Below are 568531 nucleotides of genomic sequence, written 5' to 3'. Positions count from 1 at the left end.
GGGGCAGCGGGGACGGGAGGAGGGACAGTGGGCAGCCTGGAGCGGTGAGGGGCGGGAGGGGTTCCCAAGTGGGTCCTGGAAGCAGCCGCCTGTCCCAGAAGCCTTTGGGGCCGCCCAGATCTGTGTGCTGGGAGTCAGGCCAGCTAACCCCCCAGGCAAGGAGGGACGACAGGTCCTGAACCCAGAGTGGGCCCGGGACAGGGGGAGCCAGTGGGGGAGAGGGGCTCTCCCCCTGTTCTGTGTCCTTCCCGGAGGCAGGGCCTTCCTCCCAAAGAACAGTTAGGGCTTGTAAGTCGCACAATACAACCTTTTGTGGAACCGGAGTGAATGCTTTCTTCGGCAGGAGTCCTGGGGAGTTGCTTGGGGGGTCGGGGAGTCATGGGCAGGGGGGGTAGTCGCCTGTCAGGTCCTCCCTGCAAGGGGGTGGGCAGGGGAGGGAAGGAAGAAGACAGCTCTGTAGGCGGAGGCCCCCCCCCCATGCCGGCCACCCTTGGGGGGCTCTCCCTCCCGTAGTGCCCTCCGTGCACAGCAGGGGGCGCAGCCCTGCAGGACGGGGCCCCGCGCAAGTGGACAGCAGGCCCTCCCCCCCCCCCCCCCCCCCCGTGATGCTGGGCGTGAGGGGTGGCGGGAGCCAGCCCCAGAGCGTGGGGTGCACTCCCGCCGAGGCCACGCCAGGAACTTCTGAGGACCGTCCTCGTGCTGACACATTTGAGGACGGGATCCGCCTTCCACGTTCTTTGCCTTTGGCGCATCCGCACGCCGGAACGCGGAACCGATTCCGGCCGTACCGCTCGGCTCTAGAGCCAGACGGAGCCGGGCGTGCGGTGCCCGCCTCGCTGGACGGCTGTGAGGACTCGGGTGACAAGAAGTGACCGCGCGCACCACCTAGAAAGAGGCGGAACCCCCGCTCCGGGGAGCTGGCCGGGTGCCCACGAAGCATTGAGCATACTGGACGAGGCCTGTGCACAGTAGCCAAGATGCAGAAAGAACTCGTGTCCGTCAACAGGTGGGTGGATAGATGTGGGCGGTGGGCACACAGTGAAATGTCGTACAGCCCTAAAAATGATGGGGCCCTGACCTGTCACCACACGGGTGAACCTTGAGCACCCGATGCCGAAAGCCACCAGTCCCAAAAGCACACAAACCGTACGATTGCACGTGTATGAAACGTCTAGAATTTGCAAATCCGTAGAGAAAGCGTAGAGGTTCCCCGGGGGCTGAGAGCAGGGTTGGGGGGGAGGGGACTGGGAGTTCTTGCTGGATAGGTACAGGGTTTCTGTTTGAGGTCATGGAAAAGCCTGGAAGTAGACGGCAGCACTGGCTGCACACCATTGTGACAGTCATTAATGCTCCCGAACTGTCGCTTGAAAATGGTTAAGTTGGTAGGCCCCCGGGTGGCTCAGTTAGTTATGTGTCCGACTTCGGCTCAGGTCATGATCTCGCGGTCCGTGGGTTCGAGCCCCGCGTCGGGCCCTGTGCCGACAGCTCAGAGCCCGGAGCCTGCTTCAGATTCTGTGTCTCCCTCTCTCTCTGCCCCTCCCCCACTCCTGCTCTCTCAAAAATAAACAAGCATTTTTTTTTAAATTGAAAAAAAAAAAGATCCACATCTGTATTTTTGCAGAGTGTGAACTTTTCCTTACAGGCCCTTCCCGACAGCTGTGCTGTTCTGGGGCGGAAGCCACGCCACAGGCCGCCCCCCGGGGTTGGTAGGGCGCTAGGGGGGCCGCAGCACCTCCCTGCTCCCCTAGGCCAGCTTTCCGTTCTTTCCACGGGGTCACCTTGCAGCTCCAGGAACAACGGGGGAGGGGGGAGGAGGGGAGGGGTGTGGCCAGGCACCTGCCTGCCTCACCTCCCTTTAACCCAGCCCCCTGCTCCCTGCACCCACCTTGGCCTGCAGAGTCTGCTCACCCTCTCAGAGCCTCCCAGCGGATCCTGGAATGTCCTGAGAACGTGGTGGGGGGGCAGACTAAGAAAAGCATGAAAGGGGACACTGGGAGGCAGGACAGCCCAGGGGTTTGGCACAAGGGCTATGAGTCCCGCACTAACCCGCACGCCCGGCTGCGAGGGATCTGCGTCTTAGCTCGGAGGGGGCTGCCAGGCCATCTCATCTCAGGAGGACCCTCCCCTGGGTCGCTGTCCGCTCCCTGTCTGCTCCCCGGGGTCAGCACATGTGTATTTATTTGTCCCGGGTTTCTCGCTGGCCTTCCCCCCTCCCTGGACAGCCAGCTCCAGGATAAGGATGAGATTCTGTGTTACTCACCGGCGAGGCTGATGACCCGGGAGGTTGCGGAGGAGGTGGGGCCCAGCGTCTACAGAGCCACGGAAAGACACAGCCCTGGAAGCATTAAAGTGCAGGTGGGACTCAGCGATGTCTACAGCGGTCGGCCAGGGGGACGCCTGGGTGGCTCAGTGGTTGAGAGTCCGGCCTCGGCTCGGGTCGTGATGGCACATTTGTGAGTTCGAGCCCCGCACTGGACTCCGTGCTGACGGTGGAGAGCCTGCTTGCGATTCTCTCTCTCTCCCTCTCTCTCTCTGCCCCTCTCCCACTCATGCTCTCTCTCTCCCAAAATAAATGGATGAACTTTATATAGATCAAAAAGAGTACACTTGTCTTAAACTAAAATAATAAAGTGGTGCCCACGGAGCTCACCTGTCTGCACGTGGCTCCGGGAGCCCAAGGGTCAGAACCTTTCCTCCCGGCATCCCCACACCCAGGGCCTCCCGGACACCTGGGCCCGAGGACCACTTCCGTGGAGGCGGGCACGGCAGCGGCCGCAGGAGACGAGAGCCAAGCAGCTGGAAGGCTGGGTGCACTTTGACCCACTTCCTGTGCAGCCACACGGGAGGGACTGGAGACACAGAAACCCAGTCCTTGATGTCCTTGAAAGACGCCCTCCAGGTTTCTTCTTTCTTTCCTCCGGCTGAAGGCCGCCACGACAGGCAGGGCCAAGGGGTCTGGGCTCCGTGTGCGGAACAGAACTGCGAGGTGGGGGTCTTACCTGCCCCCAGGCTCCTCACCAGACCTCAGGGTCAGCAGTTTAACAGGTTGTCTCTGGGAATGATCTCTGAGGGACAGAGCCCATAAATAAATAAACATTTTTTAAAAATGTAAAAGGATCGTTTTACTTATTATTTTTTTTAATGCTTATTTATTTTTGAGAGAGAGAGACAGAGTGAGAGCAGGGGAGAGACAGAGAGAGAGAGGGAGACACAGAATCTGAAACAGCCCAAAGCGGGGCTCGAACTCACTAACCACGAGATCATGACCTGAGCCGAAGTCGGATGCAGAACTGACTGAGCCCCCCAGGCGCCCCGAGGAAAGACTCTTCTCACAGGATGGTGCAGTGCAGACATGTGGCCTCTCGTGATTTGCCTGCCCTTCCAGGGAAGACTCTACTGAATTGTCAACCCCATACTTTGAAATGAAACTGGGATTTCCACCGATAAGGAGTGTTTTCCTTAAGGAGACCTTCCAAGTCTCCGAAGGAGCCTAAGGGAACTTGTTCTCCTGACCAGCCTGATGCCCGATGTGAAAGCCAAGTATGTCTCCTTCTGCACACGCCCCCAGCCCCTCCTCTGTCTGCTGCCCGGAACTTCCTGGAGCTCAGCTTGGGGAGTTCTCTCTCCTGGAATGTTTGAACTGGGGGGAAAAAAAATCCTAGGATGTTAAGAGAAGATTCTAGAAGTGGGGCTATTTCAGGGGGCAGGATCTGAGACCGGGGTTCAGAGCCCTCCGTCACCCCAGAAAATTCCCTTCCCCCACACCACCTTTCCCTCCCCCGTAAAGCCCACCTGTTTTTCCCCCGTGCCCTCCCCAATTATATCAGATTTTTAACATCACTGTACGAACGACACGTAGCATCAATGAGTTTGCCGTGCTCACTCTGCAGGGGCCGTATGGGGTTCTCTGGTGGGATTCTTCCACCGCCTCAGGACAGGTGACCCTGTTCAGAGTCCCAGCTCTGATGGGCAAACGACTTCGCCTCCCGAGCCTCCGCCAAATGGGGCCACAGTGCTATTGGCCTCAAGGAGGCACTTGGCCTGGGCCATTAGTCTTAGTATCCAGAAGGACACGATGACCCCTTCCCTGGCCGTTCGGTACCCTTGCCCAGGACCACAACGCCTGTGCCAGGTGGTCACCTATGTGAACGTCTTCTCCTGGCCGGCAGGGAGCTGCGTCCCTCTGTTGTACCTCTTATTATTTATTCTTTTGCATCTGGCGTAAGTCTTTTATAACTGGGCTTGTTAAATTCTGCATTACGCTTTCTGTGCAATAAAATACGCGAGGTGGGATTCTGTGCAGCAAAAAGCATTCTTCTCTCTCTGCAGCTGTGAAGTCTGCTCTGTCGGGTCAATTTCTGGGAGTTTCAGACCCGATGGCTTATCTAGTCATGTCTGTGCGACGAGACGAGCCTGGGGTCCTCCTGCTCCACCTCCCTCCTCCCCTCTTCTGCACCCCTCTGTTTTTTAAATCTAGGTTTTCATTGTCATTCAGGTACAGTGAGGACCACAGATCTGCGGCTCGCAGAGCCCGAGAGGAGGAGGCCACACGGGAAAGCCACACGGGGGTCGGTCAGGAGGCAGAGGGAGACGGGGCTGGGGGCAGGAACCATCACTGTGGTTTCGAGGGAAGGAAGAGGCAGGCGGAATGAACAAGCTGGGGCTTGGCTAGTTTGGATAATTTCAAGGCCTCTGTCCCGGCTGTCTGGGACCTGCCCTGGGCTGATCAGGGCAAGGGACCGTGGTCCTGAGGGTGAGACCCCAGTAAGACAGGTGGGAGAGAGGGCTCTGCGTGGGCTCCTTTGAAAGTCACCCTCTCAGGCTGGTTATTTGCTGTCTCTAGGAATCGCTCACCCTGGGAGGGGCTGTCCCTCCAGGGTCAGCAAGGCCCCTATTGCCAGAGCGTCAGAAATACAGAAAATAGGGACGCCTGGGTGGCTCAGTCGGTTGAGCGTCCGACTTCGGCTCAAGTCATGATCTCATGATTTGTGCTTTCAAACCCCACATCGGGCTCTGTGCCGACAGCTTGAAGCCTGAATCTTGCTTCGGATTCTGAGTCTCCCTCTCTCTCTGTCCCTCCCCTGCTCACGCTCTCTCTCCCTCTCTGAAAAAAAAATAAATAAATAAACCTTCAAAAAAAAATTTTTTTATAAGAAAAAGAAATGCAGAAAATCAGAGACACAGTTGACATACACTTGGACCAACAAAACAGAAACTTTGGGAGCCTCTATTCCCCACACACAATTCAGAGCAAGCCACCCCTCAGCCACTTGTGCAAATTCAATACAATCCCATGTGGGATGATGCTCAGCACACGGCAAAGCACTGCCCATTGCTCCTTGCTCTTGGGGAAGCCACTCACACACTCACGCACACACGCACAAGCACACGCATGTACGCACGCACGAGCACATGCCAAACACGCATGCCCATACACACGCACTCACACGCGCACGTGCACACGCGCACACACATGAACACACGCACATGCGAGCACATGCACACACGCACAAGCACATGCATGCGCGCGCACATGCATGCACGAGCACGCACGCGCACGCAGAACATCCCGGGAGACTCCTCCATCTCTGAGTCCACAGTGAGACCCAGTGTCGTGCGAGAGACCCAGAGACTCCGCGACAAAAAGCTGGACCGTGGAGCAGAAATCTTCCTCCCCGGGGTAAGAGTAAATTACGGCCTTTGACGCAAATGCGTTTTGAGTTTCAAGACGCTTCGCTACTTACCGGATGCGCCCGAGCCGCATTCCGGGGCCCGCGTCGAACAAATCGCGGCTGGGCCGGCTTCCCAGAGCGGAGCCCCTCGAGGGCTCCGGGTGGCGACTGGACCTGGCACGCGGGGGCCCCTCGGGAAACACCTGTCGGGGAATCTGCGATCTGGACGTGAACAGGGGTTGGAAGGCAGCTGGCCTCTCGGGCTGCGCGCGGTCGGGAGAGGCCGTGGGCAGGCGCGTCTCCTCAACTCTGCTCACGGCCACACGGGGAAGAGCCACCTATCGGGACACGGTTCTCTGACCGCAGCCACGCGCTGCTTCTGCTCCCAAGGGGCCCAGCCGTCCTCTCGTCACCCAGGAGCCAAGTCCCGGGCCTCAGGCTACTGGAGGGGAAGCCAAAGCCCAGCCTCAAGCAGCCCACCCCGAGGGCACACACACACACACACACACACACACACACACACAGGTGTAGCCGCCACCGGGACCAACACGGAGAAGGGAGGCCAAAAGAACACGGGGTGGGTGGTGGTCACGGGTTCAACTGTGTCCCCCCCCAGGCCCACGTGGCACCTCAGAGCACGGCCTTACTCGGAGGCGGCGTCATTGCAGACGTGATGAGTTCAGATGAGGTCACGCTGGACTAGGGTGGCCCCTGATCCAGCGTGACCGGTGTCCTTGGGGAAAAGGGGCCATGTGGACACACCTAGCGAGGTCACCATGTGACACAGCCACAAGCTGAGGGGCCACCAGAAGTCAGGGGAGAGGCCCCGGGACACACGCCTGCCCGGCCCCTGCGGGGGAATGTGGCGTTGCCCACGGCGTGATCTCAGACTCCAGCCCCCGGCACCGCGACGCAACAAATCGTGTGAACCCCCCACCGCCCCCCATCCCCGGTCTGCGGGACCTTCACCCAGCAGGCCCGGGAACCCGAGCCCAAGACAGTGGTCAAGACGGGGCGGGGGTGGGGGAGACACCAAAGGCACGTCCTTGGGTCAGCCCTGAGCTCTGCTGACATGCCCCGCGGCTCCCAGACTGTGGCCCTGCCCGGGTCTAGCCATGGACTCGATCCACGTGTGTTACATTTCCCTTCAAAGGCCAAGCCAGCTGCCCAGAGACCCGGTTCCTCCTCGCCCTGGCATCCCACACCCCTCCAGGGATCGCCCAGCGCCAGCTGGCTGGAGTCATGAATGAGCCAACCCAACGGCCCCAGAGGCCCACCCGCCAGCCTGTCACCCTTCACCTCGAGTCCCTGCCAGACAGAGCTGCTAAGACGTCACCTCGAGGCGCATGGATCTAAATTCTCCCGTGACAGACATCCTAGGGGCGGCTAAGAACAAAAACTCCGGTTCCAGCTTCTGTTCCTTCCTTCTGACTCCCATCCCTGCCGATCCCTTAACCCCAGATGCGGCCACAGACAGCAGGGGGAGGGGGGCGAGTGGAACCCAGTGAATGTGCATTTGAATCCATTATGGTACATTTTTTGGTGATGAAAAACGTCACCTTTCAGATGCAGGGACACGAGGCCGGCCCCAGGGGGCATGTAATGGGATCAGGAGTTCTTTCTGAAATCCTCTGGGGACCGTGGCTGGGCCCCCAGCCACGTGTTGCTCCAGGAACCCGACGGGGACCGGCACCATCACGCACCCCTCCCCCTCCCCCTCCTCCTCCTCGAACCAACGGCTCAGGAGTTCTGCCCTTGAACCTTCACAGCAGCGCTTGCATTGTCCCTCCTTTGGGACATCCATTTGTTTCCTTTGGCCCCATAGTGGCAAGCCGATGCCTGGGTCACCGCACGAACCATCGGGCCGGTCTCCCCGCCTCGGGGTTCACCCTTCATTCCAGGTCCTGACACACGCACTCAGAAGCTCCCCAAGTCTTTTTGTTTATCCGCCAGGGGGGCTGAGCTCCTCGCAAACAAGGACAACATAATCGTAGATTCAGCGTTCTGCACAAAGCCTGGCCCGGCACCCCACACGGGGCAAGGTGACAAGCCGTTCCCCGACCTGGGCTGGTGGAGCCCAGTGCTGCATGTCTCCGCTGGAGGGTACCTTCGGGGTTGGCATCCCAGCTCTGCCCCTGTGAGCCACGGGAGCTCGGACAAAGTTGCTTAACCTGTCTCTGCCTCAGTCTTTTTGTCTGCAAAATGGTCAAAACCCCACGGAGTCATATGAAGGGTATACAACAAAATATGACGTGAACTCTGTGTAAATAAAAGGAAGAATGAATGAGTGAATGAATGAATGAATGAATGAATGCTGGTTTTAAAGAGAGGCCTGCCTGGCAAGCTGATTTCTCAGACCAGTTATGCTCAAAAAATATTCGCACACAGGTGAAACCAAATTCCTGTGTAGGGTCCCAGCCACGCAGTACTGGTGACCCAGACGCAGAGCTGGGACGTCCTCGGCCGGGCACATTCAGGTGCTTATGCTGGTTGTTTCTCTCTCTCTCCTTTTTTTTTTTTTTCACATTTATTTAGTTATTTTGAGAGAGAGAGGGCACACAAGTGAGGGAGGAACAGAGAGAGAGGGAGACAGAGGATCCCAGGCAGGCTCCACACTGTCAGCACAGAGCCCGACGCGCAGCTCGAACCCACGAACCGTGAGATCACGACCTGAGCCAAAATCAAGAGTCAGACGCTCAACCGACGGAGCCACCCGGGTGCCCCTGAGCTAGCCGTCTTCAGACACCATTTCACTTGGGAAAAGAATTGCAGACAAGTCGATGTGCGTCACAACACGGAATATCTTTGGAAGTTGCCGCCAGGGTCTGGCCCGAGTGCGTCTCTCAGGGCAAGGAGGCACCCTTTGCACCATAGCCCTTTTGCGCGTCACCAAATGGGCGCGCCGTGGGAGTCAGGGCTCTCCGGAGAAACAGCACCCACAGGATTTGCAGAGACACACGGGAGGAGATTTATCGTGAGAGACTGACTCACACGGGCAGGGAAGCAGAGAAGGCCCGTGATCTACCACGTACAAGCCGAACACCCTGGAAAGAGTGATTCCAGAGCCAACCGGAGGCCGGAGAGGCCAGTGTCCGGGGACCGAAGGTGGAGGCCCCAGCCCAAGCCGAGAGGGCAGGTTCGTCCCTCCTGTGCCGGTTTGTTCCATCCAGGCCCCCGAGGATGGGACAGTGTCCGCCCGCATCCCTGGGGACGTGGGGCCACCCTCTTCACTCTAACCGCTAGAGGCTGATCTCTTCTGGAAACACCTTTGCAGAACGCATCCGGAAATCACGTTTTCCCAGGTCTCCGGACGTCCCAGTCAGGCTGATAGAAAATCAACCATCACGCCCAGGGATTTCTCACAACAATCCTGCAATCCTGCAGGGTGGGTTAACTATATTTAGAAAGCGGGGGAGGCTTTAGGGGGTAGAGTATCTTGATTTCTCTCAGGTCGAGATCCCAGGGTCAGGGGATCGAGCCCCAGGTCGGGCTCCACACTGAGTGTGGAGACAGCTAGAGATTCTCTCCCTCTTCCCAGCTCTCTCTCAAAATAAAATTAAAAAAAAAAAAAAAAAAAATCCGGCAAGGTAGGTTTCGTGATCCTCGCCTTACAGGTAATAAGCCTGAAGCTTAGAGAAGCTACAACACACACAGTGGCCTACCTGGGAGCGTAACAGAAATGGAACAGCACATTTTTAATTTTTAACATTTATTCACTATTGAGAGACAGAGACCGAGCGCGAGCAGGGGAGGGGCAGAGAGAGAGGGAGACGCAGAATCTGAAACAGGCTCCAGGCTGTCAGCACAGAGCCCGAGGCGGGGCCCGAACTCACAAACCACGAGATCACGACCTGAGCTGAAGTCGAATGCTTAACCGACCGAGCCACCCAGGCGCCCCGAGACTGAGCAAATTTAAAGACTTAATCAGCTTTATTCCACAGATTCAATTCATGAATTGGGAAGCAGGTGACCTAGCAGGTAGGGAGGAGCTTTGAGGATCTGAGCAAAACGGAAGGATTTTATAGGATTTCATGGGCAGAAACAGAGCAGGCGGACAAGGAGGATATTAGCAAAAGAAAGGAAAGGATTGTTTCAGGCAAGGTCACCTCCCTTTCGGGTGCAGGGTCGGAGAATGGTGGGGGCGGGGTTGGGGGGAGTCTATCAAGCAGATGAGCTCACTAGCGTGACCAGGAAATTCTAGACCTTTGGTTTCAAGCCCCAGGCCTGGGAGAGGCTGAAACCGCAGTCAGATTAGGTAAGAAGTGTTGGCGGGCCAGAGTGAAGGTACTCCATTTTGGGCCTGTTGTTGCCTTAGAAAGAAAGAAAAGAAGAAAGAGAGAAAGAGAAAGAAAGAAAGAAAGAAAGAAAGAAAGAAAGAAAGAAAGGGGGAGGTAGGAAGGAGGGAAGGAAGGGAAGGAGGAGAAGGAAGGAAGGGAGGAAGGAAGGAAGAAAGAAAGAATGAAGGAAAAAAGGAAGAAAGAAAGAAAGGAAGGAAGGATGAAAGAAGAAGGAAGAAAGGAGGAAAGAAGGAAGGAAGGAAGGAAGGAGGAAAGAAAGAAGGGAAGGAGGAAGAAAGGGAGGAGGAAAGAAAGAGGAAGGAAGAGAAAGGAAAGAAGGAAGGAGGAATAAAGAAAGAAAGAAAAAAAAGAAAGAAAGAAGGGGGGAGGTAGGAAGGAGGGAAGGAAGGGAAGGAGGAGAAGGAAGGAAGGGAGGAAGGAAGGAAGAAAGAATGAAGGAAAAGAAGAAAGAAAGGAAGGAAGGATGAAAGAAGAAGGAAGGAAGGAGGAAAGAAGGAAGGAAGGAAGAAGGAAAGAAAGAAGGGAAGGAGGAAGGAAGGGAGGAGGAAAGAAAGAAAGGAAGGAAGAGAAAGGAAAGAAGGAAGGAGGAATAAAGAAAGAAAGAAAAAAAGAAAGAAAGGAGGGAGGGAGGGAGGAGGAAGAAAAAGAATCCCTTTTTATTGGCCGTTATTCAAATGCACATCCTCTCCAGAAGGAACAATTTATGGCAAAATCTTCCGGACTTTTTTCAACGCATTTGTCTCTATTAAGTGTTATATAATGTAGGATGCATTTTTGGAAACAATGCCTGCAGGGGAGGGAAAAAATATTTTCCTCTGCCCACCCTAGGTTCCGCGGTCGGGGCCCTGTGAACGGACCGGCCAAAGGCAGATTAGAGGCAGAAAATCAAACAGAAGCGTATTAACGTGCACACTACACGCGCACAAAAATGGGAGCGTACAAGGTCGAGTGCCCCAGCACGGTGGTCAGAATTTGGACCTAAACATACCATCTTATAATAACCATAACAATAACCTAGGCTAAAACCAAGGGGAAGGGGATTTGGCTTCAGGGTGTTAGACCCGTTGTGGGACGGGGGTGACAAGAAAAGAATGGCAACCGTGGGTTCCTTACTCAGACGGAAGTCCCAGCCGCCTCTAGTGATTAGCGTGGAGGGTCCTCCGCTTCCGTACCAGAGAGGGAGACGCTTTACAAATGGAAATTACCTTTAAAATGTAAATTTCCTTTACAAAAAAACCCCAAAACCCTTGTGCCTGGTTTTTAGAGCTTTTGCTGAATCTGCTGGTTTTCAATGGCTCTTAGCTCAAAGCAACCCAAAGGCCAAAGAGGCCTATTGTGGGGTGGGGAGTGCTGGTGCCCCAAACCCACTTCTCCCCTGCACCCGCCTCGGAACTGCCCCCCCACCCCGGTCGCTCCTGGAGGAGCCAGGTACAGAAGTTGACCCTAGGTATTTATCTCGCCATCCCGGGTGTAGAGCCCCCAGAATTCTGTAGGGTGGCGGAGGGAGGGCTGTGGCGGGCTGGACCCCATCAAGGCACGGACTGCCTTAGAGTCCCGGGGCAAAGGCAATCCCATCAAAGGTTAATGTTTGTCTCTTTCTCAGCCGCAAACGTACCTCTCCCCGAACAGCCAGCCCTCATTCCAAGCAGAAATATCTGAACCACACCTGGAGAGGTAGGGGTGTGTGTGTGTGTGTGTGTGTGTGTGTGTGTGTGTGTGTGTGTTAAAAAGATTCAACGGGGGGCGCCTGGGTGGCTCAGTCGGTTAAGCATCCGACTCTTGATTTTGGTTCAGATCAGGATCTCCCGGTTCACGGGATCTGCGCTGAGAGCCAGGAGCCTGCTTGGGATTCTCTCTCTCCCCCTTTCTCTGTACCCACCCCCCACCCCCCCACCGCTGGCGCATGCGTGGTACTCTCTCTCTCAAAAAGAGATAAATACAAATAAATTTATTTATTTTTATGCTTATTTATTTTTGAGAGAGAGAGAAAGCGAGAACAGGGGAGGACAGAGAGAGAGGGAGACACAGAATCGGAAGCAGGCTCCAGGCTCTGAGCTGTCAGCACAGAGCCCGACACGGGGGGGGGGGGGGGGGGGGGCTCGAACCCATGAACCATGAGATCATGACCTGAGCCGAAGTCGGACCCTCAATCGACTGAGCTACCCAGGCGTCCCGATAAATAAAAATAAATTAAAAGAAGAAGAAGATAATCAGGTGTGTGGAGACATACACATGTGCAAGGACGTGTATCACAGCTGGATTAAGAAATAGCGAAGATAGAATAAATGTGGACGCCCAGCGATAGAGGAATTCTCAAGCAGGTGACAGCCATATGGCGGGCACTGTGCAGTTATCAAAAAAGCAGACTGGTCTTTGCCTGGGGATGGAGGGCGAGTGACCCAACCCACCCGGGGCCTCGCCAAGCGATAAGAAATTGACAAGAGGCCAGACGGGTCCCGGGCAAGGCTCTGTTGGGGCTTATGCTCCGGCAAGGGGTGCGGGGCACACAGAGCAAAGAATTCTCAGGCTGACTCCCCACGGACTGTTTTAAAGAAACCGGCGAGGAAAAGAGTGCCGTGGAAGCATGTGGGGGGGATTCGTTACCAACCCGCACGCTCAGAGGTCATGCTGCCTCTGTGGGGCATCTACTGAGCAGGTTAAAGCTCCACCCCCTGAGCGTGATTTCTAGTATTATAACCACAGGGAGGAGCGCCTGCGTGGCTCAGTCGTTAGGAGTCCGACTTCGGCTCCGGTCGTGATCTCGCGGTTTGTGAGTTCGAGCCCCGCATCTGGCTCTGCGCTAACAGCACGGGGCCCGCTTGCGATTCTCTCTCTCCCCTCACTCTGCCCCTCCCCACCTTTCTCCCAATGGATACAAAAAACATTTTACAAAATGTTAAAAACAAACAAAACAGGGCACCCGGGTGGCTCAGTCGGTTAAGTGCCTGACTTTGGCTCAGTTCGTGATCTCACTGTTCGTGGGTTCAAGCCCCGCATCAGGCTCTGTGCGGACAGCTCAGAGCCTGGAGCCTGCTTTGGATTCTGTGTCTCCCTCTGTCTCTGTCCTTTGCCTGCTCATACTGTCTCTCTCTGCCTCTCAAAAAATAAATGAATGCTAAAACATTAAAAAAGCAACAACAAAAAAACACATTTAATGTTGTCATTAAACCATGCTTCGAAAATCCTGAATTCGGCAGCAAATAGCATTGAAATAACAAAGTGAGGGGAGTCAGGGGGGAGGGGGAAATTTTGCAGAGCCTTTGCGGAGAACAATTTGGCGATGCGCTGAAAAATACGAATTGCCGTGAACCTTTCTAGGTGTTCTCTTACCGAGGAAATAGCTGTCAGGATCTTACGTGCAGCAGTCCAGTGCCATTAAACCCAAAATAAAATTCCATTTCGCAGTTCCCTAGGAGGCCCTCCGTGACCTGGCCACCTCCGAGAACCATCTCTACATTCTTGGACTCTCACCACCCGCAGCCACCCTCGTCTTGTTCTTAGAAACTGCCGAGCTCTTTCCCACTCTCAGGCCCCTATGTTTGCAGATCTCTTCACCTGCGACGCAGGCTTGCTCTCTCCGCCTACCACTCGGGTCCCCGTGCAAATGTCACCTCCTGGCACTGGGCTTCCTGACCACCTGCTCAGAATCCCTCCCCACAGAGGTGCCAGGACGCAGCATGCTTCCGGAAAAAAAAGAGAGAGGCTGATGTATATTTCCCCTCATTTGCCAGACTGAAATCCAAATAATCCAAGTTGGGAGGTAAAATTTGAAAGCATAGAAGTACTAGAAGAGAATATAGGAAAATCTCTCTATAATCCTAGAGCGGGGACAGTTTTCTCTGAGTTAATATTCAGAAGCTAGACAAGAAAGTGGACTTGACTACAGAAAACACTCCTCATAAGAAAATCCAGGTCAACTGGGGCGCCTGGGTGGCGTAGTCGGTTGGGCGTCCGACTTCAGCCAGGTCACGATCTCGCGGTCCGGGAGTTCGAGCCCCGCGTCGGGCTCTGGGCTGATGGCTCAGAGCCTGGAGCCTGTTTCCGATTCTGTGTCTCCCTCTCTCTCTGCCCCTCCCCCGTTCATGCTCTGTCTCTCTCTGTCCCAAAAATAAATAAACGTGTTGGAAAAAAAAAAATTTAAAAAAAAAAAAAAGAAAATCCTGGTCAACAAACCGGTCGGCCATCAGAGATACGCAAATCAAAACCGTAATGAGATACTCCTTCATACCCAAGGATGGTGTCGAAAAGCAAAAATCAACCGAGTAAACTTGAAGATCTGAGTGGCTTTATTTAATGATCCATGAACTGGGCAGCATCGTACCCAGTAAATACAAAGGAGCTCTGAGAACCTGTGCAAAATGGAAGGCTTTTACAGGCAGAAGGGGGGGGGGGAGAAGTTTCTAGCAAAGAGTGGACTGCTTCAGGCAAGGTTACCTTCCCTTGGGGGAAGGCAGGGGGCGATTAAGCATCCCCCCACCCCCACCCCAGTATTGATCAGGACATTCCAGACTGATCGGTTTTTAAAATCCCACTTCTGGGAAGGCTGAAACTGTAGTTAGGCGTTAAGCCTCCATTTGCTGACGTGGGCTTGGCACAGGTGACCCCCTTTGGGGGCCTATCATTCCTTTTTTAACAGTGGCTACAAGCAAAGCTGCAGGTGATAGCAAGTGTTGGTGAGGATGTGGCTAAAGGGGACCCTCCTGTACTGCTGCTGGGAATATAAGATGGCCCTCGGCCAAAACGTGGAAAGAAGCCAAGTGTCGCTCAATAGATGAACGGAGAGACAAAATGTAGTCTGTCTATACCACGGGACATTGTTCCATCCTAAAAAAGGAATTAAGTACGCACAGATTACAACATGGATGAACCTCCAAAGCATTATGTTAAATGGAAGCAGCCAGACAATAAAGGCCACATATCGGGGCGCCTGGGTGGCTCAGTCGGTGAAGCGTCCAACTTCGGCTCAGGTCACGATCTCGCCGTCCGTGAGTTCGAGCCCCGCGTCGGGCTCTGTGCTGACAGCTCGGAGCCTGGAGCCTGCTTCAGATTCTGTGTCTCCCTCTCTCTCTGTCTCTCGCCCTCTCATGTTCTGTCTCTCTCTCTCCGAAATAAACATTAAAAAAAAATGTTTAATGGTCACATATTGTATGATCCCATTTGTATGAAACGTCCAGAACGGCAAATCCACACATACCAAAAGGACATTAGTAGCTGCTGAGGCCTAGAAATGTTGGAGGTCAGTGACAAAAGTGACTACTGATGGCCAAAGCGTCCTTCAGGGGATAATGCAATTTTTCTGAAATTGATTGTGGTGATTGCTGCACAGTTCTGTAACTATACTAAAAACCATTGAAATATACACTTTAGATGGATGAATTGTATCATACAGAGTTTTATTTTGATAATGCTCATGATAAAAAAAAAAAAAAAACACACTGGTTGGGGTGCCTGGGTGGCTCAGCCGGTTAAGCGTCTGACTCTTGATTTGCACTCAGGTCATGATCTCAGGGGTTCGTGGGATCAAGCCCCGCCTCAGGCTCCACGCTGACAGCACAGAGCCTGCGTGAGATTCTCTCCCTCCTCTCTCTGCCCCTCCCCACCTCTCAAAATAAATAAATAAACTTAAAAAAAAAAAAAAAGACATGCTGGTTAAAAAAGTTACTGTTCAGTTCAATCTATGAAAAGGTCCACAAGCTAGTAGAAAAATGGGCAAAGTATCTGAGCAGTACCCTGAAAAGTAATCGCCCCCAAGTTTGTGAAAAGATAGCCGGCCTTACTCATAATGAAAAAACGCAAACTCAGACCGCACTAAGACATCGGGAATCACTTCTCAGACTGGGGAAAATCCAACACTTTGGCACACACTTTTGGTGAGACCAGGAGAAACCCTGCTCTCGTCCCTAGCTGGGGGGAGGGCAAACCGGGACAAGTCCAAGGAGGGTATATGAAGGTTAATTTTATTTGTCACCTTGACCAGGCCAAGGGGGGGCCCAGATATTTGGTCAAACATGATTCTGGGTGTGTGTGTGTGTGTGAGGATGCTTCTAGATGAGATTAACATGTGAATCAGCGGATTAAGTAAAGCAAATTGCCCTCCCTAATGTGGGTGGGCCTCATCCAATCAGTTGAAGGCTTGAATAGCCCAAAAGGATGCATTTCTCCTGAACGAGAAGGCACTAACTGCCTAAGAAAGAACTAACTGCCTTGGAATTGGCATTGATTTTCCCCGTGCCTTCAGGCTCAAAGAGAACCATTGGCTCTTCCCAGGTCTTGAGCCTGCTGGCCTTCACACTCCGGAACTGTCCCCTCCGCCCTCCTGGGTTTCCAGCTTGCCTACTGCAGACTGTAGCACTTGTCGGTCTCCATAACTGCAGGTGCAAATTCCTTACAAAAAATCACTGTATTATATTAAGGTATATGTATAATATCCTATAGCTTGTGTTTCTCTGGAGAACCCTAACTAATACAGGGTTTAGTTGGTTTAGTAGCCACTGGGTGGCTCAGCTGGTCGAGCGTCTGACTTCAGCTCAGGTCATGATCTCACAGTTCATCGGTTGGAGCCCCGTGTGGGACTCTGTGCTGACAGCTCAGAGCCCAGAGCCTGCTTCGGATTCTGCGTCTCCCTCTTTCTCTGTCCCTCCCCTGCTCGCTCGCTCTCTCTCTCTCTCAAAAATAAATAAACATTAGAAAAAAAAATTTTTTTAAGTACAGAGGGCCATTCAGTAATATCTATCGACAGCGTTCACACACGTGGCCTTGACCCAACTATCACAATTCTGAGAATCTAACCTGTGGATAGACTTGTCCGTGGAAGAAACGACCGTTGTACGGTTATTCATTGTGGCGATGTCTCTAAAGCAAAAGACAGGAGACATCAAATGTCACAAGGCACAAAAAAATCACGGTAAAATAAAGTATACGACGGAACACTGTGTACCCTCAAACAATATATGAAGTTCAAGGAAGCTCTCTATGCAATTACGGGAAAATAACAACAAGACACTTTTTTTTTTTTTAATGTAAGTCCTAGCAAGCTTCCTTTTACACGAGAGAGAGAGAGAAAGAAGGGAGGTATATTCGGGTTTCTTTGCTGTTGTCATGATAATTTCTGTGTTAAGTTGACTCATTTAGTTTGAGAGAGAGAGAGAGCGAGCACACGCAGGGGAGGGGCAGAGAGGGAGAGGGTCCCCAGCAGGATCCACACGGTCAGCACAGAGCCTGATGCGGGGCTGGCACCATGAGATCGTGACCTGGGCTGAAATCAGGACTCAGATGCTTCACCCACTGCGCCACCCAGGCCTCTTGCATTTTTATTTAAATTCCAGTCAGTTAACTGTCTCCCCGCGCGCACTTGGCACTGGGGTCCTGGATCTGTAATCGCACGCCTCGGCCCCCGAGGGTTCGAGGGGTCGCGCTAGAGGTTTCCACCAGCCCACAAGCAACAGCGTGGCAGCCGTCCCCGCCCGCCGCTCGCGGCACCACCTGGGTTCCACTGCCAGTGACATAACCGATCAAGTGCACTGTATCCTGGGGAAGCCAGAACTCACCACCCCGGTCTCCCGGCGGCCGACCCAGGTCACTGGTGGGCCAGCTGCTTTTCCAGAAGTCCACTCTCCCGTTCACGGCTACGGCGTTGGAGACCCCAGGAGGCGCTAGGCTCATCAGAAACCCTCCCCCTGCCCTCCTCGCCCCTCCCCGTAGACCAGGCAGGTTTCAGCAGGCAATCCTTCCGGACACCCTGTACCCGTGTGCCTTACACCGAGTGGAAAATAAACTCCGAGCGGCCAGGAAAATAAATAAAGAAATTTCAGGGGCGCCCGGCGGGGGGGCTCAGTCAGCGGAGCGTCCGACTTCGGCTCAGGTCACGATCTCGCGGTCCGTGAGTTCGAGCCCCGCATCGGGCTCTGGGCTGATGGCTCAGAGCCCGGAGCCTGTTTCCGATTCCGTGTCTCCCTCTCTCTCTGCCCCTCCCCCGTTCATGCTCTGTCTGTCTCTGTCCCAAAAATAAAAAACGTTGAAAAAAAAAATTAAAAAAAAAAAAAAAATAAATAAATAAATAAATTTCAGTTAGGTAACACACAATGTGATGTTAGTTTCAGGTGGACAATATAGTGATTCAACACTTCCACACACCACCCCCTCGTCGTCACAAGTGCCCTCCTTAATTCCTGTCACCTGTTTAACCCATCCCCGTAACCCCCCCCCCGGTTGGAATAGTATTTTTTATATTCTTTGAGTAAAAAGCCAGGCGCACAATTGCTTGATCGTAGGGTAGTTCTTTTTGCGGAACCACCGTACCGTTTTCCAGAGCGGCCGCACCCGTTGGCATTCCCACCAACGGCGCAAGAGGGTTCCCGTTTCTCCACATCCCTGCCAACGTCTGTTGTTTCTTGTGTCGTTGAGTTTAGCCATGCTGACAGGTGGGAGCTGATGGCTCACCGTCGTTTTGATTTGCATCTCCCTGATAAGTGCGAGACCTGCTGGATTTGCTTGCTTATTCCCCCTTGGATTTTTATAAGGAAATACTAGAATCGTAACAAAAGAAGCATAAACGTGGTTACCTGTATGTCAGAGGAGACAGGGGTGGGGGTACGACTTTTCTCCAGATAGTTAAAACAATTTTTTCTTAATGTTTATTTATTTTTGAGAGAGAGACAGACAGAGCATGAGCAGGAGAGGGGCAGAGAGAGAGAGGGAGACACAGAATCCGAAGCAGGCTCCAAGTTCCGAGCTGTCAGCACAGAGCCTGACGCGGGGCTGGAACCCATGAACAGTGAAATCATGACCTGAGCTGAAGTCAGACGCTTAACCGACTGAGCCATTCAGGGCGCCCGTCTAGATATTTTTTTAAAATATTGATTTGCTATTTGAACCATATTAGTGATTCGAACATACTCGCTGTTCAAGAAATACAATATCCCCTCCTCACGTACGTGCGTTGTGCTTCTAGAGAGTGAGCCCCAAGAGGGTGGCATCTCTTCGGTCCGTTATTGTACTTCCCCAGCCTGGAAGAGGTGGGGCACACAGCAGGTGCTTAAGAAACATGCTTGGGATGAATGGTTGGTTAGAGTGAGACAAACTAACAACAACAGAGAATGCTCGAAATGAATAAAGGTGCACTCAAACTGTGGAACATCAAAGCAGCGAAGGAGGTAGGTCCAGACCAACTGATTTCCAAAACCTACTGTTAAGGGGGGGGGGGGGGGAGGGGTGGAAAGCAAGTTCCAGAACTGTATATACAACCCAATCTGATCTGCCTAAAAGAGATCTCTAAAATAAAACTGTCCATTTCTAGAGAGAGAGATATAAGGTTGGTGTCAGAAGTGAAAAGGTCTGGAAGAAGACACAGCTAACAATTTCGGTTACTTCCAGAGAGGGGAGTGGAATAGAGGGGGGTGGGGTGGGGGGGTGGTAGGTGACCAGGGGGCTTCTGTGCAGTTTCCATGTATTCCCAAGACAATCCATCTACTGGGGAGAATGAATAACGTTACACCGGGAAAAACAGAACAGAAACGTTTCTATGGCCCCACGACTTCCATTTTGTAAACAGGCACGAAGGGACGGTGGAAAGATCCATAGAAAGCAGCACAAAAGGGAGAAAGGAAATGCCGCCGCCGAGCGTGAGGCAACTTTGTGAAGCTTTTCATTTGACCCTTCAGGGTTTCCCGTGTTTCCACCAGGAACGCACCGTGTAATTTGAAAACGTACAGAGGGACCTGGGCAGCCAGCTGGCGGTCCCGCCCCGGGGGCGCTGCGAGCAGCTCTGCACCTGGGGTCCCGGCGCTCGGGGTGTCGTCGGGCAGGGGCGGCCCCCGCGGCCGAGGCCGATCTCGTTCTCCCCCGCCCCAGCTAACTCCCACGGCCCCCTCCTCCCACCGAGCGCAAAGGAGCGGCCCTGCGAGACCCTGGGACGCAAACGAGGCTGTGGGTGGGCCGGGAGGGGACCGGCAACGAGCAGGGAGGGAGTGCAGAGGAAGAGGGGCGGGGAGGGGAGGGCGCCCCTCCCCGCACCCTTCCCTCCCCGCACCCTTCCCGCCGCCAGGACCTCCGGCTGTGCGGGGTGCCAGGGACCTTGGCCGCGCCCTTGGCCCGGGCCCCTCCCGGGCCACCCGGGCCGGCAGGGGAGGGCGCTGCAGCACAGATAAGGCTCACCGAGCTTCCTGCACGAAAAGCACAAATTCTAGGGAGCGACGCAACTGGGCGTCTGAAGACGAAGCTGCCTCCTGCCACGGCCGGCCGCCTCCGGCCTGCGGTTCCCGCCCCATCTCCCTCCACGCCTGTCATTTCCGCGTCCCCACCCCACCCCACCCCTCCCCCGAATTTTCCGGCCCTGCTCTCCTCCCGGCAAAAGCCAGTGATCTCAAGGAAATAATTAGCTTATCTGGCGGCCCATTAGCGTCCAGCCAATTTCCCTCTTTTCCATTCCACAAAAGTTCTGGCCGGTTGACTGAGCCGGGGCCTCAGGAATGGGACTCGACTGCAGTTCCGGATCTGGAGTGGGCGCAGGGAGGCGCCTCATGTCTTAGAAAGGGTAGAGTGTCCTGGAACCGGGCCCTGCAGGAGGACCCAGAAGAAGGGGTTATTAGTCTCTTCCGGGGAAATGTGGGGAGGCTTCTTGGAGCAGGTGGTATCTGAGTTGGACTTTCAAGGCCAAGTGGATATTTTCCAGAGACCTAGGAGGGTATTTCAGGGTCAAGGTCAAGAGTGGGAGCCGGGGCGCGGCACCTCTCGCCTCTGGGCAATCTATAGAGACAGAACGTAAAATGGTGCTTGCCAGGGCCAGCAGGTGAGGCAGGAGCTCTGCTATTGGGATCGAGGCTTCTTTTTTTTTTTTTTTTTTTTTTTTTTTTAATTTTTTTTTTTCAACGTTTTTATTTATTTTTGGGACAGAGAGAGACAGAGCATGAACGGGGGAGGGGCAGAGAGAGAGGGGGAGACACAGAATCGGAAACAGGCTCCAGGCTCTGAGCCATCAGCCCAGAGCCTGACGCGGGGCTCGAACTCCGGGACCGCGAGATCGTGACCTGGCTGAAGTCGGACGCTTAACCGACTGCGCCACCCAGGCGCCCCGGGATCGAGGCTTCTTTTAGGAGAGTGTGTGGGAAATGTTCTGGAATTACACAGTAGCGACATATGTTGTGTATATATTGAAAACCACTGAATTGTACACTTTAAAAGGATGAGTGTTCTAGTATATGTGAGTCATATCTCAGGTTTGCAGAGCCCCGCATGGATGGGTGAAGGTGGCACCCCCCCCCGCCCCCCCCGCCGTCCATCTTGCGACAGAGAGCAGTGAGCTCCGGGCCTCGAAGGGGGGCAGGGCCGCAGCCGAGCTGGCACTCAGATGCCCTCTGAGCACTTCCCCTGCAGAGTCAGGACGAGGTCTGATTTATCCCATCTCGCCTTCTGGCATCTAGCCCACGGCTGCGCAGACACATGAGGTGAGTGGGGGAGGGCACCCCGGGCGGGGGGAACATTCGGAACAGATGCCCAGAGGCAGCAAGTGGGGTGAGCACAGAATTCCTTGAGGTTTGCAGGAACCAGCTGGGTGGCCTTCAGGTGCAGATTTAGGAAGGCCTTCCAGGCAGGCCCAGCTTCATGGGTGGGCCACCTCTGCAGTCACAAAAGCCAGTAATCAGAAAAGCCCTGCGGTTGGTTTCAATGCTCACTTGTCACCATCTTGAAATGATTAATAATTGTTGAACAAGAGTCTCTGCATTTCCTTTTTTGCCTTGGAGCTGACAAATTATGCAACTAGGTCTGCCTGAGACCACGGGGTGCATCAAAGGTGTTGTGACGCAGAAGGTGACCTTAGGCACACCATGAAGTAGGACAGGCAGGAGTGAAGTTTAGAGTCTCTTGAAGAAGACTGTGTGATGGGTTGAGGACCTGGAAAGGAAGGGCCACGTGGGAGGGGCATGAGGGAACTAAGCCTTCAAGGCCACTCACCCACCTGCCCACCCACCTATCCACATGCTCACCTACCCATCCACCCATCCACCCATCCATCCATCCACCCATCCATCCACCCATCCAACCATCCATCCACCCATCCATCCACCCATCCACCCATCCATCTACCCATTCATCCACCCATTCATCCATCCATCCAACCATCCATCCACTCACCCATCCACATGCCCAACTACCCATCCATCCATCCACCTACCTGTCCGTCCATCCATCCATCCATCCATCCATCCATCCACCCATCCATCTACCCATCCATCCACCCATCCACATGCCCATCCATCCATCCATCCATCCATCCATCCATCCATCTATCCACCCACCTGTCTGTCCATCCATCCACCATCCATCCATCGCATCCATCCACCCATCTACCCATCCATCTACCCATCCATCCATCCATCCATCCACCCATCCACATGCCCATCCATCCATCCATCCATCTATCCACCCACCTGTCTGTCCATCCATCCACCATCCATCCATCCATCCACCCATCTACCCATCCATCCACCCATTCATCCATCCATCCACCCATCCATCCATCCACCATCCACCCATCCATCCATCCATTCATCCATCCATCCATCCACCCATCTACCCATCCATCCACCCATTCATCCATCCATCCACCCATCCATCCAACCATCCATCCATCCACCCATCCACATGCTTACCTACCCATCCATTCATCCATCCACCCACCTGTCCCTCCATCCATCCACCATCCATCCATCCATCCATCCATCCACTTACCCACCCATCGACTCAGTCATCAGTTAATCATCCAGCTAACATTTCCAAGGCCCCTATGATGGGTGAGGTGCTGGTTACAAGAATTTGCACCCTTAGGAACTTATGGTTTGTTGAAAATATAAGCTAGCCTTACCTGCCCCACACTAGGCTGTGCACACTGGGTCCAGCTCCCTGTTTTGTTTTTCCCCTGTGCCCTTTCTTTTCACACGAAAGAGTATTTGCTGCTTGCCTGCCTGTCCTACCAGAACGTGGGGCTCCTGAGGACAGGGCTTGGTCTAAAGGTTCTGTCACTGCCGAGTGCTAGTACCTAGAACAATCCTGGCGCATTGGAGGTGCTCAGTCCATGTTTGCCCAGTGAATGAAGGAATGAACAAATGAATGAATATGGGTCAGATCAGAGCTGGATTCAGCTCTTTTGAAAGCCCTCCTTGCTGAAAGGATTAAGGAGACTTCCTCTTACGTAATTACAGAGATAGATACTTAACTGAAGTAAGTGTAAGAAAACACATCAAAGCCCTCATTCTTCCTTCAAGGACTATCTGCTGCTTTCTGTGACACAGAAAATATAACACGTGTGCGCACACACACACACACACACACATTCTTCTCTTTGTGGCCCTGCTTCGCTGGCATCTAGAGCTAGGCCTCTCCTCCTGGTGGGTAACTCAGCCCCAGGAAGCCAGTGACTTCATCCTTTCACTTGGGGAGGCCTTGGAACTTGGGGGGGGGGGAGGAGCAGGATTGGGGTGCTAGCGTGGCAAGGGGGGAGCTCACAGGGGACCGTGGCCGGTGACAGAGCCGTATCTCGGTTGGGAGAGGTGGATGGAAATGAGCCGGCGGGGGGGGGGGGGGGGGGGACGCATCTGAGAACAGGTCCCGGGGGAGGAGAGAACCTGGAGCTGGGGTGACTCACAGGTTACTGGAGGAGAAGGCTCCCAGGAGGGGAGGAAGAGGCCCGCCGTGAAACGCAGCAGAGGGTTCCGACAGGGTGGGACCTAGGGAAGGGGGCCAACACGATTTGCCAAGTGGCCTGTGCTGGTCCAGGGGGCTGGTGGGTCACCGTGGTGGCTGGTGAACTTGGAGAGGACCCCCGCTGGAGGTGGAGGAGGCCGTGCTGGATGAGCTGGGGCAGGGTGGAAGGAACCTCCGAGGACCTCACATTCTATAGTCCCTCCCTTGTTCGCTTGTGGCCCGATGCACAGTGGGTGTTCAATAGACGCTCAAACGTTCTCCCACCCCCGGGAGGAAGCTCCACTGAGGAGCTCTGTTTAAATGAGGAGGGCCCTCTAGGGACCGGAGGGGGCTAGCTCTCGGGGCCGAAAATCCGGGGTGGGGGTACTCGAACCCCAGCGGGGTTTCAGAGAATGGAAAGCAGATGTGCAAATTCTGTCTTGAACCCAGAATCTTGAAGTGTTTCCTGCTCGCACTGAAGACCGGAGGAAGGTGTCGTCAGGCTGGGCAGAAGCACTGGTTTTCTCAGCCCTTGATATTTCCAGTTATCATTCTTGGGGAAAAAGAAAGCAGGTGAATAGATTTGAAACGTGAAGATAACAGCACGTGTGAGTGGAAAGGCGCCACACAAATGTGGGTCTTGTACAAACGGTCCGGTGGTTTGCCGGGTGGCCTCTGGTGGTCCGGGGGGGGGGGCCTGTGGGTGTGGGTGCCCCCACCCCTTTCCCATCAAGGTGTCCCCTGGCCTCACACAACGGCAGAAATCCAGGAGGAAACTGTGGGCCAATAGAGGTCTGAGCGTCTGTCTCCAGGTCTCTGCCCCGCGAGAGATTTAACCTCTGGGGGCCTGTGGAGTGAGCCCCTTTACAACGAGAGGCCCCAGGGTCCCAGGAACGTTCAGGGCCCCTCCTCTCTCGCCCTTCATACCCTGAGATGCTCTGAACCGAATGTCAGCCCTCCAAAAGGCATCTGGTTCTCACGCACAGTCATGTGTATCAGATAGGATTTTCAGTAAGTTAAAAACACGACTCTCAAATACAAAGTGTGCGAGTTCAAAGATTTCCGTTTATCAGTGAGGGGCCCAGCTGGATGGCAAAGCAGTTCAAAAGACGAGGATTCTTGGGGCGCCTGGGTGGCTCGGTCCATTAAGTGTCCGACTTCGGCTCAGGTCATGATCTCGCGGTTCATGAGTTCGAGCCCCGCGTCGGGCTCTGTGCTGACAGCTGGGAGCCTGGAGCCTGCTTTGGATTCTGTGTCTCCCTCTCTCTCTGCCCCTTCCCCTGCTGGTGTTCTGTCTCTCAAAAAAAAAAAAAAAAAGAACATTCTAGAGGTTGAGTCCAGAAGCTCTGATAGAGGAGAGACCTGGATCATGAAGGCTAGGGAGCGGGTTAAATTCCATGAAATGATAGAAAGTGTACGTACTGGTGTCTGTGCCTGGTCCCTGAAACCCTTGTAAACTCCTAAGAGATAAAAACACTAGGACCATCTGTTGAAGCAACCCTGGGCAGCCTCCTGGATGGGGCTGGTCAGTAGAAAGACCGGGCCACTGTTATCAGCTTGGAATTTTGGGGTGTCTGGGTGTCTCAGTCAGCTAAGCATCCGACTCTTGGTTCCAGCTCAGGTCATGATCTCACGGTTTGTGAGTTCGAGCCCCACGTAGGGCTCTGGGCTGACAGCTCAGAGCCTGGAGCCTACTTTGCATTCTTTCTCTCTCTCTGTCTCTCTCTCTCTCTCTCTGTCTCTCTGCCCTTCCCCTGCTCATGCTCTCTCACTCTCTCTCTCTCAAAAATAGTAAACATTAAAAAAATTGTTTTTAAGAAGTAAAGTTTTCTGGTGAGGAATAAAGAGGACACACAGGGAAGGGACACACAGCAGGAATAACCGGGCTTTCCCTACACGGGAAGGCAGGACAAAAATCTGAGTTTTTCCTAAATAGGAGCAAGTCTCGATAACATCCTACAGGGCAATGAAACCTTAACTTGGGGGAATACTTTTTTTTTTCCTACCACCAGAAACCCTCTGCATTTCCGTTGTATAAGAATCTACCAGTCGGGGCGCCTGGGTGGCTCAGTTGGTTGAGCGGCCGACTTCGACTCAGGTCACGATCTCGCGGTCCGTGAGTTCAAGCCCCGCGTCGGGCTCTGTGCTGACAGCTCAGAGCCTGGAGCCTGTTTCAGATTCTGTGTTGCCCTCTCTCTGACCCTCCCCTGTTCATGCTCTGTCTCTCCCTGTCTCAAAAATAAATAAAAATGTTAAAAAAAAAAATCTACCAGTCAACACGTGACTTCGCATAGTCTGGGGCCGGGTCAATATCTATTTCCCCAGAGAGGACGAGAAATCCTTGGATGGGCCTGTTAGACAGTGAGCCCGTGAAAGAACGTTCAAACATTCTTTTTCCTTGTTTCCAAATTTCAGATGATTTTTTTTTTCTTAATCCGTCGGAGTCAGGAGTTTGTAAATGGACTCTGGAAGGTCCGAGACTGAAATTATTTACGACTGTTTGTGTGGGTGCATTTTTCTGGGGAAAAGGTTGTGGTTGCCATCAGATTTACATTAGTGGCCCTCCCCACAAAGCATAAAAACCGAGGGGGCGCCTGGGTGGCTCAGTCGGTTGAGCTTCCGACTTTGGCTCAGGTCACGATCTCGCGGTCCGCGGGTTCGAGCCCCGCGTCGGGCTCTGGGCTGACAGCTCGGAGCCTGGAGCCTGCTTCCTATGCTGTGTCTCCCTCTCTCTCTGCCCCTCCCCCGTTCATGCTCTGTCTCTCTCTGTCTCAAAAATAAATAAACTTTAAAAAAAAATTAAAAAAAAAAGAAAACAAAAACTGAGCTCAGCGTGCTAGCTTCCCACCTCCTTCTCCCAACAAAGGGGAGGAATTTGCTTCTTGACGCGGAAGTCCTCTGTCAATGCTCTCAACTGGATGTTCAGGCACCTGCTAACAGGTGTTACAACAGGGTCACCTCTTCCCCATCTTTGCGGTCCCAGTGCCCAGGCTGGCCTGGCGTCAGCTGGGAGCGAGTCAAGCTACCGACTTCAAGGAAACCCACTGAGCTGCTGCCACCTGCTTTGTGCCCAGCACGCGGCTCTGGCCTTTCCAAAAAGCTCAGGGCCTGGCCCCGGCATGCATTCTCCCAGCAGGCTGGGCTAGCGGGGACCTTGGAGATAACTGGCATGTGACGTCGTAATGGTGGCCCTTGAACTCTTCTGACCTTTTTAAAGTTTATTTACTTATTTTGAGAGAGAGACAGAGTGCAAGCTTGTGCTCTTGAGCCCGGGAGGGGCAGAGAGAGACGGAGACAGAGAGAGCCCCACGCAGTCAGTCCCGGTGCTGTCATCAGGTCTTGGACTTTGGGACAAGCATGTGTTCAAAGAGGTCTGGCTGGCAATCGTGTCTGCGTTTCTGATTCATAAACAAGGAAGTAAGTTATTCATTCATTATGTTTTACTGTTTATAAACAAAAGCTTTTGAGATACGGGCTCCAAAGAGGGAACGCAACAATCCTAGCTGACGCTTAAATGGCACCTGCCGTGTCCTGGGAATGTTGAAGCACATCCTGTCAGTTACTCGTGTCATTTTCATGAAGCCTCCCCGAGGCAGCTTCTATTACTTGCCCCATTTTACAGATGAGGAAACTGAGAGGTTAAGATCATTCAGCTGGCAAGTGGCGGAGTCAGGATTTGAACCCAGGCTCTCTGGTTCTGGACTTCACACCCCTAAGCAACTAGAATTCCTGCTTCTCCAAATAAAAAACGGCGGCAGTGGGAGGGGCACCTGTGTGGCTCAGTCGGTGGAGCATCTGACTTCGGCCTGAGTCATGATCTCCCGGTTTGTGAGTTCGAACCCTGCCTCGGGCTCTCTGCTGTCAGCGCAGAGCTCGCTTTGGATACTCTGTCCACCCCCCTACTCGTGCGCGCACGTGCGCTCTCTCTCGAAAATAAATAAATGTTAAAACAAAACAAAACAAAAAAAAAAACAAAAAAACAGTGGTGGGAAGGCTTTTCATTAGTGCCCTGGGCCCAGGTCCTCATTTGGGTAGGTGGGGAAACTGAGGCCCAGATAGGGGAGGGGATGTCCCCAGAGCCAGCCAGCGGCAGACCCAGGCTGGCGGCCAGCTGTGCCCACTCCCCGGCCACTGCTCCTTGGCTTTACCGTGAGGCTTTCCCAGGAAGGCAGACCCCTGCCCGCCTGCCTTGTGCCCTCACCTGACCCATCAGGGGGCTGGGTACTTGGAGACGCAGAGGGGACAGAGTGGAGTCCCTGCCGTGGAGGGGAGGGGACAGCAGCGGCCCAGGGAGGAGTGGGGAGGAAGGAGGAACGATGGGGTGCCACTTTGCCACTCCTGCCCACACCTCCCGGGCTCTGGACACCGTCCCCACTGCTCTCCCTGCTGCTCCCCTGCACCAGCACGGGGTTGACGTCCCGCCTCTCCTCCTCTCCCCTCTAAGGCTGCTGTCTCCCCAGGTGATCCCAGGGGCTCAAATTTGTCAGTTCCTTTATTTCATGACCTCCCGGATGGCTTTGCTCTCGCCACCGAGGATCAATGCCCCACTTACCTCTAAATCTGTGTAAATTTGTAATTAGAAAAATCTTTTTATGTTTTATTTTCTATTTGAGAGAGAAAGAGAGAGAGAGAGAGATTGAGAGCGTGAGCAGGGGAGGGGCAGAGAGACAGAGACAGAATCCGAAGCAGGCTCCGAGCTGTCGGCGCAGAGCCCGACGCGGGGCTCGAACTCACAAACCCGAGATCACGACCTGAGCTGAAGTCGGACACTCAACCGACTGAGCCACCCAGGTGCCCCAGTAACTTTTAATTTTTAACATCGAGGCCTCACGCGCAGGTAAGGAAGGAGCGTGAAGTGCGTAATCTTAGGCGTATAGAGTCACGGAAGTCACATTACCCTGCCGCCCCCCCCCACCCCCGGGGTCTCCTTTACAGCCGATACCCATCACTGCAGTTAATATGCACCACTGGTTATAGAAATCATACAGTCAACAAATACTCTGTGTGTTCATTTGGCTTTCTTTCCCTTAACAGGAGATCTGTAAGGTTCACCCCTTGTGTGTGCCATCAGCAGTTCATTGTTTTTTTCTGGCTGCTTATTATTCCCCTATCCAGAGAAACCACAATGTATTTATCCATTCTGTGCTGATGGGCACGTGGGTCGTTTCCAGAATTTTGTCAACCTGAGGGGATCTTCCGTAAACATTCCCGTAACCGGGGGTCTGTGCATGGATGTGTGTTCTCATTTCTTCTTCTCGGTAGATGCTCAGAAGGCAGGATTCCTGGGTCACAGGGCAAGCCTATTCATTTAAGAAACCGCTTCTGTGACGGGGCGCCTGGGGGGCTCAGTCGGTTAAGCCTCCGACTTCGGCTCAGGTCATGATCTCGCGGTCCGTGAGTTCGAGCCCCGCGATGGGCTCTGTGCTGACTGCTCAGAGCCTGGAGCCTGTTTCAGATTCTGTGTCTCCCTCTCTCTCTGACCCTCCCCCGTTCATGCTCTGTCTCTCTGTGTCTCAAAAATAAATAAACGTTAAAAAAATAATAATAATAAAAGAAACCACTTCTGTGGTTGGGATGAGTTGCTTTCACTGGCACGTGGTCGAGCTGCCTTTGTTCATTTCCTTGCATGTGTATTACCTCATTTTGTCCTCCCGGAACCCGCCGGGGAGGTGATGCTGGCTGGAGCAAATATTATTGCCACCTGACGTGGAACTGTCGCTATTTGCTCACCACCTACAACAACAGCTCAAGGTTCAAGTTCAGAGGGGGCTCAACGCTCCGGAGAGAAGAGAGGAGCACAGAACTCTGAGATTACAAAATTTTTTTCCTGTGGGAAGTGAGAGCTGAGTTCCAGAAAATCTCACACGCATTTGGATCAGAACCAGCCTCGTTTCTTGCTGGCAGGAGAGTGGGACTCAGCTGTGCTCTTAGCGGCCTAAGAGAGCCTTACAAGTTTTGTATTTCAATTGTTCTGTTCTTTTAGGTTGGACAACAGTACTGTGGGTATTTCGTGTGTGTGTGTGTGTGGGGAGGTGTCTGTTTCTTAAAAAGGACCTTTATCTTTTAGAGATCTGTACTCAAGAACTTGTGGGCAAAACAGTATTTCTGGATTTGCTTTAAAGAAATCCAGAGGCAGGGGCAGGGGCATAGACAAGTCAGGCCCTCGCTTGACAATTGTTGAACCTGAGTTTTGGTTACCCAGGACTTTATTATACTGTTCTCATTAAGTTTTGTATGCTTGAATTTTTCCATAAAAAGATATTTTTAGAGTAAAACAAAGGGGGGGGGTTCTCAGTGATAATAAAAACATTACATACATTTTTTTTAAAAAAGGTTTCCTTATAGCCACGATAGGCAGCTGCTATAGAAGGTTTCATTCGACCTGGGAAAGAATTGAAAAAACAAAAAACAAACAAACCAGAGCTTGAGAAAGATTACTTTAGTTTCTGAGGCCAACTCTGGGATATTTTTGGCCCAAAGGGAATACAGGATCCGACAGGCCTAGAGCTCCCCAGGGGCCTAGTTCTTGGGCTCTTTATTAACAGTGGTTGCCTCACCAGCCCGGGGAGCGCACCGGAGGGGAATGAGGCCTCCACACTCTGGCTGGAACTGGTAGTGGTGTGAGTTTCATTATTGGGGCCAAGAGCCCCGGCGCCCCAAGGACCTCGGTCCTGTCCTGCCTTGCCCTGACCCGCTTCCCCCCGCCCAGGTGGCACCGAGGAGGCTTGCAGGGAGGGGTGCCCTGTCAAGGCCGCAGAGCCCTGGGAACACACAGGGCTCGGGGCTAATCCCAGGGGGGCGTCCACGACAGCGCTGGGGTGAGGAAGAAAGTGACCTTGGGCGGGGACCTGCAGAGGGCTGGCTAGGATTCCAGGGAAAGGAGGGAAGGGCATTTGAGGTGAGGGTGACAGTCCGAGGCACAAACCAGGAAGGTCTAGGTGCCAGATAGGAGAGCGGAGAATGATGGAGCGGCCCAGGCAGGCGCAGTGCAACTGGGCATTGAGCAGGCGTGCCCCGGGGCCCAGCTCACCTGCCCTCTTGCGCCGGGAAATCTGGAGCTGGGGGCCCGAGTGGTGGTGGGGGTGTGTGTGTGGGGGGGAGGTGAGGGCCTGGGATCGCTCTCGGTCCAGACGGGAACCTGCAGTGGCCGGAAATCTCCAACTTCCCACTTCAAAGAAATGCAAATTAAAATAAGGAGAGTTGTCTACGCCCTCTCCTTTAGGATTGGCAAAGATGAAAAGAACGGGTAATGACAGCACTGGCGATCTCCTGGAGCCGCGGCTCCTCTCCCACGCGTGGGTGGACGTAGACGTTAGTCAGCTTTTTTGAGGGCAGCTCATCAAGTGGCACCCAAATGTCACCCAAATGTCGCAGGTGCCTGTCCTTTGACCCGGTTGCCGCACTTCTAGGCATCTGCAGAGAGAAAGCGGAGCTCAAAGAGGCACGCTGACGGTCGGCGCGGCCTAATTTGTACCTGCGACGTGAAAAGGGGGCATACGTGCCCGTGGGGCGGGTTAAATACGCAGAAGAGAAGGGCATTTCTGTGTCTCCACGGGGAGCTCTGTCCAAATGAAAACCAGAGTGTTAAAAACAGCGGATCCCGTGACTTTCTTGAAAGCAGTCTGGAGAGTGCGCACCAACGGTTAACTGTGGTGGTGGCAGAGGGATGGGGGGCGGGAACAAGAGAGAACTTTCGTTTTCTCTTCTAAGCCGTTCAGGGGTAGCGACCAAATAATACAGACCCAGATGGAGGCAAGCATGGGGTTTTCATAAAAGAAGTGATTGACCTTAAGCAGAGCTGGGTCTCTGTCCTAAAACGGGTACATGTATGGAGCACCTGCTGTATCCGGGACCCCCGGCTAGGGCCTGGGAAATTTTCAGGCGAAGATAGGGAAGGGGCAGGGGTGGGGGTGGCAGGGCGAGTAGGGAGGGAAGCTCTGCCCGCACTTCCCTGAGTGCCCCGCGGCAGTTGCCAGCGGCCTAGACTCCTGGGATCGGCCGGTGACTGCACTCTCGACGCCTCTCCTGAGCTCAGTGACCCACACAGGGGTCTCTCGGTCACTCTGTCCCCACCTCCAGCCATGTCTTTCCTGGGACCAACAGTGCTTTAGGCGCCTGAATAATTAATTTACCAAACCTTACCAAAGCCCCCGTGGGAGGTATTTTTCTCCCACTTAGATAAGGAGGAGGCTCAGAAAGGTCACCGGAATTGGCATTAGCGTTTTGGCTCGGCGAGCCGCTCTGCCTCGGGATCGCATCAGCTGGGGATAAGGTCCCATTGGGGACGTGGGCTCTGGAGTCAGACCCGGGCCCAACGCCGCATCCACGTTCTTAGCTGTGTGATCGCGTGCAAGTAGTGATCCCTTCTGCAGCCCAGGCGGGGATCAGCTATTTATAGGGGTGCTTTGAGGATTATACGGGCAATGGCTGTAAAGGGCTAGCATGAGCCAGGCACCACGCTAAACGCTCTCATGGGCCTGGGCCAAATGAGTTGGCCCGTTTTTCGGATGAGAAAACAGAGTCGCCAGGGTGAGGAATGTCGCCCTGGGCCCCCGGCTGGCAGAGGCTCAGGCGGCGGGCCTCGGTGCAGCCTCGGTTTCCTCACCTGACGCGTCCCCCTAGGCGACCCGCCGATGCCCCGCCCCGTCCAGGTCCCGCCCCCGACCCGCCGAGCGCCGGGAGTCTCAGCCCCGCCCGCACCGAAGCCCCGCGAGCGGCAGCCAATCGGCGGCTGCCGGCGTCGGGTGCACTCGGCCTCGCCCGCGGCCCTCCCGCCCCCGGCTCTCGCTCGCCGCTCGCTCAGTCCGCCGCCGCCTTCGCCGCTGCCGCCTTCGCCGCCGCCGCCGCCGCCGCCGCCGCCGCCGCCGCCGCGCCTCCGCTTGCCGACTCGGTAAGGCTGGGCCGAGGCTGGGCGCGCGGGGACGATGGGCGAGCGGGCGCGGGCTCGCGGGCTGCGGCCGGCGCCAGGGTGGGGCGCGCGGGGACTGCCAGGGTCCGGACTCCGGAGGGCGGGGGGTGCGGGGGCCGCCTGCCGAGCCGCAGCGCCGAGGGGAACCTCCGGCATCGCCCCGCCAGGACGGCGGGGTTCGTGGGGAGCCTGAAACGGGAGCGGGTCGGGGACTCCCCACCTCCCGCGGTGGATTGGGTCTGGGGTCCGCCTAGGGGTGTGTCTGCGCGCGGGCCTCCTGTGCCGGTCCGGTGCGGCAGCGGGAAGGATGCTCAGCCCTTCGGACTTGGGCAGGATGCGCCAAGCTCGGGACCAGTAGGGGTACTGGCCTCTTTCTTCGCCCTTCTCGCTCTCACTTCCCAGGAGTGGATTGGGTCTGGGGGTACGCCCGAGGGTCGATCGGCCCGCCGGGAGGTACAGTGCGGGAGCTGGAGGGATGCTTGGTTCTCTGGACTTGGCAGGATGCCTCCGGCCTGGGGCCGCTAGAGCCCCTTTCCTCTCATCCCACCCCACTCTTCGGAATGGATTGGGTCTGGGGGTCCGTCGGAGGGTCGGTGAGGCTGCAGGAGGGGTGCTCGGCCTTCTGGACTTGGCTGGGCGCCGCCAACCCCCTCTCGATCCCGCCGCATCCCTTCGCCCTCCGGGGGTGGATTGGGCCTAGGGGGCCGTCCAGGGGTCGCAGTGGGAGCTAGAGGGACGCTCGGCCTTCGGGACCCCGTGGGGCGCAGTCCACCCAGCCTCCTGCGGCCGCCCCCGCATTGCAGCCGTCGGGACACGCCCTTGACGCGGGACTCCCCGCACGGTCGGAGCACCCGTCGTGAGCGAGATCGGGGCGCCCGGCCGGGGTGCCCGCTCGCGAGCGCCGCCCATCCCCCGGTGCGGGGCAGGTGGGCGCCGTGAATCTGCCCAAGGTCGCGGCGGGTTCCCAGCCCGGCAGCGGCCCGGCGGGGGGGGTGGAGGAGGGGCGTCACGTGACCAGGCCTGGGCGCTCAGGCCCTTCCTGCCGGGACGGCGCGGTCCGGGTGGCGGAGCTACCCGGGGTCCCGGGCCGGGATGGAGGCAGCTCTAAACCTCAGCCCCCTCGGCGAGTCAACGACCAGTTCCTTTCATTTTGTTCGGAAAGGCCGTGGGTCAGCGTCTTTATAATGTAAATTGATGGTTGGCTTTCGTTCAAGCCGACCTGACTTTTTTTTTTAACACCAAGAGTTAAAACTCCGGAGTAATCAACCCGATTCAGTAGGGAACAGACGTCGTTTTCCCAACTCAGGACAGGCTTTCGGTTCCTCTGTGCTCCTTGTGTAGTTCAAATACTCGCTGGCAGATTTTTGTGGGAGACCGGTAACTTTGTAAGGTACCGGACAAAATCCGTTTACTCTTTTGAAACGTGTATTTTGTTACACCATTTTCTTGCATAGGCGTCGGGTTTCTGGTCATTCCAGATATTCAAGCATGCTTATTTCCTTCTGAACCCCAAACCAAGTGATTAAAAAATGGCCGAACTCACTGGTCTTTAATTTATGCCAGCGAGCATCTCCCCCCCCCCCCCCCCGCCTTTTCCAAAGTATGTAGGGCGACGCGCGGGGAGTGTGGCGTAAATATGAGGACATAATGCTGATGATCGTGCTGATCGCAGAGGCGAGGCAGCGTCTGGTTGTAAGTCGTCTGGGGCCATCGTGTCTGATGTGAACTGTGTGCAGCACTCGGGGGTTGGGGTGGTGCTGCCTCTGCGCCCGGGGGCTCCTTTTCGCATACAAACGACCGGCTTCCTTCCGGTGAAACATTTCTAGACCCGACCTTGTACACTGAACTCCCATCTGTTGAAATCAAACAGAGAAAAGGGAGCGCACATACTTTGTATCACAGTGGCAGAAATTGGCATGGTGCACAGGCCGAAATAACCTTTCGAGTTTGCACTGAAAACAAGTGGCCTAAGCCAGGGGCGAAGGGAAGAAACCTGGCGTCCCTGCTGCTGCCGCCCTTGGCCTGTCCCCAGACCAGTGGGAACCTAGTGGGCAAGCGTGGGCCCCCGGGGAGTCTTGGGGCCCGGGCCTGCGCTTATGCAACCCTGGTCCCGCGTGCCCATTCATAGAAACACTGTTACTTTTTCCCCGGGGCTTCGCAGCAAGCCCCTTCCGGACGCGCTTCGGGCGCGCCGGGACGCGATGCTGCAGTTTGGGTGTGGGGTGGCATAGGGCGCCCTGAGCCCTCAGCTGTCCCCAGGGCTGGCCACGCGGGGCTCGGCCTTCCCACGGAGAGGCGCTTCGTGTCGCCGGGGGAGGACGGTGGCAGCGCCGGCGACGCGAGCCGGCTCGCTCCGGAAGGTCTCCCCGAGCCGGGCGGGTGGAACAGGATCTGAGCGCCCCGGGCGCGCCAGGCCGGGGGCGGGGCTCGTGGTAACCTTTCCCCTACTTTTCGCAGCCGTCACGTGACGCGCGCCGTGGGGGCGGGGCGGGGCGCGCCGGCCGCAGTTGCCTGCGGTGCCCTCCGGGACGCGTTCCAGCTGAGCAATTAGAGACGCAGCCTGGGCTCCCAGGGCGGCGGGGAAGGTGGGAGGCGGAAACGCGCGCCCGCTCTGGCCCGGAGCTGCTTCTGCACTTTGATCGGGTGCGGTTTTTCCTTTGTGGGAGAGGACGTTGAGTCACTCCGCGTGGTTATCGCTGGCGGGCCAGAGTTGGGTTGCTGGGGGGGGAGCCTGAACTTCGATTCCCGGAGGATTTAGAATAAAAGAAAACCGGCACGTTTCGAGTGTGTTTCAGAGATTCTCTGGGGCCCGCTTTAATGAGGCCTCTGTTCTCTTCGAATGGCTTGAGCCTCTCCCGAGCTTGGCCTGCGAGGATTTTTCTGTTTGACACGGTGCAAAATGAAGGGGGTGCACATGGGAACGTTAACGCGGGATTGGCCTCGGCACTCGGGGCCCCTCTCCAGAAGCCACCAGCCTAACAGTCTCTGATGCCTGTAGAAATAGTGTAGGCTGCACGGGGCGTGTTGTTGTTCCATCTGTTAATTAACACAAGTAAAGAGTACTTTATGTTTGTTGATTTATGACATTCTGTTGCTTTTTGTGAAGTTCACCTTCTACCCCGTGCAAATACTGGGTGGACGTTGGGTTCCCAGCAGACCCTGGGCTTGAAGCCAGCTGACCTTTGTGGTGAGGTGATCCAGAGCCTCAGTTCTCTAGAATGTCCACCTGTAATTTTGCATGGGTTGTTTTTCTGCTCAGAATGTTGTTGGAAGTTAATAATTGAAAGAAATTTTGCCACTGCACGAGTCCTGCCTCTTTGGGGGTACGTAGGGTATTCGCCACTGTGGAGGGCCGGGGGATAGGGCCGGGGGGATAGGGTGGCTGCTGCTCTGCCTTCTAGAAATTATCAGCTAATTGTTGGACACCAGGTTCTTGAGGTTAAAAGGAAAGGACTCCTCCATACTCCCGATGTGGTGGTTCACCGACCCATCCCAGGAACCTGAGTGTCATCCTAAAACTTTTTTTTTTTTTTAAGTTTATTTATTTGAGAAAGAGGGTGGGGTGGGGACAGAGAAGAGGGGAGAGAGGGAGAGAATCCCAAGCAGGCTTGGCACTGCCTGAGCTGAAGTCAGATGCTTTTTTCTTTTATGTTAATTTATTTTTTGAGAGAGAGAGAGAGATACAGAGTCTGAGTGGGGGTGGGGCAGAGAGAGAGGGAGACACAGAATCCAAAGCAGCTCCAGGCTCCAAACTGTCAGCACAGAGCCTGACATGGGGCTCAGACTCAGGAACCACGAGATCATGACCTGAGCCAAAGTCGGACGCTCACCGACTGAGCCACCCAGGCGCCCCAATACATGTTTATATTAAAAGCAAACACAAGATGACTATGGCTTTCAGACATTGTCGTGTGCTATAACTCAAATTTTACGTTTTATGGAAGACTTCCTCATTTATGAGATAATGCATTGATCACTAATTTTCCTACATGTCAGCATCTCTAGTGTGGCTCAGTTGGTTGAGCTCCGACATCGGCTCAGGGCGTGATCTCACGGTTCGTGGGTTCGAGCCCCGCGTCGGGCCCCGTGCCGACAGCTCAGAGCCTGGAGCCTGCTTCGGATTCTGTGTCTTCCTCTCTCTCTCTGCCCCTCTCCTGCTCACACTCTGTCAACGTCTCAAAAAATAAACATTAAAAAAAAAAAAAAGATTTAGGGTGAAGAGTTTAGGTTTCTTTCTACTTTCTCAAGCCCCCCCTGTTGTACAGCGGCAGGTACAACAAGGGACACTAGAAATGAGCCCAGCAGTGCTGTGGCAAGCTAAATGTCAAAGTCAGATGATTGGGGGGGGGTATCCGATGCCAGCACGGGGTGGGGGGAGCGGATAGAGTGAGGGGAGGGGGTCTACTGGCAAGGAGGCGGCGAGGCGGCAAATCCACACGGAAGCCCATGTTCCTGGAGCCTGGGACTCCAGTTGGGAGTCTGGCACACTCCAGTATGTTCCTGCATTGAAAGCCTGATGTGTTGGGCCCATCACTTGATGTGACGGCTGGATATTCTCATACTTTATAGGCCAGGCAAAGGGTCTTGTGGTGAGGCTGTGACATCCGCTCGAGCCTTTTCTCTCTTCCACACCTGCACACACGGCCCGGTAAGTGTCAGAGCTGGAGTTTGGACCCAGACCCGTGTTCTCCGAAGCTTGTGCTCTCTCCCTGCGGCGTGCAGCTGCTTCTCGGACCGCAGTGCAGGCAGAGGGCCCATGTCCGTGCCCACTGGGCGTGTTTCCGGGTGTCCATTTCCGCATCCGTAAAGTGGTGCCCCGGACACCTGTTGTTCTTTGTCACCAGGGAGGGTCCCCGGGTGTGACCCTGGTCTTGAGGGTATAAGTGGGCGCGGGTTCTGGCAAATAATCCCGTGGCTGCAGGCAGGGATTACGGGCATGACGGTGCTCCCCGGTCCCTGAATTGGAACTTGTGATTTCCCAAGCTCAGTTACACTTCTGGGTGAAGTCCCCCCTGCCGGTGGTTTTGGGAACGCTTGTGGGAACAGCGTGGGATGAGCAGAGGTCCGGGGGTCTCTTTTGGGGGGACGCAAGCTTCTTCGGCAGCGGCATTGCTGACGGTGTGGCTGGGGGGCAGGTCCTCGTGGGCGTGCGCCCGGAGAAAATACCTGAACGGCGGCGCAGATAACTGCCAAGACATTCTGTATTTTCTTTACAAAAATGTGACCCCCAGTGACCTTTCCCCAATTCTTTTGCGCAGGTCATGTTTCTCTGCGGTTCGTCTGATTGGCCATTACTTCCCGGAGGGGGGCCACGCTAGGTGTAAATTTGCATTTGGTTTATTTTATTTTTTGTTTTTCGCTTTTTGCATTTGGTTTATTTTGTTATTTAAAAAATTTTTTTTTAACATTTATTTATTTATTTTTTTCGAGACAGAGAGAGACAGAGCACGAACGGGGGAGGGTCAGAGAGAGAGAGGGAGACACAGAATCGGAAACAGGCCCCAGGCTCCGAGCTATCGGCACAGAGCCCGACGCGGGGCTCGAACCCACGGACCGTGAGATCAGGACCTGAGCCGAAGTCGGATGCTCAACCGACTGAGCCACCCAGGCGCCCCACATTTGGTTTATTTTTTACAGCACCCCCCTAGGTCACTAGGCAGAAGCTGTTGTTTTCCCAGAGACTTAAAGGTGTAACGATTCAGAATTCCCTCTATAACCCGCCTCGTCTTGGCGTATTTACTCCATAAATGTGAATGGCGTATTACGATATACTTGACTGCAATAAGTTAACTGTATGGCCAGTTAATTAATGAAAATATTAAATGCCCAGTGGTGGATTCAAGAGACCCCACCTCCTTAGTGACCGTTCCTGCCCGTTTCTTGCACACGAAGCCCTCCCAGAAACACAAAGTGAGTTTTGCATCTCACGTTCTTGCTTCTAAGGTGCCTCCATCAGGTTAGGGAAATAATCTGTATTTATCTGCATATGCACTTATCAAGAAAACACAAGAGCACAATCACGGAGAGTCACGTCTGCGAGTGAGTATGACACGGCGCACGACGGGCAGAAAGCTGTGTGCCCACACACGGGTGGACGGGTACTCCCTTTTCCGTACTGTTACTGCTAATTTTTGCCTGCGCCTAACTCCTCGCCCTAATCGTGACCGTAGTAGCGGGAATAGGAAATACTGACGGAGCAAGAAGGAATCTGAGCAACCTCACGAACCTTTTTGGGGCGCCTGGCGGGCTCAGTCAGTGGAACACGGGACGCTTGATCTCGGGGTTGTAAGTTCGAGCCCCATGTTAGGTGTAGAGATTACTAAGAAAAGAAAAGAGAAAAGAAAAGGTATGAACCTTGCCACACATGCAGGTCTGGATTTCCCTTGGCTGATGCCCTTCCAGAACCTTCTGGTACCTTCCTTGAAGTGCCGTGGGTAGCAGCACTGAGGCCGGCCCGGGTGCCATCTCTGTAGTCCTGCTTGGCAGGAACATGGCCTCCCGTGTTGTGTCCATCCTGGAGGCAGAACCAGCTTTGTGTGGCCAAGCAGAACCGTCCCGGACACTGGTCGCTGGGCCCCAGAGGGATACGCGGCGCCGCTCTGGCCTCTGTCGAAGACGATGCTGTAGATGGTGCCTGCGGTGTCTCCCCTCGAGAGTTTTTCCAGGGGTGGTGGCCCGAGTGTCCTCCGGCCCCAGCTTCCTCCCTGATGAGGGAAACGGGCTGTGCCCCCAGAGTCACTGCCCGCTGTTGATGCTGTGCTGGGCCGTAGAAGACAGGGCCCGCTCCCGCGTGCGAGTAGATTGTGCAACTGTAGCGGGGAGACGGGTGCCTGAGAACGATTTTAGAGTTGGCCCTGGTCGTGTTTGTAGTTGCTGTGGTTTTATTGCTGACTGCAGTCACATCATTCTGGCTACAGTCACGTCATTTTGGCTACAGCGGAGCGATCTAATTTCGCACCTGTGTCGTAGCTGTAGCGATCTCGCGTGGCGCTTTGAATGGAGTGTCTCCTTCACCTGGCAGGTAAGCACGTGGGTTGGGGGGTCGGACGTGGGTCTGATCCCCCAGCTCCGCTCTTTGCTGGCCGTGACCTTGGGCAGGTGTGTGTGCCTCGACGCCCGAGCGTTGGTCTTCTCCCTGGTAAATTCGTGCCATTCCGTGGGTTCTGGCGGGAATTATTTTTTTTTCCTTTTTATTTATTTATTAAAAAAAATTTTTTTTTTAACGTTTATTTATTTTTGAGACAGAGAGAGAGCATGAACAGGGGAGGGTCAGAGAAAGAGGGAGACACAGAATCTGAAACAGGCTCCAGGCTCTGAGCTGTCAGCACAGAGCCCGACGTGGGGCTCGAACCCACGGACCGCGAGATCGTGACCTGAGCCGAAGTCGGAGGCTTAACCGACCGAGCCACCCAGGCGCCCCGGCTCTGGCGGGAATTAAATGGGCAGTTTGGGTGAAAAGGGCATCACATTGTCCAGCATAAGCCAAACAGGTTGGTAGAAGGAGTATTTTGTATTTTCGTTGCTAGAAGCACAAACATGAGTCTGCATCTCCTATCTGTCTTAGCTAGTTAGCTACCTACCTACCTACCTTCCTACCTTCCCTCCTACCTCCCTATCTGGGTTCAAGGCTCTGTTGGAAGAGCTCTGACAGCACAGAATTATATATTTTGGTTGGAAGTCCCATGTCACATGGCAGGTCCGATGGTTTGTTTATTACGGAGGTGATTTCCATGTCTGAATTTCCCCCCCCACCCCTCACCCCTGTTTTGGAATCCAACTAAGCACTTGGCATCGGGCTGACCTTTCACCTCCTTTCCTCAGCGGCTGCCCGTCCCAGGACCTCTGGGGCTGGGGTGGCACCGTGGCCGGCCTTCTGGAGGGGAAGGGGACCCGGCTTCGGGATGGCTAGTGTTAACGATTGGCGGGCCGCTGACCTCTGCGGTTATGGAGAAAAGGAATTGATTGAGGAGAAGGAAGACAAAGGCAGGGACACGTGAAACACGGGAGTACAGACCAGTTTATTGGCCAGAGATCAGTGAGTGGCATTGGGCAAAGTTGGCGAAATTAAAGTAATCTGACCGACATTGAACGAGCTGTTGCGACATCATCCCTCCCCGCCCCGCTCCAACTTCTTCACTTGGCGTTGGGAGAACTGTCTGTGGTCCTCGCTGGACTCACAGTTGAACAAGGACTCGTGTCCCGGAGACGTTCACCGCTTCCGTTGGGAGATTAAATGAAAGACGCACGAGTGAGAGTCATCAGCCAGTCAGTGCGGGTAGAATCACCAAATGGAACCGGTGGGACGTTGTTCTCTGGGAATGTGGACTCAAAGGCAACCTTGCGGGAGGGGAGCTTTAAGCTGGGTGTGCCGAGCCGGAAGATGGGAGCAGAGCAGAAGGCATCCCAGCTGTGAGTTGGGGTTAGCAGGGCCCGCCCCCACCCCCGTCATGGTCGGGGTGGCCGGGGTGCTGGCCCAAGCGGAGGGGCCTGGGGGAGTGAGCTTGGGACGCTGTAGGAGCAGCCACCTAATAGGCCCGTGATGGGAATTTATAAAAATTGGGATAAATAGGTCGTCGCTCTCAACCAGAGCGCCTTACTCTGGACCTTGGTGTTTTTCCGAGAGCGGATTAGCGTAAGGTGCTTAAGTCTCTGGCACCGTCCTTGGAAGCACCTCTCCCCTCTGGTGGCCTTCATGATTTCTAAAGTAGCACCGCTACGTGGTTCCCACGCTCAGCCTGGGGGCGCGGCGCCCGGGTGTGTCCCAGGCGAGGAGGTTTGTGCAAAGCTCACCAGCGGATGGGGTCCGGGCGGGCGCTCTCCGCGCCTGGTGCAGCCAGGGAGGATTTCTGCGGTGCCAGGGAAAATAAACGGGTCCGTGGCGCCCCACAGCACCCCAGACCACGGAGACACGTGTCTTCAGCACGTTGGATAAATTTCGCTGCCTGAAGCTGTTGACTTCCAGTTTACTGCCGAGCTGGTCTGGCAGGTGCACAGCGAGAGGTGGCCTGGCATCGAGAATACTCCCCGAGGGGCCTCCCCGTTACTCGGTCGCACCATCTGGGGCAGGGGCGGCCAGTCTGTGTTCCCAGAACGTGATTCCCCTGTCACCCTGTTCCCTCCTGTTTAGACCTTTTTTTGAAGTTTACTTATTTATTTTGAGACAGAGAGAACGGGGAGGGGGCAAAGAGAGAGGGAATCATCCCAAGCAGGCTCCGCACTGTCCGCGAAGAGCCCGATGTGGGGCTTGAACTCCTAAATTTTGAGGTCGTGACTTGAGTCGAAATCAAGAGTTGGAGGCTTTACCCACGAAGCCATCCAGGTACCCCTTTCCTGTTCAGATTTCTTGTTCTGTTTATTTATTTATTTTTTATTTAATATTTTTTTAATTAACTTTTTTTTTTTTTTGAGACAGAGAGAGACAGAGCATGAACAGGGGAGGGGCAGAGAGAGAGGGAGACACAGAATCTGAAACACGCTCCAGGCTCTGAGCTGTCAGCACAGATCCCGACGCGGGGCTTGAACTCACGGACCGCGAGATCGTGACCTGAGCCGAAGTTGGACGCTTAGCCGACTGAGCCACTCAGGCGCCCCTCTTGTTCTGTTTAAAAGTTTAAAAAAAATTTTTTTAACGTTTATTTATTTATGAGAGACACAGAGACAGACAGAGACCGAGCATGAGCAGGGGAGGGGCAGAGAGAGTGGGAGACACAGAATCCGAAGCAGACTCCAGGCTCTGAGCTGTCGGCACAGAGCCCCACGCAGGGCTTGAACCCACAAACCACGAGATCATGGCCTGAGCTGAAGTCGGACGCTTAACGGACTGGGCCACCCAGGCACCCCCGGGTTTCTTGTCCTAAGGCCTCTGGTAGTTGCTCAGTGATGATTTGAGAGAACAAACGACTGACAGAAAGGGGAGTTAAGCTCTCTTTTCATCCGTCTGTGTTTTCTTTGCAGCCTATCTCCCTGCCCCTGCCCCCCCCTCCGCCCACCCCGGTCTTTCCTGCTTTTCTTTTCTCTAGCTGGCTGAGAATTCGGGGAGCAGGTGCCGTCCTGCCGAGCAGGTGGATCCCAGGGGTCATGCCGAGTAAGCCCATAAGCTCTGTCCCCGGGGAGGTCACCTCTCTCCACCCAGGTAGAGAGGTGCTCAGGCGGGGATGGTATGGGGCAGTGGTGGGAGGACAGCATGTCTTTGCAAATTAGCAGGGTGTGGTGCTTGTGCGCGTCAAGGGGTGAGGCACAGAGCCTGGTAGGCAGTGGTGGGCTTCTAGGAGGGGAAACGGTGGTGAGGTAGCAGTTAAAGCCCCAGGCAGGGCCCTGTGCGGGGCTAACTCCTGGGGTGCAGAGGGGCTGGAAGAGGAACCAGGGACCCCCCAGCTCAGAATCCTGCCAGGGGTGAGGGGCGGTAGCAGATAAGAGTCTACATGCCCGGTCACCTTATCCGGGAGGAAGAGGATGGTGAGTGAGGCCAGCGCTCAGACTGTTTAGTTGTGTCTCTCAGCTGGGGCATAGCAGAGCCCCCCTCCCCAACCCCCAACAGCACCAGGAGGCGGCGGGGGGGGGGGTGCTGCCTGCTCACAAGGCCCTCGGGGGCCCCCTTCGTGCTGAGGCCCTTCACCGCCGCTATCCTGGAAGGTTGAAGGGTTGCAGAGAAAAGCTGTCCAGTTAAGCGGCCTGGCTCCAGACGCAGGCCCGGCCTGCCAGCTGGCCCAGGGCCCTTCCTCTTACAGGGTGTTGGGGTTCCCAGCCGTGCTGAGAGAATGACAGGAGTCACCAGGAGGGGACTCCAGGGAGGCTGACCCAGGAGCGGAGAGTGGGAGACCGGGCAGGGTCAAGTTGATACGGCAGAAAACTAATATCCCAGGAAGGGGGCTCATAGGTATTGTTCTGTACTTGTCCGTGTTTGCATCATCTCCCGATTTAAAACGTTCGGGGCAGAAAACGACCTTGCTGTGTAGTACAGTCAAGTTCGCCGGGCCTCCTGTGGGGTCCTCCTAATTCCTGATTGTCCCTGAATTGATGAATGGCTCGCCTCCTTCCGTCTGGGATGGGGGGGTCTCTCTTCTCCCCCAGCCTCCGGTGCGGTCAGCCTTTGGGAAGTACTGGGAGCTGCGTCCTCCTCAGTTATTCTGGCCCTTTCTGGGGGAGACTCGGAGGTGAGGGAGGCAGGGCAGGCAGGCAGGCTTTGCCCACACCCACCTGGGTGATTGGTGAGGGCGTGCCCTGCGTCGTGCAGGTCGTGCCAGGGCGCGTTAGGTCAGGGGGGTGCAGTGATCCGACAGGTAGCCTCGCTCGTCCTTTGTTGTTGTTGTCATTCGAGGTGTCGTTGGGTGGGTCTAGCTTGTTCCCCGGTTACGGACACTGGAATGCAAGGGCCGGCTTGTGGGCGGGCAGAAACCCTGTGAACGGGCCCCTCCTGATTTGACTTTGACTCTGTGCATGGGTGGTGGGGCCTGGCCGTGGCTCTGTGGGTGCTGGCTTCCGGCTCACGTGGCCGGCGGGCGAGATGTGCCCAGGAGGCGGGCGCTGACGGCCACTCGAAGGGTCTAGGGAGCTTTGAAAGTTGGTCTCCGAGTGTGAGATTGCACTGAGCTGCAGCGGACAGGTGTTTTATTTCAGTCAACACATTTTCAGAAGTGATAAGGGAGGATCACACACCGACGGAAGAAGAGGGACGGGCACAGCAGACCCCTGTGTGACCACTGCCCGACTTCAGTTCCCACACGTGGCCCCCACGGTTCATAATTCTGTCCGTCCATGCCCTCTACCCCCAAGATTTTGAAGCAGACCCTAAACTTGACAGAAGACAAACTTGTACTGATAAATATTTCCGTATGTATTACTAAAGTATAGCAGCTCTTTAAAAAACAACAACAACAACAACAACAATATCCTATGATGCCTAAAAATATTTAACGGCAGTTTCCAGATGCCGCGAGCTGACAGTTGTTCGAAGGAGTGGGTTCTCAGCCAGTGGGACACTGGAATTCTGTATTTGAGGAGAGGTTTAGGGGCATAAATGTTGAATAGATAACACTTCCGTTTCTTGAGGCAGTGTTTTTCTTTCTTTCTTTCTTTTTTTTAATAACAGCTTTATTGTGGTTTAACTTACCCCACAGTCTGCACGCCCGTCCAAAGCGAACACTCCAGCGATTATGAGTCTCTTTACGGATACGTGCAGCCATTAGCACAGTTAACATTGGAACGTGTTCATCGCCCGAGAAAGAAGCCGTCCTCCCTTTAGCTATCTACCCCACTCAGTCCTCCTTCTGCCCCCAACCCTAGGTGAGAGAGAGGGAGAGGCAGAGAGAAAGGGGGACAGAGGATCCGACGTGGACTGTGCTCTGACAGCCCAGAGCCCGACGCGGGGCTCGAACTCACCAACCGTGAGATCACGACCTGAGCTGAAGTCGGACGCTTAACCCACTGAGCCACCCAGGCGCCTCTCATAAGTGTTTTTGTTTTTATTTTTATTTATTTATTTATTTTTTAATTTTTTCATTCTTTTTTAAATTTATTTTTGAGACAGAGAGAGACAGAGCATGAGCAGGGGAGGGGGAGAGAGAGGGGGAGACACAGAATCGGAAGCGGGCTCCAGGCTCTGAGCTGTCAGCACAGAGCCCCACGCGGGGCTCAAACTCACGGAGTGTGAGATCGTGACCTGAGCCGCAGTCAGATGCTTAACCCACTGAGCCACCCAGGTGCCCCTCATAAGTGTTTTTAAACATGAGGCTGTGATGCCAGGATTGGTGGAATGTTCGCTTACTAGATGTGCACAGGGAGTTTTCAGTTTTCAAGCCTTTGTCGTCCGGTTCACTTGGTCCACTAATGACCGCTACGGCTCGAAGAGGGACTTCTGCTCAGGGCGGTGTCCGGGCGACTGCAAAACTAGAGAGCCAAATTGTCCGTTCTGCGGTGCACTTAGGACTCTACATCTGGCTTTTAGTTCAAAGCAATCAAAACAAGCGAATCCTGACTTAAATTCAGTGTTCTGACCAGGCCGTTGACTCCTGGAAAGGACCGCAGAGACTCCCTATCTCGCCTGCCTCTCCCTGGCGGAGGTTAGATTCCTGAGCAAACACCGGGACCCATACCTTTGGATAGAATGGTCTACAGACACGATGTTTATGTTCCGTCTGCATTAATAATCCCTCAGGTCTGGGTGAAGCTCTTGAAAGATCTTATAAACCATCGAGAGGGTAGCCAGTCCGTTAACCTTGCTTGCCACACTTCACGTTCTGCAGAATTCTCTCCGTAACGCCTGCCGCCTGCCACGTGTGTAGCCTGAAATCTTCATGGGGAGGGGCTAAGGGTTAACCGTGAGGCCCCTGGACAATCCTAGAGACCCTTGGATAGCTTTTGGAGGGAGAGGATTCAGAGCGGTTTGGATGCCCCCGTCAACATCCCGAATAACCTGCAGCAGGCATTTGCCTGGAGAGCTCGCAGCTCTCAGACTTGGGGTCTGGGCCTGCACAGCCGGCCAGGCGAGGGAGCCTGGCTCCGTGCCCATGAAATAACACGTCGATAACCTTGAACGCTTGGCAGACCAGGTCAGAGCCTCAGGTGCTACGTGGTGACACTTCCCAGGTGTGCCCGTCCCAGCCTGTCCCTCTACCCCCGGCATCCCCACCTGGACGCCCCTCCCACTCCCAACCTGTCCTGCCCACGCGGGCACTCTCCTGTGTCCGCGAGTGGCTCCCGTGAGCGGATGGGCCAGAAGCCCCCGGGGGCCTCTGGAGGCTTTCTGGAGCGGGTCCTCCTCCGGTCCCCCACTGGTGCCCCTGTCTTCTGGAAGACTGCTTCCCCCTCTTACTGTCATGCTTCCCGGCCCCACCCACAGTCTTTACGTCAGCCAGAGCGGACTTCTAGAGAACAGAAACAGTGACTTAAAGCCCTTGGAATGTTTTTCCTTCGTTCTTAGCATAAAACCCCTCTGCCTCCCATGGCTGCCTCTGGGCATTCCTCTCCAAAGTTAGCTGCCTGCCCTTGACCTCAGCCACCCTGCCCTTGACCTGCCCTTGACCTCTACCTAGAGGCTTGTTTTCCTTTAGGCTTGAGAGGCTTGCCCTCTGGGCTTCCTGTGTCACCCGGGAGGTCCCCTCTTTTGGCCTCTGTGTCCGAGTTGGGGCGGGGACCTTCTGCCAAGGTCTCCATCCTCCCTGTGGCTGGCACACCGGAGGCCGTCGACAAACTCTGGCGGAAGGAGCGCCCGAATGAAAGCTGCGTGCCTTTTGGGGCCTCTCCTGGGGCTCTTTGTTCCAATCAGCTGAAGACTAAGCTAGTTTGGGCTTTTGTAACTGGGCATCTTTGAAAGCGCGGTACCTGTTGATTTCCGCAGGTCCTACGCCCGCACTCTGTCGGCTCAAACAGATAAAAGCGAGAGGAACCGTTGGCGGTGAGAAAGCTCAGTGTCGGGTTTTTGCCCCGGTCCTCGGTGACTTTGCCCCTCTGTTAGCTGCCCTTTCCTCGCGGGGTGCTCGGGCAGAGTGTCGGAAGAGAAGGTGGCCGAGGGGCCGGCTGTGCGGGAGGGAGGCCGGGAGGGCATCAGGAGTGGCCAGGGAAGAAGACGGGCCAGGAGGAAGGGAGCCAGAGACCCGGCCCGGAGCCATTGACGGAAAAGGTGCGTTCATCTGTGGGCGCTCGTCAGTGTTCCAGCCTTCGGGTTGCTGACCCAGGTTGGTTTCAGTCACAGCCTCCGAGGAGGAGGAGGAGGAGGAGGGCCTGGCTCCGACATGCATAAGCACCCACTCCCGAGGACTCCGTGCGCCTGGATTTCGTGGCGTCTTTGTGGCGACCGGGATGGTCTCTCAAGTCAGCAGCCACAGGCACACCCGAGTCCCGGTGCCCCGGCCTGAAGATGAGGGGTTCAGGGCCATCACGGACTCCTGTGGACCCTCTGGGTTTCTTCTGTGCCAGCCTCCAGGCGGCATTTGCAGGTTGCCGAACAGCCACCGGCTTCCTGAGTCAGCGGGGTGTGGCCTGGGCTGCTGGCCTGGAGGGTTGGTGCCGTGGGATGGCCCGGGGGCGGGGGCCAGGGGGTGGGGGTTTCTGGGTGGGAGGGGGCTCCCCTCCTGGACTCTGCTGATCCCCGCCCCCAGGCCTCCGAGCAGAGGGTGCGGTGGGCTGTGTAGTGCCCGACAGGCAGGGGAGGGGTCGGCACGGAATCCCAGGATCGGATCTCTTAAGGGACCGTTAAGTTTGTCAAATGGCTAGGAAACCTGCAAATTCAGAACGAATCCCAGGGCCGTGGAAGGGGTTTTCTAACATCCGGTGAAAGGCTGGTGTGTTACGCTCTCCCCTCCTCCTCCTAGGGCGTTACTGAAGATGGCGGAAGCCCACCAAGCCGTGGCCTTCCAGTTCACGGTCACCCCAGATGGGATCGACCTGCGGCTGAGCCACGAAGCCCTGAAGCAGATCTACCTGTCTGGACTTCATTCCTGGAAAAAGAAGTTCATCAGATTCAAGGTTAGCAGATACCTGTTGAGATCTGTAAGGCGCTCACGTTAGCATCTGAGAAAACGCCTCCAGCTGCTGGTGAGAAAGCATTTCAGAGCGGTGATTGCCGCGTAATTGATACTTCTTCTGTCCTTGTGAAACACACTCATTGGCTTCCTGAAGTTCTGGAAGGCAGGCAGGGGAACCGGCGCCCCTAGGCAGGTGAGTTGGGGTTCAGAGAGCCTGCTCAGAGAAGCAGAGGAAAAGACCAGCATCCGTGTCTCCTGCTTGGAGCCCAGAACTCCTTACGCCTTGTAGAAAAAGGATTGTTTCCCAGCTGTGTGGATTGCAGTGAATTTACCTGACGGCTACCTTGCTGATAAAATTAGCCAAACGTTGGGGCGCCTGGGTGGCTCAGTCGGTTAAGTGTCTGGCTTCAGCTCAGGTCATGATCTCACGGTTTTGGGTTCAAGCCCCGCGTCGGGCTCTGTGCTGACAGCTCAGAGCCTGGAGCCTGCTTTGGATTCTGTTTCCCTCTCTCTCTCTCTGCCCTCCCCCCATGCTGTTTCTCTGTCTCAAAAATAAATAAACGTAAAAAGAAATTAGCCAAACGTTGAAATAGGTGCACGTAAATTCAAATATAGCTAGCTTCAAATGCTCTCAATCCTGTTTACCTGAAAGAGTGGACACGTATTCACCATTTTTAATTAACCATGGGTCTTATTTCCCCTTTGTTTGTAAATTCAATTTATTTCCAAAATCATGGAAGGAATAAAATACACATATGGAAAAAATTCAGACGAGAGAATTGTCCGGTTCCTCCCCGCCCCCACCGGCAATGAGGGAAACGGATAACTGTGTTCATTTTCCAGTTTCCTTTTCAGAGGGTGTGGCTCAGAGAAGGGCTGTTGAGAAGGTGCCAGGAGCCAAAGTAGGTGAGAGCAGTGACCTCAGAGAAGGTGGACAGGTCCCTGGGAACCGGCCTTGCTGGACAGGTGCCTGGGGCACAGCCAGAGGGCTCCAGGTCACAGGCCAGCCCCAGAGGCACCTGTGGTGGGGGAGGGCGCCACCTACAGGGAGAAGCGCGTTTTGCCACCCGACCTTGTCCAGAGCAACCCCTTTTTACCTTCAAATCCAAGAAAAGAGAAAGTTGGGTGCAGAGCTGTGGCCATCAATCGCTGCAACCCAGTGCAAGTGTTCTCTGGTCTTCAAGACCTTGTAGGACAGCTGAACAGTGCATAGCTGTGCCTAACCGAGGGGTTTGCAGAGGAGCACAGGGCTCGGAGCAAGAGGGGAGGCAGGGGGATGGCGGGTGAGCGGGAGACCTTCTGTCTAGACCCTTCCTGCCTCCGTTTTATTTATTTATTAAAAAATTTTTTTTTACTGTTTATTCATGTTTTGATAGAGACAGAGCATGAGCAGGGGAGGGGCAGAGAGAGAGGGAGACACAGAATCTGAAGCAGGCTCCAGGCTGTGAGCTGTCAGCACAGAGCCTGATGGGCAGGACTTGAACTCACGGACCGTGAGCTCATGACCTGAGCGGAAGTTGGACGCTCAACAACTGAGCCACCCAGGCGCCCCCTGCCTCCCATTTTAATATAACGTAATATCTGTGTTTATTTGTCTTAAAAACATTTGCTTCAGAGAACACCAAAAAGGACCCCCCGCTTTGTTTAAAATCTCTTTCCTTTACGCCTCTCAACAGCGGGGGATTGGGTGGGAATAGCATGTAGGGATGCAGCTGTCTTCTAAAAATTCAGGTAGGCTTTGAGAGCTTTTAAACCCATTGTCTTGGTCAAAGCAATCTCTTATTAAGATGGCTTTATTAAGAATTTCTTTGAGGGGGCGCCTGGGTGGCTCAGTCGGTTGGGCGTCCGACTTCAGCTCAGGTCACGATCTCGCGGTCCGCGAGTTCGAGCCCCGCGTCGGGCTCTGGGCTGATGGCTCGGAGCCTGGAGCCCGCTTCCGATTCTGTGTCTCCCTCTCTCTCTGCCCCTCCCCCGTTCATGCTCTGTCTCTCTCTGTCTCAAAAATAATAAATAAACGTTAAAAAAAAAAACAGAATTTCTTTGAGTTAGAAGTTTTGAAACAAACACGTAAATAAAGAGAATAAGGAGCTACACTGCTCACCTGGTTTCCAAAATTTTGTTTCATTTCTGCCGGGCCCTCACACCTGCCACTTTTTGTGGTTTTTTGCTACTTTTAGTGGTGGGGGTGTTGGCTGAAGGATGGTTCAACAGATTCTCAACATGGAGTGAGGTGTCTTGGAAATACTTGGGGGTTGAGTGGTCTTTTGATTCACGAGCAGCAGGAGGGGTGGTTTGGGAGCTGGGGTCTTGGGGCATCCCAGGTGTAGCGGGTTGGGGACAGGACTTTATGGTTGGCTCAGTGACATCCTTGAATTTTTTTTTTTTTTACATTTATTTATTTTTGAGAAACAGAGTGAGACAAAGCGTGAGCAGGGGAGGGGCAGAGAGAGGGAGACACAGAATCCGAAGCGGGCTCCAGGCTCCGAGCTGTCAGCGCAGAGCCCGACGCGGGGCTCGAACCCACAAGCCGCGAGATCATGACCTGAGCCGAAGTCAGACGCTCCACCGACTGAGCCACCCAGGCGCCCCAATGACGTCCTTAACTCGGTGTCATGAGTCAGTCTGGATGGACATGGGGGGAATCGGTGTTAAGCTAGTGGCTCAGGGGATTCTCATGTCTCGGGGTCACTCTCAGCGAATCTGCTCCAGGGAGGGGATTGGCTCAGAAGCAGAGGAAGCGAAGGGGCTGGAGGCCCTGGGGAAGATTTCCAGTAGTGACAGTGTGGTCACTTAGCCACGATGTGCTGCAAACGCCTCCTTCCCAGTGTCCGTCATCCCACTACCCTCACTACCAGGGGCCATGGATTTTGTGGGCGGGACGTGCTCACGGTGCATGCTCTGTTTCCAGAATGGCATCATCACCGGCGTGTACCCGGCCAGCCCCTCCAGTTGGCTCATCGTGGTGGTGGGTGTGATGTCAACCATGTACGCGAAGATCGACCCCTCGCTGGGAATAATCGCGAAAATCAATCGGACCCTTGATACTAGGTAAGTACTCTTTCCAGATCGCAAACCCTCTAGGAAGTTAGCGATTCTCGTTAGTGATTTTTGTCGCTGGTATGTATTCTTTTATTATTAAAAAAAATTTTTTAATGTGTATATATTTGGGGGGGGAGGGGCAGAGAGAGAGGGAGGCCCGGAATCTGAAGCAGGCTCCAGGCTCGAGCTGTCAGCACAGAGCCCGACGCAGGGCTCGAACCCACGAATCACCAGATCATCCCCTGAGCTCAAGTCAGAAGCTCAACCGACTGAGCCACCCAGGCGCCCCTATTTTCTGGTTGGAAAGCATCCTAGTACCTTCCAGCTGCCGTGGCTGTTCCGTGCCAGACCTCCAATCCTATTTCTCTGTTGTTTGTTTGCACTGACAAACCTTTTAAGTCTCTTACTAGAGCGGTAACGGTCCCCAGAGGCCTCGTCCCATAGCTGGGCTTTGTTTTTCGGGCCAGAGGGCACGTGTGGACGGTGGGAACCCCAGTGACGGACGAGAGGGCAGCCCAGGCGTGTCCTCACGTTTCCCGGGCCGTCCCTGTCGTGTCGGGGGCTGGCCTCAGCCGAGCAGATGAACTCTGGGCCTTTTGAGAAAGCAGCCCGGAGCCTGCTTTCAATTCTGTGTCTCCCTCTCTCTCTGCTCCTCCCCCGCTCACACTCTCTCTCTCAAAAATAAATAAACATTAAAAGAAAAAAATTTAAAAGCTTGGCCTTGGGTCGCCTTGAGCAGGTGCCCTTTGCCCTTGATCCCTTCTTGTTGAAAGCCCAGAGTCCAGCTGAGTCGCTCCCGGCCTCCACGCGGCCTCAGGAATGCCGGCTGGGGCCTTTACAAGCGTCTGCAGGGCCTAGAATAAAAATGCCATCATTTCAGGGGAAGCGTGCCTGGGCTGAACGCCTGCCAGATCCCCTGCGCTGCCTTGGGGGCCCGGGAGGCCAAGGCGGGGACCCCAACATTCCTGATGCCCTGGGCAAACCTTGCTCCTCCTGTCCTGGCGATCCTGGGGAGTCACAGGCCGACCCCTGCAGACGGCTGGCCTCACCCTGGGTCATACTGTTTCTCCGTACGTTTCAGACTGCTGTGGATTTAACACAGATTTTTAATTTACTCTCCAGTGTGGACTCTTAACACTGGATTATATTTAGAAGTCTTGGCTATTTACAGCCCTTTATAATCTGGGTCTTTATACGATTTGTTTCTTTGCTCCCTCTAAACCAATTGCGGTGAACTGGGCCGTCCCTGGCCCAGATTTAGAAAGAACAGATTAAGAGCCAGCGTCTTCCAGGCTCGAGGGTCATTCTGGAACCATCTTCCTGGAGAGCATCTCCGACGGTCCCGGGTGACTGTTTTCATAAGCATAGACGTACTGGCTGTGTGGGGTGTGCTCTGTGTTTGGCCCCTGCAGCTTCAGAAGGAATGTGTTCTTTAAAAGAAAGCTTTTTTGGGGGGCACCTGGGTGGCTCAGTCAGTTAAGTCTCTGACTTCGGCTCAGGTCATGATCTCAAGGTTCATGAGTTCGAGCCCCACGTTGGGCTCTGTGCTGACAGTGCAGAGCCCGCTTCAGATCCTCTGTCTCCCTCTCTCTATGCCCCTTTCCCTTGTGGGCTTTCTCTCAAAAATAAATAAAAAAACAAAAATAAAAGAAGGCTTTTTTTTTTTTTTTTTTTTTTTGCTAATGCTTGTCATCCAAGTATCCATATGTATATTATATTAAAAATCCTGAATGTGTCATCTCTTTGTTAACGTTATGATACTCTCCAATTTTTGTGGACCTAATAGGTATGTGTCTTTTCCTTCAGTGATGTAGGACTTCGGAATCCAAAGCGTAGATGATCTGAGAGATAGGTTCTTAAATGCCTAGATCTAAGCTGGTTTACAGATTACACTATCCGAAAAGAAAGTGTAGAGATAAAGCAGAGGCTATAGTTAAACTTGGACACAAGATTTCTTTTTTTAAGTTTATTTATTTTGAGAGAGAGAGAGAGACAGACAGACAGAGCACCTGAGTGGGGGAGGGGCAGAGGCGGGGAGAGAGGGAGAGAGAGAGAATCCCAAGCAGGGACCATGCTATCAGTGCAGAACCCCACATGGGGCTCGATCTCACGAATGGTAGGATCATGACCTGAGCTGAAACCAAGTGTCAGACACAACCTCCTGAGCCACCCGGGCACCCCAAGCTTGAACACAGGATTTGATGGCTTATAGAAAGACACAAATTTTGGAGCAAAAGTATTTTACCTTCAAGATAATTAGTTTCAATGTCACTTAAGCACGATAAGGTGTTAACTTGGCGGTTTTTCAATAGTGGAAGTACCTTTACCTTCTGTATATTGGTTGTGTTAATAATTTGAAGCACACTTGAATCATTTAAAAAAACGAGATACAACTGACGTATAATGTCATGTTAGTTTCAGGTGTATAACATCATTTGGTAGGTGCATATACCTTTAAGTGATTACCACCAGCCTAATTAATATTCATCTCCCCATATAGGTACAAATTTTTTTTTCTTACGGAGAGAGCTTTTAAGATCTACTCTTCTAGCAATTTTTTTGAAAAGTGTGTACTTATTTTGGGAGAGCAAGTGTGCATGCAAGCAGGGGAGGGGCAGAGAGAGAGAGAGAGAGACCTCACTGGCAGCGCAGAGCCCGACATGGGGATCAAACTCACGAACCGTGAGATCGGATGCTTAACTGACCGAGCCACCCAGGCTAGCGTCCTCCCTTTGGTTCGGGGTCCAGAGTGTCACTGGTGTCGAGGGGAGGCTGCTCTGGCTGGCAGTGCGTAACGCATTCTCGGCTTGTCTCGTCTCCCTAGCGGCTACATGTCCAGCCAGACGAAGAACGTGGTCAGCGGCCTCCTGTTCGGCACGGGGCTGTGGGTGGCCCTCATCATCACCATGCGCTACTCCCTCAAGGTGCTGCTGTCCTACCACGGCTGGATGTTTGCGCAGCACGGCAAGATGAGCCGCGCCACCAAGATCTGGATGGTAACGGAGCCTCCCTTCGCCCTCAGTGCCGGACTCGTGTGGATTTTTTTATTTTCTTTATTTTTGAGAGAGAGAGAGCGACAGAGCATGAACAGGGGAGGGGCAGAGAGAGAGGGAGACACAGCATGGGAAGCAGGCTCCAGGCTCTGAGCTGTCAGCACAGAGCCCGACATGGGGCTCGAACTCCCGAACCGTGAGATGGTGACCTGAGCCGAAGTTGGACGCTTAACCGTCCGAGCCGCCCAGGCGCCCCTGGTATTGGTTTTTCCTTTTTTTTTTTTTTTTTTAAGTGCTTTTATGGGGCACAGTTTGACGTACAAAAGGCCGTAGCTGTTTAGCAGTGTGTCTGCGGGGACGTGTGCACCTGCAACCCCATGATCAGTCTCCGGGCCATAGACTTAGCTCCTTGCAAAGTTTCCTCACGCCCTGCCCCATTTTCCTCCGTGGAAAGAGCCCGTGAATGAGATCCACCTTCTCAGCAAGGGTTTAGGCCCACAGTGCGGCGATGTCGGGGACAGGGCCAGTGCCCCGGCCGGGCAGCCGCCGCCCCGTTCGCCGCGGTATCGGTCCTTCTGCGGCTGGCTCGCCTCACCTGGCACGGAGTCAGGTGCGGGTGCCTTGTACTTCCAAAGGAGGATCCCCGTGGACCTCTCCCCTCCATGCTTGGCTGGTTGACCTGGGAGTTGGCCTCTCCTTGCTGCCGGGGGCATTGCTTCCCCGTGACTCACACGTGTGGCCAAAGAGTAAAGAGTCTGGGAGTCCTGAACATGGTGTATTAGCGTGTGCTAGGCTCGCCATCCATCAAAGTAAAGTGACATCCGTCTGCAGCTTTCAAAGCTCTTCTGACTGAGTGGTTCCCCTAGCCGACCGGTCTGACCAGGTCTCCCCGGTTCACCCTTCTCCCCGAGGGGGTTTTGCCTGCTCTCCTGGGCCCGTAGTCTGAGCGTCCCCTCGTCTGCCGTGCGTGTGGACGTTTGTCCGACTTCACCGGTGACGGCTGAGCTCCACCTCCCGGGGCCCACCCGCACCCACACGCTTCGCTCTCCTCCAGACCGACTTCCTGTGCCCACGTGGCTGTGAGATTTCAGTTTTCCAGAGAAGCAGAATTTAACACCCACGAGAGAGTCAGAGACGGCACCCACACTTCACAGAATAAAGCTAAACGGTGTTCCCACGATGGCATTCTGGTCACGTCCGGTTGAGTCCCAGCCGCCACCCCCCCCCCCCCCGAGCCCTAGAAATGCCTTTGAGGTCTGGTCCACAGGAGATGACCAGTTACGACACCAAGGTTAGATCATTCCAGATGAAAGCGAGGGCCGATAGGCAGATAGGTGCGTGCTGTCCATTGGGCTTGGCGGTGGCTGAGGGGGGGCCGCACCGCTGCTCCTGGGGTTGGCTCGAACCCAGGCTTCTCGGTCCAGCCCCTCATCACCGTTGCCAGAGTTTTGAGCCAGTCCCTAACCCGAGGGCCTCGCAGAACCAGCTGACTGACACGGGGCCCGCATGCAGCGGTGCAGACAGCAGAATCTGGGCGCCCAAGAAAGGGTTCTGTCCCGGGCCCCTCGTGGCATGTGTCAGACTTGGGCTTTCATCAGCCTGGGTTTCGTTTGGGCTTCCCTGCTTGTTTGTTTCCCCAGGGCGGAAAACAGACCAGAGGGGACACAGGCCACCGCAGAACATCCGCAACCAGTCGGCAAGTCGTCTGCGCTTGAGAACCGGTTTCACATCTTTAACGCGGTCTCACGTTTTAAAACGTACCTTTTTTGTTTTTAAGGGCATGGTCAAGATCTTTTCGGGCCGCAAGCCCATGTTGTACAGCTTCCAGACGTCTCTGCCACGCCTGCCGGTCCCTGCGGTCCAGGATACTGTGAACAGGGTAAGCGTGGCTTCAGCTCGCTGTGACGCCCGCTCCGAGGTGCAGGTGTCCTGGGATTCCGCTTTGTGACCGGGTTAATTTACCATCGTTGGGTCACGGACTTGTCTGGCTGTTGTGGGAGATCTTTTCCTTTCTGATATATCAGCGTGTGTTATGTGTTTTACTTTTTTTTTTTTTTAATTTTTTAAATGTTTATTTGTTTTTGGGAGAGAGAGACAGAGCATGAGCAGGACGGGGGTGGAGAGAGGGAGACACAGAATGCGAAGCAGGCTCCAGGCTCCGAGCTGTCGGCACAGAGCCCGACGCGGGGCTCGAACTCATAAACCTTGAGATCGTGACCTGGGCCGAAGTCAGATGCTCAAACGACTGAGCCACCCGGTTGCCCCCGTATTAGGTGTCTTTTAAAAGGTATCACCCTTGTTAGAGAAACGGCTTCACAACGTTTTTCTTAGATAGCTTCGTTGAGCCGTAATTCACATGCTGTACAGATCCGTCCCAAGTATCTAGTCCGACGGTCTGTTACGTGATTAGCGTTTTACGTTGTGATAAAAATGTATATGGAACGTAAACGTGACCGTTGTAATCACTTTGAAGTGTGCAGTTGTGTGGCATCGAGTACATTCTCTTAGCACAGCCTCCACCACAGTCTAGTTCCAGAACTTTCCGTCAGCAAAGCCCCGTGCCTGTGAGCATCATAACCCGTTTTACGCCCCAGCCCCCTGGCTCCCACTAGGCTGTCTCTAGGTTTGCCTGTCCTGGAAGTTTCCTGTAAGTGGAATCCTGCAATATGTCCTGTGCGCCCGGCTCTTAGACCGTTGAGATTTATGTGTCCCTCAGTCTGTCATTCCTGTTGATGACTGGATGCTATCCACCTGTATGGTCGGACCGCACTGTATTCATCCATGCATCTGTCGATGGACATTTGAGTTTTTTCCACCTTTTGGTTGTCGTGAATGGTTTTCGTTTTCGATCAGGCACCTGCTTGCGGTTCTCTCGGGCGCGAGCCTGGCACTGGGATCACGGGATGAGGGAGGATTTCTTGTTTAACTTGTCAAGGAACAGCCGTGCTGGTTTCCACGGCGCCTGCGTTCCCACCGCAACCAGTTTTTGCCTGTCCTGTGGCCCCACTTTAAAAACGTCTTGGCTTTTGGGGCCCCTGGGTGGCTCCGTCGGTTGAGCGTCCGACTTCGGCTCAGGTCATGATCTCGCAGTTCGTGGGTTCGAGCCCCGCGTCGGGCTCTGTGCCCACAGCTCGGAGCCTGGAGCCTGCTTCCGATTCTGGGTCTCCCTCTCTCTCTGCCCCTCCCCTGCCCATGCTCTGTCTCTCTGTCTCAAAAATAAATAAAAACATTTAAAAACATGTCTTGGGTTTTGAATCCAGGCTTAGTCATTTAGTTTCTGTTGGCTTTTTCGAGTCCCCCCTCCTCTCTGCTCTCGTGTGCCCTCCCCTGAGGACGGGCCTAGCGACACCTGTGGTTCTGGTGACTGGCCTCGAGCTCATTCTAAGTGTTGTTTTCAGTTTCGCGAATGCACATCTCACTTTGAATAAACTCGAACAGCCGGTTGGTTTCAGCAATGGGGCCCCACCTTTAAACATTCAGGGAGATTTCTAGAGATTTCATTGCTGCCTCAAAGCTGTTTTCACAGCAGCTAATGTTGGCACAGTGAAACGTTTCCCGGTAAACCGAGGGCTTTACTTTCTTGTTTGTTTGTGATGTTTATTTTTGAGAGAGAGAGCGGGAGCGGGTAAGGGGCAGGGAGAGAGGGGGAGAGAGCATCCAAAGCAGGCTCTGTGCTGTCAGCAACGAGCCCATCACGGGGCTTGAACCCATGAACTGCCAGATCGTGACCTTGGGTGAAGTCGGATGCTCAACTGAGCCCCCCAAGCTCCCTTCTTTTTTTGTTTTTGTTTTCCATGATTGTTTTCATTCTTTTTTTGTTCTTTTAAAGTTGGTTTCCTTATTTAGGAGTCGGGGAGGAGCAGAGAGAGGAGAGGCAGAGAATCCCAAGCAGGCTCCACACTGTCAGCGAAGGGCCCGACGCGGGGCTCGAACTCACAGACCATGAGATTATGACCTGAGCCAAAGTCAGACGCTTAACCGACTGAGCCGCCCAGGCGCCCCAAGATTTTCTTTGCTTTTAATTTTTTTAATGTTTAGTTTTGAGAGAGAGAGAGAGAGAGAGCGAGAGAGCATGGGTGGGGGAGGAGCAGAGAGAGAGGGAGACACAGAATCCGAAGCAGGCTCCAGGCTCAGAGCCGTCAGCACGGAGCCCCACGCGGGTTCCAACCCAAGAACCGCGAGATCATGACCTGAGCCGAAGTCGGACGCTCAACCGACTGAGCCTCCCAGGCGCCCCGCGAGATTTTATTTTTAATCTCTACACCCAGCGCAGGGCTCGAACTCCTGACCCCGAGATCAAGAGCCACGCGCTGTACTGACTGAGTCCGCCAGGCGCCCCGCTTGGGGAAGATTTTTGAACCTTTGAAATCTGTTTACGGTTTTTTGTGAGGCACGGATGAGGGGCCCGTGCATTTTAACTTGGCTTATGTGCTTTTCGTCAACCCCAGTATCTGGAATCGGTGAAGCCGCTCATGAAGGAATCGGACTTTAAACGCATGACGGTTCTCGCGCAAGATTTTGCCGTCGGTCTCGGACCCAAACTGCAGTGGTATCTCAAGTTAAAGTCCTGGTGGGCTACAAACTACGTAAGTGCTCCCACACACCGTCGTTCTCGGGGCCGAGTGTTTCGTGTGCAAACACGGGTCCGTGCCACGAGGCCGGGCTCCCCCGTGTGTGGCCGCAAGAGGGGGCCGCCTGGCGGGTGACCCGAGATGGGATGTGGAGGAGACATTAACTGTGACCGGACAGACCCGATGATGAGGCCGCAAGTCGGGGCTGGGGGGCTGGGGGGCAGTGGCAGGGGTGGGGGGTCGCGCTGTGTTTTGATGAGGCCCCGTCTATGAGGGTGTGGAACTCGCACACCCACCCGGGCTCCTGTGTGCACCGATGCGTGTGCACGCACACACGCACCTCAACACGAAGCAGTGTGGCAGGAGTCCCCCAGAGCAGTCCTTGCCCCCGCCCCGGGCCCCGCCAGTCTGTGTCACTCCTGCTAAGCTCACCAGCGGTCTGTCCCGTGTGCACCCGACAGGTGAGCGACTGGTGGGAGGAATACATCTACCTGCGGGGCCGGGGGCCACTGATGGTGAACAGCAACTATTATGCCATGGTGAGTGGCCGGGGAGCGCCTGTCCCCGCTCCCGCTGGCCCAGGGCTTCCGTCCGCGGCCCCGGGGACCTGCCCTCCGCGCCCAAAAGCTGCGTGCGCGTCTCTGTGTTTGCCCCGAGCCACCGCGGAGAAATGAGGACAGCAGAAATGCTCTCGGGCCCGTGCCCTCTCCCTGTTGCCACCCCTGGGCGCCGGGTCGTGCCACAGCAGCCTGAGGGCCCGTGTCCCTGCCCAGCTGCCGCGCTTAGTGACCTGGTGGGCCGGGCGCACAGCTTCCTCCCTCGCTGCCCTAAGGCGCCAGGAGACCGAGCCCCGTGTGTCATTTCAGGGTCTCTTGGGGTTTTTTACCCTGTCTTCCGCGACATTGATGGCTTGGGAGGGCACACGCCATTCTTTTGTGAGAAGCCCCTGAAAACGGGGGGTTTTGGGAACTGGCATTTAATACCTGTAATAACTAGCCAACCTCATTCTTTGTCTCTTGCTTTGTCCTTCCCTTCCTTTCATTTTCCCGTGAAACATGAAAGAAAACCAGCAAAGCGTAGGAAGCGGGGTTTCGGTTTGTTTTCTATCAGAGCAGGTGTGATTTAACACGTAGGGAAGGATTTCCGCGGTGCAGAAACGCCCTCCTGTGCAGTTACGTCAGCTTGTCTCCTCCTACGAATGTTCTCTGTGCCGTGTGCACCTTTCCAGGACTTGCTGTACGTCTTACCGACGCAGATCCAGGCGGCGAGAGCCGGCAACGCCATCCACGCCATCCTGCTGTACCGACGGAGACTAGACAGGGAGGAGATCAAGCCGGTACGCAAGCAAACTGCTCTTTAAGAGTTTCGCTTTTTATGTTTATTTATCTACTTTGAGAGAGAGCGCGTGCACGTGTGGGGGAGGGACAGAGAGAATCAGCACAGAGCCCGTCAGCACAGAGCCCGACGCGGGGCTCGATCTCACGAAGCGTGAGATCATGACCTGAGCTGAAATCGAGAGTCGGAGGCTTAACAGACTGAGCCACCCGGGCGCCCCTAAAAAATTCTTTTTAAGCGGCTTTGTTGACGTGGTGCACATACGTGAGGCATGCAGTTTGATAGGTTCTGATGAATTTATATAATGTACGCCTGAAACCGTCACCACAGTCAAGACCGTGAACACAGCCGTCACCCCCAGACGTTCCCCTGGGGGCCTTGTGCTCTCGCTGAGCCTCTCCGTCACCTGCCAGGTAACCGCCACCTGCCTCCTGTTATTCTAGATTGTTTGCATTTTCCAAAGCTTTGTGCAGGTGGAATCCTACAGTGGACACTCTCTCTGTCTGTCTCTCTGTCTCTCTCTCTCTCGTCTTTCACTCTGTGTAATTATTTCGAGATTTAACTCTCCGTGCGTATCCTAAACGGATATCCGTTCGTTGTACTTTAGTCCCATAATCAGCCCTGGAAGAAGCCCTTGCTTACTTGTGCAGGAAAATGGTTAAGCTGGTAAATTATTCAAGAGGGACGAGATGTTCCTTCCTTCTTCATGCCCTGCAGGGAAGGGAGCCCAATGCAGGGGCTTAAACTCAAAACCCTGAGATGAAGACCTGAGCCGAGAGCGAGGGTTGGACACTTAACTGGGCCATGCAGGCGCCCCATCGTGTCATGTCCTTTCATCCTTCCCTTCCCTTGCCTTCCCCATCCCTTCCCTTCCCTTCCCTTGCCTTCCCCACTCCCCTTTCCCTTCCCCTCCCCTTCCCTGCCCTTCCCCTCCCCTTCCCCTTCCCTCCCCTTCCCTCCCCTCCTCTTCCCTTCCCCTCCCCTCCCCTCCCCTCCCCTTTCCCTTCCCCTCCCTTCCCCTTTCCCTTTCCTTCCCTTTCCTTTCCCTTCCCTTCCCCTTCCCTTCCCTTCCCTTCCCCTTCCCCTTCCCCTTCCCCTTCCCCTTCCCTTCCCCTTCCCCTTCCCCTTCCCCTTCCCCTTCCCCTTCCCTTTCCCTTTCCATTTCCCTTCCCTTTCCATTTCCCTTCCCTTTCCCTTCCCTGCCCTTCCCCTCCCCTTCCCCTTCCCTTCCCCTTCCCTCCCCTTCCCTCCCCTCCTCTTCCCTTCCCCTCCCCTCCCCTCCCCTCCCCTCCCCTCCCCTCCCCTTTCCCTTCCCCTCCCCTTTCCCTTTCCTTCCCTTTCCTTTCCCTTCCCTTCCCTTTCCCTTCCCTTCCCTTCCCTTCCCTTCCCTTCCCTTCCCTTCCCTTCCTTTCCCTTTCCCTTTCCCTTTCCCTTCCTTTCCCTTCCCTTTCCCTTCCTCCCCCTCCCCTCCCCTCCCCCTCCCCTTCCCCTCCCCCTCCCCCTCCCCTCCCCTCCCCTCTTCTCCCCTCCCCTCCCCTTTCCTTCCCCTTCCCCTTGAGAGAGACAGATAGAGCACAAGTAGGGGAGGGGCAGAGAGAGGAGGACAGAGAATCCCAAGCAGGCTCCACACTGTCGGCACAGAGTCCGATGCGGGGCTTGAACTCACAAAGCATGAATCCTGACCTGAGTCAAAGTAGGACACTCGACTGTCCGAGCCACCCAGGCATTTCTTTCTTAAATACGCCTTTGGTTGAAAGTGTCAGTTTTATAAATGACCGATCAGAACGTGTTACTTGGGAAGGAAGATGCCGGAAGCCCTGGCACAGTTCAAGCTTTGCTTTGCGGTGAAGGTCGGCGTCCCAGAGGAAGGCTGCTCTTTGCAGAGTTTGCAAGGGATTAAGTCAAACGCCCTGTGCACTTGGAAAGCAAATCCAGCATTTCAAAATTTTTTTTTCAGTTTTTTTTTTAATGTTTATTTATTTTTGGGAGAGAGGGAGTGTGTGAGCAGGGGAGGGGCAGAGAGAGAGGGAGACACAATCAGAAGCAGGCTCTGAGCTGTCAGCACAGAGCCCGGTGCGGGACTTGAACCCATGAACCGTGAGATCATGACCCGAGGTGAAATCAGATGCTTAACTGCTGAATCGACTGAGCCACCCAGGCGCCCCTAAAGATTTTCTTTTTTTATTCTTTTGTGTAATCTCTACCCCCAGCGTGGGACTCGAACTTACAACCCCGAGATCAAGAGTCGCACGGCCTTCCCACTGAGCCTGCCCGGTGCCCCACAAATTCAGCATTTAATTTGCTCCCCCCACCCCCCCCCCCCATGGAATTGTTATTTGTTTGAAACATACTTTTTTTTTTTTTTTTAAATTTTTTTTTCAACATTTATTTATTTTTGGGACAGAGAGAGACAGAGCATGAACAGGGGAGGGGCAGAGAGAGAGGGAGACACAGAATTGGAAACAGGCTCCAGGCTCCGAGCTATCAGCCCAGAGCCCGACGCGGGGCTCGAACTCACGGACCGCGAGATCGTGACCTGGCTGAAGTCGGACGCTTAACTGACTGCGCCACCCAGGCGCCCCTGTTTGAAACATACTTTTGTTGCAGATCCTGCTGCTGGGATCCACAGTCCCACTCTGTTCCGCTCAGTGGGAGCGGATGTTCAATACTTCGCGGATCCCGGGAGAGGAGACGGGTGAGTGGGGCTCCTTCCGGAAGCAGCACTTTCGCTCCCCACGGAGGCGGCGGAATGACAGTGCGGTGATTCGTGCCCACCCCTCCTGAGGTTGTGAGAATGCAGGCTCGGGAACATTCCTTCCGTTGACCGGACGTGTGGCTTGTCTTCAGACTTGAGTTTGTCCTGGGCTGAAGGCCGTCTTACGGGGAGTCTGCTCCAGATCCGGGCGGGAGTGCCCTCTTTTCCCTCTGGCTCCCGCAGGGGCGGTCTGCTCTGGCCCACGGGTGATGCACGCGGGCTTGTGCCCACCGGGGGCGACCTGAGCCGGGACGGCTGACCCCCCTCCCCCGCCCTCCCCGAGCGTAGGGCGGCCACATCACCCGCCCAAGCCGGGGCACCCTCGAGAATGAAAGGAACACGTGGCATCACCGGGGACTGTCCCGGGCCGGCCCGGCCACAGCTCAGGCTGTGCTGCCACTGAGCCTCCGGGTGGCCGTGCCGGGAGGAAATAACCTGCCACTCTCACCTGACGAACCAGACCCTGTCTAGACCTCATGGCGGCCACCCTGACGAACCCATTGCTGCCCTTGAAGCTGGTCGTATATAGAGTCCCAAGCTGATCGGCTTTGGCGCGGGGGGAGAGGGGGTGTTGTGGCAGCCGGGTGCTTCCAGACTGTGAGCCCTGGGCGGTAACTTGTCCCCTGGTGCTGGGCACGGGGGTCCTTGGACGCAGAAGCTGCCCTCTGGGTGGGCTTCCGTCTGGACTCTGCTTTCTGGGACCCGGGATTCAGGAGCTTTCTGAAAAGTCACTCGAGCAGCGTACCTGCTGTTCCCCCGGCGTGGGGCGTCCTGGCTAAAAAGTCAGCCCCTGTCTCTCTCACGCTCTGGACTCGGGTGGCCCGTGGCCAGACTGCTGCGAAAAGTGGCCGGGCCAGCAAAAAGCAGTTTTGGAACAGTTGCCCCTAATAGTGTTTGTAAAAGTGATTTTAGTGAAGCGTCCTACGGTTTTGCCCCCTCCTGTCCGCGGTTTCGCGTTCCGCGGTCTCGGCTCTCCGCGGCCAGCCGCCGTGCGGGAAGCACATGGTCCTCTAGAACATCAGCCTCACCCTGTGTCACACCTTTGTCCCTCGCCTCACGTCCTTTTACCACGTGGGCGTTTTACCACATCACATCATGACACGAAGAAGGGTGAGGACAGGGTATTTTGAGAGAGAGAAACGACGTTCACGTAACCTTCCCTGGCATGTACTACGTTTGTCCCGTTTTAAATTTTTTTTTTTTTTTCAACGTTTATTTATTTTTGGGACAGAGAGAGACAGAGCATGAACGGGGGAGGGGCAGAGAGAGAGGGAGACACAGAATCGGAAACAGGCTCCAGGCTCTGAGCCATCAGCCCAGAGCCCGACGCGGGGCTCGAACTCACGGACCGTGAGATCGTGACCTGGCTGAAGTCGGACGCTTAACCGACTGCGCCACCCAGGCGCCCCTGTCCCGTTTTATTATTAGTTATTGTTAACCTCCTGCGTCTAGTTGATAAATCAGACTTTATCGTAGGATCGTAGGTATGTAAAACAGAAAAGCCAGCAGTGTGTTCCGAATTAAGTACACTCTGGCTTCGGGCACCCACTCGGCAGGGTGGGTGGTCTTGGAACATACCCCTCTTGGATCAGGGGTGGGGGGCTGCTGTACTTTTCTCCGCCGGGGTTTTGGGCCTCATCTGGCAGAGTTATTCCTAAGCCTTTTATCGTTTTTGTTGTTTTAAGTGTATATTTTGGGCTGTTGGTTACGGAGTATGTGAGTTTCTAGAGTCGTGGTCACAAGTCACAGACAGCGTGGCTTAAGGACACATTCACTGCCTTCTGGTCCTGGAGGCCGGAAGCTGGAGGTGCAGGCACGGGCAGGGCCCGGTCCTCCCGAGTCCTCTCTACTTGTGTGTGGTCCCTCTGTGCGTGTCTGTGTCCTGTTCTTTTCCTATAAGTATCCTAGTCATACGGGGCTAAGGTTCATCTTACTCACCATGTTTTAACATAATTACCTCTTTAACGTCTGTATTTTTGAGAGAGAGAGAGAGAGAGAGAGAGAGAGCACAAGTGGGGGAAAGGCAGAGAGAGGGGGAGACGCAGAATCCGAAGCAGGCTCCAGGCTCCGGGCCGTCAGCCCAGAGCCCGACGCGGGGCTCGAACCCACAGACCGCGAGATCGTGACCTGAGCCGAAGTCGGACGCTCAGCCGACGGAGCCCCCCGGGCGCCCCTTCTTATTTCTGACTTTGAAGTAAAGGCTGCACGTTTGCTGGAGTTTTCTGGTAGAAACCCTTCAGCAGTCTTAAGTCACTGGCCCGGGATGGTACGTCCCTTGAGTGACTGAGCAGAGCTGCTGAGCCAGAGCGGAACCCGTGCGATCCCAGAGCTCTCCAGTCTGATGCCACGCGGACTCTGGAGACTCTTGAGAACTGGACGGACGAGCCGAGCTGGGGGGACGCGGGACGAGGGGTTGGTGCCGCGGGCAAGCGGGGGGTGCCTCTCTCCTGTCCCGTAACCTCACGCCTCTGGATTTTGTGTCTCGCCCCGCGTCCCGCCGCAGACACCATCCAGCACATAAGGGACAGCAAGCACATCGTCGTGTTCCACAAAGGCCGTTACTTCAAGGTCTGGCTCTATCATGACGGCCGGCTGCTGAAGCCCCGGGAAATCGAGCAGCAGATGCAGAGGATTTTGGACGACCCCTCGGAGCCCCAGCCCGGGGAGGCCAAGCTGGCGGCCCTCACCGCGGGAGAAAGGTGCGCGGTGTCTGTGACCCCGGTGGTGCCTGGGGGCTGCGGGGACCCCTCGTGGTTCTCCCTCTTCCCCGGGGGCTCAGCCGGAGGACAGGTGCCTGTGGGCGACCTGCGGCTGGCGGTGGGGGCGGGGCCAGAGCCCGGCGTCCCCGTCCCCGCTGGTGGGTCACCGAGGCCGCGTGTGCGCGCGGGTGGGCCTGCGTCCGCACGGGGACCGGGGCCCCCGACAGAGAGGAGTCAGCCTGTTTTGTGCGGCCGCGGGCGTATTTAATTTAGGACACAGGACAAGTTTAAACCAAGGCCTCCGCGTCAGGGATAAATTTCCTGCCACGTCTTAAAGATCGCTCAGAGGCTTCTGTTTACTTAAGGAATTAGCTCGGAAACAGAGCTGAGTGTCTCTCAGCCTCGGCTGTGTACACGTTGGGCTGGAGAAATCTGTGTCCTGGTGGGGACGTTGGCCCGTGCGTGGGGATGTTAAGCGGCATCCTCCCCCCGCCCCCCGCAACTCCCCCCTCCCCCGACACCAGCAGCAACCACTTAGTGGCAATGAACACAACTGCCCAGACTTTGCTCGCTGTCACCAGGGGGCAGTATTGTCCCCGGTTGACCAGCACCGGCTTCCGGCGGTGGGGCAGCTGCGAGGGCAGCAAGGTGGTGAGTGACCCTTCTCAGAGAAGAGGAAGATGCCCGGGCACGAGCACGCGGAGGGTGGCAGCGGGCCCGACAAGTGGCAGGGGCGTCCAGGGAGCGCACTGCACAATCCGTGTAGGGAGCTGCAGAGGGGGTCGGGGACGCCGGAACACAAGGCGGAGAGGGTTCTGTGTGCCTGACTGCGTTTGGGCTTGACTCTGCTGTTGAAGGGGCCACCAGGCACCCCGAGCACGTTTGCGAGATTCTTCTGGCCCAGGGGCTCCTGCAGGCAAGGGGGTCCTCCGGCAGGGACGGCCGGAACGGCAGCCTGAGCAGCAGGGGAGGCTCGGTCCCAGAAGCCCCGGGAGTGTTGGGTCATCGCTGGGTTCGACGGGGCTGCGAGGAACGGCGGTGGACGGTCCGTCCTGGGGAACGAGCTCCCGTCCCACGTGCCCGTGAGCGTCAGTGCGCGGGATGGCGGGCGGGCGCGGTGCAGCCACGGAGCGGGCCTTCCTGGGGTCCCCCACCCCCCGCGGGGCTCAGCGGGCACCCGGCCCCGAGCTCCCCCATCTCACCTCCCGGAGCCCCCGGTGTAGACGCCGAGCGTGTCTGACGGCCTGTCACCTTCCTGCCCCCTCGCACTGCACCAGGTGCAGAGTAGATGTCCTTGTCACCGTTGTCCCCTGGCAGACACTGACGAGAGCCGTCCGGGCCGGGGAGAGAGAAGAGGGCGGGAGACAGACCAGGTGACCCTGACCTGGAAGGGTGGGTGGGGCGGCAGACCTGAGGGGGCGCTGAGTGAGGGGCCCAGGAGCAGTCCAAGCAGCCACGGCTGGGGCGCCTCTCAGGAAGTGGGTGTCGCATCGGCTGCTTGTAGCTCCCGTGAGGCGCGTGGGGAAGAAGAGTCCCTTCACTTGCACTCCCGGGGGCGCCTCTTGTCCCGGGGGTGTCCTGGGGTCGTTCGCAGCACGGACTTGGGCGGGACTTGGGTTTGAAGCTCTCCCCGCCACAAAGTAGCTGTGACCAAGTCTCTGTGCCTCAGTTTCTCCCTCTGAAAAATGGGGACGGTCGCGTTGACCAGGGAGCTAGGACAGGGACGAGGTGGCGGTCACACACTTGCGGTGACTTCCTCGCCAGAACTGCTCCAGGATGGGGACCCTGGTGCGGGCGCGAGGGGCGCTTTCTCGGGGTCACTGCCCCGAGGTGGCGGAGCTCACGGGCCAGCCTGCGTTCTTGTCGCACATGCGGCAGTTTGCGAACGGAGGTGCGTGCCGAACTCCTGCCCGCAAACGGCACGGCCACCCGCGGGCAGTCGTACGCGCAAAATCCTAAGTGTGCGAGTCCCCTTCGATTCCTAGCAAACTGGGAAAAACGCTGTCGTTTTGAACGTCACGGGTAAGGAGAGGTCCCTGCATTGCCGCGGGCTTACCTCCGTTGAACTCTGATTTCAGAGTCCCCTGGGCCAAGTGTCGCCAGGCCTATTTTGGCCGCGGGAAAAATAAGCAGTCTCTCGACGCCGTGGAAAAGGCCGCGTTCTTCGTGACGCTGGACGAAACCGAGCAGGGGTACAGGCAGCAAGACCCGGATGCGTCGATGGACTCCTATGCCAAGTCCCTCCTCCACGGCAGGTGTTATGACAGGTACTGCACCTCCCCTCCCTCCTGAGGGACCGTAGCTCGCCTGCGAGCTTGGAAGGGACGTCACATGTCACCGCACCTGCCTCCGGTATCTCCGCTCTTGAGGAACAAGGGCTCACGTAAAACAACTCTTAAGGGGCGCCCGGGGGGGGCTCAGTCATTAAGCATCCGACATTAGGTTTCGGCTCAGGTCAGGATCTCGCGGTTCGTGAGTTCGAGCCCCACGTCAGGCTCTTCGCTGATGGCGCGGAGCCTGCTTGGGATTCTGTCTCTCCCTCTCTCTCTGCCCCTCCCCCTCTCATTCTTCCCCCCCCCCAAAATAAAGAAATAAACTTAAAGCACAACTCTTGACTTTCTTCTTTCCATACACACACACACACACACACACACACACACAGCTTAAGCGGCAGACTTGAGATCCTAACCCCTTCTGCGCGTGACCACCCGTCATGGTAGTGGTGACAGGCGTGGCTCCTGGTGTCTGGGACCAGGCAGGGGAAGGAGGTGGACGGGGCTGACCTGTTGCTCACTGATCGTCACCGTCCCGGAGCCTCCTGTCCCTTGTCTGTGAAGCAAGGTCCTGCCTGCCCTGCCCCCGGGGACAAGGTCCGGCCCAGGGCGGGGGTGTGCGGGCACGTGGCCTCCTGTCGCTTTGGCAATTGCCTTGTGGGCTGGTTCACGTTAGAATAACACATTCTATTCTGCCGGTCTCCAGCGCACAAATGCTTACGTCTGTGTCTGATACACAGAAGTGACTGGCCTCAGAGTCCAACGTGCACTCTTATCATCAGTCCACAGAGGTTCAGGAGCAGCTTGTCGAGGGGCGGGGGCCCAGGAGCCCACCCAGAATACAACGTGTAATTTTTGTTTCCCACAGGTGGTTCGATAAGTCTTTCACGTTCATCGTCTTCAAAAACGGGAAGGTGGGCATGAACGCGGAACATTCCTGGGCCGACGCGCCCATCATCGGGCACCTGTGGGAGGTGAGCCTTTGCAGCTCCGGCTGGGATGTGGGAGTTGTTGCAAATCCAGACCCCAGACTAGGTTCTATCGTGTGGTTTTCGTCTGATGATACGATGCTTCGTGACACGTGTGGGCACTGGAAGTCACCAGTAGCCCAACAAAAGCCCTTCGTGTCTTCGCCTCCTACAACTCACGCTCCTTAGGTAGAAACACATTTAATGGGGCACCTGGGTGGCTCAGCCTTGGTTTCGGCTCAGGTCACGATCTCGCGGTTCGTGGGTTCGAGCCCCGTGTCGGGCTCTGCACTGACAGCTCAGAGCCTGGAGCCTCCTTCAGACTCTGTGTCTCCCTCTCTCTCTCTCTCTGCCCCTCCCCTGCTCACACACTCTCTCTCTCTCAAAAATGAAGAAAACATTAGAAAAAAAATAATAAAATGTGGTGTTGGGTTGGCCCTGCCAGTTTTTTTAATTTTTAAAAATTCATTTCTCCCTGAACTGTTTGAACTGTTTTCAGTGTTGGCGTGAATCACCGAAGGGAGGTTTTGCTTTCTTTTTTTTTTTTTTTATGACTTTTTTTTTTTTAAGTTTATTTATTTATTTTGAGAGAGAGAGAGCACAAGCAGGGGAGGGGCAGAGAGAGAGAGAGAGAGAGAGAGAGAAGGAGAGACAGAATGCCAACCAAGCTCTGTGCCATTAGCACAGAGCCCAATGCGGGGCTCAAACCTGTGAACTGTGAGATTGTGACCTGAGCCTCGATCAAGAGTCCGTCGCTTAACCGCCTGAGCGCCTCCCAGTGCCCCCAAGGAAGGTTTTGCTTACTTAAGTCATCCATCACAGTTCTTGTTTAAAGAAATTGCTGAATTCCAGGGTTGTCAACAGTGGCCTTGATTCAGAAATTCTGTATTACTTGGGTCTGATAACGCTCAAGGTAACTTTTTTTTTTTTCAATTTTCTTTTTTTTAATGTTTATTTTTGAGAGAGACAGAGACCGCGTGAGCAGGGGAGGGGCAGAGAGAAAGGGAGACAGAATCCGGAGCAGGCTCCAGGCTCCGAGCTGTCAGCACAGAGCCCGACGCGGGGCTCGAACTCACAAACTGTGAGATCGCGACCTGAGCCAAAGTCGGACGCTTCACCGACTGAGCCTCCCAGCCGCCCCGATGGAAGTGCTGGCGTTTAACTGTTACCGTCATCTGACAGAATGGCCTGTGGGTCCAGGGACTGGACGGGGGCCCCAGGGGCTCCCCGCGTGGATGGGATCTGACCTACTCTCTTGTCCTTGAGGCCCAGGCCAAATTAGAACGAGAGCTAGCCTAACTGTGCCAAGCCAGTTAAGAAAAAATCAGGTCAGAGTTGTATCCATTTTGCTGTCCGTTGTATTTCTGAAATTTCAGCATGTTGGACACTCTGGGGGCTCCGATGCAGAGCGGCTCAGACGCTCGGCGGGTGTTTTTTATCTGTTTCTTTATGTTTTGCCTCCCCCGCTGGGGAGCTCACTGAGTGCTGGGATTCCTCTTTAAAGAAATGTCTTCGTTATTGTTGATGGAGATATAATTCGCGTCCTATGAAATTTACCTCCTTAAGGTACACAACTCCCTGGGTTTTGTGTTTTACAAAGTAGTTGTCCGGCCATCACCATTACCTAATTTTAGCATATTTTCATTCCCCCCCCACCCCATCCCTGGCAACCACAAATCTACTTTCTGTCTCTGTCACTTTGCCTGTTCTGGGCATTTCATAGAAACGGACTCCTACAACGTGTGGTCTTTTTTGTTGTTGTTGTTAAGGTTTTATTTTATGATTATTTTTTTTAATTTTTTTTTTTTTTTTTTTTTACATTTACAACCAAGTTAGTTAGCATCTACTGCAATAATGATTTCAGGAGTAGAGCCCAGTGATTCATCCCCTACGTATGACACCCAGTGCTCATCCCAACAAGTGTCCTCCTTACTGACCCTCCCCCATTTAGCCCATCCCCCACCCAACATCCCTCGAGCAACCCTCAGTTTGTTCTCTGTGTTTGAGAGTCTCTGATGTTTTGTGCCCCTCCCTGTTTTTATATTATTTTTGTTTCCCTTCCCTGATGTTCATCTGTTTTGTCTCTTAAAGTCCTCATATGAGCGAAGTCATATGATATTTGTCTTTGACTAATTTCACTTAGCATAATACCCAACGTAGTTGCAAATGGCAAGATTTCATTCTGTTTGATTGCCGAGTAATATTCCATTTTGTGTGTGTGTGTGTGTGTGTGTGTGTGTGTGTGTGTGTGTGTATCCCACATCTTCTTTACCCATTCATCCATCGATGGACATTCGGGCTCTTTCCATACTTTGGCCGTTGTCGATAGTGCTGCTATAAACATTGAGGTGCAAGTGTCCCTTTGAAACAGCACACCTGTATCCCGTGGATAAATGCCTAGTCGTGCGATTGCTGGGTCGTAGGGTAGTTCTGTTTTTAGTTTTTTGAGGAACCTCCATACTGTTTTCCAGAGTGGCTTATGATTATTATTTTTTTAGGTAGGCTCCAACGTAGGGCTTGAACTCATGACCCTGAGATCGAGACCTGAGCTGAGATCAAGAGTCGGACGCTCACCTAGCTGAGCCACCCCGGTGCCCCATAAAGATTTTATTTTTAGGTAATCTCTACACCCAACCTGGGGCTTGAACTCCTGACTGTGTTCCTGACCAGCCCACAGGGTCCGTTTTTCTCCCCGCTCCTGGAGTGGAGATAGGAACGGTCACATTAGGTGGCTGTGCCGAGGGTGTGAAGTCCGCACACCCCAGGAGTGACTCTTGTTAACGTGTCAATCGTATCTCTGTAGAGAACAAGGATCCGTCTCCATCGGATGTCGTTTCAAATACGTCTTACGTAACACCGTCGGCCACGATAATCTTCTCTCGCTTGACATGTGTATCTTTTCGTTTGCGACAGTACGTCCTGGCCACTGACTCCTTTCAGCTGGGTTATGCCGAGGACGGGCACTGCAAGGGCAACCCCAACCCGAACATTCCGTACCCCACCCGGCTGCAGTGGGACATCCCGGAGGAAGTGAGTCCGAACGATCCGTCACCCGGGGTGGGGGACGAGCTTCAGCTCTCAAGCCGCACTGTCTACGCGCACTTGGTGGGTGTGCGCCAGCCCAGCTGAAGACCACGGACACTGAACCTTGTCCGTGCGGGCGTCTCCGGGGGGCCGTGGGGCTGCCCCAGCTCCTGCTGTCTCAGGGGCCCCGCTAGGTAGTTCTTCCGCTTGAGGTTTCGGCGGAGATGGTTGGCGACGTTTCCAGCTCGGACCTCGCTGGACGTCACAGTGAAAAAGTGGGAAACTGAGTCCCTTTCTCCAGGGTTGAAGGACTCCAGATCACGCCCTTATAATTTTTGTCTCTTCAAGATTCTCAGGTGCAGTCCACTCGCTGGAAGGAAGCGTTTGGGGGGAAGGGATTTTAGGGGTGGGAATAGCACATTCCAGTTCCTCTAGTCCGAGCAGGAGTTCCCGGGCCTCAAGAAATAACTGTCGAAGTAGAAAACACCACATCTGGTGCTGTACCCCAAGCATCTGTGTCCCCGGGGCTGGGGTGTGCTCCCCAGAGAAAGGTAGCCTTTGCCGAAACGTGTCAGCTGACCGAGTCGGTCGGCATTTATTTAAAACGTGTCCGTAGATTTCACTTTTTAGAGCCTTTTTAGTTTCACAGCAGACGTGAGCGGAAAGTCCGTTGAGATCCCTCCTGTCCCCCTTCCCCGACCCCACACGCACGCAGCCTCCCTCACTACCCACGTCCCCGCCAGGGCCGTGCGTCCGTCACAGCCCGTGAACCTGCACCCACGTGTCACCGTCACCCGGAGCCCAGCGTCGCCGTGGGGGTTGACTCTCAGTGGTGAACGCATCACTGATGAGCCGGGTGCGTGGTGACCTGTGTCCACCAGCACAGCATCCCAAGAGTCGTGTCGCTGCCCAGAGACCTGTTCATCCTTCCCCGCCCCCCCTCCAGCCCCCGGCGACCGCTGATCTTGGCCCGGTCTCCACATCTTGCCTTGTCCACGATGTCCTGTTTGTGGAATCCTGTCGTACGTGGCCTTTTCAGGCTGGCTTCTTTTGCTTGGTAACACGCATTTACGGTTCTTCCGTGTGATTCCGTGGCCCGGTCGCTCATTTCTATCGTGTGGTTGTACCACAGTCCGTTTCTTGCTTTAAACTGGTCCCTCGGTCGCCGCGATGGGTTTCACAAAACAAAACTCGGGCTGTTCGAAATGGCCTTTGGGGTCCCGCTCAGACCAGGAAGCCCCCGTCTCCTACCGGCGTCCCTCCTGCCAGGGCCACCCCGCCACTGGTCGGCGAGCGGGGTGCCGTGTTGCCAACAAACCACAGCTGCTGGGTAACACTTTGGAAAGAGCCGAGAGGAAAACGGGGTGTGTTCTCGGGCACCAACCCTGTGGCTTCGGGGTACGTCGGTAACCCCTCCGCCCTCCCGCATTAACTAAAACCTCTCCTTTCCCTCAAGTGTCAGGAGGTGATCGAGACTTCCCTGAGCTGCGCGAGCCTTCTGGCCAACGACGTGGATTTCCATTCTTTCCCGTTCCACACCTTCGGCAAAGGATTCATCAAAAAGTGCCGGACGAGCCCGGACGCCTTTGTGCAGCTCGCGCTCCAGCTGGCGCATTACAAGGTACGAGCCTGGGGTTTTGTCGCGAGCCCTGTGGGGTCCTGGACGCAAACGTGCCCAGGGCCGTCTGCCCCGTGGGTGGGGAAGGCCAGACACCTGTCCCGGGGGGGCAGCCGCTGGCGCGGAACACAGCCTGCTGGGTCTTGCCCGCGCGTCCTAGTCCGGGGTCTCTGCCACCGACGGGATGGGACGCCTGGTGAGCGGAGCCCCCTCTCGGGTGGTAAACTCAGGGAAAGAAACGGATGCGGGACGGCGAGGGGTAATGTTGACCGCGGATAAACTAGAACACACAGGCCAAAACTGTACTTAAAATCGACTTTCCTGTAGTTCTTTTAACGTTGATTTATCTTTGAGAGAGAGACAGAGATGGAGCGTGAGTGGGGCAGGGACACAGAGAGAGGGGGACACAGAGAGAGGGAGACACAGAATCCGAAGCAGGCTGCAGGCCCTGAGCTGTCAGCCCAGAGCCCGACGCGGGGCTCGAACCCACGAACCGCGAGATCGTGACCTGAACCGAAGTCGGACGCTTCACCGACGGAGCCACCCAGGCGCCCCGACTCTACCGTAGTCCTTAACAGAGATGGTCACATCTTGAGGCTTTCTTTCACCCAAAGCAGTGGGACAGAAGCACAGCCATAGGGGAGCTGAGCTCTCTGTCGGATGGAGTAAGTGACCGAAAGATATGATAACTGGATCTTAGGATTAATGAGCTTGATTTCTTTTTTATTTTTTTTATTTTATTTTTTTTTTTTAAATTTTTTTTTTTTTTTCAACGTTTATTTTCCATTTTTTGGGACAGAGAGAGACAGAGCATGAACGGGGGAGGGCAGAGAGAGAGGGAGACACAGAATCGGAAACAGGCTCCAGGCTCCGAGCCATCAGCCCAGAGCCTGACGCGGGGCTCGAACTCCCAGACCGCGAGATCGTGACCTGGCTGAAGTCGGACGCTCAACCGACTGCGCCACCCAGGCGCCCCTTGATTTCTTTTTTAAATTGATGAACACACATCGTCCATAAATACGCAGTGTCAGGGCTTTAAAATACAGGGCTTTCCAATACAGAGGTTTTCCTAAGGGAACACTCGGTTCCACAGTAACCCATTTGAACACAACTGGATGAAATGTTTTCGGCAGCGACAGAAATTAGTAAAGCTGACCCAAGATAAGGCACGAAGCTGGAAGGAGGTCAGTCCCCAAGGAAAGTCAGAGGTGGGTGGGACGCCTGGGTGGCTCAGTCGGTTCAGTGTCCAACTTTGGCTCAGGTCATGATCTCCCGGCTTGTGAGTTCGAGCCCTGCCTCCGGCCGTCTGCTGTCAGCACAGAGCCCTCTTCGGATCCCCTGCCCCCTCCTCTCTCTGCCCCTCCCCTGTGCTCGCTCACTCTCTCAAAAGTAAACCAACATCTAAGAAAGTCAGAAGTTGGAGAGCTGCCTGAAACGTGACTGTGCTTAGAAGCAGCTGCGGGGCCATGACAAGCATAAGTTCTAGGGGCTTCGGAAAGGGAGGAGCTGCCTGGTTGGTTCCTGGGCGGGACCCTTTCCATCAGCGCGTCACACATGAGCAGGTGAGCTGGCTTGCCTGACATCGCGGCGCACAGTGGCGTGGCTGAACGTGGACCCAGGCAGGCTGGTTCTGAAACCCATGCCTGAACGGGATGGATGCAAAAAAGACCAACGTTGCTCGTGAATACAAATGCAAAGAAAAAAAAAAACCCTAAATAAAATAGTAGCAAATACAATCTACCAGTATAGGAAAAGTACAGTCACCAGCAGCAGCTTATGGTCCCAGCAACGAGGGGACGGATCGGTCTTAGCAAATCCGGTAATAGATTAAATCGCATTATTCGATCAGGGGAGGAACCAGACGGTCCCCTCGACAGATACTAAAAAGACATCAAACACTGTCCATTCCTGACGACAGCTCTAAATGATAATAGGGACTGTTTCCTTAACGTGATCAATACTGTCGCGTATCAGTAGCCAGCATATGGCTTTAAAGGTGAAGAGGTGAGGGGCGCCTGGGTGGCGCAGTCGGTTAAGCGTCCGACTTCAGCCAGGTCACGATCTCGCGGTCCGTGAGTTCGAGCCCCGCGTCGGGCTCTGGGCTGATGGCTCAGAGCCTGGAGCCTGCTTCCGATTCTGTGTCTCCCTCTCTCTCTGCCCCTCCCCTGTTCATGCTCTGCCTCTCTCTGTCCCAAAAATAAATAAATAAACGTTGAAAAAAAAAATTTTTAAAAAAAAAGGTGAAGAGGTGAGTGAGTCACCCCCTTAAAATAAGGGTGAGCTGCAGCCGGCAGCTTCGCTGTCCTCGAACTCCTTTCCGTAAGTGCAGTCAGTGCAGCTGACGGGATACTTGGGCAGGGGGACCGTCCAACATCCTCTCGGGAAGAGCGAGCAGAAAAGCTTTTACGATTAAGACGAACGCTCAGAGCGGAGCCTGCTGTGGAGTCTACAAAGCCCAGTATCTTCCTTGTCGAGCCGTGACGGCCAAGCAGAAAATAGAGCAGGCGGGCAGAACGGGAGCAGAGACAAGAGTCTGGGATCCGGGCGTGTGTTCATAAAGCAGGGGGGACGTTGCGGGGAGGAACGGCCCAGAGCCACGGAGAAGATAGAGACGGTCTCCGAAAGGGAGACAAGGCTGTGGTTTGGGATAGAGAAGCTTGACCTCATAGAGGCAAATGTTCCCGGTTCACACTCCTAGTGTGAACACAGTCTGAGGTCCGAAGATGATTTGGGGAAGCTTCGAGTTCGTCTAGAAGAGCTGACGTTTGAGACTCACCGGGGACGATCTGAAAAGGGTACACGTAATGAGGCGGACGCTCGTTCTCTCGAAGTCTACGATGTAGAAGTTGGAAGAGCGCGGTAATTATCACGGTGCCATACTGCTTCCGGATAGTGCCACGCAGTTCTCTATGGCAAAGGTGGGATTTAACATCGGTGGGCGGGGATGAATTAATTAGGGAATGGAGTTGGGGAGATTGGCTGGAGGGTTCCATTTGGGAAGAAAAGACAGAGCCCGGTAGGAAAACAGAGTCAGAGCAGAAGTGGGTGGTTCACGAGAACGGAAAGCTGCAAACGGTCAGTGGATGTACGTGGACAGTCTAATCTTGCCGGGAATCCAGAAAGTGCAGTGTAAGGAAGACTGAATCTTTGTGCCATTTGCAAAGGTCTCCCTTGAGTTCCGTGTTTGTGCAGGGCAATTTAGAAAGGGGCGTTCGTGCACAGCAGTTGGGCTCATAAAGCTGGAAACACGTGTCGTGAACGCGTGACCACTTCCCCGGCAAATTGTGCCTTGCGAATTGTATCCTTCAAGGACAGGCTCACAAAGGTCAGTTTGAGCACACCCCTCGGTAAAAACTGGAATCAATCTGAAAGCTTATCAGTGTGAAACCTGTTAGATTACGGTATTCTCGTACCGTGGACTGTCACGTGACTGTCGAGTGATGTCTAGCATAATCTGTGAAAATGCACGGCTATGGGGCACCTGGGTGGCTCAGTTGGTTAAGTGTCCGACTCTTGACTTCAGCTCAGGTCGTGAGCTCACAGTTCGTGAGATCGAGCCGCACATTGGGCTCTGTGCTGATAGCTCGGAACCTGTTTGGGATTCTTTGTGTCTCCCTCCCTCTCTCTCGGTTCCTCTCCTGCTCTCTCTCTTTCAGGAAGGAAGGAAGGAGGGAAGGAAGGAAGGAAGGAAGGAAGGAAGGAGGGAGGGAAGGAAGGAGGGGAAGAAAAAGAAAGAAAGAAAGAAAGAAAGAAAGAAAGAAAGAAAGAAAGAAAGAAAGAGAAAGAAAGAAAAGAAAGGGAAAAGAACAAATATGTGGTTGTAAAACACCATGTGAAAGTTTGAAGGCTGATAATTTATTACAGTGATCTTCAGACTTTGGCCCACAGGCCACATCCAGTCCGTGACTTGTTTTCGCTTGGCCCTTGGGCTAAGAATGGTGTTGATTTTTAATAATTGGAAAAACAAAACAGAAGGATAACACGACATGTAAATATCAATCGGAATTTCAGGGTTCACAGGGAACATGTTATTAGCACAGTCACTCCTAATCTGGATGTCCTGTCCACAGGTGTTTTGAGCTGCAGAGGGACAGCCGGGCCACTTGGCCCACAAACACGTGATGTTTGCTCCCTGCGCGGCACAGAAAACGCTTCCCAGCTCTGGCTTTATTGCATGCAGAGCCTAGAAGGGATGGATGGAAGACACTGGCAGGCGGTGCTGGGAAGGTTGATCTCTATTTTCTTCTATTGTGCCGTGTTCGCGTTTTCTGGGCGTGTAAAGTTACTTTTTCAAAGCGAGAGATGACTTGTTTTCGGTACTTACATCTGTTCTTTGCCCTCCGGCTGGAAGTTGCCAGGATTTCATTCTCCACCCTCCCACCCATGTCTGTTTTTCACACCGCACTCAACCTATTAAGGACGGTCCGCGTATTAAGATGACCTATTAAAAATGCTAGGCAGCCCTTTCCTTTCAGAAGTTCGCACGTGCGTGCTCGCTCACGAAGCGGTTGCTGTGTTAGGGACGAGCCTCTTCTTAGAGACCCTCCTCCGCTCAGCTCTGAGCCGCAGACCTCGCCGTGGCTGCGTGTGACTCCAGATGTCCCGCGTGTCCTGGGGTTCTGCTCCAGGCTCTGAACCTTCTCTGCGCCCTGGACCCCGTAGGCAGTTCAGGAAAGCCTGGGGGAATCCCCTCTCAGAATAACTTCTATAAAGCGTTGTAAGAAATACTCAGGGGGCGCCTGGGGGGCTCAGTCGGTTAAGCGTCCGACTTCGGCTCAGGTCACGATCTCGCGGTTCGGGAGTTCGAGCCCCGCGTCGGGCTCTGTGCTGACAGCTCAGAGCCTGGAGCCTGCTTTGGATTCTGTCTCCCTCTCTCTGCCCCTCCCCCGCTAGCCCTCTGTCCCTCTCTCTGAAAAACAAATAAACATTAAAAAAAATTTTCTTTTTTAAAAGGCAATACTCAGGGTTACGAAGGTAATCTGTTAATTAAAACGCACGTCAATATTAAACGTAAACTTGCGGTGCAGTAAATATAACTGAGCACTCGATTTTGAGCAGCAAGTCCAAAGCTAGTGTAGTTTTTTTTTTTAATTTTTTTTTTTTTAACGTTTATTTATTTTTGGGACAGAGAGAGACAGAGCATGAACGGGGGAGGGGCAGAGAGAGAGGGAGACACAGAATCGGAAGCAGGCTCCAGGCTCTGAGCCATCAGCCCAGAGCCCGACGCGGGGCTCGAACTCACGGACCGCGAGATCGTGACCTGAGCCGAAGTCGGACGCTTAACCAACTGCGCCACCCAGGCGCCCCCAAAGCTAGTGTAGTTTTGAAGTAGTGATAAGCATAGATAATATTTTGGCGTATCGGCAGCAACCATAATTTGTTGCGCAAACAGCTATGATTTTCTCTTCCAAGTCACGGGCTGTTCATAATGAGTGTGGTTGGTCGGCTGTGCTTCTAAATGCCGTATTTCAGTTTGAGGTTGGCAGGAACTAAAATGTATCTATTTTTCCCTTCCGAGTGACCACGTTCCCAAGGTTAGTAACCATTGGTCTGGTCCCTGTCTGCCCTTCCAGCCTTCTCTATTGACTCATTCAGCCTCATTCACTCAGCTTTGGCCACGCTGGTCTTTTTGCTGCCTGGGAGTATGTCAAGCTCGTCCCTACCTCAGGGCCTTTTCACTTGCTTTCCGCTGGTAATTGCTGTTTCCCAGACAGAGGCGTGGTTGGTTAGGTCTCTGCCCAAGTGCCCCCGTCTCCTATTTAAAACAGCCGCCACCCCGTGGCCCGTCTGTCACCCTGCGTTATTTCTGTTCGGTGCACCTGTCACCGTGTTACATTATATATATCACCCGTTTCTCCCGCTAGAACGCTTGCCCCTTGAGGGCAGGGACACAACCCGTCTCGTGCCAGGAACGCGGCAGCCGCAAGGAAGAAGCATCCGCAAACGAGTCATGACTGATTGAATGAACACACAGGGCAGCGGTCCTGTCTTTAGTCTGTGGCTGTTTGCCTCCTGCTTTGGGGTCCTGTTTATTTTTCATTTAGACGCTAGAGGTGAAAAATCCCCCCGAGTGCCACCACCAGCCTGAACACTGAGCCCGGGGCAGCCGTCCCAGGGTGTGACAGGTTTGTGCTCCTGCCCCGTGCATGTCAGTGTCTTCACAGACTTCTGGTCCTGCTCGTTAGAAACTGGAGGCGTCCGCGGGGGGCGAGCGGCCGCTGTCCCGGGGGTGGCAGGTTGAGTGGGGCTCCCGGCGTAACCCGGCTGGAGACCCCGAGCGCACTAATGCTCGATGCGTTTGCCGAGACGTTTAGGGGGTCGTTGAAAAAACTGTGGGTACCTTGCATGGCCGTGCTGAGCACTCACGATTGAGGTTTGATGTTGGAAAGTGGGCCTCACAGAAGTCGTTGCCTCGTGGAGCCCAAGCTAACTTGTGTTAAATGACTAAAATGCCACATTTACACTCTTTGCCCGGATCTCCTTCTCTTCCTTCCCTCCTCCCTGCCCGCGGCTGGATCACGTGCCCCTTGGCGCCCCTTGGAACCCGCGGCTGGCAGCGAGTTCGCTGAAAGCCGTGTTTGCTAAGATCACCCGGACCCCGTTTGCTTGTTAGTCTTCTCTGTACCCCACATACACCAGCACGGGGGGCAGCGTGGAAGCCTTCCGCGTGGGCAAGTGCCAGCCACCGAAGGTGGATCGTCACAGGCCTCCTGGCCTGTGTTCCCCACCCCGTGGCCTGCTCGCCTCGTCTCTTCGCAGGCAGGACTGGGGGAGGGACAGAGCCCCGAAGGCCGCTCACAGGCACGGCCCGCGCTCCGGGAGGCTCAGCCTGGACTCTGGCTCTGGGTTTGTGTGACATTGTCAGCTGGTCGCAGGGCCCCCTCCGTCACGTCGGGGTCACCCGGGCCCGAGCGCCCGGCGCTGTTGTCCGCTCAGGAATAATTTGGGTCCACAAAGTGCCGTTGGCCGCTTTCCCGTCCATATTGGGAATCGGCGCGTCCTCGAGCTGGCCTGGCGGCCACGGGCACTTTGCAGGCGATTTCCTCCCACGGCGCATGCACTCCTCGGACCCCGTCCTTGTGCACCACCTGCCGCTTCCCCCTGGAGCCCCGGCCGAGCCATCAGCTGTCCCTCCCAGGGTCTCCGCCTCTGCCACCCCAGCCCCCTCGCGGTCCCCGACGACAGCGTTCCTGGACCCCATGGGGCCTCTGCCCGTCTTGCCCTCCCCGTCCCCTCCCCTGGGCTTGGTCTCCCCGGCCTGTTGCCGTCCTCCCCGATCTCGTCCCGTGGCCCCAGGCACAGCAGAACCACCCCCGGCTCCGGCCGGCTCTCCGCCCGCTGGGCCCCGCACCCAAGAGGCTGGTGTGGCCGGAGATGAACCCCAGAGTGCTAGCTGCTTCCCTTCACAGCGCTGAGTGGCTGACTCTGGCGGACCCCCGGGCAGCCACTCTCTGTTTCGCACCTCCTCTCTCTGGCTCTCAGCGCCTCCCTCCCCTGTCGGCAGGCCAGCCTTCTTCATGGTTCACTAGAAAAATGAGAGCATCCCAGTGAGACCTCAAGACCACGGCCACCCCCCTCTGCTTCGTCTCCCCTCCCGCCCGGCCACCTGCCCTCCTTCTGGAGGACATCACTCCTCACCTGTCCCTTCTCAATGGGGTCATCGCCACCGTCATGCAGACATGGTGGAATGTTCCCTGCCAACACCTCGTGTCTTTTAATAACTTGCCCGAACATCTCCTTGCCCCGTGTTCCTCCCATAAATGTGTCCGCATTTGGGGTGGTGGGGGGGGGGGTGCGTGAAGCTCAGGAAATCGCGCCATGGCATCGGTTGCACCCGGAAACGGAACCTGGGCTACCCAGAAACTGACCTCCCCCGCCCCCAGCCCTTTGCAAAGCTAACGACGTCTCCGTCTGCCTGCCGCACAGCCCCGTGTGAATGAAGACTGACGTTGACTAAAAGCTAAAGCTGACCGTCACCTTGTCCCTTCTTGTGCATCAGAGTCCGTCCGCCTGCCCTGCCTCGTATGAAAGTCCTCTTCCTTTCCCAGGACATGGGCAAGTTTTGCCTCACGTACGAGGCCTCCATGACCCGGCTCTTCCGAGAGGGGAGGACGGAGACCGTGCGTTCCTGCACCACGGAGTCGTGCAACTTTGTGCTCGCCATGGTGGACCCCACCCAGACGGTAAGGTGGCGTCGGGCTGGGGACACTTCGGGGCTGACCCGCGAGCCTCTGCAGGGGGAGCCGTGTTCAGCTTCTCCCCTGCCCTCCTTTCAGGGGAACCGGGCGTGGTCGGGACGCGCACAGAGAGGTTAACGTTTGTGTCCCTTCCGTAACGTCTTACAGCTTGGACTCCCTGAGTCTAAGTTAGACGTGCACCCGGCACGGGCAGGCCTGGGAGTGGGTGCGGCAGGACAGAACAAGGGGCTGGGTGCGGATGCGCGGACCGGGCCACGGGAGCCTTCCGCTCGGGGTTACGGGAGCCCGCTGCCCACGCCGAAGCTCCCCGCCCGGGCCCGGGGCTCCGGTTGTCCGTACGCTGCCTTTGAGAATCTGGCAGTGGCCTGGGAACTGTTAGGGCAGTTCGTTTTCGTAGCCGAGGATCGGAGACTCCGGTGAATTCCATAGGCTGCTGGGCCACACAACCGGGACGTGGCCGAGGCCAGATCTGTGCCCAGAGCGCAGGCGTGCACTGCTGGTGGCCCGGGAGACATTGGCCGGGGCCCTTGCTCCGCCCTCGCCCTGCCCACTCCGCTCCGCCCTACTCTGCCCTGCCTGCCCTGTCTGCTGTGCCCTACTGTACTCTGCTCCGCTCTACCCTACTCTGCCCTGCCCTGCCCTGCCCTACCCTACCCTGTCTGCTCTGCCCTGCCTGCCCTGTCCTACTGTACTCGGCTCTGCTCTGCCCTACTCTGCTCTGTCCTGCTCTGACCTGCCCTACCCTGTCTGCTCTGCCCTACTCTGCCCTGCCTGCCCTGTCCTACTCTACTCTGCTCCGCTCTGCCCTACTCTGCCCTGTCCTACTCTACTCTGTTCCGCTCTCCCCTACTCTGCCCTGTCCTGCTCTGCCCTGCCCTACCCTACCCTACCCTGTCTGCTCTGCTCTGCCTGCCCTGTCCTACTCTACTCTGCTCCGCTCTCCCCTACTCTGCCCTGCCCTGCTCTGCCCTGCCCTACCCTACCCTACCCTGTCTGCTCTGCCCTGCCTGCCCTGTCCTACTCTATTCTGCTCCGCTCTGCCCTACTCTGCCCTGCCTGCCCTGTCCTACTCTACTCTGCTCTGCTCTGCCCTACTCTGCTCTGACCTGCTTGCCCTGTTCAGCCCTACACGGCCCTGCCCCGCCCCGCTCTGCTCTGGTGAAACTGTTCCCGAGAACAAAGGCTTCTGATTCTTTGGAAGGACATCAGTAGGCACGAGCAAGGTGACGCTGGGCTGGCTACACACAGGACCACCATGCCTCTCCTGTCGTGCGCCCCCCGCGGTTTCTGACCCGCCCTTTCAGTGGCACAAGGTGGGGCTTCTGCCCCGGCACGCCCCTCCCGAGACCCCCGTTTCTCGGGCCATCGGACCCTTGGAGGGAAGGGCCGTTGCTTGCGTCCCAGAGCCGACTTAGACCCCCCCTCACAACTCGCATCTCCCCACCCCTCCTCGCTTAGGTTGAGCAGAGGCTCAAGTTGTTCAAGGTCGCCTCCGAGAAGCACCAGCACCTGTACCGCCTGGCGATGACTGGCTCCGGGATCGACCGTCACCTCTTCTGTCTCTACGTGGTGTCCAAGTACCTGGCCGTGGATTCCCCCTTCTTGAAGGAGGTGAGTGTGGCTGCCAGCGGCCGCTCGGCCAGGCATGTCGACTACACCCAGACTAAGTCGGTGCAGCCTTGCAAGTGGGACGGGGCCTCACAAACGGGCGTTCGAGCTGAACGGTCATCACAGTGTCAGATCCGAGCTGTGCTTTCAGTGCCGTGTCCCTTCGGTCCCCGGGAATACTTGGTGTCACATTTAACCCTCCTGACCCCCCCCAGACGCCAGTGACCTCGAGCACGGAGCATGGAGTGATGAGCTCTTATATGTATCACCCTCGTTTGTAATGGAGTTTAATTTTGAGCTATAAAATTTAATTGTTAACGATGCCGTGTTTAACAGGCAACTCGAAGACTTCCTGCGAATTTGCTTCCGGGCAGCACAGCCCCCTTTCCGAATCTTAGTTAATGTATCCGCCCCCTTTTCTGCTGGTGCTGCCCATCCCCCAACCATCCGGGTGCCCTCATCTGCCCCAGGCCTTCTCTGCGCACATACTGCCCCCAGACAGCCGGGCCTTCAGGGCCGCAGACCTGTGGCGTCCGTGACCACCCAGACACCGAGCAAGCCTTTTCCTGTCTCCAGTGGGGCTTCCTGTCTCAGGGACAGAAGAGGACGGTACAGGGAGAAGTGTCATGGGAGAGACGCCTGGGTGTTAAGCATCTGACTTTGGCTCAGGTCATGATCTCACGGTTCATGGGTTCGAGCCCCGCACCGGGTTCTGTGCTGACAGCGTGGAGCCTGGGGCCTCCTTCAGATTCTGTGCCTCCCCCTTTCTCTGCCCCTCCCCCGCTTGTGCTCTGTCTCTCTCTTTCTCTCAAAAATAAATAAACGTTAAAAACATTTCTTAAAAAAGCGCCATGAGAGAATCTCCTTGTCCTCAACAGGTCTTATCGGAGCCTTGGAGATTATCAACCAGCCAGACCCCTCAGCAGCAGGTAGAGCTGTTCGATTTGGAGAAGAATCCAGAGTACGTGTCCAGCGGAGGGGGCTTTGGACCGGTAAGTGACTGAGCGTGACGTACACAGAGCTGCAGGTCAGGGACAGGACGCGCCCTCCCGTCCGCCTCTGCTTCAGGTCTTCCGGAACGTTCCACGCGCCCCTCCTTGCCTTGTCGGGCACCGCTGTAGAGGAATTCTGCAGATTGTTAATGCAGGTGTTAATTCCAGTCTTGTATGGAGAAATGTTAGTCCCGTTTTCACATCATCTTTCTCGAGGTTCAGCTGAAACTTGCCTTGCTCTGTAGGTTGCGGACGATGGGTATGGGGTGTCCTACATCCTCGTGGGCGAGAACCTCATCAACTTCCACATATCTTCCAAATACTCCTGCCCTGAGACTGTAAGTATGAAACAGGGCCCCCTTTTCTAAAGACGGGGTGTTTTTACGGCCTTCTTTTTAATTTGACAGAAGTGTTTTTCCTCACTTTGATGGAAAAGACCAGTTCAACTGTATACTTTTACTTGCCTTGGACTTTGTTTCAAATAAATGAATTTCAAGATTCTCTTAACCTAAGTTTTTCAGTTTATTTAATTTGAGAGAGAGAGAGAGAGAGAGAGAGAGAGAATCCCAAGCAGGCTCTGTGCTAATAGTGTGGAGCCCGATGCGGAGCTTGAACCCACGAACCATGGGATCACGACCTGAACCAAAACAAGAGTGGGATGCATAACGAGCTGAGCCACCCAGGCGCTCCTCTCTCAACCTAATTAACTGAAGAGATTAAAAAAAATTTTTTTAATGTTTATTTTTGAGAGAGACAGAGCGTGAGCGGGGGCGGGGCAGAGAGCGAGGGAGACACAGAATCCGCAGTGGGCTCCGGGCTCTGAACCGTCAGCACAGAGCCAGACGTGGGGCTCGAACTCACAAACTGTGAGGTCGTGACCTGAGCCGAAGTTGGACGCTTAACCGACTGAGCCACGCTGGGGCCCCCTATCCTTGTCTCTATGCTTCCTTTCCACGTGGAAAGCAACGCCTGAAAGCAATGCCAAGTGCCCTGTTAGCAGAGAGGACTGGAATTCCTTTATTTATCGTGTTTTATGTAATGTGTTGCCATGAGGGGAGGCCTTCCAGCAAAAGCGCACCCGCACACGCACACGGCCGGTTATCTCCGTGAACCCTCAGCATGTCTCCAGGACGCGTGACGTAGTGATGAAGCCGTAAAGTCAGAGCTTCGAGAACTGGCAAAGAGGAATGTTTGCAAGGGGCCGTTTGTAAGTGGCTCACGGTATGGGGATTTACGCGTCGTAACGTGTGTTTTCCCGGTTTTTGTTTTTGAACACCAGGACTCGCATCGCTTTGGGAAGCACCTGAAACAGGCCATGACTGACATCATCGGTTTGTTTGGGTTCAGCTCCAACTCCAGAAAGTAATCCCACGAGAGCCACCGTGAAGGAAAACGAGCTCTGCTGATAAAAACCAAATGAAAAGTAGCTGTTGCTCCTGATTATAGTTCGGGGTGAAAAATCGCTCAAGAAACCCAGAAGTTTTCCTTCCCGCCCGGGGTTTGGTGGTGTTGTTTCCTAGAACAGCCTTCTTCACCCTGTGAAGTATAATCCCACTACTTCCTGGCAGGTCCTGACTTTGGGAATGTTTGATAAGGTGCCCGCCCCCCCCCACCCCGAAAGTTTTTGCAGCCACACTGCGTTTATATATGGGATAAAAATCTGGTTGAGCTAGTTAAGGGACTAGTGGGGTTGTGACTTCACCCATGGGAAATGACAGTGGCACGTTTCCTCGGTGGGGACCGAATATCTGGTCCTTAACGGGCATTTACTTTTTATCGGAGCTTTTTTTTGTGCAGAGAGAGAAGCGTTCCAGGCAGAGATGTTAGACTGTTCGTAGTTGACGCGTGTATAATGCACTAATGGAAGCCTTGTGCTTTGGGAACCAGTTTTGTGTCCCTGTGGGTAGTAACTCTGTCCTCGTCTGGCTTGGTAGTCTGTGTGTGCCTCTCCGTGTCTGAAGCGAGTTAGCATCCCGTATTCTGTAGTTTTTACTGACCGTGCAAGTCTTCAAACCCAGTGCCTTAAAAACGCGAGGCCCTAATGAAAGGGAGACCGTAGGAAAGATGTGCTCTGCAAACCTTCAGGTGGAATGGTGAGCGTCTTACTCCTTTCTCGTTTATGGAGCGGATAACCCTGTAAATAAGCGTTTCCTGTGGCTTCCCTACCCCTAGAAAGACCAGTTTCCTTGGGAGGGCAGCTGGCCTAGAGCCCTCTCTTCGGCCCGCCTTCCTTGCATCATTAAGCGACAAAAGAAAGAGTGTGCGTGTGTCAGAAACGGGGAGCGAGGGAGATCATGACCGTGTCTGCCGTAGTCACTGAAGAATAAAAAGGTACAGGACGTGCCTCGGGATTACTGCTTCCCCGGGCTGACGGCAAGGAGGGCGTGACGTTGACCGCTGACGAAGGAAAAAACGCTCAAGAAACGGGAAGAGTGACCTCAGAAGGGTCAGGACAGCGCAGCACCTGGAGGCCCCGGGCGTGCTTTCTAACCCCACCTGGGGAGGGAGGACCCCTCTCCTTTCCAGCCGAGATGCGGGGAGATGGGAACAGGAGGCCACGCCATCTCGGTGACCCGCCACGAGTCACCGGTGACAGGTGCTAAGTTTAACGTAGCCTATCCTTCGGGTGGGGAGTGCCTTTATGGAGAGAGTCTGATTGACCAAAAAGCGATTATGCACTGAATCGTCTTCCGTATTTAATGTAACACTTAAGGATCATGGAATGAAATAACCCACTGCCTCTGGGCGGTAGTGACAGGCTCAGCTGTCCCGTTTTTAAACTGTGTATTTATTTTTCTGACCACTTTGCTCCGGTCGGGCTTGCTTCTGTAAAGAGTTGTGCACTCCAGTGATAACAACGGCCAGGCTGAACTGTTGGAGGAGACAGGGCGCTTGCTTGCAGAGCACATTTATTTATGTATATGTTTTCATGCAAAATTCCCACCTAAATGGGCCAAAGATTTTTTTTTTTTTTGCTCTTAAAAGCAAGAAGAAATGAAAACAGGCAAAAAAAAAAAAAAAAAAAACTAAGATGAAAACCAACAACTATAACAAACCCTCGTGTTCATCTGTGGTTCACAGTCAAGGAGGTGGGGGGTGGGGACTAACGCAGTCTGCCCCGGGTGGGCACGGCTTCCAATCAAGGGGGCATCGGCGACTGTCAGAGCCACCTAAATCCTGCACTATTGACCTGACAAGTCTGCATTCCCTTCGCGTTCGCATGTGAATTTGAATGTTGACCCGTAGCACTTAATACCTATTTGGGCTTGTCTCTCAGGTTTAAATATTTCCAGTGTAATTACCTGTCGTTAACCAGTGCAGTTATCAATGCAATTTTATATTTACTGAAAGAAAGAAGAGTGGGTTTTTATTGTACATGTTGCAAGGAGGAGGGAAGAGTATTGATGTATTTAATTTAACGTGGAATAAGCCATAGTCTTTTCTTAAAGGAGCTGTGGTTTGAATTTGTTACCTTGGGCTGTCCGTTGCATGTAAATACAATATGCTCTTTTGGATGTAAATCTTAGAAATGCAGGATGAATGTTATCATTAATAAAACATTAATCCCAGTCTTTGTTTCTGGCTCTTCCCTTATGTTGATAAGGAGGCTAGGAGTCAGGGACGAAGGAAGTCAGGCCCTGGAGACAGAGGTGAGGGGTTTGTGCCCATGGCCTGGCTTGGGCAGAGTGCACATCACGAGATTCACGGGCCTTGCTGCGAAAGGAAGCTGCTGTGGGCCGTGGGTTTCTATTCTTCATCCCTTTGTGCGTTCCCTTCCCGCCCCCACGCCTGGAACAGTGTCCTTCGTATAGTAGGTGCTCAACAAATATCTGTTCGGTGAACGCACGAATTCGTTTTCTCAGTAGTCTTTATTGAGTGCCTATTGCGTGCCAAGCTCTGCTCGGTAGAGCGGGGGCCCCACCAGGTTCTGGCGGTGGTGGAGATTGGATCCAATGGGGGGAGGAGAGAACCAAGACAGCCGTTCAAAGGATCCTTGGTGTCCCAAGGCAGACGAGAGGGTCATGAGTAGGGGGACGTAGCTGGCTCAACCAGGAGGTGGAGTTGGGCCCGGGCCTGAGGAACAAGATGGCTCTGGCTTTGGCTGACCCAGCTGGGCCGGCATTACATCTAGGAGTGTTCCAGAGCTCCTGGGTCTTTGAGTCTGGCTGGCTTGTGACTCACACAGGTGGCTGCGCACGCCTGATGATCAGAGCGGCTCGATGCGAATGTCTGTCACGAGAGAGTGAAGGGCAGGGCCTCACGGGCTGATGTGCTTGGTCACAGGCTCTTGGAGCTCTTCGCTGCTGTTCGCTTCGGCTGCCTTCCAGATCCCCACAGTTCGGGAAGCCCCACTGCGTTCTCAGCCCTGCCCCGAACTCCGCTGAACTTCCTCGTGATGTGATTATTTCAGCCATAAAATGAGAGTAAGCTCATCGACACATGCCCGTGTAAGTGAGGCCCTGGACAGGGCTGGAAAGATACACAGCCGACTTCAGCATCCCCTTTGGGGACTGGCACGGTGCTTAAGGAAACTTCAGCCCCATTTGTAATGTTTAAATATTTCAGTAGGAGAGATTATGTATTATTCACTTAAGGAAAAAAAATCTACCTTAATTTTGATCCGAACAAGTCAGACTGGCCTGAGGGCCTCAGTTTCTCCCTGTGAGCCTGGCGCTGAGGACCCCGGGAGCTTCCCCGGCCCTCACCCCGCCCCCCGCCCCGCCTCCGACCTCCCACCCCGCAGCAGCCGGCCCCGCCCCCTCCTGACGCCCCCGCAGCTCGGCTCCGCCCCCGCAGTGGCCCCGCCCACCGCTGCCCCGCCCCGTTCCCAGTCCCAACCGCCAACGGCCACGGGCACGTGAGGGGCCCGCCCGCCCCGCCCCGCATCCTGGATCCGCGCTCCCGCAGCCCCCGCGGCCCCAGGTGCGTCCCCCTGAAGAGGCCTGAGCCCGCGCCCCCTCCGACAACTGAAACGTCAGCCGACATCGATATCCCCGCGGTCCCCGGGCCCGGCCTAGGGGTCTGCAGGAGGGGAGAGGGACCGTGGGTCCCCTAGTCAGGGCCTCGGAGACCGCGGGGCCCCTCCCGGGTCAGCCCCACGGGGACGGGGGTACCTCTCTCGGGCCAGGCCCTCAGGGACGGGGGTACCTCTCCTGGGTCAGCCCCTCGGGGACGGGGGGACCTCTCTCGGGCCAGGCCCTCGGGGACGGGGGTACCTCTCCCGGGTCAGCCCCTCGGGGACGGGGGGGACCTCTCTAGGGTCAGCCCCTCGGGGATGGAGGGACCTCTCCCTGGTCAGGCCCTCAGGGAGAGGGGGATCTCTCTCGGGTCAGCCCCTCGGGGACGGGGGGGGGGGGGGGAGGGGACCTCTCTAGGGTCAGCCCCTCGGGGATGGAGGGACCTCTCCCTGGTTAGGCCCTTGGGGACAGGGGGATCTCTCTCGGGTCAGGCCCTCGGGAACGGGGGGACCTCTCTCGGGTCAGCCCCTCGGGGATGGAGGGACCTCTCCCTGGTCAGGCCCTCGGGGAGAGGGGGATCTCTCTCGGGTCAGCCCCTCAGGGATGGTGGTACCTCTCCTGGGTCAGCGCCTTGGGGACTGGGGTACCTCTCCCGGGTCAGCCCCTCGGGGACGGGGGTACCTGTCGGGTCAGACCCTTGGGGACGGGTGGGACCCCTCCCCAGTCAGCCCCTCGGGGATGGAGGGACCTCTTCCTGGTCAGGCCCTCGGGGACGGGGGGGGGGTACCTCTCGGGTCAGCCCCTTGGGGACAGAGGGACCCCTCCCCGGTCAGGCCCTCAGGGACAGGGGGGAGGAGGGACCTCTCTCGAGTCAGCCCCTTGGGGACCTTTCTCGGGTCAGGCCCTTAGGGATGGGGGGACCTCTCCCGGGTCAGGCCCTGGGTGGGGGATGGAGGGACCCCCGGGGTCAGGGCGGGGCCGCACCCCCCTCACCTGGCCATGTGTGTGCAGGTGCTTGGCTCCCGGCCGGATTGCGCGCGGCGAGGGGTGCAGGGCGACGCCCGGCCCGAGGTCCCCTCAGCAGACATGGAGGAGGCCCCTCTGCTTGGCGGGATGTCCAGTCCCGAGGAGATGGTGACAGACCTTTTCAGCGCAGACAGTCCGTTTGTTTCCGAAAACCTCACCCTGAGAGCCCCGGTGGTGGTGAAGCACGAGGAGGGCGAGTTCCACATGTTTAAAGACGCGTACCTGAGCCCCGCGGACCCCACGGAGCCCCTCCTGCACGCGTTCAGCCCCCCGCTGCAGGCGGACTGTGAGACCCAGGGCAGAGCGGAGCTGGAGGGGGGCGACCACGCCCAGGAGATGCTGGCGGAGTACCCCGGCCTCCCCGACCTCAGCCCTCTGGAAGACGCCGTCCTGCCCGTGGCCCCGCAGCCCCAGGCCTACAACGTCCACTTCCTGTCCTCCCTGCTGGCCCCGCACAGGAGTCCCGCCGTCCTGCCCCTGGGCGCCTGGGCCAGGGAAGGAGCCGCCCACCCCGGTGTCCGGGTGATTCCAGTAAGACCCATGTGGGAAAAAGGCTCGGGACCTCTGTCACCCTGTCCCAGACAGAGTGACACTGGCCGTCCCAAGACCCCCCCCCCCCCAAGCCTTTCGTAGCATCCCCGGTTGGATTCACGCCTTCCAACTGAGCGCCCCACTCTGGAAGCCGGGTGGCGGCTCCCCAGCGAGCCATTCTACCTGGAGGAGAATCGGGTCCTGGGGCCCTGGTTCCAAGGTGGGCTCACGCTGCAGAGAGCACAGGGCAGCAGAGGGAAGGAGCCAGGAAGCGCGTCGTCCTGGGCCCTGTTGCTGTCACTGGCTTTAGGAAAGGGGCCCCTGTTGACGTTAGTGTTAATAGTGCCTGTGAAAAGTGCAGTGTGGTTGAGTTTTCATGGAGTCGTGGAATCAAAATGTGAGAGCTGCTTTCTGCTGCTAAGGGGCTGTTCCTCGGGCACATGTAACACGAATCCCAGTTTACGTAAACTCCCGCTAATTGTCAGCCGACCGCCCCCTTTTAGAACCACTGGTGATTTCTGCTTTGTTCTCGCCGAAAGGAAACAAGTCAGTTTTTAAAGGCAACGAAGGATCCCGAGGAAATGTGTGCTGCCCCCTAAAGGGACATAGTTTGGAAAGTCACTGTGTTCTCGGCAAATTTTAGGAAGAATCCTCATGGTTTTGGAATACCGAAATCTGATGGCAATTTCTTTAACCACTGAGTCTTTTTTTTTAAATGTTTTTATTTTATTTATTTTTTTATTCTTGAGTGAGAGACAGAGTGTGAGTGGGGAAAGGGCAGAGAGAGAGAGGGAGACACTGAATCGGAAGCAGGCTCCAGGCTCCGAGCTGTCGGCACAGAGCCCTAAGTGGGGCTCGAACTCACGGACCGCGAGATCATGACCTGAGCCGAGGTCGGACGTGTAACCGACTGAGCCGCCCGGGCTCCCCATGAGTCTTTTTGGTTTTTAAATTGCATTGATTTTCAGTGGTACCCCTGGCATTTCGCCCCCTCTCTGGTGGTGGTGCCCCGTGCCACTGAATGGGCAGCTGTTACCGCGCGTGGCTTGGAGACACGGTTGGCAGTTCCCCCTGACCTCAGTGTTTCTTGTTAGTGATCGTCCTGCCACGCAGTCAGGAGAGCACTACTGTGTAATTGTAAGTTTGGCTGTAAATGCGTTCTCAACATTACTGAAGCATCAGTGGGGATTGCGGGCGTCTCGAGAAAAAACAAAACAAAGTAGTCAACTGAAACATTAAATACAACCTGATGAGCACGCTCTAAGAACGGGGAGAAAGGGGCAGCCTTTGAGGCCATTTTGAGGGAGGTCCCACAGGGCTGTCAGCTCCTTTACAGGGTGGGGGGCCGTCCAGCAGCTCCAGGGGCACCCCAGCCAGCCGGGAAGTCCTTACGACGTGTGTTTGAAACAGCATGAGCGCCACCTCGAAATCACAGCTCCACACCCGGGGTACCTCAGTTGAGGGCAGATGGTCTCAGTCCTCCAGGTCCTTACTCCCCAGCGACGCTGGTCAGATGGCTCATCGCACCCCCCCCCACCCCCTCACCCCTTGCCCCCCATAGGGAGAATGACAGTGAGGGGCAGAAGGAAAGGGAAGGGCTCTCTTTACTTTAAAAAACGTAACTTCCACAGAGAATTTTCCGTATTATGCCGCCATGAACCCCTGTGTCCACGGTGTGATCTCTAGAATAAAAATTGCTTTTTTTAGGTGGAAATAAAGGAAGCCGGTGGCGCAGTTGTAAGTAACAACCCAGAGGAGGCAACTTTTCAGAACGCTCTTGGCCCCGAACCCTGTCACACGTTTGAGTCATCCCAGGAAGCAGAGGAGGCCGCCAGCTGCTCTCTCAAGAAAGACTCTAACCCAATGGTAACGATGCCAAAGAAATGTGTCTAACGGGATCTTAAACGTTTGACTCCGAGCGTCGCCGAGTCAACAGGAGTCGTTGATTTCATCCTGTTTACTTGTCGACCCCGCCTTTTTGGCTGTCTCGTGTCGCGGAAGAGGGACGTAATTAGGACCTTGCTAGGGCTCCGTTCGTCTCCAAGATCCTCCTTGCCCGGGTCGTAGCAGACCAAAGGTCGGGGCGTTGCCGTGTTGCCAAGGAGGGTAACCGCAAGTCCCCTCGGCCAGTGCAGACCCGGGGGGGGGGCCCAGGGACCGAGGAGCCTGCAGAGCTCTGTGGTTGGGCGGGCGGTGCTGAGGTTCCGGGGTGGCTGGTTCCCTTCCTGCCTGCCCCCACGTTCCTAATAATGCCAAGTAATACTCGCGTGACTGTGGTTTATGCGCTGGTGTTACTTTGTATTTCCATTTGATCCTCCTGTCACCTCTGGAGGGGAGACGTAATTTTTATCTACGTCTCACGGTTCAGAAAACAGAGATGCTACACGGTGTGCTTGCCAGTGGTACATCTGGGACTCCAGGTCTCCGTGTGGTGAGGCCTCCGGAGGAGAGGGGAGCCCGAGGATCGGGGCCCGCCTGTTCCTCGAGCAAAGAGTCCAAGGAACCAGAGACAGAGATTGCCTTCTCCGTGGTGGCTCTTTATTCTGAGAAAGGAGGCCTAAGCTCTAAGGCACAGGCTTGAACTAGGAAACACTTGGAGATGAGCTCATCACAGACTCGGGCTTAGCGGGGCCCACACTAGCCCCTGCGTCTCTGTGGTTTTACTCAGGCCCACGCGTTCTGACAGCAGAGCTTTCCCAGGATGCCTGGACCAGGCGAGCAGGATGAGAACCTTCCAGCGCTGCCTGACGACCAAGTAGCCTGGGCACGCTCCTGGGGGGGACACGGCAGAGCCCGGGAGAGCCCGCTCTGGACGTTTCCCCCAGTTTTGTGCACCCGTGTGTGTGTGTGTGTGTGTGTGTGTGTGTGTGTGGCTAGGGCTCTATCCTCTGAATACAAATAAAATTCCAACCAAACATGAATACTGGCCTCTTAGCCCACGTCAGGGTGATCTAAGGGTTTGACCCAGCAATCAGCATTTGCAAGGCTCTACGTGCGTTATTCTGGCAACCTCAGTCCTTTATGCTTATTCAGGTTTTCCTATCTGGGAAACCCAAAGGAGACTTAAAGTCAGAAACCACAGCTTCTCTGGGTATCTGTGGTTTGACTGTCAGAATTAGAAGCTGTGCGTGGGCAGAAACCACGACTTCTCTTCCGTATTCACGCCGTAATGGCTTGGACGGGAGCGCACCCAGCGAGGACTCTGTGCTTTGCTTGACTTATGTCTTTGACTGACGGACTCACCTGGCTCGCTGAGGATTTGTCGGTGGTTCGAATCCAACTGGGTGACCTGAGAGTGCCAGTCAGGCCCAGGAAGACTGACGTGGCCTCTTCGAATCTTCGGCTTCTTGGATTAGCCTTTCTTTTTTAAATTTTTTATTTTTTTTTAATTAAAAAAAATTTTTTTTAACGTTCATTTATTTTTGAGACAGAGAGAGACAGAGCATGAGTGGGGATGGGGCAGAGAGAGAGGGAGACACAGAATCGGAAACAGGCTCCAGGCTCTGAGCGGTCAGCACAGAGTCCGACGCGGGGCTCGAACTCACGGACCGCGAGATCGTGACCTGAGCCGAAGTCGGGACACTTAACCGACCAAGCCACCCAGGCATCCCGGATTAGCCTTTCTAAATGGTGCTTGCAGGGAATAAGATAAATGAACATTAGGAAAAAAAACACACATGTACAAGAATGATAAATGTGTGTGTATAGCAGGGGAGAACAAGTCATAAAATTAAAGATTATCCTAAGGGTGTGACCAGCTCCAGAGATGAAGTCAGGGGGACAAAGTCTTTCTTACGGTTACCTGGACCTGAACGGGGCTGGCACTGGGCTCGTCACCACACTCTTCATTCGTGCTGACAGTGGGGCCCAAGGGTGGTGGAGGGAGCCCTGGTGCATGGTCGCCTGCTCTTGACCCTGACCCTCCGCGGGCAGGCACCCGTAGGGGAAGGCGTCCGCAGACTTCCAGCAGCACACCGGACACGTCTCACAACACGCTTCCGGGGGCGGGGGGCGGTGCCTCCAGAGAGCATGTTATCGTAGAGTCAGAACTCGAGAACAGATCTCTAGTTTGCCGTTTTCCATTAAAACTGAAATTCCGGATTGAAGTCACTTTCTCAGATTTAAGGTTCTCTAGGTTCCTATTACTGGATATCTTTTAAAAACGAAACCTGATCATTATTTCTCATTTTAGGTGATATGTCAGTTGAAAGGGGGCACACAAATGCTGTGTGTAGATAATTCTGGCACGAGAGAGCTAAAAGCACTTCATTTGGTTCCTCAGTATCCAGACCAAAATAATTACCTACAGTCAGGTACAGAGCAAACTCCTACGAAAATTGTGTCCTACGTCGTACGTAAGTTGTGAGTGAGTGTGTTTGGCTTTGGATGTAGAGTAAACGTGAAATAGGCAGTTAGGTTATGAAACGGGCAGCGTGGCAAGTCTCACAGCCCTTGTGGGTGAAGTAGGAATAGAAAACAAATCCTTGTAGACGAATTGATGTGCGCTGTGTTCTTGGGCGGTTACCCCCTCGTGTTGCTGGCTGCAGAGAGCTTTGGGGGTCCCAAGAGGCGACTGCTGTCACCGACGGGTGGGTGTGTCTACAGGGGACTGGGCGGAAATACCAAACTTCCCCACACTGGGTGGGGGCTGACTGTTCAGGTGGGGTATAAACCATACACATTTTAATGGGAACGTTTTCACGTGATGGATGAGAACTATGTCTGGGCTTTAATCACCGTGAGCTTTGAAATAACTATAGCCACTGCTGATTTCGCTGCCACTCACTCCAAAACATCTTTAAACGGGCATCACCATAATTAATGACCTATAAGTACTTGATTCTCCCCAAGTTGCTTATACATGATCAGAGAAAGAATAAATGACATCGCTTTAGGATTGGGTTTACAAAAGTTAGACACTCATTCTTGAGAACTGGGCCTCTCTGTGTGGATTATATACGTGATGGTTATTCTAAATCCGGAGTTAGCCAGAATGTTGTTACCCGATGTTTCACTGACCTTGCCAATGATTTATTTTTGTTTTATTTTTGTTGTTGTTGCAGTATAATTCACATACCATCTTATGCTAGTTTCGTGTGAATAACGTAGTGATTTGACATTTGTATGCACTGGGAACTGATCAACACAAGAAGTCTGATTACATCTGTTATCGCACAAAGTTGATACAATATGTTGACTCTGTTCCCCGTGATGCACCTGCCAATAATTTAAATCAGGAATAAATACAGATGTCATTTCGGTGGAACTTTGGAGTTCATGGCCAAAAGAAATATCACGACTCCTATCCCATCCTGTCTTTATTTAGGGACAGACAAAATGCCTTCATTTTGCTTTTCAAAAGACGTTTGCTTTTCAACGATACAGGATTGGGCTTGGGGTTTTGTCTTCTAGAAGCCCTTTGCTACGTGCCCACGGATTTTCTGGCTCCATTCCCTGTAGGTCAGAGAGGCGTCTGATCCTCTACACGGGCAGAGAGGGGTGCTTTCCTCATTCCCGTCCTTCTGGAACATGACAAAATCCTAATGCCCTTAGATCCACAGAAGGAGAGGGTTTATATAATGTTCTCCAAATCTGCTTCCTTGTCACATAATCGTAACCCCCCCGCCCCCATGCACATATTAAATACCCGCGTAAAATCAGTGCATCCTGTTACCAGAGTCTCAAGATAACGTCACTCAAAGGCCGCATAAGCCAGGAGCAAGAAATGTGTTCCCGTTGGTTAAGTGATGCAGGACGCTAAGACACATTTCTTCTTCCACCTGGACTCATGCACACAGAGATCTTCAGGGCTCTTAACGCCTGGGGAGTGTTTTTCGTAGCACCCTTAGACCAGAGAGATACTATCAGTGCCGGTAGTTAAAGAGTGTGGTCCAAATAGCCTTGTACGTATTTACATCCTAGCAAGAGAGTAGCCATTTGAAAAGAGAACGCACATAAATTGGAAGTAGTTCAACAGATGTCGTGTGTGTGTCCAACAGATGTCGCTGTGCTTCCTCTGAAAGTGTGACGACGCTGAGACTCCCTGCTGAGTTGGCTGTGGTACCTGAGGGCACCTTGGCACACAATTTGGGAACCTGGGCACTGGCAACAGAGGGGTGTGTGTGTGTGTGTGTGTGTGTGTGTGTGTCGAATATAGTCGACTATCCTTGGGAGCTTAAGTAGCTTTATGACCAAGACAAAGGGTGTGATAAGCAAACAAATAAAATAAAATACATTGACTCCAAAGGTTTTACAGAGTAAAAAACCAAATGGGATCAAGATAAGTTTAAATGATTTTGCACACGATAAATCCGTGATTCGTGATCATGTTTGTACTTTCTTCCATGTGCAAATGAAAAGAAACAATGCATGTTACCGATTAATTTTAATTGTCTTCCTTACAGATGTCCCTAAACCAATGACTACTTTAGTAGGAAGATTTTTGCCAGTCCCAGCAAAATTAAATCTCGTTACACAAGTGAGTCATTGTTTTAAATTTAAAAAAACACAGTTGGGCATTATTTTCTCCTAACATTTCAATTGTCGAGGTTGGACTTACTCAGGAAATAGAATTTATCCTCTGCCTTTACCAAGTACCCCGTACCTTCGCCGCTGGGTCAGACCCCGGGGGTCGGGAGGGAGTGGAGTGAGTTTGAGACACAGTTCTGTGCCCACCGTGGGGGCTGTCGTGCCCTTGCTACGGCCTCTAGACCGTCGCTGTGCCCGTCTGTTGAACTCGTCCTTTGTGGCCCAGCCACCCACCAGCACATGCTGCCCACTTGGGATAGAATATGCTTCAGTTTCCTTGGTGTAATGGAAATGCTTTTTTAAAGTTTAAAGTGCTTTTAGGGGGCACCTGGGGGGGCTCTGTCGGTTGAGCGTCCGACTTCGGCTCAGGCCACGATCTCGCGGTCCGTGGGTTCGAGCCCCGCGTCGGGCTCTGTGCTGACAGCTCAGAGCCTGGAGCCTGCTTCCGATTCTGTGTCTCCCTCTCTCTCTCTATGCCTGCCCCGCTCGTGCTCCGTCTCCCTCTGTCTCAAGAATAAATGAACGTTAAAAAAAAAAAATTAAAGGGAAGAAAAGAAAGCGTGTGACTCTGCCCCCTGCAGCTTACATTTTAGTGTGGGAGACAGACACCAGGCAGATGTAACGATTTATAACGGATGCTAGGAGAGCGGAGGATGGGCGTAGGGGAATGGAAGTCCGCTGGGGAGGAGGGCAGTCACGTTCGGCTCCACCGAGGTGACGGTCGAGCAAAAGCCTGAAAGAGAGGAGAGGGTGAGCCCTGTGACTATCACGTGGGAGAACTTTCCAGGAAAGCAGAACATCACGGCACAGGGTCATCCTGCTGTAGAGACAGGGAGGAGGTGGCCGTGGGGGGGCTGGGCTGGAGTGGGTAGAAAGAAGGTAGCGGAAGGGGACGGGGGGGGGGCGGAGATAAGGAAGGACAGGACCAGGGAGGGGCAGGGGCCGGGGAGCCGAAGCAGCGTCCCCGTCCCCTGATGGCCGTCAGCAGGGCTTGTGATGGGCTGGGTAAGGGAAGTAAGGGAAAGAGGAGGCAAGGGTCCCTGCGAGGTTTTCGGCCCGAACAAATGGAAAGACGGCGTTTCCACCAAGGGGCGAGGTGCACGTTTTGGGAGGGGGACCAGGAGCTGCGCTTGCCGCGTCGTGCAGGAGATGTCTGAGGCGCCCCAGGGACCGTGTTATGCAGGAGTCGTCCATGCGGGTCTGCAGGCCAGCGTGAGGAAGGGGAGGAAGGCCTGGGCTGGAGGGAAGGAGTCGCCGGGGTGGAGAAGGCACTCAAGGCCCCGAGACCAGAGGAGAGCGGTGAGGCAGTGGGCGTTTGTTGAGGGAGTAAATCGCTATTTCTCGAAAGATACGGGAGGCAGGAGGAGAGAGGACTGGTCCGTGCGGGAGATCCCGGGCCGTGATCCTCTGGGCGCCGGGTGCAGAGTCTCTGCTGACCCTGGACAGAGGCCTCCGGCCTCCTGGCGGCCCCCACGCCACCGGCCTTCCTGTCCTGTCTCGGCCCCTGTCTGTGCCCCTTTGGGCCACGGCCTCCTTTCTGACCACCTCCTCCCCATCTTTCCGTGGCTGTGTCCTTGTCCCCGCGTCGGCTGCCCTGACTTCTTATCCGGTGTGGACCTTGAGGCAATCATCTTAGCAACGCATTTGCGGCTTCTCTGCCAAACCCCAAGTCCGTGTGTGTATTTTGAAGGATTTTGTTTTGAAGGCCTCTCTACCCGCAACACGGGGCTCGAACCCACCAACCTAAGGTCCAGAGTCACATGCTCCCCTGACTGAGCCGGCCAGGCGCTCCCAGATTCTGTATATTTTTTGAAGCGCTTCGCTACTCAGTTCGCTGCGTGGACCAGAAGCCTGGGCATCATTTGGGAACTTGCCAGAAATGCAGGATCTCGGGCCCTGCCCCAGACTCACTGGCCCAGAATCTGCGGTTTAGCAAGGTCACGCCCTCACTCCCGGGTGGCCAGCCTTCGCTGACGAAGGTCACGGGTTCTGGCACAAAGTCACCCTAGATTTACCCCCCATGGGGCACTGAAGCTACCTCTTCTGTGCTTTGCTTTGGGGCTAAATAAGCAAAGGGGGGAAGAGAAATTGTGCCTGGTTTGTGCACAGAGTTGCCTCGATCCTGAGAATCGGGAAGTCCTTTCTCCGAAAGCATGCAAAACTTTGGGCCGCCACTGGGGACGCAGGCCTGACAGGTGTCTGGGTGACAGGAAAGGGATAGTTTCAGGAACTTGTGAGCACGTCCCTCCTGGCAATCGAGCGAGGAGGGCAGAGCCCCAGGTGGAAGAGAGGGGCTCTGGGGGAGGTTCCCCGGAGGACGGGGGCTTTGTGCTGAAGAAGGTGGGACCCGGGGTGGCTTCTCAGTGTCTTCAAGCCCCACAGCCAGTGGTGACGGTTTAACAAGAGGCAAAAGAGAGAAAACGAGGATGAATAAAGCATTTGCTTCTCTAAGATTGTACTTTTTTTTTTTTAAAGGTGTATTTGTTTAAGGAGTCTACACCCAAGGTGGGGCTCGAACTCACAACCCCGAGATCAGGAGTCACATGTTCCACCGACTGAGCCAGCCAGACGCCCCACCAGACCGTCCTTTTTATAGAAAGCTTAATTTTTAATTGCAAGTTGTCAGGGGAGGAAGGGACAAGGATAGGCTCCTGAGGTGTGATATATACAAATCATCTCAAAACCTAAATGTGTGCAGAACTTGACTTTTCCGTGGGCTTCTGAGAAGAGAGTGAGGTCACTGCTGACTTTGCCGCCCTTTCCTTTCCCCCGGAACACCCTCTGTGAGCCACGCTAAGGAGGCGCAGAGAGAAGGGTGAATGACAGCAGATGAAGGCAAAGGGCGTGGAGGGTGCGAGGCTGTGACGTTGTGTCTGGATTTGTTGAAACTGACTCTATAGATGAAAAACTAATGGTTGATAAGACTTCGGATGCCAAGATCTCTTATGTTATACTAAGAATGTAATCAAAATTAACAGCTCCAGCTTACGGAAGCTTTGCAATTGAATTTATTTCACAGTTCGCAGTCCTAAAAGCGAAAAAGCTGTCCGTGTCAGTGTCCCCGGCCAGCCGGCCGATGGCTGTCCCCTGTGTGGGGGTGCAGGACCCGGGCAGCCGTGGCTGTGCGCCACCCCAGAGCCCCCTGGTCCGCACAGGCAGGGCCTTCTCCTCCCGGGCACACTGTGGCCAGGGGGTGTGGGAGACCTGGGCTGGGCTCCCCCCGACTGCTGCCGAGCAGCCTTGGCCGGAGCCCCCTCTGTGCCAGTGGGGTCGTGGTGGTGCTGGGTGACGTTGTAAAGTGATCGTAATGTAACCGTACCTAGGGGTTGGCGGGATGGAACTTTTAAAACACGCACTAATTCGAAACACGCTTGCCTTTGACTTTATACAGCTCGATAACGGAGCCTTACCATCCATAGTCAACGGGTCTACTGTCCCTTCGGGATCCACCCTTCCAGGACCACCCAAAATATCTTTGGCTGGGTAAGGATTAAAAGCAGTCAATTGTCGCTTTCTTTAATGTCAGAGTTTAAGAGGCTCTTGGGTACATTTGTGATTTTATCGTAAGTCGCAAAATCAGCTTTGCCTGTAAACCTTCCTGACCTCTCGAGACTGTGTTGTACGTTGAGTGGTGACAGTAACAACGTGGCCGCGTGTGTCTGGTGTGTTGTGGCCGGAGAGGCTTCCGCGGTGCCCGCTGGGCCGTGCCAGTGTTTCAGAGGCTCGCTGCCGTTCGTAGCTCTGTCTTGGGTTCACGTCAGTTTGAACTGAGAGGCTCTATTTCCTTCTTGGCTGTCATCAACGTAAGTGATGGTGTGGCAGTCACCTGGCGGTGGTCTTGGTGTGCCTTTAGCCCTTTGCCAGCCCCTGCCCGCCGTGGCCTCCCTGCTGGGTCAGCCCCCACTCAGTGGCAGGCGCGAGGCACACGGTCTCCACGTGGGCACGGGCTGCACTAAATCTGGGATCTCGTCTTGCCCTTTTAAAGTCATGTCTCCGATTGTAACTAATTAAACTAACCAAGCTGGCTGGAACTTTGTCCAGTTAGCGTTCATGCGCTAACCTTGGATGGGGCACCCCTTTCCGCCCCATCCATCGGGCCCTTTAATTGCTTGTGGAGATCAGTGTATTCCTGCCTCCGCGAGTTTGGGGCGCACGACCTGATGTGGTCGGACAGCCCAGGGCCCGAAAAGAAATCAGGCCAAGCAATGCAGGAAATGTTCCCTGGGGCCTCTGGGGCCCTCCACGTCCCTGTGGGGCTTGTGGTGGGAGGAGAGGTGTCTGGGGGCAGTTGAGAGGCCAGGCGAACCGCTTGGCGGGGTTCTGGGTTTCTCGATGCCTTCCCCTCCGCGCGGTCGCTGGGCAGTGTCGGTGGCTCCCATGGTTCCCTGCTGCTGCTGTGGTTTTAGCAACCGGTCTTTCCGGGGGGGGGGGAGGGGGTGTAACGGGGCAGTCGATGACTTTGCGTTAACTTAATGAGGTCCGGCTGTGTGGAGCCCCTGTCCTTGCTTCCCTCTTGGTGACGGATCCGTGAGGGTGTGGTCGCTGTTACCGAAACTGGTCCTACCTACCATCATGGGTCTTCACGTCCCCGGACAAGCAGCCGCCACCTGGGCGACGCCTCCCATCTGTGGTTACACGGCGTGACCTGTGACGTCACCATCCCGAAGACACTCCCTTTATCTTTCTTGTGGCCCCGGGAGCATCTGGCCCATGGTATTGCTTCACGACGTGCTTTGGTGTGTCTGGCACCATCGAGGGGATTTGGCTTTTCTAATGCTTTATTTCAGGTGTGTGCTCTTGGGGTCACGGTGCCATCCGGGGTTCCTCTGTGACTCGGCCGACCCACATTTTCCCGGGGGAGCAGTAAGGAGGGAGCTCTCTGTGCGGCCCGTCCCCCACCGTCTGCCCAGGCTCTCCTAGGTTTGCTCCAGCAGTCACGTATCTTTCTCTATTTCGAAGGACCTGTGCGGGTCATACAAATATTCTTCCCTTACAAATGATGTGCCGGGAACCACACGGGCTTTCTGTTTGTGTTTCGTTGCTGCCAACAATGACTTGATTCGATGTCACTCGACTGAACGGCCCTGGTGATGTGTATCCCCACCCTCCGGTACCGTTGGTGAAAGTGGCATCTGGACGGTACTCAGGACTGTGCCGTTTGTGGTAAGCGGGCGGTCCGAAAGCTGCTGCTGTGGGGCTCTGTGCGAGTTCCCAACCACGGCTGAGCTGCGCTGCCTCGTCACCCCCTTAGGTGCTCATTAGTTTCCTCTCTGACTTCCGCAAGATAATGAGGTCAAATAAGGTCTGAAGACATCGGAAGGGGAGCTGCGTCGGCTCCGTTGTGTCTCTCGCCCAGCACATGACGTGGAGGCAGGCCAGCCGTCCTCCAGGGCGAGCTCACCCCGTCCTCACTCTTTCCAGTTGGGTGGTGAACTGGCTAACTTATTAACTAGCTTGTCATATCAGTAAAAATATCCCTTTAATAATTCATGTCCCGTCACCCCCGTATGGCTTTAGTAATCTTGTTATCAGTCGGGTGTCCGGGTGAATTCGGATACGTCGTAGACGCTACTATTTTGGGCAACGTCACGAGCGTTACAATAAAGAACATTCACGAGTCTGTTTCTCTGAAAACTCCTTTCTTAAAGACGAGGTCATGTCGCGGTGGTGCAGTTTATTTATCGTGCTCTTCTGAGGCAGAGTCGTGCAGATCTCCCCCGACTCGGTTGTTTGCAGGGTGGTGGAAGAGCGTAGACAGGTGTTCTTGGAGCCATGGGATTTTCCAGTTTAGTTCCCGTCCCCAGCACGACTGCCCCTCGTACGCTCTGTGCCCACCCCTGACGTGGTCTCTTCGCTCCCGCGGCTACGGCAGCCGAAACACCCCTGTGACCGACGGGGTCCAGTTCTGTCTCCTTCCAAAGTCGTTGGTTTTGCGTTAACTTCTTCCATCTATACTAAGCCACCGTTTCTGAATTTTATATCCTTTACAGTCGGTATCGAATCGTGTGACAGCCGATTCTACGATACCTTCTGTCCTCCGAGTTGTCAGTTGTGTGTATCTCATGTTCGAAATTATTGGCTGGATTCCTCCAGGGCTGGCACTATGAGTTCTTACGGTAAAACCGTGGCTGGCGAGGAACCTGTTGTGCGAGCGTCCCGCAGGACGAGCAACCACTTCCGATAAACCTTCGCTTGATAAACGAGCGGCGTCTTGCAACACGAGTAACACGTGATGCCGAACGTCACATGATTACATCGGAGCCAATGGTTCTTGAAATTCGCTTTGATATACGAGTGCTTTGGATGCCAAGCATGTTTCCGGAAGGAATTATGCTCGCAGACCAAGGTTCTGCCGTGTAGTTTTTGGCGCTCCCTGAAGCTCTTATCACAGTTCCGACCACGTGACAGTCTCTCAGGAAACGCCCGGTGGCATCTTCCTGATACTGGACATTTGTCGAACTGCACTCTGTCCTCCCACAACTAAGGCAGGTCACCCCTGGGCTGTCCCCATGCGCCCCCACCCCATCTCTTAAAGGGAACGACTTTGGTTCCTCCGGACAGGCACTGCGAGGCCACGCTGTGCCCCATTGTGGGCGCAGGTCTGAGAGGGCCGAGGGCAAGGGCAGCGGAGTGGGTGTCCCCACCCCCTCCTCGGAACAGCCCCCGTTCGATCCCGGGGGCACAGGCCAGGGCGTAGTACGGCCAGATCTGCCACCTCTGGGCACCCGTGGGGACAGAAGTCGGCAAGTGTGCTGTCCGCGAAGGAGAAGAGTAAACTAGATGAGTAATGAGTTAATATGGCATTCAGGACACAGTTTGGGCGCATTGTATTAAACATGGGAGGATCTCTGCAACTACGAATTAGCAGCTCACCCCAGAGCCGGCTACCAAGTGTGGGGCAGGGGTGTCACGAAACAGAAGCCCAGACAGGCAGGCTGCTGGGGCCAAGGGGTGCCGGGTGAAGCGTGCCAGCGCAGGAGGGACCCCGGCCAGGGCACACGCGCTGGGATCCGGGACGGGCCTCAGTCCTGTCCTGACTCCCGGAGTTGAGTGTGTGAGTGGGCAGAGTGCGGTAGCCACGGAGCGAAGGGCACAGAGCGGTCCCCGTGCCGTGTGGTGGCAGGAGACTGTCGGCCACCGTTGGCTGTGCCGAGCACCTGCTGTAGTTCCTGTGGGAAGCCCCAGACCGGAGCAGCCGGGGGGACGCAGAAGCGAAGCCTGCCCGCGCCATCGCGGGGAGCGCGCGGCCCCGGGGAGGGGAGCGCACGCGCCCCGGGACAGCCCCGTCGCGGCTGGGGTTCTTGTGCAGGTGCTGGTGTCCACGCCGTGGCGGTGAAACGTCTCACGCCACCGGAACAGGGGGCAGCGCCGTCGGGGGCAGCGCTGGGGAACCGCTCCCGATTTGCGATTTGCGCACCCACAGCTGCCCCCCGCGGCTGGCGGCGGTCAGGACACGTTAGCCTCGCCTCTGACGCCCCTGCAGACGGCCTCCAGGCTAATCCCCGGAAGAGTCAGGAGGGAGGTCCCTAGCAGCCACACGGCAGGCACACCCACGCTTGCTGTGACACTGCGGACGGCCCCAACACCGCGGGGACGATAGGAGATGATGGCTTTCCTGTTGTCTCGCTCATATCATCCGTTGGGATTCAGGCTTTGGGAAGCACACAGTGAAAGGAGCTGTTTGGTGCGAGGGGCCCCACACAGTCGGGGTTTAAGCAGATCGAGGGAAGGAGCTCCCAAAGTCTTCGCGGGGAGGGACCCGCTCTGCACCCCCGGCTGCACGGGTGGCCTCGCGGGCTGGGACCGGCCAGGCCGGCTCCGTCCTGCGAATGGGCACGCCAGTCCGTTTGTGATCAGGCCCCAGTGACTGAGACCGATAGCTGTCTGCTGTTGCGATTTTCAGTTTCTGTTCAAAAACGCCAGATGCTTAGCTAAGTCTCCTTTGAAAGAGTAACGATCTGAATACATTTTCTTTTTTAATCTTTGTAGAGTAACTCTTAGTTCATGGGACACAAAGTCTAAAAAGCCATGTAACTGTACCAAATCCCAGTGTCTGAAATTGTAAGTAATCACAAATCCTTCATTATTAAATAGAAATAAGGTTGTTTAGAAGCCAGTAAGTGGAGCAGAGCCCAGCTGAGCCCCAACGGCCGCGTCCCCACGCTCACTGTGGGCCAGAGCCACAGGGACGTCGCGCTTCCCGCATAAGCCCGGGTCGGGTCTCGGGATTATCTGGACCAACGCGCAGGAAAGGACCCCGCCTGTAACTTCCCCGGGTCTTGGTTTCCCCACCTGCCCCTCGGACGAGTGCCGACCGCGGCCCCCTTGCTGAGCGTTAACCCTAACATTTCCGCATCCTGGTTTTTACCGGTTCGAGGAACTGGTTAACTCAGTATTGAATTTTCTCGGAAAAATTTCCCCCCGGGGAGGCCAGCTCGCAGGAGCCTCGGTCGGGGGTGGGGGGCGGGGGGGCGGCGGGGCGGGTCCCGCGGCAGAGCCGTGGGCCGGGACCTCGTCGCTGCGGCTGGCAGCTCGTGGCCCCGGCATCCTCTCCTGCCCTGCCACGCGTTCACGCTGCTCGTGGTGTCTCCCCTGCTCCCAGCTGTGCCCGGTCTCTGCCCTGATGGCCTCCTCAGCGTTGAGGGACACGTTGGAGGGACAACCACCCCCGTCCGCGTGTCTGACACCGTCTGTGCGTGATTTCCCCTTGCAGCGCTCCCGCTGAAGTCACTGATGGGACGGTGACTCGGGGGCGCACGAGTGGGGGTAGAAGTCCACAAGAGCGAGAAACTTGGTTCGCTGACAAGAGCAATTCATTCTCCAGAAGGCAGTGCCGAGGTCTAGGGTCGTCCCTGGGCAAGCGTTTGAGGTGCCGCGGGTTTAGTGCACGGATGCGAGTCACACACCTGTCTGAACGCCGCGGACGCGGGGACACCACTGCCGTGTGGCCCTGGGCGAGGAGGAAGGACAAGGGAGGGACGTGTGACGCCGTCGAGCCCAGCGGCCTGCCCAGACGGAGACGGTTGACGCGTGGGGGACACGGGGCGGCGTGTGGAGCGGACAGGGCCGGCAGGGTGGCAGGCCGGGCTGCAGTCTTGTTTGGGGACCGGGAGGCCAGATGGCCCGTGGGGCCTGGAGCGAGGGGGAGACGACAACCGGGGACGAAGTGAGGGGACCCCTGAGGACTTGGAGGTCAGGCGAGGCTCCGAGAAGGGTTTAACTCACTGATGACCTCACGACGGAAGGCCAGAGAAGTAGCTTCTCGCCTGGAAGCAGCTTTCCCGACTGATGGGCGACTGATGCGTTAAAGAAAGAACTTACCGCCCCAAGTGGGCGTGGTCAGCACTGGAACAAAGAAGGAGGTTCAGAGCGTGTCCTGTGCTGTCCAGAGAAAGGAGGCACTGTCCCCGGGGGACGTGGGCACTGCCTTCCTCCGTGTGCAAGAGACTCACAGCCCGCACGCCGTGCTTCAGGTCCCCCGCCCTCTGACCGGGGGGGGGGGGGTTTAGCTCCCTCGGTAGCTCCGCGCTGAGAGGCCAGGGCCCTCGGATAGAGGATGTGAGCGTGATGGGCACCGGAAGGGATGTTATTTCCAGCAGAAGTGAACACCTGGCACTCTGATCCGTGTTCTGATCCGTGTTCTGCTCCGTGATTTTTTTTTAAGTAGTTCCCTTTTACTCTTCTGTTGCTGCTACCTATGCCTTTTTAAATATTTTTTGTAACGCATTTCAGGCATGGATTTTGCCTCGTAATTAGTTTATAAGAGCATTGGTTGTGAAAGCCACCTGGATGACAGGATGTTTTGATGCAGACAGTGGCCTAAGTGTGGAACTCTGGGCCTCTGGACGACGACGTCGTAGAGCAAGGAGGGGAGCTGCAGGGACGACGGAGGGTCTCTTCCTGTCTTCCTGTGTCCTGAGCACAGTCGGGCTTTATGAGTACGGGTGCTTTCCAGGGCAGTTTTAATGAATCAGCAAATCCAAACAAGGCTGTTTAAGTATCCTTTGGTGCAGTTCAAGTTGTGCTGAGATGCCGGGTAGGATTTGTTGGGAGCACTTATAGTATCCACTGATCAAATCTAAATTAAAACAAAAACAAAACTAAATCAAGATTTTAATCCCAGATCGGCAGTCTCCATATTGGGTTTTCAAATGGCCTTCTGTCTCTGATTAAACAGGTTCATGAACTAAATCAGCTAGAATTTTGTGGCTAGAAGATCAACCCTGGGGGGTCGTTTCGTACAGTCTCGTGTTTCTGACCGGTGCTTTGGCTTCCTCCTCTTATGTTTAAAAATATTAAATACTTCCTTCATCCCTATGCAAGAACTCCTAATCCTAATATTTATAGAGTCCTTGCTTGTCTGCTGCTGGTGCTGCCTTCTCTTGATTTTTCACTCCTGGTTTGTTGCCTCGTGTATTTGGTGGGTTTTCAAGCATCGCGGATTATACCCATTGGGACGGTATCCGTGGGGATTCTTCGAGGTTGGCCGGAGGGGCCGTTCCTTCAGAGAAAGTTCATGTTTGCTCCTCCACTGTGTAGCTCTCGGAGCTGACCCCCACCGCCTTGGGTGTGCCCTGGGCTGTGCGTTCGTATACGTAAAGCACTTAGAGAAACGGCTGGGGGACTGTACGTGCTCCTAAAGTGTTTGCCACTGCCGTGGTCATCCCGCCTCGCCCCTCCTCGTAACAGTTCAAACCAAAGCCTTGGCCTGTCGGGCTCGGCAGACGCCCTACGCTGTCAGCTCCAGCTTGCCCCGCTGAATTTTTGTGTCTCTTACTTTCTGGCCTCTGAGGGGTTTCCTCGTTTCCTTAAATTTCTTACCAGCTCAGATGTGCATCTAAAAAGGTTTAAAAGCTTGTTTAGTTATTTATGTTTATTTTTTAAACATTTATTTTTGAGAGAGAGAGAGAGACACACACACAGAGCGTGAGCAGGGGAGGGGCAGAGAGAGAGGGAGACTCCGAATCCGAAGCCAGGCTCCGGGCTCCGAGCCGTCAGCACAGAGCCCGACGCGGGGCTCGAACCCATGAACCGTGAGATCGTGACCTGAGCCGAAGTCGGACGCTTCACCGACTGAGCCCCCCGGGCGCCCCTAAAAAGGTTTCAGATATTTAATGCCAGTGTTTTAACGAATTTGTCAGGATGGCCAGTGAGTTAAGAATAAGTTTAGAACGTATGTTGTCTTAGATTTTTTCAAACACGTTAAGACTCCACAATTCTAGGATACAGCGTGCCTCCGGGAAGTGAACACACCACAGGGCAGCTCAGGTATTTTCTTGAACAGTGTCATCCCCTTCCCTAAGCCATGGAGTAGGATTACCCAAAAGCGTTGACAGGCTGCCGTCTTGCCAGCCCCCAAGCACCTCGAGAACAGCGCCTTTAACAGGTGGTGCTGCTTCCGTGGGTTTCACGGACAGAAGAGGGGCCACCTCACTTCACCTGGGGGCAATGGATGTGGTTTCCTAGGCAACAACGAGAGTCGACTCCGGAAGGGGGGACGCTACAAGTCCCTAGAGCGAGAACACGTAGACCGCGTGCGACGGTGGTAACAACGCGTGACCACCTGGGAACGAGGCGCCCTCCCAACGACCGCCATCCACATCCATCCGTCAACCAGCCGGCAGTCCGATTTTCTGCCACCGGAGACTCGGAACCCTGGAGTCTGGGTCGAGCGAGTCTGCCGAGCGGGGGAGCCTCAGACCGGAGAGGATGACGCTTCCCCCGCTCTCTTGCTGCCGCCAACTTGGGCAGACCGGTCCGGGCCTTTCCGGAGAGCAAAGCAATTTTGCATAGACGGGCAGGTCCACATAAGTGGCGAGAACAGGAGTGGGAGTTCACTTGGGCACCGAGGTATTTGTCCTGACCCAACACGTGGGGTTTTCAACCCAGACGGCGCTCTGACCCTGCGGAAGGGGGCACGGACGGTCGTACTTCTCACGAAGACAGGGACAGCGCGTAAGGTCTGAGGTCTACCAAGCACTCGGTACACGTGGTTTAACGTCAGCACTGACTGCTGATGGACAGGCGTTTTAAGTTTAATGCGGTCAAAATTGTCACTTGTCTTTATTATTACTGCCTTCTTGTCCAAGAAGTCCAGACATACCCCAAGCTTAAAACATTTTTTTTCATGTTTTTATTTATTTTTGAGAGAGAGAGAGACAGAGCGTGAACAGGGGAGGAGCAGAGAGAGAGGGAGACAGAATCCGAAGCAGGCTCCAGGCTCCGAGCCGTCGGCAGAGAACCCGACGCGGGGCTCGAACTCACAGACCGCGAGATCGTGACCTGAGCCGAAGTCGGACGCTTAACCGACTGAGCCACCCAGAGGCCCCACCCCAAGTTTAGTTGTGCTGTTAGAGTTCGTCCTAGAGTTTTAAAGGTTCGCTTTTCCCCATCGGGACCTTAATGCACCTGGAATTGACTCTTATGAATGGCGTTAGGTAGGGGATCTGATTTCGTTTTTGTTTTTTTCTTCGATATGTGCAATTAATTGTCTAGCACCATTTATTGCAAAGCCCTAACACAGTCCCGAGCGATCTGCAGGGGTTTCCCGTCGGCTCTCGGGGTTTGGTGTCCGTGTGCGGGTCTGGATCCCGCCCCAGGCGTGGGTCCCCCTTCTTAGTTGTAAGGATTCGTCTGTAGATTTCCTTCACTTTTGTATTTAGACACTCATCTTGTCCGCAAATAACGGCCATGACGTCTTTCCTCAGCTTTATACTCTTTTCCTTTTTCTTGCCTTATCCCCTTAGCGAGGGTCTCTACCACCGCGATGAAAGCAAGTGCCCACAGCGGTTACTAGTTGGCTCCTGGTTTTACTAGTAATATTTCCAACATCGCTTGCCCTAAATAAGATATTTGCTGCAGGGTTTTGAGGCCGTATACCCGAGGCGTGCCTGAGACGTACACCTGAGTCATTTCGGGGCTCGTGCGGCGGCTGTCAGCGTTGGTGTGTTGGCCTCCCTTATCGGCTGCCCCAGCCCTCCCCTTCACCTTCATTCCAGCCACTGGGGGAGACGAAGGAGGGTGCAGGCACACTTCTCACCTTTCAAGGCATAACCAGAAACGGCCCAAATCACTTCCGCTCACACTCCGTTGGCCAGAACCTATCACGTGCTCAGACCAAGCTCGGTAGGAAGCTGGGAAATGTCGTCTTGAGTGGAGCCAACCACGTGCTCGGCTGGAATTGGTGTTGCTGTAGAATAAGGGGGGAGTGGTTACCGTGGAAACATTGCTTCTCTGCCCCACACCCGTGTCCGGCTAAGGGGGGGTCTCCTCTTCCTGGTTCATAACACGCTTTCTTTTTTACTCCTCTTATAACTGAGCGGTGACTTGTATCAAAGGCTTTTCCCCGAATTTATGGCAATGATCATTGTTGTCTTCTTTTGATCTTACAGTATCATCCGTTACAATAAATTTTCTAATGTTAATCCACCCTTGTATGCTGGGGGGTGAACCCAAATTGATCACAAGGTACTGATTTTACCTTTTTTTGTGAACACTGCACGATCCGGTTTTCTAATATTCTGCCTAGGACTGACTGACTGCATGTTTTCTTGAGTCGGGTAGAGGTACAATTTTCCTTTCCCACTTTTTTCAAACTTTGGTTGTGGTGTCAGCACCAGCATTTTATATTGCCTGACAAAATGCATTATCGGGCTTCCCTATCCCCACTCCACCCTCTTCTGTGAAGCCTCTGAGAAAGCCTGGGTAAGGTAGCATTTATTTGTTCTTTGAAGTTTGATTGCACTTCGCCTATAAAACCATCTGGGCTGGAGGGCGCCTGGGTGGCTCAGTCGGTTAAGCGTCTGGCTTTGGCTCAGGTCACGGTCTCACGGCTCGTGGGTTCAACCCCTGCATCAGGCTCTGTGCTCACAGCCTGCTTCAGGTTCTGTGTTTCCCTCTCTCTCTGCGCCTCCCCTGCTTGTGCCTTCTCTCTCTCTCTCTCTCTCTCTCAAAAATAAATAAACATTGGGAAAAAAAACCCCATCTGGGCTGGGTGTCTTTGTGGGTTGGCGTGAGAGAAGGGGATGGGCTACTCAGTCCACTTTCTCTCGTGGTTATTGCTTTCTCTCGGTTTTTATTTCTTCTTGAGTCCATTTTAATATTTTATATTTTTCTTGAAAATTGTTGAATTCTCTAAAATGTTAAATCTACTCATATTCCTGTTTATATGTTCTTACATTGTTTTGAAAATTGTCTCTGCAAAGGGGAGCTTGGGTGGCTCAGTCAGTTGGGCGTCTGACTTAGGCTAAGGTCGTGATCTCATGGCCTGTGAGTTCGAGCCCCGCGTTGGGCTCTGTGCTGACGGCTCAGAGCCTGGAACTGCTTCTAATTCTGTGTCTTCCTCTCTGTCTGCCCCTCCTCCACTCACGCTCTGTCTCTCTCAAAAATAAATAAACATTAAAAAAAGATTGTCTCTGCATGTATCTTGTAAATTTTCTAATATTTTAGTTTTAATTTCTACTATCATTTGTTTGTACCCTTTCTCCTTCTAGATCTTTCCCACGAGGAGTTTGTCTATTTTGTCAGCCCGAGGCAAGCTTCAGGCTCTGAGCTGTTAGCACAGAGCCCGAGGGGGGTGGGGGTGGGGGGTGTGGGGGGTTGGGGGCGGGGTTGAACCCATGAGCTGTGAGATCATGACCTGAGCTGAAGTTGGACACTTAACCAACTGAGCCACCCAGGCGCCCCCTAACTGCCTATTTATTTTCATTCTTTCTTGTTTTTTTTAGGAAATGCCTTTAAAGGTTTAGATTAACCCTCTGCACCTGCTGTAATGCACCTACAACAATTGGTATGAGGCACTTTTGGTGTCACTCACTTGAAATATTTTTATTTATTTATTTTTTAATGTTGATTTTTAAAAGAGACAGAGCATGAGCGGGGGAGGGGCAGAGAGAGAGGGAGACACAGAATCGGAAGCAGACTCCAGGCTCCGAGCTCTCAGCAGAGAGCCCGACACGGGGCTCGAACCCTGGAACCATGAGATCGTAACCTGAGCCAGAGTCGGACGCTTCACCGACCGAGCCACCCAGGCGCCCCTAACTTCCATTCCTTTTTTAAGGCTCAGTAGTATTCCACTGGATGAATAGACCACATTCTGTTTAGCCCTTCATCTGGTAATGGACATATGGGTTGTTTCCACCTTTCGGCTGATGTGATTAATGCCGCTGTGAACTGTGGTGTACCAGCATCTGTTTGAGTCTCAGCTTTCAATTCTTTTGGGTCTACATACCCGGAAGTTGAATTGCTGGATTGTAGACTAAGTCTGTGTTTTAGCTTTTTAAGGAACTGCCATACTGGTTCTCCACGGAGGCTGTACCATTTGACATTCCCACCAGGAATGCACAATACCACTTGATTTTGTAGTCTCGGATTACAGCTTTTTCTTCGCTGCTTTTTGCCTGATACCCGCTTCGGGAAATTAGCACTAACGGCCAAGGTGGAGGGAGTTGAAAGTGAGATTAGTTAAGAGGCTATCACAAGAGTGTGGAAGAGGTGAGGAAGACCTGAACTAAGGCAGGGAGGGTAGCAATGAAGGAAAAACCCAGAGACTGAAGAGACATTTCAGACGTGTACATTTACTCATTCAATCCCACCAATATTTTTGAACGCCTGTGGTTTCAGGACTGAGGAAGACCAACATGAACAATATAGTCATGGTCCCTGCCCTCTTGGCACTCACAGCCTGATGGGGGAGATGGACGTGCATAAGATAATCATATCCATAAAGGTCAGGGTGGAAATACGGAAAATGTGGCAAAGGAGCAGTAATGGGTGTGTGCGGGTGGGCGGAGTTGACCAAGTGTGAAAGTCAGAGAAGCTTCCCTGAGGGAGGGGTGTTTGGATGAGGAGAGTTAATGAGGTGGAGGTGGATTGAAAGCGGGTGGCTAAGAGTGCTCTAGGCAGAGGAAACAGCAGGTGAAAAGGCCCTAGGGCAAGACAGGGAAGGGATACGGGGTTCTAGGAACAGAAGGGGGGCCAGTGCCACTGTTGGAGTATTGTTCATATTCCAAAATCTGTAAATTGATCTAAACGTTCAGTATAAAGAGAACTATTAAATAAATCATGCTGCTGCTACAGAGTGGGGGCACTTTGCAGTCATTAAAATGGTGTATGAATCTTTTTACATGGGAAACACTCATAATATTGATAAGTAGTAAAAGCAAGTTGTCATAGTGATTCCTGATATTGGTAAGTAATAAAAGCACACTGAAACAGTGTATAGAATATGACCTTGCTTTTGTTTGTCTTTAACATGTGATCAAACAGCATATGTTTATTTTGGTACGTTTTGTTTTAGAGAAAAAGTCTGAAATACGTTCACTGAATGATCATCTCTAGGGAGTGGGATTCTGGGTGATTGTAATCTTTTTCTTTGTGTTTATTTATACCGACACACTTTTGTTCAACCAATGTCATTCACTCGTATAAAGATAAAATTTAAAAAAAAAAGACATTTCTGAGCCGGAATCAGCAGACTTGGTAACTCCTTGGGAAAAGAGAGAAAGAAAGGTAACTGTCAGAAGGGACTCAGGATTATTTTAGCGGTAGACGGCACCACGGATGCAGAGAGGGAGCACGGCTTGAGCAGGAAGTGGTGGGAGAAGATTGCAAGTTAAGGCTGGACACTGAGGTGGAGGTAGAAACGTCTGAAAGGAAGTTGGAAATGCGGTTCCGGAACATAAGAGTGTTACAGCCCCTGAAGCAAACGTGCAGCGAAGGGGTCTTTGCATCTCCAGTGAGGAGGTCGTTGATTGCCTCTGAGAGCCAGTGGGGGCAGAGAAGAAGGTCCGAGGGCAGTAGGGTAAAGGGTGAATGGGAGACGAGGAAGAACAAGCAACAGATTTAGATAATCCTTTCATGCTGATGGCAGAAGAAGAAAACAAGGATTTTAGGGTAGGAGACAGAGCAGGTTTGGGGACAGAGATTTAAAAATCTTCAACTTAAAGTTAAAAAAAGCAGAGGGGCAAGAGTTAATCGATCAAACCACCCAGCAAAGTATGTAGGACAAGAGACGACATGTGCCTGGTCTGGACCTTGGTGAGTAAACATAGTTTGACTGGGTATAAAATTCTAGATTTTCAGTTTTCCTCTCAGAGCTTTGAAGATCTCGTTCTACTGTTTTCCATGATTTCTAACAAAAGTACACTGTCAATCTAGGTAACCTGTCTTTTCTCTCTGGGGCTTTTAAGATTTCCCTTTTGTCTTTGTTTTTTCTTTGTGTATATCTTTTGGGGGTTCGCTAACGTTCTGAAATCAGTGGATTCACAACTTTTGACAGTTCTGGAACACTTACATGTGTCCTCACTGCACACAGTCTCTTCATCCTGTAATGCTAATCTGCCATTTTCTGGCCTAACTATCCACCGTTCCTCATAACCTTTTTTCTGTATTAAAAAAATTTTTTTTAATGTTTATTTAGTTTTTTTTTTTTAATTTTTTTTTCAACGTTTATTTATTTTTGGGACAGAGAGAGACAGAGCATGAACAGGGGAGGGGCAGAGAGAGAGGGAGACACAGAATCGGAAACAGGCTCCAGGCTCTGAGCCATCAGCCCAGAGCCTGACGCGGGGCTCGAACTCACGGACCGCGAGATCGTGACCTGGCTGGAGTCGGACGCTTAACCGACTGCGCCACCCAGGCACCCCTTAGATTTTATTTTTAAGTAATCTCTACATGGGGCTCAAACTCACAACCCCAACATCAAGAGTTGCACGCTCCACTGACTAAACCAGCCAGGTGCCCCAACACACGTAGAGTCTAAAGAGCCAAATAATTCTACAAGGCTCGTGAGGAAGAATGGTAGCTCCCTGATAATTGTCCCTTATTTTCTGACCTCCAGGAATTTTCGACTCTCTTAACAGAGTCTTTTAATATTCGCCTCCATAAATGGAAGTAACCTACCTGCTTTGCTAAGCTTGGCTTTTCAACTTGGGAATAATCTCATTTCTGTACCATGGAAGATGTGGGTTTGGCTGTTTCCGCCCTGCCACCCTGTCAGCTCCCTGCCACCATTTCCCACACCCAGACATCAGATGCCCGTGGTTAGATCAGTAGTCTTTGTATTTCACAACTAGGAAAACACTACTCTCTGTGGACCTTGATTAATTTCCTTTCCTGCCCTTCTTCATCTTTTCCCTTGAGTTAATACTTGGTACTCAGCTTTCTATGTACATGACACTAATTTAAACCTTAAACTGCGCTCTGGGTATTTAACTGTCTTCCCGCCATGGACAGTGTGGCTTCCAGGCCTGATGTGCAGCTCTGACCTTGGACTCCCCTCTGCCGCCACGCCCAGGACTTCCTCTGTGTCCTCCTCAAGTCTGATTCCCCGGCTCTTGGATCCCCCTTGTCGTCCTCGTTTGACTCTGCGTCGTTTGACGTAGCGCATCCTCCGGGGCGTCCTTTGAGAGCGTGCAGAGAGATCGTCCCATGTCTAAACCCGTCAGAGCCTGTCCTCAACGCCTAGATGGTTATTTTGGAGTTGGAGTTCCAACTTTAGTTCAACTTCAGTTTTTCTTCAGAATTTGGAAGGCTTTGCCACCTTTTCTTCTAGTTTCCGGTGTTGCCATTGAAGTTTTGATAGCATTCTCGTTCTTGCTGCTTGTATGAAATCCGTTTTACTCTTTCTAGAACCTCGTAGGATCCCGTCTGTGTTCCCGGTGCTCTGAAACTAGGTGATGAAGTCTTGCTTTGGGTCTCTTTCACCTCTTGCGCTGGCCACTTGGCAGTCCTTTTACTCTGAAGAGACGTGCCCCTTAGTTCTGAGAAATGTTCCTAAATTATTTTCTGCCCTTCATTATTTTCTTAAGGTATATTTATTTATTTTGAGAGAGAGAGAGAGAGAGAGAGCACGTGCGTGTGCATGAGCGGGGGAGGGGCAGAGAGAGAGGGAGAGAGAGAATCCCAAGCAGGCTCCACACTGTCAGCGCAGAGCCTGAGGTGGGGCTCGATCCCATGAACCGTGAGATCGTGACCTGAGCTGAAATCAAGAGTCGGTCACTTAACTGACTGAGCCACCCAGGGGCCCATGTGCCCCTTTGATCGTAAAACTCTTCTCTTTCCGGACCTCTAATTGTGAAAATTTTGGACCTAGAAAACTCAGCCTGTGTTTTCGCTTCCCTTTTTCGGTGGGCACTCTAGTTTTCATGCCGTCTGTTAAGGTAGGTAATCCTCTCATGTGATTGCTTCTTTATTTTCCAGAACATCATTTTTATAGTCTGTTTTTTTTTAAGTATCATTTTCTTGTTTCTTAATTCGTCCAAAGCCGTTGAGGCCCTCGCTCCCCCCGTTTCCGTTTAGTCCTCTGTCTTTCAGGTCAAAATGTTCCCTGAAATGTGTGCGGATCTCCGGCTGTCACACTGCTCACACTTAAGAACGAGGCGTAAGCTGCCTGGGGACTCTCCGTGCATCAGTGGGGACCTGCTCACTGTGGCCGCACCGTCGGGCCGTGTGACTAAGCCATCTGTCTGTTGGGAAACTGCGGGACCCGTCCTCCCTGTATGTCGTTCTGGGCTGGCTGGGATCCTCGGAGAAGGCTTTTCCAGGGTGGTGCTAGGGTCCTAGGGGCCACGGGGCTCCACACTCACCTTTCCTCCTTTGATCCGTTGTGATCCCCCAGCCCTCACTTGTTTTACCCCAGAGAGTAATTTCGGTCTCTGGCCACGGTGATGGAGAGGGCGGAGGGTGCTGGAAGGGGGCAGGAGCCTGGGGGCCCGCGCCCCCCGAAATAGCATTTCCGCCAGTTCTCTTCCCATCCCACCCTCCCTGCGCTCCCGCCCCAGAGCAGCCTCTGGGCCCGCTGCTTCCCAGTCTTCAGAGCTGGCGCGCTCTTGAGTCAGTTCTCGGTACCTCTCTCCTCTGCTTTCCAGCCTCCTCCTCCTGTTCTCTCTGTCCCAGTGGAGTAGATGATTTGTGGGGAGTTTGCCCTTTAAGGGCCTGTGCTTTTTATGGGCATGTGTGTGTGTGTGTGTGTGTGTGTGTGTGTGTGTGTGTCTGGTGCACCTCCCACGTTCGGTAGCCCGGATTTTGTCTTCTGTCTCCTGAATGAGCAGGCTCTGGGTCACCAGGGACCAGCAGATGCCCCAGGACAACCCTTAGCCGCCACAGAGCCATGCCCCCCGCCCCCCGCCCCCCGCCAAGTTTGCAGTTTCTTCTTCTTCTTCTTCTTCTTCTTCTTCTTCTTCTTCTCTTTTTAAATTTATTTTCGAGACAGAGAGAGACAGAGGTGAGCAGGGGAGGGGCAGAGAGAGAGGGAGACACAGAACCGGAAGCAGGCTCCGGGCTCCGAGCTGTCAGCACCGAGCCCGACGCGGGGCTCGAACTCACGAACCGTGAGATTGTGGCCTGAGCCGAAGTCGGACGCCGAACCGACTGAGCCCCCCAGGCGCCCCTGCAGTTTCCTGTTTATTTCACCTCTGATGATCTCTTGTACTCTCCTCTTGGCTTGACATGCATTTAAAAATATTATTTAAGAAAGTTAAAACCATACACGAAAGAAGAATAACGTTTATGAATTCCGTAACGGCGAGGCTGGTACGGACATCCGGCCACCGTGGTGTCCAACAGAGGCCCCTCCCGGCCTCACCCAGCACTGGACGGGAAGCAGGGCCACACGCTGTCCCAGCTCCCCTGGGCGACCCCTTGAGACTGGCAGCTTAGATGCCATGACTTCCATTTTAGTGCTCAAGATGCGACAAATAACCCGCAGCAGATAATGTGGGGACCTGGCGGCAGAGCTGGTGTGACAGACGGATTTGAAGCCCTTGTCGATGCCTCATGCTCTTGGAAGAGAGCGGTGTGGGACCCGTCGGGGAGGAGAACTTGCGAAACCTCCCCGGGGGGCCGGTTGTGGGTAAGACGGGGGGAGTCCGTGCCTCGACACTGAATTCCCACGCGAGGCGAGGAAGGCGTCTCAGCGCGCAAGCCACAGGCCCAGCCACGCTGACCGCTCTGCGAGGTCGTCAGCACGGCCACCTGTCACCGGCCGTTGCCTTTATGACTCCCGGAATCCCGGGACGCAGTGGCCGCAGTCTGGGAGGGATTCCGCCACCAAAGCTGTTCTGCAGAGCGGGGATCCACGAACGCCCTCCCGTTACAGCAGGGGGTGACACGTGTGTGTCTCCTGCTCGCCAGCGGGGGCCGCTCCTGGGGGCGGGGGGCGTCGGTGGACGCCCGGTCAGAGGTGGGGGCAGCGGCTGACGGCGTCCGGGAAACCGTTTTGCTTTGCAAACTCCTACATTACGAAACGAGTGGCTCTGACTCGTTTCTCTCTGTCCTCTTGGCCGCTGGAGGGCATCGCCCCGGGTTGTAGCTCTCACCAGGAAGGCGTCAGAGGCGTCTAAGCGGCAGCCGTGTGGACTGCGGCACGCCGGCTCCTTTCCCGTGCCCACTGCTGTCGATGGCGATCGCGGCCTCTGAGCCGCCGTGTCGTTGCTTCACAGGTACTGCGAATGCTTTGCCAGCGGGGACTTTTGCCACAACTGCAACTGTAACAATTGCTGCAACAACCTGCATCACGAAGTCCAGCGGTTCAAGGCCATTAAGGTGACCACTTCCCACTGACTCCGCGCGTTCTAACGGTCTTTAAAAGTGCTTGAGGGGGCGCCCGGGTGGCTCAGTGGGCCGAGGGTCCGACTCTTGGTTTCGGCTCAGGTCACGATCCCGGGGCCGTGGATCGAGCGCCGCGTCGGGCTCCACCCTGAGCGTGGAACCTGCTTGGGATTCTCTCTCTGCCTCTCCTTCTGCCCCTCGCCCTGCTCTTTCACGAACGAACGAATGAATGAATGAATGAATCACACACGTGCATGAGATACTCACAAAACTTACCTCCAGAGATCCCCGAGGGTGGGGTATTGGCTCTCGAGAGAGCTGTCGGGAGAGCGGCAGCCAGAGAAAGATCTTTGTTCCCCACCGTGTGGGATGGCTTCGGTGGAGGTGCCGACTTAAGAGCGTGCAGATGTCCACTTTGTCCTGATTTGGGGTTCAGAGATTTGAGTCCTAAACTCGATCATGTGGGAGACAGGCCGAGCTTGGAGGGTGGCGTCTGAGAGGGGTAGGAGCCGGCTGGATGGCGAGCTGGCTGGGGCTCTCAGCCACGACATGTGCCCAGTGTTTATTCTCTGTGGCTTCCGGGTGAAGGGGGCGCATCTGGACTTTCCTCGGGGGGCCACGGCGGCTCTGTGGCCCCGTGTGCGCTACAGGCCGGATGCGGGAGCTCGCGGCTCACCCCTTCCCATGGGCATCAAAGATCATCAGAGAAGGGAGGACAGTCGGGCGTGGGGCGTGACGTTTTGGTGCCCCCGGTTTACAAAGGGAAGTCACGGGCCATCGCGTGTCGCCTTGAGGCTGTCATGCTCCGTTTTGTCCCTACGATAATTTAATTCCCCTCTTGGATTATAGACAGGTCACTTGAAAGTACCTTACCCATTTTGATAGAGCCAGAGCCATGGGACGGAAGAGAATGATGATGCCGCTAAACTTCGGTGGTGTGGCATTTTCTTTCTTTGGGGCTGAAAGGTATTGTCTACAGCTAAAAGTGTATAAAGTTTTATTTAAAAAGTGTTGGAATTTGGGGGGCGCCTGGGTGGCCCAGTCGGTTGGGCATCGGACTCGTGACTTTGGCTCAGGTCTCGATCCCGGGGTTGTGGGATCGCGCCCCACATCAGGCTCTGCGCTTAGGATTCTCTCTCTCCCTCTGCCCCTCTCCCCTGCTTGTGCACGGTTCTCTCTCAAGTTAAAAACAAAAAAATGTGGTTTTGAAAGCGTTGGCATTTTCAAGCATCGCTGGTAGGAACATACGATGGCATAAGCACGTGGGGAAATCGTGTGGCAATAGTTTCCGCAGCGGGACCTTTGCACGTGCTATGAGCCAGCAATGTTGTTCCTGAACACAGGGGCACCGGAAGCGTGCGTGAGTGTGCGTGAGCGCGCGTGCTCCACCGGGGACAGCCCAGTGTTGGTCAGCGGTAGAGTGGGAGAGAGCGGATGGTGAGAAGAAGAAGGGGAGTCTCGTGGGCGCCGTGCTGCTGATGCTTGCGCGGGGACAGCAGAGGGGGTCGGCACGGGGGTCCCCACCGGGTATGTTGATGGGGGGGAGTCACGGGGAGCCTCTGGGGCTGGGTCGTGCGCCATTCGTGACACCCCGCTGTCCCCCAGTCTCGCTCCAGGCCGTGCTGCCCAGGGGACCCTCTGCAGTGACGGGAGGGTCTTGTCAGACCGCACAGACCCTACGTGTTAACCCGTGGCTGGGGGGAGGGGAGCGAGGAGGGCAGGGCTGCTACCGTGACTTGCCTGGTGCTCGGATTGGCCTGAGTGACTTTGTCTGTTTGCTGTTGTCTTTTTAATGTTTTCATTTTTAATTTGTGAGAGACAGAGAGAGACAGAGCACAAGCAGGGGAGGGGCAGAGGGAGAGGGAGACCCAGAATGGGAAGCGGGCCCCGGGCTCTGGGCTGTCCGCACAGAGCCCGACGCGGGGCTCGAGCCCACGAACCGCGAGATCACGACCTGAGCCGACGTCGGACCCCCAGGCGCTGCTGTACCCAATCACTTCATTAAAAACGCTATGCCCGCATTTGTCTGTGTAGATAGATAGCGGAGAGATGGATAAAAAGTTAGAGCGGCCAGGATAAAAAGCCCAGCGAGCGCGTCGCGCGAGCAGGACGGGGCCCAGTGGCGGGGCCCCGGGCCGGGCGACCCCCTTCCGTCCCTTGCCATGTACTACTTAAGCTCTCGGGCCTCAGTTTCTTCATCTGTGAGACAGAAACAACGGTGGGGTTTACTTCCCGAGGCCGCTGTGAGGACTAAGTGAGGGAGTGCACGCAAACCCCCCGGGAAAGGTGCCCGGAACACGGTAGATGTTCAGTACGCCGTGAGCACAGCGCCACCTTCCCCGCTGTCTCGGGAAAAACATGCCGGGAAGGAGACACGGCTACGGGGACACCATCATCTTGTTCGCATCTTTACCATCCGGCGATTTCACAGTAACTACGTACACGACCTTGAACCTCGGGGCAGCAGTGGGGCAGCGGGGGGCGGGGGGGGAGCCGGGGGGAAGGCAGTGCCTTCAAGCGCGTGCGTGTGTTGGAACAGGACACGCGGGGCCCTTCCTGGAGGCCCCGTAAGTCTCGCGGAACGTTCTCTTGCCAGAACGGAGGGTACCTGACGGACTTTTGTGTTTTCTGCCTTAGGCATGTCTCGATAGGAACCCAGAAGCTTTCCAGCCAAAGATTGGGAAGGGGAAGCCGGGAGACGTGAAGCCTCGGCACAACAGAGGCTGTAACTGCAGGAGGTCAGGCTGCCTTAAGAATTACTGTGAGTGCTACGAGGTCAGTCGCTCTTCCCCGGGGCTGGTACGAAAACCAACAGGCCGGTATCTGGGCCTCAGTAACCTCTGCGGTTGAAAGAATTGTGTTTTACCGTAATTAAAAAAGAAGTCGGGTTCCGTCTGCTTCCCCCTAAGGTTTCTGTCGTGCACTCGTGTTAATCCGCATGAATTTCTCGGCGACCAGCCATGCTTTCCGAGTCAAGCAAATGAACCCGGGGCCCCTTCGGGAACCGGTCGCCCGCTCCGAGCCCAGCCCCCGGCGCCCAGCGGAGGCCGCCCGCCGCCCGGCCCCGCCCGCTCTGTGCGGGCCCTGCCTGGCAGAGCTGGGTGCCCAGGCCGGGCGCTCAGAGCCCAGAGCGGGCGGCGGACCCTGGCCGCCGGCCAGATGCTGGGACACGGCGGTGCAGACCGAGTTCCTGGACGAACCCGTTTCTCAAGGGTTCGGTGGCCGTGGAGGGGCTTGTTCCCGCCCTGTGGTTTCCCCTTTCCTGCCGCCTTTTCTGTCTCCTTTCTTGGTGTTGGAGGACAGGGAGGCAGAGGAAGGAGCCCGCAAGTCCCAGCAGCAAAGCAGCCAGGAAACCCTCCCTCGAAAGGCTCTCCTTTGGTTTGCTTGCCGTCTTGGGGGGGGCGCCTGTGAAGTTTACTTTTATTTATTTATTTTTTTAATTAAAAAAAAAAGTTTTTTTTAACGTTTATTTATTTTTGAGACAGAGAGAGACAGAGCATGAACGGGGTAGGGTCAGACAGAGAGGGAGACACAGAATCCGAAGCAGGCTCCAGGCTCTGAGCTGTCAGCACAGAGCCCGACGCAGGGCTCGAACCCACAAACTGTGAGATCGTGACCTGAGCCGAAGTCGGACGCTTAACCGACCGAGCCACCCAGGCGCCCCCTGAAGTTTACTTTTAAAAGGTAGTCACAGATGGTCAGGCTTCAGAAGACTCCTTGTGGTTCCGGGGACACGTGTTGGAAGATCTGAGTGAGCAGACCTAGCGATCCCCCGGCTAGGATTTTGCAAATACGGTCAGAAGTACTGCAGAGATGCCGAATTCAGCCAGCGAGTGGCATCGCCCCAGCAGAAGGATCTCCAGGCGCGGACGGCACCTCCAGCCGCCCTCCACGGTGCCCTCCCTGCCGCCCGAGACAGCGAGCCGCCCGTTTTCCGGAGGCCCAGGCAGATGCCCCGTATTCTCCAGAGTAGGCTAGAAATCCTGAAAGGCCTCTTGCTCAAGACACCCAGAGGTGCGGGTAAAACACAATGGATTCCTCTTGATGTGCGTCTCTGAGCTGAAGAGAACAGAGGGAAATCCCAGCAGCGTAAAGAAAGAGGGGGCCGGGAACCATAGCGCTGGGCAGGCCGGCGTCCAGACCGCCCAGCCGGCGTGAGAAGGGGTCGCCCGGCTGGCCGGGCCAGCTGCCTGGCGACAAGAAACACAAGAAAGTCCGCCCACGAGTAAGCAGGAAGGGCCTCTCCCAGAACACCCACCCCAGGCCTGCCCTCGGGGGGGGGTCTCAGACCCCACCCACCTGCGCGAGCTGGGCCACAGCAGGGCCTGCGCCACTGGGGCCCCCTGGGGGGGGGTCCCACGGGGCCCGTTCCAGATCACCGCAGTCAGGCAGCCAAACGAAGGTTTTGGCTTCCCAAGCGCATAGAAAAGTCGTGTCTATATTACACGTGGTCTGGTAAGTGTGCCGTAGCCTGGGGGCGAAAACACAACGTCCACGCCTCCGTTAAGAAATGCTTTGTTGGGAAAAAGTGCCCGCCACCATCTGAGTGCTGGGACGCCCTCACTGCTCACAGAGCACCGTCACAAAAATGTCAAGGCAACGACGAGAGAATGACCAAACTGCGACGCCGAGACACGAAGTGAGCCAATGCCGTGGGAAAAATTGTGTCGACGAACAATTGGGTCAAAAAACTGACCCTGGACGCAGGGTCACCGTAAAGCCTCCGTTTGTGAAAAATGCCGTATCTGCCGCGCACATGCCCACACGCTGTTATTTAAGGTCCAGACAGAATGTGTTGCTTTTTGCCGAATTACGAGCAGTCTAATTCCATTGAAGCGTTTTGTCTTACCAGGCCAAAATTATGTGTTCTTCTATTTGCAAATGCATTGGTTGCAAAAATTATGACGAAGGCCCAGAAAGGAAAACCCTAATGAGCATGCCCTACCATCCGGACGCTGGAGGGTTTGAAGGCAGCCCTCATTTGTCACCAACTGAATCCGCGGGACTGCCGCAGTTCACAAAAGACAGGTAGGTGCCGTGAACCCGCCGTCAGAAGAGGGGAAGCAGGTGAATTTGAGGAGAGTCGGTCTATACACTTGGAAAGCAAGTGCGTGTGTCCAGGGGGTGGGTGCGAGGGACGGGGAGGACCGGCAGCCCCCCGGGCTTGACCGGCCCTAGATGTCACCCCGTGTTTCCTCGGGGAGGGAGGGGTGCCCTGCCGAGACCGCTGTGTCCGACCTGTCCTGTATGTAAGTGGGTCGTCTGTTTTCGTCCTCGCCGAGTTACCTGCTCTGTGCGGGAGCCGGTGACGTTCTTTAACATACCAGGACGCGGGTCCCCTTGAACGTCTCAGGTGTCGCAGACACCCGCTGGGTCTGGAGTTCAGGACCGCGGCCCGTAACCGCCGTGTCTCTGCCAGGCGGCCCTCGTGCATCTCCTGGGAGGTGGTGGAAGGCACGTGCTCCTGCCTGCTGGCCCAGGGCGAGGAGGCCGAGAAGGAGCGCTGCTCGGAACGCCTGGCGGAGCAGATGATCCTGGAGGAGTTCGGGAGGTGCCTGTCCCAGATCCTCCGGATGGAGTTTCAATCCAAAGGGTTGGAAATCGAGTAGAGTTCGGTGGAGAAAACTCTGAAGGCACAGAGACGTCGTCTGGATGTGCCGGGGGGAGGCGAGCCGGAGTTTGGAAGGGTTGTTTAAGGGGCTGCGGGGAAGGGGGGGCAGCTTTCCGTCCGCATCAGGGTGCCGAGGGGGCTGGCGCAGGGGCCGAGGGTCTCGGCGATCAAAAGCCCCCTTTTTGAGGAAGTGCGGACGTGACACGCTGCTGTGTGGCCCTGGGGAGAGGGCGAGGACTCCTGTGATGTCGGGAGAAGCCTCTGCCCCGACGCCGAGGGAGGGAGGGTTGAAGGCTCTGCGGAGAAGTCTGTCCGTTCCTCCTGACTTCACCCCGTCTGGGCGGTTTTCCTCTGGAGGCTTCTCTGCCTAAAGAGCCACGGTGAGTTTTCGCTAGTAGTATTTTGAAATTAACTCTCCAGATGGGCTGCTAAGATACAACTCAGACTAGAGACGTACTGAATACCTTGAGGCGTCCCTGAGCGTGGACACTTTCCCAGGGTCGCCCGCAAACTCTCCGTCTCTCTCAGGGCCCCCGTGAAACGCGGGCGGTGGGGTTGCGGGTTATGGGACCAAAAACTATCTAGTTTCTTAGGTGTTTTCATTGGGTTGTGGAAAAGCTGTATCATCCAGTTAACTTTCTCCCTGGTTATTGTTCTAATATTATTCTTGTTCGTTAAAATACCGTTAAGATAACTGGTTTGCAGAAACCAGCAGGTGAGATTGGTTATTAAGTGGACTCTCTTCTGGTTCTGTTGTAAACAGCAAAGAGGATTAAAATGTTCAAATGCCTCCCCTTGTTGTAATTAACTCGGTCAGTGAACATATATACCCGGCAGGTGTCCGTGTTTATTGACAGTATCGGGCCCTCAGAGCTCGTTTAGAAAGCTCGTTTACAAGCCGAGCGGTGCCGGAAGCGCGGAGCCCTTGGAACAGCGAGTTCTGACGGGGAACCACAGAGCGGGAGGGAAACACCGAGTTCGTGGCCACTTCTTTCCCCCTCTGGCCCCTTGGGATGGAGACTCCGTGGGCACAATCCAGGGGCAGAGACGAGCACTGCCCGGGGGTGGTGGGGGGCTGTCCCCAGGCTGGCGCCCCGTTGTTCGTTGTCCGGGTGCATCCGGGGCGGAGCTGGAGGGGTGCGGGGGTGAGGGGTGGGGGGAGCCCCGCCCACTTCACCCCTGGGGCTGGGAGGGGCCTGGAACGGGCTTCCCGACCCCTTCCTGGAGGGTGGCCTGCCTTCTGCGTCGCTCCCCAAGTGCTGCCCACGGCATGATCTGCAGGCCAAGGCCACACCGCTTTTAGAAAATTCAGCATGAGGAGGGAAAACCGGAGCAGAGTTGCGGGCGAAGCCAGCCCAGAGGCATAAGTAGCACGACCAAAAGGATACATTACGTCTATTGTTGCGGGTAGAGAGCCAGTGCCTTGTAAAACCACATAAAAATAAAAGTGGCGTGTCCTCGTCTGTGGGTGTGGCTTTGCACAGTGTCTGTCCTGTACTACGTGACTTGGCCACCTCTGTGGTTAGGGTTAGATTATCCGGAGGTTTTGGGGGGTGGTTTTTTTGTTATTTAATTCAATTCGGACACTAACTGCCTGGACTTAGTGGCAGATCACACGAGGCCCTCGAGGCCGGCCCCCATTCGGACACCGGTCACGGCGCGGGGTCCCGGGTAACCCACACCTCTGTCTGCCTTGGCCGCAGGCGGCAAGGCCGTTCCCAGGGCCGCTCCTCGGGTCTGAGAATTTGCTGTAACAGCCCAGGAGCTCAGGGAGACACTTTTCTTACTATCCCAATTTATTATAAAGGACACAGATGGACAGCCAGAGGAAGTACGTTGCGGAGGGAGGGGGGGTTCAGCAGGGCCCTTTACAGATCCCTGCACCACTACCTGGAACTCTCCCACGGTTGGCCGAAAGCCAGCGGGGATGCAGCTTGAAACCACAATAGACAGGGGCGCCTGGGGGGCTCAGTCTGTTAAGCATCCGACTTCAATTCAGGTCACGATCTCACGGTCCGTGGGTTCGAGCCCCGCGTCGGGCTCTGTGCTGACAGCTCGGAGCCCGGAGCCTGCTTCGGATTCTGTGTCTCCCTCCCTCTCTCTCTGCCCCTCCCCTGCTCGCACTCTGTCTCCCAAAAATGTATGAAAACATTACATTATAAAAAAAAAACAACAAATCCCGCCACAGACAAATTATCGTATGAGCCACGTTGGAATACTGGTCTAGGGAATTGAAGGTGGAACTTTCATCTAAGAGAAAAATGGCACCCAGGGAATCGGTTTGGGGAACATACAACGCGGAGCATTGTCTGCGTATCTTTTTCAGTGAGGCGTCTGTCCAGGTCTTTTGCCCATCTTTTAATTGGGCTGTTCATTTTCTTACTGCTGAGTTTTTAGAGTTCTTCGTGTATTTTGGATGACAGTCCTTTATCAGATGTGTCCTTTGCAAAGATTTTCTGCCGGTTAGTGGCTTGTCTTCTCATTCGCTCAATAGTGGCCTTTGCCGAGCAGGAGTCTTACATTTTAACGAAGTCCCAGCTCATCACTTATTATTATTTCTTTATGGATCATGACTTTGGTGTTGTATCTAAAAAGTCATCTCCAGGGGCGCCTGGGTGGCTCAGTCGGTTGAGCGTCCGACTTCAGCTCAGGTCACGATCTCGCGGTCCGTGAGTTCGAGCCCCGCGTCGGGCTCTGGGCGGACGGCTCGGAGCCTGGAGCCCGTTTCCGATTCTGTGTCTCCCTCTCTCTCTGCCCCTCCCCCGTTCATGCTCTGTCTCTCTCTGTCTCAAAAATAAATAAACATTAAAAAAAAATTTAAAAAATAAATAAATAAAAAGTCATCGCCATACTCAAAGTCATCTAGATTTTCGACATTATCTAATAGCTTTCCAGTTTTGCGTTTCACATTCATGTGTAAGGTCTGCTTCGGGCTAATTTTTGTGACGAGTGTAAGATCTGTGTCTAGATTCCTTTCTTTGCATGTGGACGTCCAGCTGTTCCACCAGCGTTTCTTGAAAAGCCTCTTTTCTCCATCATGTTGCCTTTGCTTCTTTGTCAAAGAGCAGTTAACAGTATATAGGTGGGTCTATTTCTGGGCTCTCTATCCTATCCCATCGGTCTACTTTCTTTTGCCGACACCACACTGTCCCGAGCACCGTAGCTTTGTGGTAAATCTTGAAGTCAGGGAGTGTCAGTCCTTCAGCTTTGTTCTTTTCCTCGAATATTGTGTTGGATATTTCCTTTTTCCATGTTATTGGGTTTGATTTGCTAATGTTTTGTTGAGGATTTTACATCTATGGTTATGAGAGATCCTGGTCTGTAGCTTTCTTGTAATGCCTCTGGTTTTGGGATTAGGGTAATACCAGCCTCATAGAATGAGTTAGGATGTATTTCCTCTGCTCCTATCTCTGGGAAGAGATTGTAAAGAGTTGGAATAATTTTTTCTTTAAATGTTTGGTAGAATTCACTTGTGAACATATTAGGGCCCTAAATACGTGTTATTTCAATAGCTTAAAAAAACTAAACTTTTCATTTCGAGGTAATTGTAGATTCACAGGTATTTGTAAGAAATGATGCAGACAGATGCCGGGTATCCTTTGTCAAGTTTTCCCTAACGGTAACGTCTTGCAGGATATCACGACCAGGGTACTGACATGGACACAGCCAAGATACAGAGCGTTTCCACCTCCTCGAGGGTCCCCAGGTCACCCTTTAGAGCCACGCCCGTTGTCCCCCTTTCCCCCACCCCCTTTCTACCCCATTTCAGGAACGCTATATAAATGGGGTCATATAGTATGTAACTTTCTAGGATTCGGTTTCACTCGGAAGAATTCTCTGGAGATTCATCTGGGTTGGTGCACGTCTCAGCAGCCTGTTACTTTTTCTTGCCGAGGGTTGGGTGCGTGGTGTGGATGGATGGGGGCTTAACCGTTCGCCCACTGAGGGGCATCTGGGCTGCTTCCGGTTTTTTGCTGTGATGAATAAAGCTACCGCAAACGCCTGTGCAGGCTGTGTGCAAGTCTCGTGTGAAGGTGAGTTTTCTCTCGTCTGGATGAAATGCACAGGAGTGTCCTTGCTGGGCTGACTGGTAGCCACGTGTTTCCTTTGTAGAGAAACTGCCAAGGCGTCTTCCACAGTGGCTGTACCATTTCACGGTCCCGCCGGCAGGGGGCGGGCGATCTACTTTGCCTGCGCCTTTGCCACCATTTGGCGGTAACCGCCACTTTTTAATTTTGGCCGTCCTGATACATGTTTCGTGGAATCTCATCGTGGTTTTCATTTTCATCCCCCCTGCTGACTAATGTTGAACATCTTTTCCTGTGTTTGTTTTCCATCTGTGTATCATCTTCAGTGACGTGTCTGTTCACGTACGTTGCCCATTTTTAAAATCGGATTTTTTGTTTTCTTTACTGTTGGGTTTGGAGAGTCCTTTTTATGCTTCAGGGAAACATGCCGTCGGTGGGATGGATCCCTTGATGGGACGGGTGGTTCACAAAGATTTTCTCCCAGCCTTTAGCTTGCCTTTTCCTCCTCTTCCTTGATAGGAATTGTGTTAACCTACACGTCAACTTGGACAGAGTCAGCGCCTTTCCTCTGTTGAGGAGACAGAAAACCCAGAACTCACCACTGTCTTATCCTGGGGTCCCGAGGTCTGCCTTCTTCTTGACCTTTTCAGAGTCTTAAGTTTGCTTTATACAGAATGCCCAGGGCTTTTTGTTGTACTTAGCAAGAGGATGAGACAGAAGTACGTCCGCTCTGTCTTCCTGAAAGCGGAAATCAGCAAACTTTTCCTTACAAGTTGGAGCAGAGGCCCTCTTAGTTTGTTTCGTGAATAAAATGGGGTAAAATCCAGACTGCAAAGTGGAGCACGGAACCTCTTGTTTAGCAGCGTATTAAAAATAAGTTCATGGGGGGCGCCTGGGTGGCACGGTCGGTTAAAGCGTCCGACTTCAGCCGGGTCACGATCTCGCGGTCCGTGAGTTTGAGCCCCCCATCGGGCTCTGGGCTGATGATGGCTCAGAGCCTGGAGCCTGTTTCCGACTCTGTGTCTCCCTCTCTCTCTGCCCCTCCCCCGTTCATGCTCTGTCTCTCTCTGTCCCCAAAATAAATAAACATTGAAAAAAAAAGATAAGTTCCTGGGCTGCACGTTAGAGTGATGGCTTCCATTCTTTTGGTCTTTCTGAGGCTCTGCTCCTGCACTAGGACTCCCTTAGCACCGCCCCCCCCGCCACCTCTCCCCTTCTTCCTTTTCCAGGGTCCTCAAGAGCAAGACTTTGGGCAGACCAGCGACACCACAACCTCTCTCAGTCCCTCCCCGGGGAAAGTTGACAGGTGCGGTCCCTGGCCGGCCGCAGCCGAATCGCCAGGTTCTGGCCCTGGAGCAGGACTGTGGCACACAGAGTCGTGACACGGAGTCAAGGCCTTTCTTCCCAGGAAGCAACTTTGTTTGTGCCGGCACGGGCTCGGAGGGTTTGTACCCAAAAACTGAGCCCCGAACTCCGCGTGGTGCAGTCTTTTTTTTTTTTTTTTTTTATGAAGTTTATTGACAAATTGGTTTCCATACAACACCCAGTGCTCATCCCAAAAGGTGCCCTCCTCAATACCCATCACCCACCCTCCCCTCCCTCCCACCCCCCATCAACCCTCAGTTTGTTCTCAGTTTTTAACAGTCTCTTATGCTTTGGCTCTCTCCCACTCTAACCTCTTTTTTTTTTTTTTCCCTTCCCCTCCCCCATGGGTTCCTGTTAAGTTTCTCAGGATCCACATAAGAGTGAAACCATATGGTATCTGTCTTTCTCTGTATGGCTTATCTCACTTAGCATCACACTCTCCAGTTCCATCCACGTTGCTACAAAAGGCCATATTTCATTTTTTCTCATTGCCACGTAGTATTCCATTGTGTATATAAACCACAATTTCTTTATCCATTCATCAGTTGATGGACATTTAGGCTCTTTCCACAATTTGGCTATTGTTGAGAGTGCTGCTATGAACATTGGGGTACAAGTGCCCCTATGCATCAGTACTCCTGTATCCCTTGGGTAGATTCCTAGCAGTGCTATTGCTGGGTCATAGGGTAGGTCTATTTTTACTTTTCTGAGGAACCTCCACACTGCTTTCCAGAGCGGCTGCACCAATTTGCATTCCCACCAACAGTGCAAGAGGGTTCCCGTTTCTCCACATCCTCTCCAGCATCTATAGTCTCCTGATTTGTTCATTTTGGCCACTCTGACTGGCGTGAGGTGATACCTGAGTGTGGTTTTGATTTGTATTTCCCTGATAAGGAGCGACGCTGAACATCTTTTCATGTGCCTGTTGGCCATCTGGATGTCTTCTTTAGAGAAGTGTCTATTCATGTTTTCTGCCCATTTCTTCACTGGGTTATTTGTTTTTCGGGTGTGGAGTTTGGTGAGCTCTTTATAGATTTTAGATACTAGCCCTTTGTCCGATATGTCATTTGCAAATATCTTTTCCCATTCCGTTGGTTGCCTTTTAGTTTTGTTGGTTGTTTCCTTTGCTGTGCAGAAGCTTTTTATCTTCATAAGGTCCCAGTAATTCACTTTTGCTTTTAATTCCCTTGCCTTTGGGGATGTGTCGAGTAAGAGATTGCTACGGCTGAGGTCAGAGAGGTCTTTTCCTGCTTTCTCCTCTAAGGTTCTGATGGTTTCCTGTCTCACATTTAGGTCCTTTATCCATTTTGAGTTTATTTTTGTAAATGGTGTGAGAAAGTGGTCTAGTTTCAACCTTCTGCATGTTGCTGTCCAGTTCTCCCAGCACCATTTGTTAAAGAGGCTGTCTTTTTTCCATTGGATGTTCTTTCCTGCTTTGTCAAAGATGAGTTGGCCATATGTTTGTGGGTCTAGTTCTGGGGTTTCTATTCTATTCCATTGGTCTGTGTGTCTGTTTTTGTGCCAATACCATGCTGTCTTGATGATGACAGCTTTGTAGTAGAGGCTGAAGTCTGGGATTGTGATGCCTCCTGCTTTGGTCTTCTTCTTCAAAATTCCTTTGGCTATTCGGGGCCTTTTGTGGTTCCATATGAATTTTAGGATTGCTTGTTCTAGTTTCGAGAAGAATGCTGGTGCAATTTTGATTGGGATTGCATTGAATGTGTAGATAGCTTTGGGTAGTATTGACATTTTGACAATATTTATTTTTCCAATCCATGAGCAGGGAATGTCTTTCCATTTCTTTAAATCTTCTTCAATTACCTTCATAAGCTTTCTATAGTTTTCAGCATACAGATCCTTTACATCTTTGGTTAGATTTATTCCTAGGTATTTTATGCTTCTTGGTGCAATTGTGAATGGGATCAGTTTCTTTATTTGTCTTTCTGTTGCTTCATTGTTAGTGTATAAGAATGCAACTGATTTCTGTACATTGATTTTGTATCCTGCAACTTTGCTGAATTCATGTATCAGTTCTAGCAGACTTTTGGTGGAGTCGATCGGATTTTCCATGTATAATATCATGTCATCTGCAAAAAGCGAAAGCTTGACTTCATCTTTGCCAATTTTGATGCCTTTGATTTCCTTTTGTTGTCTGATTGCTGATGCTAGAACTTCCAGCACTATGTTAAACAACAACGGTGAGAGTGGGCATCCCTGTCGTGTTCCTGATCTCAGGGAAAAAGCTCTCAGTTTTTCCCCGTTGAGGATGATGTTAGCTGTGGGCTTTTCATAAATGGCTTTTATGATCTTTAAGTATGTTCCTTCTATCCCGACTTTCTCAAGGGTTTTTATTAAGAAAGGGTGCTGGATTTTGTCAAAGGCCTTTTCTGCATCGATTGACAGGATCATATGGTTCTTCTCTTTTTTTTTGTTAATGTGATGTATCACGTTGATTGATTTGCGAATGTTGAACCAGCCCTGCATCCCAGGAATGAATCCCACTTGATCATGGTGAATAATTCTTTTTATATGCTGTTGAATTCGATTTGCTAGTATCTTATTGAGAATTTTGGCATCCATATTCATCAGGGATATTGGCCTGTAGTTCTCTTTTTTTACTGGGTCTCTGTCTGGTTTAGGAATCAAAGTAATACTGGCTTCATAGAATGAGTCTGGAAGTTTTCCTTCCCTTTCTATTTCTTGGAATAGCTTGAGAAGGATAGGTATTATCTCTGCTTTAAACGTCTGGTAGAACTCCCCTGGGAAGCCATCTGGTCCTGGACTCTTATTTGTTGGGAGATTTTTGATAACCGATTCAATTTCTTCGCTGGTTATGGGTCTGTTCAAGCTTTCTATTTCCTCCTGATTGAGTTTTGGAAGAGTGTGGGTGTTCAGGAATTTGTCCATTTCTTCCAGGTTGTCCAATTTGTTGGCATATAATTTTTCATAGTATTCCCTGATAATTGTTTGTATCTCTGAGGGATTGGTTGTAATAATTCCATTTTCATTCATGATTTTATCTATTTGGGTCATCTCCCTTTTCTTTTTGAGAAGCCTGGCTAGAGGTTTGTCAATTTTGTTTATTTTTTCAAAAAACCAACTCTTGGTTTCGTTGATCTGCTCTACAGTTTTTTTAGATTCTATATTGTTTATTTCTGCTCTGATCTTTATTATTTCTCTTCTTCTGCTGGGTTTAGGCTGCCTTTGCTGTTCTGCTTCTATTTCCTTTAGGTGTGCTGTTAGATTTTGTATTTGGGATTTTTCTTGTTTCTTGAGATAGGCCTGGATTGCAATGTATTTTCCTCTCAGGACTGCCTTCGCTGCGTCCCAAAGCGTTTGGATTGTTGTATTTTCATTTTCGTTTGTTTCCATATATTTTTTGATTTCTTCTCTAATTGCCTGGTTGACCCACTCATTCGTTAGTAGGGTGTTCTTTAACCTCCATGCTTTTGGAGGTTTTCCAGACTTTTTCCTGTGGTTGATTTCAAGCTTCATAGCATTGTGGTCTGAAAGTATGCATGGTATAATTTCAATTCTTGTAAACTTATGAAGGGCTGTTTTGTGACCCAGTATATGATCTATCTTGGAGAATGTTCCACGTGCACTCGAGAAGAAAGTATATTCTGTTGCTTTGGGATGCAGAGTTCTAAATATATCTGTCAAGTCCATCTGATCCAGTGTCTCATTCAGGGCCCTTGTTTCTTTATTGACCGTGTGTCTAGATGATCTATCCATTTCTGTAAGTGGGGTGTTAAAGTCCCCAGCAATTACCACATTCTTATCAATAAGGTTGCTTCTGTTTATGAGTAATTGTTTTATATATTTGGGGGCTCCGGTATTCGGCGCATAGACATTTATAATTGTTAGCTCTTCCTGATGGATAGACCCTGTAACTATTATATAATGTCCTTCTTCATCTCTTGTTACAGCCTTTAATTTAAAGTCTAGTTTGTCTGATATAAGTATGGCTACTCCAGCTTTCTTCTGGCTTCCAGTAGCATGATAAATAGTTCTCCATCCCCTCACTCTGAATCTAAAGGTGTCCTCAGGTCTAAAATGAGTCTCTTGTAGACAGCAAATAGATGGGTCTTGTTTTTTTATCCATTCTGATACCCTATGTCTTTTGGTTGGCACATTTAATCCATTTACATTCAGTGTTATTATAGAAAGATACGGGTTTAGAGTCATTGTGATGTCTGTATGTTTTATGCTTGTAGTGATGTCTCTGGTACTTTGTCTCACAGGGTCCCCCTTAGGATCTCTTGTAGGGCTGGTTTAGTGGTGACAAATTCCTTCAGTTTTTGTTTGTTTGGGAAGACCTTTATCTCTCCTTCTATTCTAAATGACAGACTTGCTGGATAAAGGATTCTTGGCTGCATATTTTTGCTGTCTAGCACCCTGAAAATCTCGTGCCAATTCTTTCTGGCCTGCCAAGTTTCAAAAGAGAGATCAGTCACGAGTCTTATAGGTCTCCCTTTATATGTGAGGGCACGTTTACCCCTTGCTGCTTTCAGAATTTTCTCTTTATCCTTGTATTTTGCCAGTTTCACTATGATATGTGGTGCAGAAGATCGATTCAAGTTACGTCTGAAGGGAGTTCTCTGTGCCTCTTGGATTTCAATGCCTTTTTCCTTCCCCAGTTCAGGGAAGTTCTCAGCTATTATTTCTTCAAGTACCCCTTCAGCACCTTTCCCTCTCTCTTCCTCCTCTGGGATACCAATTATGCGTATATTATTTCTTTTTAGTGTATCACTTAGTTCTCTAATTTTCCCCTCATACTCCTGGATTTTTTTATCTCTCTTTTTCTCAGCTTCCTCTTTTTCCATAACTTTATCTTCTAGTTCACCTATTCTCTCCTCTGCCTCTTCCATCCGAGCCGTGGTGGTTTGCATTTTGTTTTCCATTTCCTTTAAAGCGTTTTTCAGCTCCTCGTGACTGTTCCTTAGTCCCCTGATGTCTGTAGCAAGAGATTCTCTGCTGTCCTGTATGCTGTTTTCCAGCCCAGCGATTAATTTTATGACTATTATTCTAAATTCACTTTCTGTTATATTATTTAAATCCTTTTTGATCAGCTCATTAGCTGTTGTTATTTCCTGGAGATTCTTCTGAGGGGAATTCTTCCGCTTGGTCATTTTGGATAGTCCCTGGTGTGGTGAGGGCCTGCAGGGCACTTCCCCTGTGCTGTGGTGTATAACTGGAGTTGGTGGGCGGGGCCGCAGTCCGACCTGATGTCTGCCCCCAGCCCACCGCTGGGGCCACAGTCAGACTGGTGTGTGCCTTCTCTTCCCCTCTCCTAGGGGCGGGATTCACTGTGGGGTGGCGTGGCCCGTCTGGGCTACTTGCACACTGCCAGGCTTGTGATGCTGGGGATCTGGCGTATTAGCTGGGGTGGGAAGGCAAGGTGCACGGCGGCAGGGGGGGCAGGCTTAGCTCGCTTCTCCTTAGGTGATCCACTTCAGGAGGGGCCCTGTGCAGCCGGAGGGAGTCAGATCGCTGCCGGAGGTTTGGCTCCGCAGAAGCACAGAGTTGGGTGTTCGCGCGGAGCGAGCAATTTCCCTGGCCGGAGCCGGTTCCCTTTGGGATTTTGGCTGGGGGATGGGCGGGGGAGATGGCGCTGGCGAGCGCCTTTGTTCCCCGCCAAACTGAGCTCTGTCGTCCGGGGGCTCCGCAGCTCACCCTCCCTTTGTCCTCCAGCCTTCCCGCTTTCCGAGCAGAGCTGTTAACTTATGACCTCCCAGACGCTAAGTCGCGCTTGCTGTCGGAACACAGTCCGTCAGGCCCCTCCGCTTTTGCAAGCCGGACTCGGGGGCTCTGCTTGGCCGGCGAGCCGCCCCTCCGCCCCGGCTCCCTCCCGCCAGTCCGTGGAGCGCGCACCGCCTCGCCGCCCTTCCTACCCTCTTCCGTGGGCCTCTCGTCTGCGCTTGGGTCCGGTGACTCCGTTCTGCTAGTCTTCTGGTGGTTTTCTGGGTTATTTAGGCAGGTGTAGGTGGAATCTAAGTGATCAGCAGGACGCGCGGTGAGCCCAGCGGCCTCCTACGCCGCCATCAGAGACAGCTGGCTCCAAGTATCATAGTCATTAACCGGGTAAATGAGTGAGGGAGAGGCCCCCACATCTATTAGGAGTTGGAACAGTGAGAGAGTCAGCGTCCAATATGTCGGAAGGCAGCTGATTATCAGCCAAACACATTCGGCAAGAGGCTCTTACGTCAGCGTCCTGATTTAGGGCCATGAAATGAAGCAAGGCACGTAGGGGACTTCTGACCATTGACAGGGGTTGCAGCAAAGGAGGTCAAGCCCCTCAGACGCACGGAAACGCATTGTCCGCAGGTCAAGATGGCAGCTGGATCCCCGGGGACGTGGTGCAGTCTTTTATGCGTCTTCTACTTCCTTGTCTCCCATATATGGGTCTCAAGTTGCGGGGTCGTGCGGGATGTCACGGATGCACATAGCCAGGTTGCCCTTCCTTATCTTGAGGTCTTTTCTCATCACGCTCCTTAGGAAAGGGCTCTATCACATCCCTCCCTTTGATGCTCCGACCCCCCTAGTTTGGGTCCAAGAGCATCATCTTGGTTTAGAGGTTTCTATTTCCAGAACATCACATGCGTGGCCGTTTTCCTTTAGACCATTGTCTCAATGAGACTGGAGACGGACCGTATACAGGGGCGCTGGGCAAGCAAGGATTAAGCAAGCTCCCCACATCAGGAGGATAATTCCCATGAGGGTTTTGAATCTCCCGAGAGTTGAAAACCATCCTCCGAATAACTCTCCGGGGCCCCGGCCGTCCCAGGTCCAGAGTGGGACATGAGCAACCTTTCTCATTCCATTGGTGATCTCCTCTGTGACTTTTCCTTCCTCATCTGTAGGCAGCAGTGGCTCAGGTTAAACTTTCTACGAACTCCTCCCCCCAAAGCAAGCAGGTGATCTAAGGCCGAGCCATTTTGATAGATGGCGTTGCTGCTTGGCTAGTAAGGGAAGAGCTCTGGCGGTTTCACTGCTTATCATTTCTACAACTGCCTGCAGCCTGATTATGCGGGTTAGCACGTAAAGGAGTATGTGGTGGCCCCAGGACCGTCCTCTGCCCAGGCGGCAGGGCCATAATATTGGGTTCTAGGCTGGGGAGGCCACTCGTTACCTGTCCAGTTGCCAGTTTGTGGGGCACTTCGTTTCCTTTGAGTCTCCCTGTCCCCCTACACGTGGACCCCCCAAACGTTCCCCTCTGGCAAGTGGGAGCAGGAAGAAAGATGGATGGATGGTCCCCGGCACACCCATGACCCTGACCAGCCTGCGGGAAGTACCATACAGGCTGTCCTCCCACATACCCAGAACAGTCCACCTGGGGCCCGCCATTCGACGGCGTGTCGACATTGTCCCAGGCCTCTCGGAGATGAGAAAAGTTAGACGAGGGGTGGGGATCCGGCTCAAGGTGATCTGGGGGTCCCCCCACCTTTGGGTTTCCCGGGTGGTTGAGTTATCAAATCTTTGGCCTAGCTGTGTTAAGTTTCCAACAGAGACGTGAACTTCCTTCCCCACCGGGCAAGGCATTTTTTTTTCCAATTCGATTGAGGTTTTGAGGAACCAAACCCCGGTCGTAGGACTGGGGTATTCTGTTCCGCTATAAGGTTCGCAGGGATCGAATTCTCTAGCCTCCCATGGCCATTGATCCCCCGTGTTGGTACCAACGAAGCATCCTATCCACCAAGGGAAGGTGAGCGCTAACAGAAACCTCTCTCTTGGGGCGCCTGGGTGGCTCCGTCGGTTGAGCGTCCGACTTCAGCTCAGGTCATGATCTCGCGGTTCGTGAGTTCCAGCCCCACATCGGGCTCTGTGCTGACAGCTCGGAGCCCGGAGCCTGCTTCAGATTCTGTGTCTCCCTCTCTGACCCTCCCCCATTCATGCTCTGTCTCTCTCTGTCTCAAAAATAAAATTAAAAAAAGTTAAAAAAAAAAAAAAAAAGAAGGACGGTCTTTTGTTTCATTGGACCGTGATTCCTCAAGCTTCTGCCGTGCGTAGACCAGTCAGCTTCCAGAATGACTGAGCAGGGCTGCGGTCTCCCAGAGCCTCTGGAGCGGCGGGCTGCTTCTTCCGTGTGGTCAGCTTTCGCGGCGTCGATGGATCAGGAAGGGACTCCCAGTTTCGAGATGCCGGCCTCACTCTGCTGCGGCGAAGCCAGGGATCCACCTCGTCTACCTTTACTGCAGGAGGGGGGACAAAAGGACGGTGAACGGGCCCCTCCAGAGGGGTTCAGGGGTTGGACATCCCACCCCGCCACCCACACAGCATCGCCTGGTTTAAAGGGGTGAGCATCTGTGGTCGGACTCACAGGTAATCGCTCCCTGACCCGATGGTGTAAGGTGGTCAGGGCAGAGCCGAGGCCCGCATCTGTTGCCTTAGGGTAGATCGCCTATCTCATTTAGATCCCCGAATGATGCCCGAATGTCATCCATCAGTCCTAAGACTCTGCGACAATTACCGGTTATATTGAAACAACGTATGTCAGGGACGCTCTCATAACCCGGGTAACGGAGGCGCAGTAAGCCCGGAGTCCTACTGGAAAAAAGAGTCGTAACGGCAGCCGTTTACCATTGTTAACTGGTAAATTTTTGGGTAAGCCAAACCCGGGTGTTATTTTCTACAGCAGACCTTGTGTTATTTCTTGCGCCTTTTCTGCCTTGCAGGGGAAGGCCTCCACCCAGTCAGTAAGAGTATCAACCCATCCCAACAAATGTTGAAACCCCTTTGACCTGGGCATAGGGGTGAAATCTAATTGCCGATCTTTCCCGATAGCCTCCAATTCTTTGACTGCCGGCCTGTGGTTGAGAGGTTGTTTCTAAGACATACTTCACAGGCTGATATTACGTGCTGAACGGTCCTTGGCAAGTTTTTCCCAGGAAACATCCTTTGGGCCACTTGGCGAGTTTTCTCTCTCCCTAAATGAAAGGCCCGATGCAGGACTTGAATGCTCTTTCGGTTCTGTGAGCCCGGTGATGGTCGTTGCCCTGCTCTGTCGGTAACCATCCCGAGGGCAGGAGGCAGTGTCCACGAGGCAGACCCCGGCTGATTTCCTTGGGAGGGTGGGTGGGATGGAGTCTCCTTTAATAGTTGATACGGCGGGCAAGCTATTCTCTGAACCCTGATGTCTCCAGCCTACAATACCCGGTAATTCCCCCAAACTCACGTCATTGTTTATCTGTCCTGGAGTTAGTGGCTCCATTGTCTCCAATTTAGTTATGATGTCCCTTTCTAGCAAGGGAGTAAGGCTCTCTGGTCTTATCGAGAAAGAATGAGAAAAAAATTAGTTTTCCCCCTATGCATCCCAGGGGCCGAGAGAAAAATGTAGTTATGACTTTCCCGGAGACGCCCCTCATCGTCATGCTGCATTTGGAGGGTTGGCCTGGAGTGGAAAGGAGGACAGAGAAGGTGGCCCCGGGACCAAGAAGGAAATGAACCGGACTTTTAGTTACCTGAGTTTTCCAGAGTTACCTGAGGCTCCGGGCTTCCGACAGGCAGTCGAGCCACCCCGAAGAGCCCCGGGCCCCCATCAGTCCCCTGCCAGGGACACTGGTTATCTGAGCCCTCGCAGATAGAGGTCCCCGAGGGCATTCAGACCTCCAGTGACTGTCTCCACACAAGGGGCATGGCTGGTGGGGCTTTGACTGCTGTTGTCCCTTCTGAGGGCAGTCTCGTTTCCAGTGAGACTGGCCACATAAGTGGGTGGCATTTGGGGCCAGGACCTCGGGAAGTCTGGTCTGACATAGCGCGTAAGGCCACGACTAAGGCCTCAGACTTTTCTTATGGCCCGCTTACTGGTTTTGTTTGTTTGTTTGTTTTTAATCTCGGTTGTAATGTGCCCGATTGGCAGCTCGTAAGAGCTCCTCCTGGGTCCCTTCCAGACCAACTGCCCCTGTTTGCAGCTTCCTCTGAATATCTGGGGCCAACTGAGTGACAAATGTGTCCTTTAAAATCATCTCCGCCTCAGGGGTGTCAGGGGAGATATATTTAATGAGAGCCTCCCTCAACCTCTTCAGGAAGGCCATCCGGCTCTCCTTCTGTGTTGGTGAAACAGTGGCTAATTTAGCATAATTTAAGGGCTTACCCTTAGACCTCCTTAATTTCCCTAAAGCACCAGCCTGGAAACGGGGGGCGATACCATTTCTCAGTGAGATGGTCGTAGTCCCAGTTAGGATCTTGGGGTCGAACTGCCGGGTCCCAGTAGGAAACAGGAAGCTCCCTGCAGGACCTCCAGCCCCGTGACAATTAATGAGTTGCTTTTTCTTCGGAGTTTATAGATCAAGATCAACCCGATTTTTCAGAACGCATCCCAAAGGAGTGTTGGCCTTGGCTGGGGAATATGCCCGTCTATAAGGGAAAAAGAGAAGAGGCGTCCCTTATCTTAATTTGCCGCAGCGGGCCAGGAGAAGCCACAGCTCCTGGCCCTGAGTTTTGGCTGGTTGTTCGACGGGCAGCCAAAAACTTAGTCTCGGGAGGTGCTGGGAGCAAGTCGCTCTTACCCCGGCTCGACCCTACCTCCGAGAGCTGACCTTGTCTCCCTGATTTCTCCTATTCCGCCGTTTTCTGCCTGTGGGACTTTGGGGGTATTGACCGTGACCCAGTAAGCCTTCCCTGCTTGTAGAAGGACACCGTCATTTTATTTTGGCCTCTTTACAAATATATTTTAAAAGGCTGGTGAAAACCATGCTTTTTTGTAAGGATAAAATGGGTCGTCAAGGGGCTAAAAGGGCCAAAGTCGAGGTCTACTCCCTTGCCTTTTTTCAGCAGCGCCCACATAAACACGTTCCAGCCACGTGGATATCCATTTTAGAGTATCTAGGTGTTTCCAAATTGGCGGACACTGGGCTAAGTGTAGCAAGATGGCTCCTGTGTATCCCAGGAAAAGCCCTTTATATATGTCGTTATCTAGCCCTCATCCAGCCCAGGCATCCACTCCCGTGCTAGAAAGAACACAGGTACGGAGCATTTGGAGGCTGGCAGCGAGGACGTCACCGTCTCCCCAACCTTTAGATCAGAGGAGGGGCAATTTCAACCAAGGCTTGAGTAAAACAACTCAAAAGGGCATGCTGTCCTGCCGTCCTGCCCTTCAGTTAAAATCGTATATTTTTCCCCCATCTTTTTGGGCAGACAAAAGGGGGGAACATCCTTTGTTCACCTTTTTTTTTTTTTTTAAATCAAAAGCATACCAACAATCCAAGAAAACTTTGCCTTTTTAATAGAGAGTAAAGCAGAATTTTAATCTTAGAGCAGCGTACTTTTAAAATCCATTCATTTCAACCTTCGTCCGTCCTGGCCACATATAAAATTTCTTTCTAAAGGTTTCCCTCCCCAAACCTTCTACAACTTTGCTTTGCTTTCAGATGTCGACCTAAGCCCTTTTACTCCAAACAACCATCTCAGTTAGGACAAAATTACTTTCTTTTACCTTCAACAAAAAATACATTTTTAGGGACGCCTGGAGGGCTCAGTTAAGTGTCCGACTTCAGCTCAGGTCATGATCTCGAAGTTCATGAGTTGGGGCCTTTCATCAGGCGCTGTGCTGACAGCTCGGAGACTGGAGCCTGTTTCGGATTCTGTGTCCCCCCCCCCCCCCCCTGCTCACACTCGCTCTCAAAAATAAATGTATTTTCATTTTTTATATCTTTCTTACCTATCTCCTACTTTTTTACATACAGACTTACTTTCCTTATTTTTATCAGTCTTAATTACATTTAGCAGAATTTTAACTCTTAGGAACCTTAGTCTCCAGTGAAAGGTCAGCAGTAACCAATTGTGAACTGTTACATCAGAATTTTTTTTTTTTTTAAGACGCTAGATGTCTCAACTAAGCACAAAGCAGATTTTCCACAGTAAAATCTTCATAAAGCACGAAGCACGTTTGTAAGACCCAAATAGTCCTTTTTCGCAGTAAATCAGAAGCACAAACCTACATCTGGTAATTAGCGCTTTAGCCTCCTATCTCATTAGGTATCCAATGAACTCAATCCCAATTTATCACTCAGGCAAAAGTTTACTGTTTCAGGTTACCAAAGACTTTGAAAGCTATCTTAACCATCACCCATCAAAACTACGGGACAAAGTTAGCCATCACTTTTCACCCACGAAAACTAGGAGACAAAATTTGAGGTAGACCAACCAGGGACAGTTGGCTCCAATTAGCATAGTCATTGACCCAGGAAATGAATGAGAGAGAAGTCCCCACGCACAGTCACACGGCGACTCCGACCCACCGCCCAGCGGCTCGGAGTCGCAGCTTTGTTCCTTATTCCTTATGAACTGCTCAGGCAACTCTGGGAGGTGATTAGGCTCCCCTCCTGCCTCTCGGGGCAGGCCTACCAGAACGGACGAACCGGGTGCTTACCAGTCTGACAGCCTGTGCTCCCGGAGCCGGTTCCTGGGCCTCACGGGTTCCATCGCGCGCACACGGGGTCCTGACCCCGGCGCCCCGCGAGGGCTAGTCTGCGGATCAAGTGGTCTGGTCCGCTGGCCCCAGGCAAGGTTGCCTGTCCCGGTGCTCCGAGCTTTGTACCCCGGCGGCAAAGCGGTTGGAAACGCACTGTCTCCAGATCCCGGACACGAGCCCCGGAAGCGTAGCAGGATTCTCGCACGGAGAGTCGTGACACCGAGGCTTTCCTTCCCAGGAAGCAACTTTGTTCCTGCCGGCACAGGCTCAGAGGGTTTGTACCTCAGAGAAACTACCCCGAACACCGCCGTGGGGTGTAGCCTTTTATGCATTTTCTACTTTCTCATCTCCCATATGTGGGTACCTTGGAGAGACGTACGGTCGGATTGGGTGCTCTCGTTACAGGGTCGTGAGGGACGTCACCTATGCACAGAGCCACGTTGCCTTCCCTTATCTTGCGATCTCTTTTTACCACATTCCTTAGGGAGGGGACCTTATCACAGCCCGCCCGGCTCTCCTGGATCGGACGCCCTGAAGTCGGGCCTGGTGGCCCGGGTTCTGACGAGCCCGGCGCAAGTCTGAGAGAACAAAAGGGAAATGAATGGGAGAGAGGGAGGAGGAGGAGGATAGTGAGGGGCGGGGATATGGCCCGGCCCGGCGTGGAGACGGCCTGGTGGCCGTGTTCCCGCCCTGAGCTGGGAGAGGACAACCTGGGTCCAAGTCCGGCACGTGCAGGGGCGGGAAGGGCTGACGGGGTCGTGGAACCACCTGGAAGTGGCAGGGGCCGTGGGGCCCAGCTTGGGGGTCTGGGGGATGGCGGCCTCACGGAGTCCGGGAGGGACGCGAGGGCTCTGTGCCCGCCAGCGCGGCTTGGATGACTAGCCTACAGGCACGTCTTTAGGTGGCAATTCTCACGCGTGGCTGCGTGTGGCAGTCACCGGGGGAGCCGGAAGGACGCGGTGGGCTTCCAGACTCTGCGGGTCGCCTGGGTACCCCGGTGGTGCCCACGCAGCTGCCCTGGCAAACGCTAAAGAGTCCCGAGTTGCCATTTAATGTAACAGGCTGGGGATCTCCATCCAGTTTCTTCTCGGATCTTCCGAGACCTTTTGGTCACCTTCCGTGGGACCTTTTTGTTTCTGCCCCGGAGACCCTCCCCGCCCTGCCTCTTTGGCAGTGCTCTCCCCACAAGCTGTCCCTCCCGCAGCACTGAACCCCGCACGTCTCCTGACCGGTCTCCGTACCCCGGCCGCGTGATTTCAACACGGTTGTCAAACCCCACGTCGCCCTGCTGGGTCTCCCTCCTCCCCCTCACCCGGGACCTTCGCCAGCACCGGAGAATTCCCTCATCTACCATGTTCAGGGGTGCCCTAGGCTTTCTGTTTCCATCTCTCAAAGCACCAGCTCCCTGCGGGCAGGGGTTCGGTTCTGTTTTGTGTTTGTGTCGGTAACAGACCCACCTGCGTAATTATGTTGTACTCGGCCGAAAACGGAGATAACTCTGTGCTCCCTGGACACGTTCCCTCGCCATGACAAGAGATGGTGTGTCACAGACGCTCTGGACGGTAAAATTTGGGCTTAAAACTCGTCTGACGCACGGGATTCTAATCAGGCTTTATCTTTTAAACCCCCCCCCTGCCCCCCCCCCGGTGGCAGGGGTGACAAGACAGACACACGGAAATGACCATCGAAAGCGGTTGCTATCTTTTATTTTGCCACTCAAAATAATTATCAAACGGGAAAAAAAAATCTTAACAGCAATAACACGGCACAGCATCAGGGCAGAGAAGACAGGACTGGCCACCCCACGTAAGTTGGCACAACACCATCCGTCGTGGCCGAGTTTGGCCGTAAGCGACATCGTGCGGAGGAATATTCCCGAGGGCTTCCTCAGGGCTGTTTCCAGTCTTCTGCGGAGGCTGCGGGCGGGAGGTCGGGCAGGAACCCCAGGGCCCCGGCCTCTGCAAAGAAGGAACGCGCTTGGGTAGAGCCCCAGAGAGAGCGGGCGCTCCAAGCCCACACGCCCGAGCTGCTGTGGCCGCTCCCCAGGGGTCTCCCAGGATCACACCCGAGATCGGGCACACCCCATCCCACTCCGCACCCTTTACCGACGTTAAGTCTCACGCCTCTTATGCATCTGAAACGGTCAGACTTTTTAAACCGTGATTTAAAGGCGTGTAATCCGCGTTGGGGTAATAAAAAGCGGTGTCCCCTAATGCAGTTGCGTGTGACAAAATTCGAAACGTAATGGAGCAGAGAACGGGAAGCCCCTGGAAGAGTCCGTCTGCCCCTTGCTGGAAAAGTCACCACCAGATGTTCTCCGGCAGGAGCTCTCTGCGCGCTCGGCGGGGCTCCGACGGAGCGAACTCGGTTCTGGGTTCTGGGACTGCCGCGTCCTCCACGGTCCCCCTGCCCACGGGCGGTTCTCAGGAAGGAGCCGCAGGCCTCTGACCTCCTCCCTCCCACACCCACCTGAACCCCTCCAACCCCGGCCACCCGCGCAGCCAGAAAGCACACAGACCAAAACACGACCCAGGAATTGGTCCCGGCCAAGTCCTGCCAAACTCACAACAGACCGTAAAGTGCAAAACATGACAACCGTGTCCCCTGCTGTCCCCGGTCCCTGTCCCCTGTGCTCCGCTCCCAGGGCACTGCCACCTCTGTCCTCTGTCCTGGCGCCTTCCGGCGAGCAGTGTGACCCCCGGGGTTGTGTGATGAAGGCAGTCACTGCTCACTGTCGCCCGCGTGACCACACAAGGCAGAGGCGCGAGGCTGAAACGGGCCCCCAGGGAGGCCTCGTGGCATGTGGTATCCCCGGAAGACACCAGACCTAGGATGGAGGTCATCAGACGGAAGGGCAGCCTGTCCTATGGGAAGGCTGCGGAAAGAAAGACTGGAATCGGATATACGGGCGAACTAATTCACCGGGCTGACAAGATGGTTTATGATGGCCTACAAGGGGCCGTGGCCCCTAAAATGTACAGGAGTTGCTGCCGTGACACCAAGTGTGGCCCCAGCCGAGTGAGTGGGACCTGGGGCCTCCCTCTCCCCTGCTTCCTGTCGAGGGTCCCTCTCCAGGGACAGTGCTGGGACCACCAGCAATTCCGACCAACACTGGCGATGGGAATGTGGGCGGGGGGAGCTACGTACTCCCCAAGGGAATTCTACGGGAGCCCTTTCTGGCCGGTTTTTCACGTGTGTGGGGTTCCAAGAGGTGGCCTTTAAAATTGGTAATATTTTGGGGCGCCTGGATGGCTCAGTCGGTTAAGCGTCGGACTTCAGGTCACGTCATGATCTCACAGTCCGTGAGTTCGGGCCCCGAGTCAGGCTCTGTGCTGACAGCTCGGAGCCTGGAGCCTGCTTGGGATCCTGTGTCTCCCTCTCTCTCTGCCCCTCCCCTGCTCACACGCACTCTCTCTCTCTCTCTCTCTCTCAAAAATAAACGTTAAAAAAATTTTTTTTAATGAGTAATACTTCACATACCTTTGAGACGCAAGAAAGTCAGGAACTCAATTATCGTGCGCACAACAGCATTCTCGGAAAGCGGCCTGGCAAAGCTTCCTAGGAAACAAAGAATCCGCATCTGCAAAAACTGCCCCGCGGTGGTCTGCGCCTCACCTCTCCGTCTGCGGAGACCTGGGCCTCTGGAAGTCAACAGACTGGCCGTGACCCCTCCCGCCCTGCAGGGCCTTGCTCAGCACAGCGGGGAGGTAGGGCGGCGGGGGGGGGGGGGGGGGGGGCGGGGGGAGAGCCAGGTCAAGGCCAAGGGGCCTGCGTGCCCTGGGAGTGGCGGACGGAGATGTGACCCACAGCTCGCTCACCTGGCCTTGCTTCGTCTTCGGGCGGGAGCTCCCGTTTGCCAGTGAGGCCAGGCTTCTCCTGAAACGATCTGTGGTTGTCAATGGCATCTGTGCGCAAACAGAGAGGAAAGCACCTGACCGTCGTCCCTACAGTCACACATGCCCCAGCCCCAGAGAAGGACGCGCTGGCTGCGTATAATCTAACACACACGGTAAAAATAAAGCCACGGCAGGGGGAAACCATAGAAGCAGGAAGATGGTTCTCTGTGGAGCTCGGGACTCGTGCCAGGGCCAGAGGCACGATCTCCCCCAGGTGCTGGCACTCTGCCGGAGGGGGGAGCCCACCCAGACAGGAGGGGAGCGAGGGGGCGCACAGCCCGCAGGTGCAGCGAGGGGAGCGTCCGGGGGGGGGGGTCCCAGGGGCGCCGGCGCCCGAGCCGAGTGTCTCTCGGGGACACCGCAGGGGCTGGGGTCCTATGTCCCTGAAAACAGACTTATCTTTCAAAGACCTCTGTGGCAGCCGGACTGGAGCCAGGCGGCCAGAGACAGCCAGGGACAGCGGCAGAGGGGGAGAGGGAGGGGGAAGCGGGGGGGCTGAGGGTGCGTGCACACGCGCGCGCTCGTGTGCGCTGGGCGGTGTGAGACGAGGGACTGCGAGCAGAGCGACCCCTTGAGAAACTCGGGAAGAGAGCAGGAGGTCCTGACCCGGCGTCCAGCGGGGGGCCAGGCGCCTGATTCGGGGCGACGGGGGCAGGCTGTGGGGGCTGAGCAGGCCGAGCCAGACGAAAGGAACCCCTTCCTCCAGAGCCGGAGTCCGTCCGGAGTGCGTGGCACGACACGCGGGAAGAAGCAGGGCGACCCTCGCGTGGCGCCTGGAGCCGGGTCAGGGCCCCGCCGTCTGCAGCAGCGGCCGGGACGCGGCCCGCGCTGGCGGAACGGGGCGCACCCACGAACCCGTCTGGATGTCCACCTCCTGGTGACCCAGCTGGACAGAGACACCACCTTGATGGTAAAAGGGTCCTGACTCAGGACTCACATCTTCCCGACGGACGCCGTTTCAACATTCTGAGGCACCACGAGCGAAGACCTCCGGTGAACGGCCTTCCTTTCCTCCGGGCCCGAAGCACAGAGACGAGGTGCTTCCCGAGGGACGGAGCTCAGGGTCCCAAAGGGCTCGGGGAAACGAGCCCTTTGAGCCCGTCTGTCCGTCCCGCAGGCGAGGCCAACCCACTTGCAGCGACAGGACCGCACGGGGACCTGCCCTTGCCTTTGACCGGAGACCAGAGCACCCAGAGACGCTGCCTGTGGCCCCGGCCGGCTGGCTCGTCTCTGTCCTCTCCGTGCCTGTGTTTCCGGAAGCATCCCCCAGGCGATCAGACAACCCTCTGCGGCAGGAGGTCTGTATTCTCACGGTGGGGTTAGGAGCTAAGCGCGCCCTGCGGGCTCTTCCCTAGTTGCTCTGGTGGGAACCGAGTTATTCGCCTCCTTTCCTGCTGCGGAAGGCAGTTCATAAACAGGGGAGGGTTTGTTTCTGTTTCTTTTTAAGATCTAAGGCTGTCCCCAAACCAGCCCTGCCTGCAAATTTGAAACTGCAAGTGCGTAAGCGATTGGAGGGAGGGTGAAAGGTCTTCCCTCGTCCCCTCCTTTAGGATAATTAAAATCTGCAGGTGCCACTCGGACAGAGGGGACACACGCAGCCCGCAGGTCGCAGAGCTGTCCTCTTCGGGGCTGGGGCCAGCTGGAGGCCCAGCCTGCCGCCCCCTGTTCCTGCCAGGAGTCCCACAGCCCGGAGCGAGCACTGGCCTCTCCACAAGCAGCTGCCACGCGAGGGGCGTGTGAAGGCCCAGCACCTCCAGACCCACCGGGTTCTCTGCATCGTGAAGGCGCTGAAGCTACACCGCGTCCCCACGGTGGCACGTCAAGGACGGGACACTCAGTAGTAGTCCACCCACAGCCTGGCAAGTTCTGGGAACTGATGGCTGCGGGCGAAGCCACACGCCCGGGTTCTAGTGTGTTCCCCACACGCGCAAGCCCCCCACCCCGGCCTCACGGTTCAGCTGGAGTATTCGTGGCGCAGAGCTAAGGCCCGGGGCGGCCTGGCACCCTGGTGGGCGACCACAAGTTGGTGCAAGTGCCCTGCCATCGGCCACCCGCCCAGATTTGAGCTTTCAAAGCAGACAAAGTGCTACTGAGGCCGACTGCGCCCGGCAGGCCCCTTGGGGGAACGTCGGGACTCGGACCAGCTGACCCGTTTCCACTTACGGCCCGGGGTGAGGGCTGTGGGCATCTCATGCCTCTCCGTGCAGCCGGGTGCAAACCCCTGCCCACCAGCCCCGGCCCCAGTCACGCCCCGGGAGACCTATACGTGTGGGTCACCGGGCCCCCGGCTGACACTCGGCTTTCTTCCTGTTCGCCACTCGCCTCCCAACGGGGCATTTTGGTCATGCTGTAACACTCTGAGTCCTGCCCTGTGCCACACGGGACGGCTGACCGTCCGTCCCCAGAGAGCAGGGCGCCACGAGGGGTCCTGGTGATGGCAGTGGGCTGGGGAGGGCCCGCAGGCGAGGGGACAGGTTTGGAGCAGGGCACGGGGCGAGCGTGTTTCAACTGTCCTGGGGCCATCTGGGAGTTCCCATCCGGGGCTTCCAAAAACACGACAGAGAGAGGGCTTGAGTGCCGAAGACGGCCTGTGCTTTGTGACGCTGAGGGAGGATGGGGGTGTTGAGGGAGGCGCAGGGACTCGGGAGAGGACCCAGAACAGAGCCCCGAGGGAAGGTCCGCCTTCAAGGGCTGTGACCTGGGGAAGCCCGGGCAACGTCGGGGTGCAGGGCAGGAGGGCGAGGAGGGCGAGGCTTCCAGAAGGAACGGTGCTTGGGCACATGTCCAGAGCGGAGGCTGGCAAGGCTGTGCGCGGCGATGCACAGGTCCCTGGTCACCCTGTGAGGTTTGGGGGTGGGGCGGGGGCAGCCCTGAGGGAAAAGGGGCGGTGGACGAGGCAAGGGGAGGGTGCCCAGGGTCTGCCTGGCCGCAAGCCGCAGGACGGGTCAAGGTTCAAGACAGAGCAAGGCAAAGAGAAGGGGCAGATGGGGTCAGAGGTCCCCAGGCATCTGCCCATTTGCTGAGGGACAGAAATAAAGGGGGAGCAGGAGGTTGGTGGCCGGGCCTGCCTTTTGGGGCACGGGAAGGGGCGCCACTGTGGACGCAGCGACTACTGGAATCAGCTGCCCCCCCCTCCTGCTCACAGCCTCACGGAGCCCCCACTTCCCCTTGACTGAGACCGGAGAGTCAGCATCACAGTGTGGCTGGCTCCGCGGATCTCAGGGGCAGGGTCAGCACAAGTGGTTCCGGGCGTTGGAGGAGCAGAGCCCTCGGAGCGCGTCGCGCACTGTCACTTACGTGGCCCGAGGAGGTAGCCGGCGCTGTTCAGGGTCCAGCCTCTCTTTTCCTTCACCTTTGGGGGGGAGAAAAGGGGGTCAGATGGCCAGGCTGGGGCCGGTACAGGCTGCAGGGGCTCACGGGAGCCCCCAGGGCAGCTTCTGTCAGGGTAACCCACGGTGGCAAGCTGTCGGGGGTGCTTCAGACCAGCACGGAATTTACAAGCACACACACAACAGTGCGTTAAGGCGAGACGCACATTCAAGGCCGGTCACCAGGCTTTCCACGCATGATGTGGGAATCCGGAAAAGGCATACGCTTCCCGGGGCTGCAGGAAATCCCTGCTTTGCCCCCACATCTGCCACATTCGACCTGAAAACAGGACTGCTGGCTTCACCAAATAATTCACTCTGGAGCCACCGCCCGGAACCCGCGGTGCACCCAACTTGCCTCTAAGCCACACTGAGGACACGCCAGGTGGAGGGCACGTGTGGGTGGCCCGCTCCTGGACGGAATGAAATGAGATTTGCTGGCAGCCTCCCGCTTTCACCGGTTTCTGGCCCGGAGCCGGTCGTGCGCCGGCAGAGGCCCCCCCCCCCCCCAACCCCCCAGGAGGAGCGGGGAGCGCTCCCGCGGGACCCCGGCCCTGGGCTGCAGGACCCCGGCCGCCCCGCTCGCTCCCGGGCGGCTGCCCAGCCCCCGCGCCCCCTGCCCCGGAGCGGGGTGGGGGGGGACGCGTCCCGCACTCACCGGTGCCCCGAGCCCCGGGGTGGCCGAAAGGGCCGCGGCGAAGAGCAGCCAGGCGAGCAGGAGCGCGCAGCCGCCGGGCATCTGCAAGGAAGGCGCGGGGCGGGCGTGGGGCGAGCAGCGGGGCCCCGGGGCGCACGTCGGGCGGCCGGGGGTGGGGGGCTGGGGGGCTGCGGAGGGGCGAAGGGCCCCGGGCGGGCCCAGTGCGGGAGGGGCGCGGCCCGCAGACCGCAGGAAGGGGTCGCCTCCCGCTGCCCCACCCCCTGGGGCGCGCCGTACCTTGAGCGGGGGCGGGGTCCCGGGGCGGGCGTCCGGTCGGTCGGTCGGGTCTGGCAGAGCCCGGGGCGCTCAGCGCATCGCGCGGCCTCGGGAACGCGGGGAGGAAGCGCGCGGCGGCTGGGCTCCTCGACGTGTCCGCGGCCCCGGCTGCCGCCGCCGCTATTTATGCCGCGCGCAGCGTCACGGGGCTCAGTTCCCGCCTTCCGCCCCTCCCCCCTGCAGTGCCCCCCCCCCGGGGGGGGGCGGGAGGGGCGGTAGCTCAGCTCCCGCAGAGGAGGCTGCGAGTGGTTCGGCGGCGTGGCTGGAGGGGCAGGGAAGGCACAGTGCCCCCAAACCCCACGGGACAGCCTCTGTCACCCCACAGAGAGCCCCCATCACCCCTGCAGAGCCCCCATCACCCCTGTAGAGAGCCCCATCACCCCTGCAGAACCCCCATCACCCCTGCAGAGAACCCCCATCACCCTGCAGAGCCCCCATCACCCCTGCAGAGAACCCCCATCACCCTGCAGAGCCCCCATCACCCCTGCAGAGAACCCCCATCACCCCTGCAGAGAACCCCCATCACCCCTGCAGCCCCATCACCCCTGCAGAGAACCCCCATCACCCCTGCAAAGAACCCCCATCACCTCTGCAGAGAATCCCCATCACCCCTGCAGAGAGCCCCTCATCACCCCTGTAGAGAGCCCCATCACCCCTGCAGAGACACCCCATGACCCCTGCAGAGAAACCCATCACCCTGCAGAGAGCTCCCATCACCCCTGCAGAGAACCCCCATCACCCCTGCAAAGCCCCCATCACCCCTGCAGAGCCCCCATCACCCCTGCAGAGAACCCCCATCACCCCTGCAGAGAGCCCCTCATCACCCCTGCAGAGAACCCCCATCCCCCTGCAGAGAACCCCTCATCACCCCTGCAGAGCCACGATGACCCCTGCAGAGAGCCCCTCATCACCCTTGCAGAGCCCCCATCACCCCTGCAGAGAACTCCCATCACCCCTGCAGAGAACCCCCATCACCCCTGCAGAGAACCCCCATCACCCCTGCAGCCCCATCACCCCTGCAGAGAACCCCCATCACCCCTGCAGAGAACCCCCCTCACCTCTGCAGAGAATCCCCATCACCCCTGCAGAGAGCCCCTCATCACCCCTGTAGAGAGCCCCATCACCCCTGCAGAGACACCCCATGACCCCTGCAGAGAAACCCATCACCCTGCAGAGAGCTCCCATCACCCCTGCAGAGAACCCCCATCACCCCTGCAAAGCCCCCATCACCCCTGCAGAGCCCCCATCACCCCTGCAGAGAACCCCCATCACCCCTGCAGAGAGCCCCTCATCACCCCTGCAGAGAACCCCCATCCCCCTGCAGAGAACCCCTCATCACCCCTGCAGAGCCACGATGACCCCTGCAGAGAACTCCCATCACCCCTGCAGAGAACCCCCATCACCCCTGCAGAGAACCCCCATCACCCCTGCAGAGCCCCATCACCTCTGCAGAGAATCCCCATCACCCCTGCAGACAGCCCCTCATCACCCCTGTAGAGAGCCCCATGACCCCTGCAGAGAACCCCCATGACCCCTGCAGAGAAACCCATTACCCTGCAGAGAGCTCCCATCACCCCTGCAGAGAACCCCCATCACCCCTGCAAAGCCCCCATCACCCCTGCAGAGCCCCCATCACCCCTGCAGAGAACCCCCATCACCCCTGCAGACAGCCCCTCATCACCCCTGCAGAGAACCCCCATCCCCCTGCAGAGAGCCCCCATCACCCCTGCAGAGCCGCCATGACCCCTGCAGACAGCCCCTCATCACCCCTGCAGAGAACCCCCATCCCCCTGCAGAGAGCCCCCATCACCCCTGCAGAGCCCCATCACCCTGCAGAGAACCCCCATCACCCCACAAGTTTTCATCACCCCACTGGGGCGGTTGCACCATGGGAGAGCCTCTGTCACCCCTCTGAGAGCCCCCGTATACTGAACGGGGAGCCCGGAAATCCGTAGGGGAGAGCTCGCAACATCCCATGGCCCGGGTCATTGCTGCGGTGGTGGGCCCCACCCCCCACTCCCCCCACCCCAGGTCCAAGCAGGGGAGTGAAGCCCCCACCCACAAGCAGCACTCCCCCGCTGCAGAAGGAGGGGGAGGGCCCCCCCGTGTCACACACCCCTGGGCAAGCCCTCAGTCCGAGCTAGGCCCGCTTGGGTGGTCCTGGGGCAGGGGTGAGGTAGAGCAAGGAGCAGGATCCCCCTCCCCTGCAGACGTGCGTCCTGGCTGGAGTGTGGCTTCAGCCTCAGAAGCCATTCATGGCGGGAGGGCGGGCCTGCTTGCGGGCCTGGCTTCGTGGCCTCTGGTGTCCGGTGACCCCTGTCCTGTCTTGGTAAAAAGGGGCAAACCGGCCAGGGAAATTGGGCTGTCTCCTGGGGTGGGGGGATGCGTGTTGGCCTCCAGCCTGGTTGCCGTGGGCACCCGCACATCCCACAGACACCGCTGTCTCAGAAAGGGTCCCTGCTGTTGTCCCTCGCGGCTCCTGGGCCCAGGACACAGAACTCTTTTGAGCAGGGTCAGGTGGTGGTTGAGCCTTTGGGGGTCTGGGGAACCCAGAGCGAGACCAGCCGACCGGTGGGCAGGCGGGCAGAGCAGGAGGAAGAGGCTGTCCTGTGGCAGGTGCGAGGACATCACGCCGGAGCAAGGCTCTCCTTGGCGCACGCCAGGAATGCTTCCTTAGTTTGGGCCAGGCCCGGACTGTCCTTTCCCCCACCCGCAGACATCAAGGGACGGACGAGAGTGGCTCCTCCAGGCTTCCAAGGAAGGATGAGGCCATCAGGTGAAGGTTGGCCTGAGCTCCTCCCCCCTCCTGGCTGGCCACCGGCTGGCCACCGAAGTCCTCAGCAGTGGCCGACCCAGCAGCGCGGGCCTGTCGGTGCCTGGTGGCCCCAGTTACTTACCGGGGAGCTGCAAACCTCTCCCCACCCACCAAGCCGGGTATTAGGTTGGTTGACGTCACTGGGGACCCTGGAGCAAACAAGACACAGGACAGATAATCACGATGCCACCCGGCAGGCATCCTACATTTTAGAGTGCTGACCCTTTGTGCACACGGCGGGAGAGCCATTTGCCTCTGCCTGGACGCCTGCACGGGGAAAGACCCAGGGGCCCTGGGGGACTCGGGTCAAGGCCAGTCGGTTGGGCAGGAAGGAGCAGGGCCCTCGCCTGGGGTGCTGAGTGCCCACCCTGGCTTGCTGGAAGGCGAGGAGGGGTGCCATTGGGGAGACCCGACTTGGTGAGGGGTCTCCTGGACAGACTCCTGACTGAGAAATGCCATTATCTCTTGACAACCGCTGGAGGCATGCACGGTCACTCTGGAACGCTCACTTTGCTTCTGAGAACAAGGACATCCCAGCGCCCGGTGCATCTTGGCCAATTTCTTTCTGCCTCCTTCCGGTCTCCCTCGTGAGGCGCCCCCTGCCATTGGCGCGGGTCGAGTGACCTTCTGAACTCAGCTCACTTCGTCAAGGAGCCTTTTTGTCTGGAGAAGCAGAAATTGTAAACCAGGGTCCTTGGGACTAATTAAGAAAGACTGCAAGCCCATCCCGTACATGGGCTGGAAAATGAGGACTGTTCGGTTCAGCTTCTCACTGCTCTCATTTGGGTTGATGCACTCTTTTTGTTTCCTTTTGAACTTCACTTTTATTTATGTACTTAAACGATTTTTTTTTTACATTTATTTATTTTTGAGAGACAGAGAGAGACAGAGCACAAGCAGAGGAGGGGCAGAGAGAGAGGGAGACACAGAATCCGAAGCGGCTCCAGGCTCTGAGCTGACAGCACAGAGCCTGCCTCGGGGCTCGAACCCACAAACCGTGAGATCCTGACGCTTCACCGACGGAGCCACCCGGGGGCGCCCCTCCCTTTTCTACTTTAATTTTTTTTTTTTCAACATTTATTTATTTTTGGGACAGAGAGAGACAGAGCATGAACGGGGGAGGGGCAGAGAGAGAGGGAGACACAGAATCGGAAACAGGCTCCAGGCTCTGAGCCATCAGCCCAGAGCCCGACGCGGGGCTCGAACTCACGGACCGCGAGATCGTGACCTGGCTGAAGTCGGACGCTTAACCGACTGCGCCACCCAGGCGCCCCCCTTTTCTACTTTAAAAGAAACTTTACAGTAGTTTTTCTGGTAAGAGCGTCTTTATTAAAGAGACAGTTTGCCGTTAAGTCAGCCTCGTTCCTGCAGGTGTATAAGGTGAACGGGTACAGAGGTGCCCTCTCCGCGGCATGTGAGTCTCGTATGTCCACCCAGATCCTAAAGAAAACTTGGCCGCAGGCAGGTTGGGGCCGAGCGGCCTGACCAGGGAGCCAGCACCCAACCCAGGTGGCAAGTGGGGAGAAGGTGGCCCTGAGGGGGACAGTGTTCTCGGCCCTGGGAGCTGGCTTAGGTGGGGCTTAGGCGGGGCCATCAGGCTGTACGATAGCACCCAGACCTTCCTGGAGGCGAAGCCCTGGGGCTGAGGGGCGCAGGTGCAGCCAGGTGGTGGGGGACGCTGGGCACTAACCGCGGGGGAGGGTGTTGACCCCATAACTCATTGGGAACAAGAACGTCCACATATCTGTCCTGTGGCCTTTCCGCGCGTCAAGACGCTTTTTCCAGGCGTCTCACAGAAAAATCGTAAGCAAACATAAGCAATCTTCACGTGTACTGTGACTCCATGTAACGGACGGATAATTTAGACACAGGAACTCGAAACAAACGTGCCTCCTCGAATTCATGAGGGCTTTCGCCAGGACACCGCTTGGGGGTCGCCCCGCGTCCTCCCAGATCCTGGGCGAGGGGATTCTGCCTACGTCCTGGAAAGTGGCCGGTGCCCCTAGCCGGGGAGACTTCGGGAGGCCCGGGGAAGGCTGCAGACAGAGCCGGGCGGTGGTGGGGCGCGGTGACATCCCCGGGCCCGCGGACGCGTTCAGACAAAGAGACGGCGCCCCTGGGATGACAGACACCTGCTTCCCCGCACAAGCTGTTCTGGGTCCCACGGCCAGCGTTATAATGGGCTCTGTGTGCTCAGCAATGACCCAATGGGAGTCATTGTCAACTTGTCATCTTGAAGACGGCCCAGTGTGTGGCAGACAAAATGGGTCACCATTAGAGTAATGGAGGTCAGGCAGAAAGCATAATTTTACCGTGTGCTGGGAGCCGGCCCATCTTCCCTTAGAAGCCCCGTTCACCGCCACCCACAAAAACCAGCCCAGTCTGACAAGCAGAAAGAGCCAGGGTCCGGGGCAAACCTCGGCCGTGCGCCCCAAGGAGGGATGCCGCTGGCCCCGGCGCCCGGCCTGCCCTCATGGAGACCACGGTCCAGGGAGACCCGCACACAACACAATCCTACAGGTTATCGCGAGAAGGAGGGCCGTGGGTTCGGGGCGCCTGACCTGGCGGGTGAACAGGATGGGCCAGCTGGCTCCCAGCACCCTCCAGGTGGAGGGCTGGAGCCGGAGCAGCCATTCTGGGCCGCGAGGTGATGACCCTTCACGACGGCGACACTGGAGGAGCGTGGGTCCCCGGGGCCACCAGCCTTCAGGCCTGTTTCCCAACAGGGAGAAATGAGCTTCTCTCTCATTTAAGCCAGTGTCATTGGGGGAGGGCTTCTGTTGTATGTGGCTGCAACGACTCCCATCTAATTCAGCGTCTTACCCAAAGCAGTCAACAGATGTTTCACGAATGAATTAGTGAATACTGACAAGTCAAGGGCTGGGCCCCCTGGGAGGGAGCGAACGGTGGCCAGAAGGGCCCCGGAAAGGCCAGGCTTGGGAGAGAAGGTGACGCGACCCCACCACCGTCTCTCTTCCCTTGAAAACCCGAGGAAGTGACTTGACGATGTAACAGGGGCTTTTCTTTGACCCTGCCAATGTCTGTGTCCTTGACCCTCCTTCCCGGTCTCTAGATGCCCCTACTCAAGCCCACCGGGGTCGGCGCGGTCGGCACGAAAAGCCCTGGGATGCTCCTTCACGATAGCAGCCTGGTGAGGATCTGGTGAGAGTGAATGGGTTTTTGACTGTACGTATTTGGTTCTTCAACAGACTTTGTTAAAAGGTCACGACGCGCGGAAAGATCGGCTTGCTTCGTCCGTAGACTCGATCAGGCGTTTTTGCGAAGGGTGCAGACGGGGCGGAGGGGAGAGGACCCCCCCTCTCTGAACCTCCCGCTGGCCGCTCGCGCCGGGCTGTGACCGAAGGGGTGGCGTGGGGTCTCCCGGCGGGGCCGAAAGCGGGGCTCTGCCCAATCCACGATCGTGCACCTCTGCAAACTTTGACATAAGCCGAGAGCGCAGTCAGTCCAGAACTTTCCACATCCCCTTCCCTGCGCTGTGGCTGCCCTCGCGCAGAGTGCTGTTGGGGAGGCCGCAGGCGTTTCTGGGCTCTCTCAGGGCAAGTTGGACGCATTTCTGTGGGGCTCAGTGGGGTGGCAGCCGTCGGGTTCGCGGTGAGGATGTTTGCAGCCGTCCTGGGTGCCGGACGGTTTCCAGGAACACCCCTGCCCTCCCTGCCCCCTCCGCTGGCCGTGAGAGCTGTCACCTCCCCGGGGGGACCGTGTGGAACCAAGCCTGGGGTCACTGGAAGAATGCAGACAGCACCTTTTAAAGCATCAGCTGACACCCTAAGCCCACCCCCCAGCATGTTCCCTCCTGCACCCCCCACCCCCAGCCCACTCCTCCGCTGCCCTGGGCTCTAGGCTCCTGCCTCTCAAGCGGGGGCGCCCGCCTGGTCTCTTCCACGTCCCTGGCTCCCCACGCACCACGGCGAGCCCACCCTGAGGAGCTCCTGGTATCTGGTTCCGGGGACCCATCTGTGCCCTGGGGTGACTCACCCCGTTCGGTGTTTTTCTGGCCGCTGATCGCGGAGGAAGGGGAGAGCTGTCTGCGCTTGGGGGGCTGGAAGCTGGTGACGCAGCTGCAGGCCCTGGACAGCTGCACCTGTTTCCTGGCCCGTAGGCCCATGGGCAGCACCCCCAGGGCCATGTGGGAGCCCATCTGGCTAATGGGATGTGGGTGCTGAGGGACAGGCCAGGCAGCCGGGGGCCAAGCGGGAGGGGCCGTGTCAGACGTGAGGGGACACCTCCTCCCGGGAGCCTGAGCTACGCAGAAAAGCAGCCTCAGGGCGCTCCCACCTGCCCCTCAGGGACCCAGAATACTTCAAGGGGCCTCAGAACGATAAGCATTTTTAAAAACCTTTAGTTGAAGAATAATCCACATACAAAAAGGTGCACAAATGAGTGTTGACCTGGCTGTTTGCCCAGACACACAGCATTACCAGCCCTGGGTTGGGACGAGCCCAGTTTCCCAGGCCCCGCGCCCCTCCTGTCACTACCTGTCACCCCCCAACCCCCACCCCAGGGGAGCCTCTGCTAGACTTCCAGCAGCAGTGACTCATTTTGTTTAAAAAATTTTTTTAAATGTTTATTTTTGAGAGAGAGAGAGAGAACGAGAGAGCATGAATGGAGGAGGGGCAGAGAGAGAGGGAGACACAGAATCGGAAGCAGGCTCCAGGCTCCGAGCCGTCAGCACAGAGCCCGAAGTGGGGCTCGAACCCACAGACCGCGAGATCGTGACCTGAGCAGAAGTCGGACGCCCAACCGACTGAGCCCCCCAGGTGCCCCTCGCTTTGCCTGTTTTAAACTAACCCGCTGGTCTCTTTCCTCCCTGCCCCACCCCCACTCTGTCAGAACCTGCCCCGTGTTGCTTCGCGTCTCTGTAAACCCAGAACCGGCTGATTGGCTGACCCCGTGGGCACCAATGTAAGCCTGATGCGGCCCTGAGCCTGTCAGGGGGTGACAGTGTCCAGCTGGTGGGCAGCTCATGGGTGGACAGGAATTGAATCAGTCCCTTAAAAGGCACTGGGGGGGCGCCTGGGTGGCGCAGTCGGTTAAGCATCCGACTTCAGCCAGGTCACGATCTCGCGGTCCGTGAGTTCGAGCCCCGCGTCGGGCTCTGGGCTGATGGCTCAGAGCCTGGAGCCTGTTTCCGATTCTGTGTCTCCCTCTCTCTCTGCCCCTCCCCTGTTCATGCTCTGTCTCTCTCTGTCGCAAAAATAAATAAACGTTGAAAAAAAATTAAAAAAAAAAATAAAAGGCACTGGGCACTGAGAGTCACTTTCGATTTACATCCCTGGGAGAGCAGGGAAGAGGACCCCCCCCCCCCCCCGCAGCTTCATCCACTCATTCAGGGGTTGGTGATCCCCTCCCCGAGGGACAGTCCCTGTGGGGGCGGGGGTCAGCTGCCCCTGCCTCGGGAAGGTTCACTGGCCAAAGTGGTTTGGGGGTGGGGTGCTAGAGAGATTTCCGGTCACCCATCAGAATAGGGAAAGGAGCCGGTGGAGGCTTAAATCCCGTCTCAAGAGCATTCAGGAGCTGTGTGGCCTCAATCTGTCATCCACCCTCCCTGTGCCTCCGTTCCCTCCCCTGTAAACTTCCAGCTTCACAGGTGACTGTGAACTGTGAACAAGACGGTGGGGACGTGGGGGCGAGAGGTCAGCCAGCACAGGACTCTGACTGGTACTGACCAGTGATCTAGAAGGGTCCGGATCCGAGGCTGGGCGTTTCTGCAGCTCCCAGGAATGCGGGATGGGGACCAGGCTCTTTTGAACGAGAGTGCGTCTTCCATCGTAGGCTCAGTGTGGAGTTACTTTATTTTAAGTGCTTATTGTCAGAGATGTTGTATTTGCAACGGGCAGAAAAGCACGAAACGGAAAAGTCACCCATAATCATAGCAGTTTTTAAAGAAGTTTTTTAAAACGGGACGTCAGTCCTGCCATCCACCCTTCTAGAAGGAGCCTCTGCAGTTAGGCGTGTGTGTTCTTCCAGGTGGTTCTGTTTTCACTCTGGTTGTACATGCGATTAGAAAAAAGACAGTAGGGCACTTGGGTGGCTCAGTCAGTTAAGCGTCCGACTTCGGCTCAGGCCGTGATCTCTCGGTCCGTGAGTTCGAGCCCCGCGTCGGGCTCTGGGCTGATGGCTCAGAACCTGGAGCCTGTTTCCGATTCTGTGTCTCCCTCTCTCTCTGCCCCTCCCCCGTTCATGCTCTGTCTCTCTCTGTCTCAAAAATAAATAAACGTTAAAAAAAAAATTGAAAAGCAAAAAAAAGCATCCGACTTCGGCTCAGGTCATGATCTCACTGTTCGTGGGATCGAACCCCACGTCAGGCTCTGTGCCATCAGCGTGGAGGCTGCTTGAGATTCTCTCTCTCCCTCCCTCTCTCTGCCCCTCCCCCACTTGCACTCTCTCTCTCTCTCTCTCTCTCTCTCTCTCTCAAAATAAATGAACTTTAAAAAATAGATAAAAATTAAAAAAGGAAGTGAACTGGGACTTGGCGATGTTTATTTTTCCGCAGCCTGCCGCTCTGGGTTTACACCATCTCGCATGCCTTTCCGATTGAGGACCACCCCCTTCTTTCTGCGGTCAGGAGCTGCACTGCTGTGTGGGCGCACCCCCCACCCCGATGACCTTCCTGGGTCCTGGATGTTCACTGGGGTCCCAGCGTCCTGGGATGAAATGGACTTCCTTGTGCAGGCTCCTTCCAGAAGCAGGTGACGGAGACTGAGCCGGAGAGGCAGGGTACTCAGGGCGTGCACCTTCCCACTTTTGTTGGGAACACCCCCTTCCCGTCTGGAGAAGCTGTGTCCTTGTATGGCCCCCCTCCAGAGTCGAAGGACCCTTCGCCACAACCCCCGGCCGGGAGCTGTCGCGCTCGAATGTTTGCTCATCCCACAAGGGGGACGTTTGCTGGGGCTGCCGGAACCGAGTGCCGCGAGCTTGTGGCTCACACAGTGGCACGGAACTCGTCCTCTGTCCTGGAGGCTGGCAGTCTGAGGTCAAGGTGTCGGGGGGGCGCCTTCCCTCTGAGAGCCGTGAGGGGGAAATCTGTCCCGTCTGCCTGGTCCGGACATTTCACGCGAATGAATCGCGATGCGTGGCCTCCTGTGTTGGTCTCCTTTCACTGAGAAGAATGTTTTTAACGTTGCGGCGTGGGTCAGTGCCTTATGCCTTTTGTGGCTGAGTGTTGTTTCATTTGAGGGATAAACCACGTTTTCATCCACTCATCAGTCGACGGACACTGGCTTGTTTCCACCTTTTGTGGAAATAACGCCACTGTGAGCATTTGTATATCTGTGTATGAGTTGAAAAAAACCCCTTTTTTTTTTACGTTTATTTATTTTTGAGACAGAGAGAGACATAGCATGAACGGGGAAGGGGCAGAGAGAGAGGGAGACACAGAATCGGAATCAGGCTCCAGGCTCTGAGCCATCAGCCCAGAGCCCGACGCGGGGCTCGAACTCACGGACCTCGAGATCATGACTCGAGCCGAAGTCGGACGCTTAACCGACTGAGCCACCCAGGCGCCCCTGTGTACGAGTTTTTGTCTGAATACCTGTTTTCAATTTGGGTACAGACCTAGGAACCGATTGCCGGTCACATAGTAATTCGATATGGAAGTTTTTTGAGCAACCTTTATTTAAATTTTTGATATTTTGGGGGCGTCTGGGTGGCTTAGTCAGTGAAGCGTCCGCCTTCGGCTCAGGTCATGATCTCGCGGTTCATGGGTTCATGGGTTTGAGCCCCGCGTCGGGCTCTGTGCTGACAGCTCGGAGCCTGGAGGCTGCTTCCGATTCTGTGTCTCCCTCTCTCTCTGCCCCTCCCCTGCCCACCCTCTGTCTGTCTCTCAAAAATAAATAAAACATCAAAAAAAAAATAAATTTTTGGTTATTTTGTTCATCATGGAAATGTTTACATTTCCTGTAAGTATTGCGTTGAAGTATTTGTCTTGACTGGTGAGTTTTTGGTGCCCGTGCCATTTTGTACCCAAGGCCGGCGCCTCACCTTGCCTTGCCCTCTCGCTGGTCCTGCAGGATGGGGGCGGACGGCGGGGGGAAGAGCGGACAGAGTCAAGCCGTTTGTGGGAAGCAAACCCACCTCCATGATTTTGCAATTCCTGCTTCCTCGAATCTAGAACGTCCTACCTGCTGAGAGCGAGCAAGCATCCCAGGTTGCCTGAGACTGAAGGGCTTCTGGGAGGTCCCCGGCAAGCGAGGACAACGGTCGCCCGAGTGCCACTGTCTCTGGCTAGCTGCTTCCTCTCCATCTTGGAAAATCTGGCTGGAAACTCCAGCTGGCCGGGAGTCTGTCCAAGGTCACGCTCCCCGTAGGGTCCTCCTTGCGCCTCATGCCTCCCCCTGGGTGGTTCCAGCTACACCAGGCCCACCTGTCTCTGTGTCCCTCCTGCTTTTGTGGTTGACCCGTTAGCTGCCTCGGGGGTGACTAGGGAGTGCAAATACAGGACCCACGGGTGCATTTGAATTTTAGATGAACAGCGAATACATCTGGAGCGTAAACACGTCCCGTGCGATATTTGGGACATCTTCCACCAAAACGTTACGTGCCGTTACCTGAAATCCACATTTAACCGGGCGTCCTGTGTTCCCAGCAGCCCTAGCGGCTGGGGTGAGTCTTCCAGAGCTGAGACTCTCGGTCACGGAGACGGCTGCTCAAGACTCCCGTCTCCCGGGGCGCCTGGGTGGCGCAGTCGGTTAAGCGTCCGACTTCAGCTCAGGTCACGATCTCGCGGTCCGTGAGTTCGAGCCCCGCGTCGGGCTCTGGGCTGATGGCTCAGAGCCTGGAGCCTGCTTCCGATTCTGTGTCTCCCTCTCTCTCTGCCCCTTCCCCGTTCATGCTCTGTCTCTCTCTGTCCCAAAAATAAATAAATGTTGAAAAAAAAAAAATTAAAAAAAAAAAAAAAAAAAAGACTCCCGTCTCCCTCGTTTCCACTGAGAAGTTCTTTGGGGTCAAGTTCTACTCTGAGGAGAATGGAAAGGCCCGTGTGGGTTCTCTATTTTTTTAAAAGAAGACAGCCATTGGGTAGGAAGGTGGCCATGAACAGTAATTAAGAGGACATCAGGCTGACAGGTCCTTTGTGGTAAGAGCTCTCTTCCCCTGTGGTGCATTGAGAACGGAACAGAGCGTGACCATGGGGGAACAAAAATTAAATTCTCAAGCCCTGTTATTATATTTGAAGAGTCAGGCCGACTTCCCAAAGGAAAGACATTGCCAATTACCATCACGAGGGCCATCTTTTTCCGGGGAGCACAGCTGTCCTGCGAGCCACCCGGAGGGCAGTCCCCTGCCCGACAGCTGGCCCCCCAGCCCGCCTGCATCGCCAGGGCAACCGCAGACCGTCTGCTGTGGGGGGGGGGACGGAAGGAGGGGGCTGCTGGGATTTCAGCAGGAAACGACTCTCGGGAACGACTTTTCCTGGCTACCGCACGGGCCCCAGCCAACTCCCACCAAGGGCCTCTCTGCGGAGTCCAGCCAAGGCCTCCGTCCCCGTGTCCAGCACTTCAGGTATTCATTGCCACGTGACAAACTGTCCCCAGCCCCCTCCCTGTCTAAGGAATCGGGTTCAAGCGTTTGGGTGTGGCACCCGAGGCTCTCCCGGGTCCGACCTGTACTCACCTTCCCACCCCTCCCCAGATATTTGGTCCACGCACCGGAGCCAAGTTGTTTCCAGGGATACATTTTCCTTTGTTCTGGAAACATAGTCTGTTACACACACAGAGCACTTTCTTGCTGGGCTCAGCTCCTCGGGGAGCAGGGCCGGGTCATAAGCACCGACATCCTGTTTTCAGGTTGATCAAAAATATCTTCCTAGCCTCTCCCCTATCCCTCCCAGCCACCTGTTATTCTGTGGGCATTTAGAAAACATAATTATAGGGGCGCCTGGGTGGCTGAGTTGGTTGAGCATCCGACTTCGGCTTAGGTCACGATCTCGCGGTCCGTGAGTTCGAGCCCCACGTCGGGCTCTGCGCTGACAGCTCGGAGCCTGGAGCTGCTTCGGAGTCTGTGTCTCCCTCTCTCCCTCTGCCCCTCCCTTGCTCAAGCTCTCTCCCTCTCTCTCTCAAAATAAACAATAAACATTAAAACCATTCTGTATATTGTCCAAATTTCTCCTTGTTGTTCCTCTCCTACAGATTTCACAGCTGTTCTCATTGCTTATTTATTCGGATAACTTTCGTCATTATTTCGTTAATACGTGATTACGTATTATTTCGTATAAGTTTCGTATATTCGTCTAAATTTCAACATAGCTTATCTGCTTCAGGGAGAACCCTTTTGACACTTTTTGGGATTTTCCACACGTGCAGGTTCTCCCAGCCACAACCGACAACCTTGCGACGTGGATCCTCCCACGCTGGGTCTCGGTGGAAACATCCATGTGGACTTTCACGTTTTCCCCACACGGCTTTTATTCCATTCCTTGCTGCAGTGAATGCCTGATTCCTTCACCCTATTTGTTGCCATTATAAATGGGGTCTTTTGGTTGTTGCTTGAAGGCGTGAGGGTTTATGGTTTTACACGCTGACAAGTGCCCGTCCCCTTGCTGAAGATTCTCACCGGTTGGCATTTGGTTTTCTGTGTTAGGTTGTTGCTTGCTTTTGTTTTCATCTGCTCGTTCAAGGAAGGAATCGTTCTTCGCCGTGTGGCCTGGGAGACGAGACGCCCTACGTGTGACTCTGCAGAAACGCCCGTGGGTTTTCCCTTGGTTCTCTCCCTGTGGTCATCTTGTGCCCCATCCGCTTAGGAATCACCACCCAAGCTCCCGAGGTGGCGAATGTCACATGGTGAACATTCAGTGAACCTCCCTGTCATCCCCGGGCCCCCAATACACAGACACAGGGCTGATGCCGTGGGGCCACGTGGGACGGGGCAGGAATGACACGTCCCCTCAGCCCTGAGCAGGTCAGAGGGCTGGTGTGGGTCAAGGCATGGCAGGGGGGGCCCCCGCTCCTAACCCCGTCTGACCTGCCCACTGCCCAGCTGGTGCTGCTGGATTCCTCTGAACGCCCGGCAGGGTGACACCACAGCCGGCACCGAATGTGACCCCTTCGGGCTCGGCACCTGCTGTGGGGTGAAAGCTGACAGGATCAGCCGTCGCACCAATAAATGCCACCAAGGGACTCCACTGGGCCTCGTCAGGAGGCGCCTGGAGCTGCCCCACACCTCCGCCCCACCCTTGGTGGCTCTACAGGTAACACTCACACCTGACACGTAAGTCAGAGACCTGTCCTTGCTTCTGAAGCTGCAGCCACCGGGTGAACGGGCCCAGGTCAGCGTCACGGTAACCGAGGGGACATCGGCACTCGTGAGGGGTGGCCTGCCCTCTGGGTGCTTGCTGTCCAGCTGGGAGGGGACACCAAGTCACGTGACCAGGTATTTAATGTCATCACTGTGTCCCAGGGCGACTGGTGGCGAACTCCCAAGGTTCGGAAGTACAATAAATCGTCCGGGCCCAGGGTTCCAGCCAGACCACGAGGGAGACACTGTTTCCAGGAGGGACAGAAATGTCAGATGGCCACGCAGAGCGGGTCTCAGTGTCAGGCCCCTGCGGAGGGTGCGGAGACGGGCAGAGAGACGAGGCGGGGGGACCATCGGGCTCAGCACACGGGGCCCCCGAATACAGCGCAGTCACACGGGACATGGGTCCCCAGTGTGGAGCCCGTGCGTCCAGAGGTGCTTGGAGGGGCTTTGGTTCCAAAGGTTCCCAAAGGTGCCCGATGCCCTGACCGGCTCGGTGAGTTTGGGCTCCAGGGCAGGTGCTTCCCCGGGCTCCTGAACCCGTTCTGTGAAGATGAAAGGGAAACTGAGGCCCGGCCAGACTCAGAGGAGCGGCTGGCGTGCCGGGGGCCTGTCGTCAAGTGGCCGCTTGGCCCGGGTGGGCTCTGGGGCCTGCCCGAGCTTCTCCTTCCCCCCCCCGGGGAGTGGAATCCTGCTGGGGGCGCCGAGGTGCCCTCCGCCCTTCCTGAGCCCTTTCCTGGGGAGGGGGCTTGGTGGGGACCCTTCCTCCTGGCTGACCCGGCCGGTGTCCCGGCACATGGTCCTTTCCGAGGCTCAGAGGCGAGGTGAAGGGGACACGGCGTTCGTCCCAAAGAGCTCTTGGAAGGGGTTGACAGGAGCCTTCTTGGCCGGGGGGCCTGGGTCCCAGATGTGCACTAAGTCGGGGCCACCTACCTTGTGCACAGGCAGCTGGGGGCGGGGAGGGGAGCCTGTCACCCCCTGTCCTCTGGGAGAGCGCTTCCCCAGCCCCAGACGTGAGGTCCCCAAACACAGTGGCAACTGCGGACTTTCTCTCCTCGGCCCCAGGAGCTCGGTGGCTTGGTGTCACAGAGTGTCACAGGGTGCCTCTGTGGGGTGGCCCAGGCTCACGGCCCCTGGGGGCGGCGGGGACCTGGGAAGCTCAGCGACCCAGGCCCCTGCCAGAGCCCCTCAGAAGGTCACGCGACGGGGCCCTTTTCTGTGCCTTCGGGCCCTTCCGGTCCAAACATGGCAAGACTCATCCACTCATTCTGCTATTTCAGTCCCGGTCAAGAACAGGGATTCGCTTTTATGAGTAAGACAGAGGCACGACGTCGCCTCGAGATGATTTAGTCTTACATGGAGTCTCGTAGCTCTGACAGGGAGAAAAGAAAATAGCATTTACTTCCTCTTCTGAAAATCGAGAAGATATTTTGAAACGATCTTAAAATTTTCCCTTCCCCAGAAACAGTATAGAGAAATAAAGACGTAATATCACCAAGAATAAAATGTCCTGAAAGGAAAGTTCTTAAAAACAGAACGGTTGATGAGCACACGGTGAGACTTGTCACCTGGGGGTGGGGGACAGAGGTAGGGACAGGACAAGATGGAGGCAGGGAGAGTAGGGGGACAGGAGGGGACAGAAGGGGACAGAGGCAGGGGCCGTAGGGGATGGGAGGGAGGGCAGGAGGGGACAGAGGAAGGGATAGGAGAGAGGCAGGAGGGGGTGGGAGGGGACAAAGGTAGGGACAGGAGGGGGACAGGAGGGGACAGGAGAGGAGTGGGATGGGAAGGAGGCAGGGACAGGAGGGGGACGGGGGGGGCAGGAGGGGACAGGGGAAGACAGGGCACCCATTAGGAAAGCAGCGACTCCCAAGGCAAACAGTTGAGCTTGGAGACAGATGAAAGGCGCTGTCCCCTTAGAAGTGCCAAGGGCTGGCCCCGGAGAGAGTTTTGCTGGAGCCCCATTAGAGGCTGCTTCTTTGCTCTGTGTCTGAAATACAATAATTTGGCTCCTTTGGTCACTTTTTGGTTTGATTTCCCTTTTCCCGCCCCCGTGGAGCATGAGACGGTCCATTACGGGAACTTTCATCTGAGGCTTTCTTTCTGAATCCCAGCCCTGGGGGGGGGGTGGGGAGGGGGGACAGGGTGTCCCCTCCCCAAGGGAGGACACAGAGGAAGGGCTGCTGGGGAGAGGAGCTCGCTGTGCAGGGGTGGGTGGGGAGCTTTCACGGGGCGGGGGGGGGGGTGGCCACTGCACCCCCAGCCCCAGGGGAAGGGGAGCGTTTTATCCCGTTGTAAAAATGTGTTGTCGATTTGTAGTTTTGGGGAGCAAGTTTTCTTTTCAGTTGACACAGTGCGTCCAGGTGGGGACAGGGGGTGGGAGGCCCGCTGCCCAGCCCGGTGACGGGCGCTCTTTGGGGAGCGGGCCGGGGGCTCCGTGGCGAAGAGGGGTGCTGGGAGGTGGGGCTCCGGGAAGCCGGGCCCCTAGGGAGGTGGCCTTGACTCAGGAAGTTCAGAGCAGTTGGCTGAGCTGCGGCCGCCCCCGTGGGGCGCACCCCGGGGTGGAGAGGAGAGGGTCAGGGCCCCTGTGTCTCTATCACCTGGCAACATGGATTTCTGTGCCCCGTCTCCCTCAGGCCCATCGGTTTTAGCTGATGCCTGTCTCTTCCGCCATTCAGAGGTGAATTCTCAAAGATCCGAATCGTATAATCACAGCTACAGTGGGGAGCAAAGTTAAGTCACACCCCAGTTTGGTTGGCGGAGAAAAACTGTTTATTTGGTCCATGAGTTAACGTGCCCGGCACCCCTGCTTGTGATAAGAGCCCCGAGCCACCTGTCCGGGGGTAGCCTGGTCCTCCAGGTACAAATTCCTAACAGAAAATAGTCATCTTTTTAAGACTCTTGAGATCTGTGAGCAAGTCCCCAACATCCGTGTGGTTCTGTGTTTCCTGAGGCAAAGCTGTTGAAGCCCTGCCTCTTCCTGGGGCTCCGCCCGGAGGCCTGAGGCTTTGTAGGGGCGGGGGGGCCTCCCTGGCTGTGTTCTAGTGCTTTCTGTCGCCAAAGCGACTGGGTGTGCGCATGTGCGTCCACAGCAGTGTTATTTACGAGAGCCAAGAGGTGGAAGCGGCCTATGTGCCCATCAGTAGATGAGCCGATGTGGTCCGTCCAGTGGGTATGATTCGCCTTAAAAGGGAAGGCCGTTCGGACACCTGCTGCCTCCTGGGTGAGCCTTGAGGACACGAAGCTGCATGAAAGGAGCTGATCCCCCCATACGAGGTCCCTAGAGGAGTCAGAGTCATTGAGACAGAAAGTAGGATAGAGGCCACTGGGGCGGGGGGCGGGCGGGGGTGGAGGGGATAGGGAGTCAGTGTTTGAAGGGGGTGGAGCTTCTTCTGTCTGGAAAGAGGAAAACTTCTAGAAACGACCAGTGGTGATGGCCGCACCACACGGTGAATGTCTTTAACGCCAATGACTTGCACACGTAATGTGTAAAATGGCACGTTACGTACGTCTTGCCACGGTTTGCCCAAAGGGGGACAGAATGGCCAGAGGGGGATACCTGTCCTCAAAGCCCCGTGATTCTTTACAGACTCCCCCAGGACAAGTCGCTCGGAAAAAAACGCGTCTGCAAATTTCACAGGCTAGCGCCCCAACAGCGCTGCGTCCCCAGTAAAACCGGAAGCCTCCGTGAGAGGCGACAGGCCGGCGGGGCGCTGGCACAGCGTGACTCATGCCGCGGTCACCCAAGACGCCCTCGGCGGGGCCGCTGGGCTCCTTAATGTCGAAAATGCTTTCTGATTATTATATAAATTTGTGCCTGTCAAGAGAATCACGAGGGCGGCGTGACCCTTTTGATGGCATTATCCCAACTTCTCGGAGTCTCGTTTCTGGGTCATCGTGATGAAAGAGTTGGCAAATGAAGCCTGTGGTTTTGATCCGAAAGCTCTCGTGCTCCTCATCCGCCAGAAATGGGTCCGAATCCGGAGCCGTCCTGGCTCCCTCCTCCGACAGTGACAGTCCGCAGCACGGGGCGGGAGCTCGGGGTCCTGGGGCTGCTCCGTCGTGGGTTTGGTTAAGTGCCATTTCCCCAGGATCGCGCTGCCCAGGGATTTGGGGGCCATGCTGAGTTGGGGGCGAGCACAGAGGGGGTGCTCCTCCCCCTCCCCCAGGGCCGAACGCACGACCCCTCTCGTCTGCTCACCTTCGTGCTCGGGCGCTGAGCCATCTGTCACCGAGTCCCTCATAGCACTCGGGCACTTGTCCATCAACCAGTCTGCAGCCCCACTGTCTGGAGCTGAGCGGGGGTAGCGGGTGTCACTGCGCCGTTCCCAGGTCCCCCCCCCCGTGCACCTGCGGCTGTTCCAAGGGCTCCCGGCTTACCGCCGCTCCCTTCCACCAGAGCTGCTCTCTGCCACCAGGACCCACCCAGCTCAGCGATGCCTGGGAGGCTCCCCGCCCTGTGCCCAGCCCCTGATGAACGACTGGAAAGTTCGGTGGGATAACCCTGTGAAGGTCACTAGCACCCCAGAGCTGTCGCAGGCCCAGGCTGGCGCTCACCGGGCTTCTTCTCTGTCCTGTCCTGCCCCCCTGGCTTCCTTACAGGTTTCTCCCAAGGTCATTCCCTCAATAACCTGCTTACATAACCCTTGTCTCAGGCTCTGCTGGGTGGAAGCCAACCGAGGGCGGGAGTTTAAAAAACAAGGGCTTAGAGGGGGACCTGGGGGGCTCAGTCGGTTGAGCATCTGACTTCGGCTCAGGTTGTGATCTCACGGTCTGTGAGTTCGAGCCCCACGTCGGGCTCTGTGCTGACGGCTCGGAGCCTGGAGCTGCTTCGGATTCTGTGTCTCCCTCTCTTTCTCTGCCCCTCCCCTGCTCACGCTCTGTCTCTCTCTCTCTCTCTCTCTCGAAAACGAATAAATGTTAAAAAAGAATGAGCATGGGGTGTTTGAAGCCACCGGAGCATCCCCACCAGCTGAAACACAGAGGCAGGTGCTCGGCTGAGCGGGTCATTTTAGACCAGGACGCGCCTCGTCCGCTGGAGGAATAACCCTCGAGCCCCCGCCCTGCCCCGCATGAGCGTGCGAGCATGCGTGCAGGCGTGTGTGTGAGTGCGCACGGTATACACGGGTGCGGATGCGTGTGTGAGTGCTCGTGCCTGAGCGTGAGCACGCGTGTGTGTCTGAGCGTGTGAGAGCACGGGCTGTGGCGCTCGAGCGTGTGTGTCTGTGCGTGCACGCGCGCGCGTGCACTCGTCCGGGGGTGCGTCTCTGAGTGTGACCTGACCCCCGGGTTATGGTCGCCTCACGCCGCCTCGAACTCCCTCCGCTCCTTCCGGGTGAGCCAGACCCTCTCTGTCCTCAGGCCCTGACCTCATGTCAAGGAAATCGGGTCCCCCCCCGGCCCAGGGCGCCCACCTCCTGAGCTCCAGCTCCTGAGCAGGGACCTGCCGGGGGAGGGGACGTCTCGAGCGGCTCTTTTCCTCTCCCCGGCTGGTGGCACTCCGGTCCCTGCCCTGCCCAGGGGAGGGGGCCTGGCTCCGGGGCACCTGCCCGGAGTCCTATCCCCCCGGGCCCCCCAGCCTCACCCTGCGAGCTCCAGCCCCTCGCTCAGGACTCGCTCCCCGGCCTTTCCGTCCCTGACTCCCGATCTGAGCCGCGTCGCCACGCAGCTCCTCTGGGAATTGTACAGACTCCAGTTTGCCAATCGAATTTGACTTATTAGGTTATTCTTGCCCTTTTAAAAAACATCAACGTGCCTGGCAGGTCTCCTAATTGAATAACATATAGCACATGAACTTTTCTTTAAAAAACAAACCAACCCCCAAAAATGTTATCGAGAGGGGGAGCTGCTTCCGCCTGCCTTCCGTGCTTGCCAGGTAAGCCCCTTCCCTGCCAGAGACACCGCAGCCTGGCAGGCCACCGGGGCCCGCTCCCTGCGGCAGTCTCGCGTCATTTCGAGCGGGCAGGATGCTCTCTGGCCAAAGACACTGGGCACCCGGAGGGGCCGGGCTTCCTGGCAGGGGCGGCCCCCGCTCACCTCCCACCTTGCCTTCCTGCATCCGGTTGTGCCTTTGCCCATTCTGTTCCTTCTCGGCAATGCCCTTCCAGCCTCCCGGTGGTTGGCACGAGGCTCGGTGCCCAGGTCAGCCCGGGCGGCTCAGACAACGCACAGTGGTTTCTCCCCGCCTGGAACGGCTCCTCTTCTCCTGGCCTGTAGGCGGCCGCCCTGTCGCCAGGCGCTCCCATGGCCTGTGCTCAGGGAGAGAGCGCAAGCAGGCTTTCTAGCATCTTCCACTAGACGGAAGGGCACCGATCCCATCATGGGGCCCCAACCTCATGACCTCAGCTGATCTGACTCCAACCCGCTCCCGAAGGCCGGCTCCGAACACTGTCACACAGCGGGGAGGGCGGGGGTGGGTTAGGGCTTTGACACACGCGTTGGGGACACACGGCTTCGGCCCGCGGCACCAGCTACGAGCCTCGCCGCCCTTCCCCACCCCTGGATCGAGCCTCCAGAAGCCCGTGCAGCCAGAAGCAGATGCCTGCCCCGTGCGTTGGACACCCGCACCCCTAAAGGGCAGCGCCCCCGCCTTGGGCTCGATAAACCTTGTCCGGGTTGACTCAGAGCTGTGGTTCCCACAAAGCCCTCCGGGATCCGCCACCCGGGGCCCGCTGGGGGTGCCTGCCAGGGTCACAGTGTCGAGCAGCGGCCCCCTCTAAAGGAGGAGCGGGGGGCCCTGCCGGGGACACCCCCTCCCCACGCCACCCCTCATGCCTGGAGAGGATAATGGGACTCAGCGCTCGCTTTTCATCAACAAGGAAAAGAACTATTGTGGCAGCAATAATGGCCTCATTTCTGAAATTATCAGCAATTTGGGCCATTGAAGCTTTTGGGCTGATGACTTCTTTTCCTGAACACAGACTAGAGATGAATTCTTTGGAGGAGCCGTTTCTGTGGTTCTATTTTGGCTTTTTTTCCCCCTTCAATGTGTTCGTAGTCGAGACATGAGCCCCTTCTGGGGCCGAGAGCCTGGGCGCCTCCCCTTGAACCCAGGAGCTCACGGCTGTGCTTGAGCCCAAGGCCCAAGGCCACGGGCGGGCGGGTGAGTCTCTCCCCGTCCATCTGCATTTTTATTTCTTTACTTTCCTCTCTGTTGGTGACTTTAATATTGAAACCATTAAAGGCAAATGGGGATTTATATTTGAATTTGCTATGGCGTCATCTAACAAAATTTGAGTCTCATCTGAAGCTATTAAAAACACATTTCAGGACGATTTGCCAGAATTAAGAACCTGGGCCGAGGACAGTCTAGAGAACTGACCCTTCTGAGCGAGGGCCAGGTCGCGGGAGACAGGAGGAGGGGAGCTCATCTCTGAACCCCTGACTTGATTTTATGCACAGAGGGGCTCAGGGCACGGAGGGGTCTCGGGGGGACGAGCCCGGGCCTCGCCTGGGTTGGCTCAGGACAAAGCCTGTTCCCCGGGAGGCCGAAAGGAGAAGCCTTCGAGGACCCAGTGACCACCTCGAAATCAGGCATCAGCCAACGGTCCCGCCAAGGGCCAGACGGGACGATTTTCGGCTTCGTGGGCCATCGGGTGTCTGTCCCCAGCGCTTAGCGTCAAAGCGGCCGCAAGCCACACGCGGAAGAAGAGGTGTGGCTGGTTGCTAATAAAACTTTAGGCAGCAGGCAGAGGGCCGGGTTGGGCCCACGGGCCGTAGTTGCACCCGGTCAGAGCCCGCGCTCGGCTGTGAAGGGCGACGCCAGCAAATTCTTTCAGTCGTTGGCAGGATTCGGTTCCGCGGAGTCGCGGGGCGGGAGACTCTCGGTCTGGGAGACGCACTCGGCCCGGCGCAGTGGGGTGCATCTACGTGGGTCGCAGGGTCGCAGGCCCTTGAGGCCACACCCCGGGCTCTCTCCCCTCCTGCGGGAACGTGTTCGCACCCGCTGTTCCAGGCCGCACAGCACAGCCTTCGCTCCGTGGACGCGGATGGGGGCAGAGCAAAGCGTGTGACGATCCCCCGCGTTCCCGGAGCAAACCTGCGCCCCTCCCCGCCCCCTGCAAACTCTTCGCACCTCTGCGAAAGCTCATTCCTGACAGAAAGTCGGTCAGTCCTAGAAATGTGCAACGGGCTGTGAGGGACATTTCTCTACACCGTCGATGACGGGAAACATTTCCATCAGCCACGCTGGAGGGACGTTGCACGGCCTTCTGTGCTCCGTCTAGAAAACAGTAATCCCAGAGCCCTGCCATGTGGAGGGAGATAGGGGACCAGCTGCCCTTCAGGGGTCCGGCCTGGGGACCCCCCCCCGCCCCTGCCTCTGAGTGCACGCGCCTTAGGCCAGGCCAGGGGGCACAGTTCGGTGGGCAGAGGCCCCCCCGTGACCTGGGCTCCTGGGGTCCTGTCTGGGGTGGGCGCCCCCCAGGCCAGCAGAGCACCCACCCGCAGAAACACGCTGCCACACGGAGTCCCTCCCCGTCGCCAAGGCGATGCCTCACCCCTGAGCTTTGTTTTCAGCGCAGGCCTTCCCAGAACATTCCACCGGCTGCACAGAGAAGAGAGCAAGTTGTTCTGGGGACTCGTCTGTCCCCAGCAGGGACGTGGCAGGAGACCACAAGACTCCTGTCTAGCACATTGACACTTGCTTGATAAAAACTGTGGGTCTTAAAATGTCACCTTGCAGGAGAAGGGCAAGTGGGAGGACGGTCGGCCTGCCCCGGAGAACGTGTCCCCACCAGCCCCCCGTAGCCCCACCGGGGACGGCCATCCCCAGGGGGCGTGGGGTCTGGGAGGCAGCAGGAGGGGGGCGCCGGGGGGTGAGGGCGGGGCCGCGGGCTGTGACTCGGGGGGGCCCTCACATCAGACCGCAGCTGCCTGGACGCAGGGCCGGGCCCTGGCTGGATGCGAGGCGCAAGGCCGCCTGGCCCCCGGCCCCCGTTTAGGGACGAAGCCGCTCCCGAGAGGAGAGGTGCCCGCCCAAAGCGCAGACTGCAGGAGCGGGGCGCCTGCCTCGGGGGCAGACACGTGGCAAGGGGGCAGGTCGGAGTCCGGGGAGTGGGTCCCGGTGGGCGACGGGAATCGGGCCACGAGTGAGCACAAGGACTCAGGGTCGAGATTTGCGGGAGCAGCTGTGCAGGCCCGAGCTGAGAGGGGTGGGGCGGTCCCTGCCCGCTGGCACTCGGCTCTCGGCTGCCATCCTGTTCAGCGGCACGCACCGGGCACGTGAGAGCCCCGTCCCGTGTCGCCCGGGTCTCCAGAGCTTGGCGGGAGGGGCTCGGCCGTCTGCCGTCTCTGCTCCAGGGTGGGGTTGGGAGCCGCAGCGTGTGTGAGACCTGTGGCCCCCCTCCAGCCCTCCAGCATGGCCTCCACCAGGCCGCGGCCTCCGTCACACCACAGGAGTCCGTGGCCCAGGCCAGGAGCGGCACCCGGGCAGAGAGCGGGAGGCTGCGCTCAGGGTCCTGGGCCGCGTCTGGAGCGGCTCGGGCCGGCCAGCCCCTTTCCCGAGCCCCATAGCGGAGTTGAACTAAATTGCATTAAGCTCAGCTTTTAGAGGCTCTTTTCGCATTGCCTCCCTAATGGGCTTCACGTCTTAGCTGAATTCTGATGTGAGTAATCTTGTCTCCCACTCACCCTACAATGGCCCTCGTCCAGGTGAGCGGAACAAAAAAACGAGTAGGAAAATAACGGTAAAAATCATGGCGCAACTTTCATCGCCTTTATGGTTTTTTGTCTGCTTGCTTATGTTTTTCTGTTTTTGCCCCGTTTGCCTAAATTTCCAACAATGTAGGTTAGGATTAATTCCCGGATAGCGTAACCTTTTTGGAAATCCCCCTCCCCCTCCACAAATGAACAGCTGTGTGTGGTCATCAAAATAATGTCATCCTGGGCCGTCACTGCTCGTGCTAATGAGGCTAATTGACATCAGCGAGCATTAGCGTGATTAGCCACAGGCATCTAATAGCATCGCTGTGCCTGTAATTTTCTACGTGAAGGGGTTTTTACATCTCTTTTCAGCCGCTGTCTGCTCTCAGGATTTGGAGTCTGGGCTGTGCTTTTCTCTCCAAAAGATCCCCTATTTGCCCGGTACTCAATAGTCGGGCTCTCTTTGCAAAGGTGGAGGACAGAGTGCTGGGATCGAACATTTCGTTTGGCGAGTTTTTAAAACGAAGAGTGTCAGCTCCAGAGTCATCAGCCATTCTAGGATTTGGCGTTTATGAACACGGACGCGCTCCCCTATCATGGGTGAACCGGAAGCTCAGGACTCAGCCAGGATTTACCCAAGAACTATCACAATAGAAAAAGACCCTGAAATCGAATATGCTTTTTACAGAAAGCGAAACAGTCCATACAAATTTTCTGTACCACCAGACATTCTATGAGAGCGGAGTCTTTTAAGATCCCCGCCAGGGAGGCCTCGCAGTGGGGTGTTCTCTCCGCCCCCCACCCCTCCGCCCTTGAAGGGAGAAGGCCTGGGGGCAGGGCCGGGGTCCGGCTGGGTCACTCGAAACCAAAGCTTGGTTCTCAGTTTCACTCCCGAGAGAGGACGTGCGTAAAAGTGCACGGGACAGAAAAGGCTGAGAAGAGACTTTGAAATAGAGCTTTCCATGGTGGTCCTTGCAGCCCAGGGACCCGGAATCACAGGAGACAGTTTCCAGAAGGAGATTATGGACTTCTGCATTTGAGAAGAATTGGTCAGGAGATAAGCAGAAAGGAGGGTGATGGGGAGTGCATAGTAGGGGTGCTTTGGAGGAAATCTAATTCCCGGGAGGTGGGCCCCACCCCACAGCTACGGCAGCGGAAAGCCACAACCTTTCCAGCTCAGGGGGGCAGGGTCCAGGGCTGGCAGAGCAGCTGGAAAATGGGGCACCAACCTCTCCAACGAGGGAGCTGCAGGGAGGTGAACCTTCTCCTCCAATCCTTGCCTCGCCGTTAAGTGTGCAGGTGTAGGGGACCAGCAGTGTATCCGCTGTGAAACAATTGAAGAATGAAGGCTGGGCTAAACACCTTTCCAGGTCAACAAAAGCTTGAAGTTTTTGCCAACTGATTCAGCACAAGAGATGCTAACGGAAGTTTCGGGTTGAAGGAAAAGGACGCCAGAGGAATCCACAAGTACAAAGAGTAACCAGCAAGGGTAAACAACTGTATAAATATTAAAGACTACATACATACAGGCCTGTTGCCTTCTCTTTATTTCTTCATGACTGTTGTGGGACTACGCACAATAGCCAGAAGGTGGAAACCGCCCAGATGTCCAAATGAACGGATCAGCAAATCGTGGTCTGTCCGTTCAGTGGAATATTATTCGGCCATAAAAAGGAACGAAGCTCTGACCCCTGCTACGATGTGGATGAACTTGAAAACATCCTGCACGGTGAAAGGAGCCAGACACGAAAGGTCACAAGCTACATAAATCCATTTAGATGAAATGTCCTCTGTAGGTGAATCTGTAGGGACAGGAAGCAGGGTGGTGGTTCCCAGGGGCTTGGAGGAGGGGAGAGTGGTGATAAAAATATTTTGGTACTAGAGAGAGGTTGTGATCGGACGACATTGTGGATGTGCTAAATGCCACTGAATTGTTCACTTAAAAATGGTTGGTTTTTTGGAGTGCCTGGGTGGCTCAGTTGGTTAGGTGTCCAACGTATTGATTTTGGTTCAGGTCATGATCTCGTGGTCTGAGAGATCCAGCCCTGTGTCGGGCTCTGCCTCGGTGACGTGGAGCCTGCTTGGGATTCTCTGTCTCCTCTTTCTCTTCCCCTTCCCCGTGCTCTCTGTCTCTCTCAAAATAAATAAACTTAAAAAAAAATAAAATGGTTGGTTTTGTATGAATTTCACCTAATAAAAATGATCATAAGAAGACATAACTGTTTATAAAGCAAAAATAATGTCAGGTTTATATCCTACATAGACAGTTTATATCAGGTTTATATCCTACACGTAATATACGTGACCACAATAGTGCAGAGGACGGGGAAATAAATATAACCCTTCTGTTGTCAGACACCTATAATCTACCCAAAGGAATTAAGCATTAACTTGACGTATATTTTGATATGTCAGAGATTCTTATTGTAGTCTCTAGAGAAGCCACTGAAAAATGCTAAACGGCCAAAGAAGGAGTTAAAATGGAATGCTAAAAAATATTTGATTAATGCCAAAGAAGAAAGGAGGGTTAGAAAAACAACAAAAAATGGATGAGACTAAAGCGAAATGAAAAATGTTAATAAATCTAATCATATCTGCAACTGCATTCAACGTAAATGGACTAAACCCAAGGTCAGCCAACTGCGGCTCGCAGGCCAAGAGCTGTCTGTTGCCTGTTTTTGTAAATGAAGTGTTATTGGAACGCAGCCACACCGCAGTGGCAGCAGTAAGCCCTTAGGACAGGGACCGGCTGGCCCAGCAGACCTAAAATGCTAATCAATACAGGAAATCGGCCAACTCTTGGACTAAACACTCCAATCAAAAGGCAGATATTGCTAGATGAGATTTAAAAAAAAATTTTTTTTTTTAACGTTTATTTTTTGAGAGACACAGGGAGAGACGGGGTGTGAGCAGGGGAGGGGCAGAGACAGAGGGAGACACAGAATCGGAAGCGGGCTCCGGGCTCCGAGCTGTCAGCACAGAGCCCGACGCGAGGCTCGAACCTGCAAACTGTGAGATCATGACCTGAGCCCAAGTTAGACGCTCAGATGACTGAGCCATCCAGGTGCCCGAAATTTAGTCCATTTACATTTAATTAAGTGTATTTGGATCATCCACTGTTTGCCTCCTTTGTTCTTGTTCTCTTTCTTCCCCCCTCTTCAATGCATCCATTATGTTGGAGGTGCTGCACTCAAGTCACAGTGCGAGAGGTTTGTCGGGACTGACTCTGCGACAGGAAGGGGGCTGGCGGGCCGTGATTCAGATCTGACGAAGCGCCCCCCCAGCCCAAGTAGGCACTTCAGTACACAGACTTCCCAATATTACAGCCATGGACTCATCGGATTGCGCACCTGAGACCAGTATCACCTGGAAACCACACCTCAATAGAACAATTTTGTAGACGTGGCCCAGTAGAACCGTCCCACGTTGGACTGATGTGGCTGGGCACATACAGCACTGTCTCTTTCGTCGCCGAGGGTAGGGAGCACACCAATAAAAATGTGACCTTGGGTCCTACCCCCTTGCTCAGTCATCGGCCCCCCGTGAAGCCCCCTGTGTTGGGCTCCCACCCAACCACGTTCGCCACGGCTGGTCAGCAGATCGTAGTTTCTTGAAGAGGGCGCCACCTGAGCTCTGTTTCTGCCACTGACCACTCCTTGTGCTGCACGGATCTACTGATCCGCTCTTTCTTATGTGTGTAGGAAGCAACCCCTCCAGGGCCCCTCTCTGTGTGGGGAGGCTTGGAAGGGGGGAAGTTAATAGGATGGGTGATAGCCCGACCGTCACAGTAGTCTTGGGCCACGATGGTCCCTTGCGTCTCCCTCCTCCGCACTCCATTCTAAATGCCCCCCACACTCAACTACCACCTGTTGATCTCAGGCTTCTCTGGGGGCCTGACCCAAACCCCGGTTCCTGAGGGTTGTGAGTCTCTGGTAACCATGCCCTTGGGCTAGGGTTGCTGCTCACACCCCTTTCCAGTCCCAAAAGGAAGAGGGAGCCCTGAGAAGTTCTCAAGTGGGGTACCAGAATCCCACACGTATTCCCCCACTGCCCACCGTTGCAACAGCGGCCCCGCCTCCTCCTGCCATTCAGAGTGACTTATCTGTGTCACGATGGCGGCTCCTTTTACAGCCTTTGCCGGCCTTGGGTCAGAGGCAGCCCAACGTGCCCAGAGAGAAGCAGTAGCTTGTAGTTTTGAGGGACACTTGTCTAACCCCTGGCCAGCAAACATCCCTCCTTGGGGCCGAGAACCTCTAAGCCTGTAGAGCCAAGAGTTGTGGAGATGAAAATCACGAGGTCATTTGTGGGTTACGGGGAGCGATGCCAAATGGGACACCCCTGCTTCCACGTCTTGGCTCCCAGAACAATGTATTCTTCCTCCCGAGGATACAGTGCCATATTTAAGGTCTTTGAATCAATGTGTATGCCACATCCTGGAGGATGGCGCCCCATCCTTGTGGGCTGCGGCCTCCAAGTTTGCGCTTGGCTATCCGTTCAGGAGGCTATTCCAATGTTCTAGCAGCTTGACAGCTTCTGGGCGAAGAATACAACTGGTGGATCTCATGGCCACGGGCCCATCCCCACGTCTCCTTCACTACGCAGTGAAGGTGCTATAATGTTCCTTGGTCAGAAGCTGTGTCACGGGGATACATGCCTATAGTTCAGACATTCCACAAGTCCTCTGAGAGTGGCTCCGGCTGAGGTTCTGGGGCCAGGAAAGTCAAGGCCACACCCAGCAGAGGTATCTGTTCTTGTGCGAACCACTGGCCCTTCCAGAATGAAAGGGTCCCGATGTTGTCAACCTGCCACCGACTGGCCGGTTGGTCCCCATGAGGAATAGAGCCACGTAGGTGGCTCAGCGGTGGTCTCCTGTTGTTGGCAGGTTGGGCGTCTTCAATCTCTGCTGCTGTGGCCACTTCATTCCCGTGCCCACCGTTTCCATGTTGGCGTGGCTGCTAATGGTGGCTAACCTCAACTGGCTGAGTTATTTTGTCCGCCTTCTTGTTGACTGCCTCTTCCGTTGAGGACGCCGGGCACTACTGTGTGATCCGGAGATCGTCACGCTCTGTGCCCACTGCCAAACACAGCACATGCCTCTACTCCGCACCCTCTTATCTCTGATCGCCCAACTTTCCTCCTTCTGGGTCCTAGACCAGCCAGCCAGCTCTCTTGGCACCGACCGTGAACCTGCACACGTTCTAACCCCGGGCCGCCTCTGCCACACAAAGTAAACGGGCAGGTTCACACGTGCAGCTCTGTCCGTTGGGAAGATTCTGTTTGCTGTTGTCTTTCAAGGCCACCCCTTGACCTTTTCGGTCGTGGTAGCTGCAACTCCCTGACTTCTGGTTATGCGCCACCACCTGGCCTCCATTGCTTTGGGGCCCTCACATCTCACTGACCATCGGGCCATGTTCCGTAATGGCGGCCTTACCGTCATCCCCGGCCTGCGGAGAAGGCCCTCTCAGCCAGTGCATTCCTGGCCACGCTGGATGGTATGTTCTCTGGGTTCCTGGAACCATGTGGATTCCACACTGGCGTGTCCACAAGCCTTTCTCTACCACACACGTTGTTCTAGTCCCATTTCTCGGCACGGGCCGTTGCTTTCTACAGGCTTCTGAGAAAGTTTACACCCTCTCTAGGGCGCTTGAAGCGCCCTCAAATCAGTAAGTGCTCCCTTAACTAGCCTAATGTTCTGATTCCCTCAGCATGACCCTCCGAATCCGGTCTCATGGGTAGTTCCCAGTCCCTGTCAGCCTCCTGTATCATCAGGCCCAATGGTTCCCTGAGTGGGTCATGCTGTGTCTCAACCCGGGCCCGAGGCTTGGCGGCCCAGAGAGGAGAGGCGGCCAACTCCTGCAGGGGGAGCCTGCTGCCCTGTGGGAGAAATACTTCTGTGTTTTCTTTACACATGAGGAAGGTTGGGCTTCTACAGACTTCTACAGACTCGGAGAAGGGTGGCGGGTCAAGTTCTCTAGAGGCATCCACCAAGGTGTCCCCATTCATGCGTCAGGATCACAGGTTTTCCCGGCGAGGGCCCTGCGAGCGGCATGAAAGGATCTGAAGTACAGCCATTCTGAAGCCCACTGTAGGAGATGTAAGGCACACGTGTCTAAGCTGCTAAAATGATCCTTGGGCTCCCAGGTTGCTAATTGTCCCCACTTGTCATTATCTAGCCGAAGGGCCTCCATGCGGCTTAGTGACATCCTTCTGTTTCCACGATCCTTACGTTCCCACTGCCACTGCCCCGTACATTTCAAATGCCTGGCATCACCCTGGCGACTGCATTACCCCCCCACCAGCTCGGTCTTCCTGGACACCACTGGTGACCATTCCAGTAGCTGCTCCCCACGCTGTGCTACTGTCCACGTTCCACCCCAGCCAGGCCACGAGGGAGCTGCTCCCCAGTCTCCATCTCACCACCTATTTGCGGGACCATTCCTGCTGTCGACTGTTGGGCTCTCCAGGAGGCAGACAGCGAGACAGAGTAAGGAATACAAAGGGCCTCCTGGCTAGGAAAGGACACAGGAAGAAGTTGGGTCGGACGGGCTCTCCTTCCACCCAGTGGGGAGCCGGAGCCCCGGAACAGATTGTTGTTTAGAGAGGTTCCACCTTTGGCAGAGAAGGAACGCTAGGACCTGGCACCGCCCCCTGGGCTAAGGGCCAGGAGAGCAGGGCTCAGGCGAGACAGGTGAGGCAGTCCCGTTCCCTGAAGACGGGCATTGCGTCCTTCGAAGGGGAGCTGAGCAGCACATCTCTATGGTCCCTCCAACAAAGTGCGATTCTATTTCACTCCTCTAGTAACTGCTAGCTACACTTTAAAATTTTTTTAAAAATGTTTGTATTTATTTTTGAGAGAACAAGAGAGAGTGTGAGCAGGGGAGGGGCAGAGAGGGGAGGGGGAGGGGGGACACAGAATCCGAAGCAGGCTCCAGGCTCCTAGCTGTCAGCACAGAGCCCGACGCGGGGCTCGAACTCGTGAACCACAAGATCATGACCTGAACTGAAGCTGGACACTTAACCAACTGAGCCACCCAGGTGCTCCAAGGTACACTTTTTTTTAAAGGGGGGGGACCCTGGGGGCACCTGAGTGGCTCCATCGGTTGAGCGTCCGACTTCGGCTCAGGTCACGATCTCACGGTTTGTGAGTTGGAGCCCCGTGTCGGACTCTGTGCTGACAGCTCAGAGCCCGGAGCCTGCTTCGGATTCTGCTTCTTCTCTCGCTGCCCCTCCCCCACTTGCAGCCTGCCTCTGTCTCTCAAAAATAAATAAAATGTAAAAAAAAAAAAAAAATTAAAGGGGGAGGACCCTAAAAATTACAGCATGCATCCTTATCAGAGGATAATTCATATTTTTAGCACTAACTAGGTAATGCCAACACCTTGGAAGGCAAACCGTTTACCTTCTTTTGTCTTCTGTGTTGCAGTCACATATCTCTTTTTAAAAAATGCCAACTTCTTTACTAGTGAAATTAGACATGTAGTTGCTTAAAAATGATTTTTAAAATTGTGGCAAGAACACTTACCCCGAGACCTACCCTTTTAACGTATTTGTAAGTGTAGAATACGTTAGTGTTGACCAAAGGTACAATGTAACTGAAACACGCCCACTGATACAATGTAACTGAAACACATCCACCGATAAGTACCTCCCACCGGCACCTGGCAACCATCCCACACTTTGCTCCTATACATCTATTTTCACCACCTCGTACAAGAGGAATCCTGCAGTGTCTTTCTGTGACCGCCTTATTTCCTTTAGCGTAATGTCCTCAAGGTTCATCCATGTTGTCGTAGGATGCCGAATTTCCTTTTTTTTTTTTAACGTTTATTTATTTATTTTGAGAGAGAGAGAGAGCGTGAGAGCTGGGGAGGGGCAGAGAGAGCCGGAGAGAGAATTCCCAGGAGGCTCCATGCTGTCAGCACAGAGGCCGATATGGGGCTCAAACCCACGAACTGTGAGATCGTGTGACCTGAGCCGAAGTCAAGAGTCGGATGCCCAACCAACTGAGCCACCGGTGCCCCCAGAATTTCCTTTTCTTAAAAGGCCGAGTAGTGGGGCGCCTGGGTGGCTCAGTCGGTTAAGCATCTGACTTCAGCTCAGGTCACGATCTTGCAGTCCGTGAGTTCAAGCCCCGCGTCGGGCTCTGGGCTGATGGCTCAGAGCCTGGAGCCTGTTTCCGATTCTGTGTCTCCCTCTCTCTCTGCCCCTCCCCCGTTCATGCTCTGTCTCTCTCTGTCTCAAAAATAAACATTAAAAAAAAAAAAAAAGGCTGAGTAGTATTCCATTGTACGTATAGGCCATATTTTCTTCATCCATTAATTTGTCAGTGGACATTTGTTGTTTCCACACATCGGCTATTGTGAGTCATGCTACAACGAACACGAACACGAGAGGGCTAATATCCCTTAGAGATCCTGATTTCAATTTTTTTGTTTTTTGGATAAATACCCTGAAATGGGATTGCCGAATCACATGATAGTTCTAGTTTTTAGTTTTTGAGGAACCTCCATATCGTTTTCCATAGTGGCTGCACCAAGGGTTCCAATTCCTACACATCCTCTCCAACAGCTGTCTTTTTGATTTTTTTTCTTCATAAGAGTCATGTTGACAGTCTGAGGTGCTATCTCATTGAGGTTCTGATTGGCATCTCCCTGATGATGAGTGATGGTCAACATTACTTTCATATACCTGTTGGCCATTTGTATGCCTTTTTTTGGAGAAATGTCTATTCATGTTTCTAATTCAGGTTAATAGTTCTCCGTCCTGCTGTGTTGTAGGAGTTCCTTATATGTTTTGGAGAGCAACCCTTTATCAGATATATAGTTTGCAAATATTTCCTCCCGTTCATAGATGTCTTTTCATTTTGTTGTTTCTTTTCCTGCGTGGCTTTTTAGTTTGATGTAGCCCCACTTGTAATTTTGGGGGCTTGTACTTTTGTTGTCATATCCATGAAATCATTGCCAAGACCAATGTCATGAAACTTTACTCCTGTGTTTTCTTTAAAAAGTTTTTTACCATTTTATTTTTATTTATTTTTAATTTTTTTAAATGTTTTGACAGAGAGAGCATGAGCAGGGGAGGGGCAGAGAGAGAGGGAGACACAGAATCGGAAGCAGGCTCCGGGCTCCGAGCCATCAGCCCAGAGCCCGACACGGGGCTCGAACTCAGGAACCGTGAGATCATGACCTGAGCCGAAGTTGGACGCTCAACCTACTGAGCCACCCAGGTGCCCCCCGTTTTATTTTTATTTTTGAGAGTCGGAGCGTGAGCAGGGGAGGGGCAGACAGAGAGGGAGACCCAGAATCCAAAGTAGGCTCCAGGCTCCGAGCTGTCCGCACAGAGCCCGACGCGGGGCTCGAACCCACGAACTGTGAGGTTTTCTTTTCTTCTAGGACTTTAGCAGTTAGAGGTCTTACATTTGAATCTTTGATCTGTTTTTGAGTTTCTGTGTTTGGTGAAAGGTGAAGTCCAGTTTCATTCTTGAATGTGGATATCCAGTTTTCCCAACACTGTAGATTTTCAAACTCCACAACAAGACACAGTCACATTCTCCTTTTTACCACTCGTGTCCCTTTCCGGTGATCTCCGTTCTTGCTGCCTTGCTGGCCACGCTTCCCTCTGGGAGGATTTCCTTTGACCACTAACACTCCTTTTAATACAGCTCTGCTGGTATGGGAATCTCTTGATTTTTTGTTTCTCTAGAAATGTTTTTATTTTGCTTTCATTCTGGGGGACAATTTGCTAAGTGTAGAATTCTAGGGTGGCAGCTTTCTGTCAGCATATAAAGTGTCATTCCAGGTCTCTGGCTGCCACCAATTCCACTGGGAAGGAACGTGTCTGCGGAAGGCAATGCCTTCCCCTCTGGGTTTTGGTGGGTTTATTATGACGTTCCTAGTTGTGGTTCTCTTTGCATTTATCCTTCCTGGCGTCCCGAGTTTATTGCATGTAAAGCGTTAGGTCTTTTGGTTAATTTTGGAAAATTCTCGGGAGTTTCTTGTACCCCATTCTTTCCCCTTTCCTTTCTGGAACTCCAAATGCATGTCTGTTATATTTTTGCTGTATCCTATAGATGTCTTTGGTGTTTTTCTGGATTTTCTATCCTTTTGCTCTCACATTTGTTTTCTACAGACCTATCGTAAATTCATAAATCTAATCTTCTGCTTTGTCCAATCTGCCTTTAAATTCGTTTATGGGGTTCCTTTCTTAAAAAAAAAAAGTTTATTTTTGAGACAGGGAGAGAGCGAGTGGAGAGGGGCAGAGAGACGGGGACAGGGTAGGGGATCTGAAGCAGGCTCCGTACTGATGGCAGAGTCCAACGCGGGGCTCGAACGCACCAACGTGAGATCATGACCTGAGCCAAAGTCGGACACTCGACCGTCGAGCCACCCAGACGCCCCATTTGTGGGGTTCCTAATTCCAATTACTGTTTCAGTTTTGGAGTTTCCATTTGATTTTCTCCCCTCTTTTTGTAACGGACCCCAGGCCTTTGATGAAATTCTCCAAACTGGTCACCTATTGGCACGAATATATGAATCGCTTAACATCTAAAATCTCCAAGATCCGGATCACCTGCTCTCTCCAGTTTTCAATCACTGTTGATTGTGTTGTCTTCTGGTACATCCAAGAAATTTCTCTTCAATACCAACATTGCGTATGGAAAACGGTCACAGCTTTTCGGGCGATACCGTCCTTGGGAAGGGATTGGTCTCTTCCAGTAGATAAGACCGCTCTGTCTGCTGTGCCCTCACTCCCGGAGTGCAGTCCATCCGTCATTTCAACATGTTTATGAGTCCTCCTCCTTTGACGTCCCAAACCTCCAATGTCTGCCCCCCTGACACTGAGCTGTCTGAAGACTCTCCTTAGCCTCTTTGTTTCTCAGCAGTTTTCTGCTTGGCTTTTTAGCATCTCTCCCTGCATAGCTTAGGAATCATCAAAGGCCCTGAAAGGTAAGTAGAGAGGTCAGGCTCACTTGTTTCTTTTCTCGAAGAGCTTGTGCCTTCAGTCTTAGCTGCCTTCACAGCCCTTTGCTCTGGTTGTTTTTGTCTTCCCAGCCCTGTAGGTGCTGACGCTCGGAGCGTCTGCTCTGCTGTGCCTCACGCCCCTCACCCAGCAACCTCCGCGAGGTGAAATGTCAGGTTTTCTTCCACACCTTTCCTTTCTCTCTAGACCTTGGCCCCTTGAGCACTTGCAGTCTGTCCAACAGCGAGTTTTCAGGGCTTTCGCTGTCTTCAGGATGTCTAAACCGATAAAACCGCTCCTTTGGCTGCAAACAGAAGCCCCTTTCCTTGCATTTCTAGTAATTGCTTGGCTGTTGTAGTTATGGTTGGATGCAGGCCTTTGACCCCACCCAGAGGCTTTCACTTTAAATTTCACTTTACTTGAGATTACGTTTTTTGTTAGCATTTTCCTTTTTTATTTTCAGCTTTTGCCACCTTCAAGACTTCCGTACAAACAACCTATCGCTGGTTTTATTTTCGAGCCGTCTGACCATTGATCTTTTAAAAAGAGAAATCTACATTTGATGTAACAGCGAACATTCTTTCTTATTTTTGTTTGGGGGAGCCCATTTCTCTCTACCTGGGAGCTCAGAAATTGCGGGGAATGATAACGTGGACGACAAATGGACAAAACCTGGTTGGAAAGTCCAGCTTGAGGCGTGGGGCTGGACAGGCTCGTTGACACCTCCCGACATAGAGTCCCGCACCTAGAGACTTGCAGAGCTCTTGTCTGGAGGGACGGCTTATACAACAGACTAGAACGAGCACCCCAGTAGGCCAGCAAACACGAGAAAAGGCACATAAGGCATTGAACCAAAATTGCAGATCCTTCCCAAATTAATCAGATAAATCACTCTAGCCTCCCCTAAGAGGGAGACACGAGGTAGAGAGGCCAGGAGTGTCCACTTAGCATTAAGGTCCCACAGAGAAACATAAGGCCAGGAGAAGCACCAATTACCCCAAATATTACTCGCTTGTGGGTCCTTTTAACCCGGTAGACTTAACCATGAAGCTCTGGTCAGCCATGTGAGCGGCTGCCCTCCACGGGAGCGGAAGCAGAGGTAGGACATTTCTGCCCTCGCCGACACGACACCTGCCGCTCCCTCATGTGTCTTCCTGGAACGAGAGTTTGGTTGTGTGCTTTTCATGGAGAAAATAAATACTGCCCCCTTCTAGCCTTCTCAAGTACCCCTCTGGGGAGAAGACACAGCAGACAAACACATGGAAGGAACTACGGATACTTGCTTTCTTTTTTTTTTTTAATTTTTTTTTCAACGTTTTTAATTTATTTTTGGGACAGAGAGAGACAGAGCATGAACAGGGGAGGGGCAGAGAGAGAGGGAGACACAGAATCGGAAACAGGCTCCAGGCTCTGAGCCATCAGCCCAGAGCCTGACGCGGGGCTCGAACTCACGGACCGCGAGATCGTGACCTGGCTGAAGTCGGACGCTTAACCGACTGCGCCACCCAGGCGCCCCCGGATACTTGCTTTCTTAACCACCCTGTTTTGAAGGACATGACTTGGGGGTTTCCTAATACCTGATCTCCGGGTTAGACTATTTACCCACCCGACACAGGTGCACAGAACAAATGCAAACCTCTCCCTCCACAAGGACAGAATTCTAGACCATTGCACGGAAGGGGCAATCCAGAATGTCTCATTTCTGTGGGCAGACAGACCCAGTCTGGGTTCCAGAAAACATTAACCCAAGCCTGCTCAGATCCTCTCCCCAAATCCACCGAGATCTGGCCTCTTCTCTTCTGTTGAGGAGGAAAGCAATTCCCTGGTCACCGTGAGACACGGGCAATGTGTTCTAACAATGTTCAATGTTTGCTTTGCTTTTTCCTCCTTTTCCTTCCTGATCCTAGAAAAAGTTAAGGTATATACGTCACATGTTAACAAGGCGTGTGGGTTTTGACAAACATCTATACTCATGTAACTGCCATCACAAACAAGATGTTGATTTCCGTTATCCAGAAAGTTTCCTTGGGCTCCTTCATAGCCGGCCCCTCCCCTCTCCCTCAGGAATAAACCATGTTCTGATTTCTAGCACTGTCAGTCAGTCTGACCGCTTTTATGAGCTTCATAGAAAGTCCTCTTTCTTATGGGTCTTTCTTCTTTCCCTTAACATGTTCAAGATCGACAATATGTTGCATTTATCAGTCCATTCCTGTTTTACTGCTGAGCGTCTATTGTAGTAATATGCCATAACCTGCTTACCCATTTTCCTGTTGGACATTTTAAAAAATCTTTTGTCACTATGAATAAAGCAACAACAGACATGGCTTGTGTATCGTTTGCGGACGCCCAGTTTCTTGTCTCCTGGGTGAACGTCCAACAGAATTGCTGACTCATAAGGCAGAAGAATCCCGAACTCAAAACATTGGAAACTCGCCCAACGGATTTCCGCACGGGATGCATTTAGACAGCAATGAGTGCTAGCTATTGCCTCTGCCGCACCCTCCTCGACACTTGGGGTCGCCAGTCTTCAGTGTTAGCCGAACTGGCAGATGGGAAATCGTCCCCTCTGTTCGGAAGCCTAGGCGGACACTGAACAACTTTTCAAGTTCTTGGCTGCTCGTGTTATCTTCTTTGTGATGATGTGTTCAAGTCTCTTGCCCGTTTGCTAAGCCGAGTTTTCCGTCCTAGTTTTGATTTGCATCTTTCTACCTTCGGGGGAGGAGTCCTGTCAGGGCACGTGGAGATTTTCCCCTTCTTGGCAGTCCAGGGCCTACCCGTTCGTTTTGAAGGGCACAAAACGCTCATCGTGGTGAACACCCGCTGCATTTTTGTCTGTCATTTGTGCTTTGTGTCCTAGGAAACTTTGCCCGTTCCAAAGTGGTTTGGTTATTTGTTTCCTTTTAGGAACTTAAGTGCTTCTGTTCACAGCTGTGACTTACTTGGGACTAATTTTTGGATAAAGTCTATGGTAGGATCGAGGTTCATTTTTTCTCATACACATACCCAGTCATCGGGTCACCGGCTGGAAAGACTTTCCTGTGCTCACGTCACTGCCTTGGCAACACTGTTGAAAACCAACTGCCGGTGAGCTCGTGGGTCTGTTTGTGGACTCTATTCCAGGGGCTGGCAGCCTTGGTCTATGAAGGGTCAACAGTCAATACCTTGGGGTCTGCAGGCACTACGGTCTCTTGCACCTCCCCGACTCTGCCAGCAGATTATGAGAACTGCTAACCAGGGGTCAGGTCCAGTAGCGAGGCGGGGCGGTCCCAGAAGTCACCTGGACGTCTCCACTCCTGTGAGCGAACTCATCAAATTTACCGTGTGCGCATGCACACACACGTGCACACTGCTCTGCTGCAGAACTGTTCTGTGCGTGACTCCTCAGTCTGTCTTCTGTAATGCAGGTTGACATTTCTATCATTCTACTGGCTACCAATTCCATGCAGCTGGTCTCCATCTGTCGTCTACTTTGAAATCAAACTGTCAAATTCCAAGAAAAACATAACCAAAAGGCTTTGACTAGGAGCGTCTTTTATTTTTTAGTAACTTTTTAAAAGTTTTATTTATTTGAGACAGACAGCATGAGCAGGGGAGGGGCAGAGAAGAGGGAGAGAGAGAATCCCACGCAGGCTCCACGTGGTCAGCGCAGAAGCCGACGCGGGGCTCGAACCCACGAACCATGAGATAGTGACCCGAGACGAAGTCAGCCACCCAGGCACCCCTGTCCTTGCCTGTAAAGCATTTAGGACAGATCTGGGGTGACCAAAAACAGCACCGTGGCACCCGTGTCTTAGGTAAATACTGAAAAACTGGCAGAGATGGCAAGGGCAAAAGAAGCCAGCATACGCTGACTGCTGAGAATTAACGACAGGAAAGGGATCCACGTGGATGGGGGTGGGATCCCAACAAGGAGGGGCACCAGGGTGCACAACGAACACAGGCTATGCAGTGAGTGAGGCAGCGTTAACCCCTCCACTCTCCCTCAGTGCACACGTGGCCATCGACGGTGCGTGAACACACGGCCACAGCCGTGTTCCAGGAAACCTACCTGTGAACGCAGCTGGTGCTGGATGTAGCTGACTGACCCTGAAGCAGAGAACTCCCAGCCCATCTGACTGGAGCGAAGGCGCTCGGGTTTTTAGGAGGCACAGGGTTGCAATAAAACAGGCTCAGAGCCAGGACTTAGGAAGGTTCGTCTGTGACATTATGGGGTCGAGAAGTAACACTAACGATTCTGAAGCACCGACCATGAGGCAAAGAACTATTCTAGCTACTTCTCAGCCTGAAAACGTGTCCCTGTCGAGTTCCACCTGGCGGGGAAAGATGGGGAGACAGTCATTACGAGAGGGTTCGGCGGGACGCGATCACAAGCCCCTGGCCCCAGAGCCGGTGCCCACAGGGTCCGGGCGTGCGTGGCCCAGCACAGAGGGTCGTGGTGGCTGGCTCGGGGAACAGCTACGCCTGTTGGCGCAGACAGGTGGAAGGCGAGTGAAAAAGGAGAGGCTGAAAAGTAGCACCACGTTTTAAACCTCATGATGGGGCACCTGAGAATTTTACCAGCGGAGTTACCGGTAGGGAGGGAGACCAACCACATGGCCTGGAGAAGCGCAACCCACAGAGACAGTGAGGCGCCCCAGGACCAGGTGAACCACCTAAAGACCAGAGCTGGCGGGGAGTCTCCGTCTGCGGAAGTATACTTACTGGGCCCCCGTGTGCCGCTCGCGGACGGTTCGGGGTGCCTGGCTTACAGCGGTAGGCCCTGCGGACGGCACACTCCTCACTCGGGACCTGGTACACGGTCAGGAGGCCCCGCCCATTACACACCTTGTCTGCTTATTAAAGCCCAAGCGAGGCACAAGAGGAGATTTCTAGAAACAAAGAATCAGGCTTTATTTTTGCCGCAGTTATCTTTAATACAGGTACTGTATTATAGACATCTGTTAGGCTCGCGATTCGGTATGGCCAATACACAGAAGTCAGAGACTACACGAGAGCGGACTCGCTCCTGGCCCTCGGGCTGGCGCCCCCAGCACGCTTGCCTCTTTCCACCCTTGTGTCCTCCCTGCCACGTCAAACGAGCTAACAGAACGCCACTCCAAAGAAAAACCTCGAGTCGCTCTTTCATCGGCAGTAGGTGGGATGAAACGCTGTGTTACCTTGGGGTGCGGTGGAGAAGCCAACCGCGCAGAGGCGGCCGAGCCCTGTCGGCGGCTGGCGGGACCATCGCGGACCGTCCGTTGGCCGTCGCCGGGAGTCCGCGTCCTTGAGACAAGTGGAAGGAGCCTGTCCTCTGGCGGTGCTGGGTTCCGGAGGAGAACGCACGAGGACAGTCTCTTCGGAGAGGAGCTCACGGCAGCAAGGGTTCCTGAGGAGGTGCGCCAAGGCCAGGTACAGCACCCCCGCCATCCGTCCCGGGCGCGCTGCCGACCCCACGGTCCCGGAGCGCTGGGTCGGCCTCGGTAAGCCTCACACAGAGTTTTGACACCATTTACAATGGAAAAGTAAATAAGAAATAAGGCATTCAACATTTGATTCTTTTTTATTTCCATATGCAATGTAATGTTTAGGCACGCTGCTTGGGATGCTAGTTCTAAAAAAATCGTTGGCCATTATTCAGAATATCCTTTTGGTTTTAAATACTGGTCAGGAAAAACAAATGATGTAAAAATACGTGAATAATTTTCTATTACAGAAATGAAAAACTGATCTGCGTCTAAAAGTGCAAGAGGTGAAGTAACTGAACCCTTTCCCCAGACGATACGGCAATATACAATATATTGCTTCAGCTGTTTGAGAAGGCTGTGATGTATCTTTATATTGACATAGAAAATTATAAATTACACTGAATTAGTATCCATAATCACTATATATATACACAAACCAGTCCTAAAAAAAAAAATACACTGGTTTAGAATTTACGAGTGAAAACCTCACAAGGTACAGGAAAACAATCACCATGCTTAGGTGCCGGGTTTTGATTTCTGGTTTTAGAATACCAGCCTGTGAAATGGACGCGCTCTAACCCATCAGCAGCACGAGCATTCTCCAACTGACCTGCCTCGCAGGATGTAGGTTCGTTAAATACGCAAACTGCTCGGAAACGTTCACTGGTGATGCTTGTTAACAAGGTAAATTTTGGTGAATGGGTTAAAAGGCGGAGGAACTACTAAAACAAAACAAAAAACAGAAACAAAAACGAAAAACGAAATAACTCAAACCACAAGCCAGGTACACTCCAAACAGTCTAGTGTCTCACCTGTAGGAATAACCATTTCAAGCAAACGAGACTTTAACAGAACATATGGCTTTCCGATAACATCGATTTATCAACTAAGCTGTGGCAATAAATACTTAATCTCTACCCATAGACTTACACTTTTTGATCCGTTTAAAACAATACAGAAAACAGTTACCAATCGAAAGCTGGTTATAAAAAGAACACCAAATATTTCTTATTCAAAATCACGTTTGTAAGTCAGACCAACCAAAATAACACTCAGAGGGCATTTCAACCCTACGACTCCTCGCCAGCCTGGAAGGGAAATGAATTCAGAATTTTGTACAAGGTGAAAAATGTACGAAAACTGCCTAATACTTTGGTCACACTAATAATTGTCAAATAGTTATGTTTCAAATACAATAGATCTGTGTATTCACTTTTATAAAACTATTCTTACAGCCATTCGAACTACAGCATTACTGCCATTATTACACGGGTGGCAAGATCGTTTTTCACAGGCTACCCATTATTTAGAACAATACAATATAAACATACGCAAAAATTCTTGGTATTTGTCAATGTGCAATATTTTTACACTTCTGGATTTCTCTGTACAATGTCTTAGAATCTAGAATAGAAAGGTTGCTGGTCCTGATCCCTTGCAGAGCGAGTGCAGCAGTGGCGGCTGGGCGGGCTCCAGGTGAAGTCTCCAGGGGCCCCGAACGGTGGCGACGCGCAGCCCTCAGTCGGCGGCGGAGGTCACTCATCATACGGGGCCATTGACCGACGTGTCGCCTGGTGTGCTTGGCTGGTCAGTCCTGCGGGGGAAGAGACAGACGTTTGAGGCACTCGAGGCGGAAACGTGAGACGGTCTGTGAAAAACTTCCGTTTAGCTCCCCGAGGGTGGGGACGTTTCCTTTCCCAAGTTTACCCAAAGCCCAGTGCAAGGCCTGGCACTGGCGGGGAGGCGGGTATTTAATGGACCGCTTCACAGACACAAACCTCCAGGAAGCCTAACCGAACAGCTTCTAGCTTCCCCTCTGCGGTGGTGACCGGGCACACAGGCAGGGCTGCGGCAGGGAGGGGCTCCGTGAAGCCGTCCCGCCTCAGCCTCCCAGGGGCACAGGTGTGGCCTAGCTCGGCCGCTTTCAGACTGTTGCTCCCGGACCCGTCATGAGCCCCTTGCTCGTTCCTCCTTCCAAACACCTGTTTGTGTGTTCCACGTAGGAGAACCCACATAAAATTTCACTTGAAAAACAGGATTCTCCTACCGAAAGAGGGGGGAAGAAGCTTGTAAACAGGCCAGCTCTGGAAAACAGGCGTGCACTTTCACAAACGTGCTTCTGCCGGGCAAGCGTTAGGCTGAGGCCGGGCGCACAGAAGAGGGAAGGCCGGACAACACACAAACCCCACGTTCCTACCAAAATGGCGGGCCAAACGTGTCAGATAGTCTTGGCCGTGTTTCCAGAACTTTGCAGCGCAGGCTCGGGAAAGGGGGCTGAGAGACGCCCGGGGAAGCACACAGGTGCCTCGGGACCGGCTTGCGGCTCACGAGCCCAAGGCTCCAGACACCTGCTAGTGGTGACAGAGAGCCCAGAAGCCGGCTCCGCGCGAGACACACGCTGCTCACATTCAAGGAGTCTCCGCGCCTCAGAGACACGACGGTACGGACCCTGCCGTCACGGCTCACAGGCTGCAGGGCCTCCAGCGCGTTCTCTAACCTCTGGGAGAGGCGGGGGGCAAGTCCCCCGGAGGTGGGGGAGACGGGATGCGTGCAAAGTGCCTGGTGCGCTGGCCAGCACAGGAGTCGCACGTGCTTGACGGACAGGAGTTACCGATTAAATCCCGTGGCGGTGCGCCCCTGTCACCCCAAGGGAGCATCACGCCCAGCTGTGATGGGAACCGTGTGGGGAACAGGGCACACGGAGAGTCCCGACGGCTCTCTTTACCTCCAACGCTGCCACGTGTCACTCTCGGGGCACAGATGTGACGCGTCGGACGACTTACCTTCTCCCTGCCATCACGGCAGCTCAACGCCACCTTCTCAGCGGCCTTCCTCCACCGCCCCATCTAAGCGGGACTCCTGATCTCATCCAGCTTTCCCGATTCTTCAGCGGCACCTCTTTCTACACGTCCCTACGTCACCCGGGCGCCTGTCAACCTACTGCTTCACCCTCAGGCCTAGACCAATGGCTGCCACACTCACGTGTGTTGGATGGAGGAAGGACAGACAGATGAGTGCACGGGCACAAGGGACGCCCTGGTCTTCTTCCGCCAGCCCTCCCCAGTGCCCCTCTCCCCGCCCCACCCCGCCCCGCCCCGCCCCGCCCCCCGAGTCCGGCCGACGGACAGGCAGGGCTCTTCGCACCAGATGTTTCTAGGTGGGTTCCCCGGAGGCAGATAATCTGTGCTCCAGAGACAAGGAAATGACCCCAGAGCCTCCTGTGACACTTGTGCCCGAGAAACCAAGAGGCTCCCGAAGCGACTAGTCTGAACGGGAGCAGACCTGGACGACCCGGCCTTCGAAGCAGTTCTCGTAGAAGGGAATGTGTAAGCAGCAGGAGGGAGGGGACATAACTGGCGAGGGGTTAAGATCCTACAAAATACCTTGAAAAAACCTAACACGGAAACCCCAGGCAAAACAGGTGACCTGCCCGGACGCTTGCACAGCCGGGGCTGGGTCGTCACTCTGCCTCCTCCCACGGCCCGCACGAGAGCCAACATGCTCAAAGAGTTCTTGTAACTCATCTGTTTTATACGCCCCAGAGGCTTTTTTTAATCATAAAAGCAAACCCTCGTGCTGTCATTCCCAGGCGAGAAACCAAGGCAGGGTTTGCTACACTACAGGTCTGCCGACCAGTGAACAGAGCGCGCCCCCTGCTGGCCCCCGCTGGTCCCATTACCCCGAAAATGACGAAGACTTGGGGGGTGGGGGTCTGGCGAGGGGGAAAGTACAACTTCTCTGAAATGGCTTTAAAGGTTACTTTATTCCTTATGGAAGGAATGTACAAACTTAGATGTATATAACCAAAAAAGTTAACTCTGGGAAGTGCTGAGCAAAGTTCCTTGTGGTCCAAGGGCAAGTCCTCTTCTTGTGCGAGCTCTGGAGCAATCGGAGGCCGCCCTTGCTCTACCTGCGAGGCCGTGCGTACGGGCCGGGGCGCCGGCCCTCGGCGGCTGAGGCTTTGGCTTGGCCTATCCCTTCAGACCACTGGCTCAGTCTAAGCAAAAGGTGACTAGAAAGAAAACATCACATTCCAAATCACTCAGCTCTGGCTTAAGCAAGACAACTATTTTGCAAAAACAAAAACCGTACAGGGAATCATCTAAGAGTTAAGAATATTCAGCTACATTTATAAAAGGGCCTCCCGGAAGGCTCTCCCCATGTGTCACATATGCGTGATCGTGGGAAAAGGGGCACCAGGTGCTGCCCGTGGCTGGTGGACCCAATGAGAACTGTGGCTGCCACAGCCTAGGGACCCCAAACCCAGAAGAGCTCAATATCAGCCTCAACTTAACATGTCCTCAAAAAAAAAAAAGTGTAAGGGGGAAGGTATGCCAGCATCCAAGACCTTTCCGTTCCCAGTAACGTTTTAAAGAGCCAGTGATGTTACTGAACCTCCAAAAACCAGTCAGCTTTCTAGCTTTTGGAGTAAGGAGGTAAACTGATCTAAGACCCTGACTCAGGCACCCTGCCTAGATGTGGCCTGAGAAAATGTTACCGTGCTAAGTCACTGAATGCCTGAGGACACCTGTAAGGACCCCTCCTGGGTCCCCAGCCCTGGATGCCAACCTTCCTCCCAGCTCCCAGGAGACAGAAGCCACAGCCAGAGCAGGGCCTGGGCAGGTCCGAGGAAGCGGGGAGTTACCTCTGCTCTGGGCTACTGCTGGGGGGCCGGGGGCCCGCAGACTTCGCCTCTGCTGTCTCAGGGCTCTCCTCCACATCTTTACAAGCAGCATCTTGAGAGGTAGACAGTTTTCCTTCCTCGCTGCAGTAAAGAGGATGACAGACAGCATTAGATGCCCGGGCTGCCAGCTCGGGGGGGAGGATGAAGGTACATGCAATGACCCTGGAAGTCACGGCTGCCACGGAGTAGAGCCCGGGGGTTGAGCATGCTCGGGGGAGGGGCCACAGGGACCACAGACGGTGACTGGGAAATCACGGACGGAAAGGACCACACACAGGAGGGAACCGGAGGAAGGATGACGTAATGCGGCTGGTGTCGGATCGAGAACGGCCCGTGTTACCATACATACCGATAGGATTTCAACACTCTGAAGCCCAGTGTGCAAAACAGAAAAAGAAACGTACAAGAGTTTCAGAATACTCCTATAAATGAGGAATGTGGGGGGGGAATGTGTCCACGACTGCACATAAGCAGAACTGCAGACTCGGTGGAGGTGTCAAATGAACCTGTTTGAAGGAATGAGTCTTTAGTTATGGCACTTTGCTTTCGGGGCCCAGCCCAGCATCACACGGTCGGCCGGAGAGACCCCGGTCGGCTTGCTGCCCCTGTCACGTGAGCCGGGGACCGGGGGCCTGCAGTGGGATGGAGCTCCTCGAGGAGCACCGTGAAGGCAGAGAGGCGAGAAGGGTGGCCACGACAGGCGAAAGCGGCTCCGAAGGGGTCACAGGGCTTGGGCGGGCGAGATACCGGCAGGGTTCTCTACCCCTTCGGTGGCTGCTGGCGGAGGAAGGTAAGCAGCAAGTGCTGTGGCTCTCTGGGGGCTGGACAAGCAGACTGTGGCCTATCCTGTCCGGACTTCCCATTCTGACGCCATAATTTTGGCACCCACGTAAGCTAAAGGGCAGCTAGCGGTTCCCTCCGGGAAGGGCCGTCATTCTCAGAGCGGAGTCCTGTCTTGCACTTGCTTACGAAAAACCCAATTTGGGATGATTTTCTTCGGTGGCTTTCGGGAGGGTCGAGGCAACCTATAAGGAGGAAATCGGCCTAAAGTCTAAAGAGTCACCCGAGTCACCTGGTTCCTTACTCTTCTTTATCCGCACCCCCCCACCCCATCCTCACGAAAGCAGCTATCCTGATGTGCTCACCGCGTGTTACTGCCGTTCTCGTAAAATGCAGTCATGGCCTGCGGCACGTGACTGGCGAGGAACGGGCCACCTCGCTGTACTGCTGTGGACTCATGCTGGGAAGACCATGTGTTCTGGCGATGGTGGCACAGTGCCCCGGTGCGTGCACCTCCCAATTCCACCTGGCTTCTCACAACGACCCGGTGCCCAACTGTCCTCTGCCCCGGGCCTCTACGCACAGTGCTGCCGTCCTCGCCGCCGTGGCCTCCGTGTGTCCACTTCTTCTGGGACTGCTTTTATCAGTTCTTCCCAACTCTCTCTAGATTCGTGGGTTCAATTACTCAGGAATTATCTTAAACTTGATGCAGTTGATGAATGCCTTTTATGATGGGTCCTGGCTGCTTATTACTGATGCAGAGAAAGGCTACCGATTTTTTTAAAAATTTACTCTAGAGAAAGAGAGTGCGAGCAGGGGGGAGGGGTGAAGAGAGTGAGAGCCGAGAAAATCATAAGCAGGCTCCATGCTCAGCATGGAGCCCGATGCGGGGCTCGAACCCACGAACTGTGAGCTCACGACCTGAGCCGAAGTCGGATGCTTAACCGACTGAGCCACCCGGGCGCCCCCGCTAGCTTCTAACTTCAAAGTTGTGTGCGTATACGCTCACATGGAAAGTCCACGTCCCTTCTCGTGCCTGCTGTGTGTTTTGCAGCGACCTCCTAATGAGGCGGGAAGCGCCCCTTCCGATCCGAAAGGCTCAGCGGAGCACAGAGGCCACAGCGGCAAGCGCGGATGTCGCTGCAGCACACGAGTCTTGACGGAAGTGTTTGTGACTCTTTCGGTTTTCCATTTTTATTTTCCATTAGGATCCCTGTTTTGCTCCATGAATTTAAAAGTGCGGTTAATGTCCAAAATGTTTCTTAAGCTACCATTTCGCTACTGAATTCTCACGGCTGCACTGTGTCTGGAGAAAGTGATGTGCACGACACTGACCCTCTGGGTTTTGACGGGCTGGAGCCCGTATGCGCGTCAATTTCTACTGTGACTACAGAAATGTCCATTTCCCATAGTCCTCTATTTAGAACCCACTAGACTTAATCCACAGTCTTCTGAGCATCACAGACAGAGAAAGAGAGAAAGAGAGAAAAAAGGCACTCAGGGACCCCAAACTCTCCATGTCTTCGTTTAGATTTATTGGGCTCAACAGAGAAGCTGGGAAGAGGTCCGGCCAATGTCTGAACCCACATCGGAATCAAATTAAAGATGCTAACATTCGAGGTCTCCCCCCGCCGTCCTCCCACAACCTGAAGCTGCCAGCGTGATCCAGCCCTGGTTACCTTTTGAAGACTGCGGTTTCTGTCTTGGCATCTACAGTGAGGCTGAGAGTTTCCTTCATGCCGCCGTTCATCACTGTCTCAGTTACCTTGTCTGTACTTTCCGTGTCCTCCTCTCCGTCAGAGCTGGCCTCCATGGCTACGCTGCCTGGAGCTGAAAGCAACACAGCTGATGGTCACACGGACCAAAACCAACAAGAACGGGGCCCCGCTTTCTGTGCAGACCCAGCCACCCGGTGTTCCAGCTACTGCTTGGGAAAGAAAGAGACTGTTTACTGGCTGCTGCCTCGGCCAGTTCTTGACGGGCACGGGCTTCTGAAAACTGCCCACTAGGGAGACGTCCTGCAGGCCCTCTTCAGGACCACGGGCCCCCTCCGGCCTTCCCAGCTCAGCACCTACCCACACGCCCAACCTCTCCCAGCCGGCTTTCCCAGCTGGACGCTCCGGTTCACAGCAGACAGCACTCTAGGCAGCCACATATATTCGCCCGCTTTAGCCCACAAGTGCCGAGGAGCCAGTTTATTCAGGGTACTGTTCTCGTTCTCTCTTTCAGTTGGGTCCTATTTTCAATTGGGTCCGACTGGGTCCTTTTTTCTTTTCCTAAGTTACTTTCCTGTGGTTCCTCGTGGATTATTTCTTTGTTCTGTAATAGGGAGCTATACGCTATATTGGTTATGAGCCTGGGCTCTGCGGTCAGACCTGCTGAATTCAAACCCCGGCCTCACCACTTACTAGCTAAAGAACCCTAGGGCAAGACTTTTCTTATATGTAAAATGGGGGTAACTAAACCCACGTGCAAAACTGCTGAGGGATAAAATGAGATCATCTACATAAACTATTTAAAAGCAGAACAAATAAATCCAATATTAGTTACTGGTTTTATTACTTTTCCCACCCCTTGGTTCTTGGGCCCCACTCCCCGTGTCCTCACTTCTTGTTCTAAGGATCTATCTACTTCTTTTTTCCTTCCACATACTAACTCCTCGCACCCCCCCTTCCACCAACCTCCTCCCAAGCCCTGTTCGCCAGGCTGAAAAGAGCTCAGGGCCTCTGCAAGGAACAGCGTGTACAGCTTGAATAATGTGACAATCCACTGGACCCATTTCAACTGTTCATAAAGGTGAGAAGGAAATGAACAGCCTTAGGCCTGAAACGTGCCTGGACACACACAAAGGCTCCAGCAAAGCAAACTCCAAGTGACTAAAGAACTGGGCACCAGCTGGTCCTGAAAACACACGTGACTAATTCCGATCTCATTCACACTGGGTTCTGCAGGCTAACTGGGCTCTTCTTCTCTGGGCCTGTTTCCATTTCTGCACATTGACAGGACTGAGTAACTGACAACTCAGTTCCCTTACGCCTTCTAGAATCAACGCGCTCGGCTCTGGAACGAACACATCGTTTCTCTTCAGCACTTGCCCCGTGGACGTCAGACCTACCATCCCGATTTCCTGACTCCTATCGGCCCTTGAGCCCAAACCTATTATGTGGACGGAAAAAACTAGATCTAGAACACTAAGCACAGAGTTAAAGCCCGAACAGCCTTGGCACGAGCGGCCGGTGGGCATGCAGGCTCGTGCCCTGTTCTCCGCACCCACCTTCCGGCTGCACTCCCAGGGCGGCAACACTGGGAGCCAGAGGGTCCATCGGTTCAGTGCTGGTTTCCATCTCCACTGGAGAATTACTCCTTAGAGAATCTTTAGTACTTTTAGAAAAGAGAAAAGTCAGTCCGTTAGCAGTGGGAAACAGCCCTCAGTTACCAATATTCACAAAACCCTCTGAACATCCAGGCTTCGCTGGGGCGACACGGGCGGTCAGTTACAGACTCTGCCGACACAGAGGTCTAAGTGCAGACAAGCGGCTGCCTGAAGGTCGACAAGCGTGGGCAGGGAAACATTCCGCCAAAGCAGCAGCACAGTAGCTCAGGGACTTCCCAGAGGTGCGCAGGGAAGGTTCAAAACGCACCAGTCCCGCGTCCTCCGCGTGATCGCCAGGCCCGCGGGGCTGGGAAGGCAAGGGCTCGCCCTGTGTGGCACCAGCTGCACCCGTCGTGTCATTTTCACCAAAGTCCCTACTTTTACCTCGAGCCAAACCGCCTCAGGGCCTTGGGGATACTTCAAGAGGCGGTATGACTTGTGCACAGGGTTAAAGGCGAGCACGCTGCTTCAACAACATGCCAAGTAGCCCAGGGCACCTAACCTCCGGTCACACACGCGGCCAGAGGCGGAAAGGCGGCGGCCCGGTGCGAGGGCGGAGCCAGTGAAATAACTTGCGACGCCCTGGGGACGTCTGCCCACAAATCTCCCTTTTACGTGTGAACGAGAACTTCCCGCTGGCACGACCGCCGCCGTAAAGCCGTGTGGGTTGAGCCAGCTCTGCGGTCTGCCGAGGGTGGCATACCCACAGCTGCTAACAGCCTGTCCTCTGGTCTGCAGTTACCGCTGCCTGTTAGATTAGGGGAAGCCACAGAGTCTTTCAAATGGGGCGGTGGAGATTGTTTTTTTCCCTCAGTAGACAAAATAAAACCACGTTTAGCAAATCAAACTAGGCCTAGTAAGGCCTGAAATCCATAGTTAATACTCAAATGCGGACAAAACTGTTCAGGAAAACTATGAAATGACAGGGTGCTGTCGTGAAGAGTGCTACAAGTAACAAGAAGGACGGCCCTACCTTTCACGCCCCTAAGCATCAGACTAACTACAAGCGACATACAAGTTGATGTTATCATTTCGCACCGTTAGGCAGCGCCCTGCACAGAGGCACCTGTCGGGAGTCCCTGGGCTCCACCTCGCTCCCATTCTCCTCAACCCTGTCTCCCGATAGCTCGGTGGGGCCAGACGGGCGCCTACAGACGGCATCTCCGTCGGCGCCCTGCTACGTAACCTCCTGGGGCCACACCTTCCCGGGCGACTGCTTTCCCCAGCTCATCCTGGATGAGAGGGAGGAGGATGAGGCTGGTCTCCTTGTAATTCGTTGCCGTCTCCGCCACACCGATTCGTAACCTTGTGTCAGGCACGACCTTCACGAACGGTGTCGGCAGCTGGCACGCCACCCCCAGTTCTCCAGGGGAAAGGTTTAGGGAGCTGGCGCACGGGCACTCACCTCAAGGAAGACGTGAACTCCGAGAAAGAAGCCCAGCCCGTCTCCTTAGTTGGCATTGGCTCCTCTGTGCTCCAGACATCAGACCCTACAGAATCTAAAGGAGCACCGTGGGTCGTCTCCATGGGGACATCAAAGTTGGCTGACCAGTTGGGTGCTGAAAAGAGGGGAGGAATTTCATTTTGAGAATACTTCAGTAGTTTAACGGAATACAAGATGTCTCAAAAAAGACGCGCAACGATAATATGGACCAGCGTGGTGGGGACGGGACAATCCCGCGGAGGGCGATTCTTACTTTTTATTTCAACTCTTATTTCTAAGATTGCTTTTCCCCATAGAAATACCACACAAGGCCACTTCTGTCCCAGTTAGGAAAGGAAGGACGCCGGATTTGAGGTTGGGGTTGGGAACAGCTACCATGACTTCCGGTGCTCTGTTGAACCCTCAGATGCGAGGCCTTCTGGCCAAGCGTCTGCAATTTCATACTGCGGGAGCATTCGCTGTACCCTGGGGGTGGCAGCGTTCTAGAAGTTTGCTGTGGCCGAAACAAGAAAGAAGGTATATGTAGATGTCTACGGAAATCACGATTCCACGAAAGATTTTGAGGAGATGAAGGTGGCTGGTATCTTTCAGAGTGCAAAGCGATGTTGGAATGTGAAGAGTCTCTTTGGGCTGGCTTCCATGGAAGTCTGTCACTGACCTGTGTTCCCGAACTTGGAAACACGAACACTGGGGTATGAAGTAGCTTCTCTTGATAAACGAACAACTAACAAATACCGTGGGAAGAAAAAAAAAAAACAAAAACAAAAACGCACAAGGACATAAAGCTACATCTAAAAGAAGATGCTAATTTCTTACTTCTGACAAATGTACCAAGACTATAGTAACATTGGGAGGATGACGGTGCACGGCCACTCCCTGCACGATCTCTGCAGCTTTGCCGTAAATCCAAAGTGATTCCAAAACAAAGTTAAAAAATGAAAGAAGCAGTATCAGTATGCTGGCCATTCCGCTGCCACAAATTGGAGACTTTAAATGCTTCCCAAGTCAGGTGTGGCCCCACTTCGCACTTCTAACGGCCTCCCCACACGCAGTGCCCTGTCGTCAGCACACACAGAAGGCACAGCGCACCCCCAAACCCTTGGAATCCGAGTCTTTCTGTGTGCTACAGATCCGTCCGGCCGGGGACTCCTGGGGAGCATCAGGGTGGGCTGGTTGCCAGGGGAACCAGCCGGGGGTCAGAGGGCTGCCACTTCCAGCCCCCACCCCACAGCCCAGCCTCCCAGGAATGGAGCAAATCACGAAGGGCCGGTGACCTAAATCAACACGCGGCCCCGAAGAAGGGTCCGTAAACACTCAGACTTGGGTTCAGAGCCTCGGGGCTGGTGCACAGAAGGCGGTACCTGCCACACTCGAGGGGAACAGAAGATTCTGTGCTTGGGACCCTTCCCGACCACGTCCCGACCTCTCTCTTCACCTGGCTGCTCGTGTTTATATCCTTTAACCCATCCTCCCTGTGCTGCCCACCAGCAGTTCGCACCCAACCTGCAGGTCTGTTTCGACGCCGCCTCCTCAGAGATGTGTCCCCTGGGGCGACACGAGGTCTCTGTGTCTTTGCTCTCATTGCACACCACGCTTTAGGCTACACAGAAGTGACCTTCCCAGATGAGCTCCCCAGAGTCTACGGCAGTCTCCCCATTTCCTCAGGAGACCGAGCTCCGGGACGCGGACTGTGTGCTGTCCCGTACCCGGGCACACCGTTGGAACCTGATAAAGGCGTGTGGATTCTAACTGAGCTACAGACAGAAAAGCCCACTGCTTCCTCCTGAAGATGGTGAGCTGGGAAAGCAAGGAGAGGAGAGACCAAACCTCTCTTGCTCGCTGGGTCTACACCGTGGGGGTGTGCTGGCTACCGCTAAGGCCCCCGGCGCTGGGGTGCTGCGGTCCCCCCGAAGCCCAGAGCTGGGGTTCGGCCTCCAGAACTGAGTACACAGAGGCCTTCCTGGGGAACAGGAGCACTGTCAGCCCCGAGGAAAGCCCCAGTGTCTATCCATATGGCTCTCGCGCGTAAAAATTAACCTGAACTTCCAGAAGTCAACGGTATTTTTGTACAGGCCAGCTAATGCAAGTCTTCTTTGCAAGTAGGACATAGATCAGCACGAAGGCGGGACAAGTTCAAGGGTCACAGGCTTCATAAATACACCGAAGAACCCATTTCCAGCCATTTCAGCTTTAAGGTGTCACCTTCAGGACAGTCCCTGCTGATCCCACAAACACAGCACTTCCTCATCTTTTCATAATCTACGTGGTCTCCCTTTCTGCCAGGCACCCAGAGGCTGGAGCTCCCAGTGCGCTGTGTCCTCCAGCCAGACCCACACAGAGGGCATCCATACCGCAGGAGACGCCCCATCCTCAGAGGGACAGCCAGCTCCTTCCCTCAGCCCCCATCCTTGACACTTAAACCTCCTAGGGGACTCAGAGGACGGAGTTTCAACCTAACTCCCATCCTGCAGGCCAGGGCGCCTAGTTTTAAAATACACCGGTTTTCAACACACAGAGACGAATACAGAAGGAAGACGACTTACGTTCATTCAAGTCTACCTCCATTTTATCCTCCGTACTGGCACCACTGGGTTCAAACAAGTCTTGTTTCGCTCCGTCTTCTTCTTCAGAGTCTGTACTTTCTTCACTGTCTGTACTCCCCGAGCTGGGGGGGGGGGGGGGGGGGGAAGAAAGACTAAAATATTTAATGATGCCTATCAGTCACCAGCTAAATCCAGAAAATTCTGAAGGTCATCCAGTAAGAAAAAATCACATGCACTTTGTCTGGATCATTCTTGCCTTCGTGAACATGCTGCCTAACCCTGCTCTCCGCTGTCCCGCTGGCCCCTGTGCATCAACACGTGGGGGGGCTTCTAACAGGATGCAAACGCCGCTCACTGTGGCACTGCCGTCACGGCCAAGGTGTTGAGCTGCTGTTCACATGCCGACCTACCTACCAGCCACATACCATTCCTCGAGGGTGTTTTCCCACCTTCAGCAGTTTGAAAACCAGGCTGCCATTACCACAGGGCCCCAAGAATCCTTTACATGCCCCGCACAGATGCCCCACGTCAGACATGTGACTTGCAGGTGTCCTCCCGAGTCCACGCACCATCCCTTCCTGTTACTAGTGCGGTCGCAAGAGCAGAAGCGCTTAATTGTGACGCACTTGAGCTTACGAAAGTTTCCTTTCATGCATGTGCTTTTGGTGTCGGACCTTAGAAATCTTGCCCTAACCCAAGGTCACAAGGATTTTCTGTACAAGTTTTACAGGCTGACGCGTCACATTCAGGTTTAAGATCCACTTCGAGTCCCCGTGCACATATGGTAAGAGGCACAGACAGATGTTCACCCATTCCAGAACTTTTGTTCAACAGACTATCCTTTCTCCACCGAACTGCCCTTGCACCTCCGTCAGAAGTCAGCTGTCACCATATCTAATAATTTATACTCTATCCCGTCCCCCGATCTACTCCGTCTTAACGGCCACTGTCGCAGTTACTGTGTTCTGAAATCGGGTGCTGCTGGTGCTCCAATTCGGTGTTATGAAGGTTGTTTTGCATTTCTTTACGAATTTAAGTGCCAGCTTGTCGACAGTTACCAAAAAGCCTATTATCATTTTACTTGAGATTGCACTGACTCTAGATCAATCTGGGGAGAAATGGCATGTGAACAATACTGGGTTCCAAATCATAAACATCTATCAATTCTGGATTTCTCTCAGCTGTCTTGTGATTTTCAGTGTCCAAGCCTTGCACATCTTGTCAGTTACCCTTATATATTCAATATTCTGATGCTACTATCAATAGGACTGTTTAGTGATCTCAATTCCAACTGTCTGCTGCGGTACGGAGAAGTACGATTATACTGATCGATCATGCCAAACCCACTTGTGCTGTGCGATCATACCAAACCCAGTGAACTGTTCTGATAGCCTTTTCGTAGATTCCAACAAATTTTTCTACACTGACAGTGACTGCTGTCTGTGAATAAAGATAATTTTACCCTTTCCTTTCCGATCTAGACGGCTTTTATTTCCTTTTCTTGACTAACTGCACTGGCTAGAAGCCTCAGCAACAGTAGCGAAAAGCCATGGTAAGAGGAGACCTCTTTTGTCTGGTTCCTGGTCTTACGGGGACACTGTTCACTTTTTACCACTTTTTAACCTACCAAGCCATAGGTTTACTGTAGAAGCTTTAAGCAGGTTAAGGAAATTCTACCTCCAGTTTGCTAAGAATTCTTATCAGGTATAAACGTTCGGTTCAGCCACATGCTTAGCGATTGATTTTCAAATATTAAACCAACTCTGTAATTCTGGAATAGACTTTATTTGGTCATGATGTATTATTGTTGCCTTTATTTACTGAAACCTTGAAAGGCGTTTCTGCATCCACATTAACGAGAATAACGCAGTCACATTTCTTGTCATGACATGTGATGTCAGCTCTGGTGTCACGTCACACTGATGTGGCCTCTTAGAAATGACATGAGCACTAGATTCTCCTTTTCAATTTTCTAGAAGCTTTTGTATAAACCTGGTGTCATTCCTGAAACGTCTGGTAGAATCCACCAGAGAAGCCACCTGGGCCCAGAGTTTTTTGTGTTTTATGTAGGAAGTTTTAAACTAAAAATTAAACTTTCATAGATACAGGACTATTCCACTTATCTTTCTTGGGGGGCAGGAAAGCTTTGGTAGTCTGGGTCTTTAAAGATCATCTGCCTCAGGGTCAGATTTATCGGCACAGTCACGGCATGCCCTTAGTACGTTGTGGTGTCACTGCTGTCATTCCTGGTGGTAGCACCGTGTATCCCCTGCTTCTCTTGACTGCTCTGTCTGGAGGGGCACCAACTCCTCAAGCTTCTCAGAGGATGACTTTAAGTCGCAATGATTTTGTCTACTTTCTGTTTCCTAAGGTGGAAGCCAAGGTCATGGCCTGGAGAGGTCTCTACTTGTGCATAAAAACAGCACTAGGGGGGCGCCTGGGTGGCGCAGTCGGTTAAGCGTCCGACTTCAGCCAGGTCACGATCTCGCGGTCCGTGGGTTCGAGCCCCGCGTCGGGCTCTGGGCTGATGGCTCAGAGCCTGGAGCCTGTTTCCGATTCTGTGTCCCCCCCTCTCTCTGCCCCTCCCCTGTTCATGCTCTGTCTCTCTCTGTCCCAAGAATAAATAAAAAAACATTGAAAAAAAAAAAAAAAATTAAAAAAAAAAAAAAAAAAAAAACAGCACTAGGACAGTCTGGTCACGCCCCCTTTGATTTCCTCATTAACCCACTTGTTATTTAGTTTCCATGTGTTTAGGGATTTTCCAGAGATCTTTCTGTGACTGACTTCTAACTGAATTCCACCGGAGTCAGAGAACGTGCTTTGCAGGACTTGAAATCTTAGGAACTTACTGAGACTTGCTTTATGGCCTGAATAGGATTTCTCTTGGCATAAATATCTCACATGCACCGGACAGTAGGGCCTCTGGTGCTGCTGCTGCCTGAAGTGCCTTGCACATGTCCGGCGGGGCCGTGCTGACGGTGGTCCGCGTCTCTGATTTCTGCCTGTGGTCAACTACTGACAGAGGAGTGTAGACGCGTGTGATGGTAACCACAGTTTGTCTGCTTCTCTTTGCCGCTTCACCAGTTTCTGCCCCACATATTCTGAAGCTCTGTTAACAGGTGTGTAGGCATTCAGAATCGTTACGATCTCCTGAAGATCTGACCCCTTAGGACCTTTTCTTTATGCTTTTCCTCTGAAATCCGCTTTACTATTAAATATGTAGGGGCGCCTGGGTGGCTCAGTGGGTTAGGCTTCCGACTTCAGCTCAGGTCATGATCTCGAAGTCCGCGAGTTCGAGCCCCGCGTCGGGCCCTGTGCTGGCAGCTCAGAGCCTGGAGCCTGCTTCGGATTCTGTGTCTCCCTCTCCCTCTGCCCCTCCCCCGCTCATGCTCTGTCTCTCTCTCTCTCTCTCTCTCTCTCTCTCAAAAATGAATAAATGTTAAAAAAAATTTTTTTTTTTTTAAATATGTAGACCCTCTTTTTTTCCAGCCTGTTTGTGTCTTTATATTTCTTTCTCAGATGCAGCGTATGTTAGATCTTATTTTTTTATCCGATCTGAAATCCCTTCATTTTAACTAGGGTTATGAGATCGTATGTTTAATAGCATTTAACGAATCCTGATACGGTTGCCTAGGTTTAATATTATCACACTGTTATTAGTTTTCTGTGGGTCTCAGTTGCCTTTATTGTTTTGTTCTCTTTTTAGGTATTTTTTATGATTTAATTTCCTTTGTTGGCTTATTAATTATAACTCTGTTTTTATTGCTTAGTGGCTGCTTCAGGGTTTATAATATATAACCATAACTTACCACTCTACCCTCAAGTGATACCATAGCCCAAAACTAGAAACCCAGATGTCCATTATCAGGTACGTGGATAAACACAGCCACCCACCCGTTCGGTGGGTAGTACATCCATTTAATGGAACACTTCTCAACCGTAAAACAGAATGAGCTGTTGACGCATCACCCAACATGAATGACTCTCACAATAGTTATGCCGAGTGGAAGAAGCAACATAAATTATGTAATGTGCAATGTGACTTACACAAAACTCTAGAAAACACAAATTATTCTAAAGGAACAAAAAGCAGATGGGGGAAGGCAATAGAAAAGGGCAGGAGGAAACTTCTGCGGGTGATGGGTAAGTTCATGATCTTGATTGAGATGATGGTGTCATGGATGTATTCATATGTCCAAACTTGGTACACTGTATGATTTAAACAAACAAGTTTTCTGTACGTCGATTACACCTCAACAGAGCTGTTAAATAATAAAAAGTTGCCTTTTCTCATCATCCTGTGCTCCCTCTGGGTATCAACTGTCCTGTCCTCTAGGATGCTACCTTCACCGCCATACTCGATTCTCTACGCTCTCTACAGAGGGTGCCCCGCTGGGGTGCGACTGCTCCAAGGTGTGAGGACCGTCTGCCATCACAAGGTGAACGGTAGTAGGCAATGGCCATTCAGTGAATTCACTCAACACGAGGCCCAGAATTTCATAGTGAGATGGTGACAGACAAGTTTGGGGCTTTATCTTAAAAACAAAACAAATAAACAAAAACAAACAAAGTCACCATGAAGATCTCTGTCTTTGCTTCCTGGTCCTGGAGCTGCAGCTACCTGGTCATTACAAAGTAACAAGGCAACACGCAGACGGTGACAGAGTGGGCATGAGAAAAGCCGCTAGGTTTAATGACCTTACACAGCTGTGGATTACGAGACAAATACACCATCGCTGTGTTTAAGCGACAGGGGGGTCTTCTGTAACCCGAAGCAGTACGCTTCCTTAGAGACACGACAGCTGCCGGTGTGTGCGGAGAAAGGGCAGGGATGCTGGTGCCCTCTACCCAGCAAGAGGAAGAAACGGCCAGTGGGGCAGGGGCGGGAGGGGTTGTACTTTTCACCATACGTTCTGTTTTCTTCGAATTGTCTGCCAGGTGGACACATTACTTCTTAAAAACACATGAAAAAAACAGGAGAGTTCCGCTGCTATTCTCCCGACTATGAGGATGCTGGCGATGGCTACTCGGATAACAAGAACTCCGTGTTCTCGTGCCGGAGCGACAAACAAATTAGACGGGAAAAAACCCAACTGGACTGACCCCAAAGGGCCCCCGCTGGCAGGAGCCCGTCTCCCCAAGCTAGACTAACTTGTAGAGACAGCTTTTCCCGCCCTGGGGAAACCTTCAGTCTTTTGAGGCAACCATACAGAACTCCGCTTCCGCGGACGTTAGTGGTGAGGGGGCATCGACCCGGAGCGCCGTTCGCTACGTTCCTCGGCACTGCCTCCCGTTCAGAAGAGGCCGCACCACGACGCTTCTCGAACTACGTCTAAACGCTCCCTGCATTTTCAAGTTCATCACCTTGACTCGTCCGCACTCCTGTCACACTGGACACGGACAGACTGGCACCACCTTGCGTCAGCTGACAAGGGCATTTCTGACCACGACAGAAGCACCGGTCTCTAGGTCACATACGTGCATCTGCCGAGGATCCGATGTGCGTCTCCCAACCACCCCCGACTCTCCGCCTGGGGATTACGGCCACCGTAACAAACCCCTCACCTGGACCGTCTCTGGGATTCCGGAGCGAACGCAATGTGCTTTTCCTCCCAGATGTCTTCCTCATCGGAGCCGCCATCGTCAAACTGCTGGATTCTTTCCTTACAACATGCTTCAAACAAGGCAATATTTCCCTAAATAAAAGCGAGAGAGTGAAAAATAAAACAAACTTAAAAATCAAGTTATTTTCTCCACAAGTTACCAACGCAAACTTCCTTTAAAAAACAGTGTCTGTCTGTAGGGGCGCCTAGGTGGCTCAGTCGGTTGAGCATCCGACTTCAGCTCAGGTCACGATCTCACGGTCCGTGAGTTCGAGCCCTGCGTCGGGCTCTGGGCTGATGGCTCAGAGCCTGGAGCCTGCTTCTGATTCTGTGTCTCCCTCTCTCTCTGTCCCTCCCCCGTTCATGCTCTCTCTCTGTCTCAAAAATAAATAAAAACGTTAAAAAAAAAAAAATTTTAAAACACAGTGTCTGTCACACACACCAAAACGAAACGTAACAGCACGCAACGCCAGCTTTTGCGGACCCACAGAAAGCTCCCCCTCCAAAGACTCGATTCAAAACTGGTCCACAGAAGCCTACACGGTCTCCCCGGACTCCCCTCACCCGGAGAAGCACCGCGTTCCCTCCAAGAGCCTCCCTGCACCGCACCCCCCCCCCCCCCGAGATGCAGTCCCAGATCCGCCCTGACAACAAAGCAACCCGCGTTTCCTCCGCTTTTACCAGCTAAGCGGCAGTGACGGTAACAGCAACAGCCCAGTCAGGACCTTCTACCTCATCACATCAGCCAATAAGCCAGCGGTCCCTCGTGTCAATCAACAGAAAAATCAGGACCGTGCCCACTCAAATGACACCAATCCCGCATCATTTGCCGACAGGGCCGACTTGGTGTCTGAGCCCTGCCCGGGGAGGACACGCTGACCCTGATCTAGCCCAAGTTTCTCTCCCGGTGACATACATCTGGAATAAAAGGCATCTGGCTCGAGTCAAAATGCACTCTCTGAAGTCTAGACTGTAATCACAAGTGACCCGATTTTAGCAGCCCTGTCACATCTTAAACCAGGGTTGCAAACTCACATCCCCACAGGGACCACGCAGGTGACACGGGTGGGTGAAGTGATACCAGCCTAAGATGAAGGGTCCTGGGGCGCGGACGGTCCCAGCGCACTCGGCATCCACGCACAGGCTGGGACAAACCCCAGGCCCCACTGTCCACCTCTCGTATACCGTGTTGCTAAGGAGAAGAAACATTTAATACTTACGCTTTCATTTGTATTGAGAGTAAAGTTGATGTCTGATACTCGATCGAAAGAAACACTGTAAACAAAATGTACGTACAGGAGTAGTTAATTGCCTACAGACGGACAGAAACATTATTTGCAACATCTTCCACATTTAAAACAGTTACCCTACCATTAAAATCTCCACAGGTAAAACTAAAGCAAAAACCTACTTGCATTAAATGATGCCTCTTCCCTCGGTATGAAGAAGGGATGGAAAGGCAGGGACGGATGCCTTGTAAGACAGAATGAACCCACCCTCGAAGCCTTTCCATAAAAGATCTTTAACATCCACGGCAACAACCATGGTTCCACGGGCCATACTTACACAACCAAGAAAAAGGTTATTTGGAAAGAAGAAACGGTCAAAACAGGTACCCCAAAAAAGTACCCAAGGGCTGTCAGCTCTCAGACACTAATCTTTCTCCCGGGATGGCCAAATTCATACACAGAATAGACACCCCCAAATCCTAACATATGGCATGATCGGCAGGAAGGTAGGGGTGAAAGAACTCAGCCTGTGAAACATAATTTTTTGAGGAAGATTCTTATTATTTTGGAGAAAGAGGGTGAGCAGGGGAGGGGCAGAGGGAAGGAATCTTAAGCAGGCTTATGGCCAGCTTGGAGCCCAAGGCGGGGCTCCACCTCGGGACTGTGAAGTCATCATCTGGGCTGAAATTAAGAGTCGGACCCTTAACCGACTGAGCCACCCAGGTGCCCTAAAGTCAGTATAATTCTTAAAAGATCTGTTCTAATCAATCATTACTCCAAGCACCCAATATACATTTTAAAGGGACTGGATTCCTAACAGGTAACATTTAGTGAGAGTGGAGACGGGCAAGCGCCGAGATGCCGCGTGGGGAGCCCGCGGGCTCTGGTGCGAGCGCTTCTGCGGTACAGACACAACCACCTCGGGGGCAGTCCTTGCTCATGTTGCATCCAAATGAGCTGACGCTTAGGGCAGCTGGCAGCCTTGAACTCTTGCTCTGTCTACAGGGAAGCCTCCGTCCGCTGCGCTAACACAGCGTGCTGTAGGGTACAGCTGGACCGTGCCGGGGGCCTTCAGCTTCTCACATGCCACAAACTGCAGCTCGGGACAGAAGACGGCTCTGCCGGCTGCGTCACTGAGCCACGAGCACCTAACTGCTAGCGACGAGCCACCCGGACGCCAGCAGCCGTTCGGTCCTCACCTCTGTTCTCGGTGAGCTATGACCCTCCTCGTAAATACTTTACTTATGAACACCTCTCCCTTCCCCGGGCCAGACGCTAGACCCTTCGTTTTCATTCCCGTGGATCGCCCACACATCTGTCCCTCACTGGTTTGGTATGGTACCAACCCTTCTGACTCCTGTGCCCCCCGCTTCCCTCGCCCACACGAGCGCTCTGCCTGCCCGGCTCCTACGGGACAGCCGGCCGGCTTCATGGTGAGCGGGCTGGGGAGGACACACGTGGGGAGCCCCGGCTGGGAGGCCACCAGGTCCACTCCCACCCGCCAACTACAGCAGGGACTCACCACCCTGGGGGCCGCTACCTGGCACAGCCGTCGGCGGGGTGGGGGAGAGGGGTGCAGGCAGAGCAGCGACCAGAGCTCGTGAGCAAAGCTCAGTATACACAGCGACAAGCCCCTGTGAGAAAGAGCCCCGCGGCCCTCAGACCCCCGCCCCCCCACCCCCGGCTGCTTCAGGGCCCGACAGGCTGGGACTGCAGGGGCACCTCGTGGGGGCAGGCTCATCCCAGCCCGTGAACGCGCCCAAGTCCCGGGAACCCCGGAGAACCGCGTCTCACAAAAAACAGGAGCGCACGAGACGGGGGGACAGGAAGATATACTCACTTGCCAATGTCATCTTGATCCGCAAACTTCTCATCGTTGAAGCCAAACTGGTCAATAAAATTGGACGTCATTTGTTGCATCTGATAATCAGAAAAGGCCTGGCAGCCCCAGGGCCAGTGACAGTGATACAATGATTCTAATGACATTCTACACACTATCTGCCCACCTGTGTTCCAGAAACCATCTTATTTACATAGCCTTAGGGCTTAAGAAGTTGGTGTGTTTTTCTAGAAACAATCAAATAATTTCAGACACAATTTACCCAAAAAAGGACATGTTTGGAATTCGAATGCACATGTCACTGCAGGAAATGTTAACGACCACTATCTTTAGAGTGAGGTCTGGGTTAAGTCCAGTTCGAAGAGGTGATCAAGTGACACGTGACAGTCTGAAATTACAGGATGTATCAATCACCTCTGCACACAACCAACCTTAACCTAAGATCCAGTAAGTGGTGACCCACCGCCCTCCCTCCGCCCCTCCTCCCCTCCCCCTCCCCCTCCCCCCCCCCCCCCCCCCCCCAGTAACACCGCACCAGGGGAAAACACAACCGGTAATCAAAGCTGCCAGCCTACAACACACAACGTTCGGGGACACTTCGTTCTCTTTAAGAAAAAGACTTGGGTCTCAGAGGCCGGGAAGAGTATCAAAGTAGCTTCCATCCTACCTACCTCAGAGACAGGATAAAGTCTTAACGCTGACCCGACACCGGGCTGAAAACCTACAACTGCAGGGTCCACAGAGGAGCCCATTCTGTCTCCTACATTCTAGAGAGCACCAGGCTCACTTGGGCTTTCTTAGGTGGCAAACGGGGGAAGGTTAAAACGGACTTCACGAGAATGCTGAGGTTCTGATTTAAAACAACAAGGAGGCCCAGCAGAACAAGAGAAACCGGCGAAGGTGTCCTATGTTCTGAAGCAGGAGTAAAGGACAGCGAGGACAGCGAGCGGCACCCCGCACGCCACCCCGAACCAGGCACGGACGCTGACGAAGAACAGTGTGTGTGCCGCCTCGTGGACTTGCTCCGGACAGATGGGAAAGCCCTCGCCTGCAGGCCGGGAGCTGAACCACAGGCATCTCGCCAGAAGCCACGTGCTGGGGAGGGAGGCGGCTACCACGGCCTGAAACCCAATTCTCCCCGGTTCTCCTTTTGAGCAGCGCCCGGAGGTTCCACCCCGCGGACACCTGCTGCAGAAATGCCCCTTCTGCTCCCTCCTGATCACTCATGCGGGTGGCAGGGAATTATGGCATGGATAATCCAAATCGAAGGTGATTAAAAAATAAACCTTATATTTGGCTTTGGAAGGCAACTTTTCCTCAGGTCCGAAAAAAGCGGTTATCTAGTTTGCTGAGAACCTGAAACTTCACTTTTCTCTAACTTGAGAGACCTCTCCCCCCCCCCCCCCCCCGTGCTCACTCACGCCCTTCCGTGCTGTCCCCTTTCCTGCCCATGGAGGTGACACTATGTGACACGGGGCGGGGGGCCGGCCTCTCAGGGGCGCATTTGGTAAGGTGCGCCAGGGCTCAGTGAGTCGCGGGTGAACGCAGAAGGGCAGAGACAAGTTCTGGAAGGCCGGGCTGAGCTTGGACAGGTGAATGAAAAATAGGACACGTAGCACTCACACCCGTTAAACCCAAAAGAAAGAAACGGATTCTGCTGAATTGCGCCCTCGTGTTTTCTAAGGTAAAATGGGACGTGTGGTGCCTTCAAAGATGTAAAGAATCATGAAGTCATTCTTCCAAGCAGGCGGCAGAAGCCGGGCTCTGAGTTTATTTACAGATTAGAAACTTGGCCACACAAGGGAGAAGGTCCCTCCCCAGTTGGTCTGTTTCTTTTTTTCTCCCTTTAACTTTTTTGTGCCTTTGGACTTTGAACTATGAAGTTTTGGGGTTCATAAAACCGAAAAATGTTCCTTTAAATGCCTCATAGCACGCAGACACTGAATGTATTAGAAGTGTATGTATGTGAATACACGTACATATGTACAGATATACGTGTGTCCACCCATATATGCATCGTCTGTCTGTCTCCCTGTCTATTCGTTCATGTCCCTAGGGAGACACATATAGCCACTGGCGGACACAAGTAACCTCTATGCAGTAACTTAGGGGAAAAAGGAAACAAACCTCCCTGGTCCTCATTAGTTCTTAAGTCTATTACAGCTTCTATGAAGATGCAAATTCGCAAAGAACCTCCAAGTTTCAGACACGATTTTTACTAATAAAGCTGCTAATGTGTACTAAACCCACCTAAGTGAAAACTGTTACTGTATTGTACTTAAAGTCACATAAAAAGCGCTCTGGACTTGGAGAAATCCAAGTCTGGGAAGCACCGTACGGCTGTGTCATTACTGAGAACTTAATTATTAAAAAACAAAAAAACAAAACACAAACCCCACACTGCCTAGAACTGTCATCCTGGCCAAAGCCGGGGACTGTTCAAGTCACTGAGAAGTGAGTCTACCGCTTTATTAAGCAGATCTCTTTGGAGGCGCCGCTGGAGCGACAGGAAGTCCCTGCCTTGCCTCCTCTCCCCACCGCCGCCCTGCACGGGCCTGGGAGCGGGAGGCGCCGGCCAGGTCTCTGGAGCCCGTCTGTGGCCCTCAGCCCCAGTTCTCCAGACACAGCAGGGAGAGGACCTCCTCACACTCCACACCTCTGTCAGATTCAGAGGGAGTTAGAGTCAAACACCAGAGGTCAGGAAAGCAGAAGGGCCAGAAGGCACAGCCAGACTGCCGGCGCTCACAAAACGCCGTGAACTCACAAAACTTCCTGCGAAGCATCCCCTGAGCCAGACGTGGCCCACAGGTGAGTGCCACGGTCAAGGGACCTTATTAAATGGCCTGCCCTACGCTCTCTATACTCAGGACTTTGTATCAACATGAAACCTCACTTTAAATGTGAATGAGAAACTGAAACTAATATATATAAACTAATATTCTATCATGGAGACCCGCATAAAATTCTTAATCTATACTGGTCGTCTCCAATTAAAAAAAAATAGTTCGGAACATATTTCTTACTTTCAAAATGATCCACCTGATTTGTCACTCAAGCACGCAAAGAAGTGTTTACTAGAAGCTTGTCCGGCAGAGAAGAATTATTTTTCCTACTTTTAGAGGGTTCCATGAAGTGGATAAAAGCCCCAGGAACGGGACCTGTGGAGAACTTTGTCAGGAAGGCGGTTTTGTGTCTGGGATTGCCTCATGTGCACATCAGCAGTCAGTCAAACCAAAAAGGCGTCAGAAAACGTCCTCCCCAGAACAGCCATGGAATCAGATTTCACGAGAAGGAGACCCACTTTCCAGATACCGAACTGTAATAAGCACTCCCTAAGATTAAATCAGCCGCCTCAAGTTCCGAGGGCATCAGCTTATCTACACGTAGGTTGAGGGCATTCTCTTTCTTAAAGCGATTCCCCAACAGGTTCGGAAGCACCTTGATAATTTACACTTTATACCACAGAGCTTCACTGCAGGGGTGAGCAATGCGTAGCGCTGGAGTTCACACCAGGCTGAGTGGCCGGTTTCAGGACTCTCCAGATGCTTCCGTAGGGGCAGAGAGGCTACCGCCAGGCCGGAGAACTCTGGGGTCAAGGAAGAAGGGCCTGTAGGCACCAGGGCTCACAGTGGGCCAGGTGGGCACCCTGGGTGCACCGGCAAGGCACGAGGGTGGCAGCGAGGGGCTGCTGTCTCTACAAGAAGGCCCCTGCTGCTCAACAGCCCCCCGCTGTGGGCTGGCCGCCCCTGCCCCTAACCCCGGGAGGCTGGCTTCCGAAGGGCAGGAGCGTTAAGAATCAACGGAGAAGCCAGCCTAGCGCTGAAAACCCACTCCAGACCTGTCCTGTAAATGTGAATGTGAACCTGACTTAGTAACCGCCCTGACCACAGCAGGACAGCCTACTGGGAGGCCCAAATACGGGGTCGGCAGAGCCACAAGCAGCCTCATCCTGGCCCTGGGAAATGATGAGGCTTAAAGGCTAAGAAAAAAGAAGCCAAGCGAACATTCAGTGCCGGGTAGGAAGGGGGCTATGTCAACCTCCCCCCGCCCCCCCGACACCAAAGCAACTCGGTGCCAAGATGGGGTCCTGGCACCATCTGTCCGTCTGAGGAGCTGGTGCCTTGAAAGAGGGGCTTGTGCCGTTAGCTCCCACGTCGGGTACGCGCCTGGTATCCAGTCAAGATAGCGAAACCACCGGCCGCCTCTCCAAGAACCACCGCTGGGCGAGGGACAGATCCAGGCATGTCACTTTTAGACCCCGTTTTCTCCCCCACAAAGGGCAGAAGCAGCTGATAAATGGAGAGTATTGGGGACAGGAGGGTGGGGTGGCAAGGAATTACTGCAACTGAAACTTTCACTAGAAAAGACCGTAAGGACACACGGAAGAGTGTGATTCTCACCCACCGGTCGCTACTACGGGATCTTTTAAGCAACCACACAGCCGGTGCACAGGTCTGCATAACACGTATGTCTGAGGCACTCGCTGAACCATTCGGTTTGTTCAAGTCTGAAAATTCACCCAATTCCGCTTTGTCGTGACCAGGGGTGAAACATTCCCTGGAAACATAATCAGTACAAACCTTCCTCTCACATACCTGAAACTTCCTATTTTTAATGCTTTTGCCTAACTAGTAAGTAACCCCAAATCATATCCTAGTGCATAATCTGCCTCCGGAGGGGACTCATAGGTGGCAACTAGATTAAGCATTTAAAATAAAAACAAAAAGCAAAGCTTTAGGCATGACTCACTTGCTGCAAAGAAGAATCCTGTGAGAAACCCGTTTCTTTAAAGTCAATTTCATCATCACTGGATGAATGAATATGGCAGGTTGTAACCTATATGCATAAAAATGTAAAACACTATTTAACAGAGAAAAGTTTTGGACATTTGCATCAGCATTTTTATGGAAAAATCACATTTAGTTTTTCTCTCAACGTGTAACAACAGCAAAGCACAAAAATAAGTTAACAGTTAAGTTACAAAATCCACCCCAATAATCCAAAAGCCCATTTCGCTCAACCAGACGGTCAGGTTCCCCGCCCTTCTGCTGCCCACTTGTGTTCTCGCTCTCGTTCCTAGTATCACCGGAAACCAGGGAAGAGGGGAGTTACTCCATTTGAGGGATTGTAACAATCATCTCCGATTAAATGTTTACAAAGGGCAGGTGGAAGGAACGGCTCAGGTGAAGTATAAAAATAATTCGTATGTGCCAAGCTCAGAGAGTGAAAATACCACGCCCAGGGGTTACTCATGGGCCCCCGGGAAGGTCAGGTTTAGATAGGAGCACTTTTACTTCTCGCGTCCCCTGTCCACTCTGAGAAGAACATTGTCCATAAACCCTAGAGTGGACTTTGAACCAGTAGAACACCCTGCTTATAAAAAGACCCCAAACCTTCTGTCCCTTACAACATAGTCCCTGCCCTCAAGACTTACAACCAACTCAAATTAAACAAAACACGGACATGAACTGCTCACCAATTCACGGTGATTTTTATTCATTCATAAATGACACACGGCATTGAGGGAACGTATTAACAATTAGAAATGAAAATACACAAGTGACTATGCACGAGTAACAGGGACTGCTGTATAGCCAGTAATAAATATGGACAGTCTGTAAAATCCTAAAACCAGCACTGTACTTCTGAGGGTAACTTGCACTGTATTTCCTGAGTTACTCACCCTGTACTTTCCACAGAAGCATAACCGGCAGAGGGCACGGTCATCGGGGGAAGACGTGAGCGGCCGTGACCTGCTAACTAACCCTTGAAACTGTGTCTAAGAGCCTGAACGGAGCTACAGAAAGTGGCCTGGTTTGTTCTGTGATGTTCCAACACTGGACCGAGAAACCCGAAGGAGGCTCCCACAGGTCTGCGTGTGGTAGGGCTTATGAAACGGAATACATCACCACTCGAATAAAATCAATCTCTTTTCTCTTCGACCATCTCTGGCAACGATGCTGAGCCAAGCGAATTGCCCGCATTTCCAATTGATCCCCCCGGCCCCTTCTCCCTGAGGTAGAGGTGGGAGTGCACGCTCAGAATCTGAAACTGGCCAGATGAGGTCAAAGGCAGAATCTGTGACCAACGAAGGTGAGTGTGCCGGGGTCAATCGTAGCTTCCGAGAGTTAGTGGGAAAGTCGTGCAGATGGGGCCCGAACGCGGGAGGGGGGGGGAGGCGGGATCCTGCTCGGTCACGGCAGCCGGCGTCACGGGAGGCCCTGCCACTGTGGCGGGTTCAGAGGAGACCCGGGCTGCTCGGCGGCCAGCCAGTGCGAGAATCCTATTATGTTTTAGGGGGCGCCCCCCACGGTAGGGTGCAGGATTAGAAGACAAGCCAAAGAGCAAGCCAGGTCAACTAGACAAGAGAGAACAACAAAAGACCTGGCCACCCCTGGCGGGTCTTGTCCGAGTTCAAGCAGGATACAACGTTTCCTCATTCACAGTGTGACCTTTCGCTACAAAATGCATTGGTTCATTGACAAAAGGTGAGAAAGAAACCCGTTTCCGTTGAGCAACTACTACGTGCCAGACGCAGTAGTGACCCCTTTTACATATCCTCTGTAACTTGTTTCCTCAAAGCAATTCTGGGAGGTAATTTTTTCTCCAAAAAGAAGTTTTACCAAGTCATTAACAACACGGTGCACGCACACCTCTGTGTTTACGTACGGAAGGATGTGGTGACTCTGATTCTACCCACACCCTAGCTGGCCTCAAATTGTTACCGACAAAATGGGCTACAAAGATGGCTGAACGCACCCCAGCCCCGGCGGGGAGGGGACCTGCTGCCTGGAATCCCACCTAGTCCGGCACACAGCTAGGTGCCGCCACCAGAGCCCCTGCCCCGAGCCCCCGGGCACACAGCCTCCGAGGTGTCTTCATCTCAGCAGATGCCACTCGTCACCTCCTCACTCCTCAGCTCAAATCTCGGCCTTCTGGTTTCTTCTCTCTCACACACATCTACTCACTCCACCGTCAAAACATAACCTAAGAGACCGTCGCTCCTCACCGGGCCGATCAGCTCTCTCTGGTGCAAGCTGCCTCCGCCTCTTGTCCCGGTCAACGCCGTACCTGGTGGCTGACGGGTCTCCCTGCCGCCACCTGCCCCACCGCAGTCTGTTCTCAAACCGAGAGCCGTGACGCTCTTTTACGATGTATGTTAAGTTATGTCACCTTTAGATGCCACGCCGAACAGCTTCTCATCTCACTAAGATATAACCAGGGTCCGAGTGGACTAAAGCAGGAGAGCTGGCCTTGGACCTCGTGCCTGCTCTCTCCCTCCGGATGCCGTGCCAGCTTCCGCACGAGCTCTGCCCCCCTCACGCCTCTGCACAAAGGTACCTCTCGGAGAGGTGTGCACACCTGCCCCAGACAAACCCCTGGCTCCCTGCCCTGGGGTTTATCCGTTTCCACCCAGGCAGGGATCTTTGCCAGTCGAGTTTACGACAAGAGCCTCAGTGCATGGCACACAGTAGCCGCTCAAATGTTTATTAAATTAACGAACACCAACACATTATGAGAATGTACGGAGAGCACAGTCGTAACTTTTTAAAAAGTAACAAGTACGTACGAACACCCTGACCAAGCTAGAAGTGTTCTAAATATAGCCTTGACGCTTCAGTGGAAAAAAGCTTTTGAGATGTTGTTCCCTTCTCTCATAGTAAAATTTTAGTTTCGTTAACTGTTGCTACAGGAAAAAGCCAAGTGTTTTTGGCGCCTTGGCCGGTCAGCTTGCTAAATGCTAAGGAGGATCATGGGCACGGCTGGCATGTTAACCCAGGTGACATGTGGAAGTCACAGACAAGATCTTCCCCCTTGCTACCCTAGGGCCCTGCTGGGGACCCCCCGGCACCCCCATGCCCCGGGGCGGGTGAGACACACAGCGGTTCCGCCCCACGCTGCTGGGCCTCTGGGCCAACGCACGAGCACACGTGTGCCTTATTCTGCACAACCTCCCCGAGCGAGCTCATCAGTGGCGGGAAGGACACGCCAATACTTGAGACAACACCTTCTCCCTCACACACGGGAGGCAGAGAACGAAGCAAACGCAACCTTCCAGAGTCCATGTCGACACCTCCTACGTTACCTAACTTTACCAAGACTTTACCAGTTCTTACCAACAGACCCACGGAGAGGTCTCTGGATGTAAGTAACACACCAAATTTCATTCATAACAAAACTCCCAACATAAACACAGAAGCAATCTACGAGTCTACAGTGCATATACTTCGGTGTGATGGGGCCAAAAGATTAAAGTACTTCACAGACCTCGGAGACAGGGTAGTTAGAAAGCCGCCCAGGAGCGGGAGGAGCTCGGGGCTGGCACAGCTTTTCCTACAGGAGTGAGCAGGACCTCAGGCCCACAGCCAGCGGCACAGGGAAGTGTTTGGTGCGCTAATCAACGAATCCTCGCTGTGACTAGGAAAATAAGAACAGGCCAGGGCAATACAACAATATTTTAACCCAAGCATTTGGTGTGAACTGCAGATGGGCTGAAGTCCTAGGCAACACCTAAAATGATTCCTAGGGAGACATCTGAGCCATGGTAAAACCAACTAAGTCAAGGCATCAAGACAGCGTCTCTAATCTAATCTATCGATTTGGGGGAGCGGACAGGGAATAAGCCATCTATTATTAGTCAACTGCCTATTTTAGGAATGAATGTATCCGAGATGCCTCTACTTAGACCTTGTACTGCGTTACATGGGGAAGTGAGCACTCTTTCTGCAGGACATTTTCCCAAGGGCAAGACCCACTGCGTTTACCAAGCTGGGTTTATGATAATGTGCCCTGGAACATGGTACCCAACCCTCCTAGGATATAACCTGAAGCTTTCTGGGCACAAACACGGAGAGCCCAGAGGCCGCAGGAAGTCTCGCTGGTGGCCTAGAATGCACAGGCACCCTTAGGAACCGGGAACCTACGTATCCCTAAAGTGACTACAAAGCAAAATTCCCCACTGAAAGGACTTAAAACTGAAGGGAGGTGGTATTTAAGTCCTGGGCACGTGGGATCACGGAACTGAAGAGGTCTTGAGACATCAGCCCGAAAGTTCTCACGGACAACAGACAACAAAATTACAGAGTGGGGCTAAATCAACACGGGATATGAGCGACATCAACAAGGCTCTAGAAGTCTCACCGCTTTTGGCCAAAGAGAACTAAGCTGCTATTAGTGACAGGTGGGCCCAGGATAATCTTCCCTTCCACCCAGGTGTAAAGTCTGGACGTCAGAGGCGTCTGACCCAAAAGGGCTGTACGTGAATTCTGCACTGCTTGTATACGCCCCTTCACGTAGACACACAGAACATTTACACGGAGTCACAGCCCAGGTTACTGACAGCACCATGCAAAGCAGCTGAGTGCTGTCTGAACTGCAATGAAGGCTGTCTTTACACAGAACTGCTCACACGAGAAATCTGTTTCAATTACCAAAGACAAAGAACATGTTTTAAAAACCGCTGATAACAGCAAGTTCTACTGGACACTTTTGAAGTCTACAACCCTTTGAAGGAACACCTTTAAAGAAGTCTCCCAAAGTCACAATTAATATTCCTAAACATTCCTTTATAAATAAGAAATATGACAACACCCCTTCAAGGAGACCACACTGCCCGCAACCTTAACAAAGAATCGAGATGGGGCTTCTACTAAATTAAATGGTTCAATTTAACAGTGCCAGAGAACAATCTCACCCTACAATAAAACCTTGATTATCCACAATTTTAAGCAATCTGATTGGGGAAGAAAGCAATCAATCCACCGTAGGTGGTTATGTTCATCAAAAATTACTTAAGTCTTCCTTGATGACTCAGGGCTGTCAAAGTGGAGGTCAGTCTCTCTGCTGGGCTACGATGCACTGAGACACTGAGGCCATCGGACGTATTTTAATTAAATGGCCTCACACAGCTCCCCTTAGTGATCTCTTAACTTCACAATCTTCCAACTCCTACTGATTCTATCATTATACCCATCCTTAACAAGCCATTACCCAACCAATCTGTGAAGAGTCTGAAAAAAAGATAACCAAATTTGTTAGACAATCTACCAAATAAAAGGCAACAGCCCTTTGGGAGAGTAACACAGGATGACCTGGTGACCGCTCTGTAGCTGCCACTTCTGTTTCTGCTCTGAGCCCTTCTGTTTCCCTCCTGTTTCTAAACTCTGCTGTGAACTGATAAGGCTGTCAGGGACCTGACCGCCTAACAGCCAAGGCGTTAGTGTGTATTAGAAGCAGCTGCTGAATTTCAAACATAGAATTAAATGCCCGACACATCTACTTCTGTGTAGAGTTAAGGCCACCACCTCAATTATCAGCTGGCACGTGCTTACAAAAGGAAATGCTTTCCTTATCTTTAAAACCAAAAGCAATACTTACCTTCAATCTCAATGCATTAAAAAAACAAAGAATACATTCCAAAGTCCAATATAATTTTTAAAAATATTATCAATGCCATTATTCCCTGGCTAATGGTTCTAATGTGTTTAGTTCCAAAGTCATCTACAAAATTCTCCCCCGCCCCACAGTGGGAATAATCTAAAAAGAGGGTAAACTCAACTCAGTAATATTAGAAAATATCCAAAGGCTTCCTGAGGCTTCTAACCACCCTGGCTTATCTGAGGCATAAGGCAACACACCCGACAGAGAAGGCGGGCTAGCAGCGGTTCTGTTGAGGCACTGAGGGAAATGGGGGTGGGGGGGGAACGTAGAGGTCGGTGGCCTCTCTGTACCCTCTGGTCACCGCAGGCAGGAATTAGGAACTGACGAGACAAGTTGTCAAGAATATGGTGAACACTGACCTCTCTTCCTTGGTAAAGAAACATGAACTTATCCTTGGCCCCAAATTACCGAGACAAACGAAAGATCTTTCTCTCATCTCTTTCTGAGCAAGTGGGCAAAGGCCGAGAGCACTGGAGTCACCGAAACGTGACCCGGTAAAACCTACTAGATCTACCGTGTTCCTCTTGTTAGTTTCTCCCAAGGAGCTTGCGCAGAACGCCTCCCATCGCTCCCTGACTGTATCTGGAAGACCTTTGGAGGGAGAGAAAGAAAGAGGCATGGTCACTCCAGGGGCCTCAAACACAGATGCACAAAACAAACAGGAAACAGGGGGTGCACCACCCGCTCGGCTCATCGAAGGCAGATGTGCCCCATCATCTGAGCACCCGCCTCTTGGAGAAACAGAGTTATAAGGCCTTGTGGCCTGGACGTCAATAATTTCAGGAACCAGAGCCACCCGCCCCAAAAGGTCTCTGCTTGATGCCAAGGGTGCTACGCAGCTCTGTGAATTTAACAAGTTTTAAAAACGGTAAACACTGAATCTGGAAAGCGTGTGCCCAGCGCACTTCAGAGAGAACAGTGGGTCTTTTAAGGCAGGAGGAAAAATCGTCTGTTTCCACGCCGTTCAAGTTTAGGAAATGCTGTAGCACAAGCTCCCGCACACCCGTCAGATGCGGTGATGGCGCCTGGAGCCTGGTTCGGCTGCTCAAATTATTCCAACACAGTGTTTCCGAAATGCTTGTGCCCACAGGCCACCACGGCAACACAGACGCAGCAGTGAGACTCCACCTTCTAGAGGAATTTTAAAGAAAAGGGCACACAGATACTTTTTCCGAGAAAAGGGAACTATGGCTATAATCTCGGAACCCTGACTAGAGCTGTCCTCTGACACTTCCGGTTCCAACAGATGTGTGTGTGCCCCTCACATACCCCGTGGTGAGCAGCTCCGGGAAAACAAAGACTGAGCCACAGGACGTAATCACGCCCATGGCCACCTCTCCAGGTGAGCACACAACCTGGGACGGCCCCGCTTGGACCTGTCTCGGGGAGCAAAGTTACAGGGGGGCAAAGCCCCAACTGATCCCACGGCCTAGAACAGCTCTTTCAGTGCACGTTCGACAGGGAACAGCCTCTTGAACACAGACATTCTTAAAAGACAAACCGGATAGACTGGGAAACAATTTCTAGTGTTCAGCAAGTTGAGTTTGGATGAATTCAGAACTACAGGGGTTGGAGATTTTCACACTCCTGGAGTTAAGTCGCAGGACCAGTCCAAGCCCCGGAGTCCACAGAGCTCCTGGGCCCTCGGTGTAGAGGGGACAGACTCTTGGCCTGGGCGCCAGTGTAAAAGGCACCTGCATCTTCTTGCCAGTAACCTCGCCTGGTAAATTTCAATGCTGGTACAGAGAGCATCTTTTAGAGTCCGCTAGCCCTCCTCTCAGGAAGAGAGATGGAAAACATGTGGATAAATGCTGTAATACCCCAGCTGAAGGAACTCAATCCACAGGCTATATACACACAGGGGCCTTCAGAAGCAAATAAAAAGAGCGATCCCAGCTCGTGCCATAGCGGCTGGCGATGGGACGCCAGACTTGGTGGATATGGTGAGCAGGCTCCCTGAGAGCGAGAGCGGGTGCCTTGGCCGGGCGGCCGGTACTCACTCAAAGGACTGCAGAAATAAGGAGAGACACAGAGCAAGGAACTACACTCCTCAAACAACTTCACTCAGATCTCCAGATGATTCGCGCAACATAAAGGAACTCCACAGACTGCCATTAAAAACGTTACGAAAGTTTCCACTCAATTTACCCTTAAATCCTTCCTCCAATCCAACAAAAGTGTAATTAAAATTCCAAAAGCCACTTACCTTTGATAAGCTGCTGTACTAATGCACTGTTGGGGCCCTTGTCAGTGCTGTGCACGATACAGTTAGCTATCCTTGTCAGGTGTCCCATGTAGCCGTGCCGTCTGCCTCCCTCGGCCCTGACAAGGGGGAGAGGACAAATCCTCAGACTCCCGACCGGAGGGAGTCGTGAGACAGCCTGGTAAGCACAGCGGGTTGGAGTGATCATTCTAAAAACAGAGGCCCTGAAGCTGGGGATGGACGGTCACCAGGTCAGGCCAGGGTGGGGAGGGGCAGAGGCGGTCCGCTCAAGGATCACACGGTGGCCACACTCATCAAGGTCCGTTCGATATACAAACCAATCATTAACCTTCGATAATCTTAAAAAAAAAAAAAAAAAAAAAGCCCGAACACTCACTGACACCTGATATTTCTGTGACTTGGCTTCGGATCTTTCTGTGAACAGACTTTAAAAAGGCTGAAAGCACCTAAGGTGACAATCCTGCTGCTTCGTTTTCTGAGACAGCCCGTCTCCACTGCGTCTACTAACAGACATAATCGTCTACCAATGGCACTTCTCAGGTTAAAAGAGCAGCCGATCTTAAGGATCCGGCCGAGGCGAGGGGCGCTCAGCTGGTCTCGGGCCCACAGGGCACCTGGAACACGGGTACAGAAACTACTCCCCGTTGCTCTCCCCCGTTTAGGGCCTACCCTTCCTAACCAGGACCCACCTTTACCAAATCCATCCATGTAGATACACTTCTCACATCGCTGTGATTCTCTGCCTGTTTACAAAGGGTCAGGACTTAGATTTTTGCTTACAGGGAGAATCTTTCAGGGGCCACTAAAAAAGCCGTACTGTGCCTGAAGGCTTTTCTGAGAAAGAGGGTATCTGCTAAGAATCTTAAAGGGTCTGGAAACAGCTAAGGGTCAGAAGACAGAGTTGATCTCAAGTGAGTTGCTAGGAGCCTCTCCTGGCTTCACAGTAAGATCCCGAGACCCCGGTGTTCCTCACAGGCAGCTTCCTGGTCAGACCCCGTGCGGTGCTCCCACGAGCTCCCGAGGGAGCTCAAACGCCCACCCGCCAGGGTTTTGCTCCAAGGCTCCTGATGTTCTTTCGGCTTCTGGGGCAAGGAAACGTTAGGAAAGCTCGTTCCGGAACCCCCAAGGTGGGGGGACTGTAACAGTCAAGCCTCTGAAGGATGGAGCTTAGGGACACAGCACACCCGACACCTTTGCACTGGCGACGAAGAGGCAGAGAACAAGGGAGGTTGGGGAGGGCGCTAAGCTGCTAACGTGGGGCCAAACACAGACCCAGAGAGGCTGATCTGGCCAGACACAGCACCCCCACAGGAGCTCCGTGTGGAAGACTGGACCCGAGGCCCACCGAGACGAGCCTCGGACGAAATGCAGGTTTTCCAGAGTCCAGTCACAGCTCTATCAGTGCCAGTGAGCACTTCTGGAAACACCAAACCTGACAAAATAAAGCTGACCCCTCCCTTTAGTTCCTAGCTCTCCCACAGGCCGCAAGAGGAGTCTGAGCAGAGACACAGAGCAAGAAGCCTCCCGGCACGGGCTCAAGCACGAAGGCGCACGGGACGGCCTTCTGGGCTGATGGAAATGCTCCGTGCCTCGAGCGCAGCGCTCCCGCAACCGCACGCGTTCGTCAGAGCTCCTAGAAATGCACGCCCAGAAAGGATGGAGTCCCACCTTACAAGAATTATACCTCAATGCACCTGACTTAAAAGCAAACGCAAGAAGGGGGCCCTGCGACCGGCCTTCCTGTGAGATGGCGTCCGAGCCCCCAGGGCCCGAGGGAGGAAGCGGGGTGTGCGGCAAAGCGCCTGACGCGTGTCAGCCACCACTTCAGGTAATCGTGCCCGTCAGCTGACGGGGATTTTCTGAACACAAAACGCTAGGGCAGTCGCCATCCCCTCTTCAGTCGGGAAGTGCCCTTCTCCGCGGCGAGAACACAGGGTGACCTGAACTTGAAGCATCATCGGGGAGGCCTTGACTTGAGGACTCTCTTTCTTTCCTACTGTCAGTAAAACAGCTATTCAAAAAGGTGCCGGAAGTTTCAAAGGCAGCTAACCCCTGGGTTCCCCTCAAGAGAGCTAGAAAGACAGGGGGGATCTAAAAATAAACGGCTACAATGAAATAATGTGGAGAGAACCATTTGTAACTGGAAGCTGGTCTGTACCTCGTAGTTACTCTCACTGTTCTCTCAGGCAAGGGAGGGTGTTTTCTTCAAGTTAAAAATCAGACAGAATTCCTCTCAGAAAACGGCTTACTTACTGTTTCTTCTCATTCATTTCCCAGGCATCAAGTATTCGTTCTATTAACTGACATTTTTGAAAAAGCTGAATAAAAAGGAATATTCCAGTTAACATTTATGTAAATAATGTCAAAGCATCAAAGTTCTAAAGTGAAACAGAACCCTACTCAAATAGAACAGTGACATGCTATCACCCGGCAAGCTGTGAATTACCGGCTAACTCATCTGCAACGTGGTAACAGATTCACGCGAGGCCCTCAGACAAACGCTACGGGGATCGAGACGGGAGCCAGGCCTCCAGCACTGTAGCTGCTGGGGAACAGCGACATTGCGGGTGCCGCTCCACTGAGTAGCTGACCTAAAGCAAAGCCAGGTTTCATGAGCCATGAAAACTGGCTAATAAATTCAAAAGAATAAGGAAGATTACACCCTGACAAAAATCTCTCAGAATCCGCAGCAATCCCTGTGCTTTTGAAGCCCGGGCCACGCTCGCTTCCGCGCCCGCTGCCATCGCTGTCGGGATGCGTGATGCAGTTGCACCCAAGGTCACGGTCTTTCCCTTCGACCTGGTTGAGCCAGCTTCTCCCAAGTCCCCGGTTTGCGAGTAACCCAGCGTGAGCTAGAAAACTTCGTACAGCCACAGAACTTCAGAGCAAGAAGAAATCTGAAGACTGACTTAGTAAAATCACCTCGTAGTTAACAAAAGGAAACAGGGCCACAGAAACGTTTCGCTCGTTACTGCACGCAGCCCACTCCTGCCAACCTTCACTCATGTATTTAGCCTACAAATTAAAACTGGCAAGCCGGGGCGCCTGTGTGGCTCAGTCTGTCGACTCCTGATTTTGGCTCAGGTCATGATCTCACGGTTCGAGAGTTTGAGCCCCGAGTCAGGCTCGGCGTTGGCAGCATAGAGCCTGCTTGGGATTCTCTCCCTCCCCATTCTCTCTGCCCCTTCCCTGCTTGCACACTCTCTCAAAACAAGTAAGCACACTTAAAAAATTTAGAACTGGTAAGCCAAACAACTGGTCAAACGCTGTCTGCAGACTTTAAAACAAGAGAGTTAACTATCTGGACTCTGATATTACCTCCCTGCCCTTCGACTAATTCACTTCACACTTATCAGGAGCAGCAGAAAAGAGACACCAGTAAGCTTACGTGTTTCAGTAACAAATTGTCACCGGCGGAGTCTTGATCGGTAATGGTGTTATTTTCCGTATTTTCAAAAGGACTTGCAAGAATCAGTGCGATACAAATTTCCACTTGAGTATGTAAAAAGTTATTCCACGTATATTTGAAGAACATGTCCTACAAAAAAGAAAAAGCAATACTTGCTTTTATTCGGTTGCCTCAATGTCGAAAGCCACTACTCTAATACACTTCCCAAAGAGTGACTTAATGAAGTGGAAATGATATGTTCTTAGTTCAACAGGACTATTTAAAAGGAAAACAAGTTTACTTTAAAGGGCTTGAAATGCCACTACGTACACTGAAGAGCATGATACCTGCTCATTCAACATGCCAGCAATTGCATGGAATCTAGTAGAAAACAACAAGGAACATAGGAAAACAACAGTAAGCTTCTGAAAGAGAAGATCTTTTTACATTTTCAAGGCAACTAATACAGGCATTAAGTTCAGTAAGCGTCCGATAACTTTTAAAGAAATGTTTAAGAATTTTATTTTGAGTCAACAAACCTGTACTGATGGCTTTTGTGCAGGGCACAGTGCTAGAGGCCATACAGGAGACAGGGACAGACAAAAAGATGGTCTCCAATCTCAGGGTGCTCACACCTTAACAAAGAATAAGCACTCAGGCATTTGAAACTCATGGAACTATTAGCGAATGGAGTAAAACAAGAGAGGTCTGGGAAGCGGTGACGTGTGGACCTCCAGAAAGCACACGGGTTTCCCAGATTGCTCGAAAAGCTGATAGTATCACAAAAAGGAAAGACAATTCCTACAGACACAAAATCCATCATGTATACATATATTCAGGACATGCTTTGAGTCTGGTTACCTCAACTCAAAACCAGGTAACGATTCATGACCCATTTAGGAGTTTTATCGAATTTGCTGTCCTTCAAAAGTAGTTGGGTACTTACTATCAGTAAGATCAGAGGCTAGTGACTGACGACTTCAGGGACAGGAGTAGAAACTTATGTTGCTATAATTTTATACACCAGCCAGAGGGTAGGGCAAAAACTGTCCCCAGACAGCAATGGTTGTTATTTCACCAAAGAGAATGTAGTTCTGTAACGTTTTATCCACTCCAACATGTTCCTGCTCTCTATTCCTACACTGTCGTCATTTTACCCAAGGCTGAAACGCAGCTAAAAATATCTTAGTGACATCAGGTGGCGTAACAGTGTGGCTGATAAAGCCCACGTCGGTTTGAAACCGGATGTGAATTCAAATCTTGGTTCCACCACTTATTAGCCATAGAATGTGTCCCGTCTCTGGGCAAGATGTGAAAAACAGACCCTCTCTCTCGCACAGGCATTTGTACCCAGCATCACATGAGAAATGGAAGGAAGTGCAAAGAGTGTGCAAAAAGCCCAAACTTCCCCTTGTGTACGGCAAGGCCAGACGGCTCATGAAACCCGAGAAGTGTTAACCCCGTGCCTTCTATGCCCTGGCGTGGCAGGACAGACAGAGCAGGCAGGGGCACCAGAGCCGGGCCTGGGGATTCTAAGCACAAACCTTGGAACTGGGGAACCTGAGGGTCAAGGGAGTCCAGACGATTCCTGGGCTCTCCCTTTCCCTTTCCACCAACCACAGACTATAGTTGTATCAGGGAAGAATCTGGACTCAACTTAAAAGACCACATATCTGTCAGGGGAGAGAAGATAAACACTTGTCCCTTTGCTAATTACAAACGGAACACGGTGCTGTAACCAGCAGTCATTTCTAGCTAACAGCTCCCCCGAGGGACAGGACTGCTCAACCACCTGTGCCAGACTGAGATTCTGGAGGCAAAGTGGGTCTTAATCATCTATGAAATCTCTAATATACTTCTTTACACGCAGCAATAATAAATACTGAAAACTTAAAACCTGACGATAAACTCAAGGCAAAAACTACATAAAAGACCATTTGTGCTCAGAACCAGGAAGTCACTGACAGACTGTAAACGCGTGAGGTTTTTCACTTGTGCGAGCTGTAGGTCTACAAAACATCAAGGGCAAATTAAATGACCTTTTGGGGGAAATCTTACCAATATGACCCCGACGCTATTCAGCTCCATAAGGTCCCCATTGATACTGCTGGTATTTGTCTGCAGGAGGCTGGATATCAACCTGATCACATTCAGTCGGGTGTTGCCCACGGGAGGGTCCAGCACACCCCACGTAGTTTTCATCACGCTTTTCTGGGGAGGAAAAAGCCTTCCAATTAAATCCAGCTCAGTAAACAAGCAAAAGGGTGGAGGGGTACGGGCGAATATGCACGCCACGTAAACTCCCCCTGCAAACACTGGGGCCTGAATCCTCCATCGGACGGAAACCCAGAGCCACTGTTGCCATCTTGAAGATACGATGAAATAACCAAGGGGGGCGGAAATCGAGTCATTTCCCTGGACCGTACACTTTTTAAGAAACTGAGTATCCCCCTGCTTCGACAACGCAAAGTGCCGCAGGAAGATCGCAGAACGCTACACTCAGGGGGAAAAAGGTGAGACATTCCAAACCTGGCCGGAAATCTCGAAACTAAGACATGTGACAGGTGGTCTTGGAACCCAGTCCCCAATCTTTGCAAAATCCGAGAACGAGGCAAGCTCAAAAGCTGTCCCTGGGTCACAACCTTGGAAGAGGATCAACTTCGAACTGTACCTGCCCATAAAAGGGAGTCTCTACACTTTGAATCCCAAGAGACAGACACAGGACACTTGGGACTTTCACGAATCCCACAGGAAAGGGTGGCGAATCCTCAGCCGGCAGTGAGGCCGCCCTTTCCCCACGTCCCGCGCCGCGCCTCCCACCCCCCTGCTCCTCTCAAGGCTGCGGGGAACTAGAAACTTCAGCCTCTTCCTCCAGCTGAGGCAGCTCTAAGTAACGACACGTTAAAACCTTCAAGGGTCTAACTCACGCCGCATCCTCTACTAAAACCACGTACAAGCTGACCTCCCGGACTCCTAGCAGTGACAGAGCGGAAGTCCAAATGGGAGACCGCCTTGCTTCTGCACCAGGGCCAAGAAGCAGAGTGTGAGAGTCCACACGACACGCTGCCTTCCTGTCCATGCAGAGAGGAGACAGGCAGGCCAGCAAAGACGCGGGTGGGGAACTTCCTCATACGTCCTCCTTCCCCCACCTCCCATTCCCACCTGGAATATTCTGCTTCTCCTACTAAATCAATCCCTTCTTTTCCTTTCCTGACTCTGTTTCTTCCCTACGTGTGCCACGAGGGACGCTGCTGGCCGGAATGGTTAAACAGGGGCACAGGCGCTTTCCCCGAGGGTGAACGCCGAGCACTCTGGCCCGCACCCAGCGCTGGCCGGACGCGGAAGACACGACTCGGGCAGGGACCCTGCCTGCTAAGTGGTGGCGTCAGCCGTCTGAAGAGACCGTCTGGAAGCTGAACTAGACTCCCTGCGTCGTGGACGTAAATAATCGTGTTCCCCTCCACAAAACGCCGAAATACACAGAAAGCACCTAATGCAGAAGGGAGAAAGTAGCGCCTTCGGATTCCCAGGGCCTGGCACGGTAGATACCACAAGACACGCATGATGGCTAGGCCGCTGGGTGCGAGGACACAGGGCAGAAGGAAAAAGGAAAGTGGCAGCACTGGGGTGGGCAGGGGACCTCCCGGACCGGACTCTCCCACAGAGATTCCCAGAGGAAGAGCCTCTTACCCTCACCTAGTTCTCTGCTGCGGGAGAACGGCACTCGTGGCCCACAGACGGCTCTCCTCTACCGGGCCTCGGGGTGTGTGACTCGTGCTCTCAGCGGACCGCCTGAGTGAAGTCCCTGCTGGCTTAGCACGCGGAGGCCCCCAGCGGAAAAACGAGCGGAGCCACGCTGCGCCGAGCACTCCTCAAATAAGACATCTACCCGTCAGACTGATACGCCACTCCAGCTCGGATTAAGGCAACTCAGCCTCCAAGATCAGTTCCTAAGAGATGAACTCAACCTCAAAGCTGGGAAAATGACAGGCCACAAGGACTGTTTGATTGGCAAAAAAGCCCCCAGAATTTATAGAAAAAAAGCACAAAAAGCTGAGTATCCTAAGTAGATAAATACTCTGCTTCATTTCAATTCTGCCCCATCCACCAGTGTAGACACTACATATATATAGACAAAAGCTGTAACTCACTTAAAACTAAAACCTCACTTAACAGCAGTACAGACGATCGGAAGGGCTAGCTTGTGTGTGCTGTTCACAGCCGGTTCCATTTCCCACAAGGTTCATGTGCTTTCTAAACACTATTTAAACCAAGTCACTGACCCGGCCAGCCGTGATGAAGATAGCTGCCCTACCTTGGGTGGCTCAAGCAGGAGTTCATGAAAAGATCCAAGTCTTCCTCGGATAGCTTCTAGAACACTCTTGTTGACCGAACAAGCTGAATGACTCATGCCTGGTGGGCAGATCTCTATATGGCCTTCAAATCTTGAAACAAAGCAAGGTAATTTTGTTATAATTTCAAAACAAATCAATTAAGGTGCTCCCTATCGGTATGTAGGTAGATACAGAACAGCTATACAAATATGATTATATCAACATTTCTGGAAGGATGGGAAGAAGGTGTAATAAAACCTCTCCGGGGACAGCAACATGATCGGAAATCCAATGGCCTACAGTTGTCAGGAGAGAAATCACATGCGATTTCCTCCCATTCCCCCACACCTTCCAGCTCCGTATACCTATAATCCTAATAGCAGGTCTCTACCAGGAAATCTGGGAAACAAAAGGAGATCAGGTCCCTGAATTATAGGCCATACCATACCGTGTGCCATTTTGGGATACTGCTAATCACCAGGCCTGCGTCGGTCCCATTACAGTTTTTCTTAGGTAGCCAACACTGTTTCCGACTTACAAAGCCTAAGTTACTCGTGTACGTGAAGCTCAAATTATACTCATTACAGGAGAGGCTAACCAACGAGTAGAATGAGCCATCGGAATCTCAATCGGTGTTAGTGAGCTCATGGGAAAAGGGGCCCCCAAGGACATCAGGAGGGGAAGGGCCTAAAAATGTGGGCATGAATTTCAAATGACAAGACAGACCTGGAAGTGGTGTGTCAGCAGTGTGACGTCAGCTGGACATCAGTGCAAACTGGTGGTTGACCACGCAGCTGCCGAGCCCCAGCCCTGGTTTTTCACTCCCCGGTTGTGCGTGCTACTGTGGACACTGGGAGCCTCTGCAGTGTCTCCCCCAGGCCTGCCGTGAGGGTCACACTCGCGCAGAGGACCGAGGATGCCGCCTGGCGCACAGCTAGCACCCGGAGAGCAGCCTCGCTGTCATCTGAAAGCCTTCCACACACATACACGCTTTCTAACTCAGAGCTGCTGTAACGGCATTTAGCCATTTTCCAGTCTGAGGACACTTTGGGTTGTTTACGGTTTTGTGTGATTATGAATAAAGGTGACGCAAACCCTCACAATTTTGTGTCGCACAGTTTTCATTTTACTTGGGTAAACACCTAAGACATTGCTGGATGGTACAACAAATGTCTGTTTAACTCTGGAAAAACTGCCAAACGTTTTCAGAAACCGGTCGTCTGACTTTGCATTCCCAAGAGTAACATGTGAGCCCTCCAGGTGGCTCTCCACTGTCGCAAGCATGGAGTACTGTCTATTTTGTGGTCTGGCTTAGCTGTGTAGGAGGCTGAAAGGTGGCCTCCCAAAAGATAGGTCTACACCCTATTCCCCAGGGCCTGTGAATGTTACCTTATTTGAATGTAATCAATTAAGGATCCTGAGAGGAGATTAGATTATCCGGATAGCCCCTAAATGACATTCCGGGTGTCCTTATAAAGGACACAATGGGGCACCTGGGTGGCTCGGTCAGTTGAGCATCCGACTTCGGCTCAGGTCATGATCTCGCGGCTTATGAGTTCGGGCCCCGCGTCGGACTCTGGGCTGACAGCTCAGAGCCTGGAGCCTGCTTCGAGATCTGTCTCCCTCTCTCTCTGCCCCTCCCCTGCTCACGTCCTGTCTCTGTCTCTCAAAAAAAATAAATGTTTAAACAAAATTTTTTTTAAAGAGGCACAACGGCACACAGAGAAGGGGATGTGAAGCTGAAGGAGGCAGGTGACCACAAGCCCAAAGATGCCAACTGCCACCGGAAGGTGCAAGAGGCTAAGGAGGAGTCTCGGCTAGTGTCCCTGGATGCAGTGCGGCACTGCTGACACCCTGAACTTGGGCTTCCAGCATTCACTGGGACGCAGTGGTGTCTGCTGTTTTAAGCCCGTCTGTGGCTTTGTTACAACAGTTTGTTACAGCAGACACAGGAAACAAATACAATTTGTTCAAAAGGTACATAATGGTATTTCAATGTGGTTTTAACTTGAATTTCAGTACTGACAAATGATGGGCATTTTTAGATTTATTTGCTACACAAATATATTTTATTCATTGTCTGCTCAAATCTTTTGATCTTAAGAAACTGGACTGTTTTTATTACTGAAGTTTTGAATATGCGTTATATAGCTGGATATAGTTCTTGCTCAGACACATGATTTGTAAATATTCTTTGACAGTGTGTGGCCTGTCTTTTTATTTCCTAAGTAGGCTCTACACCCAGCATGGAGCCCGATGCGGGGCTCCAACTCACAACCCTGAGGTCGCTTGTTGATTTCTACAAACACTCCTGCTTGGATTTTGACTGGAACTACATGGGCACTTCAGATCAGATCACTCTGGGGAGAGCTGACATCTCAACAATATTGAGTTTTCTAATCCATGAACACAGTATCTCTTTCCATTTAGATTGTCTTTGATTTCATCAATATGGAATGGTTTTCAGCATTAAATCCTACACACACTTTATTTATTTATTTTTTTAAAATGTTTATTTATTTTTGAGACAGAGAGAGACAGAGCATGAACAGGGGAGGGGCAGAGAGAGAGGGAGACACAGAATCGGAAACAGGCTCCAGGCTCTGAGCCATCAGCCCAGAGCCCGACGCGGGGCTCGAACTCACGGACCGCGAGATCGTGACCTGGCTGAAGTCGGACGCTTAACCGACTGCGCCACCCAGGCGCCCCAATCCTACACACACTTTATAAACAGGTATACATTTAAGTACTTTCTTTTTTCTATGTAAATATTTCATAAAAATTCCAAATTCCAGTTGTTTGTTGCTATGAGAAAGAAATCCAACTAATTTTTGAATACCGACCTGATGATGTCTTGCAATTATACTAAATTTATTTGTTAGTCCTCGGAGGAGTAGTTTCGGGGTTTGTTTTGTTGTTTTTGTTTTTTCTTGTATTCTTTCGTATTCTCTGTGAAGACAATCCTGACATCTGCACACTGATTCAGTTTATACCTTCCTTTCCAAACTGGATGCCATTTCTTTCTTTCCTGCCTTACTACACTGGCTGGGACTCATGAGGCTGAATACGACTGGTAATGAATATCCTTGCCATGTTCCTTGATTTCAGGGGCTTATCATTTCAGTCTCTGACCATTAAGAATGGTATCAGCTACAGATTTTGTTTTAAGGGGGCCTTATCAGTTTCCAAGGTCCTTTCTATTACTAATTTATTGAGAGGTTTTTATCATAAAGGAATTTATTGAGATGACTACATGGTTTTTCTTCTTTTATCTGTTAGTATCACTGTTTGATTTTTTATTAAGACTTTATTCTCACAGCAAAGACTTTAAGTTCACAGCAAAGTGGAAGGGAAAGTACAGGGACAGTCCATGTGCCCTCTACCCCCTTATGTGCAAGCCTCCCCCATTATCAGCATCCCTACCCCCAGAGTGGTATATCCATTTCGATCAATGAACCTACACCGACACAACATAATCACCACAGGTCTAGAGTTTACCATCACAGTTCGTTCTTGGTGTTGTGCATTCCAGGGATTTACATAAATACATAATGACACATATCCGTCATGATGGCATCACACTATTTTCACTGCCCCGAGAGTCCCCTGCGCTCTACCCACCCATTCATCTCCCCACCGCCAACCCGATCTGTTGTCTCCACAGCTCTGCCTTTTCCCGAATGTCACACGGCTGGAATCATACAGTATGTAGACTTTGCCTTGGCTCCCTTCACTTAGTAACATTTAAGGTTCTTTCATGTCTTTTCGAGGCTTGACAGCTCATTCTTTTTAGCACTGGGTAATATCTGTTTGGTTATACCGCCGTTTACTTATCCGCTCATCTACTGAAGGACATCTTGGTTGCTTCCAAGTTTTGACAAGTGTGGATAAAGCTGCCATAAACATCCGTGTGCAGGTCTGTGTGTGAACATCAGTTTTCAACTCCTTTGGGTAAATACCATAATTGCTGGATTATATTTACTTTCGTAAGAAACTGTCAAACTGTCTTCTGCAGTGGCTGTATCATTTTGTGTTCCCACCAGCCACAAATAAGAGTTCCTATCGCTCTACCATTTTGTCTGCATTTGGTCATTAGTACCGATTATATGTATGTATGTGTGTGTGTGTGTGTGTATATATGTATACACACACACACACACACACACACATTTTGCGAGAGAGAGTGCATGAACGGAGGGGAGGGGAGGAGAATATAGTATCTCAAGCAGGCTTCACATTCAGCACAGAGTCCAATGTGGGGCTCAATCCCATGACCCTGGGATCATGACCTGAGCCGAAATCAAGAGTTGGATGCTCAACTGACTGAGCCCCCCAAGCACCCCACACTGATTGATTTTTGAAGGATGAATGAGCCTTGTGTTCCCAAGATAAGCGTAGTTGGTTATGACATGTTATCTTTTTAATATATTGCTGTATTTAATTTGCTAATATTTTCTTAAGGAACTCTACATCTAAGTTCTTGTGGAATCTTGTTAGTTTTTCTTTTCGTCTAGTTTCAAAGTAAGGATGGCCTCATAAATGAGCTGGAAAATGTCCTTTCCCCTGTATTTTTGTAGAGTCCTTGGATCTTTGGTGGAATTCAGCAGTGAAGCGAATCTGGGCCAGGAATTTTCTTTGCCGGAAGCTTTTAAATAGGAATTAAACTTCTTCAAAAGATCTAAGATCATCATGCTAGCTATTACTTTCCGGAGTGAGCTCTGGTGGTACTTCCTTAAGAAAGCTGTCCGCGGCCTTTAAACTGTTGGAACCGTTTGCCGAGTGTTCACAGTGTTCTGTTACTCTTCTAATGTCTGTGGGAAAGGCAGTTATGTCCCCTCTTTTACTCCAGTGATTTATAATACGTATCTTTTCTACATTTTCTTAATCTGACCACAGATGTATTCATTTCATCAATCTTTTTAAACAAAGGGCTTTTAAGTTTCACTGGTTCTTTGCATTATTTCTCTCTTCTCAATCTCTTCGATTTCTGCTCTCATCTTTATTATTTCCTTCCTGCTTTGCTCTGGGTTTCATTTGCTCTTCCTTTACTAGTTTTTCTTTTTTTAAGCATTTACTTAAAATGAGAGAAAAAAGAGAGAGAGAGAGAGAGAGAGAGAGAGCGCGCGCGCGCGCTGGGGGGGCGGACACAGAATCTGAAGCAGGCTCCAGGCTGTCAGCACAGAGCCCGACACGAGGCTCAAACCCACAAACCGTGAGACCATGACCTGAGCCGAAGTCAGATGCTCAACCGACTGAGCCACCCAGGGGCCCCCTTCTTTTACTAGTTTCTTAAGGTAGTAGATCATTGGCACAAAACTTTGTCTTTTTTTGTCTTTCTTGATGTAAACATTTAAGGGGTGCCCGGGTGGCTCAGTCGACTGAGCGTCCGACTCTTGACTTCGGCTCAGGTCATGATCCCGGGGTTGTGGGATCAAGCCCCATGTTGGGCTCTGCATGGAGCGTGGAGTTTGCCTGAGATTCTCTCTCCCTCCCTCCCTCCTTCTCTGCCCTTCCCTGGCTAGTGCACATGCAAATGCTCTCTCCCTAAGAAAAAAGGGAGAGGAGGGGAGGGGAGGGGAGGGAAGGGAAGGAGGGAGGGAGGGAGGGAGGGAGGGAGGGAGGGAGGGAGGAAGGAAGTGTCTTGCTTCATTTCCAAATATTTGGTGATGTTCCAGCAATCTTAAACCCATTATGGTTGGAATAAATACTATGTATAATTAGATCATTTTAATTTGTTACGGTTTTGTGCTGAGCATCTGGTCTATCCTGATAAAAGTTCCGTGTGCACTTGGAAAGACTGCGCGCCCTGACGTGGCTGGGGGAAGGCTCTGCAAGTGTCACCTGGGTCACGCGGGCTGCTACTGCTATTCCAGTCTTCTGTGTTGTCACTGGGTTTCTGTCTAAATGCTGTGTCAATTTCTTTTAGAACTGTTTCACATTTACAGAAAAACTGCCAGGGTAACACAGACCGTCCCCACACAACCCAAACCCAGTGTCCCGTTATCAGTATCTTACAACGTTAACACATTTGTCACAATTAATACGTCAGTGTTGACACACAACATCCATACTTTATTCAGATTTCCTCAGTTTTACCTAAGGTCCCTCCTTCATTTAAGAATCCCGTCCAAGACACCACACCTTATTTACTTGTCCTGTCTCCTCAGGCTCCTCTTGGCTGGGACGGTTACTCGGACCTTACTGGGTAGGTATCCTGCAGTCCCTTCACCGGAGTCTGTCTCATGTTCTCCTCGTGACCGCGGGGCCTCTGAGAGGAAGCCCGCACAGGGAAAACGTCACTTCTGTGACGCCACAAGAGCACAGACTGTCAACACAACTTGTCACCGGCTGCCACTTTGATTATCTGGCCCAGGAAGTGTTTGCCAGAGTCGCTGTCAAGGTGCTCTTTTTATTGTCTTTCCACACAGAACTCTCTGGAGGGAAGCCACGGTGCGCGGTCTACGCACGACAGCGGGCAGTCTTTTCTTCCTCCTTGAGGGGGGTGTATCCACGTGAACTCCGTGCAACTCTTCTGCAGGGGAGACGTGTCTCTGCTCTTCTGTTTATTGGTATCAGTATGAACTATCGGAAACATTCTACTGTGGGTTAGAAGACGACGCCTTGTGCCGTTGTGGGGGGTGTTGACTGGGCCAATCGGCTTTGGCCAATGAAAGCTCTGGGTGTCAGTTGGCCCAGTGTTCTTCTGACCTAACCCCGGCCACTTACACCGTGGGGTTCTGCAGGGTTTTCTGTACTTCCTAATTTTTACCTGACACGATGCTCCAGACTCCTCCTGCCCTACCTGTAGAACCAGCCACTTCTCTCAGGAGCCCCGGTTCCCTTCCCTGGAGACTGGTGTGAGGGACCGAGATCTGGTCACCGGTCCTTGTTCCCAGCGGTGGGTCACTCCTAGGCCCTTGCGGCTCACAAAGCAAGTCTTTTTGGTTCACCTCTTCACGGTCAGTGTGGGTGATTTCTAACGTCCTAGAGATTCCTTCTTTGACTGCGTCCAACTTCACCAGTAAGCCCCGAGGCCTTCTTCATCTCTGCTGCGGGCCTCAGCTCCAGCACTGTCCGTGTGATGTTCTATCTCCGCTAAAGTCCCCTCACCTGCTTGCGCTTGTCCATTTTCCCCACAGGCCGTTGGCATACTAATCAGAGTTATTTTAAATTCCCTGGCAGACAGTTCCAGCATTTTTATTTATTTTTTATTTTAAAAAAAATTTTTTTTTTCAACGTTTTTATTTATTTATTTTTGGGACAGACAGAGACAGAGCATGAACGGGGGAGGGGCAGAGAGAGAGGGAGACACAGAATAGGAAACAGGCTCCAGGCTCCGAGCCATCAGCCCAGAGCCTGACGCGGGGCTCGAACTTACAGACCGTGAGATCGTGACCTGGCCGAAGTCAGACGCTTAACCAACTGCGCCACCCAGGCGCCCCCCAGCATTTTTAAATCTCGGTCTGTTGACTACTCCTGCTCTTGAGTTTTCGGGGTTTTTTAATCTTGCTCGTCTTATAATTTTTCGTGGAAAGGTGGGCAAGTCGCGTAGGGCAGTAAGTGTTTCTAGAACACACACCCCTTTCTCTCCAGGCCCTCAAGGCGGGGTTCACCTCCCCCTCCAGTCAGCGGCTGGCCTAGGTCTCGGTTCTGCTGCTGCCGTGACCTCAGCCCACTCCAGACTTCAGGTGTGTGTCCCCTTACTTCGTGTTTACAGTTAGGGCTGGTTCGCCAAGGTCTTCCCCCCGTCACTCTTTAGCTCAGTCTTTGGAGGTTCTACCCTTTAAGCTTGCTCCTGTGCCCGCAGGGTCTCCTTCCACACTGGCCTCTCCTGCCCCATCAGCCCAGGGAACCGGGACTGCCGATGGGGAAAATGTTGTTTTGGGCTAGCCTGTCTCAGGCAGCTGACAGGCCCTTAGGTCTCACTGACCTCGCTTCAGTGCGAGGGGCCCATAATGCGTCCCCGCCTGTCTTGTGGGCTAGAGGGTTTTTTGCGGTTCCTTCTGCCTACTGCAAATGGTCTCCAGCTGTGTCTTCGGGGCTAGAGCGTGTCCTTAGGAGCCAAAGAGCTTCGCTCAGCAGGAGAGAGGGTAGAGGAGGATCACGGAGGGGGATCGTGCATTCTGCCCAAAGGCCGCTGCTCTGGTTCCTCGCGCCCGGGGCAAAGCGGAGTGTTCTCTCGTCTGCCCGGCTCTGCCTGCCACGGCCGCTGCCACCGCCACCGCGGCTCCCCGGGGAAGGGCCTGCAGGTGTATGCAAATTACCCTGTGCCTACAGCTCTGAGGTTTCTCGGCCCTCCTTGCCCCCTAGGGAGCTTCGGGACTGTCACAGCCTACTACTCTACATTTATGGAAAATGTATCTGAACTATAATTTATCAAGATGAGAAAAACTGTGAGTGCACCTCAGTTCCTTGGTGTAAGACAAGAACCAACATACATACTAACTTACCCCATCTCGTGTCTTAAGTTTTATTAAAATAATCTAAAATTCATTGTTTTCCCCAACACGTGACTTATTCAATGATTCTTTCTTAAAAGTTAACCTTCACGTTCATGTTAATAATGCTCACCCCGCCCCCCATCCATTTCATTTATCATCAATTTTACCAATATTATCCCTTCGAGTTCTTTATTCTAACTTATTTTCCGTTGGTTTCGGCAAAGTACAGTCTTCACAAAACGTACCCGCTGAACAGAAACCAGATGGGCACACTGAGGTCACAGAGGCTTTAAAATGGCTCTCCCGCCCCCACACACCAGCAACGGCGCGTCAGGGTCGCAGTCCTGCCCTGCTTTCCAGTATCCAGTTACAACACCCACGGAAGATCTATTCACATGCACAGAGAACAGGCCTGGCAGTCCGATTCGCTTTGTAGTTGACCCACGACTTCTTAGCCAGATACCTTCAGGATTTATCCTTTCTTCTTGGGATTCAGAAAGCTCATCAGGAAAAGGCTAGAATCTGAGCCCTCCCCCCCTAATATTTAATCTTGTTTAGTATTTGATAAACCTTTCTGATTTGAAGACAGGTTCCTTCTGGTCAGAACTTTCCTCCTCTTACTGGGGTATCTCCTCTGCTTTAGGCTGCACAGCGGTGTGGTTCTTCTCTTCTAGACACAAAGATGCATCCTTGTTCTCAGAAGTAGCCCTCTCAAGGCAGGGCAGCTGGTCTAAGCCACCAACACCGCTTCAGGTGCTTCCAGACCATTTTCAGAGATGGTGCCACCACCGTGAGGCAGGACCAGCAGGATGACAGTCCCGCGCCACCCGACTGACGCCTGAGAAGTTGCCGGTTACGTGACTTGACACAGAATTTACAGAAGACACGGTCAAAGCTGCAGACGCAATCTCCAAATTACAAGGCATTTGAAGCAGGGCTGCCAGACTGCCCTTCCCCGACCGCTAACCAAGAACTCAACAGACCAGGACAAGAGATCAGGTATCTGGGAAGCAGAATGGCTGTCCTCACTACTTTGCTAGAAACCAAAATTACATCGTTAGAAACACATCCAGAAACCCTGGACGGCCGAGATTTTCATCTGCTGACGGCAGCCCTTTTCTGTCCTCTTCATGCCCTCTGGTTTAGCGGATAAATCCAACAGCGAGTGAGAAAACACAAACTCTAATCTCTAAACCACATACTCCTGCAATGCTTACGGGTACGTACCTCTTCTCATGCTCCAGGGAACCATCAGAAAACGCTGATGATCGCTAAGCGAATTAGCCAGCAGTGGACATAAACTGTGAAGAATGACACGACGAACACAAACGGCTGGCCCGGGACACAACACTTGGGGGAAGCACACCACATTTCCGGTTCTCACTTTGCTCAAATTTTGCCGTAAAGGCCTCAAGCCACCTGCCCATCCATTTTAAAACAGCCTCACCAACTGCAGTGGCCTCACATGTGAAACCCCCAAAGGCTCAATGTGAAGCCTCAAGCTAGCACGAGGAGGAAAGAATCACAAGACAGAAAGTCCCTGAACCGCTGCGTGGAGGAGAGAGAGCTGCCCACCGACCAGGAGAACACCTCTTTTCCATTTTCATAATTAGGAAAGAAGCTTCTCCGCTGTGACGCGTTTTATGACAGCACTTACAGCAACGTTTTCATAACTGGTACAAATACCCAGACGCTGCCCATAAACAGCGTCACCAAACTATATCCCTACCTACCACATTCACATAAAACTAACTTACAGTTTATGTGGTGGAAAAAGATTCGGCACCTGCAATTCAAGGGCATGATGTTGCACTTTATCAACCAACGACTCTGCACTTTTAGGAAATCTAAAAGCACGACAACATGGCTCGTTGCTGTAAGACAAAAGGAAAGCTTACGTTGGTCGCCGTGTCTCAAGTAAAGTCAGCAATATCTGGATTGCACTGACGATGGCTGATTCATTTTTCTCCTTGTGAAAAATATTTGATAGAAGCTGTTCTATAATTTCTTGCCTGGGGAGACAAATCAACAGTCAAGTGCTAACCGTAACATCATTTAACAGTAACGTCAGAGAAAAAAAATCACGCTACCGGTAAGGCAAGTATCCGTTTTACTTAATGTTTTATTTTTAATACATTTATTAGAGCACACAAGTGATCCTGCTTATTAGAAATGCAACTCTCCCACATACGCTTTCCTACTCGCCCCACCCCGCCGCCTCAGCAGAATTACCTGGGCCCTGCTGGCCTTTGCCAATCTTGGCGAGAGCCAACAAATACTTCAAGATTGGCGGTCACCTCCCACTGAGACCCGGGTGGTGGCGGTGGTAGCTGTGGGTGGTAATAAGATTTGGAACTCTATGTCCCACAAAAGAAGGGTAATTTTTCAAAAAGGAAAATAGAACCCACAAGTGTTTTCCCACAAAGGCACTGATGTATAATTAACTAAGATCTGAAACAGGTAAAAGACAAGATCAATTGTTGCATTTTACCCTCTAATTAAAATCTGGTAAATCAAAGTAACACGGTAGCAATGAAATGGATCTGACTGAACTACTGCCCAAAAAGTATTCTCTGCGGGCTGGCTCTTCCCATTACATATTCAAGGTCATGATCAATGTAAAACACAAGGGGAACTTGTTAGGTAAACTTACATGGGTGTTCTCAAGGAAAAATCTCAGTTTCTCAGGATCTCAGTATTTCCGAATCCAAGTGAATTAGAACTGGGGTCTCCCGTACAATGGGGCCTACAGCTGGGGAGCCCCCGCTGCACACCCAGCGGAGACGCCAGTCATGCGGAGGACAGCTGGGCCCGCCGCAGCCCAACACCGCCGCCCTCTCCAGGCTAGGGCAGCAAGCAGGAGAATCTCCTTTTATTTGGGGGAAGCAAATACAACCGGTGCCTAACTTCAGAGGACCCCCTTGCTGGAAGGAGCTCTCACACACTCCCAGACCAGCACTGAAACCCCTTGTGAGACCTTGGCCCAAAACAGCACCGTAAACGCTACTCAACGCATGGCAGTCCAGAGAATAAATACTAGGTTTGGGCTTGAGCTCTGGAAAACAGACAGCTTTTTCACAGTAAATATGTCTATTCTTCAAATAGCAGCCTCACCCCAGGTAGAGGAGTATGGACACGGCGACCAACTATAGACGTCCACCTTCTCGTTCAAGTGATGTTCTTACTTAGCAGCTTGAAACCACAATAGACAGGGGTGCCTGGGGGGGCTCAGTGGGTTAAGCATCCGACTTCAATTCAGGTCACGATCTCACGGTTCGTGGGTTTGAGCCCTGCATCGGGCTCTGTGCTGACGGCTCAGAGTCTGGAGCCTGCTTCGGATTCTGTGTCTCCCTCTCTCTCTAGCCCTCCCCTGCTCGCTCGCTCGCTCTCTCTCAAAAACAAATAAACGTTAAAATCTTAAAAAATATAATATTGCTACATTACACCATAATTTGTCAAACAAACAGGTATTATACATTACTACCTAACAATATATCAACTATATACAAATGCTATTACGATTAGTAAGTTTGCCAACCCTGTAGAAGCCTTTGGTCACTGTGCATTTTCTTAATCAACAGACACTAAGAAACCACCATAACGTGGGAGCATGTGTGGTATTAAAAGGGGCTGGTTCTCATCTCAAGAGTGTGGGAGGCGCTGTTATAGAGTAAGTCTCCCCACTGCTAAGTGCAGTGAAGATTTAACTCAGTGATAGCATGGGACTCCTGACTCCTCAAGTCCACGAGTTTGAAGAAATTTACTCCAACTAGTATTTAATGATGTCAATTCTGAGTATGTACCTGTATAATTCAATTTATAGCTGATCCAGGACTAAAGACACAGCTTGAACTCTAAGAGCTAGTCCACACAGAGGCTTCATGGGTCAGATTCCACATTTGAGAGGGCTCTGGTGGCGCTGAAACTCCGCGATTAATGTTGGTCAGTCTGACATTCAAGGCGAACCTGCTGTCCCAGGTGGCCAGAGTCAACCACATGAGGCCACTGTACTCAAACTGCAATTAGTCTCAATTGATCTGTCCTACGTGTAAAATATATGCTGGGTTTCCAAAACTTTGGGTAAAGAATGTAGAATACCTCAATAATTTTTTAAATGAGCTGATGTTCAAGTATTTTGTATCAATTAGATTAAATAATTATTACAATTAATTTCACTTTTTACTTAAATGTGGCTACTGGGTAATTTAAAATTACATCTTTTATTTCTGTTGGACAACTGCTGTCATGAACCACAGACTGTTGGTATTCAATATGTTTTTACCCTACTCAAATGGCAATTTGACGTGGTTCAACCTAATACTATGATTACTGGTATTTGAATGCGGAATGTCTTATATTTATAAAAAGAGTACATATGCCATAAAGCCAAGAATAACGGAAATGGGATGGGTAAAATGACATATCACTCAGGAACCAATAATCTGTTTCGCTCCCTCAGAGAATTAGTCAACTCCTTCCTAGTCAACAATACTCACTGGGAAAACGCAACTCTGCTTCTCCGATGACAGACTAAAAAAGTTACGACGTCTCTAATTTGGTCCTCGCTCATCTCACACTTGCCAGGTAAGTAATACACACAAATGTTTTATTTGAATAAAAGGACCTTCCAGGTAGTTAAGCCAAAAGAAGCCACATGAACGTCAACGTACAGAAGGATCGCAAGAGGACAAGAGCGGCCGTGCACTGAAGCAAGGCCGCCACTCGTACCTCACCGCTCACGGTGTGTGCACCCTCTCTACTTACTCATCTGAAGGGCGGAAATGCCTGATTCTTCTTTATGCCAACAGCCTGCAGCCGTGTGGATGCAGGTCGAATGTATGCCCAAGCTTGATGGTAAGCATTCTTTCAGAAAATTTGTGAATCTACAGAAACTAATACCTACGGGTTGGCCATTCGCATATTTCGGAACAGCACAGCACCCCCAAGCTATCTTCCACCCAAACGGGAGATGGCTGCTCAAAGGCACGGTCTCAAAATAAGGGCACGAGCAGTTCAAAGACACAGAACATATAGGGCTTGTGACCCTTCCATCAGGTCTGGTCAGGTTGCCCCTAGTCAGCTGCAAAGATACAGTAAACACTAAGAAGAGCTTCTAGTAAGAACCATGGACTAAAATGGGTCAAATTAGGTTGTGTATAAGACTCTTCACCAAAGACTTGTGGGGCAGTGACTACAGTTCTACTGCGGCCACCCCCTCTTATGATGGCTTTACAGAATTCTAGTTTACAACTACTTGAAAGTTGAAAGTCCACACACAAATGTCATTTATTCACCTTCTTACCCTGTGGGTCTCCAGCGGGCCCCACAGACAGCTGAGGTCAGATAAGCCGGCTCTCCTACCTTCTCACCCACCCGAGGGGACTTTGCAGGGACACGATTCCCACACAAGGAAGACTTACCAACACTCACAATGGTAACACGTCAAACAGCATCAATAAGAACAAAGAACAAGAACAGACTTTGAAACATACTTTTCTAGAGTGGCGAGCAGGGGATCTGGTTCTGAACTGTTCTGGATCTGTAACATCTGGTCTCTGCTCAGGCGAACAATTTCACAAAGTGACTGTGAAGCATTTGAATGCCGCTAAAGGGAAAAAGTACAATTTTAACTATCAAACACGTCAAATGTCAAATTTGTAATAAAACATTAGAGAAGAAAATGCTTAAGAAATAACACAAATTAACACTGGCCATAATAAGCTGCAGTGAACAGAAAGTCAAGCTCAAAAGAAGTCACGCAGGTAAAGACACGAGCAATTTAGTCTGCCAGGCTAATGAGCTCCATGTAACAACACTGCACGATACAGATTTCCATGTGTAGGGACATGTGATCAAAGTTCTGGCAAGGAAGAATTTCGACAAGTGAAAACTTGAAAAAAACACGTCCCCAAATACAGCTGACCTTTTGGCAACACGGGTTTGAACTGCATGCGGATTTTCTTAATACAGTACCATACTCATGTAAGTATGTGTTTTCTCTTCCTTAGGACTTTCTTAACAACACTGTCTTTCCTCTAGCTTACTTTATTAGAAGAACGTGCACAGAACACATCCACAATCTATGTGCTAACTGACGGCTGACCTGATCGGCAAGGCTTATGGTCAATCGCAGGCTATCAGCAGTTAAGCGTCTGGAGTCCAAACTTTTACGTGGATTTTCGACTTCGTAGGGGTTGGCACCCCTCGCCCCTGTGTTGTTCAAAGGTCAACTGTATATACTCTTATTAGCATAGAAGCTCATAAATTAGCTTTTAAATTGGCACTGATTTAAAAAATAAAGACAGGGGTTCCTGGGTGGCTCAGTCGGTTAAGTGTCTGACTTTAGCTCAGGTCATGATCTCACTGGTGAGTTCCAGCCCCGTGTCGGGCCCTGGGCTGACACCGTGGAGCCTGCTTTGGATTCTCTCCCTTTCTCCCCGCTCCCCCCCCCGACTCGCGTGCAAGCACTCTCTGCCTCTCTCTCAAAAATAAATGGACGTTAACCAAAAAAAAAAAAAAAAAAAAAAAAAGACAAAGCTTCCTGGAATATGCCAATGGGTAACAAATACTGCATGTTCTCCTCGTGTGTGGTGTAACAGCCTGCCAGGAAAGGTCCGAAGTCTCAGCACCCGCGCGCATCACGTTCTGTGGCACGTGACACGGGCACGGTCGACAGCGATCCTGTGGCACAGATGACGACACGCGCCAGGACAGCAAAATCCACTGACCGGAATTAGGAGCCTGACGTTTCCTTCACGAACACAAACCGGTCAGTGCCATTTTAGCATATAACGTATCCCATAATACAAAACAGAAGTATTAACAGGACTGTCCAGAGGCAAAATTAACCTTCTTGCAAGGCAAGTAAAGAAGGTGTTAATGCCCCCAAATGCTTTGTCCTTGAAAAAAGAAAAAAGAAAGCTGCAGAGCCGGGCTTCTCCTTTATCAGTTTCTCCTGAACCTCGCAGGCAGGTGTAACTAACTTCCCGTTGAGTAATCAAGCTCTGCCGTTCAGGAACGTGAACCTGGCGAAAGGCAAGCCTCGTCCACGGACACATACTCCCCCCGAGGGGCACGGGCCGCGCTCCCTGTCACCTCTCTCCACGGCCCGCACTGGCCACACCTGGGTCACACGGGAAGCGTGCTCGGGAAGCGCCCAACCCCCCGGCACGGGAGGGGTTACCACCCCAACCAGACGGTGGGCTCCCGCTGGGCAGGGCTCCCGCACTCGAGCACCGGCACGGCACAAGCGTGTGCGGGACTGTGTTCTGACGTCGGCAGTGACGACACCGAGGGGAGCGCCAGCTGCACGGTCCCGAGGGCAAGACGGGAACGAATAGCACCTTTAATGATTAACTTTTTTTTTTTTTGGAAAAGCCCGTTTCAGCTGAACTCCAGGTAGCAAAGGTTTTGAGTGCACCAGAGTAGAAGGGGCTAACTCAACCTCGATAGAAAATTCACCTTTGTGAGCCAAATGTCCTCCGGGGACACACGCCTAGCTTTGTGCTACTCCTCCGTGGGGCTCACTCTTCGAACTAAGTGGCCACCTAGAGGCCTAAGGGAGGGTCCCCCGACCTCCCCGCCTCTACTTTAAAGCAGCCCCTTCACAGATAGTAGGCTGAGCCCCACAGAAGTGCCACGTGCGTGGGGAGAAAGGGCTGGACGCCCGCAATCCCGCGTGGCCCAGCCCTGCTGAAGGTGGCAGCCAGAGCAGCAGCAGAGGCGCAGAGTGACGGGTCCCTCCACGAGGCGGACGGGCTGGTCCCGGGGACCCCTCCCCGACCCCGCACGGGCATCCGCTGGGCACACAGCTCTGTCTTCATGCTCCAACCCGGCCTCGATCCTATTGCCAAGTCCGTCATCAGCACCCGGGACAAAGCCAAACCCTCACGTGAGCGCCGTGAGCCAGGCCAGGAAGTGCCACCGCCAGGAGCCCAACGCTCTAGGGGTCCGGTGGTGGCGAAGATTCTGAGGTGCCGCCCGGAAAGCTTTAGCCAGAACAGAGACAAACAAGTGCAGATGTGGCCACACCATTTGGGCTCAAGATGTGCACGCAAGAAAAAAGGAGTGTGGACGGAGGTCTGCGGCAAAGGCGAGCAGACGCAGCACAAAATCCCAGCTCCGGGAGACGGTGCTGGAACCGGGGCCTGCTGTCTTCCACATTTCCGGAAAAGTTCTGGGCAACAGGAAAATGTAGTATTTTTTAAACCCTTCAGTGTTTAGAAAACGGTCAACTTTAACAACACCTGTCCTCTACCTTCACGTCTCGTACAATTATGTTCTGTGCACATAAACACGGTTGCTTTTTAAAAAACAAAACAAGAACATCGAGTTTACAGTCGCACAAGAGAACTTACGTCTTCTTCTTGCGATGGATGAACTATTTCCACAAGCCTCTGGATAATTTGCTCCTCATTTAACCACTGTAAAACACATTGTAGAGGTAATCATAGCAATGCGTGGCTTTTGTTCAAGCCCCAATGAAGATTAACATACTTGGAAATATCCATCACATTTTAAGTGGAATGTTACAGGTTTCTCTGGACTTTGAACACTACAGGAAATTAAAAGTCCCCCAAGGAAAATGCCAGTGAATATATTATTTAAACAGCAGCCAACAGTACCAACTATGCCCCAAATTACAGTTCCCACACATAGAAATTCTACCATCAGCTTCTCGGCCACAGAGTAATTCTCAGACACCACCCACTAAAGGGGTCTGTGTTCTGACTGTTGAGGGCAGGTGGAATTTATACATCTTCTATAAGCGTATGTACATCTTCGCTTTCAGACAGCTTCAGAAACACTGACGAAAGCAGTATTTGGTATCAGGCCTCTGGGTTAAAACATATGATGAACCTTCAGACTCAAAACCAAAGCAGCCACAGGAAGCACGGGGGCAGTACCCCACAGCAGGAGAGTGTGTCTGCCCCGTCACGAGTTCGTAAAGAGCTGGTATCCTGACCAGAACAATCTCCCCTCCACACGTGAGGTACTGCTGGGACTGCCAACAGGAAGAGGAAAGGAGTGAGGAAGAATAAATCACAAGTCAGCTAGTGGAGTATTAGTTGCGCACGGACAGGAACACCGTAACAAACAAAGCACTCGCAACCGCGAAAGGACACACAAAAACAAAAACAACCCCCAAACGAGCGAAACCCAAAGGTTAAAGGAGAAGGGGGGAGGCGTGGCGCCGGGTGGCAAGAAATCAAACACACTTTGCTGAAGGCCCAGCTGTCTGGTCCTCAAGGAGGGCGGTGCCCAAAGGAAATTGCACACGAAGCTACCAGAGGGCACACAGCTAGAGGTCCCACTTCACATTTTAAGACCAGTTTTAAAACGGGGACGTGAATCCCCCTCCTTGGGTGTCTTGCTCAAGCGCAGACTTTGATTCAGCAGGGCGGGGGGGGGGGGGGGGGGAGAGCTGAGCTCCCGGATGATGTCTGAGGGGACGGGGCGGAGGGTCCTGACCACCCAGGGAAAAGGAGGGAAACTGAGGACTGTGAGCTAACCTGCCCCACATCCATTAAGAAGCACTTAATACTCCGGGACGCCTGGGTGGCTCGGTCAGTTAGGCGTCCGACTTCAGCTCAGGTCATGATCTCACAGTCTGTGAGTTCGAGCCCCGCAAAGGGCTCTGTGCTGTCAGTTCAGAGCCTGAAGCCTGCTTCGGATTTTGTGTCTCCCTCTCCCTCTACCCTTCCCCCCGTTCGCGTGAGCTCTCTCTCAAAATACATACATACATACGTATATATATACATACGTACGTAAAATAAGAAAGGCATTGCCAATAAAACGGACTTCAAAGAAACAAGTAAGTGCTAAGGTTCAAAGTGGAGTATTAAGGATGGAATGGACTGGGGAAGGTTCTGGAAGAAGGCAGTGAAGAGAATGAGAGAGGAGGAGCCAGAAGACAAGAAGAACAGGCAAAGATAAGAGCCCGTGAGGAACTTCATCTTTAAGTTACTCGTTCCACCCAAATTCCACTTAAGAAAGCTCTTCAAGAGGCACACGGATCCGAAAATCATCACCTACCAGAATTCTAAAATGTATGCTTTTGAAAATCAATCTCCATTCTCCCACTTATCCCACGCTCCTAACTGCCCACAAGAAGAAAGTTACTTGTGAAGACGGATTTCCTGGAAACAGCCACACGTGTCCTTGCGGCCAGACCCTGCAGGGTGGCCACGGTCTCAAGAGTGACGCCGAGATTTCTCACTCCCAACCTTCCGCTCGCACCACCAGGGCAGCTCTAAGACCCATCCTCGACCCATCCCGCCGAGAAACAAACCGGCAAAGGCTGGGGAGCCCCTCCCAAAGCACCCCAGGCACCTACAGATGTGCACGCCCGGAAAACCAGTCCTGCAAAACCTGAATCTCTTCCTACGAACAACCTTCCTTCCTCCCCCTGCCCTCTCCCCCCACCCCTCACCCCTGCCCCGGTTTCCCAGACAACTCTCCTCTCCCAACCTCCTGGAATCCCTCCGGGCTCCCAGCTCCCAGCAGCCCCGGTGCGGGGGTCATGATTCTACTCACATTCAGAACGTCCTGCCTGGGCTGCGGAGGCTCGATGCACGTCAGGAGCCTGAGCAACAAATCCATGATGGCCGAAGTTCCTATGTGCTTTATAATAAGGTCTACAAAATCACGTTTCTTCTTTAAGAAATCCACGATCTAGAGGAGAACAAACCGAAACTGAAAGACATGGAAATGGGCACAACTGTCAACTTTAGGTCCTACCCCGCCCTGACCCCCGGACCCGCCCCCTCAGAGCCCACCACCACCTTCCGCCGAGGACTGGCAGACATGGAGTCAGTCATCAGACATAAAACCAAACCGGAGAGCTGCTGGCTGTTACAGTACACAAACCCCTTAGGAAAAAAATCTCCCCAAGTATCACGCATTCCTTAATATAAACACATCATAACAGAGTCTTTTTCTGTTCACTGTCATTACTAACTTTCAAAGAATAAGGATAAAGAATTTAATACCCTAATAACGAGCATGAGAATATACCATTTAACAGTTTATGGACATAAATATAAATCCATTAGACTTTGCACGGAAATGCAGAATATTCAAAATCCTAATTAGACTCCAGCAAGTTAAGAAAAAAAATTCAAAGCAAAAAGCATTTCTACGTCAGTCTAAGTAGCTAAGTGACCTGCTAGAGAAACATCACATCTGGGTTTCATCTGGGTTCACCTGACCGGGTTCCCACAGGGAGGGGTGAGGGAGGGACGGGCAGCTGCACAGAAGGGACATGGAAACACCCAGAGGCCACCTGGGTCTCTCTTCTGTGCCAGAAGAGGGAGCTGGTTCTGTCCTGCACACCCTGCTGCGCCTTCTGTCCGGAGCCACCCGGGGTCCCTTCACAAGTCCCAGAAGCAACACGACCAGTGTGGCGGCCGCTAATCTCACCGAAACCTCTCGAGAGCCCTCGAGGCGAGGCTGCCCCACTCGGCGTTACAGATGAGGAAACCGAGGCGCAGACCAGTTCAGTATGTCGCTAGGGCCAAACCGTGGCTGCCCTGAGGTTTAAACTTCGATCTGTATGCCACAAAAGCCACAATCCTGCCACTGTCCCACGTGGAGAAGCGTAAGAGTCAGGGATGACAGAAACTGCTCCACACCACCGGGCACAAGTGCAGGACTAACCATCATACGTTGCTTCTCTAGACACGTTGTAACACAAACTTTCAAGAAGTTAATCCACTCACAGCTGAGTCACACGGTTTTTAAAAGCACGAGGAGAGGAGCAAAGAGGAAAACGTCAGATGTGCCCCACATACCGCAGGGTTCAGTGGCAAGGCGCCGGACGTGGGGCCCCGAGGCACGAACTGCAGCCAGTGCCGTGGCCAGCAGAGCCAGGACGGCAACACGTCCTAGACGGAGGAGGACACTCCTGACGTGCGAGCCCCCGACGCGGAAGGCGTCCCACGGCTCGACTTCCCGCCCCGTGAGCGAACGCACGTCCGCGTCGGTTAAGCCAGACGGAGTCGACGTGCTTTTCGTCACCTGCAGCTGCACAGCCCCTTCCGAATAACGTATCATGTGATGGGACACCTTCGTTCACACTCTTAGCTCCCAACGGGAGAGAGAGGCGCTAGGTTTGAGCTCTTCCTACAGCGAGAAGAGCAGGGGCGACTCCACTCAGAGTCCTAAGCCAAGAAGCACAACAAACAACAGAGCGGCCAGGCCCGTCTCTCAGTGTTTAATCGGCACGTGCCGTCACCTCTGCACAGAGAGGTCTGACCTGGAAGGCCGTGCAAATGCTGAGTCCCAGAAAGCTTCCAGCGCGTTCTGGCTCTACAGTGAAGGTCTGGTGAGAACCGGGACCCGGGGGTTCGGACTCCCCCAGCACAGAGGGAAAAGAAAAGGCACGACGAAGGTGTAAAGACCTGTTTCGATAATGGCTACAACCATCCGAAAGGACCAGGAGTAACTAGGGCTGATGGGATAAGACCCAGCAGCGCTGTCACTTCTCCCCAGCAGGCAGACCAGGGAAAGACAACCTGGGTTACAGTGACCATGACTGGGGATTCACTCTCTAAGAAAAGAGAACTTCAATCCCAACTCATTTAGGAGGGTAATGCTGCTTAATTAAGAACGTGAAAAGAACAACCCCGTCTTTCTAAACTCTGCCTTGGCACAGACGGACGGACTGGGCCTAAAATAGCTTCAACCCTCTGCTGACAGCAAGGACGGGTCACGGAGCCTGTTTTCCATCAGGAAGGAGGCCAGGCCCGGCCGGCTGGACCAACTGCACCCGGCATCACACCCTTGCTCGATGCTCTCTGGCAGATCTGTCTGTACTTGAGCGTCGAGGCCCTCGTGGCTCCTTGGGTGCGTGTTTCCGTAAGCGGATCGTAATCTCCTGGTAAGCACGTCCTTTTTCACACCAATATCCACCACAGCTGTGATTCTCAAATTGTCATCAGAGTCATCCAAGAAGGCTTATTAAAAATCCCAGATCGCTGGGCCCCACCCCCAGAGTGTCTGATCCATTAGGTGTGAGGTGGTTAGAACTTGCATTTCTAACAAATTCTCAGGTGGCATTCATGTCCCGGAACCCTACTTTGAGAACCACTACACATGCCACAGATCCTTAGAATACAAATTTCCCACGCGGATCTGAATTGTTTAGGAACAAAACAGACGTGAGGGTTTGGGGAGGGGGGACGGGAGGGGGAGGTTCCTGCCACAACAGTAACGTAGGAATTTCTGCCCCCAGCACTACCGGACAGGAACAGCAGTCTGAACAGAGACGTCTCACGCTAAACACTGAAGTTTTTGAGTGGAATCAGACCATTGGCATAAACTAATCATCAATTACACTTCTAGAAAAGCTTTTTGATTTAAAGCCTCATCTGTTGTGCTCATCATTAGGGGAATGCAAATAGTAAATAAATAATAATGATAATTAAAAATTTACTTTGCCAGAGTCACTACGACCCTTCAACCACTTGGTAGGAGCCACGCCGCTCGCTACCTTCGCAGATGGACACCCCACATTCTCATGCTCCAAATATGTCAAAAGAGGAAACCAAAGTAAACCAAATAACGGAGCCGTGGGGCACTGGGAAAAGAACATGTCAAGTGGGAACACGCTCATTAACGTGTGAATCGGTGGTAAGTCAGTATATTTCAAGTATACTCTTCCTCTGCAGAACCTGGACTTACGGCACACTCAGAACACTGAAGCAACAAAATGGGGGATCATCTCAGGGGGATGATCAGCCCTAATACTTACCTTTTGGAAAATAATATTTACCTGTTCTGGTTTTCTGCTGATAAGAATACTTAGCACCTTGCTGAAGAAACTGGCAAGTAGTGGGTTCAAGGGGGAATCGTTTAGGAGGAAGCTATATAATTTCATTAGCAAGGACTCATCTTCTCCCAGTCTATCATTCATCTGGGAGACATCAGAAGTGAGCAACTCACAAGATATATTTGGGTACCTAGAAGAACAGGACACTTGTATCATCATCTGTATTAACAGTTTCATGACATAAAGTAAAAACACAAATCAGAAAGGCTTCCTAAAATTTTGTGAAAAACAAAATCACCTTTGGGAATTAGAAAAGCATGTCAATCCATTGTGTCCAACCTGTAGATGAAAGTGAATTTTCTACCGTGTCTCAAGAATTACTTCTAAAGCAAGCTGTAACAGGACACGTTTTCCCCAACAAAACCAGAGCACAGCCAGGGCTCGGGAGCCTGGGGAGGCCACGCCGCAGGGCGTGGGCCTTCTCCCACAGGACAGGCCTGGCGAGATGCGGCAGCCAAGAGCCTCGGGCTGCAGCCCTGAGCAGCCTGCTCTGACGTGGGAAGTGGCCCGGCTTGTAGGACGACCACGGGGGACGCTGGTGTCCAGGAAACTGCCCCGCACACAGCACCTCGTAAGGACTCGCTCAAGACACATGCAGGTTCCGAGACCGGCCACGCCTATTTTCACATGGCTTGCAAATGGTACCAGAAAGCTGTTTTGGGGGCGCTTACCAAGTGTCCAGTCCATGTCACATCTTAAGAGAACAAATCTTCTAACATAGGGAAGCGGAGAGGAGGATGTCAGCCTGAGCTAGCTACCCAAGTGGAGAAACGGCATACGGGAAAAGAGCTCTCCAAGCCAGCCTTGCAAGGTGGTCCAGGATCAGCCCCCGTCAGACCTCACTGCTGTGGGACGCAGACCTCTCCGCAGACCCTACGGCCCTGGAAACACCTGCACCCCGAAAGCATGCTTGCCTCTGCCCACCAGAGCACTCTCTCTCTCTCTCTCTGAAAACCAGACAGCTGGTCCGTTTTCTCCACTCACTCCTTTTACCACAGTTTCCCGTCTGTTTTCAATGGCAACAAATGGAGACGCCACGGCCGTCCTAGCCACAAGCTCACTCCTCTGCTCTTACTCCGCCCCGTCAAGCAGCCAGGATCCAGAACCAACTAGTCCTCTGGGGTGGCAAGTCAAAGGCTGACCAGGATAGGGAGGTGACAGGACAGCCACAAGTGGCTGTAGGACAAGAAAGAGGGAGGACTGCCGTCTAGAACACACAACACACCCCTCGAGGCGCCCCAGGGCTGCCTGCTGCGAGGCCCCTGGCAGACCAGAAAGCTGCAGCCTCTGCGAGGGTCTGGGGTGAGGTCGGAAGACGGAATAGAACAAGAAGAGTGTCCCCAGAAGAACCTTTGTAGGGAAAAGACAGAAAACAGAACTGGAAGGCGTGTGGGCATCAAGATCATATTATCAAACAGCTCTCTTCTGTGGCTCAAATTAAAGTCTCTCTCTCCTACTCTGTGGAACATACGGGCTCAAAGACGCCACAACATAAAGTCACCGTTGTGCCAGGGGCAGGATCATGCACGGGGTGCAGGTGCAGCTTCTGGAGTCGCACCGCCTAGGTTCAGACTCCCATCTCTACCACTTACAAGCTGCATGACCTTGGGCAAGTTCCTTAGCCTCCCTGGGCCTCAGTTTCCAAGTCTGCAAAATTAAGATAACAGCATTTACCTCACGTGGAAGGATATGACATACGAAACACTGGGAAGGGGGCCCGGAATAAACAAAAGCTAACTGTTTGTATTCCTCTATATTTTCCACTTTACAAAACTTCCAAAATGCTACTACGGGGAACACTGGGGGACGATGTTGGGGGAATATTGTCTCGATTACCCCAATTTGAAATTGCTGGCAAATAAAGGACCGGTAAAAGGTAGTGGCCTCAACCGTGGCCGCAAACCAAACGTGTAGCGGGTATTCTCCAAATTCTGACACACGAGGTCCCGAAGAGGCCACAGGCATTTAAAAACTTTTTTCAATGAATTTTTCACCTGTTTTTGCACAGTGACTGAGACACACGACCTAGATAAAGAGGCACACGTATGGGCCTGGGCACTATACGAAAGGCTCAAGGTCCTGGTTCTGGACAGGCTGGGGTCCTCTCTCTCTCCCCTTCCCTACCTCTCAAACATTAAACGAGCTTCTAAAACACCCCAAGACCCCCGCCATCCCACCCTGCGGCAAGCGCCACCCTCCCCCCCACCCCGGCCCCAGCACAGGCTCTGACCCCCCGATTCCTCTGTAGCTACACCCCCACCTGCATCTGGGCTCCTTCCTCCTCCCCATCCCCAGGGCCGACTCTGCTCCTAAAGCCTCCCTCCCCTTGTCCTTCTGACCACACGGCCTCCCGCCTGCTTAGGCACAGCACGTCCCTGGATGGCTCCCTCCCTCTGCCCCGTCATTTCCCACTGGACTGCACACGGCCTCACCGGCACAGAAACCCCCCACTACTTCTCCCACCGGGGAGGACACCACCAGCACACCTCTCCCGACTCCTACCTGCCCGCAGCGCCCACTTGCTCTCTCTGCTCCTTTCCAGGGAAACTAGCCAGAAGAGCTGTCTCTGCTTTGCCGCCAGTTCCTCCTCAGAGAGCTCCCGGCCGGGCTCTCCCCTCCGCCCCCCCCAGAGAACCCACGCTGCCGGGGCCCACGGGCTCTGTGCCGCGGACACCAACGGTCACGGGGCCTGTGCGCAGCGGCCCCGACCCACTTGTCCCATCTCTCTTTCCCGAAGCCTGGCTTCCCTTGGCCTTCAGGGCGGCAGCCCCTCCTGGTCTCCTCTTGCCCCAGCCCCTCTGCGGGAACCTTGGCCCAAACAACAGCACCTTAGCTTTAGAATTTATTATACTACTTAGGAACCGAGGGTTAAAGTTCTGCTGGATCAAATTTCTGCTAAATAGTTTAGGACGGAGGTATCTGTCATTAAAATTAAAAAGGTTAGCACAGAATGACAAACCTTTAACACCTTGTGTATGATCATCAGCTTAGAACAGTGATGACTTCGATCCACATGTGTGACTAATACAGTGATGAGGTTCACAAAACACAGAAATCACTCCATCACCCAGACTCTACAAAACAATAGTCTAAATTCCTGAGATGACTCTAAGTCGACCTTAACCCCCAAGAGCTTTCAGGTCCCATCTGAAACACCCCGCTGCGCATCTAGCTATGTGTACTGTGTACCTTACGCACAGCCCGTGGCTCCTCCCAGGCCAGAACTACAGCGGAGAACTCACCTGCCCAGCTCAAGTCAAGCTCCCTCAAGACGGTGCCATCCGGAAGGCCACATGGCCAGGGAGGCACCGCTGCTCTCGCAACCTCAAAGGGAACACAAAAGAACGCCAGCATGGCGGTACCACAGAAGCCGTGACTACTTTTCGGTGAACTAAGCACCTTCCAGAAGACGTGCTGTGCCTGCTCTTCCCAGTCACAGAGGTATTAGCTTCGTTCAGCAGGTGAGGAAACCGACCCAGAAGGGTAAGCCCTCTGGCTCAAGCGTTCCAAGAGGGGAGGTCGACACCCCTCCCAGGCAGGCTGGGTGCGAAGCCCGCAGCGCACTGGCTCCTGCCGGGACAACCCCAGACGAGCGGCACCCACACGTGCGGGTTGTTCGCCGTGAAGGGAATTCCAAAACGGCTTCCGGGGGATGCGAGTACGCCAGTGCTCCTGCTGCGAAATTTCTTTCCTCTTCCTTTTCGGGGCACTGACCTGAGTAGAGGCTGTCACCAATGCTAACTGTCAATCTTAATGGCCGGCAGAGAACATAACCTCACCTCCTTGAAGGTCCAAGTCGCTAGCAACTTGAAGGCATTAGTAAGTACTATTTCTCTGACAGCAAAATTCTCCCCAGAAAGAAATAAAAAGGTATCTGAAAAGAAGAACAGACTGGGGGAGAAAGGGCAAAGAAGGATCTACTAAAAGCCTTAATTCCTCCTGTTCCGTTAAGTTTATTTAATGCAGAATCAAGGACTTTTTGTTCCCGAATCCGCCCTATTTTGGGGGGCGGGTGTGGGGGGGTACGGAGTCAAATCTTTCAACACAGTTGGACATGGAGGGACAGCTCCCTGAGACCTAGGTACTTTAAATACACACGGAGTGCTCACCAGGAGTCGGTAGGAGTGTGCAGTCCAAGTGCAGTCAAGACACAGGGATAAAGGACCCCGGCGCACTACTGCTCTGCCGTAAGCAGATGAAACTAGTGATGAGCACGTGAACTCGCCACGGTGGTCCAAGGCGCTAGCTAGTTAAATTTAGCTCCACTCACGTTCACCAAGACCCTGTTCCCTGAAGTTAACGAAGGTCAGAATTTATTTGATCAGTAACGGTCTTCATAACCCAAGCTCTGGCTTAGATCTGCCATATGATCTCGGGGTGTCACGTAGTCTCTAGCTTCCTACTTGCAAAGAAGAGAAAATACTTACTTGAATCGTCTTACTATTTTAAGAAACTTCATCACTGTTGACAAAGCACGTTGCCCTGCCACAAAGCCTTCTGACTGCAATTTAGAACACTCCTTTTTAAAACCCTATGATTTCACTGGACTTGGTTCTAGAATGGATTACATGCTCCACCGAGTCTGTCACTCTTGACCATCTTAACACTCTAAATGGTCTACGACGGCCCTGGGGAATTGCTGGACAAGGATAAGATTCTACCCCACTTCACTTCAGTCCCACCCTAAAGAGAAGATTGAATTTTCTTACTTGTATCTGATCTTTTCATCCATGTCTTGAGGTGGTTCTTCTATAATGAATGAGACTAAATCTTCGAGACATTCTGCTTTTAACAGAAACTCTATAAGTTTGCGGTTCTGAGCTTTACATTCCTGTAAAACATCTTCCTCATCCATTAACTCCTTCAGTGTTACATCTTCTCTTTCTAGAAGTGTGTCTATGTGGGATGATGAATGAAGATCAAATTTCCAAAACATGCTGGTCTAAACAAAACGCAGAGAGTATTTCAAATAAAATTTCAACTTTACATATTAACTTTTCAAATTTCAGCTTAGTTTCACAGTCTAAAATGCTAACTTGCATCACATAAGTACAGTAAGTTTCATATCGAGCCTATAAGGTACTTGTCTAAATAAGTAAAATTCGCAGGGCTTTTCCTTCTCAGAAAAGAAAATATTTTTATTGAAAACAAAAAATTTTGATTTAAAAATGCTGAAAGAACGCTAAAGCTTGGGATGATGTCAACCTGCAATATGAAGCCATCCATACTTTGCTAAGAATGTAATGCTGGGAAAGGAAGAAAGTAAACCCTCTCTTACGGGGGAAGCGCACATTCAGACACTGAGGTAGTACCTTCCAGCAACAAGTGACTAGTACTTGACCAAAGTGTCCGGCATTCTTCGGAGTATGAAAGAATTAAGTAAATAACCACCACCAAGCAGCACTTTCACAGCTGAGAGTCCTAAAATGATCAGATCCGTGTCATTCTTCACAAAGAAACTACACAAGAGGAAGCTAGTTGCTAAGGAATTAGGGAAACGAGCCACCCTCAGCTATTAGGAAACCCATCTGACACTGACCGTGCCACATATATACTCCCTCCTCCCCTCCTCAACAGCGAGGGCACGGCCATCTGCAGAGTCACACGAGGTCCTCACTGGTTACAACTGGAAACAGGAAACACAGAGTCACTATGTAATCTGCAGCTGCCACAACAGGACGCTCTCAAATGCCACTTTTGAGCAACACGTGACAAGATGACAGCACCAAACAAAAGTCCTGATTAGGGTCAGGACTATTCAGAAGTCATTCTTGTGGGTCCAAGATGCTCACTGCAGAATTCCGGAGCCGGGGTTTGGTGAGACACACACTTACTTCCTGTAACACCCCTCCCCGCCCCCCACCGACAAAGCCAAACCTACCGATCAACTGCGGCTCTACCACCCACCCAGGGCAGTGGCCCCTGTTACCGTGATCACTGAAAAGCACGTTAATCTCCACGCCCGCGCGTGCAAAATCCTGTGCTGGAAGAGCCTACGTAGAAGGCAGGCAGCTGCAAAGGTCACAACCTATGTATAGCACACATGACATTCTGAGAACTACTTATTTTTGCTAAATCATCCATATTAGATCAGGTAGGAGTATTTAGTATTTTCAGGCACATCCGTCCAAAAAATTTTTTAAATCAGAGATCACGGAGGGCAAGTTTTAGTTACACAGCCAGTCACACCGATCGATCCAGGCACAGAAGACTGTGCACCATGGCAGGTTACTCAGGGACATGGAAAAGTACACCCACTTCATGTGACTTGACTATTAAGTGGACGATCATGGGAGTTTAAAATATAAGCAGTCTTAAGGAATCTTTAAAAAAAAAAAAAAAGACTCCTTAAGGGAACAGGTTTTAGGGAAGATTATGAAATATGATGTTATAAAAGTTGTCCCTGCTTAAAAAAAAAATTCTTTATGTTTCAAAAGGCACTATACATAAGCTCACACCAGTCAGCAGCACGAGGAAGACACAGTGGGCAGAGGGGCTACCCTGACAGTTCACGGAAAGCAGAGCGGCGGTGGGGCACCTGCACGGGGACACGTTCACCACGAAGCTCGGGGGACGGCACAAGAATAAGGCATCGCCACCTCCCATTATGTACAGAAGACGTCACAGAACACACTGAAAGGGCAGCGTCACAACTCCCAGCACGGTCGGCAACTGCCCCCATGCCACACCAGCGAGTGACCTCTCTGCTCCAGGACCAGTAGCGGGGCGGAGCGCTCGCTGCGACTATAACCCTTGCCAGCGAAGGACAGAAACGGATACTTCAAACACAAGAGCAACCTACTTCTGCTACTAAGCCAATTACAAAGGAAACAGGGCAAAGGTGATGTATCCTAGTAAGGAACTTCGGGGGAAAAGATGGTGGAAATCAATAAAACCATAAATGCTTTTCTGGTTTTCAGACTGTGGAAAATGGCAAACAGAAAAGGCGTTATTAGGCCGTTTTGCCCTAATAAAATTGACAACGTGAAAAAAGACAAAACGACAGCAAAAGCTAACTGCAAAGGAGGAAAGAAGGAAGCTCCCCAGGGTAACGCCGTCAGCACCGTCTACCAAGCTTCTGCCGGAGCAACACGGCTCATTCATCCGGGAGTTTGAACCACAAATCCTAAAACCTGTACGCTCTACCGCTCTGCCTCATACTTGGAACCGAAGTGTACGGGCACGAAAACAGCTGTGTTCTCGCACAGCCCCAGCACACAAGTCCCAGGCCGTGTTCGGGCTCCGAGCACGTATTAATCTGCACTGTTCCTGAAGGGCAGATACGGGCACTTGGGACAGATAATGGAGCTCTCGTTCGGCTCACGGAGCAAAGGCACCTTACAGAAGGCCAAAAAAAGTAACCATCCATGTCAGTACACCTTGGCCTCACAGTTGATCATGGAAAGTTCGATCCCGGGATGTCTACAAATTGAAAGAAGAGTTCACTTTACTTATTATAAGTACTTTAGTGAAGTCACTGACTGAAGAGCTACAGGTGTATTCAAATACTTTCCAACGCTCCACTGACATCAGATGAGTTTGTGCTTATTTTGGTCTGTAAACCAAATTTCTGATCATCTAACAGAACAGTCTCTCCACCTGAAGTCAGAAAACTGGACGTTACTAATTTAGCCTTAAGTCTTTTTTTTAAAGATTAGTTCTCATTTAAAGTAGTATGTCTTTTTTATTTTTTGTAATCCCATACAGAAAGGCGAGGTAAAATGAAGAATACTAAGAAATCAATCACAAAAAAGCAAAGCTGATTACCAAGACCTTACGATTGGCTAATTATAAACAAGATACACACTCACGTCCATCAAGTGGAAACTATAAACGTCCACAGACACAGATAAAGGCACACTCCTTAATTATGGATCAGAATATAGTTATATCCAGCTAATCCAAGTAAAAATGGACTCCCCAAATTTCAACCTTATGAAGGTAACTCATTAAATACTGGATTTATAAAGAAGACTGATAATTAGTCATGACGAAGTAAAAGCAGGAATTGGCAAGTTACGGCCCACAGACCAAATCCGGCCCACAGCCTGCATGCTAAGAACGGTTTCAATATTTTTAAAGGGTTGTTTTAGGAAAAGAGAAGAATGTGTGGCAGAGAGCAAATGTGGTCCGCAAAGCCTAAAATATTTACTACCTGGCCCTTTACAGAAGAAGTTTAGCATCCCTCGCTCACGGGGAAGTCAGGTTCCCACCAACGCTAACTTTCCTCTCCAGCATCTCTGAGCCCGCACGGACGCCACCCGGGCCCTCGCAGCCCACTCGGCTGGGGGCGGCCACACGGTGTGGGGCGAGACTGGCTAGAGACCCGTTCTCCTTCCCCGACTTCTCGGGCAGGTAGGGATAAGCGCACGACAACGTCGTCCCCCACGTGCCATGAACCATAAAAATCTCCACGCACTCTCCTCTGCACCTGGCTGGATGCCGAAGACAAGAAGGGCTCTAAGGGATGGCAGAGCCAAAAAATGGAAGACGCCTCCGTCCCCAAATCACCACGTGGGAGAAAGACACCTGCTAACCTCAGAGCCTGCCCTGGGCGGTGTTACAACGTGCCATCATACGCTGGTCTGTGTGCTCTGACAGGGTGCCCTCCCTCCCTGACCTCCCAGCTCCTCTAATCCCCAAGCCTGTGACTTCTTGTCTTCCTATACTTACTTAAGCAAGGGAACAGGAATGCTTAAGCAACTGTTTTAAAATGCCTGAGTCCTTTCGTTTTCCACCATCCTGAATTAGAAGAGCATTTTTTAAAATCGGAACACTCTGAAATATGCATTTCCACAGTGCATTTTCTTTAGACTGGGTATGCTACAAACTTAAAAATAAAATAAAACCACAGTAGACTTCTTAAGCAAACATTATGTATTTTACCTTTTGGTCAAGCAGCAAACTGACTGGAAACGAATGGCATCAGTAAATTAGTTCCCCTAGCTTCTACTTATGCCCTGTGAGGTAGAAACAAACTAGGTATGAACTGATAGTTACATACAAAGTTCAACCGCCAGGGCCCTGCAGTACAATGGAGTCCTTTCAAAAATACAACTAGGATACTCAGAAAAACTGAAAGGAGCTGGCACTTCAACAGCTAATTTTTAGTTAACACACATATAGTTTAAAATCCTTACTAGGATTTAGGAATAAAAGGGAATACAATTTCTGGGGCACCTGGGTGGCTCGGTCAGTTAAGCGTCCAACTTCAGCTCAGGTCACGATCTCACGACTGGTGTGCGTTCGAGCCCCGCATCAGGCTCTCTGCTTTCAGCCCAGAACTCACTTTGGATCCTCTGTCCCTCTCTCACTCACGCGTGCGCAACACGTTCTCTCTCAAAAATAAACATTAGAAAAGGTCAGGGGATACAATTTCTCACAGTAAACCATGTCATGGGCTGTTATCAGGAGACAAAGAAGGGAATGGTGAATAAAACCTAACTACCTGTCGTCTTTCTTCCAAACCCTAGAGTTGTTTTAGAAGTTGGAGTAAGAGGGTTGGGTTTTCTCCCAAAGAACTGAAGGTTAGGTTGGCGGGTCGCTGGGGAGTCACCTGTCAACTTGCCATAGACGGACTCGGCTGTTCTCGGTCTTCCCCAGAACTGACAACACCAGTGAAAACTACCATCTTATATGCACAAAATAGGACCAAAGGCCATAAACCTATTCATCTCAGATCAACCACTTTAACTACAGGTCCTCTGCAATTATCAAAATAACCTTCCTTCTTAGAGGCAAAATCTGGGCCTTGGTACCTTTTTTTCAAAGCAGTTAAGCAGTGACGCGGTTTCTGGGAGAAAAGGTGTCACCCTGTCTGTGACATAGGAACCATACGGTGATGTGTCAAATCATTTCTAAGAGGTATGACAAACACAGCAGACCTTCTGCAGAATTTTCTAGGGCGCTGCTGGCAGAATATATTCAACAGGGGCTCAACTGTGGTTCGGTGTGAACCGCCTACAACCACTTGCTTTCATCAAATAAACAGCTTTTCCTCCCAAGCCTCGTTCGGACTCTTAGGCACCCAGACGGACCTGGATTCCAAGGCCCGCTCGGCTACGGGCTGGCCCCGAAGCCTTGGGAAAGCAGATCCCCCTCTCCAAACCTCCGTGTCCTCACCGAGCAAACTGGCTGTGAGGAGTCAATGACAAAGGCCTGCTTCCGGAGCTGGACCGCACGGGCACCTCGGCAAGCAGAAGCTGCTGTCGACAAACGTGCCGGCCTCTGACGTCTGCGAGGTTTAAGCCAGCGCTTCCCTGATTCCCACGGGCACCGGAGACACCTAGGGGTCCTGTTAAAGGGCAGTCTCAGATTCGGACTCAGGAAATCTGGGGTCAGGCCAGAGATTCTGCATCTCAACAAGTCCCCAGATGCTGCAGATGCTGCTGCTACCGCCGCCCTGGGTTTAAACGATGGCTGATCATTTGTAACAAATTGTAATAAGCGTATTCAAAATAATTACATAACTAAGAGAAACAGGAAAAAGGCCGACTTTGCAAACACGCGGCTGTGTTATTTCAGAAACTCCCTGTGGACGAGCTGATATTAGTGGGTTTTCTCTGGACATGACAGATGCAGAGTGTAACATATTATATCACTTTCCAACAGGAGCCCAGAAAGGATGACACGATGAATGTGGTGAAAGATAAACCAGTGGTACCCAGAAGGGAGAAACTGCTAACCATCCTGCCTCCCGATGGCAGCAGTAAGCCGAGGGAACGACAAAGAGCTCTGATGAGTCTAAAATTCAGAAAGCTCCTATTTCTATGAACTGTACTTAAGTTTAGCAAGGATCTAGCCAAGCGGGACAGGCTATCCTCCACGAATCCTACCGCCACACCTGTGGAGTACCTGCACCCAGGGCTGGCTGGGCCCAGGGCAAAACGTCCAGAGACTCAAAAAAGGATTCCAAGATTATTACCAAGAACTGCTGAGCTTACGAAGGGCAGCTGAGCGTCACAGCAAACACTTCTGCACGGGGGGACCCGAGACCACATGGGCTGCACAGGCATGAAGGCTGCCTACACCGTTTCATCACCGGCCCCACTGGAATCGCCAAGATTCCATGCTCTGAAGTGTTTGCTAACATCCTCCAGGCCTGCAACAGACATGCACCAGATCCTTGCAGTTCAAGTAACTGCAGTCACCTAAATTCACGGAGTAGAAACCAAAGGGAGAAGCAGCAGCCGCTTACATCCAAGACAACACCCAGGAAACAATCTATAAACAAAATGTGTTATGTTGAATATTTTTCTTTTTCTTTCTATGTGCTACGAAGGGCATGTCTGTACTACAGATTTATTTTCAGAGTCTCAAACGAAGGCATACAGGCACATGCTGTCGGGAGTTCAAACTCCGGGGCACCTCAGGCCTCCCACCGCACTCCTCCCGGGAGGCCCTTGGCCCGGGGCTGCGGGGCCAGTGCCAGCGGGGCCCCGGCGGACGGAAGGAGCACACAGAGCACGCGCGCCACAATGTGAGACACGTGTACGTTTACATTTTCTAGCAGCCACACCAAAACAGTAAAGCAAACTGGCTACGTTAACTTTAAAAATATATTTTATTTAACCTCATACATCCAAACAGTATTATTTCAACATATAATTCTATTGTAACGAAGCCTTCAAAATCTGAGTGTGTCTTATACTTACGGCACATCTCAATTTGAACCGGCCACATTTTATGCTCAAGAGTCCTATGTGGCCAGTGGTTGCTGTATTGGGACAGGACAGTTCTAATTATACATTACTACAGTTATGGTTCAAAGTTTCTCTCTTGGTACTAAAATAACCACCCTACTCTTGTTCCCCGCCCCCCCCCCCCAACCGCCCAATATCCTCCTACAGCCAAAGTCAACAGTTAACCACCTTTTCCACACAGGGCCAATGTGGGATTGGTGAGGAGAGGGTTATACGGGCCAGGTTTTCCCCTTCTGAGACGTACACATACACGAGAAATCATGTTTATTCTTGTACATATAAAGCAACTTGGACATTCTTCAACACAAAAAAAGTTCGTTACAAGAAAATCAGAACTGTTATTTAGCCTCTAATATCTAGAAATATTTGTAGCACTAATAGGAAAAGTTTTCATTCCTCACCCTGAAATAATGAAGGGTTAGATCTTGAGTCGAGAGGGCCAGAGTGGCTCACTACTGGTTTAGACATGCCTCGCCAAACTGTAAAAGAGGCACATGTCTCTGGGAATTTCATTTCTAAGCTGACTCAAAAATATTGTAAACAAGAAAAAATACCCCGATCACTCAAATATTTTGGGGAACGATGATGTTTGATCAATGTACCAAAAAACCCACTAGACTCCCCTTCATCTTGGGAGTAAACTGAGCCTTCATGGCCCCCAATTAAATTAATAACGACGTACTGTTCAACATTACTGATCATCAGGGAAATACAAATCAAAACCACAATGAGATACCACCTCACACCTGTCAGAATGGCTCACATGAACAACTCAAGCAACAACAGATGTTGGCGAGGATGTGGAGAGAGAGGATCTCTTTTGCACTGCTGGTGGGAATGCAAATTGGTGCAGCCACTCTGGAGAACGGTATGGAGGTTCCTCAAAAAATTAAAAATAGAGGGGCACCTGGGTGGCGCAGTCGGTTAAGCGTCCAACTTCAGCCAGGTCACGATCTTGCGGTCCGTGAGTTCGAGCCCCGCGTCAGGCTCTGGGCTGATGGCTCGGAGCCTGGAGCCTGGTTCCGATTCTGTGTCTCCCTCTCTCTCTGCCCCTCCCCCGTTCATGCTCTGTCTCTCTCTGTCCCAAAAATAAACGTTGAAAAAAAAAAATTGAAAAAAAAAAAAAAGAAAAAAATTAAAAATAGAACCACCCTACAACCCAGCAATTGCACTACAAGGGATACAGGTGTGCTGTTTGGAAGGGACACATGCACCCCAATGTTTATAGCAACACTATCGACAACAGTCAATGTATGGAAAGAGCCCCAATGTCAACTGATGGATGAATGGATAAGGAAGATGTGTGTACGTACATACACACACACACACACACACACACACACACACACACACACACTGGAATATTACCCAGCAATCAAAAAGAATGAAATCTTGCCATTTGCAACTACGTGGATGAAACTGGAGGGTATTATGCTAAGTGAAATTAGTCAGAGAAAGACAAGCATCGTGACTTCACTCATACGAGGACTTTAAGATACAAAACAGGTGAACATAAGGGAAGGGAAACAAAAGTAATATAAAAACAGGGAGGGGGACAAAGCATAAGAGACTCATAAATATGGAGAACAAACAGAGGGTTACTAGAGGAGGTGGGGGGGAGGGGCTAAATGGGTCAGGGGCACTAAGGAATCTACTCCCGAAATCACTGTTGCACTATATGCTAACTAACTAGGATGTAAATTTTTAAAAAAGGAATTAAATAAAAATTAAAAAAAACGAAACCAAAAACACAACTTGCTTATTCCGTGAGCAACAGACCCGGTTACCCCATGCCCCCGGCCAAGTTTCCAAGCAGCCTGGGAACGGGACGTGCCGGACGATCGAGCTGCTGCAAGGCTGCCGGTGCTGGCTCACCTGCTCCCGCCAGCATCCAGACACCTGGAGTATCAGGGCTCCCCCGGGGCCTGGATTCAGGTATTCGGGGAACTCAGGGGGGCAGCGTCCGCCAAGACGCAAACGGGGAAGCGCCGGGCTCAGTAAGGTGGGAAGCTGCTCACGTGGTGCACTGAAAGCTGCGCCGCAAGGAGGGACAGGGAGCCAGGTGCCCACAGATAGGAGCACGCGGTGTCACTCTGAAGGGGGGACGCCTCTGTGCCGTAAGGTAAGGAGAAACTCTCCCTCCTCACAGCAAAGCCGAACGGCGAGGCAAACGTTCTAACTTCCCACGGGGAAGCAGAAACACGGCACCCAAAGAAAGAGCACCAGCGGGCCTCTGAAGGCAGCTCTCCCTCGGTAGCAAGGGGGAAGGTCACGAAGGCCTGGAAGGTCCACCCAGGAACTGCTTCTCCGTTCTTAGCAAAGGCGTCCCCTGCCGACAGCTGCCCTCCCCTGCCCCCACTCAAAGGCCGGGCTAACTCAATCGAAGGTCACACTGCCTATCAGAGAGAGGTATTTCTTTAGAGGGAAGCTTCATTGTATTTGGTTTCGCAACTGCTTCTTCCAAAGAACACGTCAAAAGCGATCACGTTTTTAGCACCCAGATATTCCAGAATCGTTCTCATTTTTACTTCGTAATTTCTTTGATATCTCAGCTTGTCTTTGAGAGCGATAAATAAAGGAATCAATTCCATTTAGTGTGTTTTATATTAATTAACAAGTACCTTGACTACAGGAGTAACATGTCAGATGGTCCCAACCCCTTGAAAAATACAAGAAAACTGAGGAAAGAGAAAACACAGAGAATAAAAGGCATCAATGCCAAACTTGTTCTGTAGAATGGGAGCTCAACAGAGGGGAGCTTGACCAGAAAAGACTCCCTTAATACGTGAGGCCTAAGCTGGGCCTCAAAAGACCTGCAAGGTTCAGTAGGTGAGGATGCAGCGAAAAGCATTCCAGGCCAGTAGAAGTTAAGTCTGCGAGCACAGAGAACAGGACAGAGGTTTCCAGGAGCTTCAGGAAATTCATAGCAGGGAGAAGGCCCTGACAACCAGAAAAGACTTTCAGAAGGCGTGAGGACAAGCTTAGGCAACACGAGACCAGGTCTCAAAGGGCCCCTGCAGGACTGCCCGCACAGCTGCATGGGCTTGCTGTGGGAGCAGAGAGAACCAGTGAGGTGTTTTTTTTTTTTTAATTTTTTTTTTTTTAACGTTTATTCATTATTGAGAGATAGAGACAGAGCATGAGCAGGGGAGGGGCAGAGAGGGGGGAGACGTAGAATCCGAAGCAGGCTCCGGGCTCTGAGCTGTCAGCACAGAGCCCGACGCGGGGCTCGAACTCACAAACCATGAAATTATGACCTGAGCTGAAGTTGGACGCCCAACCGAATGAGTCACCCAGGTGCCCCGAGAACCAGTGAGTTTTAACTGAGATAAACACACAGTAGAGAGTAAATAATGTATCTTAATAACATCTAGAAAGAACCAATTCTGAGCGGAAGCAGAGGCAAGTAACACAGGAGATGACTGGAGCTCTGGCGGGTGCACTCAACAGAGGGCGCACTCCCAGAGGCCAAGAGAGGGAGAGGTCCAGCCTGTCCTGGGTGCGGCCAAGTGTCTGAGTGGAACTGAAACACAGGACGGGGAAGGGAGTGCTAAAGACAAGGCCACGAAGGTGGACACGGCAGGAACTGCACACGACGCCGACACAGAAGCGGGGGAGGCAGGTGAGACACGGCCAATGAGCAGCACGGGGACATCTGTGCTTTACGTACCGAACGGCCCACAAAGCCATGGAGGCGCTGACAGACAGGAGCCTGAAGAGTGAGCGACCCGTGCAGGAGCCTGTGTCAGCACCCCGGAAGGTGGGGAGCCCTGCGACAGCCCCTCCTCCGCAAACCACGGTATCCCCGATGAGGTTTCCCACCGGATGATCGTTCTGCCTCCGACATCAACCTCCAACCTCTGCCTCTTCAAAGCCCGGTCTGCAGGTTTCCTCTGATCCTGGCCACACCGCGTGGTATCAGGCGACACAAACTGATGGCTTGCGTCCTAATTCTGAGCTGCCCGGGAAACGCACGACCCTCAGAAAGCAAACGCGACCGCCACACTGAAGCCAACTCCAAACCCAGCACTCGGAAGCGAAGGGCAGGGCGAGAGGTACAATCTTGTCACCCGGTTCGCTTTTATATTAAAAAAGCCAAGTGCCAACCAAGGAAGATCCAGTCTAACTTTTGTCACCTGACCCACATTAAAGCAGGTAACGTGTTCCTGCACAAACATATGAAAACTCAAATGTACGTGAATCTTTATGCGTAATTTCCACAATCGCAAACACTTCAATCCACGTATATGCAAAAATTTTACTGAGAACAAGTTTTGTGTTTTTTTTTAAATTGCGACTGAAGAGTTAGGAAGAAAGAAGGCAAATAATGAGGGTGACACAATGGTAATCAAGTTTCTGCCCGAAGCCCTGGCAAGAAAGACCCAGCTGCATCTAGGTAGTGTGTGTGTGTGTGTGTGTGTGTGTGTGTGTGTGTGTGAGAGAGAGAGAGAGAGAGAGAGAGAGAGAACAAGAGAACAAGAAACAGAGACAAGAAGGGGTGAGGGGAGAGAGTGTGTGTGTGCAAACAAGCAAAGGTAAGAGAGGTGATATAACTCAAAGTCACATCCAAAAATTCTCATGGGTGAGGTGCCCGGGTGGTTCAGTCGGTTAAGCCTCCGACTTCAGCTCAGGTCATGATCTCACGGTTTGTGGGTTCGAGCCCCACGTCAGGCTCCGTGCTGACAGCGCGCAGCCCGGAGCCCGTTTCGGATTCTGTGTCTCCCTCTCTCTCTGCCCCTCCCCCACCCCCAGCTTGCGCTCTGGCTCTGTCGCTTTCAAAAATAAACATTAAAAAAAATTTGTTTTTAATTTTAAAAAAAGAAAGAAAAAAGAAAATTCTTATGGGCTCCAGAGGTTGATTTTCAATCTCAAGCCCCAGGATTCTCTGAATCTCTGAAACCACACAGGAGCATCAGCGACCTGAGCCGAACATGAGATAGAAGCAACGCGTAACCGGAGAGCACGCGGGGCGCTGCCCTCTCCCCGGCGCCGTGTGCGGACGCGGGAGCCGCCTTCCGTTCGGCACGACGGCCACCCTCAGACTTCTGGTGAAGCCCAACACCGTTTAAAAGAGAACGAGTATGTCAAAATGAAGCACAACTGGGGGAAACTCGGAGACGCTGACACCAGGGTGCACGGGAGACTCAGGGCCGGCTCCTCGTGCCCGATGCTGATTACGCAAGGACACGAGAACAAGCACGTGCTGCCCGGTGGCTTCCGGAAGCTCCTAGCCCCCAGAGGCAAAGAGCCTGAAGCGAGGTTGATCTACAACAAATCCCACCGTGCACAGACGGCTCAAATGTCTCCTCCAAGAAGCACCATGCCACTGTGGAAATTTCGAGCAGCCCGGCTGGCCATCAGTCCCCAATCCCCAAGCTAGGCTACACAGCCAAGGAAATGAATAGACAGCCTATGTGCATGTCATATTTTATTAGTAAAACCATAAAACTACGGAGAGAGAGAGAGAGAGAGAGAGAGCTTTTACCTGGCACAGCACACAATAGTTTCTGAGTCTGTGGCTACAGGGAGCAGCCCAGCAAGAGAGCAGTGGTCTGAGAACTGCACAGCCAGAAAGAGCTCCCACAGGAGCAGCCGGGGTACAGAATACCTAATGTGCCCAAGTTTTACTAAGTAAGTGAAGCCAAGGGACAGGTAAGTTTTGAGTCCTCTAACTTGAAGCAAGCGACAGTGGCCGCTGTATTACTCACATATCTGCTAGACACAAGATACCCAAAGAGAACAGCCTCTCCAAATTAGCTACAAATTCTAGAGCAAACCGAGAATGCTATTAAGATGCTTTTGAAAAAAGGACAGAGGGGCGCCTGGCAGCTCAGTGGGTGGAGCGTCCAACTCTTGATTTCGGCTCAGGTCATGAGCTCACGGTTCCTGAGATCGAGCCCCCAAGTTGGGCTCTGTGCTGATAGCGCAGAGCCTGCTTGAGATTCTCTCTCTCTCCCTCTCTCTGCCCCTCCCCTGCTCTAAATAAATACACAAACATTTTAAAACAAGTAAAGATGGGGCACCTGGGTGGCTCAGGGGGTTGAGCGTCCAACTCCTGATTTCGGCTCAGGTCAGGATCTTACAGTCTGTGAGTTCAAGCCCCACATCGGGCTCTGTGCTGACAGTGCAGAGCCTGCTTGGGATTCTCTGTCTCCCTCTCTCTTTGCCCCTCCCCTGCTCTCTTTCAAAATAATCACAAATTTAAAAAAATTTTTAAAAGGAAAGAAAAAAAGGCCAAAAAGAAATAGACTGCGGATCAAGAACAAGCTAACTACCCTAGTTAATCTGTAGTTATGACCAATTCTGTAGCAGAAACCAGAACTGGCAAATTGGTCACGGAAAAAGGTGAAGTTCCGGTTTTCAGCTCTGGCTATTAAGCGTCCGTCGTCCTTGCCCCGCAAACTTTCAGCAGGCCACGTTCCCTCCTGAAGCGTCCAGGTCAGGCTCCACAGTCCCCGGGACCCCGGCACCAGGCCGCCATCCTCCGGAGGGCCCGGTCTCCATGTGGTCTCGCGGCCAACAAGCGAAAGGGCGAGGAAAGAACAGCGAGCTCGGGGGCTGCTGCGCGTCTGCTCAGGAACGGAAGTTCAGAGTCATTCAGAGAACTGAACGGTTCTTAGGATCGTTACAGCTCCTTCGGAAAAACAATCTTGAACCTCTTCCAGCTATTCCACGATAACATTAACCATCCTGACAGTGCAACCTTCTATCAGAGGTGGAAACACGATTACTAATGGCTACCCATTAAGTGCCTACCACAGGCCAGACTCGGGTCTGATGCTTTTAGATACACCCTCCCTCGAAACCTCGGAACCACCTTTCATGGTTTTGTTCTTGTTCTGCATACGGAGAAACCAAGATCGAGAGGTCAGAGGACCTACCAAAGACCAGAGCAGGTAAATGCGCTGGCCAGAACTGGGATCCACACCCGCGTCTGTCGAGCTCTGTCTGTGCTCCTCCCATTACAGCACCAGCGTGGGAACAGCAGCTGCGTGGCCAGGCCCAGCAGCAGGTCGGTCTCCCGGCACGGGCCAGCCCCAGGCCAGCCCGTGTGCGCTCACGCCTGCAGACGGCAGTGCAGCGAGCCGACCCGTGGGCTCTCGGCGCTTAGGACTCGCCAGTCAATGGCAACAGCCTACCTGTGCGTGTGAGGTCAAGACAAGCTGGTTGGACAGCTCAGTCAGAACAGCACGGCTGGGGACACCGGGAGCCCAGCTCTTGTGGCCAGTGACTGTTCTCAGTCAGTTCCCCAAGATGCCACAGGCTCATCAAAATGCACAGAAACACGAGAATCAGTATGCAGAATATTTCTAAACATGATGAAACGAAGAGAAATTTAATCAACATGAGGTACATTTTAGATAAAAATTGAAAAACATGATTGGGGCGGGGAAACACCAGGCATAAGTAAACAGGAAAAGTAGCGAGAGAAACAGGTCCAAAGACCGTAGCTGATTATAAGCTCAACATAAAGTCGAATTCTGACGCGACTAATAAGCAAACCAACCTCAGAATAAAGTCATACATGAATCTCGTCTAGGACCGTGGAAGACACGAATCCTCCTGCGGCCTGCCCCGGGCCGCTCACCTCCTTGCCAGATGATACCACACCTTGTTCGGGGGGGGAAAGAAACTGCTAACCCACATGGCCCCCAAAGAGATGACCAGTCAGAAGGACTCGCCACTTGGGGGATGAAATAACTGGCTCTGGGGCACCCGGGGGGCGTCCGACTTTGGCTCAGGTCACCATCTCGCCATCCGTGAGTTTGAGCCCCACGTCGGGATCTGTGCTGACAGCTCAGCGTCTAGAGCCCGCTTCGCATTCTGTGTCTCTCTCTCTCTCTCTGCCCCTCCTTTGCTCGCATGCACATGCTCTCTCTCTCTCTCTCGAAAATAAACATTAAAAAACGATTTAAAAAAATAACCGGCTTTGCATATCTTCAAGCTCTTTTATGCTATCATTTATAGTTCCCCAACATAAAATGAGAGCCAGTGAGTGAAAACTATAGACCACGGGCAAGCAGTCGAAGCAGGAACTTGTTCAAGATCAGGCTAAAGGTTAGGTTCACTAACACAAGCAATGCCCCAAGGCTGGAGGAAGTGTGGCCAAAACCTGGATGATCCTCTAGGAGAGCGTGAGGAGAAGAAGGCTCCACAAACGGATCATCGTGTTGTTTGATGAACCTCTTCTCAAGCCCGATTGATATAAAAGGCACGGCTTTATCTGGGCCGAAATGGAGCCTCGACAGGAAAACAGAAAGGATTATGCAACCTTCCAGATGTTCACTGGGTTGAACCTCACACAATTCTCCACTCCTCTGGCAAGTCTAGCAAGATAGCAATAAAGGACAAGGAAAAAGAAACAATGCCGGCAAATTTAGGAAACGACAGAAACTGGAGAAATAATTCAGAAAGTCCAACATCCAAGTAACATAAGTTTTAGAAGAACATATTATAATCCACAACCACCTGCCTCCACCAAAAAAACCTTTTCTCAGAGTGTAAAGCGCAGGAGTGCCCCCGCCAGGCCGTGCACGTCCTGTCACCCCGGGTGCTGAAACAGACTTCTCCGGCACAGTGTGAAATTCCAGAGCATCAGAGATAAAGACAGTATCTCAACTTTTCTTGTGAGGACAAAACAATCAAAAAAAGGACTGGAAATCAGAATGACATCAGCTTCCTCAACAGCAACGGCAGAAAAGAGCATTTTAAGACATGGAAGGTCGGAAAGATTTATTCATGCTTTCTCACAAAGCTACTGGAAAATGGGCTCCACCAACGCGTGGCAATGCGCCAGGAGGGGTGCCCGGCTGGCTCGGTAGGTGGAGTGTGCGACTCGCAATCTTGGGGTTGAGGGATTGAGCCCCGTGTGGGATATACAGATTACTAAAAATAAAAAAAAATTTTTTTTTATGCTTTCTGTGCCAAGCACTAAACACTTTTTAAAAAATGTTTATTTATTTTTGAAGAGAGAGAGAGACAGAGTGTGAGCAGGGGAGGGGCAGAGAGAGAGAGGGAGACGCAGAATCTGAAGCAGGCTCCGGGCTCCGAGCCGTCAGCACAGAGCCCGACGCGGGGCTCGAACTCACAAGCTGTGAGATCATGACCTGAGCCGAAGTTGGACACCCAACTGACTGAGCCACCCAGGCGCCCCAAAAATAAAATCTTTAAGGGGCACCTGGGTGGCTCAGTTAAGTGTCCGAGTTTGGCTTACATCATGATCTCGCAGTCAGTAAGTTTGACCCCCACGTCAGGCTCTGTGCTGACGGCTCGGAGCCCGGAGCCTGCTTCGGATTCTGCGTCTCCCTCTCTCTCTGCCCCCACAACTTGCACACAAGTGCGTGCGTGCTCTCTCTCTCTCTCTCAAAAATAAATAAACATTAAAAAAAATTTTTTTAAGTTAAAACAGTAAAAAGAAGCACTGAGGTGCTTGGGTGGCTCAGTCAGCTGAGCATCTGACGATTCTTGACTTCGACTCCGGTCACGATCCTAGGGTCATGGGACTGAGGTACAGGTCAGGCTCTGCGCTGAGCATGGAGCCTGCTTGGGATTCTCTCCCTCCCTCCCTCCCTCCCTCCCTCTCTCTCTCTCTCTCCCTCTGCCCCTCTCCACTGCTCATGCTCTCTCTAAAAAATAAAAATAAATAAAAATAAAAATAAAATATTTTCAAAAAGCATGGCAATAAGCCATGAGAGGAAGACAGGGAACACACGGAACTACGGATCCCACACACCGAGAAACAAAAACGATCCTCAGAAGAAAAGCAACGGGGACACCCGCCCGGAGGAGCCAGCCCGGAGTGAGGCACGAGGCAGAGGGCTCTGAAAAGGATGCGTCCAAACAGGAGATGTGTGTGCAGGATCTATGTGACCACGCAGAGACGAACTGTACTAATGAAGTCAGAGCCCTAGGGAATAATGGACTCAATACACATATCTTTACACCGATTTTAAGCAAAGTTGTTCTGTAACTATGCTGGAAGACGAGGGAGGGAAAGAAGCTATGCACGTGCGAGGTGAATCTTCACCCTCACTGTTAGAAGTCAGCCAGTTTTGGGGCGCCTGGGTGGCTCAGTCGGTTAAGTCTCTGACTTCGGCTCAGGTCATGATCTCACTGTTCATGGGTTCGAGTCCCACATTGGGCTTCTGTGCTGACAGCTCGGAGCCTGGAGCCTGCTTCCCATTCTGTGTCTCCCCCCTCTCTCTCCACCCCTTCCCCACTCATGCTGTGTCTCTCGTCTCTCAAAAAATGAATAAACGACAAGGTGCCTGGGTGGCTCAGTCGGTTGAGCATCTGAATTCGGCTCGGGTCATGATCTCTCGGTTCGCGAGTTTGAGCCCCGCGTCAGGCTCCGTGCTGCCAGCTCGGAGCTTGGTGCCCGCTTCGGATTCTGTGTCTCCCTCTCTCTGCCCCTCCTCTGCTCGTGCTCTGTCTCTCTCAGAAAATAAACATTAAAAAAATGAGTAAATGCCAAAAAAACACAAAAGTCAGCCAGATTAGAGAAACAGCTCCCTACAGGCACACAACTTAGAAACCTGGAAGGAGGTAACTGTGCGAGAACAGCTAAGTGACGAAGGTACAAGCTACAGCCCCTGGTTAAGTAACTGAGGGACGAGGAAGGGAGAAGCCAGCAGAGACGGAGGAGACGACTGTCACTTCTCGCTGTGAACCATGCACCTACGTGAACCACGTACGCATACAGGATGGAACACGACGAGAGGAAGGCAGACTGACGGCACTGGTACCATGCCTGGCACTCAGCAAGAGCTCCGTAACGTCACCTCAGTCTGAGATCGGACGCTGTGGAAGAGGAGCTCGCCTGCTGAGGGGGGGGGCGGGGCAAGTAGGCGGCGGCTGCACACACTCACGAGTCTGTACACGAAAGCCGAGCGAACCAAGAAACAGGACCAGCCGACCGACCAAACCAGCCAACGGCAAGAACCACAGCGGCACCTTCTCACAGGTGCCCCGTCAGGTCTCGCTTCCACCCCATCCTTTCTGCCATCAGCGTGTGAACCCACGCCAGGGCCCTGGGACACCCAGGCTGCCACATCTGGCCTGCCACCTATTTTTACACAGCCTCTGAGCAAAGAATGATTTTCCTGTTTTTTACTGGGGGAGGGGGGAACCAGAAGCATGACATTCTAGGACTTGTGAAAATTCTCTGCGATTCATGTAAGTTTTCCTGAAACACAGCCACACCGCTCATTTACACACGGTCTCTGGCTGCTGTCACGCTGTGAAGGCAGTGCTGAGTGGGACAGATCTCTGCGCTGCTCCTCTGCTTTCCAGATCACAATGACACAGTCACAAGTCAACGGTGCTTTGAGTGCCACGTGTGGAACTGTGACACTGTATTTTCTTATCACCCGTGCGTCCCCACAACGTCCAAACAAGAGAAGAGGAAGTGGACCTCGCCTGCCGAGCTCCTAAGTACAGCAGGACGAGGACCCCTTCGTCACGAGATCTGCCGGCAAAGCCCTGCGTTCGTCGTGCCACCGCACCACACCTGTGCTAGGAGAACACAATCGACGTCCACATTTCCAGAAGAGGCGGTCACCACAGTATCGCTCATGCACAGGAAGGCAGCATCAGAAAAACTTAAAATTTTTAAATGCTAACCATTCTGGATGGATAGCTTTTATTATTATTATTATTATTATTATTATTATTATTTTTTGCTTACTTAATTTTGAGAGAGAAAGAGAGCGAGGGGAGGTAGGGAGGGAGGGAAGATGAGCGGGGTAGGGGAAGACAGGGGGACAGAGGATCCGAAAAGAGCTTTGTGCTAACAGCAGAGAGCCCGACGCAGGGCTCGAACTCACAAGCCAGTAGATCATGACCTGAGCCAAAGTCAGACGCTTAACTGAGTCACTCAAGTGGCCCATAAAAATGTAAACATTTTAAACATTTAAAAAAAATTTTTTTAATGTTTATTCTTGAGAGAGAGAGAGAGAGAGAGAGAGAGAGAGAGAGAGAGAGAAGAGACGTGAGTGGGGGAGGAGCAAAGAGAGAGGGAGACACAGAATCCAAAGCAGGTTCCAGGCTCCGAGCTGTCAGCACAGAGCCCAACATGGGGCTCGAACTCAAACTGTGAGATCATGACATAAGCCAAAGTCAGCTGCTTAACCAACTAAGCCACCCAGGTGCTCCAAAACTTAAACATTAAAAAAAATTTTTTTTTTTAAAATTTTTTTTTTCAACGTTTATTTATTTTTGGGACAGAGAGAGACAGAGCATGAACGGGCGAGGGGCAGAGAGAGAGGGAGACACAGAATCGGAAACGGGCTCCAGGCTCTGAGCCATCAGCCCAGAGCCCGACGCGGGGCTCGAACTCACGGACCGCGAGATCGTGACCTGGCTGAAGTCGGACGCTTAACCGACTGCGCCACCCAGGCGCCCCTAAAAAAAATTTTTTTTAATTTATTTTTGAGAGACAGAGAGAGATAGAGCATGAGTGGGGGAGGAGCAGAGAGAGAAGCAGACACAGAATCTGAAGCAGGCTCCGGGCTCTGAGCTGTCAGCACAGAGCCCGACACAGGGTTCAAGCTCACGGACCACGAGATCTTGACCTGAGCCAAAGTCGGCTGCTTAACCGACTGAGCCACCCAGGCGCCCCAGAATTTCAACCTTTGAAATGGAAAATCTCGTAACAGAATTCCTTCAGAAAAATAAAAACGGAAAAGGAAACTCCAAGCAAAGCTGGTCTCCAAGTGGCCTGTCAGCCAAGCGCGAGGAGGCCAGTGATGGTTTTCCTTGGATTCTGGCGGAGTTCACGGGCACCACCGATACAGCTCAGCTGGTGTTTACTGGAGGAGTCTGAGATGGTGACGAGAAGCCTCTCGGAACGGCCCGCGTGGAACCACCACAGGAGAGTGTTTTCGGAGAAGCTGAGTGAAGATGAAGTCCCTACAACACAGCGGATCCGTGTCCCGGCTGATGGCAGTAAAATTACGTGTAGAGCAACAAACAGCTTCGTGGGGCAAATTTACACGCCTGGGAAAATGTAATGTTTAAAGCTTACGGTTATTTCTTTTTACTTGCATCAGCAGGTACGTCGAGAGGTTTTTAGAATGCCTCGTGTGTGACTGAGCCAGTAATGTCAACAGGAACCTCATGTACTTGTGGAGATTTAACCGCCATTAGACCCTGCCCTGTCCCGTCACACGGCAAGCAGCTCATCACGGGTTAATGGGGTTGTTTTTTTTTTTTTTGCAACTTCTTGAGCTCAGGGCCAAGACTGAAATTTCCCTGAATGAGAAAAACAACTCTCAACCACTACTAATGAACACCGAATGGCTCTGGAAACCGGCCTCTGGCTGCAATCTTGATGTTTCTTAATCAATTCAACCTAAAACGATAAGGCTAACCAGCACGGATCTGCAAAGTCTCCACTGTGGTTAAAAAAAAGGTCATTTTAGCACTAGCTTTCAGGAGTGAAAAGAAGGGAGATCCCTGTTCTCACACAAGTTTACGGCGGGTACATTTTCTGCGCTCAAACTACAGTTAAACAGCATTTTTCAGACCTCAACGCAAACGTGAAGGAAGCTTTCCTATTACAAAATCCACACAGCTATACACTTGAGAAGTTTTTCCTAACTGTGAACTGGAAGCGCTTAATCTACGATGCAACAGAATCTAACAGAATTCCGCAGCTGCTCTCCGAGTGAGGACGAGTGAGGACGCTATGTACCTGTGGACTAGTATCGGAGTGTGGCAGGCGCTATCTGTGTAAAAGGACATTTCCGAAGATGAAATACGTAAATCTCATTACAGATCAGCATTAATAGATTAGATGAAGACGTGCGGTAGAGTCTGAGAGGGGAACCGCGGCTCTGAACACCATTTCGGCGAAAATGTTATCCCCTCCGGAAAGAGAATCCCGTCCTTCTCATCAGCAGATCGGTATTACAGAAAACGGAACTCCAATATTTTTCTATTTTTAATTCCATCAGTAAGATCTGTGAAAATCTGCTCTCTTATTGTACAGACACTTTATAATATCCTCTTCTTTGCCTCTTGGTCTACAAAACCTACGATATTTCCTCTCTGGGCCTCGCTACCCCTGGTCTAAAGAACCCTGTACTTGCAGCGCTGTTCCTCTTTGGAAACCCTTCTCAGCCACCTGGCACTGATTCCAGGCCTCGCGAGACTAATGAGTAACTTCTTAAGAGAAGAGTTCACCCGGCATCAGACAGCATCTGATGAGCAGAGGGAGTGCAAAAAGAAACAGGAGGAATACAGCTAACGGTAAGAAGCGTTCTACAAGCTGCCACGGCTAAGAGTCTTTGTCAGCAAAGAAAAACAAAATTAAAAGAGAGCGAGAAAGAGAGGCAGACAGTCTTTAAAACGTTACCGTGAGAAATGGCTCTAAAATTTTAGCTCCTACCACTAAATAATGAATGATACCTACCATCTAAAAAGTACTAGATACAAAGTAGAAGTCAAAACTCCTTGCTCCTGGCATGTTTAAACCTGCTCAAAGAGAAAAAACAATCCTAAAATAATTTAATGAGATATTCTAAGAGTTCACAAAGGAGTGGCCACAGAGGACCTGGAACAACACAGAGAAGTTTGGCAAAAAAGGTAGAAAGAGAGTGGAGCCCTAGAAAAAGGGGGACCAAATACACAGACTAATAGTAAAACCATATGATGGGGGATGGACAGAATGGGTAAAGGAGGTTAAAAGGTACAGATTTCAAGTTATAAAATAAGTAAGTCACGATGGTGGCTACAGTTAATAATCCTGTATTATAGATTTGAAAGTTGCTACATGAGATCTTAAAAGTTCCCATTACAAGAAAAACATGTAACTGGGTGGTGACAGAAGTCAACTAAACTAACTGTGCTGATCATTTCACTATGTACACAAATACCAAGTCATCACGTTGTACGCCTAAAACTCACGTTATATGTTAATTATATCTCCATTTTTAATAGGCTAATATGTGTAGTATTATAGAAACACTTCCAGAAATCATTCTTGAAACTCTGGTATCACAATAGAAAAGTAGATGATTGTTACAATTTACAAACAGACAAGGGTCCAATAAACATAAAAAAGATGTTCAGCCTCTAAAATAACCAGCTGGATTCAAGCTGGAGGGCTCCGTGGGTCCTAAAACTAGTGCCCTCTTCCTGTCACCCCCAGCTCTGAACCAGCTGCTGAAAAAGGCAAGACGACAGCTCACGTGCGTCACAAATGATCTTTTTTATTGTGGATCGGCCTGATGGTCGGACCACAGCTTGTTAAACTACATGGCCCTGACCTTCTCAAATCTGAACCCTCGACATGGGCTGAATTCTTCCCGCAGTCAGAAGCGGAAAAGACTTTACCCACAAGGTCAGAATGTAGCCCCAGGCAGAGAAAGAGAAGGGCTGGGCCCCAGAACACACTCCCTCCCCTTAAGAAAAAAAAGCCTGAGGAGAAAAGGTGCCAAGAGGTGAATGAATACTTAGGAGAGAATCCTCTCTATGAGGATTTTTACAGAATAATACGGGGGAAAAGCTGGAGAAATAAGAACCCTAAATATCAGGCCCAGGAGTTGCAGCTTCACTGTGTAAGCACAGAGGGAGGCCGGAGGTTGGAGGAGGGTCATTCAGGAGGGGCTGAAGGAAAGACAGCCCTGGGGATCAGGGGCAGAGACCCTGCTACAACAGAGTAACTACACTGTCTCCTGAGATGACGAAGCCTGAAACGTAGCCAATTAAATGGTTATGCCCACCTTCTCCTCAAGATACAATGGAGCAAGGGGTGTCTGGGTGGCTCCGTCGGTTAAGCGTCCGACTTCGGCTCAGGTCATGATCTCACACTCTGTGAGTCGGAGCCCCGCGTCGGGCTCTGTGCTGACAGTGCGGAGCCTGGAGCCTGCTGCAGATTCTGTGTTTCCCTCTCTCTCTCCTCTTCCCCCGCTCATGCCCTGTCTCTCTCTGTCTCTCAAAAATAAATAAACGTTAAAAAAAAGTTCTTTAAAAAAAAATACAATGGAGCAAATGAAAATGGATTAAAAATAGGTCATGTCCCCCAAAAGACCCTACTGGGCCATCTTCTGAAGTGCCAACTGAGCAAAAAGTCAAACGTGCCAAGTCAACCTCTGGTCTTTAATAAAAACTTCCAGTGAAGAGTTCCAAAATGACAGTAATTAGGACTCACAAGGAGTCAGACGGCTGACTAAAAACCAGAGATGTCCTGTGGCTGGTGTAAAACAAAAACAAAATAATCTCAATTTCTCTCTCTCTCTCTCTCTCTCTCACACACACACACACACACACACACACACACACACACTCTCCCTCTCTCGCAGGTAATGTGGGAGCAGCAGCTGGGCATCTACGAGCAGTCTTTCTCTGAGTGCTACTCCAGCCTGCTAGGCCTGGCTGCTCCTTGGGGCCCAGATTAACCCCCGCCCTAGGAAACCAGGAATCCCGTGGGTACTGCACATTCCAAAACATACCAGAGCAAACCACAAAGGCTGCTATTTAACTTCCTAAAAACACCCCAGTGCCACAGAACCACACTGTACCTGGTCTAGCCCTGGTTGTTCTAGGCTCCAGGGTCTCCCAACAGAACACTGCTCTCCTTGATGCAACTCATGGAAGAAAACGCCTGATGATCTCAATGGTCTTACCTTTCAAACCAAGTTTAAAAATTAAAAGAAAGCTTTTCTTCTCTGTGGCTCCTTGCCCATTACAGGTTATCCTGGTAACAGTTGTCTTCAAATTTACTGCATTAGCAGATTATCGGGAGTAAAGTGGGACGTGGAAGCAAAACAGAAGCTCTTCTGCAAAGAAAAAAAGAGCGTATGATCACAGCGGGTTCTGTGTGGGTCTGACGACAGCTGCCAGTAAAGATACGGTTTCAGGGTCCTGATTCACATAGAACTGCACCTCAGAAACTTGAGAAGCTCCAGTTAACTGCAATTTTTCTGTGGGAAAACAGGGAAAAAAGGCACTGTCGGCCCCCTGCCTCAGCTTTTAACCTACACTAAACAATAACCCAGAAATAGAGACACCGTAATATCACCATCTGTGAACAAATAACAAAGAACGTATGTATTACCGTCATCTTATGAAAACATCAATAATATTCTTATCCAACACAGAGCTAAGTAATGGCACCATACTTTAAAATACTGAAAGCGGGGCGCCTGGGTGGCTCGGTCGGTTGAGCATCCGACTTCGGCTCAGGTCATGATCTCGCAGTCTGTGAGTTCGAGCCCCGCGTCGGGCTCTGTGCTGACAGCTCAGAGCCTGGAGCCTGTTTCAGATTCTGTGTCTTCCTCTCTCTCTGCCCCTCCCCCGCTCGTGCCCTGTCTCTCTCTCTCTCTCTCTGTCAAAAATAAATGAACATTAAAATACTGAAAGCAAATTCGGGGGTGGCTGGGTGACTCAGATGGTCAAGTGTCTGACTTGGTTTCAGCTTAGGTCACGATCTCAGTTTCGTGACTTCTAGCCCTGCGATGGGCCCTGTGCAGAGCCTGCTTGGGATTCTCTCATCCTCTCTCTCTCTCTCTCTCTCCCCTTCCCTCCCTCCCTCCCTCTCTCTACTCCTTCCCTGCTCACGCTGTCTCTCTCTCAAAATAAATAAATAAACTTAAAAATATAGTAATAAAATTAAATAATAAAAATAATAAAATAAACATTTTAAAGCAGATTTTCAAAGTATCTCCCTCTAAATGCCCTCAAGTAGCCCCATGTAATATGTTAAAACATAATGTTTACCAGGAAATGTAAGCAGAATATTGAAGTCACTGAAGTACTAGCTATACAGCCAAATTCTAATGTCAATGAATCAAATACTACACATGAAAGGACTATAAACTGTCTTCCAAGGCACTTCATTTATAACTGAACACTGCAGAAAAAAAAGACTCAAACTATGGACAATATGCTAATGAGAAATCTTGTAAGAATGCAGTCTACAAGGCATTTCACAAAAAATGCTGTTCATGTGATAACCTTTCTTCCATAAAACACACTACACTCAGGTCAATGTTTTCCATCAAGTAATAAATAGAAACAATGCTAACTGCTTGATAAAATGAATGAAACAAAACAGTAAGAAACCCAGGTTAAAATGAAAAGAACATAAAAATCTGATGTACTTATGTGCTCCACAGGATTTGTGTGTGCACAAGTGCGTGCGCGCACGCGCGCGCGCACACACACACACACACACACACTCTTTAGCGTTTAATTTGAGTGGCCACAGGACCCTCAAAACTAATCCACAATCATCTTTTCCAGGAGCCAAGACCACCCACCTCTCCTGCTTGTGGGCGGATCACAGGCTCCCAGCAGAGCTGCACAACCTGCCGGCCTCACCCTGCCCCACACGCCCATCCAGGAAGCCAAAAGAAAAAACCCGCTGTCAAATGTACTCCCGAGCATTATGAACCTGAGTGCTTATTAAATAGGAACAAATATGCTGAGACTTAATCCACTTTTCTGGAATACGGTCTTTGCATAATTGCTCCTACTCTTTTCACTTAGGCTAATTAGGAAAGGGAGTGGGTCTGTACTACTGATGGCCAGAAATACAGTTGGTTATTCTAAGGTGGGAGAACATGAGAAACAGGACCAGACGATGGAAGACAGAACGGGCCAGTGTCCGAGTGGAGCAGCGGAACTCTGAGTAAAGAGCATATACTGAATACACGTTGAAATGCCTCTAGATCGACAGTAAAAAGACTACCTCGGTTGTTTTGCCTTGTTTTTCAAAGGCACAATCTACAAGGACCAGGAGAAGGCAACAGAATTGGAGGGGTGCTGGAAGGGAGCAGAAGGAGTGCTGCCTGAAGAAATTATTCCCTGAATACTCAGATCCCTAAACATCCTCACCCTCTGTCCCACCCCTGCCAGCCCCAGGAGGCAGTCCTCTGAACTGGGAGACCCTGGTTCAGCTGGGCACAGCTGGGGACAGCTTGCCACCCTGACAACAGAAAGGCTGTGGGAACTGCGGAACAAATGCGGAGACACAGGCACGCCCCACTGCCCACCCCAGCCCCAGCCAGATTCTCTTACTGGGCGCCAACAGTCTTCGGAGCTAACAGAACTTGAGAAAAAAAAAGAACCTGAAAACACCAAGACACTGGGCACTTCCCAACCAAGGAGCGCTACTAGTCGCTGTGCTGGAAAGTTCGTAGCCAACGCACCCCTCTTGTGATGGGAGCCTTCAATCTACTACTGTTAAAACCAAATGTTTTTTTAAAAACCCTTTTTATCGCAAATTTGCAGGACAGTTGCAAGAGCAGTACGAGAAACTCTCAGCGAGCCTCCACTAGTCTCACAAGTGACCACTGGGTCACTTTTGCTTGAACGCTCCACTCCCTCTCTGCGAACATCCCAAATGTTTGAGACCTTTCTGCAAAGGTTTCGTGGACCTTTCCGCAAACACGCCACTGTGTATTTCCTAAGAACAAGGATAGTAAGTAACACAAGCACAGGACATATGTCACAGTCAAGAACACAGTACCTGTTGACTATGGAGTAAATAGTTCACTTTCTAATCCTGCCAATGGTTTTATGATGTCGTTCGTGGCAATCTTCCCTCCCCTCCACTCAGGATCCTATGTCACATTTCCTTCCACTCCTGTCTGAAACAGCCCGCCAGCATTTCTTAGTCTTTCATTTTTTTATCTTTTTGAAGACTACAGGGTATGCATTTCTGGCGGGAATGACTGAAGTTTTGTTTTTCCCAGAGTATCACATAAGGCAGATGTCAACCTGTCCCTTTACTGGTGACCACTCTGATCACCCGGTTAAGACGATATGTGCCATATTTCTCCACTGTAAAATAACCGTTTTCTCCCAAGTAATCAATTGGTAAGTAATCTGTGGGAAGATATTTTGAGATTATGTCCTTAAAACATTCACTCAGTAGTTTTACTACCCACTGGCAATTTTTGTCTGAATCAACTGTTACTCTGATGGTTATAAAGCGGTGTTTTCTTGAAAGTCTACTATTCCTTCATCAGATGACATTCTAACTTCAGGAAGGTGGGCCTCCTTCTCCCCACTCATCTTTATTCCGTTAACAGTGTGGACTCATAGGTTCTTATTTTAATTATTAATGCCATTATCCACTCTGATACTCAAGTTGTCCCAGATTCAGCCAGTGAGAATCCCTTCAAGCAGACTCCCATGTGCTTTCCATGCTTTTTGAGCACTTCCTTATTTCCTGGCATAACAACACGTTTGAGATTCATCCTGAACGTTCTCTGCCCCAGCTCTAAAATCATCCATCTTCCAAGGAGCCCTGGTTCTTTTAGTGGAGAATGTAATGCAGAAATGAAGATTTGAGAGCCAAGGACAAAGCTGGGAAAGACGGTGATTCCAAATAATTCAACTGTGTGTGCTATGTGTATCCCTGACTTTTAAATATGAAGGAAAACCAAAGATCGCCAGACATCTCAGGAAATCCTCTAGCATGAAAAGTCAAGGGCAAAACAAACAGAAAAATACAAGCTGGAGTAAAGACTATACAAGGAAGAGAGAATATAAAAAAAAAAAAATTGTATCCTCAGATGGATAATACATCCATTGGGGGAAAAAAAAAACAAAAAACACAGGATACTATTTAAAAGGGCACAAAGAATAATTAACAGACTAATACAGAAGGAAAATGATTTCTGACCCGGGAGTCTATACTCAGCCAAACTATCAACCAAGAGTACACAGAAAAACGAGTCAAAGATCTACCTCCTACACGATTTATTCACAGAAAGCTACCGTGCAGAGACTGTGCTCCACTGACACAAGAGGGACAGCCATAAAGAAGACAACACAGAATACAAGAACAAGAGAGTCAATGCAGGAGAGAGGCGGAGAGATCCCCTGGGATCCTGGCAGACAACTGTGCTCCCTGCAGGGAGGGCAAGCAGGGCAGGCCGGAGCGGGGAAAGATTTCCTCGAAAAGATAAGGCTGATGGAATACTTGCTGAACACGTAACTGACTAAAAGTCTGAAGCTAAAACAGTGCATTAATAGCTTCTTAGAAAAGTGATGGTGGGGCATCTGGGTGGCTCAGTCGGTTGAGCGTACAACTCTTGATTTTGGCTCAGGTCATGATTGCAGGGTCATGGGAGGCGGGAGCCTACTTAAGATATTCTCTCTCTCTCTCTCTCTCTCTCTCTCTCTCTCTCCTTCTACCCCTTCTCCGCAGTTTGTGCACTCATACTCTCTCTCAAAAAATAAAAAATTAAAAAGTGATGGGTGCCTGGCTGGTTCAGTTGGTACAGCATGTGACTCTTGATCTTGGGGTTGTGAGTTTAAGTCCCACGCTGGGTGGAGAGATTACATATAAACAAACAAACAGGGGTGTCTGGGTGGCTCAGTCAGTTAAGCATCCGACTTCGGCTCAGGTATTGATCTCACAGCTGGTGGATTTGAGCCCCGCATCATCAGGCTCTGTGCTGACAGCTTGGAGCCTGGAGCCTGCTTTGGATTCTTTATCTCCCTCTTTCTCTGCCTCTTCCCCACTCACTCTGTCTCTTAAAAATAAATAAACATTAAAAAAAAAACACAAACATAACATTTTAGAGGGGGAAATGATACTATTTCTGGGAAAACCAAAAAATTTTTAGGAAAGGAAAAATATTTGTAATTTACCACTTAACATTAAAGAGCACACAGGGTCATAATGATAAAACTAATTACTGATTTAACCAAAATTGTAATAAAATTATCAAGGAAAGATGGAGAAGACAGACTGTGGGGAGGGGAGAGGAGAGGAGAAAGCTAATCCTTATTCCGTATCTTTTCACAGCAGGAAATCAATAGATATGCTTAAAACCAAAAACAAATTAGCATACAAGTAAGCAAATATGAACTCTTCAAATATGTTCTTCAGACATATGGAGGTAAATACATTTTTTAATTGGCCAGAAGAATTCAAAGAACTACAAGCTGCCTTCAGGAAAAGGGAAAAGAGGGTGGAGAGGCTAAAGAAAGCTGTTTTTCTTATCCAACCTCCCAGAACTAGCTCACTCTTAACTGTGGATGTGTAAAACACTGACAAAAAAAAATTTTTAATAAATTTTTAAGAAGAATGCTTAACTGGGAAAAGCTTTTAAATGTTGAGACCAGAGAGCTTTAACAACAGCAACTCACTAGCTATGAAACTAAGTCCTCTAACCTGAGTACCCATTTCTTCATCTATGAAATAACGAGTTGCACTAATAAACTCTAAATGTTCTTCCTGCTTCAGTAATTTATGAATCTGCTATAAAAACAAAGTAATCTAGGCTTTAAATATGGTGCCAGTGGCAGGGCATCTGACTTCGGCTCAGGTCATGATCTCACGGTTCATGGGTTTGAGCCCCCCTGTCGGGCTCTGTGCTGATGGCTCAGAGCCTGGAGCCTGCTTCGGATTCTGGGTCTGCCTCTCTCTCTCTCTCTCTCTTTCTCTCTCTCTCTCTCTCTCTCTCTCTCTGTGTGTGTGTCCCTCCCCTGCTCATGCACTGTCTCTCTCTCTCTCTCTCTCAAAAACAAATAAACATTAAAAAAAAAGATTAAAGATACACACACGAAGGATGTCCACGAGGACAATCCACGAGGATGACGACAGGTACTTCCTTCTCAAAAAGGGGCAACTCTCCCCAGGTGTTTAACTTATAGGAAACCCCAAGGTTTACATCGTAACTAAAGGGCGAAGATGAGAAGGGCCTGGCCAAAGCGCTCTTGAGAGTACGGAAGCGCGGAACAACAGCACGGTGTTGCGGGGCTGAAGGAGGAAAAGCAGGGATTTGCTAGTGACCGCTACAACGTGCACTCTAACGGGTGACGTCCTAGTCTATTGAGGCCACTGCAGAATACCACACTGGGCGGCTGATAACAACAGAAATTTAGTTCTTACAGTTCCAGAGGCTGGGAAAGCCCAAGATCTCAGCGTCTGGTGAGGACCCGCTTCACGGTTCACAGACAGTGGTCTTGTTTGCTGTGTACTCGCTCAGCAGGAGGGGGCCGGCAAACCTCCGGGGTGGGTTTTTAAACCCCCTTCATAAAGGCTCCACCCGCATGGTCTAACCACCTCCCAACAGCATCACACCGAGGATGCGAGGATGCGTAAGGATTAGACTTCAACACACGGACCTTGAGGGGGGACACCGACATTCAGTCTATAGAAATGGGTATCGTTAGAGTCTTCTCTCAGAGGAAATGGATCCAGAGGGCCCCCTTCAAAACAGGAAACCAAGATTTAAGAAAGAGATAATACACTTTTACATTTATTTCTGCCAACCATTCTTTGAAGGAGCCACATTTTCTTCAACAGCCAATAGCTCTATCACTGAGCATCTCCTCTTTTCAGTACTACTGACTCTGACCAAGGCCAAGAAGGGGAATTCAAGAACAATATACCTATAAAATTACCAGTCAGAAATGAGGACTGGTTTAGCCTAAGACAGTGAAAAAAACCAGACTCTCAACTCAACAGTGTCTAAATACGTACTTGCTTAGTCACAGAATTTGAGAACAGCAACAATGAACATCTACCCTTACAAATCCTTTGTGCTAGCATTATGCAAGCATTTTCCACTCTCTTAGGTATTAATTCCTATTTTACAGTTGAGGATAATAAGAAAGGATTCACTCCAAATAACCCTTATGTGAACTAGGTTTTGTTTTTTTAAGCTCACCTTAGGAAAAAAGCCAATGAAAATCTCTCTATGCTGTCACGTGAATTTTTAATATAGATTCCAAGATATTCCCCACTGATGCAAATTCACAAGAGGAAGTCACAGCTAATGCAGAACATACGAGAAAGCATTTTCTCCTTATATCCCACGTCACGCACAAACAAAACACCTCAAGTACAGAGAGGCGACCCAGCCTGATCACATAAAAGCAAGTCCCTTGATGACTTCTTAGCAACATCAGGAAGCTCCAAGGTAGGCCAGCTCGATCAGAGTAAAATTTTAACATGGGTCTTCCCCTCACTTCTGTAAGTATTCATTCTCACACGTGTTTTTCAAAACACCAAGTCCAAAGAGAGGGAGTATGAGATGGGAAGATAATCCATCTTTGAGGCCTTGTCCATTATCTCATCCTCAATGCCTAGCACAGTGTGAATAATAATTCTAAAAATCCACAAAAACTTGAATGCAAAAATCATCAAAAATGAACGAACAACTCATAATTGGGAGAAATCACCTAAATAAATAATTTGGATGACTTCAGAGGCATCTTTCTTTCTTTCTTTTTCTTAATATATAATTATTTAACCCATGACTCCAGTCTTGTGGTGGTCTTAGTGCAACAATTAAGTGTGGGGTTTTTGTTTTGTTTGTTGGTTGGTTTTTTGAGAGGGGTGGGGCAGAGAGAGACCAGGAGAGAGAGAATTCCAAGCAGATTCCACGCTGTCAGCACAGAGTCAGCACAGAGCCAGATGCAGGGCTCAAACTCACAAACCGTGAAATCCTGACCTGAGCCTAAATCAAGGGTTGGACGCTTAACCGACTGAGCCATGCAGGCACCCCCAAAGGTATCTTTCAACAAAATTTAAAGATATATTTACATGTAAATATTTATACTTAGTATTTCAATATTTATACTTAAATATACACATATACATGTAACTCAGCTAATTTCAGAAACGCCAATCATTTTAATACAAGTCGTGGCAAGAATACCAAGGCTTCTAAATCATTAATCATGGGGAACCTGGGTGGCTCATTCGGTTAAGCGTCCGACCCTTGATTTTGGCTCAGGTTAAGATCTCATGGTTTGTAAGATCAAGCTCCATGTCAGGCTCTGCACAGTGAGGAGCCTGCTTGGGATTCTCTCTCTCCCTCTCTCTCTCTGTCCCTCCCCCACTCGCACACACATACGCTCTCGCTCTCTCTCCAAATAAATAAACTTAAAAACAATCATTAATGAGAAATCACCATACCAAGAACGCAAAAAAAAAAAAAGTCTTTATTAAAGTATAAAACATCCACAGTAAATCCATACTATCACTTTTTAAAAACACAATCACATATGTAAAGTACTTTAGGTAAAAACTTTGGCACCTGATTAGATTACATCATCGTCTGGCTATGCACCTTATGGGATACTCAAATCACTGCAGTCATGCATGAAGCCAACCCAATCTAAGTTGCTATTAAAATGGAGCCAAGTCATAAATTAGTAAATTAGCATCCAAAGGAAAGCCCCAACTCTGCCTATAAGATGAGAGCAATGGTATGCAAGGCGACACGATCTCAATCGCCAGCAAGTGGCTCAGCCACAATAAACCATCAAGTTTAATTTGATGTAAAAGCTGAGATTTCCATAATCCAGGATACAACGGCAAGAAACACATCAAAACTTTTTGCAGGACATCTTGGTAACCAAGTGATTAGTAAGTTAAATAAAAGTACAGAGATGGGAAAATGTGCTAATAAGCACCATGAAAGTGGAAGAATTTGTCCACTGAGAACTCAACCCAAGAATGGGATTGTCTCTCTCCCTCTCTCTGCCCCACCCAGGTGCGCACACTCACGTGTGTGTCTCTCTCTCTAACTAAATAAACGTTTTAAAAAGTTCAACTAGATTATCTCTGTGACTGTAAATAATTTAGCGCAGCGTATAAATGATCTTCATTAGAACTGCGGCAACGCAACTAAAACCACACCTCCCTCCAAATCACGGCAAGGTACTTCGGCCCGAGGATGCGCAGAGGCCATACTGTATGCCCCACGCCACCAAACAATGGGGAAGACTTAAAAGAGAACGCAGATTTGGTTCAGTCAGCCTCTGGGCAAGAATTCATCTCTCTAAACTTACCTTATCTGTAAAATGAGAAGATCAGACTAAACTATCACTTACGATGCTTCAAATCCTAACCTTCTAGAAAATGAAATATAAAATCTAAGTGAAACCAGGAGATTCAAAGAGATGAAGAAAAAGGAACCAATGAGTAACCACAGTCAAACTCTTAAGAAATTCAGTAAATTTCAGCAAGAGCTTAAAGTATAGAGTCCCGGTAACAGAATTTATAGAGTTGTACAGTATCACTGTATTCTGCTAGGAAACTGATTTGGTCTGTGTCCAGTATTTTTGTTTTGCTTTAAGTCCACATATGGACACACCACCTCCAAGGAAGGCCAAACTGCAGAAAGGTCAGGGGAACAGAGGGCTCACAAAGGTACGTACGGTCCCTTTCTCCCATAAAAAGTGGACCAAGAAACTCTTCCTCCTACGTCAGGTTATAATCCCCAGTGCCACCTTCAGCGTTCTCCAACAGTACCATAGGCCTGCTTTGTCAAGGACCCAAACCCAGTACAACTCGACGCCCTTTTGATAGGAGTTGTGGTTATTTTTAGGTGTCGTAAGGTAAACTGGAGTATGATACCCCACACCCACCTTTCCTGTGGTATACAACCCAGTACATATATAAAACAGGACAGGGTCCTCCGAAAAGAATCCTGACAGGTATCTGGAGAACAGGATTTAGATTCACAAATTCTGTTCATTCACTCATTGCATGAAATGAGTTAATAGGCAGAAGCTCAAGGCAGAATGAAAACCTTAACACAGCTCTTCAAAGGCACATTTACAAATAGCTTCTGTGGCCTGTACCAGACCTCATATTTTTCTCCATCCTTAAGAAGGGGGGAAAGACCCCTCTCAAAGAGTTTGATTTATAGCACGGTAGGAAAAAACAAAACCAAATTCTTCTTTCTCACAGAGTAAAATGTTTTACCTGACAGACTTTCCTCTGTATCGCAGTTGCTTTCACTAGGCCACCACTGATGACCGTTTAGTTTTCATTCTTCCTATTATGAAACAACGCCGGGGTTCCCAGGAGTGGAGCTGTCGATCAAACGTGTGTTTCTAACTAGACGCACACGGGCAAACGGCTCCCCCGGAGGCCGTGCCATCCGAAGGGCCACCAGCAATGCAGGCGCGCCGTGTCCCCACACCCTGGCCCTGACGCGCACCGTTCGTACGTCTGAGAGCCACTTACACTCCGCTCTTCAGCCAACTGTCTGTTTACATCCTTTGTCCGTGTTTCCACCGGGGCCGGCCTTCTCCGTGACTTGTAGTGGTGACTTACAAGGCAGAAAACGAGCCCTCTGTCCGACCGCATTCCAATCTCTTCAACTCATTCCGATCTGGTGTCTATCTGTGCCACTCAACTGAAACTGCTCTTTCCAGTCACCAGTGACCTCCAGATGGGGCTAAGTCCAAATGCAACTCCTTCTGTCCTCATCTTGAACTCGCCCTCGGCAGCTTTCAATACAGCTGACCAGCAGCCCCTCCTCATTACAACATTCTCCTCACTCGCCTTCTTTGGTATTAGGCTCCCGGTTTCCTCCCTGGCTTCTTCAGTCTCCCTAGCCGGGGCTCCCGTCCTCCCCTCCCTTCCCCTCCCACACGACCGACCGCGGTGCAGGCCGCAGGGTCTGGGCGGTGCCCGCTACCTACTACGCTCTCCCAAGCTGACCTGACCGTATTAGCTGGGGTGTCCGCTCACACTTGTTCTATTCGCGCTGTCGCCCCAGCGACCGCAACAAGGCCCGGGACACTTTCAAAAAAAAGTCTTGTTGACTAAATGAAGCCATTTCAGTGGGTTTTAAAAAGGCCTCTACAGGGGCGCTTGGGTGGCTCAGTCGGTTAAGCGCCCGACTTCAGCTCAGGTCACGATCTCGCGGTCCGTGAGTTCGAGCCCCGCGTCGGGCTCTGGGCTGATGGCTCAGAGCCTGGAGCCTGTTTCCGATTCTGTGTCTCCCTCTCTCTCTGCCCCTCCCCCGTTCATGCTCTGTCTCGGTCTCAAAAATAAATAAAACGTTAAAAAAAAATTTAAAAAAATAAAATAAAATAAAAATAAAAAGGCCTCTACAGACACAGTTGAGATACAACTTTATACAACCGAAGACCATCTCTGCACTTCAAACGCAGGCACCCAACTGCGGGCCGACGTTCCCTGTCGGATGGCTCAAGCACCCCAAAATCAGTGTCTCCAAAACTGCCTGTCCGCCATACACCAACACTGACCGGCCATCAATCCTTTCCGTCCCCGTGTCGTCCCCGTGTCAGGAAAGGCATGCCCCAGGTGTAAAAGTCAGAGCCTGGAAACCACCCTGGCTCTTCTCTTCCCTCCCAATCCTATTCATCCAATTCCATCTTCTGAGTACCTCCCCGCCTCCATTTTCTGCCACCACCAGCCCCCTCCCCCAGGAGAAGAGAAACAGCTTCCTGATCCATCTCCCTGGGTCTCCTCTGGACCGTCTAAGCCACTGTGGATTCGGGTTCCTCGTCAGCGTCCCCTGCCACTCCGTGCCAGGCATGGTAACAATAATTCTGATCCATGTGGTCCACTACAGGAGCCACGTAAGGCTTCTGAGCACTTGAAATCTCTAGATTTGACGGAGGTGTGCTGTAAGCATAAAATACACACTTGATTTCAAAGGCGTGGTACAAAAGACAGAAATGAAAATATCTCATTGGTAATTTTTATGCTGACTGCATATTTAAAAAAGTTAAGATTCCATATGTAGCTTGCATTATATCCTATTCATTGAGACATTGTCCTGAGCATTTCACTGAGAGCACCAGCACCATGGCCACCTTTTTCTAACCATGTATGACCACAGCATGGCAAGAGCTGGGCCTGGCACAGATCTGGCAGCGAGATGCTTGCCGAACGAATTATGGCCAGCAGTCAGTATCATTTATGTGCGCTCACTTAAAAACAAAACATTAAACGTGTAATTCTCACTTGGGAGTTGGATGACACTTGTATGACACACTTGGTATTAAGAAGATCTTCTATGTTTAAAACTTTATTCTTTTAAATGTTTATTTATTTTGAGAAACAGGGAGAGAACACAAGTAGGGGAGGGGCAGAGAGAGAGAGAGAGAGAGAGAGAGAGAGAGAGAATCCCAAGCAGGCTCCATGCTGTCAACGCAGGGCCTGATGCAACGTAGGGCTCGATCATACGAACCGTGAGCTCATGACCTGAGCTGAAATCAAGAGTTGGACGCTTAACCGACTGAGCCACCCGGGTGCCCCTATGTTTAAACTTTAGGTACACACGCATCTTAAGAAATAATTACTTACTTCTTTAATGTGCATTCTAATCATGTCGTCATTAATTTTTCTAATTTCTCATGGCCAAAATTTCTGTTAGAAGGGAAAGACAGACTGGGGAAGACTGGAAATTCAAGCTGGCCTAAAAATAACTTGAAGATTATGAGTCATCAACTAGTAAAACATTGGTCATCACAACTCAAAAAATCAGCCACAAGAGAAGGAAGGTTGGCGGACAGCACAAGGCAAAGCAAGCAAGTTAAGGATAAACACGCAAAGTCTAGTCAACGAGAGCTGGACTCGTTTTGTTATTCCCTCTGCAACATTATCAAGCCACGGAGAGGGTGTGGGATACACTCACGCTGACAAGCTTTACAGTCGTATGTTGTCATTCTACAGAAAACACACTCTCAGATGGCCTCACAAACCCAGAAAGTGATAGGGTAGAAAGGACAATCCAAATGATCATTACATTTGAAGTACAGAACAACCGTGACCTGAACGAATTTCAACGTGATTTAGGTTGGAAGCCCTTTAAAAATTTAAATTTGGGTCCTCATTCAGCCTCCACAGACAGATCACGACCAAACAAGCACCCCCAGTGAGAGTATGACAAAGTTTACCCCTCAAACAGGGACATAGCTACCAGCGAACAGGACACAGAACACTGTGGGGACCCCACAAAACAACCCAGGTCTTCCACAAATAGAGGGCAAGAGGGGGAAAAAGTGATGAATGGGTAATCTACCATTTTTTTAAAACTGGTAGACTTTATGTGGATCCTGATTTGCCAAAATTAGAACACTGTACCAAAAATTATACTATGAGACAGGTGGAAATTTCACTCTGGGTATTAGATAACATTAAGCAACTACCATGTGGGGTTGCTTTCTAGATCTGAGAATTTTGTGGTTATGTTCTGTATGACTAAACAGCCAAAGGGGAAAAAAAAGTGTTTTCCTTTGAAAGATAGTACCTGTATACTGGCATATTTACACAAGAAACAATATAATTACTTGGGGATTTTCTTCCAAGTAATATGGAAAGAACTAACCATAAAGGGAAAAGTAATAAAGTGAATCACATTCCAAATGACTTCTCCTCCTCAAACGACACAATGGAAAGCCACCGAGCAGGTGAAGACATTCACCACACTTACATCTCCTGAAAAACTCATACCCAACATAAAAGAAATCCCACCAAGTGTCATGCTTGAAAGTATGTCCAAATATTGTGAGACTCCTCCTTTCAAAAAAAAAACGGAGCCCAACTCCCCTCCCCTTGAAGGCAAGCTGGGACACTTTGACTCTCTTCTAACAAAGAGAACTCGGCAAAATTCAATGCCATGTGACTTCTGAGGTCATAAAAATGATAGCTTCCACTTGGTGCTCTTTCCCTCAAATCATTCTTGGGGGGCTGGTGGGGTGGGGGGAGTCGGTCACCATGTCCTGAGGACAGGATCCCTGACACCAGCCCACATGAAAAGGAACCGTGGCCTGCCACCGACAGCCAGGACTAACCTGCCGGGCATGTGAATGAGCCAGCTTGGGATGGAACTCCCCACCGCAGTCAAGCCTTCAGACTGGGGGCCAAGACACTGCCCAAGTTCATGTCCTACAGAAACCGAGACAATAAAGGTTTTTTTGTTGGGGGGGGTCTAGGTGGCTCAGTCAGTTGAGCGTCCGACTTCGGCTCAGGTCACGATTTTGAGTTTTGTGAGTTCAAGCCCCACGTCAGGCTCTGTGCTGTCAGCTTGAGTCTGGAGACTGCTTCAGGTTCTCTGTCTCCCTCTCTCTCTGCCCCTGCCCCACTCCCCCTCTCTCTCTCAAAAATGAATAAACATTAAGAATTTAAAGTTTTTTTTGTTGCTATGAGCCACTAAAAGTTTAAGGATAATTTGTTATGCAACAACAGAGAGCTAACACAATAAGAAAAACTAATAATGCAGTGAAAAAAAAAAAAGAATGAAAACTTTAAAATATACTCTTTATAACAAAGGATATCCCAGGGGGCACCTGGGTGGCTCAGTCAGTTGAGCATCTGACTCTTGAGTGCGGCTCAGGTCACGATCCCATGGTCGGTCGTGGGACTGGGCCCCGCCTCGGGGCTCCGTGCTGTATGCTGGACAGCAGTGGAGCCTGCTTGGGACTCTCTCCCTCCCCTGCTCTGCCCCTCTCCCACTAGTGCACACACGTGCTTGCACTCTAAGTAATAAATGCACTTTTAAAAAAGGGTAGAAAAAAAGGAGAGCCAAATGACCAATAAAAGTATGGAAAGGTGCTTGACTTCACTGGTGCAAATTCGAACTCTCCTAAGACATCACTACACAGCTAGGAGTGTAGCTGCAAAGCACAGCACGGACAACGCGAGCTGCGGGAGACGACATGCAGTGAAAGCCTGACACACCGCTGGTGTAACGGCACTTTCACTCGCTATGAGTACTTGAGGAGGTGCAGCCACAGTCGTCCAAAACCAAATATATGCACGCCTCTAAGACCTGGCAATTTTACTCCCAGATACATTCCCCAAAGAAATACATGTCTCTGTTCACCAAAAAAAAAAAAAAAAAAAAAAAAAAAAAGACACCGTGAATGTTCAGGGCAGCAGTATTTGTCACAGCCCCGAACAGACATCCATCTAGATGTCCATCAACAGAGTAATTTCAGAGCAACGAGAACAAATGACAACTGCATGTAACGACGGATAACCTCACACGACGCCAAGAGAAAGGACTCAGACACTAACATACTGTAAAGTTCTACTCATTTAAGGAACAAAACGGGCAGACTAATCAGTTTGGGCAGACGGGAGGACACCGGTGCCTGCTGCAGGGAGGGTACTGACTGGACGGGAACAAAGGGGCATCCGGGGTGCCAACTACCCAGGTGCGTTTCAGCTTGTGGAAACTTCTTCTGATATGAGCCCTTTTCTGTCTCTTTAGTCTACTGAACTATAATTCAATAGAGTTTTAAAACAGTAACGATACAGGAGAGAAGTGAGGAAGGGAGTGAGGCAGGAACGGCCTCCAGTATGGCTGCTGGCGCTCAGCAAAGGAGGGTTCGTGATACTATTCTATGTTTCGCATGTTAGAACTTTCCCCTCGTAAAAAAGACTTTTAAGTTTCTTAATACAAAAGTAGCTGGAACTGCTGGTAAATGTATAAACTTGCATGTTTTTTCTGGTCAGAGACAAAAGGTGTTGAATTCTTCACATTCTTTGACCCAATTATTCTACTTCTGTGACTTTATCCTAAGGTGTTTATCCTGAGCAAAAGGTTTATATATAACAATGTCCACAGGAGTTTAAAACAGGAAAGAGAAATGTCTACATGCGGAGAACACAGGACACCTAGGGACTACCACGGGACAAATAATCCAAGTCGCTCACAAACACACAGCACCCAACTATGCCATGGTAAACACCAACGATCGAATCTGCACCAAGGTTCTTTTATCCATCCAATGAAATACAGTTGTTACAAATGATCTCACGGGGTGCCTGGGGGGCTCGGTCGGTTAAGCATCCGACTTCGCCTCAGGTCGTGATCTCGCGGTTCGTGGGTTCGAGCCCCACATCGGGCTCTGTGCTGACAGCTCGGAGCCTGGAGCCTGCTTCGGATTCTGTGTCTCCTTCTCTGTCTCCCTGCCCTTTCCCTGCTCATGCTATGTCTCTCTCTCCCCCGCCTCTCAAAAATAAATAAACATTAAAAAAATTAAAAAACAAACAAGTGTACCACTCTGGGATGCAGATAACGAGAGAGGCTGTGCTAGTGTGCAAAGGAGGGGGGAAGAGCGGATACAGGGGAAATCCCTGACCTTCTCCTCAATTTTGCTGTGACCTTAAAATGCCCTAAAAATAGTCTTTAAAACGATGTAAACAAAACTCTTAGAAAAAACAGAGCAATAAATCTTTGTGACCTTAGATTAGGCAAAGCCTTCTTAAATATGACACCAAAAGATAAGAAACAAAAGAAAAAAAACAGATAAACTGGGCTTCATCAAAGTAAAAATGTGTGTGTTTCAATGACACCATCAAGAACGTGCAAAGATGATCTACGGAATGAAAGTATCCGCAAGTCATATACTTAAGAGGGACTTCATAACTCAATAATAAAAAGCTAAGCACCCCAGTTTAAAAATCGGCAAATAATTTCAATAGTCATACCTCCAAAGAAGATACACAAATGGTGAACGGGCACACTAAAAAAGTACTCGACGTCATCAGCCATCAGGGAAATGCAAATCAGAACCACACAATACCACCAAATACCCACACTGACACGCTACTATCAAAAAGACACAATCACAAGAGGTGACACAGATGTGGGAAAACTGAAACTCTCACACACTGCTGGGAGTGTAAAATGAGGCAGGCGCACCGGAGAATACGCTGGCAGTTTTTTCAAAAGTTTTCTCTTAAATACGGAACTACCTCGTAACCCAGCCAGTCCACTCCCGGGTATGTATCCAAGAGGAATGAGAGCGTGTGTCCACAGAAAAATGTGCACACAAATGTTCACACGGCATTATTCACCAGAGTCAAAAAGCAGAAACACTCAAATACTCATCATCCGATTAACGAACAAATAAAATGCGGTGTTTCCACACGATAGCGTATTTAGCAACACCGACAACAAAAGGACTGACATACATGCGAATCTTGGACACGTAGCGAAGGGAAGGAGGCCAGTCACAAAAGAGCACACGCTGTACGATTCCACCCATAGAAAGTGTCCAGAATAGACCAACCCACAGAGACAGAAATGAGATTAGTAGTCACAGGGGCCAAGGGGATGGGAGAGAAATGGGAGTGGCTGCTGAAAAATCCGGGGTTTCTTTCTCAAGTCATGAAACTATTCCGGAATGACAGCAGTGACAGCATGTACGCACCGTGACTATGCTAAAAAAAACCCACATCAGCAGTATGCTGAAGCGTGTGAACCGTCGGGTCTGCGCACTGTGTCCCAACAAAGCTGTTAGAAGAAGAATGATAAAATCTGTATTTGCAAAGAGAGGTGGAAGAAAAAGTTGTTCGCGAAAAACTTCAGAGTCTATACTTCACCAAACGTGTTCGCACACACTCACTTGAACCTCACGACGCTCCTCGGTGGCAAGTTACGTCACTTCCTGCATGTGGAGATTCTGGGAGGCAAAGGCAGTAAGGAAGGGACTCGGGTCCCAAACTTAAGGAGCGGTTAGGCCAGCGGGGCTTGGAAACGCCCCCCTCTTTCTACCACTTGTCGCCTCCCAGAGTGCTACAAACACAGCCAACACTACACGCGAAGCTTCTGCAACAGCCGCACCGTCCACAGAGGGGCTATCGTGACCCACGTGGTCCTTAGACATTTTGTGCCTGGCACTTTGCGGGCACTCCAAAGTGTCGGTGAACAAATCACATTTTTCCCTCACAACTCCTTTTACAATTGAGGGCACTAACATTAAGAAATTACATAACCCACGGCACCTGGGTGACTCAGTCGGTTAAGCATCTGACTCTTGATTTCAGCTCAGGTCACGATCTCATCATGGTTCATCAGACAGAGCCCTGTGTCAGGTTCCGCGCTGACAGCTCACGGCCTGCTTGGGACTCTGCCTTCCCCCTGCCCTGCCCCTGCCCCGCTTGGGTACACATGTGCCCTTTCTCTAGAAATAAAAACTAAACATTTAAGAGAAATTAAGTAACCCAACAATTATTATATAGTAAACTTACCTGACATAAATATGTTTTGCGGAGCTTATTATAAGCATATTTCTCAATTACAAGGTGGGAGGACCATAAATTGAGCCCAGAAAGGAACAATGATATAAAGCACAGGAATCAAAAAGGAACGGGAAGTCCTTTCAAAATACGGGAGCAAACTGAAAACACCAGGGGATAATTTTTGAGTTTATACAATGCCTGGTGAGGAGCCAAGGAAATCGAAACCTAATGGTCAAAAGATCTGAACAGTGTACTCATTTATAAAAAAAATCAAAACATGGGGCGCCTGAGTGGCTCAGGCGGTTAATCGTCTGACTCTCGATTTTGGCTCAGGTCATGATCTCACGGCTCATGAGTTTGAGCCCCAAGTTGGGCTCTGCGCGGACAGCACGGAGCCTGCTTGGGATATTCTCATTCTCCTTCTCCCTCTCCCCGCCCCCCCCCCACCCCGCCCCGCTCCCTGCCCCTCCCCCACCAGGGGGTACAAGCACACATGCACTCCTTCCCTCTTTCTCAAAATAAGTATTTTTTAGAAACCTCAAAACATAAACCAACATGTGAGAAACATTTAGCATGGCTAATTTCTTAAATTAAAAAATGCAGGAGATACTCTTTTATATCCCATGAATCTGCAAACAAAAAATAATTAGAATTAAAATTGATGGGAGAATGTGGAAAACGGGGATATTCATTTATCACTGATACACTGTAAATGGGCACCAATTTTTTAAAGAAGATGCTATATAAGACTAATAAAAATGACACTACTTTTTGATTAGGTAATCTCATGAAAATTAAAAAGAATTTTATCAAAAAGGGGAGAAAATTATTTGTACAAAGGATAAGAGTAACTATGGTTATACTCACTACCATTCAGGTATGTCCTCATAAATATGTCATTCCTACTGTACAAGAGAGAAAATCAAAGCTCAGAGCTCAAAGAACTAGTGTTTGACAGTATTAGGATTCAAGTTCAGTAGTATTTAAACTCTACCTTACTAAGGTCATAACGGAGTCTGGGACAGAAAGACTATGAATGAGAATTCTCTGGAAACAGCTAGATCCAAAAGAAAATCAGGGATACAGAGATCTGAGCAGATTAGCACATACATGATAAGTTTAGCCATGAAAGTAGATATTACACAAGGCACAGTGTGGAAAATAAGGAAGGCTGAAGAACAATATGTGAAATGAGTCTGGAAGAAAATTAAAAAGGAGGTCAAGAAAGCAAAGAAGAAAACCAAGAAAATGTAGTGTCAGAGAACTTGTAAATTCTACAAAGAAAACTCTTCCCTGGTTTTTGCTGCCACTAAGATTTAAATAACAGTGTTTTGGGGCGCCTGAGTGGCGCAGTCGGTTAAGCGTCCAACTTCAGCCAGGTCACGATCTCGCAGTCCGGGAGTTCGAGCCCCGCGTCAGGCTCTGGGCTGATGGCTCAGAGCCTGGAGCCTGTTTCCGATTCTGTGTCTCCCTCTCTCTCTGCCCCTCCCCCGTTCATGCTCGGTCTCTCTCTGTCCCAAAAATAAATAAACGTTGGAAAAATAAATAAACAAACAACAGTGTTTTATTTATTTTAATGTTTATATAGAGAGATGAGAGAACGGGGGGGGGGGGGGGGGGAGGGGCGCAGAGAGGGAGGGAGACACAGAATCGGAAGCAGGCTCCAGGCTCCGAGCTGTCGGCACAGAGCCTGATAGCCTGATGTGGGGCTTGAACTCACAAACTGTGAGATCACGACCTGAGCCAAAGTCAGACGCTTAACCGACTGAGCCACCCAGAGGCCCCTAAGCCACAGTGTTTTAAACACCTTTCTATAGCTCATAGATAAGCACTCAAAAAGGAAAAACAAAGTCTTGTGCGCTGTTGCTGGAATGTAAAATGATGTAGCTTTTATAGAAAACAGTATGGCGGTTTTGCAAAACAAAAGTAAAAACAGAATTAGCCTATGATCCAGCAATTCCCCTTCTGGGTATATACCCCAAAAGAAATGAAAACATAGGGCCAAAGTGATACGGTACACCCATGTTCACAGTACATAAACCAGAACAGTCAAAAGGCAGAGGCAAGTATCTACCGACAGAGGAATGGATGAACAAAATGTGGCAGACACATACAATGGCATCTAATTCAGCCTGAAAAAGGAAGGGAGCTCTGATAGATGCTACAACACAGACGAACCTTGAAGACTTCACGCTTGAAGTCACTCAACAAAAGGACAAATACCATCTGATCCCTCTTCTGTAAATGTGTTTATACGAACATTCATATGAAGTGTTCAGAGCAGTCAAATTCACAGAGAGAGTAGAAGGCTGGTTGTCAGAGGCTGGGGGAGGAGGGACTGGAGAGTAATGGCTTTAACACACACGGAGTTTTAGTTTGGTAAGATGAAAACAGGTCTGGAGAGGGATAATGGTGCGTGTACTTAATGCCAATGTACACTTAAGAGGGAACTTCCGGTTTCTTGTCCAGCATGTAAGGAGCTTCAAAATCACCTCTTATCCTAGCAAATGGTAGAAAGCTAACAACTTGGAGCCCGTGGGGGGCCCGGTCTGTTAAGTGTCGGACTTCGGCTCAGGTCACGATCTCACGGTTCGTGGGTTCGAGCCCCACCTCGGGCTCTGGGCTGACGGCTCAGAGCCTGGAGCCTGTTTCGGATTCTGTGACTCCCTCTCTCTGACCCTCTCCTGCTCGCACTCTGTCTCTCTCTCTCAAAAATAAACATAAAAAAGAAAAATTAGAAAAAAAAAAAAAGCTGAACAACCAGAAGAATCAACAGCTCTTCTCAGATTCATCACAGAAATGCGGTCACAGGGCGAACTGCAGCCCTCAAAGAAAGGGAAATACAGAGGATGACAATTTACCAGACCAGAACCCGTGAACAAAAACCTTCCTCGGAATCTAATGCCAGGGTAGGAAAACCTGAACTAAAACTGACCAGTTGCTGGAGGCTCAATGGGGACAACTCTCAAGACTTAAAAGACCCAGGAGGATTGTTAAGTTTTACCTCCAGGAGTTCGACCAGGTCCTTAGAGTGAGCATAGGAGAAAAATCTGCTCTGGCGGGGGGAGGGGAAAGGGAACAATTCCCAAACACTCCAGAGCTTTCTGATCTTCCCAAGGCCCACCCTCAGGAGAAACCGTTTTACCTGAGTGTAACCTCTGGGGTTTTATCGAGGTCTTCCTCTTGGGGAAAGGGGAAAAGTCAACTCTAGCCATCCTGCCACATCTATAAGGAGGGGAAAAAGTGGAGAAGCACTCAAGTTCAGAGGAAGGGCACAGGCTCACCAAGACTGAGATCCACCCACAGGACGGCGGCCCGGGCTCCCCTCCCGGCACGTTACCGGGACGCTTCCAAAGGCCTGATTACCACAGTCACTTTTACCCAGTGCATCATGTCCACCTTTCAAAAGAGATTACAAAGCACACTAAAGGCAAAAAACAGTCTGAAGAGACTGAACAAGCATCAGAACCACAATCAGATACGACAAGGACATTGGAATTATCAGACAAGGAACTTAAAAATATTTTTAATGTTTATTTATTTTTGAGAGAGAGACAGAGCATGAGCAGGGAGGGGCAGAGAGAGAGAGGGAGACACAGAATCCAAAGCAGGCTCTGAGCTGTCTGCACAAAGCCCGATGCAGGGTTTGAACTCGTGAACCACAAGACTATGACCGAAGGCGAAGTCAGACGCTTAACTGACTAAGCCACCCAGGTGCCCCTGGAATTTTAAAAAACTATAATGTGCCAGCCAAGCGCGTTAATGGAAAAGACAGGCAAATGAGGTAACGGATAGACAACAGAAAAAGAGGTAGGCATTTTGAGGAAGAATCAAAATGAAATGCTAGAGATCAAAAACACCGTAACAGAAATGAAGGATGCCTTTGACGGGATCACTAGCAGCCTGGACATGGCTGAGGAAAGAATCTGATTCTCTAGCTATGACACTAAAGACGTCCAAAATGGAAAGGCAAAGAGAAAAACAGGTTGAGAGGAAGAAAACGAAACAGAACGTCTCAGAACTGCGGGACAATAACAAAACATGTAAAAAGGAACACGAAAAAAGGAACAGAAGCAGTGATGACGGAAATTTCCCCAAATTAACATCAGACACAAACCATAGATCCAGGAATCTCGGCGAACGCCAAGCAGGTAAATGCAAAATACAAACAAAGCAAGAGCCCAAAAGACCTACATCAGGGGCACCTGAGCGTCTCAGTCAAGTGAGTGTCTAACTCTCGATGTCAGCTCGGGTCATGATCCCAGGGCGGTGAGGGTCAGGCTCTGCGCTGAGGGGGGAGCCTACTTAAGATTCTCTCTCTCTCCCTCTGCACCTTTCCCCCACTCACATGCTCGTGCGCCCTCTCTCCCTAAACTAAATGGTAAAGAGAAAAAAAAAAAAAAGTACATCGACACATCATATGCTGTCTGCCTATTTATTTATTCACTTATTTAAGAGCGCATGAGTGGGGAAGAGGGGCAGAGGGAGAGAAAACCTTCAGTAGGTTCCACCCTCAGTGCAGAGCCTGACGCAGTGCTCCGTCTCACAACTGTGAGATCACGACCTGAGCAGAAATCAAGACTTGGATGCTCAACTGAGTATTCCTTCCAACTGAGATCATGATCTCAGGCTTAAGATTCTTCTCTCCCGTTCCCTCTACCCCACCCTGCTCACGCGTGCTCTCTCTCAACAAACAAACAAATTATAAAGACGTGTCTTTATACACAAGAAAATGGGGGGAGTCACATCACACTGACGCTAATTAAAACAAAGTGGGGAGTAGCTATTTTAATTTCAGACAGAGCAGACTTCAGAGAAGGAAAGTTATCAGGGGTATGGAGGAGTATTACAAAACGAAAAAGGGGTCAGTACTCTAAAACATGACAACCCTTAATGTTACACACCTAACAATCAGAGCAGCAAAATACACAAATCAGCAAAATAACCTGGGTGGCTCAGTCAGTTGCGCACCCGACTCTTGATTTCGGCTCAGGTCATGGTCCCGGGGTCCTGGGATGGAGCCCCTCATCGGGCTCCAGGCTGAGTGTGGAGCCTGCTTAACATTCTCTCTTTCTCTCCTTCTGCCCCTCTCCCCAGCTCTCTCTCTAAAAATTAAAATCATTTTTAAAAATTACATGAATCAAAAACAAAACTGGGGTGCCTGGGTGGCTCAGTCAGTTAAGCATCTGACTCTTGATTTTGGATCGGGTCATGGTCCCGGGGTAATGGGATCAAACCCCGTGTCAGGCTCCATGCTGGGTGTGGAGTCTGCCTGAGATTCTCCCTCTCCCTCTAAATTAAAAACAAACCAACAGAACTGCAAGGAGAAATAGATGAATCCACTATTATAATTGCGGTCTTCAAGACCATTCTATCAGAAATGGACAGATCCAGCAGGCAGAAAATCAGTGAAGACCTAACTGAACTCAACACAGCACCACCAATCAACTACGTATAACTGACAGGTATAGACTTTCATCCAACGTCAATTACACATTTTTCTTAAACTCACATGAACACTCACCAAGACATACCACATTCTAGGACATGAAACACACCTTAACAATTTAAAAGAAGAGACATCACACAATGTCTGCTCTCAGAACAATGCAATGAAGTTAGAAATCAGTAGCAGAGATCTGTAAAATCCCAAAGTACTTGAAAATTAAACAGCATACTTCTAAAAATCACATGAATCAAAGAAAAAAAATCTCAAGAGATCTTTAAAACTTTTTGAACAAAATGAAAATGAAGATACAACGTTTCAAATTTGGGAGCTACAGCTACAGCAGTGCTTACAGGGAAATTTATAGTAGTGAAAACACATTAGAAAACAAAGATTTAAAATTAATACCCTAAGCTTTCATCTTGAAAATATAAAGAGCAAATTAATTCCAAGGTAAGCAGAAAACTGAAATAATGAAAACAGAACTCAATGAAACCGAAAGCAAGAAATCAATAGAGAAAAATCGACAAAACCAAGAGATGGTTCTAAAAACAAACAAACAAACAAACAAACAAAAAATTCAATAAAATCTATAAGCCTTTCTCCAGGCTAACGAAAAAAGACCCAATTGCTAATATCAGAAATGAAAGAGGGGCTATCACTCCAGATCCCATGGACAATAAAAGGATAACAGGGTGCCTGGGTGCTTTGTCAGTGGAGCATGTGACTCTTGATGTTGATCTACACTGGATGTAGATAGTAATTAAAAGTAAAGTCCGAAGGGGCGCCTAGGTGGCTCAGTTGATTAAGCGTCCATCTTTGGCTCAGGTCATGATCACGCACCCCATGTGTCGGGCTCTGTGCTGACAGCTCAGAGCCTGGAGCCTGCTTCAGATTCTGTGTCTTCCTTTCTCTCTGCCCCTCCACTGCTCGTGCTCTGTCTCTGTCTCTCAAAAGCAAGTAAAAATGTTTAAAAATTTTTTAAATAAAATCTTAAAAATAAAACAAAACAAAAGGATAACAAAAGGATGAACTGTACGGCCACTAATTTCATAACCAAGACGAAATGGACCAATTCCTTGAAAGATACAATCTGTCACAACTCACTCAAAAAGAAATAGACAATCTGACTAGGCCTGTATCAACTTAAGAAAAATGAATCAGTGATACATAACCTTCCAAAACAGAACATACCATGCCCAGATGGACCTACTCATGAAGTCTATAAAACATTTAAGGAAGAAATGATACCAATTCCCTATAATCCCTACCAGAAAACAGAAGCAGAAGCAATACTTCCTAACTCATTTCTGAGACAAGCATTATGCTAGTACCCACACCAGACAAAGACCTTACAAGAGAACTACAGTTCAGTATCTCTCATAAACACAGATGCAAAAATTCTCAATAACATATAAGCAAATCAAATGCAACAAGGCATAAAAAGAATTATAAACCAAGCAGGATTTATCCCAGGTATACAAGACTGGTTTAATATTTGAAAATCAATTAATGTAATTCATATCAACAGGCTAAAGAAAAAATCACATGATCATATCAATAAATGCAGAAAAGGCATCTGACAAAATCCAACACTCATTTGTGTAAAAACTCCCAGCAAACTGAGATCAGAAACAATTCGATTCAAATCCAATCAAAACCCCAACAAGTTACTTTGTGCGTACTGACAAACTGATTCTACGGCTTACATCAAGAGACAAAAGACCCAAAACCACTAACTCCATACCGAAGGGAAGGAAAGGAAAGAACGAAGTTGGAGGACTGGCACTACTGACTTTCAAGACTTACTTACAAAGCTGCAATGATCAAGACGGTGTGGCACCGATGAAAGAACAGACAAATCAGTGGCATGGGACGTAATGACGGTCAACTGATCTTTGACAGTGGTGCAAAGACAGGTCTTTTCAACAAATGGTGCTGGAACAGCTGGACAGCACACGCAAAAAAAACTCCCGTACTCTTCACAAGGTAGCCCTAAATAAGGGGAACTTGGGTGGCTCAGTCACTTAGGGATCCGACTCTCGATTTGGGCTCAGGTCATGATCTCACCGTCTGTGAGACTGAGACCTGCACTGACAGCACGGAGCCTGCCTGGGATTCTCTCAACCTCTCTCTGCCCCTCCTCCTCCTCTCTCTCCCTCAAAATAAACAAATAAACTTTTAAAAAAATGTTAAAAAAAAGAAAAATTCACAATCTCCTACCCTAGTCAAGATTTTAAAACCAAAGCCAGCAAAAGTTCGTCAAATAAGCTATTGGTCATTAAGAAAGTCAACTTGTGGCCTGAACCACTTGTTCTGTGAGAAAGTCTGTGACTTCTACCTAGAAATTAGAACACTTGCAAAAAAAATAAAGAAGTAAACAGACATTCAAAAATTCAAATTCCCCGAAGTTATTTTCTATGGAAAAAGGAGCAGAGCTTTAATCCCTCCATACTACGTGGGAAGAAACTGGGGCTCAGGATGGGGAAAGAGTCTGCCCAAAGTCAGCCAGCTAGTCTGGCCGCACCGAGGTTCCAATGCAGCTGCCACCAACTAAACAGCCCTTTCTCGGAGCCATTCCGGCCAGACGGCCTCTCTCCCTCCCACAGGCTCCTTCTTCATATGAAAGATGAACATCCTACACTCATCTTGGGGGAAAACTTAAAAATAATGCGTGCAATGAACCAAACACAAGTGACAACTGTACTGACAGGCACAGGGCCAACAAACTAGGAAGAGACGCAATTTACACCTACCAGGGTGAGGCAGGTAGGGTGAGCTTGGGCAGACTGAGGAGGGTTTACACTGAACAGGAGGCAATTCAGCAGTAACTGACATGAAGAATCGAAAAACAGGCCTGACAATGCGGCAAACAGCAGGAATGGACGTTCTCTATTTTTTTCTGGAGACACATACAAACACGCCCAATACTGTTTATTTTTGATCCTCGCAACAATTCTGCCAAACCAGCTCTCTCTCCACTCCGTGCCCCCCACAATTCTTTCTCATTCTCTCCTCAATGCCCTGGAAGATTATCGAGCTTTGGTTTTTGAAGTTTGATGAAAACAATGGTGACACTGTCTATGCATTTCAAACTCTTTGTCCTCAGTGAAACATCACTGGGACAGGACCAGAAGCCGCTATTAGGTCTTTGTTCCTGACGTCGGCTGCCCTCTCCGAGAAGGGCTGTGGTGGAAGCAGGACCACAATCTGGGGGCCCGTGAGCCTCAACCCTAGCCCAGCCTACACACCCTCAGGTCCACTGATGCCTCTTTTGTTTCTGATTGTCCCTCTTTCATTCATCAGTCAAAGTAAGAAAAGACTTAACGTAAAGAAATAAGTGCACAACGGTCCCTCTCTCCCTCACGATAGGCCATGTGTTACAAATGCTGAAATGCACTCTTTCCCTTTTCTCTTGGCTCATTATCTGTTTTGATCCATTACCCCTTTTCCAGATTATTTTTGGTGTTCTGTATTGGCCAGTCACATTTAAGGTTCACACAAATGTTTTCTAGCAATCAAATGATTCCACGTTAAAAAGGTAATTATCTTTGAAGTCTTTCCCATTTCTGGATATAAAAATGAGCTAACTAATGTGGAAGAGTAGAAAATCTCTAAGAAATTCCTTACTGACACAGGACCACTCCACACTAACAGAGAAAAAACTTCCCATCTGCCAGCTGTTAACAAAATGAACATCTTATATTGTAAGTTCTCAGGTTTTTTGAATACTGACCAACATGTATGCAAAAACGTGTTTCTGGTACCTGGTTATTCAGAGGTAACGAGACCAAAAGAATAATCCAAAATAAAAGATAATGCCACCAACCTAAAAATGAAAGACACTAAACACAGCTGCTGAACTGACCAACATAATGAGTGTTTTAGGAACAGAACACCTCAAATTCCCGGATAAGGAACAACTGACCGCTAACTTCCAGCTAATCTCAAAAGCAGCAATGGTCAGGGCACTTGGGTGGCTCAGTCCGTTAAGCGTCCAACTTCAGCTCAGGTCATGATCTCATACTCCGTGAGTTCAAGCCCCGTGTTGGGCTCTGTGCTGACAGCTCAGAGCCCGGAGCCTGCTTTGGATTCTGTGTCTCCCCCTCTTTCTGCCCCTCCCCTGCTCATGCTGTCTCTTTCGGTCTCAGAAATAAATAAAAACATTAAAAAAAAAAAAAAAAAGGCAGCAATGGAAAAAAGACAGGAAATACTGTCAAAGTGCTAAGGGAAAATAATCATCAATCTAGAATTGGGTATCAGACAAAAAACTGCTTTTCAAGAATAACAATATATTAGGGGCCCCTGGGTGGCTCAGTTAGTTGAGCGTCCGACTTCGGCTCAGGTCACGATCTCACAGTTTGTGGGTTTGAGCTCTGCATCCAGCTCTGTGCTGACAGCTAGGAGCCTGGAGCCTGCTTCCAATTCTGTGTCTCCCTCTCTCTCTGCCCCTCCACTGCTCACGTTGTTTCTCTCTCAAAAATAAATAAACATTAAAAAAAAAAACAAAACACAGTATATTAAAAAAAAAGTACTGTCTCATCTGCGGGATTTTAAAAAGCAGCAAAATGAAAACTAGGTAACAGCAGCAGATTAATTGGGAAGGAATGTAGACCAGAGCATTCAGAGGTTCTCATAAGGGTAAGAACCTCCGAATGAATGCTCTAGTCTACACTCCTTCCCAATTCTTTGTCAGGGCAAAGACATCAATTAACTATAGGCTGTTAAGTTAAATATGAAACGTCCGCGGTTACCAAGAAAAGAGTGTCTAATCTCCGTATTACTGGGAATGGGTACAGGGGGTAGACAGGAGTAAAGAAAAAAAAAAAATCCTATAATACACAAGGGAAGAAAAGAAAAAGAACAAAAAGCCAAGTTAGAAAGCAGAAAATATGGTAGTAGAAATAAATATTTCGATCACAATGAACATAAATGGACTAACTCATCACTTTAAAGTCAAATTATAAAAATGTAATCTAGTTGGTGCTGCTTTCAAAAAAGGCACATCTAGGGGCGCCTGGGTGGCGCAGTCGATTAAGCGTCGTCCGACTTCAGCCAGGTCACGATCTCGCGGTCCGTGAGTTCGAGCCCCGCGTCGGGCTCTGGGCTGATGGCTCAGAGCCTGGAGCCTGTTTCCGATTCTGTGTCTCCCTCTCTCTCTGCCCCTCCCCCGTTCATGCTCTGTCTCTCTCTGTCCCAAAAATAAATAAATGTTGAAAAAAAAAAAAATTAAAAAAAAAAAAAAAAGGCACATCTAAAACATCAAAGCCACAAAAAAACCTGTTGGTGAAAGGGCAGAAAAATAGGTATCAGGCGAACATTAACCAAAGTCACTGTGTACAGCTATACCAATGTGACAAAATATCCTTTAATGGAAAAGCATTCTGAGAGATTCACAACAGAATGACAAAGTGTGCCAGTCACTGGAATTTAATAAGTCTAAACTTACAGGCACAGAGCAAAATCAGAGAGGGCTGCAGAGACAGGACCAGTGTCCCATCATTAACAGGGGCCTTCAACCACACCCTCCGTAACTGACATGACAGCAGACAACTAGTTAAGGTTACCAGTTTGAGTGTGAATTCAATTACTGTACTTCATCTAATACGTATGAGGAAACCTCACCTTAAAAACAGAAACACACCCCAGCTTTTAAACACACTGGAACAGTGATAAAAATCTGCCACAAACCGGACACCATTAAAACAGCCTCAACAAAATTCAGAAACATCAGAATCACACTGGACCATGTTTTACTAACACAGTATGCTAGCAATCAGTAACAAAGCTTTAAAAAAACACATACAGGGGCGCCTGGGTGGCGCAGTCGGTTAAGCGTCCGACTTCAGCCAGGTCACGATCTCGCGGTCCGTGAGTTCGAGCCGCGCGTCGGGCTCTGGGCTGATGGCTCAGAGCCTGGAGCCTGTTTCCGATTCTGTGTCTCCCTCTCTCTCTGCCCCTCCCCCGTTCATGCTCTGTCTCTCTCTGTCCCAAAAATAAATAAACGCTGAAAAAAAAAAAAAATTTATAAAAAACACATACATACACCAAAAGTTTTCAACATACTTTTTCTAAGCTCTTAAGTCAAGGAAGAAATCATAATGAAAATCTGAAAACATTCAGAACTAAAAGAAACTCTACATAGCAAAACTTCTGAAATGTAGCTAAAGTGCTATTTGGCAGAAATTACCACTTTATTTAGAAATACACGTATGCAGGGACGCCTGGGTGGCTCAGTCAGTTGAACGTCTGACTTCAGCTGAGGTCATGATCTCACGGTCCGTGGGTTCGAGCCCCGTGTCGGGGTCTGTGCTGACAGCTCGGAGCCCGGAGCCTGCTTTGGATGCTGTGTCTCCCTTTCCCTCTCTGCACCTCCCCTGCTTGCAACCTGTCTCTATCAGAAATAGAAATTTTAAAAAATACATGTACACTTAAGCATATGAAAAAGCTGAATATTAACGACATAAGCATCCTGTTTAATAAATTAAAAATCAGTGGGGTCCCTGGGTGGCTCCGTGGGTTGAGCATCCAACACTCAATCTCAGCCCAGGTCTTGATCTCAGGGCCATGAGTTCAAGCCCTGCACTGGTGGAGCCTATTCAAAAAGGTAAAAATATAAGTTAAAAATTAATGATGAATTACACATAAGGCAGAGATTCAAAAGAAATTAAAATTTAAAAACTTCTGCCAATATATTTGAAAATGAAGACAAAATAAACAGATTTTAGAAAAATGTAAATTACCAAATGGAACTCGAGAAAAATAAAGACGCTAACGATCCTGTAAATATTAAACCAAACAAATCAGTGACTTTAAAATGTCAGACAGAAAACACCAGGCAGGCTTTGTTGGTTTTACAGGCAAATGTTATCAAACACTGAAGGAACAGGTAATTCCAATTTTACATATAAACTCTCTGAGAACAGCAGGAAGTACTATAGCTTATCTTATTAGACGAGAAAAGCTTTGATGGAATTTACCAAACTCGATACAAAAAAGGAAAATTGCAGACCAACAACAGACCAATCAACAGAGATCCATAAATCCTAAGATATTAGCGAGTCAGAAACATTTAAAAACACCAAAAAAAAATTTTTAAGACAGTATTTTTTCAGATATGTCACGATCAAGATGGATTTATTCCAGAAATGTAAGGTTAATTTCAATACTACCTTAATTTCAAAATTACCGTATTTTTCTCACCTTACCAGATGAAAGTTGAAAAATCCTATTATCATCATCTTGGTAAGACACAGAAAATGCATTCAATTAAACTTAACACCCACTTGTGATTCTGTTTAATTCTCCACAAACAAATCCCAAAGGAATCTTCCTCAAGTTGCTAGAGGAAAGAAAAAGTGCCATACATTTCATCTCATAGTGGAAGATGAAAGCATTTCCTTTAGACCCAGGAACAAGACAATCATGTCTGCCATCACCATTTATCGTCTCCATTGCAATGGCTGTTCTGAAGCAGCGCATTAAGACTAGAATAAGATATAAAGAGAAAAGTACTGGAAAGAAACGAACCGCCATTATTTAAAGATGAGATTACCGTCCACATAAAAACCCCACAAGAGTCCACAGGCACATTATTAAGTTAGAGAAGTTGCTGCACAGAAGAGCTGCATATAAAGGCAACCGCAATGCCATTGGGCAGCAAATAGAAAATTGAACTAAAAAAAAAAGTCGTTTCACGAGGCACCTGGGTGGCTCAGTCGGTTAAGCATCTGATTCTAGGTTTCAGCTCCGGTCACAATCTCACATTTTGTGAGATCGAGCCCTGCATCAGACTCCTTGCTCACAGAAGGAGCCTGCTTAAGATTCTCTCTCCCTCTATTGCTGCACCTCCCCTGCGCACATGTGCACGCTCTCGCGTGCGCGCGCGCTCTCTGAGTAAATTTTTAAAAAAATTTCCAACAGCAACAAAAACTATAAAAGTATCCAAAGAATAAACCTAACAAAAGATGTGTAAGACTTGTAGGGAGAAAAACCACAAAACTTTTTAAAAAACAACTACCCAGGGGCACCTGGGTGGCCCAGTCAGTTGAGCATCCAACTCTGGCTCAGGTCATGATCTCACAGTTCATGGGTTCGAGCCCTACGTCCGGCTCTGTGCTGACAGCGCAGAGCCTGGAGTTTCAATTCTGTGTCTCCCTCTCTCTCTGCCCCTCCCCTGCTCATGCTCTCGGTCTCAAAAGAAAAAAATAAACATTAAAAAAAAAATTAAAAAAAAAAAAAAAACAACTACCTGTAAACTAAAAGTCTGTTTCCTCTTCTATCTGGCCAGTACAGTGTCAGAAGACACTGACATCCTGTTTTGTCCTTTAATTCCATGCTTTCAGTAAACACTTTTTAAAAAGTCCCACAAACACAGTAAAAAGACAAGTCACAAATTGGGAAAAGACATTTTTCATACAATCAAAGATTATTAATCAGAACACACAAGAGTTTCTACAGGGGAGACTGGCTGGCTCAGTGGTGGAGCGTGCGACTCGATCTCAGGGTCGTGAGTTCAGGCCCCACACGGTGTAAAGTTAACTTTAAAAAAAATGAGAGAAAAACGAATTTCTACAAATAAGAAAAAGCAAACAACTCAGTTAAAAAAAAAAAAGAAACAAACAGCCATTTCACAGAAGTGGAAATCCAAATAACCAAAAAGATGCTTAACTTCATCAGTAATCAGAGAAAAGAACAGTAAAACCATGCAAAAATGAGGGGCGCCTGGGTGGCTCAGTCAACTGAGTGTCTGACTTCGGCTCAGGTCGTGATCTCACGGTCCGTGAGTTCGAGCCCCGCGTCGGGCTCTGTGCTGACAGCTTGGGAGTCTGGAGCCTGTTTCAGATTCTGTGTCTCCCTCTCTCTCTGCCCCTAACCCACTCACATTGTGTCTCTGTCTCTCTCAAAAATAAACATTAAAAAACAAAACAAAACCTATGCAAAAATGAGAATCTGAAGAGACTTTCTTCTAAGGGATGGGATGGGAAAGCCAACCAGCCAGTGAGCACACGTGGGCCTGTCCACCAGCATGAGTCATCGGGGAAGTGCAGCTCAAAACCACAGGGAGATACCACACTCCACACCCACTAGGCTGGCTATTAATGTTTTTAAAACGGAAAATAATAAATGTCAGCAAGGACACGGAGAAACTACAACCCTGATATAGTGCTGGGGGGAATGTAATATGGTGCAGCCACTTGGGAAAACAGTTTGGTAGTTCCTCAAAATGTTAAATATACCATTACCACGATCCCCAACAATTCCACTCCTAAGCATACGCGGAGGAAAATAAGAACGTTACGTCCGCCCAAAGACGTGTACACAAACGCTCTTAGCGGTACTACTCACGATAGTCAAAAAGCAGAAACGACCCACCGGGTAACAACACGTGGTGGATCCATTACAACAGAACATCACTGGACAATAAAAAGCAACACACTACCGATACTGACACCTTCTACGACGTGGACGCACCTTGAAAACGTTTTGCTAAGCGAAAGAAACCAGACACGAAAGAACTCACGGTATGTGATTCCAATCACATGAAATGTCCAGAACGGGCAAATCTACAGAAAGAGAAGGTGCACAGTGGTTGCCAAGAGGTAAGCAGAAATAGGGAATGACTGCTCGAGGGGACAAGGCTTCTTTGGGGGGGGGGGGGCGAGAGGGGGGATGAAAACGTTCTAAAATTAGACTGTGGCACTCATGACACGATTCTACAAACACACGAAAACCTGTTAAATTCTACACTTCAAATGGATGAAGTGTATATGTGAATTCTATCTCAATAAGGTTGTTATATTTTTAAAAATGAGATGTAGGTTCGTACCCACCAAATTGGCAAATATAAAAGTGTGACAAAGCCAGCGCTGGCAAGGATGTGGGACAACAGTGCCTGCAGGAAGGTAAGTGGAAGAGCCACCCTGGAATACAATCTGCAGCGTTTACGCAAGTTAAAGATGTTCAGGTCCCGCACTTGTACTTCGCTGCACTTCTCTTCAAGGCCTACGCCCTGGAAAAACGTTTCTGCCTTTGTTCAAAGCGGCACCAGCACCATTTCTCTACTGGAAACAACCCTATCCTCCAGTGCTGGGACAAAGACGAGATGAGACGTATGTGCGCGGTGAGCAACAGGACAGAGCACAGAAGCCGGGAGGCGTGAAGCACAGCCACGTGCCCAAGGGTGGCCGCAGCTGCCCGTCTACACACGCTCACTCCCCCCGCCCCCCACCAGCGGCAGCTCCGTGGCCCCCCACGACAGCCCCTCCCCTGACCTCCTCTGGCTTTGCCACTTAGGCTCCAGGAAACTCACAACCCCACAGGGCCTGCTCGTGTCTGGTAAGACAAAGGCAAGTGCAGGCGCTGCTCTCCCCTGAGCGTGGCCTGACTTTCCCTCGGCTTCCGCACCTTCTCTCCTCTCCTCTCGCCCCACCAGCCGCCACTCACCCTAACGTTCACGGACTGCTGCTAACTTCCTATTTCCCCAAGAGATGAAAGAAAGAGGGAAATGCCCACGTGCTCCCACTGCCCTGCGCCCCGCAAGGAGGAGCCCACGGCTCCGGCCCGTGTCCCCCCTGCGTCACCGGTTGCTCACTCTCTGAACAATCAATCATGTCCCCCAGTGTTACAAAATGCCGTGATTTCTCCCATCTCGACAAAACCTTCTCGGGATCCCAAATGTCCCTTCGGTGTCCCAGCACACGCCCAGAAAGAACTCTACCTGCTCTTCTCTTCTCTCCATCCTTCGTGAACCCTCCCCACCAGGCTTCTCGTACACCGCCACGTAGGAACTGCTCTCCTCAAGGTCATCGACAACTTCCGTGCTGCCAAAGCCACCCAGCGAGGCCTGGGCCTCATTTCACTTGACCAGATGCAGTAGCACTGGCCACAGGTCCCCCAGCCCGGTCCTCCTCCTCCGCCTCGGAGGCCGTCTTCCCGTTGTGCCTGCCGACTCGGTCTTCATTCCTCAGTGTCCCCATTCCACCTTGGGGCTCCCAGGTGCCCTCACAACACAGAAGACCAACATTTCCGTCCTCAGCCCAGACCTCTCCCCCCAAGTGCAGACAGCCGAACCCTGCACGTGTCCGGCTGGCCCTCTAAAAGCTCCACAAACTTACCAGGTCCGAGCTCTCCCCAGCCTTTGGTAAGATGTCCGCACCCTGCACCTCCCGTGGTCTTCCCGTTCTTCACAGGTGACAACCCCCGCGGCCAGCAGAGCCCCGCACCCTTCACTCTGCTCCCACGCTCCCATTCCATCTGCCCACAAACCCCGTCAGCTCTACCTTCAAGAGGCATCCAGAACCCACCCACTTCTCACGGCCACCCAGTGCCCCTCAGTCCCAGCTGCCACTACTGCTGACGGGTCCTGTGGCAGCACAGGGGCAGCTGTTCTCACAGCTTCGGGGAACTCTCCGAAAACATAAGTCAGGCCTCGTGCCACACTTCTGCTCCAAACACTATGGGGACCTCCCATCTCATTCAGAGGAAAAGATAAAATCGTAATGCTGGCCCGTGTGACTGGCTCGCAACCAGCACCTCTGCCACTCTCCCCCGGGCTCTCCCTCCAGCCAGCGGGCCTCCCCAGTGTCCCTTCAACACAGCAGGCACGACCCTTCTTCGTGCCCCCAGCTGACTCTCTGCCTGTAAGGCTCCTCCAAGCCCCGGCCCCAGGGCTCCCTCACCTCCTTCTCAAGGAGGTCCACCCTGACCCCCTTTCAATCTTCAAACAGCCCCCACCATCCCACCTCCCCGCTTTACTTTCCTCCCTACGATATCACTCACCATATCACTGCCGCAGCTTTGACCTACCTGTTAACTATCTTTGCCCAATGAATTGTAAGCTCCATGAGGACAGAGACTTTTGTCCGCTTAACTCATGCCAGCGCACCCAGCATCAGAACATAGGTCTTAGCGCCTAAGACAGAGTAAGTACTCAAACATTTGAATGAAGGAATCTCAAAACACATCGTGGGGGAAGGGGGAAGTCACAGAACAAAATGATCCAATTCGTATACTTTAAAGATTGCAAAAAATTAAGTTACATTATATAAGGATACATTAACATATGGCAACACCACAAAGAAAATGATACATGTAGGGTAGTGCTTGCCCTCCTGAGGTCAGAAGAAAAGGGGGTCAGAGAAAGACCTAGAGAGAGCCACAGGTACTGGCAACATTCTATTCCTTGAGCTGGTTACTGGCTACACAGTTGCTGGTTTTAACATTTACCATCTACACACCCTGCTCCACTCTCTCTGAATTGATGAGCTCATAAAAAATTAAAATACAAAAGCAGGTTAGAGCAGGACAGCCCACCACCTGTCTCTTGTGAGGTTTTAGCTTTTGGAATAGTTTTATTATTTTTTCACTAGCATATAATTGACAAACAATATTATCCTAGTTTGAAACGTACAACATAGTGATTTGGTATTTATACATTCCACACTGTTTTTGTAAATAATGTTCCACTGGAAGACAGCCAGCCTCATTTGTTTACATGTTGTCTATGGCTGCTTTCATGCCACAACGACAGAGCTGAGTAGTTACAGAGATTCTACACCCCGCAAAGCCTAACATATTTACTAACTGGTCCTCTACAGAGAAAAGGTGTCTGGTTGTGATGCGGAATTTGTGAAGAAATTAAGTGCAAAATAAAGAAAGATCCAATCGTATGTTAAAACACATCGATCCCTCAAGGCCTGTGTGATTTTCTTCAAGAACACAGTACGCCGAAAAATACAGTTCTACGAAACAGAGGACACTCTAAAGCAAACGGAGTTACCTTTACAATGTCACAAGTGCCAGAGGGATTCTAAAGACTGTTTTAGAGAGCAAAGTACAAAACCTCAAATATATGATCTCTACTCCCATCAAAGAAATATGATCACATTTACCTAAGCATATATAATATAATCCAGATTTGAAAAAAAACGTGCATATGAACACTAACGCCGTAAGCCCTCCTCATCCGTATCACTATCACCCAGGACCACCCCAGAGCAGTTCGTCAGACCTCAAAGTCCTCTAGGATCCCTTAAAATTCCATTTTACCTCTTTAGAGCATTCACTACACCTTATATTAGAGACATTTCTGTACTTACTTCTATTGTTATTATGAGGAAGATTGAGAACAGTAATACCAATAAAAATATTACTCTGTTCTAACCATTGTGCAAATGAGTTTCTATTTAATATTCATGTCACAGATAAGGAAACTAAGGAACAAAGATGTCGTCGGATATTAGGGTTACACAGCTGGGAAGACTTTGGGAGCCAGAACTCAAAGCCAGCTATTTTAGGTCCTCGCATACTCTTGACCTCCATGATATACTCTGAATTGGGGAAAGAGAACAGTATTAATCTGTGAAACCCCCTTAGTTTAAAATACTATGCCATGACAGGCGCCAAATGCATAGTTGTTGAATTCATGTAAGGGTGTAATAAATTGAGGACGAGAGGTCTACAATGGGAAGGGCATGTTTTAACCAGAAGGGACAGGGTCTTGGCAAGCAGGCACCAGAGGCAGGCGAGACATGCCCCATGCCCGCTGTCCAGAGGCAACAGAAAACCTTTGTATCTCCAGGGAGACACTATCCCCTCGTCTACTACAATGACAGAAAACTGACAAGTACTACCACCAAAAGGAAACAATTCAGAAATTAAGCATTTATTCTTAATTCTAAGTGAGATCCAGTTGTGATGTCACTCTTGAAACAAATGACACTAGAAACTGTGGTCTAGTGGGGCCACCAAAACCCGAAGGCATCACCCAGGAACAGAGAGATCCGTCTGCTGCCTATGGGTCCGTTCTCCAGCATGGCCTACTCTTTTCTCTAAGAATCAATGACCTCGAAGTTTTGTTCCAGCTCCAAAACCATGACTTTCAAGAAAGGAAACCCCAAACAGCCAATCAAGTCAGTCTTTTCAATGTTCCTCCTGCCACTGCCCCCATCTAGAGACAGAAAGCCCAAATCTCACCAAGGCCCAGCCAATGCATATGAACCACTAGGCCACCACGGAGCGTGACTTAGCGGGGAGTGAAGCACGCCCGCCTTACTTGCCCCGATCAGGGTCTCGGGGTGCCTCGCATGCTCACCCAAGCTTTCCTTTCTCTTCCTGCCAAAGTACGTCTCTGGTGCCAGCACTGCTGTTCAGATTGGTATCCAGGTTCGGGAACTCAAGGCTCCAACCAGCAATCTGAAGAGCGTTCTCCAAATCTGACTCGACATTCAGTCACACTCTTACTTCTGCAGCCTTTGTGTTCTACTCTCTAACTCCAAAATAAGAATCTGTAATTCATCTTGCCTTTGGGTTACCAGATTTCAGGGCAGTCAACCTCTGGGGCACACAAGCCATTCAAGTCAGTATGTACTCCCACCGAAAGAAATACCACCCTAGTCTTCTCCAAAGTCACCAAGAAGTACAAAACCAATCAGAGCTTCTTTATATCAGTAAAAAGATGTTCAGAACCAATCAAACTTCATCTGCATAAATTCGCAGATGACTGTGTAGTCTTCACTAATACTTATTACAAAGCAGGTCAACACCAGGCAGCTGTGAGTGACGAGTAGTAAAACACTTCTGCTCAGGGCTAAGCCCAGACTGCTAAGTCCAGGACATGAAATTGTCCCCATTAAGGTGAGAAGTCCTTCAACCACTACCGAGGTTCCTCCTACTTGCTTCTTCACCAGTTGATCTTCCTGGTATCCAGAGGTCAGTCCACAATCATTTAAGCCCTGAGATAAACTGGGTATTGATCTGACTAGTAACTATCAACCCTCTCCAAGTAAAGAAAAATAAATGGGGAGGGAGAGAGGAAGAAAGGGGTTTTCCGTGGCAACTAAATCTAAGCCAAAGTCAAAAGGCCACAGAAACAAACCTCTAGTCAGCCTAGACCCAACTGCAGCAGGAAAAACGAAAAAACACTCCCATTAGAGACACGATCAATTTCAAGGATGCTCAAGATGTTCATTCAGTGAGAACCTACACAGAGCCTCTGATCGGTACGGGAGCAGTCTGCGTTTCCAGTTTGACCAACAACCATCATCTATGGAGCAAAACCGAATACAGACCGATCCTATTCGCCATTACAAAACAGCTTCGCCAGCACAGAAACGGCACTGCTTTCTAAGACACACCAACCAAAGAAGCAAGGCAAAGTAACCACTTAACACACATAAGAAACAAAGGTGTAACTATTTTCTTAAGTGGCAAGAGACTTCTGGCAAATTCAACCCCCAAGGAGCAAAACCTAAGCTCTTTCTGCCCAGGCTTGTAGGGCCTCCCTGAGGAGCCTACTTACCTACACCGTGGACAATTCTAACAAGCTTTGTTACCTGGCCTCCCAGCCAAAACTGCACCCCTTTTATAATTGCTACCTCTCCCTCCAGAGTGCAAGTCTTTAAGTGCCTGTTCGTGAGTGAGCCCCTAATACGGCTCCTGGCAGAGTAAAGATTCAATTACTCTATTTGCTGATCAAATAAATGAAGATTAGAAGAAGTTGATGGGGGAGGCGTCGTTCGTCCTTCTCAACAACAGCCATAAGCTGATTTCAGGATGAAAGATTACAAAGTGCCACCATGATCTTCTTTCTCCCTTTTAGATGCCCAGATACTAACATTCAATTGCTGGAAATCTGTAGTTTTTAAACCAGTATTCTTCCATTCAACAAACAAGATGATCCAAATTGTAAGTATGTGTAAGAAAAGGATCTCTGCCCTTCTGCTAACGCACCTCTTCCCCCTCCCCAACTCCACCGCCCACCCCGCCAGGAAGAGAAACACTCCCCCATTTGGGTCAGAGTCCAGAGCACAGAGGAGCCTCCTTTCCTAGCAGGCAAGGGTCTCTGTGTTAAAATGTTACGCATGGAGTATGCCTCTCTCTTGTCCTAAAAAGGCAGAACTGGCAAAGAGATCCAGGGCTAACTCTCTGCAAATAGGCCTTCATTACAAAAGGAAAAAAAAAAAACAAAAACAAAAACAAAAAGATAATGATGAAGTTTGCATCTAAAAACAGAACTGACAGCTGACTGACAGGATGGGAGCAAAGGATATAAAACTCAAAAATCACGTTCTAGGAGTAGGAGCAAACAGCCCTAAACACCTGAGAGCTGCACCACACAGTGATGTATTCTCACGAGGTAAAGGAAAAGTTTCTAAATTATATTATAAAATCTATTCACTTAAAATTTCTTTTTAAGTTCAGTCTTCGGGGACGCCTGGGTGGCTCAGTCGATTAAGTGTCCGACTTCAGCTCAGGTCATGATCTCGCGGTTCGTGGGTTTGATCCCTGTGTCGGGCTCTGTGCTGACAGCTCAGAGCCTGGAGCTGCTTCCGATTCTGGGTCTCCCTCTCTCTCTGCCCCTCCCCTGCTCGCGTGCTCGCTCCCTCTCTCTCTCAAAAAAATAAGTAAATATTAAAGTCCAGTCTTGAGGCACCTGAAACTAATGTGTGTACACCAACTAGCCCCACTACTAAGTGATCTCCTAGGTAGGATCTAGGTGCCACAAAGACAGAGCTCACAGGTCACCTGAAGGATTCCTTGGCCAACAAGTAGTCATTACTGTCTGTGGTCTTGAGCAGTGGTTCCAAAACCTAGCTACACTTCATTATTACCTGGGCAGCATTCTAAAAATATATTCTTGGGGCCCCTGGGTGGCTCAGTCAGTTGAGCATCTGACTCTTGATTTCGGCTCAGGTCACGATCTCATGGTTCATAGGATCAAGCCGTGAGTCGGGATCCACGCTAACAGCAAGGAGCCTGCTTGGGATTCTCTTCCTCCCACCGCTTCTCTGGCCCCCTCCTGGCTCATTCTCATTCTCTCTCTGTCTCTCTCAAAATAAAGAAATAAAACTTTAAAAAATATATTCTCAATACCACCACAAATTTCCAGAGGTGGGGTCCATCATCCTTGGTCTTAAAAATGTCCCAGGGGCACCTGGGTGGCTCAGTTGGTTAGGTGATCAATTCCTGATTTCAGCTCAGGTCATGATCTTGTGGTTTGTGGGATTCTCCCTCCCTCTCTCCTGCCCCCCCCCCTTCCCTGCTCACATACACACAGTCTCTCTCTCTCAAAATAAAGAAACATTAAAAAACAACAACAACAAAAAGTCCTAAGTGATTCTAATGCGTGCCAGTCTAGCATCTATCTACAACAGAGTTTCTCAACTTCTACACTATAAATTTTGGGGGCTGGCTAATTTTAGGGTGCTATCTTGTGCATTACAGACCGCTTAGCAGCATCCCCGGCCTCTTATCTTCTAGAAGCCAAATTGCACATTGCCCACTCCCACAGGCAGGACGTGCAAAAGTGTCTCCAGACATTGCCAGATGTTTCTTTAGGGGCAAAACTGCCTCCCAACCATGAAACACATACCTAGAGCAAATCAAAAACCAGTTACTTGAGATTCTCTTAAGGAAAAAGAAGAAATAAGACAGATGCTTAAAGCCAAGAGTCCAGGTTTATTTTTTTCAGTCCATCTCACCTAAGAAAAGTAGCTAACACACTACTCAGCCCACACAAGGACTCAGATCTTGACTTATGAGGGCCAAACCACAGCTTCTTCTGCTTTTTATGAAATAAACTCAAGGCTGAGTTTTAGATAAGTAGATAATTAGAAGAACTGCATTGTCACTACCATGTATTCTTCTTAGGGGTAATAAAACAATATAAAATTTGGACCAACATATACTGAAGCTGCCTCTCAACGGCCCAAAATATGAAATTTCAAGAAAGAAGTTCACAACGGCAACAAACTAAATGCCGATCCTGACAAATACTGTTGTTTTTTCTTAAATTTTTTTTGTAACATTTACTTACTTTTGAGAGACAGACAGAGACAGAGCATAAGTGGGGGAGGGGCAGAGAGAGAGAGAGAGAGAGAGACACAGAATCGGAAGCAGCTCCAGGCTCTGAGCTGTCAGCACAGAGCCTGACGTGGGGCTCAAACCCATGAACCACGAGATCATGACCCAAGCTGAAGTCGGACGCTCACCCGACTGAGCCACCCAGGCGCCCCAGTGACAAATACTGTTTTAAGAAAGAGGTTTTTGTATACTAACTAACTGGAATTTAAAACTTGAAAGAAAAAAAAAAGAGAGAGAGAGATTTTTGCCTGTGATAAGCACAATGCCTTTGCACCAAAGCAATGCAAAAGTTACCTTAAAGGAGCGAACGTCACTCTGTCAAATCTTACCACCATTCATTTTCTGTCCAGCTGTGGTCTGATTCTCAAATTCTCAAGTAGTTAATTCAAACCAGCAAGTTTTTGTTTTGTTTTGCATACTTCACACAAAAGCTAAAGTTTTCTAATCCAAAACCCTGTTCTTAAGTTACCCCAGGCGAGATGCCCACCTCTACTTAAAAGTGCACAGGGGGGGCGCCTGGGTGGCGCAGTCGGTTAAGCGTCCGACTTCAGCCAGGTCACGATCTCGCGGTCCGGGAGTTCGAGCCCCGCATCAGGCTCTGGGCTGATGGCTCAGAGCCTGGAGCCTGTTTCTGATTCTGTGTCTCCCTCTCTCTCCGCCCCTCCCCCGTTCATGCTCTGTCTCTCTCTGTCCCAAAAATAAATAAACGTTGAAAAAAAAAATTTAAAAAAAAAAAAAAGTGCACAGGGAGGGGCGCCTGGGTGGCTCAGTCGGTTAACCATCCGACTTCGGCCCAGGTCATGATCTCACGGTTTGTGAGTTCGAGCCCCGCATCGGGCTCTGTGCTGACAGCTTGGAGCCTGGAGCCTGGTTCGGAGTCTGTGTCTCCCTCTCTCTCTCTGCACCTCTCCAGCTCATGTTCACTCTCTGTCTCTGTCAAAAATAAATAAACTTAAAAAAAAAAATTAAAAAATAAAAAATAAAAAAAGTGCACAGGGGCACCCGGGTGGCTCAGTCGGTTAAGCATCGGACTTCGGCTCGGGTCATGATCTCGCGGTCCGGTCCGTGAGTTCGAGCCCGTGTCGGGCTCTGTGCCGACAGCTCGGAGCCTGGAGCCTGCTTCGGATTCTGTGTCTCCTTCTCTCTCTCTGCCCCTCCCCTGCTCATGCTCTGTCTCAAAAATAAATAAATTTAAAAAAAAAGTGCACAGAAACACTGCCCCAGTGCAAGCGAAGCAAGCCAGGTCCCAAGCAAGTAACACCGAGGGAAGGGCACCACGGTTCCGAGTACCAGAGATTAAGAGACTGTGAGTATGTGTGTGACCGAGCAGATGGCATTCTGTTATTAGAGGCTCCAGACTCCCTAATCAGACACACCGAAGGCAAAACACTTCCGAAGCATCCGCGGGAGGACGGTGACTTCCCAAACGAGGCTTGCTGAAGTACATCTCAACACGCAGCACCCTTGCAAACCTCGATAACCCGGAGAACACGGACGAACAGATACCGGGACCATAAAACTGGAGTTGACAGACATGGGGACCAATCGCACCGAGGGCCTCGTATCCCCAGGCAGGCAGGAAGAGAATCGGACCCGAGCTCCCGACGGGATTTTCCTCAATTAACCGTTACCTCTCAGACAAAACACTCTGTGAAGCACCACCATGAGCTTATCACTTCAGGAAACACTGGTGATTTAACGAATCTTCAGCCACCCCTCTCCTGGAAAAGTTAAAATAACGTCCAGCCTCTTTTCTCCGCAAAGCTGACGGTGAAATAAATACACAGGGCTTTCTGGAGACCGTCACCGAGGGCCAGGGCTTACACGCTCATTTGACTTCCTAATGGTAATCCAAACATTTAAACCTCAAATTTAAATTGGTACCAACAGCCACTAATTGCACCAAGCTGATTCTGCGCGCCAGGCACCGTTGCTAACTCGTTCCCTCCCCACAAATTATTATTGCCGTGTTACAGGGAAAGCAGACAAGCGGGGTAACTTGTCCAAGGTCGCAGAGCCAGCAAGTGGTGAAGCCAAGACCTCGAGCCAGGCACTCTAGCTTCGCAGTAGAGAAAAGCTGAAATCCCACCACCGCTTAGGAGACCTTCATTCGACTGGCTGGACATCTGGAGCCCCTCTCCCACTCGCCGCCTCCCTGCAACGTGACCTTGAGGGCAAAAATCAAAGTAAACTTCCCATTAGCAAAGCGGGACGATATCCACGCCGACGGGTGCTGTGGGGACGAAAGGAAACAACCACGTAAAAAGCAAAACATAAACAAAGCTCTAGCCGACCCGCCAGAAAGCGTTAAGAAGGACCGGGAACGCCACGGGAAGCTTGGAGGCTGAAGCGTCAGGGCACAGGGATGCTCGCAAGGGCTCATTCCGCGCCCTTACAACCGAAAAGTCCAAGTTGAGATGGGAGCGAGCGGCACCCGGGAGGAAAGCCCTCCAAGCCCGCAGCGGATGGGCTGCTTTAAGAGGGAGGTACTTCCAGCCACACGAAGGACCACCCCCCTCGCTCATATTCGCCGGGGAGGCGTTCGTGACCAGGTCTACCTTCGAGTCACAACACGGGAGTTAAAAAGCCGCTCGGAAGGCTATTTACATACTCCGAGCCGGGTTCTGCGTGTCCCGATGACTCTGAGGCCGAAGAGCCCAAACCCACAGAACTTGTTTCCCGCAGAACGGAGCCCAACAATGGCCTTCGAGAGTCTGCGGCGAGCTGCCGCCTCAACTTGACACGCTCGCGGGCCCGCGCCCAGAGAAGTTGTCCGGGGCGGGCCGGAGCCGAGCGGGGCCCGGCCGGGTTAGGGGCGCGCCCCGCCCGCCGCCGCCGCCGCCGCCGCCGCCGCGCAAGGCCGCGGACGCCAACCCGGGCGCAAAGTTCGCCGCCGGCCCGCGGCCCGCCCCGGCGCCCGGCGCCCGGCGCCGCCAGGCCCCCGCGGGCCGCGGCGGGCGAGCAGGCGGCTGACAGGCGCGGGCGGGGACGGGCCGCGGAGCCCGGGCGCCGCGCCTCCCCGGCCGCCGAGCGGCGAATTCCGGGGGGGAGGGGAGGGGGCCGGGACGCTCCCTCCCCGCGCCGCCGAGGCCGGGCGGAGGGGGCCTCGCTGTCGCCGCCCGCGCGCCGCGCGCCCCCCGCGCCCCCCGCGCCGCGGCCCGCTCCGCCGCCCCCACCCCCACCCCCATTACCTGGAGGTGCCCGCGACCCGCCGCTAGTCGCGCTCAGGCGGGAAACGCGCTCACCGACACCATCAGCGAAGCGCCCAAAATGGCGGACGTATCAAGCAGGCCTTGAGTTCCCCCCGCCCTCCCTCCGGCCGCCTCGCAGCCAATCGCGACCCTATCTCCGCCCCCAGGTCCGCGCTCATTGGCCTTCCTCTCCCGCCCCCTACAGCCTATTGGATCGCCCGGCGGCCCGGTTGCGCCTGCGCCGATTGGCTCACGGGCCCCGTCAGTCAAGCGCGAGGGGAGCATTCTTTTCCCATGGACTTGACGGATCCGGAACCTCTAGGACCCCGGAGTCTGGAGAAACAAATCAGAAACCGGGAGAAACCTGGCCGGGTCCCCCTACGCCGTAGCAACAGCAGGGCCTCCGCTTGACGGACGCTGCGGACCACCAATCCGATGGCCAATGCTTTTTAAAACTAAACTGAGCCAAACCAATCCTGGCCATGGAGTTGGGAGCAGTAAGGGAACCAATGAGGTAGCGAGAGCCGCGGGCAGGCGGGCTGAAGGGTCAGGAGCCGACCGTGATGACGTGAGCCACAATACGTCCCCGCAGTGGAGGGCGCCCCGAGCTGGGGAATTAGCTCAAATGGTAGAGCGCTCGCTTAGCATGTGAGAGGTAGCGGGATCGATGCCCGCATTCTCCACAGCTGCATTTTATAGGGAGGTGGGGTGGGATCGTCCGTTCTCGGCCCCTTCCTCGCTCAAGTGGTGGCCGGGCCGGGAGTTGGGGTCAAGGTGAGGGGATGGCTGCTTCCACCCTCGGCGTCCCAGGGGTCTGTGACCCTAGCTGTGCGTCCACACCCGCGGGAGTGAAGTGCGCGGTGGGGGGCGTCCGTTTTGTCTTACAGAAGGATTTACACCGGAGCCTCTTCCAAAATGCTCGCCCAGGCCCCCCCATCCACTGCTCGGCCTCCCTGGCAGGGAGGGGCCGGGACACATTAGAGGAGCCCACCTTGGCCCATCTTAGACACCTTCTAATAACCCGTCTGGCTTCTCAGTAGGTGCGGAGCTCTGTCTAGAGTCACGAGTAAATCGACAGGAGGGCGGAAGTCGGCGGCAGGGCTGAGCAGCGCAGGCGAGGTGAGGGTGGTGTGGAACCCAGCCCGAAGCCGGCAGAACGCGAGCGCGCGCGTTCGCGAGGCTGCCCCGGGGGGAGTGCTGGCCTCTCGTGGGCAGCTCTCCGGTGAGCACTGTTCTGTGCCCAGCCTGCACGGGTGCGTGGGGAGCGGAGGGTCCTGGCTCTGGCGGTCTGTGGGGGACGGTCAGACACCCCTTGTAACACAGGCCGCAGAGTGGCGGGGGCCCCTCGGGAGCAGGTGGCATTTCAGCCCCCGAACAGGGAGGACAGAACCGTGGGTTCCTGGGTCCGGGTGGCGGGGAGAGAGACCAGAGACCCCAGGGCGGAGCTTTGGAGCGCTGGGGAGGCAGGCACGATTCGGTTGTGGTGGGAGAGGAACGTGGCAGAGAGAGGAGGTGGCCGAGGTGGCTGCACGATGCAGGGCCCTGCGGACAGTGCCACCGTGCCCAGGAAAAAGCAAGAATCCCTAATGCCCAGACTTGGGTTGGGCACCAGGCCGGGCGTCATAACGGGGGCTCCATGCAGGGAGGCTGGAGTCTTTAGGGCAGCTAGCTCACTCCAGTGGTGCCAGCTTGGTCCGGGATGGCCACTCCAGCTCACGGAAGGCTGGTTTCTGTGACCTTCCCCAAGCCTCCTGAGAAAAGTGACATAATCTGGCCACTGCGGGTAGGGAGGGCAGGCCCAGGAGAGCGGCTGCCAGGTTGCCTTGCAGATAGATGCTCAGGATCTTTCTGTGCCCATACCCCCACCCTTGGCACCCACCTCAGCCGGCCCCCAGCTCCCTCCGTCTCAGGGACTCAGGCGCCCTCTGAGCCCCCCATGCCACACAGGGAGAATGAAAACCAGCGGAGCTGGGTCAACCCCAGTGCCTGGAAGCTGGGCCTCTGGTGCAAACATGCCCCTCCCCCAGCCCACCGCTTCAGCGGAGCCTGACGCTGATTCTCGAAAGACGTTGCGGCGGGTGGCTCTATTACGGTTCGGTATTATTGTCCCCATTTTATAGATTGGTGAACAGAAGCCCAGGAAGCATTCGGGCACCAGGTGTGGGCCGTGTTGGCTGAGTGAGCTCGGCCGGATGATCTCACCTCTCTGACTCTCCAGCTCTCATCTGTAAAGTACAGTACTGATAATACCTACTAACCTGTGTCCGTGCCCTGAAGGGTGCTGGACGTCTAGGGAGGTAGCAGCCAAGGGCAGATACTATTCACCATTGATCCCGCTGCTCAGAGCGGCCGTGGGCCTGGCCAAAGGCCACACAGCTAGTGAGGAACGCAGTCGACGCGGTCGAGGTTGAAACCGGTTCAGGTGTGCTGGTGCGGAAGGGTAGGGGGAGGAGACGTATGCAGATAACCTGGGGTGGGGCCGGAGCAGGCCGGCCTGGCTGAGAAAACCGCAGAAGGACGGTACAGAGGATCCGGTAGGGATGACTGAGGTCTGGGCGAGGAGACTGGGAGGGACTCCTGGAGGCATTGGAACTTACAGTTTCTGCTGGGAGACTGAGGGCGGGGAAGAACTTCTGAGTTAGAAGGGGCGTGTTCAGGGCTGGCCCCACCTTGGAAAGGACGGACAGAGCAAGGGCAGCAAATCTCTGCTACAGAAGTCGCACCCGGGCCAAAGGGCCAGGCCCCAGCCGCTAGACCCAGCAGCCTGGGAAGAGGCCGCAGGGAACCCCTGGACAGGGGGGCGGCGCCTGAGATGAAGGGCTGGGCCAGGGTTGGGAGCCTGGGGAGAGCCCAGCCACACACAGAGATCCCTTTACTCACTCATCATCAGAGGACTTGCCTGTACAGGCTTCAAAGACCCCAGACCCTGAGGAGGGTCACAGGGACATTTGCACTATAATTAAGTGAATGATGCAGTACCTCCCCCAACATAAGTGGGCCCCAAAAGTCTCCAATTGTGATGAGCTAACCTAACTGGAAGGGGTGAAGTCAGGGAGGACTTCCTGGAGGCATCTGAGCTCAGCCTATCTCCTGAGAGCCCTAGGGAGCCATTGACAGGCTTTAAGCAGGAGAGTGATTTTGAACCTTTGCATTGGCCTCAGGATCCTAAAACTTCTAGAGTTCATGGATCACCACCTTCCCCTTTTCCCCCTAATCCTTTTATGGTTTCATTTTCACTGTTTAAATTTTCAACCCATCTAAATTTAAAAGTGTAATGAATGCCCACATACCCAGCTATCACCCCCTTAGCTTGTGGGAACAGACACAGAGCTGCCAACTTTCAATTCTATCAAGTAATGATTTTTAAATAAAAAATTTTTAGGTAGTGATTTAAAAAAACACACACCTTATGCTATTACCATGATTTCATGAAAGAAAAGACATTTTAACCCATACATACACTCAGAAAAAGGCTTTAAATCGAATAAGCTCAACTTGGGGGAAACGCCCCCTCGCCCATGGTCCTTCCTAATGTCATGTCACCAGGGCTCAGACCTGATCTAAGGGCTGGAGTGAGGCCACCCTGGCAGAGGACAATGCCTCGAAGGCCGGGCTGGTGCTCGGCCAGGTCATGTGTTGAGGCTGGAGGGCTGTGGGGCCAGATAGCGAGCTCTAGGAGGTAGGAAAGGTCGATCCGTTTTAACATGGAAATTAAGTTCTTCTGTTTCTCCTCCTTTTTTTCAGTGCGTTAAGATTCAGTCTGGGTTGCCAAGGAGGGGAGTGTGTTGTGCTTCCTACCAAGGACTGTTCGTGGCCCCAGGGTTGGTAGAAAGGGCGGCCACTAGCGTTGCTAATGATCAACCTGTCCAATCCAGCAGGGAAGAAAAGAAGAGAGGGCATTTGGGGAGGCGGATTGGGGGGGGGGGTATGTATGGGAGTCTGGGAGAAGCCCCCAAGGGGACAAGCCAGCAAGAGCCGAGTCTCACCCAGCTCCCCAAAGCACTCAGGTTTCTTGGGGACAGAAACTTCCACACCTGCCAAATCCCGGTTCCCTAGCGTCCTGCCTGGTGGCGGACATGGCCAAGATCTGGCCACCTGGATTTTGTTCAAGTGTCCAGGGCAGCTGTAGACCCACGGGGGCTGCTGGACCCGGGGCAAGGAGGAGCCCCTCACCCATTCTGGATGAGGCGAGGGAGGGCTGAGCGGAGCAAATGATAGGACCAGTGAGGCGTGAGACCCCGCAGGACTCGGGGGTGGGCGACAGAGACTTGGGGAGTAGTGGGTGTCACTGCAGAGGTGAGATGGTTGGGAAGGCTTGGACACATTGAGCAGTGTCTGGTTGTCAGTATTGCTTGTTGTGTAAAGAAATGATTGACCAAATTAGTAAAAAAAAAAAAAAAAAAAAAATCTATTTTCTCCCAAGCCTTGGTTTCCTCAACTGCGAATTGGGGACCCCATCTACCTAGCGGGACCGTTGTGAAGTTTAAATGAAATAAGCCAGGTTAACTTCATTTAAGACACAGCTTAGATAGCACCTCTTCCAGGAAGCCCTCCCTGCCCTCCCATCTACATAGGATGTTCTCTCTGGGCCCCAGGATATCTCAACACAACGCTCTCTCCCCCTCCGCTTTGGAAACTGTCGGCCGCGCCTTCGACAAGCCAGCAGGTTGGCCCTCCTTCCTCCTAGCTGACCTCATGGCAGCAGAGGGTCCAGCAGAGTGGCCTCTGGAGACAGGCCTGGGATGCCAGGGGGGGTGTCTCAACCCTCCCCTCAGCCCATGCAGGCCGTCACCAGTGGTCAGCGGCACAGGCCGCTTCTCTTCTTGCCTGACCCTGGCTGGCCCTAGAACGGAGGGGACCCTCAGAATGCATGACTGAACAGAAGGGCAGGACAGTGGAGGGGGTCCCGGTAGCCCCCCGTGATGCAGCTCCTGCTTCTGAGTCGGCAAAGTCCCCCCACCCCCCACCCCCTCTGCCCACGTTGAGGTTAGGGTTTTCATTGGCACCGCGGGGCTTGTGGCCCAGCCTGGAAGAAGGGGGATCCTGAGTGCTCGGGAGGCCCCGACCCCCCCGCAAGAAGCTCTCTGGGGCTGGGCACCCCACCCTGGGCCTGAGAGCTCTGGGTGCACCCTCTAGGGCTGGTCCTTAGCGGTGTGACCTTGGGCAAGCACGTCATGTCTCTGGGCTCTAGTAGGTCACAGCTTCCATTTACCAAGGAGCTGCTCCTTGCCAGGCGCTCACTGGGCAAGGCTTCTCAACAGGCATGATCCCATCGGAGCGGGGTGTCTTAAATGACAGTCCTCAGGGGCGGGTGACAGCACCCTTCCTTACCAGATGGGGCCAGCTGGATGAAGTAAGTGAAGCTGGCCTTCCCAGGAAGATCCAGTCCCTCCTTCTGCGAAGGGGCCTTGAGCACAGGTCCCCCCTCCGCCCCCCCACCCCGATGGCAGCCCTCTTGGTCCCAGGGGCAGCAAGAACCAACAAGTCCGCCAGCCAGTCCCCTTCACCGCCAGTGCTGACCGGGAACTCCTGGACAATCAGGGAGCAGGGGAGACAGTTCCCCGAAAGTCTCAGGAAACCAGCCTGGCAGACTCATATGCCTGACACCCCAGCTATGTCCCCTGGTCAGGCAGTCTGGGGAGCCCCGAGGGCCACCACCTTTCCCATTCCGCCTCCCCAGCACTGGGGCCCCAGGGTCTGAGTGTTCTGGGGCTTCCTCATCTTGGAGACTGTCACCTCCGCATTCCAGGTCCTGGGGGCTGGCCAAGGGTTCCATCTCCAGTCCCAAAGGGAGGCCCTTCTTCCAGATCGCTGTGCATCGATTCTTCTGAGTGTGTCCCCGGGACTAAAAATGGTAGTTCTCCTCTGACCTCCCTGTGACATTCCAAGTGAGGTTAGTCCCTTCCTGCCTGGCACCTGGGGAACAGCCTAACTTCCTCATGACTTGCTGACTGCTCAGTCTTCTTCAGCAGGCTGGGGAACCCCCACCCCCGGGGGCGGGGAGCACGCCTTATCTCTCCGAACACGGCGGGCCTGGGGGCAGTGTTGACCGACTGCCCTTGCGGGGGACCAGGCTGGGGCAGGTCCCCAGGGCCTGGGGGCCTGTGTGCTGGAAAGGACAAGATGGAAACGGGGGAGGGCACAGGGGCTGGGAGGTTCCCACCCGACCCTGGCAGCCCCATCCACTGGGGGTCCACACGGAATACACAGCCAGGAGGGATCCCCCTCTGTCCCTGCACCATCTCCGTGGACGGCAGGCGGTAACTGGGGCCAGCACGCACAGAGGTCAGACAGGCCGAGGAATAGCCCGAGGCACAGGTACGTAATCTGTGGAGCCCAGGGCAAAACGAAACGCAGGGTCTCTTTCTTAAAACCCATTTAGAATTTCAGGATGGTAACAGTGGAGCTGGGGCCCTTCACGAGGGCACAAGTCAGGCATCTTGCCTGCCCGCCTCTGCCCAGAGGCTCAGCCCGCCCCGTGGGGGCCTGACGGGGACCCGCGGTGCTCAGGAGGATCAGTGCACAACTCTGACAGCTGTCCCAGGGAGGGCGGAGGGCGGGATTCGCCCCGTGGGGACGCTCAGCTCAAAAGCACACGTGGCACAAAAGAATGGCAGTGATGTTTAAAAAAAATTAAGTTTATAAATATTTTCTCCACTGTACAAAGTTTTCCCCGGCCCGGCCCACCCCATCACTGTTCACATTTCTCGTGTTGTTGTTTTATTTAAATCCCAACTATATTTATTTTTTTTAAATCATAAAATATATTTTTTTCTTTGTTCATATTTAAAACTATTTACAAGGGCGCAGAGAGAGGCCAGGGTGGCCCGGCGGGGGTCAGGACGAGTCCGTGCAGGGGGACGGAGGGGGAGGGAAGAGGTGAAAATAGCTCCTCTCGGTGGCGGGCGAAGGCGGGCAGCTGTCCTCCGCCGACAGGTACTGGCTGTGGGGCGTGGGCGGCGGCGGGTAGGGGTCTGAGTCCGAGTTCAAATCCAGGTAGTACTTGCTGGCCTTCCAGCGGTTGGCGCTGTAGTCGCTGTCACACACATCCGTGCTGCAGGGCGTCGTCGGGGGCGCCATGCCGCGGATGATGTAGGGCCTGAAGGGGACAGAGGGGAGTGGCACCTCGTCTCGGGGAGACCCCCGGGGCCCCTCAGCTGTGTGCTCCCTCTGAGCCACACTCCCCACGTCCAAAGTGGGCGTGTCTGCACCGACACACCTGGGAGCCACACTTGCCTTTTTTTTTTTTTTTTTTTAAATGTGTAGTTAATTTTGAGAGACAGAGACAGAGCGTAAGCCGGGCAGGGACAGAGAGAGAGGGAGGCACAGAATCCGAAGCAGGCTCCGGGCTCCGAGCTGTCGGCCCAGGGCTCGAAGTGGGGACTCGAACCCACGGACTGCGAGATCATGACCTGAGCCGAAGTCGGACGCTTCACCGACTGAGCCCCCTCAGGGGTGCCCCTTGCTTGCCTTCATGGAGAACAAGGCTCGCAGAGCCTAGCTGGCCTGGGGGCCTTGGGCAGCTTACTTAACCTCTCTGGGCTTCAGGGTCTCATTGGGAAAATGGGGAGGATAAAACAGTACCCAGTTCAAAAGAGGCTGGTGAGGATTAAATGAGATTCTTCGTGGAAAGTGCCAGAAACAGTGCCTGACACCAGAAAGCGCTGGACGACTGTTCCCCATTTTATCATTATTACTGTAAGTGCCGGAGACCAATGAGCCTGGAAGTCTAAAGCCATCTGACCCAGGCGGTGCCTCCAAGCGCCCCGTGACGGCGCCTCCCAGACGTCTCCTGCACCGGAAGGTTCTGTCAGGGCCACGGCACGGCCTGAGCTGGGGGTGGGGATCGCGGTGTGTTTAAGGACCCCAGAGGGCTCACGGAGGGCAAGAAGGTGGAGCCAGCACCCTGGGGCCGGGGAGGGGCAGCGGGTGCCGAGAACATAGAGCAGGTGGACAGGCCTCATGGGACCCCAGGGGCAGGAAGGGACCCCGAGAGACAGGGGGAGGGAAGAGGTGCCGTAAAAATAGGGCATAATGAGAAAGGCAGGACGTGGAGTGGGGACTGAGGGGCCTGGCCAGCGTGGATGTGACAGCCTGGGGACAGCCACCCACAAGGCTGCTGGGGACACACTGGGACGCTGAGGCACTGGGGGCGGGGGGAGCACTGCGGGCCCTTGACTAGGGCAGTGGCTCGCTCTTCTTCCTGCCCGGAGTCCCTGAAATGGCCACCAGAGGGCAGGCGCGACGCGCTCTGAGGCTCCCCCGCTCCAGGCAGCTCTAGGGAGCAGGGAGGTGCGGGCCACTCACTCTCCAGCTTCTGCCTCCCCCTTGGGGCGAGCGGCCCCATGCACCTGTGTGGTAGGCCTGTGGGCTAAGGCCACCGGGCTGGAGGTCACCCCAGGCTCGGACCTGGCCCCTGGACACGGGCCAGCACACCCAGATGCCTCCTCTCAGCACCCTCAAGGGCCCCCTCCCAACCCAGGGAGGTGGGGTGTGCCACCCCAACACGGACCCCCCGGGGGGCTGAGAGGATCATCCCAATCAAGGGCCCTCCGCGGCAGGTGCCACCCCTGCACTCGTGAGACTCGGGGCCCTTACGGGACGGAGGCGGCAGAGGTGGGCATCACTGCCAGAGTCCCGCAGCTGGATTCAAACACAGTCAAACCTTGGCCCCTGTGCACGGGCCTCCCTCGGCAGTGGAACCTGGCTATGCCACGGTGGGAATCCCCTGGTGGCGCCATTCAAGGCCACGCCTGCCCGGGCACGTCCCGACTTAAAAAAAAACAACCCAGAGCTACAGCTACCTTCTAGAGCCTGCTCAGAACACGGGGTTTGGTTCCTGGACTCAGCAGGCAGGCCCGGCTTGCCCCACGGGGAGGCAAGCCAGGTATGGTCTGAGCGGCTGGGAGGGCCCACCAGCACCCCGAACCTCTCTTCCCAGGTTTCCTGACCCGGGAAACGGGGACCGGGGGTCCTGCTCTATCACAGGCTTGTCTGGAGGCCCAGACGGCCACGGGTATGGAGGGCGGTGGCAGGAACTTCGTACCTGTAGGGTCTCGCAGTGGTGGGAATGTTGGAAGAGTAGAACATGTCCACGTTGTACAAGGAGGGGTCCGTGGCGGGCGACGGCGGCGGGTTCAGGATCTGAGGAAAGCAAGCAAAGGTTACGCCAGCCTGACGGAAGCAGGCGCTCCCTATGGTGCGCCCACCCCGGCCCGAGCAGGCGGGCAGGGCTGGGAGGGGCCCGCTTGGCTCCGCGGGCCCCTCACGGTCTGTACGGTTCCGAGTCGGCGTTCGTGAGACGTAGGGAGTGGACAGGAAGCCACAGCCGTCCCCCCTGAAGGTTGTCACGGTGAGAGGCAACCCCGCCTGTGGCCCAAATACCACCCCGCAGACCAGCCGTGACCCCAGGCCCACAGCTGAAGGGCTGCAGTCCGCCAGGTCCCTGAAGGCAGCAGAAAGGGCCTTTGTGGCCAGGCAGATATGTGTGGGTCCTGTTCCATCACCCCCGCAGCTGCAGCGTGCCCCCGCCCCCCACCGGTGAGGGGCCTCAGCTCTCTGGGCCTCCACTTCCCCATCTCTAAAGTGGGCCCCTTGGTGACACGTGGTGAGTAACCTACGCTCCTTATTCTGCGGAGGGTCCTCTTCAGCCCAAATAGCCAGCCTTGGGGAGCCTTCAGGATCTGACCCCAAAGTTGGGAGGGCACGATACTGAGGGGGGTGTCATTCAGAGGGTGGAGCAGAGACCAGGCAGGGAAACCTAGCGGAGAGGGCCTCCCAGAGGTGCCCCCACACCCCAGCTCTTGGGGTCCCGTTTCCTCTTCTGCCCACGTATCGGACTAGAGCTGGTTCCCCCCAGCGCACTGCTGACGGGCTGGTCCTCCCACGTTCCACGGGCGCAGCCCCTCAGCAACTTGGGCTCGGGAGAGCGCCTCCTTCTGGTCGGGTCAACGCGGCAAGCGGTGTCTCTACGCTGTGAGATACTACGATGGTGGCTGTGGGTCACTGTCCCCCTGTCCGAGCCCGCAGAATGTACGAGAGCAACAGTGAACCGTACTACGCGCTCTGGACCTTGGACAGCTATGACGTGTCCACGGCGGTTCATCAATGACTGTTATTCATCAAGCACTACATGACTCTGGCACGGGATGGGCAGGAGACGTGTGGGAAATCTCTGTACCCTCCTCTCAATTTTGCTGCGAAGCTAAAATTGCTCGTACGAAAAAAGTCTTTGGGGCCCCTGGGTGGCTCAGTCAGTTGAGCGTCCGACTTCGGCTCAGGTCACGATCTCACGGTCTGCTGGCAGCTCGGAGCCTGGAGCCTGGTTCGGATTCTGTCTATCTGTCTCTCTCTCTCTGTCGCTCCCCTGCTCATGCTCTGTCTCTCTCTCCCGCAAATGGAAACAAACATTTAAAAAATTAAAAAAAAAAAAAAAAAGGAAGTCTTTAAAACAAAAAAGCACATTTGTAAAACTGGTAAAATCTGAATAGGGCCAAAGAATATCACACCAACGGCCCAGTACTTCCGTTGTGCTGTTACCATAGACTGAACGTTTGTGTCCCCAGAGGTCCTATGTCGAGTCCTAACCCCCGAGTGATGATAGTGGGAGGCGAGGCCGTCGGGAGCTGATCTGGTCCTGAGAGGGGAGCCCACGTGAGCCCGGCCGCCGACCTCGCGCGGCAACCTCACCCCTTCCGCCACGTAGGGAGGAGACCGCCGTCGGTGATCCAGAAGTGGGCCCCCGCTAGACGCCACGGACCCCAAATCTGCCAGCGTCTGGATCTCAGACTTCCCGGCCTCCAAAACTGTGACAAGCAGGTGCTAAAGCCACCCAGCCGACGTTATCTCTGTCAGAGCAGCACAGAAGGACTAAGAGGACGTTAGTTACGCGAGGTGTTACCTTTGGGGGAATCTGGGTGAAGGACAGAGGAGGTCTCTGTTCTTACAACCGCACGTGAATTTACAATGATCTCCGAAAGCCAAACTATCACCCTCTCGGCTGGGAAAATAAAGCCCATGCTCTTGGATACTTGCCTGTGTACAGATTACCCCGAGGACACATAAGAAACTCACCACGGATGTGCCTCTGGGGGGCAGGGGTTCACGCTCAGCGTGAGGGGGTGACCGTCTTTTCACTGTACGTTCTACTTTGTACCATGAGCACATATTTCTGATGTGAAACAATATAGTTAATTTATTGTTTTGTTTGAGAGAGGAGGCAAGCGGGGGAGGGGGTGGCAGGGACAGGGGATCCAGAGCGGGGTCAGCACTGACAGCAGCGAGTCGGACGTGGGGCTTGAACTCACGAACTGCAAAATCATGACCTCAGCCGAAGTCGGACACTCAACCGACTGAGCCACCCAGGTGTCCCTTGTAGTTATTTTACAAATAGCTGGCTTCGTGCAGGGTCTGTGTTTGGCGTGATGAAATGTTCTAAAATCCACGGTGGTGATGCTCGCACGTGTCCGTGAGTTTGCTAACCACCGCCGAATTCTACCCTTTAAGCAGGTAATTGGTGTGGTATATAAGTTACATCTCAAGAAAGTTTTTAAAACGATAGCTGGGGGGGGGGGGGGGGCGCCTGGGTGGCTCAGTCGGTTAAGCGTCCGACTTTGGCTCAGGTCATGATCTCACGGTCCGTGAGTTCGAGCCCCGCGTCAGGCTCTGTGCTGACAGCTCAGAGCCTGGAGCCCGGAGCCTGCTTCGGATTCTGTGTCTCCCTCTCTCTCTGCCCCTCCCCCGTTCATGCTCTGTCTCTGTCTCAAAAATAAATAAACATTAAAAAAAAAAATTAAAAATAAAAAAAATTAAAAAAAAAAAAAAACGATAGCTGGGGGCACCTGGGTGGCTCAGTCGATTGAGCCTCTGACTTTGGCTCGGGTCATGAGCTCACGGTCCGTGAGTTCGAGCCCCGCGTCAGGCTCTGGGCTGACAGCTCGGAGCCCGGAGCCTGCTTCGGATTCTGTGTCTCCCTCTCTCTCTGCCCCTCCCCCGTTCATGCTCTGTCTCTGTCTCAAAAATAAATAAACATTAAAAAAAAAAAATTAAAAAAAAAAAAAAAAAAAAAAAAAAACGATAGCTGGGGGCACCTGGGTGGCTCAGTCGATTGAGCCTCTGACTTTGGCTCGGGTCATGAGCTCACGGTCCGTGAGTTCGAGCCCCGCGTCAGGCTCTGGGCTGACAGCTCGGAGCCCGGAGCCTGCTTCGGATTCTGTGTCTCCCTCTCTCTCTGCCCCTCCCCCGTTCATGCTCTGTCTCTGTCTCAAAAATAAATAAACATTAAAAAAAAAAATTAAAAAAAAAAAAAAAAAAAAAAAAAACGATAGCTGGGGGCACCTGGGTGGCTCAGTCGATTGAGCCTCTGACTTTGGCTCGGGTCATGAGCTCACGGTTCGTGAGTTCAAGCCCCACACTGGGCTGTCTGCTCTCAGCACAGAGCCCACTTTGGGTCCTCTGTCCCCTTCTCTCTCTGCTTCTCCCCTGCTCATTCTCTCTCTCCCCCTCTCTCAAAATAAATGAGTTAATTAATTTTAAAAAATAGCTGGCTGGGGGCACCTGGGTGGCTCAATCTGCTAAGCATCCGACACTTGATTTCAACTCGGGTCATGATGTCAGGGTTCATGGGATCGAGCCCTGCCTCAGTGAGGAGCCTGCTTGGCATTCTTTCTCCCCTCTCTCTCCTGTCTCCCCTGCTCATGCTCTCTTCCTCTCTCTCCCTGAATAAACTTAAAAGAAAAAAAATAGCTAGTTGGTAATAGTGTCATCTCTTGCTAATAAGACCCCCTCCCCTCAGCTCCCAGCAGAGCCAGAGGACCGAGAAGCCAGGGGACTGAGCCTCCCGGTACCTGCATGGGGGACCCAGGGGGCTGTCCTGGAGTGAGCTCGGCCTTTCACGATCGCTGGTATTTCCAGCTGGTCATGTGGCACACGTGAATGTCAGGGGGACAGTAGCGGAAGAGAGGACCAGGCGGACGGTGGGGAGTATTCTAAACTCCAGGCTCTCGGCTCTTGGCTTCTGCTGCCCCTAGACGCACCCCGGCCTGCAGCCTCCTGGAGACGTGGTTCCCAGCAGATGAGGCCGCGACAGCGACCCTTGCTGCCCCCTTCCTCCCAGACGCCTGCCAGTGTCAGATGTGTTAAGGAGGGGACGGCCCGGACATGAGAGACACAAGAAGGGCAGCAACACCCAGCCCTGGCGGGTGGGGCTTCCTGGAGACCCCCAGAGAGAGCGCAAGAGGCAGAGGTCACCTTAGAGGAGCATCTGTTGCAGGAAGTTGGGTTTTTAAGGATCAAAAAGCACAGAACCACGTAACGTCAGCCCCGATGCTTGTATACACAGATTCACACTCACGCCTCAAGCTCGCCCCGTTCCCTGGGGCTGTGCCCTTGGGAATGTCCTCCCCAGCCTCGGGAGAGGTCCCCTGGCAGGAACCTGTAGGCGGCTCGGGCGCTGGGGGCTTCTGTGTGTCACCCTCTGTGTGACCACTTCTCTCTAGCGTGTGGCTTGCCTCGGACTAGGCCCTCACCCACTCCGGCTCTGGGAGCTCAGCCACAAAAGTCACCTGTGAGTGCCAGCCCTTTGGAAAACAACCCAGCTGTTTTCTGGGACCCAGCAAGGGCCTGGGAGGGAACGTCGGGTGCTCTTGGCAGGGACAGCAAGGAGAAAGTCACACAGGCACACTGGGAGCACCCCGTCCAGACAGGCCCTACGAGAGACACAGTCACGGACAGGGTGGGCCTGCGAGGGTCAAAGACAATCTCCGGGACACTGAAATGCCCGGCGGCAACCCGGGAGGTGGGGTTATGGGGGACACTCCGCCCTTGATATTGTTATGGGGTTTCCAGATTAGCCACCACGAACAAGGAGCACCCTTTCTAACCAGGAAAAAAAAAAAAAAAAAAGTCACAAGGGAAAAACGACAAGATGTGCAGAGAGGGGAAAGTGAACGCTGTCACCATTCTCTGTGACGGCGGGACAGCTGATAATTCCAGAAATGCCGAGGTCACAGGAAGGGGTCCCCCTGGCCGGCCACCGATGGTGGGGACCCCCCCGGATGGCCGGGCCTCCTCCCGCGCCCACTCACCGGCGGGTACAGCGTGGCCTTGGTGCTGGATGAGCTGCTGGACGAGGCCCCGGTGACGTGGTTCCGGTCGTAGAGGGGCACCCCGCCCCGGCCGCCCATCAGGCTCACGGAGCTCATCACGGACTTGCCGCAGGAGATGCCTGCCGCGGGGGAAGGGACGAGGTGGCTCAGGGGCCGGGCCACCCCCCCCCCCCCCTGCCCAAAGCACACCCTCCTCGGCTCCCGCGGCCCCCAGGCCCAGGTTCAGGCCCCTCTGCCCACCGCCAGGGTGCGTCTTCCCCGCTCACCCCAGCCGTGCCCAGGGCCCTGGCGCACGTCGGCTCCTCACCTGTGAAGGGGCCGTGCTGCGAGCCGCCGGGGGCTATGAAATGCAGGGGTACGTGGGGGGTCCCGCTGACGTACTCGTGCGGGAAGGGCCCGTTGGCCCCCGTGTAGCGCTGACACACCACGCGCTGGCAGACGAAGTAGACCCCGCCCATGACAAAGAGCGAGAGGATGATGCCCACGACCGGCCCGATGGCACTGCCGTGGGCCGGGGTGTCGTCGGAGGGCGGCTTGGTGATCTCTGCCAGAGGACGGGCGGGAAGAGACGGTCGACGTTAACCGAGAAGGACAGGCCCTCCCGCGGGGGGTGGAGGCCGTGTGCCCTGGAGGGGCCGCTGGGGTCCAGGCACAGCACCCGCTGGGGGAGGGCGGGAGGAAGGGAGAAGCTGGGTGCTGGGGCGCCACGCCGCACCCCCCCCCCCCGCCCCGGCCTGCCCGGAGCACCCTCCCCCCTCCGCCCCACCCCTGGCGGAGCTCTCCACGCTGCCCGACAAGCCCTCAAGAGCCGTCTCAGGTTCATCCCCCAGGGTCCAAGGGCTCTCTGGAGGCCAGGTGACGCCCCAAGTCAGGTGGGCCAGGAGGCCGCTGGAGCCGGTCACCAGGAGCTGACAGGGGCCACGGGGGTGGGGGCAGGCAGGCAGGGCCTGGGGGCTCCGAGCCGCGCCAGCGGGGGACTTGGCCCACGCGCAGGGGCAGAGCTGGGCTGATGGAGACCCCGGGGGCCGGAGGCCTTCACCAGCAGGGCTCGCTGAGCCCCACGCGCCTGCTGACACAGAGGTCCCAAGTGAGGGCAGTGTGAGGGGCAGGGGCCAAGCCCAGGCTCGGGGGGCCCAAGGGTCTTTCTGCGCATCCTGACGGGGAGACGAAGGCCGGGGGCGGGGGGGTGCTCCTCAGGCTGCCCCCCGCCCTGGGGAGGGAGCACGGAGACTCTAAAGTCAACTTCGGCGAAAAGAACATTCACTTTCCCATCAGGCCCAAGAATTCCGTCCACCGCGTCCCCTCTGGCCAGCCAGAACCCCAAGCAGAGGAGGAAAACCGCCGGCTTGGGCGACCGGACCAGACTCTGGACAAATGTCGCCCCTGACTCCGGAGGCGCCATCATGCCAGAGGCTGAAGAGAGACACGGTCAGACTGGCGCCTGCCAGCAAAGGGGTGGGGGCGTGACCCCCGGTGGCACCCACGGCCCCCCTCCGGCCCCAGGTCACTCACTCTCTTGAGACGCTAACTGAGGTGCCTCACCTCGCTTCACACGAAGGGACAACGTGCTCAGGGAGCCCTCCTCCTTCCCTGCTCTCAACACCCCCTCCCGTAGTCAGCTCTCAGCCCAGATACCCCTACAGTGAATGCAGAGCCCACATCCTCAGACGTGTGCACACATTCCCACTTCCTGTCTGAGACTCCGGCTCCCTCCCCGTCGGAATCAAAGACAGCCCTTCAAGAGCCACCACCTCCAGGAAGCCTCCCTGACTGCCCTGGCCTCACATCCCATGGCCGCCGTACCCCTGACTGTACAGGCCACGTCACTCACGGGGCACGAAGTACCATGCGCCTCCTCGCCAGAGAGCAGGCTGGCGGGGAGAGGGCCACCCCGACCCCCATCCTCTGATGGGGATGCCTGACAGAGGCTGCCGAGTGAGGTCCTGGTGGGGAGAAGCATGCCCTCTCAGGCACAGTCAGCCCCAACCACAGGGGCCTGCCTCCGTCACAGCCGGAAATACCCCCGTGGGCTCACGCGCCCCCCTCCCCCTCCCAGCTCAGCCCCACAGCTGCCCCTACCTCCAGGCAGGCTTCCCTGCCGGCCTCCCCCAAGGCCAAGTGCTCCCAACCTCCCAGCCTCCTCTGTCCGTGTACCAGGCCCCCAGCATATCTTCTCCCTCTAGACCCCACACTCGTGGGGAGCACCCCAGCCCAGGGTGAACCCTCCACGGGAAGCTGGCTCACCGCACATGAGCTCATCCGAGCCGTCGATGCAGTCAGGGAAAGAATCACATTGCTGCTTGATGAGGACGCACTGGCCACTGGCGCACCGGAACTGGTTGGGCAGGCAGACGGCTGCAGGGGGAGGGCTTGCGCTCAGAGAGGCTGCAGGGCGTGACGCCGCCAGGAGGGCGAAGTGGACAGCCGCCAACCAGCGCTTCCCGCCCCGCCCCCGAGACCCAAGAAAGGTCTGGGTTCCAAACGCAGAACGGACAAACGGGACTCTTTCTAGGATGGGTTCAGGGAATGGTCACAGCAAATCCGGTCTCCACCCTCCCCTCGATGACCCCTATTCCAAGGTCTAGGCACGGCTGGCAGGGAAGGGACCTCAGTGACTCCCAGGAAGTACTTATCAGGCTCCTACCACGGCTCAGGCCCATGCAGAGCTAGGACTAACACAGCCCCTGCCCCGAGGCTCTCCTGAGTTATGGGGAGGTGACAGCCAACTAGAGGAATGACCTAGAATGGGTGGGAGCAGGGGCAGGTGATATCTCAGCAGAGCTCCCAGGGTGGAGGACTAGGAGGGGGGAGCAGGGCTCAACCAGGAAGGAAAAGGCAGCTCACGGCCTTTTAGACTAAGAGGAGGAAGGCTGGGTATGGTCCGTTTCCCTCGTGTTCCAGAATGCCAACCCAGAAGGAGCTACCGTTGCAGAGGAGGGCGCTGCCCAGGGGACTCAGCCATCGCCCACCCCCAGTGCTTGCTATCCAAGCTCTCCAGCCACCAAGCGCCCCTCCCTGGGAGCCGGAGGTGAGAGGACCCTGCCCTCGCAGCGGGTGGGACAATTTGTTGGTAACAAAGGAGAGGAAGCTTCTGAAAGAGAAGGTGCAGCCCAGAGCCCGAACTAGGGCGTGCTGTGGGTGCTGCACGTTGCTCCCAGAGAAACATTACAGGGGGAGAGGCGGGGGGACGGTTCCCAGCCAGGGCTCCTGCCATCCACTGAGACGGCCACCTAAACACTCGTGCTAGGGCAAGGCTGTATGGCTGGGCTCAGCAAACGTCTCTGCCAAGGGCCAGGCAGCACGTATTCAGGCCTTGAGGGCCACGGGTCTCCATCGTTTTAGTGCAAGTAAACAAGCGAGCCTGGCTGTGTTCTCACACAACTTTACGAAACCTGGTGGCGGTCTGGATCCGACTCTCAGGCCGCGGTTTGCCACCCCCTGGCCTCCCACCTCCATCAAATTCTCGGAGGGTCCATAAGCTGCAAAGACTTAACATGTGCGGCCGTACAGGACCAGCTGAGGAGATGAGCCCCCACCCCCGGGCCTTCATCTTCCGTAAACGGCTGCTCATCACGAACGGGGACAGTAGACGGTGATCCACCAGTTGTGGGTTATCTCACAACAGCAGCCGGTGGCTACGGGGGAGGCAGAGCAGCCCATCAACAGCTCGGTGGCAGTCGTGGGGCCGTGGTGCTGACGCTCTGTGGCACGAAACCACTGAGCAGGTCGTTCATAAAAGGGAAATTCAGAGAACGCCCAGAAACAGAGGTTAAGGTTAAACAGAGGTTAAGACCGCACTGCTAAGGCCTAAAGGAAGATCCTGCTGGTCAGAGTGGACCGAGATGACTGAAGCACATCTTTTTGTCACGTCCGGCTCACCGGGTTGCTAGAAACCACCCAGGAACAAGCATTATCCCGCAGACTGCTCTGTGGAGGGCAGCGCTGCCTTCGGGGACGGGGATTTATCCAGCTGACTACTGGATTTGCCTGGGGTTTTTGTGAAACTCTCGAGCCAGGGGCGGAAGGCAAGTGACTCTCCCAGCCTCCCTTCGAGCCAAACTACTTGGCAGGACAGGGTGGGTGGCAAAGTTTTCCTCCGTAGGCCTACGAATAACATTTTCCTCTCCCAACCTGAGGATTTAGCGGTTTCGCTCGGGACAAACGTTCTACCCTACTCTTGCGTGGCCAGCCTGGGTTCACGCTCCGGGAGGACGACAGGGCAAGTGGCTTGCAGGGGGTGGGAGAATCTCAGGAAGGGGGCAGCCAGGATGAGGCCGGGGAGGGCGGGGGTGGGGCAGGGCCTGCGAGGGTCCCCGTCCAAGCCAGGGTCCGGGCCGGCGGGCAGGGGCGAGCCGGTGGGCGTGCCCATCCCAGGGCTGCCGGGGGCGGGGCCAGCGGGCGGGGGCGGGGCCGCTCTCACCGTCGCAGTCCGCCTCATCCGAGCGGTCCTGGCAGTCGGCCTCGCCGTCGCAGCGCAGGCGCAGGTCGACGCACTGGCCCCGCGCGCAGGGGAACTGGGCCGCCGAGCACACCGGGCAGCCCTCCTCGTCGCTCTGGTCGTCACACTCGGGGAAGCCGTCGCAGCGCCAGGCCCCAGGTATGCAGTCGATCTCCCCAGTGGCACACGCGAACTGGTCTGGCGAGCACGTGGGAGGCTCTGCAGAGAACAGGAACACCATCACGCCCCGCCCCGCCGGGCCATGCGCGGTTCAATCGCCGTGCGGCACCCGCGGGGTCTCCACTGCAATGTGACCTGCCGCTGTGAATCTTCTTTGTTGCCTTTTTTTTTTTTTAACCGTAGAGGGGATGGGGGGTGTTCGGGCAGAAAACGCTCTGGGCTGGAAACTCGACCCCGACCGCTGAGAGGCCGGGGCACAACCCCTTCGTGTGAGTCTCCATCCCCTCACATGCAACTCAGGGCACTGGGCCAGGTCTCTGAGGATGCCCACGGTACCCCCAACTGGAGCCCTGCCTTTACCTGCCTGGGGTCCCAGGCTGGGCTGCCAGTCTGCTGCACCGTGTGCACGTCCGCCTGGCCACACCTGAGTGTCCATTGTGCGCACACACGCACACGCACGTACACATGCACACCCCTTAGGAGATGAAGGGTCAGAGAGCAGGTGCTCAGGACCAGCACCTGTTACAGGTCTGGGGCAGCTGCTGCAGTGGGACTGGGACTTCATGGGACCCACGGACACAGCGGGGGCCGGTGGAGGACCTGCAGGGTACCTTGCTGAGGAGTGAGCTAAGGAGAGGCAGGAAGGCGAGAATACCACGGTGAGGGGGTGCAAGGAGGAGTAGGAAGGCTCCCAATGGAGGGAGTCACCTGAAGATGGGGAGCTGGGTGGGTGGAGAGGAGACCTGGGGCCACCTCCTACCAGCTGACCACGGCGAGTCGTTCCACAACTCAGATCCAACTTCCTCAGCGCAGGCCAAGTGCAGGCCAGGACATGGTTGGGGCGCAGGGTGGGACAGGAGGGAGTTGGACAGGTCTGGGGTTGAACCTAGCCCCCCTCGGCAACTGTATAACCAGACAACCCCCCCCCCCAGCTCCCCGATCTCCATTTCCTCGTCTCTGAAACAGAAGCAGCAACGCTAGACCCACGCCCCTCACGGGACAGCAAGGTGAGTGTAGATGTGTGTGGCCATGCCGACTCGGGAAGGGCTCAAACAGCTTTCGTGATGGCGTGCTGAGAATGCTGTCTGGCTCCTGCCACTTCACGAGGCACGAGGGTCCACGTCACCCCTGAGAGCCCCTCGGAGCTCTTATCCTTCTGTGCTGTCCCCAGAGAAGTAGCCAGGCATCAAGTCTGAAGGGCCAACGGCAGGGGAGGGGCAGAGGGGCACATCATTCAGGAGCCCCAGGGCTGTGGTCCAAGGGAGAGCAGAGCACTCTGTGCAGCCCCCTCTTTTCCAGGGCAGCCTGGACATCTGTGGGAGTGGCAGAGCCACTCAGGCCACAAAGCCACTTGAGCCCTGGGGCTGGAACCTGGGGGAAAAGCCATAAAGACGCTCAGGAGGGTCAAAGCGGCCCCCAGCAGGGACAGCCAAATGTCCCCTCTGCTCTCAGCAAAGCTCTCTGGGGTTCACAGTGTGAGAAAGGACCAGCGAAAGCTCCTGTGGCCCTACCCCTTGAGCTCCTTGGCAATGGACAGTCTCTCCAGGGGCAAGGCCAGCTGAGGACAGGCATCTGTGTTGTACTGGTGGGCATGTGCTGTCTTCTGTGTAAGACACAGTGTGGGTGCCGTAAGGGGTGAGGATAAGCAGAAAAGGGGCAGGATAAAGACCAGCCCCCAGGAGCTCACAGAAGAGAAGGGGAGATAAGAAGATCCAATGTGACCTGGAGGACACTGAGGGCAGCAGAGAGGAAGCCCCAGGATTTGGGCTTCATCACAAGTGACAATAACGGTTGTCCCTTTTTGTTACTACTGCCGTGTCCCACAAGTAATAGCAGCTGGCATTCCCGTGTGCCACGTTGGGGACCATGCAAAGTGCTCGTTACTTAATGTCACAACAACTCCAAGGTAGGCACTCTCGACTGCTCTATTTTGCAGAAGAGAAAGTGGAGGCTCAGAGAGGGCAAGTGACCAGCTTGGGATTGCTGGGAAGTGGTAGGGCTGGGATCTGAACCATCTGAAGGTCTGTCTGACCTTAAAGCTTATATTCTTGACCACTCCCCACTCAGCTTTAGGGAAAGAAGAGAATCAGGCATGGAAGGAGAAAGAAAAGACAAAACTACAAAAAGAAAACAGACAAGCCTGCTACTGGAGTTGCAGACTTCAGCACCCCTGCCTGACAGCTCACAGGCAGTCAGGGGGAATACAGACGGCTTGAACAACACCATCCGTCAACTGGATCTAACTGATGTCTACAGAACACTTCCCCCAATAGGAGCAGATGGCACATTCTTCTCAAGCTGACATGGAACACTCACCAAGAAAGATCACATGCTGGGTCATAATATTAAAAGGATAGAAATCATAAAAAGTATGTTCTCTGACCACAGCGGAATTGAATAGAAATCAGTAACAGACTAATAGCTGGGAAATCCCCAAATATTTTGAAATTAAACAACACACTTCTAAATAACTCAGGGGACAAAGAAATTGTCTTAGGAGAAATTTTAAAACATGTGAACAAATTGAAGAAGATATAATTTATCAAAATTTGTAGGATGCAGCAAAAGCAGTACTTAGAGGGAAATTCATAGCCCCGAATGCATACCCTGGAACAGAAAGGCAGGTGAAGGGAGAGTTGGCCCTGGAGAATGGATGCCACATTGAGTGTGACTTTAAAAGGATGCTGGGCAGAGACCTGGCAGGCAGGGAATCAAGTCCCTGTCTGGTGTCCCAAGAGAAAGTGCTGAGGTCACACCTACCACCACAGGTCAGCAGGTTCTGCAGGAGCACGAGGTGGACTGGGCATGAGCACCGTGGTGTCCCGTCACCCTTGGCAATGCAGATGTGGGAGCAGCCACCGTTGTCCCGGGCACACGGGTGGGCCGCTGGGGAGACGAAAAGAGAGAGGGGGTCAGGCTCGGCCTCTCACCTCAGGACTGACTGTAGCCCCAAGGGTGCTGGAAACTAGGGCCAGGCAAGAACTCACAAGAATGGTCACTCCTATAGGCCAGGCCCCTGCAGTTAATCCCACTTAATTCCCAGGGCAGCTGACAGAGTCTACTTCCATTAACGTGCATTTTACAGACAGGAAAACGAGAGGCTGAAAGCACTCACACTAGCCCGTCTACACTAGCTCCCACTGCTCCCACAACCATCACTCTACACTGCCTGTCTCTCATGGTGTAGTGCACCACCCCCCACAAACATATGTCCACGTCCTAATACCTGCAACCTGTGAATGTGACTTTATTTGGAAAAGGGGTCTTCACAAATGTAATCAAATTAAGGCTCTGGAGATGAGGTCATCTTAGATTTTTGGGGTGGGCCCTAAATGCAACAACAGATGTCCTTATAAGAGCCTCAGAAGAGGTGAAGACACTGACACAGGGGAGAAGTCTACGCAGGGACTGTCTCTCTCTCTCTCTCTCTCTCTTGCCCCACTGGAGCCATGTGGGCCCAAGGAGCACCTGCAATCACCACAACGTGAAGGACACACAGAGCCGCCCCAGCCCACAGCCCCCAGAGCGGGCCACAGGCCTGCTGACACCTTGACCTCGGACGTCTGGCCTCCAGGCTGTAGGAGAACACACTTCTGTTGCGTTAAGTCACCCAGTTTGTGAAGACTTGTCATGGCCGTCACAGGAAGCGAATACACATGGGGATAAATAGCAGGACGGCACATCCCCAGGGAACTTGAGGTTTTCGATTCAATTAACTGAATTAACCAACACCTGAACAACAGGAAGACGCGGAGGAGGGTGGCTGCCCTCCCCCGGGCGAGAGGAAATGAGAAAAAGCACTACCCCCCCCCCCCCCCCCCCCGCCCCACGGAAAAATCAGTGTCCTGCCTCAACCTCGGGGGTTAAGAGTTTAAAGTGACAGAAGTCACGGTTTAGAGCAGGGGTCAGCAAACTTTCTCTAAACAAGAAAGTAAAGGGTTTGGGCTCGATGGGCCAGACCATCTGGCACAAGTCAGCTGTAACACAAGGGTGGCCATGGGTGATGCACAAACCAATGGGCGTGGCTGTGTGCCAATAAAACTTCACTATAAGATCACGTGATGTCCAGATGGGGCCTAGGGGCTGTGGAGCGCCACGCCTGGTTTAGAGTTTAGCTGTAGAATTTCGTGGGTAAGCAGGTTGGGTGCTCCACGTCCCAGGTAAATACGGGAGTGCTCACTCAAGGATCTCCCACCCTCACCCAAAACAAGGAGCCTCTCCCTACACATCACACGTTGGCACTCATGGGGACATCCCAGTTTCCAGCTTCATCCCTGTTTGTTAAGCATTTCCTGGCTCTCCCAGCCCCTCAGGTCCAAGGACCTGCTGGTCGGCCTGCCTGGCTTTCTGCCAACACCGGCAGGTCTGGGCGTTCGTGGGCTCAGTGTTCACCATGCTGAATGGTTCTGAAGGCTGTGACACCCAGTAATCAGTGGCTTCCCTGAGAATGGTGTAAGGGGCCAGGGAAACTCAGGCATTCTCACCCCTATCCATTGGGTGCCTCAGCTATCCGGAAGCCGTTGGCCCAGTGACTTCACTTAGGCAGGACCTGGCCAAGAACCCACAAGGACAGAAACCAGCCACCCGGCAGTCAACACAGAAGTGACCAATTCGCTCCATCGGAGGTCACGCCCCCAAGCTCAGAGCAGGGAGCCTCACGACCTCACTCAGAGCCACGTGTTTGGACTCCACACATAACTCTGATGAACTCGATCTGCCCAACCCACCGGGGGTAAGCTTCAGAAAAGCCAGTGAAGAAACAGGGGCTCTGCCCTCAGATCCAAGCCCTGCCGTGTTGATCAGCCCGTTGCCGGGGAAGTTAATACCCTTTCTAAGCCCCACCCTCCTCAGATGTAATGCAGAATTAGGGCAAAACAACACAGGCAACATAGTGATGCACTGAGCACAGGGCCTGGGGGCTAAACGGTCAGAGCAGCTTTGCAGAGCAGGGAGGCCGAGAGAAGCTTATCCACGCAAATTGCCACACCTGACCCTGGGTGGGGGCCGAGGAAGTAGCAGGAGTTACTCAGAGCAGAGGAAGGCGAGCAGAGACAAGGACTCCAGGGACGGGACACGTGGCCAGCGGGAGCGTGAGGGGCCCAGGTGAGGCGGCAGGTGGGGCAGCCCCCCCATCCCGGGCCTTGAGAACAGGGAGCTCGAAGATGGCCAGACCAGGAGCATCGCAGGACAGGGACAGCGATGGCCCTGCTCACCGCTCTGTCCACGCAAGCAGCTGGCAGCTGGGGTGTATTTAGTGAAAGCAGAGTGAGAAAGACAGACAGACAGACACATTTTCCTGTGTCCACCTATAGTCCTACACAGAGCGGGTGGAGAAACCAGAGGTCCCAAGTGTAGGGGTCCTGATCTCCCAGCCCTTGGGCACAGCCCAGACTGTCAGAGGAAGAATCCTAAAATGCCTCCAATCTCCCAGCCTAATCCCCAACACGGCGGATGAGGTTCTGCTGGAGTTAATGAAAGGGGACGCTAATTTGAAAGTGGGTGACTCTCACGGGACCCTGGAAAAGCCGAGCAGATTGTCCGGCTGGTAGCAGACGAGGAAGTCAGGTTCGGATCTGTTGCTGAGATGGAGAGGCATACTGAGGACCCGAGAGTGGCCCCTGCCAACAGCCAGTCAGCCCGCAGCCCTCACGCTGGCCAGCCTCCTACTTTCTCCGAGGGGCCGGTTCAGGGCTCTGCACAGGTGCCCCCCGCTCCGGTCGGTCGGGGACCTGCCCACGACACTGCCCGCCCTCCACGTACAGAACTCCTCCAGGCTGATGTCCTCCACGGCGTGGATGCCGGTCAGGTGGGCCACCCGGCCCTGGACTCGAGTCCGCTTGTCCCCGGTGGTCTTCTCCACACGCTCGATCATCTGCTGCTGGCGGTCAATCCAGTACAGGTGCTGGCCCAGCACGGTCAGGCCCACGGGCTGCACGATGCTGGCATCCTCCAGGGTCAGGCGGTTGGCCCCTGCAAGTGGGACAAGTGCCCCCCGAGTGGCCGCTGACCCCAAGCGCTCAGCCCATGCTCAGCTCGGAACACAGGGCCGCAGGGAGCTGGGGGGGGGGGGGTGGATTCTGTGCTCTGGCCGGGGCCAGGAGCCGGAGCGGATTCCCTGGAAGCTGGCCGACCTGGCACCTGGGCTGACCCCTCCCTGCAAGCACGGTGCCGCCCCCTCCCCTCCCCCGCCCCGCGAACGGAAGAAAAGCCCCTCTAAGCAGGTCTCCAGCCCAGAGGCATCCGGGTCTAAGGCGGCCCCGGGCAGAGCGGCCACAGGGGTGGGTGCTGGAGGCAGAGGGGTCCCGGCCCACAGTGTGGGACCCTGGCAGGTCACCCACCCTCTCTGAGACGCCTCTTCTGCCCTGCCACACGGGGATCATTCAGGACCCACGTCCTGGAACTCTCAGATGATAATAGTACTCGGTAGACATAAAGCCCCAGCATGACGCCCACCTGACGAACACGGAGGCTGCCCCCACTGTTCCCGATGACAAGGAAGGCCGGGTGTCCCCGGGAAGGTCAGACGTGTGGGTTGCCGAGGGACCCAATCCCTGGGGAGGCCCCAGGGCACCCACCTGACAGGTCGCAGCTCTCGATACGCTTCAGGTCCGCATCCACCCAGAAGAGCTTGCCCAGCCTGTTGTCCACCACGAGGGCCACGGGGCGGATGAGGCCCGTGGTGAAGAGGACCTCACGCTCGGTGCCGTCCAAGGCCGCTCGCTCAATCTTGGCGGCTCGGTCCTGCATGTTGGTGAAGTACAGGTACCTGGGGGAGGGGAGCAGGTGAAGGGTGTTGAGTCCCCCCCATCCCTCACCGGGAACGAGCTCGCCAGGCGCCAGATAGACCAGCCCCTGACCCCGCGGCCATCCAGCCGGGCTTTGGAAAGTCACCAGGCACAAGGCCCCGGCCTCTCAGGGCTCGCCCCCAGGCCCTATGGGGTTCAATGTCCCCCCAAGAATTCCCATCCACCCAGAACCTCAGAAGGGGACCCATAATTGGAAGCTGAATGTTTGTAACGCAGTTACGGTGAGGCCATCTGGTCAAAGAACACCCGGAGCCCCCAGAAGCTGGAAGAGAGACAAGAAAGGATCCCCGCAGAGCCTCTGAAGGGGGCACAGCCCTGCCACCGCTTGACGTTAGATTTCTGGCCTCTGGAATCGTGAAAGAACAAACATCCGCTCTTTTCACCTCCCCCCGCTTGTGGTCATTTGTGGCGGCAGCCTTGGGGACCAGCGCCCACCCCAGCGGCTGCAGCAAAGGAGCCCCTGCCTCCGTGGAGGCCAGCCTCGAGGGAGACTCATCAGCTTGCGGAAGAGCCACTAGGCTTGTGCTCCCTGAGCACTCGTGTGCCGCGGGGGCTGACATCACCATCGTCCTTCTCGGAAGAAGACACCGCACCCCCGAGGTCACTCCACCTGCCTGGGGTCACGGGGGCAGTAAGCGATGGGGTCAGGATTCCAACTTGGGTCTGCCCGGCCCAGGACGCGGGGTCGCGCTGGCCGTCGCCCGGCACGAGCTCCACCAAACGGAGCCCCCAAAAATCTGACTCCCGCCTGGCGCGGCGGCCGTGCACGAACCTTCCTGTGCTCAGCCTTGTTTCTGAGCTTTATGGCACGTGGCTTTAAGGCTCCCCCTCGCCCTGGTTATTATTCCCTTTGGGACCCTCCACGTCTGTCTACCTCCTCGTGGAAGGAAGAAGCTCTCGGGAGTCGAGGCCGTGCCCAGGAGGGTAGTGAGCTCCCGGTGGTGAGACGTATTCAAATAGCCAGCCCCCAGCTGGGATGCTATGGAAGGGATTTTTGCTCAGGGTTCAAATTTGATGGGGATGGTGCAAAACCTATGGATTAAAACTTCTATCCTTCCCGGGTCTCCCTGCCCCGGGGTGCAGCACCCCACACCGCGGTGCCCGCCCACCCCACCGCCTCGCACCCTCGCTCGGCGTTGACGACGATGGCCCGTGGCTTGTCGCGGTCCCCACGGAGCACCACACCCATGGCGTCTCCATTCAGCCGGTGGACGTTGATGGTGTTGGTGGCCTCACACGTCCAGAACAGCGTCCGGCTGTAGATGTCGATGCTGAGGTCATGGGGCTGCCTGTCCGGGTTTTGGCTCTGGCTTGGAGAGGTCAAAACGAAGGGCTGCATGTAACACAGGAAGAGATGGGCGTTGGCTACGGGCATCCCGGGAGGGCAGAGGCCTCGGTGCCCGAGTTCAGACTGAAAGTCGATCTCCGACCCTGCGTCTCGACCTTTCCTGTCGGATCAGCACTCCCCCACGTGCCCGCTTGAGAGGGAACCTGATCACGGAGAGGTCCTAGAAGGGCCCTCGCCCCTCGGCTCGGATCTCCAGCCCACCCCTTGGCAAACTCCCAGCGGACTGTCGGCTGCCACGCCCTCCGGGTCCCGTTCCTGCCCCGGAAGGGCCGCCTGGTGGCTCGACAGTCAGCCCAGGGTCACAGCCTCCTTCTCGACAGACATCTTCTCTTTTCTCGCTCATCGTCTTGGGCTCGTGCTTTGGGAGTAAGACCTTCAAGTCTTGTTATTTGTTCAACTCAGGGTGACAGGACCACAGGTGTATAGAACACAGTTCCACCTCTCACGGCCCTTCCCTGAAGGAGAGGCCGGGGGTGCAGGCCCGGGTGGGGGTGCGTGATGACACGCAGTGCCTGTCCCGAGCAAGGGGCCAGCCGCCCCTCCCGGCAGTGGTTTGGTCTACACTCTCTGGGTCTCTGCCCTGCCGGAGAACTCTGCCTGGCTCCGTGCCACCTGCTGTATCTCAGGGGGTTCCATGAAATGCCGCGGAGGAAGGGAGAGCCCGAGGTCACCCTCATCTGCCTTACAGACCAGAAGCCTCACTCCCTGGTGGATCTGGGCCCCTTGGGTTACCCCAAAAGACCGTGTTCAGGTTCTCAGGTGATCTGAGCTGGTGCAAGGCGGGCTTCCCCGGACGGCTACCAATGGTTTGGATGAAAAGCCCCTTCCTCTGAGGGCATCCTTAAGATGATGCTGTCACAAGAGCTCATTGCAAACTTCCTTTATCTCTTTGGCAGTCACTGAAACGAAGTCCCCTGGTGGCAAGAAGGGGCTTGCAGCCAAAAAGAAGCCCCTTCACCAGGCCCAGCCTCTTGAACCCAGCTGGAAGGGTACACCTCCCCCCCGCCCCGACACACACACACACACACACACACACACACACACACACACACAGTCCCACTGGGCGGCTAGCAGTGCGTGACTCACATCTGAACACAGAGCCCTTCTTTAAAGGGTCGTGTGCCTCTGCAGGTGATAACGCCCACCTCCCCAAGAGCTGGGCGCTCTGGGAGCCGAGCATCTGCTCCAACTGGGCACATCCCTTTCCCCCGAAGCACAGACTCTGGGCCCTGAGACCACAGCCCAGGGCAACTGACGGGCTGGGACTGAAGCAAGACTGCAGCCCGTCCCTGGCCGTGTCCCGGGCATCAACCCTGACTTTGGGACGCCAGCCATCAGAACAGGCAGCTGAGAAATGCACGGGGCGTGAGGTGACACGCGGCCCACACCTGTCCTCGGGCAGACGGATGACTGTCCGGTTATAAAACCGGAACTCCACGAATGCAAGATTTCTTAATAGAATCCTATTCAAGGCCACAGGCAACACCCCACCTCCTCCCCAGGACAGAGTAGCACCTAGCCACGTGGGGGCATCCACAGGGGTGCTGTCACAACAGCCCAAAGACCCAGCGTCCATCAGTGGAAGGACAGAGAAGCAAACCGTGGTCCACCCACACAACGGAGCGTTTTCAGCCTTAAGAGGAAGAAAATTCTAACACCTGCTCTGATACGGAGGAACCCTGAGGACATTATGCTAAGCGAAAGAAGCCAGTCACACACACACACACAAATAAATAAACACTGCATGATTCCACTTCTATGAGGTACTTAGAATATAGTCAGATTCGTAAAGACGGAAAGGAGAAGGGGGGTTGCCTTAGGGTGGGGGAGGGGGAGGGGGAGTCAGTGTTTCATGGGGACAGGCTTCCAGTTTGGGGAGATGACCGAGTTCTGGAGATGGTCGGGGGGTGACGGCCACAGGACAATGTGTGTGCTTCGTACTGCTGAGCTGTGTCCTTGGAAATAATTAAGATGATAACTTTTGTGTATATTTACTACCCTGAAAAAGTTTACTAGGAAAACAACTTAGCCAAAGTAGGTAACAACTTAAAACGTCGTCTTTGGGGGGCTCAGGGATGCCCCTCATAAAGGATCAAAGCCACTAGAGGGTAGAGTTTTGCAAGACGCACAGGGAGGGAAACAGATGTTTTCCAAATGAAGTAGGAACCCAGAAGGTGTTTCTTAAAAGGACTTTTCCTTCAAAGTCTTCCCTCGCATTTGCAGGACACCATGAACGAACCCTCTTGATGAGACTTCCAGGCAATTTGCGCCTGGTACCTTTCTCAGCAGGAAAGCCACCCATCATCAATTAACACCTCCCATTCTCCAAAGGACTCAAAGGGACTGTCACCTGCATGGTGGAGGGAAGAAAGGAATATATGCCCACCATTTCACCAGCTCTGCTCCCGCAGAGATGATACACAGCTGCCAAGGCTCTGCTGGAGTTTTTTTTTTTTTTTTTTTTTTTTTTAAGTTTACTTATTTTATTTTGAGAGGTGGGGGAGGGACAGAGAGGGAGAGAGAGAATCCCAAGCAAGCTCCATGCTGTCAGTGTACAGCACGATTCGGGGCTTGATCCCATGACCCTCAGCTCATGATCTGAGCTGCTATCGAAAGAGTCGGATGCTTAACCGACTGAGGCACCCAGGTGCCCCTCGGCTGGGGCTTTTTATTTATTTTTTTAATGTTTCATTTATTCTTAGAGAGACGGAGCACGAGCAGGGGAGGGGCAGAGAGAGAGGGAGACACAGAATCGGAAGCAGGCTCCAGGCTCTGAGCTGTCAGCACAGAGTCAGAAATGGGGCTCCAACTCACGAGCTGCGTGATCATGACCTGAGCCGAAGTCGGACGCTCAACCGACTGAGCCACCCAGGTGCCCCTAGGCTGGGGCTTTTATCACCAACGAAGGACACAGACCTCAGAGGACAGCCTGTTAACTTCACATCGTCGCTGGATGCAGTACTTTGCCAGAAGCGATGCTGAGCCCGTACACACAGCCCCAGCACCCAGTTCGGGGTAGAAAATGGCCAAGTGAACTTTACTGACACCAAAGTCACCCCAAAAATCTCCACCAGCAGCATTTCTCTGCATCGCTGTTGTAACAGTGCCGAGATTTCACCGTGACAACCTACGTGCCTACCCCGACCGTGGCCACGGAGCAGGTCAACATTTGGTTCCGTGGCTTCTGTAAAAGGAGTCCTTGAAAACAGGCACGGTGAGCCAGGCGCGTCCGTGAGCGAATGCCACACGAACGAAATGCCGGCCACCGCCGCCTGCCACGTGGAGACTCTGAGTGGGCCCCCAGGCTGCAGTGACAACGTCCTTCATGGGACAGGCCACAGAAACCTAGCACGGAAGCGGTCTGTTGTGCTGGAATAAGCATTCTGAAAAGAATCTGTCGGGATCAGTGAGTGATATGCCGGGGACGGCTGGAGCGCGACAGAGATTTCACACTTGCCAACCCACAGGTCGTCCGTGAGAAACGCTCGGGGAATGCAGAGAAGGGCAGGGATACACGAGTACACACAACCCCCCACCCAACTCCCTCCATCTCCCGTGGGCGGCGTCACGCCTGTGAGCGCGGGGCTCGTGACTTCCCGCCCGCCGTCCCGTCGGTTCACGCACACCCACGAGCTGCAGCCCTGCGCCCCCGCGTCCTCAGCAACTTCAGGTCTCTTCAAGGTAAAGCGCCGCAGTCACTTAGGAGTTCTGTCTTGAACCACTGAACGTATGCAGAAAGGTGCACCTGTATTTACGACGTCCCTATCTTTTCTTCACGTGTCACCGGCGAGAGTTCAGAGTGCAGTGCGCCTCGCCCCCTTCCCCCATCGCCCTGTGGTCTGCCTGTGTGATTCTGCGTCGTGCAGTGAGTTTTAGGAACGTAGATGCTGCGTTAAAGCAAACAGACCGTACGATTCCTACGAACTAAAAATAAATCCAGAATAACCAATACCAACCAGGCTTGCGCGAAACCACTGTGGGAAGAAAAAGAAAATCCCATTTCTGCATATAATCTAAGGGTTTCCCACTGCTCGGGATTATACCCTGCGATGACATAATTAGAACCCAAGCCGTTGTTGACGCAAGCCGTGCTCTGTTGGCAAAGCAAAGCGGGGGAGGGGAGGGGGGTGGGACTGCCATGGTGGGTTCCTCGCGGAAGTGACCCCCACATGCCCCGACGGGTTACACTTGCCTGGGTCCCGTCGTCCTTGGCTCGCTTGATGTTCTGGCGCCCGTCCACCCAGTAGATGAACTTGTCCAGGGGGTCGTAGTCGATGGCCTTGACGTTCCTCAGCCCGTGCAGGGGTAGGATGAGGTCTGGGCTGTGCTGGTCGTCGGGGATCATGCGGCTAATGGCACATTTCTGGCTGAACAGCAAGAAGGTGGTGGGCGCTAGAACGAGGCAAGCAGATGAGGGGGCTGCGCGTCAGCAGCCGGAGCCAAAGACGGGGTCGGCGGGGATGGACCGCGTCGCCCTTCGCGGCGGGGAAAGTGCCGGAAGGACCTAAAAGCACTTCCGGGGGGTGGACCGTGGGGAATTTCCCTCTCTGCACGATGCGCGTCTCTGCTGTTTCAGTGAGTGCGTGAGTTATTTTAAAGCAGATAGCAACTGATTTTTAACTTCTCAAGACTTAAGACAGAAGCAGGGAAACAGTAGCAAATAGTCACCTCCCACCCACAAATGTACTTGCTGCCTGGACAAGTGTGTGAGTTGCCGTCGGCCCTCAGGTGGTCAAGTGAGTGGTATGAGGTGAACGATGGCGTGGGAGGGGTCACCTCGTGGGGGTGTCAGTGAGCAAAACGGCCTCAGTGCGGAAACTGCACCGCTCAGGACGTTTAAGAGGCCAACAGCCACAGCCTGTCAGAATTCCAGTTGGGTGGCTTGAAACAAAGTCACGGCCCCCGGTCTGCCGGCCACAGGAGCAGAGACTCGAGTTACAGGCATCCCTGCTGGCTGATGGGTCACCTGCACCACCTGTGCTTGACCCCGCAAGGTCTGGCCCCCAGGGGACGGGGACAACAGGACCAAAGGGAGCCCAAGAGTAGGGAGGCCCAGGCTGGACAGAGGACCCGCTACTTCATCAAGACACAAACACATGGGCCAAGCCCTCGGCTGAGACGTTCCACGGGAGGATCTTTGGACATAAAACACCGTCCCTGGGGAGAGTACTCACTCACAGAGCCGGGCCTAGGCCTCTAGGTAACAGGCAGTGTATACAGTGCGAAACCTGCTCAGCCACCCGTGAACGCCGAGGCACCCCCAGAAAAGGAGCTCCTTTCTAGGGGCACCTGGGTGGCTCAGTTGGCGAAGCCTCCGGCTCTTGATTTTGGCTCAGGTCATGATCTCGCAGTTGAGGAGTTCAAGCCCCGCGTCGGGCTTGTGTGCTGCCAGCTCGGAGCCTGGAGCCTGCTTCGGATTCTGTCTCCCTCTCTCTCCGCCCCTCCCCTGCTCGTGCTTTCTCTCTCTCTCTCTCTCTCAAAGAGAAATAACAACGTTAAAAAACAGATAAATCGATAAACACTAGAAGAAAGAAAGGAAGCGTCTCTCTCCCTCGGCTCCCAGAACCAGCCTGACTTAACACGGGCGAGGGGCGCGGGAGCCAAGAAAGACACTCACGGCTGCAGTTGCGGCTGCTGGGGTCTAGGGTATAGTGGGAGGCGCAGCCGCAACGGTGACCGCCAGGGATGGCGAGGCACAGCTGTCCACACTGCCCGTTGTTGTGCGTGCAATCGTTGAGGCCATCCTGGCGGGAGGAGTGGAACACCAGGATGTCCATCACGAAGTCCAGGTGGCCCTGGATGAGGGTGCGGTTCCGGCCACTGGTCTTGTCGGCCCTCTCGATGCTGTGCAGGTTCCAGTCCGTCCAGTAGATGTAATCGCTGTACTGGGTGAGGCCGAAGGGGTGTGGGAGGTCGTCGGCAATCACAACCCGCTCCTGACCTGCGTGGAGACGCGCAGACGCGGCATCAGCAACACACGGCCGCCGACTGGTTCAAAGCTGCCCGGCCACCCGGGTCAAGGTCCAAGTGTTCAGCTGCTTTGGAAAACGAGCAGGGCCGGCTGAGGCCGGACGCCACCCACCCCGTGACCGGGCAACTCCCCTCCTATCCCGCAAGAGGAGCGCACGTGGGGTCCGCTCGGGCACGACATCGATGCGAGTGTGCACGGCAGCAACAGTAAGGGCCGCGAGCGGGAAACAACCCAAATGCCCGCCCATCAGTCGTGCGGGTGAAAAACGGTGGGCAGCTGAAAGAAGCCAGACCCTAAAGAGCACGTGCTGTATGATCACCAGGATAGAAAGTTCTAGAACAGCAAAACCGGCACCTGGAGACAGAAGCCGGGGCAGCAACCACACCCTATACCCCAGCAGCGGAAGACCCTTGTAATGAACCGTGGGGTAACCCAACGATAGCACGGCCACGTGCAGAGCCCGCACATGATGCACCACGCACGGGGCTCCGTGTCAGTGTGGAGATTACTTAAAATCTCAGAGGGGCGCCTGGGTGGCTCAGTCGGCTGAGCGTCCGACTTCAGCTCAGGTCATGATCTCGCGGTCCGTGAGTTCGAGCCCCGCGTCGGGCTCTGTGCTGACAGCTCGGAGCCTGGAGCCTGCCTCTGATTCTGTCTCCCTCTCCCTCTGCTGCTCCCCTGTTCGCTCTCTCTCTCTCTCTCTCAAAAATGAATAAACGTTAAAGAAAATAAAATAAAATAAAATAAAATCTTAGAAGAGTTTTCTTTGAGACTAGGAAAAAACATGCCGCCACGTCAGTATTGGTTATCACGGGGCGGTGAAAATTAGGAATAATTCGCGTTTCTTCATATGGTTCTGTATTTTTTGGAAAGTGTCTACGCTGACTATTTTGCCATTGGGAGAACGCCAGTTATTAAGAGGCTCCCCGACTGCTTCCATCAAATGCACATGTGCGCTCCCCCCCCCCCCCCCAAGGGCCCTGCTGCAGGGACAGGTGTCCACAACCATCATGCGTGAGACACACTTTTACCCCAACAGCCCCAGGTCCGTGCTCCAGGCATTGCTCGGCTCTCAGAAGCCCCGTGACCCACCCTTCATCCACCCGGGGGCCTTACTAATCGAGTGCTCAGTAAATGTCTGTGGCATTCAACGGAACGCGTGCCACAGCAGAGTGCCAGCCAGGCCCTCGACACGCGGCCACCCCTCGGTCTGCAGGGTCCTGCAAGTCTCCAGGGTTTCCGTGGATTTCCGCCCGAGCGTGTCTTCGCTCTGGGGTAATTACTGAGCTTAATTATTTCAGGCAACCGCAGCTGTTCGGTGACTGGTTCCCCACATGCACCAACCAGCCTCTTGTCGTTCACTGCGGGCCTGGGGACACATTCAAACCTTGCCGTTGGCCTCAGAAGCCAGCACGGTGAGCGTGCAGGGGCGGGCAGGGGAGGGGGGGGCGGCGGCGGTGGTGCAGCCCGTCTGGAGCGGAAACCAGGATGCTGGGGCTGGGACAAGCCATTCAGCCAGCCCGTGCCTTGGTTTCCTTACCTGTGAAATGGGCACAAGCACGCCCACCCCAGGGAGCAGCAGCGATCAGGAAATCAAGTTCTCCCCCTCACACAGAGCGGGCCCCGTCACCTGGTGCGTTACCGAGAGAACTAACATAACCACTCCCCTCCAGCGGAACAGAGTCTAGACTTGCACGCCCCGCCCCTACTGCTGGGCGACTTGGAACGAGGCATTTTTTTTCTCTTTTTTTACCTAGTCCCAGGATGTTGGGTGTGGCCCGTGAGTGGTCCCAGCACAATGTCCGGCACGCAGTAGGTGCCCAGGGTCCAATGGAGATTAAACGTGTAGCCCTGGAATCTCTCTGTGACCTTGGGAAGATCCTGTGACCTCCCTGGGCCTCAGTTTCCCCATCAATGAAAGCCTACGCTGTGATACTGAAGGATCAAACTGGACTCCTGGCACACAGCTTAGCTGGGACACGGCTCTCAGTAGGTGTGCAGGAAAGAGCTGTCACCCGGGGCCTCTGTCAACATGCCTATGGCAACAGCACCAGGGGGTGGAAAGGGACAACCCCAGGAGAAGAGAAGGCTGGACGAACAGCCAGGGGTGTGTCCACACCTCCTGTGGGGCCTCGGGACTTGCAGGCCAGAGGGGACGGTGCAGCGGGGGCTGAGAGACAGCCAGCGCCCCGGCCCAGGGATGTCCCATCGCCGCAGGCCAAAGCCCCCGGCCCAGCAGGACCCTGCCTGGCCCTCACCCAGCATGTCGGACGACTCGATCATGTTGGTGTCCAGGTCCGTCCAGTAGAGACGCTGGTCAGCGTAGTCGATGGTGAGGTCGTTGGCCCGGCCCACCTTGTCCACCAGCGTCATGCAGTTGGTCCCGTCCATGAAGGCCCGCACGATCCTGGGCTTCCCGCCCCACTCGGTCCAGTAGACGTACCTGGAAGACACAGGGAGGGCAGCTCGGGCTCGGGTGCGTCCTCTCTCGCTGCAGGGCAGCGGGGGGAGGGACACGACCACCCCATCTCCTCTGCGTGGCCCCCACCAGCCTGGAGAAAGCCACATCAGTGACATCCCTTCACGAAGCAGGGACAGGGCGACGTGCTCAGAGCCCCCCACGACCCTAACATCCCTCCAGATGCCGTCACCGGGCTGCCTCCTGAATTCCCACAGCAGCGCACCTGCAGGGTTAAGTGCGAACGCACCCGTTTACGGACACCGACTGGGTGCACAGATGGGGTGACCACGTAACAGAATATCCAGGCTGGGATACTTTGGTAGCAGAGACAAACGCGAATCAAGCTGGCCAGGACGCCGCGGTGACAGGGGAAGCCAGGCTGGGCAAGACGTGGGCAAGTCAGGGTCCCCTTACTCAACGAGGGCGGAAGACAAGCGGGGCCAGCAGGCACTGCAGGGCCAGGATTCAAACTCAGCTCTCCTGCCCCCAGTGGGCCCTCCTTCCCTTTTCTGCAGCAGCTCCACAGAAGGAAGCCCCATTCCAGAACGGTGTATTACTTGCCCTTCCGCTAAAACCTGGGCCATTCGCTCTGCGCTGTCGTCCTAAAATCTTTCCTTCCCTAACAGAGCGTGTGACAGGCAGGGTCTGGGGCGTGCCATACGCATCACTGATGCTTTAGGGGAGAGCACTGTGTCCGTCTGCACTCCGGTGCAGAGGGAGACGCGACCCTGGCCCCCCTGGCCCCAGTGCCCGGGGCAGGGCCCCCAGGCTGCTGGCAGATAAAAGCGGGTGCCTTGCGAGGCAGGTGAAACTCTGCCCAGGAGGCCTGCAAGACGCCCTTTGCGGGCAGGCTGGAATCCAAAGACCTCAAAGCCGGCTCTGAGATGGAAAAGTCCGGCGACACGTGGCGGGGGAAGGAGCCCAGCTCTGCTCTCCCTGGCTACGTGACCTTCAGTAAGTCACTCAGCAACTCTGAGCCTCGGTTTCCACATCCGTAAAATCAGGGACAAAGCCACTTGCCCCTCGCAGGTCCCCCCAGATGCTGTGCCGAGACAGCTCACGTAAAAGTACCCAGCGCGGCACCCGACACAGTGGCCGCCACTCCTTCCCTCGGCCTCAGTTTCCTCTCTGTGAGATGAACTGGATACATCCAAGGGTCCTACCAGCACCGGCCACCTCAAAGCTAGCGGGGGTCATTACCGCTCGAATCACAGAGCGCCCGCTGGACAGCCACCCCCCTCGGCCACGGGTCATCCCACGCCGGCTGACGGACAGAAGTGGGAGGGGACAGAGACGTGTGTGACAAGCAGAAATGGCTCTCACCCTTTGGTGGGGTCCAGGGCCAGTGACCTGGGGTTGTCCAAGTCCCTCCACACGAGGACCTGCCGGAACTGCCCGTCCAGCCGGGCCACTTCGATCCTGTTGGTCCCGGTGTCCGCCCAGTAGAGGTTCTGGCCCATCCAGTCGACGGCCATGCCTTCCGGGTAGTCGAGGCCAAACTCGATCACGTGCTCCACGGAGCTCCCGTTCATGAAGGCTCGGCTGATGGTCTGGGGGCAGGGGAGGAGGCAAGGGCCACAGGTTAGGAAGCGGCATTTGTGCAGACCTCTAACCAGGAGGTGCTTGGCCCACCTGGAACACGATACCGACCACGTCTGGGGCCAGATTGTCACCAGCGACAGTTTTCAAATAAACGCTTGAAATGCAGCCAAATACAACTTTTTGTTAGGGGGAAAAAAAAATGATCTGGTGATATTTAAACATTTACATTTTATACGCGTATGTATATAGACACGTCCTTTTATCCAAACATCTACCTCGTGAAATTTTATCTGGAGGAACTAATGTAACGCAAAAGATGAGAAGCTGCTGAAACGTCAGTGAGGCTTGTGCACAGAGGTTTTCACGACCGTGGTAATGGGGGTGGGGAACTGGAAGCCACCACAGCATTTAAAATAAGGGAATGGTGGGGTGCCTGGGTGGCTCAGTGGGTTAAGCATCTGACTTGGGCTCAGGTCATGATCTCACAGTTCGTGAGTTTGAGCCCCGCGTCGGGCTCTGGGCTGACAGCTCGGAGCCTGGAGCCTGCTTCGAATTCTGTGTCTCCCTCTCTCTCTGCCCCTCCCCTGCTCATGCTCTGTCTCTCGCTCGGTCTCAAAAATAAATAAAAACAGGGGCGCCTGGGTGGCGCAGTCGGTTAAGCGTCCGACTTCAGCCAGGTCACGATCTCGCGGTCCGTGAGTTCGAGCCCCGCGTCGGGCTCTGGGCTGATGGCTCAGAGCCTGGAGCCTGTTTCCGATTCTGTGTCTCCCTCTCTCTCTGCCCCTCCCCTGCTCATGCTCTGTCTCTCGCTCGGTCTCAAAAATAAATAAAAACAGGGGCGCCTGGGTGGCGCAGTCGGTTAAGCGTCCGACTTCAGCCAGGTCACGATCTCGCGGTCCGTGAGTTTGAGCCCCGCGTCGGGCTCTGGGCTGATGGCTCAGAGCCTGGAGCCTGTTTCCGATTCTGTGTCTCCCTCTCTCTCTGCCCCTCCCCCGTTCATGCTCTGTCTCTCTCTGTCCCAAAAAAAAAAAAAAAAAAAAAAAAAGTAAAAAAAAAAAATAATAAATAAATAAATAAATAAATAAAAACATTAAAAAAAATTAAAAAAAAAAAAAAAAAGAGAACGTAAGACCTTTGAGGCAGGGCCGTCACAGGCAAGGTGTTCACGGCAAAGCCGTGCACGTAGGACCCCTTGCAGACTGTACCTTCAGGCTGACGTCCGTCCAGTAGATGTGATTGTTGGACACGTCGAAGTCCAGCGCGGAGGCCTCCTTGACGCCCGTGAGCGGGATGGCCACGTCATTGTTGTTGGTCTCCAGGGAGATCCTGTGGATGGCGGCCCTGCTCGTGAACACCAGGAAGGCCTCGGGGACGATGCAGGTCTTTGTGTCGCTCAGCAGCTCCAGGCCGATGGGGCAGCCGCACTTGGTCGCGCGGGGCGTGAAGAAACACAGGTGGCTGCAGCCCCCGTTCTTGTCCGCACACGGGTTGGTTCCTGGAAGGAAGTACAGCGGCTCTGAGCACGGGCAGCCCGGAGAGAGAGGCGTGCCTCGATCTGCCATCGCACGTCCCTTCATCTCCGCCGGACGTCGAAGGGGGACACCAGGCGGGGATGACAGACACCGTCCAGGGAAGGGGCAGTAACAATGACCCGGTGTGTCCGAACTCACGCCGTCCGGCCAGCAGCCTGGGAGGTGGGGGCCGTGCCCACCCCCGTTTTTCAAGCAGGGAAACTGAGGCCAGGAGAGGGGACAGGTGACACAGGTGACACAGGAAGTAGCACAGATGTAAGAGTGCCACGTGACGGGACAAGTTACCCTTCCCTGGGCCTGGACTCCTGGCCTGCGGACCGGACCGATTCCCCCTACGACCCCTCCAGTTCACCAGTGCTTTGCAGCCTCCCAAACTCGGGAGTCGCCCAGGGCCGCCAAAGGGGCCTCTTCTTTACGAAAGCAGACGGCACTGGGCATGATCATTTATTTTTGGCCAGCCTGTTATTCTCACCTGCTGAGGTGCTGCTAAAAATCGGCTTTTAGTGTTAAGTATTTCAGCTAAAATGAAAGAATCCTTTTCCCCATCCCTCTCAGTAAATCCTCGGATGAGAGAGAGACAGAGAGATGAACCCAATTTCTCAACTTTAAATTTTTTTTTTCAACGTTTATTTATTTTTGCGACAGAGAGAGACAGAGCATGAACGGGGGAGGGGCAGAGAGAGAGGGAGACACAGAATCGGAACCAGGCTCCAGGCTCTGAGCCATCAGCCCAGAGCCCGACGCGGGGCTCGAACTCACGGACCGCGAGATTGCGACCTGGCTGAAGTCGGACGCTTAACCGACTGCGCCACCCAGGCGCCCCTAATTTCTCAACTTTAAATCATATCCCACGGAGACATCTTTTTTCCTAGCTGTTGGGTTTCATTTTTTGTTTTGTTTTGTTTTCTTTTTAAACACTCACAGGCGGGCCTCACCTTCGAAGGTGGATAATCAACGTGTTTCAAAAGGCGACTGGTAAAACTAAGTCCCATCGTCTCTTTACCAGGAGCGCGGGTCGCCGGACAGAAAGGCCCATCCCAGGGACACAGAGCAGCCCACACCGCCTCACCTCACCGCCAGGCTGCTGCCCAGCTGCCCCTCTGCCAGGCAAACCTTGCCGCCCCCTCCTCCCCAAATTCCAAGCTCAGGTGACCTCCCTCGTGTTTCCAGGCCAGGCATCCCTAACATCCCAGCTCTGACCGCTGCCTGTCTGCAGAGCTAACTAAGGAGGGTCTCACCACTAGACTGTGAGCTACTTAAGGGCAAGTGATGGATGCTCATTCATTCATTCATTCATTCATCCCCCAAAGGTCTGTTGAGCACCTCCGAGGTAGAGGTGCTGTACTAAGTACAGAGCCCCTGCCCCCATGGAGCCCAGAGACCCGCCCCTCCACCTCCCCTACCACACCCGGACGCTGCTCTCTCCAATGTAGCCTACTGACCTGCATCTGGAATCCTTTGCAGAAAGAGACAAATCGTCACGTTAAGTGAGACTGGGCAGATCCTGACTTTCAGCTAAAAGGTGTGTATCTGAGTGAGGGGCCATGAGACAAGGATCACAGCCCACCCCAGGGATGAGGCGAGGCAGACCCGGGGTGAGTCCTGAGCTCAGCCACTTCTCGGCCATGTGGCCATGCCTCCTTCCTCCCAGTGCGAATGGGGCAACACTGTACTGCGCGTATAGGGCTGCTGTGGGCACTGAGGCACTTAGCCGGAGCCTGGCACACAGCAGGCACTCAACGAACATTAACCATTATGACAATATTGCCAGAGAGGCCTGCCCACAACCACCACCTAGTCAGTATCCCAGGCCCATTAAAAAAAAATTGGGAGAAAAAAAGGGGCGCCTGGGTGGCTCAGTCGGTTAAGCGTCCGACTTCGGCTCAGGTCACGATCGCGTGGTCCGTGAGTTCGAGCCCCGTGTTGGGCTCTGTGATGACGGCTCAATGCCTGGAGCCTGCTTCCGATTCTGTGTCTCCCTCTCTCTCTGCCCCTCCCCTGCTCATGCTCTCTCTCTCTCTCTCTCTCTCTCTCTCTCTCCCTGTCACTCAAAAACAAATAAGCATTAAAAAAAAGTAAAATGTATACACATATCCCTGACCGAGATGCCACACCCATTCCCTCCTGTCCTTAACCAGGTATCACCATATCCTGTCCTGCCCCTCCCCAGACTGCGTGCCTGTGGACCAAAGGGGGGCCACAGCCCGCCGCTTCTCCCTTGTGCCAGTCGGCATGGCTGACCCGTGGCTGGAGGCTGACCACACTCACCGACAACCTTGGCCACGTTCACAGCCTTGAGCCCCATCAGGTCGGGCAGCTGGTCGATGATGACGTCCCGGGTGGCCTTGACCTTGTGCACACGCTCGATGCTGCGCCGTTGCCAGTCGGTCCAGTAGATGAAGTCCCCTAGCAGCGTGAACCCGAAAATGTGTGGGAGCTTGTCCTCCAGGAGCGTCCGCCTCTTGGTCCCGTCGACGTTGATCACCTGCGGGATGGCGGACGCAGGTGTGAACCGGCCTCGGGCCTGGGCTGCCTGAAATACGACAGTTCCCGGGATGCTCGGCTCTGCCCTCGCTGGGCCAGGATACAAAGCCGGGTGGCATGGCTCACGGGCACAGCTGGACGGATGACCTCTGAGGTGACAGAGCTGGCTCAGGGCTCTCCCCGCAGCCTCCCCTACCTGGGTGCGGCCGCTGTGCCGACAGGCGTCCCCGCCCTTCCTGCTGGCAGCGGCTGCCTGCAGCACCAAAGTGCGGGCCTCCGACCAGGGGCGGGCTGTGACCACAACGTCTGCCCACACGCAGCTCTGGCAGACATCGGATCACTCTCTCGACACAGACTCGAGTTTCGAGAGGCTGGATTACAAACACGCCGTGGGCCCTGGGCAAGACCTTCTGCTTGTCTGTGGACCGATTTCTTGCTTGGTCGGGACCAGACGAACTCTGAGTCTGATGACTTCTGGGCCTGAGTCTAAGCCTGTAGCTCTAAGACGCTCTCCATCCGCAGACCCGCTACCGGCCATTTGCTCTGAGATAGAAAAACTCAATCTTTTTCTGGGAGAATCAGTGCTGAGGCAAAGCGTTGACCACAAAAGCCACAGAGGAGAAAACTACCGTCAGACGCGAAAACGCCTTAACCGACCGAAGCACACAAATGGGGTAAGATGTGATTCCGATGACAGGTGACCCTGCAGAAGCTGACGCTGAAAGGAAGACTCGACAGAAACACGACGGCGAGGCTCTCCGGCTCTCAGGCCAGGATGAAAGAGACATGATGAATGAAAGTCAGGTCCCAACAGGCCTCCCGCAGCCAGATTAGATTTCCAGCTCATCAAGAAAAGCGATAAATCCTCTGTTTCGCAGGTGGTGGGAGCGTAAGACACATCAAATTCATGCTGAACAGGAGAGACTTGGGTCCTCTGCTGTTGGACAGCACAGGACAAAACTGCTTTGGTCACCTGGGAGGGGCAGGGAGCTCCACGTCCAGCCCGGCCAGTCCCCGCACCCCGTGGACCTCATTTCTCCACCTGTAACTGAGAGGAGTGGCTGGGGTCACCCAGGGAACTCAACCAAAGAAAGAACAATGGCCAGGCCCCGATCAGAACCGGAAGGCCTGGCCCCAGTACGGATCCTGAATGCAGCTCCACACAGGTGGTCCCAACGCGCAGCCCAGGTGAGAACACCGGATTAGGTGATGCCCTTGACCATGAGCTGGGGAGCTGCCGGCCTCGCCCAGGAGGGAGCTCAGGTTGTATTGATTTCTGTGCCCACCTCTGGGTACTACTTCCGGCCCCTCTGGTTTCCCTCCTTCCTCAGCTGGGAATAACCGGGTCCGGGGAAGCAGTGTTCCACACGGACAGCACATTCACGCTACAAAGAAAATCATCCACCGCTAGAAAAAGAAAAAAATCACGACTCAAAGCTGTAATATACCAAAATGTCAATACCGCCTTTAAGAGATTTTTCTCTTCCTTCACTATTTCCACATTTTCTCAACTTTCTTTAATAACGGAATTCCAGACATAAATAAATACACGTTCTATTGAACTGGGGCAAGAAGAGTACATTTTTCCTGGCTCGGGAGCAATGAAAATGAGCCCACGGAGGACACGGGGCCAGCAAGGGTGATGGCGTTGGCTGCAGCCCGTCCTCTCTCCCCGCCTCTGCCCCTCCTCGGCCGCCCAGCTGCGCCCACCGCCAGGGAGGGGAAGGGTCCCGCACACTGAGAAGCCACCCTACGACCCCGATCATTTTCCATCCTAGCTGCAGAACCCACGAAGCACCTCGAAGGCTCTCCACCAAGACTCCTAATACTTGAAAAAAATTAACGATCCCAAAGTGATTTTCTTATTAAAAAAATTTTTTTTAATGTTTATTTATTTTTCAGAGAGAGAGAGAGAAAGAGAGAGACAGAGCATGAGTGGGGAGGGGCAGAGAGAGAGGGAGACACAGAATCTGAAACAGGCTGCGAGCTGTCAGCACAGAGCCCAATGCAGGGCTCAAACCCACAGACAGTGAGATCATGACCTGAGGCGAAGTCAGATGCTCACCGACTGAGCCACCCAGGCGCCCCCCCCCCCCAAAGTGATTTTTTATGGCGGCTTTCAGCACACCATGAGCAAATCTAGACCATCCGTAAAAGTTAACTCTGCTGGACGGGGCCTTTAGCCAGTCCTGGAGCACCAGAAGAGTTGGTCTACTGGGAGCACCCACGTCTCAATATTCCAAATTTCCTAGAGCCCTAAGTGGCGCTGAGGGTGGGGAGACAAGACACAGGGCACATGCCCATCTGACTCCTGCGAGGGTAACGCATCCACAAGAAGTCAGGAATAACGGAGTCGAGTCTGAACACCCGGGAACGTTGGGGCCAGGGGAGGGCATGGGAGACAGATTTCCCAGGTCAAGGGCTGACAAACTTTTCCTGCAAAGGATCATAAATATTTTCAGCTTTGCGGCCATATGGTCCTTGGAACGCCAAGAACAACCACAGGGAGTGTGTAAGGGAACAAGTGTGGCTGTGTTCCAGGAGAACATCGTTGGTGCAGAAAACAAAAATTACTTTCTGGACGCTGAAATGTGAATTTCGTGTCACTGTCACATGTCACGAAATAGCACTTTAGTTATTTTTTTCAATCATTTAAAAGTATAAAAACCATTCTCCGTTTGACACAGAAACAGGCAATCTGGCCCACAGGCTGTAGTTTTCCCCCGCTCTAGAATAGAGGGGCCTGTGCCCTTGATTTTCGGGAAAAGAAACTAGTCGTTTTCAGAAAGTTACAGAAAAATGATCACGCAGATACCAAAGGCGCCCGGGGGGCAAACTTGCTCTCTCTGACCCGTGGCTTCTGCCCTCCTGTGCTTGGCCAACTCCATGGTCCCAAAGAAGCCCACGCTCAGCCCAGCACTGAGGGGAAGACGCCACACAGGTCTGCGGGGAGGCCCACGAAATGTGGACCCCAGAAAGTCACCTGGCTGTAGTTTCCTTACACCGAATCCTCTGTTTCCACTGACTTAGTCACACAAAGAGATATGAGCCCAAGACCAACCCTTTGAAAGCACACGTTTAAAGGAAAAAGACTTCTGTCTTCTTAATAAAACAAAATTTTTTAACGTTTGTTATTTTTTTTTCAACGTTTATTTATTTTTGGGACAGAGAGAGACAGAGCATGAACGGGGGAGGGGCAGAGAGAGAGGGAGACACAGAATCGGAACCAGGCTCCAGGCTCTGAGCCATCAGCCCAGAGCCTGACACGGGGCTCGAACTCCCGGACCGCGAGATCGTGACCTGGCTGAAGTCGGACGCTTAACTGACTGCGCCACCCAGGCGCCCCTAATGTTTATTTTTGAGAGAGAGAGAGCATGAGCAGGGGAGGGGCAGAGAGAGAGGGAGACACAGAATTCGAAGCAAGCTCCAGACTCCAAGCTGTCAGCACAGAGCCCGACGTGGGGCTCGAACTCCTGAACCGTGAGATCATGACCTGAGCACCCTAAGATTTCTGTTTTCTGATGGAATCATTATTACAGTCAGACATAAACCAGACATAAATTAAAACTGCCATGGTTATTTTGTTCCATGTAACAAAAAAGATCTTAGACACACACTTGCGTGCACGTGGCTCAGCTGCTGGGATGCCCTGTGCTCTAACTTCTTCCCTGGGGACGAGGGACACACAGCCAACAGGCTTCGAAACCATCACTGTCGCACTGAGTTTTTATTCTGGTTGTACCGGAAGTCGCCTCCATCGACTCAGGAAATGTCAGGAGCGGGGAGATGGATAGATTTTTAACTTCTCAGTCCGTGATTTACCCCCAGCCCACCGGCCAGCCTGCCCTGCCTGGGTACTCTGCCTGAGAGCCTATGCCGATGGCAGATGTCCGCCAGCAGATGTCAGCTGCACTGTCCCAGCCAGAGTGAGACAGCAGGGGGCCTCGGAGAGCCCAGACGATCCAGGGCCCCCAGCAAGTCCACGGCAAGCCACACGCTGGTGACAAGTGACACTTCATGCTGCAGAGACAGGCTGAAGAGCAAGACCATCGTCAAGTCAGAGCAACCCAGAGGGAAAGAGCCGAGGAGGAAGCTTTACAGATGAAGCCTTCAAGGAGCGAGACCACTCCTCGCTTCTACTCAGTAACGGCTTAAACCACCCCCCACGGACACACACCACAGAGCGTGCAGAGGTGAGGCTGCTTCGCGCGTGTCCAGCCGTTTAAAAAACTTTTCTTTAACATTTATTATTGAGAGACAGAGAGACACAGAGCGTGAGCAGGGGAGCGGTAGAGAGAGGGGGAGACACAGAATCCGAAGCAGGCTCCGGGCTCTGAGCTGTCAGCACAGCTGGGGCTCGAACTCACAAACTGCGAGATCATGACCTGAGCCGAAGTCGGTCGCTTAACCAACTGAGCCACCCAGGCGCCCCAGCCGTTTAAATGCTTTGCCTATTTCAGCGCTGATAATGGGTACAATTCCTCCCCCTACTCTAGAAACAGGAGGCACCAGAATCCGCACAAATAAGCTGGAGGAGAAGGCAGGGCATCAGAACAAGTACGGCCGGAAAAGCAGCCGAGGCGCCGCCTGGGAAGCTTGAATGTCACCCCCCAGCACCCCGTCCCCTCTCCCCAGCGTCCCCCTGGAGCACTGACTGCCCCCGACGTGCTGCACTGTTGTCCCGTTATCCCTGCGTCTATCCCCCCATCTAGGACACCCGCCCCCACCAGGGGGCCCTCTGTGCCCTGCTGCTCTCCCAGCACAAGGCGGCGTTCAGTAGACCCTGCAGAATGGACAGGTGCTTGCCGAGGGGTGGGGACGTGATAGACGGCACTGTGATGCGACGGGAATTCTGTTCAGGGACCGGCTGAGCAGCCACGGGAAAGGGGCACCTGCCTGGACAGGGACGAGAGGAGGGGGCCCAGCAAGGGGCAAGTGGGAGCCACAGGGAGCGTGTGGGAGGGAATGATGGAAGGGCGTGGGAGCGGGCACTCCTGACACAGAGCCCGTGTGTCTTGAGTCCCCACCGGGGGCTAGCAGGCGACCCCCACGCCAGCTGCACCCGAGAAAGCTCCCATCTGCTCTGGGAACAGCCACTCGCAAACAGGCGAAACGGCGATAATGATGCTGATGACTCGGTGACTGAGCCGGAGCACCAGCGCTGGATGGGCTTCGAAGGTGCTAGTGCTTCCAGCCCGGAGAGGCGGCCTCCAGCATTTAGGAAAGGCAGACGCAACACCGCGTGGCCAAGCGCAGGGGACAGAGACTCGTCCCCTTGCACGAGGCCGCCGCACATGGCAGGAGGGAACTCCGGGCTTCCGAGGGAGGGGACCGGAGGGCAGCTGGGCACGGGGGCTCCGGCAGCACCCGGGACGGAAGGAGCTGCTGGCGGGAGGCCCCACGCTAGGCTGCCATGGGACCGGCGTCTGCCAGGAGGCACGGACAGAGAGAAGTGTGGGGCGGTGCAGCTCAGGTTAGAGAGAGCTCAGGGAGGCAGTGCGTCCGGGTGCTTTAACGAGCCAAGTGGACAACCCTGTGACCCAGGCCCTAGGAGCTGCAGCAGGTCCGAGGAGGAGGGAAGTGCTCTTGCGGTTGGGAGCTCCGCAGGGCAGGGAGGAGAAGGGCGAATGCCCAAGCGGATGGAGGGGGGGGGGGGGGCGCAGTAGGCCTGGTCCTGAGAAAGGCTGAGCACGAGCTAAGGGCACCCACGGGGCAGGTGCCTCCAAACCCAAGGGCTCCAGACACAGGAAGAGGGTTAAGGAGGTGTCCCGGGGCATTCCTAGCCCAGAAGGGTGGGAAACTACGGGGCCGCTATGGGGACGGGGTCCACAGACCTCAGCCCCCGCCCATCCCGGAGGGCTCCAACCCGCTCGTGTTGGGGAGGTCGGGGCCGCCCCCCAGAGCGAGCCCGCCTGCCCCCATGGTGGGGGCCACCCCGTGACTCCCACCCATCGTGACGGCAGCCAGCTGGCCCCCTGAGGGGCTGGCCTGCACCTGACGTCCAGGACAGGTGTCACAGACACGGCCAGCAGGAGGCCCCACCTGGAGGGCAGTGCGGACTCTCCAGCGATTCAGCCTGTCCCATAAATCCCACGTACGTGCTGCTAATGCCATCCAGATGCCTCCCCGTCTGCTCAGGCCGGCATTTCCAGACCTTTGTTCTCCTCCCAATGCAGCTGATCCTATAAAGTCCTCCTCGGGGCCCGATGGCCTCTTCAAAGGGAGAGCCGGCTTATCACCGTCTAAAGTTCCTTTCTTCCAGCGCACACAACCCCACCACACGGAACGCTTCCTCCCCGCCGGAACGACCCCACGACGTCTGCCCAAGGCCAGCACCCGGGCTCCTCAGCGTCTGGCTTGGCTGCTTCATTGTCACTGGACATAGTTTCTCGGAAGAACGACAGCTGTGGCTGTCCCAGCTTGGTTTCTACGTCCCCTGACCACGGAAAAGCAAACACATCCCCCCGCCCCTCGGCTGTTGCCCCCTGAAGCCCTCAAACTCCCCCGTGACCCCCAGCAGGGGCCTTCTGCACCTGGCCTGGGGGCCTGAGCCAAAGGTCTGCCCTAAGGAACATCTGTTGGTCATATTCACCAAGATGGCCCGGCCCCGAGAACACGTGGGCAAGTTCCTAGCACGCTCGGGCCACCTCCAAGGATGTTCACCTCTGGGTCTGGGGCAGGAAAAGACTCACCGAGTTGACCCGGAGGACGGTCTCCACGTCCGTCCACGTCAGCGGCCCCCCTGGGGCAGAGGTAGAGGGGCGATCGGGCACAAACCCCACGGCCGGGGTCAGCATTCCCAAAGCGTGTGTCACCAGAGCCACGGCGGGGAGAGAAAGGGACCCCGGATCATGTAGTTGGAGAACACTTACCCAGCTCGTGCCCTCAGAGAAGCTCAGAGCATCCAAGGCCCCCCCAACAGAAACCCTGCAGGGAGGTCACCACACGTTTCCAGGTTCGCCTGACCCAAGATTCCCAAACGCTTCTGATCCCGCAGCCCCTGCCTTTAGGTTTTCTGGTGATTAGCTCCACGGGGATAGGTAACGGGATTGCGGTGCGTGTTCCTGGTTCGCCCGCGCAGCCGCTGTGCCCTCCGCTCCGTCCCCTACCCCTGGCCCGTCCCCATCTGCTGCCAGGCTGGCTGTTTTCAGTTCCTCTGGTTCCCTTAGAAACGGTGTTCCTACCTCTCCCCAGCCTTGCACCTCTGCCCATTCTACAAGGCGTCGTTTATCTTCTGTATAGTAACCTGACATGTCTTAGGGCTTGGATCTTAGGTCTGTGGATTGATTCTGAAAGTGGAAAACCAGGGGCGCCTGGGCGGCTCAGCCAGTTCAGCATCTGACTCTTGATCTCGGCTCAGGTCACGATCTCATGGTTCGTGAGCTCGAGCCCAGCATCGGGCTCCTCGCTGACAGTGTGGAGCCTGCTTGGGATTCTGTCTCTCCCTCTCTATGTTCCTCCCCTGCTTTCTCCCAAAATAAATAAAAGTAAAAATAAAAGTAAAAGTAAAAATAAAAATAAAAATAAAAATAAAAATAAAAATAAAAATAAAAATAAAAATAAAAATAAAATAGGGGTGCCTGGGTGGCTTAGTCGGTTAAGCGTCTGACTCCGGCTCAGGTCACAATCTCACAGCTCGTGAGTCTGAGCCCCGCGTCGGGCTCTGTGCTGACAGCTCGGAGCCTGGAGCCTGCTTCGGATTCTGTGTCTCCCCCTCTCTCTGCCCCTCCCCTGTTCATGTTCTGTCTCTCTCTGTCTCAAAAATAAATAAACGTTAAAAAAAAATTTTTAAATAAAAATAGAATAGAATAGAATAGAATAGAATAGAATAGAATAGAATAGAATACAATACAATAAAGGAAAGGAAAGGAAAGGAAAGGAAAGGAAAGGAAAATAAAAAATAAATAAAAGCAGAAACCTACTTACTACACGACTCTGAGCTAGGTACTGTCCCCCTGGACCTCCGTTTCTCATCCACAAATGGGGACCATGCCACATAGCTCAAAATACACGTGTCCATCCACAGGTGGATGGCTGGCGTGGCCCATCCATACAATGGAACGCTACTCTGCCATAAAAAGGAGTGACAGGAGGGCACGTCACATCGCTGATCCCTGGAACACTGTGCTACGTGAGGAAGCCAGGCACAGAAGGCTGGCTGTCCTAGGACCGCAGTCACATGAGATGCCCAGGACAGGCAACTCCGTAGGGACAGACAGGAGATCCGTGGGTGCCAGGGACTGGGGAGGGGAGACTGGAGACTGGCTGCTTATTGGGTCCGGGGTCCTGGGTGATGAAAATGTTCCGGAACCAGCGAGTGATGATGGTCGCACAGCACCGTGAATGTATTAGACGCCACTGAGTGGTACGCTTTGAGAACGTGAAAACCGTCATCTCGTGTCATGTTTGTTTTACCGCAGTTAACAACCCCAGCACACCGCTGCGGGAGTAAATGGAGCAATGCCTGTAACGTGTCCAGCAATGTCAGCTGGACACACGCAGCCCCAGCCCGCTCCCAGGGGTGGTGGGGTCCGTGGAGACGAAGCCTCCTTGGCCGATCCCGCCGGAAACAAGGATCTTGACTTCAGGCTCAGAGGCTCAAGAAAAACTCCCTGTAGCCAACAAGATCCCTTTAAAGATGGCCATTTGTAGGGAATCCGACGGGAAACGGCCACTATTGCAGCTGCTTGCGTCTGCCTGGGAGAGGCACCCACGCAGCCCCGAGCCCCCTTCACGGTCCTGCTCAGCAGTGTGGCTGGAAACTCTGCGACACAGACACACATCGGTGTCCTCACTCCCCCCCGCTTCCTGCAAGCTGCCTGGTGGGGGTCTCTCCGGGAAGCGTGAGGGGAGCAAAGGTGACCCCCCCCAGGTGGTGATGCCTAAGGCAGTGGATGGGACCAGAAGCAGACGAGGGTGATCCAGAAGTGACTACGAGGGAGGGAGGTGTCCACGCTGAGGAGAGGCACGAACGTCAGGGGCTTCCCCATGACGGGGACAAATTTAACTACCGTACCGCCAAGAGCACCTCAAAAAAATACACCCGTGAGCAAAAAGCAAGCTGCCTAAAGAACACATCAGGACACCACTTACGTTAATCACACAGAATCACGCAGAACAAGACTGTAACATACTGTTCGCGGCAAAAGGAAAGGTCTTTTAACGCCTGGGAATGCCTCACCAAATTCAGGGTAGGGTCACCTCTAGCCTCCACTATGTTGGTAAGATTTTGTGTCTTAAGTGGGGTGCTGGACGTGTGCGTGTCATTTTTTATTACGGTTTTGTATTTTGAAACAATTTAAGACCCTCGCATGTCAGAAACGCACCCGAATACGTTCTCTTTTCCAGGATCCCGTTTGACCAAATGGCAAAGCACAGACATCCACCTGAGGCCCGCCTGGTACACGTGATGGGCCACAGGGGCGGCCAGGCCTGGCTTCTGCCTACTACTCAGGGCTCGAGGACGGCCAGGCTGTGCCAGGCTGCACAGCCCGTATTAACACAGCTTCATGGACCAGCGCCGCCCGGAGCTGGGAGGGGGGAGGCGGGGGATGACTCACCTCGATTTTGTCCGTCTTGGCATCTCCCCAGTACAGCTTTCCCTCCTGTAGGTCCAGGGCCAAGCCGTTGGGCCAGCCGAGGGAGGTGTTCACCAGGACGTGCCGCTCCTGCCCATCCAGGTTGGCGCACTCAATTTTGGGGTTTTCCCCCCAGTCTGTCCAGTACATGAGGCTGGAGAAGAAGAACAGGTCCTTAAAACACTGTCTTGTCCCTGCTGCGTCCCCAGGGCCGAGGACACCACCCTCCCCCCGCCCATAGGAGGCGCTCAGGAGACGCTGGCTAACTGCAGAGATGGGCACCAAGCCCCGCACGCAGGACCAGGGGCTCCGCAGAGAACAGCGGTGCCCCCAGCGTGGGCTTAAACTGCACAGGGTCCTTGGGTTCATCTCCCGCTCGGACGCCCTGCTGAGAGACCCAAGGCTGGACGGGCTGAACGTCAAGGAGGAGGAAGGGGTGGAGTAGAACCTTCTCCCAGCAGCTGACGGGCTCCCGTGTGCAAAGCGCAGGCTCCAGCGGCAGACAGGCGGACAGCCCCAGCTCTGCCAGCGGGCACCTGGAGCGGGTCACTTCACGTCCTGAGCCTCAGCCCCCAGGGAAGTGACAGAAGCGCCCGACGCCCGGCGGGTGCTCCGCGGACGGCAGCCACGGCCACGTAACCACGGTCACCATCGCCGCGGCTCTGCTAGTCCCCACGAGGGACAGCTCCCAGGTGTGCCCTCCCCGGCCGCCTCCCTCTGTCCTTCCAGCTCCTCCAGGCCGTCTCCAGGACGCTGGCCCACATCCGGCCCAGAGGGCAGGAGGCTTCCCCAGCGGCCCTGGCTCCACCCCACCCCTCCCGCCCCCCAGGCAGGGGCTCCAACTGTTCCTCCTCCCTCAGGGTCTGCCAGGTTCACGTTCCTGGTTCATGAGCCCCCAGGAAGGGCACTGCTACCCTCTGAGCTGCTGAGGATGTCAGAAGGGCTCCTACATCGACTGACAAGCTGTTTTCGCAGAATCCTAGGACGGAAAGTTGGAGCCACACGGCCAGATCGAATCCCAGCCCCCTGGCTGTGTGACCTGGGCCAAGCCCGTTAACCTCTCTGGGCTTTAGCCTCCTTCACTGTACAACTGTACCTGCCTCTCAGGGTAGGGGTGGGAGGAGGAGGTAAAGATTCCGTGTGTGTGCTGAGCTCAGAAGAGGCCCGGCCCCCCGTACGTAACAAGTAAGGGCCATCGAGTCTGTTACCGTTATCAGCCTAGAAATCACCCTGGTGAACTGTTCCGTTTTACAGGTGAGAAGGGCGAAGCCCATGGGAAGAAATGACTTGCCCAAGCTCTCGGGGCCCTCCGTACGTGAACACAACAGCCCGTGTCAGACCTTCTGAGACTCTGGTCCCCGGACGGGCAGGAGCAGAACCCAGGGGCTTGTTAGAAACTCAAGTTCTCGGGCCCCACCCTAGCCCTCCTGAAACAGAAATCTGGGCAGAGGGCCCAGCCACCTGCACTTAAATAAGCCCTCCTCCAGGGGATTCTGATGCAGGAGAAAGTTCCAAAACCACTAGTCTCTCTCCCTTCTGGTCAGCCCGCCTCCCAGCCCCAGCCAGGTGGGAGGTCCACCCGCCCCCAGCCTTACCCCATCACGGGGTGCAGCACGATGGCCCGGGGCTCGTCCAGGTCCTCGGACACCAGGATCTTGCGGGAGGTGCCGTTGAGGCGCGTCACCTCGATGCGGTCGGTGCCCGTGTCCGTCCAGTAGAGGTTACGGGCCACCCAGTCGACCGCGATGCCATCTGGGTCGTTGATCTCGGTGTTGACCAGCGTCTGGGCGCCAGAGCCGTCCAGGTACGCCCTGCGGATGGCCCGCACCTCGTCGTCCGTCCAGTACACGTAGCCTTCCAGCGGGTCGTAGTCGATGGCGATGGCGTGCCGGATGTCGTCCACCTGGAGCACGATGTCAGTGAAGTCCGGCGTGTCCAGCGAGATCCTCCGCAGGTCCGTCCGCCGGGCCAGCAACAGCACCTCCTCGGCCCCTGTGGATGGCCAAGCAGTGGGGGTCAGAGGCCCGCAGCAGGGCAGCAGTGGGCACGGCAGGGGAGGGGCTCAGCCAGGCCCCCGAGGTCAGGGCTTCCTCGCAGGTGATCCTCGGTAACGTTCGCCGAGGTCCCCCTACATGGTCACCAGGTCGTCTTTGTGAGGGCTCTGAGGCCAGCACCATCTTCTAGATGAGACCATACAGACACAGAGAGGTCAAGCAACCTGCTGACAGCCACACAGCCACCTGGCTTCAACCACTGTGTAAGAGCTGCTTCCCACTCGGTCCCCCTTCTCCCCTGCAAGCCCCTCCCCGGGCCACAAATCAGTTCCAAATACAAGTCCCACGGAGGCACTGGGCTCTAGACGGCAACTGCCAGCCACGCTTCTCAGAGCCCCGGCGGGGCCCCACCTTCCACAGGCCCAACTTTCACGGCTCAGTCAGATGCCACTTCTTTGCTGAGGCCCTCCCCTCCCCCCGCTCACCCCTCGGGAGCAGCTTCATGCCAGCTAACTGCCTCTGCCCACGTGCCTCATCTAACCACACACGACACTGCACGAGGGGGGCTACCCCACCGACAAGGGGGAGCACCCTGGGGGCTCCCCTGACACCCCCGTGGCTATAAACAATCCACCTCTGCCCTGGACCCCCCCTGCTGGCACCTGTCAGAACTCCCCGGAGAAACAGCACACGCGGCCTCATGCTGCACCCCTGGCCTGGACACTCCCTCAGAGCTGGGTCACTGTCCACGCGTTCATTCTGGTCCTTTCTGGTCTCCAGGACCCAGAAAACCAGGATTAGGCCCAGAGACCACTTCTGGAACTTTGGGACCACCTGCCTGGTTTGACGAAAGGCCCAGAACGGGGAAGGACCCACCTCAAGTGGGGCAGCAGGATGGGGACACGGACGGAACGAGTTGAGCACATCTGTCAAACTCAGGCCCCCCCCGGGCCCAGCGTCTGCAGCCAGCCGTCCGCTCGGGCCACAGCCCTCAAACAGCACACGGTCCCCTGTACCCAGCGCCAGCTTCTGGCCCCAGCGGCAGGGCCCGTGGAAGCCGGTGCCTTGCAGAGTCCCTCTGGGGCCCCCGGCCTTGCATTTCGAGTTAAGGACTGTCCTGCTCCAAGGCCCAGAGCTCCTAATCCGAGTCCTCCACTAGAGGGCGTACACGCGGCAGCAATGTCTCTGTCAGCCCAGGGCTGGGAAACTGAGGCAGGCAGTGCTCAGAAGGTACCCCAAGTGCCTGAGTATGCTGGAAACTTCTGAGAGCTAAACTCAGATTTGGTCCCAGTTTGGTGTGTGTTGGAGGGAGGGAGGGTAGAATTCTGAATTTCAACAAATTGTCTCCCCCTGGGCTCCAATCCTAAGTATGTGCTGTTGACATCTGACCAGTCCTTCAAGGCCCAGGTCACACACCTCCTCCTCCTCTAGGAAGCTGTTCCTGCCTCCCCCAGCCTAATGGACGAGCTGAACACACACACACACACACACACACACACACACACACACACACACGCTGCCATTCTGGCACATGTCCCCTTAGCTCTCTGCAGCCCCCAAAGCCACACCCAGAGCAGATGCTGACATCCTAGGACAAGCAGGAAGAATGCAGGGCAGAAACTTCCTGGCCCTGCTCCCACTGTGTGACTCTGGGCAGGTCCCTGACCCTCTCTGGGCTTTGGTCTCCTCGCCGAAAATGAAAAATCAGCCCAACCTGATGGTGTCCGACTTCTTGTCTAGCTCTGACATCAAGGGAACCAGAGACGGACCTCCACGGAGGGCGCTGGCTTCATCTGCCGCCACGGAGGGAAGGGGGAAGCCTGCCAGGGCACGGCCGAGAGGGCATCTGCACAACTGTCCAGAGGCTGCCGAGCTCCCAAGCCAAGACCGGGGCAGCTCACCGTGCGAGACGGAAGGCCGTATGTCAAACCCCACTGACTTCAGGTAGCACTTCCTCCCCAGAGAAAACACTGGCTCCCCGAGGGAAAGCGATACTCGGTCCCGAAACACACCTGGAGACTGTTTCCCCCACCCCTGTTTGCATGACCCTCCAGACACAATCACCTACAACAGCATAATCCTTGGGCACCTGGGTGGCTGGTTGGTTAAGCGTCCGACTTCGGCTCAGGTCATGATCTCGCGGTTCGTGAGTTCGAGCCCCGCATCGGGCTCTGTGCTGATGGCTCAGAGTCTGGCACCTGCTTCGGATTCTGTGTCTCCCTCCCTCTTTCTCTCTCTCTCTCTTTCTCTCTCTGCCCCTCCCCCACTCATTCTCTCTTTCTCTCTCTCAAAAATAAATAAACATGAAAAATAAATTTTTAATAAGTAAAAAAATAAAAATAAAACAGCACGATCCTCACACCCTGTCCCGGAGGTATGACCGTGTCCCTTTTTACTGATGAAGAACTGGATGCACAGAGAGGGTAAGCTCCCCACTCAAGGGCACACAGCAGCGAGTGGGAAAATAAGGCGGCACAAACGCTTCAATCCCTGAGGCACAGACAAGAAGCCGGAGGCTTGGCTCAGTCACCCCACCAGCATCTCTGTAGGCGGCTGTTTCAGGCAGGCCCGGAACCAGGCGCTGGGGGCGGGGGTGGACGGAACAGATGACGGACCCAACCCCCACGGTGCTCCTGAGATCACAGGGCAGAGGCCTTCGGTGAGGGAAGACCATCCGCGAATGGGTACTAGGAAGGAGAGCAGGGGTTTCAGGAGGCCTCCAAAGGGGGCCGGCTGAGACTGAGAGGTCCGGCCTTCAACTCCCAGAACCCCATATTCATGTGGCTGTAACCTTGATTCCAGACCCCTCCGGGGCAAAAGTGTGCCCGGCCCCAGCCCTCCTCCAGCACACCCCACCACTGGGGAACCCCATTACCAGCATCCCTTAAAATTAAGTCTCTGTAGCTGAGGCAGTAATTAAACGCTGAGATAAAACTGTAGGTGATAATTGACTCCAAGGGGGGGTGTCTGACACCCCTTGGGCTGCAGAGCCTTTGAAGTTTTTATTTGAGCTTTATCTAGAAGAATGCAGAGAGCAGAGTCGGGAGGCGGTCGAGTGCTCTGTCCAGGGCCAGGCCAGCGGTGGGCAACTGTGGACGGAGAACCGCTGGCCTGGGCTCTGCTGGCCGCTGGCCGAGCTGCTGCTCACAGATGGCCTCCGAGGTTGTCTGCAGCGAGGTCTGAGCGGCCTCGGGCCACCGGGGGTGGGCGCAGGGCACTGGGCCGGGCCCTGAGACGGGGAGGCCCGCCCCCTCCCTAGAACCAGACACGGCGCCCGGGTAGGAGTCTGTTTCAACTGTTGAGAAACTAACAGTTTGGCCAAATGGTTTTCTCTGGGGTTGTTTAAATAAAGAGCCTGCCCCACAGTGCTGCCGAGGAAAGTGAAACCTCTCCCTTGCTGGCTGGGCAGCGGTCCCCGGAGCCTCCTCAGGGCGGGCTCCTGACCTCTCCCCTTCCTCCCTGCACACACACACGCAGGAAAGAAGGGCAACACCCCTGTCTTGGGGCCAAGTGCGGGGCATGGGGCGCAGGCCAGGCGGGGGCACGGCCTTCCTGAGAGCGAGTGTTCTGAAAACAAAAAAGCAGACCCGAGGCCTGGCCCGGTGTCACGGGCACGTCAAGCTCAACACCATCCCTGCCTGCCAACATCCATCTGGACCAAGCCGCCCTCCATCACAGGGCGCTGTCCCTGTGCCTGGCCCAGGGTCACAGAGCCGAGGCAAGACGCAGGAAGGGGCTGCGGGAACACAGCCCCACGCGCTGGGTGGCTTCTGACAGCAGAAACGGATGCCTTCACGATTCTGGAGGACAGAAGTGAAAAATCCAGCTGCTGGCTGGGCCACGCTCTCTCCGAAGGCTCCAGGGGAAACTTCCTTCTCTTTCAGCTTCTGGCGGTGGATGCTCCTTGGCTTGCGGCTTGACCGCTCCAACCTCAGCCTCTGTCTTCATACAGCCTCCTCCCCTGTGTTTCTGTGTCTAAATTTCCCTTTTGTAAGGTCACCAGCCATTGGACTGGAGGCCTGCCCTACTCCAGTGTGACTTCACTTTAACGTGGTTACACCTGCAAAGACCCTATTTCCAAGTCAGGTCACACTCGCAGGGTCTGGGGATCCAACAGGTCTTTGGTGGGGGACATGATTCAACCCAAAAGAGGTGGGGAGCAGAGGGTGAGAGGAACATTCAATGGAAGGACAGGCAGGTTCGGGTTGTGGGGAGGACTCCAGGAAGAAGGGGGCGTTTGGGGCAACAGCATAGAGACCAGAGTGTGCCGGGCCGTTTCTGCAGCTGGAACGGGCAGGAACGGGGCTGACCCACCGACACCCCTGGCGAGTCTGATCTGAGCTTGGAGGCCAGGTGCTTGCTAAGAGGTTGACCTGGCCCAGCATCGTGTGCAGGCCGCTGGGCCGGCTCTGAGCCCATGACAGTCTGCAACAGTCTGCAAGGAAGCCTCGTGCAAACAGCACGCTGTGCGTGCAGCGGGAGTCCAGCCACAGGACAAACAAAAGCCTCCCTGGAACAAAAGCCTGGCAGGAAACACACGCAAATGTCCGCAGCGGTTATCTCTGGACCGTTCCCGGTCTTCCTTCTAGTCTCCAGCAGGGGCCTGCACACGTTTCTCCAAAGGACCAGACGTAACTGCTCGAGGCTCTATGGGCCACGACCGTCTCTGTCACAGTCACCCAGCTCTGCCGTTGTAAATAAAGGCGTGCGAGCGAAACTTCACACGTGGACACCGAACCTTGAATTTCCTGTCATTTTGCCGCATCACGAAACGTTCTTCTTGTGATTTTCTTTTCCACCACGTAAAAAACGTCCAAACCATCCTTTGTTCGTAGGCTGCACAGCACAGGCAGCGAGCCATCCGGCCCACCGGCCGAGCGAGGTTCGCTGACCCACGCATGAGAAGGATGCGTGCCTTTTACAGCATTAGACGGCACATCCTAACAACAACGGCGGAAACCGCGTAAGGAGGGAGAGCGGATACACAGGACCTCTCGACCCTCCACTCGATTTTCCTGTAAACCTGAAACTGCCATACGAGATAAAGTCTATTTGTCTTGTAAGTAAACTGAAAGGCAGGCACAGAAGTCCCTAAGAAGACCACCCAGACCCCAGCAACAAACAGGTGAAGGCAAATTAACAGACGAAACCACGCAGTCAACAAACACGACAAACGGGTTAACTTGGAGGGGCTGGAGGCGGAAACGGCTGCCTACTCAGCGTGGCCACAGCGGCCCCCCACCGCCTCCCAGAGGACTGCGCCCGGCACACGCTTCCTGGACGGCAGTGTGGCTCTGGGACCCTCTGACCCCACAACTTCCCCTCTGAGGACCCAGTCCAAAGCAGCCCCTGCAAACACAGGCGGATTCCTGCTCGCGGAGGGTCCCCGAGGCCTCGCGGTCACAGCAAACCCAAACCTGCGGACAATCTAAACGACCCTCCACGCGAGAACATCAAATACACGAAGGGCCACAGCGCAGTCAGGCGCTAAACGGCGGGCTCTGAAGAAGGGCCCACAAAGGCGTGGAAGGGGTCAGCCCCGACGCGGCCCGCACGCGATGCACGCATCACGCAAACCCAGATCTGAACGTGCGTGGGGAGCAGGCGAGCAGGAAACAGCGAAAACGCTGGCAGCAATCTCTGGGCGGCGAAGATACGGGTTTTTATTTTCTCCGTCGTTCTGCGTAACGGCTTCCTTTCTACGGTGAACACGAATGTTACTTTTTAACCAGAAAAAACCCAAGACTTTAAAATGTGGTGGGGGTGGGGGTGGGGGAGCGTACTTAGAGGCCTCGTGGCTGCCCTGGGGAGGGGCCTGGGCTCTGAGACAAGGTTTTCTCACTGGACAATCGGGGGGTGGGGGGATGAAACCGCCATGCGGGGGTGACTTATTTGGCCCTCCAGGATCTGAGCCGAGTGGGAGGGAAGGACAGGAGAAGGGATGGGGCAAGACGGCCTGTAGCCCCTGACAGCCCAGGAGGAGGAGATTGGCAGGTCGCCCAGTGCGACTTGGAGGGTTCTCACAGTTAATCCCCTCTGCACCCCAACACGGGAAAGGATTTTTCACGATGAGCAAAACAACACATCCCAGGATGCGGAGGGCCCCCAAGCCCTGCGCCCCCCACCTGGCCTTCCCAGCAGGCAGAGTGGACATCACGGACTGTCCCCACAGAACCCGCATCTCCAAGAAAGGACAGGCCCCTCCCTGCCCCGAGGTTCGCGCCACCCCAGGGCGGCTCTTTCCACCCGCGTCTTTTCAGGCCGGACTCGGGAAGCGGCGCGCCCACCTCCCTTCAGCCCCAGCTCCCCTCGCTGGCCCCCCACCCCCCACCCCTGGCTCCGCGTGGGCTCAGGAGCGGGCCTGGAACCACGCGGGCAGCACCGGGTCCCAGCACGGGCTGTCACCCATGCCACAGGCTCTAAGGCCACAAACAGCTTCACAGCTGGTAGGCAGCTGACTTATTTTTGTTTTTTAGCAATTGATTAAGTTTCTCCGCTGCCCCCTGGGGTAAGCTGTTGGACGAGCGCTGAGACCACAGCCGGGAGCCCTGGCCCAGGAGACCGTGCCGAGTGACCACAGGGGAAGTGGCCGGGCCAGGCACTGGCTCCGAGGGAAACCTGAGGCCCAGCAGCTGTCGGCCGCGTGGCCCGCCCGGGACCCTATGGGAGGTTGCAGTCCCCTAAGAGTGGCCGGGCAGGCGCCTCAGTCTGCACAGCTCTAAAATGGGGGAGTCACTCCTCTGCCCGGGAACCTGGGGCGGCCGGAGCAGCAAGGTCAGTGCCAGCCTCAAGACTTCTGTGCAGCCAGCCCCTTCCTCTCCTATCCCTGGGTTTTCAGCCCCTCACGTGGTCCTCTGCCGCATGCCTTTCCCCTGCCCCTCAGAGGCTGCCACAGCCCAACGGTCACACCCAGCTTGGACCCTCAGCCACACTTCCTTACTGAGTGACCGTGGGTAAGCGACTTGACCTCTGTCTACACACAGTTAAGAGTCAGGAGTGGATACGGTTTCCCAGCAAAGCTGAGAGGTCCCATGACAAGGTCAGGGAGCCTCTGCGCCCAAGGCCACAGCCCCAGCAGCCCCAGCAGCCCACAGCCCCAGGGGCATTGAGCACATCCCCGGGGACCTGCCTTGGGCCATGCTCTCTTTGAGCCAGCAGCAGAGACGTGGCCCGAGGGTTCGAGTCCCAGGCCAGAGGGCAGAGAGACAGGGAGACAGAACAAAGTGCGGCTGGTTGGGCAAATTAAAGGTGGGCTACCCGGTGGGTCGCTGGAAACACAGGACTGCGGTCAGAGGCTATGAAGCAGTCGGTGACACACGATGGAGAAGGCTGGGTCCCACTCTTGGGGCACACGGCTCAGCTCTTCTAAAAAAAACACACAGAGTGCCTTCCTGAGCCCAGGCATACAGCAGGGGCTCCATAAACTCCTGAAACAATCCTTCTTCCTCCTGTAACATCCTATCCCGCGGCTCCCAGAGGTGGTGGCGGCCGCACCTCCGGAGCTGCGGCCACAGCTCCTGAGCCACGGCACGTGGCAGGTGCTTGGGTTCAAATCCCGCCTCTGTCCCTTCTTCTGTGGCCCTGAGCTAGCTCTGATGGCCCAAACTCCTTTTAATTTTTTTTTTAATGTTTCTTTACTTTTGAGAGAGAGAGAGAGAGAGAGAGAGAGAGAGAGAGAGAGAGACAGGATCCCAAGCATGACCATCCAAACTTCTGAATCAGGCCGCCCACAGCCCCTCCCTCACCAGGCTCCCGTAGGGCACAGAAGAGTAGATCGCTCAGAAGTGTGGGTGCCTGGCACCCCCCAAGGCGCACTATTACTGCTATGGCCCGCCCTGCCCTGGCGGCACAGGCAGGATGCATGGGGTGGGGTGACCCATGAGACGGTGCTGCTGCTTTCGCTCAAAGGTGGTTGGGCTCCAGCCGTTCGCATGGTTCGTGCACCGCACCTTACAGTTTGTAAGGCCCTGCAGGAGACACGACCCCATTTGATACGCCCAGGTCAACGAGACACGGAGAGCCCGCATTCCGTCAGGTCACAGCTACATCGTGCAGGCTCAAGGCCGCACTCAGATGCCCCAGTCCCCGCCACCCCACGTCCCCCCAGAGGGGACAGAGGGGGGGCCCTTCTTGGCGCAGTCCTCAGTGCCCGGCTCTAGCAGGACCCAAACACCTCAGCTCTTGCCACGGTAGATGCTCCTGAAGATACCTAATCGATCCCAGCGTTCGTCCAGGGGCTGATGGCGGCCCCCTGGGAAGCCAGGATCCCTCCCAGCTTCCCTCCCTCGAAGTGGGTGTGGGAGCACATCACAGCACTTCTCCCAGGGGGGCTGGGGCTGTCTGAATGGAGACCCGAGGGACTGTGAGGTGAGGAGCCCCAGACAACAGGTGCTCGAGACAACAGGCATAGCACCGGCAAAGGCAGACAGGCAGGTGCTCAGACGGTGGGCTGGAAGGGACCGAACTGTCCATTTCAGTTGGAACAGGAGGCAAAGGGTGAGAAAGAGCCTCCTGGCCTCTGTCTGCTGATAAGCCAGCGGCCCCGGCGTCAGCCCGGCACATGCAGGCCATCAGGTCACCGCCTGCGGGGCACTTGCGGTTGGGGAAGGTTGAGGCACTAGGACACGGTCATTAGAAGCAAGACGGAGGGCGTGCAGCCATCACCAAAGCCAGGGGGGGGCCCGAGGGGTGCCCGGCGGGTGGGGCTGAAGCTGGACTCAGGTGGTACCAGCAAGGGAGACATCAGACAGGAGGCAGGGGGACAGGGCCAGTGCTGGGAATGACGGCAATCCAGCCCTCCGTCGGTGGACCCAGGGCATCCGCGGAGCTAACCACACCCAGGAGGCGACATTTGGTCTCATCCCCCAGCCCAGGATGACCGTTTTCTCTTTCCAAGAATACGGCATGCTCCCCTCTTCTCTTTTATTCGATGTAGAAGTTAGTCTTCAGGCTCAGACACAAAAGACCACATGGTGTGTGGTTCCATTTCTAGGACGTTCCCAAACAGGCAAAACTAATCCGTGGTGATAGAAGTCAGGACAGAGCTGCCCCTGCGGCATGTGGGGGGGTGGGGGGCGCTGCAAAGGGCACCAGGGAATCTCCCGGGTGCTGGAAACCTTCCGGATCCGGACCGGGGGTGGTGGTCGGGCAGATATATACAACTGCCAAATCGAAATCAGAATGTACGCTTGGAATCTGTGCATTTCACCGTCGGCAAGTTATACCTTCGTTTCCAAAGAAAATGCAAAAAAAAAAAAAAAAGTTAGTGCTTGGACTTGTCACACCATTTCCTGGGACTGTGCAATCTGATTTTCTTGCTATTAAAAATTCACGGTCCATGGCTGAGAACAGCAGCTGCCTTCTGTTTGCAGAGCCAACGCCAATCACAGCCCGGCCGGCGTCAGCCTCAGCCACAAGGGCCTCCTTTCTTTTCCCTTTGACCTACTTCCCTGATAAGTGACAAGACAGCCAGACTGCGAACAAACGCGCCCCTTATTCCTCGGCCCTGAGCCTCGGCTAATCCACCCAGGGAGACGGATGGATGTGAGGGGCTTTGAGGCCTCGCCCCAGTTGTCAGTCTGCCCGTCGGACCCGACAGTGACGCCTCTGTTCCTCCCCGCCCCCCGCCACCTTGGCCCACCACATCCCCTCGTCCTTTTGTTCCGAGTCCCTGCGAACATCTGTTAAAACTACTTCTTGGCGAGGTGCAGCGGGCGGCCCCGTAAATCATGCAGCCCGAGCCGCCCGCCCGCCCCGACACGCAGTCACGGCCTCCTCCGGAAAGGCCACGGAGGAGAGCACGGAACGATGCTCGGGGCCAGGCTGGCCACCGCGGGGCAGTGAAGCCGCGTGCCCTGGCCCCGGTAAGTCACCTGCCCCAGTCGTCCGGGCCTCGAGCGGGGACGCGCACCGCCCAGAAGCCCCCAGTGATGAGGAATGCGCGGGGACACCGCTGGAGCCAGGAGAGCAGCAGGCTCCCTCGGACGCTGGTGGCAACTCCCAAATAAGGCCCCGCTACTGCTGTTTTTAGCCCATCCCACATAATTGGAAAAACATGGGGAAAACCAAAGCCAGCTGGGCGCCTCCGTCGGCCAGGCTGCTGGGGAGGGGTGCGTGGGATCGCAGCCTGGCCCAGGGATCCTGCCCCCCCCCCCCCCCCCCCCCGCTGGCTGGCGGGACAAGAGTCACTCAGGCCCCGGGGTCTCACCAAGCCGCTGGCAGAGCTGGAGCCCAAGGGGGCGCTGCTTGCTATGACATCCTTCCTGGTCTCGGAACCTATAGGACCCCCACTGGGGCCAAACTTCAGGAGGACCCAGAGGGCCATGGGACACAAGACACTCCTGACCCAGAGGAAGGGAGTCCTGAGCCTCCTGTCCGGTCTGCATGGACCCAGACAGGCACCGTGGGGAACAGCCTCTCATCTGACACCCCCCCACCCCAGTCGTGCTGCTCTCCCCATTTCACAGGGAGAGAGCCCGCAGCTGGGAAATGGCCAGCCCCGCCCCATGCCTCCAGGGGACAGCTTGCAGGCCCTGGGCCGTCGCCCCCCTCCCCCACGCACTGGGGCCAGCCCCCTCTTTGGGGAAGGCACCGACTCCCAGCGCTGGGCTGGCTTTCATTTGCTCAAAATCAGAGAAACATAGGACTCTTGCACAGCACAAACGTTTCTTCAGATTCAAGTCCACGGCATGACAACCAGCTGCCCAGACTGAAAGTCCCAGGAATCTGAGGCCATGGCTTCAGGTCTTGAGATGTTTCCGGCCGTGCAGACTTTCTCCAACTGCTGCTCATCAGCCTGCCTTGGGCGCATGTCAAGTACAGACTCAGCCCTCCGCCTCCCACACCCGTCCCTTGTCCTGGAGACTCCGATTTGCTAGGGCCGGGGAACCTGGATGTGACATGAGGGTCCGAGTAATTCCGACACATCCAGGCCCCCGCCTCAGACCCCGATCCCACCCGGCCCGGTGCTGGCCTCGATCCCTGGAGAGGGCAGCCACATACCCGGGGCCCTCGGGACACATACCTCACTCATCTGCCCGTCTCTCACCGGCTGTGCGAGGAGGGCTCCCCGCCCACATACGTCCCCTCCTACCTCCTCTTAGCACCAGCCGGCCTCATCATCTACTTCTGATTCCAAACGTCCAGGAAAGAATTGCTCTTCTCGCACCAGACTGCCCACGTGCCTGCCTGCCTGGCTCCAAGTTCAAGTTCAAGCACAGCTCGTATTTGTTGGGTAGTCAGGCCCTCCTCCCAACAACCCCCCCCCCCTCAAAGCAGGTACTATTATCATCTCTTTTTACAGGTGAGGAAACTGAAAGCACAGAGAGACTGAGTCATTTTCCCAAGATCACACAGCCGGGACATGAGTGAAGGTATCCTAAAAGGATAACTAGGCATAGAAAGCCATCCCATAGTTGGAAACTGCTCTGAGACTGGGCCCCCCCTAAGACTGAATTTCCTCACCACCCCAAAAGTCCTGGCAGACTCTCAACTACAGACCAAAGGCACAGCCCTCAGCTGTGGCCTCAGTATTCACCCCCTGGGATGCTGGACCTCGCGGAGTCCGGGGCCAAGAGGAGATCCACAAGTGGCCCCGGGGCCTCCTTTGCCAGCCCCTGAATCGCATCCTCCCACTGGTCTCCCCGGCCTCGGAAGCCTCCGTGGGTGCTGCTCTGATCCAGCCAGGAAGGTGCCCTGCACCGGGTTTGCGCCCGCCGGGACCTCTGGGCTCCACTGTCAGCGGTGACATTCTGCAGGGTTTACCGTTTCGCTGTCTCCACGTTACCCTCGTGTTTCCAGCGACCATCTCCAGGCCATTTTCACAACCAGTACCCTGCACATCACAGCAGTCAAAATCCACATTCCACGTGTAGTCCACGGCCCCCCAGGAGGCAACACTACATGCGCCAGGGGGCGTGGGCAGCCTGGAAGGCCTCGCGAGAAAAGGAAAACAGCCACGGTACTCAGGTGACAGGATCACAGGCTTCTAATCACACGGTTTCCTTTAACGTGATGTTCTGTGGCAGGAAGCAACACCTGGAGGGCAGGTCTGCACCCCAAAACCCAGCTTGCCAGAGGAGGGGGCACGTTCTAAATCTGAAGCCCTCGTGATCCTCGCTCACGGCCCCGTCTCGGACTCGTGTCTGTCGCCCGAGCACAAGGAACGCCCCTCAACGACAGAATCCGTTCCTCACGCATGCCCGGATCCCTCTGGATTGAGAAACACGGACAGATACCCTCCACCCTTCCACCCCAAGTTTCCAGAAGGCCATCTTGGTGGCAAACCCTTGAAATGTTCTGAGAAGCTCCTGGAGGTCTTCTCGACTGAAACTAAAATGTTTAGGAAACTCTGTTTGCAGGTTCCCACCGCCAACGGCTTCCCACTTCCGCTTCGAGTGGGTCCAGGGCGGGGGGCTGCAGAAGGCCCCGTGCAGCCCCCAGAACCAGCCAGTCTGTGAGCGAGAAGCACGTGGGGTGGGAACCACGCGGGGTGGGAACCACGCTTATAAAAAGGCGGAACCCGAGGGTCACATCCTCGTGCAAAAGCCAGACTCCCAGCCCACGCTGTCCGTGTCGTCTGTGAGCCTCCCTGACCTGTGACGTCCCCTACGGGGCGGCCGGAGCCAAAGGAAAGGTGCAGCCTCAGTGTAAGAGTGGCCCCGGGCCGCCCTGTGCAAGACGCCCCCGGCCACCCACACCGGCTCCTCCGAATGACGACAAAAGTGTTTTTCGTCCGCACGCTTGGCATCCTCCCACTGAGTCATTTGTGAAAGTGTCTTTCACGGCTGGGAGGCAGAAACAGTTCTTACAAGACCAGGGAAGGTGACCCCGAGCAACTGAATCCATCCCGGGGGGCGGGGGGGGGGCGGGTAACCTGCAAGCTGGCCACTCTTCCTGAAGGAGGCCAGGAGACGTGGCTCAGCCCCCTGCCACACGACTTCCAACCGGGACAGCCCTTGCTGCTAATCCTCCAGATCCACCCCACAGGAGTTCGTGGGAGCTTCCAGGACCCCCCCCCCCCTTGCACAGCCTCCTCCAGGAAGCCCTCTTACCCCAGGGCATCTCCCCTCTTCTGCCCGCTGCCTCCCGCAGATGTTTGCAAAAAGAACCGAAATGCCCTCAAAGGGCTTGACCCCAGGCAGTGGTCCCAGAGCTCAGAGGCTCCGGCTACTGGAATGCTGAGAACCAGAAAGTCCCCGTTCCTCTGCCTGGAAAAGAAATCAGCCCTCCCCCAGGGGTGGGAGGGCCCTGGGATGATGGAGGCAAACCCAGGCTTCCAGAGGCCCTGCCCTTCTCCCTCTGGCCCAGCGTGACGATGGACGTGGCTGCCATATACTGTGCACTCATGACGTACCAGGGGCCCAGCACAGCACCTGTGATACCTATTGATACAACACTGTGTCCTCCCCAGCTTCCCCGGCTAAGGGGTGGTCTGTGACCGCCCCCGCATCTCACAGATGAAGAAGAGCAGCAGAGTGACAAGTCCCCAGGCGCTGTCCGCCCCCGATGACCAATACCCTTTGTGCCCCCGGGTAGCTTGGGCAAGTCCTTCGTGGAACTGTAGGCTTCCCCAGCTGTGCACCTGCACCGGGCCAGGACTCTGACATTGTGACCCCAGACTCCAGTCCTGGAACTCTGACGCGTGGACCTCCCGCCTCACGGGGCCCCTGCGTCAGCTCCCCACCAGGGTGCACACTGTTGCATGATGTACCTTTTGGGGGGTTGTGTCCACCCTCCCCCCTCCCCCCACCGCTCTCCCGCTCCTTCCCCAAAGGTCCACACACAACCTGGCTCCAGGCTGGGCAGAGATGCGGGCAGAGACGGCAGCCACGCCTGTCCTTCTCCCAGAACAGATGGTCACCTCCCCATTCGGCACAGCGCTTGGACGGGGATCACCGATCAACAGCAACAGCACCAGATTCACATCGCCCTAACCAGTGGGCCAGGCCCCAGGCTGGCTCTCTCACGGCGGCACGACTCGAAAACAGCAAAGACACAAAAAAACGGAAATGCCCAACAGGGGGGAAGATGGTTCACCGGACAAGTATTTTTCAGGCACTACAACTCATGTTATAGAAACACATGCCCCTCCTCTAACTGCCGATGCCCCTGCAACAGCGTCAGGGGGAATGCAGACACTCGTGGCAGAACGGGAGAGAACGATACACTGAGATACGGGCGTCTCCAGGTTTCCCTTCAGCTTCTCTACACACAAAGCAGGACGGGCTACGGAACGCGCAGGGCCGCTGCAGGCTGAACACAGGGAGCCCCTGCCCCAGAATTATCCAGCATTTCAAGTCGGCGACAATGGAGCATTAAACCAAGCACGGGGCTCTTTGGAAGCCGGGGGCTCTGTGTGACCGCCCAGATCAAATGCCTGTGAGGTCAGTCCCGACGCCACCTAGCTCTTGCCTCAGGGCTGCCGCACATGCTGTTCCTCGCGCCTCTTCCTTGTTCATTCTCAAGTCTCAGCCTGTCTCCTGGGAAGGACCTTCCCTGACCTTCCATCCGGGCCTCCAGCCCACCCCCCCCACCCCCGCCCTCAGTATGTTATTCTGCGTCTCAGTCCTTCCTTTGTGTCCTGTGTTACTCTGATCCAAATCTGAATTCGCATTCTTCATTCACGTGCCTGCTTGGTTCCTGTCGACCCCTCCACAACTCAGAGGGACATTCCCTGTAGGAAGAACAGGGGGCTGGAGCGGGGGGGGGGGGGGTTCACATTTACCGCTCTGTTCTCTGCACGCAGCACACGCAGGCACGCGGACTCCCTGTTTGCCGGGATGAACTTTTCGTTTTAAACCTGGGCCCAAAGGAGTGGTAACACTCCCTCGGCTCTGGTCGCAGGTCCCCAGGGAAGCCCCCAGTCTCCCTTTCCTTCCCCCCAAGTGCCACTGGCCCAGGGGCGGCCTGCTTCCTGACGTCTGTCACCGACCTCTCGCTGGCCACTCCACTGCCACCCAGCTGTGCTGGGCCCTAGACACCCCCAGGGACAGGCTGCACCCCGGACACGCCTTATTCCCAGAAAAGCACGCTGTGAACGTGACAGCCAGAAATAAGGAGCCTCGGACGGTGCTCCGGAGGAAGGAGGGGTGACACATCATTAGAAGACGGTCATTGTAGGAGACCCCGAAGCAGCAAGTGCGGCAAATGAAGGGCGGGGGGAGCACCGAGAAACACTTGTGTGGGGGGAGGGAAGTCAACTGAACGTCACGCACCCCCAATTTTTTCCACTGAGCAAGCGTCTGCAACCCGAATTTCCGTGGGGAGGGTGGTTATTAGGGCACGAAGATCCCATGGAAATGGGACGTAAGGATGAAAATGCATCAGAAATTCCCTATCAGTGTGGAAAAAGCTTGTGGGAAAAGCAGAAAAGCAGGAGACGAAGCCAGCGGGGAGGCCCGCAGCCCCACACCGGCAGCGCGTGCTTGGGAGAGCCGGGAAGGCAGGAAAGGAGACGTCTGTTGGGCGCAGATCGCGGGGCGTCTCCTGACTCACAGCGTTCCCCTACACGACTGTCCTTTTGACAACACACACGGTGTTTGCTCGGCAAGTCGTGACAGCGAGCATCTCGGCTACACTCACGGCTTTCTGGCAGCCGACTGCGAGGTCACCGGACAGACCAGACCTGAGTCCCGAGCCCGGTAACGTGCCCGCCGGGCAGCCGAGCCCAGATCTAACCCTGCATCCCAGCCGCTGGGCCGCCCAGGTGCCCCCGGCTGCGGAGCTCCCAACACGTGAAACCTTCGCCGAGGGAAGGACACCGCCAGCCCCACCCCCACGCCCCGCCAGGCCGGCTCCCCCCACCCCAGCCAGCGCCCCCCCCGTCTCACCTGCCTTGCACGTCTTGCCGTTGTCCTGAAGCTGGACGCCAGTGGGGCAGGCGCACGTGTAGAAAGGCTCCCTCGGGGACAGCAGGCACAGGTGAGAGCAGCCGCCGTTGTCCTCCGCACACCGCGTGTGGACTGGGGAAGACAGGGCGGGGTGAGAGAAGGTTCCAGAACACAGCCCTCGACCCCACCCACCCACACACGCCACCCCATGGGGGCATCCTCCCTGCCCTGCTCCTCTTCCCAGCCTTCTACAATACGGAACCCTCGTGTTCCTCGGGGCCCCTCGGATGGCACCTCCTCTGGGAAGGCCACCCTCGGCCGGGGTCTCAGGACCTGCCCGTGCGGTAGGGACTGGGGGGCTCCTGGAGCAGAGGCCTGTCTTTGTGATGTGCTTGGAACCCACGGGATCTGCACGAATGCTTGGTGGCCACACCTGGACACTCCGGGTGCCGATAACCCTTCTCATTGTCCCAAGCCCATCCGTGACCAAAACGCAACTGAACAAATCCTTCCGGCATTTCACTCTGCCCGGGGCAGGCAGGGGCGCAGTACTGGGACGTGTGGAGTATTAGCCCCCCACCCCCCGCAAACGACTGGAGCAGATTCGCAGGGGGGTCCCCCTCTTCTCCCTAACGCTGCCTCACGCACAGGGGGCTGCCCCCACTGTGGATGCGGTAAGGACCGTGATGTTCTCACCAGGAGACCATCCTAGAGAGCCCCACCTTCCCTGGGGTGCTGACAGCTGCCACCCTTGCGCCCCCACAGTTAAATTCAAAGCTGGAACCTTCCACAGCACCCCGGTCCCCGAGGGAGGACGTGAGCCCAGGGCCGTGACCTTGCTAGCTGCCCGTCCCAGGAGCCCTGAGCCCGTGGGCGTCAAGCTTTCCGCCATCGAGGACCCCCGCCACCACCCTATGGAGACCCCAAGCCGGGAGCCTCAACTCACAGCAGATCGATCACCAGTAACTACTTAACTTCTGTCGGGCCCCGACAACGAAGCGACCTTGCTCGGGAGGCCCTCTGCCAGCTCTGAAGAGGACGGCGGGAGGGGGCACGGGGGCGCGGGGCCCCCCTGAAGCAGCCCCCACACCCGCTCTGCAGAGGGCCCTCCCGGTTGCGCCCCAGCTGGCCCTTGCACCCTGCATACACCTCCCTCCCCTCCACCACACCTCTCCTTCTCCTCCGCTGCTGTGACGCAGGTGCCCCCAGACTCGGGGCTCCTGCGGAGGGAAGACGCCAGCCGCCCCCCACCCGGCCCCCCACTTACAGTAAGGCTGCCGCTCCGGGCTAAGCACTTGAATATCCATGGGCGAATAGAGAGCTCGAAGGATCTCCTTCCTCTTCTCTCCCGTCTTCTTGTTACAGGCGTGGATGGAGCGCGTCTGCCAGTCCGTCCAGTACAGAGTGTCCCCGGAGAGCGTCAGGGCAAAGGGGTGCGTCAGGCTGCCCTCCACCACCTTCTGCCTGCGGGTGCAGGAGGCACGGGTGGGAGCTGTGAGCAGACTCCCCGCGGTCCTGCACGCGCCCCGCTTGGAAACCCTCCCCCGGCCACCGCGGACCCATTCACGTCACACGGGACGGCTGCGGGGCAGTTCCAGCCTCCCGCCACCCTTGACGGTGACGCGGCCCCCCAGCCCTTCCCAACTGTTTCTAGAAAAGTGGCTGGTGGCAAAGTGGCCCGCAGGGACAGAAGAAGCGGCAAGGAGGAAGCCACCGCTGATGACACGCCTGCCTCGCCCTGATGTTTGGACGACTTAGCACAAACTGCGCCAAACGTGCCTGTGACGCCAATAATTTATATTATCACAGTAAATCGAACTTGATACCAAAACAACGGGGCGCCTGGGTGGCTCAGTTGGTTAAGTGTCCAACTTCGGCTCAAGTTATGGTCTCGCGGTTCCTGAGTTCGAGCCCCGTGTCGGGCTCGCTGCTGTCAGCGCTGAGCCCACTTGAGATCCTCTGTCCCCCCCTCTCTCTGCCCCTCCCCTGCTCATTCCCTCCCTCCCCCCCCAAAGATAAACATTAAAAAAATTTTAAAAAAGGAAAAAAAAAAAAAAACATCTTTCTTCTGTGTATTTATAAAGCCCAGCAAACGAGAACATGTTTTTAATGATATTATGGATTTCTAACTTTACACCTGGTGGCGTGTGTATTTATCTGGTTTCATGAGCTTCCCTCGACTATAGGCTCCCTGGTGGCGTGGAGGGTTGCAGGGGGCAGGTCACCACCACATCTGAGCCCCTGGCACCGCACCTCAGAGAAACATTGACAAGGTTTTACCGAGCAACTGAAAGCCACATGCCCATGACCGTCCCTAATCTGACCCAACAATGCCTCCGTTTTGTTTTCTTGATGTTACTCCTTTAATGTTTATTTATTTGAGAGAGAGAGAGACAAAGAGAGAGAGAGAAAGAGAGAGAGAGAGAGAGAGAGGGAGAGAGAGAGAGACAGAGGGAGAGCACACACAGGGGAGGGGCAGAGAAAGAGGGAGACAGAGAATCCCAAGCAGGCTCCGTGCTGTCAGCACTGAGCCCGATGCGGGGCTCGAACCCATGAACTGCAAGATCATGACCTGAGCCAAAATCGAGAGTCGAATGCTCAACCGACTGAGCCACCCAGGTGCCCCTGCCCCCCTTGATGTCACTTTTTAAATAGACTTATTGAGGCGACATTCACGTAACACAAAAGTAACCAGTCTGCTGAGTGAACAGTTCAGTGCTACGCAGCACACAGTCACAATGTTACTTACGCAACCACAGCCCCCAGCTACTTCCCTAAATTCCCGCTGCTCCTCTGGAGAACCCCGGGCCCCCTCAGCGGTTCCCCCTCACGTCCCCTCCACGGGGCCCCCCGGCGGCCACCAGTCTGCTTTCTGTCTCCGAGGATTTGCGCAGCCTGGACATTTCACATAAATGAAGTCATGCCACGCGTGGCCTTGTGTGACTCGCTTTGTTTCCTTTAGCGTCAGGTTTGCACGGTCCCTCCGTGTTGCACACATGCTAGCGCGTCACTGCTCCTCATGTCTGGACGGCATTCCGCGTGTGGATGGGTCACACTCTGTTTGTCTATCCACCTGTGGCCGCACATCTGGGCTGTTCGCACCTTTGGGCTATGGTTCGCACCACCGCTACGGACATTCGCGTGCACGTCTTTGTTCCTGCACCGATTTTCAACGCTCTCGGGGAGATGCCCAGGAGTGGAATCGCGAGATCGTACGGTCACTCGACGTTCGCATTCCGAGGCACCACCAAACTGCCCTTCGTGATGTTGTTTATTTGTTTTGAGAGAGCGAGCGAGAGAGAGCAAGGGTGAGGGAGGGGGAGAGAGAGAGAATCCCAAGCAGGCTCCGTGTGGCGCCCCACGTGGGCCTCGATCTCATCACCGTGAGATCGTGACCTGAGCCGAGTCAGGAGTCAGATGCTTAACCGACTGAGCCACCCGGGCGCGCCGTGTCATTTTTTGATCAGAAAAGCCAGAGGTGTCGTTTCTCAGGCCGTCCCTCCTCCCTGCCTCAGCTGAAGGCACCACAGGAAGCTGGTGCCAGGCCTCAGCTCACCTCACCCACCCTCGCCCCTCCTGTCAGGACGCCCCTCTCCAGGTGGAGTTCCAGCCGTGAGCACCCTACCTCCTGCTGGATCCACGAACTCCCTGAGCACACCAGCCGCTATTGAGCGCTTGCGGTGTCCAGGCGCCGTGCGATGAGTTGACGTGCACCGTGGTATCGGACCCCATGGACACCTCTAGAAAGTACAATCACTACCCCCATTCACATGCGAGGCCCTGAGACTCTGAGCAGTGAGGCGACCCAGGCGTGGTCGCAGCTGAGAGGGGACCACGCAGGTCCGTCTGGCTCCAGCACTTACCCTTTTTACCAGCAGATTATGCTCCTACTGGAACAGCCCTAGACACATTCATAGAGAGTGTCAGCCACCTGAAGAGCCGGAAGAATCTGGCAGTGAGGCAGGAGGAGGGCTGAGTAAGTCCTGGAGTCACAGTGCCTGGCTTCTCTCGACTCTGACTAGCTCTGTGGCCTTGGGTGAGTTCACAGACCTCTCTGTGCAACATCATAATAGGGGATTATACCTGCAAACACTTCATAGGGTTGGTGTGAGCAGGTAACGAACTGATAAATATCCTGGCAAACAGCAAGTGCTATGGAAGGGTTGGCCACCATCACCCCGTCACCACGTCACCACCATCATCAGCATCACCATCACCACCACCATCATCACCATCACCATCACCAACATCATCATCACTATAACCACCATCATAACCATCACCATCACTACCATCATCACCATTATCATCATCACCAACACCATCATAACCATCACTATCACCACCACCATCACCATCATCACCATCATCACAACTATCACCACCATCACCACCATCATCACCATCATCACCACCATCACCTCCATCATCACCATCACCTCCATCATCATCACCATCATCATCACCATCATCACTTCCATCATCATCACCATCATCACCTCTATCATCACCACGACCACCACCATCATCACCTCCATCATCACCACCATCACTTCCATCATCACCATCATCACCACCATCACCACCATCACCTCCATCATCATCACCACCATCACCTCCATCATCATCACCATCATCACCACCATCATCACCTCCATCATCATCACCATCACCTCCATCATCATCACCATCACCTCTATCATCACCACCATCATCACCATCATCACCTCCATCATCACCATCATCATCACCATCATCACCTCCATCATCATCACCATCATAACCATCACTATCACCACCACCATCACCATCATCACCATCATCACCACTATCACCACCATCATCACCATCATCACCACCATCACCGTCACCACCATCATCACCTCCATCATCATCACCATCACCATCTCCATTATCATCACCATCACCTCCATCATCACTTCCATCATCATCACCATCATCACCTCCATCATCACCATCACCATCATCACCTCCATCATCATCACCACCACCACCACCACCATCATCACCATCACCACCATCACCTCCATCATTACCACCATCACCACCATCACCTCCATCATCATCACCACCACCACCACCATCATCACCACCACCACCACCACCATCACCACCACCATCATCACCTCCATCATCATCACCATCATTATCATCACCACCATCACCACCACCACCACCACCACCACCATCACCACCACCATCATCACCACCACCATTATCATGGTTTAAATGCCACCACTATCCTTGCTGTCTCCTGTCATAATCCTTCAACCAGGCACCCCAGCCGGCAGCGTTTCCAGCGTCTAACTCTCCCTTCACAATGACCATGATCACTCAGCTCCCCAAGGACCACAGCTCCCCAGGCCGCCACACTCTCCAAGTCTCACGCCAGGCCCCAGGCCAGTCTGTGATCCCAGAAACAATGGGATAGAGCGTTCCAAACCAGCTGGGCATGGTCAGCAGAGGTCAGGGGAGAAATGAGGCCTCCTGCCAACAGCCATCAGAGTGAGCCTCTGACCTCAGTCGCGCCTTCAGATGATTGTAGCCCCAGCCAGGAGCTTGACTATAACCTCAGGACACACACTGAGCCAGAACCACCCAGCTAAGCCACTCCTAATTCCTGATCCCCCTCCCCACCCCCAAAAAATCCCGTTTGCTGATTTAGGTGGCCCAGTTCGGGGGTATTTTGTTACACAGGAATAGATAACTAATACACGGTCCTGAATAAAATGAGGCAAACCTGCTGATATCCTCAAATCTGCGGGAGCTGTTACCTGCCTGTGTGTGCACAGTCTTCCCTAAACCACGTGACTGCAGCCCACGGCACCAGCACCCACGTACTCCCCTCCTGGTTCGGGAGCCCCACCGTGCAGGAACAGGGCTCTCCTCCCAGGAGGATCCCCAAGACTCAGCACAGAGCTGGCAGGCAGTCTGGGCAGTAAATAAAGTGCCCTTGACCGTTCCTACATCTGAAGCGTAATGAGGTAGGGGGCAGAAAGCTCTCAAAGCAATTACCTGACATGTAAAACATCCTTGATATTTCACTCATTTAACCCATGTTACAGAGAAACGGTTATGCGTAAGGCCCTCTGGTGAGGCCAGGGAATGCGGTGGACACGACCCAGGATGCATACTTGGGGCGGGGAGGAAGGGGGCACGGCGAACTCTTTACAACCCTGTCGGACCCTGAGGCGGTCAGGGCCACGATCCCTTCTCTGCGATTCTGAAATCCAAAAAACTCTGACCACGGCAAGAGTTTTGCTACCCATTTTGTGGCAAGACCCGCGTGTGGCTGTGGGCTTGGTTATAGCCTTTCAACCCCACTGAGAAGGAGCATACTGTGTCGTGTTGTGAACATAGTCACATGGGAGATGGCAGGTGCCCCCCAACCCCGGACCCCCCACGGGTGTGCTGTGTGCTCTGTTACTGTGTGAGGTTCTCAACAGTCCCGAACGCCTCAGGCCCCAGGGTTTCAGAGATGAGACCATGGGTCTGAGTTAAGAAGGGTCACCGGCCAGCGCCCGGCCCGGACCGGCCGAGGCCCTGGCGGTGGCTGGGGGGCCGCGGGGAAGGTGGGGACCCACCACCGGGCGGGCACTCACCGGAAGGAGCCGTCCAGGTTGGCGCGGTGGATGAAGCTGAGCTTGGCGTCGGCCCAGTAGAGCTTCTGCTCCTCGAGGTCGATGGTCAGCCCGTTGGGCCAGTAAATGTCCGAGTCCACGATGATCTTCCGCGTGCTGCCATCCATGCCTGCCCGCTCGATTCGAGGTGTCTCTCCCCAGTCTGTCCAGTACATGTACCTGAGGAGGAGGCAAGCACGAGCAGAGAAGGCTAGCACAGACCTGCCTTTTCGGTCTCTGTTTTCCTGTCGACGCGACCGCAGACGCATAAACAGAGGCCGAATTTGTCCTAAAATCTCACCCATTCGACATAACCAGTGCTTAGGGCCTGGGATATTATTGCTTCCAACTTCTTTTCTAGAAAGTTAGTAATAGGTTAATCTTTAAACAGAGTTGGGTAATCAAAACATACTGGGTTCCCAACTCGTTCTTAGACAGCAATATATTCTGGGTATCCTCTCCTTTAACAGAATTCTTCCTTCTTGTCTTTTTTTTTTTTCATTTTTATTTCTGAGAGAGAGAGAGACAGAGCATGAGCAGGGGAGGAGCAGAGAGAGGAGAGAGAGAGAGAGAGAGACAGAGACAGAGAGACAGACAGAATTTGAAGCAGGCTCCAGGCTCTAAGCTGTCAGCGCAGAGCCCGACGCGGGGCTCGAACTCATGAATTGTGAGATCATGACCTGAGCTGAAGTCGGACGCTTAACTGAGTGAGCCACCCAGGCGCCCCCTCCCCCCTTACTCTCTTGATGATAGAGTACTATAAATTATTTACAAGACTTCACATCAGATGTTTGAGTTGTTCCTGATTTTTTGCCACTACAAAAATGCTGTAAATGAACTTTTTTTTTTAAATGTTTTATTTATTTTTGAGAGAGCACAAGCAGGGGAGGGGCAGAGAGAGAAGGGGACAGAGGATCTGAAGCCAGCTCTGTGCCGACAGCAACAAGCCCGATGTGGGGCTTGAACTCACGAACCGCAAGATCATGACCTGAACGGAAGTCAGACACCCAACCGACTGAGCCACCCAAGGGCCCCTGTAATTGAACTTCTAAAGCCAATTAAAACATGTAAGATGGAATATTATTTAACAGTTTTAAAAAGTTAGCCATGAAGCCATGAAAAGTCATGGAGGAAACGTCAAAGTGTATTAATAAGTGAAAACAGCCAACCTGAAAAGCCTACACACCGTGGGATTCCCACCATAAGACGATCTCAAATCTTGGGGCGCCTGGGGGGGCTCAGTCAGTTGAGCATCTGACTTCGGCTCAGGTCATGATCTTACGGTTCATGAGTTCGAGCCCTGCATCAGGCTCCGTACTGGCAGCTCAGAGCCTGGAACCTGCTTCGGATTCTGTGTCTCCCTCTCTCTCTGCCCCTCCCCCACTTATGCTCGCTCTCTCTCTCTCTCTCTCTCTCTCCCTCTGCTCAAAAATAAATAACCATTAAAAAAATGAAAAAAAAATCTTTGTCAAAACCACAGACTGGATATGAGCACATAGACAATCTCTGTACCTTCCCCTTAATTTTTCTGTGAACCTGAAATCGCTTAAAAAAAAACAAAGTCTATTAAAAAAAAAACCCACATGGGGGTGTGCACGGACATTACAACAGCAGTTTTCCCTGGCAGGGGGTGGGGGGGGCGGGGGTGTGACCTGGGCTGCTTCTGCCCGCCCCCCGGTTTACAGTAAGGGGCAGGCACCTCACATCCACGAGAAACGACCCCAATTAAAGCTTCTTATGCGGGGACACTGGGGTGACAGGTTCACACCCCCCTGCCCAGTACCCAGAGAACGCGTCCAGTTGTCCAGGCGGGGCGACCACCCAGCGTGCACAGCTCTTAGCGACAGCGGACGGGAACCACACCAGCCCGGAGGACACGTGACCTCCGCGTTCCGGTCAGACGCGGATGAGCCACGGGACCCGAGGATGGGACACCTGTTTTATGTGGCCTGCCCGGCGCGTCTCTGCAGCCAGGAGGGCAGGGTCCACTTTCACTCTGAGAAGCCCCGCTCCCGGCGGTGGCCCGTGACGCTCTCCGGGTGGTGCGGCCTCCCCGCTGCCCTCCCGCTGGGGTGGGTGCGGGCAGGTGCATCCTGGCCTCTCAGCAAATCCCATAACCCTCGGTCTCTGCGACTGCTTTAAAGGCCAGCAGCTTGCCCACGCGGGGCCGATGGGGGTGAGCCTGAAAGCCCGACCCGGGGAGGCAGGGAGCTCCTGGGTCCCCCCGCCCGTGCCGTCTGTGAGAGGGCCTGCGGGGAGCGCAGATCCAGGTGGGGAGAGGCCGCGCCCCGTCCCAGGCCCACAGACTCTCTCTTGCCTTCCAGCTGCTTCTCCTTGACCAGGCAAGTCCCCCACTGCCCTTGGCTCCGCTCCTTCACAGGCCGGATCTGGTCCCCTTTCCGCGAACCCTGGGCGTGCCCGCTGCTGCCCGCGTGCCAGGGGCAGCTCTGCGGCCACAGCAGGTGCGGGTGCCTGGGGGGCCACCCCCGTTTGTGAGGCCGAGCGGTCTTGCCAGGGGGGTGTCGTATCCGAGCTGGTGCCACGCCCACCTGCTGGAGGAGCTGGGCCGGGGTCACTGGCGATGAGCTTGCAGGGGCCAACCACACCCGGCCGCTGTCACCGAGCTCTGCTGCCCTCCAGCCCCGGTGGGGACGGAGAGGAAAAGAGAGCACCCTTCACACGGAACACCTCCCTTGCGCTCTCTCCTCTGCACCTGGAGACGCGGCTGACGCAGGGCAAGCAGGAATTACTACTCCCACTGGACAGATGGGAAAACCGAGGCTCCAAAAGGAGCCCCACGTCACATGCCAGTGGCTTGGGAGCGCCGCATAGCTCTCTGAGTGAGGCCAGGGCCTGGCCATCATATGACTCACCCCTGTGCCAGCGGGCCCGGGCGGTGGTGAACTCTTCCTGGCAGCCCAAGGCCTGCAGGTGCTGTCGGCCAGCTCGGCAAAGGCTCCCGCCAGCCTGGTGTAGACGCCTTCCCTCCCGGTGTCTTCCCGCCCCCAGCGGCCTGGAGAGGGCCCAGCCTTTGCGCCACCCGCCGAGAAGGTATCGGGAGAATAAATCTCAGGGCAATCCACTCACGCCCTTCCCGAATGCTCCACGGCAGCCAGCGAGAGAGGCTCTTCAGGACCTCCTCGAGGAGCATAATTCAAATTCCTTCCCCCGGGTCTCATCACAGAGGCCCGCTGCTTTCCTTAAATGGGGAATTTGCGAGCCCCTCTGTCAGCAGAGACCAGTTGGCGTGGATGTGCTTTGGCAGGATCCCTGAACACGGCCACAGGCCCGGCCAAATTCCACGGGGGAAAATCAACTTCCGAAGGAAAGCGGAGCGCCTGGTCTCTGCGCAGAGGCTGGCCGCGGTCGTGGGGCGGCTGTGGGTCGCGGTTGTGCGTTACTTTAGGGCAGCACCATTTTGCACGTTAAAGAAGGGGTTGGGTTTTAGCCCGGCTTTAACTTGAGACCCGGGAGCCGCTGCAGCCCCTCGCGGGCCGAGCAGGCCGGGGCTGGTGCGGCCCCCACGCCAGGTGCTCCGAGCCAGAAGGTCCTCCCCAGAGCCTGACCTTGGCCCTGGGGACGCCGGGGTCCTCCGCACTTTGCCACCGCACTTTGCCACCGGTGTTGCCGAAGCATTGCTAGGCTCAGCGTCAGGACCACGGGCGCTCCTGGCAGCGGGGCTCTTGGTCACGTGCACAGAGACGGGCTGAGAACCTTCCTTCCTGATGAGGAGGTCCGGGTGGGTACCCCCTCATCCGAGGAAGAAGCCCAGTGGGAGACCATGTCACCGGAGGGCACGAGGAAACGACAGAGGCTCTGACGGAGCGGGGAAGGGGAAAGCGGATCCTGCAACCTTGTGCTCGTGGCCGGGACGCAGCACAAGACCTGTTGTCCCAGCTCTCAGGACGGCAGTCCCGTCCCCAGGACTCAGCCCCAACTTGTGACTTATGTCACTGTGGGCATCAAGCTGCCGGCCCGGAGTCCTCTCGTCCTGGACAGCAGGGCGCCTCAGGGGACAGAACGGGCATCTCAAACCTTAGCCACAGGGGAAAGAAGCGTGGGGGAGAAGGCCAGGGCCCCAGAGGTCCTTCCCAGGGCATCAAACCCAAGGTCAACGTCGCCCCAGGAGCAGGGTGTGGGAGAGAATTCAGAGGCAACCTCAGACGGGATTTTAATCCTTTAATGGGAAAAAGCCAGAGCCAGAGACTGACCGGCTCCCGGGGATGGTACAGGCAAGGCCAGCCTGACGGGAGCATGGAGCAGACTGCTCCCCACCGAGCACCGAGCACCCCCCAACCAGGCACAAGCACCTCCCAACTGAGCACCTCCCCACCAAGCATCTCCCGATCAAGCACCAGGCACCTCCCAAGAGAGCACCTCCCCACCAAGCACCCAGCACCTCCAATCAAGCGCCTCCCAACCAGGCACCAAGCACCTCTTCACTAAGCACCTCCCAACTAGGCACCAAGTACCTCCTCACTGAGCACAAGCACCTCTCAACCAAGGTGGTGACAGGTCACGAGGAAGAAGAGAGACTTCTGTGCCCCGACACGGAGGCTACGTTTGGGTTGGGGGGGAGGGGCATCTTTCTCTCTAACCTACATGCAAAGTGACAGCAAACCCCACACGGTTCTGCCTTCCAAACAGATCCCAACTCTGGTCGCTTCTCACCCACACCCCACCAGCTTTCTGATCTAAGCCGCCACCCGCTACGACCAGGTGACAGCGACAGCCGCCAATGAGCCCCCTGCCCCCACCCTGAAGTCCACTCTGGCTCCAACCGCCGGAGAGACCCCTTAACGCACGGGCCAGACCCAGCGACTCCTCCACTCGAAATAGGGCCTGCCCCTCACCCACTCGATGTCCTCCCCTCTCCCCCCCCCCCCACCCCACTACAGCCCCTCCAACAGGCCGGGCCTCCTCCTACCCCAGGGCCTTTGCACTGGCCACTCTACCCACAATATCCGCCCCCTGCGTGGCCACGTGGCTCTCTCTCTCATCTGCTCTCTCTCATCTCTCATCTCTCTGCTCAAATGTTGCTAACAGACACTCCTAGGCTCCTGACCTACAGGAAGCCACTTGCCTCACCCTCTTTGTCTTTGGGCCCTGCATTATTCTCTTCTGGGGCTCATATTCTTCTCAGACATCCTATCTATCTACGGCCTTCTCCCCTCAGCGCAAAAGGGCCTCAGGGCGGCAGCCCTCAGCCTCTCCCATCACTGACAACGTCCCCTCCCAGCCAGGGAGACTCAGCCACGCCAGCTGCCACCTCCTAAAAGGTGGTCGGCGACTCCGGGAGTCGCGGAGCCACGCCGCAGGAGGGGAGAGGTCTGAATGGGGAGCATCCTGGGAGGTCAGCGTGGCCCCGGACAGCTCAGCCTGCTTGCGGTGGGGGTGGCAGAAGGGGTCTCAGGGACGCTGAGGCTGGGGTGCTCCTCCGGTGGGGGGAGGCCCCAGGCTGGTCTGGCCTGACTCCAGTGAGTCTGATTATCACGACCTTCGGGGCCGTGAATCCCAGCCCATCCCGCCCCTGGCGCACGCGCACACGGTTGACACGGGAACCGGTGGGTTCTAAGTCAACACGCTGAGCACCCCGGACATGCGGTTCACCTGGCCACCGCAGCACCCCCTCGCCCGGCCTGTTCCCCGCGCCACCCACACACCAGCCACGGCGCGGCCAGGGTCACCCGCAGGGCAGAGAGGGCACGGGCGGGGACAAGAGCAAGTTGGTGGCATTAGGTGACCAGAACCCAGGGGGTCGTACTGTCTTCCTGCTCCAGATGTCAGGGAGCCGTCCGTCTCCGACAGCGAACCGACGGTGGTTCGGCCGCTGCCTCCAGGCAGGCACCCGCCGCCCGGGGAAGGGCGTGGGGGAGGAGGGGGCTCGGGGGCGGGGAGCGCTGACGGAGCGAGCAGCGCCCGCTCAGGAAAGTCTAGCATGAGCCCGGCCGGGCCGGCCGGCGACACTCAGCCGCCTCCCCTCGCCCTCTCCGGCACAGCCTCCAGATCCCAGGACGTTCCCAGCTTCGCTGCCAGTCACACAACCCCACCTGGATCTCACCGCTGGGCCCTGAGCCCTCGCGGGGCACAGTGGGCCCGGCCAGCCCAGGGAGCAGAGGAGAGCAGATGGCTTCCGGGAGGCCAGGGAAGCAACAACCCCCCGGCCAGCTCCCCTTCCGGACGAGGGCCTTCACCTCTGACACCATCTTCGCCGACGCTGCCGGAAAGGCGTAGACGGCACAGATTCCACCTGCTGGGTCGCCTGCACCTTCTCGGGTGCCACCGCGCACCCGACAGAGACGCCCAGTGACTCAGATCCACGGCCGAGCGCTCCCAGAGCCTCAGACGTGGCAGGTTTAAAACGGAAACCCAACCCCGGAACATCGAGGGGAAACAATTCTCGACAAGCTCTGAGAGGCGAACTCCTTTCAAGAGGGCCGGGTTTCCTCTGCAAGAGCTGCTCGGGCTCAAGGGAACTCAAGAGGGAAACCGCGACCCCCTGAGCCCCGCCAAGGAGGAAGGCAGCTGGGTTTACCCGTGAGCGGGGTCCAAGGCGATGGCCCGCGGCTGGTCGAGGTCCTGCCAGAAGAGAACCTTCCGGGACGTCCCGTTGAGGTTGGCTACCTCGATGCGATTGGTCTCGGAGTCCGTCCAGTACAGCTTCTTGCCGACCCAGTCGCAGGCCAGGCCGTCAGGCGACACCAGGCCGGAGATGACCACGTTCTGCACGGCGGCCCCCGTCTGGTTCAGGTAGATCTGCTTGATGGCCTCCTCGCTCACGTCCGTCCAGTACACGGCTCCCCTGGAGAACTGGAAATCCACGGCGGCCGCGTCCTCCAGGCCGCTGACCACGACGGTGGACTCCAGCTTGACCCCGCCGGCATCCACCAGCCGCACGTCCCGGCGGTTGGCAAACAGCAGGAGCGGTGAGGCTGTGGGGGGTGGAGGCAAACCGTGAGGACCGCTGCCCAAGCCAGGAGCCGCATGGCCCGGGACCGGGGGGCTGCGGGCACCGACCGCGTGCCCGGCCGCGCCCCAGGCCCCCTGCGCCTTCCCTCTGCTCCCCGAGGCACTGGCAGGAAGGTGCCCAGGCAGGCCCAGGCCGGGCCATCGCGAAGCTCCCCCAGTAACGGTACCGCTGTTACTGAAATCACAGAGGGCGGCCAGCCAGCTCCCCCAGGCCACGGTGACTCTCTCTGCCACGCCCGTCGCCTCCCACGGGGATGCCGCGGCCGCACTGGGCCTCTAGGGGCCGCAGAGAAGCCACCGTGACGGTAAGGGAAGGGGATGTGAGGGCACCAGTCCTGGCCGGGAGAGCCTGAGGATTCCCGTGCGATTCCAGGACCCGCTGTCCGCGCTCAGGCCCCTTCCTAGGACGGTGGCCTCGGTGTCCCAGTCCGGAATGCCACCCCTCAGCTCAAACCCCTCCGCCAGCTCCCTGTGCCGCTGGGACTGAGGCCAGGCTGCCAGAGCGAGCGCCCCGCTCAAACCCAGGCCACGGCCTCCGCAGGCCGCGCGGGGACACCGGAGGGCTCAAGGTCAGGACCCCCCGTGGGGCTCCCCACTGCCCCTGCCCCGTCAGTCTACAGCTCTGAGGCAGGAAGGAAGGCTGCAAAGATCAAACGGGGGGTGATGAGCCACATCGAGCTGGGCGTCCTGACCTCTCGCAAGGAAGAGATGGCCACAAAGGACATCTGTCCCCAAATCTCTGCCCCAGGCAGGTATAAAGAGAGTACAGAGCATTGGTCCTCACGGGCTGAGAGCTCCTTGCGATTCGCACGCAGAGCTGTGCGGGCTCCTCTGGACCCCGGGGACCCCGTGCGTGGGCCTGGGCTGGGGATGACATCGCGCCCATCTTACGGAAGGGGAAGATGAGACTTCGAGAAACACCCGCGCGGCCAGGTTGAGCAGCCCCCGCACTCTGGAACCCGTATCGTATTACTTCTCGGTGAATAGTTACTTCAACAGGAAGTTTCTAGGAATTAAAAAATGGAACCTTCCCTGTCCTCCCAGCTTCTTACAGGAATCTTTCCCAACGTGCCGAGGGTCCCAGCGAACCCTGCACTCCAGGAGGGCCCGCTAGCCTGGGTAAGAGCAATGCCCAGCAGCTGCTGTGTAAAACATTTCCCCTGCCCCACCCAGCCTCCAGCACCCACCTTCAAGAAGGTGAGTTACCTCTGCCCCGTAAGAGGTGTGGAGGAAAGGGGGGGGGCTGTCCAGAAGGGTGTAGGGCCCCACCCCCAGCTAGAGGCTCTGGAGAGTGGAGGAGGGACACCCACGGCCACAGGCCTGGCCAGCAGCTGGGTGCCGTGCAATGGTCAGGTGCCAGCCAGTGGGAGAAGGGGGAGGATGATGGCCAGGGCTAGGGAGGGTCCAGAACCTCCAGAGGAGGAAGAACCCATGACCACCAGAGGCCGGGGGGCCTTCCCTGGGAACAGGGCCACATGTGGGATCTGGAGGACACAGGGGCAGCAGCGGGCAAAGCCACAGCAAACAAAGACACCCCACGGCACGCCCAGGGTGACGGGCGTGCCCGCAGCACATTCCCATTCGTCACCATCGTGATGCTCCCGGCCACCCAGAGCAAGGATTACCAGCAAACCCGTTCCGCCCGCGAGGTTTAAGGTGCCCAGGCTCCTGAAGTCCCCGGCGGCAGGTCCCCTGGCTCGTCCCCACTCGTCCGGCAAAGGCACGACCTGCCCAAGCACGCGCAGTCGAGATTCCACACTATGGTTCTTAACCTTCTGAGGGTCACGATGTTCCCTGATAAGCTGGTCCTCTAGCTGGTCCTCTCCCCACAGACACACAGAGGCACACACACAGTGCTGTCACCAAGCCCCATGACGTCCCCCGCCAGGGAGGACCTTGCTGAGGCACGCAGGGAGAAGCAGCTGACTTCTCTTGCTATACATCAGGATCTGTCTCAGGAGGGAGTGAGCTCCCTGTTGCCACAGGTAATCAAGGGGAAGTCGGAGAGGACAGGTGAGGGGCTGCAGGGGAGGTGGACGGCCCCGCAGACAAGCAGTCTCCAATCGGCTGCTCTCCAGCCAGGACGTGCGGGGTGCGGGGGGCGGGGTGGGGAGGGGGCAAGTCGCTAGCCTAAGTGTTAGCCAGGAACCCAGAACACCCTACCCCCCAACAGAGGTCTCTGAGTGGGATGGGGTGCTGAGCCGGGAGGGGAGAGGGAGGAAGGGAGCTCTTGGAAGCTGCCCCAGGCACAAAAAATCCTAGCTGTCTGTTCTTTCTCCCCAAACTGGAAAGACCACATTTTCACCACGGTTTACACTCTGGGCAGTTCAGGTGTATCCTTCAAAGGCCACAGATTGGGGGGGGGGGGATGTTTTTCAATTTTTTGTGCTTCCCCCAAAGTGAGACTCTTGGGGAGGGGAGCCACCCTGGGAAGCCAGGGGTGGGTGGGCGGCAGGCAAACGTGGGTGCAGCCCGGGCAGGCGCGGCCCCAGCGGGCAGGCCCTTTCCAGGAGGAGCCACTCCTGCTTCTAGACTGTTTAGAAAGCATGGCACACTCAACCCCTAAGTCCCCAGAGGCACCCACCTCACTCTCCAGTCCCCTGGGAACCCACAGAGAGGGGGACTTCCGCAGCTAAGAGAAGGCAGCACCCGCTCTCCCGGTGGCCTGCTCTGGGCCTGGGGGACCCCGGCCAACTGGGCCCCCCACCAGGAGACAGGGCCTCCCGGGGAGGCCCCCTCCGCTCCCCCAGGTGGAGAGACGCTAGGGGGCAGGACAGACAGAAGCCAGCCTGCCATGGTGATGCTGGTGGGGGCAGGGCCAGGTGGAGCACAAAAGTGGGGAAGGTCCCAGGACAGCAGTGAAGAGGGAGAGTGCACTGCACCGAGCCTAGGACAGAGCTGGCCCGGAGAGCTATGGCAGAGCGCCGTGGAGCTCCATCCGGGACACGCAGAAACCCACGCCTCATGTCCTATGTCACAGTGGGGGAAACAGACAAGAAACACTAAATACAACAGAAAAGGCAAAGTTAGTGCCTTGAAACATCAATGCTATGGTTTGGAAAAACAGAGCAGGGTAAAGGGTTTGGGGGGAGGGCTGTCATTTCACATGAAATGGTCAAGGCAGTCCCCCTGAGAAAGTAACAACTGGGCAAAGACCCGAGGGGGTGAGGGAGGGCCAGAAGGGAGGCACCACCAGCCGATGGAGGAGCCAGTGCAAAGGTCCTGGGGTGAAGCATGCGGGAGGAGCATACGCTGGTTCTGTGTGCTTGCTCCTTCCCACCAGGCAGCCTAACTATGTGTCCAAGACCCTCTGATCCCACAGCCCCCTGAGAGTCAGGGGTCTCAGCGCCTGCCCCCCAGGTGAGACGACTGTAGCTCTGGGAAAGGCACTTGACCTGCCCCAGGTCACTCAACTCAGGGAAGATCCGTTGACTTGTGGCCTGAGGTTCTGGGCAGTGAGAAGAAGGAATCACAGGAAGAAAGTGCAACGTAAGAGGGAAGAGGAGAGGAGGGCGGACAGGCTGAGAGCAGGAGCCACTGGCCTGGCCACCTCCCAGCTCCGAACCCACAGGCATCGCCGCGAGAAACAGACTGTCACCTGGTGGCCGCGGATACCGGGACAACCCTTCCAGAAAACACTGTGGTAAGGGGTATTAAGGACACGAAAACATCTAAGCCCTCTCCCCGGGGATCACCCTTACAGGAATTCATCCCGAGGAACACCCAGAGGAAGGAAAAAGGTCTTGGTCACAGTATTTGCTTTGCTGCAGCCTTACTTGTAATAAAAAATAAACAAAATGCCTCCCGAGTCAGAGGTAACCAGACTATTCTGTCAGCGCGGTCACATCCACGCACATCACGGGAAAATGGTTGCGGTAACATCAGAGAATGTGTCAGACGCCGTGTTAAGTGAAACCACCCACACGCCACCTCCCTGTAAGCCCCGGTTTGCACGAGATCCGCCGATGCGTGAACGCACTGGTGGGGGGAACAGGAGACTGGACAGGGGAAAGCTAACCCTGTTGGGTCTCCGGGGAAAAATCACTTTTTATGTTTCCACCCCAAATTCCATTTAGGTTGCTACAAAGTTATCTGTGCAAACGCGTTTTTCAGGACCACGGACCGGTCGGCCCTCCCACCGCTCAGACGTGACCCTCTCGGACTGCGACGTCTGGTCTGGGATGGGGGTGATCACTGTACCTGTGAGGCCGTGAGGCTCGGCCAGGGCGATGCATACGAAGGCTCGGGCCAGGAGCAGCACGACAGCAGCTGGGCGGGCCAGCGCCGAGCCAGGTCTGTTCCAGAAGAACATTCACGGACTCGGACGCGGGGGGGGGGGGGGGGTGGTCCTGGCCTGTCGCCGGGAGATTTGGGGCAAAACTTTAGAGGCAGGAAATGAGATCTGCTCCTTATTAAAAGGTACTACGGCGCCCCAAGCAGACTGAATCCCCCATGACTTTCTTCCTTGGTCCTGGTTTCCCAGTTGGCTTAACCAGGCACAGAGTACCCTTTCCGTGACCCTGGGTTTCCACGGCCCCTTCTCGGCATGACCCTGAGGACCCCTCACGGAGTCCTGCGTTCTCTCCGCGCCTCTATGGTGCCAGGGGCCTGGAAGCAGGTGGTCTGATGTTCCCGGCACGCTCGGCCGGTGTGGGACGAAGGCCGGCTCCTTCTCCCTCCGGCCTTGGGTGCCAGGGCCCGTGATCAATTTCCAGTCCCCACCGCAGCAGGAGCCTGAAACCCCAGCACCAACCATCCCCCCGTTACCCCGTGTAAGCACATCCACTATTTACACACAGAATTCATAGCAGATGTCCGGGCTTCCGTGGCAACACCCTGTATTTTATGCTGTTCACATGGTGACGCTAAACACAAGCAACTCAAGGTAACCCAATCCGCCGCTCGTCCACCGAACGAGCAACGCTTTCAGCACACGCCCTATTGATACTCACCAAGCGTTACACTGCTCATCGCCGAGCAGGCAAGGCCTGGACACAAAGCTGTGGATCCGTCAGCCGGGAGCGACCCTTTGTCCCACGCCAGCCCCATGGGGAAGGAAGACTACGCAGGCCCGCATTCGAGGAGCCCAGAAACCGACGGGGCAGGACACACGCTGCGCACGCACAGTTAACCTACGCGGGAAGAAACGGCAGGTGAGGGCCACGGTCAGGGGGTGCCTGGAGCCTGAAGGAGACCGAGCCGTCAGCTGGACCTGGCAGGCTTCCTGGAGGAAGGGAGACCGGAGCCTTGAAGGATGATTAGGGAATGCTGAGCACGTCTAGGCTCGACACCGAGATGCCTCTGTGACTAAGTTAATTTTACTCGCGACGGCTTACAAGCCACTTACCCAACACCTAATGGCCCCGGGTGCCTGCTGGCAGTTCGTCCAAAAGGGTTTCGATGCTACCCTCTCGCACACCCGTCCCCAGGGGCAGGCGCGCCACCACCTCTCCCACCTGTGCCACTCGTCCGGTGCTCCCGGGTCCACCTCCACCTTCCCTCTGCTGGTCTCCTGTCCGCCTGTCCAGCCCTGCAGCAGCACCGAGCAGACCCCTCCTGACTCTCCCCTCCCCATCCCCTCACACATTTTACAACCGGCTTCCCAAGTTGTCTCTGCGGGGACCTTTTTATGGAAGCTTCAGGTTTTCACGGCACGAGAAAGCAAAACCGTCACGGCTCGGCTGGCGGCACAGAGAGATGCAAACGACGCTTCTCGCACTACGGTTTGTGGCGGCGGAAGCCCGGCTTCGGGAGCGCGGGAAATGACAGCGGGCGGTGGGTGGAGGCGACGGCCACACGACAGCACGAATGCGCTTCACGCCGCTGGACTGGACGCCGTGTAATGGTTACGATGGTCAACTTTACGTGATGTGTATTTTAACACTGCTATTTACAATAGTAAAAATGAAACCGGATGGTGGGGCGGCATAGAATATTATAAGCTACTGCAAAGAATGACTTAGAACTACAATTACAGCCTTCGTTCAGGATTTTGTTTTTAAATTTTTTAACGTTTATTTGTTTTTGAGAGAGAGCGAGTGAGTAGGGAAGGGGCAGAGAGAGAGAGAGAGAGAGAGAGAATGAGCAGGGGAGGGGCAGAGAGAGAGAATGAGCAGGGGAGAGGCAGAGAGAGAGAGAACAAGCAGGGGAGGGGCAGAGAGAGAGGGAGACACAGAATCCAAAGCAGGCTCCAGGCTCTGAGCTGTCAGCACAGAGCCCGACACGGAACTCGAACTCATGAACCGTGAGATCATGACCTGAGCTGAAGTCAGATATTTGACCGACTGAGCCACCCGGGCACCCCCAGGATTTTGTTTTTAAAAAAATTTTTTTTTTCAACGTTTATTTATTTTTGGGACAGAGAGAGACAGAGCATGAACGGGGGAGGGGCAGAGAGAGAGGGAGACACAGAATCGGAAACAGGCTCCAGGCTCCGAGCCATCAGCCCAGAGCCTGACGCGGGGCTCGAACTCCCAGACCGCGAGATCGTGACCTGGCTGAAGTCGGACGCCCAACCGACTGCACCACCCAGGCGCCCCATGGGATTTTGTTTTTAGATGTTGGGCAGTCATCAGAGCATGTCCACGATATGCTATTCGTTTATTTCATCCAGTGTAGACTCATTTATTCCTATCCTTAAAAGGGTTAAGATCCAATATTCCCATTTACTCTGATGTCCATACCTCCCTGGACTGGGATAGTGAGAGTCCCTTCACGCTGGCTCTTGCATCCTCTTGGCACGTCCCCGTTACCCGCTGAGGATTTCTTTACCTTCTGGCCCAATGACACACTCCGGGCATAGGTGCCCTTTCCCCTGCCCCAGCCCTGGAACTGGCATCTCCTCTGAGGAGCCCTGGTTCCTCTCCGGGGACAGTGGGACAGAAGCCCAGACCCAGGGGCTCCTGGGGGGCTCAGTCGGTTCAGCGTCCGACTTCGGCACAGGTCATGATCTCACGGTTTGCGGGTTCGGGCCCCATGTTGGGCTCACTGCGTCAGCACAGAGCCCGCTTCAGATCCTCTGACTCTCCCTCTCTCTGCCCCTCCCCTGCTCATGCTCTCTTACTCTCTCTCCCTCTCTCGAATATAAATAAACATTAAAAAAAAATTTTTTTTAGAAGCCCAGACCTGGGCATTGGGTGTGCTCACCGCCACCTGGAAGTCACCGCCTCCGGGGCGAGACAGAGGTAGAAAAACATGGGGGGGGGGAGGGCCACCCTTTTTACCCACACATCCCATCTCTGAGCTTGCCCACTCGCTAAGTTGTACTCACAACCGCCAGGTCACCGGGGGAGCCTCTGGGATCGCCCGCAGACACACACGCACGTGCACAGGCTCAAGCACCCGCCCTGCCCTCTTGTTTCCGCTCCCACATTGCACACAAGCGCCCTTTTCACGATCTACTACTTAGTGCCATGCTGTTCACGTTTCTGTGCATTTTGTCGGGGGACGTCACCGTTAAAAACGGCCCCCAGGCCTAGCGCTCGAGTGCCGTCTAGCGCACCTCCGTGCAAGAAGGCCGCGGCGTGCCTGGGAGACAAAACACGCGTTCGACGGGCTTCCTCCAGGCACGACTCACCCGCTGCTGGCCGCGCGTTCGGCACTAACGCACCAGCCGCATATACTAAATAAGGTGTCTTTAAACAAAAGCACATGGGAAACATCACGTGCTCATCGGCAGAGGAAGATGTTGGGTTCACGGGAACCCAACCCTGCGCCCCAAGAACGACGGTTCCGTATTCGCGAACCCAGCGTGCGCGGGGACCCTGCAGACCACGACTGCCGCCAACACGGAGAATCGTCCGCACGAACACGCATACGCGTTCATACACACCTGCGCCCAGAGCCATTTCTGAATCTCCTTCCGCGTGTCCGACACGCGGTACCAATCCGTGAGTGTGCGGGTGCCCCCTGCAATGTCACCCAATGCCCTGGGGCTGTTTCTGATCTTTCCCCCCTTTCTGGGTGTGTCAGTATCTTCTCCAAAGTGGAAACCTGGCGTTTGTGACTGGCAACCTATTTACTCATTCGCTCAACGTAACCGACTTCCCAGCTGCCCCCAGTCTCTGCCGCCCGCCACCGCTCGCCGCACCCGCCTCGCCTCTCGGACGCCAGGAGCCCCAGGCCCTGCTACCACCGGCACCCGCGTGCCGCACCCCGTCACTACCCCTCTTCCTCGCGCGCCAGGAGCCTACATGTGTGCACCGGGACAGGAAAGGAAGAACGGAGCCCTGAGTCCACAGATCGACGCGGTGGGAAGTGACATCTCCCGGATATGGTCTTCCTACCCCTACGCCTCCTTTAGTGTCCTTCTAACAAACCGTATCACTTTTCCATACAGTCTTGCACGTTATTACTTAGATATAATCCTAGCTACTTAACTTCAAACCATCATTTAGGGCGCCTGCGTGGTTCAGTCGGTTGAGCATCCGACGTCGGCTCAGGCCACGATCATAGAAGTTCAAGCCCCGCGTCGGGCTCTGTGCTGACAGCCAGGAGCCTGAAGTCTGCTTCGGATTCTGTGTCCCCCTCTCTCTCTGCCCCTCCCCCGCTCACACCGTCTCTCTCAAAAATAAACATTAAAAAATTTTTTCTTAATTAAAAAAAAAAGAACGCTAACAGAGGAACTACAGAATTCCCTTGAATGTTATGATAAAGCATGAAACTTCAAAGGCACTGAGGCTGGGGGGGGGGGGGGAGGAGTGTTCAGGGCAATGTGGAAGCCTCTCCCCACCCCCCCAGGCAGGAAAGTTCTATTTCCCCTGTAAGAGGAAATGCACGAAAAAGCGCAGATCTGGCTAAGATGACAGGGATCGAGGAGAAATCTGTGCAGCCGCCAAAACCGTAAGTGAGCTCGGCTCCCCAGCTCTGCGCTCAGAGACGCTCAGTCCCTCACCTCCAAGTGCAAGAATCACGCACCTGACGGCCAAGCACAGAAGGCAGGGATGTGAAAATGGCTGTGGCTCTACCACGAGCACCGACCTCAGCAAAATCCGACCGCTGGTTTCTCATGGCGACTTCTCGATTGACTCCCTTTAACGCGGGCAGCCCCTCGAAGCTGGGGGCCTCCCCACCCCGCGCCTCCGGCCCCCCGGCACCAGGGACGCACCCTCCCGCCCTTCGCGGCTCGGCGACCACGATCCCAGCCACAGTCTTACCTTCCGTCTCCAGCCTCTCTCTACCCAGTGACGACGGGCTCCGCTCCGCGACACATTCCGCAGCGGCCTCAACGTTCTCCAGGGGAGTCTTGACATTTACAGCAATAATAAAATGTTGGGTTTCCTTTAGCTGAACAGATGTTCTGCCTTTTATGGAAAAGCTCTGCAAACTCAAACTTGCCGGCCTGAATGGGCTGAGCCGGGGTGGAACCCTCTGTGACATCTCCGGGCGCTCCGGGACGGCTCTGCTCTCCAGGCTCCCTCCTCACCTGACCTGTCACGCACCCCCCCCCCGCCCAGGCTCCCCTCCATGCCCCCACTCCCACCAGAGGAGACGAGGAGAGCCCACCCTCTCCACCACCGTGCCTGCAGCCGCTCCTACCCACAAGCCCCTCCGGGTCCCTCACCGAGCCCGGGTGAAAGCCGGGTCCTCTGCGACACTGCCCAGCTCGGGGCAGGGATGGGCCAGCTGCCCAAGGGGACGTGAGCCTTCGAGGCTGCCCCTGGTTCTGGCAGAGGGCCCTCCTTCCACCCTCCCATTCCAGTGCTATCCAGCTAATGACCTATCCATCGATGGGGTGTGTTGACATGTGCACAAAAATAATGAATAAATATGACAGTTCGCTTCAAATCCAGAGCAGATACAGCCAAGGTTCGCATAAGACTATACATAACCCATTAAAAGGCCTGTTTATCTATCCCCAAACCAAGGCTGCTCGGGCTATAAAGAGCTTTTATTACAACCACAAGGGTGGGGAATTCAGAACCGACAAAACTTGAGTGGTGCCTCCTGGGGCAGGGCAGGCGGGGGAAGGCTAGAAAGCAGCTCCAGGAATCTTCCGGAACAGTGGAACACCTACTCTCGACCTGGGCTAAGGCGGTGAGCTGCGGACATTCCCCAAGCTGCTCTCCCAAGGTCTACACACATCGCGGGCCGCAGAACCAAGGCCACGGCCTCTCACCCCGCCTTCCCTGTCCCAGCCCAGCCACGTGGGTCAGTGCCCTGCCCTCCAGGCTTGCCTCTCACCTGCTGGGCTCCTGGCGTCTCCCACCTGCTCCCGCATCCACAGGCCGCGCCAGCCTGGGCTCCCTGCACAGCTCACAGCCCTTTCTCCAGCTCGATCGCCCCATTTCTGCCGTCCCCGAGCTGTCACACTGATCTCCCTCACACACACACACACACACACACACACACACACACACACACACACACACACGCACTAATTAACCCTGAGGTCCAGGCAAGTTTCCCGAGCAGGGACCACATTTCAAAGGTCAGGGAAGCAGATGAACAGGAAACTACAGGGGCAGGTTCGGGGGGCGGAGCAGGAAGGAAGAAATCAGCTGCGAGAGATACAAAGAAACTGAAGTTTCAGACACTTCAGGGCGAACGAAGCCTAGAGGGCACAGGCTCATCAAAGGGTTTCCATTAAACAGGGAGATGGGCTGGGGGTCCCCACTATCCCCTGCACGAGGGGGGCCGTGCCCGGGGGCAGGCAGGCAGATGCTCCAGCCAGAGCGGAGGACCAGCCTGGGCTCAGCCCCTCAGGAAAGTCCGGGGGCACAAGCAAAGGCCCAGGACCTGGCACAGACCCACCGAGTGCGTGCCAGCGGGACCCCTGAGTATCAGCTGGGGTAGCCCACCGCCCCCAAGGGCCTCTCTGAGGGTCCCAACCCTGGCCCGTGTGACACGGAACCCTTCCAGGGGTGACTGTGCGGCCCTAAGTCCCACCCCGCGGGGGGTCACCCCAGCCCAGGACATCTCCAGGGATGACTGTCGGAGGGTCATCAAGCCTCCCGCCTCGCAAGCCCCAGAAACCCCTTCTCGACTGAAGCCGGCTCCCCGGAGCCCGGCCCCCAGCCCAACTCCCACACGGGACAGCAGACCCCAGAGGGATGGGCAGAGAAGGAACTGGCATCTGCTGTGGACCTACTCAGCCTCTACCTTAACCCAGTTCAATCTCATAACACCCCCTGCTCCCCACCCCTGGCCCTGACGGAGGAGCAAGCTTTATTTGGGGGGGGGGGGTTATCCCTCCAGCAGCTGAAGCCCACACAGCAAAGGGCGGAGCCAAGAGGTAGAACCCCAACCCTAAGCTGGCTTCTGCCTCCACCCCCTGCCACCATGCCACATGTCACCCAGATCTATCTCGGGGGATAAACCCCAAAAGCAACCAACAAGCAGCCTCACAGAACATAAAGGTGGACACCCCAAGTCTCTTGACATGAGTGGCTGAGAGCTTACTTTGACCTTGGATTCAGGCACAAAGCTGGGCCACTCCACACAGCCAGCAAACAGGGAGGATGCCCAGAGGGGACAACTGTGAAGAAGTCACCCCAAAGCAAGGGTGACAGTGAAGAAGAGTGCTGGTGATGTCCCGTGTCCCTTTGGGCACAGCCCAGCTCACACACCAGTAGTCGACCTTTTTTCCCCCCAACCTGTAAAGCCAGCCTAGGGAGAAGGGGACACAGTCTAGCACGGAATTGCCATTTTAAAGGCTCTGAGAAGTCCCGCAGTGAAGAAACCTACGTCATGCTCTATACCCAGGATTTCCCAAATGTATCTGATGAAAGAGCACCTTTTAGTTTTGGCCCAGGGGACACATTTTGAAAAAATACCAGCCTGAAGGTGAAGCGAAACAGAAAACACAAAGGTAAAACTGAACAGGACACATCCTTGGAGAATGGGCAGACACCACAGGTCCCCAAGTGCTGGCCATCTCCAGCTCGGCACACTCACTTGCCACCCCCAGCCACCTCCTCCCCCTTTCGTGGACAAGAAGCCTGATGTCCACCGAGGCTGGGGGCTCTGTGGGGCCACATGGTCTTCTGGCCAGAGAGGACGTCTGTCCTGCCAAAGAGGCTTTCTCCACCTGGTCACTGGGAAATCGTCTGCGACAAACCACCCCACGTACAAATGACCCAAGAAGCTCCAGGACATTGGTCCACACGGGCAACAGAGCATCCGAGCCCTGCCAACACCGCCCAGAACCACAAATGACCCACCTGACCCAAGGCCACGTCCTTGACCCTGGCCCCAGAAGTGCACCAAAACCCCAGAGCTGGTTCCAAGGCCAGGGAGGGGAGGACCCAGCCCACACCAGGGCCAGTCACCTGAGACAAATCGCCTTTTCGAAAACTGAGCCCACAAATGGAGCCCAGCAGTGGTGGAGGTCAGGGTGTGGCTATGAGCCCCGCAGAGATTTCCCTGTGAGGGAAATGAAGCCATTTCCTCTACCAACTATGCTTTAATTGGGCAAATATATAGATTTCCCTGCAGTGACCGTGCAGGTGCTGACAGGTGAGGGGGCCGGAAGGAAGCGGGCGGTCAGGGCTCACCACCTCAGTCTCCCCCTCCAGCTCTCTCGTGCGCTCGCTCACACGCGTGTGCACGGGCTCACACGCACGCACACACTCACTCTGCATGCCTGAATTTAGCCACCGCGGAATGCTACCAACTCACTGATACCTAGGACAAGTTTGTAGGAAATATGACATTTGATTTATGTCTGCCAATGTGCGTTTGCGCTAATTAGAAGGTTTGGGGCAGAGCAGGGGAAAATATGTATTTCAAAGTCCCAGTTTGACTTGCCAGAAACCAGCCCGTTACTAACATTCTTATTTTCGACAAAATATAGCATTCTGATTACATAGCATTTCGGTTCAACAGCTCCCCGCTCCCGGAAGTGGCCCAAGGCCATGGCAGAGACTGACTCGGGGGCCCATTCCAGCGAATGGGGAGGCAGTGGCTTCCATCCAAAGCCCTGAGGCCCCATGGGAACAGGCACCAGGTGGCCACTCAGAAGGTGAGGCCACCCAGGAGAGCCTCTGGCCTCAGTGTCCTCCCCACACGCCCTTATAATGAAGTCGCCTATTTAAATGCACCGGGGGCTCTGCAGCCTTTCTCCTTGACAGATGAAAGAAAACAGTTTTATAATTCAAATGGCAATTAAGGGGTAGGCAGTGGGGCCTGGGGCCGCCAATTTTAGTCCCCGCATGACCCCAAGCAAGTTTTGCAGGCTCTCCGAGCCTTAGTTTCCTCATCTACATAATGGGCACCCAGTCCCCAGAGCCGCTGCAAGGATTAAATGAGTCAATCGAACAGCCCTTAGACCCCGCCTGCTACACGGTGAATGGGTAGTAACTATGAGCTATTTTTACTTATTAAGTCTAGGTATTAGTACCATGGGTGCTCTGAGGCAGGATGCATTAACCAAAAACTAAAGATTGCATTAAATGCATACCCCAGAGAAAAATGCACACCCCAGGGGCGCCTGGGTGGCTCAGTCGGTTGAGCGTCCAACTTTGGCTCAGGTCATGATCTCCCAATTTGTGAGGTCAAGCCCAGGTCGAGCTCTGTGCTGACAGCTCGGAGCCTGGAACCTGCTTTGGATTCTGTGTCTCCTTCTCTCTCTGCTCCCCGCCCCCCCCAACCAACTTGCTCTCTGTCTCTATCAAAAATGAGTAAATATTAAAAAAAAAAAGGAAAAAATGCACACCCCATAGAAAACATGTTTTTAATTTTTTTAATGTTTATTTATTTTTTGAGAGAGACAGAGAGACAGAGAGTGAGTGGGGGAGGGGCAGAGAGAGAGAGGGAGACACAGAATCCGAAACGGGCTCCAGGCTCAGAGCTGTCAGCGCAGAGCCCGATGTGGGGCTCGAACTCACGAACGGTGAGATCATGACCTGAGCCAAAGTCAGACGCTTAACTGACGGAGCCCCCCAGGAGCCCCCCACAGTAAACATTCTTTCTTTTTAAATTATTTCTGTTAGGGGCGCCTGGGTGGCGCAGTCGGTTAAGCGTCCGACTTCAGCCAGGTCACGATCTCGCGGTCCGGGAGTTCGAGCCCCGCGTCAGGCTCTGGGCTGATGGCTCGGAGCCTGGAGCCTGTTTCCGATTCTGTGTCTCCCTCTCTCTCTGCCCCTCCCCCGTTCATGCTCTGTCTCTCTCTGTCCCAAAAATAAATAAACGTTGAAAAAAAAATTTTTTTAATTATTTCTGTTATTCTTTTTTTTTCTTAACATTTATTTATTTTTGAGACAGAGAGAGACAGAGCATGAACGGGGGAGGGGCAGAGAGAGAGGGAGACACAGAATTCGAAGCAGGTTCCAGGCTCCGAGCCGTCAGCCCAGAGCCCGACGCGGGGCTCGAACTCACGGACCGCGAGATCGCGACCTGAGCCGAAGTCGGACGCTTAACTGACGGAGCCCCCCAGGAGCCCCCCACGGTAAACATTCTTAATGGAGACCATTTTCTAAACTGTCCTAACTGCGAGCTTTTACGGGTTTCTTGACAGCCCTCAGAAATCAACCCAAGTACCGCATGTGCGTGTCTGTGTGTCTGTGTGTGCGGTTCACACGCACACGTATCACCCGTCTCAAGTCAGAGGAACAGGCCAATCAGTTGAGGAAGCCCTGAGGCCCTGCCGGAGTCTGGTGACGCCCACCCGCTTCCACCCGGCTCTCCAGCCCACCCTGCATCTGCACCGTGTCCCTGACACCTGTCCTTTGGGCAGGGACCGGTAGTACTTGATGCAAGAAAGAAAGAAGGGGCCGGGTCGGCCCCAAGTCACAGAGACAATACCACGTCCCGGGCGCGCCGAGGCCACGCGGACACAAGAGTTCCACGCGCGGTGACACGGCAAACTCGAGACTCAGGAACACAGGTGCACACCGGGGCACCGCTAAGCCCCCAGCCTGCCAGTCGCCACCCGGGACAAGCAAGACCGCCGAAACCCGCAACCGTCAGCGGGGTCTCTAACCGGGTTGGCACGGACTGGTCGTTTCCGCTGAGGGGGGAGACGGTGGGACCGTCGCAGCCCTCCCCCCCACGCCCACCGGCGAGGAAGCCGCGTCTTCCCCATGTGGTCACAGAGATCGAATTGTTGTGCGCCGCAGAGAGGAAACGCGAACTGAGCTCAGGATGCATTTTGGAACTGGCAGAAAAGAACATCTGGGAAAGGAAACGCACTTCAGAGACAAACATACCTTTGTGCCGGCTTTTATTTTCTTTACGTGTTGCAAAAAATGATAATAATAAAGGCGTGCCAAAATCTACCATCACGCCACAAAATCTCCTTTTTATGGGGCAAAACCGGGAGGCTCCGCTTTCAAGTGACCTACTGTTCCTGCAACAAAAGCAGCCCGCTGGGTGCCGAGGCCTCGAGGCGGCTGCTGGGAGCCAGCCCAAAGACCTGAGGCTCTCCACACCTCTGTTCCAGGCAGAGCGGAGTGGACAAGAACCATCCTCAACGTGGTTTAGCCTCTGGCCTCCTGGTCCCTGCTGAAGCCTCTCGGAAGCCTCTCCGGGCACTGACGTGCCTTGAAGAGCCAGGACCTCTCAGTCTTGAATACTTTATGCAGGTTTGGGGGCTCCCTATGAAGTTCGGCACCGGAGACCAGCTCTGATCACCCTGGGAACCAGCTATGCGTTGGGTCTAGAGGATCATAACAATGTGGAGAAGCCCAAAATTAGGGTTCGGAGGGGCCCTAGGTAAGCGGACGAGGGGACAGAGGCACAGGGGGACTGGGTAACCTGCCCGAGGTCACCCTCCACTAATCAGCGACAAGTACGTGAAATTCATTCATTCTGTGTAATGGGGCCACTGAATGACCCCCAGGTCTCCCCACAGAAGGGTCAGACGAGCCCCCGAGGCCCTGCGGTGACCCTACCACGCGCCAACGAGGAAGCCCAGCCCCTCAGCCTCTGCCCCTCGGGACTGTGGCCTTCCACCACCTGACCGCACATCCGGGTTGTCTGTTCCAGGACAACCCCTCTGTCCTCAGGGAGGAGAAGGAACGGAACAGAGAGGTGCACCAGCAGCCTGGGGCTTCGCACAGCAAGAGCCAGCAGGTCCCAGAGGAGTGCGGCTTTGGGTGGGGGGCAGGTCAGGCTGGTGGATGAGCAGCCCCTCCTGCTCACCCCTGGGGCTCCCACCCCAGGCCCCCACCGGTCATCCCGGGGCAACCCCACACAGGGTTCCGATTCTCCTCAGACTCAACGCTCCCATCTGTAGGAAGGGGGTGTGGGCGCACCAAGTATTAAAACCACACAGCAGAGGCAGCTGGGTGGCTTAGTCTGTTGAGCGCTGGATTCTTGATCTTAGCTCAGGTCTTGATCTCAGGGTTGTGAGTTCAAGCCCGATGCTGGGCTCCATGCTGGACGTGAAGCCTACTTTTAAAACACACACACACACACACACACACACACACACACACACACAGCAACCCAAGAATGTAAATCCACACTCAAATCCCTCATAGGGACCACCCGGTGCCTTCATGGGTGCCTCAGGGACTCTACGCGTGGAGCTAAATGTCTCCCTCACAACGGGGCCTAACGTCCCTGTCACACATTGAGCAGTGAGCACTGGGGTGGAGGGAGGGGTGCCTGCCCCTCACCGGCTCTCCCCACACCTAGGTCAATGCTCTGAGCCTCTCTGGTGACCATCTGCGGCTAGCCTCCCTGCCTCCAGGGCTGGTGTGAAGGCCAAAGTAGTAGGAGAAGGACCCGCCAGACAGAAGAAGGCAAAGGCTGCAGGGAGAGAGGCCACCGTGCCGGACGGAGAGGGAGTGACCAATACTGAGGAAGCCAGAGTCCGTATAGCACAGGAGCCAGGCCCGGGTAACAGGCACGGGGTGGAGAGGGGCCCCCCTGCACACCTCACCTCCAGCACAGTCACTACTGACTGAGGGGCAGTTCTAACCCCGCCCCGGGTCTGGCCTGGGCCAGCCTCGAGGACAGAGCCGCTGCCTGCCTGCGTTCATCCTGTTCCAGGGGCCTAGTTCTGGGCCAGGCACACAGAAGCACCTGCTAAAGGCTTAAATTACTCTCGGGCTAGAGGCAACAGGAAGTCAGGAAAGCCAGCTCAGGCCCAGGAAGGGATGGGCAGGTCCCACCTCGGCTCTTGGCCAGAGGGCAGGTGCGGAGGGAGGGCCAGAAGCTCAGGGCTGCGGGGTCTGCTCCCCTCCCACACGCTGTAGAAGAGAGGGAGGTGGCAGTGAGAGACCCGGCCTGACACACGGGCTGGAGGGCAGCCTCTCTCACCAATCACAGAGCGCCTACTGGGCACAGGGCCCCGTCAGCAGGCCAGGACAAAGGCACTGACCATCCGCAGCCCAGGGCGGGGAAGGCAGATGGAACAGGCACCTCACCTGAGGGGGAAGGCTCGGTGCCCGGGCTCCCTCCTCTGCCTTCGGCGAGAAGCTGATGGGGCGGGAAGACCGACAGATACAGAGGACCGGAGATGAGTGCACTGGAGAGGTCGCCCCAGCCCCGGTCCTCAGAGCCTGCCAGGCGGGCCAGTGAGCAGGCTGTCGGAAGACAGGCACAGGGAGAGAAGAAATCGAGGTCCGTGATAACTTCCTCTGGGGAGGGAGAGGCAGGGGGTGTGCTGGCCACACCTAGAACTCAGTGTGGGGGGGGGGGCGCTCCAGATGAAGGAACAGAGCAAAAACGCCCCCTGGCCACACCTCTGACAGAGCAAAGGTCCAGGAAGCATCCCGCCCCACACAGCCCTGTGCACCTGTTGCCCAGCCCCACGGCTTCCGGAGCCCAGGCCTGCCAGGCTTTACCTAGGCGAGGCGGCAAATTCAGAGTGATCGGGCTCAATGTGGCCATTATTCCAAAACAGTTTCCACCTTCGAATGAGCCTGAGCTAAGATGGTTTCAGCCAAGCCACTGCTTAGCTGGAATTGAACCTGACTCCAGAATCCCCTGCGGGCCCTCTCCCTGGAGAATAACAATTATGATTGTAATAACAGCCCTAATAGATAATAATTATTGAGCACTCACCAGGAGCCAGCCCCTTGCTAAGCACTTTGCAGCCACGTTACGTCCTCGGGCGACGATTACCCCCGCCAGGTGAGGAAACTGAGGCCCAGAGGAGTTAACTCACTTGCCCAAGGCCGCAGAGCTGAGAGCTGAGCCAGGAATGTGGGCGGGGCTAGAACAGGTGGAGGGGGCTTCGGGGGGAGGGGGGGGCCCCCAGGGCCCCGGGGGGGGGGGCTCCCTGCTGGGATTCCTCTGGCAACCCCCTCAGCTGTTCACAGCGAACCTGGGGGATCAGCAGGGAAGGAGGCTGGGCGCAGCAGGCCCTCAGCCCGGGGAGGGGGGCCCAAGACAGACTCTGCTGGGAGCCTGGGGGGGGGCGGGGTGCGGTGCTGGATGGAAACACACAAACACACACACCATGCCACAAGTGCGACAGTGGGGTGACCTGCCTGGGTACTCGCCGGTGACCCAGCCGGCCTTTGGTACTGGATAGAGGCGGACAAGAAGAAAGGAGGCCCAGCTGTCTTCCCCACACCCACAGAGAGAGGAAGGGGGACAATTAAGCAAATGTGTCCCCTGACACTTCTGACAGGGAGGATCTCCCTGAACACGGATCAGAGCGCGTTCCTAACTCTGCATTCCCGCCTGCCTCTTCGTCCCGTTCTGCTGACACAAGCTAGTGAGGCTCAGGAAAACCCTGAACTTCTCCAGTTCCCAGGCGCCAGCCATCCAGAAGATCGGCAATTTCATGCCGGGAGACCGTGGACACCCTCTCGCCCCAGTCCCCGGCCCGGCAGTACCCTCAGCTCAGCCTGCGTGGTGGGGTTCCCACCTCTGGCCACATTCCATTCCGGTGGGTGGGGCCCCGGGCAGGCCTTGCTGTGCAGAGAGGTCTCGAGAACTGGGCCGCACTCAGTTAAGCAGAAAAGGTTATTACTCAACAAAGGTGCTTTCCTCAAAGGACACAATCTTTCCAAACAAAGCGAAAATGGTTTAAAAACTAGAAATGGAAGCCGAATGGATGAAATTTGCTCTGTTCTGTTCTTTGGTCTTGGGCCTTCCTGCCCACGCGCTCCAGGGCTGGCGGCACAGAAGCCCCCAGAAAGAAGGTAGGGATTAAATGAGAACGAGTAAAGCCTCAGCGGGGGCCACATGGGCAGAGACCTCCCTAGGGACATGGCGCTCTGTACCCAGCCCGGCAGGTCGGTGGCGGGGGGGAGGGGGGGGGGGTGCCGGGGAAAGGGAGACCTGCTTTGGGGCTGCTCTGTTCACAGACACAGGCCAGGTGGTCACCTGCTCCGCAGGGACAGGCAGTGCTGCGGCCACAGCTGACCGGCCCCGCACACCTCTTGGGCCAGGAGGGCACATTTAAGTCCCCTGGGCTGGGCCTGCTCCCTGGCAGGCCTGGGGATCCAGCATCTCAGCTCTTGTGAGCCGATCCTGCTTTGACCTCGGGAAAGAACGCTGCGCAAACACAGGTGAGACCGCGAGAGCCCGCACAAACCGCCCCTGGGAGGGTAGGTATTTATTTCACGGACACAGGACTCTACGGTTAAGTATGTTCGGGAAGCACTGGCCTTCGCAGAGTCCGTACCTCAGGAATACGGGTTTCTACCGGGGGAGTGGGTCCCACGCTTGGCCTCAGAGGCCTTCTGTTGTGGAGGACGGGTGTTCTATACCCTGGGAAACACAGCAGCGCTGGCTGGATATCGTGATGCGGTGGGAGCCTACCATGCTGTAGATCTGGGGCCAGAGGAAGTAAGGACGGGTAAGATTTGCTCCCTGGACAGACGAGGCCTTGGGGACCCCGAGACAGCTCCCGAGCATGTAAGCATCCACTCCACACCAGACAGCAGGTGGAGGGACAAACGTGAAGACGGCCTGTGTCCCCAAGCCCCCTCGGGCTGGCTGGCCGGCCACGGAAGGTTCCAGACTCCGAGGAGACAGATCTGTCTGGAGAAGCACTCAACTCCCCTGGGGGAGCACAGGAGGGGGCTAAAGCCAGCCTGGGGGCAGCATGGAATAGCAGGCCAGAAAGTTCCAACTTCAGATGTTGGGAAACTGGTGGTGTTTTCGTGGAAGACGTCATCTGGCCGGAGTGAACGGTAAACGGGGAGGGGGAGGCTCCCGGACACCCGCTAGAAGCTGGTGTAGTCTCCCGCCCCTGTGGGGGGCCTGCAGGTGAGGCCGGGGAGGGGCGGGTGGAGAGGAAAGGAGCACCCGGAGACCGGGGCCTGCATCGCAGAGGAAGAAGGGGCATCAGAGGGAGCCGCACGCTCCAGCCTCGGCGAGGAGGACTCCTGGGGGTCCGAGACAGCGCCCGCTCCAGTCCCCTTTCCGCACAGAGTCTGCTCGGGGGGAAAGTCCAGAGAAACGGCCTGCCCCCGCAACAGCAACTCGAGAGCACATCTTGCTGGAAGCCACTTTGCGGTGGGACGTCGCTCGGGTCACGGAGGAGGCCTGCACCTCGCAGGGCAGAGTCCAAGGTGGCACCCGGCTGCCCGTGAACAGTCTGGAAGGCACCCAGGCACCCGGCTGACATGTTCCGGCCGGGGCCACGCGCTCGGGCGGCTTTTAATACCCTATTGAGCAATTTCCTAAGAGTTTGGCTAGGCAGGTACCGCCTCCCCATCTGGGCTAATAAAGGGGTGCAGCCCAGGTAAGAAATTAAAGTTACTCACATTTTGTTCTGGAGGGAACCAGGGGAGGGGAGCAGTAATTTACGCGGTAATTAGATTCGCCTCCGGGCTAACACTGGAATTAGTTGCATTAGAGCTTGTCTCCCGAGCAGGCTGCTGGCTTGAGGGAGCCCAGAAGCAGGAGCGTTGCAGGCCGTCCAGCACAAATGTCACCTCGGAAGCACCCCACGTGCAAACAGGAAGCAAAAACCTGAAGGCTGGCTCCTTGCGAATTTACTTCCACAGCCAAGGACCAGCTTGCTTGTCGAAGACCACTGCTCGAGCCCAGCCCTGGGACACCCGTCCGACGTCACCGTTTACCGTCGCCGGATCAAGGGCTCAAAGGATGGAAGCTGATAGGCTGACTCTGAAGCGTATCACAAAAGAATAAATGTACAGGAACAGTCGACACAATTTTCCGAAGACAACGATGAAGGGGGGAATTGCATCATCAGTCCTGAAATACACTACGATGCTACGTACAGAGGTTAAAACAGCACCCCGGAGGGGCGCCTGGGTGGCTCAGTCGGTTAAACGGCCGACTTTGGTTCAGGTCGTGATCTCACAGTTCGTGGGTTCGAGCCCCGTGTCGAGACCCATGTCGGGCTCCGTGCTGACGGTGTAGAGCCTGCTTGGGATTCTTTCTCTCTCCCTCTCTCTCTCTCTCTCTCTCTCTGCCCCTCCCCCCCCAAAGTAAATAAATAAACTTAATTTAAAAAAAAAGAGCACACTGGTACAGAAAGACACCAACGGGTCAAGGGAGCAGGACACAAGGTACCAGAATCAGGAGCCATGCCATCCGTGGACACTGCACATGAAAGTGTGAGTGGTATTTTAAATGAATGAGGATATGATGGGCCTTTCTGTCAAGGTGTTGGGACAACTCCCTATCCATTTATAGGGGTGTAGGGGCACACCAGGGACCGTCCAGATCCCTACCTCACACGTTATACCTCCCCAAAATTGGATAAACCAATGTCTGAATACCAAACATAACACCAAACAATAACACCAAAACACCAAACAATAACAGCCCTGGAAAAAAATTAAGGAAGAGGTGTTTATAATCTGGGGTTAGAGAAACAAAGCACAAAACCCAGAAAGCTTAAGGGAATAGACCCAGAGTTTTGATTACGTGAAACTTTTTAATGCCTTTACAATAACAAACCACCAGAAATATGGGTGAAAGGCTACAGATCAGAAGAAGACTCTGGAACAAATATAACACAGAGTTACTCTCCATGCCAAATAAATAGCTCTTGCAAATCAGTGAGAAAGATGAACAACTCAACAGAGAAATTTTATTAAGTTTATTTATTTACTTTTATATCCACACTATGAAATACTACGTAGCTTTTAAAAAGATCTGAAAGTAAATGGGGCTCAGTCAGTTAAGGATCCAACTTCGGCTCAGGTCACGATCTCACGGTTCACGAGTTCAAGCCCCGCGTCAGGCTCTGTGCTGACGGCTCGGAGCCAGAGCCCGGGGCCTGCTTCGGATTCTGTGTCTCCCTCTCTCTCTCTGCTCCTCCCCCACTCGTGCTCTGTCTGTCTCTCAAAAATAAATAAATGTTAAAAAAAATTTTTTTTTTTAATTTTTTTTAACGTTTATTTATTTTTGGGACAGAGAGAGACAGAGCATGAACGGGGAGGGGCAGAGAGAGGGAGACACAGAATCGGAAACAGGCTCCAGGCTCCGAGCCATCAGCCCAGAGCCCGACGCGGGGCTCGAACTCCCGGACCGCGAGATCGTGACCTGGCTGAAGTCGGACGCTTAACCGACTGCGCCACCCAGGCGCCCCTAAAAAAATTTTTTTTAAAGATCTGAAAGTAAAGATGCAGGAAATGCTGAAGATACGTTAGCAATTAAAAAAGGCTACAGCCACAGGCAGACGGTGATTGCGCTTATGTGTAAAATAGGAGTCTGTGTTCAAAATAACATAATCCACTTGCTACAACACGCGTTAAAGGTCTGGTCATGGGCAGTAAACAAGCAACAGGAACCGCGGTACATAGTTCAGCCGTTCCTACGTATTCGTGTGTGTCTCGCATTTAAATATCCGTAGACATCGGCAGCTCTCCCTGTCCATGGGTCCTATCCCCTTGCTTTAATAACGTCATCTTGTTTGCACCGATAAAAAATAAGCAAATACTGGGGGCGCCTGGGTGGCGCAGTCGGTTAAGCGTTCGACTTCAGCTCAGGTCACGCTCTCGCGGTCCGTGAGTTCGAGCCCCGCGTCAGGCTCTGGGCTGATGGCTCGGAGCCTGGAGCCTGTTTCCGATTCTGTGTCTCCCTCTCTCTCTGCCCCTCGCCCGTTCATGCTCTGTCTCTCTCTGTCCCAAAAATAAATAAACGTCGAAAAAAAAAATTTTAAACTTTAAAAATAAGCAAATACTTGTACGTATGTGTGAAAGAAAACGGCTAACAAATACGTATGGAGGCGCTCGATCGGCCATCGGGAAGACGCAAATCAAAACCACAACGCGGGACCGGGATGACCGGAAGCAAAACAGAAAACAAAACCAAACAAGAGGTGACGGGGACGCGGAGAAATCGCCCGCTGCTAGGCTTGTAAAAGGCGGCACGCTGAAGGAGACAGTTCGATGGAGCCTCAAAAAAGACTCGAGCCCGGACTGACACGAGGTCCAAAGTGGAGGCGGGGACCCAGACGGAGGCGTACAGCCCGGTGTCCCCAGCCAGCAGGGGAACAGACGAGCAAAGCCGACGTGCCCTCTCCGAACAGGGAAACATTCCTCAGCCATGCAGGGGAACGGCGTTCTGTCACCCGCTGCAACTTGGATGACCCCGAAAACACCACACTGAGTGAAATAAGCCAGACGCAAAAGGACAACCACGGGATGATTCCACAAAGACGAGGTAGGGACCACGGGCCGGCCCACAGCCACGGGAAAGCGGAAGAGAGGTTACCGGGGGCCGTAGACAGCGGACGACGGGGTGTGACCCCCCTTCACGGGCACGGTTTCTGTTTCAGGTAACAGAAAATTCTAGAAATAGATAGTGGTGATGGTTGCACACCCTTGTGAATGCAATTAATGCCACTGAATCATACATTTAACGTTTGTGTTTTTTTGAGAGAGAGAGAGAGAGAGAGAGAGAGTGTGAGCAAGGGAGGGGCAGAGAGAGAGGGAGACGCAGAATCCCAAGCAGGCTCCAGGCTCCGAGCGGTCAGCGCAGAGCCCGACGCGGGGCTCGAACTCACGAACAGTGAGATCATGACCTGAGCCGAAGTCGGAAGCTAAACCGACCGAGCCACCCAGGCGCCCCAGAATCATACATTTAAAAGTGGGGAGGGGCGCCTGGGTGGCTCGGTCGGTTAAGCGGCCAACTTCGGCTCAGGTAATGATCTCACAGTTTGTGGGTTCGAGCCCCCATCGGGCTCTGTGCTGACAGCTTGCTCAGAGCCTGGAGCCTGCCTCAGATTCTGTGTCTCCTTCTCCCTCTCTGCCCCTCCCCCGCTCATGCTCCGTCTCTCTCTGTCTCTCAAAAGTAAATAAATGTTAAAAAAAAATAAAAATTAAAAATAAATAAAAATAAAAGTGGGGGAAAAACAGGCCAGGAGGGAAATAAAAGTTTTTTATTTTTAATAAAAAAAAACAGGGGAAAAACAGGCCAGGAGGGCAGAGCTGGGGAGACCATACTCTAGACCTGACAGTGCAGGACCCCAGGAGGGGGAGGGGGACCCCTGAGGACCCTCAGGGAAGCCACACAGCCCAGTGGAACAGGAGCAGGGAGCGGCAGGCCCAGAGAGTGTGGCACACAAGGCCCTCCCTGCAGGAGACCGCCCCCGCTCCCCAAAGACCCCCGAAGGGAGAAAACTGGAAAACTTCCTGCGGGAAAATGCCTCCAGAGTTTAGGGCCAGCTGGTTTCTTTTTACAAAAAAAGGAAACTGAGGTTCATGGAACGGAAGCGTACCCAGGGCCCCACAGGGAAGGGCCCAGTGTGTGTGTGTGCCATTGTCACAGGCTCCCGCCAGGGAGAGGAGCCTTAACCAGGCGCCCCGGAGACCCCCAAGAGGCTGAAAACCACTCTCCCCCCTGAGCGAACCTTTGCTTCTCCTTGAACGCTAGAAAACGACATCAAGGCAAACTGAAAGCACTCAAGAAACGTACACTAAATACCAACCAAGAAGCGGGTAAGAAAATACCCAGAAAGTACAGTATCCCCCGACCTGCACAAGGGCTCAGACGTGACCTCACCATGAAAACCTCCCAGGGGAAGAGAGACCTCGAGCAAGAAGGACACGGGACAGTGGACATGTGACTCTGGGCACGGACTCCATCCGGACCTGAGGTTCCAGGGCCACACGGCCGCCGCCACCCCAAGAATGTGAGGTGAGCGCTCCCCTGGCCAGCGGGCGGCAGGGCGGGGAGGGGGGTCGTGGAGGGTTAACCGTCCCCAGTTAACAGATGACGGAGCTGCTCAGGGATGAGCAGGACACATATGCACAAGGGCCCCGCATGGCTCGGGGGAGCGCGACACCCTTACTTGCCAGGGAAGGGTCAGCAGCCAGCTTCAGGGCTATCAGGCACCCCTCGGGGACAAGCCTGTGCCACACCCAGACCCCCAACAGGTCTCACCACTCCTGGCCGACCTCCCAACCCCCCCTCCCCACAAGGCGGTCTCACCTTGACTCTGACCATGCCCTCCAGCACTTTGAAAGGAAACCTGGGAACCTAGGGCGGGACTTTTTTATGTCCTTCCCAGTGAGGCCTGTCTTGGGAGAAGAGCCTCCTGGCCGCTCCCCACGGACACTGGCTCACTGAACCCCACAAGCCAGATGCCACAGCTCACCTTTGCGGGTGAGGAAACGGAGGCCAAGGCCAAGGCCAAGAGCTAGCCAACCACTCCCAGAGCTGAAGAGAAAGCAGAGACCAGCCTGGCCCAGTAGCAGGAGGGACCCCGACGCTGTCTCAACAGGTCGCACACTGGGACCCACGCTGTCCCGGGGACAGCCCCCAGGGCGCCTGTCTCACACCACTGCTTTCTAAGCAAATGTGCCAGCAGGTCCCCGACGCGGCCCCTCACCGCCACCAGCGCCTCCGCGATCCGAGAGCGTGTCAAGTGACTGTCTGAAGCCGCACAGGCCACAAATGTCCAGCGTCTCTCAGGGCTTTGGCAATACTGAACACAGCGCTAAGCCCACCTCTCGGCATCGCCCCTCCCGGAGGCCGCCACCGGCCCTTGGCTTGGCCCCGGCCTCAGCCACCAGCTCTGACGTCTCTGAACTGAGCTGTGGACCTCAGGACAAATCTGTTCCCTCCCGGCCTTGAAACCGCTTGCCCTGTTCCACACCCCACTCGGGACACCGCGGCCCGCGCCTGCCGAGAGGTCCCCAACCAAGATCGATCCATCTATGGGTGAGCGGATGAGCACGATGCGATCTACACGGCGACCGCTGCTTCCCCCCCCCCCCCCGCCACCCCGCTGAAAAGCAACGGAATGCTGACACAGGCTACCACACGGAAGCACCCAGAAAACGTCACACAAGCAGCCAGACGCAAGAGGCCTCCGTGTCGTATGACACGATGTATATGAAACATCCAGAACACGCAACTCCACTGGGACAGACAGCAGGCTGGGGGCAGGTGGGGGATGGGAACTTACCGTTTAACGGGTGTGGGGTTTTATTTTGGGGAGGTGGACACGTTTGTAACCAGACTGCCGCGGTGGTTGCCCAGTGTAGTCATGTACTTACGGGCAGTGGACTGTATGCTTTAAAAAGGTTAATTTGATATTACAGGATTTTCACCTCAATTTAAAAAAAAAAATCAATTCATCACCTTTCACCTAGAACAGATCTGGCTCTAGCCCGCATTTCCTATCCCCCGGACTAAATTCTTCCAGAAGCTCCCATTGCCTTCTGGATCACGTCCAATCTCTGCGTCGTGATCTGGCCCCTTTCGGGGGAGGACACCACCTGGTCCTCGAGGACGGGACTCAGGGACAGTGAGGAAGAGCCCCCCGGGCCCACCTCTCCCATAGCTGCACAACCAGCTTCTGCGTGCCTGTCTGCCCCTGTAGGCAGAACATTCTGACGGCAAAGGCACACTCATCTGCCATTCTAGCCCCGCGCTTCACTCGGCACCAGGGGCCAAAGAGTCCTAAGAGCTGACCAGGTGCCAGGCAGGTGTTAACTCACTGAATTAGCGGTCAGAAGTATTATTATCCCATTTTACAGGAGAGAAAACTGAGGGACACGAAGGTGGCCCCAGCGGCGCAAGTTCCCCCACATGGCAACCACCACAGCTGACGACAGACCCTGAGTACTCAGGCTCCGTCCACCCTGTCAATCACCTCAAGAGACAATAAGCGAGCGTTGCGGCAATAAGCGAGTCAGGACAGCGGACTAGATGCCCAAGGTCGCTTGCAGAAGAAAAACCCAGACCGTGGAAATACGGCTTTTGGACGTCCCGGCCAGAAAGATCAAGGACAACAGGCACAAGAGGCGATGCAGTTCAGCTGCCACCGGTCTCACACCGAGGCCCCCGGCAGGGGACGGTCCCAACCGCCTGGGGTGGGGGGTGGGGAGAACCAGACGAAGACCCTGGACACAGAGAAGCCAAGGGAGTCGTCCAAAGCCAAACAGCTCCCGAGCACGTAAACGAGCACGGAAACGCAGGCTGGTCTGACCCCAAAGCCCCCACGCTTCGCTTCGGGGCAGGAGGCCTTGCTGAGTCCTCACCTGACTGCACCCCCACCCCCAGCAGCGTGCAAATTCTGCTAAATGCCTGAGCGGTGAAACAGCGCAGCTGAAATTAAATGGGTTCCAAATGCGACAGGATCTCCACGGCAAATGTGGGATCATACCGGTGGACTGGGTAAATTCTTGGGTTTGAAGGGGAGAGTTAAAAGCACGTGGGCCCTGCTTTCGAAAAGCAGCAGCAGTGGGGAGGGCGGGGGCTCCTCTCTCGGTGGCCTCCGGCCTCCGCCCAGCATTTCGTTAACTCAGCACCCACCTGCTGGGCCCTTCCAGTGGGCCGGGCAGTAGGCATCTACAGGAACCACCCACAGGCGGTTGGGCGGTGGGGGGAGGCGGAGAGGGGGTCCTGGACAGGTGGTCCTACAGCAAGTGCTGTGGGGCCAGAGGGGAGCGGTCTGGGCCTGTGGAGCTGAGCCGGGGAAAAGCCATTCCCAGCACCGGGGCCACTAAAACAAAGGCATTTCCGTGGGCTCACAGCTTCAAATTGCAACAGGAAGCAATCAGGAAAAATAATTAGGTGCCAGCTTACTGGCTCCACTCCGGACCAACGCAGAAATCTAACGCAGAAATCGGGGACAGTCAAGACAGTGGTGCAGAAAGGGTGCTTCCTCCTCCTTCCATTTTAGGATCGGATTGCCACATTAGCCGGGGATCTAAAACCCTCACGCTGACATGCCTCCTAATGTTAAAATGATCAACTCTATCTTTGCCTCATACGCGACTGAACTCCACAGACGTGATTCCTTCCCCTTGGGGGCTTGAACCACAAAACGGCAGGCATCCGACTCCAGCAACGTCACCCCAAAAGGGACAGGAAATCCCAAACTGCACCGAAGTGAAAAGCACTATGGCTGGCTGAGAAACCCCACCTTTAAAACAAACATCTCCCCCCCCCACCAAAAAAAAAAAAAAAACAACCTTTTGCCTCCGTGATCCAGGCATTTCCGGAAAGAAAAGCAGCAGCGTTGGTCTGAGCTGCCCAGATACTGTCATTGCTCTGTCGTCACCTTGTTTTGCTAGTATCAGACATGGCTGAGAAACGTAAACCCGCTCCGGAGGGAGATACATTTGGGGTGAAACCGCCGACATTCTCTAGGCTTCGGCTGGGAGGCAAACGGACGGGAGGAAACTGTCCCCTCTACGCCCCCCCAAACCTCAGGGAAGGGGCTGCAGCCCTGGGAAATGTGACCACAGAGCCTGGCCGGGACACCTCCCTGCAATGTCCACACTGGAAATATTCAGGGAGACAGCTGTTTGCCTTAAAGAGGCCCAGACAAAGGGACCTGAGCCACCCGCTCCCACCCCACCCCCCAAAAAACTGCTACCGGCAGCAACACAGCAGCCCGGGGAGCCCAGGACTCCGCGGCCCCGTCCAAGGCGGCCAGCCACACTCCAGAAAAACAAAACACTCACGTCCGAAGAGAACGATTTAGGTAGCGAGAGATTTGCTCCAAAACCACATGGCAATCTCCAAATTAAAAGAACATGTGTAGCGTTTCACAACGCTTAAGTTTCCTGAGCCCTCCTGACCTCAACTCCACCCCGCGGGACACACCGAAAGTTGCAGAGAAAGGTCCCCGGGCCCTCGATCTGTCCCCCAGGGTGTGCACAAGCGAGGCACCCGCGCGCTTCCCGACCGCGCCGCGCTCCGCGACCACGTCACCCCGCGCGGCGGCCCCACGAGGCCACCCCCCGGGGTGGACACCGGCCGGGTGCCACCGCGGGGAGGAGGGAGGGGGGCGGGCAACGGCCCCACGGGTCCGCCGGGCACCCGGCAGGTGTCGGTCCGCTCGGAAACCGACAGCCTCGCGGACGAAACGGGGCGGCGCGACAGGCCAGGCCGCCCGGCGCCGGGTCTGAGAACTTTCTGTGCAACTTCGATCAGTTCTCGGGGCCGGCGGGCCAGCCGCGCGGCCATCGGAAACGGGCTCGCCGAGGAGTCCGCGACGCAGGGCGGCGAGGCCTGCCTCCCGGCCGACAGTCCCCGCCGTGCGCCGGCCCCGCGGCCCGGGGTCCGCACGGTCCCGGGGCGGCCTCGCCCGGCCGGCTACACGCGGCCGCACCGCCGAGCGCGCCCCGGGCCCGCGGGCAGGTGAGGACCCGCCCGCGCCGCACCTGGCGGGGTCGGCGCCGCCCGCGCGCCCCGCTCGCCGGCCCCGGGGTGGGGGTGGGGGGGCGGGGATCGCCCCGGCGGGACGGGGCCCGGCCTTCCCGGGAGGGGCCCGGGCGGGCGAGACAAAGGGCCCGCGCGCGGCTCCCCCCCACCCCCGGGCGGCGGGCACCCGCGGCGCGCGCCCCAACTCGCCCCCAACTTGCAAAGTCGCCTCGGCGCGCCGCGCACTTGGCCGCCGGGCCATTGTCCCCGCGGCCCGCGCCCACCTACCCGCGGCGGGGGCCAGGCTGCAGCAGAGCGCGAGCAGCAGCAGCCGCGGCGGCGCCGCCTCCATGTTGTCCGGGGCCGGGCGGGCCCGCGCGCGCTCACTCGGGCTCCATGGCGCGGCGGCGGCGGCGGCTCCTCGCGCGGCTCCCGGCGCCTGCCGCCTCCCCCCCTCGGGCGCCGCGGACCAGGACGGCGGGGGAGGAGGGAGGAGGCGCGGGAGCGGAAGCCGCGCCGCGTCTCCGCCCCCCGCGCCGCCGCGCCCTCCCGCGGGCGCCCCCCGGAGCCGGCCCGCGGCCCTCCCCGCGCCCCCCGCCTCCCGTGGGGCTCCCCGGGGGCGCGGGGTCGGCGCGGGCTCCACAGCCCGCGGGGGGGGGGGCTCCGGGCCACCACCCCCCACCCCCCACCCCCACCCCCGCCTCCGATCGAGTTCCGGAAGCAGGTGGGTCACCTGTGGAGCCACCGGGACCCGGCCTTGACCGATGGGGAAACTGAGGCACGGGAGGGGGGCGGGGCGTGGGAAGGGCACGCGGCGGGGCAGCCGGGAGCCCAGAGCCGGGTCGGTGCGCTCTCCCGAGACCGCGGCCGCCCGGGCGGGGTCCGGCCCCAAGACACCTGTTCTTGCCGGGGAGGGCAGAGGAGGGAAGAGGAGGGAGCCCGCAAGTCAGAGACAGAGGCTGAGGACGGACAGAGGCTCGAGCCGCAGGGGCTGAGAGTGGGGGTGGGCTTCGGGTTATTTTACTCCACCAAATACATCCCCTCTACATTAGTTACGGTACACGAAGCAGCAGACACACTGTTCTTCCAAATATGCTTCCCGCCCCTCTGGGATCGCGGACCTCTCCTTTGGTTCAGAAAGCAAACATGGAAGGGAGCCCCCACCCCCCACCCCCATCCTCCCGGCTCTGTGCTCCCTGAGCCTGCAGCTCAGCTCTGGGCCCTGGGGGCGCAGGGCAGGGGGGGGCCGAGAGGGGGCAAAGCCCTGGCCCTGGGGCTGCTGGGCCCAAGTCCCAACTCCAGATCTGCTGCTTCCTGGAACCAGGTGTGCCCTTGGGCAGATCGAAATGTAACCCCCCCAGGTAGTCTTTCCTCCTTTAGAAAATGGGTATGGCTGTGCCCACCTCGCAGGTGCTGAGAGAGCCGGCTGTAACCCACATGAACACCCACATAGTCAAGGGTGTGCGCACTCTTCGTGTGTTTGTGACAACTTTACAAAGCTACCGGTCAAGGCCACGGTCTCCGTCCTCCTGAGGCTCGTGTTCTAGAGGGGGAGGCAAACATAAACGAGAGACAGATAAATTTAAAACAGAAGACCGAAACACCTTTAACAGATTACGAGGGAACGCCATGGAACACGGGTGGCGTTGGGCTGCAATGTTTGGGGACGTTGTGACTTAGGGAGGGAGGGAGGGACATTGAGGGTACAAGCCGGGAACAGGCACGCGGTGGGGAGAGCCCTTCAGGCGGAGACAGCATCAGGAGTGAAGGCCTGGGCAGGAGCCAGCCTGGGTGCTGGACTTGTAGGAGGGATCACAAAGGCCAAGGCCACAGAAGCCGCGGGTGGGGGTGAAAAGGGTCAGATGCGGCTTCAGGAGAAGCCAGCCGGCCCCGCGCATACCAGCCCCGGAAAACGAGTCAAGAATTTATCACGAGAGCAATGCGAAGCCATTGGGGGGGGCAGTTAGGTAGCAAACACCCTCGCTGTTTCCTCATGTAGGCCCCACGCACAGCACGTCAGGGCCTGGCTGCCTCTCCTGGGGCCAGGTGCAGACTCCCTCGCTCTTCTAGCCCCCTCCACTACCAACCCCTCTCACACCCTGCCGGGGTTCCCACTCCCTGCCGTGACCCCCTTCAGCCTCATCTACAGCAGCCAGAGTGAGCCTGTTGAAACAAGCCAGACCACATTCCCTCCTCTTCTCAAGAACCTGTTGTGACTCCCATCTCGGAAAAGAAGCCAAAGGCCTTATGGCACCTAAGGGCCTGATCTGGCCGCATCCCTCCCTTTATCTCGCCAACCTCCTAATGCTCTGTCCCTCCTCTCCCTCGCTCTGCCCGAGGCACAATGGCCTCCTGGCTTGTCCTCCAGCACAGCAGGCACACTCCTGCCTCAGGGCCTTTGCACATGCTCTTCTGTCTGCTGGAACTCTGTGACCCCAGTTGTCCACACGATTTGTTCCCTCGCATCTTCAGTTCCTCAGCCAGGCCTTCCCTGGCCCCCTTTGAAAACTGTAAACCACACCCCCTCCACCACCCTTGCAAACACTTCCTGTTCCACATCTTCACTTTACCTTTCTCCTTTGCTCTGACCAGCACCCGACATACTGTTTATCACCTTTCTGCTCTCCAGTAGAACGGAAGCTCCAGAGAACAGAGATTTTCATTTGCTTTGTTCCCCATACATCCCCTCTGAGTCTAGACTCGGGCCTGGTACACAGTCGGTGCTCAATAAATGTCTGTTGCATGACAGAATGAAGTGGAAAGATCTGACCTACGATCATAAAAGGAGCACTCTGGCTGCTGAGTAGGGACAGGACCGTCAGGAGGGACGAGGGGATGTGGGGGGGGGAGGACTGGCCACCAGATGGGCACCATGGCAGCAGCCAGGAGAGACGGTGGCTTGGACTGACGGGGAGCCGGGCGGGGAGGCTCATGAAAGGCGAGAAGGAACCGGATTGGTCATGCTTTAGGAAAAGCTAATGGGTCTTGCTAAAGGCTCTGGGGAGGAGGGCTCAGTGTGGCCCACTGTAGGGGCTCGCTAAGGGGACACTTACAAGAGCAGCTCGTAAGGAAAGGAAAATGAACCAAGAATCAGCAGCAAACCGGCAGACCTAGAGATTCTTTATTCTCAGGGAGGGAGATGGAAAGCTTGACTCTCCGCGCAGGAGGAACTCAGTCAATACAGAAGACGCCACGTAGGTCAAGGGGCGGCAGAGGCCAGTTCTGCATGCCCTGCGGTCTCCTGTGCTGACTCTTGAGATGCTGGCAGTGGAGGAGACACCAGAGAGCCCCCACCCCCCGCCAAGAGGGGAAGGACTGAGCCCCATCAGAGCAAGATCCCAGGTTGCCTGACTCCAATCAGAACTTTGAGAAAAGCCGTTTGCAAAGAACAAATGAGAACTAATCACTATTTGATTCTGCAGAATTCCGACATCACAAGGGCAGTAATTTTTAGACTCCTCACTCATGTTAAGAAGCAACCGGAGAACGTGCTAAGCTCCTACTTCCCCCAGAAGACTGCCTGTCACGGCCCATCACGCCGCCGACCTTTTCTTAGGCCTCACACTTGGAAGCGTTCGCTCTCAATTCACCCCTCAGATGCAAGTTCCATCCAGATGAGGTAACGGGGCTCGGCACCTGTCGGGGCTAATCGTTTCCGGGGACAGGGGCTCAATTGGGGTCCATTTAGGGCCCATCAGAGGATGACATCTCAGCCCCGTGACACTCGGGGGAAAGTGCCTGTTTGGTGTCCCTCCCAGGCTGGAACATGCTGACTCTGGAGAGAGTTATTCCGGGCACGAGAGCCCTCCTGCCCGGGAGGCCTGGCCACTGTGATCAGAGGTTCGGGCCGGATTCCCAGCGTTCCCCGGGCTCTCTGAGCCACAGGCACCCTCCCAAGGGCTGCCGGGTAGAGGTGCGCCGTGGGGACGTCCACGGAGCCCCGCGGGCCTCACTCCTGCACAGGCACAGGGCGGTGAAGAAAGGCGGCCACGGCTGCGTGGGGGTGGGGGGGTGGGCAGTGGACGGCTTAGACGGTAGTGGGCGTGGTTTCTATGGAGGTATCTGGGGTGCGAGGGGGTGAAGGCCGGACTTCACCTCTCTGAGCCTCAGTTTCCTCATTCATGAAACGGGAATGATGCTATCTGGTCGACTTCTTATCACTCGGTGCTGATATGAACCTCAAATGATCAAAGACTCAGAAAAAAATGCTCTTTAGACCTTAAAGCCCTGCACGAATGGGAATTGTGATTAACACGGACCCAAGACAGGGCCCAAGGGTGGGTGTGCAGCACTGGCTCCGTGTCACTCCCCCCCTCCCCTCCTCCCTCCCCTAGCTGTCACCAGCCCTCACTTCCTGTAGCCCTGGGTTCCAGCCCTCCTGAAGGTTCAGCAGCCGCATAACCTGGGTCCTTGGGGACCGTGTTTTCGACTCGGCCATGCCAGTGTCTGGTCCACCTGCTTTCCTTGTCACTGCAGATTAAGAAGGTGACGTTTGGGGGCTCCTGGGTGGCTCAGTCATTAAGCATCTGACTTCAGCTCAGGTTTGTGGGTTTGAGCCCCACTCGGGGTAAAAAACCGCGAGACCTGCTTTGGGTGAGCCCCATTCCTCTCTCCCTCTCTCTCTCTCTCTCTCTCTCTCTCTGCCCTTGACTCACTTGCACCATCTCTGTCTCAAAAAATAAAAATAAAAAAATAAAAAGAAGAGGTTGACATTCTGATTTCATTCGCCTTTTTAAGCACCTTAAAGACACCTGTAGTAGGTTGAATGATGGCCCCGTGAATGTTAACGTACTTGGAAAAAAGGGTCTTTGCAGGCGTTAAGGATCATAAGAGTCTGGACTATGCATGTGGATTCTGAATCGAGTGACAGTTGTCCTTAGACCAGAGAGGCAGAGGGAGATTTGAGACGGACAGAAGAGGAGGAGAAATTGAAGAAGGCGGAGGGAGAGAGGAGAGGGGTGTGGCTACAAGTCAAGGAGAGCCTGGAGCCCCCAGAAGGTGGGAGGGGCAGGAAGGGTCCTCCCCCAGAGGCCTGGAAGGGGGCGCAGGCCCCTGGATGTCAAAGTTCTGGCCTCCAGGCTGCGAGAGAATACATTTCTGCTGCTTTAAGACATCCGGTCTGTGGTTTGTTACAGCCGCCGCGGGCAATGAATACAGACCCTAATTTTCTCCAACCCATTTTACAGGGAGGGAAACTGAGGTCAGAGAGGTGAGGGCTTGTTCAGGGCATCATCTTGCAACTGTCTTCGTACCATAATGGCAGAGTGGAGGGATTGCAACAGAGGTGGTGTGCGTAAAAGGTTTGCTCTCTGGTCCTCTGTAAACACATTTTCCTCCCGTGCTCCGGGGAGTCATACGGCGATGCCTGTTCTGGAAAAAATAAAGCAGGGTAAGAGGGTCAAGGGGCACAGAAGGCCTCACTAGGAAGGCAACATCTGTGCAGACACCTGGAAGAAGGGAGGGAGGGGGCCTTGCAGCCGGTGGGGAAGGCCAGGGCACAGGCCCAGAGGCGCAGTGAGGGGTCAGAGGAGCTGAGCACAGAGAACCAAGGTCGGAGAGGAGTGGGCCAGCTCTGCAGGGTCCTGGAGGCCATCTGGTCCGAGTGACATGGGGGACCACTGGAGGGCCGGGAGCAGGGGGGGAACACAGCATTCCACTTCCATGTTACGGAACCTCTGTTCCCACGCGGGAAGGAGCCTCGGGGGCAGGAGAGGAGCCAAGCCGGCCAGCGGAGGGGCCGCGGCAGGGTTCCAAGTTCAAGATGGTGGTGACCAGGACGGCTGTGGAGACAGTGAGAGGCGGTAGGGTTCTGGATCTCTCTGCGGGGAGAGAGGACACGGAGAGCAAGAGCAAGGTCGAGAGCGGGAGTCGAGGATGTTGTCAGAGCGTTCGGCCCGAGCGCCTGGGCGGCTGGGCTGGCACTCGTTGAGACTGTAAGTGTTGGTGAGCGAAAGACAAGAGACCCCAGGGCGTGGCGTCCCGAGGAGCGGACTGGGCAGCGTCTGGGGATCAGGGAGGAGGGCTGGGCTGGGCGCAGAAAGGTGGGACTCTTCAGCGTCGAGGCCACGATCGCAGAGGAGCGTGGAAGACGAAAGAAGTCCAAGGCCGCACGTTGGGGCCTCCAGGCTCAGAGGCGAGGGGACCAGGAGCGAGGGGCTCCCTGAAGGCAGAGGAGGAAGTGAGAGGAGGGCCAGGGCCAAGCGTGGCTGCTGCATACGAGTGGCCTGGGGCTGGAGACGTGTCCACTGGGCTCCGCAGGTGGCCGGTCTCGCGTGCCCTTGGGGAGATATTTGGAAACGCACAGCAGCTCACGCGCACCCGGGGTCAACCCGGGCCAGGCGCGCAATGTGCACGTCGTTGAACACGTAGGACTCCACCAGTCCACGCGGCGGGCACCTGGGGCAGGGCCCCAGGCTGGAACCCCGGGAGGCTGCCACACCTCTCTGGTCACTCTCTGAGGTCCTCGGGTCACTTCTGGCCCCAAAACAGCGTCGGTGAGCAGCTGCCATGCCAGGCCTGGCTTCACGATCAAAACGGAAGTTTATTCGAAGTCCCTGCTTCTCCCCTCCTCCAGCTGGCCTCTGCTCTCCTCCTCAGGGCTGGAGTAGGGGTGGGGGCGGGGGGGGGGAAGGACATGGGGGCGGGAAAGGGAAAGGGCTGGCGGAGGGATGAGTGTCCCTGGGACCAGACTGGGGGCCTGGAGGTTTGGGGATTCCAAACGTTAGTTCTTTCTCTCTCGGGCTCCTTGTGGGCACATTGGCTATTTTTCAGATGCCGTCTGACCCCTGGACATAGGACTTTGCCCAGTTCTGTGGCTGGCCAGGCAGCTACAGGGATGGCCTTGGCCTTTCATTTATCAGGCATGGAGCAAACACAAGACACCTGTGATGTCCCCCCACCTAGACCCAGCTGCAGGGACATATGTCCCCTGGTTCCTCGGAGCCCCCTTGTCCTGTCTCAGGATGAAAGGGGCCCACCTCAGAGCCTCTCTCTCTTTCTACTAAGCCCTCTCCTCCTTTGTGCGCTCATGGCAGGCAGTGGGCTGCTTAGGGACCAGGCATCCCGGTTAGCCTGGCATTGAGGGGTCCCCAGAACATAGGACTTTCAGGGCACAAACTGGGAAGGTCCTGGGCAAACAGAAACGAGCCAGCTGCCCTAGGGCTGGTGAAACCAAGCTCCCCCTCTGTGAGGCCCTCCCCCCCAAGCACCCGGGCCAAACGGACAAAGCAAGCCCCACACCGTGCCCGCCACCTAAAAGTTAAAAACCCCTCTTGAACACATCAATATCATTTTGTTATGTTTATTTATTTTTGAGAGAGACAGACAGACTGCGAGTGGGGGAGGGGCAGAGAGAGAGGGAGACACAGAATCCGAAGCAGCTCCAGGCTCCGAGCCGTCAGCAGAGAGCCCGACGCGGGGCTCGAACCCACGGACTGCGAGATCGTGACCTGAGCCGAGGTCAGACGCTTAACCGACTGAGCCACCCAGGTGCCCCTGAATGTCTTTTTTTTTTTTTTTAAGTAGAGGAATTTTCCTAAATAGAAGGAGGCAAAAGAGATATCCTAACCGATCATATCCTGCTTGAAAAATAATTCTGGGGGCGCCTGGGTGGCGCAGTCGGTTAAGCGTTCGACTTCAGCCAGGTCACGATCTCTCGGTCCGTGAGTTCGAGCCCCGCGTCGGGCTCTGGGCTGATGGCTCAGAGCCTGGAGCCTGTTTCCGATTCTGTGTCTCCCTCTCTCTCTGCCCCTCCCCGTTCATGCTCTGTCTCTCTCTGTCCCAAAAATAAATAAACGTTAAAAAAAAATTTTTTTTAAATAAAAAAAAAAAAGAAAAATAATTCTGATGATATTAAGAATTATGAGTATTTTCTTTAGATCTGACAAACTGTGTGTATGTAGGACAATTTTCCCAGGAGATCGCTTCCAAACTATTCAATGGAGAAACATCCTATTGTCCACAAATGTCTTCATCGTTTATATTCTTCGCAAATGTGGCAAAACCTTAACAAATTTACAACCTAATAAAATTATGGGTGGTCACTGAAGAAAAAAAGTTATAAATTAGCCCACGGAGAGGGTGCCTGGGTGTCTCAGTCTGTTAAACGTCCGACTTTGGCTCAGGTCATGATCTCACGGTTCGTGGGTTCGAGCCCTGCATGGGGCTCTGTGCTGACAGCTCAGAGCCTGGAGTCTGCTTCGGAATCTGTGTCTCCCTCTCTCTCTGAAAAAAAAAAAAAATTTAAAAATTAGCCCAGAGACTATATAGAATATAGAGTGTTCTATCCTCCTAGCTGGACAAACACACCTTCCTAGCACCAGGAAGGCAGGAACTTTTTGGATTCCTCAGAGTTCTACGTTGGAGCATGGTGACAAGAGTCAGGTGAGGTCACTTGACCTCTGCCCCAGGGAGGCACCCGCACGGCCTGGACTCCGTGCTCCGTGCTCTTTGAGCAGGGACTCCGGGGTCCGAGTGCCCGGGACAAGGTGGGGTGAGCAGCAGGGACCATGCCCGCTGTGGGGGATGGGCAGGCTGGAGGGGGTGCAGCGGCGGCCCCCCAAAGCTTGGAGCCCCAGGCAGGATGGCGCTTACCGTTTTGTTTGGGGCCTTCGACATCAGGCAAAACTGGGGTGGAAAGTCCCACATGAACTCCACCCCTCAAGACAGACAGCACCGCTCAGAACAGCCTTGGCACCTACCCTAAGTGGGAAAATGGCCAGGTTGAGATTCAAACCCGGGTCTCCTAGCTCTGCCGTGGCCCCCCTCCCAGGCTAATCCCCCCCGCCCCCCAACTTACAGTGACCGGCTCTCCTTCCCCAGGCCCGTGCCTCTCGCCAGGACCCCTCCTCACTCCCCATCTCCCGGCTCTGCCTGTAAACTGGAGAGTCTGCCCTCCTAACAAAGCATGGCCAAATCTCACCATTCCCCTTCTTTCCTGTCAGTCCCCTCAGCCACCCAGCCTCTCCAACCCGCCGTCTACACTCTCCGCCTTCTGTCCTCACCTCCTGCTCATTCGATCCTGCCCCCGCAATGACCTTCCCGGTGTCAACCCAAAGTCCGTTCCTGCTGTATCTTGCTTCTCCATTCCGCAGTCTCTTCCACCCCAGGCCTCCCTCCTGTGCTTCCTTGAGTCGCCTCCAATCGTCCCCCCACCCCTCTTCCGCTTCTCCCCTCTCCCGGTCTGGCCCTTCCTGCCCACACACTCCCCGGCTTCAGGCACGGCTCTCCCGTGCGTCGCTTTTCTCCACAGCTAGCTACCGCAGCCCCCCCCCCCCCGCCCCATCTCTCTCCCCCGGCTCTGCCCACTGCAGTCTGGCTGTCAGCACAACCAGCCTGAGGGTCCCGAAATGCCCGTCTGACCGTGGCCCTCCCTTCGCATGAACCCTCTATGGCTCCCCAGTGCCCCATGGCTCCCGCTCCCGCCAGCTTCTCCTGATGGCATCCATCCCCTCCCCACCCCGGCCAGGCACAGATCTTCTAGGCTGCTCACTGTCCTCCCAGGCCCTGGGGCTCTCTGTCTAGCTGTTGCCCTCCTGCAGGCATTATGGTCACCTTTCACTGGGCGAGGCCAAGCGGGCTCAGGTGGGGACAGAGAGAGGGGTAAAGAGAAAGGAGGTGCCGCAGAAACTCGGTGGGCGGGGGAAGGCCCCGCCAGCCCTCAGTGGGGGTGAATCCGGTGACGCGTGCCTTCACAAAGGGTCAGCTTGGACGGGCAGCCGTGGAGAGGCCGGGTGCCCCTGGTGGCAGAAGGGTGTGCGCATGGATGGTGACTCTCAGGTCTGGGGCCGGGAGCAGCCGGTGTCTGGGGTGCGCGGGAGGGAGGGGATCTGTAGGCCGGCAGGCTGCAGGGGCGAGGACCCAGACAGGGGACCCCTCTAATGGGGGCTCTGCACAGACAGAATATTGTGCGTCGTCTCGGGGACTCTCCCCGAGCTCAGACACGGGGTGGGTCTCAGCCCCTCCCTTCCTGCAGAACATTCTCCATCCCAGTAGGATCTGAGGTGTGGACACCCCAGGGGCTGTGATGGGAAGGGAAGTCATGGGAGGCGCCCAGGACAGGAGGCTTTGCCTAGAGGGGGTGGAGGAGGGTACAGGTCTCAGGACTGCTGGTGGCTGAGGACACGCCTAGGGGGTCTTGGGTCCGTGTGGTCCCAGGAAGGCCCCTCCCTCACCCCGCTGAGGTCTTAGAAGCAGCCTCCGCCTCTAGGCTCTGGTGGGAGTGGCCTCACAGGGTCAGCAGGAGGGCTGGGCCTGGCATTGAGCCTAAAGATACACTTGCTGGGGCATCAGGGCAGCAAGGACACGCACCCCTCACGACGCCGGAGGGTCAGACCCCGGGCTTGCCTGCGCCTCTCCAGGCCTTTGCGCCTCTCCAGGCCTTGGCCCTCGGCCCTTATGGGGAGCAGCAGGCTTCGCCGAGAGGCTGACGCTTGGCGTGCCTGGCAATGAAGGGGGGGTGGGGGGGCGGGGAGGACGTGCCTCCTCCCAGCGTCCCCTCCCAGGCCAGGATCCCACGTCCTTCCTGCTTTTCCGTAACTCTCCGACCAAAGATCACAGCGGGCAGCGGACAAGGGCACCCGGCGCCTTTGATGCGCGAGCCCCGGCCCCACGGTCAACAAACCGCCTGGGACTTTGTACCAGGCTGTTTCCTCCCTGCGAGAAAGAAGCCCACACGTCTTCCCACCGCTCTCCCTGTGCCAGAGGCTGCAGGGCGAGTTCTCTCAAGCTGGTTTTCTAGATTCTCCAGGAGCCCCACGGAGCCCCTCCTTGCCTCCCAACAGCCCTTCAAGGAAGGGGTCACGTTTATGCCCCTTTTATTCCCTCAGGGGAAACTGAGGCCAGGGGCGAGTTGGGTGACTTGCCTGAGGTTCCTCAATGAGCAAAGGACGGAGCTGCAGACCGCGTTATCTCCGCTGCCTGCAAGGCCCTGTGTCCTTTCCCCGGAGAAGAAGCTGAGACCAGCGGGGGGCAGGTGGATGGACTCGGGCATCTCCGCGCTCCGGGCGCGGCGCGTCCTCGGACCTGCAGTAAGCCATGCGGCCACGAGGGGGCAGCAGCATCCTGCCCTGCCTGGCTCTTCCTGGCGCTGGGGAACCAGAGAAACCGCTCTCGGCAAAAATCGGGGTGGGGTGGGGGGGCGATAGGAGGGGGGAGTCTCAGCAGACGCACCTCCCGGAGGAACCGCCACGCATACCTGACGCTGTCAAGATAAGAGGACAGAACGCAGGCTCCCTGATCGGTGGACACGGTTGGAATGCCAGCTTGGGCAAGTTGCTGAACCCCTGGGGTCCTCAGTTTTCTAACAGGTGTTAATGGGGATGACAGCAGGTGCTGGCCTGGGGAGTAAGGTAGCCGGGTAACACACATCGTGCTACTGGCAGGGTTCAGGGACCCCCCCCACCCCCACCCCCACGCCGGCGGGTCAGCAGCAAAGACCAGGGCTGGGCTTCCTGGCCTAAGCCTGGAGGAGGGTCCTGGGCATCCAAGCTGGAACCTGCTAACACCTGAGTGGGTCCGCCTCAGGGCAGGGAGGCTCTGAGTCTCCCTGGCCCGCCCACGACTTTCACAAGCAGGGCATGTTGTTCCTCGGTGGACACCGGGGACCCACACATCTAGAAATGCGTGACAGCCACCAAGCACCCATGCCAACCCCCCACCCCCACCCCCGCCAGGGACACTCTGGTATCTCCACTTTGTGATAAGAAAACAGGCTCAGAGAGGCTGAGGGCCTGGCCCGGAGCCACAGCCTGCATCAGCCAAAGACCCCAGGGGCTGGGATTTGTGGGGGTGGGGACGGTGCCCTCCAAGTCCTACACAAAGGGCTGCCCAAGTGACCTCTGCAAGGTCAGGGATGTCAATTTTCTCCCGAATCCCCTCAGTCAAGGTGGAGACTGCTGAGGGACACTTTGATGGCTGTCCTTCCTCACTTCTGCCCGCCCCCCCCCCCCCCGGGCAGGTTTGCAGATTACCTAGGAAAAAACTGGGCAGAACTCCACCCTCGGCCTGCCTTGCCCCCCTCCCCGGTGGCCCAGGACCCTCAGCCATGGGCAAGTCAATGGGCAGGCAGCGGGGATGCAGTCAGGATTCTCCGGCCACTCACCCCTTGCCAGCCCCAATAGACTGAGGAACGTGAGAATGGCCTGGGGCAGCCCCTATGATCATTATAGTTCAGGCTCGTGTCAGTGAGGCTGAAAATAGAAGAGAGAAGAGCCCAGGTTCAGAGGCAATGCTCATGGTTCCAATTAGGTTAATGGGATTTATTTTGTATTCTGATTATAGAGTTCATTCATGCTCCCTGCAGATAGGAAAGGATAAAGAGAATAAAAATCATATATAATCTCACGACAGAGATCTCACTGCTGTTAGCATTGCTATGTATTTCCTTCCAGTCTTTTTTTTTTCTAGGCACATATGCAGACATGACTTTTTTTTTTTTAAGGTTTTATTTTTAAGTAATCTCTACACCTAACATGGGGCTCGAACTCACAACCCCGAGATCAAGAGTCACACAATCCCTGGACTGAGCCAGTCAGGTGTCCCTGAGATGACATTTTTAAAGCAAAATTGTGGTCAGAGCTTCTGTTTCCAGCAAAATGACAGGCTAGATATCCAGAGAGCCCCTCTTGAAACAGAACACCTAAAAATACTGAAGCAATATTAGTTAAAAAAAAAAAAACAAAAACTTTTTAAAGCCATGATGGAGTTGGCAGGAAAGTAGGGGACATCTTTCAGGCCAGAAATAAAAAGAAAGCCATATTGCAGTGCTCGCGTGGCTCAGTCGGTTAAGCATCCCACTCTTGGTTCCGGCTCAGGTCATGATCTCATGGTTTGTGAGTTTGAGCCCCTCATTAGATTCTGTGCTGACGGTGCAGAGGCTGCTTGGGACTCTCTCTCTCCCTCTCTCTCTGCCCCTCCCACGTCTCTCCCTTTCTCTCTCTCTTTCTCAAAACAAACATACAACTAAATAAATAAACTTTTTTAAAAAGCCATACTCATATTTTCAAGACAACTGGCAACTTGAGCTCTGATGATAGCAGACGTGAACGCTGAAGCTATAAGGGAATTGTCCTTTTACATTTTTGTTGTGAATGCAGATGATGCAGCTATGTTTTTTAAAGAGTTCTCATCAAGGGGCGCCTGGGTGGCTCAGTTAAGTGTCTGACTCTTCATTTTGGCTCAGGTCATGATGTCACGGTTTGTGAGATCGAGTCCCACGTTAGGCTCTGTGCTGACAGCACGGAGCCTGCTTGGGATTCTCTCTCTCTCTCTCTCTCTCCCTCTTTCCTGCTTGTGCTGTCTCTCTCCCTCTCTCTCTCAAAATAAATAAATAAACTTAAAAAAATAATTACATAAAATAAAGAGTTCTCATCGTTTGGAAGATGCGTGCTGGAGTATTTTCAGATGGAATAGCATAATGTCTGGAATTTGCTTCAAGACCCTACTGACGGGGGTGGGGGTGGGGGAGTGAGCTCCAAAGTTGGCTGTGTGATTAGTTCATGGAAGTCACTGCGGTATTCTTTGTATGTTTATGTATATTTCAAATACTGCATTAAATGAAACCAAGACCATTTCCGGCTGCAGCTGGCCTTGCCCTGGGGGTGTCTCTGCTCCCAAGAACCTCAGAGCCGGGAGGGAGTTCAGATCAGAAACCCACAAGGAGCTGAGAATCCCCAGGAAAGAGACATCCTCGGTGAATGAACAACAACAAAATTATCTGCCGCTTGGAGGGCCATGAGGATGGGAGGGAGAAGACTTCTTTTTTATATTTAAATTATTTTTATTTTTTTAATTTTTTTTTTTTGAGCGAGAGAGAGAGTGCATGAGCAGGGCAGGTGCCGAGAAAGAGGGAGACCCAGAATCCGAAACAGGCTCCAGGCTCTGAGCTGTCAACACAGAGCCCGACGCGGGGCTCGAACCCACGAACCGTGACATCATGACCTGAACTGAAGTCGGACGCTTAACCGACTGAGCCACCCAGGCGCCCTGAGAAGACTTCTTTGTGTTGGCTGTGGCTCGGAGTCGAGCAGGAACACGTGAGAAGGGAGCAAGAAGTCTCCCTGAGAACGTGTCGGCCTGGCGCTGTACCCAAAAGGCTTAGAACAAGAAGCCACATAGACTTCGATGTGGAGGGTGCCATCTAAAGGGGTCCCCTTTGGTAGAGCCCCACAGAGCCTGGCGAAGCAAAGGCAACCGGGGAGCAATGCAATGTTCTGTGTGCTTTGAGCAGCGCCCTCAAAGTTCTGGAACTCACAGAGCACATCAGGACGTGAACCGCCACGAGCAAGGGCAAACTGCGGTCCAGAGCCATAAAAGCTGGACAACCTTCTGCAAATGTTTAAAGAAACAAAACAGGATACGGGGTGCCTGGGTGGCTCAGTTGGTTAAGCATCAGGTCATGATCTCGTAAGTCTGTAAGTTTGAGCCCCACATCAGGCTCTGTGCTGACAGCTCAGAGCCTGGAGCCTGCTTCGGATTCTGCGTCTCCCTCTCTCTCCGCCCCTCCCCTGCTTGTGCTCTGTCTCCGTCTCTGTCTCAAAAAATGAGTAAATGTTAAAAAAAAGTTTTAGAAAAAGAAATAAAGTCCGGAGAAACTGGAGGGAAAAGAACGACTGCAGACGTAAAAATTACAATTGAAATTGAGAACCGAATAGACGAGACGGTGAGTGCTCTGGGGACAGAAGGAAGAGACTGCCCAGGTGGAGCCCAGAGAGACGAACAGGGACAGAGGAAGTCAAGCCCACGTACGATAGTGCGTCCTACACTGTTCCTACTCAGAACACTCTGGAAGCCCCTCCAAAGGCCAAACACAGGGCCACCGTGTGACTCAGCCATTCCGTTCCCAGGCACCGACTGGAGAGACACGAAGGCAAAAATCTGCACAGAAACGTGCGTGTGAATGTTCACGGCAGCGTTGTTCATCATAGCCCCCAAGTGGAAACAACCCAAGTGTCCGAAGGTCCAGATGAATGGATAAGCGCAACGTGGTTTACGGATACAACGGGATATTAACTCGGCAGTAAAAAGGAGGGCAGTGCTGATACGCCCTACACCATTGAGAAGCCATGAAACTGGGGTGCTAAATGAAAGAAGCCAGGCACAAAAGACCACATATCGGGGCACCCACTGGCTCAGTCGGAAGAGCGTGGTCTCGGGTTTCTGAGTTCAAGCCCCACGGTGGGTGTAGAGATTACCAAAAACAAACAAACAAACAAACAAACAAACAAACTTAAAAAAAAAAAGACCGTATACTGTATGATTCCATTTATTTGAAACATCCAGAATAAGCAAATCCCTAGAGACAGAAAGCACATCAGTGGTTGCCAAGGGGCTGGGGGGACGGTAGGAGGGGGAGTGATTGCTGATGGCTACGGGGCTTCCTTTGGGGTGATAAAATGTTCCAACATCAGTGAAAGTGATTGGTTGCACAACTCTCTGAATATACTAAAAACTATTGTATCCTTCACTTTACGTTTGTGGTTTTTTTTTAATTTTCCTCCAATGTTTATTTGTTTTTGAAGCAAGACAGACAGGGCATGAGCAGGGGAGGGGCAGAGACAGAGGGAGACACAGAATCGGAAGCGGGCTCCAGGCTCCGAGCTGTCAGCACAGAGCCCGACGTGGGGCTCGAACTCACAAACTATGAGATCATGACCTGAGCCGAAGTTGGACACAACCAACTGAGCCACCCAGGCGCCCCATCACTTTACTTTTTTTTTTTTTTTTTATGTTTTGTTTGTTTTTTTGAGAGAGAGCACAAGCAGGGGAGGGGCAGAGAGAGAGGAGGACAGAGGATCTGAGGTAGACCCTCTGATGACACCAGTGAGCCACATGCAGGGCTTGAACTCCTGAACCAGGAGATCATGACCTGAACTGAAGTCAGATGCTTCACCGACTGAGCCACCCAGATGCCCCCATACCCTTCACTTTAAATAGACGAGCTGTATCATGGCTCATGAGTTCGAGCCCCGCGTCGGGCTCGGTGCTGACAGCTCGGAGCCTGGAGCCTGCTTCGGATTCTGGGTCTCCCTCTCTCTCCGCCCCTCCCCTGCTTGCACTCTGTTTCTCTCTCCTTCAAAATAAACATTAAAAAAAAATTTTTTTTTTAAAGAATAAGGTAATGGGGAGGAGAGTAACGGGAATTAGACAGCCGGCGGTAAAGAGAACTCCAAAGAACACAGGAACAGAAGACACAAGGCCTGGGCCCGAGGGCGCAACAAAGAAGATCCCGGAGCGGAGGTCCTGCCCTCACCGAAGAGGGAAGAAGATGCTGGAAAGGTCACCCAGGTGTGGTGCCAGCAGCAGTCACCAGAAATGCACCCTCTAGTGCCGGGGAAGCCCGGGCTGGCCAAGTGTCTCGCTCTTGGCCCTCTGCTAGGAAGCCACCTCGGGGCCAGGGGCGGGGGTGGGGGTGGGGGGCAGGAACACACAGAATCAGGACGAGCAGTCCGCCCTCTGCTCCGCTGTCCCCAGTGCCCTCCGGGTCCCCTGCCACAGAGCAGGCAGCAAAGGGCGCATCTTAGCAGGTGGGCAGCAAGTTACCAAGTGGCCCAACAGCAGGCGTGAGGAACCCCAGAAAGAGCTCTTAAAGCCAGCAGGAGGGAGAATGCCAATGGGTAAGCGCCAGCCAGCCTGGCCAGGGGCCGCGCAGGAAACCCCTGCGTGGAACAGACACGCCCTCCACCACGCACTCGAGACTCAGGAACACAATCTTTGAGAACGGGACCAGGGAGACGCAGAATCGGAAGCAGGCTCCAGGCTCTGAGCTGTCAACACAGAGCCGCACACGGGGCTCGAACTCAGGAACCGCGATCATCATGACCTGATCCAAAGTCGGACGCTCAACCGACTGAGCCACCCAGACGCTCCTTTTTTTTTTTTTTTTTTTAAGTTGATTACCTTGGACTTTCTGGCTGTTTAATCATTTCAGCTTATAAAAAAAGACAGAGACAGAGGCTCATTTAACTACTTTTTTCCTATGTACATATCGTTTCATTCTTTAACTGCATTTTTTAGTTTGTTCTTTACATTTTTCAGTTGGCAGTACATTCAGACGAATTTCAGAAGCTACAAAGGAGTAATTGCATTTTATATGCCATTTTTCATCTTACTTTTTTTCCCCACCTAATATTATGTCCTAGGCATTTCCCCATATTCTTGGCAGTTCTTTACAGGCATCACTTTTTTTTTTTACTGATTATTTATTTTTGACAGACAGAGGGTGGGGGAGGGGCACAGAGGGAGAAGGAGACAGAGAATCCCAAGCAGGCTGCTAACGCTGTCAGCCCAGAGCCCGACGCAGGGCTCGATCCCTGATCTCACACCGTGAGATCCTGACCTGAGCCCAAACCAAGAGTCAGATGCTGAACCAACTAGGCTGTATCATTTTTACTAGCCGCTTAGTAATTTTGCTTACGGATAATTACAACTTTACTTCGGCATTCTGCATGGCTTTTAGCCTTCTTCCATGTTTCCGGTGTTGGACCTGATATCACAGCTAACGTCCCTGCACATACATCTTTGGGTGTCTCTCTCGTTATGGTCTCAGATGGCAGTGGGCGTGAGAGTCACCTGGGCCAGACTTCACTTAGACTCTGGGTTCCCAGTGTAGCCATGACTTGGGGCTGGAAGTTGAGAAAGACTTGGGGGTCGGGCTCAAATCAGAGCCGAAGGGTGATACACAGCTTTACGGCTCCCGTGTGCTGTTTTCGCATCGGATTTGGATGAATGTTTCTTCTGCCTATCGACCTGGCAACTATTCATCCTACAAATATTTACTGAACACCTGCCGTATGCCAGGCACTGTTCTAGGAGCTTTGGATTCCAAACAAAGACCACCACTGTCACGGAGCCTACGCTTGAGAGGGGGAGAGACAGATAACAAGTCTACACAAATAAATCTTACAGTATGTCAGAAAATTTTTGGAAAAAAATGTGAAGCGGGTTGGGGGATCAGGAAAACACAGAATGGTCAGGAAAGATCTCGTTGAGAAGGTAGACTAAGAAGGGGAGACTAGAACGTTCAGAGGATGGGGTCAAGAGGACATCTGGAGGAAGAACGTTCTTGGGTTGACAATGTGCTGGGTTTTGTTTTGTTTTCATTTTAATGACAAGAGCATTTTTCTATCTCATTAAATGTTACAAAACTCTTTTCTGATCTCTGCGAAGGGCAAGTAAGCCTGATGTTCCTTCTTCCCCCAGATAACGAGGGAGTAATTCTCTGTCTCCCTCACTGCTCTCCCTGTGCCACTGGACTGTGCGACAGGTCCTGGGAACAGTGACTGGACTCAGCACTGTTGTGACGTTTCTCAGCAGGTCCCAGCACAGGGGGCCAGAGCCAGAAAGAAAAAAAGAATTAATTCTTGAATTTTCAGTTTCTTTTTTTTTTAATTTTTTTTTTGCTTTAAAAAAAATTTTTTTTAACGTTTATTTATTTTTGAGACAGAGAGAGACAGAGCATGAACAGGGGAGGGGCAGAGAGAGGGAGACACAGAATCGGAAACAGGCTCCAGGCTCTGAGCTGTCAGCAGAGAGCCCGACGCGGGGCTCGAACTCACGGACCGCGGGATCATGACCTGAGCCGAAGTCGGACGCTTAACCGACTGAGCCACCCAGGCGCCCCCAAAAGGACCCATTTTTAAGCTCCGATGTGGCCGCAGGGGACAGTGGTCAGGGAAGACTCTCCCAGAAGCTGGTGCCAGTGCTGTGGGCCTCCTTGAATCACTACCCCATCTCTAGCCCTCCCTTTTCCTTCTATCATTAGAGGTTGGGGACTTCCAGTCCTGACTTGCAGATTTCCTATCTCTTTCGTGTTCATTTCCACTTTCCCTGCAATTTTGCTCTCCGTTGTCACTTTTTCCATCTGATTTTTTGGAAGCTTCTCAGCCGTGACTATCTTTTTGTTTTTGTTTTGTTTTTTGCACTTACTCTTTTGAATTTTTAATTTTGGAAATGATGTCTTTTAGGTTTGGGGAAACTGTCCACGGCCTGTTTGTATCCGCTCTGCTCTGAGAGCTCTGACTCAGTGAGAGGCACCCTGTTCAGCTTGCCCTCCATCCCTGGAGGTACTGAAGCCCCACAAGTCAACTGCCATTGTTTTCTCTGCTGAGACAAACGTGCAGGTTCCTTTGGCTTCTGGGGGGGTCAGGTTTGGGGGTTCCCGCAAACCCCCACAGACAGATTCCCCCACATCCCGCCTCCGGGACTGAAGCATTCGTTCCCCGGCCACCTGGAGGGTGGGTGGCCGACTGGACTGCTCTCGGTGGAGTCCCTCTCCTGAACTTGTTCTTAGACAATGGAAACTGCCTGTCCCAAGGTCACGGCCACTTCCTGAGGCAGCTGCATTCAATGCCTGGCTGATATGGGGGAATAAAGGCCCCAGACCTTTGTCCCCACTCCAGAGATCCCTGGAGGCATCTCAGAGTCTGACTTCCCAGGGCTCCTGAGTGCAGATGGGTCTTCTGGGCAGCAGAAAGTCCACAGGTCACGGATCACAAGGGAGCCTTTGTTCAAGGGCCCTGGCAGCAAAGCGCTCGGCAAGCCGGGCCCTCTGCGCAGGCGTGTCGGGGCAGGTCACCATCTTTTCTCAGGGGCGAGCCGAGGTGCACATGTGGTGGACGCCCCCCAAGGATGGTCGCTTCCGTTGCAAAGAGACAGATGGGAAGCGTGGGGAAAAAACAAAGACCACCCAAATGAGAACAAGTGAAGGCCACGAAGTCAGAGCTTTTGCCATAGGAAGGGAGCCAACCGCCATCACTTGCCTTTTGCAGAGACTCGGGGCAGGCAGAGAAGCAAGAAAGCTTTATTGGGGGACGGGAAGGCTCCAGGGGTGCCCCGATTGGAGGCTGCTGGCACGGGGAGCTGACCAGAAGTGGGGCGTCCTGTGTGCTGGTGACGGGAACATATCTGGCTTCCTGTGGTCTTAAGTTGGAAGCAGGGACAAAAATGATGGAAATCGTCAGTTATTAATCAAATCCGGCATATCGGGCTGGTTCTTACAGATGTTAGTGTTTCGTTTCTGGCACCATTGCAAGAGATCTGTGTGGCTTCCTGCAAATCACAGGCACGCTGGCTTGCTGGACTGGTTATTGCAGGTAAGAGGTTGGTTGGTTTTCTGGGCGGGCTGCTGCACGTTGCGAGGTTACGTATGATCCGGCTGTTGTGTGTTGTGTTTTCAGCCTCTTAAAAGAGACCCGGGGACTAAGGACTAAGAGCAGGGACCCCTTCAAGGGAGCAGAACCGGGGGCTCATCAAAGGCAAGGGGACCCACTGTTGTCTGGCCAGAGGATTTCATCACGGGGCTGGACCACGGACTCCCAATGTCTCGCACTATTTCCGTTCTGAATGGAAATTTTCACTGCCATCTCCTATCCCGGCTTCATCATAAATCGGGGAAGGCAGGCCAGTGGGAAGTGGAAAAAGAAAAAGAAATGTACTCTGAGAGATAGCATAGTAAAGTCAAAGACAATGAGAATATTCCGAAAAGCTGCAAGGAAAAGACAGATGGCCTCCAACGGGGAGGCGGCGAGACGGGCAGCTGTTGCCTCAAAAGCATCAGCAGAAGTCAGACAGGCAGGCAAAGGGCACCGTCGGGGCACCAAGAGGAAATAAGTGCCAATCTTGAGTTCCTTAGCTATGAACAATATGTTTGGAGAATGAGGAAGGGGTACAGACATTTTCAGGAAAACGAAGGCTGGGAGACTTCCATCAGCAGGTCCTCAGATTTGTTTCAGCAAGAGGAAAGTGACCATAGACAGGAGGCCTGCGAAACAAGAAGGAAGGAAAAGAAAAGAAAGCCATAAACATTTGGGTAAATGCAAAGAAACATTGTCTCACGGAGTATTTTTTAAAAATCATCGAATCAACATACATAACAATGATAACACAAAAATCAGGAGGGGATAAACGGAGTTACAAGTTCTGAGAGACTGGTTTCATCCTGGAGGAGTCGTAACTACTGATTAAGTTTGGACACTGATAAGACAGGTGACTAATTTTCCTTTTTTAAAAGTAATCTCTACGCCCAACATGAGACTCGAACTCGTGACCCCAATATCAAGAGTCACAAGGTCCACTGACTGAGCCAGCCGGGTACCCCACAGGTGACTAATGTTTTAATTCTGGGGGTATTCACTAAAAGACTAGAAACACAGTGCATAAGTTCTAAATTAGCAGAGGGGAGAAGTAGAATAATGTTTTTTTTTTAATAATCAATCCAAAAAAAGTCAAGAAAGGAGGGATAAGGAAACACAGAGGTAGGACATATAGAAAGTACAAAATAAAGTAAAAAGTAAATTCTGTGTCTCCCTCTCTCTCTGCCCCTCCCCTGCTCATGCTCTGTCTCTCTCTGGCCCTCAAAAATAAATAAATGTTAAAAAAGTTTAAAAGAAGAATATTTTACTCACAGAATAAGTAAACAAAGTCAGTAGGGAGATAGATTTGGAAAACATAATTACTGAATGAGCGGCTTGATTTGTGTATATAGAGCACTTGGGAACACACATTCTCTTCAAGCACACTCGGAGCGTTTGTTGAAAGTGACCATATACTGGCTCATAAAGCAGTTTCAACAAATCTCAAAGGACTAAGATAATACAGAATCTGCTTCTGACCACAGTGCGATTCACCTAGAGACTGAAAACAAACAAAACACTGGAAAATCCCTATTTGCTTGGGAATTCAGAAACACGTTCAAGTAACAAACGGATCCAGGGAATAGTTTGTTTATTTATTTATTTTTAAATTTTTCTTAAGGTTTATTTTTGACACAGAGAGAGAGAGACAGAGCATGAGCAGGGGAGGGGTAGAAAGAGAGGGAGACACAGAATCCGAAGCAGGCTCCGGGCTCCGAGCTGTCAGCACAGAGACAGAGCCCGACGTGGGGCTCGAACTCACGGATGCGAGATCATGCCCTGAGCTGAGGTCGGACACTCAACCGACTGAGCCACCCAGGCGCCCCCCCCCCCCCCCACCAAGGAAGAGTTTAGATAGGAATTGAGAATAACAAGAATAAAAATAAAAACATAAAAAATAACAAGAATACTGTAGCCCCAAACCGTGGGGCACGGGGAAAGCAGCACATGGAAGGCATTTGTAGTCTTTATATGCATATCTTAGAAAAAGAAACAAAGTGGAAAGTTAATGGAATAAACACCCATCTCAGGAGGTTCGGTGAGAAGCCGGCTGTCGAGAGGCAGGGGTAGACCAGACAGGAGGGCAGTGGTGACTGAGTGGGCTCAGCTTCTCCACCTCCTCCAACCTGATAGAAAGGGCGAAGGAAAGGCCTCAGGCTCAGGCCTGCAGGTGGAGAGAAGGAATGAAGGGTTGAAGAGAGTAGGAGGCAACGGAAGCCAAGGGCTTACCAGGAAAGTGTGGGATTTCTAGCAGCTCGGAGGGCCCTGCCGAGGCCGGGGACCACAGATCTTCCTCAGCACCCAGGTGTAGGCAAGAATTCACCTTGGGGGTGCCGTGTCACCAAGCAGGTGTGCTTGAGGACAAGGAAGTTGAAGACACCACGGTGGCAAGAGAGTGACTTTCTTGTCGGATCGCAGAATTCATGCAAGAGGACAGCAGGGCAGAGGGCAGGAGCACGAACACCCAGGCACCCCTGTTCTTAGAACTTTGAACTGATTTTTAAATGGACTCCTTTAAACATTTTAGGAAGGTAATCACATTTTACGTAAATAATGAAAGCTTGTCTTTAAAAAGTGTACTCTAGGGGCGCCTGGATGGCTCGGTTGGTTAAGCACCTGACTTTGGCTTGATCATTGTTTGGCATGATCCTACGGTTCCCGGGTTTGAGCCCCGCGGCAGGCTCTGTGCTGACAGCTGGGAGCCTGGAGGCTGCTTCGGATTCTGTGTCTCCCCCTCTCTCTGCCCCCCCGCCCCCCCTTATGCTCTGTCTCTCAAAAATAAATAAACGTTAGAAAAATTGTTTTAATTTAAAAAAAAAAAGTGTTTTCTATTGACTCACTAAATTCTACTCTTGAAACCCACGCTACACTATATGCTAACTAACTTGATTTACATTTTTAAATTTTTTTTTCAACGTTTTTTATTTTATTTTTGGGACAGAGAGAGACAGAGCATGAACGGGGGAGGGGTAGAGAGAGAGGGAGACACAGAATCGGAAACAGGCTCCAGGCTCCGAGCCGTCAGCCCAGAGCCCGACGCGGGGCTCGAACCCCCGGACCGCGAGATCGTGACCCGGCTGAAGTCGGACGCTTAACCGACTGCGCCACCCAGGCGCCCCGATTTACATTTTTAAAAATGTAAAAAAAAAAATTTTTTTTTTAATGTATTCTATTTATTGCTTTTCTGTCAGTCCTTTGACTAGAACAATGTTCACTAAGAGCTGGAGAAGAGTTGTCTTTATAGGGACATCTCTAGTTTTTTTTAATTTTAGTCAATAAGTAAGATTGGGATAATAGTTTGAAATAATTATTCTTTATCGTTGCGAGTAAATATTCATTTATTCCTAGTTTGCTAAGAATGTTTATCAAACCATGTTAGCCACTTTTTACTAAATTGTAATAGGCATTCCTGTCATCTCCTCCCCGTGATCAAGATTCTTGATCAAGATTTTTAACGATGATCTCGTCACAATTTTGGAAATCAGGATACACAAGGTACGTTGTTTGCATAAGTTGGAGGCAAACGTTTAAAACCAATTTTTTTTTAAATCAACTGTTTCTGGGGCGCCTGGGTGGCGCAGTCGGTTAAGCGTCTGACTTCAGCCAGGTCACGATCTCGCGGTCCGTGAGTTCGAGCCCCGCGTCGGGCTCTGGGCTGATGGCTCGGAGCCTGGAGCCTGTTTCCGATTCTGTGTCTCCCTCTCTCTCTGCCCCTCCCCCGTTCATGCTCTGTCTCTCTCTGTCCCAAAAATAAATAAACATTAAAAAAAAAAAATTTAAAAAAAAAATCAACTGTTTCTGATGAGAGTCCCTGCTTGAGCTCAAAGTCCCTCCACCCTGGATTTTTCATTTCTTGGACTCTGAGCCACGCTCCCTGCCTGAGTCCCTGGGATATGAACGACTCCAGTAACACGCAGCCCTTGTCCGTGAAGGCAGCAGGGGGATCTGTAGCTGCCGTTGAGGGAGAGGCTGGTAACAGCCCCTCCTCAGACCGGCTCAGAACTTTGCAGTGGAGTGGAGTACAGTAGAACCTTGGTTTGCCAGCATAACTCCTTCTGGAAACATGCTTGTCATCCAAAGCACTCGTATATCAAAGCGAATTTCAAGAACCATTGGCTCAGGTGTAACCATGTGACGTTCGGCATCACATATGACTCGTGTTGCAAGACATCGCTCGTTTATCAAGTGAAAATTTATTGGAAATGTTTGCGTGTCTTGCAGGATGCTTGCAGAACAAGTCGCTCCAAGGACAGAGGGCAGAGGCTGAGTTCCCCGGGGGTCTAGCTCACAGGTCAACCGGAGGTCACGTCCTCTAGATGACCTTTCTCAACGGTAGTCTTTTTTGTCCAGTTGGCTTCTCTTAGCATAATGCTCTTACTTTTTTTTGTTTTTAATGTTTATTATTTTTGAGAGACAGAGCACAAGTGGAGGAGGGGCAGAGAGGGAGGGAGATACAGAATCCAAAGCACGCTCCAGGCTCTGAGCTGTCAGCACAGAGCCTGACGCGGGGCTCAAACTCACGAACCACAAGATCACGACCTGAGTCGAAGTTGGATGCTTAACCGACTCAGTCACCCAGGTGCCCCTAAAACCTTTTGAATAATTCTACTAAGCTAACTAAACATGTGTTCAAGTTAAAAACATACTTTTTAAGAAATTAAAATTTAAAAAAACCTCAGTGTAAATCCATTGAAGCCTCGTTTCATAATCTTTAAGACGTTTTTTTCCAGTTAGCCTTGGTAAATAACTGAAAAACAAATTAATATCTCTGAACATTATAAGTGACAGGTCAAGAACATCAATCCAATAGTGCATACATAATTTATATTTCTATCCTCATCAATTATCCAGTTTTATTCTAAAATTTCTCAAATTTTAATTCCTTAGTTTTCTATTTAGAGAGCAAAAAAAAAAAAAAAACCCTTCGATTAATAATGACAACAAAGGGTTGAGCATGAAGGGAAATATTGCCCTTGGTTTTTTTTTTTTTTTCCTGAAGAGTAATGGTTCAGAATTTGCTAAGTTGGTCTTCATGGAGACTTTCTTGAACAGAACTACCATGAGTAATGATAAAACTGAGGCGCAGAGAGTCTAAGCTTTTTGCTTGCTGTCACTCCGTGAAAAAATGGAGCTGGGATTTGAAGCCAGGCAGGGTGACTCTACCCTGCCTTTTACAGGTGGAATCTATAGCAGGACTATATTCAAACAATAACATTCATTCAACAACTAGGAGGACTGGGCTCTGAGTGTATTATTAGCTATTTCTGCATAGAAAGCACCTGAGATGATCTGTGCCCTAAAACAAAAAACTGAGGATTTAAGTATGCCCTTCTCTGCCATGAGTAGCTGTGCACGGACCCTGCTTTACTCTCCAGAGTACTCCACAGAAGCAGGTGCACAGTTCCCAGAGCTGTGCTCAATGGACACTAGGTTCCAGGTGACCCCAATCCACTGAAAAGGGGCTAGGTTCCCCTATAAGAGAACGAATTTCCCTGTATTCTGGGCCATCTTGTCAAGATAGTCCCATTGTTGTCTGAAAACCATTTTCCAGTAATACCTTAGACTGGGGGTTCACAAATATTTTCTGTAAAGGACTAGGCAGTAAATATTTCAGGTGTTGTGAGCTATACGGTTTCTGCTGCAATTATCCAGCAGTGTAAAAGCAGGGAGAGGACACATCACAAAAAGGTACAACTGTGTACCAATAAAGCTTTATTTACAAAAGCACACAGAGCTAGACTGCCCTAGACTATAAGCTCCTTGAGAAGGAGGCCTGTGTCTTTATCTTTGTAATTTCAGCCCTAGCAATAAAAATTGTCCCGATTTTACCGAAGAGGAAATTAAAACAGAGTCACAGGTGTTGATTTTTGAGGAAGACAGGCATAGAGCTACATACAGTTGGTGATTTGGCTATGTTTTCTCTCGTGAAGTCAACATAGATACTGCACTTCTCACGTTAGATCGGAGCTAGTTGGGAACATTAAAGCAAACACAAAGCAAAAGCATCTTGTCCTCACGAACTCTCCCAACTGGCCTGGCTCTCAGCAAACTTGTCTTTGCAGAGTGAGTTCTACACAACTTGAAGCTAGGAGGCTGCATTGGAGATGGGAGAGATGCAGGCTCAAAACTACATTTCGGGTGCTCCCAGAGCTCAAGCAGGCGTCTGATTTTGCACGCCCTCAGTTTTCCCCGTCTGGTTCAGTTTCCTAACCGAGAACCCCAGGACAGGTTACAAAACAGCCTGAGAATAAAGCCTTCTGTTTATTCTCGCTGAGATCATCCTTCACAGACAGGCTTTCTTTGGATTTGAGGGGACCTGGTAAAGAGTGTTACACAGATTGGGATTCAGCCACAACCAGTAACGTGCAAAGACTGCTTCCGAGTGAGGTCAAGTCCTGTTCACTTTCCTTTACACTCCATTTTGCCCCATTGTGATCCCGCGTCTTACAATTGCAAAACATTTTGTGAGTCTCAGTTTCTGCATCTGTAAAATGGGAAAATAGTGCTTGTCGGAAACTTAAATCAATGAACTTGCAGGTAAATCACTGAACCAAGCCGGGGGCTTGGCACGTTGTAAGCGCTCAAAGCACAGTAGCCACCATCCCCACTCTTCGTTACTATTTGGACCCCCCAGCGCCCATCACCAGGGGCTGGACCAAGTATGAGGGAGGAGGGCAGAGCTGCGGGTCACCCCTAGGGCTCGGGGCCCTGCGCGTCGTCGGGGTACGTCCGAGCGTCCCTTGCCCCGACCCAGCACCCACGGCCGGGCAGCCGAGGGTAAGCACCACCACTTCCGCCGGCCACCCGTCCGAAATAGCCGCTTCCAGCCGCTTCCGGCTGCGAGCACTGCGGAGCCCGAGCCGCCCCGCGGTGGGCAGGGTCTACGAGCCGCCACGCCCCTGGCTTCCGGCTCACTTCCGGCTGCGCCTGGCACCACCCGGCCGCTCAGGGCTCCTGCCGAGACTGCCCCGCCCTCCCGGGCCCGCCTCTAGTGACGTCAGTTCCGGGGCGGTCCGGGCGGGGCCCGAGCTAGGGCTGCTGCCCGGAGCAGTCCTGGCTCGCGGGCGCTGCTCCGCTGCCGGCCACGTCTCCACGCCGGGCCGCGGGCACTTCCCCGCCGTCCGACGGCCGCCCGGCCGCCGCAGGCCTGCCGCGCCGGGTAAGGGGCCCGCGCCTCCGTCCGGGGAGCTGTTGTCACGGCTCCCTGGACCGGCTTGCGCCTGGGAGAGGGAGGTGGGGGCAGGAGGAGGCTTGAATCGGGGCACGCGAGGCAGGAGGGTGACAGAGAAAAGATCAGTGGGGGCACAGGGGCAAGACGAGAGGACTGGAGGTGAGGAATAGCAGAGAAGAAGGAACGGAAGGAGCCCGTTGGGGACCGAGACTCAGAATGGGCACGGATGCGGGTCCGAGAGGCTGGAGGGAGGAGGAGGGCTGCAGGGAGCGGGGGGATCCCAAATCGGAGAAGAGGCCCGGGTAGTTCGAGTTTGGGAGCGGAGGATGGGAGAGTTGGAACACTCCTGTATGTTCAGAGAACTCAAAGGTCTTCCCGGGGCAAGGCTGGGCCGCAGGAGGTGTTGCCCTCAAAGAAAGAGTTGGCCTTTTAGGTGACCCAGGCCCTCTACCTGGGAGGGGGTTGTGCATTTCCATCTGCTTGCTTGCCTGCCTGCCTCCCCCATGTGAGCCTGGTGGCTGCTTTCTGTGAGCCGTCAACTCTCCGGCTGGTAGGAGGGATCAGCATCCACATGGCTTGCGATAAGACATAAACATCGTGCTTAGAAATCTGCCTATGCCAACGTGCAGTTATTTTTACCCCCTGGAGGAAGCATCTCTGAAATTTCAATAAAATCGGTGAGGAAAGTATTTAAAGTATGGGTTCCCACTTATATGCTGGACTTGCCTAGCGGACAAAGGAATGTCAAATTAGCCCACACCGCCAACAAAAATTAGCCTGTGATCCAGCGTTTAGCCGTGATACCAAAGCTTACAGAAACCTGGAAGCGAGCATTGTGATTCAGATGATACCCACTTCTGCAGGTTTCCATCTGCCACGCAGACACATCCGTTAGACCACAGGGCACTGTCTATACACACAAAACCACAAACCTGTGTTCCTTGGGTTCTGAGACCAAAGTTCAGCCAGGTGACGTGTCAGGATTAGGTATCTGTAGTTTGCCCTATATTTGTTGCTGCATTTCCTGCTCCTTGGTATATATAGCTTCTCCAGCTTGGAGTGGGGGCCCAGGTCACGTTGCTGCTGATAAATATCACGAGTGATGGAATGTGGGGGTAACACTGTACAGTCCCTTACTGAGCCTAAGGATTACTTGTGTCGGATATTAGGAACCTGACTAAGGCCAGAAAAAGGAGTTCAGCAGTTTGGAGTCTGAGTCCGTGTAACTTGTACACAGCACTCAGCATATAATAAACAGCTTCATAAAAGAGTTTTTAAAAAAAAAAAATCAAGCCAAGGTTGGGAGCACAAGAATTCAGAGACAGGGCGTATTGGGAGGCATCACGAGATCATGGACCAGAAAAGGATCAGGAAATTGACACCTATGGCCACAGCCTGGGGGTGCCTTTCTAATGGGAGTGTTTCCTCTCTCAGGGGGTGCTGCCCCTTCCCTGCAGCACTTGCGGGGAGCTGATCGCTGAGAAAGAGGAAGTCCCTGCACCAGCCTAACGCCTGTCTTTCCCTCTTCAGGCTTTCCGCTTAATAATAACTTCATTCTTGTTGATTCTCTTATTGCCGCAGGGGTCTCTTTCCTTTCCATCTATTGTAGTCTGAGACCTTGGGCGACCCAGTCTCCCTGCACCGTAAGAATAACTGGCCCGACCCTCGTTTAAGGCTTACTGAAGCCTTTGCAGGACAGACTAGCATTTTAAATCTTGTTAATGGTGTGTCCATTGTGAGTCACCTTATAGAGATTAGTGCAGGTCCCCACACACAGATCGTGACATTGAGAATATGCTGATGGAAAGTGGAGGCAGGACCATTCCAGAGAGATGAAGTCACGACCCAACGAGGGCCTGTTCTTGACTCCACTACAGCGGCCAATTCCCGTTTCTGTGGGAGTGATCACCAGCCCCTCTGGCTGGGAGTGAATAAGCGCTGATGGTATCCAGTAGAAGTTTCCTGAGAAACTTGTGGTGTTTCCTGACATGGCCTTAGAAAAGCGTTCCATATATGCACCCACCTTTGTGTTTGTAACTGTGCGTGTGATCGTACACGTATCCACATGTGGCAGCATGCGTGCACGTGTGTGCCTGTGGGTGTGTGCGGCTGGGTATGCACGCGGCTGTGTGCACACACGAGGGTGCGTGTGGCTGTGTGTGTGCACTTGTGAGCGTTCGTATTAGGGAGCGGGCCCGTGGCGGTCCTCACGCGTCACCACCTACTAATATCTGCCACTCTGGGAGGTGATGAGCTGTTTCTTAATCTCCTGAGTCTATATTAACTATTCATCAATGAGATGATTTCCATTTGTGCTGTTAATATCTTTGCATTACCACTGTACTCCTGATTCTTCTAAAGTTTTGGTGGCTCCTAGGAAGATGTAGTTCCTGACATGTAAATCATGGAGTTTCTCTAAATTATTAAAATCTGTATGTGAAACTGTATTCAGTAGGATTACTCTGTGCCTTTCTGCCTGATAGTTCAAAGTACTTGAAGAAAATCAGGCGTTGGTTCCTTTGGTTGGAGCCTTTCAGAAATGTTTTCCAAAAGCGATACATGCTGGTGTTAAGAAAAAAAAAAAAGACATATATGCAGTAGAAAATGAGAATCACCAGGAAATTCATTCCCCTGGCATAACCACTTTATTCATGTTCCAGTGTAAATCTCTCTAGACCCCTTAAACGTCTATTTAAATAAAAATAGCATCAGAGCGCCTGGGGGGCTCAGTCGGTTAAGAGGCCGACTTTGGCTCGGGTCATGATCTCATAGTTCATGGGTTTGAGCCCCACATCAGGCTGTGTGCTGACAGCTCAGAGCCTGGAGCCTGCTTCGGATTCTGTGTCTCCCACTCTCTCTGCCCCTCTCCTGCTTGCACTCTCTCTTCTTCAAAAATAAATAAACATTAAAACAATTTTTAAGGGGCACCTGGGTGGCTCAGTGGGTTAAGTATCCGACTTCAGCTCAGGTCATGAGCTCACAGTTTGTGGGTTCGAGCCCCGCATCAGGCTCTGTGCTGACAGCTCAGAGCCTGGAGCCTGCCTCTCTCTCTGCTCCTCCCCCATTCATGCTTTGTCTCTGTCTCTCAAAAATGAATAAATGTTAAAAAAAAAAATTTTTTTTTTAAAGTCCTGACATTGAAAGTTTTGACACACACTGTCATTTTCCCAGTATAATGATCTATTTAACGCTGCTATTTCAGTGTCCCCTTCCTCCCTGGGTTTTCCCCCTGTGCTTCTCCTAAGGAGTGTTTACTGTTTTTCCAACCCTAGATGCGTCTGCTAGCAGAGCGGGGCATCTGCCCATGTCGCCCATGTGCCCCAGAGCATGCCATGGCCTGGGGCTGTGCCTCCTCGCTGCTCTCGCGCCCCGCACAGCCAGACCTCGGCCGGCGAGCGCACGGTGCCAAGCCCGCAGCTCTCCACGGAGGAAGATGGCCCAGCCCGGGAGCACGCCCTGAGCGGCTGCCTCTAGTGAGTGTCCACGGCCCTGCCCGCGGGGCCACCTGCCTGGTGCCGGGACGGCGAGCCCGGAGGGGGCCCCGAGAGGGCTTTACCACGGAGTGGGAAAAGGAAGAGAGCAAAAGGGAAAGACAGCGAAGCCCCGAGGGGGGCCTGTTCGCAGGTGCGTCACCGTCAGAGGGCCCGCCTTCTGAGGTAGCCCACGAGGGGGGTCCGGGAGCAGGGGTGGACAGGAGGGCCTGGGAGCACGTGGGCCTCTGTGGCCCTCTCCTGTTCTTGTGACCCAGATGCCAGATACCACAGGAGGTTTTCTCTTGGCCTTGGGTCAGAATAGCAAAATGCTTGGGGGAACCCCTCTTGGGGGGGGGGTGCTGCCCCTCCCCGATGCTGGGGGTGGAGGAGGAGCCCGCTCACAGCAGGGGCCCTGGGAGGAGCCGCCTGGAGGCTGTCCCCAGACCGGGAACAAGACTGTCCCGTCTGTTCTGCGTGAGGAACCAAAAGAGAAGGAGGAAATCCGTTTCGGCACAGCGGATCAGTCCCTCCCTACCTTAGCTGAATTATCAGCCCTGCAGTTCACTGAAACGCTACAGTAGGGTTGTTGGCAGACTTTGGCCTGCGGGCCGAGTCCGCCGGCTGCCTGTTTTCGTGCATAAAGTTTTATCGGGACGCGGCCGCGCCCGGCGTTTACTCACAGTCCACAGCTGCCCTTGTGCTACAGCAGCAGACTTGAGTCTCTGAGACAGAGCCCGCGTGGCCCGCAAAATCTAAAACATTTGCCATCCGGCTCTTTACTGACAAAGTTTGCCGAGCCTGCCCTAGAGATCGGTAGCGAGGGGGACGACAGAACATTCAGGAAGCCCCGGTCACAGCACCCCACCGCAGCAGACCCCCGACCCAGGCCTCACACAGGGAGCGTGCTGGACTCAGCGGTGGGAGATTTCAGACGCATTCAGTAGACGTAACTGGCCAAAGAAAGAGCCATTTAAATACATTTATTTAGCGAGAGCCCAGCTGCGTGGCCTCAGCTCATGGGGGAGTGTGAGTTCTTTGTTCCCGAAACCTTCCAGTTTCAATTCTTGCCTCTCATGATGTTGTGATTTTCGTCTGATTCTTCTCTCCCCACCCTACCCCCACTTGTTTCTGTCAGAACAAAGAATGCCTTTTGCATTCTAGAAAACAGATGCAAATCTGTGGTTTGTAGGGCTAAGTCCTCTAAACCTGGGAGCTACCAGGAGCCCTTATGGACAGTTTTGGATGGAGGGTGCAACTTGAAGCTAGAAGAAAGCTGGGGACTCTCGCAAAGGGGTGAGAAGCATCGAGGAACGAGCCAGCCTTCCGGAAGAGTTTGTCCTCGACAGACTTTCCCAGTCACAGGGCGGTTTCACAACAGTCTCCCAGATCACGGGAGGCAGAAAGCCACCCTGTGGCCACACACCCCCTTCGTGGCGCACAGGGGCCGTGTTGCGTAGCCCCCGGCAAGGCTAGAAGTGCTTGCTGGGGCAGACTGATGCCCGGCGCTGGGTCACAACCTGCAGGGATTTCACAAGTCCAGTGCGGGTGGGGCCATCGGGGAGAGGCAGCGGGGCCAGACTTTGAAGGCCACCTTGGCCATGGTAGTGAACTTCGGGGTTATCCGGGGATATTGTGGGGTTTAAGCAGTGGAGGCAGGGTCACCTTTGTGGGTTACAAGGATCTCTCTGGAAGCTGTGGGGTGGCAGCCAATTGGGGCCAGGATAGAGACGCTTGAAGGGGATTCATCCGTGACTCAGGGCCAGTGGGAGGACAGTGAGCCTGCCCCGCTCCCCAGGGGCCAGCCTGGTTATGGGGCCACGGAGCACAGTGAGTAGCATCCGTGCTGGGTGAGAAGTTGATCAGGGCGTTTTCACATGACCCAAGGGCTGCCTTCCGGGACGTTCTGTCGCGGCTCAAGAACGTCATGGTGAGGGCCAGTGGAGAGACCAGAGGCCTTGGGTGTCTTCAGGCGGGACTGATTTTGGAGGTGCCCTCAGGACCCCCAGGCTCATTGCCCGCCCTGCAGCTCCCAGCATGCCTGGGTCCTGTTTGCCCCGTGTCCAGATCGCGTGTTCAGTCGTGGGACCAACCTCAGGCCTGCAGGGGCTCCCCCGCAAATCCCAACTGCCCGGTGGTAGCCTGCCAATCTCTGGGCTGGTCCTAGGTCTCTTGGCTTCTGGCCTTGCTGCTCCCACTCACCTCCCCTGCCCCTGCCCCTTCCCCACCACGTGGATCCCATCCATCTTTCAGAACATGGCCACATGTCCCTTTCCCAGAAGCCTTCCCTGGCCACGCCCCTCCCCCCAGCAGAACTCCGGGCCTCCACACAGAGGACCAGCCTCCAACTCACATGTCAAGGCCTTCCCATGTGCCACCACCTGCCTGCTTCCCAGCACTGAATGACACCTCTGCTTTTTACTTGCAGTAACTTGCAGTGACCTCTTTTCTGTGTCTCCTACTGTATGGCGGGCTCCCTGAAGGAAAGAGTTGTCCGGCTTTCATCTTTTTGTTCTAAGCGCACTGCTCGGCACATGAGCAGGCACTCAGAATATTGGATGAATGGATGAGTGGATGGATGATGGAGAGATGGAGGATGGATGGATGGATGGATGGATGGAGTGGCTGGTGAATGGGTTGATTGGTGGATGGACAGATGTGGTAGTCGGTGGACAGACAGGTGGATGGATGTTGGCCGGATAGACGGATGGATGGGTGGGTGGGTGGATAATAGATGGATGAATGAATGATACATGATGGTTAGATAGACGAATGGGATATGGCTGGCTGGCTAGCTAAATGATAGCTCCCATGCGAAGGGTGTGGTCGGCCATCGTGGGGTGCACAGAAGTGTGTTGGGCCTGATATGTGATCTTGGCCAATCTTGGTGATTGACAGGCCTTGGCCCTGTGAGCATGGTCAGGTCTTGACCCTCTGTCTACTCCTCTTTCACACCAGGAACTCTGGGTGGGAGAAGGGGCGCTTGGGAGGTTGAGACACAGAGTGAAGTTGGGTCAAGGAGTGCTTTGAGCCTGTCACATACAGGCACCGGGCAGATCACTAGACCACCATGGTTGAGACGCATCTCAAGCTCCCTGGGTGCCAGGCCCTGCCAGGCTCAGTTTGCGGACCTTCCAGAACCCTCCATGGCAGGCACAGAACCATGCCCCGTGTCCCAGGTGAGGCTGTGCAATACTGACCAGACGCCTTCTGTCTTGACCACAGATCCTTCAGCCCGGCGGCAGGGAATTGTTAGCAGCCTGAGGGGTGGCCAGCTGGGAGCCTCAGGGACCGCCCAGCCTTGCTCCTGGCTCACCCACAAGATGTGGACAGCCCTTGTGCTCGTTTGGATTTCCTGCTTGTCCTTATCTGAAAGCAAAGCGCCATCCCAGGATCTACGTAAGTGAGAAAGCCGTGTGATTGCTAGTCAGGCCTGCAGTGGTCCCAAAGCACCCTGAGCCCAAGGGACGTGTGCAAGCCTAGGCCAGCGAGTCAGGAGCCCCAGGGCCACCCAGGTGCTAGGCCGGGGAGGGCCGTCAGGCCAAGCTTCTCTGGGGCCAGCTTGAGTGGAAAGCCCCCAGGGGCCTGACCTCTGAGCCCTGAGAGGGTCATTTGCTTGGCCCTGCAAAATTTCTCCTGTAAACCTGATCCTGTCACTGAGGAATTCGTCTGTTCATACATCAAATATTTCATTACACTCCTGCTCCGTGCGAGGCACCGTTCATCTCCAGGAATTCCTGCCACAAATCCTTTCATAAAGCCAAGAATTCTTTCATGGTGTGACCATCCGGGCCGTGGTTTGTCTGCTTTGTAAACCTGGGTGTGTGTTTGATGCGTTTTGTTAATGGTGAATCACGCCTCTGAGGTGAGACTTTCACTCTGTCTGATGTTTCGGGAATTGGATCAGAGAGGGAAGCTCTTAGGCCTTCGATGGGCTCAGGGCTCAGAGGGAAGGGAGTTTTCACGTCAGAGTGGCGAGCGCCTCTCCGGTGGGCGGCAGGCTCGATGTGTGCGGGAGGAGATGGGAGGGGAACATGCTCCCACGTCCCCTCCTTTATTCTCGCTGGACTGTGGGGTCAGTCCCCACCGGCCAGGCCAGTGGGCCAGAAATGAAGACGCTCCTGATGGGGCGCCTGGGGGGGGCTCAGTTGGTTGAGCGTCCGGCTTCAGCTCAGGTCACGGTCTCGCAGTTCATGAGTTCGAGCCCCTCATGGGGCTCTGTGCTGACAGCTCGGAGCCTGGAGCCTGCTTCGGATTCTGTGTCTCCCTCTCTCTCTGCCCCTCCCCTGCTCATGCTCTGTCTCTCTCTGTCTCAAAAACAAATAAAAACATTTTTAAAAAATTAAAAAAAAAAAAAAAAAAAAAAGACGCTCCCTGAATAATCCACCTGCCCAGGATGGAAAGTGACTGTATCTTTTTCTCCCTTTTCTGACTTTAAGGGCACCTAGTCTCTAGCCAGACAGCTAATTCAGCCAAGAATGCCTCGGTGACGGCGGCTGTGAGAGTCCTTAATGACACGTCTGGAACGATGACCGTGCTGACGCCTCCTGTCACACTGACCACAGGGACTCTGGGGGCCGACCCCAGCTCTCCTGCAGTCACAGCAGGGAGCACATTCAGGACAGACACAGCTGGCCCGGCAGCCTCCGGGGGACCCTCACCAGCTTCGGCGGCGTCGACACAGCAGACCCCGTCCTCCGCGACCGCTCCCGGCGCAGCCCCCACGCCGGCCCCGAGTGTCAGCCCGCTGCCAAGAACGACGGCGCCCGTGACGTCGGCCACCGTTGCTCGGACCGCAGCTGGCACCACAGCAAGTGTCAGCGCCCCGACAGGCACGCGCGGCCCCCCCGTAGCCAGCCCCACGCCCCCCACGAGTCCCCAAGCGCTTGACGTGTCCACACGAGGCCCCACCGTCCGGACGTCGACGGCCCGGCCCGGGGCTGGCACGACAAGTGGGCCCACGCCCACCCTCGCCGACACAACCCCAGAGCCCACCCACCCATCCACGGCTCCCGTGGCCACCACCGCAGTGACCGCCACCGAGGCCCAGGCCCGGGAGCCGGCTGCCGGCACGCCGCCGGCACCGGCCCCTGACTCCGCCCCCACCCCCAAGGTGGAGGCCACGGCCCCCACGACGCGGCCAGGCCCCGCGCCGTCTACCCGGGGAGCTGCGGGCCCAGACACGCCCCGGACGCCGGAGCAGGTGCGGCCCGAAACCCCGCCTGGTAGCGCGTCCGCCTCCCCGACACCCGGGAGCTCGGGGGGCTCCCAGGTGCCAGCCTCGGCCCCGTGCCCGCTTAGCACGCAGGGCCCGTACCTGGTGGTCACCCCCCGGCCCCTTCCCCAGGCTCTGGTGAACAAAAGTTTCCTGCTGGCGGTGCTCTTGCTCGGGGTGACCCTCTTCATCGTAGTCCTGGTTCTGCTGGGCCTGCAAGCCTACGAGAGCTACAGGAAGAAGGAGTACACGCAGGTGGACTATCTGATCAACGGGATGTACGCGGACTCCGAGATGTGAGGGGCCCGGGAGGCGGAGCCCGCCCCTCCTTCCGTCTTGCCTCCGAGACCAAATCAAGTGCTTCCAGATTCTTTTGGTGCAATTAGGACGAGTGCCGGACGCTTAAGCATATCTACTTGCTGTCGGAGGGACTCCACGAGCCCTCGAGAGTTGCTCTGTTCATATTTATTTTTGTAAACAATCATGTCAACGGAGCGGGCAGTGGCCCCGCCACGGGCAGGCCTGGCAGGGCCCCGGTGGGGATCCTGACCAGAATTAAAGCAACGACTGCTTTCCATTCAGACCTGTGTCTCCCCGTTTGTGTACGTCGTGTCCCGTCCACCGCTGCGCCCGGCCGGGGGCGGGGGCGGGGGGTGGGGGGCCTTGCTGGGATGCACAGACGGGACCCGTGTTCGTCAACGTCGGCTGCTCCATCGGGCCCGGGGGTCTGCTGTGTCTGTGCTGCTTCCTGGGGCTTCGCTCTGATGCCCGACCCTGCCCCGCACTCGGTGGGGGGAGCCCCAGCCCATCTCTGGCACCCCGTGGAGACAGAGCCTTTTTCACAGACGCCCTTTTCTGAACCGTTCCGTGGCGCAAGCTTAGAGCCTCACGTAAAACACACGTGAGCTCCACAGTGTGGCCGGGTCGGCCTGCACCTGCTCGACCCCCAGGCCTCAGCGCTCCCGGGGCCCTCTCCCCTGAGCAGGAGGACGTCCCTGGGCTCCCCTTTCCCACACAGCCCTCAGAGCCAACACTAAGCGCCCGTCGGGCCAGCCGCTGCCCTCGTGCCTAACGCGCTAACCCATTTATCCCCCACCTCAACCCCAAGAGAAGCAGCGCGATCCCCATTTTAAAGGTGGGGCCACTGAGGCACGGAGGAGGGGGAGGCATACTCGCACACCGAGGGCCAGATTCAGGGTGTGACCCAGCGACCCACCTGCCCAGGTCGAGGGTGGCCTCGGGCCTTTCTCGGCCTACCTGCCCGAGACGGTGAGAGCAGTAAAGCTGTGTTCCCAGACCAAGCGTGCAGCTCCTAACTGTGTGACTTGGAGCAAGTGTGGAATATTCTGGAACTCAGCTCCTCCATCTGTGAAATGGGGAGACATAGAATAATGTGTTGTGGACCCAGGGCTGCGGCGCCTGGCTCTATTGGGGGAGGGGAGTCAATGCTTGCTTCTAAGTGCTCTGTACCCTAAAGAAGAGACCATTTAAAAAAATTTTTTTTAATGTTTATTTATTTTTGAGAGAGAGAAAGAGAAAGACAAAGTGTGGGCGGGGGAGGGGCAGAAAGAGAGGGAGACACAGAATCCCAAGCAGGCTCCAGGCTCTGAGCTGTCAGCACAGAGCCCGACGCAGGGCTCGAACTCACAGACCGCGAGATCGTGACCCGAGCTGAAGCCAGACGCTCAACCAACTGAGCCACCCGGGCGCCCCTAAGATTTTATTTTTAAGTGATCTCCGCACCCAACGTGGGGCTCGAACATACAACCCCGAGATCGGGAGTCGCGTGCTCCACCAACTTGCCCACGTATCCTTATGAACGGGCCCCTGCGGCCGCTGCCTTGCCTGGGTCCCCCCACCAACTGCCCGCCCCGCTCCAGCCATCGCCCATCTTGCAGCCAGGGGTCCCCCAACACACAAACGTGACCACACCTTTCCCTGCCAATGTGCCTTCCCAAGATAAAGGCCCAGCTGCTCTGCCTGGCACTCCAGACCAAGGCAAACCCTTCTGGGGGGTCCTGGCCAAGCAGACCATGAGGGAAAGAGCCGTCTCAAGACAGCTCACGGGAGGCGGAGACCGTCCAAACCTGGGGGGGGCCACGGGTTTGGGTCCCACGCTAGCCCCCTGCCTTGGAGGCCACCAGACTGCAGTGAGCCAGGCAGCCATTCCTGGCCTGCTCGAAAGACCCATAAATATCTGATAAATACCTCAATCAGGTATTTATTGAGCACCCACTGTTTGCCAACCAACTGGAGATTCAGGGATGAATTCACCTGCCCTGCCCACGGGAGCTCAGAGTGTGGTGCGTGAGGGTGAGGAACGCAAGGAGGCAAGAGGTAGACACACAGAGGAGGCCCCTGACCCGCCCCCCACCCCCCCCCCCCCCCGGGAAGGGCAGAGAAGGCTGCCTGGCAGAGGGGACTCTCTTCCTGGCTCTTTGGTGGCAGCGGCTGTGGCTGGTTCGGTGCCCGGAGCAGCACTGACACGAAGGAGCAGGGTCCCTGTTTGAGAGTCCGAATGAAGGCCGGGGTGCAGTGAAAATCAGATTCGGGGTTTGGCCCCCATGGGGTCTCTCCTCCCTCCAGTGAGGAGACCAAGGTGTGGGAGGGCCAAGTGGCTTTGCCCAAGACCACCCTCCAAGCAAGTGGCAGGACAGGATTCGCCGGGGGAGCACAGGCAGCCGGGGCGCCCAAGGCAGGCAGCTGGCCCATTTCCTCTGGAGGCACCCCTGCGTGCCCAAGCCAGCGAGGTCCAAGGGCTCCCCCTGGCGGCCACCCCTCCCTCCCTCACCCTGGGTGCTGGTCCTGGCCGCGCGCAGCGCCCCCCAGCTTTCCCAGGGCCGGGGATCCCGCCAGCCTAGCTCTCCCTGCACCGGAAGCCTTCCCGCACGGACGAACTCTCGCCCCCGCATGCTCCCAGACCGGGGTGTCGTACTGTGGGACACTGTTCTCGGTGCAATTCTGTCATGTGTGCCTGTAACGGTCTCCCCCCACCCCCAGAAGGAAGCCAGGAGTTCAGGGAGAGTGCAGCAACCTCGCGCACAGACCCTTGTGCCTCCAGCCCAGAAGCAGCCGGCGGGGCCGCTGAGCAAGCCATCCGTGTCCCCGCTCAGCCACAATTTTTATATCTACAAAACCTCTCTCGGCTTCAAAATCGGACCAGTGTCCGTGCGGCACAGGGACGGATAACAGCTAATATTTTTTGAGCACTTACTGCATACCGGACAGTTGAGTGGTAGCTATCATCTCATTTAATTAACTCAGACTACGGTCTTCGTGCCCCCGACCCACCCACCCCCCCCAACACACACACACAACTCATGCTCCAAAGCGGCCAGAGCGATGGTTTAAAAATACAACCCAGGAGCGCCTGCCTGGGTGCCTCAGTCGGTTAAGCATCAGACTGTTGACTTCGGCTCAGGTCATGATCTCACAGTGTGTGAGTTTGAGCCCCACGTGGGGCTCTGCGCTGGCAGTGCGGGGTCTGGTAGGGATTCTCTCTCTCTCTCTCTCTGCCCCTCCCCTGCTTGCTATCTCTCTCAAATAAATAAGTAAATAAACTTAAAGAAAAACCTTTAAAAAATTAAGAATAAGAAATAAAAAATACAACCCAGATCCCTTCCCCCCACCCCCCATCCCCGCCCCCCGCCCCCTCCTGGATCCCTTAATGGCTTTTCACTTCAATAGGGAAACAATCCAAATGTAGACTATGGACGGGCATGGCCAGAGGGAAGTTTTTTTTTGGACGGGCATGGCCAGAGGGAAGTTTTCATGAAAAATCTGGGAAATGGGAGATCCAGGCAGAGGGAGGAGGGACCACGGAGCGCCCCCCCCCCCCCCCCGGACAGAGGGAAGCTGGCGAATGTGGACGACAGAAGGGGAGAGTGGGAGAGACAGTGGGGACAGGCCCGGAGGACACGGCCAGCGTGAAACAGGGAAGGAGGCGAAGGCCCAGGAGTTCGCTCCGCAGAAGAATGTCATCGATTTCGGCTTTAAAAATTATTTTGTTGCACTGCAGTCCTTACAAAGTGGCCTGCTGTCTGGGATTCACTTTTTTTTTTTTTTTTAAGTAGGCTCCTTGCCTAAGGAACGTGGGGCTCGAACTCACGACCCGAGATTGCCGGCCAGCCGCCCTGGGATTCACTTGAAACCACTTCAGCACGAGGGGAAGGTGCCGGGGGCAAAGGTACCACCAGACGGCATGTTGTTGCCGTGGAATATGGTTGGTGGGCGCAGCGGGGTCCGCTACGTGCTCCCTCTCTGGGCACGTCTGGAAATTTCCATGATGACAAGTTGAGAGAAGAGAAAGGAAGAGAGAAGTAGAGATGCGGTTTAAACCTCTTAAGTAAATGGTGGCTCTGGTTGCCATGCGGAGGGCAGCCTGGGGGCAGCGCCCGAGGGCCCGGTCCTCCCAGGCAGCGAAGACATGGTTTGGGCCAGGGTGTGCCCGCCCCAGGGGGAGACGCAGAAGAAGGTGTAGACACGTTTTGGAAGATGAGTCAACGGGACCTCCACTGTTTCTTTCCACACCCCACACCCACACTCACACGTAGCGGAAGTCAGGATGACCTCCCCGTGTGGGGCTTGAGGGGCTGGGAGGGGGGGTGACGTCCTTTCCAGGAAATGGGGAGCGATGCACCCCTATTCTCAGCACGCTGCTCATGGCTTCCTTTAACCCTTGCTACAACCCTATGAGACAGAACTGTCATTCTCCTCACCACCCCCCCTACACACACAGAAGGGAAACTGAGGCCGGAGAAGTGGTGAACCTGGCCAAGGTCACACAGCAGCAGGGGGGCAGCGCTAGGGCCCAGGTCCCCCGCTTCTGCCGCTGGCTCTGCTGCCCCCTGCTGGGAGATGGGGGGAGGTGGGGGAGGGAATCCTGAGATGCCTGTCAGGTGTCAGGAGGGCGTGGGACACGAGTCTACGGGCTGGGAAGGCCCCCACGGGAAAGACGCATGGGGAGCCGTCAGCGGAGATGGCGTTCGAAGCCAGGAGGCCAGAGCAGGTGGTCCGAGGACAGAGAAGGGGTGACTCCTTCCACCGGGAGAGTGTGGCATCCTGGAACCTGAGGCATGCGGCCGAGGGCCGGGTGAGAAAGGGACAAAGGAGTGGCTGCTGGTTCAGGCAGGTGGCCTTGGTGAGGTGGCCTCCGCGGAGTCCACGGGGAGGGTGAAGAAGGAAGGCGGGCGGGCAAGGAGGCCGTGACCTCGGGCCACGACTTGGAGAGGTTCAGCCAGGCGGGGGGTTGGGAGGAGGGACGGGGCAGCAGACCGAGGTGCGCGGGCGACCAAGAAGGATATTTTCAAAGTTTAGCATAGTTAACGTACAGCGTTGAATCAGTTTCAAGTGCACAATCTAGTGATTCAACGACTCCGTACGTTACTCAGTACTCATCATGAGCATCCTCTTAATCCCCAAGAAGGGTTTTTTTTAATCTTTATTTTCGAGAGAGGCAGAGAGCAGGGGCAGAGAGAGAGAGAGGGGGGGGGGGAGAGAGAGAATTTCAAGCAGGCTCCACGCTGTCAGCACAGAGCTCGATGCGGGGTTCAGACTCTCAAACCGTGAGACGATGGCCTGAGCTGAAACCGAGTTGGACGCTCAACGGACTGAGCCACCCAGGCGCCCCAAGAGGGATTGTTTCTTTTTTTTTAATTTTTTTTTTTTTTTTTTTTTTAGGGATTGTTTCTTAAACAGAGATCCTAGAGCGCCCAACAGTGCTCGCTGCCTCCCCACACGGTCGGACCCACTATTGTCCCCCATTTCCAGATGGGAAAACTGAGGGCAGGAGGTGAGGCCCAAGGCCGCACAGGTAAGGGCGGAGCCAGGCTCTGGGTCCAATCCGTCTGGCTTCACGTCCCCACGTCCCCACGTCCCACACTTCCACCGCCGAATCGACTCGAACACCAGCTTTGCTTCACGGGGGCCACCTGCTGACCAGAGTGGCGTTCTCAGTGAATAAGCACACTGTGTCCCATGAGCAGGGCACGTGGCAGGGGCTCGGTGTCACCCTGCTGACTGCGGAGTTACCCGGTGGGACAGGGCACTGTGCGAGGGAAGCAGGTACAAAGGCATCCGGGTGAGCAGAGAGAGGAGCACAAGGGGACTCCCAGCGGGAGGTCCTGGACCCGTAACTGGAAAGGCATGGAAACGGGAGGCCCCACCCCCTCGCCTGGCCTTTCTCCTGAATCTTTGGGAGCCCCCCCCCCCCCGCCCCAGCACAGCAGCATCTTGAGAGCCCCAGAGAACTCCCAGGAGCCCTGAGCGGCTCTTGGTCTCAGGCAACCTTGGATCGGAAGGAACAGAAGCCTCGGGAGCAGAGCTGTCCACCCCTCTCCGTTTCTTCTTCTTCTCTCTGCACCTCTGCATTCTCCTCCCGGCAGACCCCCTGCCTCTGTAAGACTTAGGGTCTGTTTTCTCCAAGGGGCTCTGGCTTGTAACCTCGGCACCAGCACTGGCCCATCTAAGCTGCGATGTCCCACTCCCAGGGCCTCCTATTGTCCAATCCACTGTGGCCAGGGGGCTGTGCCTAGTGGGCTGTGGGTGCGCCCAGATGTTAAGAAAAGAGGGTGGGGGCGCCTGGGTGGCTCAGTCGGTGAAGCGTCCGACTTCGGCTCAGGTCACGATCTCACCGCCCGTGGGTTCGAGCCCTGCGTCGGGCTCTGTGCCGACAGCTTGGAGCCCAGAGCTCCCTCCCCTGCCCCTCCCCTCTCTGCCCCTCCCCTGCTCTCTCTCTGTCTCTCTTCTCAAAAATAAACATTAAAAAAATTTTTAATTAAAAAAAAAGAACATCGATGTTCTCACGCACCTCAGTTTCTGCCCTACGGAAGCCCAGAGGAGGCACGTGTTAGAACATCAATGACTATATTATTTGTCAAGGCAAAAATTGCACATGCTCTAAACAGTCTTCAGTAGTGCCCCGAAATATGCACAGCAGTTTAAAAGAATGAGCTAGAACTATCTGTAACCGAATCAACAGTTTCTCAAGACATATTTTTGAGCAAAAAAGGGAAAGTTACTGATGCGACAGTATCTTCGTGCTTGCATTACAGAGTTACCTATTTCTCTGTAACAGTATCACCACGGATTCAAACAACACACATTTATTACCACAGTTTTTGGGAGTCGGAATCGGGGCACGGCTTAGCTGGGTCTTCTCTTCAGGGTCTCCCAGAGCTCTAACCAGGGAGTTGGCTGGAGCTGCGCCCTCATCCGAAGCTCACCCGGGGAAGGGGTTGCTTCCAAGCTCACATGGTGTCGGCAAGAATCAGATCCTTGCAGGTGTCCGGACTGAGGGCCTGTGTTCCTTGCTGGCCGGGGCGCTGGAGGCCTCCCTCCCCTCCTCGCCGTGAGGCTTACTCCGTAGGCAGCGGGCTTCAGGATAGCCCACTTCTTCAAAGCCAGCAAGAGAGTCTCCAAGCAAGATAGATATAAACTCTTGTATTTTGGGGGCACCTGGGTGGCTCAGTCAGTTAATCGTCCTACCGGCTCAGGTCATGATCTCACGGTCCGTGAGTTCGAGCCCCGCGTCGGGCTCTGTGCTGACAGCTCAGAGCCCGGAGCCTGCTTCAGATTCTGTGTCTCCCTCTCTCTCTGCCCCTCCCCTGCTCACATTCTGTTTCTCTCTCTTTCTCAAAAATAAATAAACATTAAAAAATTAAAAAGAATTTTTTTTAATCTTGTATCTGACATAACACTCACCATCTTAACCATCTACGAGCGTACGAGTTCAGTGGCACCAAGCACATTCACGGTGTTGTGTAACTATCACCACTATCTGCCTCTAGAACTTTTTCATCATCCCAAACAGAAACTCTGTACTCATTAAGCAATGACTCTCCATTCCCCTCCCCCCGCCCCTGGCGACCTCGACCCAACTTTCCATCTCTATGAATTTGCCTGTTCTAGACATGGTGGAATCTTCTAATTTTAGTCATCTGTTCTTTTTGTTGCCTTAATCTGGCTGAATGTCTGTCAATTCTGTAGATCTTTCAAACAGCCTATTCCTGGTTTCATAGATTTCCTCGATTGCCCTCCGATCCTCCATTGTGTTCACCTCTGTTCTAATCCTTATTACTTCCCTTTCTTCTGCTGCTTTGGGCTTGCTTTTCTCTTCTTCTTCTAGTTCTTTAAGGCATATGGCTAGTTTACTGCTTGGAGATCCTTCTTCCTTTTTTAATACAGGCATTTACTGCTGTGGATGTCCCTCCTGGGACATCACCTGGGATGTCACCTCCTGGTGCCCATCTCTGATTTCCCTTGTGATTGCTTCTTTGTCCGATTGATTGTTTAAGAGTGCATTGTTTGGGGCGCGCCTGGGTGGCTTGGTTGGTTAAACGTCCAACTCTTGATTTCAGTTCAGGTCACAATCTCACAGTTTCCTGGGTTCAAGCCCCGCATCAGGCTCTAAGCTGACAGCTTGGAGCCTGCTTGGGATTCTCTCTCTCCCTCTTTCTCTGCCCCTCCCCCTTCAAAATAAATAAATAAACTTAAAAAAAATTTTTAAAAAGGGAGTGTGTTGTTTGAGCTCCATATATATGTGATTCTTCCAATTTTTCTTCTGTTATTGATTTTCACTCTCATTCCCTTGTGATCAGAAAACATACTCTCTATCATTTCAATCTTTTATGATTTATTAAGACTTGTTTTGTGGCCTTACACGTGATCTGTCCTGAAGAATGTTCCACGTGTACTTGAGAAGAACATGCATTCAGCTGTTTTCAGGTAGAGTGTCTGTATTATCTCTGCTAGGTCCAGTCCATTTTATAATGTTGTTCAAGTCTCCTTCTTATTGGGCTCACCTTTCATTGTTGTATCCTTTATTGAATGTGAGGTATTAAAATCTCCCACTGTTTGGTAGAACTGTCTATTTTTCCTTTCAGTTCTGTCCATTTTTTTAAAAATTTTTTTTTTCAACGTTTATTTATTTTTGGGACAGAGAGAGACAGAGCATGAACGGGCGAGGGGCAGAGAGAGAGGGAGACACAGAATCGGAAACAGGCTCCAGGCTCTGAGCCATCAGCCCAGAGCCCGACGCGGGGCTCGAACTCACAGACCGCGAGATCGTGACCTGGCTGAAGTCGGACGCTTAACCGACTGCGCCACCCAGGCGCCCCTGTCCATTTTTGCTTCACATATATTTTAGGGCTCCTTTGTTAGGTAGGTATATGTTTATAACCGTTATCTCTTCTTGCTGGATTGAATCTTTTATCAATATGTAATGTCCTCATTAGCTCTTATAACCTTTTTGGCTTATAGTCTATTTTGTCTGAAAATAATATAATCCGCTCTCTTTGGATTACTATTTGTGTGGAATATCTTTTTCCATCCTTTTACTTTAATTTCTCTGTGTCTTTGTATCTGAAGTGAGCCTCTTATAAACAGCATATAGATAGATCATATTTTTATACCCAATCTTCCCATCTCTGCCTTTTAGTTGGAGAATTAAAGTCATTTACATTTAAAGGAATTACTGATAAGGATTTACTGTGCCATTTAGCTATTTGTTTTCTGTTTTTCTGCTCTTCAATTTTTCCATTACTGCCTCTTTTTGTATTTAGTTGATTTTTTGTAGAAAGCTATTTTGATTCCCTTCCTCTTTCTTTTTCTATGTATTTTTTAGTTATTTTCTCAGTGGTTACTTCGGGGATTACAATTAACCTCTTAGCCTCATAACAACCTAGTTTGAATAATACCAACTTTGTTTCAACAGTATATCAACATTCTGCCCCTGTCAATCCCTGTCCCTTCTTTAGGTTGTTTTCTGCCACAGATTACATCTTCATATATTGCCCATTAAAATATATTTACAATTATTGTGTTATGCACTCCCCTTTTAAATCATATATGAAAGAAAAAAAGGCTGAGTTACAAATCGGAAGTACACTAATACCGGCCTCTGTATTTATCTGTGTTACATTTACTGATGTTCTTTATGGCTTTAAGTTACAGCCTGGTGTTCTTTCAATTAAGACTGAAGGCCTCCCTCTAACATTTCGTGTAGGGAAGTTCTACTGGTAATAAACTCTGTCAGCTTTCGTTTATCTGGAAATACCTGAATTTCTCCTGCATTCTTGAAGGAGAGTTTTGCTGGGTATAGAATTCGTGACTGAATTTTTTTCTTTCAGGTCTTCACATATGTCATCTCACTGCCTTCCAGACTCCATAGTTTCTGAGGAGAAACCAGGTAGCTATCTTTTTGAGGATTCCTTGTATGTGATAAGTTGCTGTGCCCTTCTGCCTTCTAAATTCTCTCTCTGTCTTTAGATTTTGACAATTTCACTATAATGTGTCTCAGTGTGGGGGCACCTGGGTGGCTCAGTCAGTTGAGTATCCGACTTTGGCTCAGGTCATGATCTCATCTCACAGTTTGTGGGTTCAAGCCCCGCGTCGGGCTCTGTGCTGACAGCTCAGAGCCTGGAGCCTGCTTCGGATTCTGTGGCTCCCTCTCTCCCTGCCCCTCCCCTGCTTGTGCTCTGTCTCTCTCTGTCTCTCAAAACTAGATAAACGTTAAAAAAATAATGTGTCTCAGTGTGGATCTATTTGAATTTATCCTGCTTGTGATTTGTTGAGCTTCTTAGATATGAATATCCGTGCCTTCTTCAGATTGATGACATTTTCAGCCATTATATCTTCAAATACTTTTCTGCTCCTTCCTCTCTCTCTTCTCCTCAGACTCCTATAATGCATATGTTTGTGTGCTTGGTAGTGTCCTACAGGTCCTGTAAGTTCTGCTCATTTCTTTTTCTTAAAAAAAATTTTTTAATGTTTATTTTTGAGGGAGACAGAGAGAGAGAGAGGCAAACGGGGAAGGGACACAGAGAGAGAGGGAGACCCAGAATCTGAAGCAGGCTCCAGGCTCTGAGCTGTGAGCACAGAGCCTGACGTAGGGCTCGAACTCATGAACCGTGAGATCATGACCTGAGCCGAAGTCAGACGCTCAGCCAACTGAGCCACCCAAGTGCCCCGGTTCTGCTCATTTTTATTCATTCTTTTTTTCTTTCTGCCCGTCAGACTGTAGAGTTTCAATTGTCTTATCTTTAAGTTCATTGAACCTTTTCCTCTGCCTGCTCACATCTGCTGTTGAGTCCCTCTAGTGAAGTTTTCATTTCAGCTATTATACTTTTCACCTCCAGAATTTCGTTAGTTGTTTTTTTTTTGTTTTTTTTTTAATTTTTTTTTTTCAACGTTTATTTATTTTTGGGACAGAGAGAGACAGAGCATGAATGGGGGAGGGGCAGAGAGAGAGGGAGACACAGAATCGGAAACAGGCTCCAGGCTCCGAGCCATCAGCCCAGAGCCCGACGCGGGGCTCGAACTCACGGACCGCGAGATCGTGACCTGGCTGAAGTCGGACGCTCAACCGACTGCGCCACCCAGGCGCCCCTCGTTAGTTGTTTTTTATGTCTTCTCTTAAATGATATTTTCATTTTCTTCAAACATCATTCTCCTGATTTCTTTTCGTTCTTTGTCCATCATTCCCTTTAGCTCATTGAGCATACTTAAGAATTGATTTCATGTCCTTGACTAGCAATGGCCAATGTCCAGGCTTCCTCAGGGATGTAGCCTGCCAAAATTGTTTTCCTGTGAATGGGCCATGTTTTCCTGTTTATTTGTACGTTTTGTAGTTTTAGCTGAGAACTGGATGTTGTGACTATTAGAATGAAATAACTGCAAATCTGATGCTCTCACTCCTCAGGGATTGCTAGCATTTGCTTGTTGAGGGCTGGCATTTGTGACTTTTCCAAACTATTCTTGCAAAGTGTGTATTCCTTATTGTGCATGGTCAGGAAAGTTTCTGTTCCATTAAATCTGTGGTCAGCCAGTGACCTGACAAAGATTTTTTAAATGTCTGGCAAAAAAAAAAAAAAAAAAAAAAAAGTTTGCTGTCTCTTTTTGTCTCTTTAAATCTCCCCATAGATCCTGCCAGGGGATCTCAGCTTCTACAGCTAAGAGGTCCGAAACCAAGGCAAACATCTGCGCTCACCCCTCAAAACACTGCCATAACAATACAAAAGTACAACCCCAAACATTTGAAGAACAAGGACGCTCCTGTCCACCCTGGTACAAGCCAGCCATTCCAACAACATGGGCCCCCGTCCCCCCCCCCCCCAGCCGTGGCAGGACTGAGGAACAGGGATGCTAAACGGTTCCTGCACACTTCTCTCCGCCCAAAGAGTAGCAGCTTCTGTCTTCTTTAAGCATCCCTCTGATTGTTATAAGCGTCCAGTTAGGTTTCAGAGTTCCGGAAAGGTTGGTTCCCCTCTTTTCTGCTCTGTCATTGCTTCCGTGGAAGGATCAACTCCTAGGGTTTCCTACTCTGCCATTTTGCGTGACATCGCAATCATACATAATATAATCATTTACCTGTAATCACAGACATCTCGTCATCTTTGCTGCATTGTACCGATTACAAGAAACAAGTCACAGGTCCTTCCCACACTCAAGGGGAGGGAATTCCAGCAGGTCATGAATATCAAGAGGCTGGGACCACCAAGGCCTTATTCTATCCTCCATACTGCTTAGGTATTATGTTATCTCTTAATAAACAAACATATGTATACGTATATGTATATGTATATTTATATGAAAGAATGGGGAAAGTTCTGGAAAAAGATGCACTGAATTCTTTAAAAAAAGTTTTTTTATGTTTATTTTTGAGAGAGAGAGAGAGAGAGAGAGAGCATGAGCAGGGAGGGGCAGAGAGAGGGGAAGACACAGAATCTGAAGCAGGTTCCAGACTCTGAGCTGTCAGCACAGAGCCCGATGTGGGGCTCAAACTCACAAACTGCGAGATCATGACCTGAGCTGAAGTCGGACGCTCAACCGACTGAGTCCCCCAGGCGTCCCAAGATGCACTGAATTCTTAATAGAAGGCAAAGGACAAGGATTGTTTGTAGAGTGTGGGGAAAAGTAAAGAGGAAAATTTTTCCTTTTTTGGAAGAAAATACATTTAAATATTAACCAAAAAATGACTGAAGAATTGTAAACATCAGGGCACCTGAGCAGCTCAGTTGGTTAAGTATCTACTGTTGACTTCACCTCAGGTCATGATCTCATAGCTCGTGAGTTTGAGTCCTGGGTGGGGCTCTGCACTCTCTCTCTCCCAAAATAAATAAACTTAAAAGAAAAGAATTGTAAACATCTTCAGAGGGGAGATAAATATTGATATGTGAGCTGTGTCTGGAGTTCTTCAGGAAGAAAGGCACATCTATTAATTTCAGAATTTCCACTGATTCCCTTAACCCCAAACAATTGCAGTGTCCAGTCTAAGAATACAAATGGAGGCCCTGAAAACATGCGCTAAATACTTAGACATTAGAAATGTCTTCAGTTTTCACCTTCTTTCTCTTCCCATTATGAGCAATTCAGCCCCAAAGCCCTTAGGTAGGGCAGAAAATAGAAGGTTGTTTGTGTAGGTGGAGACAAAGTTTGATGTCCTACAGCAAGGCCAAGGTGCACAGCCAGGACTATGGTAAGGAGAGTGAGGAACTCACCCTGGGGGAAACCTTTCAGAGGGTGTTCAAAAACTCAGAATTAAGATAAATCACATGTTAAGGTAGGATTTTAAAAAGTCAAAATACATGCAAAAAACATCTGTAATGAGTAAAATATCAAAACATTAGACTAAGGATCGGTATTACTGAATTTTTCTTTTTTTTCCTTAAAAAAAGTTTTTTTAATGTTTATTTATTTTTTTTTATTTAAAAAAATTTTTTTAACGTTTTTATTTATTTTTGAGACAGAGAGAGACAGAGCATGAACGGGGGAGGGGCAGAGAGAGAGGGAGACACAGAATCAGAAGCAGGCTCCAGGCTCTGAGCCGTCAGCCCAGAGCCCGACACGGGGCTCGAACTCACGGACTGCGAGATCGTGACCTGAGCCGAAATCAAGAGGCAGATGTTTAACCCACCAAGCCACCCAGATGACCCCGCCCCGAGTTTTTCTTTTGCCTCAAGCTCCGATGTGACTCAGCACAGCACTAGTACGTCAAGAGGGCAGTCGTGTGAGGGTGTGTCCTTGCTGTGGGTGAGTCCCTGAGGTGTCCACACAGGTGACAGCTCAGCATGGGGTTTCAGAGCCTAGTGATGAGGGTGTTCACATAGGAGGTATCTTGGTGCAGAGTGTCTGAGCCTTAGCTGGGTGAGGAGGACACCCCCAGAGTAGTGGCCAGGTGCAGGGGTTGGGCCCCAAGAAAGGTGAGGAGAGTGTGCATGAAGGAGGGAAGACCAGTGCGGATTTCTAGAGCCTGCAAACAGCGCTGTGCCTCCTGGCATAGGTTGCCAGTCTGTGTATGGTGAGGGGGGCATTGGTGTGGGGGACCATCCATGGCAGAGTCGGTTACATTGAAAGGAATTGATTAAGTAAAGGGATTATGGACTTAGACATGTTTCTCACAGTTAGAGAAAGAAGGTACAAATTTCAAAGGGAGAGGGGTGCCTGGGCGGCTCAGTCGGTTAAGCACCCGACTTCGGCTCAGGTCATGATCTCACCACTTATGAGTTCGAGCCCCGCGTCGGGCTCTGTGCTGACAGCTCGGAGCCTGGAGCCTGCTACGGATTCTGTGTCTCCCTTTCTTTCTGCCCCTCCCTTGCTCATGCTCTGTGTGTGTCTCTCTCTCTCTCTCAAGAATAAATAAAACATTAAGAAAAAATTTTTTAACAAATTTAAAAGGGAGAAAATTAGAATAAAACCTATGGTGTTGGGTGGGAGTTGGAAACATTGGTGTGATCTAACAATTTTCTTTTTCATTTTTTTATTCTTTTCTTATTCTTTTTATTTCTTTGTTTCTTTGTTTATTTTGAGAGTGAGAGAGAACATGAGTGCGAGCAGGGGAGGGTAGAGGGAGAGAGACAGAGAGGGAGAGAGAGAAAGAATCCCAAGCAGGCTCTGTGCTGTCAGCTCAGAGCCTAATGGTGGGCTCGATCCCATGACCTTGGGATCACGATCTGAGCCAAAGTCAGACAGTCAACCAACTGAGCCACCCAGACAAGCACCCTGTCTTTTTAACTTTTTAATAAACAGCCAAACTATTTTCCAAAGTGTTTGCACCATTTTAAGTTCCTGCCATTAATCTGTAAGAGTTCTAGTTGCTCCATAGCCTTATCAACATTTGATGCTGTCGGCCTTTTTTTTTTTTAAATATTTTACTTATTTTTGAGAAAGAGAGAGAGACAAAGTACAAACGGGGGAGGGGCAGAGAGAGAAAGAGACGCAGAATCCAAAGCAGGCTCCAGGCTCTGAGCTGTCAGCACAGAGCCTGACGTGGGGCTCAAACTCACAGACCGCGGGATTATGACCTGAGCCGAAGTCGGACGCTCAACCGACGGAGCCACCCGGGCGCCCCTTCTCCTATTTTTTCTCTAGACGCTTTATATTTTACATTTAGGTCTACGATCTATTTTGAGTTAATTTTTGTATATGTTGAGAAGCATGGATTGAAATTTGCTCTTGCATGGAGACGTGCAGTCGCTCAAACTCCATTTATTGAAAAGACTATCCTTTCCTCACTGATTTGTTTTTGTACTTTGCTCCAAAATCAGTTGCCCATATATTTATGGACTTCGGAATCTCTATTCTGTTCTATTGCTTTATTTGTCTCTATGTTAACACCACACTGTTTTGTTACTGAGGCTTTACATTAAGTCTTGCAATCAGGCAATGTTAGTCCTTCAACTTTTTCTTTACGAAAGCTACTTTGGCCACTCGAGGTCTTTGAATTGCCATGCAAATTTTAGGATCAGGTTGCCAATTTTTTACAAAATAGTCTACTAAGGGGCACGAGGCTGGCTCAGTCCGTAGAGCATGTGACTCTTGATCTCCAGGTTGTGAGTTTGAGCGCCATGTTTGGTGTGGAGCCTACTTTAAAAAATGAAGAGGGGCGCCTGGGTGGCTCAGTCGGTTGAGCGTCCGGCTTCGGCTCAGGTCATGATCTCGCGGTCCGTGAGTTCGAGCCCCGCGTCGGGCTCTGTGCCGACGGCTCGGAGCCTGGAGCCCGCTTCGGATTCTGTGTCTCCTTCTCTCTCTCTGCTCCTCCCCTGCTCATGCTCTGCCGCTCCCTCTCTCTGTCAAAAAGAAATAAGGGGTACTTGGGTGGCTCAGTCTGTTAAGAATCCGATTTTTGGTTTCAGCTCAGGTCCTGATCTCACGGTTCATGAGTTGAAGCCCTGCATCAGGTTCCACACTGCAACACAAAGCCTACTTGGGATTCTGTGTGTGTGTGTGTCTCTCTCTCTCTCTCCCCTTCCCCTGCTTGCTCTCTCTCTCCCTCTCTCAAAAAATAAAGAAATAAACTTAAAACAGAAGACTTTTTAAAATAAATAAAAAATAAGTAAAATAATAAATAGATAAAAAATATGTTTATAAAAAATAGTCTACTAAGATTTTGACTGAAATTGTGTTGAATTTATAGATCAGTGGGGGGAAATTGGCATCTGAACAATATTAAAGTCTCCAGCCTACTAACGAGGTACGTGTCTCTACTTATCCAGGCGTTCTTTTGTTTCTCTCAATAATATTTTGTAGTTTTTGATGTGTCAGGCTTACACACCGCCTTTTACCTCATTTTTTCCTATTTCATTTTCGATGCTATTGTACATCATGTTATTTGTTACGAGCAGGTAGGAATACAATCAATGTTTGCATCTTGCTGTCTTGCTATACTCATTTACTAATAGCTTTTTTGTAGATCTCACTGGATTTTCAACACAATCATGTCATTTGTGAGTAAAGGCATTTTACTGCTTCCCTTCCAATCTAATGTCATTGCTTTCTTTTTCTTGCCTCATTACATTGCCCTGAAACTCCAGTACAATGTTGAATAGAGATGATCATGTTAGCTGTAGGATTTTCATAGATGCCCTCCCTTATCGAATTGAGGAGGTTCCCTTTTATTCCTAGTGTGCTTCCTGTTTTTACTGGGAATGGTTGGTGGATTTTGTAAAATGCTTTATGCATCTATTGAGATGATAATATAGTTTTTCTTATTTGGTTTGTTAATATGGCGAGTTACATTAATTTTCTTAAATTTCTTACGGTTAAGCCAATCTCGTATTCCTAGAGTAGCACAACTTGGTCATGATATGTTATCCTTTTAACATTTCATTGGATTTGATTTCCTGAAAATGTGTTAAGAATGTTTGGATGAAGAGGCACCTGGGTGGCTCGGTCAGTTAGTTAAGTGTCTGATTGCGGCTCAGGTATGATCTCACAGTTTGTGGGTTCAAGCCCCTTGTGGGGCTCTATGCTGACAGCTGGGAGCCTGGAGCCTGCCTCGGATTCTGTGTCTCCTGGTGTCTTTGCCTCTCCCCCACTCATACCCTGTCCATCTCTCTCAAAAACAAATAAAATTTAAAAAATGAATAAACGTTAAATAATAATAATAAAAAGAATGTTTTCATGAAGAATGTGTTCATGAAGATAGTGGTCTGAATGGTTTTTATAAGTCTGTTTGTTTTCCCCTGTAAAGTCTTTATTTCAGGTTCAGAATAATTCTGGCCTCAAAGACTGAGTTAAGAAATATTCTCACGGGCTAAACGGGTAAGGGCAATTAAGGAAGATACTTGTTGGGATGAGTACTGGGAGTTATACACAGGGGATGAATCAGTGGAATCTACTCCTGAAATCATTATTGCACTATATGCCAACTAACTTGGATGTAAATTTTTTAAAAATGAGAAAAAATTATTTAAAAATAATTGCAAGCTTAAGAAAATCATATTCTGATGGGATATTATGTATCAGGTACTATTTCATTCACAAGCATGGTCAGGTCATATCTTATTAAAGAGTTTAATTTTTGCAAAAAGAAAGAAAGAAAGAAAGAAAGGAAGGAAGGAAGGAAGGAAGGAAGGAAGGAAGAAAGAAAGGAAGGAAGAAAGAAAAAATCTCACATCTTCAATTTTCTGGAAGATTTTGCATAGAAGTGGTGTGTTTTTTTCTTCCCTAAATGTTTGGTCAAATTCACCAGCAAAGCCATCTGGGCCTAGAGCTTATTTGTGAGAAGAATTTTAACTACAAATTAAATTTACCTAATAGATGTATGGCTACATGGGTTATTTATTTCTTCTTCTTTTTAAAAGTTTACTTATTTATTTTGAGACAGAGACAGAGACAGAGAGAGCTAGAGAGAGTTGAGGAAGGGCAGAGAAAGAGAGAGAGAAAGAAAGAGAGAGAGAGAATCCCAGGCAGGCTCCATGCGATCCGTGGAGATTCCCATATGGACCTGAGTCCCATACAGACCTGAGTCGGTCACTTAACCAACTGAGCCACCCAGGCAGCCCAGTTGAGTGAGTTTTACTAACTTGTGTCTTTCAAGGAACTTGTCTGCTTTAGCTAAGTTACTGAATTTGTAGCACGTTGTTCCTAATTCTTACTACTCTTTTAACATGTGTAAATCTTAGAGTGAGTCACCTCTTTCATGAATGAAATTATTAATTTGTATCTGCTCTCCTTTATTGTATTTATTATTGTTTTTTAGAGAGACAGAGTGCGAGTAGGGAGAAGAGCAGCAGAAGAGAGAGAATCTTAAGCAGGCTACACACTCAGTGTGGAGTCCCACACAGGGCTCGATCCCATGGCCCTGGGATCTTGACCTGAGCCAAAAATCAAGAGTCAGACGCTTAACCAACTGAGCCACCCAGGCCCTCTTTCTCGCCTTTATTCTTGATCAATATAGCTAAAGACTTATAAATCTTATTGGTCTCATAAAATCACTTTTGAATTAGTTGATTTTTCTCTATTGTTTCAGTTTTCTATTTCATTCATTTGAATGTCATCTTCGGTATTTCCTTTCTTCTGCTTATTTTGAGTTTAATTGAATCTTCTCTTATTGGTTTCTTCACGTGGAAGTTGAAGTCTTTGAGACCTTTCTTCTTTCCTTTTTTCCTTTTAATTAAAAAAATGTTTAATGGTTATTTATTTTTGAGAGAGACAGAGACAGAATGCGAGTGGGTTAGGGGCAGAGAGAGAGGGAGACACAGAATCCAAAGCAGGCTCCGGGCTCCGAGATGTCATCACAGAGCCTGATGTGGGCTCGAACTCACAGACTGTGAGATCATGACCTGAGCCGAAGTTGGACGCTCAACCAACTGAGCCCCCCCAGGCTCCCCATCTTCTTTTCTAGTATACCTAATTTAGTGTTTTATATTCCCTCCCAGATACTACTTTAGGTACACATTTTGATGTGCTGTGTTTCATTTTCATTCAGTTCAAAACACTTTCTAATTTCCCTTCTGAGTTTTTGATCTATTATCAGTGTGTTGTTTAGCGAATTTGGAGAATTTCCAAAGCTATTTCTGTCATTCATTTCTAATTCAATTCCATTGTAGTCAGAGAATGTACTTTGTATAAAGGGAATCTTTTTAAATTTATTGAGACTTGTTTTATGGCTCAGGATATGGTCTAACACGTGGGCATGAAAAGAATGTATTCTGCTGTTGTTAGATGATGTGTTCTATAAATGCCGATAAGTCAAGCCATGTGATAATGTTTAACTCCTTCTATATCTTTACCGATTTTCCATCTACACGTTCTATCAACTATTGAGACCGAGGTGTTAAATCTCCAGCTGAAACTGTGGATTTGTGCTTTCTTTCTTATATTTCTTTCACTTCTCCCTTCATGTATTTTGAAGGTCTGTTATTAGACACATAAACATTTAGGAATGTTATGTCCCCTCGATAAAATGACCTACTTCTCACACTGAAAGAAAATCAGGGATATCTGGTAACATTCCCCCTAAAACCTACTTCGATACTAATAAAACCTCCCCAGATTTCTTTGTACTGGTGTCAGCGTGGTATATCTTTTTCCTTTTTTTTTGCCTTCAACCTAGCTGTGCCTTTATATTTAAAGTTTGTTTCTTGGAGAGAGTATATAGGGGCGTATTAAAAAAATGTTTTTTTAATGTTTATTTATTTTGGAGAGAGAGAGTGAGCGCAAGTGGGGGAGTGGCAGAGAGAGAGAGGGAGACCCAGAATCCCAATTAGGCTCCAGGCTCTGAGCTGTCAGCACGCAGGGCTCGACCCCGCAAACCACGAGATCGTGACCTGAGCCAAAGACAGACGCTTAACTGACTGAGCCACCCAGGCGCCCCTGTAGGAATTGCATATTTCTTAGAATTCCGTTGTATCTCCTCTGTTGGGCTTATCAGCTAACACTCTTTGGTTTCCTATTTCGGTGGTCGCTTTGTAGCATGTACCTTTGACTTATGACTGCTTACCTGCAGGTGCCATTAACAATGGCACTCCCGGTTGCTTACCCAAGGAAACGGAAACTTCCATTCACACCAAAACCCGTCCGTGAATGTTTACGGCAGCATTATTCATCGCAGCAAATAACTGGAAACAACCCAAACATCCTGCGACCGAGGCACAGACCGACAAACGGACAAACAGCCACACACTGGAATACGGCCCAGCGACACAAAGAAACCAGCTGTTAACGCACCGGCGACGTGAAAGGCTCTCAAAAGCATTGTGCTGAGTGAAACAAGCCAGCCTCAAAAGGTTATGTACTGAAGAACTCCATTGACCGGACATTCTAGAAGAGGATGGAGAACAGGCCAGCGGTTGCCAGGGGTTAGGGGACGGCTTGACTCTGAACAGGTAGCATGAGGAACGCGGGGGCAGGGGGACAGCTCCACACGCTCGCTGCGGTGGGACACACGTGGGAAACCTCCCAGAAGCGTCTACCAAAACCAACCCCAACAAAATGATGTTCGATTAAAAGCAAGCAAACAGGCTCAGCCGCGCATTAGAAACGATCTTGGGTGTTTGCGAGCAGAGAAGTTTTCAGGTGACCTCGCGGCACCTTCTTGCCGGAACCTGGTAGCTTCCCGATCCTTTGACCCCTTTATCTCGTGGGTTCTCTTCCTGCCTCTGGTCCGGCCGCCCACTCCCATGGCCACGCCGGGATCTTCCTGCCACCAGGAACTGCGGGACTCAGACCAGCCCCTCTCTAAGCCGGTGGCTCTTCCACGGGGGTGATGCTGTCCCCAGAGGGCGTTTGGCCATGTCTGGAGACATTTTTGTCACAACCAGGGACAGCGGTGGGTGGGATGCTACTAATCATCCTACAAGATGCAGGACAGATCCCGGGACAATGAACCCTTTGGCTGCAGATGTCAAGAGAGCCAAGACTGAGAGACCCTGCGGAAGCCTGCATAGACTCCCCTGGACCCATTTTGGCGGGACCCAGAACCCCTCGATCTGGTCTTCTATCCTCTTTCTCGGGCTTGTAGCCCATGGCCAACCAGCTCAGCCACTCCTTGGTGAACATTCTCGTCGTCGTCAAGCCTCTTTTACTTACAATACAAAAAATTTCACGGGGTGCCTGGGCGGCTCCGTCAGTGAAGCGTCCGACTTCGGCTCAGGTCACGATCTCGCGGCTCATAGGTTCAAGCCCCGCATCGAGCTCCGTGCTGACAGCTCAGAGCCCGGAACCTGCCTCGGGTTCTGGGTCTCCCTCTCTCTCTGCCCCTCCCCCCGCTTGTGCTCTGTCTCTCTCTCTCTCTCTCTCTCTCTCTCTAACATAAAAATTAAAAACAGGTAGGGCCCAAGGTGGGGACCTTATCGGAACGACTTGAAGGTGGAAAAACGGTGACTGAGTCAGAGCTGACATTCACTGAATGCCAACACCACTGCCCCCGAGTCCCCCCAGTTTTCCTTCGAGGTTGATATCATGCTGTCCCACTTCACGGATGTCATATGGAACCCATGGGCAGGAAGGCCTGCTAGCCCGCCCCAGAGTTAGCAACAGGAGACTGGAAAGACAAAGTAACGAAAACGGCTCTTCTCCAAGCTCTGTCTGGACACGCCGCTACCCCGCCTCGACTTTCTGCCTTTCCCTGCAGAGCTGCTCTCTTCTCTCTCTAGTCCAGCGTGTTCCATTCGGCCTGGAACACAGCATCAGGTAGCCAACCGAGGCCTGCCTCGCGCACGTGACACTAATTCAGGAGCCCAGCAGGGTACAAAAGGCGTTTGTGATCAGCAAACTCAAATCCTCTGTTCAGTTGGTTTTTTAAATGAATCGACTTTCTTACTTTTTTTTTTTTTTAATTTTTTAAATGTTTTATTTATTTTTTATTTTTTTTTTCAACGTTTTTATTTATTTTTGGGACAGAGAGAGACAGAGCATGAATGGGGGAGGGGCAGAGAGAGAAGGAGACACAGAACCGGAAACAGGCTCCAGGCTCCGAGCCATCAGCCCAGAGCCCGACACGGGGCTCGAACTCACGGACCGCGAGATCGTGACCTGGCTGAAGTCGGACGCTTAACCGACTGCGCCACCCAGGCGCCCCTGTTTTATTTATTTTTGAGAGACAGAGAGACAGAGACAGAGCATGAGCAGGGGAGGGGCAGAGAGAAGGAGACACAGAATCCGAAGCAGGCTCCAGGCTCCGAGCTGTCCGCACAGAGCCCGACGGGGGACTCAAACTCGCCAACCGTGAGATCGTGACTTGAGCTGAAGTCGGACGCTTAACGGACTGAGCCACCCAGGCGCCCCTCGACTTTATTTCTCTTAGAACAGTTTTAGATCTACAGAAAAATTGACAATACAGAAGTTCCCATATACCGCCCACCCCACCCCCAGAGTTTCCTGTATCACTGACATTGTGCGATCGTGGGGCACATTTGTTTCACTCATCAATCAACCAACGTTGACACATTATTGCTAACTGAAGCCCATATTTTACGTTAAGTTTCCGCATGGGTGTGGCGCATTCTATGAATCCACCGTCACCATGGCACACAGAACAGCTGCACATCCCAGAAGTCCCTTTGCTCTGCCTACACCCCTCCCCCCTCCCCCAAATCCCTGGAAACCACGGAAATTTTCACTGTCTCTACCATTTAATCTTTTCTAGAATGTCTTACAGTTGGAATCTCATAGTATGTTGTCTTTGCTCGTTGGCTTCTCCTCCATATCCTTTTGTGGCTTAATAGCTCATTTCTTTTGATCACTGAAGAATATTCCATTTTCTGGACGTACCACAGTCTCTTTATCCTTATACCTGTTGTATGACATCTTGGTCATTTCTGTAAAAAAATTTTTTTTTGATGTTTTGTCTATTTTTGAGAGAGAGAGAGAGAGAGAGAGCGGGGGAGGGGCCAAGAGAGAGGGAGACACAGAATCCGAAGCAGGCTCCAGGCTCCGAGCTGCCGGCACAGAGCCCGACGCGGGGCTCGAACTCACAAACCGTGAGATCGTGACCTGAGCGGAAGTCTGACGCTTAACCGACTGAGCCACACAGGCGCCCCAGATCTGTTGTCCATTTTTTAAAACTGAGTTCTTTGTTCTCGTCTAATCCGTAGAGAGGATATCTCTCTCCATTTAAGTGGGTCTTCCTTTGTTTCTCTAAGACACGTCTGGCAAACTTAGCCCTAAGGATTAAATGCTGTTGTAAATGAAATTGTTTTTAAAATTTCTTTTTCCAGTTCGTTGTCGGTTTAGAGAAATACGCTTGATTTTTTTAGACTGACCTTGTATTCTGTGACTTCTCTAAATTCATGCATTAGTTCTACTAACGAGTTGTTATTATGTGATATACTATGTAAATAATCATGCTATCTACTAGCAGGGACGGTTACTTCTTCCTTTCTAATCTTTATGCTTTAGAATTTTTCTCTTGGGGCGCCTGGGTGGCTCAGTCGGTTGAGCATCTGACTTCAGCTCAGGTCCTGATCTCACGGTTCATGGGTTTGAGCCCCGGGTCGGGCTCTGTGCTGACAGCTAGCCTGGAACCTGCCTGGGATTCTATGTCTGCCTCTCTCTCTGCTCCTCCCCCAGCTCATGCTCTGTCTCTCAAAAATAAATAAAAGTTAAACAATTTTTTTTAAGTTTCTCTCTTAACTTATTGCACTGGTCAGGCCCTGGGGTATGTGTTGAGCAGAAGTGTGGGGGTAAATGTAGCCAGTGTGTTCCCCATCCAGGCAGAAAGCCTAATGCTCTTTAACCATGAAGTGTGATATCAGCTGTGGGTTTTTTTGTTTTCATTTTATTTTTTTTTTATTTGAGATGGTGGGGGGATAGAAGGGCAGAGGGAGAGGGAGGAGATTCTCAAGCAGACTCCTCACCCAGCAAGGAGCCCCACGCAGGGCTGGATCTCACAACCGTGAGTTCATGACCTGAGCTGAAATCAAGAGTTGGACGCTTAACAGATGAAGCCACCCAGGCGCCCCTGCCATCATGTGGTTTTATCTTTCGTGCATATCGCTGGGTTTATTTTGCTAATATATATTATTAAGAATATTTGCATGGAAGAGCCCTCCCTCAAGGCCAGGGGATGGGCTGGCTCTGTTTCCCTGAGGCCCTTTCGTCCTCCGGAGCTCCCTGGTGGCCAGCACCCAGGGGAATGAAGCCAGTATCTCTTTCCACGACCTGCCACCTGCCTTCTGCCTGGAGCCTGCCCTCCCAGGTCCCAGCAGGGCGCCAATGGCCAGGTGTCTTCAACGCTGGCTCTGGACTGTTTGAGATGGGGGGACAAAGGCTTCCTGCAGGAGAGCAGCCAGGGCTGGCCTGGGAGGGCCTGGTACCTGTGCCCGCTGAGGTCCCAGGAGGCCCCGGGTGGAGCTGGGCTGTGGCCGCTTCTGAAACAGTTCTCTTCCTCGGCCCCGCCCTCCTCGGCCCCACCCTGCCTCCCTCCTTCTCCCGACGGGTCTTTTTGCCTTGGCTCTGTCTCATCCAGGAGACTGGAAGCACGATGACAGCAGGAGTCACTTTGTCCCTAGCCCTTACTTAGCGTAGGTCCTGGCAGAAAGGAGACGGTCCGTAAATATTTGTGTAATGAAGGGATGAAAGCCAGAGCACATCTCTTCCTTACTGGAGTGACTAGAGGGTGAGGAGTTCGAAGCCAGGCCTCTGTCCCCACTCTCATCCTCACTGTGGCCTCACCCCCTCCCCCCACCACCGCTGGGCTGGGGGAGGGGACCACAGCGGTGGAATTTCTGGCATCCAGTTCCGAGCATCAGCGACGGCAGGGCTCTTTCCACTAAATATGCCCCTTTCCCTGCCAGGGATGTTGCCCATTTTCCTGTTGATGGCCTCAAACACTTTGGCCTTATATTTAAATAAGTTCGTTTTCTAAATGGAAAGAATATTTGCCCGTGTGTCATGAAAGACGGTGTGCTGTTTTATTTTCTTGCAACGTCTTTGTCAGATGTGGGCATTGGGATGGAGCTAGGTTTACAGAATGAGTTGGAAGGTATTCCCTTCTCTTCTGTGTTCCGAAACAGTTTGTATGAGACTTATGCTATTTCTCCCTTAAATAAACACTAGAATGGACCAGTGAAGACATCTAGGCCTGGAGAGTGTGCATGTGTGTGAGTGTGTGTGTGTGAGAAAGAAAGAGAAAGAGAGACAGAGTTTTTCTTTGTGTGTGTGTGTGTGTGTGTGTGTGTGTGTTTAGTTTTAAGACAGAGAGAGACAGAGACAGAGTACTAGAGGGGGAGGGTCAGAGAGAGGGAGACACAGAATCCGAAGCGGGCTCCAGGCTCCGAGCTGTCAGCACAGAGCCCGACGCGGGGCTCGAACTCACAGACCCTGAGATCATGACCTGAGCCGAAGTCGGACGCTTAACTGACAGAGTCACCCAGGCACCCGGACAAAGTTTTTCATAATGAATTCGATTACTTTGATAGGTACACGTATTGGGCTATTCAATTTTGTATTTCTTCTTTGTTATCCATAGTACTTTGTCTTTCCAGAAATACGCCCATCTCATCTAACTTGTCCAAGTTTTTAGAATAAGGTGGTTCACACACACACACATATAAACTTGTATCCACATAAAGAATGCTTATGGGGTGCCTGGGTGGCTCTGTCGGTTAAGCGTCCGGCTTCGGCTCAGGTCATGATCTCACGGTGTGTGAGTTCAAGCCCTGCATCGGACTCTGTGCTGACAGCTCGGAGCCCGGAGACTGCTTCGGATTCTGTGTCTCCCTCTCTCTCTGCCCCTCCCCTGCTCACAGGCTGTCTCCCTCAAAAATAAATAAACATTAAAAAAAATTTTTTTTTAAAAAAGAATGCTTTTAACTCACTAATGATAAGACAAAATCCAGTTAAACAGTTGGCCAAAGATTGGAACAGACACTTTGCCAAAGGAAGATACACAATGGACAATGAGCTCGTAAAAAGAATGCTCAGCACCCTTAGTCATCAGAGAAATGCAAACTATGACCACAATGAAATATTATTCCACACCCCCTAAAATGGCCAACCCTAAAATAAAAAGACTGACAGTATCACGTCAAATGCTGGTGAGGATGGGAAACAACAGAACCTTCCCACTGTGCCGGTGGGGGTGGAGGACCGTGCCGTCCCTTGGGGAAAGGTGTGGCGGTTTCTCATAATTAAACACACACCTACCCTTTGACGCTGTCATTCTACTCAGAGATATCTACCCAAGAGAAGCGAAAATACGTCCCCACAAAAAGACCTGTGCGCGAATGTTCCTGGTGGTTGCATTCACAACACCCCAAACCGGAAGCAATCCAAAAGTCCACTGCCGGGGAAGAGGCAGACGAGTCATGGAATCTACTTAAAAAAATAAACCTGTTTAAAAAAAAAGAAGCAAACCCCTCATACATCCAACAACCTGAATGAATCACAGAAACAGATATTGAACAGGGTTGCTTTCTATGGTAGAGTGGGTCGGTAATTTTGAAGCTGCCTTCTGTGTCTTTTAGACTTGAGCAAATAGTGAGTACATCTATTGAGGTGAATGGGAGTCAGGCCTCTCACCATTGGGGAAGGGAGATGAACTCATCGGGCTTTTTCGTTTGGTCTGGGTTTTTGAAAAACAGAGACAGCACAAGCGGAGGTGGGGCAGAGAGAGAGGGAGACACGGAATCCAAAGCAGGCTCCAGGCTCTGAGCTGTCAGCGCAGAGCCCGACGCGGGGCTCGAACTCACCAACCGTAAGATCGTGACCTGAGCTGAAGTCAGACGCTTACCCGACTGAGCCACCATCGTTTTTGACTGACAGACTGTGTAGAAACAATAATAGTTATATGTGAAATATGTACGTGTATGTGTGTGTGTTCTGTGACTCCCGTATATTTTCTGCCATGTAAGATAAGCCTAGAAGCTAAGATAGCCTAGAAACAATGATACACCAGGGGAAATGAACCTGCCTGGCACCAAGGCCTTGCTTTCTAAATCCATTCTCCACCAACAGAAAGCAGCTCTTCTTAGAGAAATGACTGGTTCAAGGAGCGGGGCAGGGGAAGTACCAGTTGATCCTAAGATCTCTCGTGACTTCGCAAAGTAAGAAGTATTCTAAGAATCACAGGAACATGTCCAAAGGGACAGGTGCCATCTTGAAGGGGTTTCCACTGGCCAAATCTGGGGCAACCAAAGTAAGTAACGACCGAATGTCTGTGACCCCCCCCAAATTCATATACAGAAACCTCATACCCAGAGTGATGGCATCGGGACGTGGGGCTTTGGGGAGGCGACCAGGACACGAGGGAGGAGGCCTCATGAATGGAATCAGTGCCCTCCTACAAGAGACCCCAGAGAGTTCCCTCGTCCCCTCTGCTGAGTGAGGACACAGCAAGAAAATGGCCGACTGTGAACCAGGAAGCAGGTCCTCACGCAGGGTCACGCAGTCTGCTCGCACCTTGAGTTGGATTTCCCAGCTTCTAGAATCGTGAGAAACAGATGTTGTTTATAAATGTCTGTTGTTTAAGCCTCCTAGCCTGTGGTAGTGTATTTTAGCAGCCCGGACAAAGACAGTAGTCAGGGATCCTAACTGTTGGTGAAGGGAGTCACAAACACGGAAAGGGAGAAAAATGAAAATGAACCTATAGTTCTGTATTGGAATTAGATTGATCTCCAGGGGAGATAGATCATTCTGGATGCTCTCGGTGGGCCCTAAATCTAATGACAACTGCCATAAAAGAGAGGTAAGGGGGATTTGACACAGAGAGACACGTGGGGGAGGAGCCGCGCAGAGACAGAGGCAGAGGCTGGAGGCGCGCAGCCGAGAGGCAAGGGGCCCCCAGCAGCTGGAAGAGACAGGAAGGATCCTCTCCTAGGGCTCCCAGAGGGAGCACCCTGCCCACACCTTGATTTTGGACTTCTGGCCTGCAGACTGTGAGAGAGTAATTTTCTGTTGTTTTAAGCCACAGGAGACGAACACAAATGAGGAAGACAGTCACCTCCCTCTGAGCCGAGCCCTTTCCAGATCGAAAGATTCTCCTTTGCTTGGCGGAAAGAGGTCTACCCTACGAAGAGTCTGAGCCTGGGATCAGGCTGGATCGAGATCCCGTACGACCAGCTCTACCTCCAGAGCCACAGATGCAGGAGGCCAGGGACCTGGACCAGAGTGTGGCCGCGGCTGCCTCGGGTGGCGCTAGGAGTGTGGGTGGAACCTGTGCCCGGCCTGCCAAGCCACTGCGTGTAACACCCTGGGACGCATTTGCCCCACCCCCCCCGGATGTATCAGCATGTTCACTTGGCCTTCCCCTAGAGACCTCCTTCTCTCCAGAAAGTTCTTGCTGGTTCCCCCAGCTGGCTCAGGCCAACTCACGCCCCAAACTGAGCTCTAGTCTGGGTCACAGAAGGTTCTGTCTCCCGAGCGTCCTTGCCAAGGCCTGGGCCCCTCCGGGGGCAACGCCTGGGGGCTGGGGAGTAGATTTTATGCTTGTGGATTGAGGGGACAAAGAAAGATTCTCTTTGTCGCTTATTCTTTCAGTTGGTTCACTGGGGACTTGTCACATTTCTTTCTTTTTTTTTTTTTTTAAGTTTATTTATTTATTTTGAGAGAGAGACAGAGAGAGAGCGCAAGCGGGGGAGGGACAGAGTAAGGGAGAGAGAAAATCCCAAGCAGGCTCTGCGCTGACACGGGGCTCGATCTCACAAACCATGAGATCATGACCTGAGCTGAAGTCAAGAGTCAGACACTGAACTGACTGAGCCACCCAGGTGCCTCTCTTTTACTCTCTGATTAAAAGACCGAGAATGATCTCACAGGGACGCCTGGCTGACTCAGTCGAAAGAGCACGTGACTCTCGATCTCAGAGTCATGAGTTCGAGACCCACGTTAGATGTAGCGATTGATAAAGAAGAAGAAAAAAAAAAGAATGATTTCACAGTGAGAGAGTCAAAGCCCCTTCTTCCCCCCTTGGTGAGCTAGCTCCCTTCCCTACCCTAAGGCTTTCTCGAACCTCCAAGGGGCCCCTAACTCAAGCCAGCGTCTCCACTCCGAATGCCCGGGGCCTCGGCCCCATTCCCCTTCTCTGCCTGGCCACCCAGAGTGCTCTAGAGGAAAATCATCTCTACTTTTGATTCCGAAAACACCCGCCCTAGGAATTTACCAAGGGAAAAGCCAATAGTCCAAAGCGTATCTGTGAGGAATGATGGGGGAATTAAGGGCGATGAAATAGAGAAAACCCTGATGCCACGTGCAGGAGACAATACCCTGGCCAGGAAAGCCAAGGGCAACTGAAAATTGGCTGGAGGCTTCGAGTCCAGTCTAGGCCAGACAGCAGCTGGGAGATGCCCGAGGGCCTGCGGCGGGGAAGCTCACCTGGTGGTGGAAGCTTCCATCAAGTCTCTTAGGAGCAGGAGCAGTTTTCCTGCCCCCCCTTCACTTAACCCCCAGCACTGCCGGTGCTCAGAGGGAGGAGCAGAGGGAGGAGGGAGGATCTTCCCTCACCTGCACTTTGGACCCTGAGCCTGCGCGTTGAACCTGGGTCATTCTCAGAAGCGAAACACCCAAGGAAACACTATTTTGCAGAATGTACTCAGTTGCAGGACAAGTCATGGAGAAACTGGAGCAGTTTTCCTTGAGCAGTGGCCCGCTCAATTGACTCCCCCCGCCCCCAGAATCCCCCCCCTCTTTTTTGAGCGCATAATTTACATGGAGTAATTTGTACAGAACTTAGACATCCAGCTTGAGAGATTTCACAGCCTTCCTTCCCAGGTAACCACCCTTGGCTATAGAATTTTGTTTTTTAATTAAAACAAATTGTTTTAAACATTCATTTATTTTGGAGAAAGAGAGAGAGAGAGAGAGACAGCAAGAGAGCGTGAGCGAGCAGGGGAGGGGCCGAGAGAGAGGGAGACACAGAATCTGAAACAGGCTCCAGGCTCTGAGCGGTCAGCACAGAGCCCGACGCGGGGCTCAAACCCACGGACCGCGAGGTCATGACCTGAGCTGAAGTCAGACGGTTAACCGACTGAGCCACCCAGGTGCCCCAGCGCATGGACGGTTTTAAAGATACGAGTGAGATCTGGGCAGACCAAGGACCGGCACGTTTCACAGGTGAAGGGATGGGGTGTAGACCGGCTGCATCGTTTGCCCCAAATCACACGGCTGGTAAGCTGCAGAGCTGGGATTCAAATCCAGGTCAGACCTGTGCCCCTGGTCGAAGCTGCCGTAAAGTCTTGTTGCTGTTGACTCTGTGGCCGTGGGCAGGTCACCCGGTCTTTCAGAGGCTCCGTCTCCTCATCTGGCAAAGGAGAGGTGAGCGGTGTGAGGGCAGGTGGAAGGCAGGGATGGGGCAGGGGGCCTAGTGGTGCTTAGGCAGCTGGCCAGGGAGCCAGCAGCCATCCAACGGGGTCACCAGGATGGTCCTGGGTATGCTCCCTGTCCTTCTCCCGCTAGCCTTGGACACCTGCTCTCATCAGGACAGCCCTGTCTTCTGGGTAGGGGTGGGGGACTGGTGAGACTCCTATGCAGAGCTCAAAGGTCAACACATCAATTTACAAGAAGCCACCGCCACCCAGCCTGGAATTCTGGGGTCAGCCTGACCTGCAGGCCCTCCCTGCGGACACAAGATTCCACTAAGCAAATCCCCGCCAGCCAGTCGCTGGGTGAACCCGGCATTCGAAGAGGGGAAACTGGAGAGTGAAGCAGGGTTGGTGGGACCAGGCCGGGTCTCTGGAGTGCCCCGGGGCCCCGCTGGGAGGGCCGGAACAGGCTCTGTGGCCTCAGCCAGTGCCCTGGCAAGGGTGCCACTCCCAGGTCAGCTCGGGGCTGGGCCGGCACTCCCGGAGCTTCCGGGGCTGGCCGGGCCCCTTCCGCCAACTCAGTCTTTCTTTAGAGTTGTTAATATCTTTCCATCTGTCCAGGCCCGGTGGGGGCCCCCCTGCCTCTGTGGCTTAGCACTTCCACTCTGGGGCATCCAGAGGCTTCACGGTGTAAATGCCGGTGGCTCCTATCACATGGGGGCTGGGCAGGTGTCTGGCCACTCGACTTCCTGTCCCCCGTCCACCCCTCCCCTGCCAGCTGGCAGCAGGAGGTCTCCAGCTGGCCACGCTCACTGTAGGGAAGTCAGATTTCCAGTCTCCCCCAGGAGGACTGCCCCAGGCTGTGCCCTCTGCCCAGCTTAGCCCTGGCCTCCCTTTATCATGGCTTCATCAAGGTCCCGAAGCCCCATCTAAGCTGTGCCAAGAACTCGGGCCCACCCCCGAGCCACCCCTGAGGCTGGGAGAGCAGCCAGCAATGCGGGGGTGGGGGTGGAAGGGATGGAGGGAGGGACGCACCCAGAACTAGGGAGCCTGAGAGGACGCTGTGCTTGGGTCTACCCACCCATCTCTCCTGCCAGGCTGTGAGCCGGGCCTGCTCCCTTGCAAGTCGCTGCCCAGAACACTTGGCCTGGCCCTGGGCCATGAATAAATGGAGGTGCCAGCATCTTGGGAGTCCGGGGGGCTTTATAGGGGTGGGGGTTTGAGCGTCAGTCCCGGGGGTCTGTGTTGGGGTGAACTCTGGAAGCTTGGCGTGGGGAGGACACTTGTGTTCAGGGTTGTTTAGAGCTGCTCAGGCATGGTTGGACTTGGGGCCTGGGCACCAAGACCCACACGGGGCTGCGGCTGCCCATTGCAGGCAGACGGTCCACCCTTTCCCTGGTGTACACGCCTCCTGTGGGCATCCGGTGGGGGAGGGGTGGCCAAGGCAATCTCAGTGTTTCTGGAATGTAATTTGAGTATTTGGAAGCAAGCACTATGAAAATCTCCGAAAGAAAGTTTAATGACAAATCGGAAACTAACAACAAAACCAAAGTCATCGTTTGTTAGCTGTGTCTGCAGAGGGGAACACGGCAAGGTGAATTCTGATCCAGTAGAATCCGGGCTACGTGCCTGGGTCTGCTTTACTGGAGGGGTGGTGAGACTCTGCCCACACTCTCGGCCACCCCGCCCCCCCCCCCCCAAAGCCCAGTTGGCCTCCGGAGGGGGAAGTGGGGCAGGAAGGTGCTGGCAGTGGGAGGAGCTTTGGTTTTGAACATCTAGACCTGCCTCTGCCTGTTACACACAGGCTCTTGGTAAATCACTGTGCCTCAGTTTCCCATCTGTGGAAGGAATAATAAGCGTGGTGTCTACCACTCAAGGTCAAGGAGGGAAAATGACGTAAGCACCTGTGTTAGTTGGCCCACAGCCCTCGTGGCCATCCACTGAATCATCTATTACGGTGTGCCTCTTCTGCGCCAGGCTCTGGTTGGCAGGGGAAACCAAGGCAGACACGGGGCTCTTCCTGGGATCCGGCTATCCACCTGCCCTGCCAACCTCTCCCTGCAGGAGCTAGGCTGGGCCTCCCTCAGTTCCAGAGGCCAGAGCCTCTTCCCGCCTCTCCCCTCCCCGCCAAGCCTTTGAACTTGTTGGCCCCACGATTCCGAATCCCCCCCTTTCCCTAACACACCCCAACACACCCTTCGGGTCTCCGCTGCCCAGGGGGACACCTTCAGGCACCCCCTCCGTGCATTTGCCCCCTGTGTGGCCGATGGCCTTCTTGAGGTCCACATTCTTCACCGGAGGACTGGAGAAGGGCTCCGGCTCACGCCCGGACTAGCTGTCTTAGGGGTCGCCTTCCCGCTGCGCCTTCGTTTCCAGCGTCAGCGAGAACCGCCACAGTCCCCACCTCCTGGGGGTTGTGGTGGACAGTCCATGAGACAGGGCATCAAAGCCCCGAGCGAGGTGCCTACTGGCCAGTAAAGGCTGTATACGTGCCACTCTCGTTACTGTAATTTTGTAGCCACTATTCTCAGGCTGCGGGGCCCGAAGGGCAGTGCTTCAACCTCTAACCGCGGCGCGACACCTGGAGCGTGCCAGAGCCTCGGCATCCTGCGCACCTGCCTGAGGTCCCGGGGAGGGGGGCGGGGGGCCGCACCTTCGGCGGGGAGGGAAGCGGCGGCGGCCCGGTTTCACGGCGAGCCGGGCAGGCACACAGTAGGTGCTCAAGACACGGCCGGCCTGCTGACGCCGGGAGGCCAGCGGCCTGGTGAGTGCACGCTCCCTCCCACACTACGCGTGGGGATGCTCAGGCTCCCTATGCGGTCGTTAAGGGTGCATGCGCCTCCAACGACACCCACTCTCACAACAAAGAAGCTCGCCTTGCGTGGGGCCACCTCCCCTCGGCGCCACCGGCACCCCGGTGGGCGAGGAGCGAGCCCGCCCACCCGTCCGTCCGCCCGTCCCTCGGCGCTGCCCCCCGTCCGGGCTCAGGAGCTGTTCCCCGGCGGGTGCAGCGGCGCCGAGGGCCCGCACGGGGGAACGGGCGCACAGGCCTCGCAGGGGACGAGAGCGCGCGACGCGGCCCAGAGTCGGGGTGGCGCCCGAGGGGCGCGCGGCGACACCGCCTCCAGCCGCGATTTAAAGGGCAGCGAGGGGCGGAGGGATCCCTGCCGACCCTCAGCGCGGATCCCTCCGCCGCGGGCGAAGCGAGGGGACGACTCGGCTGGGCTCCCTCAAAATTCGCTTTTTGTCCCTCCGCCGCCGGGAGCACCCAGCGAGGAACTCGTTTCCTGCCCGTGTTTCTCCGCCTCCCCCACCCCCCCGCGAGGCCCGTAAAAGCAACAGAGGCGGCAGGGGTGGCGCGAGGCGGCGTGGTGTCCCTCCGCCCGGCCGAGGGCACTCCTTTTCGTGTCCTTCCACCGTTCCCGGGCGGCGTCCGGACGGCTCACCGGGGGCGGCGACGCGTCTGCGGCGCGAGAGGCGAGGCTCCGGGGCTATGAGGTGAAGGCGCCCGGACACCGGCGGCGGCGCGCGCGGCGCCAGGACCCGGGACGCGGACCCCCGGCGGAGGCGGCCTCTGGGGCGCCGCGGCCGCGCGAGAGGCGAGGTGAGGCCGGGCGCGGGGACGCGGGGGCGCGGCGCGGTGGGGGCGGGGGGCTCCGGCCGCGGCTGGGACTTATTTCCCGGCAGCGGATGGAGCGGACGGTGCTGCGGCGGCAGGCGCCGCCATCTTGGATTTTACTCTCCATTTTTCTCGGGAATTATATTTTGGTGATTAATTTTCTGGGGGGCCGGGAAAGTGCCGCCCGGCAGCGCGGATCCCCCCCAGCGCGGCGGCCGGGCCGCGGGGGCCGCGACGCGCCCCGAGGAGGAGCGGGCAGCGCCCGGCGGTGAGCGGGGGGGCAGGCGCGGCGCGGGCGTGCGGGGGCGCCGGGCGGCGGCGACGGCGGCGGGCTGGGGGCGGGCCGGCGGGAGCGGGGGCGCCGGGCCGGGCGGGGGCCGGGGGCCGGGGCGCGGGAGGGGGGGGGCGGCCGGGGGAGGGGCGCGGCGGCGGCGGCGGCAGCGGCGGCGGCTGGGCGGCCGGCCGGCGGCGGCGGCGGCGGGCGGGGGCGCGGGCCCTGCAGTGGGCGCCGCCGCCGGAAGGGAGCGGTAGCGGCCGCCGGGCAGCGCGGGGCCGGGCAGCGCCGGGGCGGCCCGCGGCCGCACGAGGGGAGCAGCCCCGCCGCTCGCGATTGGGGGACTCTGTTTTCCCTCTTCTCCAATGGGCAGCCGTGATCGGGCTCGCCCAATCTGCTACCTCTGCCGCGCTCCACTTCGGGTTGTTTTTGTTTGGGCTCGAGCCTCGATTCAGGGCTCCTCCGGGGCGCGTCCCCCACCCCTCCCCGTTCCTCCGCCGACGGCGGCGCCGGCCTCGGGCCCCCTCGGGCCCCGGCCGTCCTCGCAGAGTGTCGGTTGTCCTTCCGCAAACCCACAGGTGATGGGTATCGGCGTCGCTCCCACCTGCGAGGGGCGGGGAGGGGGGGGGGGACGTGTTTTCAAGGTGACAGCGGGACCCAGCTTGCGGGAATGGTGTGGAAGCACGTTGGACCCGGAGGAATATTCTCGCTCGCTCGCTCTTTGGGCTCCTCTGACCCCGCTCTGGAGCTGTCACTTCCGACCCGTCGAGGGGGGAAGCTAGGATTTGCTAGGGAGGTGGACATGTGTTCTTTGAAGGTGGTGTGTAGGAACTCGCCAGGTGACACGGAGTCCCGCGGCGAGGTCTTGTGTAGAGTAGCGGCAGATGAGTTGGTCGGTCGTGACTGGGGTTCTTCGTCAGGACTTTTTTGGACCTGAGCTGCTTTCAGCTCAAGTACAGTTGAACGTGGGCTTCCAGGTCCGAAGACGGCTGCGTGGGATCGTCAGTGGAAGCAGTTGCCAGCCGAGACTTTTTCCCTGAAGTCTTTGCTATGGAGGACACGCCTGTAACTTTTGAAGATTCATAGTGAAAGCATAAATACTCTGAAAAGGGCCCAGAGCGGGGGGAACATCTTTGCGGGAAATAACCGCCGGCAACTCGTACGTGTTGGAAAACGTAGCTGAAGAGTTACTTGCTGTAGGTACAGGTTTATCTTGTAGCGGAACGTTTGGCCACTTGCAGCGTAGGTGTGTCCCCGTCGCTGTCGGGACGCCGCGTATTCCAGAGTAAAGTCCACAAACGCTTTAATCCCAGCATGTGGGGGAACTCAGGCCCATTTTCCAATTTGTAATCTCTAAACATTCTACATTCTGCTCTCCCTTTCCGAGGCCCTAGCGCCACGAGCTTCCCATGCCTGGCATCTTTTGGTCACATCCTGGCCGGCCTTCCTAGCCCCCTCCCCCGGACCCCCATCCTTCAGAAAGGCCCAGTGAGAGTGTTACCTGCTGGAGGGACCTGCTTACGTCCCTGGACGGTGCAGGGACCAGGGACGGCCGGCTCCGGAGGCCGCACACTTCCTCTGAGCTCCCTGAGCAATTGTTACTTGGTATTGTATTTGGTTACTTGCCTGTCCCTTCAGCTTTCTTGTGAACTTGTGGGGTTATTATTTATTTCCTCTGCCTGGGGGAGGCATTTGATGAAAGTGAATTTATCAGTCTCCAAGTTACTGAGGTTTGTAGCTTGTATTTAGTTTTTGAAAGATGTCAGTTCTGATGTTGCTTGAAAACATTGTCGTTAACAAAGCAACTTAGTTTGAGAGTGAAAGGAGTATTGTGGATACTTAGTCTTCAAGAGAAGATGAGTGGAGGACTCAATTTTGTACCCGTGAACTTCGAAACCAGATTCTTTCAAAAGTCATTTCTAAGTTCTCTCTTACCGGTATGTTCACCTGTCTTCTCAGACCCACTGAACTGCTTTCGTACTTGAACCAGATACCAGTGGGTATCCTGGGGGGAGGTGGAGGAGGGTTGGGGGGTAGGGCAGAGCACGATGTGAAGAAGTGGTCACAGGTTGTTTGCGTGTCCAAGCATGGTGTTTTCTGGGTGGGGGATGCTGGCGTGTCATTTTCCCCTTGGGTCATACAAATCTGGGGTTGAATCTGATTTTTCTCTACATAAGATAATGTGAGAATGTGGCCCGTTTGTGTTGCAAAGACCTGTGTAGCCTGTGAACAGCTCCCCTGTCCACAGGAGTGGCCTTCCTGTGGCTTATGAGCAAATTCTTTTGGATAAACCACGTGGATTACGTTATTTTACATTCTTGCCTACCATACATGAGCTTTATTTCCTCTCCGCTCACCAAAATCCTTCTCCGTGGAGCAAAATTTACAGGACCGTGTTCTGTGTTAGCCCTAGGACACGGTAATTTTTGAGTTTTCCATGCAGCGGACCGTGTGTCTCTGCTCCACTCTGGCACAGTGTTGGTCACATAGATGCACTGAATAAACAGGGAGAGAGCTTGGGGTAGTTTTATCTCAGATACAGCTATATGCAATAGAAAGACATTTTCTTTATAGGATGTAACTTAATTTTTCAGTCTGATTCTTAGTTTTTATTTTGGGGGGGAAAAGCTTATTTTACTGGCCTGTCTTGATGTAGGAAATGGTTTCCATTGCTGTAAGAAGCACAAGCCCACATTATTACAAGATAAAATTAAAACTAGCTAATGCACTTTAAATTGCAATCATTAGGGTGTTCTAAGCATTAGAACACAGTGATTTGAAGAGTAATTTCTTGGGTAGACTGCCAACTTTGAACTCATAAAACAACTTTACATTTGGAGCTCTTAAGTTTGAAATGGGACTTAAGCCTTGAAGTTTTAATTAATGCCTGAGTTCCATTGAACGAGCTGTACAAGGAAGGGGTCCTAGCAAACAGTAGGGAGTGAGTACCCTAGGGCATTGTCTAAAGGGTTTTCCTTAAAAAAGATTTGTTTTTGTTTTTTTTTTTTTAATTTAAGTGGAGGCGCCTGGGTGGCTCAATCAGTTAAGCATCTGACTTCGGCTCAGGTCATGATCTCACGTTTTGTGGGTTCAAGCCCCGCATCGGGCTCTGTGCTGATGGCTCAGAGCCTGGAGCCTGCTTCTGATTCTCTGTCTCCCTCTCTCTCAGCCCCTCTTCCATTCGTACCCTGTCTCTCTCTCTCTCTCTCTCTCTCTCTCAAAAATAAATAAAACGACAACAAAAAAGACTTTTAAATTTAAGTGATCTCTACACCCAATGTGGACCTTAAACTTATGGCCCCCAGATCAAGAGTGGGAAGCTCTACTGACTGAGCCAGCCAGGTGCCTCTGTCTAAAGGATTTAAAAAAAATTTTTTTTTAACGTTTTATTTATTTTTGAGAGAGAAAGAGTGTGCGTGTGGCACTGGGGAGGGGCAGACACACACACACACACACACACACACACACACACACACACACACACACACAACCCGAAGTAGGCTCCAGGTTCCGAGCTATCAGCACAGAGCCTGACATGGGTCTCAAACCCATGAACAGTGAGATCATGACTTTAGCCAAAGTCGGATGCTTAACCAACTGAGCCGCCCAGGTGCCCGGGATTTTTGTTTTTATGTGTATTTGTTTTCGGAGTGAGTGGGTGTGCATGTGTGTGAGAGTGGGGGAGGGGCAGAGAGGGCGAGAAAGAGAATTCCAAGCAGGCTCCGCACTGTTAGTGAAGAGCCTGACACGAGGCTTGGTCCCACAAACCATGAGGTCACTACCTGAGCCCAAATCAAGAGTTGAACGCTTAACCAACTGAGCCACCCAGGTGCCCCTAAAGGGTTTTTAATGAGGGAAAGTTTAACACCTTTCTTTAAAATCTTCCTACCAACTCTACATCGTCCCCTCCCCCCCACACACCCCAGATTCTACAGATCTGTTTTTACTTTAGTTATTATTGCAATCCCTTTTCTTCCCCCTAATTTGGTATTTCCTAGAATATAGAAGTCTTGGCTGAGAGGAAAGGTCATTCCTGACCAATATCTAACCCTGTATTTATTAACGTGATCTGAGTTTCTCTTTTCCGAGTCAAATGGAAGAAAGTACTTATCACTTACAAATCTATTTTGATCAACAGACATATTCCCAAATTTTCATAACATATACCTTCATTTAACTGCATGACAGGATTTTAGTAAAACCTTGGATTGCAAGTAACTTGTTCTGGAAGTGTTCTGCAAGACAAGCAAACATTTCGAATAAATTTCAACTTGATAAATGAGCAGTGTCTTGCAGTACGAGTAGTATGTGATGCCAGATGTCACATGATCCCAAATGAGCCAATGTTTCTTGAAATTCGCTTTGATACACAAGTGCTTTGGACTACAAGCGTGTTTCCTGAACGAATTATGCTTGCCAACCAAGGTTTTACTGTATTTTAATTTTTTTTAAGTTTATTTTGAGAGAGACTGCATGTGCATACATGAGTGGGGGAGGGGCAGAGAGACAGACAGACAAAGAGAATCCCAAGCAGGCTCTGTGCTGACAGCACAGAGCCCAGTGGAGGCTCGACTCACAAACTGTGAGATCATGACATGAGCCAAAACCAAGAGTCAGACATTCAACTGACTGAGCCACCCAGGTGCCCTGATTTTTACTGTTTTAAAGGAATGCCATGGGGAGAATCCATCCATACAGAAAAGACTCATAACCTTATTTTTGTAAAGCTGCATTAATGTCTAGCGTTAGCTTAAAACAACTTTTGAGGGGCGCCTGGGTGGCGCAGTCGGTTAAGCGTCCGACTTCAGCCAGGTCACGATCTCGCGGTCCGTGAGTTCGAGCCCCGCGTCGGGCTCTGGGCTGATGGCTCAGAGCCTGGAGCCTGTTTCCGATTCTGTGTCTCCCTCTCTCTCTGCCCCTCGCCCGTTCATGCTCTGTCTCTCTCTGTCCCAAAAATAAATAAAAACGTTGAAAAAAAATTAAAAAAAAAAAACAACTTTTGACACCCATATTGCTTGGAGGCAGTGAGTTAGAGTGGATATGTTATTTTTATATAGTTGGTGATGGAACCAGGAACCATTTGCATTCTAAAACATTCTCACAAGAGGAAGAAAAAAAGTCACTAATTTCTGTAGTCATTGATGCTCTCAATTATGTTTTGCTCTAAATTATGGTTTGCTTCACAGTTTTGCATCCGTCATGCTAAAGGGTTCCTAGAACCAGTTTGGCCACTTACTGCCTCTGGCTTCCGCCGGTGCCAGCCAGATTTTGGGCTGTCGGATGTGTGTGAGAGACAGACTCAGACACTACACAGTCTTCTAGCGTTGTGTGCAATTATGACTACATTACATATAATTCTGGAGCTGGATGAAGGACCGTTGGAGTAAGAACCAGTACCTATGTTTCAGTCTGCTCTGTCATTACTTATATAAGACATTGGGCCAAGCCTCAGCTTTGTCAACTGAACTTTAATCTCGAGATCCCTTACGATTCTAAATTACATTTTATCTTTTACATTTAATTGCTATCCTATTTTCTTAACTTCTAAGGGCTATCTTAATATTTTGACATCTCCCAAGCACCTGGGTGGCTCAGTCAGTTGAGTGTCCGACTCTTGACCTCAGCTCGGGTCTTGATCTCAGGGTGGAACCCATGCTGGGCATGAAGTCTACTTAAAAAAATTTTTTTTTCTTATATCTCTAATTGGTAAGACATAGTTCATCTATATATCCTATGTAGTTTTTCCTTTTTTTTTTTTTTTTGAAATGTTATTGAATTGATCTGTGGCTTACAGTCAGTTGGGTTTTAGAATTGAGAGACTAGAGCTTATCAGTGGCTCCAAAAGCTTGATGGCTTCTACTTCTGCACGGCTCCTATTTGTAAGTCGCATCTCTACAAGATGTCTTTGTTTTCTGTTACAATAGTACACAGAAGAAAAAGCAAACAGACGTAGGGGAGCATTCCCTAGTGATAAGCCTCTTTATTTATGGGTGATGCACATGTGGCTCAAGTATTGGAGTAAACCCCAGACGTCAGTTCAAACACTAGGGTTTTAGAGCCAGCCTTACCATCAAATAGCAATTTGACTTCAGGAAAACAACTTTGTCTCTGAGCTTCAGCCATCTCATTTGTAGTGTCAGTATCCGTCTCACCTGCCTCAAAGGATTGCCATGCCGGTGAACCCTGTCATGTGTTAGGGTGAAACAGGCACCTGTGTTTTAACTTGAGCATCTTTATCAGGACTCCTGCCCAGCAGAATTTCCTTGATGGCATTGGGATTGCCTCGCAGGCAGAAGGCCCCTTCAGGGAAGGGTCATCCCTCTTTCCGCTACTGCACCTTTCTGCCCTCTTCTTCAGATACCCAATTTTCACGGGCTTCCCTTTGGATTTGCATGGTCTCCTACCCTGTTAACCATGCCCGATGTTCCTAAAAGCTGAAGCTCACATGCGCCCTCTAGCGTTCCACGGACACAACCAGTATTCCAGCACCACGAACAGTGCCCGCCTGATGGCTCCCAGTAGGTTCTTGATAAATGCTGGATTCTACGTCTGCAGAATGATTCATTTTGTCTGTCTGATTTGTAGAACAAGGGTGCAGTAACTGATACAGCGTAATGATCTCTGAGGAGTATTTTTATTTTCAAGGAAATGCTTATGATATTGCATGATGTGGAGCGATATGTATTTTTAGCAAGAAAACCAACCTACTCTTAGGAAGATGAAGTTCTCCCCACTGAGGAGTAAAGGGGGGCCTGATCCTTCAGCTAGTGAACCAGTGGAGTCTGGGGCTAGAGAGGCCATATGGAGACCTCTCTGCCCTTCAAAAGAGAAAAACAAACCTCACTCAGGGTCCAAGAGGATTTAGACAAAGCCAGTTGCCTCAGAAAATATTTGGTGCTTGCATGTAAATAGGTACCAGGAGTGTTTTTGACACCCCCCCCCAAAAAAAAGGTGATTTTTTTTCTATATATGTGCTCTTTATTTTCCCTGATTATCCAATGTCAAGTCTGTTCCCACATTATTCTCTTTCCCAACATCCTATTTGTTCCCTTTAAGGCTCTTCCTGGAATTTGTGGTTTCATACTTACTGGGTTGTTTCTCTTTCCACACTGTCCTCTGAGCTCCATGAAATTAGGAACCGTGCCTCTTTTGTTCTAGGTTCTTACTCTTCAAATACGGGGCCGAGTATGTTTAAGATTTTGTCTGCATCAGGATTGTACCGCTTCCTTCATAGTGTCGAGGGTGTACGGGCTCGTAACCCAGCCTTGGCTTAACTTGTTTCGGATTCTCTAGGGCCTGCTCTCATTTGTAAAATGGGGATGATAGCGGGGGTGTTGTGTATGTCATTGTGCACGTTTGATACTTTAACTGTATGGAGAGTGCACGTTGCAGAACGTAATGTTTTTATTCAGTGTTAACAAGCACGTGGAAAGGGGCTGTGGCGGGTGTAAGTGACATGGGCATACAGGTGCCAGCACAGTTCTCCGATGCTGGTAAGAGCAATCTTGTGAAAGTGGTGCCTGGAAAAGAGAGCTGAGAGGGCTCTCTGTCGTGGCGGGGACTGCCAGGCCACCCCTGCCGCGTTCTTTTCTTCGCTCGTGTCTTGAGCAGACGTTTACTTAGCTGTGTGTTGGACGATGTGCCAGGCCCCTAACTGCACTCATCCCCAAACTAAGCGGGTGCTGCTTTGCAAGACCCCCGTTTCTCTCCCAGTGTGTGCCTCTTGCCCGTTGTATTTCTTCTCTCTTCCCTCTTCCTTTCCTTCCATTTAACTGCCCATGATAAAACTCAAGTTTTTTTTTTTCCTTTGGGTTCATGTATTGGTAGCATATTATCTTGTCAGAAGTGAATTACTTTGGGCAGGGAATTTATCTCCTGAGCCTGTTTCTTTCAGTCCAAGGCAAAAAGCTCTGAAGTTCTGTGATTCTTTGAATTGAGAGAATGTTGAAATGCTTGGGAACCTGTAAAGTCCTTTTGTTAACATTACCGTCTTAACAGCCCCCACTTTTCTCCTGAATTATGATGTCTTATGAGCACTTCACTTGGGTTGTGACCCCCTTCTCAAATTTAGCACATTTAAGCTTTCTCATCTTTCCTATAAACCTGTTCCGTCTTTAGTCCCTAATTCAGTTAATGGCAGTCTTGCAGTCTCCCCAGCTAGAGACTTCTGACCTGTCTTAAATTCCTTTCTGGTCCTCACCACCTGTGTCTGATTTGTTACCAAGTCTTGCCAACCTTCCATGTGAAACACCAGAGCTTTTTCTCCACTGTCCACTGGTCTTGTTGATTTAATTTCCTCTCTGCCTCCAGTCACGTGCATTTTACCACTAGGATACTTCACGGAGTACAGTTGAACAAATTCTGCAACCTTTCCTCTGTATAACCCCCCCCCCCCAAAAAAAAGAAGTTCCTGTTTCACAGGATGTGAGAATTAAATGGTAATGAGTGAAGGGAGTATTATTTATTTTTTTTAAAGTGGAGTTACAGTGGGGTGCCTGGCTGGCTGAGTCGGAGGAGCACTTGACTTCTTCATTTCGGGGCTGTGAGTTCAAGCCCCACGTTGGGGTAGAGATTACTTAAAGTCTTGAAAAAGAAAGTGGAGTTGCAGTAAGGAAAAAATGTTTCACCAGAAACACATCAAGCGGGATTCCACTGTAACAAAATCTGTAGTCCCTCTGGTTGTTGACGTGTGAAGGTGTAGTTTGGTATGATTTGTAATCATACATTGTTGCCAGAGTCACATTCCTTCTCTTCTCTTCCCTTCCCTTCTCTTCGGGAGCAGTACGACAAGCAAGGCTGGTCTCTGTTCTGTAGCATAAATCTGGTATTTTTTTATTCTCTTGAAAATTTGTATTTCTTTTCATGGGTATGGTGATACGATATTTTTCTTGAGAGAGTCATAACTCTAGGATAAGGAATGGAGGGCAAATTTCTGCTTGATTTTTTTTTTTTTTTTTTTTAAGTTTATTTAGTTGAGAGAGAGAATACCAAGCAGGCCCAGTGCTGTTAGCACGGAGCCCAGCGCGGGACTCAAACTCCCAAACCGTGAGATCATGACCTGGGCAGAAACCAAGAATCAGATGTTTAAACGACTGAGCCACCCAGGTGCCCCATTTGCTTGATTGTTTTAAGTTTTGTGAACAATGCGGCAACCTGTCTGACCCTCTGTTTCCGTGTTTGTTGCCTGAAAAGAGGGGACAGTTGGAGATCTTTATTTTATTAGCAATTTCTGCTTGTTAAATCCTGTGCCAAACCAGGGAGGTAGGCCCTATTTTCATTGTACTCATGAGGCATTTGTGAGGTTGAATGACCTGTCCATGGCTGTACTGCTGGAGGGTAATGAATGGGGCCGGAGCGGAACCTAGGTGCATTGACCCCCCCATCCATCGAGAGCCACATCCTGAACCCTCTGTGCTCTGCCCCTTGCAGGCTTAGTCTTGGCCTTTAAGACCTGGCCCAAGAGTCACCTTTTGGAAGTTTTTCGTCACCCTTGTCTTTGCCCTGTGAGAATGGATTGATTGTTCTTTGTTCTACTTAACTCCTATCTTCTGAGGAATTATTGGCTGTACTTACAGACTTTTGACACTAGGTGGCATCTGTTTATAGAAAAATAAAGTGCTGTTTGGGTCTTAGGGAAGAGTAACAAAGGAAGCATCCTTGATTTCATTTATAGGCTCTACTAGGTAAGCAAATGGGTCAGATGTGGAGAGATGGGGAAGCAGGTTGTTTTGTTTCTGTGGAATTTCTCCCGACAACCGCATCAGCTAACACCTTTATTTTGGAAATGCTACTGAGACAATTGGAGACACGAATCCTTTGTTGTGATACATATCGGATGTGGATAAATAAAGACTGATGAATCAGTACATTTCATACTACAACCATCAGAGACGGGTTGATTACACACTGAGTCGCAGATCAGTGGCCGAATAAGTGGGTTTAAGTGTTGTGATGTCTGCTCGTGGACTTACCAGGAGTGCATGTTTTGCTGTTTCAGATGTTCTGCTAAGTGAAAAATCTCCTCTCTGGGTTTTAACTTTCGTTTTTATTGTAAAATGTTTACATGAATATAAACAAATGTGCAATCGTAACACTTCTACGGAAGGTCTTGGTTATCTGGGGTTAAAGCAGTGCCTCAGCAAAATGTGTGATTGAGATGCTAGCTTTATCTTCAAAATCTGTATCTCTCTCTCTGTAGCCATGATTTATAATGGCAGTTGAAGGGGGAAATAACCGTTTTTATTTTTTTATTTAAAAACATTTTTTTTAACGTTTATTTATTTTTGAGACAGAGGGAGACAGAGTATGAACGGGGGAGGGGCAGAGAGAGAGGGAGACACAGAACACGAAACAGGCTCCAGGTTCTGAGCTGTCAGCCCAGAGCCCGACGCGGGGCTCAAACCCACGAACCGCGAGATCGTGACCTGAGCCGAAGTTGGACGCCTAACCGACTGAGTCACCCAGGTGCCCCATGATAACCGTTTTTAAAAGTATATTTAAAACAACTTTTTAAAGGTGTTTATAAGTTTTTCCTGTGATACGTTGCAATTTTATGTGTTTTGGGGGTCTGGTAACTGTAAAGCATTTTTCCTTCGGTTTACTTTGTCAGGTCTCTGTATTAGTTTCTTGTGGCTGCTGTAACAAACTGCCACAAATCTGGTGTTAAGACAGCAGCAGTGTATTCTCCGCTGGGGAGGCCAGAAGTTCGCCCGCTGTTTCACAGGGCCAGCCAAAATCAAGGCGAGGTATGGCTCCCCCTCCCCTAGCTTGCACGGCCTTGCCTCTCCTGTCAGATCTCCCTCTGCTGCCCTCTTGTAGGGCCGCTTGTGATAGCATTGAGAGCCCACTCAGATAACCTGTTTCGTTTCAGAACCCATAACTTAACTGCCTCTCCAAAGAACCTTTGCTTTATAAACCTTCACAGGCTCCAGATTAGGACCCGATATCTTTGGGGACCGTTTTCCAGCCTACTATAGTCTCCTTTGTAGCAGTTAGCACTACCATTTCAGCATGATTCATGATCCCGTCTCTGGCCATCATTTTATCCTGAAAGGGGGTGGGTGGAGCATTACGATGCATTGTGGGAAATTGCTCCCAGTCTGGCGCCATCTCTTGCCGCATCAGAAGGGCCTTTACCACCTGAGGCTGCCTGGAGATGCTGTTAAGTTGGCTGAAGCAAAACGCTTGATCGCTTTGACTCTACAAAACCTGGGGAAAAAGAAGAAGTGATACTTACTCGTCTGACGTCGCAAATGACACTTCTTTCTGACAGTATTTATAAGAGCAAGCTGTAAGGTTACAAGTCTGATCATAAATTCACGATAGTTTTCTCGAGTGCTTAACTGTCTTGTCAAAATGTATTCTAGGCTTAGCGTGTTGTAACGTGGGATATTGATCACACGTGGTTCTGATAGATTTGCAGGGGCTTCTTATATTGGCCTGATAGTATGAATTATTATTTTAGAATTCCGTGGGACCTTGGATATCTATTGATTACAGATGGATTTGGCATAATTTGATAAAGAGATTTGCAATTCTTTGATATATCATGGTGGAGTCCTTTTGTAACTTTAGATTCAAAAGAAAGTACTAATCACCAGTTGGCCTGTATGTAGCAGTTAGGTTTGAGCCTAAAAAGGGAGATGTGATAGGAACGGACCTGTGGTTTGTTGAGCCTTGTGCTAGGTTCCAGTGACCCCAGAGTGCACCTTAGCTAGCATCCGCTGCAGTGGGAAAGCCAGGTGTCGTCACGTAATTACACGAAGAAGCGAGGACAGTTGAAAGAGAAAGCTTCTAAGAAGGCAGCCTGTGGGACGGAGGGCTGGGGGTGGGGGGACTGATGGGCAGCCTGACGGCATCCCAGGTACAGAGCCCGTGTACACGCCTAGCACACTAGAGGGATGAGGCCCCGGGCTGTGTCTGGAGGTCCGGCTGGAGCGCGGGGAGAGGGGCAGGGCCGCACCATGCAGGACCTTTTGGGGATCAGCAAGGCAAGTTGTGTTACTGGTAGTTCTTAACAATTTCCAGATACTACTTGTGTTTCTGCTATTGCACGGAGGTTGGACATGTGAGGCCCCAGAAGGGAAATTGGATTTTTACTTCACTGGTGGGTTGCACTGACCCTAGCCTGTGCAGTCACTGCTGGCCCCGGGGGTGGGGGTGGGGGGGACACTTTTGTTCTTTGGGGGGGGGGGCTGTTTTCTCTCTGGACAGTGCTTTCTTTCATTTTTATGCTTTTGTGTTTGTCTTCCTTGTGCTTATTTTAACAATAAAGCTCCAGGGAGGCTGCGACTGTGGTACTGGAATATCACGGTCTCTAAGCAGAGGCGTCAGAAACTTGTGGAAGTATTTCAGTCACGTGTTAGACTTCCCTGATGTTTGAATTGCTATAATTAAGATTTTAGAAATTGGCTTTGACGACATACATAAAAATGATGCAGAAGGATTTTTGTGATGTCTGTCTTATTTTCCTTTTAATATCTCTGTGTTCAAATTTTTATTATAAAAGTAATACATGCTCATTTTGAGAAGTTGAACCTTGTGAAAGATATACCGCGTAACAAAAAAATTGCTTGTGATCTCATTCTCCGGAGATAATTCTGTTAGCTATTTGGTGTTTCAGATTGTTTTCTTAGGATATTGTAGCTGAATCACTTGAAAATTGTTTGCTCTGTTTTTTCTCAGTAAAGTTTTTGAAAAGTCCTCTGGCAGGCTTTTATTTATTTATTTTTTAATCCTGCTTTTTAAAAATGTGTGTAGGGGCGCTTGGGTGGCTCAGTTGATTAAGTGTCAGACTCTTGATTTCAGCTTGGGTCATGATCTCACAATTGTGGGATTGAGCCCCACATCAGACTCCACACTGAGCATGGAGACTGCTTAAGATTAAGATTCTCTCTCCCTCTCTCTTCTGCCCCTCCCCCCTGCTAGCACTCTCTCTCTTTCAAAATAAATAATAAAGATAAACCTTAAAAACGTGTGCTACCTTCTCAACCACATGGGACTTGTTTCTTTGCCATTGGATAATTTCTCGAAGATAAACTGAGACAAGTTCAACATGTAGTCTGGTTAGAGAATTTTTTTTTTTTTTTTTAAATTTTTTTTTTCAACGTTTATTTATTTTTGGGACAGAGAGAGACAGAGCATGAACGGGGGAGGGGCAGAGAGAGAGGGAGACACAGAATCGGAAACAGGCTCCAGGCTCTGAGCCATCAGCCCAGAGCCTGACGCGGGGCTCGAACTCCCGGACCGCGAGATCGTGACCTGGCTGAAGTCGGACGCTTAACCGACTGCGCCACCCAGGCGCCCCTGGTTAGAGAATTTTAAAAAAAAAATTTTTTTTAAACGTTTATTTATTTTTGAGACAGAGAGAGACAGAGCATGAACGGGGGAGGGTCAGAGAGAGAGGGAGACACAGAATCCAAAACGGGCTCCAGGCTCTGAGCCATCAGCCCAGAGCCCGACGCGGGGCTTGAGCTCATGGACCGTTAGATCGTGACCTGAGCCGAAGTCGGACGCTTAACCGACTGAGCCACCCAGGCGCCCCTTTTTTTTTTTTAATGTTTGTTTATTTTCACAGAGACAGACAGAGAGAGAGAGAGACGGACCATGAATGAGTGTGGGAGGGGCAGAGAGAGAGGGAGACAGAGGATCCCAAGCAGGCTCCATGCTGCCAGCACAGAGCCCGACTTGGGGACTGATCTCACGAACTGAGATCGTGACCTGAGCCCAAATCAAGAGTCAGATGCTCAACCGACTGAGTCACCCAGGCTCACCTGGTTAGAAAATTCCTGATGGTGTCACAGGAATTATATTAAAATTCTTGATTTATTCAGAGTCATTGTTTTCATTTTACTGACAGTTTTTAAAATTCTGGTTTGTGTTTAAGACATTCAAGTAGGAAAGGATTGGAACAGAGTTTTCAAATTGAGCATGAGCAGTTAAGTCAGAAGTCACTCAACAGTCCATAACCCCTTGTGTGCCCATAAAGGGACAATGGAAGGAGAGAAGGACATTGACGTTTGTTGATGCTCTGTCACTGCTGGAACAGTGCAGGCACTTGATGTGAACCAAGCACATTTTCTGTGAAACAACTCTGCTTTGCTTTGAAAATTTTTTAAGTATTGGGTTTTTTGTTTGGTTGGGTTTTTTTTTTTTCCAATTATAAATAGATTTGCTGTAAACATTTGGAGGGTAAATTTTTTTATGTTCCTTTCATTCCCCCAAAGATAGGGAATGCTGTTGGTGATTTGAAATGTGTGGTGTGCCTCTTACCTTAGTGGTATTATCATAGGAAGTTTCCTCTTTTTTTTTTTCTTTATAAACTTCTTTGTAAATTCTTTTTTATGTTTATTTATTTTTGAGAGAGACAGAGACAACGTGAGTGGGGGCAGGGGGGTGGAGCAGAGAGACTCCCAAGCAGGCTCCATGCTGTCAGCACAGAGCCCAATGCGGGGCTCGAACTCAGGAAACTGAGATCATGACCTGAGCTGAAACCAAGAGTCAGACACTTCACCAACTGACCACGCAGGCACTGTAAACATTTTTTATTTTTGAGTAATCTCTACACACACCGTGGGCCTTGAACCACCACCCCGAGGTCAAGTCATGTACTCCACCAGCTGAGCCAGCCAGGTGCCCCTAAAAAGTTTCCTCTTTAAATACAACTGTAAGTCTTTAAATATTGTCCTCTTGGAGTGCAGGTCTTTTAAAAAAAATTTTATTAACGTTTATTTATTTTTGAGAGAGGGGATGGGGGGAGACAGAGCATGAGCGGGGAAAGGGCAGAGAGAGGGAGTCACAGAATCTGAACCAGGCTCCAGGCTCCGAGCTGACGGCACAGAGCCCAGTGCAGGGCTCGAACCCATGAACCGTGAGATCATGACCTGAGCCGAAGTCAGACTCTTAACAGACTGAGCCACCCAGGGGCCCCGTCGACCCTTTTTTTTAAATCCAGGGTTGATGGTAGAATCTGAAGAATCTGAATTCCTTCCCCACCTGTTGGTCCAGTGAAGCCACGTGAAGTGAATCTTCCTTTCCGGTTGACTTCAGAGTGGGTGAACCTCTCAGGGACACGTACTGGCTGTCCCCGAGTGCTGCCTCAACCGCCCTTCCTTAGAGCCTGCTTGCACCGTTCTTGTTCTTGTGAGCACTCTGGAAAGTAGAGGGAGCCGAGCTTGTGCAGCCCCCTCAGGAACGCCCTGTTACGCTCAGGTGCTCTTTGTTATTCCTTTAGAAAAGGAATCTTTTTTTTTTTTTTAATGTTTTTATTTATTTTTGAGACAGAGGGAGACAGCATGAGCAGGGGAGGGGCAGAGAGAGAGGGAGACACAGAATCGGAAGCAGGCTCGAGGCTCTGAACCGTCAGCACAGAGCCCGACGCGGGGCTCGAACTCACAGACCGCGAGATCGTGACCTGAGCCGAAGTGGACGCTCAACCGATTGAGCCACCCAGGCGCCCCGGGAATCTGTTTAAAAACTTGTTGTTAAAAAAGAGCCATATAAACTCTGAAGGCATGCTGATCTCAAATTAACCTTCCTTTCATCTCCCTCCCCTGAGTTTAATTTACATGTATTCTTTCGGTCACATGCAGCTTTCTCTCATTTGAAACAAATGACACAGGACTTAGGACTCTTTCTGTTCATTATTCCCTATGTTCCCCTCTGCCATCTAACTCTTTCCCCACGAGCCCATGTTTCAACACTTCACGTCTGTTCTCAGATCGTCAGCGGCCCATCTTGCCCTTGAGTTTTGATGCGTGAAAGAGCTTTGCCCTGTGAGCGTCTGCGGCCCGTGCCCGAGTCGGTCACGCGCTTCCTGAAGCGCTGGTCCCTGTTTGCTCTTTGCTTTTCCTCCCTGACTAGTTGCTCCTTTCAGTTGCCGTTGCTGCTGGGTCCTGGTCTGAGGGCGGCTCCCTGTGTCCTTAGCCTTCTTTCACCTGCACTCACCCCCTGGGTGATTGCATCTTGTCCCGTTAGGGCACCGGCCAGCCTGGACCAGTACTCCAGGCCCTTAGGTCCAGCGGCCCGTCTGGCGTCTGTCTCTCCTGGGCATCTCGAACATGACCGAAACTCAACTCCTGCGCCCCGACCCCTGCCAAAACCTGAGCTGCCTGTAGTCCTTGCCACCTCTGTAAATTCTGTGCTTCAATTTGGAGGCCTGTTAGAGTCCCCTCTTTCCCACGGTCCGCTTTCCCACGGTCCGCTTGCAGATCCTGTCTATCTGCGAACCTTCAGAAAAGATCCCAAAACCAGTGACTTCTTGCCACCCGTGCTGCCCCAGGCCACTGGTTCATTGCAGTAGCCTCTTAACTGGTGCTTTCTCTCGTGTTCCCCACTTATTACTGGCTTCATTAGATCTGCTTTTTAAAAAGCATTTATCTGTGAGCTTTCCTCCACATAGCAAGCGGCTAGTGTGGGCCTTTAAAATTGTAACTTAGGGGCGCCTGAGTGGCCCAGTTGGTTGAGCGTCCAACTTCGGCTCAGGTCATGATCTCACAGTCCGTGAGTTCGAGCCCCGCGTCGGGCTCTGGGCTGACAGCTCAGAGCCTGGAGCCTGCTTCGGATTCTGTGTGTCCCTCTCTCTCCACCCCTCCCCCACTCATGCTCTGTCTCTCTGTCAAAAATAAATAAACATTAATTAAAAAAAAAAATTAAAATTGTAACTTAGACCACGTCAGTCCTGCTTTCCATCTCCCTGAGAGTCCATGCCCAGGTGTCAGCAGTGGCTTTGACACTCTCCGTTACATGTTCTGGCACCCCTTCCGGTCTCCCTCCTGCCCCCTCCCTGCTTACCCCGCCGCAGCCACGCTGGACTCTGTGCTGGTCCCCTGCACACCCTCTGCTGCCTCCCCTTCCCACCCCTGTGTCACCTGAAACACTCCCTGCCACTTAGAAACCGCTTGATTTTCTCCAAGGTGCTGGCATTTAATTGCTAATTTGTTACTTCCCAGCGATTTTTTCATTAGAATGTAAGCACAGATGAGGGCAGAAACCTGGTTTTGTCCTTTGCTGTATCCCCCGGGCCTGGAACCGGAATGTAATAGATGTCTAATGATTTTCCTGATTTACGCACTTGACCCTTGAACCCCCTGTGTGGTCAGAATTCCACATACAACTTTTGACTCCCCAAAAACTTAGCTACCAACAGTCTACTGTTGACTGGAAGCCTTATCGACAAAATAAATGGTTAACGTGAGTTTTGTATATTACGTGTATGATACGCTGTATTCTGCAATAAAGCTCCAGAAGGTGTGATTGAGAAAATCCTAAGAAAGAGAAAACACATTCACAGTGCTGGACTGCATTTATCGGGAAAAAATTGACACAGAAGTGGATCCATGTTGTTCAGGGGTCAACCATATTGGGGAATCGGAACAGAGGGGGATTTGGCATCGTTACTCCATTTAAGGAGTGACCGCTACCCTTTGAAATTTTTTTTTTCTGCCAATTTTGCGGTGAATTTCAGGTAATTCTTACTTCTGAATACAGTGGCCAGTTGGTTCAGACGCTGTCAACCAAGCCAAGTCCATGGTGGTATTTGTGAGCCAGCTGTTCCCCGGGCCAGAGAGACCGCACCCTTGCTGATGTTGGGGGCGTGCGGCCGCTGTGGGAGCCGTGAAAGGCTTTAGGCTTTGCTGGCCTCCCCATGTTTCTCCACCGGCTACTACGATGTCAGCTGTGTGAGCTTTTGGGATTCCGTCTCCACCTTTAACATGTAAGTATTCTTTCAGCTTGTGGTCTTAGAGGAAAGATGGCACCGACGGGAAGAGTCCGCACTCAGGAGGCCAGAACAGACAAACAGCGACCTCATGATTAGTAGGGCATACGTTCATTTTGAGCTAGAAATTTATAAATAGCCCCCAAATTCTGATAGTTTCGCTAGAACTGCTTTTTACAAAACACTTCATTTGTGAGCTTAAGTAATGTCTTTTGCCTTAACGGTAACTGCCGCCGTCTGGACAAGGGGACCAGGGGACCAGGGGAGCGTGTGGGAGCCTCGGCTAGAAAGTATCCAGGCGGGCAGTGTAGTCATACCAGTGAAATTCAGCCATGTTCTGTGATTGACGGCGTGATACCTTAGTATCTTAAAAGTTCAAACAAAATAGTATCGGTTGACTGCAATAGAAGTGAGACTGGAGGGGCGCCTGGGGGGCTCACTCGGGGCTTCGGCTCAGGTCGTGATCTCACGGTCCCCACGTCGGGCTCCGCGCTGTGTGAGGCACGCCTGAGATTCTCTCTCTCTGCCCCTCTCCTGCTCGCACACACTCTCTCTACAACAAAACGAAACAAAACTTGTAAAAAATGAGGCTTGAGGTTATGAATTTGCTTCAGTTTGGATGGATCATTAATCCTCACCCTCATTTCATTGAAGTTACGTATAATTTCTGTGTTCCACGCACTGGGCTGAAGTGTGCTGCTAAAATGACTTCTTGGCGAACTTTTCTTAATTCTCAGGGAAAAAAATTGGTCGAGAGGTCTAATGTCCTCAGATTAAAATTTTGGCCTGTGTTCTCTGCCCTGTCAGATGAGCTAGTGGATGAGGAAGTAACTGAGAACAATAGCTTTCACACCGAGTTGAGTCACAGTCACCTGGAGGGCTTATTAAAAGCAGGTTGCTGGATTTCACCCCAGGTTTTCTGCTTTTTATCTGAGTGAGAATCTCAGTTGGGACTTAAGTGGAGAGATTACTTACTGTTCCTTTTGTCCCTTAAATCTCTCCGAAGCCACGTTGCTCTTTTCTGTTCCATGTGTAGTTCTATTTTATGTCTCATCATCGAGGGATATCAGGACTCCTGAGTCCTAAAAACACATTCTCCACGAGTTGTGTGTTCCGTGAGGGCGTTCTCGAGATGGGCTTCCTCAAGGACCAGATGCACCTCGCTGGTCCTGGTCCTGTCCTGGTCCTGTGAAGGTGCAGACTCGGGGCGGAGGCGGGAGGGCGGGTGGTAGGGAGGCGCGCGAGTGGCGGCAGTCACGTCTTAAGGAGAGGACTCGAGAGGGTCAGGTTATAACTGTGGTATTTTACAGCCTAAAACACATACAGAGATCGTTCCTGTTAGGCATAGGCCGCACCTTCATTTATTGATTCTTTCGTCACTCGAGGGCCTCGGATCCAGTTTGTGCTGTGCTGGAGAACAGGAAAATGAGTTCTTGGCCTCAGGAACCCGGGCAGTTAAGGAGGCAGGCAGACCATTGCAGTGTAGTGACATAAGGGTTTTCACCTAAGTTTTGTAGTAGGGATGTCCACCTGAATTTGGCGGTGAGGGTCAAGGAAGACCCTGGAGTGTGAAGAGGTTAGCCAGACGAAGAGATGGGTCAGACTGTTACAGGCACAGGCGAAGGAAGAGTGTCGTGGGCCTTGCCTTTTTTCCAAGCTTTCTTTGTCTTTATGCTTCAGAAGCATCCTGCTCCTAATTCCTCTGCCTCTTCTTCTGAGTACACGTACAGGACATTCGGTCGTCAGTAGGTCTCGAGTTCAGTCTGATAAAATGTAATAATTGAAAAATCTCCAGCTTATAACCACTGTGTCTGTAGTTTTACCTGCCTTTCCTTTTTTTCTTTTTAATTTTTTTCATGTTTGTTTTTGAGACCGAGACAGTGCGGGTGGGGGGAGGGGCAGAGAGAGGGAGACCCAGAATCCGTAGCAGGCTCCAGGCTCCGAGCGGAGCTCGAACCCACGAACGGTGAGATCGTGACCTGGGCTGAAGTCGGACGCTTCACCAGCTGAACCACCCAGGCGCCCCGTACCTGCCTTTTCTGTTGTTCGTGCAGCGTCTTCTGGGTTTCGTGAGGCGGACAAGAACAATGAAAGGCTAGGCAAATGAAAGTTGAGTGCTAATTGAATTTAAGTGAAAGAGCCAGGAGAAGAATACATAGTAGAGAACGTTTGTAAACAGCATCCTTAGTACGGATCAGACATTCTTTACCTTTGTACGTAAGCGTGTGGCTCGCACACACACTTTACCACTGTGAATTCACACACAAGTCCTGTGACCGTGGAGGAGACCCGAGATCAGGTAAAAACTCAGTGTTTCGTATTTTTGTTGGGTATTGTTAAAGGCGTGACCAAGTATACATTTCTGGAAGTACCTCAGAATAGTTTATCATTTGTGTTGCTCTGTGCGTTCGTAAAAAAATAAGGGAAGTCGGCCTCTGGGTGGTCTAGCGAGAGACCCTCGGGTGGCAGTGCCGGGTTCTCCTGGGGATCCTGCCCCCAGCCTGATTGCGTGGCTCTGGGCACGAGCGTCAGCCTCTCTGGCGTCGGTTCCACGTGCAGATGGAAGGAAACGTTCAGATAGCTCTGAACTTTTGTGTTTTTGCACTTTCTTATCCTGGAGCCTTTTTAGTCTGATTTGTATTAGAGCATAATTCCATAGTGAGGTGATGCCACGGACATCCCTTTCTGTGATCTGTTACACTCTTATTTCCAAAGGGCCTTACAGATTATGAGCATCCCCCACTAGCCAAATCATTCACTTCCCAAATTCAGCTAATTAAAATTCGGATGGTGAGGGATATCTCTATATTGGCAGATACTACAATTACTCAATTTTTGTTGCTATTGTAAAGGCAGACATTTCGTGATGGGCAAGACTTTGGTATTTGAGTATCAGTCCCTGAAGTACCTTGAGCATTGACTTCAAACTGACAACAGAAAGGCAGAGCTGTTGTGGACAAAGTTTGACTTAGACCCCTTTTCTTAAGCTCTCCTCGTAACAGAAGAGAACATCCTTGGGATTTTCTCACACGGTTAATACACTGTTCCCAAAACATGTAATTTTTTTTAATATTCATTTGCTTATTTTGTTTTAAAAAAAATTTTTTTTAATGTTTTTATTTTTGAGACAGAGAGAGAGCATGAGCAGGGAAGGGGCAGAGAGAGAGGGAGACACAGAATCTGAAGCAGACTCCAGGCTCCGAGCTGTCAGCCCAAAGCCCGACGCGGGGCTCGAGCTCACAGACTGTGAGATCATGACCTGAGCCAAAGTCGGACACTCAACTGACTGAGCCACCCGGGCGCCCTTATTTGCTTATTTGGGAGAGAGAGAAAGAGTGCACAAGCAGGTGAGGGGCAGAGAGAGGGGGAGAGAGAGAGAGAATCTTGAGTGAGTTCTGTACTGCCAGCACAGGTCCCAACGCCGGGCTTGAACTCAGGAACCGTGCAATTGTGACCTGAGCCAAAATCAAGAGCCCGATGCTTAACCGACCGAGCCACCCAGACGCCCCTACCAAAACGTGTAATTTGAGCAGATTATTAAGCTGTACCTAAACGTCCGCATAACAAGGTGCAAAATTATTCTTACTGGCAAGCAGGAGATAGACACTTACGAGCACTTAACTCTTTGTCGGTGGCTGTTTGCAGCACAAGCAATGAGCAAGACGAGTGAATTCCTCTCCAGAGTCTGGGCGTGCTGAATGACAGCACAGATGACACCGGATGGCTTGGGGAGCCGAGTGGTCTTTAAAGAGTGGAAACATTAGTTACTAAATTACCTTTTTTTTTTCCTCCAAAAAAGTCTTTATTATTTATTACATACAGAGGGGAGGAGTTCAGTCCTTGGCTGCCACTCTCCTCATGGCTGCCGGGACGTCGCTCAGCACCTCTCTCGTCCTTTTGGCATGGATGTGCGTCCCCTCCCTTTTCTCGATGAACTTGTGGTGCGCTTGTCCTCGGAGGCATCGGGCAGCGCATGGCGCACCTCGGGTGGTGTCCTCCACGAACTCGGGGTGTGCTTGGTGAGGGGGCCACGGCCGGGCCTTGACTTGCTCCTGTCCTTCCCTCCTGGTGGCCCTTGCTGAGCGCCCCCGCGCCACCCTCCACCCCACCCCCGCCAAACGCAGAGTCTGGGCTGCTGCGCCTCGGTGGCCCCTCGGTGGCCCCGGCAGCCCGAGACGGAATCCCTTTCAATACTTTGTATCTTTCTCAAGGGTCCGGGCAGTATGGTCTCTTACGTACTTACCTCCCGGTTCTGTTTTTCATGTTTTGTTTTGTTAGGAGAGAACGTTGGAATTATTCTCTAAGCTATCTGAAGAGAACGACTCAATGCACCTGGGTCAGGCGGTCTGTGGGCATGAAGTGGTTGGGAGAATCCAAGAACATGGTGGTGAATGGCAGGAGGAGTGGAGGCAAGTTGTCTAATGACCATCCGCAGAGCCCGGCCAAATTGCAGCCCGCGGGGAAGGAGGCCGCGAAGGCCGGCAGACACGCGGTTGAGAGGAGGTCGAGCAGATGTATGTACACGATGCAACTGTCATTTCCGTTGTCGCGCGGGGCGGTGATTCTTCGCAGCTTGTAACGTGTATTCTGTCTCTGCTGTTTTCAAAACGAGTTTTCATGTGCTCCCAGCTAACGGTGCAGGTTTTTCTTTCTTTCTTTCTTTTTCACCCTTTCAGAGTTTTGACAGTCCTTACTCTCCTCTGACGTGTACGCCTCTAGTTCGGTGCTTAATAAGATCGCTTTAATTATGCTTTTGTATCCATAACTTTAAGTTCTATTTTGTAGCGTGGATGTCTGAATGGCTGACCTGCTCTATAAACTGTATTAAAGTGCTGCTGCTGAATTTCTTTGAAGTTCAAACTGTATTTTTATGTTTGATGTAAGTATAAGTATGTATCTCTTTGAAAACTGAGACATGTGAATAATAAATTCAACTCTCATTTACAGGGGAAACGGAATTTAGGGCAGCGTCACAAATTGTCGCCGTTCCTTCCGTTTCTGTAGGGCGGACGGTGGTGTATCCCGACATCAGAGCACTGTTGATGACGCGTGACTTCTCACCTTGCTCCTCCTTGGTGAGGGTGGGGCTCCTTGTGGAGAGTTCAAGAAATAGTTCTTTTAAGAGCAGGACAGTGCCCCGGGATGCGTGTGAGCCTTAGGTAGGCAGCTGCTTTAGGTGAAGATACCCAGTGGCGCACAGCCGCGTGAGGGAGGACAGCTTTTTCCGTTCTTGTTTTTCCTGAGGTTAATTTAGCCCCTCCGGAACATCCTTCGTTTGCGTTGGAATTGGCCCGCTCTGAGTAGGGTTGGCTCTGCCTGGCATTTGGAACGGTTTCAGGTAGATTGCACCAGTCCTGACTGATTACCCTCATACCTGTTAGAGGTTTATGCAGTTTACGGGGCCCAGGCTGCCCTTAGCCTCTCCATATCAGAGCAGGTCACTGTGTCTGTAGTACACGAGGCAGAAATCCCTGCTTGGGGTAGGAGGGAGAGAGCCCAGGACTGGATAGATTTCTCCTATTCGTGGACACCCGCCCACCCTGTAGCACGTGACGGGAACCGAAAGGAATTGAGAAACGTAACGACTATAGCAGGGGTATTGGTTCCGGGCGGTAAATTAGGCGACTTTTTTTGGTCGGTTTTTAATTTTTCCATATTGCTGTTGGCCTTCTTTTTGGGCATCCCAGAGCAAAAAGGTCTTACAGTTGTTGGAGGTACGTGATAATTTAGAAAAACGATCGTTAGATGGGCTACGCTTTGCCGCGTGTAGACAGATTTAGAGGACAGGCTGGAAAAACCCAGAGAGTTGAAGACGGACAGCATCGTATTGAGTGTCATTGGACAAGAATGATACAAAAAGAGAGCCAGTGATGAAGCAAAACAAAGCAATGTTCCATCGTAGGTAAACCTCAGTGATTTCACGTGACAGAGCCACAAAATACACGAAGCAGACGCTGACAGCATTGAAGGGAGAAACAGACAATTCAGTGATTTGGAGACGTCAGTTCCCCACTTTGAATAATGAATAGAACAGTGAGGCAGAGGATGAACAGGGAAAGACTTAGACACTACCCTAAACCAGTGCTTCCTGACAAACGTCTGTAGAACACTCCACCCACCAACAACGCACGTTCTTCTCAGGTGCACGTGGAACGTTCTTCAGGATAGGCCATAGGCTAGGCCACGCAACAAGTCTCAACAGACCTGAAAGGATTGGAGCCATACATCGTACGTTCTCTGACCACAGTGGAGTAAAATTAGAAGTGAATAATGGAAATTTGAGAGAATCACAATAGTTGACTCCTTGAAAAGATCGACAAAATCGGCAAACCTCTATCCAAGACTAATCAAGAAAAAGAGCAGAGTCAAGAATGAGAGAGGGGACATTACTGCTGCATTACAGAAATAAAAAAGGTTATAATGGACTACTCTGAACACTTGGATGCCAACAAACTCGGTAACTTAAATGAACAAATTCCTAGAAAGTCACGAACTACCAAAATGGATTCAAGAAGAAACACAAAAATCCAAATAAACCTGTAGCATGTAAAGAGGTTGAATCAGTAATTTTTAAAACACACTACTGAGAAAGTCTCAGGCCTGGATGGCTTTGTTGGTGAATACCGGCAGACATCTAAAGAGGAATCAACACCAGTTCTTTACAGACTGTTCCAAAAAGTAGAAGGAAAGGGAGCACTTCCTCATTCAGGAAGACCAGTATTAACTCTGCTACCAACACCAAAGACCTCACAAGAAAAAATACCCTAAAAAGTACAATATCTCTATTAAAGTATGGACACAAAATCCTCAACAAGATACTAACAAACCAAATCCAGCAACAAGTGAGAATGATTCTGTTGCATAAGCAGGTGGGATTTATCCCAGGAATGCAAAGTTGGCTTTATACCTGAAAATTAATGCTCCCACTTCAGTAGCATGATGGAGAAAACCCATGTGATCATTCCAATAGATGCAGAAAAAGCATTTGACAGAATTCAGCACCCTTTCAGGGTAAAAGCACTCAACAGAGTAGGAACGGAAGGAAATTCTTCAACCTGATAAAGGACATCTACAGAAACCCACAGCTCATGTCCTACTTAATATTGAAAGACCAGTAAATGCTTTTCCCCTAAGATCAGGAACAAGACGAGTATCTTTTCTCACCGCTTCTGTTCACTATTGTGCTAGAGGTTCTAACCACAGCGTTTAGGCAAGAAAATGAACTAAAAGGCATTCAGGTTGGAAAAGAAGCAAAAACCATCTCTCTTTGCAGACGACATGATTGAGGAATCCACTATTGGGGTGCCTGGGTGGCTCAGTCAGTTAGGCGTCCGACTTCAGCTCAGGTCATGATCTCACCGTCTGTGAGTTCGAGCCCTGTGTCGCGCTCTGTGCTGACGGCTCAGAGCCTGGAGCCTGCTTTGGATTCTGTGTCTCCGTCTCTCTCTGCCCCTCCCCTGCTCATGCGCTCTCTCTCTCTCTCTCTCTCTCTCTCTCTTTCTCTGTCTCAAAAATAAATAAAAACATTAAAAACAAACAAAAAACATTAGAGCTTATAAATGAGCTCAGCAGTATAGATCAGCACGCAAACTATAAAACTTACAGTTTGAAAACTGCAAGACATTATTGAAAGAAATTAAAGAAGACCTAAATAAATGGAAAGACATCCCATGTTCATTGATTAGAAGACTTAATATTGTTATGATGGCAGTACTCCCCAAATGATCTACAGATCTACAGGGATCTGTAGGGATCTACAGGGAGTGAACGCAGTCCCTATCAAAATCTCAATTGGCTTCTTTGCAGAAATTGACAAACGGATCCTAAAATTCTTGTGGAAATTCAAGGAACCCAGAGCAGCGAAAACAGTGTTGAGAAGGAACAAAGATGGCACACTCACACTTCTCAGTTTCAAAACTTACTACCAAGCTGCAGTGTTGTATTTTGCTAGACACCTATCCACGGAATAGAATCAAGAGTCTGGAAATAAGCCTTCATGTTTGTAGTTGATTGATTTTTGACAAGCATGCAAAGAAAATTAAGTGGGGAAAGAATAGTCTTTTAATAAATGGTGCTGGGAAAACTGGATATCCACATGCAAAAGAATGAAGTTGGACCCTACCTCACGGTATGTGTGAAAAATTAAAATGGATCAAAGGACCTTAATTATAAAATCCCTGGAAGAAAACAAAAGCATACATCTTCATGACTTTGGATCAGGCAGAGGTTTCTTAGATAGGACACTAAAAGCACAAGGAACAAAAGAGAAAAGGTAAATTGAAATTCATCAGTGTTAACAAACTTTTGTGCTTTAAGGGATTAACATCAAGAACATGAAGAGACACTCACAGAAGGGGGAAAAACATTTTAAAATCACATATCCATCCGATAAAGGACTAGTATCTAGAATATATAAAGAACTGTTACAAGTCAGCAGTAAAAGACACTCCAATTTCTTTCTTTCTCTTTCTCCCTGCCTCCCTCTTTCTTTCTTTCCCTTCCTTGCTTCCTTCCTTTATGAGAGGGAGAGAGAGTGTGTGCACAGGGAAGAGGCAGAGAGAGGGAGACAGAATCTCAAGCAGGCTCCACGCTGCCAGCGTAAAGCCTGATGTGGGGCTTGAACTTACAAATCGCGAGATCATGACCTGAGCTGAAGTTGGATTCTTGACTGACTGAGCCACCCAGGCGCCCCACAAACTCCAATTTAAAATGAGCAAGGGAATCTGAATAGACAGACATTTCTCCAAAGACACACAAATGGCCAGTACATGAAAAGATGCTTGAAATCATTAGTCATCCGGGAAATGCAAGTCAAAACCACAAGGTACCACTTCACAGCTGTTAGAATGTGTCAAACTAAAAGGACAGATGGGGCACCTGGATGGCTCAGTTAGTTAAGCATCTCACTCTTTTTTTTTAAATTTTTTTTTTTCAACGTTTATTTATTTTGGGGACAGAGAGAGACAGAGCATGAACGGGGGAGGGGCAGAGAGAGAGGGAGACACAGAATCGGAAACAGGCTCCAGGCTCTGAGCCATCAGCCCAGAGCCCGACGCGGGGCTCGAACTCACGGACCGCGAGATCGTGACCTGGCTGAAGTCGGACGCTTAACCGACTGCGCCACCCAGGCGCCCCAAGCATCTCACTCTTGATCTCAGCTCAGGTATTGATCTCAGAGTAGTGAGTTCAAGCCCTGCATTGGGCTCTACGCTGAGCATGAAGCCTAGTTAAAAAAAAAAAAAAAAAAAATGTTTATTTATTTTTGAGAGACAGAGATAGAGCGTGAGTGGGGGAGGGGCAGAGAGAGAGGGACACATAGAATCAGAAGCAGGCTCCAGGCTCTGAGCTGTCAGAGCCCGATGTGGGGCTTGAACCTAGGAACTATGAGATCATGACCTGAGCCGAAGTTGGACGCTTTAACCGACTGAGCCACCCAGGCGCCCCTGAACTGTGCGCTTTAAATGGATGAATTGTGGGGCGCCTGGGTGGCGCAGTCGGTTAAGTGTCCGACGTCAGCCGGGTCACGATCTCGCGGTCCGTGAGTTCGAGCCCCGCATCAGGCTCTGGGCTGATGGCTCGGAGCCTGGAGCCTGTTTCCGATGCTGTGTCTCCCTCTCTCTCTGCCCCTCCCCCGTTCATGCTCTGTCTCTCTCTGTCCCAAAAATAAATAAACGTTGAAAAAAAAAATTTAAAAAATAAATGGATGAATTGTATGGTATGTGAATTACATTTCAATAAAGAAAAAACATAACGACTTTGATAGCTTTTACATACCTACATGCAAATGAATAACTTGATTCCAAACATATGCCTACCTACCTTTTGATAGGGCCTTAACATGTTGTGTTTAATTTGCTTTTTGAAAGAGTGTGGAAAAGAAAGTTACACCTTGCACTGTCTTTCATTCTTCCACATCTTAATTTTGAGAGGCTTCAAGTTATACTGTTGGCATAATTACATTCCTGAAAAGATTGTCTGTGACACGCATGTCAGGCTTAAATCAGCACGGATGAAACTTCACCCATTTAAGTTTGGCTTTCCTTTGCTCTCTTTATAAACACCATCATTAAACCTCATCACTTCGGTTATGTATTTCCGGCATTTCTCTATTTTTATCCATTCATTCAAAATCTGTTTTAGACAGGTTAGAAATAGGCCTGTCATTCTCTCTCTCCTCCTTTCCCCACTTCTGCTTCCGGACTCTGTGGTCACAGGCAAGTCTCTTCTCCTGTGGGCCTCAGCTACCAGGTGGGGAGTGAGGGTCACCTGCCCAAGAGGAGGATGGCGGAGTTCACCCCTCGGGGGCCGCCTCTTCGTACTTGATGTCCGTCCTGGCACTTCCTGCAGAGAGTTTCTTGTGTTCTCGTCTCCTGTGTCCCCCGGCCCTGTCCGCAGTGGCGCTTGATGCTGTCTTTTGCCACGGTGGTGAGCGTCCACTCATCCCATTTTTCGTCTTCCTTGATGGGACGGGGAAGGCATTTATTTGAGCCCAAGATTCTCACGACTACCCAGACCCTGTTCTTGGGAACCCTGGTAATATTACCTGCTAAGCAAAACGCTCTCGGTCATTCGCTGCGTTTGGCTTTCTGTCTGTGCAAAACGTACTCCGTTCTTAATGGCTGACTTGAGAGGGCAACGAAGCTAAAGGTTTTAAAGGTAGATTTAAGTGATTTTCCCTTTGAGTTACTTTCCTTTCTCTTTCTTCTCACAGGTAATGGTAATTCGGGGTTCGAAGGCCAGAGTCGATATGTGCCGTCTTCTGGAATGTCTGCCAAGGAGCTCTGTGAGAACGATGACCTGGCGACCAGTCTGGTTCTTGACCCCTATCTAGGTTTTCAAACACACAAAATGAACACCAGGTAATTGTTAGTCTGTATCCTGAAGTGGAGCGGATGATGATGTTGAGTTTAAGAGAATAGATGCTAGTTTTAGTCAGAATTTAAGATGACATCAAAGGAAAGGTCTTTGCTGTAGAAGATTTTGTGTTTGAGGCAAGAAAAGCAACAAAGGCTTCCAGGAGTCTTGTCAGTTTTAATTCTGTGTTCTTATTTTATCTCAGGCTGTTCCTATGAAAATATAAAGCTGGGGGAGCATCTCCTAGTCTATTTTAAATGTTGTGATAATTAGCTGAAAGAAAAATCTTAGAAGCATCCTGTGAAGCCTTGAAAATACAATAATTTTTTTCTACATAAAGTAGGTTACATCAGGGGTTTTTTCATGATTTTATTACAGAGTTTTCTTCTAACTAATTGCAACCATATATAGGGAATGTATTGCCGTCATGTTTAATCTTTGAGATTCACCTTGTCATTGGAGTGAAGAGAATGTTAAAGACCTGCATCTGTCTGTCCAGTCTGCAGATCAGAAAATAGACACGGAGGTGCTTTATCGAGGATCACATGCCATCTGTATAAAATATTGTTAACACTGCTTTTGAAGTCTGTTCTCCTTTAAATTTTTTAATTCATGGGGCGCCTGGGGGGCTCAGTTGGTTAAGCGTCCGACTTCAGCTCAGGTCATGATCTCACGGTTCGTGAGTTCGAGCCCCGCGCCGGGCTCTGTGCTGATAGCTCGGAGCCTGGAGCCTACTTCAGATTCTGTCTCTCTCTCTCTCTCTCGCTCGCTCGCTCACTCTCTGCCTGCCCTTCCCCTGCTCACATTGTCTCTGTCTCTGTCTAAAAAAAAAATTTTTTTTAATTTTGTAATTCATGTTTTCTTAAGCATCTCTCCTCTGAAAATGGCCCTCAGATACTTTCATGATTGCCACCAAACACTAACTCGGAACTTGACAACTTTCCCTCTTAACGTGAGTGGCAGAGGGCTTTCAAGTCTGGTGAGGTTGAGAATGTATAGAGCCAGTTCTAGGCCACTGATCCCTCCTACCTTCCTGATACTTGCAGTGGTGTTTTGTAGCTCCAGGGCCAGTGACAACCCCAGAGCAACTTGATCACCAGGTGACTAGTCGCCAGTAGTTGGGGAGGGAGGAATTGGTGAATGAAGGTGATTAGAGGAAACTCTTGTGCCATTTTCCCCCTTTTAATTCTGTCCGTTGCTAAGATGAAAACAAAAGACTGTATGATTCGTTTATCAATTATTTTCTAAATCCAGAAAGAAGTAATTTGGATAAAAATGAGCCTTTGGTATTTTCATGATTCCTGTTACCATAGATCTTTCCTTGATAAAATGAAGTGACAAGTTGGAGTCGACTTGAGAACGTATTTAAATAGCTCCCTGACCTCAGAGGGGCAGATGCCTAAATTTTGTAAGTAGACAGGTGGATAGCTGTTGGCTGGGAAATCAGCAGTACTGGATGCCCTACTAGCCAAATAAAATCTGGTTTGCATTATTTTTTTCTTAAATTATTTTCTCAAGGAATGTTTTTAAAGTCTGTTTTTTTTTTTAGTAATCTCTATACCCAACGTGGGGCTCATACTCACAACCCCAAGATCAAGAGTCGCGCGTTCTTCCGACTGAGCCAGCCGGGCTCCCCTGGTTTGCGTTATTTTCAGTCCATTTCCCTTCTTTTCCCCAGTGAGGCCACTGCTGCTTCTCCTAGAAGGTCCTGGTAATAGTTAAGAAATATGAATCGCTTTCACATAACAGTCTTAGAGAGGGTCAGGCTATTACTGCAAAGGCCCATAATTATGACCTGGAGTCATCAAGGAAGAGAAAAAAGAGCTAGGTAGGTCACGTTCACTGTGCCCTGTATACTGAACTGTGGAAGCTCATAAACCATCATGGAAAGACTGCATCAGAATAACAGAAGGGTCATTGGTTTAGGAAGGAACTCCCTATAGTCAATTCCCCGTCCTCCCGCCGTTCTTTGCTCCAGAAGATGAGCAGTTTACCTGTTACTGGCTTCTACAATAGGAAGTTACTCCTATTTTTTAATAAAAGTCCTGACAACTGTTTCCTATAATTAGTTTTACATATGAGTCACTTGGGGAGTCTTGTTAAGATGCAGGTTCTGATTCAGTAGCTGTGGGCTGGGGCCTGAGATGCTCCATTTCTAACAAGCTCCTGACTGTACTTGGAATAGCGAGGTCCTAGGCCATCTGGCCTCCTGAGCTTTGTTGTGATGTAATGCGTACATAAAAGGTCCTTATCAGGGGGCGCCAGGTGGGGCTCGGTCAGTTAAGGGTCCGACTCTTGATTTCGGCTCAGGTCGTGATCTTGCAGTTTGTGAGTTTAAGCCCGCCTCAGGCTCTGTGCTAACGGTGCAAAGCCTGCTTGGGGTTCTCCCTCTCTCCCTCTCTGTTTGCCCCTCCCCAGCTAGTGCTTTGTCTCTCTCTCAAGATAAATAAACTTCCTTATCAGTAGTTTCCTAGGCTCGTTTAAAAACGTGGAGTCCTAAAATGTAAAATTTAGCATTTACCCCACAAATATTATTAAAACCCAAGACATTACTGTATCCGAGCATCCCTGAATTAAAATACAGGATCTAAAATTAAAAGTGGTTAGGGGTGCCTGGGTGGCCCAGTCGATTAATTGTCCAACTCTTGATTTTGGCTCAGGTCATGATCTCACGCTTTGTGAGTTTGATCCCCGCATCGGGCTCTTTCAACACAGAGCCCGCTTGGGATCGTATCTCCCAGTTTCTCTCTGGTGGACTCTCTCTCTGCCCCTCCCCCCACCCCAAAACAAATAAATAAATACACTTTTAAAAGAGGAGGGGCGCCTGGGTGGCTAAGTTGGTTAAGCGTCCAGCTTTGGCTCAGGTCATGATCTCAGGTTTCATGAATTTTGAGCAGTTTGTGAGTTCAAGCCCCACATCAGGCTCTGTGTTGACAGCTCAGAGCCCAGAGCCTGCTTTGGATTCTGTGTCTCCCTCTCTCTCTGCCCCACCTCCACTTGTGCTCTGTCTCTCAAAACTGAATAAACGTTAAAAAACAATTTTTTTTAATCTATTTATATATTTAGGGGCACCTGGGTGGCTCAGTTGGTGAGTGCCCGACTTCAGCTCAGGTCATGATCTCACAGTTCATGGCTTCGAGCCCTGGATCGGGCTCTGTGCTGACAGCTCAGAGCCTGGAGCCTGCTTTGGATTCTGTCTCCCTCTCTCTCTGCCCCTCCCCTGCTCGCTCATTCGCTCTCTCCCATTCTCTCTCTCTCTCTCTCTCTCTGAAAAATGTTAAAAAATTTATATATATACATATATATATATATATTTATAAAACTGGTTAAGCCACGTTAAACATCCAGAAGAAAACATTTATTCGTGTTTTCCGCTACAACATTTAATTCTACTCCTAGAGTTTCTGGAGTAGCCATTGGTGTAGAGAGAGAGTCTGGTGCGCCCTGGTTAGAGCAGGTCAGCTGACAGCAGCACTGGCGCCTTGGGCCTGTGTGGCCGAGCCGGCACGTTGCTGTGTCCCCGGGCACCTTGCACCTTGCACCAGAGGCGTTCTTTTCAAAGGTATTTTAACAGATTCTTTTGTAAGCTGACATTTGGGAAGAACGCAGAAGTTTCATTAATGAAGCTTGTTAATCTGAGTGAAAGGCACACGTTTTCATTTAATCTTAGTCACTTACTTGAAAATAAGACTGTCTTTTCTGTTCTTCATCTTTTGAGCAAGAATTTGTCAGAATGTTGACTTAATGTCATTCTCAAAGATACCATTTTATAGAAAATAAGGAAACTCTGTAGTGCCGTATTAGAATAATCGTAAATATTCCTTATAAATTGTTAGTGTATGGACTTCTCTTTCTGTGAGGTGTGAAAGATGGGACCGGAAGATACGACAGCTTGGATTCTCACCGTCCCAGCTGTCTGTGTATCCCTTGTGTGAGGGATCTCTTCGTTGCCCTGTTGGTACATCTGTAATTTGATTGTCATTTTTTAAGTTTCTCTGTTTTATGCCTTCTTCCCTCCCTCTGCTCCTTTCAGTGTGCCTTCAGAAACAGTGTTTGGATACAGTAGATATTTAACGATTTAAGAATTTCCTTAGCTGGCTCTATTCCAAATGCTTATTGTTTAAATCTTGATATGTCCCTCCATTTATGCACAAGTGAGTCAGAGTTGCAGCCGGAATATCTGGAAATGGTATAAACAAAATAGAAATTTCAGTTCACTGGGAAGTACTTAGATTTAAGTGACTCTTGTCAATTATGAAAATTAAATTCTTCCCTGTAACCAGAGAAGAGAGTTGTTAGTCATGCCTCTGATTTTTTTAAAAACCAAGCGGAGATCTTGTACAAGTGCTGTTGTACAGCAGGGGGGATGCTTTCTGTCACGGCCCCTTGTTTTAGGCTGCGTGACCCAGAGATTTCAGTCTCCTGAGGCGTTGGGGAGACTCACTGGACGTTGGGCTGAGCAGGAGAGAACGTGACAAATGGGAAGAGTCCTCGTGGGACTTTTGGAACTTTTCTCTATTATTTGGTCCAAGCTGTACTTCAGCCTGCACCCATCCTTCCAGTGCTGTAACTGTCTAATTTTAATTTGGTTGTTTACGCATTATGTTTCGTGTCCACTGTTGGATGCGAACTGGAAATCAATCACCCTAAATATCACTGTAAAGTCAAGTGCTTGACTAGAAAGCGTAATGAAACTTCTAGACCTTCTAACTTAATATGATCAAGGGGCAAATGATGTCGTGTGGGAAGGAAAGAATTTCAACATCTTGGCTTTTGTTATTATACTGAGTCTACCCGTGGTGTCACAATCTTCTCGAGTGTCACAGCGTTTTAAGGACTTCTGCAACAACTACTATTGTAAGTCTGTTTAGAAATGACAAGTACAAATTATTCAAATAGTTTTTTATTGTTGTTGTTTGTTTTTGCATTTATATAGCGCCTTTCCTTCGAGGAGCTCAAGGCATTTTTCAAAATCTGACAGTTTTCCTCACAACAACCCTGTGAGGTAGGTAGAGTGCATTACAAACAATAATAAGATACCAACTAACCTGTTTCAGCCTTTATGATGTTCTCTTATGTTATGTAATTGGAGGTGTCAGCGTAAACACGACTTTTAGAACGTTTTGCAAACCTTTTCAAATAGTTTGGTCTTAGTAACAGCTGTATTTAAAGAACCACTTGTACTCCATAACAGGGTAATTTTGTAAGAGAAAGCATTCATCAAAAGATCAGGAGTCACTCCCTGGGATTAGCTGAGCACTGCCGGTAGGACTCAGCCGGGGGTGTCTCTGGTGGTGGTTGACTCTCAGGTCAAGAAGGAGCGAATAGCTGTGGTTCTAGCATGATTCCTCGGCACCTGCCAACTGTCCGTGTGCAGTCAAACTTTCTGAGAGGGGGAAATGTGTTCACGATGTTGCCTCGCAGTCTTCTTATTTTATATCTTAAATGTTTGAGCGTTTTCTCTCTCTTCCTCTCTCCTTCCCTTGCTCCCTTTTTTCTGTCCCCCTCCTCTTCCCCTCCCTCCAGTCAGCTCTTGGTTGTACTTGCTCATGGAAGGGCACAGTAGCACAGCTCACACACATCTGCAGCTTTTCCTTCCCTGGTCACTTGGGTTTGGAAACAGAAAAACCAAATAGCAAGAAAACCTGGGAAGTCAGTCTCTGGAAAGAGTGGGGAACAGGTGTGTGGGAGTGTGAATTCATGTTTCTTTCTGCCCTTTGTTTTTTGTTTTTTGTTTTTTTTTTAATTTTTTTTTTCAACGTTTTTATTTATTTTTGGGACAGAGACAGAGCATGAACGGTCTTTCTGCCCTTTGTGATAAAAATGATTTAAATGACATATTTTTGTATTTCATGTACCAGCCATTGATCCAGAGGTGCAGAAGGAGAGAAATAAATGTTTGGTTTATTTAAAGTTGTCAAGTTTGGGGGCGCCTCGGTGGCGCAGTCGGTTAAGCGTCCGACTTCAGCCAGGTCACGATCTCGCGGTCCGTGAGTTCGAGCCCCGCGTCAGGCTCTGGGCTGATGGCTCGGAGCCTGGAGCCTGTTTCTGATTCTGTGTCTCCCTCTCTCTCTGCCCCTCCCCTGTTCATGCTCTGTCTCTCTCTGTCCCAAAAATAAATAAACGTTGAAAAAAAAAAAAATTCAAAGTTGTCAAGTTTGTATGAAGAGGGGGAGGAAGGACGGACTGATTGGGAAATGCCAAACACCTGTCTCTTGCCTCCCCTGCCATGCCATTTGCCGTCCGCCGTCCCCCGTCCCCCAGATACTAAATTCAAAAGTATATATTTGTGTCCGGCCCTTTCACTGTCTCTCCGGCTGGGCTCCGTGCTGTGCTCTGTGGCGAACGAAGTCAAATCCTATTCTGATCGTGAAACGCCACTGGGGGGCCCCCGGAGCTCCCGTGAGCGAGTAGGACTGGGTAACGGTAGTCCCTCTGTTAACGGCCCTCACTGGGACCTGGTTTTTCTCATTTATGGAACCAGAGGGCTGCTTTAGAGAACCTAAATTCCCCTTTAGCTTTGAGAACCGTGGTGTGAGTGAGGATAGCTTTGTACAGTACGTATGGGAGGTCTAGAATGACCGTGGTTCAGGAGGGGACCGAGGGAATTTTCCTACTCCGTAATACGGACCCAGGTCATTGCTTTCAAGGGTCTTGAGTGCCTTTTGCTCTGGCCCTATTAGTTGTAAGAGTCTTATGTGATTAAGTAATTTTTATCTTCCTGTGGTATCTGTCATGATGGGATTGACTTGAACTGTCAGCCAGGTGATTTGGATGTACTTCTGTAGGATTCTCAAAAACGACTGTCTCATCCCCTTCCTGTCTGCACCCAGAACCATCTCCTCCTCCTTTGCCTCAGTGTCATTTCACGCCTTCTAGCAGCCAACCGAGACAGAAAGTTTGACAGTAAATTACATTTTAAGTGAAATGGAGGTTCTTGCTGGTGAGTAGCACGAGGGACGGTTTTGGGGGTTTTGTTTGTGTTTGAGGCAATAGAAGGCAGGAGAGCAGAAACGAAAGTCGGCACAGGAAACATAGAAGGCAGACCATTAGGCAGTCAAGAGTTGGTTACTCTGTGTTGGTTTCAGCATATAAATGGTTTGGCATCGTGAACAAAACTAAGGCTAGCTGGCAGGCAGTTTCAGATAGGGAGGGACATGCCTCAGGAAGTGGAGGGCACGCGGAAAGCCTGTCAGGAGGAGCCAGGGTCCGTTCCAGGTCCGTAACCTGTTTTTCTGACCGGTGCTTAGGAGATTTAGGTGAATTTAGCCCTGACTTCGGGTTGCTCTCGAACGCATCGAGCCATGTGATTATTTGAGAACAGAGTGTCCCCGTTGGTCAGTTCCACGGGAAACCCGGAGATCGCTGGGCCCTTCCGGGGTCTTGTAGCCCAGCCGCTTGACACCCTGGACTGCTCATCGTCCTCCGTGTCGCGTCCTGTGTGGCCTGCAGGGGTGTGCCTCGGCCGGCAGCTGCTTGCTCGTCTGGTCCGTCCCGCACGCGCACGTGACCCCCTAGCGCAGGGCTGCAGCCAGACGGACTTAGGTTTTCTGAGGAACCCCGTCTGGAGAAGACCGCTTGTGGCCACAGGTACCTCGTAGAGTAGTCGACCTGCGTGGGAGTACGGGTGCTCCCACAGTTCTGCGGGTGGTTTTTAGATCATTTTAGTGGTGGTTCTCCGACAGCCTGGTTAAAGACCTTCAGAGTTGTTCGAAGGACTTGCACTCGTCTGCCCGTGAGGGCGGGCTGGTGTGCTCGTTGGTCGAAATGGAAAGTAATACGGGGCGTTGCCCATTTGTCCATTTGTCCAGTTGTCCATTTGCTGTCTCCGGGATGGGTTCGAAGTCTTCCTGATAGCCCTGCTTACCAGCTGTGAGAAGCTTTACTGAAACAGGAGCCCGTGGGAAGTTCGTTCTCCAAGGCGTCAGCCTGCTTTCCTAGCTCCGGAAGTCCTCTAGGGGTCCTGTCCAGTAAGCAGTATTTTACCCATTCAGGATCTCACGTCTTCCCTCTTCTTTGTTCTAGTACTTTCCCTCACTGTTGCCGGCCAGCTGACTCCCTTGTTCATCTCTTTGAACCCAGCCTCCTTACGATCCTCTGTGTAGGCTCCCTCTCACTTTGCCGTCCTTCTCTGGATTCTTGCCTGCCTATGGTAGTATTCTGCTTTTCCTTTAGAAGGCTGAAATCACAGCATTCCTCATTGTCAACTCCACATCGTCGTCAACTCCAAAACCCCTTCACAAACAGATCTTACACTTCGGCGAGAGTTTCTGTACTCTAAAGTGCCGTAGCGTGTCGTTTGTACCCTGCTAACTTGCATTAGCATAGCGACGCCTTGCTTAACTGTTGGATGCATACGTGTGTCTTCTAGTCCCACTGGAGTCTCCATTCCAGAACAGCGGTCAGGTCTTCTCTCTCCTGTTTTTCACCACAGCACCTGCGCACGCGGCACCTAGTAAGGAGTCCTTGGTGAGAGACTGTGGCTTGAAATTTCACTGAAATGTTACGAATACGTTTGTGATAGCTCACCTAGAAAAAGACTTCTGCTGCTTCCTGTGCTGGAGTTTGGGCCAGATCTTCCTGCGATTTTAGAGTTCTCAAGTTTATGAGACGTGCAGTTTGTAAATGTTGGAGTAAGGTGTGGTTCAGATATTTTTTCTTCTCAGCCACTAATAGTTTTTTCCTAACACCTTATCTGAATAGCAGTCTACTCCTTTTGTTGTTGGCAGATTTAAAAACAACAACGACAAAAAACTTTATTTGGGAAAATAAGCCAAAGGCAATTGACGTGAGAAGACATTTTGAAATTAAGGTCCAAGTACCTTTGTCATAGAACATGTTTTAGTGGGAACACAACTTTAGAAAAAGGGCTTTACCAGTGTAAGCCTTTCTTGGACCATGATCGCATCGTGTGTGACTCTTGCTAGCGGTACAGCATTCCGAAGGCATTATGGCTGGTTTTGTTACGGAAGCCTTTCAGCTTCGACATCACCAGTTCAGCAACGCCACCATTAGAGTTGTGGTTTTTGCCCTTTTTGTTTTCTGAGTGCACCTCTCAAAGATGAATTTGACATGGATATTAGGGCATCAGGGTGTATTTCAGGACCTCTTGGGGTACTCGATTTGGGGGGTTTCTAACTGCGCACATGGAGAATGTTCTGTTTATGGCATGATTTTGTTTGCTTCATCCTCCCGAAGCTCATTGCCTTGCACTCTTCTGGCTCGATTGTGCATGCTCTGGAAAAGTTCTTGTCGTTCTGACTCTCAACCAGACCAGCTCTGTTGTAGATCTTTTTGTACCGTCCAGATTTACAGGACTAGTGTGAGCCTGAGGCAGACAGCTTCGTTTGAGTCATCTGGTCATTTCTCAGTTAACGAGGTAACAGTGAAAGAAAAAAAAAAATCAAAATACAGTTGGCAGAAAGAGAAGTTCTGTCTCCTGGCGATCGCTGTTACTTGTGCAGTAATGATTTGTCAGGATCGCTGGTTATTCTCTTTTATTAGGTCTGGCTGTTTTCAGGTTATTTCTTGCCTCACGATTTCTCTACAGTGGCCCAGGGATGGCGGATAACTAAAGCGAATGTTTTGATTTCGTTCAGATTTCGGCCTATTAAGGGAAGGCAAGAAGAACTAAAGGAAGTCATTGAACGTTTTAAGAAAGATGAACACTTGGAGAAAGCCTTCAAATGTTTGACTTCGGGCGAATGGGCACGGCACTATTTTCTCAACAAGAACAAAATGCAGGAGAAATTATTCAAGGAACATGTAGGTTTATTGATAAGATTACTACTATTTATCTGTGTGGGTGAGAGCAGAGTAAACTAAAACTTAAGTTTTAGTGAACGCTGAAACTTTTAAGTCAGTTTTTCATAAAGCTGATCAATGTGAAGATCTAATAACACATCAGATCATTTGTATAACTCTCCAGAGAGACAACTTGGTCATCTGGAAGTGAAATTCTCCATGAACTTTCAGAGGAACATGGCCAAGCCGTCAGGTGCTCAGATACGTGAAGTTGTAAAATCACAGAGTTTGTTACTTAACGATCCTAAATGTTTCACGTTTCGGTGATGATTTGCTTTTGGATTCTGAATAAGTCTAACGGGATAAACAATTTAATACAAATACCATTATTTTCTTCTGTTTTAGGTATTTATTTACTTGCGAATGTTTGCAACTGACAGTGGATTTGAAATACTGCCCTGTAATAGATACTCATCAGAACAAAATGGAGCCAAAATAGTTGCAACAAAAGAGTGGTAACTATTACACTAGTATAAACCCGTAATATACTGTCAGTTAAAGTTCTCTCTTAAGTTACCGTTGAAGTGCTAAGAAAGTTGTGGGAAGGAGTGAAGCCAGAGCCTTGGCCCAGTGACCTGGGTCAGGACAGTGGAATTAGAAATCTGAGTTGAACCAGATCCCGTCTCTCAGCCCGCGCACTTTGACCGAGTCGGAATGCTGCTCGGTGGTGAGGCCGCCGAAGGAGTCCAGGTGCCGGGGCTGGAGAACCTGGCTTCCGTGTCCCGGAAGGCCTGCTCTAGGCCCTCCGTGTCCTGCTGGCCTAGAGAAAGGTTGGGTGTGAAGTCTTAACGATCCTAGGAACTTCACAGGTGGAAATGTCCCGCCGAATTGCCTGCTTAAGTGTACACGTGTACATGTATGTGCCAACTTGAGTAAGGGTAGTAAAGTTGAGGCCAGCCAGGAAGGGTAAAAGCCATTCATGAGAGAATGTGTGATCGTTTTTTTCCTCTAACGCCCGTTCCTACCTCACCTCCCAGAAGAAGGAACGTGTTGCCCTTCTTATAAGCTGTCCTCACGTATTTTTTATAACAAAAACGTTAGGATCAGGTACCTGAAAATGGAAGGGGCAGAGAGCAGTATACCCAGGCCTCTCGGGTGGGTGCGCGTGTGCGTGCGCGAGCACCATCAGTTTGGACAGGTGCACGTGCGCGAGCGCACGTCGTAGTGTATTGAGTCCGCTGATCCACTCCCCCAGCTCCCGGTGCTTTCGGTGGACGTGTAGCTTTCTGGTCTTGTAGTCTAGAGCCGCACCGTCCAGCACAGCAGCCACCAGCCACTTGTGCCTCTTGGGCCCTTGAACGGTGGCTAGTCTGTACTGAGAAGTACCGTAAATGTGATTTACGTGCCAAGTTTTATGGTAAAGTGTGTTTCCCGTTAATGTTTCTTCTACTGATTACCTGCTGAAATAGTAGCGGGGGCCTCTCGGGTTCAAAGACATTACTAAAAGTAATTTCACTTGTTTTTTCTTTACTTTCTGATTGTCATTACTAGAACGCTGCAGACCCCACGTTTGGCTTCCGTTACGTTTTTCTTGGATAGCGCTGTTCTAGAGGGTGGTGTCCTCATTCCGGGTCCCCGTGACCTTTACTACTACTACTGCTTGTCTCTGTCTCCTCCGTCCACTCTCAGCAAGTCGCATTTGGTGTAGCAGATATTTGAATCCTCCCTGCCTGCAACACGCTGTACTAGGGACCGTAGGGGACTCGGAGACGAGGTAGCACGGCTTCTGGCCTGGAGCACCTCCCGGTCTCTCTCGTAGGGCTAAGGCAGCTGTAGGGCGGCTGTGGCCCGAGGCCGTCGGCCTTCCAGGGAGGATGAGAGCGTAGCCCAGTGAAGGTCCCAGGGGGTCAGCCAAGATGCACACAGCTAGGTCTTCTGGATTCCCGGTATTTATTGGACAGGCTTATTTTATTAAAAGAAGCCTTGTTATTTATAATTACTAGTAATTTTTAACATGACATATTTTAAATAGGAAACGAAATGACAAAATAGAATTACTGGTGGGTTGTATTGCCGAACTTTCAGAAATTGAGGAGAACATGCTGCTTAGACACGGAGAAAACGACTTCAGTGTCATGTATTCCACAAGGAAAAACTGTGCCCAGCTCTGGCTTGGTCCCGCCGCCTTTATAAACCACGGTAAGCTGCGCTCCTCGGGTGGCCGTGCGAGTGGCGGGCAGTACTGCTAAGACGCAGCAATGACCTTGTCAGACTGCGTGGAACCTCGTCTCCCTGTAGAGGAGGCCGCAAATAGGACTTCCTTATTTTTCCCCACCAGCGTATTAAACAAACAATCCTGTCGCTTAACCTGAGACCTAAACTTCTATCAAAAGTTGTGAAATGATGTGGAAAGCTTATTTCAGATTTCTGTAATTGTTCGTGTTTCAGATCTTATCTACAGTTAATTGACTTTATCTTTTGGACATTTTTCAGATTGCAGACCTAACTGTAAGGTAAGCATAAACTTTTTTTTACTGCAAGTATTTTGTTTCTGCTGCAGGTATGAGTTTCTTAATGAGTTCATTGTATTTCAGTTTGTGTCAACTGGTCGAGATACGGCGTGTGTGAAGGCTCTGAGAGACATTGAACCCGGAGAAGAGATTTCTTGTTATTACGGAGACGGGTTCTTTGGAGAAAATAACGAGTTCTGCGAGTGTTATACTTGCGAAAGGTATGCGTCAAGTAAAATGTCCAGCTTGTGTGTTCTTGTAACCGCCTGATGATTATGGGCGCCAGCTAACATTGCTTCCTTCTCCTTTAGACATGGTGGGGGGGGGGTAGTCTCTTACGTTCTGTAGCTTTGGTCCGATCAAATGTGCATAAAAATCGGGGGATACAGAGCTCTTTGGGGGCCGTGGCACCTGAGCCTTTAGAGTTTTCTTATCACCAGCTGCTGCTTCTGAGTAGATGAGAGTACCAGCGTGCCTAAAGAGAGGACGGGAAATACCGTACACGTGTGTACACGTGCATATCCACGCGTGTGCACACAGACACCCGCAGTGCCAGAGTGGGGTTGCCCAAAAATGGCAGGTGACATTCACTTCTGATAATCATGTGAAAACACTGAACTTGTCCTGTGTCTTACCAAGCCGTGGCTTCTGGATTTTTTTTTTTTTAAGTTTATTTTTGAGAGAGAGTGCACGCATGTGAGGGAGGGGCAGAGAGAGAGGGAGAGAGAAACCCAAGCAGGCTCTGCACCGACAGGGCAGAGCCCAGCACGGGGCTCGATCTCAAACCACGAGACAGTGACCTGAGCCAACATCGAGGGTCAGATGCTTGGCCTACTGAGCCACCCAGGTGGCCCAGGATTTTTTTTTATTATTTGAACATAGTTGACACACAAGGTTACATTAGCTTCAGCTGTACAGCTCAGGGATTCAGCATCTCTGTACATCATGCTGTCCTCACCACAGGAATTTCTACGTTTTGATGCACGTACTCTTCAAGATTCCTAAATTCTGTCTCTGAATAAGGAAGCTCCTCTTGTGACGCATCAAGATTCTGGAGTCCTTGTAGAAATCCCCCAAATCTGACTTAGCCAGACTGCTAGCTCACACTACTCATTGGAGTGATTTCTGCACCCAGGAGCTCATGGAGGTGACATCACACGCTTGTCTTGCTAGTCCTGCAGGAAAGCTGCTGTTCCCAGGCAGTGCAGACTTGCGTGGGTCACCCAGGGGAGCCGACCTGGACTTGTTGAACCCATTTTTCTTTTTTAAGTTTGTTTATTTTGAGAGAGAGAGCACGAGCATGAGAGGGAGAGGGGCAGAGAGAGAAACCCAGGTGGGCTCTCCACCATCAGCTCAGAGCTCAGAGCTCAGGGTGGGGCTCAAACTCACAAACTGTAAGATCATGACCCAAGGCGAAACCAAGAGCTGGCCTTTTAACTCACTGAGCCGCCCATGCGCCCCGAGCTCATTTTTCTCATCTTGTACTGAGCTGGGCACTTTGCTAACCCTGACTCATTCAGTCTCCACAGCCATCTGTGAGAGAGAGAGTAAATAGAAGTACGTCCACACTGCAAGTACAGAAACTGAACTGTCTGAGCCCGGGGCAGCCGAACCTTGGCCCTCGTTCTTGCCACTTTGTGCCGCTCTTGTGGGTGGGGGGAGGGCTGTCCAGTAGCACCGCTGCTCCCGCTGAAGTCACCCAGCCGCTGGCCAGCCTGCGGAGGGACTCTGAACGCCCCAGAGGTCCCGCTTCCCTTCTTCCCAAGTAGTGGGAAGTGTCCCCCTCTGTCAGGCGAGAGCAGGGGCCTGGAGTCCTGTGCCGCCCCAGCTGTTTCTCTCCCATCGTCAGGGTCCTCGCCATAAGGAACTGCAGGAAACCTGTTCCTGACGCTGCTGAGGTTTTGCCCCCCCTTTTGGGAGGGGCAGTAAAAAAAATCCTTCATGTTCTACGTAAAAAGTGGTTTGAACATTGGTTAAATCTTAGACCAGTCCAGAGAAAGACCTTTAATCCACAAAATAATTTAATTATACTTGAACAATGCTTCAGACTCATTATCTCGAGACAACCTAGGGTAGCGGTCAAGTGCCTGAGGTCTGGAGCCTCCCGGAGTTGAAATCCTGTGACTGCACGTCATTAGCTATGTGATCTTGGGACACTTTAACTGCTTTTTGTGCCTGAATTACCCATCTGTAAAACGGAGAGAACGTTAGCAGCGGTCTCACGGGGTCGCTGTGAGAATCACGTTGGTTACTTCACATGATGTGTGTAGAACGCACAGTTAACACTCAGGCCTTATCTATAGAATTATTTTGTGGCTTCTGGTTATTTGCCCTTTAGAATATAAGCTCCATGGAGGCTTTTATCTTTTCCACTCATACCCAGCACCCGGAACACTACTTGGCACATAGCAGGTCCCTGGCGAATGAACGAACAGTTGAATGAATGGACACACAGTATGCTAAGTAAGCTTTTGGAGGCTGTCCTGAGAAGGGTGACCACCTACTCGGGCTTCCGAACCAAGCCTGAAACAGCTGTGTGACTAGTCTAGAATTTCATGTATCATCATGTTCCTCAGGCAGATTAGTTCTCCTCTGTGAGCCTCAGTTTCTTCTTACTGGTCAGGTGGGGGTGATCCTGCCTACTCCACAGGGTTATTAGACTGAGGAATAGACACATGAGCAGATCCTTTTTTTAAAGGAAAAGCTTGACATTAAACAGCCATAGCTACCGTCAGACCATTTGAGCAGTCTGATTTAAAGTTGATTGCAGCTATTCTTGGGAGTTCTCAGGAACACCAAAGAGGCTAAGACTGGTCAAGAGGACTCACTCAGCTCTTCCTCAGGTATCAGCTGAGGAGCTAACTCCTGTTAGGTCTCGTGCGCGCAGGGTGAACCAGGCTAGCGCAGTGCCAGCCGGGAGCTGCAGGACGTCCCAGGGCCGGCTCTGTGAAGAAACGGTGAGCAGAAGGCTTATGGACATTCCGAGATGATGGGTCAAATCTCCTGGATGCGTTTGATGCATATTTCTAGCTCTGACCATCCTGACACAATAGTGACTGTTCTGCATTCTTTTTTTTTTTTTTTTTAACGTTTATTTATTTTTGAGACAGAGAGAGACAGAGCATGAATGGGAGAGGGTCAGAGAGAGGAAGACACAGAATCTGAAACAGGCTTCAGGCTCTGAGCTGTCAGCACAGAGCCTGACGCGGGGCTCGAACTCACGGACCGCGAGATCGTGACCTGGGCCGAAGTCGGCCGCTTAACCGACTGAGCCACCCAGGCGCCCCTGTTCTGCATTCTTAAGTACTGCTAATTTTACGGTAGAACACTTGAGCAGTAAAGTCTAACGAATGACCCCAAAATAGGAAGGATTAGATTATTTTTAAGCTTATATGAAAATACGTCTGATGAAGTTAAGAAAAAATGTCTGAAGTGTAGCTTGAGATTTGTTTTAACACATACTAAAAGTTAGGAGGGAACAGTTGTGACCAACACTCGATCGTGGCCCAGAAATGGACAAATGGGTTATGGGATATGAATGGAGGCCTGAGATAGAGGCAAGTGTGTATGAGATCTTAACATCGCATGTGGAGAAACGATTTCTATCACAAATGATGTTAGTATAATTCATTATGCATCTGGAAGAGAAGCCAAATTCAAGGTGGATTAAGGATTTAAATTTTAAAATACAGTGCAAAATGATTAGAAAAAATCGAGGAGGCTTTCTAATGTTGGAGTAGTGGAAATGTTGTATGTAAAAGAAGACAAGAAATGGTGAATACGAACACGTTTGGTCAAAATCAAAGTCAAATGATGAACCAGAGAGGCAACGGCACCCATCTGGCAAAGCGTTAATAATCCTAATAAGAAAAAGCTCCTAGAAGCTCACAAGGAAGAGACAGACTCCGAGAGGAGGGCAGGGTAAGGAGGATGCCACACAGGAAACGAGGGCCGTAAAGCAGACGACGGAGACAGGAACCAGGGATTCATTGTCACGGTCAGAGCGGCGGAATTTCAGAGTTGTACCTTATAGTGCTAGTGAGGATGTGGAGAAACGGGCCCTCGTACACTGTTAGCAGGCATGACGTGAATTGTCTGGCCGTGGTTGTTAAAAATAAGCGCGCCCTTTTAGCTGGCAGTCAGTCCCGGGCGGAAGAATCTAGCCTGTGGAAATAGCAGTAGTTAGTAAGGATTTGGTTTCAGAGCAGTGGAGCAGTTAGTGTCTGTGGTGGCCAGCAAACCCAAAGACGCCCTGCAACTTCCAGGAACCAGCAACGAGGAGTGATCGAATCCATCACGGATTGTTTCTTCAGTGGAAAAAGTACACTCTTCAGAACACACACGTTCAGTTGAGATTTATCCGCCCGTTGTGTAACGGCAAAGCCGACTGCGGAGTAAGATGGATGGTGTGCTCCTGTTTTGGTTTTGTTTGCTTAAAAAGATCCAACGGTGTAAACCGGTGTGCGAGACCGTGGCGGAGGATAGCACACTGGCAGACGGTCCCCCACCGGTGCCTCGGGGCCCCGGGGGTGCGGGCTGGCTGGCTGTCAACTTGTGCTTCGTGGATTTAGGTCCTAGCGTCATTCTGCGAGTCACGGCAGCAGGAGCAGGTCTTTCTTCCTTAGGAAGAAAACGTCAGGGAAGTAGACAGCAGGGGAATGGTAGAGTTGTAACGAAAACAAAAAACAAACAACAAAAACAACTCTCTGATTTCCAGATAAAATAATTCCACCGTGATCATTTGTGGTGAAGTGTACTTTAAATATGGCCCATTTTTCTAGGAAGGAACCAAAAATGTTACAAGTTGTGGGGAAAAGGCATGAAATGTCTGAAAATAATGCATTACTCCCTTAATCCCTATGAAATGAAATCACCTTTGACATTTCCTATTTTCCGTTCTGCACATACTTAAGTGTGGAGTGGAGGGGAACTGCTTGCCTGCCTTGGTGACGATCACCTACAGGTTTTAGCGCAATTTCTCATGCACCTTCCAAAAACAGCACTGAGGCAGCCACACGATAAGCTTGTCATGATTTTCACAGAAGTGTTAATGAAGATGGAATCCCAGATATGTTCTAGAAAGGTGAAACAAGCAAGAATGCTTACCTTGCTTGCCGGAAGTCGTTTTGGCAGTAGGTTTAGGTGTGTGCCCCCTGGCGATGAGACGTAGGACGGCAGGGAGGGACCCTGTAGGCGCCAGCATCTCTCCCAGGCTGGAGGGTGCCCACAGTTGTGCGGCGAGTTCAGAAACCGCATTGGTTATACGGCTTTTCTTCAACAAGCTGAGGGCAGGCAGTGAGGCAACTCCGGGAAGGCAGTTTCGGCCCAAACAAGTTTCTCATTTTTTGCATGTGATGTGTAGCACTTTTTTATAACCTCATTAACTTATTCTTCTGAATAGAGCTGAGTAGAAATGTACCATTACACACTGAGTCAAGTTAACGTCTGCAAAGCTAGGCTAATTGAGAATGATCAGAGCCTCTGCGAGCACCTTCACTTCAGAAGAACTTACATAAAAACATAAATTATTATTAGAGTGGACTACAGATCATTCTTGCCCCGTGGTAAAAGCAAGTTTCCGACGTCTTGTATTTAGTCATATTTTGTTAATTGTGGTTATCTCAATAACTTGAAAGAAATTAAACAGTTTTTCTGGGGTGCCTGGGTGGCGCAGTCGGTTAAGCGTCCGACTTCAGCTCAGGTCACGATCTAACGGTCCGTGAGTTCGAGCCCCGCGTCAGGCTCTGGGCTGGTGGCTCAGAGCCTGGAGCCTGTTTCCGATTCTGTGTCTCCCTCTCTCTCTGCCCCTCCCCCGTTCATGCTCTGTCTCTCTCTGTCCCAAAAATAAATAAAAACGTTGAAAAAAAAAAACTTAAAAAAAAAAAGAAATTAAACAGTTTTTATTGTCCCACAAGTCAGATTTTCACTGATACAGTGTAGCCACCTTATACGGGATGCCAGTTAGGGTTTCTTTGTATCTAATGTTGAATTCTTAAGTAATGGCTTAATTTACGGAAATTCTCTGGTTTCTTTTTTTAATCCCTTAATTCTTTTTTTTTTTTATGTTTATTCATTTTTGAAAGACAGAGAGCACAAGCAGGGGTGGGGCGGAGAGTGGGGGGACACAGAATCCGAAGCAGGCTCCAGGCTCTGAGCTGTCAGCACAGAGCCCGACACGGGGCTCGAACTCACAAACCACGAGATCACGACCTGAGCCGAAGTCGGATGCTCAACCAGGCACCCCTAATCCCTTAATTCTTGATGTCAGTGTTGTAGTATTAAATTGTGTAGAACAGAGCTAGAATCTAATTAACAGGTGGGTTACTTAAGCCACAACGCAGACCTGACTATTGCACTAACCAGTTTTGAAATTGACGAATTAGTTCTTTTCACCTAAGCGTGGACTTCTACAGGGCCTGGTGGTTTCTCATGGGCAGTTAGTAATGAATTGACAGTAGTCCAACAATTTGTTACTTTACGTCTAGAGGGTTTTTTGTGTTAATTTTATATACAGTTTTAATTCTTCCTCGAGTCCTAGACCGGGTACATTTCTAGTGATGACTGAGGCCTCATCAGTGCACCACAACTGTTGACTTGATGTGGCCTTGAGCCCTCAGCAGCTGAACTTGCTGTCAGTAACGCTGTTTAACCTGTGCTGTTTTCTCTTTCAGACGGGGAACCGGTGCTTTTAAATCCAGAGCGGGACTGCCTGCACCTGCTCCTGTTATCAATAGCAAATACGGACTCAGAGAGACAGATAAACGCTTAAATAGGCTTAAAAAGTTAGGTGACAGCAGCAAAAACTCAGACAGTCAATCTGTCAGCTCTAACACTGATGCAGATACCACTCAGGAAAAAAACAATGCAAGTAAGTAAGGGAGATTTGATAAGCATATATCTTCGTTTTTCTTTTTTTCTTTTTTTAAGTATTTTCACACAATTATCTTTCTAAAGTGTGCTTCACTTCAGTAGTTTTGATCTTTTAAATCTTGAGAGAAACCCTGGGACTCGTGTGCTTCAGCAGCACTGCAAGGTTCTAGACGTGATCTGAGCACAAAAGCAGTCTGTGTCCCACCTCCAGATTCAGTCCTATGCCCTCGACTGAACTGTCTGCTTTTCTTGAATACCTGGTAACTGGATATTACGTTCTTCGTCATGTGTTCCAGGGTCGTCCTGTGTTTGAGAGACACATTTTCAAGGTGTTAGTTTGACTGTCATGATGGCATTAGGTCCTACGGGAAGACGGAGGACTGGGTAGAGGCGTAGAGGCGCGCACGCGTCCCCGTGCCAAGCCCCGGTCCGTTAGCACCCATGACGCGAACTTGGGCAGTTCGTAGCTTCTGGCCTCGAGGCCTCCACCTTTTTACTGCTTGCTTGCCCTTTTCAAAATGAACTGAACCAATTCACCAAACCGCCAGTTCCCAGACTCAGAATTGGGAGAGAGGAGCGTTTCGAAGGTTGCTATACTAGGACATGTGTCAGCCACTACTGAAAACAGCGAGAGGGGTGAGAAGAAGCAGCAAGCCTTAAGATGCCAGTTGTATGAGGGGGCAAGACCATATGCAGACTGGAGAAAGAGAGAACGGAGAATAAAGAAAAGAAAGCGAAGAAAGCCGAGCCGGGCAAAAAGGAAACGCGTCGTGTCTGTGGAGCTTTGAAGTCCTGGAACCAGTTTCATGGCTGCCGGTTTCCTCTGGGTAACACCGGTTTCCTCTCCTTGCCGCTAAAGCTGTAGGCTCGTTAGTCCGCTGGTTTCTGACAGGAACAAAGTCTCAAAGTTTTGACTCCGTGATCCCTAGGGACACCCGTTTCGGCGCGCCGAGTATCCACGGCTACTTGGTAGTGCCTCTGTGCCTCCTTAAGTCTGGCTGTGCTGGGCTCCTCTCCCTGTCTTCGGATGTTTTCAGCCCAGCACAGGTGCACCCCTTCCCTGCAGAAAACCCTGGAGCAAAGGGACGGCAGCTCCCACGATGGTGAATGCCACTGCCGTGAACCCTGCACCTGCCTGCCGCCGGGGGCCGGGGGCCGGGGGCCGGGGGCCGGGTGTAAGCCCAGTAGTGGAAGAGCAGTGATGCGTTCCCACTCCAGCCCTTACTGTCCCAGGTGAACAGAGAGCGAGCAAGCAGTTAGCCCGTCATTCACTGTTGACTGTTGGTTCTAACAATAAATGGAACATAACCAATGTTTTGTTTTTGGAGTCTGGTTCCTTGGTGAAACTGGAGACTTGTGAAGCCCGGTTTAGAAATTCGTGCATGAAACACTAAAGAGCGCGGCCACGGCCACCACGCTGCCCACAGCGAATGGCTCTGTGACACGGGGGGCGTTAGCTCTATGCCGACTGTATACATACTGAACTCAGTACACCACAGAGTCTAAAAGAGCGTAAGATAGACAGCGTCTGGAAGTGTACCATGTGACCAGCTAGGGAATATTTATTAGTAAACCAAATACTTCTTAAAAGCCCGCTAGTTGTTGAAGAGATACGGAGATGTGTGGGACTTGGGCCCTCCGTCAGGGAGCTTACGCCTTAGCTCCGGGATACGACGGATGCACAGGTAGTTACGTAGAACCCTCTAGAAATGCCATGGCTCGAGTTCAGAGCGAACAAGTAACCCCTTTGAGCTGTGGTCCCAGCATTACCGAGTAGAAATGTGTTACTTCCCAGTGACTGCTTGCAGAGGGGGCTGACTTGGTTCAAATTCCCTTTCTGCAGAACGATGGTTTCGAGTACTTGGAGGGTCGAGGTAGCTAACTTTGAGGGCCGTGTGTTAGCGTTGACAGGCGTGGCTCCGTGCTCTGGAGGAGCCAGAGGCTTAGCACCGGTCACCCCTCAGGCCACCCCACACGAGGATACATTGACAGCAGTATTCCTGCAAGCCCCCCCAGGTATTCTCTCAGATGGCATTTCTTTTGGTGTTTGTGTCTCGACCATCATCCCTCCCCCACCCCCGCCCTTGAAAGAAAGACTTTCTGAAATGACAGCCGGCGGCAAAGCCCGAGCTGCCCAAGCCTCTCCCAGAGGAGGCGGGTGTAATTGCCACGTGTGGACCCAGGGGGCCCTCTCCGTGTGCAGTTGCCAGTCTTCCCTGCAGTCTGCTGAGAACTCAGGGGGCACGGAACTGCTTGCTTGGAACAGCTTGTGTATTCTTTTTAAAGAAGCATTTCTGCCTAGTCGGGAGAAAAATTACAATCTTCTGTGCACTCTCTTTTGAAAGGTGTCTCGAGAGCCACGAGTTGACTGTTGGCTTTAGCGTCTGGAGACAGGAAACAGCAACATCCACTTTCACAAAAATTCGGTCCACAAGCCTGAATGCTAACGCCATTGTTAGAAGATTCTGGTTTTTTAGGCCTCTTGTGCCTCCGTGGCTAGGCCCCCCCCCCCGCCCCCATAGTGCTGTGAAAGGGGATGTGAGTCCTGTCACAAGTTGGGGTGAGGCCCAGAAGACAAGGCCAGTGCCATAAGCTTATCCTAACTCCGGAGCACCTGTCCTAGAGATGGTGGACCGGGCCCCGCTCTAACTCAGCTGGCACGGACATCGCTGCTGGTCTGAACGCTCTTTGCTGCTAAGCCTGTGGGCTCCTTCGGAGGCCCTTCCGACACCCTGTTCGGGCAGCCACGCCAGTCTGTGTCGGTCGTGTGAGGTTGGAAGATGCCTGACAAACCGGAACGGAAGCCTTTAAAGTCTTACTGAGGGTTTTCTGGATCTTCAAGTGCTGAAGATGCCAGGCTGCGGATGGCCCTCGGTTCACGCTGGTAGCGCTCGTCTCGGGGCTTTTCCAGTACAGGGCACGGCCCGGGCGCGCGGAAGGCTCTGGTGTCGTCTTGCCGTTCTCGTGTCTGGCTGTAATTGTTGATGCCCACGCAGGGCTGCCTTACGATTTGGAGGACCCCCCCCCCGGAATGGCTGTGACGACCGTTACCCGGGAGTTGGGGCTGGCGCCGTGACTCTGTGGTGCGCCTCAAGGCCGCACCGATAACGGCGGGTCCGGAGCCACAGGCCTTAGTCCAGATCCCATCTCCTCCACGTCCCAGGTGGACGGTCTTTGGCACGCTTGTCCCTGTGTGCTGTTCACGTAGGTGCAGTGGCACTCACTGCAGAGAATGTGTATTAGGATTGAGGTCACGCTAATTTGGCCACTTTGCACAGCACCCACTATGTAGTAATTGCTGAGAAAGTGTGTCTCCACCTGAAATTACCGTCTTGGGTTTACGCATGTGGGATTTGTCCCCGCCTCCAGGCAAGAGAGTCCCCCGTGGCGCTGAGAGTAGGGCAGCTGCCGGGGGTGTAGCTCACGCCCGCCGGTCCGAGCCCTCTGGACAGGCTCCCGTTAGCCTGCATTGTACCGACGATCTGTCCCGCCTGCGCCGCTGTCATCCTCGAGCCCCCGACGACAGGGTGGACCCGCTTGGGAGAGTGAAGAGCCCTTGGCGCCCGTGCCCAGCTTGTCTGTGTCTTTTCTGCCCTTTGCCCTGATGAGCATCCCTTCTGGCTTGGCTTTCGATGAGATGATGCTTTTAAAACAAAAGACCAGGCCGACACATACGTGAACGTGGACGTGAGATCTCTGTGTTGAAGTCACACGTAGCCTCACACACGGTCCATTTTGTGCCGTTGAGAACACAGAAACAATAAAGCGCTCTCCGTCGGGTGGTTCACCGCCACCAGCTAAGCAGAGAATCTGTTGGAAGCGGGGGTGGATTCGGAATCCTCATAAAATGAGACACCTCTAGTGGATTAAAATGAGAGCCAGAGTCAGGAGACTCTCAGGTGCTCTGAAAATACACGGCAAGGTTGACCTGCCATCTACAGAGAGTCAGGAAAGGCTCCCTGAGCAAAGCATTTCCCAGGCTGAGTCTTAAAGGGGACGAGCGGTTGGCCAAGCGAAGCAGGTTCAGAGCAGAGGGAGTTCATCAGTGGAGATCCAGGGGTGGCTGCGGGACTCCAGTAAGCCAAGTGCATCACGGCTGGAGTAGAAGGCGGGAAGGAGGGATCTGACCGTTGTTTAAAGTTTTGGACTTATTCTTGGGGCATTAGATCACTGATGAGTTTAAAGCCCAGAAGTGACGTGTCATACTAGGAAGGCCACTCTGGCCACACGGTGGAGACTGGAATGTCCGGGAAGCAGTGGGAGAGATGAGAAAAGGTAGGAGACCGCCGCCACAGCTCAGGCAAGGGATCGTGAGCAGAGGGCGGTAGATGGCTCGGGGGCCGCGGCAAGAGTGGGCTCCGCAGGAGGGATGTGGCAGCTGGTGGGGTGAGCAAGGGAAAGCAGAAGTCCAGGAGGACCTCCCGGTGTCTGCTTGAGCAGCTGGGTGGATGGTGGTGGTGACCTGAGCGGGATGGAGAATTTAGGAGGGGAAGCAGCCGCGAAGCTTGATGGTGAGTTCAGTTTGGGCATGTTGACTGTGAGGAGCCCATCCTCACGGAAGGATCTAGATGCCAGTGGGTATTTGGTGATCCGGAATTGTAATCTAGGAGAGAGTCTAGAGAAAGTGTTTCGGGAGCTGCCAGGGCATCGGTGGTAAGAGCCATGGGGCGGGGGTGCTTACCACTCGGCGAATGCGGGTAGTTTCCAGAGGGTCTAGGACAGCAGAGGCCTGAGGGGTGCAGTTGAAGGGGCAGATGCAAGGCCAGGAGAGAGTGCTGTTGGGGGCAGCCAACGGGACGGGAGTTTTCGGGAAGAAAAACGGTGAGCAGCGTCACATTCTGCGGAGAAAGCAGAGGGGGAAAGGGCTGAAAAGTGTTCGCTGGATTTCACAAGCAGGTTTTCCAAGGCCGACCGAGGCTGCCTCCTCAGAGGCACAGGCTGGACCCAGACTGCGGGGGACTGCCGCCAAGCCTGCGGTGTGCACGTTTGCACCGTGAAGGGGTTATTGCGGTGCAGAGTGAGAACAGGCCAGAAAAAGGGAAAATCAGGCGAGAACAGCTAAGCTTGGTCATAGGATGGCCCTCGAGGAGTCGTGGGCCGAGCAGAGGACTCGCGGCACGTCGGAGACGGCCAAGTGGCGGACGCTCCCACGCGTTTACATCCACAGGCACGTCTGCTCGGTCTACCTTGTGGGAAGTCTTGTAAAAGAAATCCTTTAACAAAAGAATGCCCTGCGTATCCTTCTGCTTAAAAAAACAACTTCTGGCTACTTGCATAATTCCAGTTCATGCACCTCAGTTGTTCTCCGACTGGACGGCATCCAAACCACTCCTCCTACCAAGTCTAAAACCCAGTGGCTGCCTTGGTGGTGGCCCACGTGGATGAGCACGTTCTCGTTCTCGCCAGAGGATCTCCTCCCTGGGAACTCGGCTGGTTTGGGTGCCCCAGAGCAGTTCATGAGACACCCTGCCCGAGTACAGAGCCTTCTGTTCTCGGTGGTTTGATATTTTTGGAAATGGCTCGTAATGCATCCTTGCTCTTCTGTCTCAGTGGAAACTAATGGTGACTTGTGCAGCCATGTGGAAGGAAGGACAGTCGCCCTGGCAACCCTTGGGCATGTAGTGGGCGGCAGCGTTAGGCAGCGTGCTGGGTTTACCCACAGTCGTTTTTACTCTCTCCCTGTTCTCTGGTGAGAAGTGGGGATCGTTAGTTGGGTCATCTCAGGCTCCGTAGTGAGTGACTGAAAAGTGTAGTTAGGGGGGAAAGGTTTTCAGGTGGGGGGTGGGGGCACCAAATAACTGAGAAATTGACTCGTGTAAAACACTGCACACATAGGTCCAAACCGTAAATGGAGAGAAGAACAAAGATGAGCAGAGGTCCGTGGCAAGGTCAGAAAGAAACTCTGGGGGCAGCTTAAACTCGAGTCACACATAAGCCTTTTGAGAATCTGGTCAGCTCTCCTGTTGGTCCGCGGGTGGCCGTCCCCAGTAGGGTCGTCGCAGCCTTTGTGTCCTTGTCTGGAGAACGTTGGATCGGATCTCCCTCGGTCCCGAGAGCCTCGCTAGCAGCGTGCTGCTTTCCTCCCGAGTTTGATCGTTGGCGGCGGGCAGTCCCTGGAGGGACGGGGCCAAGTGAGTTCTTCAGCCCTCGGAAGCCTGCTGGTCCTCAGGGAGTTGCAGGGAGAACGCGCGGTGCGGTTCTTTGTGGGCCAGTGTCGTCCGGGAATCACAACATGTGCTTCTTAGGGTCTCTCTTGCTTGTTTGAAACCATTGTGATAGGATGTGTCCGTTAGAGCTCGTTAGTAATCTATTTCCGTTCTGTATTCCCTATCCCAAAGCAAGTGGTCTGCTTACTTTGAGTTCCTGAGGAATGGATTTCAGAAACCTGTTTTGAATGAGGGTGTTAAGAATTTGTGAAAGAAAAACCGCTCTTTCTCTAAGCTTACTTCAAACTCCGGAGAAGAAGTACTTAGCTGGGACAGGCATCACGATAGATTGTGGACAAGCTCAGAGTGAAATCCCGGTCCTTGCTGTGCGAAATGCAGAGATGCTCCTTGAATCGGAGGCCGCAGTCGGGGAGTAAAAGGGGAGCAGAGAGGGGGTGCCCGTGTGCCTGGCAGAGAGCGAACGCGTCCGTCTGGCACGTGCCGGTGTAAGCCTAACGTTTCGTAGCTGACAGGGTCGGGCATTGTTGTGTTGAGCGCTCCTGCGTTACCAAGCCTGCTTTTCATCCTTTTTTTTTTTTTTTTTTTTTAAACTTGCAGCTCCTAACCGAAAATCTTCAGTTGGTGTGAAAAAGAACGGCCAGAGCAGAACGTTAACAAGGCAGTCTATGTCAAGAATTCCAGCTTCTTCCAACTCTACCTCATCTAAGCTAACTCATGTAAATAATTCCAGGGTACCAAAGAAACTGAAAAAGCCTGCAAAGCCTTTACTTTCAAAGATAAAATTAAGAAATCATTGCAAACGGCTGGAGCAAAAGAGTGCTTCAAGAAAACTCGAGATGGGAAACTTAGTACTTAAAGAGCCCAAAGTAGTTCTGTATAAAAACTTACCCATCAAAAAAGATAAGGAGCCAGAGGGACCAGTCCAAGCCACAGTGGCTGGCGGGTGCTTAACCAGACACGCGGCCAGGGAGCACAGAGCGAGCGCGGGGCGAGGCGCCCCGCCGCCCGGGGACAGCGCCCCCGGCACGTACCCCACCCGGCGGTCGGCGAGGACGAGGGCGAATCCCAGGGAGGCTTCCGACATCAAGCTGGAACCGGACGCGGCGGACGGCTACAAAAGCGGCTTGACCGAACCGGGCCCGGACAGCCAGGAGCAGCCAGTGCCCGCGCCGCGGGAGGAAGATCTGGGCCCCGGAAGCGCACAGAAGGGGGAGGCCAGGTGTCAAAGGAGCGACAGCGGCGCGTCCAAGAAGAAATCCCGACAGGGGAAACTTGTGAAACAGTCGGCGAAAGCCGAGGAGTCGGCTCCGGGCCAGGGTTCCCCTGGGGAAGCCAGCGTGGCGCCGGAGGTGCTGGGGTCCCGCCCGGAGCAGGGCGAGGGCGGTGGCTCGGAGGCCACGGCCGGGACCTACCCGGACTGGGCTCCCTCGCCCGGCGACGCTTCCCTTGTGACGTCCGAGAGCTTCAAGACAAAAGACGGCTTCAGAACTGCGAAAAGTAAAAAGAAGAGGCGAATCACACGGTATGACGCACAGTTGATCCTGGAAAATAACTCCGGGATTCCCAAATTGACTCTCCGCAGGCGGCACGACAGCAGCAGCAAGACGAACGACCAAGAGAACGACGGAGTGAATTCTTCGAAGATCAGCATCAAGTTGAGTAAAGACCACGAAAACGACAACAATCTCTACGTAGCAAAGCTCAATAACGGGTTCAACTCAGGATCGGGCGGCAGTTCCACAAAACTAAAGATCCAGCTGAAGCGGGACGAGGAAGGCAGGGGGCCGTACGCGGAGGGGCTCCGCGAGAACGGGGTGTGCTGCAGCGACCCGCTGTCCCTGCTCGAGTCCCGCATGGAGGTGGACGACTACAGTCAGTACGACGAGGAGAGCACGGACGAGCCCTCCTCCTCGGAGGGCGAAGAGGAGGACGAGGACTACGAGGAGGACGACTTCATTCCCCTCCCTCCCGCCAAGCGCCTGCGGCTCATCGTCGGGAAGGACTCCATAGACATTGACATTTCCTCCCGGAGGAGAGAAGATCAGTCTTTGAGGCTCAACGCGTAAGCTCTCGGTCTCGGTCTTCCCTCGGCCCGGGAAGCCTGCTTGAGAGGAATCAGCAACAATTCCAGTCGGTTTCTGCGCGCCTGAGACCTCGTGGAGGCGGCACTTGCCCTTCTCTCTTCTCGGCCTCATACTGTAGAAAGTGTACAGCATACTGACTCTGCCGAGGTCTGATTTGTGCAAATTTTTATTGTACTTTTTAAACAGCCTTCGTACGTGCAATTCCGAGTTAGAGGTAAAAGCCCCGTTGTAAAATAAAGGCTCAAGCAAAATTGTACAGTGATAGCAACTTTCCACACGGGACGTTGAAAACAATAATGTGGCTACACAGTTCTCTTTTTTCTTTCTTTCTTTTCTTTTCCTTTTTTTTTTTTTTTTCTAACCAAGAGCATCGAGTGGCTCTTTAATATATGACTAAACAATAATTTAAAACAAATCATAGTAGCAGCATATTAAGGTTTTCTAGTATATGCTAATATCACCAGCAACGACCTTTGGCTTTCTGATTTATTTGCTAGATGTTTCCCCCTTGGAGTTCTGTCGGTTTCACACTGTTTGCGGGCCCGGGTGTGCTGTTTGTGGCCTTGGTCAAAAGAGCAGACCATCGGTTGGGAGTCGAATTGGCTTCTGTAAAAAACAAGGGAAAAACGAAAAATAAAAGGTACAGCTCACTTTTCAGCACGGTGTATGGACGAGGGTAGGCAGTGTGCGGGCTGGGTTTCGATGCGGCGTATTTATTGCTTGACATGTAAATTAAAGACCTTGTATTTAACACTTTTCAATCCTTTTAGATAAAATTGTTCTTTGCAAGAATGATTGGTGCTTATTTTTTCAAAACTTTGCTGTGAACAATGTGATGACAACGAGCAACATTTATCTAATGAACTACAGCTCTCTTAATTTGGGTCTTCGAGATTTCTGTTGCACTTGTAAAATGCTACAAGGAATATTAAAAACTCTATTCACTTTAACTTATAATAGTTTATGAAATAAAAACATGAGTCACAGCTTTTGTTCTGTGGTAAAACCTATAAAAACGTTTGTCTCTGAAAATTCAATGTAAAGAACCGAAAACCATGTATATGTTGTAAATATTTGTGTGTTGTGAGAAATTTTTGTCGTAAGAAATTAAAAGAACTTACCAGGAAGGTTTTTAAGTTTAGAAATATTCATGCCAATAAAATAGGAAAGTATAAAATATATAGTTTTAAGCACTGCATCAGTGAGCGTTCTCAGCTTATGTTAGTTTATGTATGAAAATATCAAAGATTTTTTTTTGACTCTGTTATCAGTTAAACAGAAAGAGGAGTCAGATTTAATTTGTTTTTTTTTTTTTTGAAGCACTTTGAGAAGAGAAATTAATTTTAAGTAACTTAATGAGCAAATTTTTGATTCCTACTTTATGTTCAAAACCAACCTTTCGTTTCTGTGGATGATTTTACAAACCATCGGACAAAGCATTTGGGAATCTGCATCTGTAGCAGGTGTTTCACGCCAGGGGGTCTCTTTATTTCTGGGAAATGTGTACATGTACTTTCAGATAATACCGTGTTCCGAAGTAAAATCAACTTAGGGGATTTGTGTAGTGTCTGTAGAAAAGTAGCCCATGTCTTAAAATATTAAAAGGAATCTGCCCGTAACGAAAAGTCCAGTGGAGAAAACCTCAATGCTTACTGTTGTTTCTGGTGGATTCCTACCAGCCTCCAGGTTCTGGGGACGTCATTTGAGTTCCTGAAAACGACTGCTAACGGGTTCCAAGCAGAAATTAATAATACTCATAAAAGCGTTTGAAACTTAGAATTTGGTTTCTCCTCACGTTCTTTAAGGACTTACTTGGTGGTCTTACATCGTCTCGTTCCCGTCTGTCGTGTGCACGTTAGCCCCTCAGGTATCCCGCGGACGCGTGTGCACACTTGCACGCGCTCACACCCCCTCTGCACCGCGTGTCGTCCTTCACCTCGCCCCACGGGGCGGCCCCCCGAGGCCTGTCCCGAGGCACGCGGAGCGCGTTAGGGACCACGTCCGGGCCTCGCGCTGTCCCTCGTAGGAGAGGCGTGCGGCCCGCGCCACTAAGGACGGCCGGGCGCGGACCCTGCGTCTGGAAAGCCCCAGAGAGCGGTGGGCCGCCTCCGCCACTCCCGCCTTAGTTTGGAGCGTTGCGAAGAGGTTCGGAGACTAAGTCTCAAAACCTCCTCTTGAGATACCAACAACAGCCGTTTCAGGAATTTCCATCTTAAGGAAGAAGTCCCAAGGTCCCCCGTTTCCCGCCTTTCTCCACTTTCCAGCTTCATTCTAGTAACTTATTTATGTCTGTTTTAACTTGATGGTGGCCTCGTCTTCTGAGGCCGACCTCCCCGTGGGTCTGAGCGGTGGCGGCCGCCACCCTCCGGGGAGACCCCATTTCCGTTTCTAAAGTTCGGGGCCTCGGGGCCGCTCTGGCTCTGCTCAGAGCTTCACTGTGGGGCCTGGCCAGGGCCACACGCCGGTGACCACTCGGAAGAGGGCTGCGTTCAATACGGCTTTTAGCTCGAGCTTATGCAATGATTCGTAACAGATTTTGGCGTTGTGTAAGAATCAGGAAGCGATCAGAAAAATACATGTAAAGTTTTCAATTTTCAATCGTTTTTCAAATTACTGTCTTAAATTGTTTTGCTGAGTTGTAATACTTTTGAGATACAATGTATTCCTTGTACTGAAAGAATTGAAAAAAAAAAGGACTTTTTCAGCATTTGAGGTAAGTTCTTTAACGTTTCATTAAAGACATTTTTTACAAATATTTTGTACATGCACTTGCAGTATTGAGGTTAATCATTTTAATAAATTCGGAAATTAAAACAGTTTGGCCGGTGTTCGCTGTATCTGAACGGAGAAGGTCCGAGGGGTGACTTTCTCCGGAAGGTTTCCACGTAAAGTAGAATTTGTAAAGCTTTTCAGTGTCTGCGAGCGTGGCGTCTTTCTGAGCCCTGGTCTCCGTTTGCTTCTGACGCCCCCTCAGTGTAAAAGATGGGGGGGGGGGTGCCTGGGTGGCTACGTCTGTGGGGCGTCCGACGCTTGGTTTGAGCCCAGCCCGTGACCTTGCCGTTTGTGGGTTCGAGCCCCGTGTCGGGCTCTGCGCTGGCCGTGCGGGAGCCTGCTTGGGATTCTCTGTCTCCCTCTCTCTCTCCCCCTCTCCCAGTCGCGGGCTCTCTCTCCCTCGGAGTAGATAATGATAACAACGAGGGGAAAGGGCTCCTTATCTCGGCGGGGAGGCTCCTTTCAGACCACACGGCCCTCGAGCCAAGACCCCGCTCCCGAGGACCCGCTCGCTCCCCTCGCTGAGCTGGACAAGACTGGCATGCGGAGCTGGCCTGGGTCCCTTCTCCCAGTTACTGTAGCAAAACCTAGTCGAAGGAGGACGCGGGACCCACTGGCTCGAGTCCGGGAGCCGGAGCCGGCGCAGCCGGGCG

General features: G+C 52.9%; 7 protein-coding genes, 1 long non-coding RNA gene and 1 other non-coding gene across 37 annotated transcripts; 5 read left to right on the top strand and 4 right to left on the bottom strand.

Moving 5' to 3' along the window:
• The first annotated feature begins 32515 nt into the window (after positions 1 to 32515).
• CPT1A (carnitine palmitoyltransferase 1A) lies at positions 32516 to 87658 on the top strand. The gene is made up of 19 exons (XM_047070063.1): positions 32516 to 32537; positions 47864 to 48017; positions 50925 to 51064; positions 53880 to 54051; positions 55826 to 55927; positions 58497 to 58634; positions 59081 to 59158; positions 59848 to 59955; positions 62562 to 62649; positions 65213 to 65408; positions 67487 to 67675; positions 68550 to 68655; positions 71563 to 71679; positions 73130 to 73294; positions 81340 to 81474; positions 82948 to 83100; positions 83976 to 84089; positions 84335 to 84427; positions 85369 to 87658. The coding sequence occupies exons 2-19, from the start codon at positions 47877 to 47879 to the stop codon at positions 85453 to 85455; spliced, it is 2322 nt and encodes a 773-aa protein (XP_046926019.1). The 5' UTR covers positions 32516 to 32537; positions 47864 to 47876; the 3' UTR covers positions 85456 to 87658.
• On the bottom strand, positions 51255 to 51339 carry TRNAS-UGA (transfer RNA serine (anticodon UGA)). The gene has a single exon. It is a non-coding gene; the product is annotated as a tRNA-Ser (tRNA).
• Positions 87659 to 90090: 2432 nt separating the features above from the next.
• Positions 90091 to 125337, top strand: TESMIN (testis expressed metallothionein like protein). The gene is made up of 9 exons (XM_047072403.1): positions 90091 to 90604; positions 92312 to 92470; positions 94797 to 94917; positions 97009 to 97082; positions 100524 to 100615; positions 118573 to 118675; positions 121319 to 121456; positions 123534 to 123709; positions 124101 to 125337. The coding sequence occupies exons 1-9, from the start codon at positions 90134 to 90136 to the stop codon at positions 124288 to 124290; spliced, it is 1524 nt and encodes a 507-aa protein (XP_046928359.1). The 5' UTR covers positions 90091 to 90133; the 3' UTR covers positions 124291 to 125337.
• Positions 125338 to 143984: 18647 nt separating this feature from the next.
• Positions 143985 to 150100, bottom strand: GAL (galanin and GMAP prepropeptide). The gene is made up of 5 exons (XM_047070368.1): positions 150020 to 150100; positions 149291 to 149345; positions 145916 to 146002; positions 145578 to 145655; positions 143985 to 144055 (listed from the first exon to the last, which is right to left on the bottom strand). The coding sequence occupies exons 1-5, from the start codon at positions 150098 to 150100 to the stop codon at positions 143985 to 143987; spliced, it is 372 nt and encodes a 123-aa protein (XP_046926324.1).
• A 39765-nt stretch (positions 150101 to 189865) lies between these two features.
• On the bottom strand, positions 189866 to 327610 carry PPP6R3 (protein phosphatase 6 regulatory subunit 3). Of its 23 annotated transcripts, none has more exons than XM_047070466.1 (24): positions 326940 to 327108; positions 282929 to 283081; positions 259308 to 259540; positions 254542 to 254728; positions 251304 to 251441; positions 249125 to 249190; positions 246260 to 246372; positions 242666 to 242779; positions 232308 to 232437; positions 230051 to 230203; positions 227993 to 228142; positions 226858 to 226922; positions 224587 to 224702; positions 222886 to 222971; positions 216690 to 216776; positions 211941 to 212020; positions 210092 to 210146; positions 208834 to 208964; positions 203269 to 203390; positions 200687 to 200840; positions 199183 to 199289; positions 197588 to 197738; positions 195090 to 195209; positions 189866 to 192038 (listed from the first exon to the last, which is right to left on the bottom strand). In XM_047070466.1, the coding sequence occupies exons 3-24, from the start codon at positions 259532 to 259534 to the stop codon at positions 191987 to 191989; spliced, it is 2604 nt and encodes an 867-aa protein (XP_046926422.1). In that variant the 5' UTR covers positions 259535 to 259540; positions 282929 to 283081; positions 326940 to 327108; the 3' UTR covers positions 189866 to 191986. The 23 variants fall into 23 exon arrangements, with proteins under 23 accessions (XP_046926422.1, XP_046926421.1, XP_046926426.1 ...); XM_047070465.1 differs by having other exon boundaries at positions 211941 to 212038; positions 326940 to 327107; XM_047070470.1 differs by having other exon boundaries at positions 211941 to 211987; positions 326940 to 327107.
• Positions 327611 to 334151: 6541 nt separating this feature from the next.
• Positions 334152 to 439208, bottom strand: LRP5 (LDL receptor related protein 5). The gene is made up of 23 exons (XM_047070582.1): positions 439114 to 439208; positions 408965 to 409361; positions 402412 to 402609; positions 397056 to 397252; positions 395789 to 395920; positions 379560 to 379956; positions 377947 to 378118; positions 368171 to 368387; positions 365576 to 365865; positions 364152 to 364378; positions 362626 to 362810; positions 360014 to 360337; positions 358589 to 358788; positions 354173 to 354381; positions 352818 to 353008; positions 352003 to 352212; positions 349003 to 349128; positions 346045 to 346281; positions 343869 to 343979; positions 341932 to 342168; positions 341604 to 341743; positions 336566 to 336663; positions 334152 to 334618 (listed from the first exon to the last, which is right to left on the bottom strand). The coding sequence occupies exons 1-23, from the start codon at positions 439175 to 439177 to the stop codon at positions 334357 to 334359; spliced, it is 4821 nt and encodes a 1606-aa protein (XP_046926538.1). The 5' UTR covers positions 439178 to 439208; the 3' UTR covers positions 334152 to 334356.
• Positions 344467 to 348947, top strand: LOC124504911 (uncharacterized). Its single transcript, XR_006960544.1, has 3 exons — positions 344467 to 344652; positions 347175 to 347249; positions 348310 to 348947. It is a non-coding gene; the product is annotated as an uncharacterized LOC124504911 (long non-coding RNA).
• Positions 439209 to 465985: 26777 nt separating the features above from the next.
• CUNH11orf24 (chromosome unknown C11orf24 homolog) lies at positions 465986 to 475391 on the top strand. 3 transcript variants are annotated; one of them, XM_047071439.1, is made up of 4 exons: positions 465986 to 466113; positions 469398 to 469598; positions 472821 to 472994; positions 474035 to 475391. In XM_047071439.1, the coding sequence occupies exons 3-4, from the start codon at positions 472919 to 472921 to the stop codon at positions 475108 to 475110; spliced, it is 1152 nt and encodes a 383-aa protein (XP_046927395.1). In that variant the 5' UTR covers positions 465986 to 466113; positions 469398 to 469598; positions 472821 to 472918; the 3' UTR covers positions 475111 to 475391. The 3 variants fall into 3 exon arrangements, with proteins under 3 accessions (XP_046927395.1, XP_046927397.1, XP_046927396.1); XM_047071441.1 differs by lacking the exon at positions 472821 to 472994; XM_047071440.1 differs by lacking the exons at positions 465986 to 466113; positions 469398 to 469598 and adding an exon at positions 469605 to 469749.
• Positions 475392 to 508539: 33148 nt separating this feature from the next.
• KMT5B (lysine methyltransferase 5B) lies at positions 508540 to 567920 on the top strand. Of its 5 annotated transcripts, none has more exons than XM_047072357.1 (11): positions 508540 to 508872; positions 531156 to 531391; positions 537589 to 537736; positions 542668 to 542736; positions 547331 to 547496; positions 547881 to 547990; positions 549508 to 549674; positions 549969 to 549988; positions 550070 to 550206; positions 556657 to 556853; positions 563620 to 567920. In XM_047072357.1, the coding sequence occupies exons 2-11, from the start codon at positions 531232 to 531234 to the stop codon at positions 565086 to 565088; spliced, it is 2643 nt and encodes an 880-aa protein (XP_046928313.1). In that variant the 5' UTR covers positions 508540 to 508872; positions 531156 to 531231; the 3' UTR covers positions 565089 to 567920. The 5 variants fall into 5 exon arrangements, with proteins under 5 accessions (XP_046928313.1, XP_046928309.1, XP_046928310.1 ...); XM_047072353.1 differs by lacking the exon at positions 508540 to 508872 and adding an exon at positions 508989 to 509155; XM_047072358.1 differs by lacking the exons at positions 508540 to 508872; positions 563620 to 567920 and adding exons at positions 508996 to 509155; positions 557152 to 558167.
• Positions 567921 to 568531: the final 611 nt, after the last annotated feature.

This window comes from Lynx rufus, unplaced genomic scaffold (genome assembly GCF_022079265.1).
Source record: "Lynx rufus isolate CCGP_SWC_20201006 ecotype Redwood Valley unplaced genomic scaffold, mLynRuf1.p SCAF_9, whole genome shotgun sequence".
NCBI lineage: Eukaryota > Metazoa > Chordata > Mammalia > Carnivora > Felidae > Lynx > Lynx rufus.
Note: the sequence above shows the minus strand (reverse complement) of the source record. Positions and strands in the feature narration are given on the sequence as shown.

Excerpts from the sequence above, each read along its gene's own strand:
- CPT1A (XM_047070063.1), top strand. The coding sequence starts at position 47,877 with ATGGCGGAAGCCCACCAAGCCGTGGCCTTCCAGTTCACGGTCACCCCA. Across the intron at positions 59,956-62,561 it reads ACAGGGAGGAGATCAAGCCG|ATCCTGCTGCTGGGATCCAC; the intron begins GTACGCAAGCAA and ends CTTTTGTTGCAG. Across the intron at positions 65,409-67,486 it reads GCCCTCACCGCGGGAGAAAG|AGTCCCCTGGGCCAAGTGTC; the intron begins GTGCGCGGTGTC and ends CTCTGATTTCAG.
- TESMIN (XM_047072403.1), top strand. The coding sequence starts at position 90,134 with ATGGAGGAGGCCCCTCTGCTTGGCGGGATGTCCAGTCCCGAGGAGATG. Across the intron at positions 100,616-118,572 it reads CCCAAAATATCTTTGGCTGG|GTACTGCGAATGCTTTGCCA; the intron begins GTAAGGATTAAA and ends GTTGCTTCACAG. Across the intron at positions 123,710-124,100 it reads CCGCAGTTCACAAAAGACAG|GCGGCCCTCGTGCATCTCCT; the intron begins GTAGGTGCCGTG and ends TGTCTCTGCCAG.
- GAL (XM_047070368.1), bottom strand. The coding sequence starts at position 150,100 with ATGCCCGGCGGCTGCGCGCTCCTGCTCGCCTGGCTGCTCTTCGCCGCG. Across the intron at positions 146,003-149,290 it reads CGGCTACCTCCTCGGGCCAC|ATGCCATTGACAACCACAGA; the intron begins GTAAGTGACAGT and ends GTTTGCGCACAG. Across the intron at positions 144,056-145,577 it reads GACTTTCTTGCGTCTCAAAG|AGGCCGGGGCCCTGGGGTTC; the intron begins GTATGTGAAGTA and ends CCTTCTTTGCAG.
- PPP6R3 (XM_047070455.1), bottom strand. The coding sequence starts at position 259,534 with ATGTTTTGGAAATTTGATCTTCATTCATCATCCCACATAGACACACTT. Across the intron at positions 232,438-242,665 it reads CTTGAGACACGGCGACCAAC|ATTTGAAGGCCATATAGAGA; the intron begins GTAAGCTTTCCT and ends CTTTGTTTCAAG. Across the intron at positions 212,039-216,689 it reads AGGATTCTTCTTTGCAGCAA|GCCTTTTCTGATTATCAGAT; the intron begins GTGAGTCATGCC and ends TGGGGCTGCCAG.
- LRP5 (XM_047070582.1), bottom strand. The coding sequence starts at position 439,177 with ATGGAGGCGGCGCCGCCGCGGCTGCTGCTGCTCGCGCTCTGCTGCAGC. Across the intron at positions 395,921-397,055 it reads CCCGGAGCGGCAGCCTTACT|TCCACACGCGGTGTGCGGAG; the intron begins GTAAGTGGGGGG and ends TGTCTTCCCCAG. Across the intron at positions 364,379-365,575 it reads GGACGGACGTCAGCCTGAAG|ACCATCAGCCGAGCCTTCAT; the intron begins GTACAGTCTGCA and ends CCCTGCCCCCAG.
- CUNH11orf24 (XM_047071439.1), top strand. The coding sequence starts at position 472,919 with ATGTGGACAGCCCTTGTGCTCGTTTGGATTTCCTGCTTGTCCTTATCT. Across the intron at positions 472,995-474,034 it reads AGCGCCATCCCAGGATCTAC|GGCACCTAGTCTCTAGCCAG; the intron begins GTAAGTGAGAAA and ends TCTGACTTTAAG.
- KMT5B (XM_047072355.1), top strand. Across the intron at positions 549,989-550,069 it reads ATTGCAGACCTAACTGTAAG|TTTGTGTCAACTGGTCGAGA; the intron begins GTAAGCATAAAC and ends ATTGTATTTCAG. Across the intron at positions 556,854-563,619 it reads TCAGGAAAAAAACAATGCAA|CTCCTAACCGAAAATCTTCA; the intron begins GTAAGTAAGGGA and ends TTAAACTTGCAG.